The sequence below is a fragment of the Dipodomys merriami genome, unplaced genomic scaffold (assembly GCF_024711535.1).
Source record: "Dipodomys merriami isolate MVZ:Mamm:240054 unplaced genomic scaffold, mDipMer1.0.p SCAF_5, whole genome shotgun sequence".
NCBI classification, from domain to species: Eukaryota; Metazoa; Chordata; class Mammalia; order Rodentia; family Heteromyidae; genus Dipodomys; species Dipodomys merriami.
The window spans coordinates 18,471,179-19,047,894 of NW_027206068.1; the positions used below are offsets into that span (position 1 = coordinate 18,471,179).

The 576,716-nt window shown below is 36.1% G+C and overlaps 2 protein-coding genes, 2 long non-coding RNA genes and 1 pseudogene across 7 annotated transcripts in view; 3 read left to right on the forward strand and 2 right to left on the reverse strand.

Annotated features, from left to right (window-relative positions):
- The first annotated feature begins 4,400 nt into the window (after nucleotides 1-4,400).
- On the forward strand, nucleotides 4,401-6,748 carry LOC138809990 (V-type proton ATPase 16 kDa proteolipid subunit c-like; annotated as a pseudogene).
- A 36,539-nt stretch (nucleotides 6,749-43,287) lies between these two features.
- On the forward strand, nucleotides 43,288-47,430 carry Sostdc1 (sclerostin domain containing 1). The gene is made up of 2 exons (XM_069997256.1): nucleotides 43,288-43,637; nucleotides 46,009-47,430. Exons 1-2 carry the CDS (start codon nucleotides 43,433-43,435, stop codon nucleotides 46,422-46,424), a joined length of 621 nt encoding a protein of 206 aa, XP_069853357.1. The 5' UTR covers nucleotides 43,288-43,432; the 3' UTR covers nucleotides 46,425-47,430.
- A 37,557-nt stretch (nucleotides 47,431-84,987) lies between these two features.
- On the forward strand, nucleotides 84,988-324,309 carry Crppa (CDP-L-ribitol pyrophosphorylase A). 4 transcript variants are annotated; one of them, XR_011366889.1, is made up of 12 exons: nucleotides 84,988-85,244; nucleotides 93,897-94,173; nucleotides 109,196-109,345; nucleotides 143,634-143,738; nucleotides 151,480-151,525; nucleotides 164,839-164,933; nucleotides 188,961-189,053; nucleotides 189,523-189,615; nucleotides 211,414-211,545; nucleotides 317,598-317,740; nucleotides 321,840-321,949; nucleotides 324,175-324,309. XR_011366889.1 is itself a non-coding variant. In XM_069996154.1 (11 exons), exons 1-10 carry the CDS (start codon nucleotides 84,988-84,990, stop codon nucleotides 317,700-317,702), a joined length of 1,353 nt encoding a protein of 450 aa, XP_069852255.1. In that variant the 3' UTR covers nucleotides 317,703-317,740; nucleotides 321,840-323,995. The 4 variants fall into 4 exon arrangements, 3 of the variants coding, with proteins under 3 accessions (XP_069852255.1, XP_069852256.1, XP_069852257.1); XM_069996154.1 differs by lacking the exon at nucleotides 324,175-324,309 and having other exon boundaries at nucleotides 321,840-323,995; XM_069996156.1 differs by lacking the exons at nucleotides 84,988-85,244; nucleotides 324,175-324,309 and adding an exon at nucleotides 89,422-89,491 and having other exon boundaries at nucleotides 321,840-323,995.
- Nucleotides 314,723-324,257, reverse strand: LOC138809538 (uncharacterized). Its single transcript, XR_011366890.1, has 3 exons — nucleotides 324,198-324,257; nucleotides 319,430-319,519; nucleotides 314,723-314,903 (listed from the first exon to the last, which is right to left on the reverse strand). It is a non-coding gene; the product is annotated as an uncharacterized lncRNA (long non-coding RNA).
- Nucleotides 324,310-573,383: 249,074 nt separating the features above from the next.
- The window catches only part of LOC138810063 (uncharacterized), a 9,428-nt gene continuing 6,095 nt past the window's right edge, over nucleotides 573,384-576,716 (reverse strand). The window contains exons 2-4 of the long non-coding RNA XR_011367011.1: nucleotides 575,665-575,706; nucleotides 575,083-575,316; nucleotides 573,384-573,728 (exon numbers count right to left, since the gene is read on the reverse strand). This is a non-coding gene — a long non-coding RNA (uncharacterized lncRNA). The remainder of the gene's footprint in view (nucleotides 573,729-575,082; nucleotides 575,317-575,664; nucleotides 575,707-576,716) is intronic.

The window sequence follows — 576,716 nt, forward strand, 5'->3', positions numbered from 1 at the left end:
CAACCATGATTCTTTAGTCTTCCCAAGTAGCTGTGATTATAGACATACTCCACTACTATTGGTACTATTTTTTGTCTACTTCATTTTGTTACTTAACCATACTTAAGCTTCATAGCTGTGGTAGCATAACAAGTTCATGCTTTGTATTAATTATGAATATTTAAGAAACTTCCTTTAATTGTTGTATTAATCCTGAGGTTTTTGACTTGAGTACTACATAAAAGGGGAAGAGATTTCCAAAGGAAATCTTAACATCTGGCTCTGATTTTCTCCCCATAAAAGGGAAGCGTCTAAGTGCTCAATCCTACATTGTTTATCTGCAAATGATTCTCATCTTTGCTTCTAATGACTCAGAATATAAGTCCTTCTGATTCAACATGAACAGAGAAAGTCACAGTCTTATCAGCTTTGCTATATGCTAATTTTGAAGCAAAGGGCTTACCAGATGGTTGTTAGGAAGCTTTGCATTGTAATTTCAGGACACCAAGACTTACTTGTTTAAATGATAACAAAGCATTATGCTTTCATTAATAAGTTCATAAAGAAGAGCAGTCCAAGTTCCATACCATCAGGATCAGAACTGTAAATTTCTATGTGTTTTAAAACTTACACTTCTCTAAGTAAATGCTTTGTTTTCAGGTCACCTTTTTATATCATTACATGGCTATTGTTCTAAATTCTACATACTTTCCTGAGTATTGACAGGAAAAAGGACTATACTGCATTGCCATTGGATGAAACACTTCAGACCATTTTCCTAGATACTTTGACTCACATATCCTTGACCAGAACTCCATCAGAAGCAGACTCCCAATTTCATCTTTGGCAAGGAGAGTGGTATGGCTACAGAGGGTAGCAATCAAGATTCCCTTTTCGGAGGGATGGGGAGGGAGGGGTGGTTTGGTATAATGACGCTTTCAGGGGTTTCAGACTGGGAGGAGAACTGGTAAAATGCTGGTCACCAGAAAAAGATGATTTCCCCAACCCAGTCACTGCTCATTCCACTCCAGAAATGACACCCTTCCTTTCACTTCCCTATAGTCCACTCCATAGCAGTGGGAAGATGCTGCTTTTATATTCCATTCTATCTCCAATAAAGCGTTGACATCTGATTTCTTTATTTTTAGTGTCTGAAAAAGGAGAGAATACTGCCGATGCCCTTTCTACTTGACAACAGAACCTGGGGACTTTGTCTCAATATTGAGTACTTTTTTGCAATGACTTCAGAATGTTAGCTTAGCTTGGCTTGTTATGATGCAATGCCACACACATGGTGTCTGTCTCATGTATTGTAAAAACATATTTCCTGCAGTTGAGAAAGCTAGATGCACAACAAGGTAGCAGCATGGTCGTGTTCTGGTGAAGGGCCTCTGTTGGGTTGTAGATGGATACCTTTTGTGCTATATCCTGATGTGATAAAGAGAAGAGTTCCCTTCTGTCTTTTCTCATCTTCCTTTTTCTTTATTTAGGTGAGGTAATAGAGCTTGAACTCAGGAGGTCTGGGCACTGTCCCTTAGCTTATTTTACTCAGGGCTGGCACTCTAATACTTGTATTATACCTCCACTTCCTACATTTTGGTGGTTAATTGGAGATAAAACATTTCATAGATTTTCCTGCCCAGGCTTGCTTCAAACCATGATTCTCAGCTCAAAGTCACCTGTGTAGCTTGGATTTCAAGCATCAGTGACCAGCATTCCACTTTATGCCTCTTCTTACAGGTGAACAGTATTCCTGTTCACCAAGGCTCCATTTTCATGTCCCAATTATCTCCTAAGATCCTACTTTCTAAAACATCATATCAAGGGATAGAATTTCAACATAAAACTTTTGGAGCTTAGATAGTCAGCCTATCACAAACTACCTAGAGTACAGAGAAGATGTGAGCACAAAAGGTAGCTGTCCCTTTTCATACCCTTAGCATGGATCCTGCTAATGCTGCTCAGTGGTCAACACAGTCCCATTGGGTTGGGTCCACTCTCCTCTAAAGGATATAGGGAAACAGATAACAAAGCTCTAGTTTGTGCCTACAAATGAAAGTATATTTGAGACCTTTTTTAAATCATGGAAACATTCTCTAGAAATTGGGGCAGGTTCTCCTTTAACAGATGAAACTTGAACCAGCCCTTTCATGGAGAGTTATCATAGCCCTTTGTTTCTCTGTGAGTAGTTGTGGGTTGGAACTTCTCATGGTTACTTTAGTTTGCACCTGACACTGGGAAAAAGAAGGAGAAATGAACTGAACTTGACACAGAGTGCCAAGAATGCAACATGTGGATTACCACAGGTAGAATCACAGAGACAGAACAAAGATTAAAGGAAGCTACGATTCAGTGAGGTCATACTTACATTAGAATTGTCACCAGTCTGTGGTTCCCACACTGCCCACTGGGCTGCCCTCTTTCCATACAGATGTTTTCCTCACTTAGCTTGAACTCGAACACTGTATCAGAGTTTGTCCTACTAACCCCCCTCACCTCAATAGGGTTGATCTCCCAACATGCTGACTTACTGCATTGCAATATGGTCCCTTTCTTTGCATGGATGACTTGGCTCTCACGTCCATGCTGTCTTTCATATGGGTGACATTCACTCCTTCCTCAGTCAATTTCATATGAGCAACTTAAAACCTTGCTCAGATGCAATTTTTGCAGCGTGCTGCTTGAAGAAGCAAGTGGATATGGCAAACAGCTATGCACAAAGTAAAATAAGGAGACCTTTAAGCTCATGCAAAAGATTGGATTGTCAGAATAAAACCATGGTCTGGTCATTATAGTACATAAATGTACAGAGAAGAAGTTTGGTTCTTCCACTGTGTAGTGCTATCAAAATGCTCCTTCTCTTATCAGCAGTGGTTCAGAAAGAGAAGAGCTGGGCACTGAAGGCTCATACCTATAATCCTAGATCCTAAGGAGGTTGAAATGTGAGCATTGTGCTTCAAAGCCAGTCTAGGCTGATAAATCCAAGAGACTCATCTCTAATTAACCAGCCAAAAGCTGAAGTGGAGGTGTGGTTCAAGTCATAGAGTACCAGCATTTAGTAAGAAAAGCCAAGAAAGAGTGAAAGGTCCTGAGTTCAAACTCCAGTATTGGCAGAGAGAAGAGACAGTGAGAGAGTGTGTGTGTGTGAGAGAGAGACAGTGAGAGAGAGAGGGGGAGGTGGAGGGAGGGAGAATTGCAATTTAAAATGGAATTTGAATTGTAACTGTCCAATGTACCAATTAGAAATGGCCTGGTTCTCCTGCTTCTGACCTCCAAGCAGAATGCTATCTTTGGATAACAGAAAATACATTATTTTTACAGTATTACTGTTAACACAGAAAAGTAAAAGACTAAGAAATAGCAATAGAAGAAAAGGAAACTATAAATCATCTATCCTGTGTAAGTTAATAGGCACCCAAAAACTTCCAGTTCACCCAAAGTAAATGCTGAACAGAACTCAAACCCATGGAGGTTCACTCACTAGAAGGAAATCGTATAAGAGTCTAAGAATTTGTGCATCTCTTCCAAGGCTTGTGTGAGGGACTGAGTGTTCCTCATCCATGAAAATGGTTTTACCCAAGAACATCTTAGACCTGGCTTCTGTTCAGCTCCCCTCCTCCCCATCCCCAACCAGGAAGCTCCTACCCACATCTACTCACAGAAGACCATATAAAATGCAGATAGTTCTCCATTAGTTCAAGTCCACCATGTGCCAGGAAGAGGGCTGATGCTGCAAGTATATGTAAGAATAAATTTCAACTATTTGCACGGAGAGGTGAGCATCCAGTATCAACCTGCCATTTTTTTGACACTTGTGCAACTCCATCCAAAAGGCCACTTCTTATTTCTGACTACATGGGAGGACCAACATCCAGAACACAAAGATTTTAGAAGTTAGCAAATTATACAACTTGAGTTCTCTCTCTCTCTCTCTCTCTCTCTCTCTCTCTCTCTCTCTCTCTCTCTCTCTCTCTCTCTCTCTCTCTCTCTCTCTCTCTCTCTCTCTCTCTCTCTTCTCTCTAACACTTGAGATGCAGCAGCTCCACTTCTAGCTCTTTTGGTAGTTAAACAGAGATAAGAGTTTCATAGACATTTCTGTCCAGGCTGGTTTTGAAACATGAGTCTCAGATCTCAGTCTCCTGAGTAGCTAGGATGAGAGGCATGAACCACCAATGCCTGGCCACAATTTGCTGACAGCTAGCACAACCAATCCAAACAGGTTTAAAAGTAAGGCTGGTTAAAATAGCCTAAGAAAGAGACCCAAAAAAGTGCAGCAGCAATAGAAACTAGTGCAAAACAACAACAACAACAACAACAAAACATTAACATTATAGCTGAGTACAGCCCCAAGGGTCCAGCCCCATTGCAGATCCAGGATAGTAAGCATCAGCTTACAGGTAGACACAAGTGAGTATAGCCCCATGTATTCAGCCCCATGGAGGGCCCAGGAGCTTCCTCGAGGGTGGGGAGGGGGAGATGCTGGAGACTATGGCCTGGACCACCCAGATACCCAGTGGATTCACGTGAGTTCAGCCTTGTATGTCCAGCTCTTCAGCAAACTCACTGAGACCCAGCCAGGAAGCCAGTCTCCCCACAGGACACAGAAGACCAGAGCCCTGAGTAACAGATGCCCTGTAGACCTGTATGAGTGCAGACTCAATTGTCCAGGTTCCCAGCAGACCTATTAAGTGTAGCCCTAAGTGTCCAGCTTTACAGTGGACTAACATTGTGGCTCCTTTGCCCAACTCTGTAGAGGGCCCACTATAGCTTAATGCTGTGCACCTAGTTCTTTGTGGGGCTACTGCACAGGTGCATCCTGTAATTCCAGCAGGAACTGGTGCCAGCAAGAGTCATGCCACATGTGGGCAGAGTACCACTAACAGCAGGAATCTCATCTTATCTTTGATAATTCAGGAGTCATCATATTAAGGAAGGCACAGTAAGAGAAAGAATAGAATAAGCCAAAGATCATTCATTTAAAAATATATGTTGTAAGGCTGGGGATATCACTCAAGTGGCAGAGCACCTGCCTGGCAAACAGTAGACCCTGAGGATGGATGGATAGAGGATAGATGGTCGATGAGGTAATACTATGTACTTAAATAAGTTAGCACATAGGAAAAATGTTGAAATATGAACTATAATAAGCTCATGTTGTGCCTGCTTTTGCTTTTGCTTTTATTTTTATGGACATCTGAGTTTTACTCTTTACTGCCTCTCTGCAACACTTGGTTATTTACGCCCCTCCCCTCCACACATGCAACTTCTAAATTATAAATGCACACACACATTGGTATCAGGTACTTGCTTTCTTCTATTCCACTTCCTTTCCCCCCATGGTTTACACATTGTATCTTGTCTCTTTCCCATCCCTCAATAGCTAAATTCTCATATGTGTTCCTTGTATTCTTACCTTTATAACCTCCACACCGTACCCTACCAATACTCTAGACCTCTGGAAATATAATAGGATTAGTTTTGTAGATGCCACTAACCATCATTTCTTACTGTTTGTAAAAATTATATCAGAGTTCGAACTGATACATCTAATAGATTCAATTCCAATTAAGAGGGAAGAAGAAAACACATCAACCAAGCCAGTATTTAATATTATGAAAATACAGAGACTAACCAACAGGCAAAGCTTCAGAAAACTAAAGGCCCAGTATACAGTGTCTGTTTCAAATGAATAAATGTCAGCACAGAAATATGAGAAATACATGAAAACTAGGAAATACATCTTCTCCAAATATCATTAACACCTCAGTAAAGAATCTAATTACTGGGCACTGGTGGTTCATGCTTGTAATTCTCCATACTCGGGAGGCTGAGTTCCAAACCTGCTTAGACAGGAAAGTCTTTGAGACCCATTATCTCCAATTAATCACCAAAACTTGAAGTAGAGTTCTGGTTCTGGTTCTGGCAGAGCACTAGCTTCTAGCAAAAAAAAGCTCAGGGACAGCATCCAGACTCTGAGTTCAAGCCCCAGTACTGGAACACACACACACATGCACATGCATGCACACGTATACACACCACAACAAACACACACCAATCAGAATGACACTGGAGTGAAGGAACTTCCAAATACTGAGTTCAAAGATAAGATGATAAGAATGTTCATTGAGTTGGAAGACAACACAGGCAAGCAGTTTCCTGAAATCAAAAGAGACACAAAGGAATCCAATGGGATTAGAGACAAAAAGCTACATGAGCGGTTGCTTTTGCCTTCACAGCTGCGGCTTCTGCGCCATTTCCCCTTGATACCTGCCCTGCCAAGGTCTGCCCGGCTCGGCCCTGCCCTCACACAGATGAGTCCAGGCTGAGCACAACCCTGGTTGGTACATTTCGTCTTTCAGCATCATGGGTGCCTTATGCACCATGACCTTCAGCGTCCCGGGTGCTGCCTGTGGTCCAGCCAAGCGTGGCACTGGCGCCTCCGCCGTGCTGGTCATTCAGCCGGACCTTGGTCATGACATCCATCATTCCGGCAATCATGGCTGACTTCGTCGCGCATTACGGCCTGGTAATGGCAGCCCTCATCGCCAAGTCCCTGCATGATGGCATCACCCTTTACAGGAGTTCCGTGCAGCTGGGTATGGGCCTGAGTGACCTGGCAGCGGGCTTTGCCATTGGCATGTGGACGCTGGCGTGAGGGGCGCTGCCCAGCAGTCCCGGCTGCTCAGGGGGCGTGATCCTGATTCTCATCTTCGCAGATGTGCTCAACTTCTATGGTCTCCTCGTGGCCCTCCTCCTCTCCACAAAGTAGCCCCTCTCGGAGTCCAACAGCCACAGAAGGATAGGCCACCGTCCTCATTCCAGAATGAGCAGCCTGACACACATGCGTGGCTGCTGCCTGCTCTGTAGTTGGTCTTGTAAATGCACAGTGTCCTAACGCCCATTGTCTGGTGTCCTTGCCTGGCCCCTGCCGCCCCGTGCTCTGGATATCTGGGCCCACCGATCTCCCATCCAGGTCCCTGACCGGCGGGGATCCTGGCCTCTGGCCGCCCTGCCCATCTCCCCAGAGTGCTGGCTCTGTGTAGAAGGATGTTAGAGTTGTTGTTTTTCACGTTACTCAATGTTTATTTTTAAAAGATCTGACCTGTTCATTCATCTGCAGAGCATCCCTGTTTCCCAGCTATACAGTAACCTGCTCGTAGACTGTTGCCTTGTGAGCTCCCCTTGCTGAGATTGCTTGGATGGAGCCTTATTACCTCTGGCCATGGGTTGCCAGGCTGCAGGGCAGAGTACTGGCCACCAGGCCCTGGAGCCTAGGTGTGTTCAGGATGGTGCTGGGGTGGGGGGGGGGGGAGAGGAGGGGGGTGAGAAGCTAAGGAATATCAAGCAAATACCAAAAATACTTAAATGGAATTCAGAGAGAATACAGCTAAACAGTTGAAAGACTTCAAAGAAGACATACATAAACAAGTCAGAGCAAAATATTGGAAAGGAGCTCAGTTAAACACAAATTAGGGGGGAGGGAAAGGAAATCAAATTGAAATCTCGGTCAGAAAAATAAAGTAGATACCTTTTCTAGAAGAGTGGACAAGATGGAGGGGAGAATTTCAGGAATTGAAGAAGATAGATCAGAGATAGTAGAAAAACTGGAACAAAATACAGGAAAAAGACAGAAGCAATGTGAAAGGAATTTACAAGCAGTTTAGTGGGATTCTATCCAAAGACTGAATATGGGGTACCAGAGGAGAGTTGTTTCGCACAAAAGGGCACATTTTCCCCTTTCCTTTTTAGTTTCTTTCTGTCAATCCTGGGGCTTGAACTCTGGGCTTGGGCGCTGTCTCTGCACTCTTCAGTTCAAGGTGAGCACTCTACCATTTGAGCCACAGCACCACTTCTGGTTTTCTGATGGTTTATTGGAAATAGGAATCTCAAGGCCTTCTTGCCAGGGCTGGCTTTGAACTGTGATTCTCAGATCTCAGCTTCCTGAGTAGCTAGGAATACAGGCGTGAGCCACTGGTGCCTGGCTTTTTAGTTTCATTTTTAACACTTATTTTAAGTAGGTGTGTACGAAGGAGTTGCCATTCAGCAAAAGGTAATTTATAAGTAAATGCATCTCAATGTCTTCCTTTTCATTATTTTCCCCCATCCTTTCCAACCTAATACCCCTTCCCTCAAAATTTTAATTTGTAGGATATGCATTGAATTTTGTAATTGCCTCCTCCCCTTTCCTCTCTTCATTTGTCTACTCCCTTCCCCTGAACCCCATCCCCCACTTGAGCCCTGTTTCTTGGTGTTCATTTTGTTTTACTGTGAGTTAGCCTTTCTAAGGAATTGTATCATTTGAATTCTCCCCTAAATCTACTATATTTTGCTTAGCACATTGGTGTACCACCCCAATTTATACATTTATAAATTAATTGTAGCTTCCACCTAATGAAAGAAAACATACATACTTTCTTTGTCTCTCTGAGCCTGACTTATTAATTGAACATGATCCCCCCCCCCAGATATTTCCATTTCTTTGTAAAGGGCACATCTTAAGGAAGACTGGCCTTTGATATTGCACCTCAAAATTCCTCTTCCAGGTGTGTGAGGTGTGAAGTATAAATATGTTGTACTTTAAAGTGTGTACAAGGACTTAGGCTTGTTGAGCACCTACTTCTTGTTTTCTTTCTCTTCTCTCTTGAACATTATTTAAATCTTCCACTTTCTTGCTTACCTTTTCCCACTGAATCTGCTACATTTTCTGGTCCCTTGATGCTTGTAGACTCTCCCACACCAGATCAGCATATTAGGTGGGTGTCATGAGGCTCAGTTTCCGCTACATCACTTCTTGCCTCTTATATCAGTTCTGTAATTTGAATCCTAGTCCCTATGAAGAGGCTTTGCCCAAACTTTGTGACCTCTATTCTCTGTTGCCTCCACAAGACCACTTGTGAACCCTGATTCTTTTTCTACGTTTTTCCAGGAGTCCTTGGAGTGACTCACCAAAGGAAGCTTTGCTTAGTGTTCTCATGAGTCATCTGAGCCTTCGTTTGGGGAAAGCTCCTACTTGTTTAAGGAGGCTTTCTGAATAGGTAACTGCTAACTGAACATGAAGTCTGCACATGCTAATTGAGAGTTTCATTATTTCCATTCCTTGGTGTTCTTGCTCTGGATCACTTGGAATCTGTTCCAGATGAAAACAAACCTCACCAAGCATCTGTGTGGGAAGGATGTTGACAATTCACTGTCTTGTTTCTCAGTGAGGAAGACAGCATGGCTAGGGTCGTGGAGTTTGTTGCTGGGTCTCATGTCCCTTTGCCTTTGTTTCTCATCCTTTGATGATCCCCTAAGACTTTTCACCACTCTACCTTGCTCTAGTATTTTATTTTATTTTTCTAGTCAAATGGAGATTCTCACCTGAATATTGCCAACTGGGTGAGGGGAGAAAGTGAAAACACTTAGAATTACTGGAGGTGGGAAGTAGCTTGAAAATATCATTTCTCTATGTGAGTTCATTTAAAAATAAACACTAAAGTTGGGCAGTGGTGGCCTGCACCTGTAATTCTAACTGAGGAGGATGCTGAGGATCATGGTTCAATGCGAGCCAGAGAGAGAGAAGAGAGAGAGAGAGAGAGAGAGAGAGAGAGAGAGAGAGAGAGAGAGAGAGAGAGAGAGAGAGAGAGAGAGAGAGAGAGAGAGAGAGAGAGAGAGAGAGCGCACGCTGGTAAAGGAGCAGGTGCTCAAAGTGGTAGAGTGCCAGCCTTGAGCACAAAAGCTCAGGAACACAGCACCCAGTCCCTGAGATCAAGCCCCAGGACACACACACACACACACACACACACACACACACACACACACACACACACACACACACACACACACAACCAAACCAAAGCTTGCTTTTTTTTTCCAGTTACATAATAGATTTCCTAAAAAAAAAAATTACAAATCACTAATTTTTCTTAGACTTGGTTTTAAAATAAGATTATTTACTGAGCTTACATTTATTACAAATAAATTATTAAATCCTTAATGTAAAATTGAAAGGATACCCAACACATACAAATTTTTTACCTCAATATAGTTAAATTCTCAATATTTTTCTATGTGCTTACTTACTTAAATATGTTGGTATGTGTATATGGATGGATGGATGGATGTAACTATGTAGCTATGTAACTATCTTTATTGTCTATCAGTTCATTCTCAGGGCTTATTGTTTGCTAAGCAAGTGCTCTGCCATTTGAGTCATACACCAGAGCTACAACATATATTTTAAAACTAGTGAATTTTTGCTTACTTTATTCTTGCTCTTCATATACCTTCCTCAATATCATGACTCCTGATTTTTTTCCATTCTTTTCTTTCCTTTTTGCTGATCATTGGGCTTCAACTCAGGGCCTGAGCTCTGTCCCTAAGGTCTTTTGCTCAAGGCTAACATTCTATCACTTTGAACCACAGTTATACTTCTGATTTTCTGGTTGTTAATTAGAGATAAGAGCTTCATGGACTTTACTACCAGGGCTGGCTTTGAACCACCATCCTCAGCTGGGTGTTAATAGCTTATGCCTATAATTCTTGGCTATTCGGGAGACTGAGTTGCAGGGGATTATGGTTTGATGACAGCTTGGGTAGAAAAGTCTCAGATGGTCCTTCTCCAAAACAACTGGCAAAAAGTAGGGCTGAAGGCATGGTTCAAGTGGGGGAGCACCAGTCAAGCAAGCAAGCAAAGCAAATATGAGGCCCTGAGTTCAAAAGTCAGTATGATAAAAAATTATATACATGTAAGTATATGGAATATCATATATTTAATTAACTTGTAATGTCTCTATCCATAATTTATCTGCCATATTTTAAACTAAACCCTTTGTAATGTCTCTATCCATAATTTATCTGCCATATTTTAAACTAAATCCCAAATGCCACATCAGTAGTATCTAATTGTAAGAGATAACAATATTTTAAAATTTTAAAACATTTTCACATGCTGTCAAAACACTAGCTTTAATAATGCCCAAGATCATCTAATATTTATAACATGTTCAAATGTTCTTATGTATTTTAAAAATACCATTGTATTTAGGATCTAAAGAAGGTCTGAAACTAAAATAAGGTTAATATGTTTCTTAAGTTGTTTTTTATCTATTTTTCACTACTTACTTTCTCCTTCTTTAATATTCTTTAGTTGTTGAGTAAAAGGACTCATTGGTTCCTTAAAATTTCCCATCTTCTGCATTTTGTTTCTTGCTTTTCTGTGGTGCTATTTATGCTGTCTGTTTATCACTTGCATTTTCCTATAAACATGTACTCAGAGACTTGATTTAAATCACTTTGCAACTTGATTTTAAAAAGAATCTCTTATAGATGGCTCTTTCTGATACATCATTTAGGGGACTCACAGTCTCTTCTGCCCCAATTTTTCTGCATTAATATAAGTGGTTTTCAGAGCTGTTAATTGATTACTCACTATATTTTTCCCTATCTTCCTTTCATATGTCTAGTTCCTTACTTTCTTAGAGGCTTCAGAATGTGTGTGTGTGTGTGTGTGTGTGTGTGTGTGTGTATGTGTGTGTGTGTGTGTGTGACTTTTCTTCTATTCTCAGTGCATTCATCAACTGTGATTCTTCTGTTTCTTTTATCATGATTTGGCCCCAGATAAATAGTTTACACAGAAAGAAATATTCTTTTCCTTTGTTGATTTATTTTCAGAATACTTGGTACTACAAACCTCTGGAGATACCCAATGAGATTTGTTAAAAAGTTTTTAGTTACATACATTTATGTATTACTGTTTGATGTGTTTCAACCCACTATCATAGTACAAAATATACAATACAAAGCCTGTCCAAAGTTTCTTTTCTAATGAGAACACACAGGCAACATAGCAGAGATGCTCAAGGTAGCTCGTGTGTGATCATGGGGATTAAGAAGGGATAGATAGTTCTGTGTTTATCAAAATGGTCAGTTATAATGAAAGGATTATGGTAAAGTTATGGTACACATAAACACTTATGAGTGTTTATTGTAAAAAATCCCTCTTTCACAATAAAATATTGGGAAAGCTCTGAAGACTTGGTTTTTCAAGTTGAAATTCATTGCGTGAACATATTGAAAGATCTAATACTGTGGGGGCGGGGTAGGGAGGGAGTTAAGGAATGTTTAGGTTCTGTATATAAAAGGTGGTGTCTATTGTGTTTTTTACATCAGTGCTGTAAAAATTTCAACAGTGGCTCACTCAGTTATCTACAAGTTCTGTTGACCTATGATATAGGACACTTTTCCTTTAAATCAAGACTATTTAACTACATATGGATAAAACAACCTTGATTTGTTTGAGAAACACATTTGGAAAAGTTATGATGAACTTTAATGGGAAACACACTGGCATGGAGGCCTGGGCATCAGATGGAAATTGATCATCACATTGTTTGTTTAGAAAAGAAAACATAACATTCAAAGAATATGTTAGAAGCATTGGATTTCTTCACATAGAACACACACATTGATGGCGAGGCTTGGAGGAAGCATAAATTACAAAGGATATTTTTCTTTAGAGTGTTGAGCTTCAAAAATATACATGTATTATTGCATATACAAAGAGTTAATTAGAACTTTTTTGCGTGGAGAATGCTTTTTGAAATAAAAGCTTCAAAAGAATAGAAATTTACAAAAACTACCAATGGCCAGATTCTGGAAATAATTCTACAAATGGAAAAATGAGAAGCCAGACAATGTATAGCTGGCCAAATATGTAGATTTTTAGGTGGCAGCTTATCACTGCTCAATGTGGGTGGTCTCCCGTTTCCCAGAAATGGGGTGGCTGAGCTTCATGATAGAGTCATGATGTACTCTGCACCAAAGGGGCCTCTATGTGTCAGTAGGGTGGGGTTGGGGGTGGGTGTGCTACTTTTTTTAATAGTCATAGAAGGGGGAGGTCAAAAAACTACAGGCAACTTTGTGAAGTTATATAAACTTTGTGAAGTTAGATTACCCCCAAGAAAAACCACACCTAAATTCTTCCAGACAGATTAAAATCTTTCCTATTTTCCAAAGACCTCCTGAGAAGGAGTTTCCATTTCCTTGTTTTAGTATTTAACAAACTTCACTTTCAAGAGCACTGTCTCCTGCTTGTGTTAAATCTTGCATGATATTGCCAAGAGCATTATTCATTCTTACTCTGAATAGAGAAGGCACATAGCTGAGTGAGCTTGCTCAAGTTCTCTGTCTCTTTACACACACACACACACACACACACACACACACACACACACACACACACACACACTTTTATATACATTCAAGATCTGAGTTCCTTTAAGGCAGCTATCTTTAGGGATCAGGTAGATAATATATAGCATATAGGATTTAAGATTATAGAAAAACATGTAAATTTAATGTATGTTAATTTTAAAAGTCTGTAGTAAGTTGGGGATATAATGATGGTCTTTAACTGCATATTTATTTAATGCACAGATTAGGCCAAGTTAAGTGTGACTTTGTGTTGAATTTTTCTTGAGAGAGTGAGAGACAGAGAGAGGGAGAGAGACACAGAGAGAGAGAGAGAGAGAGAGAGAGAGAGAGAGAGAGAGAGAGAGAGAGAGAGAGAGAGAGAGAGAAAGAGAGAGAGAGAGAGAGAGAGAGAGAAGCGGGGGCGGGGCGGGGGGACAGCTCACTTACATTCTGGCTTTACGAACTTTCCCAAAAGGATAGACCATGATAGTAAGGTTGAATTTGTTGTGAATTCAAGAGAAACACATAGGTTTGATTTAGCTTAGGTGAATGATGGTTCTTGTCTATATTCCCCAGTTCTTCAGGTTTTCATTATAATACATTTCTTCTGTATATATCTATCACTTAACATGATACACTCAATCTTGGTGACCCATTCTTTTCAGTTTTCTTGACAATGGTGTAGGAATTCTGGGCCCTTCCTCAAGAACATGAAGCCAGGAATAAAATTTTTAAAAATATGGAGATTTTTACATGGAAACATGTTACATCCAATTTTCGTTATAGCTCGAAAGCTAATATTCGCTGAAGGGTTATTATGTGGTCACACTGTGAGAAAAGCTCTGTCTGAGCAGCCTTCCTATGAGCCTCATTGTTGTCCTCAGAAATTATTACCATGGGACTACTAATTATTAACTATTATTATGGTAACTAATTATTATTAGTTAATTGCAAGAAAACTAATAAATTATGTAAGTTGATGTGAACAAGTTGCTATGATGTGTGAAAAATGACAAAATTTCACTCTGCAGTGACTCTAAACTAGGTATCCAATGTACTTCTGAAGGGGGTGGGGTTGGGGGGAAGGGCACAAGCCACTCCTGACCAGAGACTGAATGTGGCAGGGATGGTTCTGTAGGATTCAGAACTCCTCCAAAGATTGATTCCCCAGGGGCCCTCCTGGACTCTCAGATAAACCAATTCTGGAGATCTCATGTATGGTAACTATCATTAATAAACCTGTATTGTTGGGGCTGGGAAGGTGGCTCAGTGGTAGAGCGCTTGCCTTGCATGCATGAGGTCCTGGGTTCGATTCCTCAGCACCACATAAGCAAAAAGCAAAAAGCTGGAAGTGGCACTGTGGCTCAAGTGGTAGAGTGCTAGCCTTGAGCTGAAGAGCTGAGGGACAGCGCCCAGGCCCAGAGTTCAGGCCCCATGACCGGACCCCCCCCAAAAAAAAACCCCCCAAAAAACCCAAAAAACTGTATTGTTTACATGACACTTCATAAGAGTTTGGAGGTGACCACATTCTCTTCCCCATACTGTAACTATAGGTGGCAGATTAGTTAATTAGACTGCAGAATAATTGTATAGCGTACACACATAGATCAAATATGTTCTTTGTACACTTGAAAATATACAATATATAGTGTTCTTTCTTCTTTTCTTTCTCCTTTCTCTCTCTGTATCTCTCTTTTCTTTTCTTTTCCGGTCCTGGGATTTAAACTCAGGGTCTGAGCATTATCTCTGAGCTCTTTTGCTCAAGGCTTGTGCTCTACTACTTGAGCCACAGTTCTACTTCCAGAGTTTTGCTTGTTAATTGGAGATCAGAGTCTAAGGGATTTGTCTGCTGGCTTCAAAACTTGATTCTCGTGAGTAGCTAGGATTATAGGCATGAGCCACTGATGCCCAGCTTCAATATTTTTCAACTAGGTGTTGTAAAATAAGACAACAACAAACTGATCTAAGATGCTATCTATTCTTTCTACCATTATCATTTTCCTTTTTCAGTTAACTAGGTCATACCTGCATCATGGTCCAACCAAATCTACCTCTCTCCTTCCTGATATCCTCCTGACAGGCATGGTGCCTCCAAGTAAATCTCCACAAAGCTGGTCCTGTCTTGACATCTTCCTCTTAGAGGACCACAACTAACCCATATTGGTAGCACCCCATTTGGGTAGCAGATGAAGCACCTATAATCACAGTGCAAGGAGAAAATTGCTTAGAGAAGAGGGCTTGAGCAGATTCAAATGGTAAGTAATCTGTTATATTATTTTGCTTCAGCGGAACTAGTACTATGCAGAATCAAGTAAAAATATTATTTCTGGGGAGGGCAAGTGGAGAACTTTCCATTAGTAGTAACAGGAATGTTGACCTGAAAAAATGATAATGTGAAAAAATCAGCATGAAGCTGAGTACCTATAACTCACACCTGTAATCCTAGCTACTAAGGACACTGAGATCTGTGGATCACAATTTGAAACAAGCCTGAGTAGGAAAGTTGGTGTTCTCCAATTGACCACCAAAAGGCCAGAAATGTAACTCAAATGATGGAATACTATCTGTGAGCACAAAAACTAAGAGAGAGGCCCTGTGTTTAAGTCCTAGGATTGGCACGCAGACACACACAGACACACAGATATGAATGAGTACATATATAGTATTCTAACTGGTGAGCTCAAGTGGATTTATTCTTTATTTGAAATACCAATACAGCCAGACAGGAGGCCTGGAAGAGCCTGGGGTCTTCCAGCCTTCCCAGTACTTGCCTCTGATAGTACAGAGGAGATGGTACTGTCATTGCATGGAGGCTAGACAAGCAGAAAAAGCTGGTGTAGAAGGAGATGAACCTGGCTGTACCTGCTTTGGTATCTTTGGAAAACAGGTCCAAAGGGTAGGTGAAAGGAGATAGGTGTTTACAGAACTTGCTTAAGAGTTCAGAGAGCTGGCTACAGTGCACACTCAATCCTTGGGCAAGTGTGTCTGATCCTCAACTCACAACAGTCTGCAACTAGGGCAGACACGTTAAACAAAACCACGAAGACAAGGTGAAAACCCAGCCCTTCATGTGAATGGCATAAAAGATTCACCCCTTCCTTTCTCTAAGCCCCTCTCCCTAAATAAATCTTTGCCCAAGGAGGAGCTTATTAGAATGATTTTGAAAGATAGTTGGCAGTACAAATCCTTCCAAAAGGAAGAAATCACTTTCCAAGGAGCAAATACTGATTCTAAAGACATAGGCAGTATGAGTGACTCTGAGAAAAGAAGGGAATATGGCTGGTCAGTAGCAGACTTGAAGAGGCTGATACTGACACATGAAAAATAAAAGCTCCATTCAGGGGCTGGTGGCTCCTGCCTGTAATTTTAGCTACTCAGGATGCTGTAATCCAGAGCATCATGGTTTGAAGCCAGCTCAGGCAGAAAAGACCATGAGACTTGTCTCCAAAATAAACAACATACAGCCAGCTGGAAGTGTGGCTCAAGGGGTAGAACATCAGCTTGAGCAAAGGAAAGTAAGCAGAGCAAACACAAGACCCCTGATTTCAAACCCAAGTACCAAAAAAGAAGAATGAGGAGGACGAGAAGAAGGGGAAGAAGAAGGGGGAGGGAGAGGAGGAGGAGGATGAGAAGGGGGAGAAGAAGGGGGAGGGAGAGGAGGAGGAGGATGAGAAGAGGAAGAGGAGGAGGAGGAGGAGGACATCTGTCTTACACTTGAACAAAAATAAACTCACACACACAAAATAAAAACACCTACAAGTAGAAGATTCTTCTACTTCACCTCCCTTCAGATCTACCTCTAAGGTCAGTTCTAGGAGTAGTGTTTCCAAACTTAGAGGAATGAAAGAGAAGATGAAGGATGTCTAGTAAAATGTGAATTTCAGATAATGAACAGTTTTTAGGGTGTGTCTCGTGTGTACCTCTACTGTAAAAGGATATGCTTGGCCAGGTGATGATATCTCATTCCTGTAATCTTAGCTCCTCCGGAGGTTGACACCTGAGGATCGCAGTTCAATGCCATCTCAAGCAGGAAAGGTCTGAGAGAATGTTATCTTCAATTTAAAAAAGTTAGAAGAGAGCTGTGGCTCAAGTGCTAACCTTGAGCAAAAAGAGCTTAGGGACAGTAGCCAGGCCCTGAGTTCAAGCCTTGGTACCAACACAAAGAAAGAGGGGGGTGTGGGCAGAGAAACTATGTTTATGTGAAACCTTACTGACATCCATGAGGTCTATTTGCTTGTTTGTTTTTACCAGTCTTAAACTTGAACTCTGGGCCTGGGTGCTGTCCCTGAGCAATTTTGCTCATGGCTAGCACTCCACCACTTTGAGCCACAGTACCACTTCCAGAGTTTGCGTCGTTAATTGGAGATAAGCATCTCACAAACTTTCTTGCCTGGGCTGGCTTTGAACATTGATCCTCAGTTCTAAGCCTTCAGATATCTAGGATAAAGGCGTGAGCTACTGGCACCTGGATGGTCGCGTGTTTTATCTGGCATCCCTAGCTGGGAGTGTCTCCACTTTCCGGAGATTTCTCGGAGGCCATAGGCGCATCCCGAAGCTGAGCACTCAGGGCATAGTAGATAAGAGGAAGCTACTGTCCACAGGTCACTCAGCTATTGGAGGACGGTAGCCAGCAGTTAAGCAGTCAGCACCTCCTTTGAATGGAGAGTGTGATGTTTTTCAGGTCTTGGCAGCATTGTCCTATTTCATACAGTAGTCATTTCAATAATGCACAACAACTCCTGCTCTTCTCTCCTGCTCCCTGTGAATGTCTCTCGAAGAAATCGTCTTCTGTGATTTAGAGGTGTCCTTTGGGGCAACCAACAATCTGTGTATAGATATAGTGTGCATAGAAACGTAGGTGAGGAGTCCCTTTCCACAAAGTAATTTTAAATAGCTAGAAATTTGAAAAATGAGCCTAAGGCAATAATACATAAAAATTAAATGAGTACAATAAAAGCAACAAAAGCAGTAGTAATGAATGAAAAATAAATAGTATCTACATGTCTGAAGATACAATTTTTTTAGATTCTAAGCTAATAAAAAGTCAATTAATTTTTTTTCTTTCCAGGAAAGGGCATTTCCCTTTCTTGAACATACACAAAAAAAGGTCCCTTGCTCATATGAGTATATGACAAAAAAATCGAAAGAAATATAGTAACTTGCCAGTATGTATGAACTGAGAAACAAAGCTAATCAAGTCTGTCTTCTAGTAAGTATGTCAGAAAGAAATAATAGTTTTGTTTAAAGAAGTAATAAAAACGCCCAGGCCCAGAGTTCAAGCCCCACGACCGACAAAAAAACAAACAAAAAAAAACTATATAGAACACTCAGAACCTCTGCGATTTAAAAGAAGTAATAAAAAGCATTGCTTATAATAAGAATATTCGTAGTTGTAGGCTTGAGAAATTTGTGATTGAGAGTTCTCAAGTACCTCTGGTAATCAGTATAAATATTAAGATAATATTCAGGAATAACATTCATTTTTGGCAGTGTTTTCCATTTCATCAAGCCTGATTTCAAGAACCTTTAGACTTTGCTAGGTTCTGAAAAAAAAAAGAACGAAGAAGAAATCAATTATCTCCTTTTGGCTGTTTGACAGAGACAACTAATGACTTGTTCTGTCATGAACTGAATTCATAGATATTCATGAGGTACAGAGAAACACTTCATTGTTCCAAGTTGTTTTGTTATTTTAAAATAAATCATAAAGGCGCCACCCCACTCATAGCTGGCAAAGAAATATTTGTCTTCACCTTTATGGTTGTGTAGTGTTTTGACTTGCACAGTTTAGCCTGCATTACATGCCTTTTTTTTTTTAAGTAGCAAGTTGCATACCTTTTGAAAAGTCTCATTATGTCCATGACCTTATTTGAGAAGAAAATGGAAGTATCTAACAATCATTATGACACATCCCTAAGTCAGAATAGTGTCTGTGACAATAGAAACAATAGTACTCTTTCCTTCCTTCTCTTTTTCTTTTTCTTTCTTTCTTTCTTTCTTTCTTTCTTTCTTTCTTTCTTTCTTTCTTTCTTTCTTTCTTTCTTTCTTTCTTTCTCTGTCTCTCTGTCTCTCTCTCTGTCTGTCTGTCTGTCTCTCTCTGTCTCTCTGTCTCTGTCTCTGTCTCTGTCTCTGTCTCTGTCTCTGTCTCTCTGTCTCTGTCTCTGTCTCTGTCTCTGTCTCTCTCTCTCTCTCTCTCTCTCTCTCTCTCTCTCTCTCTCTCAGCAAGGAAGTTATTTTTAACCTTATGATAAATACAAAACTACCTGGATAGATTTGAAACCATTGAACTCTCTTGCTTCGTCTACCTTTGCAATTCAGGGGAGTTAGCTAGTAAAATCTTGTAAAAATCCAGAAAACTAAAAATCCACTGAAATAAAATCCAGACAGACACACACACAGAGACACACATCCTAGAGACATAAAACTTTGAATATTCTCGATTGCCACCAACGTGGTTCTCAGAAAAGACAGTTTATTGGATCTCCCCCGACTAAGAATTAAGCTTTCAGCAACAATACTTGACTCAAACGTTTACTGTCTTGGAGTTTAACAATGGCTATTTGTTTTGATGGCGCAGTGCCCACTTAGAACTTAGTAAAATTCTTGCCATGGGGATCAACAGTGTTTAAAAGGACAAAATGAATAGAAATGTGGCCCCCACGCAGGGTTGGAGTCAGATTACTTGCACTTGAATTCTGGCCCTGGTGGTATTAGTTGGTGAGCTCAGAAAATTTATTTGATTTTGAAATCCTACATTTTACTCACAGTTATTTGCTTCACCATTATGAATGGAGAAGATAATATGTTGGCATACAGAAACCATGTCTAAGTTTTAGCTATTATTATTATTATTATTATTATTATTATTATTCTCTGCTCAGCTTCAGAGAATAAGACCCACCCCAGCTAGATTAAACAGAAATAGAATTTGCTAAAGCAGACTGAGCGGCTCATAGATTCTGGAGATGGAAGGGCCAGAAAATCAACCTTGACAGTTACATAAAAAGGATGATACCTGCATGTTGCAAAAGTTGCCCAAGGGCATAGGAGAGGTCATTGCCCAATGAAAGTGTAGGGCCATTTGCTCAAAGTGTAGGAAAATTCCTCCTCAAGCACTGAAATGAAAGTAGTCTCCTTTTTCTTCAATCTTTCTGTCATAACTTGTCACATTTCTTTCTATCTTTCTTTCTTTCTTTCTTTCTTTCTTTCTTTTTCTGGGCCAGAATTGGGCTTGAATTCAGGGTCTAGGTGGTGTCCCTAAACTTTTGTGTTCAAGCTAACACTCTACCATTTGAACCACAGTTCCACTTTCTGGGTTTTTTTTTGTTTTTGTTTTTGTTTTTGTTTTTGCTGCTACAGGGATTACAGGTGTGAGCCATCATAAAGATTTTTTCAATGTGTGATTTCATGTTCTAAATAAAGAAAAACTAAAAATTAAAAGTTTGAGTTAAAAGTTTTAGTATAACTTGTATCATTTGTCTTTCTTTACACAAGTTTAGATGCAAATATAGTTGAACTTAATTATATACAATGTGGCTGAAATTACCACAATTCATATATCATGGGTCATAGTCATATATCCCAACACTGTCTTCCTGTAGCATACCCATGAGGAAGAACTAAAAAGAAGGAACTATGGGTTGCTCGTTTCTCTTTGTTTTTATGTAGCCATTTTGGGTATGACTGTTTGGTGACTACGGGGAAGTTACTGGAAGAAGAAAAGAAAGGAGAAGCTGTGTGCCTGTGGCTCATGCCTGTAATCCTAGCTACTCAGGAGGCTAAGAAAGTCCATGAGACTCTTATCTCCAATAAACTACTCAGAAAAAGCCAGAAGTGGTGCTGTGGCTCAAGTGGTAGCGTGCCAGCCTTGAGCACAAAGAGGCTCAGTGACTGCCCAGCCTCCTGAGTCCAAGCTTTGGGACAGAAAGAAAGAAAGAGAGAAAAAGCAAAAGAAAGAAAAAGAGAAGGAGGGAGGAAGGAAGGCAGAAAGAAAGAAAGAAAAGAAAGAAAGAAAGAAAGAAAGAAAGAAAGAAAGAAAGAAAGAAAGAAAGAAAGAAAGAAAGGAAAAGGAAGGAAGGAAGGAAGGAAGGAAGGAGGAAAGGGGGGATGGAGGAAGGAAGGGAGGGAGGGAGATGGTTCCAGCTTGTTAGTGGTTTTTAGAAGGACATAGTATTTTTGTCTGTTTTGGAAGCCAAGTTGTGGTTTAAATGTAAAGGGGGCTACCAATGCCCTGCCTACCCTACTTAGTTGTGGACATTAGTACAGTGTTAGTCTTGCTTTGAGGATCACTGAAGTCCCATATATCATGCCCACTGCAAAGATGTGCTCATCTGTCAGTAAATGCAACATTCAAGTAGGTAGGAAGGGAAGAGGTCAACGTGTGCCAATTATTACATTTAGATCGTCTGGCTAGGTTATGCCTTGGAAGATATTATTTCTTTTTATCCAGAAAGACTTATTTTTCACTTTCTGAAAATATTAGTTCCAAAGAAAGCAAAATGTTAACGCTAGAAAATGCATATATTTCTGTTTAAAGAAACACACATGCTGTATATGACTAAGTAGTAGAAATGTATATAGAAATATATCATTGTCCTGTTAGGAATAAAGTGCCTAAGGGCAAAAGTCATCTGACATAGTATGTTGTACAATCATGATCCCAAGCTGAACAATGTCTATGGGCAAAACTCACAGGGACTTAAGTTATCCTCTAAAAGCCAGTTTCACAGAGAGCTCTACTTTGTCAGTACCTGAGGACTTTACTTGTGTCTTGCCAATAGTCAATGAGTCAAACTAATGTTAAATAAATTTTTTTCTCAACTAGGGCTGAAGGTATATGACAACATGTTTGTATTCATTTTTTTCATTTTATTTTAGCCCCATATATGTGATTCTTTTTAAAATTTTGTTTCTAATTTTAAAGATAGGTTGATTTTGGTGTGGAACATATTTCATTCCACTGTAGGTATTACTCAAATAACTTAGGTGAAAGTTCTCTTTGCTAAAGATTTCTGGTATAATAATTTTCCTTTCAGTTTTATTTCATTACTGCCAAAGTAAAGGCCTTCCCTTTTGAATCCCAGAACTAAAAATAAAGACAGACATAAACAGTTTTTCAGGATAGAGGTAACACTGGTAAACTATTTTCTACTTTCCTCAAAACGTTTATCAATTCATATGACTTGAATAAAATTCTATGATGCATATAAATGAAATCTGTTAGCCTAGTCTGGTAGTTTGATTTCTGGAATATTTTTACAGTATTGATAAAAGTACATTGTTTAGTAAATATTTATTTGAGAACATGACTCTATCATGCCCTTTATAACAAAAGTGATAACGTGTTCATAACAACTAATAAAGGTAAAGAAACTTTGCAAAGCTTCATCTCCATTTTGAATTATATTAGCATCATCAACTAAGTTTCGAGATATGTTACAAAAGGATTACATCAAGTATTTAAAGAAAACAAGTTTGCACTTGAAATGTGATTGTTAGGGTTCTTTTCTAAACTGATTTATGGAGCTATGGAGCTTTCCCCTTCATTTGTAGAAGTGAAATCTTTAACTGGACTCATGGGGGTCCAGATTCAACACTGTACTTTCCAGCTCACAGCTAAAGATGGTCATGGGATTAACTTTCCTTTCTTCATGTGACTAGAGTTTAAGACTATTGAGATATGTGTACAAGTGATCAAGTTGCGTTGTTCAAGAGAGGAAAATAAAACACCACTTTACAATTCATTGTGATTTTGGCTCTATGTTACATGTAGTTAAACTCTCATTCTAAATATTTCATCCCACATAGGATGTCTTTGGAAACAGAAATATGGTAGGAATCCATGAATTTTTCAGTGAGGCAAATCATTACAAGATCTTACAGTATAATTTGCCTTCGTTTAGTCTAACTCTGGATTACATAAACACTTAACTGGTGCTAAATTCTCCTAAAAGATAATATATATCCAGCATTGAGGTTGTTAGATTACTACATGAGCCATAAAATACCAATTGCTCCAGTAAAACAAGGCAGAATAAGACCAAAATTGCAAATAAGATTGTAGATAATGCAAATGAGATTGTAGGTAATGTACCTCTTCCTCAGTCTGTCTTCTAATCACAAATCAAAATGATCATTTTTCAGATGGAAGGAGATTGACTCAGTATAACTGACCTCAAGCTCTTAGTGTCAAATTACAAAAAAAAATTGTCCCTTATCATTTGTCTGAAATTTGTCATGATGACTTGCTCTTATTAGAATAAGACATTTCATTGCTCTCTATTGGGAAAATGTGTGTGTGTGTGTGTGTGTGTGTGTGTGTGTGTGTGTGTGTGTGTGTGTGTGTGTGTGTCCGCCCAGAGAACTATATGCACATCTGTTTGAAGCAACCTGTGAATAATCTCAAGTGGAAATTTTGAGTTAAGAAGTTTATTTCTGGCTCTCTTTAGTTTGTTCTATGAGGAAGTAAAGAAGGATAACCAAGCTTATGAAAACTTCTGACAAAGTTTCAAGGGATCTGCTGGTTTCATTGTAGGCTTTGAGAAAGCAGCCTCAAGATATTGAAATATTTTACAGAAGAATGAATTACTAAAAATGTATGCCTCAGTATGCTAAAGACTATACAGAAGAAGATTCATCACTCAAATGACTTTATTACAAATAAAATATGATATTTATTAAAATGAGGTACAATTATGGCTCTGCTCAATGTTAATGCCAATAAAGGTGTACAGGTTTAAAACCGGCTGAAATGTTTATAAAGAGATGTCAAAACAATAGCTAGAGGCATTAGTCTAAACATTCCACTCTGCTTATTCTTTTATCAGCTATGGGCAGCTGGGTATTCTTAAAAAAAGGGGGGGGCTGGGAAGGTGGCTCAGTGGCAGAGTGTTTGCTTTGCATGCATGAGGCCCTGGGTTTGATTCCTCAGCACCACATAAGCAGAAAAAGCCAGATGTGTGCTGTGGCTCAAGTGGTAGAGTGCTAGCCTTCAGCTGAAGATGCTGAGGGACAGCGCCCAGGCCCAGAGTTCAGGCCCCACGACCGAGAAAAAAAAAAAAAAAGGTAAAACAAGACTCTGGCTTCTATTTTGCTTGATCATGATTTGCATGAAGGTCTCAAGATACATTGTTAAGTGAAAACAAAGTACTAATAGTATGGATTGGGTAAATTTACATAAGATGTAATGTAAATAACTCATGTGTCCTATATTTGATACAAATTTCTTAACACAGCCCTACTCAAAATGTTAACAGCAGTTTGTTTTTAGTAAGTTATAGCACTTTGTCTCCTTCCTCTATTCTTTTATAATACATATGTCTTGGTTTGGGATTAAAATAATTTAGCGTATCAAAAAGAGACGTCCAAGTAACATGAATATTCTTGTATGTGTTTGACCCTTATAGATACTGGATCCCATTGCTACTGAATCATGAATATGGAAGGTCTCGTGCCTAAAAGCTCTGAAGCAGAATGTCTACTAGATATATTTATTTAAATATCTGGTGAAGGTAAACTCACATCCTCTTCTATTTCTTTCACTACTTCTTGTAATTAACATGAACAATGAATTGCAGTCATCGATCTCTCTTATATTCATTGTATCTCTTAATAATAAATGACATTCTGAAAAATATGTCATTCAGCCACTTGGTTGTTAAATGAACATCGCAGAGAACTTAGACAAACTTCAATGATAATTTATATGTACCTATATTATAGTTCTGTGACATCACAAGTATATGTGTGGTCTATCACTTCTGAAACATTATTATGTAGTACATGACTATTTTTAATAAACATTTTTTATTATAAAGATACTGTACAGAGGGGTTACAGTTACATGAGTAAGGTAATGAGTACATTTCCTATCGAGCATTGCTACCCCCCCCACCAACTTGTAAAGTTAATTTTCAACATAGTGTCTTGTACATTTCATTGTTACAATGGGTCAACTTGTATGCTTATTTCAGAATTTTGGTATTTCCCTTCCCCTCCCCAAATTAGAAAAATGTATATACAAGATTCAGGGCACTGGAATCAAATGCAGTGAAAACAAGAGTTATACCATGGGGAGAAAACATACAAAAGAAACAAAAAAAATCACATAGTACATTGTAAGTACATTAAAAACAATAGCAGCAAAGATAAAACCTCTTGTGTCCCTATCTTGGGGTTCATTTCACTTAGCATCATCTTTTTTTGTGTGTGTGAACATACTGTACAGAGGGGTTACAATTACATGGGCAAGATAATGAGTACATTTCTTATCAAGCATTGCAGCCTCCTCCTTTGTTTACCCTTCCCATCCCTTCCCAGCCTCCCCCTGTCCCCCCCCAACCCTCCCCCCCCCACCAAAGTTGTAAAGTTCGTTTTCGACATGACAACTTGTACTTCTCATTGTTGCAACGGGTCCACATGTATCCTTAAACGACTTGTTTTTCCCCATCTCCTCCACAAATTATACCGACATCAAATATAGTGGGGAAGGGACATACAAAGCAACAAAGAAATAATCTTATAAATGCGTTAGAAAAAAATGCATGAAAGAAAAATACCTTTAAATACATATCTAAGGGTTCATTTTCCTAACATCACCTATCTGACCTTTTCTGCTTGACTCATACATATACTAGTTATTGCAAATAAGGGAAACCATGGGACATATGTTTCTTTGGGCTTGGCTTACTTCAATTAATATAATTTTTTTCTAAGCCTTTCCATTTCCTAACAAAAGGGGCAATGTCATTCTTTCTGATGGAGGCATAGAATTCCATTGTGTATATATACCACATTTTCTTGATCCATTCATCTACTGAGGGACATCTGGGTTGGTTCCATATCTTAGCTATAGTAAATAATGCTGCAATAAACATAGTTGTGCTGGTGGCTTTAGTGTGGTCTTGTTTGTGAACATTTGGGTAAATGCCCAAAAGTGGGATTGCTGGGTCATAGGGGAGCTCTATGTGAAGTCTTTTGAGGAACCTCTATACTGCTTTCCAAAGTGGTTGAACAAGTTTACATTCCCACCAACAATGAAGTAAGGTTCCCTTCTGTCCACATCCCCTCCAGCATCTGTTGTTATTAGAGTTCTTGATTTTTGCCATTCTAACTGGGGTGAGGTGGTATCTCAATGTTGTTTTGATTTGCATTTCTTTTATGGCTAGGGAGGTTGAGCATTTCTTCATGTGTCTATTGGCCATCCTTCTTTCTTCTTCAGAGAAATTTCTCTTTAAGTCTTTAGCCCACTTATTTATTGGGCAGTTGTTTCTTTGAGGATTTGTTGTTGGGTGGTTTAATTTTTTGAGTTCCAAGTATATTTTAGATATGAGACCCTTGTCCATTGTATGGCTAGTAAAGATCTTCTCCCAATCCATGGGCTTTCTATTGATCTTGCTAGCTATGTCCTTTGCCATGCAGAAGCTCTGCAACTTCATACAAACCCATTTGTCCAACCTTTCTTTGATTTGTTGTGTTTCCGGGTCTCTATTAAGAAAATTTCGGCCTGAGCCAAGGAGACCTAGGGTTTCTCCTATTCCATCCTGTAATGTTTTCAGAGTGTCTCCTTTGACTCCGAGGTCTTTGATCCATTTGGAGTTGATTCTGGTGCAGGGTGATATATAAGGATCTAGCTTTAGTTTTCTACAAGTAGTTAACCAATTTTGCCAGCACCATTTACTGAAGAGTCTGTCTTTCTTCCATTCTATTTTTTTTAGCTCCCTTATTGAAGATTAGATGGCTATAGATCTGTAGGTTCATTTCTGGGTTTTCAATTCTATTCCATTGGTCCTGAGGTCTGTTCTTATGCCAGTACCAAGCTGTTTTGATTACTATGGCTTTAAAGTAGAGTTTGAAATTTGGTATTGATATTCCTCCAGCAGTGTTCTTTCCATTGAGGAGCGTTTTTGCTATTCAGGGTCTTTTATTGTTCCATGTGAATTTTTGGATTGCCTCTTCTATTTCCTTGAAGAATGAGGTTGGAATTTTGATAGGTATCGCATTGAATTTGTAGATAGCCTTGGGAAGTATTGCCATTATGGTCATATGTGCATAGCTTTTGACCTTTCCTGCTTGGTACATGACTATTTTTATAATCAAGATACTCAAAATTGTTTTTAAGTTAAAGCAATCTTAAAATGTTTTGTTGTTATATTAGGAAAAGCTGTATATAATCCAAGGAAGCTAATTAATTTATTGTAAATGTATACTATGAAATAAATAGGGAATTTAAAGAAAATGAAGTTAATTTTTTGGGTATGTGTGTGTATGTGTGTGTGCATGTAAGCACTCATGTGTTGGTACTAGGTCTGGAACTCAGGGCTTTGTGCTCTTGCTTGACTTATCTGCTTAAGGTTGGTGCTCTACCACTAGAGCCACACCTTCACTTCGTTTTTTGCTGGTTAATTGAATTTGTCTGCTTGAACAGACTTTGAATCACAATCCTCAGATCTCAGGCTTCTAAGTTGCTCAGATTACAGGCAAATCCAGCAGCACCTGGTTCAAGTTGAGTCTCTTTAAAAATTCTGCAACTGTATTTATTGTAATGACCTTGAAAGAAAAATATTTGAGAGTAGATTCTAAGTAAAAATTGTTTTTTTAAAATATTTTTTGTTTGAATATTATACAAAAAGTATTTAGAAAGTACGTGTGTGTGTGTGTGTGTGTGTGTGTGTGTGTGTGTGTGTGTGTGTGTGTGTGTGTGTGTGTGCATGTTTGCAAAATGTGTGATAAAAGGGCAAGGAAATGCAGAGTTGCTGTGTGGTTATGTTGTCTAGGGGAAAAGTCTTTGAATTTTCTTTCTTTTTACTTTAAAGCCAAGTCATCCTAGGTTTTCTCTTGCTAATGGGTAAATTCCATGCATTCTTTGAAAAGCACAGGTTGTAATGTGACCTTGCAGAGTGGCTGCTAAGGTTAGAGATAATATCACCAGAGCATTCATGTACTGTTGCAAGGTATAGTAGAAACATTCAACAATGGCCGTTATTACTACTGAGATAATTCTTAAAATATGGAAAAATGTAATGAAATATTTTTCACGTAACATGCCTTGACTTCTATTATTCAGAAAAAATAGAAGAAGGAAAGCTCCATGTAAAACATAGTCTTTTTTTTTGGCGGGGTGGGGGGGTGAGTGGGGAGGTGGGTAAAGGGGTGGGGGGTTTCTGGTCATGGGGCCTGAACTCTGGGCCTGGGCACTGTCCCTCAGCTCTTCAGTTCAAGAGCTAGTGCTCTACAACTTGAGCCACAGCACCACTTCTGGCTTTTTTCTTTTTGCTTATGTGGTGCTGAGGAATCGAACCCAGGGCCTCAGGCACGCAAGGTAAGCGCTCCACCACTGAGCCACCTTCCCAGCCCCCATAAACAGTGTTAAATACATGCCCTCTATAAGTGAATTCACTGAGTATACTATTAAAACATGTTTAATTACATAACATTTTGGATTATATGGAAAAACATAATCATAATAAATAGAAAAATAACCATAATAAAAAAGGTTCTACTCATAACAGAGAAATCAACAGCCAATAGAAGAAAACTAGATTAAAAACCCTTTAAAACCTACATGAAGGAAGGTTTGCTGAGAACTTTGTGAGAAATCTTCAGTACGGATTGAGGATTCAAAGTCAGCTATTCCCAATGAACTGATAGATTTGGCACAATTTTAATCAAGTTTGGCAAAGTTTAGGTTCACCAGAGAAAAAGCTAGAGATGGAATTTAGATATAAGACTTTTGTTAGGGATTGGCATCTGAGAAAAGGAGAGAGAGCAGGACAAAGCAAAAGGAAACACAGATCAGAACCAACAAAAAATTCAGTCAACCAGGGAGGAGATTTGGGGCAGATGCTGTCCAATGGAGCCATCCCACCTCAGCTGAAATGAACAATTCTTTCCATCATACTCCACACAGCAGTGAGCTGACACAAGTGGCTTTGGGAAAGGTGTGGCCCAAGGAGCCCAAAGCTGGAAACTGTCCAGATGCCTTGCCACAGCTGACACTGGTACTTGTTGGCACAGATATGTATTTTATTACAGATTTGGGAGAATTGATGAAGTGGTTTTAAATTCAACTGTAAGAATAAAGGAAGACAAATAGTTAACAAATTTTTAGGGGAGAAAAAGGATTTCCGAGAAGGGATTTTACTCTGTTACGTAGCTTTCTGTGTTTGTGCTGTTACTGGGGTTTGAACTCAGGGACTGTGCAATGTCTTAGCTTTTTTTTTTTTCTTTCTCAAGGCTGCCACTCTAACACTTGAGCTATATTTCTACCTCTAGCTTTTTGATGGCTAATTGGAGATAAGAGTCTCACAGACATTCCATCTTGGGCTGGCTTTGAGTCACGATCCTCAGATATCGGCCACCTGAATAGTTAGGCAAGTCACCAGTGCCTGGCTACTAGGTTAAGTATGAATACTCATTTTAAACACCTCAATCATTGCTACAATATTGCCATAAGAATAGATTGAAAGCTCAGTGGACACCCTTGTAAAAACAAATTCTGATACACATAAATATTAAGGGCATGACTTTGGGACAAGAAGTTCACATTTACTTGTTTATTCTTGAGATGTTAAAAATTTTAAGGCAGTGGCACCATTTATCTATCTATCTATCTATCTATCTATCTATCTATCTATCTATCTATCTATCTATCTATCTATCTATTTTTTGTCTGTTGTGGGGCTTGAACTCTGGACTTGGGCACTATCCGTCAGCTCTTCAGCTCAAGGTGAGCACTCTACCGCTTGAGCCACAGTGCCACTTCCGGTTTTCTAATGGTTTATTGGAGATAAGAGTCTCATGGACTTTCCTGCCTGGGCTGGCTTTGAACCTCCATCCTCAGATCTCACCTCCTGAGTAGCTAGGATTACAGGCATGAACCACCGGAGCCTGGCAGTGGCACCATTTATGGACACAAAGGTAGTTTGCTTCCTAGATCCTAGCTTTCTGCAACTGTGGCCTTGCTCATTATTACATTTATTTGAATGTATAATTAAAGACAGATCATTTTGGTTTATAAAATACTCATACAGTAGTCATATTGATGATACTATGGACTAGGGACAGATGTATGATTGTGGTAAAGCATGAGTTTGCCTCCTTACTCTGCTGGGACAATCTTCTATATAGAGGAACACAGATACTAACTCTAGTTAGGAACCCCAGCCCATCACTTTTGTTCTCTGGATCTTTGTATTTAGGCATATTTGAGTAATTAATTCATAATCTTTTTTATTTTTGGGTCCAGTCGTGGGCCTGAACTCTGGGCCTGGGTGCTGTCCCTCAGCTGTTCAGCTCAAGGCTAGCGCTCTACCAATTGAGCCACAGTGCCACTTCTGGGTTTTTTCTTTTTGCTTATGTGGTGCTGAGGAATCGAACCCAGGGCCTCAGGCATGCAAGGCAAGCGCTCTACCACTGAGCCACCTTCCCAGCCCTTAATTCATAATCTTGATGTAGTGAAGAAGGGTAGGTATAAGAGTATTGTCTCCTGAAACTCTAAAATGTTAAGGGAGAACATCTGTGGGAAAAGGCTTGATGTTCAGTAGACCTATTTTTTAAAAAAATAATTTATGTCATTATTGGGGAAAAATGAGAAAAGAAGATCATCACCTTTCACCCAATAAAGAAGCTTTAAGTAAGAAATATAATCAATCACAAAGAGATGAAATATAAGAAACCATAAAATATATCAATTCTATACAAGTAATCCTACATAGCCTTGCCCACACACCAACACAGATAAACCTCATTATATAAAAAGCACATACACATTACCCCATAGCAGAATCTAAGGCAAAGGTTTATGTGTGGATAGCTTATTTAGCAATGTGATCCCAGAGAGCACAAGTGAGTCACAGAAGATGAGAATTTAGAGTAGCAATAAAATAGCCATTACCCTGTTGCTATCTTCTGTGTGTCAGGCTATTTTATTCTTAGGGATTTTGTGAGAAGATTCAAAGTGTCCATTACTTCCAGACCTGAATAATCAATCATGTCAATAACCAATGTGGATTCCTCCAGATTTTCAAGTTGTACTAAAGCACAAGTGACTTCCTTACTGAAGAGTAAGGAAAACTCCAGAACAGATGGCAAGTGGTTTGGGACAAGAAAGAACACATACTGTCAGGCACTGGTGGTTCACGCCTGTAATTGTAGCTACTCAAGAAGCTGAGATCTAAGGATCATGATTCAAAGCCAGCCCGGGCAGAAAAGTCTGTGAGACTCTTATCTCCAATAAACTACTTAGAAACCAGAAGTGGTACTGTGGCTTAAGGGGTAGAACACTAGCCTTGAGCATCAGGAGGCTCAGGGACAGTGCGTAGGCCCTGAGTTCAAGCCCCAGGAGTGGCAAAACAAAAACAAAAACAAAAATGCATGCTCTTACGTTGTATCCTAGTGAAGTTGTGTGAAACCAGCCTGGAACCCTAAATATTTTGAATTTAACTTCCTTCTATAAGCTCATATTGGTCAAGTCACTTCTTGGCTCAAAATTCTGTAGAATAAAATTCATATTTCATCATATAACAAAAATGCTTATTCAAAATGTTGGTGTTCTTATCTTTCCCAGCTCTTTTTCAGCTGCCCTCTGGGAGACATTTCTCCCCCACTTCTTTAATTAGTATATAGTAATTGCACAAAGGGGTTTCACTATGATATTTCCATATGTATATATCATGTACCTTGATCACATTGCTAGGGTAGGCATTTCGAGACAAGCAGAACACTTCTAGTTTCTAAAATATGTCATGCTTTCTCACGCCAGACCTGGGTGCACATACTATTTCTTCTGTCTCCCATCTCACTTGCTTTTATCATCTGCCTGCTGTTTTTTATCCTCTGCTCAGCACTTGCTTCCCCTCGGAATCTTCTTGGTTTCTACCAGTGGCTTTGAGCCCTATTCCTGTTCTCTCTTCATCTCACCCTGACTTAAAACTGTATGGTAATTATCTGTTTAACTGACTATCTCTACCTTATGCTGTGAATTTTGGAGAGATAGCTTAGCTATAGAACTGCAGGGCAAACCACAGTCCCTAATACATAATACACACTCCATGTATGTTAGTTAAAATGATAAGTAAATTGAGAGAGACAAAGAGAGCCCATTAAAAATTCTACAGTGAGTGGGGAAAAAAGACATATTCCTTTGTCACTGATAAGGAAAAAATCAGCTTTTAGATTGCACATGAGAAGGGTAGACCATGCAGATGAGGATGTAAGATGTGAATTCTTGAAAGGCTGTAGGCCTTGTTTTGAATCATATGATGATTTCACTGGATCAAAGAGTGGTTTGGCAAGCAGTTGTTAAGGAACCCTGAAATGGTGCCAACATTTCTGAGCTGATCTGCTCAAGAGTGAATAAATTTTAAGGAACTGTAATTATCATGTGCATTAGCCACCTTGATAATTGGAAAGGCAAAATAGCATAGAAACAGTGCTGTAAATGACAACATTTATGTGCTTAAGGGTTGTCTTTAAAGGCTCAGTCTTATGAAGATTTGATCTTCAGGGATCCAAGCCTTTCAAGTGCTTCAGCCTCTGACTTGTAAGGTATTTGGAGACAGTCACCCTAGGGTGTGGCTGTACACAGTTGTATTTTGTTTTGCTCAACTTCTGAAGCTAGCCAGATTCCTGGGACTACCAAGTATGGCAACAAAACTAGAAGAACATTTAGATGGTCACTAAACAGCTTGCAATGTCCTGGCAGGAGTGGACTTTCCTTTCTGTTTCAAGATTCTCTTTGGCTGTTTGTCAGAGAAGCCAGGCCTCCCCAGATACTGGAAGCCAGCAGCCCCCAACTACATTATAAACATGCTGAAGAATTAGGCTTGAAGACAATATAAACTGTTGGTTGATATATATTAAAAAATCCAAACCAGAAGACATTTTGAGATCCTGTTTGTCTTCCTTGAAAGTAATTTTACTGAATGCCTCAATCAGAGAATATTGGCTAAATTATTTCCATGAGGTTTAAAAATTGACAGTCTCTTATCAACTTTAAACAAGGGTAAAATCATCAAAAGAGATGAAAAAGTAGCAACTGAAGATAAAATAAATAACAAAAGAGGAAGTGGCGCTCTGGCTCAAGCAGTAGAGCACTTGCCTTGAGCTGAAGAACATAGGGACAGCGCCCAAGCCCACAGTTCAAGCCCTGTGACTGACCAAAAAAACAAAAATAAAAACAAAAACAAAAAAAGAGAAATAATCACAAAGCAAGCCTTTTTTATAAAAATATTTTTTCTTCAAAATAAACTGTTAAGTCTTATCTGTTTCTATGTGTTTCTGACTATGCTTGATATCAGTATGAAGTTAAAATGCTCTAATTGAGATTGTAGCAAAGGTGTAGCTTTTGTATTTGTATTATTTTTATTAGTGTATAATAATCATTCAAACTAAGGGTGTTCATTATGACATTTCCATATATGCATGCCATATATGCTTTGATCATACTCACTCTCCATTATTCTTTCTCAATCTTTCTTCTCCTTCCTTTTCTCCCCACCCCTTCCACATCCCTCATTATCTCCGTTTTGCTTTTATACTCTTTCCTTGTGCTGGCTCCCACATGATAGATCATGTGTCATGATTGTCTCTGTGAGACTGGCTTATTTCACTTAACCTGATCATCTCCAGTTGCATCTACTTTTCTTGCAAATGACCTAATTTCATTCAGTAAAACTCCCATACACATGCTACATTTTCTTTATCCATTTATTCATAATTTTCTACTGTGAATAGTGCTGTTACAAGTTTGGTGGTGCATCTGACTCTTAATTAAGCTAATGTTGAGTATTTTGGTTATATACTCAAAAGATCACATGGAATTCTATTTTTAAGTTTTCAGAGGACCTCTATAAATGATTTTCATTATGACTGCATTAATTTGTCTTCCCACCAGCAGTGTATAAGGGTTTCTTTTCTCCCACAGCCTTGCTAGAATTTATTGGTTTTTTTGATGGATAGGCATTATGACTGGGCTAAGAAGGCATTTCAGCATAGTTTTGATTTACATTTCCCCCATGGTTAAGATGGTGCTAACATGGCCACCTGTACTTTTTCATTTGAAAAGTGTCTGGTTCTATTTGTCCATTTTCTAGTTGAATTAGTTGCTTTCTGCTGTTTATTTCTGAGTTCTTTATATAGAGATTAGCTTCCTATTTGATGACCATTCTGTAGGCTATATCTTTGCTCCAATAACTGTTTCTTTTGCTCTTGAAGAATCTTTTCAGTTTGGCACAATCCCATTTGTCAGTTCTTTTGCTTATTTCCTGAGTATTGGGTCCTAAAGTCATTCATTGCACCTAAATGCTGATATATTTCTCTGTAGTAGTTTCAACTCTTACACTTAGGTCTCTGATTCATTTTGACTTTATTTTTGTACAGGAGAGAGATCAAGACTTAGGATTCTATGTGTGGATACCCAGTTTTCCCAGTTCTAATTGTTAAAGAAGTATTGTTGTTTCCCCCCCAGTTCTGTCTTTGGTAACGTTTTTAGGAATCAGAGAGCTCCTATCATATTATTAATGCTGGTATTGTTAATTTTGTTGTTGTTACTAAGGCTTTGTACTATAGTTAGACTACAGGTAATTTGACACTTCTAACATTGTTCTTTTGCTCAGGATTACTTTTATCACTTGAAGTTTCTGCATTTCTATCTGAACTTTAGAAATGATTGTTTTCCACATTTATAAGATTATTTCTTTGTTGCTTTGTATGTCCCTCCCCCACGGTATAACCCCTGCTTTCACTGTATTTGATGTTGGTATAATTTGTGGAGGGGAAGGGAAATACAAATCGTTTAAATAAGGATACAGGTGGACCCATTGCAACGAGACGTACAAGTCGTTATGTCGAAAACGAACTTTACAACTTTGGTAGGGGCGGGGGAAGGAGGGTGGGGTGGTGGGGGGCAGGGGGAGGATGGGATGGGAAGGGGAAACAAAGGAGGAAGCTACAATGCTTGATAAGAAATGTACTCATTATCTTGCTCATGTAATTGTAACCCCTCTGTACAGTATTTTCATAATAAAAAATAAAAAAAGAAATGATTGTTTTCTTTTGTATTTCTGTGAAGAAGAACATTGGAATTTTAATAGGGATTATACTTAATTTTTATATTGCTTTTGGTAATTTGATCATTTTTCTTCTTTTTTTATTGTAAAGATGAGTGATATACCAAGGGGTTATAGTCACGTAAGTTAGGTACTGAGTACATTTCTTTTTGAACAGGATCACCTCCTCCCTCTTTTCTCTAGGTTATCCCTCCTGACCCCCCTCTCTCCCAAGCTGTGTAGTTCATTTCCAATATAGTGTCTGGTGAATATCACTGCTGAATTGGTTCACCCTTTGTCTCACTTTCTTTCCTAACTTCTTTTTTTTTCCAGAAAGTTTGTTGTTTGAATATATTACTGCTACTGAGTTTTGTATATTGGTGCTGTTTCATGGTACTTTGCTGACAGTAATGTATCAGGTCTAAGAGCCTTCTTGACATTGTCATAGGAATGATTAATATACATGTTCAGAAAATTCAAAAAATTACTCTTTCAAACCTCTTAAGTAAACATTCTATGCTAAAATATGCATTAGTTTCCTTTCTGATTTTAATGGATTATTTTTATGTTTTACATTTGACTCTTCTTAAGTGAGTTGCTGCATGTTAGGACTGGAAAGAAATTGTACTGTTTTATTGAGCTTACAATAAATGTCTTGATGCTATTTAAACTTAGAATTTTCAGAGCTCCATATCTCATGTTCATAAAAGGTTACTTTTGAACCAATTGTCTGTCTTTACCATTGCTTTATCCATTAAGTATACATATACAGAAAACGGCTTCAAGGACCAGAATTTTGAATTTTGAAAGAAAGGAAAGTTGTGCCAGGCAGGATGAGAAAGCCTATGCAAAGTAACAAAACTGCATTAGGTGGGAAGGTAAACATGAGAAAGTACCACTGAAGCATCAAATACAAGTAAGGGAATAACAATGAGAAGCATTGTTTCTCATGGGTAGCTGGCTCATGATGGTGTTCAGTTATTATGCAAGGAAAGAGCACAATTAAATTAAAGTGAGATGTCTGACATACACTTTAAAAATATTATTCTGGTTTCATGGATAGGGCCATTTAGAATGATAAGAAATGGAAGGCAAGAGTTGAGCTAAAAAGTTCTGACAGCAGCTAAGGCAAATGATGACGAACACTCAAGCTAAGCCAGTAAATATAGGAGCAATAAATGAAGTTCTGAAAGATATTTGTTATTTATGATTTTGCATAAAATTGAAGCCATGCATTATAGAAGCCTGCACAAATATATCTGAGTAGTGGCACTTAGTTGAGGATTTACAAAAACTGGAGAGTCAATTTTTAAAAATCGAGGGGAGTAATTAGATGACTTTAGATATGTAAAAGCTTTAAATCAGTATTATCTGACAATAGAGTTCTAACCCCAAATCTCTCACAACACTGTGTACGAGAGAAAACTATACAATGTGTGGAGCAAATGAAATTGCTGTTAGTACCTAGAGAGCTTTTTTGAGTTCTGGTCAGTTGTTACTTTGACACCTTCTGTTGGGTTCTTCATTAGCATCCTAACCTCTTCCTGACCTAGTTTACACTCATTATTCCTCCCAATCCTGATGTGCCTGATACCACTATCTCTCCAGCACCTAGATTTACAATGTTATTTTCACCTCCGTCTTCCTCTCTAATTACCTCCATGGAGTATGTCACTTCCATTCTGGCCTTCCCGCCCATATCGCAATAGTTTCCACTTCAGGTATTATAGTGTAACTGTACCTCTCTGTTCCTGTACCTTGCATCTGGAGTCATTGTTCCAAAGTATAGTGTTGATTTTGTTCTCGTTTCAAATCTATCAAGGCTGGTAGAAACTTCAGTTAAGATAAAATTGGAAAACTCTTTGGTATTATCTGCTAATGCTCAACATATATATGCACCATGTCTCATCCAGTTCTCATGTAGAATGATACTGATGAAAATGTATACTTATGGGCCACAAAAAGAATGCTGCATAGCAACATTAACCAATCATCAGCCCAATCTAGTAGACCGGATAAGTTATGAAGTGTTCAGATAAGACTATTCAATATACAAGAATGAAGAAAAGATCATCTTTTTATATGAGGTGTTAAAAATAGGCAAAACTAAGGGGAAAGAAGGAGGCAGTTACTAGGCAGGGACAAGAAGAGAATGTCTGAACTCTGGAAATTTTCTATTATTTGACTTGTGTTCAAATTTTCTGGTATTTTCACTTTGTGAAAATAAAAAATACACACACATACATACACAAACATATTTTTCAATGGTTCTCTATTATCTACCAGATAATGTCCAGACCTCAAAACCTGTAAGGCACAATTACTAAAAGATCCATTGTAATCTATCTTTTCAATCAATGTAGTCAACCTTCTCTTCTTCCAGTCATATCCTCTTTACCCTAGCTACACTGCTGCCCTGGAACACTCTATCAGCAAATAACTTGAAAGAAAAAATTATTTCATTAAAATGATCAGAATTAGAATTGGACACTGAGGTGGCTCATACCTGTAGCCTTCAGAGGCTGAGATCAGGAGGATTGAAGTTCCATCCTATTCTAGGTTGGAAAGTTGGCATGATTCCATCTCCATGGAAGAAAATGGGCATAGTGGTATGTGCTCATCATCTCATATATGATAAGAAGCATAAAACAGGAAGATCACTGCCCAGATAGAGCCCTGGAGCTAAATCAAGACCCTACCTCAAAGCTGGGTGCCAGTGGCTCAAACCTGTAATCTTAGCTACTCATGAGGCTGGGATGTGAGGATTGTGGTTTAAAGCTAGCCCAGACAGGAAAGTCTGTGAAACTTTTATCTCAAATTAGCCATCAAAAAAGCTGGAACTGGAGTGATGGCTCAGGTGGTAGAGTACTAGCTTTGAGTAAAACCTAAGGACAGCACCCAAACCCTGAGTTCAGACCCTAGTACTTCACACAAACATAGATAGAGAGTGAGAAAGAGAGAGACAGAGACAGACAGACAGACAGACACAAATAACAAGTATAAAAAAGAGCTGGAGGTATGGCTCAGTAGAATAGCATTTACCTAACAAGCAACAGGCTCTGAGTTCAAACCTCAGTACTCGTGTGTGTGTGTGTGTGTGTGTGTGTGTGTGTGTGTGTGTGTGTGTGTGTGAATTAAAATTAGAAATTTCTGACATGACTTTATTTTCCAAGTTTTATGGCATTGTTGGGAAAAATCCTTTATAAAATTATTTTTGTGCTCCAATATTCTGGCACATTAAGCAACTCCCAATTCTGTAAATCCTAAGTTCAAGTCTACTCTGATGTAAGATCACAACTGATTTAGGCTTTGCCATAAAGCTTGCTGGTACTCAAATAAAAGACCCAACGGAAAAAGTAAAGCAACACTGCATATCGCCAGGGGTAGCATCCCAATTTAGCTGTGGGATGCCTCTAAGTCTGGTAGGCAGCAGCAAAAAACCACAGCAATCTAAGTATTTTGCCTATATCTGTGTCAGTGATGAATTCTGAGCAAATTGGTTATTGATGCCAAAGATTTCTAGTGAGATATTATATAACTGATAGTAATCATTGTGGTTTTAAGTGCCCACTTCTATGGAACAGAACATTAGTCAGTCTTTGAAGAACATGAAGTACCAAGTCCTGAGGGAGAAATCAATGTAGCAGAAGGAAATGGGCTAGGGTTTTGTTTTTTTGTGTGTTTTGTTGTTGTTTTGTTTTTTCCTTAAGTAGTTTGAGCTTTAAGGCTGGGCTTCTTCCATCTGATTGTGTAAACTTGGAGAGTTTGGAGCAGAAGCTATACTCATGGGACTGTGGGGAAGGCCAACATAGTGAAGCCATGTCTGTATCCTAATACAGGGCACTTGTAATTTTAGTGTGCACAAGACTTTTTTGGAGAGCCTTTTGAAACATGGCTTCTGAGGCTCCACCTTAAGGTATCCTGACTCAGTATGAGGGTAGACTCAAAGCTTTGCATTTCTAATAAACTTTCAAGAGGCATATAGTTTTAGAATAATTGTCAGGAATAAAACTAATTCCAGTCTCCTTTTATCACCCAGGGCAAAATATTGAATATTGATATTGGTCAGAATGAGTTTAGAGACTCTGGAGGCTTTACACACAAGCTAAAGATATCGATTCCTATTGTGCAAGGTAGCAAAGGCAAGGAAAAGACAGCTTACCTCATTTGGGGGTATAGGCTAAGACCTGTAGCTTCAGAAGACTGACAGTGAGGAGATGTACTTCCAAGTTCACCCACGTAGTTATTATTGATACAATCCTGGGTGATTTGGCTGAGGGCCTCAGATCCCTATTAGTTCCAGACACCATTTTCTTGCCACATGGAGTTCTTCCTTGGCAAGTTCACATTATAGTAGCTGTCTTTTCTGAAAGCTAGCAACTAAGAGAAAGAAGGTAACAGAGGTCACAGGATTTAGAAGTCATATCTCAATCTGTTAGCATATTATACTTCTTGGAATTTAGTTACTAGCTTCTACCCCACTTTGGAGAAGAGGGTTGGCAACAAGGTTATCATGAAGAAAAGGTCATCATGTGATACCATATTGCTTATGACAAATATGTACCAATCTTTTTCATGTTAACAGATTTATTTCTTAAATATTTATTTTATCCAATTATTTAATAACATTTTTAAAAGAAGAATAGATCTTTCATCCTAGGGTTGATAAAGTCATCAGGAAACAAGCTGTTCTGGGGCATAGAGATGGATGGTGAATCCAGATTCAAAGAGCACGAAGAAGTTGGGTGCAAGTGGTACATGCCTGTATCTTAGCGACTCCAGAGGCTGGGAACGAAGGATCACAGTTCAAAGTCAGCTCAGGTAGGACATTTTGTAAGACTCTTATCTCTAATTAGCCACCAAAAAAGCTGGAAGTCAGCCATGGCTCAAGCGCCCAACGTAGACCACTAATATTGAGCACAAAAACTCAGGGACAGCTCCTGAGCTCTGAGTTCCAGCCCTAAGACTGGCACAAAAAAAGAAAAAGAGAAAAGAGCAAGTATTTTTCTTATTCCTGGTGCCATCTGAACAGAGATAACCGAGGAAATAGAGAATAAAGTAAGCACATTCTAAGTGCAGAGGAAAGTGGGTGCATATCAAGGTCTGATGATGTGAATCAATTGTGGTATTTAACTCCTATACCTATAATCTTATCAGAGTAACTGTAAGTTGTGGTTATTTTTGCGAAGTTATTCTAAACTGATCAGAATATTTAAAAAATAGTCTTATTGTTATTATCAAGGTGTTGGTACAGAGGGGTTCCCATTTCCTAAGTCAGATAATGAGTACATTTCTGTTGTTTTTGGACAATGTCACCCTCTCTTTGCTTTCCATTTTGATAAGAGTATTTTAAAGTTTTTTTTATTGTTATTATAAAAGGTGAGTATAGAGGGGTTTCAGTTACCTAGGTCAGATAAAGAGTACATTATTTTTGGACAGTGTCACCTCTTCCCTCTGTCTCTCCCACCTGTTTTTCCCTCCCATCCCTACCCACAGGTTGTATAGTTCATTTTCAGCACAGTGTGTAGTAAGTAGCACTGCAGCATTTGTTCACTCTTCATCCCTCTGTTTCTGTGCCCCCTTACCCTCCCAAAGACAGATAAATGAACAAACTAGACAAAAGAAAAGGAAACCCAAACAGCAACAAATAAAAAAAAACCTCTTGTTTCCATTTCCTAGAGTTAATTTCCATAAGTATTAATTTATATGCTCAGAGGTATAGAGGCATTGCAACTTTGTATTCTTCCCCTAAGTGTATCTTCCTTTTGTCTCATTGTGTATGACTGCCTTGAGTCCCAAAGTATTATTTTAAATATTGTATTTACAATTAGTTCTATTTTATTAGAAAACTTCCCTAAATTTGGTCCTTCAGGATACTTTGGGACTGAGAACTTAGCATATTTTCTATCTATACAACCACATTGCTCTTTTTTCAAATTTACTTCTATTAGAAGTGATATTGTAGGGATGAGCCTGCAGAATCCGAAGGACAGATCAGGTTCAATAATTATAGATCAGTTTTGTCAGCCTGATTAGTCCAACTTGATGACTAAATTAAAATTAAAAGAGTTCCTGATCCTGAAACACACTGGAAAGGAAATTCAATGGAAAGGAATTCGATTATTTTGATTCTCTTACTTCTTGTAACCATTGGGTCTACAGGTCAATGATTAATATTAACATAGTTAATGTAATTAATATCAAGTTCCCTAATAAGACAAGAAATTTTGTGTAAAGTATTTTAGAAGGGTGCTTGATATATAATCTTCATTTTCACAAAATAAAACTTGATTTATTATTTTCCAGGAAGGATACTAGGATAAATAACCATATGCAACATTAGGAAAGAGATCTTATTGTTATGAGAACACATAAATACATTACATTGATAGTTTGAATCTGATTTTTAAACTCTTTATTATGTAGAATTTTGAACAGAAGGATAAAAAGAATAAAGACCCACCATCCTGTTCGAATGGCTATCAACCCATGGCTAATCTTTCAATACCTAGATACCTAACAACTCCTTTTCCATATTTGAGGTTTATTTCAAATACCACACCATTTTCATCTATGTGTATTCTAACATATACCTCTAAAGGAGAAGCAGATATTATTTTAAAACAAAACCATTGTACTATGTTCGTTGTAGCAAAAAAGGAACAGTATTTCATTATTAAATATTTTGTTTTTTATTCTTATTTTTGCTTTCTTTTCATAGTGAGGTAGGCAGTTGGTGGTTCTCAGGGATGATTTTACTCATTGGATGACATTTGACTATGACTGGAAATATTTTTGGCAGCAGTGGAGGCGGTGGGTATTATTGGTATTTAGAGGGTAAGAGTCAGAGTTGGTGGCAAACATACAAGAGAATCTCCCCAAAGGAAAGAATTACTTGTGGCAGTATATCAGGAGTGATAATATATATATATATATGTAATATATATACAGTATATATACTGTATATATATTACATATATATGTATAGAGAGAGAGAGAGAGGAAGAAGAAAAGAGGAAGGAAGGGGGAAGGGAGGAAGGGAAGAAGGGAAGAAGGAAAGAAGGAAGGAAGGAAGGAAGGGTGGGAGGAAGGAAGGGAGGGTGGGAGGGAGGGAGGGGGGAGGGAGGAAAATAAGTATCAATTACCAAAATCTTATAAAATAAGAAAGAAACAAAATACAAAATAAAAGCCATTTTAGTAGCCACACTAAAGATTTATAATTGAAAAGATGATTCAGAATATGTTGTTATTCTATCAGAATGTTCTATAAATTAAATACAACTTTATTTTTAGGGGATGAAGATCAGTGACCTAATAATCAATGGAACACCTATCTAAGTAATGTCCAAGATGTTTTATAAATAATAGATAGAATTCATGCTCTACAGCCAATAAAAATCTACAAGAATTACTTTGCATTTGCCCACTAATAGTACATTGGTGATGGGTTTCTTTTCTGTAAAGCAATACTGTGAGTGTTAGCAATGCTTGTGGCATATTTTTGCGATGAAACCTGGTATCAGTTACTTCAATGCAGACAGAACTCTGCTCATTATTCTCTACACAGAACCCCTGGCAATAATTTACCTAGCAGCACTGTAGTTCACACAGATCAAAGCAGCATTATTTAAGTGTGTCCAGAGGGTAGATTTTTAGCTCTGTCCCTTGTACAGGAAAAACACAACACAATACAATACAATAAAAACATTGGTATGCTTTAAGAGACAAAACATGCTACACAGTTTAAACTCTCATAAGTTGTTCCTGTTATCTGGAAAGAACCCTCTCTATGTCCCAAGTATTTGAACTTTTGAGATACATATAGAACAAACATGGGAAAAGACAGCAATCGATTTAAATGAAACTTGCATGTGAACTAAAATCTGGAAAGGAAATGGCTGAAGAGAGAGCGTAGTTGTTATAGAATGTGCCTGCCTCCTTCAGCTTGCAGACAAGTGAAGTCCAACTCTGAAATTTCATGCAATTTGTATACCAAGCTCCTCCTTTTCTGCAATCTCCTTTTCCATTGGTAAAATTCTTTTGCAGGGTCATGTAGGGATCCCACCCCTTCTCAGTGTTTTCACTCTGGAGCGCTACACAACTTTACACCTGAATGAACGCCAAACCTCTGTGGATATATAAAGGGGACCTAGAGGAGGAATTTCACAGTTACAGTGCAGAAGCAGAGGAAGGGAATTAACTAGCTCTTCAGCCAAGCAAATCCTTTACTCACCATGCTTCCTCCTGCCATTCATTTCTATCTCATTCCTCTAGCATGCATCCTCATGAAAAGCTGTTTGGCTTTTAAAAATGATGCCACAGAAATCCTTTATTCACATGTGGTGAAACCTGTTCCAGCACACCCCAGCAGCAACAGCACGTTGAATCAAGCCAGAAATGGAGGCAGGCATTTCAGTAACACTGGATTGGATCGAAGCAGTAAGTGTGTTTACCTTATACAGAATTTTGTTTGTTACTTTTTCTTTTCTGGTAGCATTTGCTCACATTCATGTAGAATTGTTTCCTGGCTACCTAACCTGAACCGTATATATTTTGCAAAACAATCTGGGAGCAATCACTGTATGTGTATAGGTTGGCATTCTTCCCTAGATAGTAATATTAGAGTTAACCTAATGAAAATAGTGGCTTGATAATATAGGTATAAGCTTTTTAAAAAAAAATATTCACAGAGAAAATATATCCAGGAATTAAACTGTTGCTTCTTTAAAACTATGCAAAATGAGAATTAAAAAGTATTGTTTTACATAACTTAATTTCAGGTTTGTTTCTAGATATGTACAATAGTATATAATGTACAACAGTATATAAAAGTAGAAACTTTCAGAGAAATTTTGCAGATTTTTGAAGTATGTCTAGTGAAATAGTATACTTTTGTTGGTGATGCTCATAACCAGGTCAAATTTTTAAGTAATTGTATATGTCTGTGAAAGATTGGAGACTTTCCTTTTGTAACTTAAGAGTTTTAGAATAACAGTACACTAAAATTTTGTAAAGAGTGTTCTTTTATCCCTTTCTGTTGTTTAATTGACACTCTAATTGGCCACCGGTTAGAACTCAAATTTCTTCATCTAACTTCTTTTTTTCATTCTTTTTCTTTAGAAAGTTCACATGTTAATAATCAGGTTTTAAGAGAGACAGAGAAACTTGCACAGGAAATCTTACCCCTCCTTCTTAGACTCCCTTCAACTACTATAGTTTTGACATTTAGAAAGTCAGAGCAAACTTGACTGCTAATGTCTTCCTAAGAATACCAAGGTGGTTTTCACATACCTGATGGTGTCTGCTCTTACGTCCATAAGAGCTATCTCATTATTATTAGATCACTGAGCCATATGGTAGGTATTCATTGTTGAGGAGTGAACTGTCACCACGGAAACTAGTCAGACTCATCTCCAGCTGTGTCTAAGGTACCTTCCGGAAGCAGCTGCTGGAAGGTGAGCAGGATTCAGAAGCAAACAAATCAAGCACACTGTCCAGTCAGATTATTTACTTTTTAATTTCAATCCTCTGGGTTCTATAGAGGATCTCCAGATCTATATGCCTGTATGCATGTACATAGTGTTTAACTCCCAGACTCTCCCAAACTGTTTTTCTTTTACTTCACAAGTACTAGTGGGTGCAGGGATTAAGTTCTAATTCATTTTATACTTTGAGTTAACTTTCAGTCACTCACGTAGAACCACTTCAACATCTTTTATTACTTATGTTTTTATGCTTCTAGCCATTAATTTTTCTCTTTTCTGGCTAGCAAGTCTTGGTGATAGACAATTCTTCTGAAGTTTAGATGCAAAGCAGTGGTAAGGAAAACTTCAAATATCTCAAGTTTAATTTTTATTTTAATCATACAAGGCTTGTAATAAGAAGCAGCCAATTAGAGAACATAACTTATTAAATCCAAATAACTAAAACAAAGAACTTTGCCATGACTACTATCCAGGAAATGAGCACCACAGTTCCTTTTGCAGTTGTAAATCAGACATCTTAGGTCTTTTTCTGCCATAAAATTCATGGAAATGTAGCCAAGTTGTTATGGTAACCATACGTTCCTGATTTAAGGGCTTTTATATCCTTTAAATTTTTAGTTGTGGTGGCATTTTGCATTTCAAACACTTTGGCATTTATGTTTTTAAAGACATAGCTTGAGAATTTATGTTTAAAATGTCATTATTAAGTTCACAATGTCAAATGTCAGAGGTTGTGTCCATATGTGTGTGGAATTCTATAGAGCTGAACTCTATAATTGAAATCAAATATTGCAGAATGCACAGGCACTGTACACAAAATTTAAATGCTTTCCACATTTTCTCAACAGATTTTTTTTAAAAATCCTAATTATAAGCACTTGCAGACATTAACCAATATGACCCATGAGAAAGAGAATTTAAAGCAAACTCTTTGAAGGGTGAATATATATATATATATATATATACACATACACATACATACATACATAAATAGCAGAGCTGCTAAACTCTTAGAGAGGAATGAGTGTAAAAATGTGTGATTTTCAAATGCTCTAAGAGGCAGTTAGTTAATATTATAAATGAAAAAATGAATCAGCTCTAGACTTTTTTTTTTGCACATCTAAAAAAGTTAGAGCAGAGTGCCTCTAGCAAGTATCTAGGCTGATTTATTTTGTCCTGACAACAAAGTAGATTTTCCCTTTCTCTTTGGCAATTTGCTATAATTTTGATATTTTACTTATTGCACGTTACATTCGGGGAGGTGAGGCGGGGGGAGTTGCCTTTGCCTTTTGTCTCTGATGCATATTCTTTTCCCTTCCCTGCAGGTCGAGTTCAGGTGGGTTGCCGGGAGCTGCGTTCCACCAAGTACATCTCTGATGGTCAGTGCACCAGCATCAGCCCTCTGAAGGAGCTGGTGTGTGCTGGTGAGTGCTTGCCTCTGCCAGTGCTCCCTAACTGGATCGGAGGAGGCTATGGCACGAAGTACTGGAGCAGGAGGAGCTCCCAGGAATGGAGGTGTGTCAACGACAAAACTCGCACGCAGAGAATCCAGCTGCAGTGCCAGGATGGCAGTACACGCACCTACAAGATCACGGTGGTCACTGCCTGCAAGTGTAAGCGGTACACCCGGCAGCACAACGAGTCTAGCCACAACTTTGAGAGCGTGTCCCCTGCCAAGCCAGCCCAACATCACAGAGAGAGGAAGAGAGCCAGCAAATCTAGCAAGCACAGCATGAGTTAGAACTCAGACTCTCAGACTGGACTAACTAATAAACCATCTGCTTTACAGATTTGTTTGCTTGGAAGACTCAAGCCTGCCACTGCTTTTTTGCTCACTTGAAAGTATAGGCTTTCAGCTTTGATCAAACCCAGAAAGCTGTCCTAAGTATCAGGACCTTCTCTGGGAATAGCTTTTCCTTTTCAAGTTTTTTTTTTCTCCCCCCAAGATGTATGAGTGCAATTTACATTTTAATTCCATGCATCCTGTAGTTTTAACTCTTCCTCATTCTTAAAAGACTATTAATACTATGTAAATGGCTGAAACATTATATTTTAAGACAGAAAAGGGTCTCTCACTCTCTGTTTCCATTCCTTAGCCCCACCCTTACTATTTCCAAATAAAAACCCTTCAAAACAGAAAACTGAAAAGAGGTAACGCCATGAATCTTCACAGGAACTTTGCAGAAAGGTGCTTTTTGGGTCATTTTCATGAGAATAGCTGCCTCGAGTGGTCTTCCTTTGAAGGAAAGAGAAAGACCTTGTGGCATTTCACTTCAAAAATAAGCCCTGTAGCTTTCTCCAGCTGCATAGTACAAAATTATACCCTGCATGCTGACCCTTGCTTGGAATGGAATTCCAGAAATGCATGGCAGTAGCTAATAAGTAAAGCTAATTATTTATTTGTCAATGTTGTTATTTAATGAGCTTTCACATGTGATTTTTTTCAAAATGTTAATTTTTTTAATGTTTTGAAGCTTGTCACGTACCGACAATATTTTCCTAGATGATTTGTGTGTGATCTAGAAAATATGAAAATACATGTTGTAGATATGTAAAATAAATGTTTTAGTCTCCATATTACACACATTTCATCATTAACTTTATCAATAGTGTGGATCTTTTAAAAATCAATAAGATGCTGTGTAAAGCTGAAATATGTATCACTTTCTTATATAGTCTGTGCAATCAGGTGACAATCTTCAACCCCATTGGTTTCTTTGGACAAAAATAAACACTGCTAAATGTTATTGTCCTTGACTCTAATGCATATAAAGTGATACTTGTTTGTAAACATTGTAGAATAAAAGTTTAAGTGTTATAGCTATTTTGGTGGTGGTGTTGGGAGGGAACCCAGGGTCCTGCGCATGCTCAGTATCCACTCTACTACTGAGTTACATTCCGTAACCCCAGTAATATTAAGTAGCAGTCAAACTTTCATAGGAATACCTGCGGGGAGGTGGGAGGGAGGGAAGGGGAGATAGAGACATAGAGAAATACAGAGAATGAGAAGGAGAGAGAAGAAATACACAGAGAAAAATACAGAGAGAGGGACAGAGACAGAGACAAAACTCTTGGTAAAAGGGTGGTTGAAAAAGTTGGGCTGCCATATTGTAAGTGGATCAGACTTTTATATAGAGTTCAAGTCTGCTCCACAGTATAATTTCTAAAAAGAAGATTAAAGCTTTTGTCCCAGTTGTATCAGGATTTCTGTAGTTTATAAAGTTTTCCAGGAGATGTCAATGTGAAGAAAAGGCATTGTTACAAAATCAGTATCTATTGTTGAGTACCTTTGGATATTATTGCATGACTCCCAAATCAAAAAGTGTAACAAACTGGGTGCCAGTGTCTCAGCGGCTGTAATCCTACCTACTCAGAAGCTTAGATATGAAGATCGTGATTTGAAATCAGCCCGGGGCAGAAAAGTCCTAAGACTCTTATATCCAATAAAACTGAAAACAAAACAACAACAAAAAAACACCCAAAAGACCCCAAACCAAAAACAACCCTGAAGTGAAGTCGTGGCTCAAGTGGTAGAATACTAGTTTTGAACAAAAGAAGCTCAGAAATAATGCTCAGATCCAAATTTAAACCCCCAAACTGGCACACACACACAAAGAAGGAAAACAAGATGAAAACAACAATATAATCCCAAACTAATTCTTCTGTGCTCCTACTTTTGTCTTATTATTATGTAGTAAGCAACATGATCACAATCTTAGGTTAGATTGTAGAGTTAAGCAATTGCCATACCATTCAATCAAATGATTAACTCCATATATATAAACAAAGAAAATCAAAAAGGCTGGATAATATATATTAGTAAGATTTCCTAGGATTTTTGATTTTGGAGCACAGAGGGCTCCCTCGTACCTTTTTTATTTTTAAAATTTGTAGTACATTGTTCTTTTTGCAATTAGAAATTATAAAAGAAATCTCATATATATTGTATGTGCCATATAAATATATTACATATAAAAATATGTGGACATCATATTAAGCTAAATAAGGATGTGATATCCCTTCTTTATAATAGGTAGAAGAGTTTTAATACACAACATTTTTCTAGATTTTATAATAATGTCAAATATTTCACCACTAAATGAAGAAATGATAGTTTACTACTAATTTATCTTGCAGTCTCAATAAATAAGATCTTTTTATATTGTAACATGTTAATACCTTGGCTGTTCATAAATATATCAGAGATTGAGTATACCAAGTATGAATTATTTCATATGTCTATTTACTTGCTCAACCTCAACATGAGATCATCAATAAAAGATAAAGATAATAGACAATATCAGATAAATTAACCATTTCTTTTTTCTTAATCGTAGCATTGTCTATAGAAGTCATGAGTTACTGTGTATTACAGTTCAAAGCCTAGAAATGGTTTGACCTGTAATGGCTTTTCATCATGAACAAAAAACACAAAAACAATGGCTGTTACTAATAAAACACTGAAGAAAAAGTTTCAGTGGAAAACATGTTAAAAAGCCTCATGACTGGTGTATTAGCAAATACTTCATGAATGTACGAAAAAATAGGAAATGACATAAAAGAAGGCTCTAAGTAAAACCTCTGTAGTCTTCACTAAGCCAAGAATTAGAACTATTTCTCATGGTCACATTCAATATGCTGATCCATTTCAGGCCATGTTACATTGGTGACGTGTTCATTGCATGGTATTTAACTTCAAATGAGAGGGAAAGGTCAGCAATCAGTGGAAAATGTCTGAGATAAAATCTATTTCTCAGTGAAGTCAAAATTAAAAGTCAACTAAAGCAGTAGTTGTCCAGTTATTTAAAAATGATAAAAAGTAATTGTCTCTGAATTGCTGATTGTATTTCAGGCCCTTTTTTAATCCTGTTAACTTACATGTTCCAATCTGATAACTACGCATAACTTTATTATGACCTTAATAACTATCACATTGAATGATGCATTAGAACAATTTGAGCAAAGCATGACCTCTCCAGTATACTTTCAAAATATCAATCCATCAGTATATTTGCTAACCAAGTTTATTTTGGCTACAATGGATAAATAACTTTTTTGAGTGGCTTGATAGACACATAGAAACAGAGATGTATAAATACAAATAATATATGTAGATGTGTATATATATGCATTTTTACATGTATATTACGTACATACGTATGGATTATATAAGTATAATGAAAGAAAAATCTAATAGCACTGGGAAATATTTGTTAGTGCAAAAATGATAATTCATTTTATACCCTGAACTCAGTACTTTAATTGCTTTTATTAGTCATACAATCTTTAAAAAAAAAAACCAAAAATGTCTGCTGGGTGGTAAGTAAGGGGTTACAAATGAGTGAAGTGTAATAGATTCTATGGAGAGTGCAAATACTAATTCTTTAAATAAACTAAGTCAAAGCCCAACAAAATAAGTTGCAGGAAATGGGTACTTGCAAGATGGGAGGGTGGAGCCAGGGGGAGAAGGATAGAAGAATGAAGGGGAGAGAAGACAGGCAAGAATTCATTGTATATACCACAGAATTGAGAACGACAAGGGAGTTGAAGGGGCATGAGATGTTAAAGCGATGACACAGATCAAGATGCATTGCACACAGAAACTGCTTTGTTAAGTGGCAAAACATCCGATACATAACCAAAAATTAAGATAAGTAAGGGACGGGGTGGGTTGGAAGGGATAGAGAGAATGTTGAAAGGAGTGATATGGATCAAGGTGAACTGTATTCATAAACTGCTTTGGTAAATGGCAACTCTTTTGTACAACTACTTAAAGATAATGAAAATATTCAAAAAAGGGAAAATGTCTTGCAAGTTTTTGGTGGAATCTTCATAGAAACTCAGAAGGTCAGTGAGAAAGTGAGGTAGGATACTCATTGCTTGAGATAGTATCATATTATTGAATACTTCCTTCCCGAAGGAAGGGCAGATAGAGGTATCTTCCATCAAGGTTTCACTGGAGCTGGTTAAACTGTGGTTCTATGTTATGTTTAACTGAAATGAGTCTAGAGTTTTGAAAAAGGCATGCATTTGTTTACTTGAAAGCTTTGTTACACCCACAAAGAGAAATATGCTGGAAGAGACATTCTAAAACACATCAGTGTGATCCTCATCTCCAAATGTAATACATTGTCTTATATTCTGCAAGTCATCTTAAAAAGCTTTAGAATACAATTACTGCAGAAATCTTAGTGAAAAGATCTTTCAATTTCCAGGTTTAATAACTCATTAAAATGAAATAATATGAAGATGACTGCATAATTATTTCCAGAGCAAATTTAGACTGAGTGATAGTTTATCATCAGCACTGGCTGACTTGCTGAAGGATTTATTTTCTGTTAACAAATGAGTGAAGCAGTTTGGTGGATTCTTATGAAGGATCTTGAAATATTTTCCCTTTAACTCTAGTAACTGCAAACCAAGAATGATCCTGTACTATTAATTTCAGTTTTAGCCATGTTATTAGGTGCTTGAATCAGAGACAGACTCTGAATTGAATGACATTGTCAGGAGTTGGACATATTTGACCAAAGTTTATTTTACTGAAATGCATCAAGAGTTTATTGTGGCTTAAGAAGGAGGTATTTGTGGAGGGAAAGGGAAAAAACAAATTGTTTAAATAAGGATACAGGTGGACTCATTGCAACAATGAGATGTACAAATCGTTTATGTCGAAAAACAAACTTTACAACTTTGTGGGGGGGCGGGGATGGGAGGGCAGGGATGGTAAGAGGAAATGAAGGAGGAGGCAATAATGCTTGATAAGAAATGTACTCATTACCTTGCTCATGTAACCCCTCTGTGCAGCATTTTCACAATAAAAAAAATCATTAATAAAAAAGAAGGAGTTATTGTTAAGTTAAAGCAAAGGCCAGAAGTAGATTCTTCCTTTGAAATTATTACTAAAATGTATGCAAATATAAACATGTTTTATTTTATAATATTGCCAAATTAGCTACAGAATTACTGAATTCTTCCTCTTACTGAATTATTAATCCAAATGTCAACTTTGAAGATAACCTAAAACATTGAAATCCACCATCCAGTACCCAGAATGAAACAAAAATTTCACTGTAATAACTAACATGTGCTCTATTTGGCAATAAATAGTTGATAACGTTTGCTGACTTCAGTGTTACGTATAATTGCTTACCTGGTGTCTTTTCTTACTTTTCATATATAGCTTAAAAGCTACAAAATAATTGCTTTGACTTTTAAAACATTTCTCAAGATCAAAAGGTCAAAAGAAACTTTCTTGCCACAATTTTCTCCTTAATTTTGTTAAAATTATCTTTACGTGTACAGAGGTTTAATTCAACATGTCAGTTTATGTAAGTACAATGCATCTTGATCAATGTCATGCCTTTCATCACTCTTCCTATCTCTTCCAACCCCACCCATCTATCCCTTCAATTTACCTGGCTCCATTTTCACATGAGTATGTTGAATATTATGCCTACATTTGCACACCTTTTTCCCACTGCATTTGTTTGCCACCTCCCCACCTGCATACCCACACCCTCCCTTCAACAACATAAGTTCTAGATTCCTAGGCTTCATTTCTACAAACTGTTAGTTGTCCAGAAGAGTTACCTCATTGAAACCCTCCCCCTTGTATACCATAATTTAGCTAAAATGTTCGTGTACAGGTGCATATGACCTTGTATATGTTTTAATGTATATTTAGAACTTAGGTTTAACTTCCACATAAGAGAAAAAAATGTGTCCTTTGTCTCTCTGAGCCTGACTTACTTCATGTAACACAATTTTATTTATTGCAAGTCAAAGATACCTAGTACACTTAATTGAGCAAAGGATTAGCAGTTTGTTTGCTTTTGGATCTCATCTTTCCTATGAGTTGATTAGTTCTGGTTTCCTCTGTATACCAAGGAAGCAAGATTTTATCCTAAATCTGTGAACTAGTTTGATATTTTAAAAAGTAACAAATGAAAATTTCAATTTGACTCATCTGCAATGAACTTCAAGATGTGTGAACTTGAAAATAGATCTGTGATATGACTGTGCTCTTACCATGGTGGAGGGAAAACTTACACATGTTTCTTAAGATTCCTAAGTCTCAGTTATGTTATCTGTACAGAAAGGGAGCTCTGAATACATAATGTCTGAAATGTTTTTAAGCTCTAAAATAGTCTATACTAGCAAACAATATGATCACATAATGGCATCCATAAAAGTAGATTTTACTTATGCTACTCTCTAATTCTCATTGTTTCAGCTCACTCAATCATAAAATTTCACAATCAGATTTTGCTCACACTTGTTATGGAAGCTGACATATTCCACCATATCCAATATCTGTGCAGAAAACAAAATCAAATGAGAGAGGAGACCCACATTCAGGAAGGCTGTAGCTTGTTACCAGGAATTTTGTACTTTGTGTTCATAATGGAGTAAACATCAGCAAATTAAGGATGGTAAGAACCACAGATAATGTAAAGAAAGTTGCAATAGAATTTGTTTTCTATCAAAAAATTCTATGGTTGCTGGGCTAGTTGATATAGAACTGTAATCCCAGCCCTTTGGATGATCTTGAGTTTCAGGCCAGCTCTGGCTACATAGCAAAGCTAAAAAAAATAAAACTCAATTACTCTTCAACTATTTACTTGCTTTTAAGGAAAATAAGAAAAAGTGACTGCAACCTATAATAGAAGTGGATTTTATTGTAAAACAACGATATGTTGGAAAGTTTTCATTAAAAATATTTAAGAACACACTCATATTTTGATATAAGTAGGATAGTAATAATCCTAGAAAATGTAGTTTATGTTGCTTGTAAGGTCATCAACATATTTATTTAATTATTGCAAGCCGAATCTGTGTCTGTTGAGTTTTGAGAAGACAATTATGAGAGTAAATGTCAATCCAATTAAGGAAACAAATACTCTTGCAAAATGCAAAAGTGAAAACATATCATCTCATTCCTAGGAATCTATTACCTGAAGCAGCAAGGATATATTCCAGAAGGGAGTGTTAATATTTCTATGAATAGCAAAGATAAATGATAGCAAATAATAAAAGCATAGTAGAAAAAGGCATCTTTCCTCCTGATTGTAAAGTTTGCCAGGTAGATTTGAAATTTGATTTTAAGTAGATACAATTGTAGATTCTTCATGTATATGATTATTAGAAAAAATAAAACAATTAGAAATTTTATAGATTTCTGCAGTGTGGTTACTTAACTCTGTATGTACTCATAAATTGTTTTTATAAGCCTGTCTTCTTCTGAACGTTCATATTAAGAATAAAAATTCCTGCTTCTCAACAATTTCCATTTACTGAAGTCATTTTATTATGGATGAGTATGAAGACTATAGTTGTAGGCAAGTTGAGCTAACAAAATATGCAGAGAATTTCTTCATCTAGTCTACTAAGTATTCCTTGTATGCAATATTTAGAAAGCTATTTTGAAATCATTGTATACTTCTTAAGTAATGCCATTGTCATCCATTTTTTTGAGGGAAGATGTGGTGATAGGATGATCTGCCTGCTTAATATGTTGAAGTCCTCTTAAAGGAACCTCCAAGGATATGGAAAAACTTATAAGTACTGTGGAAGATTGCAATGATGTCATGAAAGCTATGCTGATAAGTCAACTTGGGTTTTGATCATTGATATGCACTTGAAGTAAAAGTAAAAGAGTTAAATTGCATTGCACTCCTATTTATTCATTTACCTAGTAGGAGGAAATCTAAAAGAATGTGTTTGGCAGGTGGTGGAGCTATAACAATGGTCTTTTTTGACCATTGTATTCTCTGGAATTAAGACATTTATGATTCTGCGATATTAAATGGAAACACATGTTACTGGACATTCTGAGGGATTACTAATTTATTATCTCTTTTATTGCCAGTAGTTATGATAAGCAAGGTCCTTGGGAGGATGGCCTCAATACTGGAGCAGATGTATATTGTGCTGAAATTCAGACCAGGCAGATGCTGGTGATAGGGGTAAAAAAATCTTGTAAAGATACATTATTAACACTATTGAACAACTCTAGAATGAGTTCTGTAAAGGCATTGTCCCTTAGGAGATGTTTGTGCTTCCCACAAACTTTTAACACAGTAATTTCAAGGTTATCAGAATCCTGTTACTCCCTTTTCCTGGTTTAAAAACTTAAAGGCAAGCAAATGAAATAAAATATCTCTCTTCACCTCTTCAGCAGTGCCCTATGTTATAGAACTAGAGATTATTTGCAGTATTTAATACTTTCTATTTCTCTTAAAAAAAACAAATATCTCTGATGGTGAAAACACATCAAGCAAGGCTTGCAAACTCAATGCACACTCAATGCCAGTAAGTTAGGAAAAAGGCAAGGGAAAATGCTAGAATAGAAAAGGAGATATTTTCAGATCTGTTATCATACATAGCATCTAAATCTCATAACACACCAAAATATTTTATATGAATTTAACTAATTTCAAGTACTAGCAGTAAATTAAAAATCTCTACCTGGAAGTAGAACTGTGGCTCAAGTGGTAGAGCACCAGCCTTGAGCAAAAACATGGTGAGTGTAAGGCCCTGAATTCAAGCCCCAGTGCCAGTACAAAATTACAAAATAAAGAGAGAGGGAAAGGAAGAAAGAGAAAGTGAAAAGAAAGAAACAAAAAAGGAAAGGAAGAAATTGACTATCTTCCAAATTATACATACTTGCCCATTTTATGGGTCAGCTTAAGCTGTTCTATGTGCCAGTGGGGGTACTTAAAAACTACTTATCAGAAGTGAAGGAAACCAAATTCTAAGCTTAAATCTGTTGCTTCTCAATGGTGTAGGAAATTCAGCTAAATCATAAACTCCATCAGATATCGGTTGGCATATCTGTTTAGTTAGCATCCCCAATGGACATAGAAGACACTCAGAATGTATTTGCAAAGAAACTAATGATTGAAACCTGATGGGGAAAGCAGGAGGACCAGGGCAAAAGCCTAGGCAGGAATAACAGTAACAGAACAGTCACTTACTTGGGACCTTTTTTTTTTTTAAAAACATTTTTTTTATTGTAAAAATGCTGTACAGAGGGGTTACAGTTATACAACAAGGTAATGAGTACATGTCCTATTGAACATTGTTGCCTCTTTCTTTGTTTTCCACGTATCATCCCTTCCTTTCCACCTCCACAACTACTCCCCACCCCCAATTTGGGATCTTAAAAGCGAAGGGAAGATGCAATTATTGGAGCTTGAAAGGGTAAAGTCAAGAAAAAAATGCAGCAGGATGTGAGCAATCTGAGTTTATGGAAAGGACTTGTAAGGAGAAGGAAGGAGAGGAATAAAAACCTCATCTTTCTCTTTTCTTCTTCCACTTGATTTCCTGCAATGTTCTCCAGTGGCTGACTTCATGGAAGACCATGGCTTGGGAACTGGTGACGAAATCAGTGTCATCCAGTGCTGACTTCCAGAAACATGTGGAAGACTATGCTGCATTTAGTTGAAATGAATAATTATAGAATCTCTTGCTTGTGTCATTCATTTCACTGCTAAAATGTAGATGTTAGGGTTCTCTTCAAGAGAGAGTCTCAGGGGATCAGTAAATAGGACAGAGCCCTGACAAATGGGATTGCATCAAACTAAAAAAGTTTTTGCACAGCAAAGGATAAAAACTAAAAAAGATAACCAACAGCTATGCATCTGACAAGGGCCTAATATCTAGAATATACAGGAGCACCTACCCCCAAATTAATAACCCAATCAATAAATGGGCAAAGAAGCCAAATAGGCTTCTCAGAACAAGTATGAATGGTCAATAAACATATGAGCAGATACTCAACATCCCTGGCCATAAAGGAAGTGCAAACCAAAACAACAATGAGATTCCATCTCACTCCAGTAAGATTGACCAGAATAGATAAGATGATTAATAACAAATGCTGGTGGGGATGTGAGGGAAAGGTACTCTATTACACCATTGGTGGGAATGTAAGCTAGTACAACCACTCTTGATGAAGGTTTGGAGATTCCCCCAAAAACTAGACATAGAACTACCCTAGGATCCAGCAATATCACTCTTGGCATCTATCCAGAGCATAACAAGTCAAGATACTTGCACATCCACAGCCATTTCTGTGCTATTCTCAATAGCCAAGTTATGGAAGAAGCCCAGATGTTGTATGATGCATGAGTGGATCAAGAAAATGTGGCACATATATACAATAAAATTGTACTCATCCATCAGAAGGGATAGTATTATGTTATTTGCCCAGAAATGGATGGACTTAGAACAAATCATGTTAAGTGAACAAAGCAGGCTTAGAGAGACAAATGGTATATATTTTCTCTCATATATGGAAACTAGATCTAAACCACAGCATTCATGATAACATACAGGGCTCAATGCATTTATATAAAAACAAACTGACTAAAGGATACTGGACTTGAGGGAATACTTCCTCTGAACAGCTAATGTGCTGGTTATCAAAATGAATACCAGCATGTGGAAACATGTTTTGGGGGACAAAGGCAAAAAGGGGTATTAAGAGTAAGGAGAAAAGATGAACAGCTTGGGAATGTGACTTAGTGGAGAGTGCTGGCGTAGCGTGCATGAATCCCTGGGTTGGGTGCTGTGGCTCAAGTGGTAGAGTGCTAGCCTTGAGCAAAAGAAGCTCAAAGACAGTGCCCAGGCCCCGAGTTCAAGCCTCTGGACGAGCAAAAATAAAGATGAACATAGGCAGCCATTTTATTCAATGTATATTATATAAAATCTGAACTACATAACTTGAGGGTAGGAAAGGGAGGAGGAAAGTAGAGGAGAATGACAGAGGAATGACATTGATCGAGTAGCATTGTACTCATAACCTGACATGGAACTGTAACTTCTTGGTCAACTAGATAACAACAACAGCAAAGACAGCAACAAATTAAAATAATTTTTTAAAAGAGTCTCTTCAAAGTCACTTCCTCAATCTTCCCACTGCATTATTTTACACTTGAGATTAAAAGGTAACAAATTTTTTCCTCCAAGATTGCATGTTGTCCTTTATTTGTGGTAGCAAAATGTGCTTGTCAATCTACAAGTAAACATAATGGTGGTAAAAGATAAAATAAAACAAATATTAATCATTTATTTTCTTATGACAAATTATACAGGACTATAGGCATTCACACACAGTGAGACCAAATGATACTCTTAGGAGAGGTGTAAACAGAGGCACATACGTATGTGCATATAATCATATAAAATAATATTTATCAAAAGGAATTGCAGGAAATGGAAACAATAAAGTTTTTTCTTTGTTGCTTTTTTTGTATTCTTTTTGTCTGGTTTGTTTTTCTTTGTTTAGAAGGGTAAGTGGGAGCACAGAAATAGTGAGACAGAGGATGAAGAAATTCCCCAGTGGAACTCACTAGGCACTGAGCTAAAAATGAACTACACAACTTGTGGGTGATGGGAGAGAAAAGCTGAGAGAGAGTGAGGAAAGGGGTGATATTGTTAAAAACAAATGGACTCTTTACCTGACTTATATAACTGAAAATCCTTTGTACATCACCTTCATAATAACAAAAGTTTTAAAGGAGGTAACAAACTTTGGAGAAATTCTGTAAGCTTGGCTGTTTCACATTACAGTTGGAGTGATGCTAGACACAAATCAACCTGAATTTAAGACAAAAGACAACAACTGAGACAACGTGTCTGAGGAATATTATGTAGTATATGATACGCAGAGAGCTCAGGAAAATACGTACTGGACACTCATATAGCCTCTGAGAAAGTTTCATATACTTAGTAAATTCTAGAGTCAGAAAGAGGGCTGGGCTGTTTTTGTTACTAATGTTAGATACGCTAATAACAATCACACATGACTATACTATCTAGCAATGATTAATAGATGCTTTCTACCAATTACAATTTGGGGAATTGTTGCAAAATCTTACCAAAAAATTGAAATGTGTTACTAGTTGAAGAAGAAATCCTGGGATATATAAATCCATTAGAAATCTGCTTGTAACAATCATTCCTGGAATATAACAATGCTTACCAAAAGGCATGACTTAAAACACAAAGAACACATACAATGCTAAGCATATTCCTCAACCTTAGAAAACAAAATATTTGCATCTAACACCTTTTAAAGATGGCTGCCTTTGTCTCCTACGGTGAGAATAAAACTGTAGAACTAAAGTTAAAGGTGTTTGGCTTAGAAGTAGGGTACCTGTAACTCTTACCCTTCACACCGTACCCTCCAGTAATCATCAGCATAGCACAGGAACGACAGAAAGCTCTAGAAGGACACATCAGTGTGGCTCCGCGTGCAGCTGGTCTCCTCACGTGGCCCAGTGGTGATCTTCTCATAGTTTGCTCAGTGAGATAGATCCAGGGAATGAGCACTGCGGGGTGCCAAAGCCACTTGAGATACACATCAAAGCCAATCTTGAAACTTGGCCTAGGTGTGGAATGATGGGAACAAACCACGCGCCTTTCAGAATTTCAAAGACTCACTTTCAGGGGAAAGCACTCCATAGATAAAAGACGATGAGGCAGAATGAACAGCTGTGCCAGGCTTTGCTTCGTGGTAACAACCGCTGAGCGCAGCCTTCAGATGTACAGAGGATGTACAGTGCTGCCAGCAGCACTGTACACTGCCAGCAGCATTTTTTCCTTCACCTACATCTGAATGCCTCTCCATAACAACATCTGTATTTGGGATTGTTCCCAGTGCTTCTCATCCCTCTCCACGACTCTTGAAAGGCCATATGTTGGGATTAATCTATTAATGCCAACATTATTTTACCCAACTGCAGACTCTAGAAGGTTGGGATCTTAGAAATGGGAACACAAAGAGAAGACTAAATAGGGAATCTATTCACACTTCCTTTGGGTTTGTTGTTGATGTTAATAGTGCAAAGTAGTCAATAGTACAGGTATTGGCATCAAATACCTCGATTTAAATCCTGGCCTTGTCACTTAAGCGTGGCTAACCCTGAGCAAGAAATGCCTCAGTCACTCCACTTGTAAACTGGGATAACAACGTCTTCCTTTGAAGAGTTAATTACATGTAAGGCTCACAGTGTTAACTCTTACCAACACTACTATTACTATTATTGTTTGTCATTACATTTCTTAGGTACAGAACAGGAGTTAGTTGAATGAGGGGGAATGCAGACGTAGTTCGGACTTAATTTCCTTCAGCTTTGGATTCCAGAAGTAGAATGGTAATAGGACACACAGAAGTGAAGGACAGAAGGGAATTAGATCAAGGTGGTAGAACTGAAGGTGGAGGACAGAAGAATCTTTGGTCGATCTTCTCGACTAATGTTTTCAATTCAAAAAGTTGGGGTTTTAGTAGCTTTCAAAGGGCAGCTTTTCTTTTACTGTATCTGTGCTTTTCCCTACTCTTTTTATGAATCTCCCTAAGCTGGTTTCTCTTGGCTGTGTTACCGTGTCCCATTTATTTCACACAAAAGTTGAATTAGGAAATACTTTTACACAATTAGACCTTCGGCCTCTTATACTTAACCTTGACTACTTCCATGCTTCTTATGCTAGCTGTGCACTTCAGGGCACTTCATTCACTTCTCTTACAAAAGGAAGAACAACTTCTCCCTTCATTTTTGCTTTTTCAAAATTTCAATAGCAAGTTTCAACCCTGTCCTTGATGTCCAGACTATTTCGTCTTGTCTTTTTTGTACTCATGTTCATTCATGGTGTATAACACTCTAAAGTCAGTCTGCATTTTCCACATATATGGAGCACCTGTTCCTATCTACATTTACATTTTCTTTCTTAATTATGCAGAAGGATATTAATGTATGGTTTATAAAAACACACATTTAAAAGTATACATTGAATAAAATGAAACTAAATTGAATACAATTTGCTTTCTGTATTTCAATAGCTCATTAAACTTAAAAATAATAAAAGTGGTGTTGCTATGCTCTGAAGATTTGTGCCCTTTTCTTCTTTTCTCAGGTCAAAATCTAAGCTGGAATGTGATGGCATTAGGAGCTAGTGGTCTTTGAGAGATGATTGGATCAAGAAGGTTCTATCCTTATGCATGGATTAGTGCCCTTATAAAAGAAACTCCAGAGAGCTAGCTAATCCCTTCTGTCAGGAGAGGACATAGCTAAAAAGTACCATCTGGAGGAAAGGGAGGGACCTCCCCAGATATTTCCTTGATCTTAAACTTGCCAGCCTCCAGAACTGTGAGAAATAAATATTTATTGTTTATAAGCCACCGACTTTATAGCATTTGGTTATAACAGTCTGGAGGAACTAAGAAAAATACAGAGGAAAAAGAATGAGACCAGTGGACTTGACTATTTTATCTGAGAATAATAGCCCTCTATAATCTTGGAATGTTTGGCAAAGGTATTATGCTGTTCATTTGAACTGTATTTCTAAGCCTTTTTTTTTTTTTTTTTTTTTGGCCTGTTTTTCAGTTCACTGCTGCTATCCATTACGACTCAGTATGGCATCAGTCTTTGTGCATTGCAAATCAGCTTCTTTTGAGATCACAGTCTTCCTCTTTTTTACTAGTTTCTTTGCCACACATTTTTCTTCAACATGCCAAGATTGTCCTACGGGAATACTATCTGTAAAATAGTAAACAAGTAAAATATTTAGCACTGTTGTAAATAACAATGGACTAAATTTCAGAGAAGCATACATGTAGTATGTTTTATTCTTGGTTTTATAAGAGAGTATTTCCAAGAAGTGTAAAAATGGACTTCACTGAAGTTTCCACAGAGTCTGATGGTTTAAATAATGTGATAAGAATTGTGTGTGTGTGTGTGTCAGTTTACCCTTAATATGCTTGGTAAAATTGTTTTACAGCATTTAGAAATTTAATGTTTCAAGTAAATCACTCTACTTAATATGAGTATCAGTTCTTTGTTTACATGATAAAGGGAAGGCACGCAATAGACATGCTAATATTTTCATTCATATAGATGAAAAGCTATTTTCAGTACTAGAAATAGCTACAACTTGGTCATTATATCTAGCTCTCCCCCCCCCACCATCATTTTGTGTCTCCTGCCCCCATGGGGCAAAAACATTGCCACAGAAGATTAAAACAGTTCAATTCAGCGGTTTCTATTACAGCCACACACATAAGTCTTGGATTCATGATCAAACTTGGGAATGAAATTGTATTCATGGATGCCTATACATAAAATACCTGTATAACAAAAGCCATACAACCAAGTGCTTCATTGCACTAGGTTTTAGGCACAGTATTTTTCTTTAACTAAATCACTATATTTTGGAGAGACAGATCATGTTTTACAACATCTGTGGAACTATTACATAATAGTCCTTGGTAAGGATGAAGTATTCTTGGTTTTCTGAAGCATAGAACCATAAGTGGTGTGTGAATGGTTGTTGAGAGATGGAGGCTGTAGAGATCCTGAGGTAACCAGATGACCAAAAAACCTTCCTCTTACTCCTTTTACCATGGAACTGTTCCCCAAGCCACACAAGGAATCCTGGCTACAGAGCCTTCTGGTCAGTGATGGGCTTTGTGGTCAGATCACAAGTTCTGGCTAGCTGTGGTCCCCCTGTAACAGGTGAGAATTAAATAGATAGCCACATTTATTAATAACAAACAGAAAGGTGTTGGTAAGTTTTTCCAAAAGAAACAGTTTACCACAAAACTTGGATTCAGCATGTGCCAATTGGTTTCATGATGATGGTGTTATCTCTGTTTCTTACCATGGTTTTCCAGCTTTCATTCAGGATCGTTATCTCGACGTGGTGTCGTCTTAACTCCCAATTCTCTTCTACATTTCTTGGTTCTGTAACTCAATCCTTTATGAGGTTGAAGTTGGCATCCCAAGCAGGGTTTTGAAGCTCAGACAGATGACTAGAGTGCACATACACTGCCCTTAACACAAAGAATCATTGTGTAATAAAACAGAAAAATCCCAACAATGTGAATGAAACAAAGTAGGGTTTTGTGCAAGTCTAAATGATGAATGTTCTCTTTGATATGGTTTTCATACATCAAAATAGGTTTTAGGGCTAGTTGAGTCAGGCAGTTAGGATTGTTTGATTCTTTCTCTTTTTGGACATTGTTTTAATAATGTTCATAAAATGTTTTACAACAATAGATAGTCATTAATACTGACATACTCTTTATTTGAGGATCCTTAAGAAATCGTAGTCAAGACCTTTACTTTAAAGTTCATGTATAGTAACCCATTCTTTTCCACTGAAGATAACTACAGATTTAATTAGCCTTAGTGATGCAGATTGTGTACTTGCACAGATCAAGCCCTTTGCAGACAGACAAAATATGGCATATTATTAAATGTGCTAGCAATAGGATCAGTTGAGCAGGAGATATTTTAAAGTTCTATTTTGAACTTGATAAAATTCATTTGATTTTTTTTTCTATCTCCATTTTTTCATTTTTGCTAAATGGTTGGAATTAGTCTATGGTTGGAAACATAAATATGAAGGTACTGGTCAAGTTAACCCAGGGTAAAACTCAGATCCTATCTAAGAAGTAATCAAAATAAATAGGGCTTAGGGCATTGTTCAAGTAGTAGAGCACTACCTAAGCAAACACAAATCTTTGAGTCCAAATATTAGTATAACTAACAAAAAGACCAAGCATTTTTCTTAATAATTTACCAAGATATTAAAACATACATTACAATTAACCAATTCCACTTTCAAAGAGCATTATACTGCTACACAGGGAACATACTACCTTATAATAGCAGGACATTTAAAAATATTTCCTTGTATATAAATGTCATCCATTGTATTTATTGATAACTTTATGCTAGCATAAACATATACAAAATTTACAAAATTGAGTTATTTCTATTATTACTTAGAACAAACTGTTACTTATTAGATAAATTAAGAAAATTAAAGTTTTATTTTACTATCATTTATTCATTCTCATATGCATTCCCATTCTTCATGAAGATTTAAGTTTTTTGACTTATACACTTCTTGCAGAGCAGGTCTATTGACAATAGATTCCCTTAATTTTTCTTTTTCACCTTGAAAAGATCATTTTATAGGAGAAACAATTTTAAGTTTGTGTTTTCTTTATCTTACAATCTTTAAAAGAATCGTTAAGTAGTTGTACAAAGGAATTACCCCTTAACAGTTTATAAATGCAATGCATCTTGATCAACGTCACTCCTTTCAATATTCTCACCTATCCCTCTCCTACCCATTTCTTCTCTCACTGATTAATTTTGTAGGATATACATTAATTTATTGATGGCATTCTCCCCTTTTCTCCTCTTCATTAGTCTACCCTTTCTATTTCTTGGTCTAGGATTCCCTTCTTCGTGGGTGATTCTTTTCTTATAGACTTGTGATTTTTCTAATGAGAGCTTTTCTCTTCACAATCTTGTGCCTGAGATACTAGTGAGCTACAAGCTGTCTTTCAAACTGTATGTTGTACCTGTCCATGGTTTGGCTGCTTCCTTAGATCCAGGATCAGTTTTCTTGGCTTGAAATTTCTGCCTCACAAAGGAAATGTCAAATTTGACTCCATACCTGCATGTAAGCGATGGCTGTTTTGAATTTATTTCAGAAGACTTTTTTACCCAACCTAAAAGGCATGTTTTCTTGGCACATTGCTTTCCAGGAGGATAGAATTGTTCTACTATTTTTCCCACATGGCTTGTGTACCCAGGAGTAGTTTCTGGTACTTGACAAGAATCCTGTTTCTAACATTGGTCCACCTTCTATGAATCTCATTTGTGTCAATACACTAAAATATAAGCCCATATATTCCTTTACTGCAGAGATTCTGTCCTGTCTATTAATGAGCCCACTGAAGGCACTTATAAAAAAATCATTACAATTAAAAAAAAAACAACCAAAAGTTTGTAGCTTTTGATTCTTCTTTAGGCTATTTCTCTGCTTACATTACCCAGAGTTATTTTGGGCTGTTTACTTTTGAACATTAAAATTTTAGAATATTAACTATAGTTAAAAATCCTGATCAAGTAATTATAACATTCTTATTGCTCTGACTCTGGTTCTAAAGATTGTCATTCTTTTCAAACTCTGTTCTCTATCCTTTAATAAGCTGTCATTATTGTTATTTAAAGGCAAAATGTATTGTGCATAAATAGCCTTTAGTAATGTAAGGATGATATTGTAGACAATGATTTATGTAGTTCAATGAGTAGGTCTCAGATGTTTGGTAAGCCAGTCTCCTGAACTCATCCATATTTCTCATTCCTCCTTCTTATCCTTTAGGCTGGATAGAATAGCTGAGAGTAGCTGGAATTTCATATTTCCCTTCCATTGGTTAAGTTAGACACTGAAAAATTGTTTATACTTTAATATAAAGTAGTCTTAAGGGAAAGACTTATTAAAAAAAGAACTGAATGGTCTGCTATTATTTAAAGTCATTTTTCCCCAAGAAAATAACCAAGCTTTGGCTTTGATTTTCCTTTTTCACTGTTGGTTCCCTTGGTGGTTCTTGATGTAGTACATCCCCCTAATTTCTGGTATGAGGAGGAGGTGACAGATTCCCTTGTGACTTCCCCCTTGTACAGATCTATGAAGTGCTATTGATGTTTTTCAGTGCCCTTCTTTCCTTCCTTCTTTCTTCCCTCTCTCCCTCCCTCCCTCCCTCTCTCCCTCCCTCCCTCCCTCTCTTCCTTCCTTCCTTCCTTCCTTCCTTCCTTCCTTCCTTCCTTCCTTCCTTCCTTCCTGCTTTCCTTCCCTCCTTCCTCCTTTTTTGCCTTTACTTGCTAGGATAGAGTGGTAAATTCTAAATTCTTTATATGACCTGGTTTTATAACTTTTATAAATCTCTTGCCTAATGACAAGTTGCCCTTGCTGTGGTCTTTTTTATTATGGTGAACAGACTTGCCTAAAAACATGTATCAATCATTATAAATAACACTTCATTACAAACACAAAAGTTTACTGACACAAAATAGGCTTTATTTAGATCAGACATATAAAGGGTTCTGGGGGAGGAGTGGACAATTAATCTAAAGATTGGATTAGCATGGTTGATCTCAGCTGGATTCGTGCTTGCATCTGGAAGGCAACTGGAGATTATCTGATTTAAGACAGTCTCAGCTAGGGCTGGTAGGTTCTGTTTCACATGTCTTTCAGTCTCTTCTAGGACTCACCAACTAAGATATCTCTCATGTTGATAAAAGATGTTCAGAAGACAAAACCTAAGGGCACAGCTGTTTCTCAAGATTTAATTCACTCAGGCTTTCTATCATTCAATTGGCCAAAGGACGCCATATAACTGAGCGGAGAAATAACAGTTAGGACAAATATCAGTGGATTCAACAAAGCAGAGCCCTGCTGGCTCACACCTGTAATCCTAGCTACTCAAGAGGCTGAGATCTGAGGATCACGATTTGAAGCCAGTCTGGGCAGAAAAATTTATCTCAAATTAACTACAAAAAATGCTGAAAATAGAGCTATGTTTTAAGGGGTAGAATGAGACCCTTGGGCAAAAAAGCTTTGCCCATGCTCTGAGTTCAAGCCACAGTACAGGCATACAGACAGACAGACAGACAGACAGACAGACAGACAGACAGACACACACACACACACACACACACACACACACACACAACTAACTAACCAACCAACAACAACAACAAAAACCCTGTATCAAGGAGAGATTTTTCTTGTTATTATTCTCTAAACAATATAGTATAACAACTTTTACATGTCATTTATATCACAATACTATAACGAATCTGTATTTAAATAAAAGGGGATGTATACATATTGTGTGCAAGTATTCAGTCATTATAAATAAGGAACTGGAGTATTCATAGATTTTGGTGTCTGTAGGGTAACTTGGAATCAATTGCCCATGAATAATGAGGGACATAGTTGTTGGATTTATTTTAGAAGATACTGAAAAGTAAAGCATTATAGACAGAGATACACAAGAAGTGAAAATTAAAACTTTTAAAACTTTCAGTAGAATCTACCTCATATACCCTCATACAAATTCATACAAAGAGCTGCAGCTCTTTGAATATTGCAATAATCAAATCCTGATGCTCATCAGCAGTTCTTGATTGGGCATATATTAAATGTTGAATTAGAAATGGCACTGTGTCTGAAAATGGTAGAACACTAGCCCTGAACAAAAAAAAGTTGAGTTATATTTATCTCAACTTTTATTTTTATTAATTTTAAAGTATTTTAGATGAAAGATCTAAGGACTTATTTTGTAACACAACTTATTCAGCTGTTTTTAGATTAATAGTAATAAAAAATTGAAAATCTATCTTAGAAAAACAACAGATCTCCAGAATTGTTGTGGTCACATTACTGAAAAAAAAAGAGAAAGGAATCTCAACCTTCCAAAAAAAAATCCAAGTAATTTTACATAGTGTCAAAAAGGGATTTGCTTTACTTAAGTAATGAAAGAAGTGTTTCCAGAGGATGGCAACAGTGAAAATGTGAATGTGTATTAACAAAATGAGGACTCCAGTTTATCCTTATTCAAGTCCATTATTAAAAAATAACTGTTTCCTTTGTATGTTCTTCCCCATATGGTATATCCCCTGTTTTCACTGTACCTGATTTTGGTACCCTGCATTTGTATATACATTTGTCTAATTTGAGGAGGGGAAGGGAAATAACAAAACGCTGAAGCAAGGACAGGATGACCCATAGCAACAATAATACCCACAAGACAGTATATTGGAAATGAACTTTATAACTTCAGGTGGTGGGGGAGGAGTGAAGGAAGTGGGGAAGGGAAAGGGTAGTGGGAGAACAACAAGGGAAGGGGTAACAAGAAATGTACTCAGTCCCTTACTCATGTGACTGTAACTCCTCTGTACAGCATCTTTACAATAAAATGAAAAACCCATTTAATCTGAAGTTCTTTAAATATATATTTTCATTGTAAATATTTTGTACAGAGGGGTTACAGTTACATGAATAAGGCAATGAGTACATTTTCTATTGAGCATTGTTACCCGCTCCTTTGTTTTTCCCCTACCATCCCTTCCCTCTCCATCTTCCCAACTTCTCCTTCCTCCCCTGCCCCCCCAACAAAGTTATAAAGTTCGTTTTCAACATAGTGTCTTCTATATCTCATTGTTACAATGGGTCATTCTATATCCTTATTTCAGAATTTTGTTATTTCCCTTCCCTCCCCAAATTAGAAAAATGTATATACAAGATGAAGGACAGCAGAACCAAATACAGTGACAACAGGGGTTATATCACGGGAGAAGAACATACAAAAGGAACAAAAAAAATCACATAGTACATTTTAGATATATTAAAAACAATAGCAAGAAAGATAAAACCTCTTGTGTCCTATCTTGGGTTTCATTTCACTTAGCATCATCTTACATGGTCATATGTACATAGCTTTTGACCTTTTCTGCTTGTCCTAGACATATTCTAGTTATTGCAGATAAGGGAAACCATGGGACCTATGTTTCTTTTGGCCTGGCTTACTTCACTTAGAATAATTTATTCCAAGTCTTTTCATTTCCTAACAAATAGGGTGGTGTCATTCTTTCTGATGGAAGCTTAGAATTCATACACACACACACACACACACACACACACACACACACACACACACACACACACACACACACACACACACACACACACACACACACACACACACACACACATTTTCTTGATCCATTCATCTACTGAGTGGCATCTGGGTTGGTTCCATATCTTAGCTATGGTGAACAATGCTGTGATAAACATAGTTGTGCTGGTAGCTTTAGTATAGCCTTGTTTGTGATTGTTTGGGTAAATGCCCCAAAGTGGGATTGCTGGGTTATAGGGGAGCTCTATGTGGAGTCTTTTAAGGAACCTCCATACTGCTTTCCAAAGTGGTTGAACAAGTTTACATTCCCACAACATCTTTTGGCAACATCTACTCCCACATCTGTTGTATTAGAGTTCTTGATTATAGCCATCCTAACTGGGTGAGGTGGAATCTCAGTGTTATTTGGATTTGCATTTCTTTTATGGGTAGAGAAGTTGAGCATTCCTTCATGTATCTGTTGGCCATTCTTATTTCCTCTTCAGAGAAGTCTCTCTTTAAGTCTTTAGCCCACTTATTAATCGGGCGGTTGTTTCTTTGAGGATTTGTTGTTGGGGATTTAGTTTTTTGAGTTCTAAGTATATTTTTAGGTATGAGACCCTTGTCTGTTGTATGGCTAGGGAAGATCTTCTCTCAACCTGTGGGCTTTCTATTGATTTTGCTAGCTATGTCCTTTGTCATATAGAAGCTCTGCAGTTTTATGCAATCCCATTTGTCCAACCTTTCTTTGATTTGTTGTGTTTCTGGGTCTTTATTAAGAAAATTTTGGCCTGTGCCAAGGAGCCCTAGAGTTTCTCCTATTCCTTCTTGTAATGTTTTCAGGGTGTCTGCTTTGACTTTGAGGTCTTTGATCCATTTGGAATTGATTCTGGTGTAGTGTGATATATAAGGATCTAACTTTAGTTTTCTACAGGTGTTTGGCCAATTTTGCCAGCACCATTTACGAAGAGGCTGTCTTTCTTCCATTCTATTTTTTTTAGCTTTCTTATCAAAGATTAGGTGGCTATAGGTCTGTGGGCTCTTTTCTGGTTCTTCAGTTCTATTCCACTGGTCCTCAAGTCTGTTCTGGGGCCAGTAACAAGCTGTTCTGATTCCTATGGCTTTGTAGTAGAGTTTGAAGTTCGGTATTGATCTTCCTCCAGCACTGTTCTTTCTGCTAAGGATTGCTTTGGCTATTCATGGTCTTTTATTGTTCCATATAATATTTTGGGTTACTTCTATTTCATTGAAGAATCATGTTGGGATATTGGTAGGTATAACACTGAATTTGTAGATAGCCTTTGACAGTATTGCCATTTTCACGATGTTAATTTTTCCAACCCAGGAGAATGGGAGATTTTTCCATGAAGTTTTTTTTTTCAACCTAAAGTTTTAAAGAAGGAAACAACAAGAAAAGTGCCCATTCGTGAATTCCAAGAATATTTTCTTAAGCTCAAGTCATGTAGTTTGATTTCTTTAGACTTCTATGTCTTCCATTGTATCTTGAGGTAGTAGGAATAATAACACTAGTATGCCTTTTCTGTGCTAACACATTAATATTCTATCATATTATCAAATTAATGTGCTCAATTCTATCATGATCAGCTATTTGTTGCTGTAAAAGAGTATTCAGTGAAGAGGTCACTTAATTTTTTTTGAATCTAGGAATGTTTTTTGGCCAAATTGTAGGTTAGAAATCTGACATATTGCAAACTTGGGAAAAGAAATGAAGGCCAAAGTCATTTGGACATAGATTTCATATATCAATTGAACTTACACATGTAACACTTCTTGAGTACCTACTAGGTTTGACAGGTGAGGGAATGCAATGGTAAATAAAACAGATGTTTGTTTCACCATTTTGTTATTCCTCTTCTCCTCCCCAGATTAAACAAATGCATATACAAGAAACAAGGACACAGGATGACCCATTGCAATAATGATACCCACAGGATAGTATATTGGAAACAAACTTTACAACGTCGTCAAGGGTGGGTGTGGGGAGAGAGGAGTGTGGGAAGTAGGAGAGGGAAGGGATAGTGGGACAACAACAAGGGAAGGGTAACAATGATTGACAAGTAATGTGCTCATGGCCTTACTCATGTAACTGTAACCCTCTGTGCAGCATCTTTACAATAAAATAAATTTTAAAAAAGTAAAACAGATGTTATTTTCACTTGCATAATCATGGTGAAGTATAAACTTTTTGGTATAGATACTGAAGGCAAACATATGTATACCCTATGATCTAACAATTCCATTGCTGTGTACATATGCCACAGAAATGTATACATATGTTCACCTAAAGAAATAAACTTTCTGTGAACATATATTTATAGCATTATGAGAAATATTTCTAAGTAGAAACAACCCAAACGCACATCAGTTATAGAATAGAAAAACAAATCTAGTATATTAACACATAATTTCATAAAACAATAAGTGGTCTGTATGTTATGTTCCCCCTCCTCTCATTGTCATCACAGTGAAATACCTGAAATAATTAACTAAATTAGAAAAATGATTTATTTTGGATCATAGCTTTGGAGGTTTCAGTCCAAGATCAGATAAATCATTTACTTTGGGACTCTGTTGGGCTTGCTGGTTATCAGTGGCAGGGAGCATGTGGTAGAGAAAATTGCTTCCCTCATCACTTGTAAAAAAAGAAAAAGCAAGAGGAAAGGGGATTGGCCCACACAATTCCTTTCGCAGTCATACCTCCGATCATGTAAGGACCTCCCACTAGATTTTGCCTTTCTAATGTTTCACCAACTCCCAGGAGCAACACCCTGAAGACCAAATTGTCATACATGACTTTTGGAAGTTCACTTCCAAAGCACAGCAATCTCTCAGGCATCCAAAATACTAATTTTCATGCACATTATGTTGAGCAAAAGAAGTCAGGACACAAAACAATTCATGCTTTATAATTTCAGGCAAAAGTAACCTATTCTTTTAGAAATCAGGAAACATTTACAGTAGAAGTACAGCAACTGGGGTGATGTCATCTTTCCGTTTAAGAAAGTACCCAGTGCTCTAAGAAAAATGATCATGGGTAGCTTATTGTTTAGTGTAAGAGAACAAGAAGCAAATAAATAAGTGGCAGGAAGTTCAATGAAATAGGGAAAGAGAGTAAGCAGATACTGAATGTCTATAATGAGAAAAACACACTAGAAAGTATAACAGACCCCTTGTTTTGCAAAACCTTTGGTGATACAAAACAGTTATTTGCCTTCTGTTACTGAAGGCACTTGTTAATAAAGTACAACCCTCTCTAAAGAAGATTGATGTAGACTAGTTACTTGATCTTCATGATTTTTCAATGAAGCACCATATGTGGTATTCTTTGCATAGTCTTTCTTTAAGTTGTATACATTTTTCTTTCCACTACACCTATGATTACTCTAACCCCATTCTCCTAGAATCTGCTCTCTCTCTTTCTCTCCTCTCCCTCCACCACCCTGCCTCTAACCACCCCTGCCCTGAAAGAGCTACTAACCATCAGCAGGCACTTGGGGATGTACAATAGAAATGGGTGGCATTAAGAACAATTGAGTAAGTGGTACTTTGACTTCCTTATGGACAGGCATAGTTTTGACATATTTACAAATTGATTTTTGGTAGCTAAGTTATAAAGATTGCACAATTTTTTTCAAACTACAAAAACATTTTTTGTGGCTACACTCTTTGGCATCTGAGAAATGCTTGCATACATTTAATAACAGTGAAATCTGTCAACTTAAAAAAAAGAACTCTATTGCCTTGTCGTAAACGAAGATTGATAGACTGAACTCTAAATTAAGTTCTTGAGCCCAATTTAGTCATCTATCCAAAAGGAGAAGAGGTTGAATTATCCCAGTCTGCCCATAAAATATCCCTGAAGATTTAGGATATGCAACGAAGCAATAACAAAGCCTTCATCCATCACTTTTTTCCCTTAATTAACTTATGACCAGAAAATTCATTTTTTATAATTATAGACAATTTTAGAAGTACAAAATATGTTCACAACATGCTGTTAATATGCAACAGATTAAAGAACCTCTAGGAGATCTAATCCTGATTGATGAGAAAAAGATTCATCTCCATTTATTTCATGCTCTCAAAATTCTTAGCTTGGTCACCAGACCCACAGTTGTTGCTAGCTGCCAGGTTACAACATCTGCAGGAGAATCAACTGATCTTGACAAATTGAATTTTTTGGTAGGAGGCAACAATTTGAAATCTCCTTTGAAAAAAAAGTTATTTTAAATCATCCGTACTCTTTAAAATATAATTATCTAGGTCTCATCCAGAGCATTGTCTCCCATCCCTTACTCCTTGTTTCTTGACTGAACCAAATTGGAGGGAGAAAAGAAAAGAATTGAACTGGGCAGTAGAACAGCTGGATAGAACTCTAGGCTCTTAATTCTCCATAGGCCTTGTAGAGCTAATATTCATCAACTACTTCAAAGGAAAACATTGCATGTAAAAGTCTCAGAGAAAATAAATTTAAATAATACAAAAAATGTGGTTCCCTTTTCCCCTTACAAATTCATGATTCAATTTTTGAGAGGACAAAATAATGGTATCTTAAAAGGTTAAAATTTAAAGTTCATTTTATAACCTCTGGTTTGGGTATAAAATGATTTCTTGGGTTATAAATTTAGAAAAAAAAAAGTAGCCCAGAAAAGACATACTTTTTGAGAGAAGATTCATTTATATTAAAACATACATTAATTCTTTTCTTCAAAGATGAAACTATGGTCCTCTTTACAAATATATTTAAAACAAGCAGGATGTTCATAAACAAGGAGAGAGATTGCAATATAATTTGAGTAAAAGAGGAGTTGAAAACATTATAATAATCTTAATACACATTCTTCTTCTTTTTTCCTGTTGGTACTGGGGCTTGAACTCAGGGCCTTATGCCCTTGTTTGGCCTTTTTGCTCAAAGCTGATACTCTACCAGTTGAACCCACCTCCATTTCTAACATTCTTATTCTTATCATTCAATCTTTCCATATTTAAGAAAATTAGGGGAAAATTTTAACTGAATACCGTCAAATTAACGGTTGAATAGATAACTCGGATTTTCAAATGAGTACATCTATACTTATTTATTTATTTATTTTATTTTTTGTCAGTAATAGATCTTGAACTCTGAGCCTGGGCACTGTCCTTGAGCTCTTCAGCTCAAGGCAAGCGCTCTACCACTTGAGCCACAATGCCACTTCTGGTTTTCTGGTGGTTTATAGGAGATATGAGTCTCACGAACTTTCCTGTCTGAGCTGGCTTTGAACCGCAATCCTTGGATCTCAGCCTCCTGAGTAGCTAGGATTACAGGATAAGTCACCAGTGCCTGGCTCTTAAACTTAGAGTTAATTCCTTAATTTACTACTTATTGAATATCTGTGAAATACAGAACTCTCAGTCACTGAAGATGCTTCTTACAGAGCTTTCATTATGGAACAAAATGACTGAGGAACACCATCGTGGGAAAAGCTCAAAGATGTGACAATGGAGAATGAAGCATAAAAATTGCCTTACTGATTAACTGCCAAACTCCTAGCACTTCTGTGGGTGGCAGGTTGACTGCCTCGACAGGTATAAATCAAGCATTTGGTGGATGCTTTCACTTTTTATTGATAAAAAGTGCTTGGAGGCATACAAGTTGGTACTGGCTAGAACCCCTCAAATACCATTTTTTTTTCTTGCTGGAAAGGAAGAACAGCTTTGAAAGAGAAGGTTACCATTCATTAACATGTTTTAAAAATAACTCTGGGTGAGAGGTTGAAGGGAGTGCTCTAAAGGTAGAAAGATAGTTAAATACAATTTGGAAGAAAATACAAGTACAAGAAATAGTCATTTATGTTAGCATAGTTTTCTTTAGTTTGAAGCTTTCATATACATAATTTGCATATGTCTTGCTCTAAAAACAATTTAGTGGTGGTAAAATGATATGCTTAACCCCAATTTATAGAAGAAGAAACTGAGCTTTAAAAAAAAAAAAACAAAACACCAAAAAATGAAAATCACAGTGCCGGAGACAGAGCAAGGCTGAACTTGGCTCTTGGCACTTAACGGTCATTTCTGTCATCTTGTTCTTTCTCATGAGGATGTTAATGGTACGGTAGACAGACTCTCATTCATTTGTTCATATTTTTAATGAAAATCTTCCATTTGTCAAATGTTGTGAAAAATGCTGGGGATACAAAAATAAATTCTTGTCTGCTCAATATGCCTACACATATTTGAGAAGCATTTTATTTCTTTTAAAACATTTTTTCACAAAATGGTACATTTTTCAATAATCATTATTACAATCAGTAATATATCATATTGTGTGATATATTATTGTCAATTCTATTCTGTAGTTAAGGAATTAAAAGCTGAGGGGAATTTAATAATTCACCGGAGATCAGAAAGATACTGGTTGTTCAGACAGAATCAGTCAATTCTTAATATGAAATGAGTACAGAACTAGTTCTATGCTTTGTTGGACATACATGCTTATCTAAAACATTTTTGAGTATGTTCTAACATACATTGTTTGTATACATTTTTAAGAAGATACATAGTATACATGTGCTACTATACAAATCATAGACTACTGAACTCAAAATTAGCATTTAAAAAGGATAAAATGAAAAGCAAATGCAAAACATAGAAACTTGGCTTTACTTCTTACTTCAGGTACCCTAGTGAAACAAAAAAGTTTGAGGGCACACATATCTTTCCTTGGCTATCCCTGTTATAACTGATAATAAATACTATTCAGATATTAGATGAAGGAAAGTTAAGATAGGTAGGCAATTCAGTAGAGGGGGAATTTGCATTGAGTTCTAGGTTTTAGTAACCCGAGTGAACAATCACCAATCTACAAAAATCTAGACCTTTACACTCCAAACATGAAGGTCTATATCAAATGCTGGTGAGATGCAAATATTTCATATTCACTTTACCAGCTTCATTCTGAGCTATATTTTTCAGCTTTTGTCAAGTGGAAGATCAAAATGTTTATAAATATGTAGGAGAACTTTGAACAAGTGGATGTCACTGCATTCATAAGATAACTACATAGAAGTGGGAAAAGCTCTGAAAAAAGAAGCATTTCTTTTAGTTTTCTATTAGCTATGAATATAATTTGTGTTGTCATAACTGCACCAATCTATGAACACAGTTTTCTTTCATGAAAAAGAGATCACTTTTCCCCCACAACAAACTTTTTAGTGGAGCTCTTCTTTAATTACTTATTTATAATTTGTACAAACTTTCCTTTCTCAAAGAAATTACAACTTCAAACACTGTAATACTGAAATTCATTTTTTTAGATGTTAGCTCCATCAGTGAATAGTTGTTTTTTTTTAACTAAGGAAAAGGCCAAACTTAATTCTTCCTTTGTTGGAATGGCATAAAACTTGTACTTTAGAAGTATATACTCTTTTTTTCTTAAAAAAAAATCCCAAATTTAAAATATAAACATATGCATAGTCTTACAAATATACATATCATCCCCATCTCATTTTCTAAAAGTATCTAACAAGAAATAACAGAATAATAATAACAAACTTCCCATTTATGTTATGATATTAGGAGGGAAATTCATATCATGGTATTCATGAGGGAAATTCACAGTATATTTTCTGGGTGTGGTGACTGTTAGAATGTTGAACTTGGTGGCCATGGCTTCTAGTAAGTTCTAGAGCAGATTACTGGGGAAATGAAAATAGGCTTTTTAAAAGGAATAATGGTGCCTCCTCGTTAAGTAAACCAGAGCTCTTTGAAAAGCTAATTGAATGTATTTAAGAATTGAAAATAAAACGCTCTTTCAAAGTTCAACAACAAAGACTATTAAAAATTGAGACACTAGGCAATTTGGGGGAATATTTCATCATGAATAGAGAGGTCATTTTCTTTATTTGTATATTTAACACTTCTATTCAAGAATAATTGTGGTCTTTCTGGCTCATGTCAGACCTTTTTTTTTTTTTTTTTTGAGACAATCTTTTTTATGTGGTGCTGTGGATTGAACCCAGGACCTAGCATATTTGAGACGAGTTTTGAAGTTAATATTAGAAAATAATGAATGTGGTAATAAAATGATTAAATAGGTTATTTGGAGAAAAAGTTGATTTATGCTATGGGATGCTGATGTAAGAGCCATCATTCAAGATAAAACAAGACATCTTAATTTTCAAGGCCTATTATTGTTTCAAGGACTTCTTCACTTGCCACATCCCATGACATCCACAAAGTTTGCTCTAGGAGATATTACTCATTGGGGAATTGCTATTTGTAATATTTAATGTTATAAAAATTTAATAAAATAAAACATTTAATTTCAAAGAAAGGAATTAAAAATCAGAATCTCACACTATAAGTTGTAATGAGAACAGACTGGGAAACATTGCCATGACCATCAAAAGGTAAATACAAATTTGGTATACCTGGAATTATAGGTTATTAGTTGTTTGGGCAAGTCATTGATTTTTAGATTTCCCTATTGTAATAAGGGGAAAGTAACAACATTTGTCTCAGAGTATTATTCAGATAAATACTTGGTACTGGGCTTAACATGTAATACATAAAAGTAATATAATCACTCAACAAACATATAGCATGAGACATAAAAGAAGACACACCTCTATTTCAATCCTTGGTGCACTGTACAGCACTGTTTTTTTTCACAAGCTATCAAACCTGTATATATTATCTGTGTGATGATTTATTACATGGAAATTCATCAGAATGAACCTTTCAAAGCTCCTGAGATTCTGGTTTAGCATGTTATACCTATGAAAACTTCACAAGAGAGTCTAATATATGATCCAAAGATAGAATTGGGCTTGATTTTTTTAAAATTTTTTTTGGGTCCGGTCGTGGGGCCTGAACTCTGGGCCTGGGTGCTGTCCCTCAGCTCTTCAGCTCAAGGCTAGCACTCTACCACTTGAGCCACAGCGCCACTTCCGGATTTTTTCTTTTTGCTTATGTGGTGCTGAGGAATCGAACCCAGGGTCTCAGGCATGCAAGGCAAGCGCTCTACCACTGAGCCATTTTCCCAGCCCCGGGCTTGATTTTTATTTCTAAAATTTCCATCGCTTTGTCGCAGTTACTGTTTTTATTTTGTGAGCATTCTTTGCTTCCACTAACAGTAGAATCAATCCAAAGATGGAAAATACCAGAAAATGGTAAAGAAAAGTCTAAGTGGTCCCTTCTCCTATTCCATCTGACTTTTCCCATTTGTGAATGGTTTCTTGTCTGACACATTTACTTTTGCTCTCCAGAGGATTTGTAACTGGGGAGAAAGCTTCTTGGGGAGAAGGCTTCTAAGAGGGAAGACTCTTAATCCAGTTTTAGACTGAAAATGTGAAAAAGCAAGTTAAATGGCTCATACACAAATTCAAATGAAAAGTCTAGCCCAGGTCAATAAGACAATTTTAGTGGGAACCAATGCTAATATGAAAGGACTTAAGAAAAATAGATTATTTTTCTCCCCTGTTTCCATCACTAGTGGGTTACCAAAAATTGGTAATTGGGTGGTCATTCTCTAACAACAAATTTGTGTATCTTCAAATAAATATAAAAATATTATATTACATAAATATATAATTTAAACCTGGCCCATACCTAAGTGAAATCACTTATATTGCCAATTAACAATGTAGATCTGAGACCACTCCAGAAGTACTAAATACAATATTTTATCAGCAGCTTCCAGGAAAAGTTTCTAAGATTATTATATGAAATATGATATATAAATCTATACTTAAAAATAAACAAAATCAGTATGCAAAAACAATTGTCCCCAAGAAGTTCTCATGAAAAGTTAGCCTTAACATAGTTAATTCATATTTATCTTTTGGTTCCTATGATAAATTTTACCATTTCCTTTTTTAGCTGTACAAGTTAAACAAAGTGGACAGCTGAAATAGTTGATAATTAACTTTGCAATAACTACTGAGAAAAATATAGTCAGGTGCTATTATTTAGTCTAAACTATTTTTAGAAAGACCTCAATGTTAGGCAAATCTTTTATGTATATACAAAAATGGATTAAAAATCAGAGGTTAATAGTCTATTAACTGTGTCATTTATATAAAATATTCACTGGTAAAACAGCAGTTTGAATCATATGTTGACAGAAATACTGAGTCTTGCCAGTGGGAAAATGATCGTTTATTTTCTGCGGGTCTACTTTCAACAGAGTTAAAGGGTAAGCTATTACACTGTTCATTAGTATTTGTGAGCAACACCCTAACTCATGTCTAGAATAGTACTAAGGCAATCAGTGAAGTTGGGGAGAAAAAGGGTGACTGACAGTGGTAATTATTCTTGAATTAACACTAGAAAAATCAACCCACTTAGATCTAAAATTTGTAATAATAAAATATTTCTTTAAAATAAGTCTCTTAAGATATATAGGCTGTCAAAAATAAATTTGTAACAAGCAATCTTTTGGTCTTTCATGCAGAAAGATGAGAGCCAGTCTTGTTTAAAGTGAAGACCCAATAATTGATCATAGCAGGGTTGCAGATTTAAAGGTTTACCTTGGGTAGAGCCAAGCTCTTGTCTCTAACCCCAATCTTGGCCTTAGATTCTCCAAACTGTGAGCTAAGTAAAGTTAGCTTGCTTAGGTATTTTGTTCTAGTATAGCAAAACGAGGATAATCATTTATGTTAAAACTGTTAACCATCAGCTGGCTGGGATCTTTTGCTCTACTTAGGAATAATGAGTAGGCAAAGAGAAGTTTCTCTAGTGCTCTGGAATAATCCTGGACTTTTGAGCACTCAAGCACTAAGGGCTGGATTGGAAGACTTGGAGCTTAAAGCTCCAACCCTGAGACATAGGAACCGATGGATCCACGCTTTTGCAGCCACAGCCTTTCTTCTGAGCACTTAGTGTAGAAGCTTTTGTCCTGGAATTTAACCACCAGTACTTCCAGTTCTTAGCAGGTATTATAATCTTTGTCTTCCAGCAGCAGTGGGCTCTGAAAGTGGGTAGCTGAAAACTGCAAGGCAACAGGCATCTTCTGTGGCTTTTCCACTGGCCCTCAGCCCTATGGTAACAAGTATTACAGATCTTGGGCCTTAGAGGGTCTGAGATTCTGGCCTTTACGGCTTGACAACTCTCTGGAGCTCTGCCACCAACCAGAGCCCACAGTTTCTCATGCTTGTCTTCATTGTAATTGTTCCCTGTCCTGACTCCCTTGACCAATGTCTGAAACTGCTTTCTCCTTGCTACTGCTACTGCAGCCATTGCCTCTGTCACTGCTACCACCTTTGTCACTGCTGGATCGAAGATGCCATTTCTAAATGTTGTAAAATCTCTAAATGTTGTAAAAATCCAAAGCAAAAACAAACAGAACCCCCCCCCCCACACACACAACTCAAGCCTTTTATTGATCCTTGTGTTTCAACTCCAGGGTGTAGCACAAGTAAGTTTCTCCTGGCCTCCTAGCCTACTAGCTAACTCTGAAAATGGGTCAGCTGAACAGCCTGCTTCAATGCCAAGAAAGGGGTTGTGGCATGGATATCTACACCAATCACACAAACCTTTAAGAAAATGGATTACATTTGCACCAATCACAGGTCTTCTGTTGGACCAGCCAGGGGAAATGCTCTCCTTTTGGAGTAGGTGAACATGGCTGTAGGTTCACTTAGAGTTCACTAAAGCTAGTGATAGAAAAGCATACCATGTAAGCTGTTTGAACAGATGTGTTTTCAGGAGCCAACAAGCCACTGTGGTTTCTGTGTATCTCCCTCAAGGTGTCTGTGGCATGTTTGGAGAAGCTAATGCTGGCATGAGGGCAACTGGCTGGCTGCTTGCTTGACAGTCTTCCCAATGAAAGGTCTAACTGTTGCCTTGGTCACTTCTTTGAAGGTTCATCAATTTGAAAAGCTAGTTGTTAGTTTCAGGAGGGGGTTAGAGTATGCAATAAGTGGTTGCGAGTGATCATATTCCATAGGTGAGTGCAGGGGTGAAAGTGAGAGACCCAGTGCCATTCCATATTGCTTCCTCATACCTTGAAGAATGTACCAGAGACTTGGTTCTGTAGCAGAGTGACTGGTGCCACCTCAGCCATAGAAGTGCACAGAACAAGCACATTCACCGTGAATTGCTTGTGGAGGTCCTGCTTTCTGTCCCAGTTTTTCCTTTAATCACTGGAAAACGTTTACTCAGCTGCAGGGGGAAGAAAACACAGATAGGACACATAGCATAAGAGGTTATAGAAAGAAGACCTATTTTCTCCCCTTACAATTGACCACCTTGGTGGAAAGAAAAACCTGTGGATTTTATTTTGTGTGTATATGCTGTTGTTTGCTTTGGCTTTTGTCCTTAATTAAGGTTTTCTTTTTCTGGTTGGGGACTGATGAATCATACCTGTAATCAGCCAGTCCCAGCAGGAACGTCCAGGAGACAATTATTGTCCAAATTAATGGCCAAAATAAATGAAGTGGAGCTGTGGTTCAAGTGGTAGAGCACAAGCGTTGAGCAATAAAGGCTCAGGGACAGTCATTTGGTGTAGGCCCTTAAAAGAATTAAGGTATTTCTCAGGGATCCTGGTAAGTTCCCAAGCATGAGTCGTTCTGGAAGCCTGAGCATGGCATGAGGTCCCACTCAGCCTGTCTGTTCCGTCTCTCTATGGATTTTTCCTTTCAGTAGTCTTCCTGTAAGGTCCTCAGTAAGTCCACTGTAAGGTTCTGGTGGAAGCATGCACTCTAGCGTTTGGACTTACACTTTCCAAAATGTGAGCTGAATTAGCCTCCTCTTTTCTTTATGAAGTTAAAAGAAAATAAAGTCATGTCAGAGGACATTCAGAAAATTGTGGTATACACTTAAAAAGTTTTGCTTTAAACAATTACAGTATGATGCAACGTATTTCGTTAGTCACAAGATTTTAAGTAATAGTAATAAAAATAGTAATAAAACTCAGTAAAATTGAAGAACCAGCTCTTTGTTTTGTTCCCAATCGGATCAATATATTTTAACGATGTACAACTTTTTAAAGTCAAATTGAGGATTTAAAGCTCTTCCCAAATATGAATCTACATTAGTTTCCTATTGTTCTTTATGTAATAAATTACCATAAACTCAATGGCTTAAAACACGACAAACCTATTACTGTGGCATCTATCAGAAGCCTGCACATGGAAGATACACTGGGCTGTTAAGAGACAGGGTTTGTACTCTGTCAAAAACTTCAGGAGAAAAGTTGGTTTCTTTGTCTTTTGAGCTTTAAGATGTCACCTACAGAACTTTACTCTGACCCCTTCCCTAAGTCATCGATAAGGACTCTTGTGGTTACAAAGGGCCCGCTTGGATAATCCAGGGCAAACACAGATCTTCAATGTCCTACACTAAATGTTCCTCTAGCAAGGCAAGCATATATATTGGTCTAGGGGATTAGAACCGGGTCCTCTACAGGAGTCATCTTTTCTGCCTTGTGTGGGAAGATCAGAATTAAAACCACTCCAGGACCTCTTCCTTTCCCACTATGCGTGTTTTGCTTTTAAATGTAGTTTGAGTTTACATTTTTCTAAGCTCTCCACTGAATATCACAGAATACTCATTACCTACAGGTTTCAAAGGACCCCACTTCCAAATGAGGGAAACAGAAGTTTTCTCATAATGTGACTGCTATACATTGGCATAAAGTAGCGGAAAACTACTTTTTTTCCTATCGTATGGGTAATGTGGAACTTATTGTTTTTACCTCTATAAATAGATGCAGAAAAATACTGCAGTTTGTTCTTTTGTACACAAGTTGATCTGCTAGATATTGTTAATACACAGTACTAAGACTTAGAGATTCTTAATGAACAGAGCTAAGTTAATAATTGTACTTAAGAACAAATTTAATTCAATGCAATGAGATTCTGGCTAAATCTGTCAAGGTTTGATGATAGAACATGAGTCTATGATAATTATTAAGACAAGCTTCTTCCATACATTTGCATATTATATTTTAACCACACCATCCTTACCTGCAAACCTCTCCTTCCCTTTTTTCGCCCTCCCTGCAGATTCTTTCTTATCCTCTTTCAGTTTCTTACAAATTTCATTCCCAAATGTGAGAGAAAACATGTCTGGCTTATTTTGCTTACCATGATATCCTCCAGTTCTATTTATTTTCCTGCAAACAACTCAATAATTGTTTGTGTGTCTACATATATGCATATATTCATGGTTAAAGAAAATATATATATACTTTTATCTAGTCATCTGTTGAGTTTGTAGGCTGATTCCACATCTTGTCAGTTATGATTGTTGCTGCAAAAAACACAGGCATGCAAATATATCTATTGTGTGTTGACTTCATTCTGGTATGTACTTGGGACTGGCATAGCTGGATCTTATGGAGGCTCTATTTTTACGGTTTTTTATTTTGAGGAACTTCCACAGTTTTCTTCAATATCTATAGTAATTTACATCCCAATCAAAAATATATCAAGATTACCTTTCCTGAAAACCCTTGCCAGCATGTGTTGTTATTTTTTCTTTGTGTTTTTGGACAGTCTTGCTGTATAGCCCAGGCTGACCTCAAACTGGTGTTCCTCCTTCCTTGGCCTTCCAACTACTGGGATTATAAGCTTGGATTTTAAGAAGTTTTGTAGCTGCAAGCACCCGTGTCTCATGCCTGTAATCCCAGCTACTCAGGAGGCTGAGTTCTGAGGATCATGGTTCAAAGCCAGCCCGGGCAGGAAAGACCGTGAGACTCCTATCTCCAATAAACCACCAGAAAACCGGAAGTGGCGCTGTAGCTCAGTGGTAGAGCGCTTGCCTTGAGCTGAAGAGCTGAGGGACAGTGCCCAGGCCCAGAGTTCAAGCCCCATGACTGACCAAACCAAAAAAAAAAAGAAGAAGTTTTGTAACAACTATTTTATCTGGGATGAGATGGAAAATGCATTTTTTTCATATAAAATATTAAAACATTTTTCTTTTCTCAAGATTAAGAATAGAAAGAACAGCTTTAATTCTATATTTAGGTAGAAGGAAAAGGAAGATAAAAACTTTCAGGTAACTTTCTTATGTGGTTGTTTGCAATATAACCACCTGTTTCTCATCATACAGCTCGCCCCCCCCCTCAAATTGAAAGTATCATCAGCTGCAACTCATGATACACCTAAGGTTTATACCATAGTCAAAGAAACAGATTACCCCATTTGCCTGTTCTTTTCTTTTCTTTTGTTTTTGATTTTTAGAATAACCAATCCACAACCATATCTAGAGTCTATGGGTCTTAATAAGGCATAGTTCCACAGTTGGCCTATGGTACTTCCCACAGTTATTTCCAGCCTTTCCAGTTAGTTTCATGATCATTCTGCTCCTTTCAAGAATTTGTGAATAATAAATCCATCTGATGTTTTATATTTTATTATGCTGCTTCTTGTAGTGCCTCACCTGACCGAGCAGTAACACAGTAAAACTACCCCTGGCCTAATAGAGCTCTCCTGGAGTGGCTTTTTTGGATTTTTAAGGATGCCCTCAAGAGAAATGCTGTAAGAATCTCGAAAGCAACTATTAAATAAGTACACCATGGTGCTTGCTTTTTTCACCCAAGGGTGAGTATTAGACAAACTTCAGTTAACATGGGAACTATCCATTACTCATTATGCAAGCAACAATGATAAAAAGAGCTTAAGAGGAGATAGTTTTTATTTTTATTTTTTGCTTTAAATGCAAATGGAAGAGGTAATGTAAACTGGGTAGTTTAAATGATCAAGATTCTTTTCATGATATTCATATTGATGGATGAAGACTGATAATTGAATTAGCAAGTAATTGCATATGCTTTAGTTATCATTAATTTATTCAATCACCATTCAGTTAATAAATATTAAGCTTCTTTTACATTCTAGACCTTGGGCACACAACCCAAACCAAAAGAAAAAACAAAACAAAACCAGGGTCTTGTTCTGGGGTAGTTCACATTCCAGGGACAAATACAATAGTGCTTTGGCACTTCAAATGCTCCATTATATTTTCAAGGTAAACACCTCGAGCAAGCACGGTACTAAATAAGGGAAAGAAATGCTTCAGGCTTGGAATTCTTCAACTTGTTATACTCAGACAGGGAGCTTAAGACTGGTTGGGCAATAGCTGTGCATCCTTACACAGGTCACATAATCTTCTTAACCCTGTTTCTCTGTAAAAGAAAAACGATCCGACTTTTCCTAATGGCTAACTAGACAGATGTATGCCTACCATGGCTTTGATCCTGTAGGTCCGAAAACCGTGAGGGCTCCAGAGAACCACCTGAAAGTCTTTTAAAACATCCCAAATCCCAGGCCGCACACTGGACTGATTAGACCCTGATTTTCGAGGGTGGAACACTGATCTCAGAAAGCACTGCCTTGTAGGTGCCAATGAAATGACAAGTTTGGCAACTTCTTGATATGGCAGCCCACCTGTCTTCAGGTGGAATGGGAAAGCTCCTGTTGTTAAATCAGGGAACAGGCCCACACTCATGATCGATCCCCTCCTGTGATCTGAATTCTTATTATTCCCCCTCAAGTTAAAGGGGGGAGGAATGGGAGCCAGTAACTGCACACATAACTATTTTTGCATCTAACCCTGAAGTACGAAGAGGACTTCCAGGGGCGGCCGGATCCTCCTGGAAAGAGGACTGCAGGAAGCCCGCGCTGCCCCGGGGCGCCGGGCCCAGCGCAGAGGCTGCAGCCGCGTTAGCGGGGAAGACCTGCGGGTTCCGGTACAGCCGCGGCGGGTCCGGCCGCGCGGGAGGGCGCAGTCCGCGGCCTGCCTTCTTCTCCTCTCTCTCCACCTCCTCCTCCTCCGCCGTCCACCCCGGGCCGAGCGCAGGAGCAGGCGCGCCGCCATGGAGCGCGGGTCGCCGGGAGCCTCGAGGCCTGTGGAGCCGGGGCCTTGCCTGAGTAGCCGGCGGGGCGCGGAGCCCGCGGCCTCGGCCTCTACGCTGAGCGCCGCCCGGGCCCAGCCCGGGAGCCGCGTGATCGCCGTGGCGGCCGTGCTGCCGGCCGGGGGGTGCGGGGAAAGAATGGGAGTCCCCACCCCGAAGCAGTTCTGCCCCATCTTGGAGCGGCCGCTCATCAGCTACACCCTGCAGGCCCTGGAGAGGTAAAGCGGCGCCGGGCGTGCCCGCTCCCCCGCGCCGCGCCCAGCCCCGCGCCCTGCGGCGCCGGGGCCCCCACTTCCGCCACCTGCTGCACCCCACGCGAAGGTGGGGTTTCCTCAAGCTGGAGCCCCAGTCCCGCCAGCCCGTCAGAGATGGGAAGCTCTGGCTTGATTGATAGATTGATGATTGATTGAAACAGCTGCCCTGTCGGTGCTGTTCGTGCACCCTCAGGAGGGCCAGGCCGGACCTGGCGGCCGCGCGGAGAACGTTCAGTTCTCGCTGGGGCCGGGCTGAGGAGGGCTGGGAACCCTTCTGGAGTCGGGGTGTAGCGCGCTGCTTCTGCGCACGCGTGCTTTGAGCGGTGCGGTGGACGCACCTTGGGGACTTGTGCCTAGATTCGCTGGACATTAGCTGAGCATCTTCTGTTAGACGCTGGCCAGGCGTGGAATATGCGGAGAGGAGGGAGATGTCACGCTAACCTTCCAATGGTGGAAACGAATTGGAGAGTCACCCACTGTCAACACATGCTTATCTTTTTAGAAAAGGGACTGAAGCTAACGCCAGAGGAGGGGGAGGGAAAGGGAGAAGGGAGAGCGGGTCAGTAGAACTTAGGAAGTGGGGAGGTGCAAATGACTAGTATATTTTTAAAGCGCCCTAGTAATGTGATGGAACTTGGGGTGAGGCTGGATGAAAAACTGGTTACAAAGGTCCACATAGCAAGTTGTTTAAAGTTCTTTTGGAAGCCAGTGGCTAGCTGGGATAATATGGCAGCCTTGAATTTGTTTCAAGTTAGCATCCGTTTGTGTGCTGTCTTTGCATATATCTTAGGTAAGAACCACTGTTTTCCTCAAAACACAAAAAACATTAAGACAAAACAAAACATACCAAATCCTGGTCTCCAGAAAGGCATACTGCAGAAGCCAAAGGGCTAAAATTACTTGACCTAAGATTGTATTAGGTTCTCTATTATTGACATTAATGCGTAAAGAGACAACCACCCTTGAATAATCTAATCAGGACAGTGGTTATATCTGAACACATAAACTATTCCAGTTACCACCTCTCAATCTTTTATTTCTCTAGGTAGTGGGAACAGGGGCTTGAAACTATTTTATTAATCATATACCTACAGTATTCTAGGGCTAAAGGCTTGTGATAGTAGCTTGTATAGGGGAGTAATTCTATGTGATATAATAGATATGGGCCCATTGACCTTGGTAATTGCATAGAGGGGAATGTAGACATTTTTATATTTAACCTGTCTGTGGAAAATTTAGTACTAATTTGCATGTTTGCACCTGAGGCAGGTTTAGGTTGGTGGATACTAAAGTAAGACCTTTCCAAATATGGAAAGGTCCTTGGAAAGTAAGGCCAATGAACACTTGTTTTCCATTTCCACTTAATTGATAACAACAATTTTGAAATCTTAACTCTTAGGCGAATTGATTTACTAATTATAACCATCATAGTTTTCATCATTTGACTAACACGCAACTGAGATCAAGGGTATTCATCTTATAGAACTCTTGCTTTGTAACTTGAGTCCTGCAAGGAAATATTGTTCCAAGAAGTCATGTAACAATGGTGGTATTTCAGGGGCATAAAACTCTGAAATAATATAATGCTACTCATTTGATCAGCTTCTATATCTGAGGCTTGAACTCAAGGACTGGGCTATGTCCCTGAGCTTAAGGCTAGTGCTCTACCACTTTACGCCACAGCTCCACTTACCCTCTTTTTGGGAGTAAACTGGAATTTCCTGTACTTTCTTGCCTGGATTGGCTTTGAATCCTGATCCTCAGATCTCAGCCTTCTGAGTAGCTAGGATTATAGGTGTGATCCACTGGTGTCTAGCTTGTATCTAATTTTTAAAATGTATTTTTATATGGGAAGCAAGAATTTATTTTGTTCTTGGTAACCATTGAATGCAGTCCCCTCAGAACCTACAGCAGGAGAGTTCTTACAAAAGAGGGCCCCAAATTCCTCTGAGATGGTGCCTTTTGAGATTTGAAAGAAAGAAGCACTACAAGTCAGGGCAGTGAATCCAATGTATTTTTTATTTTTCTGGAATTTACACAATGCATGACAGTGAATACAAAGGGTATGCTGCTACATAGATATGTCTGCTTGAGGGGTTAGGGGATGGGGTTGGTGAAAATTTAAGGAACTTCAACTTAGGACCAGGAACTTTGTCTTTCCTTCTTCAGGAAACAGTCTGAAAAGCTTTGTGAGTGCCTAGTAATGTTCAAGGACCTGGCATGGGCTAAAGATTGCTGGGAAAAATCTGCAGCTGGCTGGGTCACATAATAGTGAAGGTACAGTGTGATGTTTCAGTCAAGGGAAACTTGAGGGGAACACTGGAAGTAAAACTTCTTTCCAATATTCTGATTTCTGGTTTCAAATAGGTAAGGAAAAAAAATGTCTTTTGTGTGTGTGTGTGTGTGTGTCAGTTGTGGGGGCTGAACACTGGGCCTGGGCACTGTCCCTTAGCTCTTCAGCTCAAGGCTAGTGCTCTACCACTTGAGCCACAGTGTCACTCTGGCTTTTTTCTGCTTATGTGGTGTTGAGGAATTGAACCCAGGGCCTCATGCATGTGAGGCAAGCACTCTACCACTGAGCCAACTTCCCACCCTCACCAAATGTCTTTTTAAGAAAGTTGATTATCCTAGATAGCTAAAAAGCCAGATAGCATGACAGTGACAATAAGATCAAATAAGCGAGGTAAACTTGGTCCATACTTCTTTTGATCTGGAAGATGTACAGTTAATGTATGCTAATGAAAAAGAAAATCATATCTGAGAGAATTAGTATCTGAACATGGACTCTATTGGTTCCTCTGAGAATAGATATGAAGAAGGACTGACAGGGATTTTCTTAAAGGTCTGAAGTTTCTTGAGTTTCTGTGGTGAAGGATTCTGCTTAGCATAACATGTTATTTCATATTATCTATGCCTGACAAATTTGACCTCTTAAGTCTTCTACAGATGATGTTCTGCCACACTGGTAAAAAGCATTTCCAGACTTCATGACTCAGATGTACATCATTATGTATTAATAATTTGGTATTTAAACCAATTTAATCCTTCTCCTTAGTTTGTTTACAGTAAATTACTATTGATCTCTCAAATTTGAAAAAAATCAGTTTTTAAGCTTGTGATAGAGATTCGATTGCATTATTGCTTGCAACACCAGTGGGGTCCATGTTTAGTTATTTGTTTAACACTTGTTTAAGATGTAGTTTTCTTTCTTTCTTTCTAGTAGTGTAATTAATAGCATAATTCATGTTTCATTATGACTCTTTATACATGTATATTTTGAACTTTGATTGCATTCATTTCATCATTATTTACCCCTCCCACTGGTCCCTTTCCTCTTCCAAGGTATAATTTTTCAATGTATTAAAATATAAAATTTGGACTAGGAAGGTGGCTCAGTGGTAGAATGCTTGCCCTGCATGCATGAGGCCCTGGGTTCGATTCCTCAGCACCACATAAGCAGAAAAATTCAGAAGTCACCCAGTGGGTTCAAGTGGTAGAATGCAAGCCTTGAGCTGAATAGCTGAAGGACAGTGCCCAGGCCCAGAGTTCAGGCCCCATGACCAACCAAAAAAAACCCAACATATATGTATATATATAATTCTAGCTTCTTTTTTCTTTTCTTTTTTAATAGCCATTTAACTTTATTATTATTATTATTACGTGTGTGTGTGTGTGTGTGTGTGTGTGTGTGTGTGTGTGTGTGTGTGTGTGTGTGTGTGTGTGTGTGTGTGTGTGTGTGTGCGCTGGTATTGGGGCTTGAACTCCGGGGCATGCCCTCTCGTTTGTCCTTTTCTACTACTTGAGCCACACCTCCACTTCCATTCTTTCTTTTCTCCATGTTTGCCTTTCTTTAATTTTTGTTTGATTATGTATATTAAACAGTCGTTCTCACCTATGGTATTTATGTAAACCGCAAGATAGATGAGAAGTAAATGCACAGATGTTTGTCCACTGGTCATGTGAATTAAACTGTGATATAAAGAATGAAGTGAGGAAGATGGGAGAAATATTTAAGAAGTAGAATTGGTGGGTCTCAGTGATCAACTGCATAGAGATTCAGAAAGAAAGATCTTTAGGATGATTTCAGTTGCGTAGGGAGATATATTTATTGACTAATTTTTTTTTAACTTAAGGCTTCATCCTAAGTCTGAATGAAGGAAATGAACAGGATGACTGCATTTTTGTACAGATCACATGATTAAAAGTTTATGGTGAGTTCCCAAAGGCCCCATATGAGACTTGTTTAGAACAAGACCAGGACAAGTAGCTTGAGACTAGATAGATATCTGGAAGCCTTAAGGCACTACTGAAAGAATTGACACTTTGAAGGCAATAGGAATCAGCCCATCACACTCATTTGTGGGTTTGGAGAGGAGGAGATATATAGTCAAGGCTAAAGTGAAATTCAGTGAACAAGTTTCCATATAGGCTGTCAAAATTCTGAGTAGCAGCTGCCACTATCTCTGTGAGGCTTAACTTCTGTAGCCGTGATGAGAATTTTTTGATTGTTTGTTATTGTTGTTTTTTTTTCCTTTTTGGAGGAATTAATAGGGCATGGTTTTTCCTGTATTCTAAAAAAGACTCTAAATATTCTGTTTGCAATTGATCTTATTAAACCAGAGTATGCTTGTAAGTAATATTTGTTATTTTAAGAGAAAATAACTTCTGAGACATTGTATTTCTTCCTCAAAATGTCTGTAGGTATTCTGGTGCTTGGGGCCAGGTTTATATCTGCTATGGAATGTGCTAGGAAGGAAATAATCAAGAGAACTTGATAGAAATAGGGCTGCTGGGGTTTGGTGTAGACATGCCTTCAGCGAAGAGGCAGACTAGATGCCTTTATTCAGCAAATATTTGTTCAGTAGGCACTGTGTGAGGTACTTAAGGCCTTTTATAGTCCCATGGTTTTACATTATTAAAAGCTTTCTACAGTATTAAAATTTAATTCTATAACTAGAAAAGAATGTGAATAAATCCTTTGAAATACAAACAATACTTATAAAGGCTTGCAAGTCTTGGGTATATCCTTAGTTGCTGAACAAAATAGCATAATAAGCCTGCTATCTCTTGAGTGGTCTAAAGCAGTATTTTCTAAACTTTTATTTTCTGTGGTGCTTTCCCCCTTGTTTTGTGCTATGGAGTCTAACTTTCCTGATTTAATTTCTGTTGCATTGACTCAACAATGTTGATCTGAACTAAACAGATTACCAGATACATTATTGAGGCCTGAAGTGTTCAGTTTGAGAAACACTGGTTTAAACTTTATTTTTAAAGCCTAATATAGTTGTTTGGAAATAATCAAAGGCCATAGGTATATTTGTTAGTAAGTATTTATATTTATTTTGTCCCAAGCAGAATATAGTCATGCTAGTGAAATTAGGAGTTAGTGAATTAAATTATTGAATAGATATTTGAATAGCTACTTTGTTGTATGATCTCTTCCAGTTTTCTTATTTCTTTCATCTCTTAATTCTTTTGCATTTTAGTTTTTCATTCAGTTTGCTTTTCATTAAAAATAACAATATGATCGATTGCTTAAAGGGCTGCTTCTAACAGATTTTGCTATTTGTGACCTAATAACTTTTCTTGCCTTGTGACTTAGTTGAACATTTCTTGCGATTTCTTTCCTATTAAAAATAAAACATGTCTGAGCTAAAGCTCAGTGGTAGAGCACTTGCTATGTGATATCGTATTAAATAATTGACATATATTCAATTGCTTTTAATAGTTTCCTATAAAGTCAAAAGTGTTTTTAAACAATTGAATATATTAATTAATTAATTAATTTAACATATATTGACAGATGTTGTTTGATGTAAAGAACTGTGTCAATCTTGTTCAATATTCTATCACCAGTGTCTGGTATAGTACTTGCCATGTATTATGCGCTTGTTGTTTGTTGAATGACTCAGTTGACACATGGATGAAGGAATACCTACTTTTGCTTAAGTTATTGGAAATTATAAGAAATTGACTCTTATAAAAGCAGTACTTATGTGGTGCAATCCTAGTAGCATATGTTAAGTGCTGCAGGCAAAATGATTCAGAATAACACTCACCTGAATGTCATGCCCTCTGAGGCCAGAGTCATATCGGGGAAATAACTTGTTTCTTTCATTTTCTGTCTGTGATTATGGCACTTTATCTTCATGTGTAAAATTGAGATAACAGTGATTTATCTCATAGAATTGATACAGATATTAAGTGAGGTCCTATAGGCAAATTGTCCTCCACAGGCAATGACAACTAACAAATGTTCCACAAGTCTTAGGTGTTTCTACTTTTATTATTATTGGAAGATAAATGTCCTCTAAGTTCTGAGGTGTTCTCTGCACTTCTTTATGAATTGGCAGCCTTGTGAGAGGGACATTAAACTAGAGTGTACTGTGATGTTCAATAATCCTCCGGGTGTGAGCCTTCAGAACGTGAAAAGCAGGGAGGTTGCATTCAGAATAGCAGTCACAGGAAGTTTCCTGATAGTGCTTGTGACTGAACCTCTGAGACATGAGGATTACATCAGTCTCAGACAGGGGTGGCTAGGATCAGGAAGATACAGAGGGTGGTAGGCAATGTTGAAAGGCACAAAAATAAGGTGGAGAGGGAGAGACCTGTATGAGAGAAAAAGGAGTGCTGTCATTAGGGAAAAACTAGATGTGAGTTGTGGGTTAGGTGGGCTTTACGGTCAGCTCTCCAAAAGCTCACAGGGGATGCCTTCAGAATTTGTACTTGAGAAAGATGATCCAGAAGTGGCAAGAATGGGTTGTGTTGGAGTATGAGGAGAAAACAGCCAAGAACTGGATGCAATAAGTAACAGGAGAGTTGAAATTATGAGAGAATGAAGGGTCACGGCTTTATAGCAATGGAGTTGGAACATTGGGACAGTCTGCACTGGGGAGGTACTGAGCCTGTATCAACACGGTAAATTCTAAACTTCAAGTAATAGTGTTAATTCTAGAACTGCTGAATTTTTCCATGGAAGGAAGGGAGTTTGGCTACCAATCAAACCAAAGGGTAACATAGTCTTGTTCCATAATTTCTTTAATGGCCTATAAAGACAGTTATTTGGCATTCTGTGTATGTAATGTTTTTATTTGTGATTAAAATCTTCTAGAGGTGTCTGATAAAATATATTAGTAATCCTGGCTCTCAAGAAGCCTTAGGGCCTAGAAATAAGAAAAGCCAAAACAATACAAACAACCAATTATACTGCATAGGCAATGATAATTTCATTCTTCTTCTTCTTTTTTTTAAGGGAGTGTGGTATGTTGAGTAGCTATCTAGAAAATGAAGAGCACTATCAAGTCCATGGGGATTTATGAAATGTTATACTGCTCTCAGTCATACTTTCCTCAGGCAATGCTTGTTTATGGGTCACCTACTAATAGTTCTGTAATTAGGCAATGGAAAAAGTAGCTGTTGTCTCTACTGTCACTGAAATGATATTCTAGAAAGTGAAAGAAAATGGAACCTTGTATTGTCTTAATACTGGTATTAAAACTGGTAACTTTTTTTTTTTACTTCAAGTTCCTTTTAAGTTGTAATATATAGATATAATGTATGTGTTAATCTATCTTTCTGACAGTGTAGGGGTATTATTGTGAAAATTAGATGAATTAAAACATGAAAAATATTTAAGATAGATTAAGTGCTTAATTCTTGCTAGCTATCATTTTATGTTAATGTGATACTTGATTTATTATCAAGACTTACCTGTTTTAGCATGAACATAGAGTATTTCAGAGGCTAGTAATTCCATTAAACATTTTTTTTTTTTTTTAGTGACCTTCATTCAGAGTTGATAACATGGCTCACAGGCAATTGTTCTGGTTTGAGCCTGTTAGGTATGGTACATTACTCTACAGTGACAACTTTAATGACTTGTCTTGCCACTGGTGAAAAGAACTCTGTCAAATTTCCTTCTTTTGGTAGTAACTTAGTACTGTATATTGTTGAGTCCAGTAGGCCGGCAGGTCCCCCTTTAACACAATATTATATTTGATGCCACTCACTAGAACCAATTTCTTGAATGTCACAGAGTTGTGCGTTTATTTTTTTTTCATTTAAACCTATAAACTTAATTCAATGGTTTTTTTTCTACTTAAACTACATAATATCCTTGATGTAGGCAAGATTTCTGTTAGAAGAGCAATCAGGTTGCCAGCTCAATGGATTCCTGGAAAGAGACAGTCAACTTTTGAATTCAGAAGTGCTTTGAGTTGCCCTTATCCCATTCAGAGGGAAATATGAACAAAATTATAAAATTAAAAAAATATTTTTAGTGTCTGTTGTTTAGACAACTAATGGTACTAATTGAAAATTAGTGATACTGTTGGAAATTAATTGAAGTAAAAACTTTGACATCTGTGACATTTATGGTATACCATATCCCAGGTAAAGTACCATCTGTGTCTAGAATGTGAAATGCTCATTGACTTTTCATCCCCTCTCCCCACCCCCTTTTTAAAATCAGACCTAACAAAAATACATAGAAGTGATTTAACTTTTAGCCCTCAGGTTTTTATCCACCTGTGTAAAATGCTGATTCTTATTAGTATTGTAATTCAATTTTCCTGTTTGTAGCTGTAGATGTTTAAATGTATGCATGTTTTCTTTCAGGGTATATTGGATAAAGGACATTGTGGTGGCAGTGACAGGAGAGAATATGGGAGCAATGAGGAATATTATTCAGAAGTACCAGCATACACGCATCTCACTCGTCGAAGCTGGAGAGACTCGTCACAGGTCAATTTTCAATGGTCTGAAAGCCCTGGCGAAGGATCAGCCAGACACCCAACTCTCTAAGCCAGAAGTTGTGATTATCCATGATGCTGTCAGGCCATTTGTTGAGGAAGATGTCCTCCTTAAAGTTGTTGCAGCTGCTAAGGAACATGGGGTGAGCGTTTTTACTCCTGAGAATGGATAAAAGGGCAAGGGTTCCAGTAAGGTGATTTGTTGAAGTTCGATAGACATATAGAATAAAAATATTGTTCAAGTGGGCATGGTGAACTTCAGATGTTATGGTGATTTCTTTCACTGCATAGTATTGTAGATTGTGAGTGTGTTTTGGAATTTCTTTTGATGTAGACAGTGTATTGTAATATGAGATATTTGGAGAAGACACAGCAATGGTATTATTACAGTATAATATAGCAAATAGTTTGATGGATTGGTCATGATGCATTACCTCAAAGGACTAAAATTAGGGTGGCTGGCATTAGAGTTGTATGTACACAGATGCTCAAAAGTGTGTCAAGGCCCAGTTTTGTTTTGTTTTGTTTTTTTTCTGTATGTCTCCCAGACCCAGTTTCTCTATATACTGCATTCCCTGGCTTCATCAGGAGGCAAGATGTCTTCTATAGGGCAAGTTATGTCTCCTTACAGTTGATAATGATGTGCGTATAAAATTCTAAAAGTACAGATTTCCCTCCATTATTGTGAAGCAGATTATGTCATTTTCCCCTGGCTTTTATGCTGCCTTGTGAAAAGTTTGTTAACATACAAAATTGTATTCCTTTGAAAGTAATCCATCTCTTCTTTTTCAAGTATATGTTTTCATTTTTGTTAGTTACTCAGTTTCTATGTTATATCTAGATTTGGGTTTCTATTTTTTAATCTTCCTTTTGATAATTGTGTTATTATGAATTTTGAGTTGTATCTTTTTGTTCTAGAAATTTCTGAGCAACTATGTGATTGAATATTGATTTTCTAGCATATTATACCTATGCCTACTTTTTTTCTCTTTTTATGAATTGTTATATATATACTTTTTATCCTATTTTTATGTTTATTAAGTTCTTTCATATTTTCATGATTTTGTTTACTGCATGCTGGGTAATCTGTTTTCTATTTCACTTTTTAACTGTGTCTAATCTCTGTTTGAGGATTTAAAAAAACACTAATATTTTCTAATTCTTTGGAGTCCTTTTTAGTCCTTTTTTCAAATCTGATTAGCCTGTTTTTGATTTTGCATTTTGTTTCTTAATATTTAAACTATTTATGCAGTATTGCTAATTGTACCTCTTGGTAGTTCTCCAAATTTTTATTTCTGCTCACTTTTGCTCATGATTTGCTTCCTCCTTTGCTTTATAATTTGAGCTGTAACAGATGGCGGAGAATGAGTGTGGCTCATTTTTGGCAGGACTTTATCAGCAGGAATTCTTTGGGCATAGGAAAAGACTATATTTCTGAAGCATGGATTTATGTTTCTTCTGCCATCAATTTTAAGCACTTTAGCAATTTATAACACCATTGCACTGATTATTAGCTCGAGGTTTTCTAGAGTCTGTGGGAATGTCCAGTTAACCTGAAAACCATCTTGCAGCTAAGTTCATTGATTTTCCCAGAAGAAACTGTCCCTGTTTTCTAGATCCAGAGTCATGAGAGGCAATCTTGTTTGAACTCTTTCCTTTGTAGTTTTTTCTTCCTTCTTGATTTTAAGTGAGGGCAGTATGCTTCATGAGTCTGAGCGAGGGCCACAGTCTCAACTACTTAGCCCAGAGTCAACATCTTATTCCTCATTACATTTTCTCTTCCAAGCTAAACCCTTTTGGTAATCCAAATCATCTCCATTATCTTGATTCATTTGCTACTCCTTGTACATTTTGTAGAGCCAAGCCATAATCTTAAAAGCTGTTTGTAAAATTTTTTCCTGCCTTTCTTAATCTTTTTTTTTAATATGGAGAAAGATTATTTTCAAGATATAAAGTTATTGCCATTTTGCTTAAAATAGTTGCCAACTTTTCTGATCAGCACAGGAGTTTTGACCTGCTCCGTTTCCGACCTGGGCCGGTTCACCCCTCCTTAGGCAAACTGGTGTCCCCCCCCCCCTCCAGGGAGGTCATCATATTGATGCCGAACTTAGTGCAGACACCCGATCGGCATAGAGCACTGCAGCCCAGAACTCCTGGACTCAAGAGATCCTCCGGGCTCAGCCTTCCGAGTAGCTGGGATTACTGACACGCGCCACCGCGCCCGGCAGTTGCCAACTTTTCTAAGTATGAAGTAATCATACAGTTCTGCATAGCTTTAACGAGGCAAACAACAAGAGTATTTTCTTTTAAGGACAATGGTAGAAAGTAAAATAAGTTGAAATGTTAAAAAATGGAAAAGGTAGGCGAGAATCATATTGAGGACTAACTGACTTTTACATACTGTAAGAAAGTGCAAATAATGTCTTGAGGAGGCAGCATCAGCTAGGCATTCTCCTGGAGGAAGATATATGGTCAATTTCTTGTGTATTTTTCTTCTAGCTCTGTTTCTGTACCCATTTGTACGTGATGCATTCTTAATCAAATTATCATCTTCTTACTGTAGTAGTTACATTTACTATCTTTGTTTCTATACTCATTTATTCCCTAATAGAATTTCAGCTTCCTTTTTTGTGACTAGTCTATCCAACATCTTTTTTAAAAATTTAATTTAATTTTATTGTAAAGGTGAGATATAGAGGGGTTTATTCTATATCTTTTGTGGCTTCCTGATTTACAAACAAAATGTATTTTTGGTCTGTTGTGTGGTCAAGCATTTGTCTGGCTTTTGTTCCAGGTTCTGGGGAAGGAAGAATCAAAATACTGATTTTACTAGATAACAGGAGGATCTTTGCTGTTCTCCATTTCCTTGGATCATGTCTGAGCTCATCCTAGTGGGATGACATAATTTGGGATGCAAGCAAAGGAAAGATGGATGATGAGATTAGAGGGTTGAGACTTTAAGCTATCCTCATATATAAGGGAAAAAAGTGGCTGAAGATTAAGTTGAATCATATGACTCATGTCATTAGTGAATCATTTGTATGCAATGAAACTCTAATGAACTGTGTCTTCTAAAGCTTAGGGCAACTTCCTAGTTAGTAAATACATTGATATAATGGGAGTGGTGTACCCAGAGTTCTTGGATAGAGGACAGGAAGACTTTATATTGCAGACTCTCTGAGACCATACCTTACATGTCTCTTTGTGGTTTGATTTATGTCCTGTGTTGTAAATCTGAAGTTGTTAGCTTATCACTTTTAGTTTTATGTGTTGGAGTAGGAGTCATAGGAACCTCCTGGATTTATAGTTAGTTGGTCAGAAATGTGGGTGGCTTGAGAACCTCACTTGGAGCTGTTTTCTGAAGTAAGAGCAGACTTTCTCTGGACTGTGCCCTTTAACTTGGGGGTCTTTTATTATCAGAATTGAATTATTTCATAGTTTTGCAGTTGGAGTTGAAACATAATGCAGACTGTATTAATCATGACAGTGTTAACCACCTCCTTCTTCCTGGAATTTTCTCCCTACCTTGGTTTCTGTTTTCTGTAATTATGCTTTTTTCATTCCCTTTCACAGTTTTTTTCTTTAAGATATCTCTTTTTATTCTTTTTGTTGTTGTTGGTTGTGGGACTTGAACTCTGGGCTTGGGCGCTGTCCCTGTGCTCTTCACCTCAGGCGAGGTCTCTACCACTTGGGCCACAGCACTGCTTCCGGTTTCCTACTGGTTTATTGGGGATAAGAGTCTCTCGGACTTTCCTGCCTGGGTTTGAATCACGATCCTAAGATCTCAGCCTCCTGATTAGCTAGGATTACAGGCATGAACCACCCTCGCCCAGCTCCTTCTTTTCTTTATGTGATTCTCTTAATTTGCTATGGTTGTTGCTAAACCACGGCCTTGGAGAAATCTGAATCATGACTATATTGTTTTAAATTTTTTCTTTATAAACAAACAGTAAAGTTCACATTTCAGGCAATTATACATGCACAGATCCTTGTTATCACTACCAGGATGTGGTAGGAATACCACAGAGGCTTCTCTCCTTTGCCTTTTATATTCCAGACCTCCCATGATCCTTGGAAGCCAATCATACATTCTTCATTACTATAGTTTTGCTTCCCTGTCCTTTCCACCCCAGAATAATATTTGTAAAAGAAATGTAATTCTTTAAGACTACCCTTTCTCTTTTCATAATATATTTGCTTGCACATTTTATCTCCCACTAATCGAAGGGTATCTTCTCAATCTCTTATGCTGAGCACTTTTTCCTGAATATCAGAACTTTCATGCTCAACTTCCAGATGGACATAGTCACTTTAATGTGCCTTTAGTGTCTTCTAGCATCAGGTGGTCCTTGGCCAAATTTTCTAATCCTGTCTCTTGTCTTGACTTGAATATTGTGCTTTTGGCAATAAAGGAATGCACAGATTCCATTTCTCCAATCTCCTTCCTACAGAGAATAAAATGATAAGATTTTGATATTAGAAAGGCTGGGAAAGATGATTCTTTCTGGTTTGGTAGATGGATTAGGGGATGAGTTTGAAGGAAATGAAAATTGGTTTGGAAAGTGTAGCAATGGTTCTGATGAGAGATAATGATGACTATCTAAGTTACTGAAATTAAGAAGATGGTAGAGAATGTTCAGGGAACATTCCTTCCCTTTTCCTGATGGTAATAGGCCTCATTTCTTTTCCTGAAATGCCTATGCTCTGTTTTCCTCTGTATCCCTCCAAGGGTCTAGAATGAAGTTTCTATTCTGACTTGCTTGCCACAATTGTGTATATGTACCATTGGCAATAATATTTCCATGGCTTATTCTGCACTAAATCATGAGTACATCCTATTGCTCATGTCATAGAGCAAGCTTCCCTCCGTTTTTATTTTGTATTGGGGTTAAGCTTCCAGTATTTAAGATAACAGGGATCTTGTTTTAAACAATTCAGGCTTCAGACATTAGTTTTTGTTTTTGTTTTTGTTGTTTTTGGTATTATGCTGGTGTGGAACAGATATCTCAACTTTGACAACATTTTACATAAGAGATTCTTTGTTGTATATGTGTGGGGTCAAGGGTCCTATGTACTGTAGTGGGTCCAGCGGCATTCCTACTGGCTTCTTCCTCTCCAGATTGAGAATCACTAATGTGGCAGAGTAATAAAATAGGAAAAATCATAATTGGTCACAATTATGCATACCTTTTATCTTTATTCTTCAATGAATAGTTGACCTTATGATTTAATGAGCAACTGAGTATAATGTGAGTTTACACATGGCTGTGGCTATTTTGTTTGTTGAACAGGCTAAGCAAAATTTTTAAGTATCAGACTACTTAACATTACAGAATACTCAAAACCAAAGGTATATATAGAACTTATTTCTTATATAGAACAAAATATATATCATCATAAAAGATTTTTACTAGTTTTGGGTTAGAATATATGAGTCATTTACATTGTTTCTCTTGAGATACAATTATATTTATATAGCTAGAAACATTGTTGCAGGAACATATCTGTGTAATCTCTGGATTCTGCAAGATGAATATATGTAGCAATCATTAACAGCACTGTGGAAATCCTATTGAAGTTCATTTGTATGCATGAGGAAGAGTATACTTTACCGCTTAGTTTTGCAAGTTAATACCATGTATTCTGGGCACGAATGGCAAATTACTTGGCAGATTTTTGCCTCTGCATTTGGAAATTTGACTTTACATAGAATTACCTATGGCTAATCAGTTGATTTTGATAAATTTTTTACATGTGTAAAAAAGTCCAGGTGACTGATTCCTCTACATTACGGGAGAAACCTTGGTACTGAGTTAAATCCAGGGGTTAAGAATCAGTTTTGTGATAAATCAGAAAGTTTTGGCAACTATATTTCATGGGAAATGTTAGATTTACTTTTCTAAGTTAAAATGCCCATAAGTGCTTACTTTCAGATCTATCTCCTGGACTACCAAGAAATGAAAACCTCTCTATTCCTTTTCTTTTTCTACCCACTTTTAGTGGTGTTTTGTATAGAGATAAAATCATCTAAACCAAACTTTCTAAAATACCTCTATTTTTGTGTTAGATAAATTTTCTACTCAACTGATTAGTTTATAAAGGAGATGGGATATTTTTACATTTTTATATTTCACAGTTTTAAAAAATATTTTATTGTGAAAATACTGTTCAGAGGGTTACAATTATATGGGCAATGTAATGAGTACATGTTGCCTCCTCCTTTGTTTCCCCTTCCCATCCCTTCCCATTTCCCCCCACCCTCCCCCCTGCCAAAGTTGTAAAGTTTGTTTTTTGACATAACAACTTGTACATCTCATTGTTGCAATGTGTCCACCTGTATTCCTATTTAAACGGTTGTTTTTGCCCTTCTCCTCCACAAATTATACCAACATCAAATACAGTGAAAACATGGGTTATACCGTGGGAGAGGGACATACAAAGCAACAAATAAATAATCTTATAAATATGTTAGAAACAATCTCAAGAAAGAAAAAAACATTTGACTACTTACCTTGGGGTTCATTTCACCTAACATCAACTTATCTGACCTTTTCTGCTTGTCTTTTCTGCAAATAAGGGAAACCATGGGACCTGTGTTTCTTTGGGCCTGGCTTACTTCACTTAATATAATTTTTTCCAGGTCTTTCCATTTCCTAACAAATGGGGCAATGTCATTCTTTCTGATGGAGGCTATTTCACATTTTTATACTTCCAAAATCTCTTAATTAGCAATGATTAACTTTGACAAAAGTATTCTATAAATACTTATTAAGTAGTGTTTCAATGATGGCAAGTTGGCTGACTAGAATTGTAATTATATGGTTGGAAGATATCTGTTGTACATTGTCATAATTAGCTAGAATATAAATGCTTGAGGAGGATTGCATGTTTGTAACTGCTGTATCCATGGGATAAGTATTGTTCAATTTAGCTTTTAAAAAATTAAAAAAAGTAGAAGTGTGGTTCATTATTATGTTTTATGATATGTATCTGTGATAATTTCTTGCATTGACATGTATAAATACCTTGATAGATGAGCTTCTGAGGCAAGTAAACACTATAATGCTGAGCTGTTAAACTTCCATCTAAAGCTTAATTAGGCTAATACCAGAGAGACACTGGTCCTGGATAAGTTATGAATGATGCTTTATATAATAAAGTCCCTAGAGAGCTAGTATTTTGTGCGTCAGTGGTGTTGTCCACACTTGTATTTTAATTTTGCTGCTTTCATTTTCAGCACACATTGTAACACTGAGAACTCTTGGTGTATTTGTTTCTGAACAGGGGACCTACCATATTAGTGTTAGCATCTTCCTTCTATGTTCATACCAGATGCCTAGGGGAGTGACAGTGAGAAGGGTCATCTCACTTCATGGTCAGTTTGCTTAGTCACATCTCTGAGGCTGCTGTCAGTTTGTGACTGCAGCTCCCTTTGCATTGCACAGCTTCTCCTACTGGCCTGGAGGCTTCCAGAGATAAGAACCTACTAATTGCTTCAATCTACCAAACCTGCCATAATGTTATCTCAAATGTGGATAGATTCAGATTCTGAGAAATTAATTTTCAGTAGGAGAGTCAGAAAATGTATTTTAGAAATCGTGTGTGTGTGTGTGTGTGTGTGTGTGTGTGTGTGTGTGTGTGTGTGTGTGTGTGTGTGTGTGTGTGTGTGTGTGTGTGTGTGTGTGTGTGTGTGTGTGTGTGTGTGTGTGTTTACTGGTTCTGGAAGTTAAAGTCAGGGCTTTGGTGCTGTCCCTGAGCTTTTTGGTTCAAGGCTAACACTCTACCATTTGAGCCATAGTTACACTTCAGCTTTTTTGGTGGTTAATTGGAGAATAAGAGTCTCATGGGACTTTTCTGCTTGGTTTTGAACCTCAATCCACGGATCTCTGCCTCTAGAATTAAGTGTGGCAGTAACCAGTGCCTGATTAGAAAACTGGCTTTTTTTACACACAGAAACATGTGGAAAACTTTGTATACTTGTATCTACTGTTTGAGCCAAGTCACAGAACATTAATACTAACTTTGAGATTTTTCTCCTCCCAAATCTTACATAGTCTTCTTCAAATGGATCAACATTACCTGAACATGACTGTTTTCAGGTCTTTCTCTTTAGCTATGTCCCTAAAGAATACATGCAGACACTTTGTATGGTTTATGTTTTGCATATATTTTGGCCTTTTGTTGCACATTGTATTTAGGAAAATTATTTCAAGTAAATCTGTGCATCAATGCTTTATTCACAATCACATCTGTGATCTCACAATTCATTCATTTTATAAATGACAGTTGTTTTCCCAGTGTTTGCTAATACAGATGGTGCTAGGAGTGAGCATTGTTATACATGTGTTCTGCGGCTCATGTGCAAGGATTGCTCTGGAGCAATGATATATGCAGGTTATCAGCTTTACCAGAAGATATTAGAATTCTTCCAATTCTTCACATTGTAATCTCATTGGTAATGCATAACGGGAATTTGAGCTGTTGTGTCCCCACAATAACTTGGTCATATTGTTTAATTTTTCCCAGTATAGTTAATAGTAAATACTTACTTCAGTTTAACTTAGCCATTTGTTAATTGAGTTAAATTTGTCATATAACTATAGGCCTTTATGGCCTCATTAAAATGTCCTTGTAAGTCTTTTGTCTTTAAAAATACTAATATAGGAATTATATATTTTATTTATTTATTTATTTATTTATTTATTTATTGTTGGTCATGGGGGCTTGAAATCTGGGCCTGGGCTCTGTCCCTTAGCTCTTCAGCTCAAGGCTAGTGCTCTACCACTTGAGTCACAGCACCACTTTCAGTTTTGTATATTTTATTTATTTATTTATTTATTTATTTATTGTTGGTCATGGGGGCTTGAAATCTGGGCCTGGGCTCTGTCCCTTAGCTCTTCAGCTCAAGGCTAGTGCTCTACCACTTGAGTCACAGCACCACTTTCAGTTTTGTGAGTGCTTTATTGGAAATAAGAGCGTAATGGAGTTTCCTGCCCAGGCTGGCTTTGAACTGATTACAGGTGTGAGCCACTGGAGCCTGGCAGAATTATATATTTTAAACTGTGGTAGTTAGCTAGTGATATGCTGTGTTATATAAAGTCTTTTGTGGTGAAATAAATTTTTAATTTTGATAAAATTATTAATGTCTTCCTTTATAATAGCCTTTTGTTTTAGATTCCTTTTGTTATCTCTAGATAATGAAGATATTCATTTTCTTTTTTTTTTTTTTTTTTGTCTGTTGTGGGGCCTGAACTCTGGGCCTGGGCGCTGTCCCTCAGCTCTTCAGCTCAAGGCTAGCACTCTACCACTTGAGCCACAGCGCCACTAAGATATTCATTTTCCTCTAAAATATTAGATAAGAAAATAAAATTAAAAGACTAAGTCTCTTTGGAACAAAAGCAGGGTTTGATTTTTCCTTTTTCTACAAGGTAGCTCACTATTCCAGTACTGTTTTTGGAATTATCTCTTGTTCTGTGACCTCAGTTATATATTGAGATTCTATGTCTCCATCTACTTTTTTTTTCAGGACTCCCTTGTCAGTCTGTAGCTTTTGAATCACTTTCTGTAAGTGCTAGATTTTTCTTACTTCCACTTCTTAAATTACATTTGTGTTTGTTTTCATTCATGGAATTCGTAATTTTGTAGGGATTATATATTCTAAGACAATAGAGAATTGTTAACATTCTTTGAGATGTAGTCTGTTTTACCTAGCCAGCATTTGAGAACAACTTAATTCAGAATGCTGGAGGCTGCCACTTTTTCTGTGGAACTCTGGGATTACTACTTTTAATATTTTTCATTAAAGTATCTTGAATTGTTTTCTTGCTTGTTAGGCCTATGCAAAATTGTATCTTCACCAAAATTGTATCTTGGTTTTTGAGTCCTTAGACCAGAAATGTTTATTCAAAAAAGGTTTATAGTTAGGAAGAGATTCTTCACTAGAAAAAATATCTAGGTGGAGAAAGAACGTTGCTCTACATTATTTCTTTCATTGTTCGACATAAGGATGTCTTTATATAATTCTTTTAAAGAAATATGAAACTAGATATTTTATGTGATGAGAATTTATTAGGAAATATTTACAATTGGAACAGAGGTTAAAATGACCATTTAAGGCAATTTTATGTGCCCCTGACTTTAATAATTCACATCTTCTAGTCATCTATCCAGCTATAAATCTAATGAATTAGTTCAATGATAAAGTTAGGATTTCTATGCTTCATGATCCAGTCGCCTCTCAAGGTCTACCTCTGAATACTATTGCATTGAGGACCAAAGCTTTGGCATATGAGTTGTGTGTGTGTGTGTGTGGGGAGGGTGGCATTTCAATCTAAACTAAAACTTCATGGAGAGGCTTGATACTAGCTGAAGACAGCTTGCGTTCAAAAGGTGACTGGTTTCATGGTGGTTAATGGAACAGCAAGCTTGCATGGTAATGGAAGTAATTCAATGAGGAATAGAAACTGAGGCAGGATACAAAGGCTATTGCTGTGGCGAAGAACTTGAAGGAAACAGGTCAGTACATAAATGAAGGTGCTAGCTCTTAGAGGGGAGGTGTAACATGTTTTTTGATGTCCAGAGAATAAGTTTTAGACATTTTTGGTGTTGAATTTAGTTCTATTTTATTTGAATTGATGCTATCATAAATGGAATTTGATCATAAATGGGGTTTTATTTTTTGGATCATTTGTAGTACATGGAAATTGTTGATTTTTGAATCGAGCTTTTTCTCTGCATCATTTCTGGATTTGTTGATTTGTTTTTAAGAGTTCTTCAATGAATTTGTAAGTGATCTCTATGTACAAGATGGTGCCATGAGCAAAGAAAAAAATTTTTTTTTGGGTCTGGTTGTGGGGCTTGAACTCTGGGCCTGGGCGCTGTCCCTCAGCATTTCAGCTCAAGGCTACCACTCTACCACTTGAGCCACAGCACCACTTCCGGCTTTTTTCTTTTTTGATTATGTGGTGCTGAGGAATCGAACCCAAGGCCTCATGCACTCAAGGCAAGCGCTCTACCACTGAGCCACCTTCTCAGCCCTAGCAAAGAAAATTTTGCTTCTTTTGGATCACTTCCATTACATTTTCTTAACTAGTGATTCTTGCTACAAGTGCTGTTATAGTGTTTAATGAAAGCAGTGACAATGAATCTTCTTTGCCTTTTTTTTTTTTGGTCACCGAAACAATATTTATTCTTTCACTATTAAGTATGATTTTTAGCTATGGGATTTTCCATAGATGCTCTTTATCAGATTGAATTTTCTTCTGTTTCTAATTTGTATTCTTATTCAAGAAGGGTTATGGGATTTTGTGAAGTATTTTATGCATCTATTAAGAAGTTCACATGTTTTGGCCTTTATTTTATTAATGTTGTATATTAAATTGATTTTTGGTATGTTGAATCAATCTGGCATTCTTGGATTAAATCCTTTTGGGTCATGGTATATAATGCTTTTTATATGTTGTTGAATTTCATTTGCAAATGCAATCAGCCCTCCATATCCTAAGGTTCCACATTATAGATTCATCCAACTATGGAAAGAAAATGTTTTGTATGAACAACATCCATGCTGAACATGTAGAATCTTTCTTTTGTCATTCTCTAAATAATTTGGTATCATAGCCATGAATGTAGCCTATTACATTGTGCTATGTATAAGTAGTCTATAGATGATTTAATGAATACTAGAGTATGTGTGTAGTCATGAGCAAATTTACATTAGGGACTTGAACACCAAGGGATTTTGGTATGCACAGGCAGTACTAGAACCAGTCTGGTGAGGATATAGAATGATGATTGTATTTTGAGTATTTGGCCCTATGTATATGGGAAGGATGTCTGTCTGTGGTTGTCTTGCCTTATGATATCTATGTTTGGTTTTGGTCTATGATAATCCTGGTAATACAAAAGGGAGTTTGGGAACATTCTCTTTTTCTTGCTTCCTTTTTATTCCCTTTTGGAAAAAAACCTGGTGAGGAATTAGTATTTCTCTTCAAAATTTTGACATAATTAACCACTTAAGCTATTGAAGGTCTTGATGTCTCATCCTAGGAAATTTAAGTTGCTAATTTTGCTTTTTCCTTTTTGGGTCAAGTGTTGTCATTTGTATCTAACAATTTATCTTATTCACTCTCTGGATTGTTAAAGTTGTTCTTAATTTTTTTTTTACTTTTATAATTTCTACAATAAAGTCTCTTTTCACTCCTGTTTTCACAAATTTTGATCCTTTCTTTGGTTGCTAGGTGAGCATTTCTTCCAAAAACTCATGATTTCAGTTATATTTCTTCTTCATTTTTGTTGACATATAAAATGAGGTATTTTGTCTAGCGGATCATATTTCAAAGCCAGGTAGGGCTGAAGAGTCTATGAAACGCCATCTCAAAACTAACTAGCAAAAAGTTAGATTGAAAGCATGGCTCCAGAAGTCGAGTGCCAAAAAGCAAGCAAGCTAAACAAAATTTGAGGACCTAAGTTCAAATCCCAAGAATGAAAAAAAAAGTACTTTAGAATTTTGTTCCCAGTTCTAGGCATTGACTCTTACATCTTAACTTTCTAAGGTTTTTTTTTTTTTTTTTTTTTGCTTACTTATTTGTGACTTGGATGACCCATTTTAGTAAGTCTCTTCTGTGAACAGTCTGTGTGAAAGACACAGAAAAGCTTCTGATGTCACTACTAACCCCTTTCAGTAGAGGATAGAGGTAAGATAAAAAGTAAACACATGTGAAAATGATCACCATAGATGCTGAACTTGGATATGATTAGTGGCATTGAAAAGGCAGTGGTGTTAGCAGGGTTTTCTTGGCTGTCTTGGTCCCTGATCAGTCATGCACTGTCTGACTCTAGCCACTAAATCTATTGCCTGCTCATTGCTCAACTTTATTTTCATAATGCCCGAAGCATCCCCGTTCTATAATCTAATCCAATCAAACTCTATCTAATATTTGATATTTGTTCTGATTCTAGGATGGCTCTTGTCTTCCTTTGTTCCTTGGTAAACTAACTGGCCTAAAGTTTAGCATTTGGCTCTCATGTAGATTTTAGCCTCCTCTAGTCTCAGTTTTTAAATTGAGATTTCCCTGTACGCTGATACAAATAAACTGAATTTTCTTGGTGAACTTTATAGATTTTTAGTTTCTTATTCTACCGTATGGGCAATCTCTTCTGCTCTTAAACTAGGAGTATGGTGTTCTATTTCTTTTGGCATGACATCTTTACTTCATGATGACAGAGATGCCTGATAGCAATAGGAGAGTCTTTTTGTGTGTGTGTGTGTGTGTGTGCCTTCCTTGAAATCAGTGGTGATGTCCCTAAACTTTTTTGCTCAAAGCTAGCACTCTACCAACTTGAGCCACAGCTCCACTTCAGGCTGTTTTGGTAGTTAATTGAAGATAAGGGTACCAAGGACTTTCATACTCTGGCTTGGCTTCAAACAATCCTCAGATCTGATTCCTGAGTAGCTAGGATTACAGTTGTGAGGGACCAGTGCCTGGCTGAGTCTGGCATCTTCTTGCTTCTCAATTCTGGGCATAGAAATCCTAAAGCATATGTGAGATTGGGGAAACTCTTGGCTGTATGTTTATTGTTTTGTTTTAGGTCTATCTACCCTATTAGATTCTGTCACACAAAACTGGAGTTGGGGATGGGTTAAAGAAGAAAGAAGTCATGGCTCAAGTGCCATGTTTCTTTCAAACCAAAGTTTAGGAATATATGTTTTTTTCACTTACTGAATTCTCTGGGAAATTTCTTGTGATTTAAGATGGTTTTAAAAATTCTATTCAGTAGTTGTTTGAGTGGAGAAAAAGTCCACAAAGCTTCTTTACATAGACATGTTAGATGTTTTATGTGTTGTTTCACTTTTTTCCTTTTTTTCCACTTTGAAGCCTGACATAGAATAATTATCTGTAAGTAGTTTCCCTTGCACAGCAGTACACGATCCTCGTTGTACATGTGTTTACTTCCATTCTTACCTCTTACCCCCATAATAGGGGCTAAGTTTGACTAGTTATGCTTGCATCTCTCTACTTTTCACCTACTTGGACACTATGCCATATCTCACTCCCAGCTGTACTGTTTTTGCATTCATGCCTAGGTTCCAAATTTCTACTTGATGGCCTGGAAATGGTGATACAATTTGTAAACTGTCTGCTTGGCTCACATCACAGCTTTGATTTCCAGCCAATTTCTCTTGGCTTTTGTAAATTACCATGTGGACTGTCTATCTTGTTTAGATGTTGGTCTCTTCAAAAGCACACTTGTTCCATTTGTGCATCGCCTTCACGTGCTGTGGTGTTCATGCGGTAATCCTGGGAAGTCAATGATATTTTTGAGTCAGTATAAGAAGGCCTAGTTAACTGCTCACCTCAAAATATTCTTGAAAGGCAACTTTATTAAGGTGACTCTCTGGTCATTATAGTCAAGGTTTTATTATAATAAACCCTTATCAAATATAAAGGGAAAAGTTGTCAGACACAATCTTTAAAGTGTTAAGGTTTAGATGTCTTCCTATCGTAAAGTTTATATGTAACTTCTAATGAGACAGAACTTTCATCGAAGTAAGGAAGATCAGTGGGAATGTTGCCTAAGGAAACATTTCATGGAGGTCAAGTTTGAAAGGAACTGCTTTTCAAAGGAATTAGAATAAGACATAAATTCATTGTTATTTGGCTTGTTTAGTCTCAATTTAGGGAACTTGGGGAGTTGGTCTGTTTCTTTAGTATTCTAATGTGTAAATTAAATGTTCTGAAGGCTCCCTAATATGTAAACATTCATCTGCAACACTTTAATTATTTCACAATAGTCTTTCTCTTTTTTCCCTCCCCTCTGGAGGGAATACTCAATTGTATCTTAGCATCCCTTTATAATATTTGACCTCAGCGACTTAGGATGAAAAGGATTTTGAACTTATGATGAAAAGAATAATTTCCCCCTTGTAGCACATGGGATGACACTATTATGAAATGAAGTTAAGTTTGACATGTGATGATAATTTGACTTTGGGAATTGAAGCAACATTTTCTCAGATTCCTTCTTGAGATGGTTTGTTGAGGGTAGACCTCAGATCTGTTTTTTAAAGTGAGATATAGAATTTAGAGTTTTACTCCAAAATGCACTGTAACTGAACTCAACATTCCATTTGCCCCCTCCCTTTTTTTTTTACTTGTTCTTTAGGCAGCAGGAGCAATCAGACCCCTTGTATCTACTGTTATCAGCCCCTCTGCCGATGGCTGCTTAGAGATCTCCCTGGAACGTGCCAGACACAGAGCCAGTGAAATGCCACAGGCTTTTCTATTCGACGTGATCTACGAAGCATATCGGCAGGTAAGAATCCTGGATTACTGAAATGGCTGCTATTATATTGTGGCTTCCTCAAACCATGAGCACACTTGGGGGAATTTCTAGAAAAACTCATGTGACTCAACATATACTGCCTTGCCTTTCACTTTAGGCTGAGATTGATTACAGGGAGCAGTAAGGAGATGCAGCTGTATCCTCAGAGAGACAAGCAGAGTCTGAAGGCATCCATTTGTTCTCTGTCCCTTGACAGGTTACACAAAGCACACCTCCCCCACTTGCAGTGAAAATAAAGGCACATATGTGCAGTTTTTATGAACAAGGAAGCCTATTAGAAACTAAGCATGTAAGTTGTTTACTGGTATTGGTCATATAAATATCTTCAGGCAAGCATTGTTCAGCATAAACATTGCTGTTCATGTAAACAGTCTAGACACAGCTAACTATCCCTATCAGATAACCACTAAACACTGGCCCAGGCCTTAAGCTTTTACAAACACGCCTTTTTAGGACAATACTCTTGGGTCTGTCGATAGTAAATTTTTTTGTGTCGCTTAGACATCTTAATTGACATTTTAGTTTACGGTAAGAAACTAAGAATTGTGAAAAAAATGTTGCTACTGGAATGTCTTTTTGTATTGTTTTGTTTGGAAACACTTTTGAAATGATTTTTTTACTACCATTGGTTTACATATTTGAATAGGCAGTTACTGACTGCTATGTATTGGGCTTGTTAGAAACTTCTTAATGAAATAAGTTAAAACAATGACTACAGGGATTGTCTGATATTAGACTTCTAGTAGTTTGTTATAAATGGAACTTTTGTATTGCAAGATAACGGTAATATTAGCATTTATACTATAAGAATATAGTAGATATAATTAGGTAGTAGTTCATATGTGTTATGATATTAATAATCTCAATTCTACTACTTATTGTTTTAAAATGAGATTGATTAAACAGGAATTCATTGAATAAGAAGAAAGTGATTTGCATTTTCTTAAAATAATCTGGAATACTTTTAGAGTTTTGTTATTAACAGTTTTCAGGTTATGTTAAGTTTTGAGTTCCTATGTTTTATGAGTAAATTTTGCTGAGCTGCATACATAGACATCTGTGTTTGTCCTTGTGGCTAAATCTTGTCCTGGTTTTTCCCTGTACCTCTTTCTCTCCTTCTTAGTTACCACGGTGTAAGACTATGTGGTCTGCCACAGTGGATGAAACCTTTGAAACTCCTAGCCAAATATCTCCTTCCGCCACATTGTCTGTGTAAAGTATTGTGTCATAGCAATGGAAAGTCCGATTAATACCTACATTATATTAGTAATTGGTACAACTTGGATAGTGGAGAATATAATTGAAATTTTTGTATGTGGAACATATTTTAAGATAAAACTGGGAGAATTTGCCCAGTTGATTGTATACGAGGTATCAAAGATCGTCTCAAAGATTTGTTCTGAAAAATCAGAATACAGATGCCATTTTGGAGATGGAAAAGAAAGTAGTATGAGACTTCTAGACATATAATTTTGAGTCTTAAGGAGAAGTATAGCTGGCACTTAGAGGCTAGAAGCCGCTCTTGTTAAAAGCACTGAGTCTTCACTTGGACTTGTAGATACCTGGTTGTGCAACTAAACTAACTATAAAGCTTGAAATACCTTCTTTCTCTTTGTATCTGTCTCCTGAGTATCACCTTAAACTTTGCATCAGATTCCCACTCAACTTTACATGTAAGCATGGTAGTCGTTTTAGAAGTAGTTTTCATGTAAAACGTAATTGTCCCCCTTTAAGGTTAAAGGTAGTAAGATAAAAGTACTTAAAGTATTTTTTAAAAAAGAGATTCTTCACTGCCAATTTTTTCAACATTTGGTTCCAGATTCGTGGAACACTTCCTACATGTTTCTAGTGATGACCCCCAAATCTTCAAAGAACAGCAGAGCCTTTCAGGCAGATTACCTCACGATGAAACAGGAGCAATGAAAGAGAATTGTCCCCCACCACTCTATGATCACAGATCTGATAGATTAATGTCCTTTGAAGCAAGTTGTGAATACCGTCTGAGCAGCAGCCATATCCATAGCATTGCATTCTCCCACCAGTGGTAACATTTTGATACTGACTGTTTGACCAGAACTGAGATAATTTTTTTTTTTGGGTCAGTTGTGGGTCTTGAACTCTGGGCCTGGGCACTGTCCATCAGCTTTTCAGTTCAAGGCAAGCACTGTAACACTTGAAACACAGCGCCACTTCCGCCACTTCCGGTTTTCTGAGTGGTTTATTGGAGATAAGAGTCTCACAGACTTGCCTGCCTGGGCTGGCTTTGAACTGCTATCCTCAGATCTCAGCCTCTGAGTAGGTAGGATTACAGGCATGAGGCACCGACTTTCAACTTGAGATAATTTTTACTAACTGTATACAGGTTATGTTTTGTTTGACAAGACTGCTTGACCATGCATACTTCTTGTACTTCTTCTTTATCTTAAAGAGGATCATGATCCCCTTTGGAGATCAGGCAAAGACAGGGCTAGGATGCTTCTTGTCTTCCTGATATGGTAACAATCATTAAATTCTTTGCCTGCCTTTGACCCTTACTATTCTGTTTGATTTTTGGGTCAAGTAGATAGGACTAATTGGTTGAGAGGTCCTGAATTCAGACCCTGGATGACCAAGACTTCAGACAGAGGTACTTAGATATGTGAATTTAGAATTTGGTTGAGAGGTTTAGCCAAAGATGTATATTTAGGAGTTGTCATCATACAGACATTTCAAGTTTTTGGATTGACTAAAATTATTAAATAATAAATACAGAGAAAATAAAAGAGACCCAAAGGCTAAAGCCAGAGTTTAGAAGTTAGGTAAGTGCATTATTATTGCTCCTTTTAATTAGCTCCTTAGGAAATGAATTAAATTTCATGAATTAAAAGGACACAAATTTATTTTATTTCAGTTCCGGAGGTTAGGATCCGGAAATTAAGGATCTATAGTACTGCATTACTTCTGGAAGCCTCAGGAGTACCTGATTCTATGTTGTTTCTTTTTTTTTTTTCTGAAAATTTCTGGCATTCCTTGCATCATGGCCCTAGATTTGCACCAATTGAAACTTTTGCTATCATTGTCCCAGTAGTAATTCTCACGGTGACACTCTTGCCTTCCTTTTAGAAGGATCCTAGTGATTACTATTGGTCCTCAGGCCTATTCTTATCCTGGTACCAAACTGGTTTTCCTTCTTTCTTTCTTTCTTTCTTTCATTCTTTCTTTCTTTCTTTCTTTCTTTTTTTTAAACTATAGCTTTGTAATAAAACTGGCTATTGATATTCTTCTAACACTGTTTTTACTGCTAAGGATGGCTTCTGGGTCTTTCATTATTCCATATGAAATTTTGGATTGATTTCTCTTTTCCTTTGAAGAAAGCTGTTGAGATTTTGATGGGTATTGCATTGTATTTGTTTATTGCTCTGGGCCGTACTGCCATTTTTACAATGTTAATTCTTCCTATCCAGGAGCATGGGAAGTTTTCCCATTTCCTTAAATCTCTTTCAATTTCTTTTTTCAGAATTTTAAAATTTTCACAATAAAAGTCCTTCACATCTTAGGTTAAGTTAATTTCTAGAGGTTTTTTTTTTGAGGTTATTACAAATGGGGTTGCTTTCCTGATTTCAGACTTGCTCTTCTCATTGTTGGCATCCCAGAAACCCACTGATTTTGTGGGGGAGGAGGGGTTGAATTTATACTCTGTTACTTTGTTAAAGTTTTGGATCAACTCAAGTAGCTTGCGGGAAGAATCTATAGGATTCTTTAAATATAGGATCATGTTGCCCACAAAGAGGGGTAGCTTTACCTCTTTCCCTATTTGGATCCTCTTTATGTTTTATCTTGCCTTGTTGCTCTTGCTAGGAATTCTATATTATGTTGAAAAGGAATGGGGAGAGATTTTAGAGAGAATTGTTTTTAACTTTTCACCATTAAGTATAATGCTGGCTTTAGGTTTGTCATATATAGCATTTATTATATTTAGGAATGTTCCATGGATTCCTAGCTTCTCAAGAGCTTTTATCATTAAGGGGTGTTGAATCTTGTCAAATGCTTTTTCTGTATCTATTGAGATGATAATGTGGTTCTGTCCTTGCTTCTGTTGATGGACCAATTGAACAGAATAGAAGACGTAAAAATAATCCCAGAAACATATAGCCACCTAATATTTGATAAGGGAGCAAAAAAAAAAAAAAAAAGGTTGAAAGACAGCCTCTTTTACAAAAGGTGCTGGTAAAATTGTCTCTCTGCAGAAAACTGAAACTAGATACTCATATATCACCCTTCACCAGAATCAATTCTAAATGGATCAAAGATCTCAATATAGGGACAGATATTGTGAAAATATTACAGGAAGGGGTAGGGAAAACACTAGGCTTCCTAGGCATAGGTCAAAACTTCCTAAGATCCAGAATCACAACAAATCAAAGAAAGACTGAATAAATGGAATTAATCAAACTGAAGAGTTTCTGTATATCAAAGGACACAGCTAAGAAGATATATAGAAAGGCCACAGAATGATAGAAGATCTTTTCTAGATCTTTTCTAGCAATGCATCAGAAAAGGGCTTAATATCTAAAATATACTTAGAGCTCAAAATATTAAATCCCCCCAAAATAAACCCTCAAAAACTCAATCCAATCAATAAATGGGCTGAAGACTCAAAGAGAAACTTCTCAGAGGACGTAAGAATGGCCAATAGACACATGAAGAAATGTTTAACATTTCTGGCCATAAAAGATATGCAAATAAGAGGGCTGGGAAGGTGGATCAGTGGTAGAGTGTGTGCCTAACCCTGGGTTTGATTCCTCAGCACCACATAAACAGAAAAAGCTGGAAGTGGCACTGTGGCTCAAGTGATAGAGCTCTAGCCTTGAGCTGGGACAGCACCCAGGCCCAGAGTTCAAGCCCCACGACCAACAGAAAAAAAATGCAAATCAAAACAACATTAAGATTCCAAATCACCCCAGTTAGAATGGCTATTATTAAGAAAACTAACAACAACAAATGCTGGCAGGAATGTGGCCAAAAGGGAACTTGATTATACTGTTGGTGGGAATGTTAACTTATTCAATCACTGTGGAAAGCAATATGGAGTTTCCTCAAAAGAGTAAATATAGAACTATCCTGTGACCCAGCAATCCCATTCCAGATGTTTATCCAATAGTACACAAACAAGGTCATACTAAAGCTACCAGCACAACCATGTCCATGCTGCATTGTTTACCATAGCCAAGATATGGAATCAACCCAGTGGATGAATGGACCGAGAAAATGTGGTATATGTACACAATGGAATTCTACTCATCCATCAGAAAGAATGATATTGTACCATTTGTAAGCAAATAGAAAGACTTGGAAAATATTATATTAAGCAAAGTAAGCCAGAGTCAAAGAAACAGGCTTCATAGTTTCCCTTATTTGTGGTAGCTAGAATAAGCCTATAAATCTACAAGTAAATACACTGAATTATACACACACACACACACACACACACAAACACACACATACATTCAACATACACACTGGGACATGATAAATTATATAGGTCTCTAGACATTCACACCTTGAGGACGGAGGAAGATATTGTAGGAACAGATGACAGCGGCTTAATAACTATGAGCATATGATCATTTAAAAATAATGATTTTGAAATGAACTCCAAGAAAAGGAAATGAGATGTTTTTAGTTGCTGTTGTGGCTGTTTTGTTTTCTTTTCGTCTTGTTCGTTAGTTGATTTGTATTTGGAAGGGCAAAGGAGGGCACAGAAAAGATAGAACAAAGGGTGAATAAATACAACAGTGGTTCTTACTATACACTATGTGGGAAAAGAACTGTGTATCTTGTTGGTGGGACAATAGGGAAAAACGGAGAGAGGGAGGGAAGGGGAGACATTTTTCAAAATGAGTTGTACTCATTACCTGACTCATGTAACTGTAACCCTTCTATGTCACCTCTACAATAATAATTATAAAAAAGGAAAACAAAAGATGACCTCATCTTCTAACCTGTCAGGTCTTTAAGCATCAAGTACTGCCTCCCTTGCTTTTAATTAACATCTGTTATGAAGTAAATATGTTAACCAGTTAATAGTAAAATAAAAGTAGCTTGTAGCTCATTGAAAAGTTAAAAAAAGAAGAATTGGGGAGAGTATGAAATGTTTTTTTTAACATGGGAAATAAGAAAGGAAAATGGATGAAATGATTTTCAGGGGAAAGGGCAAATTAAAGGAAATATGAGGGAAATTATAGAGAAGTAACTGGGGATTCAAGGATGAAGTGTTCTGGATCAGAAAGAGCTGACTTTTTACATAGAAATATCTGCAAACCATTTTCCCCACATAAATGCCAGTTGCAAACCATTGCAATCGGCACATTTAAGTTGTTAAAGAAAACATGATTTATATATTTGAACCTTCATAGAATACACCAAATTTAGAATCTCAGTGGTATATATGAAGAATTAAAACACTTTAGAAAGTCGTATTTTCCTTCACATGTCATATTACTCATGATTTTCTTTTTTCCTCCTCTTACCTTTATTATTATTTTTTCTTCTATCAATTGTTTTACAAGTAAAATATTATTTTCTCAGTCTTTGGAAGAATTCTAACAACTTGTAGAAAAAAGAATCAGTAGCCTTGGTTTGGGTCATCTATATATATAATTTTTACTCAGAATAAAGAAAAATTTTCTTTCTTATCAGCCTAAATCTATAAATTATTTTTATCCTCTTGGTCATTTTTCCTGTGGGTATTGACTTTATGATTACAATTCTGTAAGTTGCTATCAGTTAAAATTTAGTTACACAAGTTTCTCAGTGGTTCTATATTCAGCTATATCTTTAGCTTTTAACATTAAACTTTCAAGTTTTGTCAGTAAGGGCTGTATACTATGGTCTATTTTTTATTTTTTATTTTATTTATTTATTTCTTTTTTGCCAGTTGTGGGGCCTGAACTCTGGGCCTGGGTGCTGTCCCTCAGCTCTTCAGCTCAAGGCTAGCACTCTACCACTTGAGCCACAGCATCACTTCCAGCTTTTTCTGCTTATGTGGTGCTGAGAAATTGAACCCAGGCCCTCATGCATGCAAGGCAAGCACTCTACCATTGAGCCCCAGGAAGCCCCCTATTTTTTATTTTTTTATATGCATGGCACATGGCTTTATTTTTTAAAATTTTATTTTATTGTAAATATGCTGTTCAGAGTTTACAGTTAGATGAGTAAGGTACATTTCTTGTTGAACACTGTTATGTGGTTTATGTTTTAACTTTATTTCATTGCAAGTGGAGATGAAGCTTTCTCTGTGTGTTTTGTTATTCGGTGTTGCTTTTATTGCTATAGTATAAACATTTTTGTCCTCCCCCAGTTTCATATATTGATATCTACTGCTCAGGTGATGGAGTTAAGAGGTGCAGACTTTGGGAAGGTGACTAGGCCATTAAGCCTCCATCCTTAGGAGTGCAACTATTGTTCCTATTAAAGCTCACCAGGGAGTATGTTTGCCATGTCAGGCCACAAAAAACATCAGTTGTGAGGATATACTGTCCATGAGAAATGGGCCCTTGTTAGACACAGAATCTGTAGTGACCTGATCTGAGACTTCCCAGCTTCCAGAATTATATTTTCATCAATTGCTTATTCTGTCATTTTGATACAGCAACCTGAATGGACTCTAAACACTTACTGAAATCTTATAAATACTGAGGATGAGTAATCTTGTCCTAATTTTTAGTATCTTTATTGTTGATTTTATTTCTTGTATATTATAGGTATTAATCCTTTCTTGATTTTATACATGACACATATCTTCTTTATTATATTAGCATTGTTTTTTTGAGGTTTCATTTGATTCAGTCAAATACTGTTCAGTTTTAGGTCTTAAAAATTTATTTTTTTTGAATTATATTAAGTGAAGTAAGCCAACCCAAAGAAACATAGGCCCCATGGTTTCCCTCATTTGCAATAGTTAGTATATGTATGAGTCAAGCAGAAAAGGTCAGATAAGGTGATGTTAGGAAAATAAACCCTAAGATATGTATTTAAATGTTTTTTTTCTTTCATGCATTTGTTTCTAACGCATTTATATGATTATTTCTTTGTTGCTTTGTATGTCCCTCCCCAACAGTATAACCCCTGCTTTCACTGTATTTGATGTCAGTATAATTTGTGGAGGGGAAGGGGAAAAACAAGTCGTTTAAATAAGGATACAGGTGGACCCGTTGCAACAATGAGAAGTCCAAATTGTCATGTCGAAAACGAATTTTACAACTTTGATGGGGGGATAGGGGGAGGATTGGGTGGGGAGGGAGGCTGGGAAGGGATGGGAAGGGGAAACAAAGGAGGAGGCTACAATGCTTGATAAGAAATGTACTCATTATCTTGCCCATGTAATTGTAATCCCTCTGTACAGTTTTTTCACAATAAAAAAATAAAAAAAGTATTTTTTTGATATGTGGTAGTTATATTTTATTCTAATGTTTAGAGTTTACATTTCATGCTTAGATTGTTAACCCATTTGAAGGTTATTTTAAAATATTCTGCGATATAGGGCTTCCACTAGGTTTATTTCAGCAGCATTTACTAAACCATGTGATTTGCAACTCTATTATACAATTTATAATATATGCTTAGAGTGAATTCAAAGTTCACCCATTACTCATTAGTTTCTTGTGAAACTATTTCATTCGTTTGTTCTCTTAATAACTTTCAAAATTGTTTCTTTTAGCAAGCCTCTCTAGAACATGAAGTCCTAGGCCAAGCTTAAATGTTGATGCATGATGAGTTACTACCAGTCTGGTCACTAATCCATTCACAAACGCACATTGCTGTCACTTAATATCATGGGACATATACAGATAGCTTTATCCAAAACTGCATTTTTTCTTACAATGGACTATTTATTATAAGAGATAGAAATAATGAACATTTCTCTCACAGAGAATGAAATCTTGTTTCTATTACCTAGCTTTTTTAGTAGCAATAGGAGTTAAATCCTATGGCAGGGACCATGGTGTTTTACAGATGCCCACAGGTAGCTACAGGGAAAGCCCTGAGACAATGACTCACGTCCTCAGTTACAAGACCATGCAAGTCCAGTTGCTGTCACTTGCTTTGTTGCATAAGGCTGGGAGACAGGGGAGAACAAGATAACCTGAGGCAGAACATCCATGGGTTGCTTTTTTTATTTTCTATAAGCCAAATATCATTGTTTCTATTCCCTCTGGATTGTTTACTGGCGTTTCTTGAAATTACAAACTTGTGAATTAAATTAATGTTTTTATTTTGTGGAGGGGGTTGAAGTTAGGATCTTACTCTTAAAAAATACTCTGTCCTTTGATTCATACCTCCAACTTTATCCTTCTTTCTTTTCTTTCTTCTTTCTTTCTTTCTTTCTTTCTTTCTTTCTTTCTTTCTTTCTTTCTTTCTTTCTTTCTTTCTTTCTTTCTTTCTTTCTTTTCCTTCCTTCCTTCCTTCCTTTCTTTCCTTTTCTTTTCTTTTCTTTGTTTCTTTTTTCTTTCTTTCTTTTTCCATACAGAGAACTCTTGCTTTTTACCTAGGCCAGCTTTGAATTGCAATCTTCCTACCTATGCCGCTCATGTAGTTAGGGCTATAGATAGGTATAACCATATAACCAAGCCAAATTGGTGCCTTTAAGTTAAAAATTCTTATTTAAGAAAATTGATTTAGATTTTTACATTTAGAGTGTTTATTTCAATGTTTTACATTTGTTGAATACCTGTAACTTTATTTATTGTATAATTTTCAAGATTATGTTGATTTAGTTGATACATAATATTATTTATTTTTATTTTTTGCTAGTACTTGAACTCAGGGCCTTATGTTTGCTAGGCAAGTACTCTTCCACATAAGCCATATTCTTAGTCATTTTGCTCTTAGCTTGTTTTCCATGCAGGGCCTCATGCTTTTGTTAGGCTGGTCTTGGATTTAGATCCTTATACCTCTACCTTCTGACTAGGTGGGATTATACTGAGGTAGCTATGTCTGTCCAGTTAACTAATATTTTCTGTTACTTGCTTGTTTCCCTTTGGAACATCAAACTTATCGCTGTTTAGTTTGTTGAAAACTTAGTTTTAAGTTTGTACTTAAATTCTAAGTATTTTACATAGATGATCACATTTGAAGATAATGGCAAATTTGTCCTTTTCCTTCTAGGTTGTATGTATGACTGCTTTTGCCAGGAGCATGGCCCTATTACGTTGTAGAACACAAATACAGCAGTAGTTTAGTATATGTTTTTGTGAGAATTTAAAAGGAAGGAATTTTTTTAGTAGTATAAAATATGGCACACATTTAGAGATCTGATTTTATTTACCTTATGTGCTCTGGAGTAGGAGAAAAAAAAACTGGACTTAACTGTAGAACTCTGGAGAAAATTATCCGAGTTTTAGATTCCAACTTTCTTCACACTTCTTTAGGGACCACATCTTAAAAAGAAATGAACATCTGTATTCCTATTAGACAGATTTGAAAAATCCAATGTGGATGCAATCTAGTTGCAAGTGGGTTTTTTTCTTAAATTTCATTGTCAAGGTGATGTTCAGAGGGTTACAGTTATATAAGTAAGGTAGCAAATACATTTCTTGTCACACTTGTTACCCCCTCCCTCATTTTTCTCCTTCTTTCCCTCCAACATCCCCCTAAGTTGTACAGATCATTTCTGACAGTGTCTTCTGAGTATCGCTGTTACATTGGTTCCCCCTTTGTCCTTTATCTCACTATTTTGTTGTTCCCCTTCCCTTCCCTTCCCTAGTTCAGATAAACATATATCCAATACCCAGGGTACCAAAATCAAATACAGCGACAACTGGGGATAAACCATAGGGGGGAAAACACAAAAGAAAAAAGAAATCACGTAGTATACTAAGAACAACAAGTATTTTAAAGACTAAAAGAAGACAAATGAAAGATGAGGCAGAGGATGTAGATGTAGAGGTTACTTTTTCTTGCAGTTTATCCTGAATTCACATCATTGTCCTGGGGTGGGGGTGGATAAGATCCTGGGAATGGATTTCAATTTGGAAGATTGCTGGAAATCTCTTGTTTGTGCTTTGTTAGTAAGAAAATAAAAGGTAGGGAATGGAATGTGTGAAAACGGGCAAAATAGGAACACTTATGCTGTCATAAGCAGAAGGCAGAAGGAACATTTGGCCCTGTCAAGAGCTGTTTGTTTTATCTCTTAAGCCCTGATATCTTTGTTAAAGAGTTTGGCAAGGTATGTTGCTTCTGCAAGTGAATAGAAAGGAATTTGAGGTACAATATGTCTTCTTCATTTACTACTGATTCTGCCTTTCAAATCAGGTGCTGGCTTTTTGGTGGATTGTGTGTGGGGTGGCATGCATTAAAGGACTTACATGGGTAGATACTGAAGAATTAAATAGCTTATATTGAAACTCCTGGGACCTGGAATTGCATCATGCGCTCTCTGTGTGCTAGGAAGAATATGCCATAATTTAGGGAGATGAAATAAAATTCAAAATAAAGTCTTTGATTGAATTTAATACTAGAGGAAATCTTGGTGGTGTGGGTTTATCTGAAGTCAGATGGGGAATAGGATAGTTTTTACTGTCTTTAGTCCTATGGATCTCAGTCTTTTGAAGCTAACTCATGTAATACATGTTTTGGCATCTAGCTATAAACTCAGCACTTTATGGCCAAAGCAAACACATTTCCTTCATAGATCTAAGAACTTCAACTCCTTGAATGTTTGGTTCTTCTATTGTAAAAAATTGCAGTATAATGGGGAAAACAAGGTGAGATTGAGAATGTATATTACCAAGAAAAAATACGGACTTTACAATCAGCTCATAACTTTATTCATATCTTTCTTGCTGTTGTGTTAATTAATTCATTTTTCAGATGAATTAATCTGAACATACTTGAACATATCTGGATTATTTGCTATTCGTCCTTCGTCGGCATTGTCCTGTCACTTTGGCTAAACTGGATTAAATAGATCAAGAATGCAATGTAAGTAATATTTAAAAGGCCGAAGTGAAGCATTATTCATCTTTTCTCCAAAGACCTCTGTGCTGTCAGAAAGGGTGATTAGACACAAAAGCCTTTGATGGGTTTCAACCTATTCTTGTCCTCTAGGTCTGTCATCTGGCTTATCTTCCTGATGATTAGCACTGCTGACTATTAGAAGCCTTGGGTTTATTGCCAGGCTTCAGGGTTACAATTGTAGTAGCTAGTCAGAGGCATCTGCTTGCCATGGATCTTTCCATTATTTCTCACAGTCTGCTGTTGAGTATTCTTGGCTTGTAAGATTCATTAGTCAGTGGTTTCTTCCCTGTTCTTACCCTTCAGTCTCTGACGCCTATCCTTTAATCTGTTCCTTCTCTAATTCTCCTCACTGTCATGGAACATTTAGTATGTATGATCTCTTATCACATGTCATGGTGTGATACTGCTTCCCTACATAGATTATCATCCAATGCAAGTAGGATAGTTTGTGTGTCCATTATATGTCTATACGACCATCTTACTCTTGGTTCTTATTATCCTTTCTTTCCCTGTTTGGAAAATAATACATTTTTTTTAGAATATACACATGTCTCTGTGAGGTAGTAATTTTCTGAAATGCTTGGTGCCAAAGTTGAGTTTGTAAAATAACTTTTTCCCTATGCGTATCAAAAAGCATTAGGCATTGCCAGAAGATCCAGAAGAAGTTTTACTTTTAAGTGGTTTTGGCAAGGTTTATTCATATGCTGCCTTAAACATTGAAAAGTTATATGTAATTTCTAAAAAGGATTAAGTGTATACAAATATTAAAGCTAGCATGCATATGAATCACCTTTGTAACAGAAATTAGCCAGTTCTGAAATAGTTTTGTGGGATCCATACCCTACAAAATTACACTCCCTTGAAGTAAACGAACATTATAGACATATTTTCATTATTATTATTATTGATTTATTTTTGAAGTGCTAGGGGATTGATCCTAAGCCTTAGTATGTTCTAGGAAAGTATTCTAGTACTGGGACAAAACCCGAACCCTCACATAATAAACTTCTTATAAAAATTTAATGTTTTCCTTACATATGATTTAAAAGTTAATGTTATTCTTTTGTTGACATTTTTCCTTGTGCACATGCTTAGTGTGTCATTCATAGTTCTATCATGGGTTAGGGATATAGTTTTGCATAATCTAGATGATTAAAGTCATTTCACACTCTTGAGTAAACATAGTGTTTATCTAAATTTTTAAGGACGAGTAGATTTTTTTGTGTTTTTTTTTCACTAATATTTTGAGCAAAGATTTAATGAACACCAAATTTTGAACACCAAATTGCCTATATATTTTATTAAAAAGATTTTATTTATTTATTCTTGCCATAAATGGGGATTGAAAGTTATTTATTTATTTATTTATTTGTTGGTCGTGGGGCCTGAACTCTGGGCCAGGGCAGTGTCCCTCAGCTCTTCAGCTCAAGGCTAGCACTCTACTACTCGAGCTACCACACCACTTCTGTTTTTTTTCTGAGTATGAGGTGCTGAGGAATCAAACCCAGGGCCTCATGCATGCGAGGCAAACATTCTACCACTGAGCCAACTTCCCAGTCCAGGGCTTGAACTTTTTTGGCTTGCCTGATCAGCTGGCACTCTACCACTCGAACCACATGTCCAGATTGGAATTTTGCTAATTGACTGGTGATGGAGTCTCATAGACTTTTCTGCCTGGATTGGCTTACAACTACAATCATCCGAGTCTCAGCCTCCTGAATAGTTAGGAATGTAGGTGTGAGCTACTAGTACTAGGCACATTTTTACTGTGGGTTTTTTTGAAATATCCATACTGTTGTAAAACATTTGCTAGATGAATGATTGCACAGACATTTAAATTGTGTTGGAGAAGAAACAATTACTTTTTTGGTAGACTTCATATTTGGAAGAGAAAGCAAACCAGAAGATTCATTTTGGTAGCATATACTGGCCTTTGTGTACAAAGGTCTGGCAATAACAATTAATCCTTTAGCTTGCTGAACTGAAACATACTTAGTAACTATTGCATTTTTATTCACTAGCATATTGCTTCCTTCAATTCGCATAATTTTTACATAACAATTATATCTTAGAGCCTATTGCTCATTGGAAAAGGAATACAGTCCTATGGGGTTCACAGCTCCATTTCCTTTGCATTGATTGCAGTTCTGATTTGCTACCTGTTTTTGCTAAGCAGAGTTCATCCCTACTTGATTGCTGTTTGAGTTGCATATGGATAAACTAGGATTTGGTTGAGAAGGAGAAAATACAAATATTGTTGAGACTATTGTCACTTCATACAGGGAACTAAACTGGCCTCTATACCTTTGTACTTGAATAATACCTTTTTTTTTTTTAAAAAAAAAAACAAACCAAATTACTGTGGGATTTTCAATTCATGTGAGGGAAAGGGAAAATTAGTTCTTTGAATAGCTCCTGGATGGAAAGCATAGTACTAGTAAAGAATTGTTCCATCTCTAAACTGTCTTAAGAGTATATGTACAGAGTCAACAACCATTAAATGTCAGGGCAAGATTGAAGTTGAAGTTTTACATGTCCTGAATCTAAATCTTACCACAGTAACTGATTGTATTCTAGTCACACTTTTGGCGATACATATCTATAGAATATAACTGCTTTGGCAAATAATTTTTTTAAATAAGATTTGGTAATCTAACACAGAGGAGTCATTAAAAATATATACTCTTTAGTAGGCCAATGAAAAATATATACAGCAGAACATTTTTACTCATATACCATGTACTTTTAAAATTATATTATCTTTAAGTAATTGTACAAATGACTTCAACCAACCAATCAATACAATGCCATCTTGATTGATGTCATCCCTTTTATCCTTCTCCTCCATCCCTCTCAATCCAATCCTTTCCCTTAATTTTGTTAGTTTTGTAATGCATTGAACATTATCACCATGTTCTCCTTCCTCCCCTGTTCCTTTTTAATCTGAGATTTGTATCCTTCTGGTTTCACTTTGGGCTTCATTCCTAATGTTGAGTACATTTTTGATATATATGCCTTAGGGGAAATACATGTATTTATAAGACATAAAGCAGATGACTATTTTCTGATGGCTGAGGTTTAGCAAGAGGCTCAGGAAACTTCTATTAAATGTATGTGTTTAATGATATTAAATTCTTTTCTTGGATACTCACTCCATTCTTAGCCGCAAATGTCTTTAGGGTAATCAGAAAACTGCAAGGAAAAATTTTATATTCCCTTTTCTCAGAATACCTAAAATTGTGAACTTTTTTTTACCCCCGAGTTAATCTCAAATTTCTTTATAAGTTAAACACAAAAAGAGTAAATATCCAGCATCTCCTTGGGCTGATAAAGATAGGTTACATCATTTTGTGCTGTCTGTGTGTTCCTATCACAGTATATTAAATGGAATTAAGAGTGGCAGGAAATCATAGAGACTTTTTTCCTTTCATTAAAAGTAGGCTAGTCTTCTTACCACATTCCTGATTCTGATGGATTGTGGAATGCTTCAGAGCCTTTGTTTTCAACCTTATTACAAGTCTTCATGTTGTATCATGTTCTGGCTTATACTTATAACACAGCATTGTGTGTAGAGAAATGCTGAGTAGTATGCTGAATTCTGCATTTTATATTCAAGTTTTTATTCCCATGATGTCTTTGTTAATACAGATGAAGGGATTTATTAGTTTTTTTTTAAATTTGGGGTGTCAGAATTAGGGCTTGAACTCAGGGCCTGCGTGCCGTCCTTTAGCTTTTTTGCTTAAGGCTGACATTCTACCCCTGAGCCTTTGACTTGATAGTGCTTAACTCTTATCTCAAGAGTCTCATGAACTTTCCTGCCTAGGCTGGCTTCAAACTGAGTTCCTTAGATGTCAGTTAGGATTATAGAAGAGAGCTACCACCACCTGATAATCATTCTATTCTCTACTTCTGAGTTTATGTTTTTTAGATTTCAAATAAAAACTAGATAAAAATATTTGTCTCTGACATATTTTACATTATATGATGTCCTCAAAAATTTTCTTTTTATTATAGACTAGTTTGTTATATGTATATATAGCACATATTAAAAACTCATTTATCCTTTAGACCATTCAGACGAATCTGTGTCTTGGCTGTGTTGGCATAGTGCTGCAGTAGACATAGACATGTGGATGTCTTCTCTTCAATACACTGACTTCATGCTGATTTTTCCTTTGGATATAAAGGAATATGTTTGGGTCATATGGTAGTTATGATTTTTGTGTGTGTGTGTGTGTGTGTGTGTGTATGTGCTTGTGTATGTATGTGTGTGTGCTGGTATCAGGACTTGAATTTAGGACCTTGGGCTCTCATTCAGCTTTCTTGTTCATGGCTGGTATTCTACCACTTGAGCCACATCTTCAGTCTAGTGTTTTGCTGATTAGTTGGGGATAGAGTCTCTCGGATTTTTCTTCCAGGGATGATTTTGAACTGAAGTCTTCATAAGTCTCAGCCTCCTTTGTAGCTAGGATTACATGTGCGAGCCACTAGCATTCGCACTCATATATTATTTTGAGGACTATCCATACTGTTTCTCCTAATAGCCATATGAATTTTCATTCTCACCAGTGGTGAATAAGCAGGCCCTCTTCTCCATCTTCCCCCATACTTCCTGTCTTTCATGTGTTTGAGAGTAGCCACTCTAACCAGAGTGACATGCTAGAGCATTTATGGTTTTGGTTTATGAGTGATATCGAACATTTCTTTTCATAAATACTTTAACCGTTTGTATTTAACGATTTGTCATTTTTGGAGGAATGTCTATTTAGGTCTTTTGACCACTTATAAAATATGGCACTTCAATTTCTCATTGAGTCTTTTTTGTATATTTTGGATATGAACCCCTTATCTGATGATCTGCAAATACCTTCTCCCAAGCTGTGAACTATCTTTTTACTCAGATATTCCCTTTGTTGTGCAGAAGCCTTTATAGTTTGCAGTCTTGTTCGTCTACTTTTGTTACTTGTGTTTTTGGAGTCCTGAACAAGGAATTAAGACCAACATTACAAAACTTTCCCCCATTTTCTTCTATTAGTTTTATTGTTTCAGGTATTACATTTGACGATTTAATCCATTTGGAACTATTTTTTTTTTCATAAAGTTCATGTGGCTACCCATATCACTGCATGTGAATATCCAGATTTTCCAACATAATTAAAAAGATTGTTCTTTGTGCATGTGTTCTTAGCATCTTAAAAAAAAATCTATTGGCTTAAAGGCATGAGTTGGTGTTGGGGGCTCTATATTTGATTGATGTGTCTGTTTTATGACAATGGATATTTTGCCTGACATTTTGGTAACTATAACTTTGTGATATATTTTGAAGTTTAGTATTGTTATGCCTTCAACTTTGTTCGTTTTACTGAACGTTGAGATGAACAGTTGTAAGATTTTGTGCTTCCCTGAGAATGTTAGCATTATTTTTAAGTTTTTGGCGATAGGAAGGTTTGAATTCAGGGTATTGTACTATCAAGGCTGGTGCTCTACTACTTGAGCCATGCCTCTAGTTCTTTTTTACTTTACTTATATTTTAATAGATTATCATAGGTTTTTTAAAAATATTTTTTTATTGTCAAGGTGATGTACAGAGGGGTTACAGTTACATAAGTAAGGTAATAAGTACATTTCTTGTTGAACTTGTTTCTCCTCCCTCATTTTTCTCCCACTTTCCCTCCCTCCATTGCCCCCATCCCCCGCAAGTTTACAGATTATTTACAACATATTGTCTTGTATCACTGTTACTTGGTTCCCCTTTGTCGTTTATCTCACCATTTTGTTGTTCCCCTTCCATTCCATTTAGATAAACATATATACAATACCCAGGGTACCAAAATCAAATACAGTGACAACAAGGGATAAACCATAGGGGGAGGAACACACAAAAAAACAAGAAATCACAAAGCACATTAAAAACAACAATGGCAAAAAAACCTCTTTTGTCCATGTTTTAGAGTTCATTTCTCTTAGCATCATCTTATATGGTCATATGTACATAGCTATTGAGCTAGTCTGCCATGTTAAGATTATCCTAGACATATACTAATTATTGCAAATAAGGGTAACAATGGGACTATGTTTCTTTGGGTCTGGCTTACTTCACTTAATATGAGTTTTTTGCAAGTCTTTTCATTTCCTTACAAATGAGGTAGTGTCATTTGTTCTGATGGAAGCATAGAATTCCATTATATGTGTGTGTGTGTACACACACACACAAACATATATGCCACATATGCCACATTTTCTTGATCCATTCCTCTATTGAGGGCCATTTGGGATGGTTGGTTCCATAGCTTAGCTATGATGAATAATGCTGCGATACACATACGGTAGCTTTAGTATGGTCTTGTTTGTGGTCATTTGGGTTAATGCCCAGAAGTGGGACTGCAGGGTCATAGGGGAGCTCTATGTGTAGTCTTGAGGAACATCCATACTGCTTTCCAAAGTGGTTGAACAAGTTTACACTCCAACCAACATTGTAGTATGGTTCCCTTTGGTCACATCCCCTCCAGCATCTGTTGTTATTAGATTTCTTGATTATAGCCATTCTAACTGGGGTGAGGTGGAATCTCAATGTTGTTTTGATTTGCATTTTTCTTTATTTTTTTTGGTCCTGTCGTGGGGCCTAAACTCTGGGCCTGGGCACTGTCCCTCAGCTCTTCAGCTCAAGGCTAGCGCTCTACCACTTGAGCCACAGCGCCACTTCCGGCTTTTTTCTTTTTGCTTATGTAGTGCTGAGGAATCGAACCCAGGGCCTCGAGCATACAAGACAAGCGCTCTACCACTGAGCCACCTTCCCAGCCCCTGCATTTTTTTTTTTTTTATAGCTAGAGATGTTGAGCATTTCTTCATGAGATTATCATGTTTTTGTTTAGGGTCAGATTTGGGCCATGGTCTTCCTACTTATGCCAACCAAATAGATTGGGTTGTAAAAATGCAGCATTGTATTCAGATTATTTGTTGAGATAAGGTTTTGCTAATATTTTTACCTTAGCTTGTCTTAAACCATGATCCTAATCTCTGTTTACTGAGTTGTTGGGATTTTGGTGTGCATCACCACACCTGGTCAAGGATTATTATTATCTTTAAAATGAGGAATGATATAAGAAATTATATTGAATCTATAGACAACTTTGGATATTATGGTCATTTAAACATATTCTTCTAATCCATAAATATGATGCATCAATTTATTTACTTATGTGATCTTTGATTTCTTTCCATGCTTGTTTATTAGTTATAATATTACACAAAATTGTTTCCTGATGTCTTTTTTATAATAGTTTACTGATAGTGCATAGAAATACTAGTTCATATAAAAAGATACTGTGTCCTGTATCATTAGTAAGTTTCTATTCTAATAGGTTTTTTTTGTAATTACTAGGATTTTGTTTTATATAAGAATCACATAGCAAGCAAACACTAACTTTTCACACTTGGATGACTTTAATATCTTGCCTGATTTCTCTGTCTAGAACTGTCCAGTGTTAGGCTGAACAGACAGTGAGGATGAGCATACTTGTCTTATTTTCTGACTCAAGGTAAATTCCATTGAGTTTAATAACATGGTCTTGTCAAATACGACTTTTTTCCTGATGAGATACAATTTTGCTATCTACTTTTTCAGAGTTCTTAGCATGAAGAGATGTTGAATGATATTGAATGATTTTTCTGTATCTATTGATACGATTATGTATTTTTATCCTTTGGTCTGTTAATATGGTGAATCACATTTATTTATTTATTTGCATTTGTTCAACCATACTCATCTTCCAGGGCTAATTCTCAATTTATCATAGCAAATGTAAATGTACTGTTGATTAAGAATTGTTAGTGCTAGTTGAGAAATTTTTGCATTTTATCTATCAGGTTACTGAAGTGTTGATTGATGCCTCTTTATCTTTCTATCGTATGTTAGTCAAAAGCCAGGCTGCAAGAAAACACTGTGAAGATGCATCTTAAACCCATTCAAGATGGAAACATGGAGCTGGATTCTTAAAGCCTTCTATATATCACACTTGTTTTATCTGTCAGGGAAAATAAATGACTTTTTTATGGTCTAGAGAGTCTCATGCCTCATCCCTTCCATTCCCAGAGTTGGTGAATTATGAGCCAAACCTGGCGGATACTTACAGTTAGGGTACTATCTGTGTGGTCCAAACACTCCTTTCCACAGAGAGAAGCTGGATGCTGGGGACTCCTTCCTAATTCTATGGCACTCTGCCTGGGATGGAGCTCATGCTCCATCTCAACTTTTCCTACATGTTTAATTTGATATATTTTTTCCATTAGCCTAGTTTTTGACCTTCTCTTAGAGGGAATATATCTGTTGTGAGTAGTCGAATAGGGAATTACTACACAACTAATAGTTAATAGGGAATTTAATAGTTGTTGTAGACCCAGAACTTCCCAATCCATCACAAAGCTGAGTCACATGTCTATTTATATATACCATATATTTCTGGAAGACACAGAAGTGGCATTACTTAAAGTGGTGCCAAATCTTAATAGCACTTTTTGGTTTTATTTTTAGTTTTTATCCAGCTAAGGTAGATCCTGCTTGAGCCAAGAAGAGCTGGAATCATAGGTCCTCATTTGTTTTGTACAACTCACTTCTGAAAGTGCTAGCCTGGAAGTAGACAGGATATATTTATTGATGATGATGCTAGTTGATTGAACCACTTTGGATGGAGAAGAGTAGAGTAATAACAAAACACAGAACTTCAAAATTAGACTGCCTGAGTTTGATCGTAATATGCAGGTCATTTAACCTGTCAGTCTTAGTTTCTTTAATAATGAGGATTAAAAGCAGTGTCTATTTTATGGAGGTTTGGATGATATAACCCATGTAAAAGACTAGTACTATGGGTGATGAGTTTGTCACCTGGAACTATGCGCAATGTTCCCAGAACTCTGACAGGAAACAAGCATTTATTGTTCACCTCTTTTTAAGTTGACTGAGTGTTGATTGATCTTGCCTGGGCTTGACTAGATGGCTTTGCCTATAAATATAGGCTTGACTGTGCATGGATTATTAATGAGTGTTGTATTCAAGTTGCTCTGTTTCTCCTGGGGCCTGAGATGAATGGTACCAGTTACCTTGGAGAGGTTATTCCACCATTGGCAGGACATTACAAGATGATAATGGAAAAGATGTGATTCTTTGGAAAGAAGAGGCATGGAGTGAGCCTACAGCTATTAGACTCACATTGCTTCCAACAAATAAGGTTATGTGACTAGTCTGCATCAGTGCAGTGGCCCAGTGTACTTTGCATCTATTGGGCAGTGACAAGAGTGTGGACGCATCACTTAGCAAAATAGCTGCAGGACCTGCACCATTTTTGTGGTTTTCGTACTTTTATAACTTAACTGGCTCTATCTCTTATTTTTCTCAATTAGTGCAAAGCTCTTTAATTGCAACTTTCACTCGCAGATAAATTTGCAACTCCTTGTGGAGCCTTCCTGTCTATACATTCTCCTACTTTTCTAACTCATTATATCTTACATTTTACTTATTTCTACCAGTAATTATGTAGTTCATTAATTTTCTTTCCTTCTTTCTTTTTATCTTCCTTCCCTTCCCTTTCTTTCATTTCTTTATTTTTGTGCTCTGTAATCTGTAGCTCACGAAGTGGGACTTTGTCTTACTCATATTGTTGCGCCCCAGGACTGAGCATGGTGCCTGCCACATATTAGCCACTCAGTAAATGTTTCACCCCAGGAAAGAATCAAACATTTGGAAAAAAATGATGGAATTAGATTTAGGTGTATGAAATTGAGTATCTTCTCTAGTGTCCCTTATTTTGGTGTGATTTTTGTAAACTTTTTTTTTTTTTTTTGGTCCTGGGGCCTGAACTCTGGGCCTGGGCGCTGTCCCTCAGCTCTTCAGCTTAAGGCCAGTGCTCTACCACTTGACCCACAGTGCCACTTCCAGCTTTTTCTGCTTATGTGGTGTTGAGGAATCGAACCCAGCACCTCATGCATGCAAGGCAAGCACTCTACCACTGAGTTACCTTCCCAGCCCCTGTAAACTTTTATTAAGTAAAAATTTGAATTCTTACACACACAATAAGGACTTTCTGATACTCTGTTTTCGTAGAAGAGTGAACTCAGCCATGAGTAAACAGAAACCTCTACAGCTCAATGAGACAGAGAATAAGGGAATGCCTTTGGATTGTACAGAAAAATACTTGGGTGAACATTCCAATTCTAGCAGCAGGCTGCTTATTAGAGGGAATGGATCTAGATTCTTATTTTTATTTTTTTTTTATTTATTTTTGGTCATGAGGATGTCTAGTTTTTTTCTAGCACCACTTGTTGAGGATAGTTTTGCTCCCTTTTATTGCTGTTGTTTTTTCCCCCAAGAAAAAACATGAATCAGCTACATTTATTTTTATTTCTGGAATCCCTATTATTCACTATTGATTTATTTGTCTACTCTTCTACCAATCACAAGTAGCTTTATGAAAATCTAGGTCAGATAGTGCCACTAATTGAATGTTCATCTTCTCCTTTAATATTATGTGGGCTATTCTGAGTCTTTTGTTGCTCTATATAAATTTTAGAATCAGTGTATATATATATGTATGTATGTATATATATATATATATATATATATATATATATATATATATATATATATGTATTTGTGTTAGTCTATAGGCTTGTACACAGGGCCTGGATATTGTCCCTGAGCACTTTTGCTCAAGGTTAGTGCTCTACCCATTCAGCTGCAGCTCTACTTTCTTTCCTACCCAAGCTGGCTTTGAACCATGATGTTTATTCAGATCTTAGCTTCCTGAGTAGCTAGGATTACAGGTATGAGCCACTGGAACTTGGCTTCATCTCTAATTTTTCCTGTTACCTTGCAAATTTTTTTTGGAAGACAGACATTGTATGGTGAGTAAAAGGATTTATAGTAAATAGGATGTTAGTAGTTTGGGGGTAAAATTTTGAGATGGGTACATTTTTTAAGTAGTAGGATTATAGGGTCTCCATCTTTTTATGAGCCTATGTCTCTGCAGAGAAGTTATAAGAAGTTATTTATTCTCTTTAGGTGGGGCAGGATAGCTAGCTAGAGTGGACTAAAGTTATTTTCAGCTACATTGGATATTTCTATTGCTTCAGGTCAGGTATGATCTGATAAAACTCTAACAATGTAGACTTTCATTAGTTAGTTGCTTCTGAGAGAGAATTTTAGTGCTGGGAGCAGCAAGAACATTTTCTATAATATTTACTTTGAGAACCTAGTGAAACTCCTGTATGTAAAACTCAACTGAACATTGAGGCCCTTCTATGATGCAGCAACAACTCCCTTTCGAGTTGTTGATTTTAAGGCTTATCCTCTATAAGCCTCTAGGAATTATTCTTCTCAGGAAAAATGGAAAATTTAAAACATGACAAAACATGTACTGTCCAATTCCAGTTACTGATGTTCACTATTCTGGCATGAAAAAGACATTAAGATTCAACATTCTGTTTTTCCTTGTTGTAGCAAGACAGCCTGAAATGGTATTGGGTGAACTAATTGTTGCAATTTAGAGTGGCATCAAGGAAGAATGATATCCTTTTGCTTTGCATCTGAATGATCAAGAGATAACTTTTAGTCTTCTGTATAATCATGCTGTGATCATTCATAAACTTATAATTATTAAAAATGAGAGAAACCATGGAGCCTATGTTTCTTTGGTCTGGCTTACTTCACTTAATATGATTTTTTCCAAGCCTTTCCATTTCCTTACGAATGGGGTGATGTCATTCTTTCTGATGGAAGCATAAAATTCCATTGTGTAAATATACTACATTTTCTTGATCCATTCTACTGAGGAGCATCTGGGTTGGTTCCATATCTTAGCTATGGCATGTCTAGGATAGTTCTGGGTAGGATCACAATAGCTCAATATGTACATGTGACCATATAAAATGTCCATATGTACATATGACCATATAAAATGATGCTAATTGAAATGAACTCCAAGATACAGAAACAAGAGGTATTTTTTGTGTCTTTGTTTTTGTTTTAATGTATTATGTGGAGTTATTTCTGTTTCTTCTGTTTTTTCTCTTTGGTTTATCCTATCTTGTCCCTGTTTTTGATGTTGGTACCCTATGTCATATATATACCTTCATCTGATTTGGGGAAGGGGCGGGGAATAGCAAAATGGTGAGACAAAGGACAAAGGGTGAACCAATGTAACAGCAATACTCACAAGACACTATGTTGGAAATGAACTTTACAACTTTGGGGAGAGGGGAGCAAGGGGTAGGGAGGGAAAGGGGGAGAAAACACGGGAAGGGATAACAATGTTCAAGATAAAAATACCATTATCTTACTTATATAACTATAACCCCTCTGACCTTACTCTTATAATAAAATAAAATTAAATTAAAGAAATATAAGTATTGAAAAAAGAGGTACATGGCAACTTAAATTCTATAAGATTTGGCAAGATCTGATCTAAATATCTATTATTTTTAACTTTGAATATTAGACACACAAGAAACTATTAATTCATTTAACATAGATATACCCCTTTCCCTCAGCAATATTGTTTTAGCTTTTCTGTAGTCCCGTGACTAGTCATTCAATCCTTTGCTCTTATGAGAATTCCTTAGAGAAAAACTCCTCTGTGATTGTTTTTCATAAAACAGATGATCTGTCTTGATCCCCTGACACCAATCTTTTAAGAAATGTCCTTTTCTAATATGCACATATGTTTCCTTGTCTTAGTATTTTCATAATGAGAAACAATCAGAAAGATGGCCTTTTCCATTTCTTTTTGGAGGTATGTTAGGTCTATGTCTATTAGCTGCTTAATGTCATCATAATCCTTTGGGAAAAAGAATGTGCTTTTGTTTACATTTGATAGCAGAGAATGAATCTCAGCACTCAGGAAATAATTATTAATCTGGGAGGGAATGTGGTACTTTTAGAATCTTATTTTAAACTTAATGCTCTTTCCCTCTTCCTCTTTTTCTTCAAAAAAGCTTGTTTTTTAAAGTTAAAATGTGTTTTCTATGATTTGGATTGAGTGTGTTCTACAGAGTTTTATGTTCTGGAAATATGGTCCCAAATGTAATAGTTTTGAGAAGCGGTGGACCTTCAAGAGATGAGACCTATCAATGTTGTCATACTGGTATTCACTTAGTGATTAAGCTTTAGTTTACTGTCCTTGGAGGGCATTAGTGTAATTGTTTAGTAATTTGGGTAGTAAAGTGAGAGTGTCTTGTATATACCTCTATCTGATTTGGGGAAGGGAAGAGAAGTAGCAAAATTGTGAGACAAAGGACAAAGAGTGAACCAATGCAACAGCAAAGTCACAAGTCACTATGTTGAAAATGAACTTTACAACTTGGAGGAGGGTTTGGGGTGAGGGAAGGAAAGTGGGAGAAAACAAGGGAAGGGGTAACATTGTTTGACAAGAAATATACTCTTTGACATCTGCTATTCCTAGTGAACATAGACTATAGAGACCAACAATTACAAGTAGTTGTACAAAGTAGTTTAAGTAGTTGTACAAAAAATAGTTGTGCAAAAGAGTTGCCATGTAACAAAGTAGTGTGTAAGTACAATGCATCTTGATCAATGTCACCCCTTTCAACATTCTCACCCAGCCCTCCCAACCCACCTCTTTCCTTTCTTTTCTTAATTTTGTAAGATATACATTGGATTTTTGACTGTATTCTCCTCCCACGTCACTTCATTTGTTTACTCATTTCCCCTTTTATTAAACAAAAGAGCTAGATAGTTTTGGCAGATGTAGAGTTTCATAGATACCATTTTAGTTGAGTGTTAATGATAGCGGAAGTGAAAGGCAATGTGAAAGGTTTGCAGGAAAGGTTAGAAATGATATTAGAAAGCAGATATTGTGCATTTGTGTAGGGAGTAGGTCAGCAGGTCAAGCTATTTGTGTAGAAGATGGAAAACAATTTTAAAACTCTACATTTGTCAATAGACTACCTAGGACAATGTCTGGCTAGAGTTTAAAACAGATTGCTACATGTTTAATCATGTTTAATTGCTTGGGCTAAACTCAGCTTAACTTTGGTGTTATTTATAATGTATCAGTTAAAAACAATGGAGACATGATCTAAGGAAATCACTGGTGACTGGTGACTTTCTCATGTGAGAGCATACCTGTTGCAGTCATGTCTGAAGCCACATGTGAGGCCATAACTAGTGTAGCCATGTTCTGCTCAGTTTACCTTTGTTTGGATGGTGTTTTTCCAGATCTCCTCATCCTTTTCAGCATATTGCCTGGCAAAATTTGCTTAGTGAGTGTATGTTCCTAAACTGGTCTAATCATTTCTTTTCATTCTCTTCCTGTAAATAAAGGGCTATGTATTTTTAGTTGCCTCTGTGTGTGTGTGTGTGTGTGTGTGTGTGTGTGTGTGTGTATTTTTACTATGTGTCCTAACAAATCCATTAGCATAACCAACAGACGTTTTATATCATACATATGCTATATTATCCAACTTGGAGAATTATGTGATGAATCTTGTTGCTACTGAAACAGTTTCTGGATCTAGTTTGTACCTTCTCTGTATTTCTTGGTCTTGTTTCAGCTGTTTATAAGCATTTTCCGAGATGATGGCAAAAGTTCTTGCAGGAATTTAATCTTATCTCTCAGTTTGGATAGAGATACAGGGTTTTCTTTTTTTTTTCCTTCAGTTGTTTATGCTAGGTTAGATGTATCACATGATAGCCAGCTAATTCCTTGTCACATAAGGATAATAATTTATGTTTCAGAGTATCATTTTACTTTTCTGTTTTATTGCCTAACTTCTGATCAGTTTACTTTGTCAAAGAAGATAACCAAGAATAAAACATTTCACCAAAATTCTTATTTTATAGTGTTTGATAAAATTTAAGTGGGAAGATCAGAAGAAATGGCTAAAAATGTAATTTTGGAAACACTGAAGGAAGTGTTTCTTATCTTGCTTCTTCATATAAGTTATTTGGAGACACATATAACACTATGTATTCTTTAGCAGACAGCTTTAGGTGTTTCCTCTAAGTTTTGGCTGTGTAAGACTGCCCAAAGTTTGAATTATTTGATAGGTTTATTTTTCCTACCAATAGGTGTTTAAAAACCTTTTTGGAGTGTAATTCTAGGTAAATTTATTTATAAGTTTGTACCTATGAAGAAATCTTGTCCTTTGCCAGGTCATGAGGATTGTGTCTGTATTGTCAGTTTCACATTGACATAGTTTGAAATTGTTTACTCATAAAATGATCTGATATAATATAAAAACAAAGCTTCTTGGATAACTGTCTCTCATGCAATTCTAAAATATTGCATAATTCAAACAATGTAAATGTATGCAAAATGCTTCAGGTTTGATTTTGAGATGATAAATTGGGTGCAGGTGTTCATTGTTTACCTATTTATAAGCTAGTCTGTTTTGTTATTACTTGAAATATTGTGAGCATGGCACTATAACTACAGAATGAGAAGCCTGTGCATACACGTCTTTGATTTAACTTAACTCTAATGTATATATTGTTCTTTGTTGGGCAAACTTCCCAGACTGTCTTGCTGAAATAATATTTGGAATGATGTTATGGCTGGAAGGATATATAATCAGCTTATTCATAACCATGAACCATAACATGATTATCATAAAATAATAGTTCCTAAACTTTTTGTTTTATAAAATTTCTGAAAATTGGGAAATTCCTTCCCCTGAAATGAATCACATTATACATAATATGTTTTTGTCAGAGTTTTGTGAGTCCTTGTGAGTCATATTCATTTAATTTGTATCAAAAGCTCTGCTACAGTTTCATACATTGTTATATGAATGTAAATTGAAATCAATTCCCTGTAAGATCATTTGGATTATTTATTGTCTTTTTTGGGTAGAAAATGTTCTAGAAATTTGACTAAACACTTATGTAATTTTATTCACTACTCAATCATTATTTTAGCTACTAGAAAGGAATTTAAAATGTCACAAATCTTCACGAACATGACTGGGAGAGGTAGCAAAGGCATACAGGAAAGAGAAATACCTAAAAATCTTGGTAATTAGCAGTATCAGCCTTAGTAGATCTAAGAAGGCCAAGTTATGATCAAATGATGGGGGTAGGTAAAGAATTTTCTGTAGAAGTCTGAAAGTCCTAGAGCTTGTTGTACCAGCTAGCCTTGGATCTGAGTGAAGGACATAATGAAGAGAGTTTGATAAAAGATGCTTAAAAAGTAGGCTGGACTCTAAGTCACTCAAATCCCAACGAAACCCCAATAGAGACAAATGGGGTAAAGTGTGCAATCTAGGGCCTGAGTGCACTGCCCCAAACACTAATATACTATCTGACTGTTAAATGCAAGCACCATGAGAATTTTGTGGCTTGGTTTCTATTCTTGGAAGAGGTTTACTAGAGCAATCTGTCCAGTCTAAGAATAAATTAGATCCCCATATACATCTCAATATAATCATTCTATAGAAAGATGTTGAAAGATTTGCTCCTGGAAAATGAATTAGTGAAGAAAGAAGGTTACATGGGATATGAGAGTTAGGATATGTGTTACAGGGAAGAAGAATATTCTCAAGATGATGTGCATAGAGATCTTAGAATGATAGCTGTTGACTGGCAGAGTGAACAAACAATTCATGTTGAAAAAGGTTAGAAATTCTGTGAGTTTAAAACTTGTAGAATGCCTTATGTGTTAGAACATCTTCAGACTAGATTTAGATAATATTTAAGAGTATGGTGTTGAGTGAGTCATAAATATATAAGAATCTAACCACACAAAACAAAAGATAAGCTTTAATTCCAGGAATAACAAAGAGATATTAAAGAAAGCAATTTTGGAAATATGTAATTCAGATATGGGTAATATTTATGTAGTCAATGATGAGAACACTGGATATTGAAAAGATAAGAGATGGGAAGTAAGGTAATGTATTGTGATAAGGATGAGTAGAAATAGGGAAAATATTTTGAAAATGAATGCAAGAAAAATTTTTAAAAAGTGCTTTATGATAAGAATTGTATAATAAAAAAATTATTGAGCCAGATTCTTGATTTCTGGAGACAGTTTTAAATTTTTTTATTTAATTTATTTTTTTTAATATGGCCCCAAGGTAGATAAAATATCTTTCTCTCATCTTTAATTCTAGATTTGGCTGCCATGTTATTTACCATATATAACATGGAGGCAGTCTTAACCTGTAAGGTTGGCCTAGTTTGCTTCTGTGGCTTTGATTGCTGCGAGAATACATCATATTCCCATTACTGCCTTTTCAGTCTTAGCTACATAGTAAGCACATGGCTCAGAGCTCCCATATCCCTTCTGTCTGTAGAAAATCATCCCAGCCACTGCATAGCCATGTGAGAAATAAGCTTATTGAATACGTGTATGTGCACATTGGTTACTCAGAGAAAGTTGACATAAGCACCTCATGTAAACATCTTCCCTCATGTGCATCGAAGCATTATTCTCAGAAGCCATAATATGGGAAAATCTGTGTGTCCACAAATGGGCGAATGGATACAGAAAATACATAACCACTACAACCTTCTCCAATCAAATAAACCAAGGAAATCTTTCCATTGTTGATAGGATTTATCTCCCATTTTCCAGTTAGTTATATGGAAAAGCAGAAGGCAGAGGTGGTGTACCTTGTCAAGGATGCATCCAATCTCCCTGCAGAGAAAATGGGTTCTACACAACATAAGATGTTAGTTGATTAAGCTTTTGAGAGTTTTTAAACTCTACTCTGTATGGTTAGCTATGTAACTTTATAACCAATAACTATGTCTTATGGAATTGTTATAAGCTAGGTACTGTACCAGATACATCATAGGTATTTTCATGTTAGTTCCTTGTAACATCTCTTATCCTCCATTTACGAAAATAGAAGAAGCTGCCAGACGACATAAATAACTTTTCCATAACTTTTTTCTATAATGTTTCTACCAGGCACTGGAGGCTCACGCCTATAATCAGGAGGCTAAGATCTGAGGATCATGCTTCAAAGCCAACCTAGGCAAGAAAGGCGATGAGACCCTTATCCCCAATTAACTACCTGATAATCAAAAGTGGTTCAAAGTGGTAGAGTACTAACCCTGAGCAGAAAAGCTCAGGGACAGTACCTAGGCCCTTAGTTCAAGCGCAACAACTGACAAACAAAAAAACTTCCATATTCTGACAATTTATTATGTGAGTGCAGTACAATTGCAATCCAGGTCTATATGATTCTAAATATTCATGTTTTTCATGGAGGTAGTTGATTTGCATGTGAGAAAATTAATATCTTTTGTTTATCATAATGGTAACTAAATTCAATATGTTATAATGTAGCAACAGTATACATATTTGTAGATTCAACTGTTTAGGTTTCTGTAGCTTATCACAAGAGCATCAGATTGCTTTGTTGGAAGGATGAAGTATATATGTTTGGAGTTGAAACTATAACTACTGTAAATATTTTTTAGAATATGACAATATTTTTGCTGCACAGTGTAAATATACTCTGTAACTAATACCTAATTCTTTTGGAGCAAGAAGTAATAATAGTACAGTATAGTAGATTCATAGCAAAGAGTACAAAAATAAAACTCTTAAACTTTATTTCTAGAGGTCATCAGTTTATTTCTGAGAGCTCCCAGTCCATGAAAAAAAGATTCTTTTCATTTGTATCCTCTTGCCTTTTGTCTTATTTTATCTCCTGTCCAATAACTTTTTCAAATGCTTCACTGCTATCTTTTGAATACCTTTTGCTTCTCTCCTGTAGAGTGCATATTTGCACATGCATGCACACACGTGCACGTGTGTATTGGTATGTTTGTGTGCTGGTACCAGAGCTTGAACTCTAACTCTCCCACTTGAACCATGCCTCCAGTCAAGTTTTTATAGTGGATAATTGGAGATAAGAGTCTTTTGGATAGGCTGACTTCAAATAGCCATTCTCATCCTTGCAACTAGTTAGGATTACAGATTTAAGTTACCAGTGCTTGGCTTCCCATGTAGTATATCTGATTTCTATTTCCCATGTGTTTTCTTACCTTTGTCTTCTAGTTTTGTGTATTACTGTTTTCTATGGCCTCCTGAGAGTATGTATGTGGGACTTCCAGTTTCCTGTCTGGAATATAAGAAATATATAGGCCATTGCTTCATCCTACCAACAGGAAAATGCTTAACAAAAAGAATAATCCTTCTCATGTCACTGAGAGAAGGGAGGTGGCAGGACAAACTATTATCCCTAAAGTGGAGAGGTAGATAGGTAAGTTCAGAGGATCACAACTTGTTTCCCTAGAAAGTAGCACCAGGATAGGAAGCCCTAAATTAAAATTAAAGTATAGCTGGAGAGTCAGTGTAGAGAAAAGTCTCAGACTTAATTTCAGGGAGTTTCTATCATAAGAGTAACCTTCATGGCTTATGCATTTTACCTCTAGGAACTTGACTAGGTTCTCAGACTGAACATGCTCCTAGAGGAAGAGCAAAAGTAACCATTGTGAAATGTACTAGAACATTCTGTTCTTTGTGATAGGGATAGACCCCAAGAGAAACCATTTTTCCTTGATTCTAAACTAATTTTTTCCCATAAGAGCCTAATGAACATGTATGTGATGGTTAATATTAATTGTCACCTTGATTCGATTGAAAAGCAACTAGAAGATTAAGAAAGTATAGCTTTGTCAGGGTGGGGGAGGGGTTGTTGTGAGATTGTTTCCAGAGATGATTTAATCATTTAAGAGCTCTGGCCTAATGATTTATTCCATTTATGGGCTTCTAATTTGAATGGACAATGAGAAGGTGTTGGAATTGTGTGGGAGGTGGGGCCTGATTGGAAGAAGGAAGCTACTGGGGCATGTTGGCTCTCTCTTGTTCTGACACCTCCTGTGAATGCTCTGCTCTGCCTTGCTTCCCGACTACTCAAATATAGCTACTGCACCACAACTTCCAGCCAAGACAGACCAAAACCTTAGAAACCGTGAGCGAAATAAATAATTCTTTCTTTTATGTCATTCCTTCAAGTGTTTGGTCACAGCAATGAAAAACTGGCAAATGAGAAGAAGAGAAATACCGGATTCTAGCCCATTATAGGAGAAAAGAAGAACACAGCAGCTATTGTGAAATTCATAGTCCTTATACCCAGGCTCAGTAAAAGATTATAGAAAGCTTGCCTTCTTTCACGTAACAAACTTCTGTGTAATGAACTTACTTTTCCCCAGTTGGTCCCATCCACACCTGTCTCTTCAACTTTCCTAGCTCGGTTTTCATTTATGTGCAATGAGAATAATGGCTGCCTTCTCTCATCCTTGTCTGTCCCACTTCCTTCATTTTCCATCCCCTCATCAAGATAGCTTTCAGCTTCCTGGTCTTCATTAAATCCACTTTTTAAAAAAGCTTTATTACAAACAATGTTTTAAAGATCCATACCTGTTGTAATATTAGTCTATGTAATGGAAAAATGCCTAGCCCCCACTGAATGTCGGTTGCTCACCCCTGTAATCCTAGCTACTTAGGAAGCTGAGATCTAGAGATTATGGTCTAAAGCCAGCCTGGCAGGAAAACCTGTGAGACTCTTATCTCCATTAAAAACTACCAAAATTCCAGAAGTGAAGCTGTAGATCAAGTGGTAGGGTGTTAGCCTTCAGCAAAAGAAGGTTAGGGACAATACCTAGTCCCTGAGAACAAACCTCAGGACTGGCAAAAAACCCCATCAACATAAAGAATGCCTAGTCTTCATTTTTGATATGTGTATGTGTGTGTGTGTGTGTGTGTGTGTGTGTGTGTGTGTGTGTGTGTGTGTGTGTGTGTGTATTGTATAGATACTGAGATGTTTGTTTTCCTAGTGATATAGAATTTCCTAGCAATGCTAGCACATGCACTGCATGGCTGGTGGGAACACTGCTTCTAGTATGTTTTACATCACCATGACAGGAAATGTGGTCCCTACAGGGGACATGTCTTTTGTGAGCATTTATAAGGTGTTAATTACAGTGTTAGTGGGATGGGTCCCGGAAGATGTGAAGTTATTGCTAGTCATCTGTGGGATGTTTGTATATATACTCATATATACTCATGTATACATACTCACATACTGCCAGATAACACCATGCAAATAGTAAAAGTGCAAAGCAGAGATTCCAAACTCATCTCAACTTATTTGAATTGAATGACTATTGATAATGTTGTATTAGACTCTGTGTATTTGTTTGTGTTTTCTTCATTAATTTCATAAATGATTATAGGGAGGATCTGTAACTTCATTGCAATATAACAAAGATGTTTGCTAGCATTCATTGCTTGTTGCTTTGCTCTTATCCACCTTCCATGGCTATGCTCCTTCTGAAAGGCAAATCTATCAAATATCTCTACCCTCTATATCTTTGCATGGCACATTTTGCTTAAATATTATTCCTTCTCTTCAAATTTCATTTGGTCTTTAAGATGGTATCATTGCTTTTGATAAGCCTTCCTTGGTCTTCTCCCATAAAATGAAGTATTTTCCCCCACCAGACTCCCCTACGTGTTCTAGTACTTGCTGCACATTCTCTTCTCTTTGAAATTATTAAGTTGGCCTGCCTGCCTAGACTTGATCTCCTTGGGGACATTCGACATGTGTCATTTCCCTTTGTATAGACACTCCATAGTATAGGCCCTGGAGATAGGATTGTTGGTGAGTATTCAGTTGAATTATATTATTTCTTAGTTAAGTTGATGGTCTTGCTTCATATGATATTTTACTTGACTGAATTTGACAGATGTAGACACTTTCCATACAATGAAAGATGTTATTGTTTCCATGCCCAGAAACAAAATTTGAAAACAGATTATATTCTAAATATTAAAATTAATAAATGAATGGAGACCTATAAATGTGTTGGTATAAATACAATATAGGGGGTTTAGGTTTTACATATTTATACACTTGTTAAATTGAGAAATTTGACACAGTCCTCAGCCCTACCTTCAGGCATTTTATGATGGGGTGTGTGAGAATAACTTAGGAGTAAAGGAACTAAGGTATTGTATTTGTTGGACACTGAAATGCCTGAGGAAGCCCCAAACTGTTAGAATGATTGCAACATTCCTATTTACTTTATGTTTTGTTTTGCCTTTAGGGATCAGGGAGGATTATTTAGTAACGTAATCAGTAGCTAATTAAAAGGTTTGTGAGTTCTCTAGGCTCTTCCCTTTTTGTTTGCAATTGTTTATGAAAAAAGGCTTAGTTTTATTTAAAATTGTACAATAGATCATTAACGTTTCCTGTCTCTGTGCTTGTTTTTTTGTCTTTCTTTTTACACCAGTGTAGTGACTATGACTTGGAATTTGGAACTGAATGTTTGCACTTGGCTCTAAAATACAGTCACACAAAAGCCAAACTGGTAGAAGGACCACCTGACCTCTGGAAGGTAAGCGAGAAGGTATTTTACCTGGTTCTTGTCTGCTTGTGTGTGTGCGTGTGTGTGCGTAGGTCTTCAACTGAACCCTTAAATGGAGTCTCACTGGGTTTCTTGCCACCAAAGTGAAACATATCATTCCAGTTGCTTGGCTTTAAGAAAATTCACTCTGGGATTATCCTGACAAATTGTATTTTAGCCTATAAGTTTGTTTATTTCACCTTCTTCTTTTTCTTGCCCTATGTACGTAGGCTTTTATTCTGTTTACTCTGTTGGATGGAAGCGACCAGTCTGATGGACAGAATAGCTGTATTTCCTTCCAGAGCTGGGCTAGTAGCACCAACTTAACTGCGTTGGTAGTGTATCTAGCACAGTTCTGACATGTTGAGCAGTAGCTTGGGCAACTCTTGCTCATTTTGAAGACTTGTACCCTTTCCTGTGGAGAGATACAACTCTTTTAATAGCAAGTCTATTTCTTTTGGAGGGAATGGAATGGCTGTTCACAACAAGATATCAGCACTCTATAACTTCCTGTTGTGGCAAGGAAGTTCTACTGTGTGGCTTTTGCTTTATTAGAGAGAAATGTGTTGAACTGGACAGTCCATTCTGAGCTAGGGTTTCAGAGTCATCTCCAAATTTTGGAGTAGGTAGAACTACTTTTGAAATACTGTTTGTTGTACAGGGAAGTCTTTATAAAATATACACCAGATTCTGACTAGTAAAGACTCATTCTGACTCTGTTTGAGTTCATCAGCATAACTCATATTGATTTTTATTTTTTTATTATTTTTATTTATTTATTTATTTGTTTTTTTTTGGGGGGGGGTCCGGTTGTGGCGCCTGAACTCTGGGCCTGGGCACTGTCCCTCAGCTCTTCAGCTCAAGGCTAGCGCTCTACACTTGAGCCACAGCGCCACTTCTGGCTTTTTTCTTTTTTGCTTATGTGATGCTGAGGAATGGAACCCAGGGCCTCATGCATGCAATGCAAGCGCTCTACCACTGAGCCACCTTCCCAGCCCCCTCATATTGATTTTTACAATGACCCTACAAATTGATTGGGTATTTTCCACAGTAACATAATAGGCCTTGCTGCATGGTAAGATTATGTCAGACATAGTTAAAGGATTAAATTCGCAAATTCCTCAAATAGTGACATGCATGGATTATTGTTAGTAGAGAAGTTTATGCAGTACCACTACTCACTTAAGTAAGGACATCTAAATGTCATTAGCCCAGTGGACAAACACTTTTCTTCATTATGATTTTTAAATGTATATTTGTCATATGGGCTTCCCTCAGTATGCACTTTGTGAGATCTTCTAAGTCCATCTAGGGATGAATTTAATACTTGACTTTGGAATGAATCAGGGAGAGTCAGTGTTAATGATCATCACTTGATTTGACCATATGTTAAAGAGAAAACAACTCATACTACCATACTAGTAACAAATATATAGTAATAAATATTATTTTGTCCATTTCTAATCCTGACCTACATCTCTGGCACAACTCCCTTTGACAGTTTCTTTGACTGTCTTGCTAGAACTAATTTGATGGCTATGCAAACAGCATGGAAACTGAGATTGTACTGCCACTAACATGTCAGATCTCAGTGGCTTTACTTTGGAGGCGTGGTGATCACCTCTTGTGGGTGTTATTGGTCTCTACCAAACTTGTCAAGACCTTGGGTGTTTAGATGAAAGGAAAGTAGCTCATTGCTGTTTGAAGTTTTCACTTAAAAATCTTCAAATATTCATTAATTTTTGTGTGTATGTGAAGCACTCATATTTCACCGCTCTCCCTGGCAAAACAGTATTGGTCCTCAGATACATTCTGACATTTTTTCAGAGACAGTGACACAGTAGTGTTCCCACAGTGCTTCTAAATTAGTTCTACTAGGAAGTCTTTTGGTTGATGTCTCTCTTGGAAAAGTCTGTTCAAGTCTTAAGCATTCCAGAGTGGATGTGGCATTTGGAAAGAGTCTTTGCAGAGGAAATCAGGTAGGATGCCATCATCCAATATGATGTTGTCATACTGGATGGAATAGGGTAGACTTTAATGTCAATGTGATTGCTGCCATTTTAAAAACATGAGAGATGCAGATACTAGGAGAATGTCACATTAGGATGAAAGTAGGAATTGGAGTAATTAATAATTCACCTATAAGTCAAGGAACACCAAAGTTTGTCAGTAATAACTTAGAGTCAGGTAGAAGCCAGGAAAAAACTTTCCTGAAAGACTCCAGAAAGCAATTGGACCTGTCTCCAACTTGACTGCAGTTGTGTAGACTCCATAAATGAGAAAATACATTTTTTTCAGATTAAATTATAAAGTATCTAATCTTATCTTGTTATGAGAACTTGTGAGACAAACTGTAATTTAAATAATTCACAGTATTTAAATTGAGAGTCGATCAAAGAAATACAGATCTTCTTTGCAGAATATAAAATACCCAGTAAAAGAGTTTCTTCAAATAGGATATTCTTTTTATCCCTGGGATCTTTGAATTATTATATAATTAAGCTGAAGTGTTTTAACTTATGCAGCAATGTTTACACTTTTAATTATTGACCTAGTAGTTATATACAGTTCCCAACCAGTTTGTAATGCCTTTGTACAATTCAGTAAAACATGCTTTCAGGCTTATAGGACTTTGGATCTTGGTATCATTTCACAAACCAGTACAAAGGTGGGGAGCCTTATTCCTATGAACAAGGCTAAGGTTCTTTGGGGTGTGAGAGTGTGTGTGTGTGTGTGTGTGTGTGTGTGTGTATGTGTGTGTGTGTGTGTGTGTGTGTGTGTGTGTGTGTGTGTGTGTGTGTGTGTGTGTGCCAGTACTAGGACTTGAACTCAGGACCTGGGCCCTGTCCCTTAGCTTTTTTTTTTTTCTCAAAGTTGAGGCTCTATTGCTGAGCCATACCTCCACTTTCTGCTTTTTGGTTGCTAATTGGAATAAGAATCTCATAGACTTTCCTGTCTAGATCGGCTGTAAACTGCAATCCTCAGATTTCAGCTTCGTAAGTGACTATGATTATAGGTATAAGCCATCAGTGCTGGGCACATGAACAACAAATGAATATACACATCATCGTTTAATACAATAGATTGTATTGTAATACAAAGGGTTGGGCATGGCGTCCTAAAAATGCAGTATGAGTGCAGCAAGTATAAATATTTCAGTGTTTCAGGCCCTGTGTTATTATTCTGTCTTTTCTTTCTTTTTGGTAATTTCTTAGCTATTCAGTTCCTGTTTAATTAATTTTGCTGGCATTGTATAAATTATCTTTTGTTTTTTTTAAAAAAATTTATGATATTTTATGTGCATAGAGAATATGGTAATTGTTGTTTAATCCACAGCACTGTAATCTGTACTTTGAAGTTAGAGTCCTAATTTTATACTAATTCCAAAGATGCCATCATCAATACGAGTAGAAATAAAAAGTATTAGTCATGCTGAGCTAGTATTTGACACAAGTTGTAGGGCCATGTACTTGCTGCAGGATTGAAAAGACTGAAACAATGAAAGAGAAAGACACATTGTGATAGAATTGAGAGGCATTTCACCACCATGAAACATTAAGTCAAAAGAAAGTATAACTACTTTCTTTATTCCTCAGAAGTAATGGAGTACATGATGCAGAAGTATGAAGAATGAGTAGATATTTCGGATGACTGCATATAACATTGTTTTAATTGCCCCTGTAAATTTCAGGAAGATTATTATTTTAAATTTGACATATACATGTTGATAAAAAATGATTTAAAAATAAAGATTTGAAGTCAACCTTCCTAAACTAGTTTCTGCTGTTTTTGGAGGAAAACATTTTTTTTCCCATCACTATACAGGATAGGGGACATCACCTCAGAATGACCAGATGATTACCATATTTTTCTCTGAGTGATCAGTGGCAGGAACGTACAACTCTGGTTCCCAGAAATACGATTAAGCTAGCACACTTGTCTTGATTTGTGCTGTTGGTAGATTCCAGTAAACACTGTATTTTGGTGAGATTTCATCTAGTCTACATAAGAACTTAATTTTATAGTTTAACTATATTTTTGTCTAGTGTTTATCAAAATACTTACTAGGCCATTCATAACACAGTAGTCTTAATTGAATAGACTCCTTGTTTCTAAATGTCAACACTATCTTCAAGGCATGAGATTTATAACCAATTGTTGGAGAAATTTAACTACTGTATGTCATTGTCTGAAGATGCATTGAAAGAAGGACATTTGAAGTGTTACTGTGTCTTCATAGTATTATTGGGACGAATGCCTTGAAGTCTCTTTTTGATGGAGACTATACTTTTAGATCCCAGTTCTCTGGCCTCTTTGTTTAGAAACACAGATGCACAATAGTTTAATTATTTTGTTTTTGATCTCAAAAATACAATGTACTGATGTTTCTTTTATAGGAGGTTTTAGACAATTTTTCAGTCTAGAGAAAAGAATATTTTCTAAATGTACATAATAGATGAAATGAAAATGTTAAAATATCCATGTGTCTAATAAATGCCTTGGCTTTTTAAAATGTAAATTTTCTAGCTTTTTTCTTAGATTATATATATATATATATATATATATATATATATATAAAATCTATGAGGTGATCTGACTGAGGGAAGATGGTGGCCAAATGGAATTAGCTGTGTTCTGAAAGATGTCTCAACACAGAAGACACACACACACAATGAAAGTATAATAGTCCCAACTGGAATGTACCTTGGGTGAGCTGGGATATTTCTGGCTTAGGCATGAGAAGATTATGGAATTGCGAACTTCAGGGTTTAATCCTATTGAATTTTGTTTTCAGCTAAACGTAATCGCTCATGGGAATTGTTTCACAGATGCACAATCAAACAAAATAGTCAAAGATCGAGCTAAATTAGCAGAGTGGCAGATGCTGGGCTGGCTAGTGTCTTACCTGCACAGTTACTTGATGTGGCCCCTGAGGCTTCAGTGAGCACAGTGTGAAAACAGTTCAATGAAAAAACTGGTGTTCTGTTCTATCAGTACAAGATTTTTTTTTTAAGTAGTTATTTTCCATTGTAGGGTATTGTGCAAGGTCAGAGGAAAACTACAGATCATACTGGCATAAGGAAATCAATTTCAACACTGATTGTTTGGATGGTTTCTTAAGTTAAAAAATGAGAGGTTAACATATTGTAAAAGTTAGAAAATTCAATAATGCCTCAATTGAGAATTACAACATTTCCAGTAATAGTCCCTTTTAAGTACACTAGCTGTTTTATTTAGGAAGTAATAATAAGGCTATTCTTAAAAAGATACTTTTCAAGTTTGTCAGATATATTTTCTGAAGTTTTTTATTATGTCAATATATATGTATGCATATATATATTATTTCCAGATGTTTGGTTGATGTATTCACAGATTTATGTATAAGATATTAATTCAAAAAAAAGACTTTATCTGCATGTAGGTGTTATCTAGAGTAGACAGGAAAAATAAATCTAGAGGCCTTTCTTTTGTGTATAGTTAATATTAGTGGAGAACAGCCTTCTGAAAGTCATTTGAGTATTTAAGAAAACCTTTTCTGTACATTAAAAAGCCCATCACTAAGATTTATTTGAAAAAAAAATGTTAGTCATAGTCTTAATTTGGAATACAGTTTTACTCTTTAAAGCAAGAGAGAACAGAAAATGAATGTGTTAGTTATGTATTTTGCCTTTAGTTCCTGTCCTGGTTTAATCTATGTAATTGATATTTTATTTAAATTGAAAGTACTAAGTTGGATTTCAGATTATAGTTAATTTTGTATTCTCAAGGCAAGAGAATCAAAGCTTTTTCTTTTTAATTTTTTTTGTCGATAGTGGGGCTTGAACTCTGGGCTTGGGCGCTGTCCCTGTGCTCTTCAGTATAAGGCTAGTGCTCTACCCGTTGAGCCACAGTGCCACTTCCGGTTTTCAAGTGGTTTATTGGGGATAAGAGTCTCACGGACTTTCCTCCCCAGGCTGACTTTGAACCGCCATCTTCAGATCTCAGCCTCCTGAGTAGCTAGGATTACAGGCATGAGCCACTGGTGCCTGGCTTAAAGCTTAGTTTCATTCTTTTTTTTTTTTTTAATATAAGGGACAGTCTCTACAGATGAATGATTTTCGTCCTTTGCATTTACTCTACTCCCAGAACTTAGATCAGGGCCTAGAACACAGTTAATAAATACCTGTTGAATTAATAAGACCAATACATTTGATAATGTATAGAGTAAACCTATAAATCTCTGTTTTCTATAGTTTGTTCTTCAGAAGGAAAAACTGCATTGTGTATCAATGAATATAGTACTACGGGTTACCTGGAATGTCTGTTGGCATGCATTTGTTTTAGTGATAATGTAGTAATATCCTTTTTAAATTTGATAGGCTTAATGCTTGAACAACTTTCCTTCTTTCTTACAAGTTAAATGCTCCTTGAATTCTACAGAGTAAAGTATAATTTTGCTCTAATATTTTAGAATAAAGGTCTAGCAGAGCAATCTATAATGAGTAGAGATTTTCTGTCTACTTTTGCCAAACAAAATATCTATACAAATCCAGTTATGAGTTAATCAAGAGAAAGGAAGTCCAATTTCACAGGAATGGTAAATACTCATTCGGTAAATATTTGTTAAAATAGGGTTTTGGATCATTTATGTGCTAATCATCTGGATGCCTGAATGAGGAACTTCTATAACCTTATTGATTTACTATCATTTTATTGTTTACTATGTATTCCTTTCAGTTCTGTGATATAGGACTGATTCTTCAATGCCCTTCCATGATAAAGAAAAAGATGTAATTATGAAGATGCTGTTTGTTTATAGTCAAGGATTGCCAATGGGGTTAGGTCCAAAATGGAACGCTATAGACTTTTTTTTGTGGGGGGGGGTGGGCATTCCCTGAGCTCAAAGATACCTATCAACATTTTGAGACCTATCAAACACTTTGAGACCTATCAAACACTTTGAGCCACAGCACAACTTCCTAGACTTTTTTTTATTAAAATGGAATCCATGTTTTGATAAAAATTTACAATGTGAATCTTATCTAGGAACATAAAGGCATAGTAAATTCACCAGGAAATTCTTTAAATGTGGTATGATCTTTGAGAAAATTCCTTAAGATATGAATTAATGTTGGAGAAATTCAGCTAAGAATGAGGCTTGGTCATTTTTGTAATACAGAGACTTTCTCTTACCTTTCCTTGCAATATAAACTCAGCATTAAGTAGGAATGCTAATACTTTTTTATTTTTTATTTTATTTTTTGATGTGTATGCCAGTTCTGCGGCTTGCAGTCAGAGCTGTCTCTGAAACTTTTTTTTTTTTTTTTTGCTCAGGGCTAGGTCTCTACTACTTTGAGCAATAGCTTTACTTCTGGCTGTTTGGTGATTAATTGAAAATAATGCCATGGACTTTTCTGCTCAGACTGGCTTGAAACAGATCTCGGCCTCCTGAGCAGCAACACTTTTATTTGAATATTAACACATTATATTTTATTAGAAAATTTTTCTATCAATAATATTTCAGTAATGAAATGATTTTAATTTATTCAAAGATTTAAAATTAAATGTCCTACAATTTGTAAAAAAAAAGTATGATTTAATGTGGATTTTAAATGCTATTCTAACTCAGAAATTATCAGTGTTATATGTTTACAGTTTCTCTAAAATCAAGAATTTCCTTAAGGGCATTATTTTATTGCTTTCACATTCCTTCCTGCTCTGTTAAATCTAATGAGGTTTATTTGTCCTTTAGGTGACCTACAAGCGAGATCTGTATGCGGCTGAATCGATTATTAAGGGTATGTTTGGCCTTATGACTGTCAGTTCCTGTGTTTAAAAAATATAAGCCAGTTCAGAATTTCTCATGACAGTTTAAATCCCAGAAGGATAAATGCCTGTAGGCCAGTAAGGGTTCTGATTTCTTCTTTGAAAATAATTGCATTTTATTTCGTTTCCTGCTTGTGAAATTATCACTTATTATGCCACATTGATTTTTAACTTCCATAGAAGAAAAATTAGTTTATTAATTTAATTATGGGGACCTCAATACTATTGGAAAGGAAATAGTGGAAAGTGTCATTCCAGTAAAATTGTAAAGATACTTCATTTGTGCTTCTAAGAGACAGTTTTCACCCCAACACTTTCACATCTTTGTACTAGGCAGACTGTCTATATGAGACTGATTGCTTTAAAAAATGGACAGAAATGAAAAGATGGACAGAATTATTTCTTAAAAATTCTTCTTTGTTGTGATAATAGCATCAGTATTTTTGTGCATGACACTCTTTTGAATTTCTAGATCACAACTACATACAATGCCCATATTGTAACATTGTACAATGTAACATTGTGCTAGGATTCTAGTCAAGATACAGAAGGAACATTATTTTGTTTGTAGCATCTATCATTTAGGTTGGATTTCTCAATCTCAACACTATATTGGACAATCATACTGGATAGATTTTAGATTTTAAAACTATTGTACAGCATACATTGTTAAGTAGAGTGCCCAGCATTACTCATTAGATGACAACAACACTTTCTTCTCTCATGGCCCTCAAGGTGACAATCAAAAATGTCTTCTGACATGGTCAAATATTTTATAGGGGCTAAAATTGCCTTTCATTGAGAAGTATTGTTTTAAATATAATAGTAGTCTTAGCAAAACTATCCTGGAAACAAGTGTAATATTTAGAGTAAGTAATAGCTTTTATTTAAAAAATTAGATTATGGATAAAACTCAAGTGTTAATTGAGAGCGAACTTCCTAATTCCAAATTTTATTGAAATAGAAGAAATGTCTTGGATGTGAATTCTGAATACACACATTTATTTTAAAGTTTTGGGAAAATCTATTTGACAAACAATTAGGTTCATATGCAGAAAACTGCTCTGATTATGATACTGCATTTACAGTTTACCTTCAATTTCTTTGTCCTTCAAGTATATTTTGTTTCACACTGTTAGTGTAGTATAATTCATATATCTCTTTGTGTAAACAGATCATCTATAATCATAAATCAAAATGTTGACATATATTTATATGCCAGACAGGCCATGTGTAAATATTACTCTGGGAGAAATGGGATAAACCATGAGGTGGTCTGCTATGCTTTCAAAACAAAGAAATAGAATAAACTTTGGTTTTATAACAAAGTCACTTCTGCATTTCACGGACAAAATGTAAATTATCTCTTTGTGAATATTTAGTAGGTGCTTCAGCTGAGGAACCTACCTATTGCAAGACTTTGCCTACGTGTTATTGCTTGTAATGTAAAGGCCTGTATTTTAGGCATAATTGTTTTTCTTCTTTAGGCAATGGGCTCTAGTATACTATTACTTTTAGAGTTTTTAAGAAGTGTTCTATTTTCTTCTCAGGGAGGAAAATTCAACTGGCTGTATGTAAACAGATGATTTGATTCAACAAATGCCAAGAGGTTTCTTTTTCTTTTAATATATATTTACCGTAAAGATACTGTACAGAGGGGTTACAGTTACATGAGTAAGGTAATGAGTCCATTTTCTATCAAGCATTGTTACCCCAGCCTTTGTTTTTCCTCTGCCATCCTTTCTTGTTCTGTAAAATTTGTTTTTCTAAAAAGTTGCTAGGATATTCTGATGTAGTTGGTACTCTTATCAGACCGTTGATTAGATCAGGGACCTTCCTATTCCATGTTCACTGTACACCAGCAACATGGGGATTTTCTGAGATCTGAAAAACAGAATTTCTGCTCCCATTCCATTCAATCAGAATTTGTATTTTGATGAGATTACTTTGCAAATTAAATTCCAGAAGTATTCCTTTAGTCTGATATCCCGGTCTTCTCCAGGTGATTTATTGCTTAATTTTATTTATTGCATTACAAGCTTGAAGTCTTATCAAGTTTTATCAATTCCCAATGCTGGTATGCAATGTCCAACTGAGATTATGCTCTGCCTTCATGACTTGTACTAAATACTGTCTCTGATTACAGAAATATCTTTTGCACCGGCTAAATAAAAATTCAAGGTGAAAAATTACATTCCAAATACATTGTGGTTGGTAGAAGCCTCACCTGTTTCCCTTTTTCTAAGTATATTGGATACAGTTATGCAGACACTGAACCCAAAAGACATACACAAATGGAGACATATAGGAAGAGGTCATTATGAGTTCTTGGCTCACATAATTATGGAGGCTAAGTCCTGTTATCTTCCATTGTGAGCTGAGGCCCTAGTAAAGCCAGAAAGGTACAGTTTTATGTCCAAAGCAATGGTTGGTAGACCAGGAAAGCCAATAGTCTTCAGATTGAAATTGGTACTGAGAGAAAAAGATAAATATTCTACCTCCAAAAGAAGGGATTTAACCGTTCCATGTACTTTTGTTGGCAGTATGTAATACCATAGTCTAGGCAAACTATTAAATAATATAAGACTCATAAAACAGTCCCGAGTGAAAGCTCTCAAAGAATTAGATAACACTGTCCCCCATCTTCTTTGTCTATCTATTCAAATGCTAATTTCCTTTAGAAACACCATCACTGATAAAATCAGAAATAACATCTGACCATCTTTCTGAGAATCCTTTAGTTCAGTCACGTTGTCAGACAAAATCAACCATTACATGTAACAAATGTTGATACTATTTTCCTATTCACTAACATTTTGTAGCATTTCATGGGAAGTAGATTTGTTCTAGGCATAGTTTGACGGATATTATATGTATTATTTATATTCTTCAAGAAATTGGTGGTGTAATTAGTATTATTATTTTCATATTATAGTATATTCAAGGATTTTAAGGCAACTACTGACTCAGGAAGGACATAAAGCAAACTCTTAACTACAAGGCTCTGCTTTAGGCATAATAGTTTCATTACATAACTATTCTTCTTTTCCCATCCCACTGTCTTTACCCTTTATATAGAAATTGTTCAGATTCCCTTACCTGGAGCCCATAGCCTCATGCATTTTGGAATACTTTGTACTTTCAGAAGCTAACTCACAGTGGCCTTTGGAAATGTCAGAAAATGAAGATTGTGGTATAAAAATGCTTGTGCCCAGTATAATAAATACTATGGACTTTCTAGCTGGTTTAAGTTGAAGGTTGACTTTCCTATCAAGATATACAAAAATATTCCTTTGGTTTTAAGAATTGTTTGGATTTCAGCATTGCCTGTAATGTGATATGAACCTGTTTCAGCTTATGCTTTCATGAAGGTGGGAAGAATGTCTATTCTTTTGTTTCCTCCTCTTATATTGAGTTTGCCCTGAATATTTTAAGCTGTGGGAATATACTGCACTTTCCTTCCACCTGATTCCAGCACATGCTTATGGGGGTTGAGTGTGTCTATTTTTTATATCCTTCATATATTGTGGCTTAGTGAAAGAGTGTTTGTCTAGCATGTATTAAGCCCTGTGTTCGATTTCTCAGTACCACATAAACAGCAAAAGCCAGGCTGTGGCACTGTGGCTCAAATGGTAGAGTTCTAGCCTTGAACAAAAGAAGCTCAGTGACAGTGTCCAGCTCCTGAGTTCAAGCCCAGGAATGGCACACACACACACAAAAGTGAAATGGTTGCATGGCTTTCTGACAAGACTTAAAATTAGAACTGGGAGCACACACCACTCATGCCCTATGCCTTGTATATGTGACGTATTTACTCTTTAAAGCAGTGCTCTGATATTATAGCTACTATTTCTAAGTGGGAAAACTAAAATTGAAAGTTACTTTCCTGTGGGTTCCCCAGTTTGTAAGAGCAAGACTTAACAATTTAAATCCAAGTCACAGGTGCCTTTGTCTGACTCTATTCTAGGACATGTTTGTTTTGTATCTTTGACTCCTGCCTAATAGTAAAATTAATACAAGGTTTCTTTCTTGGGATGAGCACTCCAGTGGGTTTTGAAGTTCCTTAGACGCTCTGATTGCTTTGTGTTAGGATTTTTTTAGCTAATGAAGAACCATCATTCAATTAAAACTGAAGATCTTCCTCCTAGTACTTCTGAACATGGTGTAGTTGTCTAGAGAGTAGTTGGTTGCAATGAGTTTATTGGTGGCAAAACAAGTGGGTTTGAAATAGTAGGGAAATGACAACTTTCTAGACATGCCAAGAGAAATAATGCAAATTAAAATTTAGTGTCAGAATGAAGTGATTGCAGGATATAAGTTTTGTCATGCTATGAAATGAATCCTTAGTGTTATGTAATTTGTCAGGTAAGCTGCTTTTTTCCTTGCTTACTAAATATCTATGGTTGGCAGACATTTTGATAAGTATTTTCTTGTTTACTGAGTGTTTTTCTGACTGTGAAATATTTGCTAGGATAAATACCAAATTGCATGTGTGACAAGACAATGTGTAACTTCCAAATTACTTGTTGTTAGAATAGCATGTGTATTTGGTACATCTTAATTTACATCTGAGTGTTAGGAAAAGCAATTTTACTTCATTAGGATTTGACTTAGGTTTGCTAACTTCAGGCAGGATTTTGACTAAACTTTCCAAAATGAAGTCTCCAAATATGATTTTTGTCTTAAAGTTAATTGTAAGCTTCAATTGAGCATCAGGGTTTCCATGGATTATTATTTATGATAAACTGTTGTTAACAGGAAACACATATAGAAAGTGGTAGCCTCATATTGATCTTTGCCAGTCTGTGTTAAAATGCAGTTAATTGCAGATTTACTGTTAACAACCAAGCAATCTGAGAAAACCAAGCAATATCAATATTCCTGTTTCCTAAGGTAGGATTGGATTTAGTCCTTGTTATTTAATGTTTGACTCTGAAGCTTCTACTCTGACTGAAAATTAAAACTAACTTCTTCAGAGTAGTGTGATTAATTGGTACAAAAAGACAAGGGGTTGACTGATAAGTATATAAACATCCCCTTTACAAAGGGGTATTGTACTTTTGTCTTACAAAGGAGGGAGCCCACCCAAGCCTGCTCGGCCTGCCCAGACCAACCCAAACTATATTAAAGTGGTAACAGATGCCAGGAGTAACATACTTTATAGAAATATACATAAGCCATACAAACAGTCCCAAACCACACTTGATTTAATATGTTGGACATATCCTGGCAAAAGGGTCAATATTCTAAAATTTTCTGAGAAGAAAAGCCCCTGTTGGACTTTCTAAATAAAAGATTGTGTTGTTTATGCCTCCATGCTTCAGCAACCTTTGAACATATTCAATTTGATAGCTTATATTTAATTTGGTATTGTAAAAAACAATTTTATTTTGCTCTGGTTATAATTGTAGAAGTCCAAGTAAGCTTATGCTATAAAACTGCCTATGGTACTTCTTTTTTTTTTTGGTCAGTGGGACTTGAACTCTGGGCCTGGGCATTGTTCCTGAGCTCTTCAGCTCAAGGCGAGTGCTTTACCATTTAAGCCACAGCACCACTTCCTGGTGCTTCTTTCTGTATGTCAGTTTATATAAAAATGGAAAGAAAAGGTTAAAATTTAAAATTATTTCAGCTTTACCATTAGTTAAAATTAGTTAATATTTATGTCCATATAATAATTTGTGCCTTTTCTAAGGCATTATTTAATTTTTTTAAGTATTTGTTTTGTTTTTGTTTTTGTGCCTGTCCTGGGGCTTGAACTGAGGGCCTGAGCTTCTTTTATTCATGGCTAGTGTTCTACCACTTAAGCCATAGCACCACTTCTGTATTTGTTTTATTGTAAAGGGAATAAATCAACTTTTTTTTCTTCTGGAATATAACATTTCATTTCGAACACTTAAGTTTGGTTTAGAAAAAAAAACATTTATTTATTTATGTGCTTGTTTGCTTATTGTGCTAGTACTGGGGTTTGAACTGAAGGCCTTACACCCTTGCTTGGCTTTTTGGTTCAAGGATGCCTCTGTACCACTTGAGCTATACCCCACTTCCAGCTTTTTGGTGGTTAATCGGCGATAAGCTTCTCATGGACTTTTCTGCCAGAGCTGGTTTCATGATCCTCAACTCTCAACCTCCTGGGTATCTCAGGTTGTAGATCTGAGCCACAGACATCTGGACACTCTTACATCTTTTAGAAATATCCCTTTTTGAATATTAATTATGTAGGTGGATTTTTTTCAATAAGCATTTAAAAACAATAACTTATACCAAACGGTATAATGCCTATTATCCTCTCCATACAAATAGTATTTTTTTTAAAGTGGTAGTAAAGCAATTAAGCATTTTTGTACTTATACCTTGAAGGTAGCTCAATATACTTTTAAAATTAGGTTTGACTGAAAGGAATAAAGTAAAATCACATGTGCACAAATTTAATTCAATATTAATGAAACTTGAGATGACTTTCTGTGTTGAAACATATGTCTGATGCATATAAAGAATCAAATGCCTTAATTTTTTAGTGATTTTTTTTAAAACATTTTTACTTAAGATTGGAAAATTGTTTTGAAATTCATGAATCAAGTTAAAAAGATGAACAATGTTAAAATCAGGTTTTTTTTTCCCATCTTTAACGGGACAGTGTTCTGCATCTGTAGTATGTCTTTGTCAGTTTTTTTTTTATTAAATGTTCAGAGATGGCACCGTTTATATTAACCATGTTTCTTTGGACAAAAGAAAGTGACAGCTAAGATTTATTTGGAGACCTTAATTTTTGATGTTTCTAACTCTTTTGACTGACATTCAATTTCCCCAAATTTCTCATTCATCTGTAAACTTCTTTGTGCATAATAGTTTTTTTGTTCTTCATTCTCTTGAAAGTGGTACTGTGATTGTACCTAATGTGAATATTGGAGAACATTTGTGTCAAGCTTTAATTAGTAAGAATAGAAAGGCAGCAAAATAATTTAAGAGGAGTTTGGTTTCTTTGCGATTTTATTTTAAGAAAAGATGTAAGTTGGTAAGTTAAATATTTGGGTCAAGTTTAGAGAAAGTAATTTTTCTTTGTTTATGTAATCTTATAATTTTCTTAATTTGTCATCAGTGAAAGGGCAATTCCAGCATCTGTAAGTAAATCTGACATTTTCAAAACTTTGAAGACTACAAGATACTATGAAGCAACTAGCTAAGTAAACTTGATAACAAATACATCAGGCATGTGTACTTCACTCTGATGTAGATAGATAAAAATATATGACATATATACTTAAACTATATTGCAAAAATTCTGATGAGTCACTAACCTTAGAAAAATGTGTTTATTTCAAAAATATTTCAATGGAGTAGGAGAATATAGTCATAATAATCAGTGCATAACTTATGAAACTACAAAAATTGATGGAGGTTTGGGGCTGGGAACAAAGATGAGAATCATAAAAAGGATAATATTGATCAATATACATTATGCTTACAAACTGACATGCTGTTGCTAACCCCTTAAAAATAATAAAAAAAATTTTCACTTAGGTGAGAAGTACAAATACTTTCAAGTACAAAGAGTATGATCTCATTCAGTTGAAAGACAGTAAAACGAGTGCATTTCTTACACCTAAAAGTGTGTACAGGAGACTGGGTGTTGCTTTCCTACTTCTTACTTCCAGTTCCAAAATGGGGAAGCTCATTCAATATTTTGTGACTCATCTAAAAAGGAGTTTAAGATGTGATGGCTTAAAGCATCCTTTATGAAAAGACTGACCAGGAGATTGTCCTCCAGCTGAAACATGCACATTAACAACAGAGTTCTCTCCTAAGGGGATCACCTTGACCTTTTCTGAGATATGTATAGTTTTCTAGCGAGTTTATTTATTGGCCACGTTGTCCATTTGTCTTAGAGTCGTGGCTTGTTTGTTATTTTCTCTCTTCTTATACTAATAGCTTTGTTCTCAATATGTTAAGAGAAACTTTAATCACCCTTTGACAAATAAAGCTTAGAGAATGATAGCAAATTGCAATAGTAGCGATTTTTTTAGATAGGATCTCAATATATAGGATCTCAATATATACCTCTACTGCCCAATTGCTGGGATTACAGATGTGCACCATCGTATCCGGCTTGTAATTCTGTTTAATATCATTTTCAAATGTTGGAGAGGAAGAATTTAGATTCCCCAATTGGCTTCTGATTCAAGGAACTCACCTGGAAAATACCCTCACTTTGAGTAAATTACACTTTTTGGAAGTAAATATATTTGGATTTGATACAGTTCTTATTTACCTGAAAAATCTAAAGCTTTTGAAATGTTAGTACAATGGACAAGGTCTGGTGGAAAAATCTTTTGGCATTGGATGTTTTCAAGACAATTAAAAATATACTTCTGGATTTTTGCCCATTAACTTAAGGAACTTGTTTCACTTAGTATTTTGCTTTGTTTGTCTGAAGGAAAGTAAGAGGCATTTTAAAAGATGAGTGTTATAAATGAGATTTGGGCCTCCTTCATAAGCTTTCAGATTTATGCACTAAAATTCATGTTGCTTTTGAATGACTTTAGTTAGAGTAACACTGGAATTGCACATCCATGAAATGACATTGTATGTAAATAATATATTCCTAAACCATGTCACCTATCTACAAGTAGTAAAATTTAGATTGCAAAGAACTAGTCAGGAGGTTGGAAGCCCTGAAGTGATTCTGTGTACAACTTAATTGAAACTTGAGAGAATTTCAAAGGAGTCTGTCATCTGGAGCTATGATATATTCAAAATTTTGACATTCAGGATATCAATGTAGACATTTTTTGATGGCCCTCCAGGGGAGATGACTGGAATTCTGACTGTGTTCCTTCCTCTTTCAATTTTTTGAAAAGCATCAAAATAAGCACAAAATGAGGATCATCTCTCTGCTTGAAAGATCCTTCCTGTATTTCTCTACTTGGAGCTAACAATATATAGTTATTATTTTGGAGAGTCCTACACGGAACAACTGATCTTCTGAGAAGCTGTCTTCTCTAATTTAAATCTGTGTATGCTTCAGTGATTGTGAATCCTTTTGGTGTTTGAGTGTATTGTCTTTTCTAGTACACTGTGGATCAGGGAACCAGCCAAGACAAAGAATTAGAAAATTCTTTGTGTTAATTTTTATATTCCTAAACATTTGAATTAAGGTACTATTGGAGAGTATTCTTTGCTTTTAAGTAACTAATATAATCATACAGATGAAACCAAACCAAAAACTATCCAGACAGATTTAATCATATACAAGAGACAAATTTAAAATACTGAAATAAAGGAAAACAAGCATAAGTCAAAGAGAGGTAAAAGAGCAGAAAGAGAAAACAAAGATAGCTGACATCCAAATGTATCTTTCTTTAACTTTACATGGTTCTAGTACCCTATTAAATACAATAATTTCCATTATAAATATTAAAGTATTTTTCTTCTCTATAATTCCAACTCCAATATGACTATGTTGAGAGTAGATGAAAGAAAAATCATGCCATACGTGCATAAATAAAAATAAAATATCAAGCCAGGCTCTGGTGGCTGGCTCAATTCTGTAGTCCTAGCTACTCAGGAGCCCGAGATCTGAAGATTGTGATTTGAAACCAGCCAGGGAAGGAATGTCCATGAGACTCTTATCTTCGATAAAAAGAAAAAAACTACTCAGAAAAAGCCAGAAGTGGTGCTATGGCTCAAGTGACAGAGTGCTAGCCTTGAGAAAAAGAAGTTATTTCTTTGCTGCTTTGTATGTCCCTCCCCCTCGGTATAACCCCTGCTTTCCCTGTATTTGATGTTGGTATAATTTGTGGAGGGGAAGGGAAAAACAAATCATTTAAATAGGAATGCAGGTGGACCCATTGCAACAATGAGATATACAAGATGTTATGTCAAAAAATGAACTTTACAACTTTGGCGGGGGAGAGGGGATGGGAAGGGATGGGAAGGGGAAACAAAGGAGAAGGCAACAATGCTTGATAAGAAATGTACTCATTATCTTGCCCATGTAATTGTAACCCCTCTGTACAGTATTTTCACAATAAAAAAAAATCTCTTGCATAAAAAAATAAAGAAGTTCACAGGCAGTGCCCAGGCCCTGAGTTCAAGGCCTAAGATTCTGGCACAAAAATTAGATACGATAAAATAAGTTATTAATGATTATATTATCACCCAAGTAGAGTTTAGCGAATGGAAAATTGCCTATAATGAAGAAGGGTATCTCATCACACTATAAGATCATTTTGGTGTCTTATTCTTTGTGCCACTACCAGAGAATGTTACAGACTGGATGCTTTATAAACAAGGTAAACTTATCCTCTCCGAGTTTCAGAAGCCTGGAAGTTTATAGTGCTCACATCAGGTGTGGGCCTGCTTGTTGTATTTTCACATTGGCAGAAGGTTGAAAGGAAAGATGATGAAAATTGTGTTCTCACATGTGAGGATGATCATCTACATTTTTTCAGGATTTCCTTAGAGTCCTATTGCCTGGGCCATGAATACATTGCATCTCTGAGGACATTGAAGCACTTTCTATGATGGACCCAGGGTTGATGGCTAGATGTGTTTGGAGGGTGTTCCCACTCAGCCATCTCTTGGCAAAAATCATGGGTTTGAACTCAGGGCCTGAGCGTTACGCTTTTTAGTTCAAGGCTAACGCTATACCACTTTGAGCCATGGCTCAACTTCCTGATTTCTGGTGGTTAATTGGAAATAAGAGTCTTGAGCACTTTCATGTCCAGGCTGGCTTTGAACTGCAATCCTCAGATCTCAGCCTCCTAAATTACTAAGATTATAGGCATGAGCCACCTGTACCCAGCACTTGGCAAAATTCTAAGTGAAGCTTTTCATCAGATAAAATTATAAGTTGGAAAGAAGGAAATAAAACCTTAATTATAATATATGTGCATACAGAAAATCTAAAATGATGAAAACTAGAATTTGTAAGTGAATCTGGCAAGTTACTCCTTATAAGGTCTGTATAAATTTTATTTATTTTATATAAAAAGGCAGGGAAAATCAACCTCCTGCTATGTTTTGTTTCAGTTCTTTTTGTGTTATTCTATCAATTTCTCAGAACAATTGTGGTATTATTACATTAATTGTGGTGTTTATAAATTACTTTATACAATAATTTTTGGTGCTTATTGTGTTTATTTTTTCATGAGAAGTGTTTTTCAATCTTATTATCTAGCTTTTTGCTAGGATGTCATAAAGCCAAATTTTGTCTACACATTGACTTTCATGATGCATAAAATTTGGGTTGGGTTTGTTTCCAAAGCGACTGCTTTGAGAACAGTTATTTTCTGTAGAGTCCACGTGACCTCCAGGATCTGACCTGATTGATGACCCACCTCATTGCAGGTTCACTGCCAAATTCTTCCATGGCTTTGAAGTAATTCTGTTATCAGTAATCTGTGCTTATGTGGATACTTTTCCTATATCAATACATTTGAAAATTTTGCTGCTGTTTTAAAAAACCTTTAAAAATTGTTTTCAGGGCTCCTTCCTCCCACATCTTGGACAACCTACTCACCTTTTGAGAGTGACCTCTGAGCTCATTTTATTCTAGAGTTAATCTGATTTTCTTACCAGTATATATCTCTTACCCCAGGCTGAGCCATTTAATTGAGTTTTGTTTTCTTAAATATATTAAATTGTACTAAAATCATGTAATTTAGGGTACTTAGCTTTTTCTTTTTGCTTTTTTTTGTGATAATAGGGCTTGAATTTCAGGTTTTATGCTTGTTAGGCAGCTATTTTTCTGTGGAGTAATGCCTCTAGCCCTTTTTTTTTTTTTTTTGCACTGTTTATTTTGAGCTAATATCTTCTTTCCCAGGATCTCAGCCAGACTGAGATCCATGCATTTTATGCTTTTCATAGCTGAAGTGACCAGTACATACCGCCATGTCAAGTTTTATTCTTTTAAGGTGATGTCTCGTGAACTTTTTTGCCAAGCTGATCTTAGTACCTACCATAATTCTCTCAATCTGAGTCTCCCACATAGCTGGGATGATAAGGAGCATCATCTGTGCCAGGATGTTAGTTGCGAAGGCATCTCTTGGTGTATGCCTGAACTGGTCTTGAAATGTTATAGGTGTGAACCACTGGCTTTTGACTTAATTATGAGTTAATTCTAAGAGTTGTTACTATCCTAACACATAAGTAAACAGAGTCCTAAAGAGATGAAATAATTTTAAGTTAATGTAACAATGTTGTAGCAGATCTATATTCAAAAGAGAAGAAAATTTCAATCCTTTTGAATTAATTTGCACATATGTTTACATTTTTTTGAATGAAGGGTATAAGTGGAGAATGTTTTCCAGTTTTTTCAGACCCTATTACAAGGTAGGCAACCTTAGAGGAGGGCATAGTTTTAGGGACAATCTGGAGTAAAACAGCTTAAGTCTAAAAAAGAATGACAATATTTAGTTAATAATACATACTTATTTTGAAGCATTAAATTGGATAATGTTCTCAAATGACTTGATTTTGGGCCTCTTATCTGACATTAAGTGCTACTTTCTTTTTTATCACATGATAGTCTATCAAAGCAATGACTCCTTAAATGGGAGGCACCTATGCATTTCATAATACCTCAAATTTGTCTGCTGTAGAGTACTGGCACATATTTTGGGAGAATGTCATCATGTCACATGGTTTAGATTTTAAAATCAAGCCATCTCAAATAAGCCTCTCAAATTTGAGGAAAATTCATCCATTTTCAATGTCATACTCAGAATCAAAATAGACCTTGATTAGGTTGAATTGGCAATCTAGATAATGGCAGGGAAATTCTGATCTTAGTCAGGAGGATTCCTCCTCTTCTCCCCAGGAACATCTTTTAGCCTAGAGAGCAGATCTACCTGAGAACAGTAATTTCTCAGATTCTCAGATTCTAGGAGGCTGTTTATAAATGTGAAAGGATGGAATTGGTAGTGACAATTGGATATTAGTTCCACTTACTCTCTTAAAATTGTGGACTACATTCTTGCTTCTGTTGGTTATACTATGGTTACTAATCTACACATTGTTTAATGTGTAGGTTTGGGTGGTAAAAAGTTGCTTCTGTTGTACTATGATTGGTTACTAATCTACACATTGTTTAATGTAGATTTGGGTGGTAAAAAGACTCCATGACTTCTTAATGTGTAGTTTAGGTAGCTTTAATTGGTGTGTAGACAGAATCTCCATCTTCTTGGTCAAGGGCTATGAAAACAAGTAAACATAGGTTTCTGTAGTAGGGCTTTGTTCTGTGTTCTGTTTGTTATATTTTTAACATTTTTTTCCTTTTTTAATTCAGAGAGAATTTCACATGAGGTTTGTGTAGTTATGGATCCCAAACGAGATAAAGAACCTGTAGATCATTTCCTTGAAGCTCTCAAAAATGAATTAAATGTAAGTATCCAAATATGAAAGTTTGGAAATGTAAGTTTGTAAAGTTGGCCACAAAATTTTGTAGTATTGACATCTACCTTGGAAAAGCATAGGACAAACTTCAGTCCCAATGTATCATTTTGCCTTGAGTAGATTCTTCCCTCTCTTTCCACTTAGGACTTGCAGTTTATTCCAACTCCTGTCCATTCCTGTTGTGATTTTCTCCTGATCCTCATCACTGCAGAACTCCCTAGTGCATGTGCCCCAAACTATCACCTAGATCTACTTGAAGGTGGTAGTGCACAGCACACATTAGATTCATAGTAAGCTTTGTTGATTATATAAAAACCACAGAAAAATCAATCAATGTATATTAATCGAGAAGAATTTTGATTGTAAGTTGAACATTATAATGAAAATATCATTGTATGCCTCGAAAAATAGAAGAAGCAGTAAGTAGGAAGCTGTTGATAGAAACTATGTACAACATTTACCCCCAAGGAAAATTCTATAATTATTTTAATAACTTGTAGTTTCAAGTATTTTTCTTGCATTTTCATTAATTTCTCTATTTAACTTGTGATCAAAATTATAACTTTTTATCATAAACATAATGAAATTCTGGTCAAAAGCAGGCAAGTTCATTTTAGTTAATGGTCTAATTTTATCAGGATATCAAACTGCATATCACTTTTGTTGCCTAATTTCCTTGTCTGCATACTGAAATATTAAAAAAAATTTATATTATATTTGTGAGAGTTGAACACAATATACTTAAAGTACTCATGTTTTGCTGTATATACATATTAAATGATTATTGCAAATGTAATTGACATACTACAAATTATTTTGGTTCTTTGAAACTAATCTGATGGATTTATTTAGGAAGATTCATGGGTAAAATATTCCCAATATTTTCATGAAATTGTTTCATCTCAAAATGTCCTGAATTTTGAAAATTTTCTTAATTTTAGTAAATGTTAGGTTATACTTTTTGTCTGTTTTATACCTGTACTGACAATAGGAATATCATTTTACTGTTTATTCTTTTGTCTTTATCATCTCATGTGGTTTGTTTGATATTTCTACTGCTACTCTTTGTGTGTTTATGTGTATGCATGTCTTCATGTGCTTATGTGTGTGTGTCAGTTCTATTTGAACTCAGGGCCTGGGCACTGTCCCTGAGCTTTTTTACTCAAGGTTAGCACTCTACAACTTGAGCCACAGCTTCACTTCTGCATTTTTGGTGGTGGTTAATTGGAGATAAGAGTCTCATAGGCTTTCCTATCTGAACTGGTTTTGAGCCCAGATCTTCATATCTCAGCCTCCTGAATAGCTAGGATTATAGACATGAGCCAGCAGCACCCAGTTTCGTGTTCCTTTTTAAGAAAGATAATTTTTACCTCCTTTAGGAAGAAGAAATCAGTGGATCAGAATGATTTTACTACCCTAATGACATGCTTCTTTCTTACTTGTTTTCAGGAAAGGCTGAAAGATATTCTTACTGGTTCTTCCACCTCCTTTTATAACTCCTTTACTCCTGGACCTTCTCTTTTCTCTATTTCTAATCTACCTCCCCTATGAGTCTAGACCTCACAGCTGGTGATTTGTCCTGCAAGAGTGCTTCAGTTTATTTATTTTGAGTATTCCTTGGTCACATGTTCCCAGAAATTCTTAGCAAAATGAGAATCTTCATGTTGCTCTTTTATATTGAAGTCTGAATTGGCATCCACAGAAGTTGCCCCTCATTTCTGTTGTTTCCTCCGGAATTGCCTGCTCAGCTAATCAGGCAATTCATGCTAATAATTTTATTTTCTAGCTCTCTTAATTTTTCTTCACTTTTGGCTGTGATTTCTTAAACTGTGTGGGCCTATACAGATACAGACAGTTTATCTCTACTTTCTAATACCGGTATTGTGATAAATATTGCTTATGGATGTTTGGTTTTGACATTCTTCTTGTGTTTTTATTTTTGAAGGGCTCTATATAAGAGACTAGGATAAAATACCTAGGTGTAGAGTATTTTCTTCCTCTTCATTCTTAGAAAAAACAGATCTCTTGGCCATTTCTAATTTTAAGTACTTACTTAAATTTCATTTTTATTGACAGGATGTAATTTATTGATACTGAGAGGAACTATGGATTTTTTAAAAAATTAAGCTTGACTTGAGGTTAAGAATACTACTGTAAGCCAAGTTAAGATGTATGTATGTATGCAAGAATCCAAAAGACAAGAAGATGACTGCTTGTAGGGGATATATTACAGTTTTATTTATACTTTTAAATTAGCTAATACATAATTAATTTATTTTTAATTTTAACTTTTTATAAAAATATTCTTAATGGACACATTAATTGTATTTATTGTGGCTTATAATGTATAATATTTCAATAAAATATGCAATAATTAGATCAGGATAATTGGCATATCTATATTGGTAGACATTCATCACTTCTATGTGTTGGGAGCATTTAAAATGGTTTGATCTGGCTATTGTAAGACATTCGGTTAATTGGTATTAACCACAGATACTTTACTGTGCTATAGATGACTAGAAGTCTAGTGAAGAACTTTAATGACTGACACTTGGATATGCTCTTCTTGTAACAATCTTGTTGAGCTTGGAAGAAGATGTCACTTCTGCTTAGCTGTCTTCTATTTTCTCAATTTCATAACAAATTCTTAAAAAACTTAAACTTAACATACTCTTGTCTTTCCTTGGCAGTCACAAATCTTTGTGCCAAGAACAATGTTATGTACTTTTGTTTTTGAAATCATTCTACAATGTCTCTTTTTTTCTTTTTAGAACTAGAAACAGAGAAACCTTCTGGGTTTGATTTACCTAGAGTTATATAATTAGTGAGTATAGATGCTAGTTGGTGTGATATGATTTTTACTAATTATTGATCTAAGGACAGTGAGTTTGACAGAGAGTATAGTTAAGGTCTGAAAGGGAAATGATTATCTAGTTTCATGTATTTTATTTTTCCCTTATAAAGGTAAATTTATTTTATGGCAATTTGTTTTAGCCCATGACTTAAAGTAAACACAAAATGCCACCTATTCTAACATTTTTATCTCCAAGAGCTTTTGTCTGAATTTGAAAAGAATATATAGAAAGAATGAAGTCATCACTATTGAAATTGGTAGGCCAGATCAGTGGGTGTGGAGCTGCTCAATGTACAATGGGAGGATTGTTTTATTGATTTGTAAAGTGTTTCCCATTGAAACCAAAGGAGGGGAGTGAGTGTGCTCATGGTAATTACCTGGATAGACTTGCAACAGAACTTTCAGGTTTTCCAAATATCTTAACTCTAATGGTAATGGAAAATACAAAATTCACAGAGGAGGTTGCTAAAGCAGTAAATTAACGAGTGAGTTGGTTAAGAGATATCCCTCATTTTACTACTACTAAATTAGAGTACTTTATTAACACCTTGACCATAATTGTTAGATTGTTCCTTAAGAACTTTTAAGTGTTTCAATGAACCTTCCCATGTTAGAGACAGAACTCTTCAGAGAGGGTTGACATTGATGGAAGACGCCTCTTCCACTTTTTCCCAGCTCTCAACAAATACTGAATAATAGTTGACATGACTGAAACTACTAAGGAATGTTTAGGAAAATGTGATCAATCTCCTATTAGGTTCTTAATTTATTGATTTATTTACCAACTCATAAATGCCTATTCTGCTGGATCAAAATTGAAAATCAGCCTTAGCAAGTAAGTCCAAGAGACTATTATCTCCAATTAATTAGCAAAAAGCCAGGAATGGAAATGTGATTCAAATGGTACAACACCAGTACTGATTAAAAAGAAAAAAAACAAGCAAGACACAAGGCCTTGAGTTCAAGCCCCGGTACTGCGTGTGTGCGTGCATGTGTGCGCAAACACACACAAATGTGCTCACACACACACAAACACACATGCCCACACTCACAAAATGCCTATCTACTACAGTGATTGGATATATAGAATTAAACTAAGCAATTATGGCTCTTGTCTCAAGGAGTTTTTCATCAAATTGGAGATAGAACAATAAATATATACAAATATCCAAGGGCTGTTTTATTAAAAATTGTCATGAATATTCTAAGACAAAGTAACCTGTGCCAGGGAGAATGATTTATAGGGGTTAGAGGCAATGAGTGAATTCTCTGAGCAGATTGTGGCCTTTAGATTAACCTAGAAGGGCAACGAAGTGTTATCTATTTGAAGAGCAAGGCAGAAGCAACAATATATGAAAGACGTTAAGAGCTTAGTTCAGGGGGACTGTGACTAGAGTGGAGACAGAATGAGAGGATATGAAGTGAGAAATGGGGACAGACTCAGAGGTAGCTTTACTGGCTCTTCTGAGTTCACTGAGTTACTGCAGGTATTATTATTTTATATTTTGTCTTAACAAAATAAAGTGATAGAGCATTTTAGCTGAAAATGACAAGGTCTAGTTCACCTTCACAAAAAGTTATGGGGCTGATGTTTCCTTTCTATAGAAGAAGACACACAGTTTGATTGTTTTTATATATCACATCACTCCCACACTCCCATGAAACTGTTCAACCCAATTTTAATTCCTGTAATAAAAGGAATGAAGTTCCTAAAGTATACTGATCTACATACCTGAACAAATAGGGATCCTAGAAGCTTTTGTGTATTTTGCTTATCCCCTCCTTCCTGTTTCCCATAGCATATAATTTAATTATTGTTTTGTATAACCACAGATGACAAGCAGAGTATAACTGGAAATCATTTGTTCTGCTGGGTATAGCACATGCTCTTGTTTGTCCCTCGTTTAATTTTCCTCATGCCCTCCAGGTAGTGTCCAGTGTACGGATGTGGATTTTTTGTTATCGACCTCAATAAATTCCGTATATGTAATATGTCAAACAAAACATCAAGAGTAGTAAATGGTCAGAGGAAAAGCAGAAATGAAAGAAAGAAAATTAAGCTCTATCAGCATCTTAAGAAGCAGTCAACATAGTTATTTTATGTTGATTTTGAAGCAGATGATGTATTTAGTCTGAAGATACAGATTTTCATTTTTGGGGCTAAGTGTAGTTAATAGAAGAGTGACACTATAATGCTATTTCTTCTCTTGGTCCTCTGACTCTGAACAAAGACAATTAACTCTATGGGATAATTGTATTTGAGAGTAGAAACTGTCTGAAGACCATCTCATTGGGGCGGGTCAGATCATTCTATCCAGTTAGCCAGATTTTCTGATGGTTTCTTTTGGGTCCGGTCGTGGAGCCTGAACTCTGGGCCTGGACACGGTCCCTCAGCTCTTCAGCTCAAGGCTAGAGCCCTACCACTTGAGCCACAGCCCCACTTCCAGCTTTTTTTTCTTTTTGCTTATGTGGTGCTGAGGAACCCAGGACCTTAGGCATGCAAGGCAAGCGCTCTTCCACTGAGCCATCTTCCCAGCTCTGATGGTTTCTTTAGAGGAGAAAAGAAAGTCTAAACTTACTGGGCTATTTTGCTTAAGATGGGATTAATTATGTACACAACATATTTGTCAAAGTCAGTTTATAATTACAAATGTTTGCCATGGTTGTGTGATGTGACTGTTAATGCTGGAGGTCAGTTACTATTACTTAATTTTCCCTATATATTTAACATATATTTTGCTTTTTTAGCTAGTATATTTGTGAGACACCAGAACCTGTCAAGTTATTGCTTCTCCTAGAAGATTCAGATTGTTAGTTTATAAAATTTACCACTTAAGAAAATAATGTCATTTTCACAAATTATAGACATTTTTATGAATTCATAACAAAAGAAAAAAACAAAACCAGAATGACTATGTATTTTTGGGCATCCATTTGTGAAGTCAGGTCTTTCCTTTTAATTCAGGAGATTGGTTTTTTACACATAGAATAAATATCTCTAGAAGGAAATTACATAAAGAATGTTAAAATGTTTTCTTTTGTAGAATGTTAAAATGTTTTCTTTTGTACTGGGGATGTGCCTCAGCGGTAGAATGCTTGGCTAATACGCACAAAACCCTAGGATCCATGCTGGCAGTGGGGAAAACAATGCTCTTTGCCATGTGGATTATAGTTAATAACTTTCAACAACAGTTGATGTTTTTTGAGACAAGAGATTTTTTTTTTTTCTTAGAAATCCTGTAGTCAAGATTGGTATCCTCTAGCCTTTTCCTTCTGAATGCTAGGATTACAATCCTGTATCATACTAACATATATAGTTGAGTTTAGTAAAATTATGTGTATGCTAAGTTATGCTATTTTAAATTGAGACATAACTTTAGATGTTATTCACAGTGACTTTATTTTTGGCTCTAATTATAGATTAGAAAATATTTTATTTTTATTTGTTTATTTATTTATTTTTGTTGGTTATGGGGCTTGAATTCTGGGCCTGAGCGCTGTCCCTCAGCTTTTCAGCTCAAGGCTAGCGTTCTGTCACTTAAGCCACAGCGCCATTTCCGGTTTTCTGGTGGTTTATTGGAGATAAGAGTTTCATGGCTTTTCCTGCCCTGGCTGGCTTTGAACCATGATCCTCAGATCTCAGCCTCCTGAGTAACTAGGATTACAGGCGTGAACCACTTGCACCAGGCTATATTTGTTAGTACTTACTTTCACAATTGAGTTAGGAGACATCTTCACGTTGGCCATTAACATGCAGTGTAATTTTATTTTACAATGCCAAAAAAAATAGTGTTTTCTATTTTTCTAATGTCTTTAGCTAAATAATGGTTCCAGAGTTTTGGTGGTTCTAGGTAAACTGAACCAAATACACTCCATTGATATTGTGGTCAGAATAAATTACTCCTGGCATTTTATCATCTGAAAATGCATTTCCAAGCTATGAACTTGCCTATTCATTGGGTAATTGTTTCTTACTTTTTTCTATTGAACTATATGTGTATAGTGACTACTCATACATTTGAGTTAGAGTCCCTGTTGATTGACAGGGAAGATTGAAGACAATCTTCATTTGATACTGAGCCTTTCTCACACAATGAGGTCATGATCACAGTCCAATATGTTATCTTGCACATGCCTTGAAATTGTCTTTTTTTTTTTTTGCTTCTATTTTTTACCTTCCTTGAAAGGTCTGGGTATTTCAATTTGCTTCATGAAGTTGTCCCCACTTGTATGTTCTTGTACTTCTGAAAATATTAACTGTGGCACCATTCCTCATAGACTACTTGTTTTTATTATGCATATCTCTTTCACCAACTCTTAGCATGGATCCTTCACACTATGCTGTGCCTTTGGTGGGAGTCAGATAAATAGCTGTGGGTAATGATGATAGGACAATGTACAAGCAAACTTCTGGAATACCTTTCTTCTTGGATACCAGCCAGAGACATTTCTATAGATAAAGAGGTAGCTGCTGGGCATCCATCAATCATGTGAATAGTTGAGAAGAATCTAAAATACACAAGACATTCTAATTGATTTCCTAACCAAAAGTAAGGACTAGTTACACCACTGTAGGGAATGGAAGGGAAGGGCAAATTACAGATGCTGCAGAGATTCGATGAAATAGAGTCCACAACAGGGATGGAATTAGTAGTGAGCTGTACTCTACCAGGAATGGAGTAAGAAGAAACAACCAGAAACATTTAAAAATTCTTCAGAATATGTACAAAGATTCCATAGTGAGATTTGATTTTCCTTTTTGTATTGTCTAGAAAAGTCCTATAAAAGTATCTGGGTGTACACATTTGTATATTTGAAATAATTCATATGATTGTGTTTTTGTTGTTGAAAATATAATTCAACCTTAATGTTTCTAAAATATTTTGAGCCTTTAGGCTAAATAATTGCTGTTCAGTAGGTTATATATATATATATATATATATATATATATATATGTATATGTATATGTATATATATGTATATATATCTTATAATGGAAATTTATGTGACATGGAAATTTTTACATAAATATAACAAGTTTATCCATGAGAAGAAAAATACACTAATAAAAATAGCTGTGTACTGTATATCAGGTTTGAAGGAATATAATGGCAGCATTTAGGTTGATATTAACTAGTAACACTAATAAAAATAGCTGTGTATTGTATATCAGGTTTGAAGGAATATAATGGCAGCATTTAGGTTGATATTAACTAGTAACTTCAAGTTCATTAATTTTGCTAGAATATCATTTATTTATTGTACATATTTTGTACATATTTATATTATCTGTAATGTTCCAAATCCAGCTAGGCTGTGTAGCATATTTCTTTTTTTTTATTGTGAAAATACCGTACAGAGGGGTTACAATTACGTGGGCAAGATAATGAGTACATTTCTTATCAAGCATTGTTGCCTCCTCCTTTGTTTCCCCTTCCAATCTCTTCCCATCACTCCCTAGCCCCGCCAAAGTTGTGTTTTTTGACATAACATCTTGTACATCTCATTGTTGCAATGGGTCCACCTGTATCCCTATTTAAATGATTTGTTTTTTCCCTTTCACTCCACAAATTATACCAACATCAAATAAAGTGAGAGCCGGGTTATACCCTGGGGGAGGGAATTAGAAAGCAACAAAGAAATCATCTTATAAGTATGTTAGAAACAATTGCATGAAAGAAAAAACATTTGAATGCTTATCTTGGGGTTCATTTCGCCTAACATCAACTTATCTGACCTTTTCTGCTTGTCTCAGACATATACTAGTTATTGCAAATAAGGGAAACCATGGGACCTATGTTTCTTTGGGCCTGGCTTACTTCACTTAGTATAATTTTTTCCAAGTCTTTCCATTTCCTAACAAATGGGGCAATGTCATTCTTTCTGATGGAGGCATAGAATTCCATTGTGTATATATACCACATTTTCTTGATCCATTCATCTACTGAGGGGCATCTGGGTTGGTTCCATATCTTAGCTATGGTAAATAGTGCTGCAATAAACATAGTTGTGCTGGTAACTTTAGTGTGGTCTTGTTTGTGATCATTTGGGTAAATGCCCAAAAGTGGGATTGCTGGGTCATAGGGGAGCTCTATGTGGAGTCTTTTGAGGAACCTCCATACTGCTTTCCAAAGTGGTTGAACAAGTTTACACACCAACCAACGATGCAGTAAGGTTCCCTTCTGTCCACATCCCCTCCAGCATCTGTTGTTTTTAGAGTTCTTGATTCTAGCCATTCTAACTGGAGTGAGGTGATATCTCAATGTTGTTTTGATTTGCATTTCTTTTATAGTTAGAGAGGTTGAGCATTTCTTCATGTGTCTATTGGCCATCCTTCTTTCCTCTTTAGAGAAGTTTCTCTTTAAGTCTTTATTTATTTATTTATTTATTTTTATTGTGAAAATACTGTACAGAGGGATTAAAATTACATGGGCAAGATAATGAGTACATTTCTTATCAAGCATTGTAGCCTCCTCCTTTGTTTCCCCTTCCCATCCTATCCTCCCCCCACCCCCCAATACTCCCCCCCACCAAAGTTATAGAGTTAGTTTTCTTTTTTTTTTAAATTTAATTTAATTTTATTTGTGAACATACTGTACAGAGGAGTTAAAATTACATGGTCAGGATAATGCGTACATTTCTTACCAAGCATTGGAGCCTCCTCCTTTGTTTACCCTTCACATCCCTTCCCAGTCTCCCCCTTCCCCCCCATCCCAATCCTATTCCTTCCCCACCCCACCCCCACCGACGTTGTAAAGCTCCTTTTGGACATGACAACTTGTGCTTCTCATTGTTGCAACAGGTCCACCTGTATCCTTATAGAACTGGTTTTTCCCCATCTCCTCCACTAGTTATACTGACATCAAATATAGTGAAAGCAGGGGTTATACTGTGGGGGAGGGACATACAAAGCAACAAAGAGATAATCTTATAAATGCTTTAGAAACACATGCATGAAAGAAAAAAACCTTAAAATACACATCTAAGGGTTCATTTTCCTGACATCACATTATCTGACCTTTTCCGCTTGACTCATACATATACTAGATATTACAAATAAGGGAAACCATGGGACCTATGTTTCTTTGGGCCTGGCTTACTTCACTTAATATAATTTTTTCCAAGTTTTTCCATTTCTTAACAAATGGGGCAATGTCATTCTTTCTGATGGAGGCATAGAATTCCATTGTGTATATATACCACATTTTCTTGATCCATTCATCTACTGAGGGGCATCTGGGTTGGTTCCATATCTTAGCTATGGTAAATAGTGCTGCAATAAACATAGTTGTGCTGGTAGCTTTAGTGTGGTCTTGTTTGTAACCATTTGGGTAAATGCCCAAAAGTGGGATTGCTGGGTCATAGGGGAGTTCTATGTGAAGTGTTTTGAGGAACCTCCATACTGCTTTCCAAAGTGGTTGAACAAGTTTACATTCCCACCAACAATGAAGTAAAGTTCCTTTCTGTCCACATCCCCTCCAGCATCTGTTGTTGTTAGAGTTCTTGATTCTAGCCATTCTAACTGGAGTGAGGTGATATCTCAATGTTGTTTTGATTTGCATTTCTTTTATGGCTAGGAATGTTGAACATTTCTTCATGTGTCTATTGGCCATCCTTCTTTCTTCTTCAGAGAAGTTTCTCTTTAAGTCTTTCACCCACTTATTTATTGGGCAGTTGTTTCTTTGAGGATTTGTTGTTGGGGGGTTTAATTTTTTGAGTTCCAAGTATATTTTAGATATGAGACCCTTGTCCATTGTATGGCTAGTAAAGATCTTCTCCCAATCGGTGGGCTTTCTATTGATCTTGCTAGCTATGTCATTTGCCCTGCAGAAGCTCTGCAACTTTATGCAATCCCATTTGTCCAACCTTTCTTTGATTTGTTGTGTTTCCGGGTCTCTATTCAGAAAATTTCGGCCTGAGCCAAGGAGACCTAGGGTTTCTCCTATTCCATCCTGTAATGTTTTCAGCGTGTCTGCTTTGAGTTCAAGGTCTTTGATCCATTTGGAGTTGATTCTGGTGCAGGGTGATATATAAGGATCTAGCTTAAGTTTTCTACATGTAGTTAACCAATTTTGCCAGCACCATTTACTGAAGAGGTTGTCTTTCTTCCATTCTATTGTTTTAGCTCCCTTATCGAAGATTAGATGGCTATAGGTCTGTAGGTTCATTTCTGGGTTTTCAATTCTATTCCATTGGTCCTGAGGTCTGTTCTTATGCCAATACCAAGCTGTTTTGATTAATATGGCTTTATAGTAGAGTTTGAAGTTTGGTATTGATATTCCTCCAGCAGTGTTCTTTCCGTTGGGGAGTGTTTTTGCTATTCGGGGTCTTTTATTTTTCCATATGAATTTTTGGATTGCCTCTTCTATTTCCTTGAAGAATGAGGTTGGAATTTTGATAGGTATTGCGTTGAATTTGTAGATAGCCTTGGGAAGTATTGCCATTTTCACAATGTTAATCTTTCCAATCCAGGAGCATGGGAAGTTTTGCCATTTTTTAAGTTCTGTGTTGATTTCCTTTTTTAAGATTTTAAAGTTTTCATCATAGAGGTCCTTCACTTCTTTAGTTAATTCCTAGGTATTTTATTTTTTGTGGGGCTATTACAAATGGAGTTGCTTTCCTAATTTCAGCCACACTTTTCTCATTGTTGGCATACAGAAAAGCCATTGATTTTGGGGGGTTAATTTTATAACCTGCTACTTTGCCAAAGTTTTAAATCAGCTTGAGTAATTTGGGAGTGGAGTCTATGGGATTCTTTAAATACAAGATCATGTCATCTGCAAAGAGGGAGAGTTTTATTTCTTCTTTCCCTATTTGGATCCCCTTTATGTCTGCATCTTGTCTTATTGCTGTAGCTAGGCATTCTAATACTAGATTGAAGAGAAGTGGAGAGAGTGGGCATCCTTGTCTTGTTCCTGAGTTAAGAGGAAATGGCTTTTGTTTTTCACCATTGAGTATAATGCTGGCTGTAGGTTTGTCATATACAGCCTTTATTGTATTGAGGAATGTTCCATGGATTCCTAATTTTTCCAAAACCTTCATCATAAAGGGGTGTTGGATCTTGTTGAATGCTTTTTCTGCATCTATTGAAATAACCATGTGGTTCTTTTTCTTGCTCCTGTTGATGTGATGAATAATATTAATTGATTTGCGTATATTGAACCAGCTTTGCATCCCTGAAATGAATCCTGTTTGATCATGGTGTATAATTTTTTGGATGAATTGTTGAAGTCGATTGGCCAAAATTTTGTTGAGAAGTTTTGCATCAATGTTCATCAAAGAAATGGGTCTATAGTTCTCTTTCTTTGATGAGTCCCTGCCTGGTTTTGGGATGAGGGTTATGATGGCTTCATAGAATGTGTTCGGTAGTGAGCTTTTTCTTTCAATTTCATTGAAGAGTTGGAGGAGTATTGGTGTGAGCTCTGCTTTGAAGGCCTTGTAAAATTCCGCTGTAAAACCATCTGGTCCTGGACTTTTCTTAGCTGGGAGGTCTCTTATTGCTGTTTCTATTTCAATGCTTGATATGGGCCTGTTAGCTGGTTTAACTCATCTTGGTTTAGTTTTGGCATGTCAATATTTGCTAGGAAAAGGTCCATTTCTGTCAAGTTCTCAAACTTATTAGCATAAAGTTTTGAGAAGTATTCCCTTATAATATTCTGAATCTTGGTTGTATCCGTGGTGATATTTCCATTCTCATTTCTGAGTTTATTAATTAGAGTGTGTTCTCTCCTTTTTCTGATAAGATTTGCTAAGGGTCTGTCAATTTTGTTAAGTTTTTCGAAGAACCAACTCTTTGTTTTGTTGATTCTTTCTATAGATTTTTTGGATTCTAATTCATTTAATTCTGATTTAATTTTGATTATTTCTTTCCATCTAGTGGATTGGAGTTTATCTTGTTGCTCTTTTTCAAGGAGGTTTCGATGTGTCATTAAATTGCTAGTTTCAGATCTCTCCAATTTGTTGATGTAGGAGCTCAGAGCTATAAACTTGCCTCTGAGTACTGCCTTTGCTGTGTCCCAGAGGAGCTGGTAATTTGTGTGTTCATTTTTGTTGAAAAGCATGAACATTTGAATTTCCTTTCTAATTTCTTCCATGACCCACTCTTGATTCAGCAGTGTGTTGTTCAGCCTCCATGTGATACCGGACTTTCTTTGGTGGCTTTTGGTGTTGAGTTCTAATTTTATTCCCTTGTGGTCAGAGAGAATGCAAGGTATAACTTCAATGTTTCTGAATTTAGACAAGTTTGTTTTTTGGCCTAAAATGTGGTCTATTTTAGAAAACGTTCCATGTGCTGCTGAGAAAAACGTGTATTCTGATGCTGCTGGGTGAAATGTTCAGTAGATGTCTGTTAAGTCTAGTTGATCTATGCAGCTGTTTAGATCTGTGGTTTCTCTTGAGTTTTTGCCGAGTTGATCTATCTAGTGGGGAGAGTGGTGTGTTAAAATCCCCAACAATTAATGTCTTTGGATCTATATGGGATTTGAGGGAAAGTAGTGTTTCTTTGATAAATTTGGGTGCTCCATTGTTTGGCGAATAGATATTTAGAATTGTAATATCCTCCTGAAGGAGAGATCCTTTAATTAGTATGTAGCGACCTTCTTTATCTCTTCTCACGAATTTTAATTTGAAGTCTATTTTATCTGATATTAGGATTGCAACTCCCGCCTGTTTATGGGGGCCGTTTGCTTGGTAGATTTTGTTCCAGCCTTTAATATTGAAAATGTGTTTGTTTTTACAGGCAAGATGTGACTCCTGCAGGCAGCAGATAGAAGGGTCTTGTTTTTTAATCCAACTAGACAGTCTATGTCGCTTAATTGGAGAGTTCAGTCCATTAACGTTAAGAGATAGGACTGAGAGGTATTTGGGAGTTGCTGCCATGTTATCCACCTTCTTGGGGGCTGCGAAAACTGGGTTCTTCCTATGGTTCTTGGATTCTCAGTTTGGGTGCAGTTTCTTGGCCTTTGTTGCGGTCTTGTTGGTTTTCTATGTGTAGGACATCTTTAAGAATCTTTTGTAGGGCTGGTTTGGTGGAGATGTATTGTTTCAATTTTTCTTTGCTATGGAAGGTTTTTATTTGGCCTTCAGTTATGAAGGAGAGTTTAGCTGGGTACAGTATTCTTGGTTGATAGTTGTTTGTTTTTAGGGCATGGCATACATCATTCCAGGCTCTTCTTGCTTTGATTGTCTCTGCTGAGAAATCTGAGGTGATTCTAATTGGTTTCCCTTTATAGGTGATTACCCTTTTCTCCTTGACAGCTTTAAGGATCTTTTCCTTGTTCTGAGTTGATCCTGTGTGGATTATAATGTGACAGTGGGATGTCCTATTCTGGTCTGGTCTATTTGGGGTTCTAAAGGCTTCTTGTATCTGAATAGGCCTATCTTTTTGCATGTTTGGGAAGTTCTCTGCTAGGATCCTGTTAAACAAATTTCCTAGACCATTAACTTCTGTTTCTAGGTGCTCCTCTACACCCATTATCCTTAGATTGGGCCTTCTGATGGTGTCTTCCAGGTGTTGGATAGATCTATCATATTTCTTGGACTTGTCTTGGATGGTTGTATGTTCTTTCTCTATAATATCTAGGCTGTCTTCAATCCCTGAGATTCGATCTTCTGCATGGTCTAACCTGCTGTCAAGACTCTCTACTTTGTTTTTTTATCTCTTTTCCTTCTAATTGGTCAGCTTTGATGGCTTCAAGTTCTTTGTTGAAGCTCTGTTTTAGGTCTTGTATGAATTTCTTTACTAACTTAATTTGGTGTTCAGTGTTTGTTCTCAAATCAATTAGTTGATTGCTTATGGTTTCTTTGGCTCCCATTCCATTCAGCATTCCCTTTGTGGTCTCCCTGACTTCCTTCAGCTCTTTGTTAATGGATTCCATGAATGCCTTTAGTGATCTTTGTGTATTCTCTACCTGGTCTCTCAATTCCTGAATTACTCTTTGATTAGCTTTCTCCCATCTGTGGGATTCCTGCAGTTCTCTTTCTTCCCGTTCGTGGACTTCCTGTAGTTCTCTTTGAGTGTTCTCAGCCTGCTCACGCCATTCCTCCCTTTCTCTTTGAGTATTCTCAAGTTGTTCACGCAAATCCTGTATCAGTTTTTGAGTAGCTTCCTCACGCTTATGATATTCCTGTATAAACTTTTGGGATGCCTCCTCTCTCTCCCTATCACGCTCATACAGAGTCCTTTGTAAGTTGTCAAACTTCTCATTTATCCTGTTTGCCACCAGTGTTTGTAGAGCTATTTGGGAACTCTCCTCTGGGTTGTTCATTATCTGATCTGACCCCTGATTATCAAGATTGGGAATTGAGATACCTGGATTTGCCATTTTTCTTGTGTTTTTCCGGCTTACTCTGCCCATTTGAATGAAAATAGCACCAGTTTTGTGCTAGAACACTATCTTAAGGCAACCATCAACCAACGTTTGCATTTATTCAGTCAATAGTCTACAGATACAATCTAGTTCAACAGATACATCTATTCAACATCAAACAACTATATGTTATTGGGTTTCGAACCGCAGAGAAGAATTTGGAAAACCAGAAATTTTTAGGGTTAGGGAGAGATGTGGGTAAAAAATAGGAATAGATTGGTGTGGGGAGGCACAGGGAGAGTTAACTATGTCCTAATCTCAATGCAGGAAATAGGTTGGGTAGGATGCAAGTAGAGAGAGAGAGAAAAGGAAGAAAGGGAAAGGTAAATGAAAAGAGACCAGAAAAAAATAGAAACGTAAAAATTAATATTATTATGGAGATTAAAAGACCATCTATTTAGAGAGGAATGTGAGTATATTAATAGAAAGGTAGGGACATAGAGGAGAATTGAAAAACTTAAGAAAATGCTTAAAATATTATATAGGTATAAAGAGGTAGTACTGCTATTAAGGAATTAAAGTCTCGGAGGTTTTGAATTGAGTAATAAATTTGTGGATTAAGTGTGTATACAATGGGGGATAGGGTCTACTAGTTAACTACGGGTTTATCTGAGGATGTGCAGGACAAGAGTTAAGTCACATACAGAAGATCAAAAGAGAGGAAAAGGTGAAAGGGATTAGAAAGGGAGAGAAAAAGATCAGAAGTTCAGTAGAGCTAGACAAAAAAACAAAAAGATAGTTAAGAAAGAAAGAAAAAGAGAAAGAAGATAAGAAAAGAAAGGAAAACGCACATTCATGCATTCCTAAAATAAAAATTATAAGAGGAAAAAAAGTTACTGGAAAACAATTATTTTTTCAAAAAAGGCAAAAATTAAAGATTAATAAAATTTTTAGAAAAGGAAAAAAATTATATATATATAAGGTACCAAAAAAAAAAAAAAAGAAAAAAAGAGAAAAAAACAAAAAGAAGAAGAGGAAGAGAAGAAAAAAAAAGTTCTTTGATTTTTTTTTTTGATTTTTTTGGGAGGGGTGGGAAGAATCCTGTATCTCCCTTTTGTCTGTAAACAGCCTCTTGTTGGAGTCTCTGGTCAGGTTGAGGTCCTTTGGCTTGATTGGTTTCTTAAGTCAGTTTGTTCGAACAGGCAGAAAAATGCTCTGCTTTACCAAAGATTTTGAGATCCCCCTCCCAGATTAGTTTACTGGGAGGGTGATCTGCTTTGAGAATCACAAAAGAGGGGGATGCAGTGGTAAGGCTAGGTTCTGGGTAGAGTTGAGGCCTTTCAACAATCAGTAGCTTCTTCCTGGGGCTATTTTGTGGAAAAAAAAACAAAAAAAACAAAAAAAACTCACAGAGCCCAGCCTGGAGCCATTCTCAGGGTTTCTGTTTTTCAATTGATTGTGGAGGGTGCTAGAGGGAGGGGCAGCCTCTGGCTCTGGTTACCCAGTGAGGAAAGCCAGTCCAATGGCTGGTGCCTGAGCTGGGTGACTTTTGCCTGGATGGAGCCAAGTCTGGCAGGTCACTTCGCCGCTGTTAAGTTCTTGTGACCTGCTAAATGACTCGTTTTATTCCAAGGCCTGGGTTGGAGCTGGCAGCTCCTCCAAGCTTTGTCGGTATCCAAGATGGAGATCACCGGTGCTGGTGGGGAAGGGGTGGCCTTCCCTCCTCTGCTCCCTGAGAAGGAGTGAGGACGTCGGGCTTCTACGCACGTCGAGTCTTGGATCCTGGGTCGTCTCTGGTCTGCGAACTGCAGGATGAAGATGTCCGCTCCTTGTTGGTTCTTGCTGGTGTTGAGTAGAATCCTCTTGCCAGCTACGCCTGGCTCCTTTGTCCCGGACTCTGTGTGAGCGCTCAGGTATGGCTGGCTGCGTTCTCCGCCGCGACCCTGCCGCTGCCGCAGTGGCTGCTGGCAGGCGCTCAGATGTGTCTTTTTGCCTTGGCTTCCCCTCTCTTGTCTAACTCTCTGTCCTGTGATGGCACACTTGGTGTGATTCTCTGGCTTAGGACTGTTCACTGGAACTCTAAAACTGCTTTCTATGCGAGAGCTTGTTCAGATTCCAGCTTCTCCTCCGCCATCTTCCCCTCTCTCCTCCGTAAAGTTAGTTTTCAACATAAGGACTTGTACGTCTCTTTGTTGCAATGGGTCCACCTGTATCCCTATTTAAACGATTTGTTTTTTCCCTTCCCCTCCACAAATTATAACAACATCAAATACAGTGAAAGCAGGGGTTATACCGTGGGGGAGAGACATACAAAGCAACAAAGAAATAATTTTATAAATGTGTTAGAAACAATTGCATGAAAGAAAAAGCATTTGAATACTCAGACATTACTAGTTATTGCAAATAAGGGAAACCATGAGACCTATGTTCCTTTGGGCCTGGCTTGTTTCTCTTTAAGAATTTTTTTTTTTTTGGGTCCGGTTGTGGCGCCTGAACTCTGGGCCTGGGCGCTGTCCCTCAGCTCTTCAGCTCAAGGCTAGCGCTCTACCACTTGAGCCACAGTGCCACTTTTGGCTTTTTTCTTTTGGCTTATGTGGTGCCGAGGAATCGAACCCAGGGCCTCAGTGTGCTCTACCACTGAGCCACCTTCCCAGCCCCTTCTCTTTAAGTCTTTAGCCCACTTATTTATTTATTGGGCAGTTGTTTCTTTGAGGATTTGTTGTTGGGGGATTTAATTTTTTTTGAGTTCCAGGTTTATTTTAGATATGAGACCCTTGTCTGGTGTATGGCTAGTGAAGATCTTCTCCCAATCCGAAGGCTTTCTCTGTGTAATGTATTCCTTAGAAAAAAATTAAATGTTATACATATAAGTAAAGTTATGTTGTAAATTTATCAAGAATTTGACTGAAAATTTGTTGAAGTCATTCAATCTTTAATTTATGTGGTAATACAAGCCTGTCACCCTAGCTTTGGGGAGGCAGAGGAAAGAAGAGTTTGAGTTTCAGGCTTACACAGGGAACATGTAGATTCTGTTATGAACCAGCATCTCCAAAACACAAACAAAAGAGCTAAAAAAACTGAAGAAAACTAAAAACTAAAAAAAACACAGAAAACTGAGTCATTTACTTTTGTCATGCTGATACATGTAGTAATGACATAGGTGATTAATTTTAGATGATGCAGAACACTAATGTGTGTTTTGGGATTTTTTGTCGCGGGTAAAGTTGTTTCTGAATGATAGGATGGGGTTCACACTTCCGTGAATGGACCAATTCAAAACGACATAGTCCTTTTAGATTAATGTGGTTTCAACTGATCTAACCATCTTTAAGGAAATCTAAATCTTCATTTTTGAAAAGATTTCTGGGATTCTGGCATACAATTAAGTTTGGTAAACAAAGGCCTAAATTTTTTTTTTCCACAGTTGATTTTAAGCTCTATGATGGCAGAAACTCCGCTTTGATTGACATTAGTTCAATGTATAATCTAGCCCCTAATAAATATTTATCAGTTAAATGAAGAAAACTTGAACATGTCCTTGGCTGGGAAACTGTATTCTTTCTGAGTCTGTTTTTAATTAGGACAGATAGGATTAGTGTATATCATCATGTGAGTTTTTATCCTGCATTATTATTAAGCATAAACAGATCACGTTACTGTATATACCTTTAGAACATACTATTCTTTGTTCTCTCCACTATGAAAAATATACAAATTGTGCTTGCCAAACATAATTTATGAGTTAATGACTGTAATTTCCCATTTACTTATAACACTATCTACTTGCCTATTATAGTAGAATATTCTGTAGTAAAAACAGCAAAAAAAGTAAACTTGATAGGGTCTGTATTTGCTAGTTTTACATTTTGTTTGGATGATATCTAGCTTTGGATTTAGAATATGTACAATCAAATGGGAACTTTGAATTCTTTATGATATGTGCTTCAAAGTTTTTATATGTTATTCCTCTCTCCTAGTAGGTTTTTTTTTTTTTGCTATTTCTGTACTTTCAGAACCACAGTTGACTGTTTGTAAGGCAGTATTACTACAATAATTACTATACTACTACAATGCTGTTCAGCATATACTCCGTGAAATGGTTCAAAAGCACCTGACTCTTCTCCAAGACCCAGTCTGAAGATTTGAATTAAAGGATACTTTTAAAGTAATTTCTTCATTGTCTAGGACGCAGAAAAAGGATCACAGTTAACAGATAGTTTGAACCTGTTACTTAGCACTCAGTTAACCTTATCTAGATTAGGTGTTTCTCCTGAGTTGATTTTGGTATAGTCTCTTACTCCTCTGAGTACAGGTCTCATGACTTCCATGACAAAATAATAGTATTCAGAATAATACTGATATACATTATATTTTAGGTGTATGGACTGAAAGGTTCCAACCTATCAGTGTCAGAGGACTAGTCCCATGAGGCTGTGTCATCTTAGTTTATTTCAACGTCTTTGCCACAGCTTCTTTATTGGGAACGTGAGAACAACAACAGATAGTTGTGCATAGGTGTGCTGTGTGATATTATATAAGTGTTCAAAGTACTTGGCATGGCTTCTAGTAAATGATAAATCCTCAATATATTTTAGGTAAAAATGTGAGGGCATAATGGAGATAAGATAATGTGTTAAATGCGTTGAAAGTAGAAGATCAGCACACACACACACACACACACACACACACACACACACACACACACACACACACACACACAAAGTCTCCAGATGTCATCAGATGTCCTCAGAGCACACAGTAACTTCTGGTTGAAACCAGTCACCTGAAGTGCTTCAAGAAATGAGTAGAAGCTACAGCTGACCTCAGTCTAGCTGCTTCCTCACACATGCTAAGGACTGGGGGCATGGTTCAAGTAGAAGAGTATTTACCTAGCGAGTATGAGGCCCAGATTCCAAACTCCAGTTTACACACACACACACACACACACACACACACACACACACACACACACACACACACATTTAAGGAGATGGATTAACATTTTATATATATATTCAAGCAAGCAATGTGAAGGACCTGAAAACATTCTCACTAGACTTTCTTGGATAATCATTGTTGGGAAGATTCTTTGATCAGAAACAGAGACAATATTACTGCTTTATGTAGCATTGAAGAGGAACATTTAAGCTGCATGTTATGCTTCAATTTTTGTGAAGTGTAGTGTTTATACTATGAAATTAGGCAAGTACCACCCCTTCCCTGGTGTGGTAAGGGACTGGGAACCAATGAGAGTTGTGACAGATAGTGGTAGATCTTTGATTAATTTTTTTTCTTTCTGACTATGGGGTCTGAGAGCATAGTCTGAGAGTATATGTCTCTATGGTATTACCAGCTGCCTAGGGTCTAGATTTTATGGTTGCAATTGATGAAGTAGATAGCCACCAGTATAATCTTATCAGGTCAGCTTTCATGGTTGAGGGCTAGAGTTTGTATAACATAACAGACTGGTAACCTGATTTATCACCTTAAAAATCTCCCCAAATCCATTGATTTCAAGTTCTCTGTCTCTTTGTCTGTCTCTCTGTCTCTGTGTCTGTCTCTCTTCTTTGTCTCTGTCTCTCTCTGTCTCTTTGTCTCTCTCTCTCTCTTTTCAGAAACTTTCTGGGAATACAGCATGTAGCCAGGAAGTGTGGGGAATGTTAATCCTTAACTTACATGTTAATTTAGCTAATTTCTATGAAACAAGTCATTTTGCTAAAATTAGTAAAATGTGCCACAGGGCTTTAGTACAACAGCCACGTAGCAAGAATGTTTTAGATATAGATTTACACCCAGTGAGCTGAGCTCCAGAATCCATCCTCATAACGAGAAGTACTTTAAAAAGCTGCTTCAAATAAAGAATATAGTACAGGCCGAGTGATAAAAAAGAAAAAGGGCTTATAATTGTTAATATGTCAACAAAGTGAAAGGAAAATGTATCTCTTTCCAACTCCTTTGTTTGTATACACATTAAAGCTGCTGTTTGAATGGGAGGGAGGTAGGAAATTGATAGATTTAGATTCAGGGATGACTCAATCAACACATTATGTTACAAAGAGTGTTGGCTTCTCAGAAACGCATTTTGAACCTCTGACTCATGTGCCTTGAACCAAAGTCTTTCAGATTTAGGTAAACCCTAACTGTTTTTTTTCCCCAAAACAAACTATCATCATCAAAATGCTTGACTATGCAGATGTTTGTATCTACATAAGGTAAATTTTCCCTGGACTTTTGTTTGTTGTATTGTAAGGAAAATATTTAAATTTTAGGACTCTTTAATTTTACTGAACATGTTGGAAAATTGTTTTAAATATTGCTTTAATGTTCTATGAATCAAAATATTTACAGAACAAGAAGTTCTTCTAGCCAGCAGATTGTTCCATTTGCTGTGCTTGAGAGTGGAAACATTAGGAGCGACAGGATAAGATGATGCCATAGAGCCGTTTTATAAACAGCCTCATAGAGTTATCTGATGAGGTCTTTGTTTATTAAAGGTGTCAAATACGCCTTTGCTATATTTAGGTAAAGTCTATGTTTCTGTGTTCAAGCATGTCAAAGTTCAATTATTATTATTATTTTGGTGAGTAAGAAACCAATATGACTAAACAAAAGAATTAGACTTAACTGGAAATAATTATTAAGAGGCTGAGTTTGACGAAGAAAAGAACTTCAACTTTGATCTTGTTTTTCTCAAAGGACAAAACTACTAATATTTTTACAAACGTGTCCATTGTCTTTCATAATCTTTGAACATTTGCTGATGATATCTAGACAACTAGAAATTAGCATTTCTAGTTTATCAAATAGTTGCACAAACATGAATTAATTGTAATTAAACAATACCTAACACTGAGTAGCTGGTCAGAAGAGTATGCTTTATACCAGAAAGTGGTATTAGAAATGGGGTGAGATGGGTCAAAGGGATAGGGGTAGACAAATGAAGTGGAGAAGAGGGGGAGAATATAGTCAAGAATCCAATGTCTATCCTATAAAATGAAGAAGCGTTGAGAGAAGTGGTGTGTAGGAAGGTATGGGTGGGAATGATAGAAGGGTGACATTGATGAAGATTTATTGAATTCATATGTGACGTTGTTATGTGGCACCTCTTTTGTACAACTACTTAAAGATAAAAAATGTTTTATTAACTGCTAATAGGTAAGTTTAAGAAACATAAACTTTAACAAGCAAACAAATGCATACTAAAGTCAATATAAGTTAAAACTGACAAAAACAAGCATGCACCCACTGTTTGTGACAATAAGAGAAAACGGTTTGTGTTTAAGAATATTTATGTTTTCCATTGCTCATAGACTGTCACAATGAATACTGTGAAATGACCACCCTGCCAAAGATAACCTACAAACGCAATGCAATACTCACTAAAATCCCAACGTCATTCTTCCCAGAAATAGAAAAATCAATACTAAAACTCATATATGAAAGCAAGAAGGCCAGCTTGATTAGCCAAAACCATTCTGAGAGAGAGAGAAGCAGTGCTGGAGATATCAAAATAACAGACTTTATGTTATACCACAGACTCACAGCATGATACTGGCACAAAAACAGACCCAAAGACCAGTGGAATAGATTAAAAGACCTAGGAATGAACCTGCACAGCTATAGCCATCTACTATTTGACAAAGTTCAAAATACATGTTGAAGAATCCACAGTGCTGGGAAAATTGGATGTCCATCTGCAGAAGACTAAACTAGACCCCTAACTCTTATCCTCTGGGGAACAGAAGATTGAAGAGAGGAATGGTGGGAGAATTCAGGCGTAATATTCAATGTACTTATATGAAAATGCAACAAGGGAAATTGAGGTGGAGTTTGGAGAGACTAGGGAGAGCAAAGAAAGGGGTGAAGTTGCCAAGATGTTTTATACTGGTAAACTGACATGTTGAATTGAAGCCCCTTTATTTTGGGGCTTGAATTCAAGGCCTTGTACCTTTTCTCAGCTTTTTTTTTTTCCTCATGGTTCATGGGTAGTGGTCTAACACATACAGTTTCTTCTTTATGTTTAAGTAATATTCCTCTGTGTGTGTGTGTGTGTGTGTGTGTGTGTGTGTGTGTGTGTGTGTTTTCTTGATCCATTCTTCAGTTGTAGGACATGTAGGCTGTTTCTTCTGAATCTACACTGAGACTACCTCTTCTGACAAGCTCTGTGTCTTTGGTATTTGTTATTATTGTTCATATCATTTCATTTTTCTCTCACTGGAATTGTCATAATCTCTTACTGCTTTCCAGCTTTAAGTCATTCCAGGTGTAATGAATTCTGTCTTTGGAACAGTAATGTGTAGCATCCTTTCCTAATCCAAACAACTCTGAGTACCAACCTTTCTCTTTTAGTCCTTTTTTAATACACTCTACAATAAATTCTTTGTATAATATAAACCAGAGTATTTGCTAGTTACTGAATATTTTCTATATCATCTACATTTTTCTTTTCTGAAGCAGTTTCCTACATTCTTTTTTAATAAGTCTTTTATTGTGAAAATACTGTACAGAGGGGTTATAATCACATGAGCAAGGTAACAAGTACATTTCTTATCAAGCATTGTTGCCTCCTCCTTTGTTTTTCCCCTACCATCCCTTTCCTCCCATCTCCACAACTAAATTCCACCCCCCCCCCCCCGCCCCCGCCTAAATTGTAAAGTTCCCTACCTTCTTGTTTACTAAAAGAAATTACATTCACTTGTAGCCTGATAAACTTGAGCCAGGGCTTATTTTTATATGTGATCCTAGGTTTTATATGTCTTATATCAATTATATGCTCTTTTGTAACAAAGTTGTTTCATGCTCATATTTGGTCTTTCTAAAGTGTAAAATTTTTCCTGTCTTTCCTCCAAGGATGTTAAAATTGAATCTCGAGAACCGGGTCAGGCTGGCAGAGATATTCAGCAGAGCAACTTAGAGCAATGCTACAATTTTGTTAGTATGAATGTAAGTAACAAATGCAAATGGTTCAAAGCATTTGAAGGTCACGAGCAAATCTAATACAAAGATAATTGATTTCTGTTGACTTGTATTTATTTTCATAGAAGATGTTACAAGATCAGTTATGTCATGTAACATGTATTTGGAACTCGTGTGCTTTATCTCTTAGGAATAGGAAAGTTATGTTTTCTAAGTCTCTTCCCCATAATGAGAAACGGTAGTGTTCCTTTATACAATATTTTCAAATATCTGTTTTCTAGGTGTAAAGTCAATAATAAACTATAAATATGATCTAATAAATCATTCAAAAATTTTAGCTATGAGTAGCCTTTAAAGTTGCTTAATCTTGAGAAAGCATTAATCTTGATAAGCATTTTGAATATTATGCCAGCTCTATTTTCCCTTTGAGTTAACATTTGGGTCTTGTAAAAATTTCTTTAACTTCCTCTTATTTTCTTGATTTTTTTTTTTTAAGATTATGATGTCTGATTTTCAAGAGACCCGGAAACTCCTGCGCATGCTTGAAGAGAGCAACCTTTCCATCTTGTACCCTGTAGTTGTTGTTTCAGTAAGTGAGAGAATTCTAGTTTTCTTCTTTTAACTTGGTGCCTTCTCCCTCATACCTCTTTATGTCTGACAGAATTTTATCCAATTGCAAATATCAATTCAAAGACAGAATCAGGAACTTTCCCTTGTCAAGTTCAGTTCCTCATTGTGACTTCTGCAGGCACCCCGACTTCATTATGCAGTCTTTTGGTAGAACTGATTCGTTTAGGAAAAAAAAATTATCTTAGCAACCAATTTCATGTCTTTATCCTCATTAAAATTGCAAAATTTATGACTGAATTGACCAGTTGTTTGGGTAATATGAAGTGCTTTTTAAAAGCATATTACCATAATGTCATAAGACAAGACATCCAAAAGTTAAAAAATGAGAAGGAAATCTAATAGTAGAAAATGTAGTTAATTTAATTTTATTATCAAGGTGATGTATAGAGGGGTTACAGTTACATATATAAGGTAGTGAGTACATTTCTTGCTGAACATTGTTAGCCCCTCCCTCGTTTTTCTTCCACTTTCTGTCTCCCCCAACTCTCTGCCCTGCAAGCTAATTTCATTTCCAACATATTGTCTTGTGAGAATATATTGTTGAATTCTTTTCCATAGACCGCATATATAGAACAAATGAAAGGGAATTCCTAGAAGACTGGCCTATCACATCTTTGGAGATTTTTTTCTGTACATTATTAAGAGTATGCCTATTACTTAGTGCAGAATTTTGCTTGATTACGTGTGTAGCACAGGTGATGTATCAAGAAAATAATCAAGGAGGGACAGGTACAGAAGCCACACCACGGAAACTGGCCGAGAAGCAGAGCCTGTAGTATGTGTTGTTTTGCTGTGGGAAAGGGTTCCAAACATTCTCGAAAGTGCTAGCAGTTTCCCAGTTCCTGAAGTGGGGAATTCAGTTGTTGATAGGTAAGATAATTAATATGGAATAAAGATAATAATTTGTACAACATTTTCTTATGTGAACAATGCAAGTAAAACACATTAGCAACTGGGTAAAATAGAATTATTTCACTGGCCAATTACATTTGGTTCTATGCCCTGAAATGGACTGTAGAAGTGCAGGTGGTTGTAGAAACCCAAGGCCTACCTGTGACTGATTTTTCACTGAGAGATTGTCAGTGAACTATACTATGTATTTTTATTATTATCTTTAAGTAGTTGTACAAAGGAATTGCTGTATAACAAAGAAATTTATGAATACAATATCTTGATGCATGTTTTCTCTTTCAACATTCTCACACATTTCTCCCCTACCCACCCCTTCCCTCACTCTGCTTAATTTTGTAGGATAAGCATTTGATTCTTGAATGCATTCTTCCCTTTTTTTCTCCTCTTCATTTGTTTATCCCTTAACCCTTGACCCCATCTCAACTCTTTCAAGTACCCACTTCCTGCTATTTCATTTTGCTGAACTTTGTTTTTGTCTTTCTAAGCAATTACATGATTGGAGTTCTCCCTTGAACTTACTGTATTTCAGTTAATACATTTTAAAGGAGATTAATGGGATAAAACCATTTCTGGGAGGATCTGTGGGAGGTAGACAGGTAGTCCTATGTCTCTGTTCCCTTCTTTACCTTTTCTTAGGAATCTAGTTCACCTCACTTTCTCCCGTATGATCCAGTAGAGGTTATAGAGTCCAGGGAAAAGGACAAAGGGATTTAAATCAAAATACATTGTTGTTTTTTTTTAATCAAGCTGCTTAAATTTTTTTTTAATTGTATTTTATTTTATTTGAGAACATACTGTACAGAGGGGCTACAATTACATGGGCAGGATAATGCATACATTTCTTACCAAAGCTGCTTAAATTTTAAGGCTCAATTTTCTTGAGCTTTATTACTCATTAGTAGAGGTTAATGACACTTCTTTTCAAACTGTTGAATGCCTAAAAGTAATGGATGCCAAGTGTAGTTTACAGCAGAGTGCAGGGTCCTGAGCAAGGCTGCAATGATAAATAGGCTAGCTCCTCTTCTTTCTGCCTGGAAGACATGACTCAAGTTTACTTCCACTATCCCAGTCTTATTCCCAAGCCTCAGCCATATATTTTCCAATTTTCTATGCAGTATTTCCAATGGAACACTTCTCCAATTCAGCATATTAGATCTGTCCCCAAAACATATTATCTTTATGTTTGAATTTTGCCTTGCTTTCCTTTCCTGCTTCTCACCACACACACACACACACACACACACACACACACACACACACACACACACACACACACACACACACACACACACACACACACAGACACACACACACACACATTTAGTTTATAAGCATCAGTTCTTCTGCTTATTGTTACAGGTGTATCTCAAGCCTTTGCTTCCATAAATACATGAACTTACCCTTCTGTTAACTTTTGTTGAATTTTGTTTCATGGATCTCAGTAAATGCAGAGTTATTTGGGTCCTTGGCATTCTGTGTTAAATTAAAGGAAAGGCAGCCTTTTAGTTAAAGTGAAAATAGCTCTCTCAAAACTAGTTTGAGAATAATGGTATAGCTTATACAATATAAACACTGAAGTGATGATGTTAAATTGTATGAATATGATTAGTATTTGTACGCTCATTATTTTGCCATTGTACATAGAGATTCAATGTGGTAATAATATTGTTTATTATTAAGCTTTATCAGAAATATGTCATTAGAACATATATAAAATATGTGTTCTCAGAATTGAACAAATCACTGGGAAGTATACAATAAAGAATTTTGGCCAGGAGATGGTGACTCATGCCTCTAATCCTAGCTACCCCAGGTAGCATATAGCTCAGGATCCTGGTTAGAAGCCAGCCTGGGCAGAAAAATCTTTGCAGCACTCATTTAAAAAAAATTAACCATCCAAATCATGGAAGTGGAAATGTGACTCAAGTAGTAGAGTACCAACCTTGACTGAAAAAGTCAAGCAAGGTTGTGGCCCAGAGTTCAGTAACCAGGATCAGCAGAAAAACAAACAAAAAATGTTGGCTCCTTGCATAGAGAGGCAAGTGCAGCAGCCCGTGGCTGTTGAATTGGTTGAGAGTGATTATGAGTGAGACTGAACAGGTCTCGTCATCTTGTCTTCTGATTTGGCTTTTTACCAAAGATGGTAAGAAGGCCATTTTAATTTTTCTGTGGATGAAAATTGTCATAATTATCTGGTTGTTCTTCAAATTCCTAGATGTATAGAGACATACAATAAAATGAATTTAAGTGCATGTACATTTCAGTTTTCTTTTTTGTAAGAAAAAATATATACATATATACACATAGATCTTGCATGTATAAGTATGAATATACATTCATTATCTCTCTCTCTCTCTCTCTCTCTCTCTCTCTCTCTCTCTCTCTCTCTCTCTCTCTCTCTCTCTCTCTCTCTCTCTGTTATGAGTATCAAGCAGCTCAGATGTTCCACTTCTATCAGAATTACCTTTGCTAAAAGAGTAAACCAAAGCTCTTTGTTATTGTTGTGGTTTGCTTTTGCCTGTACTGGTATTTGAACTCAGGGCTTAATGCTTTCTCAGCTTGCTTGCTAGGCTGTTGCTCTACCACTTGAGCCATGCATCCAGACAACTTTTTGCTGTTCCTTTTCTTCCTTCAATTTTATCTTGTTTTCATTTAAACATTTATTTAAAAGTAGGTGTACAAATAGGTCTCAATTCCATGAAATAGATTCTCTTTGACTTTTCTGCCCAGACTGACTTTGAACCAAGATCTTAAAGAATTTAGCTTCCTAAATAGCTAGAATGCAATCATGAGCCACCTATACCCAGCTTTTGATTTTTTTTTTTTTTTTTTTTTTTTTTTGCCGGTCATGGGGCCTGAACTCTGGGCCTGGGCTCTGTCCCTTAGCTCTTCAGCTCAAGGCTAGTGCTCTACCACTTGAGCCACAGCACCACTTCTGGCTTTTTCTGCTTATATGGTGCTGAGGAATCGAACCCAGGGCCTCATGCTTGGAAGGCATGCACTCTACCACTGAGCTACCTTCCCAGCCCCCCAGCTTTTGATTTTTTTTTTAATGGCTTATGTTAAATCCATGTTAAATTCTGAAAAAGTCAGAGGAATCACATCATTTCTTACTCATGAGAAATAGATTTAAAAATTATATATTAAATAATAGAAAATTATGTCTTTTTAAAACTTTGGTGTTTTTGATTCAATAGATATTGAATGCACATATTGTAAATGTTTAAAGGCATATTTACTCTTGGGTGATAAGTAGTTAAGAGCTTTTAAATTTTAATTTCCTTCTCTTTGAAAAGAGAGGAAACAAAAGTAGGAATCTGTTAGAGGCAAAGTGAGATTTGTTATTGGACATTTGTGAAATTTTCAACTGATGTACTGTCAACCTAGATAAGGTTATTTTGTACTGTGTCATCCTGTTTTATCTACAGAATTTAAAAGTGAGGTAAAGTGGTTAATTTAGCTGGAACATATGACACAAAAATAATGTTGACTTATATCTTAAGTGATAAAAATTGGTGTTTTGATGTGCTACAAGTGACCATTTTTCAAAAATATTTTTAGGACTTTAGTTTTGTGATGCTCCATTGTTAACCCCTGATACACAATATTCTTTTGAACCATCTATTAAATCATCATTTTTATTTTATTTTCATTTGTTTTAAAAAGGCCAATTTGCTAAGTCCTTGTGTTGATGGTACTTCTAATGATTAAAAATATGCTAATATTGTTTTGTTGGCCACATAAATTTTGTATTGGGAAATTTAACACAGTTCAATATAATTACAATGAACGAATTAGGATCCTACAAATTCCTGTGGTGAGCTAGGTATTTTATTAATGTGGAAAGAGATAGTTACATGGGTGATTTCATAATGTTCTATTTCTTAATGCATGTGTGTGTATTACCTTGACATGTTTTTTGTTCTATGTAATCTTTTAGATTGGTGATTTAGGAAATATACATACTCAGGTAACAAGCATACTTTATACTAGGATAATTTTCTATTTGGAAACAGAGTACTCTCTTTTTAAAAATTTGAGACCTGTTGGCATAAAGTCACTTTAAAAATCATATCACTTAATGTGTTCGATAGGAAAAACCTTTTTTTTTTCTTTTTGAGGACATTAGAGTTTGAACTCAGAGGTATGGAACATGCTAAAGTAGGTAATCTATTACTGAAGCCAGGCCCAAACCCTCTTTATTTTGCTTTTATTTTCTCACACTTTTTTTTTTTTTCCTGGTTTTGCCCTTTTTTTTTTTTTTTAAATTTTATTTTATTTTATTTGAGAACATACTGTACAGAGGGGCTACAATTACATGGGCAGGATAATGCATACACTTCTTACCAAGCATTGCAGCCTCGTCCTTTGTTTACCCTTCACCTCCCTTCCCCGCCTCCCCCCTCCCCCCACCCAATTATACCCCCCTCCCCCCCCACACCGACATTGTAAAGCTGGTTTTGACATGACATTTTGTACTTCTCATTGTTGCAACAGGTCCACCTGAATCCTTAAACGACTTGTTTGTCCCCATCTCCTCCACATGTTATACTGACATCAAATATAGTGAAAGCGGGGGTTACACTGTGGGGGAGGGACATACAAAGCAACAAAGAAATAATCTTATAAATGCGTTAGAAACACATGCATGAAAGAAACGAAAACATTAAAATACATATTTAAGGGTTCATTTTCCTGACATCACATTATCTGACCTTTTCCGCTTGACTCATACCTATACTAGATATTGCAAATAAGGGAAACCATGGGACCCATGCTTCTTTGGGCCTGGCTTACTTCACTTAATATAATTTTTTCCAAACCTTTCCATTTCCTAACAAATGGGGAAATGTCATTCTTTCTGATGGAGGCATAGAATTCCATTGTGTATATATACCACATTTTCTTGATCCATTCATCTACTGAGGGGCATCTGGGTTGGTTCCATATCTTAGCTATGGTAAATAATGCTGCAATAAACATAGTTGTGCTGGTAGCTTTAGTGTGGTCTTGTTTGTAAACATTTGGGTAAATGCCCAAAAGTGGGATTGCTGGATCATAGGGGAGATCTATGTGAAGTCTTTTGAGGAACCTCCATACTGCTTTCCAAAGTGGTTGAACAAGTTTACATTCCCACCAACAATGAAGTAAGGTTCCTTTCTGTCCACATCCCCTCCAGCATCTGTTGTTGTTAGAGTTCTTGATTTTTGCTGTTCTAACTGGAGTGAGGTGATATCTCAATGTTGTTTTGATTTGCATTTCTTTTATGGCTAGGAATGTTGAACATTTCTTCATGTGTCTATTGGCCATCCTTCTTTCTTCTTCAGCGAAGCTTCTCTTTAAGTCTTTCGCCCACTTATTTATTGGGCAGTTGTTTCTTTGAGGATTTGTTGTTGGGTGGTTTAATTTTTTGAGTTCCAAGTATATTTTAGATATGAGACCCTTGTCCGTTGTATGGCTAGTAAAGATCTTCTCCCAATCGGTGGGCTTTCTATTGATCTTGCCAGCTATGTCATTTGCCCTGCAGAAGCTCTGCAATCTTATGCAATCCCATTTGTCCAACCTTTCTTTGATTTGTTGTGTTTCCGGGTCTCTATTCAGAAAATTTCGGCCTGAGCCAAGGAGACCTAGGGTTTCTCCTATTCCATCCTGTAATGTTTTCAGAGTGTCTGCTTTGAGTTCAAGGTCTTTGATCCATTTGGAGTTGATTCTGGTGCAGGGTGATATATAAGGATCTAGCTTTAGTTTTCTACATGTAGTTAACCAGTTTTGCCAGCACCATTTACTGAAGAGGCTGTCTTTCTTCCATTCTATTGTTTTAGCTTCCTTATCGAAGATTAGATGGCTATAGGTCTGTAGGTTCATTTCTGGGTTTTCAATTCTATTCCATTGGTTCTGAGGTCTGTTCTTATGCCAATACCAAGCTGTTTTGATTCCTATGGCTTTATAGTAGAGTTTGAAATTTGGTATTGATATTCCTCCAGCAGTGTTCTTTCCGTTGAGGAGCGTTTTTGCTATTCGGGGTCCTTTATTGTTCCATATGAATTTTTGGATTGCCTCTTCTATTTCCTTGAAGAATGAGGGTGGAATTTTGATAGGTATCGCGTTGAATTTGTAGATAGCCTTGGGAAGTATTGCCATTTTCACGATGTTAATCTTTCCAATCCAGGAGCATGGGAGGTTTTGCCATTTTTTAAGTTCTGTGTTGATTTCCTTTTTTAAGATTTTAAAGTTTTCATCATAGAGGTCCTTCACTTCTTTGGTTAAGTTAATTCCTAGGTATTTTATTTTTTGTGGGGCTATTACAAATGGAGTTGCTTTCCTAATTTCAGCCACACTTTTCTCATTGTTGGGATATAGAAAAGCCATTGATTTTTGGGGGTTAATTTTATAACCTGCTACTTTGCCAAAGTTTTGAATCAGCTTGAGTAATTTGGGAGTGGAGTCTATGGGATTCTTTAAATACAAGATCATGTCATCTGCAAAGAGGGAGAGTTTTATTTCTTCTTTCCCTATTTGGATCCCCTTTATGTCTGCATCTTGTCTTATTGCTGTAGCTAGGCATTGAAGAGAAGTGGAGAGAGTGGGCATCCTTGTCTTGTTCCTGAGTTAAGAGGAAATGGCTTTAGTTTTTCACCATTGAGTATAATGCTGGCTGTAGGTTTGTCATATACAGCCTTTATCTCACACTTTTTTTTGAGTGCTGGCCTCAGGCCATGATCCTCCTATTTAAACCACTTGAATAGCTTGGAGGTATAGGAGTTAACCACCATGCTCTGCTTGTTCATTGAGATGGGTCTAGATCAGAATGTTCTTTTTAAAATACTATAGTACTTGAACATGTCAAAATCCTTCTGCCTTCCAAAAAAGAAAAAAAAAAACATTTAGACAAAACCATCCAGTGATAGTTCATAGTTCCACATATGAGGAAACTGTCACGGAAATGTAAATTGCTTCCAGAAGGTTCCACAGATGGCAGTGTCAGCACCAGGAGCAGAATCAATCCAATGTGCTAAAGATCATATATACTTGTTACTTTTATGCTCTCATGGATGTGTTAAATAATGGAAAAAAGATTAAATATATATATAGGCGCACATATATGTATTGAATATTCCTTCCTAATAAAGAACAAATGACAACTGGAAAAATACAGTTACTTCTTCTTTTAAACACAAATAGCTTCTTATTTTAGCTTCACAGGGCCTTGAGCCTTTAATGAATTTAAGTTATAAAATCTGTTTCTTAAACTTCGTACCAGAGCTTAGACAGGGATTGTTGTCACCTTTTACTTAACTGCTTTTTCCATACCTTTTTTTCCTGTTTGCCCTGTGTTTTCAAGAGTCCTTCCAAAAAAACAAATGACAGCTCCCTTGGCTCTCATTATTTCCACATTGGGTTTACTTTACACAATCTGTATGTTAAGTATCTAAATCTTATGTTTGTATTTTGAGTGGATATTGTGTCTAATTGGCCTTAGTAGCAGGTCCAAAGACTCTTTTCACTCTAGCCCCAATCCTCTTGCTTTATCAATACTTCTATTTTTCCTTCAGAAATACTATTTTTATATTACACTTACGTGACTTTTTTTGCTAAAAATATGTTAAACTTTTCCTATTCACTGTTTGTGTTCTGCTTCAGAAGAAATAGAATCACTCATACAAATTCTGCACATTCTTTTATTTGTTTCCTGCAAATAGAGTAAGTCTCAGGTATTTCCTGCTTAAATCAATAATAAAACCTAAATAAATACTGGTTTAGAATACCTTTAGAACTTTTTCCAGCTGTGGTCATGAAGGAATTCATTTCTAACATAAAGATGAGGAATGATGAAATCATTCTCAAGGAAGTGTTGAATAGAGAGAATTGGCTGCGTTGTCCTATGTTTTAAGAGGTCTTTGCTTATGGCTAAATGGTTAATGGAAAGGTTCTATAGTGGGCTATAAGCACTTGCTAAGATAAATTATGAGGGACATGGGTCTTCTAAGGCATACCTTCCTATTATTCATTATTTCAAAGAATAAGGCTTTATTTTCCGATATGATGGGATAGCAGTGGACAAATAGAATAGATTCTGAAGGATTTTTTTCTAATTTTCTTAAGTACATTTATCTTAATTAAATACAGAGTTCGCAACCATTGTCCCTCCATTTTGATAATTGATTCTTCTTGGTCAGATGAGCTAAGCTTTTTGTAAATTTGTCAATGATATCCTAGTTAATTGGTTTATAAAATTTAACCTCTAAAGTATGTTAAATACAAAAGAAATGAAATTAGATGACTCTGTTGGGCAGGTTGAATTGATGTTAGCCCTAGAAAATAATTTGAACAAGTGATTTGGTCATTCAGATTTTCAAAAATATTCTTGGCAGGTTCTCTCACTACCTGCTCCTTTGTACTATTGAATTTTATTTAAAGAATAGGCCTGAGGCCAAAGTGGGCCTTCTAATTTGAAACTCCATAAAGCAACTCTGCTTAGTAAGAGTTGATATGACCAGATTTTCATTTTATACACTATGTCCTCTAATAAAATTGTATGCATATTGTGCTATACTCCTTAAACAGATGAAAGAAAATGTATTTTCAATATCATTTTATTTCAATGCTAGGTATAAAATCCAGGGCCTTACACAGGCTAGGAATATGTTTTACCGAGATACATGGCTAGACCCCCAGTGTTACTAGGTCAAACTTGCATGTTATGTGATAATTAAACAAGAGTAATATAAATTAGCATAAAGATATTGACTATGTTTATAATATTTAAAGGGGTTTATTTCATGTAAAAATTTCTTATATTCTTAAGAAACTGATAGCAGTCTAGAGTTAGGGATCAAGCAACAAGTACTAAGACTGCAAATTAACAAGTATCTCTTAACCAGCTCAAGTTCAGTATAAAGCTTCAGTTAACAAAATATTTATCTATGATAGGGTAAATTGCAAAAGTTTCATATATATATATATATATTTATTTATTTAAAAATAAGCATTCTTGAAAAGAGTTTAAATGGCCAAAGTTAAGTAGAGATATTCTCCTCTTGGGAGTTCAGAGATCCCTGTTTCCTTTCTCTTCTAGCTCCTAACAAAGTTTAAGAGCTTTAGTCAGGTGCAGCTCTAGCTCTGAGGAACAGCATTTTCTACATGAACAGTGACACAGAGAGTGTTAGAATTGGAAAGAGCTCATGAGTGAATCTGAAGCAAAGATGGAGGCTGGGGCTAGGCAGATCTAAGGCTGTAGCAGGACTTAGATTTAGAAATTTATAAAGCAGCTTTGCCCAATAGAAATAGCTGGAATCTGACTTGCTTTTTATATACCCTGGACCCAGCACAAAGAATGGATTAAAGCAAGAAAAGAGACTACCTGATACCTTTGGTTTATTTAGGAAGCACTTTCTTTATGGTAGCCCAAAATATTTGGCAAAATATAACTAGGAAGTTTCACTGGAAATGAAAATCAGATACCTATTGTAAACATTATGCCCACCTTTGGTCCTCAGCTCCACTCAGACCTGAGCTCCTTCCTTCCCTGGAGTTCCTGCCATACATCTGGCCCTTCCCTTTCTCCACCCAGACCCACCTGAGCTCCCATCTACCTTACTTCCTACTCCCAGACCCTCCTGCTACCTGGATGGTGAAGGGTTCTATGTGCTCTTTCTTGAGGAAATATGGCTCCTTTAATAAACCTTATAATAATCTTTTTCCTGTGCCTGCCTGTCTCTCCGTGGTCCCCTGTGGTAGATGTGTGGGATCCTTCACCTATGTTGTTTCTTTAACATTTGAATTTTAGTAGTACTTTAAATATTGAATTTCATGTATAAATACATATGTTTTATACCATTTCTATATCTTATACTGTGTGTGAATGCTAGTGTTTTTTTGTGAAATCTTTTCTGTAGTAACACTTTGTATTCTGAAAGCCCCAATACAGAAAAACCAACAAAACAGACAATAATTTAAAAAAAGAAACATTTCTCCATGACGGCAACAGGAAGCTGGTAAGAATATTACTAAACCTTAGTATTATTCCCTTAGGATAAAACTGAAATCACCTAAAAATAGATGACTTCTGCAGTTTTCTGGAAAGTCTGGATTGTTCTCTTCCTACAAGTGCAGAAAAATGATGGGAATCACTGAAGCATTTCTTGATCAGAGCATGCTTGGGCTTGAATGTTGCTGGTGACAAGTTTATTTGGGTGACTTTGGAAAAGTATAGAGTGATTCAATTCTCTGGGGGGCAGAAGTTTTATTTTGTCCTATGAGACTTGAATCCTAGACTTCCTGTACTTACATGCTGTGGAACTCGATTCAGTACTGCTGTGAATTCTCTCAAGTATTCTTAATTGTCCCAGCATCATTAGTTGTGAAGATCTTAGGTGGGATTGAAGCTGGAAAAATGAGTTATGGTCAGCTAACAGCAAACACAGGAGATATTCCTTCATGTACTTCCCTTAAGATTAAGGGAACAAAAGTCATTTGGGGGGAAATGAAGCAGGAGAACTTAAGGAAACGGAGGCCTGGCATAGGCAACTCAGAAATACGGTATCTAAAAACTTAGAAATGTTATCTTTGCTTCAAAGAGTGGTAACTGAATGCATTCTTTCCCAAGGGATGCATTTCTTACCCAAGAATTGACAACTGCCTGACAGGTTGCCCCAAAATGCAGATAGCAGGCCATCTCCTTGTTTCAAGGGTAAGGATCTGTTTCATGGAAGGATGCATTCTTACCTGGAAACTCAGAGAATAACACCACACAACGTGTAGTTAAATAAAGACAAAGCACCTAGCTTTGCATAACTTAAAGCCAACCCCCCTGCCTTTACCCTATATAAATACCCAACAGCCCAAGACCTGTGTGTCTCTGTGGGTGTCTGCTTGTGTGTCTGTATCTTTGTGTCCCTATGAGAGCACGTAGACTCTGAAGGGGAGCTTCACTAAACCTTATCTTTGTCCGGTGAAAGGATGAGAGGACCAGATAAAATCACCTGCATGTCTCACCTGAGTTCTCGAAGTAGTATGTCTGCTTGGAGATCCATTTAAGAGAGAACCATAGGAAACTATTTTCTAACTTATTTAACCTGTGTATGGTAATGACTAAGTTCCCAGTTTTCTAAATCAATGAGAATCCAACAACAGTCCTGTGTTTTTTGTTCTTCCTACTAGGGAAAGGTAGAACTGCCATCACACTTAGAGTGCTCAGTACCATCCTAGCAAATGTTGCTTGCTAATTCATATTATTAAAGTAATTATATCAGTGTTAGTCATAACTGACATTTATTGGATGCTTGAAAAAGTGAGTCACCACTCCTTTAAAATAATGATCCTAGTTAATCCTCAGAAAAGTCCTGAGAGTTGATTATCATAAATGCCATGATTCCCCATTCAAAATTAAGCTTAATTCTCATTTTGCTTTGCCACATAACCTTCTTGAATAATGTCAATACTTGCCCCTTTTGAGTAATAGAAACCTAAGATTTTAAAATATCACTTAATAGAGCACTCTTACTTTACAAGAGGCAAATTAAGCTTTTGTTTTGAGTACAGCTTCTTTGTGTTAGGAATTGGTAAATTATTAGGATTATTATTATCTTTATGCATACACACACATATAAATATTCACAGCTGCCAAGGGAAAGCTACCAAATATTTTAGGCTTTTCAGGTCATAAGACGTTTGTTACAATTACTCAATATTCTTAGAGTGCCAAAGCAGTCACAAACATTATGTGCTATATAGCTTGGATTTGGGATGCCCTCTAAAGGCCTATGTGTTAAAGGTATGTCCCAGGTTATGGTGCTATTGTTTAGGTTGTAGAACCTTTGAGGTGTGGTTTCTAATTGGAGGATGTTATCATGGGAAGCATAGTCTTAAAGGACATATAGGGACCTAGGGCTCTTCCTCTCATTTTTTGTTTCCCAGATGCTATAAAAATGAGCCATATATGTATATGCATATATATACATGTTCACATATATTCACATATATAAAACCATATATATGTGTATATATGTGTATATATATGTATATATTTCACCACAGATATAAAATCAATGGGCCACTGGCTATGGACTAAAACCTCTGAAATAATGAGTCACAATAAACTCTTCTTTATGATATGTTTTGAATCTCAGGTATTTTGTCACCAAAATAGAAAGCTGATGTTGAAAATTGATAACAAGATGTAGGGTTGTTGCTATGAGTATATCAAATGATGTAGATTAGAAACCTTTGGAAATGGTTTGGTAAAGAAGAGTTTGGAAAAGTTTGGAGATAGGAGCTAGAGAAAGCTTAGACTGTTGTAGTCAAATGTTAATAGACAATTAATTGTGGGGAGGGCTCAGATGGTCAGAATACTGATAAGAATATGTAGTTAAAGGACTCTTCCTGAGGTTTCAAATGAGAATGAGCTCTCTATTGGGAACTGGACTAAAAGTCAACTTTGTTTCATATTGGGCAAGGAGTTGGGATGTATTATGTCAATTCCTGGAATCTATGTGTAAGGCTGACTTTAGAGATGGTGGACAAAATAACAAGGCAGCATAGTATTGAGGCTATGGCATGAGTATTACTAGCTGTTGTTTGCCATATTTATGATAAGTAAAGGCCAGACTAGAAAACTTTAGTGAAGCACCGGCAGCTCATATCTGTATTAATAATTATTCAGGAGGCTGAGATCTGAGGATCAAAGTTCAAAGCCAGCCCTGGCAGGAAAGTCCATGATACTCTTACCTCCAGTTAGCCACCAGAAAATTGGAAAGGAAAGGGTGCTATGCTCAAAGTGGTGGAGGAGAAAAGCTTGGGGACAGTGCCCAGGCCCTAAGTTCAGGCCCCATGATTGACAAAAAAAACCCAACAACAAAGAAGCATTTGAAGTTTGGCCAGGAAAGGAGTAAAGGAGTGTAGTTAATGTGCTGCCAAGGAAGGTAAAGTTGCAATGAGATTTGCACAATTAATATGCAGATAAGTACCTTGCACTTTGACAATAAGAAAGTTGATCTGAAGGTATCTTAGGAATCATCAGCAAGAACATACGCATGGCAGACTCAGTGTATAAAATACAAACTCGTTTCAAAGATTTTCACATGGAAAAGACACCAGGGTGCTGTGTGCATCACTGTGTTTAGCCATCAAGCCACTCAGAGGCTACTTCACTCAGCTCAGGACAGGCCTGACTACTGCTAGAGTCATTGCAGACTTGGCACCATTCACGTGATACTGCTTGACCATGCATGCAGAAAGCAACGAATTGTGGAATCAGGGAGTCTTCCATGAAGATATTAGAGGAAGAAGGCTGACAGACAAGGCAGTACACAGTAAGAGCCCCTGCAAACAGCTCCTGACAAGGCAATCCATGGACCTGAGAGTGAAGTCACAGCTATAGTGAGTTAGAGAGGCCAGGAACATGAAAAGCTTACAGCATTATATGAAGGCTAATACAAGAGTGAATTGTATCTGAGTTTTGGGGCCTTTTTTCCTGTGAATAAATTTAAAATCTATAAGTTGTATTGATTTTATGTTATTCTATAAGCTTTTACTACAGTTTAATTTTTAATATTTTATTTTTCATTCAGAAAAATAAGTTTTTTCATAAAAATCAAAATTATCTGACTTACAGCTATCTATGTTTTTTTTTTTTTTTTTTTTTGGGTCCGGTTGTGGGGCCTGAACTCTGGGCCTGGGCGCTGTCCCTCGGCTCTTCAGCTCAAGGCTAGCACTCTACCACTTGAGCCACAGCGCCACTTCCGGCTTTTTTCTTTTTTGCTTATATGGTGCTGAGGAATCGAACCCAGGGCCTCAGGCTTGCAAGGCAAGCGCTCTACCACTGAGCCACCTTCCCAGCCTATGTTTGTTTTTCTTCAGCATTTTTTTATTTCAATAAAAATTGTTTATGTCTCAAATATATTTGTGTACACTCTGACAAGTAGCATTGACTTTTGAATTATTTGTAGTGTCTAGAATATTTTTCTCCCCCCGAAATTTGAAGAGTTCTGCTTAAATTTTAAGTGAGATATTTTTATTTGTTTCAAAATAAACTCTAAATGGATAACTACTAGACCAACTAAAGAAACATTGGACTTAAAGAAACATTGGTACTTTTTATGTGTGCAATGTTTCCATATATATTTAGTAAAAAAGCTTTAGGTTATTTTAATGAATACAGTTTTTGATAAAATTTTGTGAAGAATCACTGAATGTTTTGTTTATTTCTGCTTTTTATTTGAATCATGCCATACATTGATTATTAGGTCATCTGGAGATAACCCATCTGTAGATGGATTATTTCTTGCAATATAACTGTCATGTTGATAGGTAATAGTCAAAATATTAAGTTTATAGTCTTGTAAATGCCTCCAGTCTGTCCTTATTAAAAAAATTGAACAAGAGTTTACCTTTAAACTTTGGCAGAGTTAGAACCTTACAGGAGTCATGACCTTGTGAAGTAACTTGAGAAATAGCTAGTGATTAAAAAAAAAGAAGAAAAAAGGTTTTTAACTTATTTTTCCCCTTGACTGATTAAAACATAGAAATTCTGGTTTTGTTCCTTCGCTCTCCCAAATGAAAATCTAAAACAAAGTGTGTTCTCAAATATGACATTAGTACTGATATTATAAAACATTTACTTTTGAATCATTTGAATCCAAAGAAATTTACAACTTTCATGTTAGTGTGTAATGGAAAATAGTCTTTCTTATTAATAAACAACAAAAATTGCGCAAAATCCACTATTTCTCAACCTATTAGAGATGCTGGTATTTTGTGAGTTATTACATTTTTGTTCTGGGTTTCAGTGACATCTTATAATTTAATCAGCTTCTAGTCATCAGAATTATGATAGACTTTCATGACATTTATTTAAACTTGTTCTTCAGTGGAAGAGCTCAATATTAGATAGTTTTTCTTTTTCTTTTTAAAAAGTACAGTTCATTAAATTAGTTTTCATTAATAGAACCATATAATTCATAAATAGTTGAAGATGAAAGTTTTTTAAAAGCTTTTTTGCTAATCCTTGAGATAAACTGTCTACTTAGTAATTTGCTGATTGAATCACTTATTAGATTTTTCTCATAAATTTTTTGAAAAGTAATGTTTTGAAGATTTCAGGCCTAATTAACCAATTTACTTTTCAATACCATATGGATATTAAAAATTTATTGTGCTGATTCAGAGGAAATTCTTTCTGATTCTTTCTGTGACATTTCTTTGATACTTAAAAGAACTTTCAATTAGACTGTCCTTCTTACCCTTTGCTGAGCATTAAGCATTTCATTACTTGGGTGCATAGAAAAGCTTCACAAACTGACTTCTTTCAAAGGAACTGTTTATTCTCAGACTGCAAATTCAGACTTCCTGCCTTCATGAACATGGGCTGTATAGTAACACACAAGTGTTAGATATGGATTTTGAAGAACATCATGCTCAAAACTTACACTCTTTTAGTAGTAGTTGTACATGTCTTCAGATCATGTTGTAAAATATGAAAAAAGGTAATTCATCTGGGACCAAGAATAAGTAAAAGGTTACTAGAGTAGAATGTAGAAGAGATGCAGAGAACTGCTGTAAAGCCTGAGAACCAGACACTTTTCCCACCCAATAAGCCATGATGCTATTCATTTAAGTGTTGAAGCATTTTATTAGTGTATTCAAGTATCTTTATTCAAATTGAATTAGACAAATTTTGGGGGTGCTGAAGAATATCCACATCATTTTTATTTCTTCTGCTAGTACTGCTTTAGTCTGGTTATTTTGGAGATGGAGTCTCACACACTTTTCTGCCGAGACTGGTTAGAGCAGTCATCTTCTAGATAAGTTTTCTGAGTAGCTAGATTTACAGCTATACATCACTGCTACAGGCTTCTTCATTTTTTAACAATTTTTAATAGGTACCAGAGAAAGTTATTAGAAATATTATGCCAGTTAACATACTGTTTTACTGCAATTTGCATGTGAATTACTGAGAAATATACTATTTAAAGTATGTCTACTTAATATATTCTTGGACATCTATAGAACTCAAGCTAGATGAAATATTCTGCTGCATTTCCATAGATTAAAACCTGCCTATATTGTAATTTTATTAAGGCAAATATACTTTCCTTTCTCCTGAATTATTGCAACTCTCTGCTGCAGTTATTAAAATACTTAAAAATTAGAATCAATTATATAGTTGTACCAAGTGAGCTTTTCTCCTAGAACTTATAAGTGGTTGTTGTATATTTTAAGTTCAAATTGAGTTGCACTCTGTAGAGTATATGCTTAAGATCATGGTAAGAGGAAGGACACTCTTTTCCTTGGATTTTCATGGCATCAGTTCTTTGTGATGCTATATTCCAGGCTTCATTTTTATTAATCTGCTTATCTATTTCCTAAGGCCAATGTCTATACCTTTCCTGCTTTAAGAGTTGTTTGCATCAACTGGCACAGTGCTCAACATATAGGAAATTGTGAAATGAGGACCTGTAACATTTCTTCTTTGTCTCGTTATTTCATGTCTTAGAGTTTCCCTGTAATGTAAGTACCTGGTTTGATGGAGTAACAAGGATAAGGTAGTGACATGTGTAAATAGCTCTCCCAGAATTCACTTCTGTGTTTCCTTTAATTCAGGGAATGTGCATTGAACAGAATTGGTCCTTTGATTTCTCTTTTAAATGCTACTGGCTTATTTTTTCAACTCCAAGGAATTGGGTTTGTTGTATCTTATAGATGTATACGAGTGTGAAAAATCTTCCAGTTCCTGTTGAGGCATCTTCATAGTTTGTAGGAGCTCTGGAAGAGCTTGGTAAATGCAGTAATTGGTAAATGTAGGAATTAGGTTCATATGATACAGAAATGGCATCAGCTCAGAGGCTAATTTCCCAGGTTAGCATTGTCAGAACAACAGGGAGTTTAAACTAACCTTATTTAAAAGGGAAAATGCCTACAAGTTGGCCACTGAACTCGAAGTAGAGGCCTTACTTTTGTAGGAAAGCTAAAAATGTACCTTCCCCTTTCACTTACCTTTTAGAGAGGCACCACACTTACTATGCCAGTCATCATGGCAGTCATACCAGGCAGAGCCCCAGTCCCACTTGCGTTATGACTTCATCCTTCCTGTTACAGATACTAGCCTCTCCATTCTGCCTCTCTTAGGCCTTTTAAATATTTGTTAGAGCTATAGTAAGGAATTAAAACAGTCTTGCATATTCTGCTCTTAGAACTATTCCCACTCATGGAAGTGACACTGTGGTTCAAGTGGTAGAGCACTAGCCTTGAGCTGAAGAGCTGAGGGACAGTGCCCAGGCCCAGAGTTCAAAAAAAAAACCCAAAAAACAAAACAAGACCCCAAAGCCCCAACTATTCCCCCTCAAAAAGAAAGAAGAAAAAATCCACTTCTTTTAACATGGGCTTTTATAGAATTCAAATTGATTGGGGGAAAAACATGTATTAAACAACAATAAAAATATTTATCCACATATCAGAGTAGGCTATCAATAACTTGTTGCCCAGGCACATTAAAAAAACTCTAATCGTAGAATTCATAAAAACTATGAGGGACATAGTGGCTAGTGGAATTCCATGGTAGCTATGTAGGACAACTAACTGCAATGTTAAAAGTTGAAAAGTATTTTGATAGGTTTAACATTATATAGCGTCGGTGTTCTTCCACTCTGGCAGTCCGTTTGGAAGATTTTGCACCCTCAGTTACCTCACTTGAAATTTTTACCAGGACTGCAATTTCTGAAATTGTTTTAAGATGGGTAGACTATCTTGCTTGATGTTTGCAGGCCTTCCAGTAGTAAATTTGCTTCATCTAATATTTTTAAACCCATAGGAAGTAGCACTAGTTTGCTCAAACATGTAAAAGAGCACAGTGCAAAAATGGGTATGCCTCTTCATCTCACCTCTCACATCAGTGGAGAGACTGCTTCTCCTCATGCCTCTCTGCAGCTCAAGGGTGAAGTAAAGAGATCACAGAAGGCATTTTGTGAGCCATCTTTGTGGAAAGCTTAAGGAACAAATAGGAACCAACATCTCTGCAATAGCTAATGGGCATTTAGGATCCAGATCCTAAATGTCTGTTGATAAGCCAAACTATACTGATGAAAAGTCTAGCATTTATAGTTCCACTCCCAGATCTTCTACTTGTGGTTTATAAGAAAGGAGTTTTTTTTTCCCACGATATCTTGTAAAACAGCCAAAATTCTTTGTGAGTTTTCAGGGAAGCAGCAGTAGGAGAAGGTGATTCCAAGGTCACAGGATAACAGCATCTTATCTTTTATTCATTTCAGTTCCTTTGTGGCCTGACATTTGAGAGTTTTTTTTTTTGACATTTTTTAACATGTTCTATATCCATGTAATAGACATGTTATATACAGTTATTATAATTGTATGTATGTCATTTTAGATTTTAGAATGAAATAACTGTCTATGTCTTCAACTAACTATATTTAATGAACATTTCTAAGAAATTGTTGTTTAATTTCTATTGCGCTAACAAGTATCATACAGCATGATATTTTTCTTTTCAGAAAGGGATGCTAGAAAGCTGGATAGAACTCAGTGGTTAGGTACCTGGCCTGCCTAAAGTACATCCGTGGGCATATTCCCTAGCACTGAAAGAAAAATAAAAAGAGTTTTATATAAGTTTTCTACCCTGGAAAAGTGATGTGCAGTGTTGAGAAATAGATCTTATTCTTATGTGTTAATTAAAAAAAAAGGAGCATAATGAAGTCTGTTTACTTCCTTCTGGATGAGCAGAATAGAAGGAAAGTGTTCTGGAGTGTGAGGCTGGGGTACATTTTAAGGCACTTCTAGTTAGTAAGTGTGTGGACTTGCACAAGTGATGATTGTTAAAGTGATTTTTAACGTTATTATCACAAAAGAATGTTTATATCCACTAATGTTCATTCTATGCAGTTACATTATAAGTTGTGGAATTTTCTTAATTAATTAATTTTTGGTACTGAGTTTTAAACTCGGAGTCTCTAGTCCCTTTTTACAATTGTTATTTACCAGGTAAGGTCTTGTTTTATCCTCTGGCAAGCCTGGGTTGTGATCTTCCTGCTTTTGCTGTTTTGCATCAAATCGCTGTATGCTCTACTTCACCCCAGTATTTGCTTTGGCTTTAACTGGATAAAGTTTGAATATCACTATGCCTAGCCATTGGGTTGAGCCTTCTCAAGTTTTTACCAGAGCTGGCCTTCAGCTGTTGTCACCAGATCTCTTTCTCCTAAGTAACTAGGAATATAAGTTTGAACCATCCTGCCAGGTGGGTTTTGTTTTTAGGGTATTGGGTTATGCTTTGTAAGAACTGAATACATCTATCTGGTAAAAATAATTTGGAAGAAATGAGGGGTGATCACCCTGAGACTATTATTTTTTCACCTGTCCTGGTTCTTGAACTCTGAACCTGGGTACTGTCCCTGAACTTCTTTTGCTCAAGGCTAGTGCTTTACCACTTCACCCATAGCTCTACTTCTGGCTTTGTCTTTGTAAATTATTGGAGGTAAGAAGAATCTCTCAGACCTTTCTGCCTGGGTAGATCTTAGCCTCCTGAGTAGTTAGGATTAAGGTGTGAGCCACTGGCACCCAGCCACCCTGAGATTCTTAAAGTTTAAAGAAAATGTTTTTAACACATTTTTTGAATAATTTCAAGAACAATATGTAACAGTGCTGAAATATTCTATGAGAAAGTCTATGGAACTGGGCAATGGTGCCTCTTGTCTCCAATCTTAGCTACTAAGGCGGCTGAGATTTGAGGATTGTGGTTCAAAGACAGCCCAGAGAAGAACATCTGTAAGACTCTTATCTATAATAAATTACCAAAAAAAAAAAAAAAAAGCTGGAAGTGAAGCTGTAGCTCAAGGGGTCGATTGCTGGCCTTGAGCAAGAATCTCAGGGACAGTGCCCAGCCCTGAGTTCAAGACCCAGGACTGGCAATAAATAAATAAATAGATAAATCTATCTTATGACTTTAAGAAATAGTTATTTGTAAATATGCCAATTATTCTTCTAAAATGCTTCACTAAAATGTTTACTCCCTTTGAATGCTACTTAAAATTTAATTTCTTAACATATATGCTAAGAAAGGGTCAATTATCGTTGTTGGGGATTTGCCTGCAAGTGCAAAGCTCTGAGTTTAGTCCTCAGCTCTGGAAAAAAAAAAAAAAAGCTAATTGTTTCTAACATATTTATAAGATGATTTCTTTGTTGCTTTGTATGTCCCTCCCCCACGGTATAACCCCTGTTTTCACTGTATTTGATGTTGGTATAATTTGTGGAGTGGAAGGGAAAAAACAAATTGTTAAGTAGGGATACAGGTGGACCCATTGCAACAATGAGATGTACAAGACATGTCGAAAAACGAACTTTACAACTTTGGCGCAGATGGTGTGGGGGTGAGGGGGATGGAAGGGATGGGGAGGGGAAACAAAGGAGGAGGCAACAATGCTTGATAAGAAATGTACTCATTACCTTGCTCATGTAATTGTAACCCCTCTGTATGGTATTTTCACAATAAAAAAAAGATATAAAAGACCAAAATAAAAAGGCAACTAGAAATAGTCATCCATCAATTATGAATAAACAAAATCAGATTTATGTATCTGTGAATATAAGGAGAAATAGAATCTTAACATTTTGTACTTGTTACATTAGGGAGGATTCATTAATCTTTTAAATATTTATTTTGAAACATCCAGAAATTAGCATAAATTTAACTTAGAGATTTGATTTCAATTTAAAAATTAGCATAAAATTGATTTAAATTAGTGAAATTGATTTAAAACTTTTAAGTAGTGTTTTGAGTTTTAGAATTTAACAAGAATAAGGTTGAAGGTATTTAGGTTTTGCTATTGTTTCTATTTTGCAGGTGCATTTCTTTGATTTTAAATTAGTGCCTCTCAGTCAGAAAATGGAGAGCCTCATGTGGATTAGGGAATCTGCAAAGGAAATGAAAAAAAGAAATATTTTATTATTTGGCCTAATCATAGATTACTCACAGGTAAGTAAAATGTTGCTGTGTTCAGAATATTTTGTAGGCTCTAAAAGTATAAACAATAATAGAAACAATAGTAGAAAGCTGATTTTATTACAATCAAATGGGTATTAATGATCAGGAAAATTATAACTGGAAAGTTACTCTGCAGCTTATATACTGTAAGAAGTAGAAAAATAAAAAAAAATGTGTGAAGGGAAAAAAAGAGGCAAAATGGTTATAAATATTTCATACTGGATTACCTATATTACATTGCCAGATTTAGTGAACAAAAATAACTGAATGGCCAATTGAAGTTGACTGTCAGATTAGTTATGTTCTTGTAATTATTATCCAAATATGAATTTAAATTTCAAATTTAATTGGAGGACTCTGTCGACCTAGTAGGGCTATAATTTATGCTCAGTGATGCGATCTTAAATTGCTTTCTTTTTGGTTATGATCAAAGCATTTGTAGAGAAATACTTTTCTCCTTTAACATGCAATTTAAACAATTGGAATTAATACCTGACATTTAGATCATGGGACAGTGTGAGGACATACTACTTAACTGGAAACATATATTTATGATCACTTTCTTTACTAGCAGGAGTTAAGTTCCAAGATAAATAGAATTGTCAATTCTTTGTGCAAAGGAATGCTATTGAAAACAAGCTATTTGGAGAACATCTCAGGGAAGTGAGATTTGCCTTTTATGCCCAGATAGCTTCCATCAAGCTTGTGACTACTTTATAATTCCTGAACATAGCCCACAGGATGTTTATTTAGCCACTTACTAAGTTGCCTTTTTAGTACTTTGTCACTTAAGGAATGACAGATATTTTAAACTGTGCATGTGTGGTAAGTAACAACTTAACTTATGAAAATATTCATCGTTCACCTGAATGTAACGACATTTCATTTTTAAAGTAAATGAATTTTTATCAAATGTAAGGACTAGAAAACCAGGAGTAGTGGGGCACCTATAATTTCGGATATGTGGGAGGCTGAGGTGGGAGGATCACAGGAACCCATCACTAGCCTGGGCAACATAACATTAAGTCCCCAAAACAAATAATACAAAGGTAATGTTTGAACTAGCCTTCCAATTTTCTTTAACTTTGGCATTGCTAGGGTTTTTTTTTTTTTGGCTGCTGTTTATTTTAAGTCATCAAGAAAGTGGCAAATACATACAACAACTTGTAATCATGGAAATGTAAATGTTGATGCTGTTAGGATTATTAGAATCAAGACAAGCAAAGCACAAGGTGGTACTATCGTTGCCCAAGAGTGGTTAACTGGCAGAGCTAGAACCCAGGTCTATATATTCATTGTCAGGAGTATTTCCTCCTTAATAAATTCTATTTATTTATTCCCTTGTGTTATTTTTTTCCTAGTCCTGGGGCTTGAACTTAGGGCCTGGATGCTGTCCCTGAGCTTCTTTTTGCTCAAGACTAGTGTTCTACCACTTGAGCCACAGTGCTACTTCCAGATTTTTCTGAGTAGTCTATTGGAGATAAGTGTCTCAGACTCTCTTGATTGGGCTGGGTTTGAACCACAGTTCAGAACTCAGATCTCAGCCTCCTAAGAAGCTAGGATTACAGGTATCAGCCCTACCCCTCTCCCTGGTGTTTTTAAAGGTCTCATGAGTACACACTGCTCACACCATATTGTAATCAAATGCCACTGATACAAAGCTTACTGGACCAAACCTCAAAAGCAAAAAAACAAAAACAAAAACAAAAAAAACAAAAAACAGAAGACTATGTCCATTCTCTTGAACTCTTTGCTCTATGATACAAACCAGGCAGAATTGGGTTGCATAGGCTGCTTGTTGGCTTTGTATCAAGAACTTTACAATTTGGGGGATGCAATGTGGGGGAGGGAAAGTAATAGAAAAATGAGGGGGAGTAACAATGTTTGACAAGAAATGGACTCACTACCTTATGTATGTAACTGTAACCCCTCTGTACATACCTTGCCAATTTTCTGTGTGTATGTGTGTGTGTGTGCATGTGTGCACATGTGCATGTGTTTGTATGTGTGTGCTAGTCCTGGGGATTGAACTAAGAGCCTGAGCTCTGCCCTTGAGCTTCTGCTACTCTACCACTTGAGCTAGAGCTTCACTTCTGTTTTTTTTTTTTTTGTGGTAGTTTTATTAGAGATTAAAGTCCCATGGTTTTGAACCACGTTCTCAGATCTCAGCCTCCTAAGTAGCTAGAATTACAGGTGTGAGCCACTGGCAGCCAGCTTCTCACAATTTTTAATGTGTTTCATCATTGCATCTCATGCATGCATAGAATGTATATCGGTGTATTCAATTTGGAGTTTCTAACCTGATAGGCATTGCATGAACACTAAAAGCATAGAAGACATATGAGATACTACTTCTATTCACCATGCATTTAAAAGACCTACATATTGAAAATGGTGTTGGTTTCTGCTTTCTAAAATTGCATGAGACAGAACTTTTTCATACCTTGGGCTTTGATCCCTAAATATAATAATCCTTCTTGATTGCCATTAGTATGTTTTCTATATCACTATTGTATATCCCTTTAAGTCTGACCATAGAAGCCTTTCTAGACTTTTAAGCACTTTTGCTAGGATGGAGACTCAAGTGCTGCTTCTTTGCATCGGTTTTCAGTGTGTTAAAAGCTAAAAAAAAAAAAAAAAGACAAAAAGCTCTTCCTTGGCAGACTGCATATATTGACTTGGCTTCAAAGGGTACCATATAGTCATGTGTTTACTGGCATAAGGGAGATTTACCTACCTTTGGCTGCATGTATTTCTGATAATATATTTTTTTTCTGTTTTTGGCTGCTCCTTCACAGTGATTTAATGGATGTTTATTGCTAAACAGAATTAAGCTCCATAAAAATATTAATACTGCTACTTCCCAATTTGTATTTGTGTATGCGTCTTTGATACACATATGTATGTTTTGTATTTGGTGAGTTTAAATCTATCTAACTGTACTCTTTTATTTGTTTCTATATGTTCTCCTTATTTCTATATGTTCTCCAGATTTGTCATGTTTTGGTAATATGGATGCATTTTCCAGATCATATAGGATATTTGCTCAGTTATTAAACATGCCTGATTCCTTATCTATGTCAATGCAGTAAAGTACTGATTAAATTTTTTTAAATTGATTTAAAAATATTCCAGCAATCTCAAAAAGAAAATGAAATAATTAAAAAGAACCCCTTGAGGAATAGTTTTCACTCAGTCTTATGGATGCAGTTATTAACATGGTTAATTACACGTAGTGTAAAGTTTTCTGATTATCATTAAGTGTTCAGCTTCTCAGAATGTAAATGGATTGGGAAAGAATTAAAGTTTATGTTCAAAGCTAATAGTGTGACATAAAGTTTGCCCCCATATTTTGTTGGGTGAATTTAAATCAGGTCTCTTTCTAAAATAGTCATATAAACACAACTGTGGATATTTAAAATGAGATGTTATAGATTAATCCAGGTGAAGAATCTTAATCCCTAAAATATTACTCCTGGCCAGGTATGGTGGTGTATTCCTGTAATCCTGGCACTTGAGAGACTGAGGCAGGTAGATCGCCAGTTTGAGACCAGCTTGTCCATTGAGGCCCATGACTTAAAATTACATTGGGTTAAATGTTTTAGTTATGCAAAAATCTAGGTCTGATGATCTAGCTATGAATGTAATATAATTTTCTTGCCAGTAGCTTAGTTTGCAGATCTAATTTTATTGCATTCCAAAGTATTTTTATAATGATTTTAATGCAAATATTTACTTTTTCTATAAAATTTTATGGGCAAACTGCTGGGATAATCAAAGTTTTAAAGCCAATAAAATTTATAAGGTCCTGTGACAGTTTTCTACTTAATGTATGCATTTTACATGCCCAGAGATTTAAAATTTTCTACAGAAGCCACAACTCATTTTTGTTTTGTTTTGTTTTGACTCTACTAAATTAGTGCATATTTCCTTCTGAACTGAAAAACTAGCTAAAAAGTCTTGGACAAGTAATGGAGGGTTCTAGGTCCTAGGTTATCCATTTGTAGAATTCAGATGTCAATGAGAAGACGGGCTCAGCTGAGGTATTGGTTTGTGTATCTCTTACTCAAACATAAACCAACACTAAATCAGTTTGCTTTGTTCTTTGCATATGGGCCCTGTACTATTTTATTTCCTGGATAAATTAGTCATCAAAGGTAATTCCTTTTAGTTTAGTTTAGAGAAGGAACTTTTCTCTTTTTTTTTTAGAGTTTGTAATAAAAATAAAGTGGAAGACAGCAAAAAAAGAGTTAAGATCTATTTGACTCGGTCTAAGAAAAGACTAAGCATGGACGTGAGCAGGGAGTGTTGCCATCTGGAATATCCATGTACTCTTTCTCCTATATCCCTATATACTCCACTGGGCTTGATATGGTGTGAGACAGGACATTGGAAAGCAATGTTTGGCTTAGTAGGCACCTTCATAGAATGAGAATGCAGGGAAGGACTGCATCATTGACAGCATTATGGAGATCAAGCCTGGAGATGTCAGATCAGCCTCCATCATCCTCTCCCTGCCCCAGAATTCTACTTTTCTGTAACTCTAGAAACTATAACTACAGATAGGAAAGTCACAACGAAGAGGAAGTTATTAAAGCATTTGTGTAAATCTTTATTTAATATTTTTTGTGAAAGATTGTGAATCATGTTATAAATTTCCAAAGCATAAGATAGAACTGTGAGATAGAAACTTTTGTAACATTACTAAATTAGGTGACGCTGTGTAAATCAACCTTCTATATAAAAAAATAACAGACCACTCTACTTGATAAGTTAAATACTATCATCCTTCTCTATTATTTAAATTTAGAAAATTCTGTGTATGTTTGACATTTATCCAGGAAATATCCTTGAGATTATGACCCTCTTTGTAACTTACCTAAATGTTCATAATGAAATATTAAGAAATGGTAAGTGGAGGTGGCTCCTGCCTATACTCCTAGTTACTAAGGAGGAAGAAATTGATGGTTGCATTTGAGGCTAGCCTAAAAAAATGTTAACAAGACCTCATCTCAATTAATAAATGTCATTCTAGCTATGTAACAGGCATAAATAAGGGAATTATGATTCAGACCAGCCTAGGCAAAATCATGAGATACTGTCTGAAAAATAACTAAAGAAAAAAAGAACTAGGGCATGGTTCAAGTGGTACAGCACCAGCCTAGCAAGTACAAGGCTCTGAGTTTAGTCCAGTACCTGAAACATACAAAAGATAAACAGAAAAAAAGAAACATCTGAATAGGTCTAGCCCCCCTAGTATACCTTTGGGCCCCTAGAACAAACTTGTAAGGTACAACATCAGTTTTTCTACCTCAAATGCTGCCCCCTTTACTCAATGTCTTCTTTACATACAAGTGGTTCTTTAAGTTGGCATTATCATTTGTACAACAAATGTATATATGCTATCAAGTTACAAACATTTTAAATGAGCTTAAAACAGGTTAGTCTTTGTTTCCTGCAATGAGCAATGACTTGGAATTTCACTGGGAATTATTTACTAAACACATGATACTTTCCAGGGCAGTGAACCCTGTGGCATGCACACAAACATGCATCCCCAAACCCCAAACACCCTGTTCAGAGTAATCAGCCTTTTTTGATGTGGGAATGTTTATGAGACTAAATGCTTTTCACTTTTAATATTGTTTTGGCTTTTATAGTTTACAGTCATTTGGGAAGATATGAAGATAATAAAATACAGTATGTAAGTTAGAAAAAAACAATCGTTTTCAGGGAGTTTGGTTAGTTCACTTGGTAGACTCATTAAGCATTGGCAGTGGGATCATTTTACTTAGGCTTATCTAAATGAAATGTCGTATTAGACACAAAAATTTGCTAGAGATCTGTCTGTTTTGTGAAAAAGAACCAACTTTGCATGTAAACATGAAGGTAGCCGTCCTTTGTCCTTTAAGGAAGTACTATCGTGGAAAATTCTAAAGGAGCAGAATTCCATTGTTCAGTGTATGCATTATCTTTTCCTGTATAACCAAAGTGTAGGAGCTGAACATCAACACTGATCATCTCACAGTATGTGTGTGTCCTCTGGCTGTGGTCTCCCTCAAGGTTGCAGTCATCCTCAGGCACGTTAGTGAGAATGGTTCCCTTCCTAGCTCACTTACCTCTCCACTCACTGGTTTCAGTTCCTCCTTAGTTCATGAGCTTGTGCCTGGAAATCTTCCTGCTCTTTGCCACAAGAGTATATCTCTGTAGTGTCTTGTCACAGAAGAGTAGTCAAAAATGAGAAATAAAATGACTGAAGTCTCATTCTTCTACACGGTAATTACTAAGGAACAACTTGTCTTTGCTGTATTCTGTTCATCAAAAACAAGTTCCTAGGTTCTACTCTTTATCAGGAGAGGGCATTACACAATGTTATATCAGGTGGTAATAATCATTAGAAATCATCAGAGCTTGCCTGCCCCAGTATTAGCAACATACAAATATTATAGACTATGTAATGTATTAAATTAAATGTTTATGAACTACATAGTTCAGGGATACTTCTACATGATGCACACAGTTATTATATACATAAACATGTGCTTATATAAATGTGTATTGACTTGAGAAGTGAGTAATAATAGCTAAAAAGTTATAGCAAAATAGTGGAAAATCAAATAAGTGGAAATTTATATTCATGTTTTCTGTACAGTTGTTTTTCAAATTCACTCGATCCATATCAAATGTCTTAATCCAATTGCACCATTATTTTCTAATTTTGTGTATTACTGAAAAGAGAGATATGGGTGTCAAAATATAGAATAAAATATGAAATATGATAGTCTATAAATTTAAGTTTTTCAAGTATGTGACCATTCTCAAGTCATTGGTAATTTTACTATTATTGATTCATTTATAAAATGGCCACATTGGGGGGAGGCTGGGAAGGAATGTGAAGGCTAAACAAAGGAGGAGGCTGTAATGCTTGATAAGAAATGTACGCATTAACCTGCCCATGTAATTGTAACCCCTCTGTACAGTGTGTTCACAAAAAAAATAAAAAAAATAAAACCCTAAAAAAAAATAAAATGGCCACATTCTTTTTAGCTATGAGGCTTAAACACATTAATAAAAATCAAGTGTATTTTAAATTTAAGTTACTTATAGAACATATGATCTATGTAGTTAAAACTGTATCATATTCTATAATGTTTCAGCTTGATGCGGTTCAACCCTTTAACATTTTACCTTTTAAATTTGTTTCCAGTTCTTTCCATTTATTCTAAGTCCAATTACCCAACCTATTGTCTGAGTCCCTATTGTCCATTGCAATCTACACACAATGTTGAAGAACACGGGGAAATACCAATTCCAGGCCCTGTTTCAGTCCATGTGGAGGACAGAGCCTGAATGAAGACACGCTTTAAATATAAGGGCAAGGCTGGGGCTGTGGTTCAGCAGTAGTGCACCTGTCTAACAAGTACAAGGCCCTGAGTTCAAACCCCAATACTGTTAGAAAGAAAGAAAGAAAGAAAGAAAGAAAGAAAGAAAGAAAGAAAGAAGGAAAGAAAGAAAGAAAGGAAAGAAAGAAAGAAAGAAAGAAAGAAAGAAAGACAGACAGAAAAGAAAGACAGGAAGAAAACCAAGAGCATATATTTTAAACACAATTAACTAGACAGTGTTATATAAATTCTGTGTCTTGTTCTATTGAATTTCTGAGATGAATTAGCAGTAGACAAAGGTGGGACAGGCTATAGTTAGAGGACTTGAGAAGAGGGGGAGTGGTGTTCATACATATTCTGTGATAGAAGTAAACCTAGTGTTAATTAACCTACAACAGAAGTTGGAGCTTCTTTCCACAAACTCAGGATGAGATATTAAATGAACAAATACAAAAGCCAATAGATCCTGATAATAGTAAAATAAGCATTTAAAATATTTAATATTGGAAGTGGAGATGTGGCTCAAATGGTAGAGAGCCAGCCTGGAGCTAACAGCTAAACAAGAGTTCAACATCCAGTACTGGCATAAAAATAAAATATTGAATATCGATTGTCAAGATTTTGTTAAACAACTCTTCATCATTTTCCCACTCCACATCATTTTATAAGGAATAATTTTGACACTATATTTTTCTTGTATGTTACCACTAGATTATATTATAGATTATATCAATTATATAGATTATATAGGTTATATTAAAAGAGGTGTATACATTTATAATGTAGACTCCACTGTTTTAATTCAGGTTAGTGAAACCAATATTATAAAATAATTGCTATAATTTGGTGGTGTCACATTAGAGACAATTAAGATCCATGGCATTAAAAACAACCCTGAAATTACCTTCTCTCAGGGGCTTTGAAAAGCATTTCTTAGTGAAAGGTGTTGCCAAAGGAAGAAAGAAGTATTGACAATTGGTATTCTGCTAGCATTCTTTTGGGAATTGTAGAAAACATTGAGAAACTTACATGGGAATCATCTGATTTCCTATGAACGACCTAGTGCAGCTCTTCCTTTATTTTTATCAATGAAAAATTAAAAATAGGATTTAATTTTTAAACTTGTCAGTCAATTTATATTTTGAGAAATAAAATGGAAGAAAATAGACATGAAGAATAAGCTATGAGAATGAACTGAATAAATAAATATCTGAACAGTTTGAGAGTTTTCTAATGTTTGTGGTGTTGTTTCAGCTCTCGGGAAGTAAAATGTCTTGTATCTGTACTGGTTGTGTGAAGGAGCTCCTTTTCATTTATTTTTATTTATGGAAAACTATCCAAACTGCTGAATAGGCATATGAAAATACTGTAAAATACAGTTTAACTGAATCCTGCAGAGAACACTATGAATGTTTGAGGAAACTAAATAAGTGTAATATAAAGCCAAAACAACTTCTAAGATCTGATATTGTAAGCCTGGTGCCAGTGGCTCACATCTGTAATCCTAGCATTATAAGGCTGAGATCTGAGGATAAGGGTTAAAGCCAGCTCAAGCAAGAAAGTCTGTGATGCTCTTAGGATCACAAGGGAAATATAGAAGGACTTTCTCCACTGAGATTCAGAAGAGGAATTGAATAATGTTTGGTATATAAGTTTGTGTACAAAAATTGTTAGTTTATTAGTTTCCCTCCATTCTATTACCTAATCTTGACAACTGGCAAGGAAATACGCTTTAATTACGCATATTAAATTTTCTTATGTTGAATGGATAATGATGATTATATATACTAAGTTATTAGGGAAGAATTTGGTTTAATAACAAACATATCTACAGCAACTCCTTTTAGAATCTTTTAATGGGAAGGGAAAACACAGGTGTTTTATAATGACACCATTTGTGATTATTGTACCTCTGTGTCATTGTTTATAATTTGTAATCACTATATCATTCTGGAACTCCGCAGAAGGACACATTATTTTAAAAGTAGTGTTTAAAAGAGTACCACAGAAAATTGAGCTTCTCAGTTAAAATCACATTATTATGACAATCTACATTTTTAGTGCTTTATGTTTAAAAATGATTGGAATTGATATTTGTAGCCTAAATTTACATCATAATATAAATGATCATACCACAGATTTTATGTATGGACAAACCTTGTTCAAGGGAGGTATTCAGAAATGACAAAATGAATGCTTAACTGTTTTCATTATTTACCAAAAAGATTTTTTTTTCATGGAAAACTATACAAATTGAAAAGACCTAGAGAAAATGAGTTTAATGTATGAGTTTAATTTTGTTTATAAGCTGTAGCCTATAATCAGGGAAATATAAAAATATAATAAATATGGACCATTAAAATAATTTGTATGCCACCCTCTGAAAGGTCCTTTTGTTTAGTTTGTTGCTTTGAGACAATTTAATGTTTCACTCTTATTATAAATTAAGATTATAAATTAAATTTTTTATTATTATAAAAGTGATATACAGAGGGTTTACTGTTATATAAGTGAAGTAATGAGTACATTTGTTTTTGGACAGTGTATACTTTTTTTATTCGTATACATTAGCTATACAAGGACATTAGCTATACATTGTGGCCTTTCCATGCATATATACAATATATTACAATCAAGTACCTCATCAACATTCTTAGACCCCTTTCTTTTTTTCCTAATGTAAGTTCACCAGGTTTTATTGTACTGTTTTTATATGTGCTGAGAATCTGTTTTAACTATATTCATTCTCTTTCACTCGGCTGCTAGTACATCTGACAATGGAATGCATTCCCTTTCCTTCCCTGAAGACACCTATTGATCAAAGCTTTCATTGAAATTATTTATGCTGTTTGCGTATGTAGTTGTATGGTTTCTCAAAATTATTGATCATCTATCTTTCTTTTTCCTTTCCTTCTTCTTGTTCTCCACCAAAGTAAGTCTTTAATTAGGTTAATGTTCTTTGTTTTAATATTATATATATATATAATTGTGTGTGTATCTATGTGTGTATGTGTGTGTGTGTGTATAAGTAAATATGTTCAGGTTAGGTCTAATTTTCACAAATGTAAAAACATGATTTTTTTGTTGTTGAGGTTGGCTTGTTTTGCTCAATATTATATACTCCATTTCCATCTCTTCCCTACAAATGACATGATTTCATTTTTTTATGATATCTTCTTTATACATTCAGATTATTTTACTGTTTAATTTTTTAGTTATTTTAAAAAATATTCTGGATAGCAGTCCTTTTTCTGTTAAATAGCTGGCAAGGATTTTCTCCCAACTTGTTACCTCTTGGTCATCTCTTGGTTCAGGTACTTGTTTCTTCTTCTTCTTTATTTCCTCCTCCTCCTCCTCCTCCTGCTCCTCCTCCTCCTCCTCCTCCTCCTCCTCCTCCTCCTCCTCCTCCTCCTCCTCCTCCTCCTCCTCCTCCTCCTCCTCCTCCTCCTCCTCCTCCTCCTCCTCCTCCTCCTCCTCCTCCTCCTCCTCCTCTCTTCCTCGTCCTCCTCTCTTCCTCGTCCTCCTCTCTTCCTCCTCCTCGCGGTGTCCCTCAGCTCTTCAGCTCAAGGTGAAAGTTCTACCACTTGAGCCACAGCACACTTCTGGTTTTCTGGTGGTTTATTGGAGATAAGAATCTCACAGACTTTCCTGTGGAGGCTGGCTTTGAACCAGATCCTCAGGTCTTGGCCCCTTGGTAGCTAGGATTACAGGCGTGAGCCACCAATGCCGAGCATGTGCTTGTTTCTTTTGCTGTGCAGAAACTCTTTAAGTTGTTGTAATCTTCAGTGTCAACTCTGGGTCCTATTCTCTGGGCAATTGGAGGCCTATTCAGATAATATTTGCCTGTGCAACTGTGCAACTTTCGGGGCTTTTCCAATGTTTTACTGTAGTAGATTTAAAGTTACATACTGGAAGTGGTGCTGTGGCTCAAGTGGTAGAGTGCTAGCCTTGAACTGAAGAGCTCGGGGACATTGCCCAGACCCAGAGTTCATGACCCATGACCGACAAAAAATAAAATAAATTCTAATAACAAAATAAATAAATAAATAAAGTTAGTACATGTCTTATTTTGAGCTCATTAAACCAGTTGGGATTGATTTTTGTACAGTGAGAGATATCTGTAGCTAGACACCAAGTTTTCTCAGAACCTTTTGTGAAAAAGACTGTATTTTCACTAATGTATGCTTTCGATTTCCTTTTCAAAGGCTGTAGCTGTATGATTTTTTTGTTTTCTTTTTCAATTATCTGTAAATAGTAGGACAAGTAAGTTGCCATTTAACAAAGCAGTTTTTTAATACAGTGCCTCAATCAATGTCACTCCTTCAACATTCTCATCTGTTTGTCCCCTGCCCTCATGTGATTTTCTTCTAAGTTTTCTATAGTGTTTCATTGGTCTTCTTCATTAGAAGACCAATATGGCTTTATTTACTGTGGCTTTATTGTATCATTTAGGTCAGGTATTGTGATCACCCCAATGCTGCTTTAAAAAAAATAGATTGTGATTTTACATTTGAGTTATATTTTACGTTTTGATTTATAGAGGAGATATGTGGTGAATAGATATCAACTATCAAGCTACAAACACAGTGATTTGGTATGAGTATAGGCAATTATAATGTTAAGGCATCTGCATTACATATCATGTTCAGCATTTCTTACCAGTAAAAGAGAACATTTCTTGATTATGTACTGTTTAAGTACCTTAGATTCTGACTAGAACTGTTTATTTTTGAATTTTAGGTTGGAATGAATTTGGCTAGATATATTAGGGTTTAATTTTAATTGTGTATTTTTTCAGTACTTTAATCCTCTTGTCCTTTATTAAATTTCTAACTCCATATTTAAGATGTTTTGATGCAATTAAAGGATTTATTCTCATCAGGGAGGGTGGTCTTATATATAATTTAAGAAAGCCCAGTGTTAGCTCAGACTTGATTATTTTTCTCTCACCTTTGTAGGAAGAAACAAAAGCAAGATCTAGCTCAGAAGTTACTGAGTTTGTCTTTTTCATCCTGGAGAAATAATTAGGTGTCATCTCTAAATCTACCTTTTTGCCTGAAAATGGTGATAGAACATGCTGATCCTAAGGCAATGATTAAAGTATGCAATGACAAATCTTTCCAAATTCTGATAGCAATTTTAACGAGGAAGGCAGTGTATTTAGCCTAAAAATCATCTGTTTAAGCACTCATGGAAGCATAGTTGGTTAGAGGATCTTAGTGCTCTTCAACAGATTACTGGGTCAGTTGCCTCATTTGAATTTGTTCTCTAAAGTTCTTCTGTTGAAAACTTTGGTTGGAATCATTGCAACAGTGATGAGAAGTGGTAGCTTTAAGAGGTGATTATGTCTTGATGTCTATGTCTTCTGTGCCCTTCTGAGTGGTTACTGTTGTTTTCAAGAGACCTCACAAAGCATAGCTTTCTTTCATACTCTCCCTTTCATGCATGGGATTATCTTCTTCCATGAAGTGATACAGCAACAACACCCTTATTGCTAGGCAAGTATTGGTAGCTACTCAGGCGGCTGAGGCTGGGAAAATAAACATTCAAGCCATCTTGGATAGAAAATTTTATAGATTATTATAGGATCTCTCTCTCTCTCTCGCTCTCTCTCTCTATATATGTATATATACTCTGAGTGCTAAATATATAAAAATGAAGAGTAAATTATAAATATTATGAAAGTACCTTATATAATTGATAATATTTATAGTACTCTATTTCTCTGATTATAATAAGTCTTTGTATTCCAAAAATGTGTAAAATATTATTAGGATAGTGGTTAAACCATATATTTATGTTAATTTGGGTTCAATTTATACATAAGTAAGCCTTTTTATATGGAAGTAAAACTTTTAAAATTCTAATATGTAAGTTGGGCACTGGTGGCTCATGCCTGTAATTCTAGCTACTCAGGAGGCTGAGATCTGAGGATCAGGGTTTGAAGCCAGCCTGAATAGAAAAGTCAGTGACACTCTTTGAAGGATTGACCCCCATCCTAATGTCCCAGGCCCATACAGAGCCAGGTGAAATCCCATGTATGTGTGAACTTGTTTGATGTGTTGGAGGGCAATCCACTAAGCCCAGCTGTGAACATCCCATTATGGACCCAACTGCAAAGTCCCCATGTCCCTTGACCTAGTGGCTTTTTCATTAACCTCTGCCTCCTTGCTCAGACCTCATATAAAAACCCAGCTCCTGTCCCAACTCTCTGGCACAATCTCCAAACCCATGGGAAGGTCTGTGCCCTTTGCTGTTCCTCAATAAACAGCCCTCTCCTGTTGATGATCGAGTCCGACCTATTCTTTTTCCATTCTCTTCCATTTTCCCAACACTCCTATCTCCAATTAACCACCAGAAAACTGGAAGTCGTACTATGGTTCAAACTAGCCTTGAACAAAAGAGTTCAGGGACAGTTCTCAGGCCCTCAGTTCAAGCCCCACGACTGACAAAAAATAAAATAAAATAAATTCTTATATGTAAGAAAATGTTCATGAACTGAGTGCAAATTTCTTTGTCCTAGAAATTCAGATGTAGTTTTTTTTAGAACAATCTTCTTATAATAACTTACCTAAAGGTAAATTTAAAGGGGACTAATGATATACTTTCAATAACTTGGAGCAAAAACAGGAGAGATATTGATACCTTAGTCATGATAAATTCTTAGCAAACTCTAGGTATAACTTAAAGTTTTGATAGTTGGGTACCACAAATAGGAAACAAGCATTATACTTGATGACTATGTGAGTAACTAAGAAAAGAATGACTATGATTACTATTTTGGGCAAAACTTTGACAGGACACCCTAAAGTAGCACAGTAAACATGAGACAGAATGAAAGGGTAAAGGGCTGGAAAGTAAGAAATGTTTTCATCATAACTTCATTAAAAACTGAAAAGAAATAAAGAATTTAAAAATTTCACACATAGAGCCATCATACTAATATGTTCTCAGCATATGTACAATCAATTGCTAGATACTTCAAATGTTATACTTTATAAAATAAAATTGTATAGTATGTGTATGTTACATCAATCCCTTAACTTCAAGGATTTAATTTTAATTGCAGAATTGTTATACTTTATTTACTTTGTATTAAGTTGATTTACTTAGTTATTTAAATGTACATTGAAATATTCCTGTATATTCTTAGCTCAAAAATACTGAGAAAGATACTCAGATGAAAAAATTTTAACAAAATCAATTCAGATTTCAAAATCAAGTTCCTATGAACTCTTTCAATAAAGAATTCCGCAGTAACATCTTCCCCGTGAACTGTGAAGCAATAGCCATTGTTCAGATCTAGGTACTAGATGTTTCCTTTTCAGGTTTCTACCTGCTTTCCCACCATTCTACCGTGTGAACCTTCATTGTCTGGTAGGTTTGTATTGTTGCTTTAGGGAATTGATGATATGCCAATGTATTATTCTTTCACAATGCTATTCATTTACATGTATATAATATTTACATTCCATAAAAAACCTTGTGGTTTTACTTCTAATTTTATTTAAACAAATCTTAATTGACATTTAAGAACTCTTAAGGCAAGCAGTTGCTGCAGCTTAATTAGTTATATGCTTACTAGAAATAAAATTAGGCAGCAAGTTGTATCTTTCATTGAATTTATATGTGGTAAACAGTTGTAGAACTTCACAAGTAAATTGAACTTATAGGGATATGAATACTATGGACAAAATATTTAATTTAATTTAGACCCTATGTAGACTATTTCTAGATGCTCATTAATGAAGTAGCTATTAATATAATTAAATATTGCTCTTAATACAGACCATTTCCAAAATTCTAAGTAGATTGGAATGTTAATATTTCCAACTTCTATTTATGAGATTGTTTTCTAGATATGTAATATTTAACTATTTCTTGTATGTTGAAGCATGAATTTTAACCACTAAAGTGATGAGAAGTAATATCATTAAGTATGCAAGTATAACAAAAGCAAGAATTCATGTTGGCCTAATGTGGTAACATACCTTAATCCCAGCTCTTGGGAGGCAGAGATTGAGAAGACCATAGCTGAAGGCCAGAGTAGGCATAAAGTTAGTGAGACCCAAACTTAACTAACAAGCTGGACCCATTGGCACATGCTTGTGATCACAGGTATGTGGAGACAGTAAGTAGGAGAATTGCAGTACAAGGCTAGCCTTGGGCTAAACTGTGAGTCCCTACATGAAAAATAAGGACTAGGACTACAGTTCAAGTGATAGATTACCTTCCAAATACGTGCCAGGCCCTGAGTTCAACCCTTAGTTACCGCCAAAAATGAACTCATGTGAAGGTATTATAAATTCATTCATAATGTTCACGATGAAAAGTCACCTCTTTCCAAAGTTTAGACATATTAGAACAGCAGTTTGGGGATATATTAGAATGAAGTGTCTGTTTCAGTGAAATTCACATAATCTGGAAACCATAAGCAACATCAGTGACTCTGCCACAATGCATTCTTTAGCCAGTTCAAAATGTTTCATGGAGTGAGAAAAATCTTTATTGAAAATTTTAAAGTTACTTTAGGGTTTGAGAAGATGATTGGGAGAGACGCAAGTTTTATATGAGACTACCAGTCAGGAGACATTATTATAGTGGGAAAATTTTTGATCTTATTTTGTTTTTATGGAATTAATCTTTTCTCTTTTGTGGTATGAATCAAGAGTTGAAGCTTAGAATCATACTAAATAGCACGTGTGTTTGTATATTGATAGAATTATTGGAGAATATAAAGGCAGTAATTAAATATTATAGTTCATTTATTTGTTTTTATACATCTATATTGAGAAAATTTTGTGCCTTGAGGCTAATCTGGTTTTAACAATTCAATAGTCAATGGATGTATTTTCCACAAATCAAAGATACTCAGTAGTGTCAAAGATAAAGCTAGACATTATTTAAAGCAGTGAGAACATTTGATTCCATACCTACTTGAAGGGCATAGAGCCTCCACTCTTATCTGAGTCGAGATGACTCAACATTTCTCCAGGATGGGAGAAGCAGGCTGTAGGGAAAAGTGACAGTGGGTTGGTTAATGTTCATGTCGTTGGACTGGCTACCTTTTCTGCTTGGCAGTTAAGGAAGTTAGAATTCCATTTTCCCATGGAGACCAGAAGGATAAGGCTCTGTTCTTTCTAATGGCTTAAGTTTCACAGGAGTAGTTTTCAGGTCTTGGAGAAAGTCTCTTCATTGTTATCTATAAACATCTCAAATGGACAGAGGGAGGATTTATTCTTCCAAACCTTTTGTTGGAAGAACTTTGAAAATGGAAATCAGGAAACTGTTGGGTGTTGTCTACAGCAAACAGTGAATTGTTCTGGCAGCCTTGAACTGCTTTAGGCAGGCATTGTGATCTTGGGGACATGAGACACTCCCAATATCCTGTTGCTGAAAGCCATGATGGAGCTTGCTTGTTTCTTAGCTGCACAAGTTTGGGTAGAGTTTTGAAGTTTCTCACTTTACAATAAATAAACTTAAATAAAAAAATTACTTGAATAATTTTAATTAATTTTAATCGGTTGGTTAATATCGACTATTTGTTACCAAAAATAGCTTATTACTAATTTGACATCTAAAAGTGTGAAATACTCTTTCTAAATTGCAGCCAGTTTTTCATTTTTAATTCTTTTAATTAGACAATGCTAAGAGACTGGGTATTTCCTTTTTATTACTATTTTTTTGTGTGGGTATATGGTACTGAGGAATCGAACCCAGGGCCTCATGCATGCTAGGCAAGCATTCTACCCCTAAGCCACATTCCCAGCCCTTGTACTTCCTTTTTATAATACAGAAAACTTCTTGTGGTTGTGTGCAGTGGAATGCCTTCTGCCCTCACGCTCCCCTCCAGCCTGCAGTGGCTTCTGTTCCCAGGTGGGCGATTTGCTTTCATGCTGTGCCTTTCCTTCTTGCCCTGGAGCTTTGTTCAGACTCACAATGGTGCATTCACAATGTAGGTATGGCTTGTTCATCTTGTGTACTTCTTTTGTGGGTGACCTGAGGCATAAAAAGGGTTTTCCCAAAGATGATATCAGATGAAGAAAGTACCTGTTGTATTTCACTAAAATAGGATTGTCAGCATGTGAGTAATCAACAGAGGTTGCGTGGTTTGTATATGAAAATGATGTATATCATTAGGTTGCGAGAAGACCTCTTGCTTCAGCACTGAATACAAAGTTCTAAAAGTGATCTAGTTGGATTTGAGTAAAGAAGAAAGCAAGAAACAGGCCTACATTTCGGTGACTGGAGAGTTGATGTGATGGGAATAGACCTAAGAATATGGCGTACTTTGATTTAGACTATGACTTCATTGTATAATTTTAAGTCTCAAAACCTAAGCTCTTTCTAGTTGCCTAAGTTTGAGACTTGATATCTCTGTAGTTTAGTTATATTATTGTAAACACCACTGAATTTCTCTTCAATATAAGTGTTTTAGTATCTACCATGATCATCCTAGTTTAAGATAACTTTACTGACTCCGATTGTATATCTTATTTCCTCCAACACATGGACAGCCTAATGAAGGACATTTGCAAAGAGTATAACATGAAGATAAGCATTTTTTCATCAGTATTGAACATTGAATTTGTGCCTTGTGCCAATACTCCATTCTTTTGCTTTTAGTTTACTTTAATAGGGTCATGAACTTTTACCTTGGTTGGCCTTGGATTGTAATCTATTTACTTCTGCTTCATGAGTAGCTGGGAATTTTTTCTACCTCTGCTTCCTGAGTAGCTGGGATTTCAGGCATTAGCCACTGCACTTAGTCTAAATAAGCATTTTGGGGCATTTATGCCATGTTCTTTCAAATACACACTCATTGAAACTTTTTGGGAAACCAGCCATTGTAATTTATACCTATAATCCCAGCTACTTGAAAGACAGATATAGGGGATCTGGAGACAAAAAAAAAATAATGAGTAAGACTCCCCCGCCTGCATCTCAACTAATAAAAAGCTCATCCCTGCTACATGGAAATATCATAAGGAGCAGGATCAAATTCTAGGCGGTTCTGAGTGGGGAAAGACAGTACTCAAAACACAATGAAAAGCCAAGAGCTACTGGCTCATGCCTGTAATCCTCATTATTCAGGAAGCTGAAATCTGAGGATCACAGTTTGAAACCAGCCTGAGCAGGAAAGTCCTGGAGACTCATATCTAATTAACCACCAAAAATGCCAGAAGTGGAGCTGTGGCTGAGGTGGTAGAGAGGAAGCCTGGAGCACCAAAGATCAGGGGCAACGCCCAGGTCCAGACCCATGGCAAATAAAAGTGAAAGAAAAAGCCTATAACAGCACAAGGAACACAAGAGAGCTGGGAATGTGGCTCACGTTGTAAAGTGCCAGCCTAAACAAGCATGATATCCTTAGTTCATGCTTAAGAATACTTAGGGGGTAATAGCTCTGTTCAATCTTTATTGTTAGTTTTTAGAGCAGATGGGAGTGCTAGATGTTTAGCTGAAGCAAATGGCCAGTTTCCACGGTGGTAAGAATGGTTGGGCAGGCAGGAGCAAGGATGTTGGAGAGCAATCTCAATAGATTTCTTGAGTTAAAGCCATATGAAATATAAGGGGATTTTTATAATAGTACCTTCCAAGCCAAGCCCTGAACTTGGGGAGGTTGTTATTAAATTGGTTGGCCAGTTCAGCTATTGCTGTACTTTATGAGACTTTGTCAGAGGGAAGCGAAGCTGAGAATTCCACCAAATGTAACATCACTTGGAAGGCTGGAGGCAGAGATCCTTCTATGCTCTTCTGTAAAATGCCCATTGCAGTACAGTTGGGCCTGGCATTGGTTGTGGTATCAGAATACCAAGGGAGATTGTTCTCAGGCTACCCTGGTCAACTATACCAGAGCTGCTGGAAAGAGAAGGCAAGGAGTAGTGAAAAAGCCAATTGAAAAGTTAAATCTGCTGAAAAACCAGTATCTCTATGGGATGATTTGGTTAGAGCAGCAATAATTCTCAGACTTGCTGTGGTTTACTGTCAAGTTGGGTTTGATATGGAATAAATTCCAGAGAATACCAGGGAGTTATAATCTTGTTTCTCCAATGCTTCCCACAGCTTGCTTCAGTTATCTCTACTTCTAAGCATCCTGATAAGTCTTACTTTGGTTTGGGTTGAGACTTAACTGTATTGTAAAGAAAATTATAAAGTATTTTCTATGTCTTTAATTTTTAATGTCCAATTTTATTCACTTTATCTTGACACTTATTAGAATTATACCCAGTGCTTCTGCATCTCAGTTGATTTGTTTTAAAAAAAACCCTTTACTGTAAAATCAATTATAACAAAATGAAACATGATATAAAAAGCAAATGCAAAGTTAAGTTTTCTGTAGCACTCAAATTCTTCTGGGTAGCAGAAGGTACAGGTTCCTTACTCTCTTGATATGCTTAATATATGTTGTACTTTGCATCTTAAATGCTCCCATCTCCAAGGTCCATATGCTAAAGCTTAATTTCAGCCTGTGTTACTATTAATGACAGGAAGTTAGGTCATTGGGAACATGTCCTTGAAGGGATAACTGGGTCTGCAACATCTTCCTCTTTCCTTTGCTACCTAGTTGCCATGATATTAGCAGCTCTATTCTACCATATACTCCCTACCACCATGTTCTGTCTCACCACAGGCCCAAAGAAACAAGGTCAATCAACTGTAGAATAAAAAAATAACCTCTGAGACTATGAATGATAATCTGTCCTTATAGGTCATCACTTCTATTGGGTATTGCCATAGTGATGGAAAGCTGACTAACATAGTACCTCTCTGTCAACGGATTGTAGCTTTGCGACAGACTCCTTTGTTAGAAGCATTATAATCAATTTAAAGAAAAGGTTAGGAGACAAGAGATGTGAATGGATATTTGATAAGGGAATCTGAGACAGAAAATAAGCAGTAACAAAAGGGTATGTAATATGATATCTTTGTTGTAATATGATATCTTTGGGACAGCCTTCTTCAATGAGGGCTTGGACTTGGGCAGAATAGACTTAATGTCACAGAAGGAGCTAGATATATCACATTGCTATATCTCATCTAATTGAAGAAGTCCAAATGTTGAAGTCATTTAGGCAAGTAGAGTTGTGTCTCGAGAAGAAAGAGCTAAGTTCACATTCTCCTCCTCCTCAATATATGTATATATACATGTATATTCTATATTATGTTTCTCTAGTGCCACAACATAATCTAAATGTGATTTAAATCCCTCTTTATTCCCTGTTACTCTGTTCTTCATCCACTTGCTATTAATTTTCTTTTTGTCATCGGCCAACAGATGTTTAATTCTACATTAAAGAATGGTTGATCTTAGTTATATGTTTACCATTAGGGTTTTCAGTTTTCACAAGATCATCCAATCAGCCACAATATGTAAAAATCAGGCTTACTGCTATTTGGTTAAATGAAGAGAAGTGGTACTGGGTGAAGAGGTTAGGAAGGGCTAAATTCCTGAAAAGAGTTCAAGGGGTGGTTCCTAATAAATGTAGAAAGCAAAGTTAAATGAACTGGCCTTCTTTACAGCTAAGGCAGTGAGCATACAGAGGATTGTGCCTTGAGATACTTTGTCCTGCCTCAGCTGATTCATTGTTTTTAAAAAGTGTGTATTTTTGCATGCTATTGAATGAGAACCAGAATAAAATACTAATTTAAAAAACCAATGTTCCAATGTGATGAGTGCTAGTGGGGAAAAAAGAGGTAGAGACTAAGAGCAGCGGTTGCCTGGTTAAGAATATGGTATCAGCTGGGTACCAGTGACTCATGTCTGTAACCCTAGCCACTAACAAGTTGAGCTCTGAACATTTGAAGTTCAAAGCCAGATCTGGCAAGAAAGTTTGTGAGACTCTCTCCAGTCAACTACCAAAACACTAGATCAAGTGGTAGAATACCAGTCTTGTGCACAAAAGTTGAGACAGGGAAAGCATCGAGGCCCTGAGTTCAAGCACTCCTGAAGCAGCATGTGTACATGCACGTGCATACACACACACACACACACACACACACACACACACACACACACACACACACACACACACACACGCACACACACACACACACAGACACGAATCAGGGCATATACTTGAAGCTGAGAGAGGAAAGCTAACCTCAGACCACTTGTGAAAGCAATAAGTTCAAATTTTCAAAGCCTGTTAAAGACACAAGGTTTCAAAAGTTCATCCTTTTACCAAAGGAAAAAAAAAGTGTTGAGTCCTTTGTAAGCATAGTGTTGAGCTGTAGGAGCCACAGCAGTACGAATACACATAATGCTCAAGAAATTCCCAATTTCTTGCTGTCTTCACCATAGGACTCATTGCTAAACCATAAGCCACAAAGCGTTTGTGGCTCTGAGAATGTTTTTGTAGATAATAAATTATTTTCAAGTGGATGTTGTAATGGGTTAAGGTAATTAAAAATATTCCTAGCTAAATACTGAAGGGGTTAGCAGGGTGATACAGCCTATGAATTATTCTGAAGTCGAAAAGGATCCAAATTTGTGAAGGTATTGAGAAAATGGCTATAATTCTCTGCACTTGCCAGATTGGAGATAATTCTAAAAGCCACAGGAAAATTTTGCTACTTTTGAAGACAAAAGAAACTTCTGAAAGTTTAACTGGAAAAATAGCATGATCAGACCTGTTTTTTTAAGATTATTTTTATTTCTAGTTATCTGGTTAAAAACTAAATAGAACACACTTTTTGAGGAATGCCTACTGTTTTATAAATTATACTCATGTGATTCATTTTGGAACCAGTATTCAAGCTGTGGTCAACTTAATTTCTTCATTCCGATTGCCTCAAAGAGCTTCAAATCCCATTTTTAAAGTATTTGTAAAGTAGTTTCCATGTTAGAGGTGTTTTCTATTAAAAGTCAATGACTGGAAATACTTTCTAGTTTAGCTTTGCCTGGACAGCTTCAAAGGAATCATGGGGCATAATCAAAGCAGATATTGTGAAGGTACAAACACACACACACACACACACACACACACACACACACACACACACACACACATATGCTAGCATCTAGATATTGGGTTATGTATCTGTAGGCTTGTTTGGCATTTATATGCTTGGGTGAACTTTCATTATGGCTCATGTTTGAAATTCTAGCCTTCTGTGTTTGAACTTCTAAAATTTGAACTTCATAGGCTATTATTATCCAGAGAATTATTGAGGAGAGATTTTGAATGCTATTTTTGTCCCTAGTGAAGACACCACTAGCTTATTTAATATTGAATAGTTTTAGACAGAGATGTGTGCTACTTAGAATATTGGAAAAGAGAGAGATCAACATTGTATGATTTGTCCATTTAAATTGTATCCTTGTAAAGGATTTCCTAAACTTGCTCTTTACCCTGGGTAACTTCCTTTGGACTTTTATATTCTGTGTCTATATGATATTCTTTCCACTGGGAGAAAAACAACAAAGCATCTTCTGTTTCTTCCTAATTTCTGTCTCATTTCTTCATAGTAATTAAAATCACCATATATCATGAACTTTGGTATTGCTGTCAGGCAATATTAATATGAAATTGTAAAAGTATATTTAATTCAACCTGAGTGTTACTGGAAACATGAATATTCCCTTTTTTGGTAGGACTTACATCTCTGGCTTTGTTGCTGACTCAGATTTTCCATGCACATGGGTGTGCTATAGCTGTCGCTCAGTTGCTATTGCTTCCAATTTGTCAGAGTATAAATATGTTGTCATAATCATCCAGACAGGATTGTCATTGGGGTAGAAGAGGACCCAGTGAGATCATTGTAGCAACCCTTTTACTGAACATTTATCTAGTCCTGATGACTTATTAAGCTGAGAGTAGAAATTAGAAATATTGAATTCCATATAAGATACTTTTAAACTGCCAGGCACTGGTGGCTTACACCTGTAATCCTAGCTACTCAGGAGGCTGAGATCTGAGGATTATGGTTCAAAGCCAACCCAGGCAAGAAAGTCCCATGAGACTCTTATCTCCAATAAACCTCTAGAACATTGGAAGTAGCAGTATGGCTCAAGTGGTAGATGCTCGCTTTGAGCTGAAGAGCACAGGGAGATCACCTGAGCTCAGAGTTCAAGCCCTACTACGGACAAGAAAAAAAAGAAAAAAGATACTTTTAAACTATGTGTCTATGTAGCTGAGTCTTGGTTTTGCAATACTCTAAATGTTTCTACAGGTGTTGTTCATTCAGTCTATATTTAAATTTTCTACCCCTTTGGGGATTATTTTTGATTATGACTAGAAAATATGAAATTATGATCTTTTATATCCTGGTAATTATGAAGGAACTTATGAAGTAGCAAAAAACCCAACAAATATGAATTCATTATTATTTATAAAATATTCAAATTGGAAAACAATAGAAAGGGAATGTAAATGTTCAAATTCTTTGTAAATAAGTGAGGTCTTTGGAGATAAATGAATACAAACAGAATCTTCCTATGTGCACATATGTATATATTTATATGTATATATGCATATATATGTATATATAAACACACACATATATATATATGGATATATGCATATGCATACACAAAAGAATTCTATTTAGCCATAATGGAATGGAGACCTCTCATTTGTTACACCTGAATAAACCAAGAAGTCAGTTATCTGAAGTAGGCCAGGCACAGAAAGACTTAGATCTAAACTCATATGTAGATTCTGAGAAAGTTGACCTCCTGGAAGATGAGAGTAAAATAATGTTTATCAAAAGTTGAGGAAGGTGGGAGAGAAGAGAGAGTGTAGAAATACTGGTTGATGGGCACAAAGTTAAAGTTATAGAGGAATAATAATTGCTGGCATTCTATTTATATAGTAGGATGACTATAGTCAATTTGCATTTCAGATTAGAAAAATAATTTGAATGTTTTATCACAAAGAAGTAAGTGACTGAGGTTATGATTGATACGATAATTAATCATTACATAATGTATCCATGTGTTGCAATACCAATATTACTCCATAAATTTATACAATTATTATATGCCAGTTATATAAATAAAATTGAAAAACCAATAATTGAATAATTTTTATAAAACAAAATTTAAAAAAATTAAATGGTGGAAAGTAAATGATAGAAAGACCTTGAATTCTTGATGAAAAGTCTATGCTAAATCTGTAAAGAGCTTGAAGCAGGCACTAATACATTCCTATGTTTATTAAACTTGACTAAATGTGTTTATGATTTTCTATTACTTGAAACACAAAGATCTTCAACAACAGACTTTCTTCAACATGAACAGGAAGTAGATTAAATCTAAAAGCAGTTTTTCTTACTTTACCAGCTCTAAGACTTTGAAAAAGTTTCTAGAAATATATGCTTGACCAGGTTAAAGATGGGTTGTTAGGCTTTTCTCTGATTAAAAAATTCCTGAAACTTTAACTATTGTAAGTGGAGAGATATAAAATAGACAAAGAAGCCCAAAAGTTATAATGATAAATTTTGTACAAGTCACAAACTTCCAGAGCTTTCAAAAAGGTTGGTTAAGAATTTCTGTGCATGAGTGGAGGGTTGAAGTGGGATTTAGGGAGCCCTGGCTGATACCTCAGAAATAACTAACTAGAGTATGAATAAACAAACAAACAAATCAATAAACACAATCTCTTGGCACCATCTTCCTCTGTTAAAATAAGAGAACTGGTGTAGACATTCTTTTACTTCCTGTGTAGCTCCTTGTATGTTAAATTACTTGTTCAATTTAATATTGTAGTACTTCTTTGGATAATTATAAAATACTTTATTTAACAATTTAACAAAGGGACTTTGCTCCCAATGGGATAGCTTGTAAGTGTGTTAGAGAACTGATGTTTATAAATCTTTTGATAAGTTGCACTGTGAGTTTCAATGCATTTTCTGTTAAAACATTTTTGCCATAACTTCTTGATCAACAGCTCTAACCTTTGCTCCACAAATTTCTTTTATTTATTTATTTATTTTTATTTTTTAATTTTTTTTGTCAGTCATAGGGCTTGAACTCTGGGCCTGGGCGCTGTCTCTCAGTTCTTCAGCTCAAGGCAAGCGCTCTACCACTTGAGCTACAGCACCACTTCTAGTTTTCTAGTGGTTTATTGGAGATAGGAGTCTCAAAGTCTTTCCTGCCCTGGCTGGTTTTGAACCATGATCCTCAGATCTCAGCCTTCTGAGTAGCTAGCATTACAGGCATGAGCCACCAGCGCCCGGCTCTCCACAAATTTCTTTTTTTTGGGTCCGGTCATGGGGCCTGAACTCTGGGCCTGGGCGCTGTCCCTCACCTCTTCAGCTCAAGGCTAGCGCTCTACCACTTGAGCCACAGCACCACTCTGGCTTTTTTCTTTTTGCTTATGTGGTGCTGAGGAATCGAACCCAGGGTCTCATGCATACAAGGCAAGCACTCTACCACTGAGCCACCTTCCCAGCCCCTCTCCACAAATTTCTAACAACAGTTTTGTACTTTATAAACTTTACAAATAAGTGTTAGGTTTTAAATAGATAGGAATTGATATAATTTCTTAAAGAGATAATATTTTCCATTTATTCCTATTAATTTTGACTAACACCAATTAGTTGGCCAATTATAGAAAATTTTTAAATAATATATTTCAGCCATATGGCAAGAGAGATTTTTATGAAAATAATGTAGAGAATAGATTTCATATGTTTCTATTTATTTAGTGGTAAATGCTTACAAACTTATATAGCAATTGAACATTAGGCTTACAGATTGAGAAATAAATATTGATGATAATCAAAGTTATAGCAGTTCTGTTGCTTATTATATTTTAATTGGATTGTTTATGGGTGTGGAGATTAACTGCATATGAAGAAGTTCAAAAATCTGTAAGTTGTTTACTGTTAACCAAAATCCTTGCTTTAAGAAACAATTTATATTTGCTCTCTGCCTTTTCTTTATATTTATTATTACTAGTATTTTCAAATATTTCTAATTCTAATGTAAAAGTATCTTAAAATTGGCTAAAATGTACAGAAAAGTAATTATACTCAGAGTGTAGAATATCAGGTATAACCTCTTTGCATTTATTTAATAATTTATGCTCTGAATTAAGAAAAACATTGTTTTATCTTCTTAAAAATTGATAGCAAGGACTTATTTTGGTATAATGGGCTTAAAGGAGGCAGAAATGGGTAAGTGAGAGAAATGTTTCCTGCTCCCTATGAAGGAAATAAGTTAAGGACTCCTCTTTTATTTGTAAAAAGAATGTGATTTTTGAAAATATGTACTCTGAAAGGATGATTTAGATTATAGAAATGAAAATCATTTCATGACATTAGGCTTGTACTTTTGTTCTGGTGCATTTGATACAAGAGGCAGAAGACAGACACAAACACACACAAAGCTTATACTTTAAAGCTTTATATGTTGTAATGATGCACATAGATTATAAAAAGTAATCAGAAATTAAACTTTTTTTTTGTCAGTTGTAGGGTTTGAACTCAGGTCCTGGGAGCTGTCCCTGAAGAACTTATACTTTTTGATATCATGTGTATATTCTACCTGTGAAATTAGATTGTGATGAAATGATAGTAGATAAGTTGTTTATATAACATTTTAATGATATTCATTATGGTTATTAATATATTTAAATGAATTTGGAGAGTAGGTCTATTTTTACCAGTCTGAAGACTAGAATTCCACTGTGTATATATACCACATTTTCTTGATCCATTCATCCTCTGAGCAACAGGAGTTGACTCCATATCTAGGCTATGGGGAACAATACTGCAATGAACATGGTTATGTTGGTGGCTTTAGTGTGGTGGTGTTTGTGTTCTATTGGATAAATGCCCAGGAGTGGAGTTGCGGGGTCATAGGGAACCTCTATGTTTTAGTCTTTTGAGAAACCATCAATAGATAGACCTATAACCACCTAATATTTGATGAAGGAGCAAAAAACACAGATTGGAAGAAAGACAGCTACTTCAACAAATGGTGCTGGCAAAATTAGCTATCCATCTGCAGAAAACTGAAGCTAGATCCTGTATATCACCCTACACCAAATCAATTCCAAATGGATCAAAAAACTCAGTGTAATGCCAGATACCATGAAAATGTTACACAAAAGAGTAGGGGATACACTAGGGCTCTTTGGCATGGGTCAAAACTTCCTAAGAAAAGATCTAGAAAAATGCAAATCAAATGTAAATCAAAAGAACATTGAGATTCCACCTGACTACAGTAAGAATGACTATAATCAAGAAAACTAACAACAACAAATGCTGCCAGAGAGGTGGCCTAACTTTACTGCACTGTTGGTGGGAATGAAAACTTGTTTTCACTTTATTTAAACTATTTTCTGCCTACTGATAATATGGCAGATGTTGGTACAGGGAGTTTGCAGGAAAATACAAAGGTAATTTGCTTATATAGTTCCAGGGTTTGGATGAACTGCAGTTTTTTCAGTTGGCTGACAAAAATTCCAGAGGAAAAGTAGCATTGTATTTGAAGATGCCAATATTTAAAAAATAATAATATATGACAATTGCTGTTTAGTTCTTATTCTATTTAAGAAGAAAGATGACTTAGATTGTACAGATAAATTTAATTGTAATGTTTTGTTCTTAAGAGGATATATACTTTGATTGTTAATGACTTTGACCTTTTAAATCATTTGTCTCTGAACTTTTTCATGCTGAGTGATATTTAGTAGAAATGCATGTGCATATTCTTTTCTTTTTTGGGTGGTGACATTTATTTTCTTCATCAACATAGCAATGAGTCTCAAGTGAATGGTTTTGGAGTCTTTTTCAGGCATCAACTGATCATATTTGTGTTTATATTTCTGGACTCATGCTGTCCCCCTGATTTGCATTTATCTTTTTTCAAGTACTCTGCTATTGTGAATATTGGAGCTATACAATGGTCTTCAAATTTGAATAAGAATATATCTCAGTGCTTAAACACTTGCCTAGCATGTATGAGGACCTAGTTGCAATCTTCTACAGCACAAAAAATATCAATTTATCTAAGACTTACCTCCCTTTCAAAATAGTTTTGGCTATCTAGTTTATTATTTTTTATTCAGATTTTAGAATGAACTGATTGATATTTTTAGAATTTTTGTCTTTCCTAGTGAACAATATTCATAAATCAAAATTTAGATCAATTTGTACAAAATTGGTAACTATTCTTGAAATTTATAAAGATAGTATAACTATGCATTTATTTAGGACTTTAAAATGTTTTCATCTTGATTTGTACTTTGAGGTACACAGACCCTTGATACTTTCCCCTAAGTATTTCTATTCTATTAAAGAACTAGTGGGCCGGGCGCCGGTGGCTCACGCCTGTAATCCTAGCTACTCAGGAGGCTGAGATCTGAGAATCGCGGTTCAAAGCCAGCCCGGACAGGAAAGACCGTGAGACTCCTATCTCCAATAAACCACTAGAAAACCGGAAGTGGCTCTGTAGCTCAAGTGGTAGAGTGCTCGCCTTGAGCTGAAGAGCTGAGGGACAGCACCCAGGCCCAGAGTTCAAGCCCATGACCGACAAAAAAAAAAAAAAAAAAACTAGTGGTCAGGAGAGTTATAGTGAATCAAGTGAAGGAAACATAGGTCCCATGGTTTCCCTTATTTGCAATAACTAGTATATATCTGAGACAAGCAGAAACAGTCAGATAAGTTGATGTTAGGCAAAATGAACCCCAAGATAAGGACTCGAATGTTTTTTTCTTTCTTGCTATTGTTTCTAACATATTTTTAAGATGATTTCTTTGTTGCTTTGTATGTCCCTCCCCCAAGGTATAACCCCTGCTTTCACTGTATTTGATATTGGTATAATTTGTGGAGGGGAGGGGAAAAAGCAAATTGTTTAAGTAGGGATACAGGTGGACCCATTGCAACAATGAGATGTACAAGATGTATGTCGAAAAACGAATTTACAACTTTGGGGTGGGAGGTGGTGAGTAGGGATATGGGGGTGGAGATGGGAAGGGATGGTAAGGGGAAACAAAGGAGGAGGCAACAATGTTTGATAAGAAATGTACTCATTACCTTGCTCATGTAATTGTAACCCCTCTGTATGGTATTTTCACAATAAAAAAGAAATATATATATATATATATATATATATATATATTTGTTTCCAATTGTTAGCCTTGTGCCCCATGATAATACTAAAGTCCCTTTGTGTGTCTTGTGTATACATTTGTTATACATGCTAGACTATGTCCTGAATTCATGGCCTTAACCCTGTCACTTGTATTGCTTCTCTAGGCTGGTCCTTTAGTATTTGAGACATGCCTCCAGCCCAACTTTTTGCCAGTAGACTGGGATGGAATCTCAAGGCCTTTTCTGCCCAACCTGTTTTCAAACCAGACTTTCTGAAACCAGCATATTGGGTAGCTAGTATTACAAGTATGAGCTAAGAATGCCCAGTTAGTTAATTTTTTTAATAAAAAAATTTATTGTAAAAGTCATATACAGAGGGGTTATAGTTAAGTAAGTCAGGTGATGAGTGCATTTCTTTTTGAACTGTGCTACCTTCTCCCTCCTTCTCTCTCAGTTTTTCCCCTCCCAACCCTTCTTCCCCAAGTTGTATAGTTCATTACCAACATAGTCTCTAGTGAGTATCACTCCTGAGTTGGTTCATCCTTTGTCTCACCATTTCTATGAAAGATTTATTTCATTTTCTTACCCTGTACCATTGACTTGAACTTCTGTCAGGTTCAAAAGAGCTGCTTAAAAGGATATATTTTAAAAGGTATTTTAATATGCTATATTATAATTCCTAAAGACTGTCTCTAAAATTATTGTTCTTGTGTTCCAAAAATGGGGCATGGTTCTTTTATATCTCTTCCTTGACTGTAACCAAGTATTTATTTTCAGATATGTATACATGTATGCCACACAAAAATCACGTTTAGTTTCTTATTCTTTAGCTAAAACTATGAAGCTCATGTTTATTGCAAAACAATTCTTAATATAGTACCTCAGTCTAGGAGGCAAGCATTAGCTTGGTCACTTATTTCCAAGATTTTTACTGGATGACCATATGCTTAATTTATTATAGAATTTTGGATTCTATGGTAACACTGCCCAGAATAGATCAAGTATATTGCATGTAAATTATATCAATAAATTGATTAATTGCTAACTTACTATAAGGGAGTAAGTCTAGCCTAGTAACACATACAATATCAATCAGTTCTCTAAATAATCTAAAAGGGTATTTTTGCTGTTATGTTGTTGTTATACCAATACTGGTACTTGCACTCAGGGCCTGGGCACTCAGGCTAGCACTCTACCACTGGAACCATAACTCCACATTTGGGATTTTTGGTGGTTAAATGGAAATAAGAGTCTCATGGACTTTCCTGCCTGGGTTGTCTTTGAACTATGAACCTCATATTTCAGCCTGCTGAGTGGCTAGGATTACTGACATTAGACATTGGGCCTAGAAAGATACAGTATTTTCAATCTTGGCATGAAGGCACCAAGACTGTACATTACTAATTATCATGTTGCTATAGGTATTTTCACAAATGATTTTTAACAAGTTGAGAAAACTGAAGTTTTAAATATTTTTTTCAAAGAACTCTGTTTTTGTTTTTTGTTTCAAAGACTGCATTATTCTTTTATTCTGTAATGTAACTCCTTGGCTTCCTATTGGCAAAGAAAATCTACCCTAGTTATTCAGAAAGTAACTTCAAATCTATGTTGAAAATAAAAAGAAATTAGCTCATGGGTTATGTCATATATTTAGACACATTAGTTCAAATTTTCTCACTTTTTCTCTTTTTAATTTTGTTGACTTCAGCTCTTTATTTATATTTGCTTTGAGTTTAGTTGAGCTTTCTTTTGGTTTTCAAAGCAGAAGGTTAAACTTTAAGATTTCTTTTTTTGTTGGGAAGGTGGCTCAGTGGTATAGCGCTTGCCTTGCATGCATGAGGCCCTGGGTTCGATTCCTCAGCACCATATAAGCAGAAGAAAAAAAAAGCCGGAAATGGTTCTGTGGCTCAAGTGGTAGAGTGGTAGCCTTGAGCTGAAGAGCTGTGGGATAGTGCCCAGGCCCAGAGTTCAGGCCCACGAACGGACCAAACCCCCTCTCAAAAAAAGAATAATAGTTAAAAAAAAAGATTTCTTTTTTCATATGAGCATTTACTGCTATTCACACTAATTTACACTAGTAATTACATTTGCTTTGTCCCAAAAATCTTCATGTTATGACTTCTCTCAAGTCAAAATACTTTCTCATGTAATCTTGAGTCTTTGATCTACTTCTTATTATAAATCTCTTATTTGATTTTCAAGTATTAGGAAAGTTGAAAGGTAAGTATTAGTTGTTGATTTATTTTATAACTTAATTATAGTCACACAAAATAATTTATATAATTTTAATTATTTTTGATCTTCATTTGGGGACGTAAGAAATAGTCTCCATATTCTTGAAAAAAGTCCAGCCTATGTTGCATGAGACTTTGTTTTCAGAGCCTTATATCCTTGGCAACTTTGTTCTTGTCCCATTAGTTTGCCATTAGTATTTCTAAGTGTTTTGGGAATTTTTTTCTAATTTTTAATCATATATTTTCAACCTGTGTGATGATATGTTCCCACATTTAGAATAGCAAATTCTTGGTAAATTATTCTTATGTTATTTAATATTATCTTTGTATCAAGGAATTTTCCTGGTCCTAAACTTTTCTGTTTTGTTTTTTTTCCTCAAAATTAATAGCCTACCATTTGGTCTTTTTTTTTTTTTAAGTTTGTGAATATCTGTCATTTCATTCATGTCAAGAGACTTTGTGCTTCATGAGGCATGATGATTTTTATCTGCTTATAAGTCTATATAATATTTCTACCCTGGCTTGTCCCAAAATACTGTCTATTGATTATATTTTCTCTGGATGATTGTTGAGATTTTCCTGCTCCTTTTTATGTTGATGAATTTTCTTATATATATCTGAATCCTATTAAAATCTTGCCAATAATCTGGCATCATTATCAGTCTAGTTTATTGTTTGAAATGTTATCTAGTCACATAATACATGACCCACAGGGACAGATCATGGCTAATGATATATACAATAATTATTGTTAGATCATGTAGAGTATTTATTTGCATGAATTACAAACGTGCTGTTCAGGATTTCACCTACATCTTTCTTTCTTTCTTTTTTTTTTCCTTTTTGTTGGTCGTGGGGCTTGAACTCTGGTCTGGGCCTGAGCGTTGTCCTTGAGCTCTTCAGCTCAAGGCAAGCACTCTACCACTGAGCCACAGTACCACTTCCGGTTTTCTGAGTGGTTTGTTGGAGATAGGAGTCTCAAAGTCTTTCCTGCCCGGGCTGGCTTTGAACCACGATCCTCAGATCTCAGCCTACTGAGTAGCTAGGATTACAAGTGTGAGCCAACGGCACCCGGCTATATCTTTCTTATACTGTATCACCTTTGCAATTTCCCTGTACAGTCTGGCTCCCACAAACCTATTGCATGAATCTATGATATTAGAAGGCTTCAGACTTGAAATTGTTCTTGTAGAATTTATTCTAATGAATAAATGCATAAACATTCATATGAAAGTTTTATATATTGTACAACAAATTTTGATATATAAAAAGCTTGCATTTGAAATTTTATTACCATGTGCTATATTCATAAGCACCTATTTCCAACAATAGAAAAATGATAAGCTGTCTATATTCAAAGAAAATTTGTGTTGTACTAAGTCTTAGATTAAAGACATAATATTGCTTTGAATGGTGTCATAGCTGACAGGCATTGGGACTTACAAGAAAACAAGTCATAAATTGTGAGTCCACTATGAGTCATAGTGCATAGATAAGTCAGTTTTCTCTATGTCTTTTACTGTTTCAATATAAAAAGCATAATTTTATTTTTTTAATGATCTATTATCATTGTAAAGGTGATGTGCAGAGGGGTTCAGTTACTTAAGTCAGGAAAAGAGTGCATTTCTTTTTGAACATGTCACCCCTTCCCTTGTTCACATAATGCTACTTAATGTCATGTTTTTTGTTTTTTTGTTTTTGTTTTTGTTGGTCCTGGGGCTTGAACTCTGGGCCTCAGGCTGTCCTTCAGCTCTTCAGCTCAAGGCAAGTGCTCTACCACTTGAGTTGCAGCACAACTTGAGGTTTTCTGGTGGTTTATTGGAGATAAGAACCTTGCAGACTTTCCTGCCTGGGCTGGCTTTGAACTGCTATCCTTAGATCTCAGCCTCCTGAGTAGCTAGGATTACAGGTGTGAGCCACCAGAGCTGGGCTCTTTTTTTTTTTTTTTAAATCATCAAAATAGTTAGGATAATTTTCTCTTAATACAATGAAGTTCTGAAAGGAACTATCTAAAGGTTATTTATTGAGAAGATGGATTATAGAGAATTTAGTATCTTGAGAATCTGTGTCATCTAAATTTTTATTACCACAGTTCTTCATAAGATGAATGAATTGATAATTTAGGGCTCTGTCACCCTCATAATAAATTGAAAGAGTACAAAATTTTTTAAAATAAATTTTATTTTTACTGGAGAAGAGAGAATTAAAATAATGCATGTGTTTAGAATATTTCTTTTTTTCATTTTTCTTTTTTATTGTGAACATAGTGTACAGAGGGGTTACAATTACATGGGCAAGATAATGAGTACATTTCTTATCAAGCATTGTAGCCTCCTCCTTTGTTTACCCTTTACATCCCTTCCCAGCCTCCCCTTGCCCCCTCATCCAATCCTCCCCCCCCCCACCAAAGTTGTAAAGTTCCTTTTCGACATGACAACTTGTAATTCTCATTGTTGCAACGGGTCCACCTGTATCCTTATTTAAACGACTTGTTTTTCCCCTTCCCCATCCACAAATTATACCGACATCAAGTACAGTGAAAGCATGGGTTAGACTGTGGGGGAGGGACATACAAAGCAACAAAGAAATAATCTTATAAATGCGTTAGAAAAAAATGCATCAAAGAAAAAAAAACATTTAAATACATATCTTAGGGTTCATTTTCCTAACATCACCTTATCTGGCCTTTTCCGCTTGACTCATACATATACTAGATATTGCAAATAAGGGAAAATATGGGACCTATGTTTCTTTGGGCTTGGCTTACTTCACTTAATATAATTTTTTCCAAGTCTTTCCATTTCCTAAATGGGGCAATGTCATTCTTTCTGATGGAGGCATAGAATTCCATTGTGTATATATACCACATTTTCTTGATCCATTCATCTACTGAGGGGCATCTGGGTTGGTTCCATGTCTTAGCTATAGTAAATAATGCTGCAATAAACATAGTTGTGCTGGTAGCTTTAGTGTGGTCTTGTTTGTAAACATTTGGGTAAATGCCCAAAAGTGGGATTGCTGGGTCATAGGGGAGCTCTATGTGGAGTCTTTTGAGGAACCTCCATACTACTTTCCAAAGTGGTTGAACAAGTTTACACTCCCACCAACATTGCAGTAAGGTTCCCTTCTGTCCACATCCCCTCCAGCATCTGTTGTTATTAGAGTTCTTGATTTTTGCCATTCTAACTGGGGTGAGGTGGTATCTCAAAGTTGTTTTGATTTGCATTTCTTTTATGACTAGGGAGGTTGAGCATTTCTTCATGTGTCTATTGGCCATCCTTCTTTCCTCTTCAGAGAAGTTTCTCTTTAAGTCTTTAGCCCACTTATTTATTGGGCAGTTGTTTCTTTGAGGATTTGTTGTTGGGGGATTTAATTTTTTGAGTTCCAAGTATATTTTAGATATGAGACCCTTGTCCATTGTATATCTAGTGAAGATCTTCTCCCAATTCGTAGGCTTTCTATTGATCTTGCTAGCTATGTCCTTTGCCATGCAGAAGCTCTGCAACTTCATGTAATCCCATTTGTCCAACCTTTCTTTGATTTGTTGTGTTTCCGGGTCTCTATTAAGAAAATTTCAGCCTGTGCCAAGGAGACCTAGGGTTTCTCCTATTCCATCATATAATGATTTCAGAGTGTCTGCTTTGACTCCGAGGTCTTTGATCCATTTGGAGTTGATTCTGGTACAGGGTGATATATAAGGATCTAGCTTTAGTTTTCTACAAGTAGTTAACCAATTTTGCCAGCACCATTTACTGAAAAGGCTGTCTTTCTTCCAATCTATTTTTTTAGCTCCCTTATCGAAGATTAGATGGCTATAGGTCTGTAGGTTCATTTCTGGGTTTTCAATTCTATTCCATTGGTCCTGAGGTCTGTTCTTATGCCAGTACCAAGCTGTTTTGATTACTATGGCTTTATAGTAGAGTTTGAAATTTGGTATTGATATTCCACCAGCAGCATTCTTTCCGTTGAGGAGCATTTTTGATATTTGGGGTCTTTTATTGTTCCATATGAATTTTTGGATTGCCTCTTCTATTTCCTTGAAGAATGAGGTTGGAATTTTGAAAGGTATTGCATTGAATTTGTTCCTCTTAAGTCAGGAACAAGACAAGGATGTCCACTCTCTCCACTTCTCTTCAATCTAGTATTAGAATGCCTAGCTACAGCAATAAGACAAGATGCAAACATAAAGGGGATCCATATAGGGAAAGAAGAAATAAAACTCTCCCTCTTTGCATCATCTTGTATTTAAAGAATCCCATGGACTCCACTCCCAGATTACTCACGCTGATTCAAAACTTTGGCAAAGTAGCAGTGTATAAAATTAACTCTCAAAAATCAATGGCTTTTCTGTATGCCAACAATGAAAAATGTGTGGCTGAAATTAGGAAAGCAACTTTATTTGTAATAGCCCCACAAAAAATAAAATACCTAGGAATTAACTTAACCAAAGAAGTGAAGGACCTTTAAAAACTTGTAAAAGGAAATCAAAACAGTACTTAGAAAATGGCAAAAAACTCCCATGCTCCTGGATTGAAAAGATTAAGGTCGTGAAAATGGCAATATTTCCCAAGGCTATCTACAAATGGTTGTGAAAATGGCAATACTTCCCAAGGCTATCTACAAATTCAATGTTTAGAATATTTCTATGTCCAATCCCTGGAAGATTATTTCTTTTAGAAGAAAATGAGGTGTATGAAAATATATTAATTAAAAGTACGTTAGTTAAAAGAAGTTGTATATTAACAGTTCGTGACTTTTACTCCTCTACTTCACTTTAACTTCAAAGTCTACAGAAAGTTTTAAAAGTTATGTGTACATGTTTAAAACTGTTCAGTTTGACTTCTAAACAGCAAGTTTTCAAATTTTGTGGTTCTTAGACTTTCCTTTATGTATATATTCACAAACTTTTTATCTTTAATGTTAAACTTTTGCCTCTGAGAAGCATTTTCACTGGTTTCCATGGACTGCCTAAAAATGTAGTGCATTTCCACTGAACCGTATGGGCATATAACTGTGAAGAATTTCCAGATGTTACTTGGAAAACAACAACAAAAACTGCCTTCTATTCTCTCAGTTGGAGACCAGAGGTATATCTTCTATTTGTCTAAAAATATGTGAAAGTGTTTATACTGTAGTTACTTTACTCCCCAAAGAGTTGAATGGAAATTATAGATTATTTTGATACTAATTTTAGCTTTCTATAGAGTTACTTTGAAGCACTGCTTGGAGTATAACTGAAAGCAATTTCTTCTACATTATTTAAAATTCATTGAATAAAAAATTCATTATTAAAAAAAATCTATGCTCTGCATCTGAAAAAAAGATGAAGTTATTCAAGTTATGTATTTTGTGGCTGATTAGGCTCTTCCTTTATAAAAGAATGGAATCAAGCATTTTTATATTTTATATTTTAATAATGTAACTTTTATGGTTGTTGTTCTGGTCCTAGGGCTTGAACTCTGGCCTGGGTACTGTCCCTGAGTTCTTTGCTCAAGGCTAGCACTCTACCAGTTAAGCTTCAGCTCCACTTCCAGCTTCTTAGTGACTAATTAGAAATAAGAGATTCATGGACTTTCATGCCCAGGCTGGCTTCAAATTGACTGTATAGTTAACTTGGAGAGCATTGCTATTAAACTGTTAAATGATTTCATTGTATAACTTGGGATAACTCTATCCAGTATTTTAAATACTTTTTTTCCCTGTATGGATCCATGAGTAGTTAAATTAGTTTCTACACATTTAATTGTCTTTCTTACTGTAGTACATGTTTTCTCACTTTATCCTCTTGTACATGTATTATGCAAATTTGAGATTTTAATGAGTTGTACTTTTTGATTAGTTTTAAGAGCTTGTTGTTTTAATTTGTTTTTCTAAATGAGTCGTGTAGTGGTGAGCAAGTACTAACAATCTAATTCTTCCCTTCAGCCTGTTTGGTAGCTTATTTTTAATTTCTTATACAATTTTTAGAACTTGGTCAGCTACATTAAATGTAGCACAGGAAATGCTGGCAATGCTCTCATCCATTAGAAGAATGCTTCAGACATTTTTCACATAAGAATAGTGATTGTTACTGTTTTAGCTCTCAAGCATTTAACAATTAAATACATTATTTTTCCCAGAATGTCTATAGCCCACAGAAGACATAGATATAAACCTAGACCAATGACTTTTTTCCAGCATGCATGAAAATAGGCTAGAGGTACTTAGAGGTTATCTATATTTGGGTTATGATTCTAGAGGAGTTTTGTTTTGTTTTGTTTTGTTTTTGGGTCCAGTAGTGGGGCCTGAACTCTGGGCCTGGGCGCTATCCCTCAGCTCTTCAGCTCAAGGCTAGCACTCTACCACTTGAGCCACAGTGCCACTTCTGGCTTTTTTCTTTTTGCTTATGTGGTGCTGAGGAATCGAACCCAGGGCCTCATGCGTGCAAGGCAAGCGCTCTACCACTGAGCCACCTTCCCAGCCCTCTAGAGGAGTTTTGATTTTTTGTTTGTTTTGTTTTGTTTCATTTTTTAAATTGCATTTGTCTGGGATAGGAGCTAAGGCTCAGCAAGATTCAGTTTTCTTCTCTGAAGCTACATTGAGACTCCCTTGACTAGGCCATTAATGAAATGATTTTGTACCATTGCATTTCTCTATTAGCTTAAAATGTTACATTATGGACTCCATATTTAAAATTATATTGACTAAACTGGAGAATTGTTGGCTTTCTCCAGCTAAAAACAAAGTTATTTCTTCATGGATAGCTTGACTTTTAATATGGAAGAAGAACATTTTACATTTGTAGAGATATATTGATAGCTATTGACAACTCTACTTATGTTTCTTAACATATATTCAGCTGTGCCCCAGGATCTTTAGTACCCTGTTTAAATGTTCCTGTAATGAATTGGGCTGGAGATTGACAGATTAAGGATAGTTTTGTCCATCACCTACCTACATAGTGAAAAACTATTATAGAATCACACAAGAGGAATTTCACAGTTCAAAATATTTATAATCACATGTAAATAATTCATAAAAGAAGAACAGATAAGTGATTTCATTTGTATGTCTGTGTTACTAAGATAGTGTTCATTCAACACCCAAATATTAGCAGCACCCCTTTTGAAAAATATTGATCTATCTACCTATTTCTTAGTTGTGTTATCTTGTCACATCTCATATTCTTGGCTGACAGGATTTTCATCACTGCAAATTTTTTCATTCTAGATCCCCTAGAGGTATTTATCTTTCTAGAGGATGGGGCGAGTATTTCCTCTGAACTTTATCCCTTTCTGTCTCTTGGCAGCCAAAGCTCACAGCCTACACCACACTGCTTCTGACTGTCCTTACTGTTGGAAGTTGAAGCCTGAAAACACACTCTCCCATCGAGCTTTGTGTTGAACTCTAGCGCAGTGAACCCCAAGCTCCTTAGTTTTCTCTCTGTCTTTCTTTCCTTGAAATTCTTCAGTCTATGCATTACTTATTAATGATTGGTGAGAGATTCTGTCTCTTGTAATCAACAAGTTAAGCAGTTACTTGGCCAGTTTTCAGAAGTGAAAGCATCCTAGGAAAGGAAGAAAAGAACCATTCTCCTCATGACATTGCTCACCTGAATTTTTCCTTGTGACATATCCCTCTCAAGTGTGTTTCACAAGTTGAAAGTATTATGTATACTACAGTCCTTTAAAGAGATGGGTGAAAGAGGAACACTAGTGAGCAAGGAACCAGCTAATGATGTTTAATGTCTTTTAAAAAGTGTTAGAATAATATGCAGAACCACTTATAGAAACCTCTTACTAACAGAAAAGATACCCTTCTTGTGTTATTCAGTTTTCTATGACATTGACAAGTACTCAGCATAAATTGAGGAAAGATTTATTTGGGCTCATGATTTCAGAGGTTTCAGTTTGAGATTCATTGACTGACTGATAACCTTTGGGCTGTGGTATAGCAGAACATCAAGAGTCAGAAGCACATGGTAGAGCAAAGCTTTCTACCTCATGGTGGCCTTGAAGAAGAGAGAAGAGAAGGAAGAATCAGTGCCTCAATATGACTCAACCTTCTCCCAGAACTCCTTCTGTTACTGGCTCTAAAACCTTCCAATGGGTACGATGCATTGATGACCAAACCTTTAATAGTATTTGGGATTCTGAGGGACATTTAAAATCTGAATTATAATTGTTTTAAACAACCCCCCCCCAAAAAAAAAGAAAAGAAAAGAAAAGAAATAACAGAGATGCAATTAATGTGTTTAGAGGGAGGTTTAAATTTCAAAATCAACAAAATCAATGAGGAAAAGTTATATAAAAGAGGTACTACTAGTATAAAATGAAATAGAAATAACTCCATGTTTTAAAATGTGATTTTTTTTAAATCACAGAAGTCTGGGCAGTCAGTGGTAAATTCTATAAAAGGTGGGGGTAACATTGTAAATGAGCAGAGATGTAAAACAATTGCTAAAAATCTATTCAAGTTTTCTGAATTATTGGGGTCCACTCTCTTCTGAAAGTCTGTTGTTTGCTCATTAATTATGCAGTGGTAGGTGTTTACTTGCTGCCCTTTCACAAGAAACAGGGCCATGTAAAAGAGCGAGACTCTCAAGGAAATGAGCAAAAAATCCATTCTCAAAGTTGACAGAAGTCATCATATCCTGCTGTATAGCTTATTTATGGGATACCTTTCCTATTGCACTTGTTTATAGCAGAGTATTTAAATTTATTAATTTTGTTTTTCTCCTATTAGCCTGTAGATTAATTAGAAATCTTACCCTCTAGTCACAAAAAAATGACACCTTCCTAAATGGCAATGTACTACACTGCATACCAGGAACACTTGAGTTTAACAATAACCCTGGTTGACATAAACCCCCTCTCCACCTTCATTACAATGCTTTTTTTTCTCTTTACTTTTTCTTTCCGTTCTTTTCTTTTTTGTCTCTATGGAGAGTTGCTTTTATATCTAAGAAAATACAACAACTAGCCTCATTTTAGGCAAATGTTCAGTAGCAGTGTAGGATTTGTTTGTATTTCTTTAGCCCCATTTTTTATTACTTATAACTTTTATGTAAGTTTGTGTGTGTGTGTGTGTGTGTGTACTTTTTTCTAATCAAATTAATTGCATAATGGCTGGTGACCATAACCAACTGCTAAGAAATATATTAAGGATCATGAAAATTCACATAGAATTCAAAGTACAAATAAGTCTTAGATTTAAAAAAAATTTAATAATATTTTCCTGTCTAGGAGAAGAAAAGGTGATGATAGATAATACTCTGTCGTGGAAAGAGTCTTATGAAACAGAAAAGACATTAATGTCCTAACCCTCGAGATTTGTAAATATTCTGTTTTCAAAAAACAGAATGTGATCTTATTTGAAAACAGAATATTTACAGAGGATCTGCTGAGACAATTAGAATGGATCATAATCCAATATGAATAGCAACCTCATAAGAAGAGAAAATTGGAAACACGCATGGAGAAAATGAGGTAAAGACAGCTATGTGGTGGTGAAAGTAGACATTAAATTGATGTTTGGGGGCCACCATCAGAAGGAGTATGGCCCTGTGATACCTTGATTTTGGACTTCTATACTACCGGAACTGCAAGACAATAAATTTTTGTTCTTTTAAGTTTCATCCCCTGCTCTCAGGTTTTGATGCATTTATAGCAGACCTAGCAAACAAATATGTATAGACAGTATGTGTCTAAGTCTGTATATTTGATCTGTGTCAGTAGCAGCCTTCGCATGTACATGGCCAGAGAGTTAATATTTTAGTTAACAGTGACGAGAAGACAACACCTGATAGTGGAAAAAGTCAAAAGTTACCTGTGATAGCTACTCAATACCACCATTGTAGTTTGAAAGAGGGTATATACAATATGTAAATGAGAATATTTATGCATATAAATATATAAATGAATATGAAAAAAAATATTTTCCTGTCTACTTAGTGTAGTGGGTGCACAATGTTGAATTATACTGTGAATCACTGAAATGTGATGCATTCATTCTAGCAGGCTACGGTTTCTACCAGAAAAGATAATAATGAATACACCAAGTGAGAGAGAGGGTGGTTTTGTTTAGTGTGTGGTATTTAATTTATTTAATTATCTAGGTAGAACAACACAGTAGAAATTTTTAGGAAGAGCCTTAGTACTCTTTTTTTTTTCCTTAGTACTCTTTTATGCACTGTGTATTTATTCTCTTTTATACATAGGATATTTAAGGATATCAAAGATGTCAGAAATATGTAGCTATTCTTATCTTTGATTTTATTTGAGGGTGTGAATGGTTTAGAGCTTGACTTGTTTACTTAAATAAGACTGACTAATACCTTTAAGTCCATTCCTTTTCCAAAATTCTATATTGACTTAGGTAATACAGATACCTTATAAGAACAGACCTGATGACTTTAACTCTTGGCTTTTATTCCAGATTGCATAGTTCCCGTTGCTAAACCTGAGGAAAATACCATTTAATCTCTTAAAACATGTATAAGAAGGAAAGGTTCCCCCAAAGTATTGCATTCCTATGCTTTAGAGAGTTTTTTAATTAAATGACAATCTAAATTAGATCAACTCAATACAACCAGAAAACTGAACTTAAGTAAATACTGGTTCCTGTTATGGACTAATAATTGGACTACAGATTTAGAAATGATGATGAGAGTTGATTGGAAATCTGTTGTGAAGATGTTTTTGGGAGTTTAACATTGCATTGCTAGATTGAAAGAAAGGGAACAGAGGGTACTGGCAAAGGGGGTACTAGTAAGAAGAGGTAGGGTGCTGGTGGCAGAGTGCTGTTGGGTTTGTATTACAGAGCAAGGGAGCCAGCCAGGCTATCTGTAAAAGGGGCAAAAAAGAAACTGAAGAGTTTAAACCTAACACAGAAGCTAATGATGAAAAAAGAGTGATTCTTGAGGAGGCGCATCCATTTCTGACCAACTGGGACCAATAGAAGTTATAGTATGTACTCTCATATGGGCTATTAGACATAGTATACGCTGTAGCAACAATGTTAGATATATAACTGCACGGTTATTTCTTTTTTATTTTTTTGCCTTTTGCCTTCTTTTAACTGTCAAGGTGGTGTACAGAGGGGGATATAGTTACATAAGTAAGATAATAAGTACATTTCTTGTCAAACTTGTTGCCCCTTCCCTCACTTTTTTCCTACTTTCCCTTCCCCCACCCCCCCAAGTTGTACAGATCATTTCCAACATATTGTCTTGTGTTGTGTATAGCACTGTTGCATTGGTTCTCCCTTTGTCTTTTGTCTCACCATTCTGTTGTTCCCCTTCCTGCACAGTTATTTCTAAGCAGCTATTTCAATAAAGAAATGTTTATCAATTGCATCTAATTTCCTTTAAGACTCTATAAATAAAAACAGGTAACACTTATAATTAACGAAGTCTGCTAAGCAGATATATAATTTTTACTTTGTGTACAAGGGTATTATGACACTTCAGAAATAATGGCTGAAGGAGTAACCACAAGTGTTCGTGTTTAGGTAGAATCTGATCAGTGGAATTCTGAGCTTCTTTCATTAAGGTTTTTAAACTAGTTACTTATTTGTTTTTTAAGTAGTTGTACAAAGGGATTACCATTGAACATTTTAGTGTATAACTATAATGCATCATGATCAATATGACACTTAAACTTCTTAAATGAAGGAAGAATGGTAATAAGAGTGATACTAATTTCCTGGTCTAGTTCAAATAGAAGATTTTTACAATATGAGGGTAGATTGAGATTAATACTTTAATTGACTCTGCAAAAGTGCCCTTCACCAGTTGTGTGTTCATGAACTCTGCATAACAGCGTTTGGATGCTCATGATTTTTTTTATGGAAGTATAGCTGGGAGTGGGGAGGGCAGGAAGGAGAGGTGAAGAAAACAATTATGGCATTTAATAGCCTCATTCTAAGTATTTCTAAGGAAAAAGCTATTTTTGAATTTGCATTTGCATGTGGGTTCCATGTGACTGTACACATAGGAAGTTAGTTAACTGGTTCCATGTGGGTTCCATGTGACTGTACACATAGGAAGTTAGTTAACTGGTGACTTCTCATGTGTGGTGGTCCCTTCCATCCATAGATTGCTACGAGAGCATGGATAGTCTTATAGTGCATTGCAATGGCAAGAACATGCTTATGGCATTGATCTAGTTCCTGGAACTGATGATTGCTGAACATATTTTATAAATGTGGCTGCTTTCCCCAGATGTCATGATTCAAATATCTGGGTTTAGTTGTAAGACAAATTTAACTATGCTAAGTTTCTATGTTAATATTTGCTGGTTCACTTTTGTTTTCTAAACAGGGCATTTTATCTCTGTGATTCTGCTGTTAGTGCATATAATCATTAAAAAACTTACAAGGCCTTATTAATTAGTAATATGCGAAACAGTCTGATTTTTTTTCTTGGGGAGGAGGAGAGAGAGAGGAATAGAGAAAATCTGAAAATTTTAAATTTAGGTTTAGAAGAAAACATAAGAAAATAGGATTATAAAGTAACTGTCAAGAAAAATAGTTTCTGTAGTTGGTTATATGTTGCTTTTTAAAATATATCTTGCTTTTTTTCTGTGAATAAAAAAATCAATACTATTATAAAAAAACTTTATTTATCCCAACTTCTATATGTATTATGTATTTCTCGTGACTAACTATTAGCAAGGCAGAGTAGTTGTAGCAAAATGCAAGACTGTGGACTAACTTTTGGATCATTTGTTAAGTTAAAAAAAAGGATTAAGTAATAAACTGGGCTCTGGTGGCTCACACTACTCAGGAGGCTGAGATCTGAGTATTGTGGTTCAAAGTCAACTTGGACAGTGTCCATGAGACGTCACTAGGAAAATCACTAGTGTAGTGAGTTCAGTTACTGCCTATTAAGGAAGTATTGCTAATTGTTGAGTAGTGTGGATTTAGAGCAACACCGTGGAACTTTAGGACTGCTAGCATGGCTGGTGCCTGCCTGTGGCACATACCTTTAATCCTAGCATCTCAGGAGGCTGAGAGCTATGGTGGTGGGGTTTCAACTCTAGGCTGGGCAGAAACTTCTATGTCAGTTTCAAGGGCCATTAGTGAAGCTTGTGAGGGGAATTGATAAACATCCCCCAAAAGGCAAAAAGATCTTGTACAGAAGGAGGCCAGATTTGAGTCTTTAAACTAATGCTAGACATAGCTGTCAACTATGTCTTTTCATTTATTAGGCATGATTCTTTAAATGCTAAGGAAAATTATTGACAAGTCCTGATCTCTTCATCTATTTGTTTGTAATATCCGAGAACTCTTTTCCCTCTATTTTTTCTATGGAAATCAGTTTTCATAATATAGGCCTTTTTGCATTGCCTGCGTGTAGTTTTGCCAAGTAAACATGAAAATTCAGTGTAGTGGTAACAAATTGGAAACCATGTCTGATTCAGACAAACCTGAATTCTGTATATATTCTGGAGAAAGTAAATTTGAAGCTTAGCAGAAAGTAGTTATTAAATAATAATTCCACCTTGCATGTATATATACACAAAACTGGCATTCTAGTTTATATTTGATGTTGTTCTGAGCTTCAGAATATTGTAAGGTGACTCAAGAATTTATGGCAGACTTCAACCTGGCAGGCTTTATAATTGCTGGTTCTTTTTTAGATAGTTGTATGCTCCTTTCAGAGGGTCTTGAAACAGAAAATTGTGTCATGTCCATTTTTTTTTTTATTGAACAGCATAAGATAGTAAATAGTTCTGTTTCACATTTAATAGCCTAAAAATTAAGTCTTCATCCTAATATCCAATATTCCAGAATAATGAACATAAAATAATGCAAATAATGTTTAGGTCTTTTTAATGAGAACTAAAACTTGTTTTATTTTTTTAATTCACCAAGCTTAGAGACTGGTACAAATTTGTGGTATGATTCTTATTAACACAAAGTGATTCTAACCTAGTCTTACTTATCTTAAAACATGTTAAATGACGAAGTAACTGTCCTGTAGCGTTTTCAAATTATCATAGAAATCCATAAAATTTATGAAGTTAATTTGTAAGTAATTGGGTAGATAATGAAATCAATCAAACTAAAGAATAGTATGATTAGATTTGCTTTATAGAAAAGTCGCTTTAAGAGCAGTTTTCTGGATGAATTGAAAACAGAGAGGGTAGTAAGAGATACGAGCATGTGAACAAGAAGCAAGGTAGGGCAGAGGTGACTACAAGCTTCCAACTTATGTGGTGGACAGAAAGGGGAAGCCAAGGTGGATTAAAAATACACAGGAACGGAACTGATTGACAACAGTATCAGTGACTTTCAGGCTTCAAGCAGATGTCAGTTAGGTCCAGGGAGAGAGGAAGGAGCTAGGAGGGAGCTGAGTATGTGTTATGATTTAGAAGTTTAATTAATATTAATAGAATTATAATAAAGTACAAAGGTGAGGTGGTTTTAGTGAAGTAAATGCCACCTTATTACAAAGTCTTACTATTTCCATATGAGAACTGTTATTCCACATACTCTCTTTAACTCCTCTTGCTTTTATTTTTTTCACTTCTGTCATTTCAAATCAAAATTCCAAAAATAAGCCTAAGAATTTCATTTCGTGACTAGTTTGAAAAAAACAAAAAGACTTTATTTTAGCCCTGAGAGAGTATTTTTTTTTCTTATGCTTCAAAAACACAAAAAGTGTTTCTCCCCCTTCTGAAGAACTGCTTCCAACTTTATTTAATGTCACTGTTACCGGAAGGATTAATTTAACCATTTCTTCAGGGTATTAGATGGGAAGGGACAAAAACCAGCATGTATTTGTTGCTCACTTGCTGTGTTGTGTTAGCCCCAGGATGGCACTTCATTAATTTTCCCATTTGTAAATTTAAAGGACTGTTTTAGACAAGAACTTCTTGAATTGGGGTTATTGGCTTGATTTCAGGTGATATGTATAATTCCTAAAATTATAATGAAAATGATATAACTTTCATCATACTTGGGAGGTCATAGGAATCCCTTCTTCCCCCTTCTCCCCCCTTTTGTGATATGGGGTGGCCTCATATTTGCTAGACTGGTGCTATACCAGCCCAGAGCCCCTGTCCTATGCCTCCAGCATTATTTTTCACTGATCATTTTTAGGATTGGCCCCTTTTCCTGTCTGATGGAATTCTGGGCTGTGATTTGCCTACTCTGGGCTTTCTGAATTTTCTGGAGTCACAAGCATGTTCCACTATATGCAACTTTCCTCTTTGGAGACAGTCTCCATATATTTTTCTTTTCTTGCATGAACTGTCCTGGAACCTGTATCTTCTGATGTCAGCCCCCCACATAGCTTGGGATAAAAGGTATATATTCCCAGTGATGCAATGAGCAAGGAGACTCACAAGCTATCTAGTCCAGGCAGGTCTCAAACCATAATTGCTCATTTTCAGCCTCCAAAGCAGCTAGGATTACAGATGTGAGCCACCAGTGCTTTGTGTCCCTACTTTTTAAAATTGTTATGATCATTTGATATGAAGACTGACTCTTTCCATGAAATTTCCTTATTTGATGGAGTCAAACATTTTCTGCATGACTTAGAATGGAATTGTCTTAGATGTGGTATCCTCATTTCACAAATGCATTCACAAGTCATGCTAGCATATAGTCTCTAAGAGGAAGAGAGCTCTGAGAAATAAGCAATGTTTCAGAAACCATGCAGAGATGGAGTTTGTGTGTGCTCAAAATTTCTGCCCCTGGACTCTGAATCATATTTAGACTTTCTCTGGTCATATTTAGACTTTCTTCCCTTCATTTATGCAAGATAACAGAGAGAATGTTATCTCTTTGGGCCAGCCCTTTGAGAGAAGCTGCCAATTTCTGTAACAGGTACAAAAAGTAGCTGAAGAGTACAAGTGTGGACAAAAGTAGCCAAAGTACCTGAAAATTTCTTAGAAAAATCCAGTGAAGTGTCAAAACAACGTGTGTTAATCCTAGAGTCATTTTTTTTTTTTTTTTGCCAGTCATGGTGCCTGAACTCTGGGCCTGGGCACTGTCCCTCAGCTCTTCAGCTCAAGGCTAGCACTCCACCACTTGAGCCACAGCACCACTTCCAGCTTTTTCTGCTTATGTGGTGCTGAGGAATCGAACCCAGGGCCTCATGCATGCAAGGCAAACACTCTACCACTGAGCCACCTTCCCAACCCCCCCCCCGAGTCATTTTTAATGGAATCTTTTCAATAATGATTAATGATGTCAATGTGAGCATCTAGATAACATAATTATCTACCAATTCTTTGTTGTTTTTCAGTAGCTCAGTAAACACATACAAGCTTTAACTCCGTTTGTATTTGGTTCGTTTTATCCTCCACTCCCTCTACCCCAAGAAAAAGTTATTTGTTCTTAGGAAATTTATCCAAAGGTTGACAAATACTTTTTCTTGTTTTAATTCTGTAATTTTTTTCATATATTGTGTTTCTACTATGAATGTCTAGCAAGCATGTAGAATCATGTGATTGATCAGAGGAGTTTGCATATGAGCCAGACTGTAGCCTGTCTAGTGATGTAAGTCCACTGATCACTTGTTTGGACATGGTAGGATTATATATGATTTGCAAAGTATTTTGGTACATTAAAATTGGAAGATGGGAGAGAACAAGAAAGGAGGGGATAACAATGCTTGACAAGAAATGTACTTATTACCTTACTCATGCTACAACCCCTCAAAAAATTGGAAGATAATTGATGTGTATAGAATGTTTGTGATGGTCATAGTTACTTCAAATATTTGGTAAAAAGAAATACAACATGAATAACAGAAGGACTTTGTTTTCAAACATAATAAACTCACCTGAAGAATGACATTTTTCAAACTTTCAAAAAATAACCACTGGTAAAATATGAATTTATGAAACTATTAATCAATATAAACCTTAGTAAAATTGCTTTCATGTTTTATTACAAATTCATCAAAATTCAAGAAAGTTTTGAATCTCTGATCCTAAACTGAGCTAAAAGTCTGTGTGACTTGGTTAAAGTTGACTATTTATATGCTTAACATTCAGGAACACAACTTATGCTTGGGTGGTTGAAGTTCAATTTTGTTACCATGAGTTTTGTAGATATGGTAAGTACTTTATCCCCTTACATTTAACCTATAATTCATGAAGCTTAAATTCCTTGAAATAAAATCTTTATGTTCAATTTGGCTTGGTTACGGCTCATCTTTACTACAGTGAGTAAAAGGCAGACCTTGACCCCTGATGACATCAGTGCATCACCATTGCTTGTTTTTATAATAGGTGCACATGCAAAAAGCCATTGAAGTTCAAACAATTCACTCAGTGAAAGACTCTCTAGATAGAACTGTCTCAAATAAATATCTCCAAGTATAATTTGGGGTTGAGTGGTTAAATATTTAAGCTCTTCTGTGTAAACATAAATGAGCACTATTTTAATAAAAAAAGTAAAATGCAATAGTTGAAAAGTAATATTTTTGCTTGATATTGAATTCTAGTAGTCACTGCTCTAATTCTTTGATTCCTAAAAGTTTTTCACACTAGGACAAGTTATAAAATTCAAAATTAGAGAGATACCATGCTCTTTAGACTCACAGTAGATGCAGATAATTTTGCTAAAAATACTAGTAGCAGCAGCAGCAGTAGTAGTAGTAGTACTATTACTTTAGGTAGCTTTGTCACTATCACTAAATTCCTGAGAAAAGAAATTTAAAGGAGGAAAGATTTATTTTTGCTTATGGTTTTAGAGAGTAGAAGGATGTGGTCTATCGCCCTAGGAAGGGGCTAAAGACATGACCTTCAAAGATACCCCCCCCCCCAACCATAATAGACTTCCACTCTCTGTTCCACATTTCATGGTTTCTACCACCTCCCAGTAATCTATTCTGATTTTGAATACATCAATGAATTAAACTGTTGTTTCAGTTAGAGGCTTTCTGATCCAGTAGTCTTGGGCACTGCCCTCACCCACATACACAGATATGTGCTTGACAGTCTCCTAAGCATCTCTCAGTTCAATCAAGCTGAAAATCAAGATGAATACTTGTGATATGACACATGTAATTCTAGTGACTCATGAGATGAAGGCAGAAGGATTAAAAATGTTGATTCCAGCCCTGACAAAATTACTGAGGTCCTATCTTAACAACAAAATAAAAGCCAACGGTCTAGCATCATAGCTCAAGAAGTAGGTCACTAGAGCAAAGCTCTGGGTTCAATTCCCAATTCTGCGGGAGAAAGGGAGGAAGAGTAGAGAGGGAAGAGGAGAGATAGGAGAGAGAGGAGAGGGGAGAAGAAGAGTGGAGAGAGGACAGAGAGAATTAATCATCACACTAAACCTCTCAGGTTTTCAGGCCATCTTATAGATGGACTATAATTCCCACAAATCTCATTATTTGAGACATAATTAGGGAAACATTTTGTGTAATTCCTGTCAGCTACAAATGATGTATTGACTAAATTGGGCTACTTTGTGAATGAATGTATAATGGCATTTCGTAGACATTTGTGTCTGTGTGATCTGTTTACTTCAAGTTTGTTTTGACATATACATTCTAAAACTCAAAATTAAGATTTCTGCTTCTAAAAAATGATGGTGCTGGGCATTGGTGGCTCATGCTCAGGAGGCTGAGATTTGAGGATCATAGCTCAAAGGCAGCCCAGGCAGAAAAGAAGTCCCTGAGAGACTCGTATATCCAATTAACCACTCAAAAATGGTATTGGTGCTGTGGCTCAAGTGGTAGAGTGCTAGCTTTGAGCACAAAGAGGCCTAGGGATTAGCACCCATGCACTGAGTTCAAGCCCCACAACCTACAAAAAAAAGAAAGAAAGATGGTAAAATGGTTCTTGGAGCTGGTAGCATACAACTGTAATCCTAGCTACTCAGGAGGCTAAGGTCTGAGGATTGGGGTTCAAAGCCAACCCAGGCATGAAAGTCTGTAAGACTCTTATCTATAATTAACCACCAGAAAACAGAAATAGAGCTGTGGCTCAACATGGTAGATCACTAACTTTGAGAGCTAAAGCTCAGGGACAGTGTTCAATCCCCATGACTGACAAAAAAAAAAAAAAATCTGTGATTTATCAACAAGTGTTTTTTTTTGGAAAGCAGTCTAGTTTTATAAACTACCTATATATAGTTTGAATCACAAATTTCCTTTTTTTCCTCTTTTTTTCATAACCCCTTAAAAATGAGACAGTTTCTCCTCATGAGATGTATGTATAAAATTTGGCTCACGTATTATTATAGTTTAGCACTTGATTCATGTTGATGTTATTAAATAATTTAAATGAAATGAAGGGAATTATTTTTTATCATGCTTAAAAAAAACCTTTGATTTTTGTGTGTATGGTATACTAGCTTCCCATTCTCACTTGACTTTTTCACTCAAAATAGACACCCTGTCACTTGGCCACACCTCTAGTCCTCTGATTTATTTTTCCTAGCTAATTGGACATAGTCTTGAGGACTTGTCTTCCTGGTCTGGCTTCAAGATTTGATGCTCAGATTTTAGTCCCCTGAGTAGCTAGGATTATAGACTTGAGCCACCAGCACCCAGCTAAGATTTTTATTTTTTTATGTTTATTCCATTGAATAATTCATAAAAATACATTATAATCTAAGTAGAAATAAAATCAAGGAAGTTTCAGCGGTATATTCATCTTTGTCCTAAATGTTCAAATTCTGCCTACATATCCAAAACCAAAATGTCAACTTTTAAATCAGTTACAGAAATCCCTATTAAGCATGTGGTAATATTGTACAGTACTGTTTCTATTGAAGAACAAGCAACAGTGATTTTCTTTCTTAAAAAAAAGCATTGAACTTTCTAAAAACTTCATATATTAGAAACTAAAAAGACATTTATGAAAGAAAATCAAGTTGATTCATATTTCTGCAGATTCTTTGTAGGCAAACACTACAAGATTTATAGTGAGCTAGTCATTTTGTTATTGCTGAGAGGAAAGGATCTGAGAGAGCATGCATATATATATGCACATGCATATATATATATATATATATATATATATATATATTTATATATACACTTTTTTTTGCCAGTCCTGGGGCTTGAACACAGGGCCTGGGCATTGTCCCTGAGCTTCTTTTGCTCAAGACTATCACTCTACTACTTTTTCTTTTTTATGTGATACTGAGGAATCGAACCCAGGGCTTCATGCATGCTAGGCAAGCACTCTACCACTAAGCCATATTCCCAGCCCATATATACAATTTTTGACTTGAATCTTATTTCCTTCTTTTCTTAATAGACTCTATGTCATTCATGTACATTTTAAGTCAATATATTGACCACCAAAAAGCCTTGGAAAATGTGTTAAAATCTTATTTGTAATATTTATAACTTTAAACCAAGACCTTTCTTTTCATCTTAATGAAAGACAGAATCAGTAATAAGATTTTTCTATTTAGAAAAATAGAAAACCAGTGATTAAGGTTTTTTTTCTGTTGCTTTCTAACCTCAATTTTATCAAATTCAATACCAATTATACTAAATTCTTTTTATAACTACTTACTGAAAGTAGTAAAGATAATTAGCACAAATACTTCAAACAATGCTACAATGCTTTGCTTCTAATGCACAGTAAGGGACATTAAATATTTATTTAGATGTCCCAATTTAACATTTGTATACTCTCACTGGAGAGAGATTATTTGAGACTTTACACTTCAAATAAAAAACCATTGCTTCTTTCATTTTTAAATGTTTAGTTTATATAATTTTAAAATTTCATATAAAATTACTTTTATTAGCAGACACTCTGAAAACATTACAGGATGGAATAGGAGAAACCCTAGGTCTCCTTGGCTCAGGCCGAAATTTTCTGAATAGAGACCCGGAAACACAACAAATCAAAGAAAGGTTGGACAAATGGGATTGCATAAAGTTGCAGAGCTTTTTCAGGGCAAATGACATAGCTAGCAAGATCAATAGAAAGCCCACGGATTGGGAGAAGATCTTTACTAGCCATACAACGGACAAGGGTCTCATATCTAAAATATACTTGGAACTCAAAAAATTAAACCCCCAACAACAAATCCTCAAAGAAACAACTGCCCAATAAATAAGTGGGCGAAAGACTTAAAGAGAAACTTCTCTGAAGAAGAAAGAAGGATGGCCAATAGACACATGAAGAAATGTTCAACATCCCTAGCCATAAAAGAAATGCAAATCAAAACAACATTGAGATATCACCTCACTCCAGTTAGAACGGCAAAAATCAAGAACTCTAACAACAGATGCTGGAGGGGATGTGGACAGAAAGGAACCTTACTTCATTGTTGGTGGGAATGTAAACTTGTTCAACCACTTTGGAAAGCAGTATGGAGGTTCCTCAAAAGACTTCACATAGAACTCCCCTATGACCCAGCAATTCCACTTTTGGGCATTTACCCAAATGTTTACAAACAAGACCACACTAAAGCTACCAGCACAACTATGTTTATTGCAGCATTATTTACCATAGCTAAGATATGGAACCAACCCAGATGCCCCTCAGTAGATGAATGGATCAAGAAAATGTGGTATATATACACAATGGAATTCTATGCCTCCATCAGAAAGAATGACATTGCCCCATTTGTTAGGAAATGGAAAAACTTGGAAAAAATTATATTAAGTGAAGTAAGCCAGGCCCAAAGAATCATAGGTCCCATGGTTTCCCTTATTTGTAATATCTAGTATATGTATGAGTCAAGGGGAAAAGGTCAGATAATGTGATGTCAGGAAAATGAACCCTTAGATGTGTATTTTAATGTTTTTTTCTTTCATGCATGTGTTTCTAAAGCATTTATAAGATTATCTCTTTGTTGCTTTGTATGTCCCTCCCCCACAATATAACCCCTGCTTTCACTATATTTGATGTCAGTATAACTTGTGGAGGAGATGGGGAAAAACCAGTTGTTTAAGGATACAGGTGGACCTGTTGCAACAATGAGAAGTACAAGTTGTCATGTCCAAAACGAGCTTTACAACGTCGGTGCGGGGGGGGGGGGGGGGGGGAGGGGGGTAAGGAGAAGGATTGGGATTGGGGGGGAGGGGGGAGGCTGGGAAGGGATGTAAAGGGTAAACACAGGAGGAAGCTGCAATGCTTGGTAAGAAATGTACGCATTATCCTGCCCATGTAATTGTAACTCCTCTGTACAGTATGTTCACAAATAAAATTAAATTAAATTAAAAAAAGATACAAAAAATTACTTTTATTAAACATCACTAACATTTGTACATCTTTAATCTGCATAATTAATGTTTCACTTATTTTACATTATTTTCCTCTAATTTCTTGATTATGTAACATTTCTGTACTTATTTTATATAAAATGTGATCTTACATTTCACCCTGTTTTTTTCATTACTTAAAACTTCTGACCAATTCTCCATTAGGTTTTCATTTATTCATGTTATATAATAAGTATTAGTGATGCATTAGTAGATGAAATTAGCTTAGATTCTATTTACTGCTCTTTGGTAATTTTGCAGTCTCAAATGCTATTGAGATTATTTTCAAACTCTGATAGCATGAAATATATAATACACATTTTCGATTTTCTCTGTATATTTCAACCATAAGTAACACAATATAAATATATAAAATTTTAATCCACTTTTACAGATTCTGTTGTGCAATTCCCTAAAAAGTTATTAATATCTGCCTAGAAAAATCATATTGGAAAATATTTCACCCTTTATATTATATCCTTCTTGAAATGCAATCTGTTTGTCTGGAAATCATCAACTTAATATTACCAAGTTGAAGATCAGAATGTTTAGTATCAGTATTTAATGTGAATGGTTTATTTCTAGATGAATATTGGATAGATTTTGGTAAGTTAATAATTTCAGATGATGGTTTCTAGTTTGTGGAACCTCCTTTTTATTGCATGTGGCATAAACCAAAATATTACATGCTTAGAAGAACAGAAATTAATATTTATTATGTTTGGCTCATTCAGGCATTAAGTGATACCAACCCTTCCTCATGTGTATTGTCTTATTGAACCATTTTATCAATGTACCCTGCTGGATTTCTTAAGAATTCTAAGACTATTTTGATTATGTGACTGGAACAACCATGGCTTCATGTATCTTCTTTAAAGCATGAATTGGAAACTTCATCCTTAAGGGAACAAGGGGGGAGGAAGGAACTAATGAGAAGTGATTTACCTGTGAGGACTCTGTCTCCTCCCATAGTGAGTTCCTAATTAAAGGAACAACTTGGCACCTCCTGATCCTACTCCCTGCTGTGACTTCCCACCATGGGAGAAGTAGCAGGTAGGCCCCATGTAGAAGCCAGCAGTGTGTTATTGGACATCTTTTTCTTCGTAGGTAACCTGATCTTTGGCATTCTGTAAAGCAGTACAAAATGACTAAGATAAGGCACGATTAGTATTTCCTTGCCGTAGTTGGTACTCATTCTGTGAATATTGCTTACTGGCAACCTAAACCTTCACTCTTATTTTTTATTTGTATTCTTTTAATTATAAAACAGCAAAATAGAATATATTTCTTTTTTTCTACCAGACTGTTAGTATTAGAGATTCATTGAAAAACCATAGTTCATATTTTCAAAATATGATATTCTTTTATATACTAGCATTAAGTACCCACAAGATGGTAATTTGTTAGTAGTCACTTCAGTGACTACTCAATGTCAAGAATATCCTTCCTGAGTCCAGAGGTTTTTAATATCTAAAATAAAATTTTAAATTACTAATAAGTTAAAGGACATTATTGGTTATCTGTTAACTTCAAAAAGTGAAAATATGAATTGAATGCTAGTTCCTCTATAATATATTAAAATGAATCATAAAGGATTTTTGTAAATGTATTAAGAAAAATATTTAATTCATCTTGTTAAAATCTTTAAGAATAAGAATAAAACATTTTATTGTACATAGAATGTTTCAATGAGGGTTTAAATAAGAGCTTCTACTAAAACTTGATGTGTATGTATATATGAGAGTAAGTGGTAGTTTCCTTTAACTATTCATTTATAGTTAGATCTTCATATTGTTTTTGGTGATGGACCAAGTTGCTGGTTACCTACCAAACATTTTCAGTTTATGACCATTCTACATGTTTTAAATTTGTATTACTTTGCTTAATATTTTAAATATTCTACCAGATATATCCCTTGTGCATATATTTATGTAATACTTAGTATTAGTTTCTAAGACCCTAATGAAAAACTTCTGTGTATTCTCTGTAATTCACTTTGTAATATCATCAAAGTCTTGATCTGTCTATCTTTTTTCTTTTTTTGATTGGTCATGGGGCTTGAACTCTGGTCCTGGGTGCTGTCCCTTAGCTCTTCAGCTCAAGGCAAGTACTCTACCACTTGAGCCACAGCACTACTTTCTTGGTCTGCCTTTTTATGATGTGGGAAATTAGGTACTATGAGTTTCAACTTTTCACATGTTACATTTTTTATATTACATGTGTCCTCAATCAGAAAGAGCCAATCCTAACTTTATTTTTATTTTTATTTTTTATTTTTTGGTCAGTTGTGGGGCCTTAACTCTGGGCTTGGGTGCTGTCCCTCTGCTCTTCAGCTCGGAGCTATCACTCTACCACTTGAGCCACAGTGCCACTTCTGGCTTTTTCTGCTTATGTGGGGTTGAGGAATCGAACCCAGGGCCTCATGCATTGAAGGCAAGAACTCTACCACTGAGCCACCTTCCCAGCCCCTCATCCTAACTTTTTCTAAAAAAGCATTTAAAAATACTGGTACCCACCAAATTTGAGTCAACCTACTTCCTTCCAGAGGACCAATGGCTTGATTTGTGGTGACTTGGTGGACAAATTGTAGATCTAACCGTTTTTTAAAATTCTTTACTTTTTACAATGTGGCTTCTTTGTGAATATAAGGTATTAAATTATATCATAAAACTCTGCTTGTAGTAAGAAAGTGGTTGCTTAAAAGTTAGATGTTTCATGCATGGAGAAGGTTAAGTGGAAAGGAAAAAATAATAGAACATTTAAAACTGGAGAGCAGTTCTTTCAAAATTAAATTTCAAGCTTTATCATTCCTTGATATACATTATTCATTTTTCTGGAGGCAAATTCTTTCAAGCCTAAAGCATATACGAAATTGTTTTAAAAGCTTAACTGAGAAAAACATTTTACTTTTGCATTTGACTTGCCATTTGCAATTTGTTTTTCTTGTGCATGAAGTGAAATGTTGAATATGTAGTTTATCACTTCTTGGTTTCACTGTAGCATGCCAGCCAGCTCTTATGACATTTGGAAGTCTTACTTAAAACTTTACAATATTAAAAAAAATATTAATTCATAAGAAAAAATCCTCCTATTTGCCAGTCTTGCATCAGCATTTTCTTTGGAAGTGACAGTGAAATAGGGGGCCTTTGAGGATGAAGCTAGTGAATTGTTACTTCAAGACATACCCATGAGGGGCTGGGAAGGTGGCTCAGTGGTAGAGCACTTGCCTTGCATGCCTGAGGCCTGGGTTCGATTCCTCAGCACCACATAAGCAGAAAAAAAAAAGCTGGGAGTGGCGCTGTGTCTCAAGTGGTAAAGTGCTAGCCTTGAGCTGAAGAGCTGAGAGACAGCACCCAGGCTCAGAGTTCAGGCCCCACAACCGGACCCCCCCAAAAAAGACATACCCCTGATTTACATGAGTCATATATCCTTGCAAAATACGAATTACTGTAGCTGACTAATATAGTAAAGGAAAATTTAAGGCAGCACAGCATTCAGTCAGTGGCATGCGTACGCAGGCTGCTGTTAGCTGTATGTGATGACGAGGAGTAAAAATCAGAAAGAAAAGATTTGGAAAACATACAGTTTTTCCTGACAAAAGAACGTATTTCAAGTTGTAGCCAAAGAGGATGTGGTTGCTAAAGAGATTACTTCCACTAAAAGAAACCAAGTACTTTATACCAGGACAATAGCAAAGATGTCTTAAGAACCTCTCAGGAATCTGCAAGACCCAACTCATTACAAGCTCAAGGGTGTGAAATCATTTCAGTGACTTTCCTTTGAGGTGAGAGCCCAGCCTGGGCTACTTTTTCACACAGGGATGCCTAAGCAATTGGGCCTCACCCTCCCTCCAGTTCCTCCCTCCCCCTTCCTCTTCAGACATCAAGGCATTCAGAGGACACTTACCGTTGTGGTCCAAGTAGCCATAGTAGAGCTTCGAGACAGTGCATTGTCCATATGGTGTAGGCTTTGCAGGCATAAAGAATACAAAAGCTGAGGGGATTATGGAGGCTTTCACCAGCATTGTAGAGGAAAGCTGAGTCTAGGTAGTGTAGAGCAGGTTTGGAGACACTGAAGTAGCCTGGTGCCATTGGCTCATGCCTGTAATCGTACATCTCAGGAGGCTGAGATCTGAGGATTATGGCTTGAAGCCAGCCCAGGCAGGAAAGTCGGTGAGACTCTTAACCCTAATTGACCACCAGAATACTGGAAGTGGTGCTGTGCTGTGGCTCAAAGTGGTAAAGTGCTAGCCTTGAGTGAAAAAGCTCAGTAACAACACCCAGGCTCCGAATTCAAGCCCCATAACTGACAAAAAAAAAAAAAAAAGGAAGGTGATGTGTGAAGCTTTAAGAATGAAGCCAAAATTGCTGAGACTCCAGGAAGCTGGAGATACCAGGTGTGGAGGAAGTCTCCCAACAGGAGGTATAAGCATTGAGCAGAGCCTAAAAGAGATACTTATCATCTGCAGCCAGCAAGGCCATAGGCATAGTGCCAACACAAGCCCTTTGCAATTCACAATGTTCTACCTTGTATACCAGGTACCAGATGTGAGTTAGGATTTAATGTTCACTTTGCTAGATTTCAGTGTTGCTTTTGTCTCTTTCCTCTTTTCTATGTCTTCTGAATCCTCCTTTAGGAAGAAGAATGTTTACCTTGTGCCTTCATACAGGTATCAGTAAAATATAAGCAATTTCTATGCAGAATATAACACAAGTGTCCTATAGTTTAATCCTGAGTAGAATCTGTATTTCCATCAGAAACCTCATCAGCATAACCTCTAGACAGTGGTATTCCTAACAGTATTCTGGTCTCCTGAGACCCTGAACTTGAAAAATGATTGTGTGTATGATTGGGAAACTGAGTAGTGTTATAAACACACATTTGTATCAAGTAGCTGATGAAAGGTCTATGTGTAAAGATGAATCCTTAGGAAACTGAGGTAAAGACATGGCATGTATCAGGGAAGAACTTTTCTAGAAGCCAGAAAGTTTGCATCTTCAGATGATAGGATGGGAATAATGATTTGAATTTATTGTTTCAAATCTGATGATCATAAAGCTCATCAGGATTCCATTAAAATTGCTTTTTATTAAATGCATTTTAAATTGATACATAAAATCATAAAGCATGTATATACTAATGGGCACTGTATGATATTTTAATACATGTGTACATTCTATAATGTTTAAATCACATTAAACATATTTTTATATCCTCAAATACTTATTGCTTATGGTGAAAACATCCGGAATTATATCTTTTCTAGGATACACTATGAATAATTGTCACCTATGGTTAACCTAACGTACAATAGTTCACTGGAACTTCACTGGAACTATGACTTAGGACCCATTGATGAATTAAGCTCTGAATTTTTTGACATGCAAAATCATAACTCTTATGTTTATGTCACTAAACTCTGGATTCCTTACTATGACAGTAGATAGAAAACTGGTGCATTAGCAGTGGTAAGAATCATTTAGTCATTGTTAGGATGTGTTTGGCACAAAGTATTTTGTATTGGCACGTGTTATAAGTGGCTCATACCTACAATCCTAGGCACAAGAGAGGCTGAGATCTCAGTACTGTGGCTCAAAGCCAGTCTCCTCAGGAAAGTCCATGAGATTCTTATGCCCAATTAAACACCAAAAATCCAGAAGTGAAGCTGTGACTCAAGTGGTAGAGTGCTAGCCTTTGAGCACAAAAGCTCAGGCATAGCACTCAGTTCCTGAGTTCAAACATTAGGACTGGCCCCAAGAAAAAAAGAGCGGAAAAATTATTATTATTTAATTTGTTAACTTTCATTGTCATTTATTGTTTGCAGTAGATTTGATATAGCCTTTAAAAAAAGTATTAAGGAACTACAGATTTTTTTAACTCTTAGGATCAAATAATAATAATTTTAATGAAATATTAAAAAATGAAGTAAAGTTAGTAAAAATAATTTAAGAATCCCTAAGGCAAGATATGTTATTTTTAATTTCAATAACAAAAGTATAAATAGATTGTCATATTATTTGTTTATGAAGAATGTGAATGAGCCGAGTATAGGTGGCTCATGCATTTAATCCTAGCTACTCAGGAGGCTGAGATCTGTGAATCATGGTTGAAATCTGGCTAAAAAATCCATGAGACTCTTATATCCAATAAGCTACCAAAAAGCTGTGTGTAATGTAGCACTAGCCTTGAGCAAAAGAAGCTCAAGGACAGCACCCATGACCCCAGACCGACACCAAAAAATTAAAAAACAAAAAAAGGTGAATGAAAGATCTTAAATCTAACTAAGATATTATATTTTAAAAAGATATAAGCTTTTGCCCAAATTTTATTTGAAATTTTATCTAGTTTAATAAAACTTCATTGTTAGATTGAGATTCAGAACATCTAAAGTTAGATCTCTATATTTGGTTGCTTGTATTTTCTCGTTGAGTTTAAATTCCCTTATTACTAACTGAATCTGTCTGTTTTGCTTTCTTCTCTGGTTGTTGTTAAGACTTAAGTGAACTATTGTCAATGAGTATGAAATAACAAAATGCATGAGTTCCCACGGTGTTGATTTCCCTCACACCCACCAAGAAGTCAGTGACTGGTTAAATTATTTTGTAAAAGATGTATACTGTACACCACTCTTGGACACTCACAATATGTTCGATTTAATATTAAAGACTCTAGGAATAAAACACTAAACTAATCTGGCTACCCAGTATTTCTCATGTTGATTAACAATGAAGCTTTTCTAACTAAAACATACAGCATATTTCATGTGCCTTTATTTAGAAGATGCCTTCACACAGAAACTTGGGCAAGTGGAAAGAGTGGCTTAGGGTATTTATGACTTAAAGATGAGGAAAGAGATTATTGTGATTTTATAAACAATAAATTTTGAATTCTTTTATTTCCATTTTTATATTTTAGAGGAACACAATGAGATTTTTATGGTATTTCTGAGAAATTTTAGAAATAATTACTTGTACCTTTCATTCTATAACCTTGATTTTCTTTTTTGTTTTTGTTTTGTATTTTTTTTGGCATTATGTCCATTTGGTTTTAACTAGCTTGTTTTGTAACTCCAGTAAAATTTTCCATGCTCTTACTAATTTCAAGCTAAATAGCAACAATTTTATAGAAACATATAATTTCATAATTCTATGGAAACTTTGTATTTTCATGTAATCATATGTATTGTATGCTAATTTACTTTTGCAATAGTTATATATTGCATGATTATTATGAGATTATAAAGCACATACTTGAATCAATATTTCCTACAATGCACAATTGCACCAGTTTCCAAACATGTCCAATACATCTAGACAATAGCAGGCAATACTTTAAAGGCCTGATTTCTGTATGCTGTAGTCTCTTCTTCAGGCCTTTCCTCATTAATAGCCACTACATATCAAGAAATAGTTTTAAACCTATAGATGAGCAGTCAGAACCATTGTCTATTCTTTTTTATTTTTCCTGTCATGTGGCCTGAACTTTGGGCCTGGGCGCTGTCCCTCAGCTCTTCACCTCAAGGCTAGTGCTCTACCAGTTGAGCCACAGCACCACTTCCACCTTTTTCTGCTAATGTGGTGCTGAGGAATCAAACCCAGGGCCTCATGCATACAAGGCAAGCACTCTACCAACTGAGCCACCTTCCCAGCCTCATTGTCTATTCGTGACAACCCTGTTACAGTAGATAGTATTCTATAAATCGAGTATCTGCAAAAATCACACCCTTGGAGCCAGTTAGGTGTTCTGTTTTTTTTTTAATCATTGAGTTGCCTCATTGTATGAGAGAAAATTTATGAACAGATTTGAAATCTAAAACAGTATTTTCAGCTGTTGTCATGACACTGTACAGTAGTTTACCAGAGCTTTTTCATTTTATAATCACAACTCCTAGCCTGCAGCAATAACCCTTTTATTCTCTGCTTCAGTGCGTCTGATTCTTTTAGATGCAATAAATAAGTGAGACCCTCTATTATAGTACACCCTTGATCTCCTTGGATATTTGGTTCAAAGAATGCCACTATTCAGGATAAACTATAAATGGCGATGGATCTATTACCACTTTGCTCATGACGACAGAAACAAATCCCTTCGTCAATCCCTTGTCAGAGGAAAATTTAAGCCTTGTTAATGCTGCATCATTCGTACCAGTGTACACAGCATTCAAGCTGTCCTTTGGGAAATCAGTAGGAGAGACATTGCTGGTGCTTCTCTGCAGTAACTGTGAACTGGTTGCTGTAGAAACATATTAATTGTCCTCGTGCACGCTAGCTCGAATGATCTCAGAGTCCATAAGATTTCACTGGTAAACTTTTCTGGTATTATATTTCTACTGGTTTTTGTCTTGATATTGCTGCATAACAATTATTGTATGAGCACTTAATTCCTTAGGTGCCTTATGATAATTCTTTTCTGGATGTTGGAAAGTTTTATCTCATCAGTTCTCAGAAGTATACTCTTCAATCTCTTATACTGTGAATTCCTTTATTCCTATAGAGGAAAGTAGTCTAAAAATGGAGTTTTAGTGTTATGTCTCAGATGTAGTGATGGTAATGACTCTGGTGGTGGTGGTGGTAGTGACTCTGGTGCAGCATTTGTAGACACTGCTTATGCTGTGCCTGGCATTCTTCTTAGTGCTTTGTGCACATTAACTCAGCTAATTATAACATAAAAGTACATCTTCCTTTCCTCAAGAATATTTGTCATCTGTGAGCTCTAAATATAGCATAAAACTGCCAAATTTACACAGGTTCAAATAGTTATTGTATTTTTGTTCCTATATTATGAGGATTTATTATTGACCTTTAAATCACCATGGTGAAATGCTATTACAAATCTTTTAAAGGTATAGAGAAGCCAAGTTATAGGTGAACTAGTGTGAGATTTATTGTTCTTTGCTATGATAAATTAATAATACATTAGTGTCCTACAAATCTAAAAGTGCTTAATGCCTCATAATAATTTAACATGGGAATTTAAAATTGTATATTATTCTGTTGAGGAGATTTATAACACATCTATACTGAAAATATACATATTACACTTTGAATGGGCTGTGATGTATCCAAGTAAGATTAAAATAATGTATAAATACAATTCTACAGCAAAACATCACAGATTTCACTTTTCTTTAAAAGAAAGGGAATGATTATTTGAGTAAAAATAGCTCAAAATGCCAAGGTTTTATCAGAATTACATTTAAGTTACCAGACACTTCAAAGTTTAAAGTCTTTTTCTTTCTACATAATCTTTTAAAGACAGTATAGAAACTTATTCTTGAAATAAATAATCTTTCACATCAAATGTGCTTTGTCACATAAATTATTTTGCAAGTGGAATGTTTGATCTTGATATATGCACCTACATGTGTTTTGTTACTAGGTCTAGGTTTGTAGATAATTTCAAATATAGTTTAAAAATCCTTCTAATTGCTGTTAATTATTCTGATGAGCATAACAAATTCTACCAAATGATAGAATATATACGATGTCTTTTATATTTGTTCTTTAAACTGCAATGCTTTAATATTCTCACTTACATACCTCACTTAAATCTTGATTTTAGATTTATTAGTCTTTGTAGAACACTAAGTTAAAATTTCTGTACAACTTTTCATTTATTTCAGGTCTGTTTTATTCTCATTTACATAAATTTGTAAAGAAAATGTGGAAGATTGTTCTTGATATTTCACATAAAATTTGTGAGTTAAACATGTAAGAAACTTTATTTAAACCTGGTTGCCCTTAACCAGGTATGGGTGATTTATATCTGTAATCCTAGCTACTCAGAAGGCTGAGATGTGAGGATCACTGTTCAAAGCTAGCCTAGGCAGGAAAGTCCATGGGACTCTTATCTCCAATTAGCTACCAAGACAAAAAGCCAGAGTGGAGATGTGACTGAAGTAGTAGAGCACTTGTTTTGAGCACAAAAGCTCAGGAACAGTGCCCTGCACAAATACAAAACAAAATAAAATTTAGTTTCCCAAACATGCTTTTTGTTTATTAACTGTTATGATGTAGCTTTGATTTCTTTATGAGGAATAGAAGATAGGAGATTCATGAGTCCTCAGCTCTTCGTGGTACAGCAAAAGCAGCCACGGACAAATTACAAATGAACTGATCCCTGTTTCCATGACACTTTGAAGGGAAAATCAGGAGGCAGCCTGTATTGGTTCGAGAGCATTAGTTTATTGACCTCTGGATAAGAATACCAACTGACAAAGAAGTGAATAAGAGGATGGTAGTTACACAAGCATGTGTGTATGTGTGTATGTGTGTGTATCACAATTTTAAAAAATGGTTTTTGGTTGTTATTGCAGGCTGTCCTTAAAATTGTAATCCTCCTTCCTCAGCCCCTGCAGGATCAAGAGACATGAAACCCACATAGAAAACTAACCACACGTACAATGATGTTGCATGGTTTTAGGTGTCCATGTATGAAGTGTTATATATTAGTTCCTAATTTTGTGAAACATATTTTACAAATCCTTAATGCCTGAACCAGCCTAGCTGCTCAAAAAAAATAGTTGTTTATACTCAAAAATAAGGCTTAGTATTTTTAGAATGATTTATTCTCAGCAGTTTGTTACCACTATGATAAATCTATAATTTTTCTGCTGGTACTAGAGTTTGAAAGCAGGGCCTTGCACTTGTTGGGCTGGTATTCTACCCATTGAGCCACACCTCTAGCCTTGGTTTTGGATTGTTATTTTGGAGATGGACTATCTCAGACTTTTTTTTTTTTGCCTTATGGGGGTTCAAAACTTCATCCTCTTCATCTTAGATTCCCAAGTGGGATTATGGGGCACACAAGCTACCCATTCCCATCTTGGTGAATATTAGTTGCAAAAATAACAGAAATTTATGCATGAAATAATTCTCGATTAATGGTATAGATAAATAGGAGCTGTGGGATCGTGTTGATAGCTATTGAGCCTGCATTCTGCAAAAAATGAAAGTCTGTGGTTGAGTTAGAAAAGGTGTTCTTTATATGACAAATTGACATTTTCTTCTTTTAAAAACAGAGATTCTGCAAGGACATAGTCTTGAAACTATGCTTTCTAGGGTGAGTGGACAGATTCTGTCTGGGAACCTCTGTGGGTGGGGAATGGGCAAGTAAAGGAAGGATTCACTGTTGTCTCTTTATACTGGTTCTTTAACTAAGGCAATTCAACTTTATGGTTTATTTTGTTCTGTCTCTCTGTATGATTAATTCACGAAAGGTCACTAGCATAGAAGCAAATTAATGAATACCACATACACTATTTACATTTTCATGTTTTTGCTCTAGGCTTTGGAATATTGACTTGAGTATATTTTATCAAAGTAGTAGTTCTGCTTCCTGTTTTAACAAAGATTGTAATACTGGCAAGATAAAAGTAACCTTAAAGTTAATTAGATCTGTCATGCATGGCACTTCTCTGCATTCTGTAGCAGATTTATTTGCTCTGGGCAAAGTACAGCTTTACATGGTTATTCTTCAAATGCTAGCATAGAAGACCGTGGAAGGGAATATTTAAATTGTGCTAACTCTTCAGTCATATGGAAGATTTCCGACTTAACACAGGAGTTGCATTTTCCTCCTGTCAGTCTGTGCCAAATGCTTACTATGTACCAGGATAGGCACCAGAAATCAGAAGTCAATTGTAGTCTACTTGCAAGAGAAAGAAAAAAATCTGATTTCTATGTAACATTTCTATTTAAATTATGTTAGCGTTTAATAAAATTTATTTCTTAAAACCTCATGGTATAGAAAGTTTTAATTTGCTCTCCCTCTTCCTCCAATATTATCATGTCAATCAATGATCAATTCTGTGTGAGAATTAAGTTTTTAAAATATGACATTTGATTAAGAATTTCTTAGATATCTCATCTCCTTTAAACCTTAAATAATTCTGTCATTACTGGTAGGTTCAGGGATGAGTGGATCATGTTTTATATTTTTGTTTTTGTTCTTTTTCCATTTTGGAAAGGGAGAGAGGAAATGAGGGAGAGAAAATGAGAGAGAAAGAAAAGAAAAGAGGGAAGGATGAAGAGAAGAAGCATGGGAAGGAGGAAGGAGAGTAGAGGGAGGGAGAGTATTGAGACAGTAAGTTGCACACTACAAAACCATTGTAATTTTGATTAGAACTTCCATTAGACTCTTCTTCCTTCTTTTATTCTTCCTCTTCCTCCATTACTAATTTCTCATACAGTCTAAGCACTGATAAAGAGAATTACTATGCTCTTAAACTATTCAATGGATAGTTGAATTAGTCTTTCACTCCTTAGACAATTTTACTTTTGTAAAAAGTGATTTTATAGCATGTAGGCATTTTTCTTTTGGGGGGGGGGTCCGGTCGTGGGGCCTGATCTCTGGGCCTGGGCGCTGTCCCTCAGCTCTTCAGCTCAAGGCTAGCACTCTACCACTTGAGCCACAACACCACTTCTGGCTTTTTTCTTTTTGCTTATGTGGTGCTGAGGAGTCAAACCCAGGGCCTCATGCATGCAAGGCAAACGCTCTACCACTGAGCCACCTTCCCAGCCCTGATATAGGCATTTTTTAAATAAGTTTTTGATTGTGAAAATACTGTACAGCGGGGTTACAGTTGCATGAGCAAGGTAATGAATACATTTCTTATCCAGCATTGTTGCCTCCTCTTTTATTTTTCCCCTACCATTCCTTCCCTCAGACCTCCTCAACTACTACCCCCCTGCCCCGCTTAAATTGTAAAGTTTGGTTTTTGACATAGTGTCTTGTACATCTCATTGTTGCAATGGGTCAATCTGTATCCCTATTTAAACATTCGTTTTTTTCCCTTCCCCTCTCCAAATTATACCAACATCAAATACAGTGAAAACAGCAGTTATACCGTGGATGAGGGACATACAAAGCAACAAAAAAATCACATGGTACCTTAAAAATATATGAGAAACAATAACAAGGAAGAAAAAACCCACTTGTGTCTCTATCTTGGGATTTATTTCGCTTAACATCATCTTATCTGAGCTTTTCTACTTGTCCCAGACATATACTAGTTATTGAAAATAAGAGAAACCATGGGACCTAAATTTCTTTGGGCCTAGTTTACTTCCCTTAATATAATTTTCTGAAGTCTTTCCATTTCCTAACAAATGTGGCAATGTCATTCTTTCTGATGGAGGCATAAAATTCCATTGTGTATATATATCACATTTTCTTGATCCATTCATCTAGTGAGGGGCATCTGAGTTGGTTCCATCTCTTAGCTATCGTAAATAATGCTGCAGTAAACATAGTCATGCTGGTAGCTTTAGTACGGTCTTGTTTGTAAATATTTGGATAAATAACCAAAAGTGGGATTACTGGGTCATAGGATAGCTCTATGTGGAGTCTTTTGAGGAACCTCCACACTATTTTTCAAAGTGGTTGAACAAGTTTACACTCCCATCAATAATGCAGTAGGATTCCCTTCTGTCCACATCCCCTCCTTCATCTGTTGTTATTAGAGTTCTTGATTATAGCCATTCTAACTGGGGTGAGGTAGAATCTCAATATGTGATTTGCATGTCTTTTATGGCTAGAGAGGTTGAGCATTTCTTCATGTGTCTATTGGTCAGTCTTAATTCCTTTCCAGAGAAGTTTCCCTTAAAGTCTTTAGTCCACTTATTTATTGGGCAATTATTTCTTTGAGGATTTGTTATTAGGTATTTATTTTTTTAGTTCCAAGAATATTTTACATGAGACCCTTGTCCGTTGTATGGCTAGTGAAGATCTTCTCCCAATCCATGGGCTTTCTATTGATCTTGCTAGCTCTGGCCTTTGCCATGCAGAAGCTCTGCAATTTCATGCAATCCCATTTGTCCAACCTTTCTTTGATTTGTTGTGTTTCTGAGTCTCTATTAAGAAAATTTCAGCTTGTGCCATGGAGCCCTAGAGTTTCTCCTATTCCTTCCTGTAATGTTTTCAGAGTGTCTGCTTTGACTCTGAGGTCTTTGATCCATTTGGAGTTGATTCTGGTGCAGGGTGATATATAAGGATCTAGCTTTAGTTTTCTACAGGTAATTAACCAATTTTGCCAGCACCATTTACTGAAGAGGCTGTCTTTCTTCCATTCTATTTTTTTAGCTTCCTTATCAAAGATTAGATGGCTATAGGTCTGTGGGTTCATTTCTGGGTTTTCAATTATAATCTATTGGTCCTGAAATCTCTTCTTGTGCCAGTACCAAGCTGTTTTGATTACTATGGCTTTGTAGTAGAGTTTGAAATTTGGTATTGATATTCCTTTAGCATTGTTCTTTCTGTTAAGGATCATTTTTGCTATATTGAAATTATGCCCTGCATTCTCTCATACCACAAGGAAATAAAATTAGAACTCAGCACCAAAAGCCACCAAGGAAAGTCCTGTAACACATGGAGGCTGAACAACACACTGTTGAATCACCAGTGGATCATGGAAGATATTAGAAAGGAAGTTCAAATGTTCATGATATTCAGCAAAAATGAACACACAAATTACCAGTTCCTCTGGGACACAACAAATGCAGTACTCTGAGGCAAGTTCATAGCTCTGGGTTCCTACATCAACAAACTGAAGAGAACTGAAGCCAACAATTTTTTTTAATTGTGAAAATACTGTACAGAGGGGTTACAATTACATGAGCAAGATAAGGAGTACATTTCTTATCAAGCATTGTAGCTTCCTCCTTTGTTTCCCCTTCCCATCTCTTCCCATCCTTCCCCTGCCCCCCCCAATCCTCCTCCCCGCCACTCCCCCACCAAAGTTGTAAAGTTCATTTGTGACATAATGGCTTGTGCATCTCATTGTTGGAATGGGTCCACCTGTATCCCTATTTAAACGATTTGTTTTTTCCCTTCCCCTACACAAATTATACCAACATCAAATACACTGAAAACAGGGGTTATACTGTTGGGGAGGGACATACAAAGCAACAAAGAAATATCTTATAAATATGATAGAAACAATAGCAAGAAAGAAAAACCATTTGATTCCTTATCTTGGGGCTCATTTCACCTAACATCAACTTATCTGACCGTTTCTGCTTGTTGCAGACATATACTAGTTATTGCAAATAAGGGAAACCATGGGACCTATGTTTCTTTGGGCCTGGCTTACTTCACTTAATATAATTTTTTCCAAGTCTTTCCATTTCCTAAATGGGGCAATGTCATTCTTTCTGATGGAGGCATAGAATTCCATTGTGTATATATACCACATTTTCTTGATCCATTCATCTACTGAGGGGCATCTGGGTTGGTTCCATATCTTAGCTATGGTAAATAATGCTGCAATTAACATAGTTGTGCTGGTAGTTTTAGTGTGGTCTTGTTTGTGAACATTTGGGTAAATGCCCAAAAGTGGGATTGCTAGGTCATAGGGGAGCTCTATGTGGAGTCTTTTGAGGAACCTCCATACAGCTTTCTAAAGTGGTTGAACAAGTTTACACACCCACCAACATTGCAGTAAGGTTCCCTTCTGTCCACATCCCCTCCAGCATTTGTTGTTACTAGCGTTCTTGATTATAGCCATTGTAACTGGGGTGAGATGGTATATCAATATTGTTTTGATTTGCATTTCTTTTATGACTAGGGAGGTTGAGCATTTCTTCATGTGTCTATTGGCCATCCTTCTTTCCTCTTCAGAAAAGTTTCTCTTTAACTCTTTAGCCCACTTATTTATTGGGCAGTTGTTTCTTTGAAGATTTGTTGTTGGGGGATTTAATTTTTTGAGTTCCAGGTGTACTTTAGATGTGAGACTCTTGTCCATTGTACGGCTGGTGAAGATCTTCTCCCAATCCATGGGCTTTCTATTGATCTTGCTAGTATGTCCTTTGCCATGCAGAAGCTCTGCAATTTCATTCAATCCCATTTGTCCAAACTTTCTTTGATTTGTTGTGTTTCTGGGTCTCTATTAAGAAAATTTCAGCCTGTGCCAAGGAGACCTAGGGTTTCTCTTATTCCATCCTGTAATGTTTTCAGAGTGTCTGCTTTGACTCCGAGGTCTTTGATCCATTTGGAGTTGATTCTGGTGCAGGGTGATATATAAGGATCTAGCTTTAGTTTTCTACAAGTAGTTAACCAATTTTGCCAGCACCATTTACTGAAGAGGCTGTCTTTCTTCCATTCTATTTTTTAGCTCCCTTATCAAAGATTAGATGGCTATAGGTCTGTGGGTTCATTTCTGGGTTTTCAATTCTATTCCATTGGTCCCGAGGTCTGTTCTTGTGCCAGTACCAAGCTGTTTTGATTACTATGGCTTTGTAATAGAGTTTGAAATTTGGTATTGATATTCCTCTAGCACTGTTATTTCTGTTGAGGATCATTTTTGCTATTCTGGGTCTGTTATTATTCCATATGAATTTTTGGATTGCCTCTTCTATTTCCTTGAAGAATGAGGTTGGAATATTGATAGGTATGGCATCGAATTTGTAGATAGCCTTGGGAAATATTGCTATTTTCATGATGTTGATCTTTCCAATTCAGGAACATGGGAGTTTTTGCCACTTTCTAAGTTCTGTTTTGATTTCCTTTTTCATGAAACCAACAATTTAATGAGTCATCTGAACCTCCTTTAAAAACAGCAGCAAGAGAAACCCCAATCCAATAGATAGAATGAAATAATTAAAATCACATCAGAATTAAATGCATTCGAATCCAAAAAACCACAGAAAGAATCAACAAAACAGAGTTGGTTCTTCAAAAAAATTAACAAAATTGATAGACCCTTAGCAAATCTTTTCAGAAAAAGAAGAGAACACACCCAAATAAACAAATTCAGAGATGAGAATGGAAACATCACCACAGAAACAACCAAGATTCAGAATGTTATAAGGGAATACTTTTCAAACCTTTATGCTAATAAGTTTGAGAGCCTGGAAGAAATTGATGATTTCATAGCAAATATTTATCAACATGCCAAAACTAAACCAAGATGAGCTAAACCAACTTAACAGGCCCATGTCAAGCATTGAAATAGAAACAGCAATAAGAGACCTCCCATCTAAGAAAAGCCTAGGTCCGGATGGATTTACAGTGGAATTCTACAAGGACTTCAAAGCAGAACTCACACCAATACTCCTTCAACTCTTCAATGAAATTGAAAGAGAAAGCTCACTACCGAAATCTTTCTATGAAGCCATCATAACCCTCATCCCCTAACCAGGCAGGGATTCATCAAAGAAAGAGAACTATAGGCCTATTTCTTTGATGAACATTGATGCAAAACTTCTCAACAAAATTTTGGCCAACCGACTTCAACAATCCATCCAAAAAATCATACACCACAATCAAATAAGATTTATTTCAGGGATGCAAAGCTGGTTCAATATACACAAATCAATTAATATAATCCATCACATCAACAAGAATCACATGATTATCTCAATAGATGCAGAAAAAGCATTTGACAAGATCCAACACCCCTTTATGATGGAAAACTAGGAATGCATGGAACATTCCTCAATACAGTAAAGGCTATATATGACAAACCTACAGCCAGCATTATACTTAATGGCAAAAAACTAAAGCCATGTCCTCTAAACTCAGGAATGAGACAAGGATGTCCACTCTCTCCATTTCTCTTCAATTTAGTATTAGAATGCCTAGCTACAGCAATAAGACAAGATGCAAACATAAAGGGGATCCAAATAGGGAAAGAAGTAAAACTCTCCCTCTTTGCAGATGACATGATCTTGTATTTAAAGAATCCCATAGACTCCCTCCCAAATTACTTGAGCTGATTTGAAGCTTTGGCAATGTAGCAGGGTATAAAATTTACCCTCAAAAATCAATGGCTTTTCTGTATGCCAACCATAAGAAAAGTGTGGCTGAAATTAGGAAAGCAACTCCATTTGTAATAGCCCCACAAGAAATAAAATACCTAGGAATTAACTTAACCAAAGAAGTGAAGGACCTCTATGATGAAAACTTTAAAAACCTGAAAAAGGAAATCCAAACAGAACTTATAAAGTGGCAAAACCTCTCATGCTCCTGGATTGGAAGGATCAACATCGTGAAAATGGCAATACTTCCCAAGGCTATCTACAAATTCAATGTGATACCTATCAATATTCCAACCTAATTCTTAAAGGAAATAGAAGAGGCAATGCAAAAAAATCATATGGAACAATAAAAGACCCCAAATAGCAAAAACGATCCTTAACAGCATGTAGACATTTTACTATAATAAGAAAATATAATATATAACATGATCATCATGTTGCATTTTCTTTTTGTGTTTGTTTTGTTTGTATAGGATTACATGACAATTAGCTTACACCTCATTAGTGGTAGGTAAAGCATGAACCACAAGTCAATGCAGTGTGGAGTCAGTATAATTTGGATACCCTCTGATGTTCTCTTAAAAGGTCTTCAATGGTTTAAAAACATTCTTGGTCACTAGTCTTTGAAAGCACTTTTCTTTTCTGTATTTCTCTGGCTATATTCTAACATAGTTTTCATCTCTCTGCTTCACTCCAAGATGAAGTACTTCTGCTAGTTTTATCCTAAAAAGACAAATCTTTTCTTGAGACATTGTCAATAGTCTGTCCTATCTAAAAGATGATTTTTACAGGTGGTATCTAACCAGCAAACATTCTCTAAAATGATTATCTCATTTTAACAAAGATAATTATTTCTATAAAAGATTTAGTTAGAAAAACAGGTCATCTCTGTGTGAATGGTTGACATAATTTATAATCTACTGGCTGTTAATTTTCACCATGTACTACTTTTATTGTTGATGTAGTATTTATGGTATCTACTTTCTGCCATTTCAAAAATTAATAAAGTTTATATTGTGAAATATTTCTCCTGTGTGATATTTTCCTAAGGTTTTAATAAAGCAAGTCTAGTTTAATGTACATTCAATGCTCATATTTTGTGTGAGACTATAATTACAAGCATTTACTAGATAATTCATCATTTTTTGTATATTGTTTATACTGTGGTAATGAAAAACCAAAGGTCACAGTAATCCTTAAATCCAACTCAAAATTATTTATTACCTTTATTCCCCAAGATGTTTTCCTGTATGAAATGCTATAAAAAAATAATAGAGCCACCCAAGGTAAGAACAGTCTAATAAAAAATTCATGTATAGCATCAGTCTAGTTGAAGGGAGAAATCAAACCTCTTGTTAATCACTAATTAAAAAACCATTAATTTAAAATTAATGTAAACACTATATATTATCTGCCCCCCTAATACTTGAGATAAAGTCTTATTATATAATCTAGTCTGGCTCCGAACTCACAATCTTTCTCATGAGTTCTGTGATTATAGGTATGTACTACTATATTACTATACCTGGCTTTATAGGATTCAATAATATACTAAGGGAGATTTTTTTGGTAGCTTCTTCTAGAATTCAATCTCCTTTGTGTATATCTTTAATACATTAGTGGGTGCTTTTAATATAGCATTGTATCTGTGTGTGTGAGTGTGTGAGTGTGTGAGTGTGTGTGTGTGTGTGTGTGTGTGTGTGTGTGTGTGTGTGTGTGCGTGTGCGTGCGCTGGTCCTGGGGTTGTTCTCAGGACCTGGGTGCCATCCCTGAGCTTTTGTACTCAAGACTAGCATTCTGCCACACCTGAGTCAAAGCTCCACTTCCTACTTTTTGGTGGATAATTAGAGATGAGAGTCTTATTGACTCTTTTGTCCCAGCTGGCTTCCAATCAAACTGTAATCCTCAGACCTCAGCCTCCTGAGAAGCTAGAATTACAGGCATGAGTTATTGTTCTTTGGAAATATTTTATATAATATTTTTTTAAATATAGAAGTATATCAAATAAGATATAAACAAATATTTGTTATACATTCACTCTATTTCCATTCCAAATATATATTAGTCTTTAGGAGTCACTACTAAAAATATCACAAAAAATGTAGCCCACAGAGATCAAGTTTTTGTTCTGGAGGCTGTAAAGTCCAGCACTGGGCCAGCATAATCTGTGTTTGCTAAGGGGCTCTTTCCTACATCATAGATGTTACCTTCTGTCTGTGTCTTCATATGGAAGAAGGGCAAAGCAGCCTCTAGGACCTCCTTTATCAGAACACTATCTCTTTCATGAGTTCCTCACCCTTATTACCTTAGGGTTTCAATTTATAGCACATAGTTAAAAGGTTAACTATACATATTTAAAGTTGAACAGCTCTGTTCTTTCTTTTCCTTCTTTCCTTCCTTCTTTCCTTCCTTCCTCCCTCCCTCCCTCCCTCCCTCCCTTCCTCCCTCCCTTCCTCCCTCCCTCTCTCCCTCCCTCCCTTTCCTTCTTCCTTCCTTCCTTCCTTCCTTCCTTCCTTCCTTCCTTCCTTCCTTCCTTCCTTCCTTCCTTCCTTCCTTTCTTTCTTTCTTTCTTCCTTCCTTCCTTTCTTTCTTTCTTTCTTTCTTTCTTTCTTTCTTTCTTTCTTTCTTTCTTTCTTTCTTTCTTTCTTTCTTTCTTTCTTTCTTTCTTTCATCAGTCATGGATCTTGAACTCTGGGCCTGGGCGCTGTCCCTCCCTCAGCTCTTCAGCTCAAGGCTAGCGCTCTACCACTTGAGCCACAGCACACTTCTGGCTTTTTTTCTGTTCATGTGGAGCTGAGGAATCGCACCCAGGGCCTCATGCATTTGAGGCAAGCACTCCACTACTGAGCCACCTTCCCAGCCCCTTCTATTCTACTTTCTAAAATACCTTATATTTAATAAAACTTTTCAAATTTTATCTTAGTGTATTCAAACTTGGACCAAATTACAGCACTTAAATTTCTTACACAGAAGAATACTTTCAGAGATTCTACATAAAGACAGATTTTAGATGTATATCTTGTATGTGTGTGTGTGTGAGAGAGAGAGACAGAGACAGAGACAGAGACAGATAGACAGACAGACAGACAGACAGACAGACAGACAGACAGACAGAGAGACAGAAACAGGCAGACAGACAGACAGACAGAATCCTGTATTTTGCGTCTTGAATTCAGAGCCTGAGTGTCATCCCTGAGCTTTTGTACTCAAGGCTAGTGCTCTGTCACTTGAATCACAGCTCCACTTCTGCCTTTGGAGTGGCTAATTGGAGATAAGAGTCCCATAGACTTTCCTGCCCAGGCTGGCTTTGAACTTCAGTCCTCAGATCTTGGCCCCCTGAGTAGATAGGACTACAGACATAAGCCACCAACACCCAGCTCCTTAATGTATATCTTATTAAGAGATCTCAGGAGGATTTGAATACATTTCTTAAAAACCCTTGTCTCACATTAAAATATCTCTGTATGTAGTATGTGCTTCTATATGGGTGTAAGCAAAATTTATCACTCCAGTCATTTACATCCTGATAAACAATGTATGCCTCCTTTCTTCCAGAATTGTAGGCTGAGGTTCCATATATTTGAATAATGGAGACATCCCTAAACCACTTTATGAAAACAAAAATATTGCAACATCAGCTATGAATTTCTTAAGAATAAAGACTATGGGTTGCTGATCAGATGCTTACATTTGTTTGTAACTTTAAGATCTGTGTATGTAAAATCAGTCTTGCTTGTAATTGGGTCCCTTGAAAAGGATAGAGTGTAGAGTAATAAAAAAGATGTTATTTCTGAGCATGTGGAATTAAATTGACTTGTAAACATGAGTAAGATGCTTAATCTTTGTTAAGTTTATTATCCTCATCAGTAAAACATATGATTAAGTATATTAAATGAGTAATTTAGAGGACTTGGTAAAAGGCATGCAAAAATCTCAGTTTGGATTGATATTTAAATAACCTGAATAGACTCCTATATTAAAAAATGAATTTCTTAGTTTGAGATAAGATTTAATATATAAGATTAATATTTAATGCTTAAGATTAATACCAAGGTGAAGTGTAGAATTCATTTTCAATTCAATCTCCCCTTCCACAATTGGACTTTTTTTTTAACCTAAGAGGTTTAAATTGCAAGCTGTTGAGAAGTAGGCCTAAGAGTGTGAGAATCTAGGAGATGGAAAAGAAGCCATTTTAAAAGAAAGCAATATACATCTTGACTTTTATTCCTAGAGAAAAATGCAAGCCTTTATTTGCCCAGGGTCTGGAAAGGGATATGCTACATAACTGCAATATAAAGGGCACTGTAAGAGTTTTCATGCTTCAGAGATAAACAGATAATCATTACCATATACAAGTTAAAAATAGTATCGGAGTAGTTTTTCATGGGAGATTAACAACTGAAGCCAGAGATGTTTGTGGTTGCTCATATGGAAATTGCTTTGTTAGATGAATGTACTGACTGGGTAAGAAGTCCTCAGTAATTGTGTTGCTGTTACTTTCAAAGTTCAAAACTCTGCAGAGGCTGGCTCTGATTTCAGATAAAGTTGCATGTTTGTAGAATTATTTCTCTTTGGGCTTTGAATCAGTTATGAGCAAGATTTTTTTAATGGAAAAGAATAACATTCCCCCCTGGGTTTGTTTATTGTCAGAGTATCATGTTCCTGTATGCTTGCTCTATATGTTCATAACAAGCTTGGGGATCCCAAAAGGGGGCTGTGGAATTATTACTGGTGGTCTTTGAGTCTGTAATTGCTACCAGCTGAGGAAGCAAAATTCCCAATAAGTTGAAGAAACTTTCACAAATAACACTTGCCATAATTACAAGGCTCAAGATGTAGTTTATATAATAAAGTCTTACCTTACCACAAAGCATTCAAGGACCAGTCAAACAGAGGTCTTCACAGAGGTGTATGTTAACCTTTTGCTTGACACTGTACTTAGATTTATTAAAACCTTCTGGATATGCATTTGAAATCATGCCTGCATTACAAAAAAAAATTGCAGATTTTTCTCTTTTGTTGTGAGTTATGCAAAGAATATATAACCACTGGGGGGGGGGGGGAACAAGTAAATCCCATGATCGGTAAAAGTAAAAAGTCTCCCCTCTTTTTCCAGTTCTCATTCAAGTATGTTGGAATGAGAGAATTTTCAGATATTGGGCACAAGGGCACATGTATTATTCTTTTTTTAATTTTTTATTGTGAAGATACTGTACAGAGGGGTTACAATTACATGGGCAAGATAATGAGTACATTTCTTATCAAGCATTATAGCCTCCTCCTTTGTTTCCCCTTCCTATCCCTTCCCATCCTCCTCCTCCCCCCCCCCCCGCTTCCCACCCAACCCTCCTCCCCCCCCACCAAAGTTGTAAAGTTCGTTTTTCCACAGAACGACTTGTACATCTCATTGTTGCAATGGATCCACCTGTATCCCCATTTAAACGATTTATTTTTTCCCTTCCCCTCCACAAATTATACCAACCTCAAATACAGTGAAAGCAGGGGTTATACCATGGGGGAGGGACATACAAAGCAACAAAGAAACACAATGGAATTCTATGCCTCCATCAGAAAGAATGACATTGCCCCATTTGTTAGGAAATGGAAAGACTTGGAAAAAATTATATTAAGTGAAGTAAGCCAGGCCCAAAGAAACTTAGGTCCCATGGTTTCCCTTATTTGCAATAACTAGTATATGTCTGAGTCAAGCAGAAAAGGTCAGATAAGTTGATTAGGGAAATGAACCCTAAGATATGTATTCAAATGTTTTTTTCTTTCAGGTGATTGTTTCTAACACATTTATCAGATTATTTCTTTGTATTATTCTTTGAAAATCATATGCTCCAATTGAAGACAATTGAAGAAAAACAAGACTCTCTTGTTCCTGGGCTGGGAGGCAATAATATGGAAGGCAAAGGCAAGAAACAGAGAGAGGGAGAGAAACATATTCCTGAGATAAGATACAGCCTTCAATAGCCTTTTCTCAGTTACCTCCTTCATCAACTGAACATGTTCAGTCCTCATTTCCCAGTAACCATAATATGCCACCAGCTGGAGAGAGAAACTTCAATCCATGAAAAGGCACTTAATATCCAAGTGTAACAAAAATTATTCCATATCCTCTTAGTAAAGTTGATAAGAGAATTCTAAGATTTCCCAAATTAGGTTATGGAGCAAAGGAAAATCAGAAGAAATGAGAAGCTTATTTGAACTGACAGTTTGAAGTTAAACCAGCAAGGAAAAAAAAAGTATGAGCCATCAAGGTGACTTGGTTTTCTACTTCTATAAACCAACCAACCAGGAAGCAGCAAAAGCTCTTCTTTATGGAATGTACTCCTAATCCAGGTCTTTTCCACTATCCACGGATCCCTGCCCTCTTAGTGTATGTAGATACAGTGTGAAGGATTGATGTGGCTTTAACACCCTGGTCCTTTAGATTTATGTGGTGGACATGTCAATTATTCCACTGGTTTTATTTGCATTCTGGTTTCTTCTCTTAGAAACTCAGTTCTCAGAGTTGATCTCCATGAAAATCACAGATTAGTTCTAATCCAGGTTAATAAATTTCACTTAAACACTCTTGAGATTTCCATTTTACTGCAGATATCCTTTCTCAAAGTTCTATGTTATATTGGAAAAAGAAGAGAAAATAATATTCTTGGTCACTGTATAATTTGGGGAGTTGTACTTTAAAAATATATTTTTTTCCTACTAATACATGAGAGCAGCAAAAGTGAAATACTCTCAGCTGAAGTTGAAGAAGGTAGCAGCCCTCCAATTGAATAAACTCATTATTCTTGTTGACGAAAATTAACATTGATTAGTTAGTATATTAATTAGTTTATATAACATTGATTAATTAATTAGTTGATTAGTCAACAAAAAGTAATTTCACATCTATTAATCATAGGTTAAATTATAGATTTTGTGATTTTTTTTCCTTTGAAATACTGGGAATTGAACTTCTGGCTTTACACTGTGCTGCCACTTGGGCAATGCTTCTAGTCCTTTTAATTTTTATATTTTTGAGGTGAGGGAGGTCTTAATAATTTTGTTCAAGCTAGTTTCCAAGTAGCTGGCATGAATAGCATGCACTACCACAGGTAATTTACTTTCTTGAACATTGTACAAATATAGTCAAACATTTGTTTTGAATTGCAGTCGTTAATTTTCATAACTTTAACTGAGAGAACTTGGTGCTATATCTAATACCTTTTGGGACTCTGTTCTGATCACTTTGTGAGATTTTGTTCATTTTATTTTACTATTGTGATTATGATTTCTTACTACATTTTATAGTTCACTGTTGACATTGTTTTTAAATGCCACCAAATTTTGTGAATAGAGTTTTTAAAAATAGTAAATTTTATAATTGCTGTTTCTTTAATATAGGAAAGCTCATTGTATTTTGTATGTTGATCTTATATCTAGCTGCTTAGAGAACTTCTTTGAAAATTTCTTTTAGGGCTGGGAAGGTGGCTCAGTGGTAGAGTGCTTGCCTTGCATGCATGAGGCCCTGGGTTTGATTCCTCAGCACCACATAAGCAGAAAAAGCCAGAAGTGGCACTGTGGCCCAAGGGTAGAGTGCTAGCCTTGAGCTGAAGAGCAAGGGACAGCGCCCAGATCCAGAGTTCAGGCCCCATGTCCAACACACACACACACACACACACACACACACACACACACACACACACACACACACACACACACACACACACACACACACACACACACACACACACACACACACACACACACACACACACACACACACACACACACACACACACACACACCTTTAAAATTTTTCAAATAACCTTTTATGTTCAGTAAGTAGGATAGATTTATATGTCTTACTTTTCAATATTTAACTCCTGTTTAATTTTCTTTTAACACTGGCCAACAACCACAATAAAATAATACATTGTGCTAGTAATGTCAGTTGTCTTTCTCTTAGGGAAATTCTCAAAATAAGAAAAGAGTGATTCTTCTTGCCTTCTTTATACTTGTTTTTTTGTAGAACTGACTGTTGAATAGCAAGTGGTTTTTTTTTTTGGTGTCTTTATTACTTAGTTTTCCATTAGTGTTGTCGAAATACTTCTGATGAATAACTTCTAAGCAGGAGTAGTTTGTTTGGGATCACAGTTTTGATTGGTACTGTCCTTGGTCAATTAGTTGACTCCATTGCTTTTGGACCTGTGGCAAGAAGGAACATTAGGGTCAGATGAATGTGCTAAATCAAAGCTTCTTACCTTATGGTTATGAGAAAGCAAAGCCAGAGACAGGTAAGAGCTGGGGTCTCAATATCCCTTCTAAGGGCACATTCCAGTGCCTTGTACCACAGGCTGGCAAACCAGCACTACATAAAAATGCCTTTGGAAGACACTTGGGATACAAATGATAGTACCATCTAATTGAAGAGTCCTATTGTTATTAAGTCACACTGAAATACTCTTACATACTCTAAGCTTAAAATCTTTTTGTATATACTCTTCTATTATGTTGTGGGAGAATGACATTGACTCTACGTTGTGACAACTTTAAAATCACTTTTCCTACTATTTTCACTGTATAAGTGTCATTTCCTTTTGAGCCCAGTGGCATCCTATTATTTTAATTCTTTCCATTAACAAGTTTGAGGACTATTGCGTTTTGCTTACTTTGTCTTACCTTGCTTTTTTTTTCATGGCAAGCCGTAATATTTCTTTTCCCATAAACACATGTTGTAAGTCATTAGTCATTTTTGGAACATTCATATTTTGTCATCCATCTCTTATTTCCCATTCTTATACTTTTTATATTCTCTGCTTTCTTTCCTTCCTCCCCAATTGGTACTCTGAAATACAGTTTCATTTCAATAATTTCTCCTTCGGTTTTGTTTTTTGTATGTTTTTTATTGTGAAAATACTGTACAGAGGGGTTACCGTTACATGAGCAAGGTAATAAGTGAATTTCCTATCCAGCATTGTTGCCTCCTCCTTTGTTTTTTATCCTACCATCCCTTCCCTCCCACCTCCACAACTACACTCCCATTGCCCCCGCCAAAGATTGTTACATAGTTTATTGAGTTTTTGAATATTTTATTTTTCAGTATCTCCAAATAAAATTTTTGCTATTTTATGTATGACTTTTTAAATTTTTCATTTGATACCAGAAATATATTTCATTTATTTTCATCAGTCTATAAGAGAATGAATGTTCTTGCATTAACTAATTTGGATGATCTGGTTTCATGACTACCATAGCATTGAATTAATATTAATCTTTAGAATAAACAGAACCATTTCTTGTAAGTCTGAATGAGATACATGAATCATGATAACTTGATTCCTTTATGAGTAGGAGGGATCTTATTTTTCCTTCAGATTTCCAGGCATTCTCAAAAAGTGATATTTTCCATATGATATCTATCTCTATCTCTCTGTTTCTCTCTCCTCTCCCCTGTTTTTTCTCCCCTCTCTCCTTATTTAGTGCTGGGCCTGGGGCTTGAACTCAGAGCTTAGATGCTGTCCCTGAGCCTCTTTTGCTCAAGGCACTGTACCACTTGAGCCACAGCTCCACATCTGGCTTTTTTTCTTTTCTTTTTTTCTTTTCTTTTTTTTCTTTTTGGTGGTTGAGTGGAGACAGGAGTCTCATGGATGGACTTTCCCACCAGGCTGGTTTTGAAACTCCATCCTCACATCTCAGAATCCCCAGTAGCTAGGACTACAGGCGTGAGCCACTTATGTCTGGCTTTTATAACACCTTTTAAATTTCACTGACCATTCCAGGCACTGGTGGCTCATACCTGTAATCCCAAACTACCCAGGAGGCTGAGATCTGAGGATCGTGCTTCAAAGCCAGCCTGGGTTGGCTTCTCTAATTAACCACCAGGAGATGGGAAGTGGTGCTGTGGTCAGAGTGCTAGTCTTGAGCAAAAGAGCTCAGGGACAGGGCCCAGGCCCTGTGTTCAAACCCATGACTGATCAAAAAAACCCAAAGCAAAACAAAACAAAAAAACTACTCATGAAAAAAGTATATCATTGAAATTCTCTTTACTCAATAATTAAAAGTTTTCCTGTTTTTCCTATTATTACTTTTACACATTGTCTTCAAATTTGTGGTGGTTACTCTCTAGTTGATTTATTAGGTTTTTATTTACTGAGCTCACAAGTTATTATGTTGGGTGGCATGAAGAAATGAGATATTTATTTATTTAGATCAGTTAGATATAAATAGATGTTTGCTGCTGTTTTACTACTGGGAAAAAATGAGTGTCACTACATTTGAAGTAACAAAACTTCCGCTTTATGTTTAGTCTAAATAAAAAGTTTCAAAGTGACGAATTATAGTAGTCTTTTCAAAAGAAATTTTTCTGTGGCTTCCTCTTTTCACCCTTCAATAAAAATAAGGGATTATATTTTAAACATCAGTTCAGATGTCTGAGTGGCTCTTGGATCACAGTTTAAAAAGCAGGATAAATGTTTTTTGCTTAAATCAAATTTAATTCACATTTTTAGTTTGTTTTAATGTTTATTAAATTAAAATCCTTTTTCATAAAATTTTTGGTGCTAGAGAAAACAGTTACATATTTGTCCCTCAATTTGTCAGGCCATTTTTCTAGAATGTGGTGAAGTGTAAGTAAAGTAATTAAACTATTGCAAATTCAAAATCCCTCTTAAAATCTCAACTCATGGATTTCCATAAAGTTTAATTGGATGTAATTAATTCTTCCCATGTGTCTTAAGCACCATACAACTTGGCATGCCATCTATATTTTTCAGTTGATCATCAGCATCACAAGATATTCACAGGGTGGCCTTATATTTTGTGTGGTCTTTTGCTAAGAAAGGAATTATTTTTAGAAGATATTCTTGGCCTCTACTAGATAAAGTGAAAATAGATGATGGGGGACAAAGTTTGAGCTGATGTGTTTTTAAATCGTGTTTCCTGACGAACAAGACAGAACTTGAGGGGAAAAGGATGAAAAAAAATAAACAGGGCCTCATGAATCTAACATAGTTTGCCTTTGGACTTAAATGAAATTTGTGGAATTTGTGTTTGTTTTTGTGTTAGTACTGAGGACCTCCAGTTTTCACTTTTTGTTTTGCTCAAGGCTGGTGCGCTACCACTTGAGCCATATCTTCACTTCCAACTTTTTTATGGTTAATTGGAGATAAGAGTGTTTCAGATTTGTCTGCCCAGGCTGGCTTCAGGATTTGATTCTCAGATGTGTCATATAATTTGTCATTGGCAGAAAACATAACATTTGCTATGAAGGGATGTACAAACAAACGGTTACCTTATGTTGTAAATAATTGTAAATGAGATTATTTGTCCAGCACAGAGTGTGGAGAATATGAAGAGCAAATCCTAAGGCTTTGTCAAAACAATTAGGCAATCTCCCTTTTTTGTGTGTGTGCTGGTGCTGAGGGTTGAACTCAGGGCTGGGTGCTGTCCCTGAGCTTTTTTGCCAAAGGCTAGAACTTTACATCTTGAAACACAGCTCTACTTTTAGCTTTTTGGTGGCTAACTGGAGATAAAAGTCTCCCCCACCTGGCTTTGAACCTAGATCCTCAGATCAGCCTCTGGAGTAGCTAGGATTAAAGGTATGTGCCACTAGTGCCCAGCTAAATCTCAGACTTTCTCTATATTTTAGACATTTAAAAACCATGGCAAGTACTTATGAGAATGCCAGGGTAATGATAAACATCGCACATAAAGATAATATCACATGAACATTGGAATATTATATTACAAAAGTGAAATATGAAATCATTACATTTGCAGGTAAATAAATGGAAGTAGAGTCTATCATATTAAGTGAAATAAGTCAAACTCAGAAACACATGTATGTTTCCGTTCATATGTGGAATCTAGGAAAAAAGACATGAAAGGAAAGGGAAGCCATTAAGAAAGAAGGAGAGATGAGAAAAGACTAAGAAGGTGGTGAAGATGATCAAATTATATTTTATGTATGTATGATAAATTCCATAATAGATACTGTTATAAAACTTTTGTTACTAAGTAATTGTACAAAGAGGTTAAATTCTGTTGTCAGGTTATGTTTCTTGAACAGTCACCTTTTCCATTGCTCTCTTCCATTCCCCCCCCAAGTTACATAGTTTAATTTTTATGTAATATACACTCAGTATAATGACTGCATTTGCTCACTCTTTTTCTCTCCATTTCTGAGCCTCCTCTCCTTATTTACCTCCTCCCTTAAATGTATTTCCCCTTTCTGGTATTTATCTTGTTCTACAGTTAAAGAAACCTGTTAGTTTGTACAATCAATGTATACTAATAAAAATAGTAAAATTTATAATTTTATAAGTGTTTGAGGTGAGTTCTTTTGTCCTTTCAAAGATGGTTTATTTTCATGTAAGAAGAGATCTAAACAAGGCAAATGTGAGCAGGCTAGAATTCTCAGTGCAAATTTCCTTTTCATACTTCAAGTCATAGAAATATATTCCTAGGAATATATAAAATTATATTCCTAGGAATATATTTTTGTAAGAAGGCTGTGCAAAATTATAAAACTTATCACTGAGCTTGTCTTTCAAAACATTCCTATAAAAATCTCGTCATTTTTACTTTAATAAGTGTTAAGAAGCCTCTCTTGCTTTTTTTCATTGGAAATATGTTCAATCAAGATGGATACTTTCTTTCTTGTAATTATTATTGCTCTTTGCTAGATTTTAATCATTTATAGCTGTCAGACATTTATTGGTCTTTTAAAAGCCTTCCAATCCCAATCAGGATGAATAAACAATTAAAAGGAAGAAAGATTTTGTAGCTTTTCTTTTTCTTTTGATTGTGTGTGTCCTATATGCCACTTAAATTATTCTTTATGACATTAGTATATCCAGGAAACTGGAGAATTATGCTTTTAGCTGAGAGAATGGAAAACATGTTAGCATTTTCTTTGTAGGGTTTCCAGGATGCCACAGGAGATTTCTAATGTGCTGCTCTTTGTGTTTTCCCCAAATCTTTTTCAGTTTATTACAAAGCCAAAGCAATAATTAAATGTTGCTAAGCCTTTCCTGTGCCCTACACCTCACTGAAAACACGTCGGCAGGGAAAGCAAACATTCATTATTTCCCAATATGAAACAGATCTTGGTAGGGAACACGCCAAACCCCGTCAACCGTGACAGCCAAATTAGTGTATGTTTAGGTTTAAGTTTTTATTTTTGCCTTTGCTTTAGCTGCTTGACTCTGGTATTTGTTGTTCCTATAACTTATCAATCTATGTCATGATGTTTCCTGAAATTAGCAAGGCTTTCTCTCTTCCTTTGTGATGTATATGAGTGACCTTAAAAGCTCTAAAACAAGATGACATTTTGACCTAACATATACTTGTTAAGTCTACTCAGTCAGGACTTTCATTTAAACATTCTTCCATCTTTATCCAGTGAAAAATATGTTCTTTTAACCTTTTGTTTGGATGTAGAATTATTGACATTCTCATTTTCAAGTTAGAAGAGGACCCATGAAGTATGATTCACTCATAGGTTGTATTCAAATCATAAAAGGTAAGTCAACTTGGTAACTATTTTTGATTGTGGAGGTAGGACACACATACTAGGGAGGTGTGGATAAAGCATTTAAAACATTAAGAAAAGAATTAAATTTTTGTATTTGGTAGTAAATAATATACCTACCTCAGTGGGGCTAATCCCACATTTGAGATTGGGGGTAGGGGTTAGGGGAGTAAAGCAGGAGAAATACCAGTTTAAGGCCAGTCTGCGCTATGTAGCAAGACTTACTTTGAGAAAACCTAAAAAATAAAAATAAAAATTAACCTTTAGCCATGTGCTGGTGGCTCACGCCTGTAATCCTTACTACTCAGGAGGCTGAGGTTTGAGGATCATGGTTCAAAGCCAGCCGGGGCAGGAAAGTGTGAGATTCTTATCTCTAATAAACCACTCAGAAAACTGGAAGTGGTGCTGTAGCTCAAGTGGTAGAGCGTTCGCCTTGAGCTGAAGAGCTGAGGGACAGAGCCCATGCCCAGAGTTCAAGCCCCACGACTGACAATAATAATAATAATAATAATAATAATAATAATAATAATAATAAATGAAAATAAAATAAAAAATAACCATTAGTAGCTTAGAAGTAGATTTTTTGTAGATATGAATATCCCAAATGTAGTGATTCAATTGTTTAAGCCTATGGATTTTGATTCTGGCCTGAAGTTTATATTTTTTCTGTCGTTATTGTTGGTCAAATGATTTTAATTTTTCTTGAATTAAGTGTCCAAATAATGAAATTTATCTAATATAGTTTGTTATATTTCCTTTACTCTTTTCCTAATGATTCTGTAAGATATAATTGTTTTTCTGATAGTAGTTTGCATTATTTTAGTGAGTATTTACTTTTGAATTGAATTGTGAATATTTGAGAAACTGAACACCAAGGTTTTATGAAATGCTTTTTAAAACGTTAATTTTGCATAATTGTGCTTCTTTGCTTTCTAAGTTAGTAAATTATCCATTTTTATGTCTATATATAACCAATTCAATTTTCTGTATCACTATAGTAAAGTTATTGTAATTCTTGTTAAGGATCTCAGGAAAGATTTTATTCAAGCAACTACTACAATCATGTCTGTATAGGGGAGAGATTGAACTCAACTTTACATACAAGGAAATATTCAGATTTATGTGGGCAGGTATGGGATGGAAATGAAGACTCAGAACAATGATGTCATAGTATTTCTTCCTCTTCTTTGAGCAGTATTTTACAAAGTGCACATGAAATTGATTCTAATTAGTCTTCCATAAATTCCTTTACATTTATTCAAGTTAGACCCTGACATCTGTGTAGGAAAATCATGACATTTTTTTAAAAATTGTAAACATACTGTTGAGGGAGTTACAGCTATATGAGTAAGGTAATGAGTACATTTCCTATGGAGCATTGTTACCCCCTCCTTTGTTTTTCCCCTACTGTCCCTTCCCTCCCTAACTCCCCAACTCTCCCTCCCCTCAAGTTATAATGTTTATGTTCAACATAGGGTCAACCTGTATCCTTATTCCAGCATTTAGTTATTTACTCTTCCCCTCCCCAAATTAGAAAAAAATGTATGTACAAGATACAGGACACCAGAATCAAATACATTTAAGTTTTGAAACTTTACTGAAAAGGAATGTTGGAATAAGTGGGGATTCTGGTTAAACTGCCTTTAGATTCTTGCTGAAGGCAAGCCAAGATGATCAGATTTCACCAGGAGGATGTGGCAAAGGAGGAATTTGATCAGATATCAAGGCTGATAAGACTGTGTAGAGGGGAGATTCTTATTAAAACCTAGTGATAGAGATAAAGTGAAAGCCTGGAGGGCATAGAAGAGACTGATGAGTTTGATTAAGGTGAGTCTCCTAGGACCAATATATGAACACCAGTAAGTGTAAAAGGACCATTCATGACTTTTAAAAGAAGAATTCCTAATTTCTTTCTATAAAGTATATAGATTCCTTCCTAGACTCCTTGCCAGCTTTTTACCCCTTCTCTTACATCCTAAATGCTATTGTGGCACAGTCCTCTGTGATCCTTAGTGATTATACCCATTCCAATTTCTTAATTTGCAAGTACGGTAATTCTTTTTTTTATTTTTATTTTTTATTGTGAACATACTGCACAGAGGGGTTACAATTACATGGGCAAGATAATGAGTACATTTCTTATCAAGCATTGTAGCCTCCTCCTTGGTTTACCCTTCACATCCCTTCCCAGCCTCCCCCTACCCCCTACCCAATCCTCCCCCCCCCCAAAGCTGTAAAGTTCGTTTTTGACATGACAACTTGTACTTCTCATTGTTGCAATGGGCCACCTGTATCCTTATTTAAACTCAAAGTACGGTAATTCTTTCATGTTTCAAGTTCACATACACAAGTACCTAACTGATATATTTTTGTGGAAGTCTTCCATCCAGATATCCAAATCTGATATTGTTATTTTCCACATCCCAAACATATTTATGCTGAATTAAACTAGTTACAGTTTTTTGCACTGTTCCTCCATTTCAGACACTGCTTGTTGCTCTAAAGTCCAGTGTTTTGTAGTGAAGACAGAAGATACGACTTCTTTCTGGTAGTGTTTGCTGTGTATATCTTTCAGTCCTTGAAGTTTCAGCCCTTTGAAACCCTGTGTTTTAAGTGTGATCAAATAGAGACAATATCTGTCTTCCTACCATGAGCTATGTCTATTTACATTTATTGAAATTATTAGAAGTATTTTTATTTGTTTTGTTCATCTGGTTGTTTGTTTTCAATCTGCCCCATTACTCTCATACATGATTTTTTTTTGGTTGTTATTGTTTTGTTTGTTTTTTGTCAGTCCTGGGGCCTGAACTCAGTCCCTGAGCTTCTTTTGCTCAAGGTTAACACTCTACCACTTGAGCTTCAGTGCCACTTCCAGCTTTTTCTGCTTATGTGGTACAGAGGAATCGAGCCCAAGGCTTTATGCATGCTAGGCAAGCAATCTACCACTGAGCCATATTCCCAGCCCCTCATATATGTTTTTAACTGTTTAATTGAAAGGGTTTAAAAAAGTCTGGACTGGGAAGGTGGCTCAGTGGTAGAGTGCTTAATTCACATGCATGAGGCCCTGGGTTCGCTTCCTGGGTTCGATTCCACCACATAAACAGAAAAAGCTGGAAGTTGTACTGTGGCTCAAGTGGTATAGCTCTACCCTGAAGAGCTCAGGGACAGTGCTCAGGCCCAGAGTTTAAGTCCCATGGCCCCAAGCTGACAAAAATAAATAAATAAATTTCTACTATTTAAAAGTTTTTCCATCTTGTGATATAAGCTATGTCAAAAAAGCAGGAGGTGAAACAGGGAAGTGACAGAGGTGGTGAATTTGATCAAGGTATATAGTATGCATTTATGGAAATGTCACCATAAGACCCCCCCCCCATGCAACTAATAGTATAGTATAAGGAATCATAAGACATTTTCATCTTGAAATCATTTTTGTTTTTTTTTTCAGAAAAATGTAAAGAATTTTTATATGCCCTTGACCCATAATATGGAGTAGATATTTTATATCAGTGTGTTATAAGGGAGCTCAATTGTGAGAAACAGAGAAACAATCACTTAAGAGGCCAAATTGGGAGTCTTTATTGGATAGACTGCTGGTGGACTCTTGTCTCAAAGACCAGCAGCTGGGAATGCAGCTGGTACAAAGCTGATATAGGCCAAAACCACATAAGGCGTAAGGAATTTATCCTGTACATAAGCAAAGAAAACCAGATGAGGACACTTAAACCTAATAAAGGTGTTAAATATAAGCAAAATAAAGCAGATGAGCTAACTAAAACAGGTATTAAATATAAGCAAAGCAAAGGAAACAATCAGTGGAACTCGGGACCAATGATCTAAGGGAAGTAAGACTTTCCTAGAGTTTAACAACTCTGGATATATTTGTAATCCAAAGAATGTCTTTTATCAACTCTAGAGTTTTTCAGAGTTTTGTGGAAAGTCCTATCCACCCAGCAGGGCACCAAGATGGTTGTAAGAATAAGGCATATTGTTGTAAGGCATATTGCTTAGACCCAGTCTCCTTACTTCAAGTGCACTATCTAGTCAGAAAGTCAACATCTATACATTTCTACTTATCTGACCTTCAAATCTGCATTTTTGTGGCTTATCTCATTTATATCCTTTTTCTGAATCAAGCTACAATTCTGGAATCCATGTTACATTTTGTTATTGGGTATTCTTAGTCTCCTTTTACTTTGTGTGAATCCTTGAGGTTTTGATGATTTTTGTATTTTTGATAATTATAACTTAATTATTTTTTGTAATGTCTCCCTTTATGTTTCTCTATTGTTTCCTCCTGATGAAACTAAAAGGATAATAGAGGACTGATAACATGATGTTTGCCAGCCTTATTATTTTGATTTTAGTGTTGATAATTTTAACTTGATTATCATCAAGTGGTGTCTGCCAGGTCTTCTGAAAATTTATTTCCTTTTAAAGGGAATATTTTTATAGGAGATTTTTATTTATTTAGTCCATTGGAGGTCTTGAACTCGGCCTGGGAGCTGTCCCCGAGCTTTTCAGCTCAATGTTAATGCTGTAGCACTTTGAGCCACAGTGCCACTTCCAGTTTTCTGGTGGTTAATTGGAGAGAAGAGTCTCATGGACTTTCCGGTCGGGGCTGGCTTTGAACTGCTATCCTCAGATCTCAGCCTCCTGAGAGGCTGTGTGAGCCCGGCAGGACCTTCTATTTAAAGATGGTTATTTTGATCATACTTTTGCTCAAACATTGACAATCCTTGATGGAGACTAATATCTGCTGTTGCATGTCCAATCACCATTTTTTTTCTATTCTTCCCAATATATTAGAAGAATTCTATCCTAAGGAAGATCTTTCTTCTATGTAATCAGTTAACCTAATTTCACTTCCCTAACTCTTTTCCCTTCCTTTCTGTCTTCCCTCATCTCAATGGACTTATGAGTACTGGTTTTATTGTGTAGATTTTGGCTTCATAGCTTCTTTTTGTTGTTGTTCAAACCAACCCAGACATGACTAGTACAAGCCTCTTCTTGTTTTCTTCTGATGTCTTTAACAGTGGTCTTGTCAGGTTTTGCCCCTTCCTCACATTCTGACAACTAAACATATTTCAGACCCATCTTAATAGTTTCTTTATTCACCCCTGTAACCAAACACTTCTCCAAGAAATCCAAAGTTCTTTTATTAGGAAATGGTCTTTAGAAACTAAGAGCTGGGCACTAAGGGTGATTTCTGCTCTTGCTATGTGGTGTATAAACTCTTCTAGTGGATAGGAATAAGAAATTATTTATTCTTAGGCATATAAACACACTTATCTCTATTTGTGTATTTGTATATAATGTATAATTTGTCGAAAACAAAAAATGAGTTCATCCTGACATCTCTATTTCAATACATCATGGAATCTTTTTAGCCTCCTCCTTTCCTTACATGTAACACTGCTCTGTAACTATATTTTCTTATTTGTTTAATAGAGAATGCACAGCCATATCATTTCAGGATTATTAAGTTGTGCCTTGGGAAAACAAAAATGTTAATTAAAATAAATACTTGTATCACCTCATAGTGAATAGAATCAAAATGCAATTTCCAAGTTAGACTCTTTTCTTTGCTATATCCTTTTAGTTACTTATACATAATACAGTAGATGTTTCTAGTAATCAGTTTTGGGTACCTCCAAAATCCTGGTTGATCTCATTGTATTTATTTATTTATTGACTGATTGATTGTAGTGTGTGTGAAAGTAGCTCAGTTCTGAATATCAGAACTAGACAAAAATGCTGTTGGATTTAGAGCATTATCTCTTAGTCTTTTGCTTTGTTTATTTGGGAAGGAGGGTAGTTCATTAAATAAGGTTGCTGAATCTTATTTATTTGGTATAGTAAATTCAAGGTCTCTTGTATTCATTGCTGGTTCCTTTTTAATATAATACCTGAGCCAATACTGCCCTCTGCAGTCAGTGCAGCAAAATGCAGCTTCATTAGATGGCCTTTGGGTAGAGGGAAGTTACCCTCTAATGCTTGGTTCCCCCTTATATTTCACTGGTGCTTTCTCTCTTATTTCTTTTCCCCTGATCAATTTCTTTTCTCCTTCCTCAATTTCCCAAGATTGAGTTTTCTTTCCTTGTGTGTTCTCTGTTAGGAAAAGCCTACATATTAAGCATAATTTTAAGTCCCTTCCTACAGTAATATTGATTATAACCTCACACTTTTTAGTATTTTTATGCTTAAGCCAGGCTTATTCTTTCTGTGGCTGGGTGTAGATCCACTTTGTACCCATTACTAGCTCCTTTTTTTTTCCTTCTATGCATGTTTTGTTGGTTTTTTTTTTCCCCAACTTGCCCTCAGTTGCAAAAGGTCATGACAGGACAGAATCATGAGAGCATCTTAAACTTTACTTGTTGGTTTTTCTCTTTGATCTTTAGGATTTCTATCTTTAAACTATCCAGAAAGTAAGTGTGTGTGTGTGTGTGTGTGTGTGTGTGTGTGTGTGTGTGTGTGTGTGTGTGTGTGTGTGTGTGTGTGTGTGTGTGTGTGTGTGTGTAGGTTTATTTGATCTGTTCATTATTTTTGGAGAAACTGTTGAGAACGCTGCCGCTGGAAATTCCTGTAAGTGCCAGCCAAGTGTGTTGTTATTGTTGGTAGTCATTTTTACTTTGTTGCTGCTTTTGTTCTTTGCTGATTTAGAAAGTTTACATCTTATTCTCAGATATTTTGAAACTTTAATTATAAATGCTTTTGCACAAATATGCCAATATAATCATTTACATGTATCTATGTAAATGCATCTATTATATGCAAAGTAAAGTAGGTATTTTAACCACCAACACTTTAATTAATTGTAGATCATTTTTAAGTTTGACCACTTCTCATCTTTTATGCTTCAGTTCTTATTTTGTATTTTGATTTTTAAATTATCTTAAATATTTAGCTATTGTATTTACTGTTTTTAGAAAATGCCTTTTTAGATTTATGTACTTATTTAAAAGGTATTTCTATACTGTCCTTTTATTCCTGCCTTTGATACATGTATGCTGAGATTATTTTCCTTCTACATTCTTTAGTGTCAGAATTTTTAGGGCTGAACTTTGATATTTTGCTCATTTATGGGAGCTTATATTTTCATTCTTGTATCGTAGTGTTGTGAGAAGGTGAAAACTTTCTAGTTTGGTAACTATGGGCAGTGGAAGCTTAATTTGTACCTTTTGTTTTAGCACTTGGAGAAAATTTGCACTTTTTGATACCATTGTTTCATTGAAAAAAGATAACTGTAAATCTAATTACTGGTTTTCTCTTGGCTTGCTTGTTTTAGGTACTTTAAGATTCTCTTTATGTTTAGTGCTCCATTTTTTTTTTTACAAATTGTGCTTTCCCCATGATTTGTTTAGTTGTTTATTCTCTTTTTTACCCACCTAGGAATTCATTGCCTCTGTGTGTGTGTGTGTGTGTGTGTGTGTGTGTGTGTGTGTGTGTGTGTGTGTGTGTGTGTGTTATCTTTCTTGGTACTGGGGATTGAACTCAGGCTGTTTGACTAGCTAAGCAAGTGCTTTGCCACTGAGCTACACCCTATCCCTCACTGTTTTTCCTAATGAATGAATTCATATATTCCATAACTTATAGAAAGTTTTCACTCAAAACGTCATTGTTCCTTTTTACAACTACTGAAATATAATAAGTTTAAAAAAATCTTTGTTTTTCCTCACCTTTACTTTTCTAGAGTTCTGATTAAATAGATACTACAAAATTCTTTTATCTTTATCTTCTCTGACAGTACATTTTGAGCAATTTCCACAACTCTGCATTTAGTTTCAATAATTCTCTCTCTGGCTATATCTAATGTATTGCTTATTCTTTAAGTTGTTTGCTTAAAGGCAACAATGGTTTTAATATATATGTTTTCTATGTATACATGAGACTTGCTGCTTGTTTTTGTGACTTTCTATTCATTTAATAATATTTTATTGTTTAAAAATTGTGTCTGAAAATTCTGTTGCTCCCTAATTGGCCTATCATAGTTTGTATGTTTGAATGTCTTTTTGTCTTATCTATTTGCCTTACCTGACTCCCTAGTTTACTAGTGAGGAAACATGTCTATTTATTCACATCTTCATATCCTGAGCACTGAGTGACTAAAAGACTTCCTTTTCTGCCCAGCACCCTTATTGTCATCATTAGCTATATTTTTTATATATATTGAATAGTGTGTTTTTATTTATATTTATATTTATATTTTTATATTGCTCTTCTTGTTATTCTTTAAGAAAGACTCCACTAGTTGGGTACCTTCAAAGTCCCTTCATATACCACAATGTGTTTTTTGTTGAACTGAAAGTTAGCCAGGATTCTTAATAATGTAGTCTTCCAATTCTATTGTTTTCCTGGAACTTAGCATTCTAGAGAAGTTTCACCTCAACCATTTTTTTTCTTTTTTTCTTTTCTTTCTTTCTTTCTTTCTTTTTTTTTTTTTGTTGTTGTTGGTTGTGGGGCCTGAACTCTGGGCCTGGGCACTGTCCCTCAGCTCTTCAGCTCAAGGGGAGAGCTTTACCACTTGAACCACAGTGCCACTTCTGGTTTTCTAGTGGTTTATTGGAGATAAGAGTTTCATGGACTTTCCTGCCTGGGCTGGCTTTGAACCATGATCCTCAGATCTCAGCCTCTTGAGTAGCTAGGATTACAGATGTGAGCCACCAGCTCCCGGCTCACTTCACCCATTTTATCTTTTGAAAATATTCCATATCGACAGGAAGCAGTTGAACTTTCATCTGTAAATATGAAGGAATCATTTGAATATGATTTCTTTTTTTAAAATTTTTATTTTTTATTGTGAACATACTGTACAGAGGGGTTACAATTACATGGGCAAGATAATGAGTACATTTCTTTTTTATAATCGTTTATTAATTTTGTAAGCCAGTAAATATCTATCTGCAGACCCTGATCTTAATTCAACTCAGGGCATTTTCTTCTACATCTTTCCAGTGACTTTCTCCATATGTATTCCACCAACATCAATTTACGAAAGGCTTTGAGTAAATTTTTCCTCTTCTGTCATTTATCATATGATCTGGAAACATAGCCCTAAGCCATCTAGCTATGCAGCACAAGAAAATTTCTGTTTCATGATCTGCCTCATTCCCCTGAATTGAATAATTCTTCATGCTTACTTCTTACGTATAGGTTTCACAAGGGAGGAAGTCATTTTTTCACACTCAATTTGGTTTCCAAATACTTTTTTTCTTATTTTTAGATAATCATTTCTATTGCATTATTATCACTTAACTAAAAATTTTTGATATATCCAAGGTGTCTTAATGGTCATCTATCAAGCCAGAACTTTATAAAATTAAATAATCAATCGAGTTAGTAAACACTAATTTAATATATACTATGGACTTCTGTGTGAGTGCATGCATGCTGGTACTTGGTTTGAACTCAGGGCCTGGACAGTGAGTTTGCTCAAGGTTAACACTCTACCTCTTAAGCTAGAGCTCCATATTTTGGCTTTTTTGCTGGTTAATTGGTGAGTCTCATGGACTTTTCCTGCCCAGGTGTCCTTAGATCTCAGTCACCTGAGTAGCTAGGACCACAGGTGTGAACCACTGGCTCCTGAACATTTGTTGTTGTTGTTGTTTGAGGTTAGAGTACAGTTTAGGAGAGCTCTCTGTTAGTGTCCTCTAATTTATCTGAGAAAATAAGACCCACTTAAAGATACTAGCAACAAATTTGGAGAAAAACACTATAACAAAAATTGCTGTCTCACAGCTGAATAGATGACTTCAGAAAAGGCCATTACAGGGCCCAGTGGGGTCGCGGCCTAGGGCTATTGCTTTCGTTCGTTGGGTCCGAGGTGGGGGGGGCGGGTACGGGGGAGGGGGGGGAAGAGGGGGCTCGCAGCACCCGGCTCAGAAGGATGCATCCTGACTCATCTCCACACTTGCACACCGCAGAATGCAACATCTTGCTTAACTTAAGGAGTGTCACAAAAATCACCACATGCTGAACCTTTTTGGTCATGGCAACGATATTGGGCGGGAGATGAGAAAATGCTTGAAGAAAGAGTAAGAGGGAAAGAGGGACCAGGGCAGGGGAGCAGCACTGCCGTCCAGTCTCCCAGAGGAATCGGAAAAGAAGACTGAAGGATCCTCTCGTTGGTCTCCAGAATCCCGAGTGGAGAGTGAACACGAAGAATTGAACTCTGGAGAAGAGGAAATCCGCGTTCTGGATGTTTGTTGAGAAGTGCTTCTAGGCATGTCCAGTCTGGCAAGGGTGACCCCTTCCCTTCCGTGCGGTGCCTCTCCCGCTGCCCACATCCACGCAGCTTCTCTCTGCCAATAAAATAGGTGGAGTCGAAAAAGAGAAAAAGAAGAAAAGGCCGGGACAGCTGGGACTTTGAGAATTGATGTCCATAAGGAAAATGAAAAATTATATTAAGTGAAGTAAGCCAAGCCCAAAGAAACATAGGTCCCATGGTTTCCCTTATTTGCAATATCTAGTATATGTCTGAGTCAAGCAGAAAAGATCAGCTAAGGTGATGTTAGGAAAATGAACCCTAAGATATGTATTTAAATGTTTTTTTTTCTTTCATGCATTTGTTTCTAACGCATTTATAAGATTATTTCTTTGTTGCTTTGTATGTCCCTCCCCCACAGTATAACCCCTGCTTTCACTGTATTTGATGTCGGTATAATTTGTGGAGGGGAAGGGGAAAAACAAGTCGTTTAAATAAGGATACAGGTGGACCTGTTGCAACAATGAGAAGTACAAGTTGTCATGTCGAAAACGAACTTTACAACTTTGGTGGGGGGGGGGTAGGAAGGCTTGGAAGGGATGGGAAGGGGAAACAAAGGAGAAGGCTACAATGCTTGATAAGAAATGTACTCATTATCTTGCCCATGTAATTGTAACCCCTGCTGTACAGTTTTTTCACAATTAAAAAAAAAAAAGGAAAATGACTGTTGAGAAGCCTTTTCACTGGGCCAAGGTAATGGGGACTGAAGTTCTGTGAGATTTTCAATAGAAGGCTGGATTAGCTTGGTTATCGATGACAGATATAAAATGTACTATTGAACAATGTGGTTCGAGATAGTGAAAATGGCTACTCTGTGGAGGCGCTACTGCTAAAACTGGCCAGTTAGGGAATGCTGAAGGAAAGCTGGTATAGGATGGTGCAGTATGACTAGTTAAGCATCTCATAGTAGGATTCTAGAAGAACATGGTGGCATTTGGCTGTATGGAGTAGGAGGAAAATAGTCATGATACTTACAAAGGACATGACATACAAGACCACTTTTTTTGATTTATTAAAGTGGAATTGATATTATAAATTCGATAGTGTGGCAAGTTATACAATAACTGCTTATTTCTAGGATCATACATCTTGGTGCTTTTGTCTATCCACATTTTATGCCACTGTAATGTGGCTCTTTATCTCTGCTCTGTGTTCCTATTCAGCAAAGTATCCATAAGGGAGTGTGTGTGTGTGTGTGTGTGTGTGTGTGTGTGTGTGTGTGTGTGTGGTGTTGTTTATTCCTTAGTTATTTTATTCCAGAAATATTTATTGAACACTATTATAAGGTCCCTTGTTAGGCCAAAAAAATTCACATATGAGTATTAATCTGTAAACAAAAGTATATTTTCACTAATATTTTACAATACCTGAATTTGAACTCTGGGGTCCCATGTTTGCTAGGTTTTCTTGTCATAGCTAGAGCTCTATCTACTGAATCATACCACCATCCATCATTTTGCTTGTTAACTGAAAATGGTGTTTTAGTGACTTTTCTGCCCTAGCTGGCTTTGATTGTTGATCCTCCAGGTCTCAGCTTCCTGATTAAATAAGATTAGAGGCAGGAGTTACTAGTGCAGGAATGTTAGTATTTTTTAATCTAAAAATTTAAAAGACAGTTATTTCAAAGGAGCAAGGGGGAAGTGTTTTCATTTGGAGGAGGCTATTTTGTTTTTGCAAATCCCAATGGCTGGCTGCTTTGTTCTTTATATTTTGGACTTTTATAAACTGAATATTTTTGTCCCTTTCCACTAGAGGACAGTATATCACCACTAATTTTTTTTCTTCCCTATGAATAACCTGATAAAAAAGAGAATTAGCTTCAAATCATATTGATTTGCTATTAGTGATGATATTAATAATCATATCAATATAAGAAGGTGGATAAAAGTTTATAAAGTCTGCCACTTGTGATTTTTGTATGTTGTACATGGTATGGTTAAAGATACATGAGCTTATGTATAAATATAGTTATAAGTTATGTTTTGAAATTTTGTAACATTTAGAGAATAATCTTCACTTGAATTTACTGAACAAAGATGAAAACGTGATATTACTGACTACACGCAATCTGAATTTCAGAACAGTTTTGTAGCTCATGGAAATTGAACTGGGTGTTAGGTATGGAATTTGCTCAGATAGCGCAATGTTTACAGTTCCAGAAGGATTGTGTAATCTTCTGAGACATCTGAAACCTAAATATAAATGCACACATTTTAACTTTATAGTTCTCCTTTGACAAAAATACACTGTGTTCTTTAGGAATGTTGTGTATGGAGGATGAATATCTTTAAAAATTTCCTTTCAGGTTGTCTATAAAGATGTAGAGAACAATGACATCACAGCTTTTCCTGCTATTCTTTGAGACAGACTTCTGCAAAGCCTACAAAAATTTGATTCCAACAGTCTAACATAAATGTAACTACACTTCAAGTACTGAAATCTATGTAGTAGAGTGATGAGATGAAATGAAATTCAATTCAATCTTTAAAAAGATTCAATATTACAAAAAGTTTACTTCTCAAAAAGGCTTCCATGTTCAAAGCTGGCTTTTTGTAACAGTGGGAAGAGGCAATAAGTTAGTAACAAAGGGCTTGGAGAGGCCTAGACATCACAGGCAGCCCACACTGAGGTACTTGTAGGGCCCAGAGAGTGATTCGCTTGTGGGAACTCAGCTTTTACTAAGGAGAAGCTCGAGAGGAAGGAAAAGAAGAGCTGCTAGAACTTATGCCGGTGCTGCTGCCACTCCCAGACTTCTGTATCCTTACAGAATTTTCTTAGTCAATTGACAGTGACTCACATCTGCAACCTGGCTATTCAGAAGTCTTAAATCTGCACATTGTGGTTCAAATCCAGCCCAGGCTAGAAAAGATTCTTTATCTGTAATTCACCACTAAAAAAAGCCCCAAACAAAGCTGTGGCTCAACTGGTAGAGTGCTAGCTTTGAGTGAAAAAAGATTAGGGACATAACCTACATCCTGAGTTTAAGCCCCAGTACTGATGTATGTGCGCACGCGTGTACATGCACTCGCGTGCACACACACAAATGCACAAACACAAACTTCTGTTTCCCACAAAGCGTGCCAAATACTTAGAAGTCCTGGAAGAATTTCTCCTTCAAACCTTACCATACTAAAGACAACAACAACAACAAAAACCACACATATATATAAATACCAAAGTACTGTACAGAATTCCACTGACAACGATTTTACTAGAAACAGCAATTTTACTTAGAATCAATTATCCTATCTCTTAAAAAGGTAGCGATGATTACAACTTTTCTCTGTATATCATGTATCCAATCACAGTACTATTTCAACCTACTCTTGAAATTATAAATTGCATAGACTTAACTAGGTAAACATCTCTAAGTAAAACTTGAGATGAATTTTAATCCGAAATAATTTCGTTTGTGGGTGAAAACATTTAAGTAACTTTCTAATGCTTTTTATATTTTTTCTAATATTCTTAAAATCCAACTGTTGGCAAATTCTTGAAGTTATCAATGAAAAATTGTTATAAGTTAAGTAATATTAAGGACAAATTTTGTTACTCTTAGTCTGACTTTCATAATATTTTTCTTAACAACTTGGTCAACATAAAGGTAAATCTTTGTGGCTTATTAATATGGTTCTTTGGAGGGAAGCTATTGGTGAAGATTAGAATTTTCATGCAATAAGTCTTTGTACAGATTTTGAAGATATTTATGGAGAGAAGTAAGTATTCTCTAAAATTTGAAATTTTTCCCATAATATTGATTTGACATGATTTTAAATTCACTTTAAGTCTCTATATTTAAACAACCTTTAAACTGAATATGAAATTATTTGGTTTCTTGCAAGAAACAAAATACGCTCATTATGGAAAAATTTATAGATAGTAAATCATATAGCAGAAATGAAATTCGCTGTAACTCCATAATCCTTAAATAACTCTTATTAACAGTTGATATTCTTTTTTTTTTTTTTTTTTTTTTTGTCGGTCATGGGGCTTGAACTCTGGGCTTGGGCACTGTCCTTATGCTCTTCAGCTCAAGGCCAGCACTATACCGCTTGAGCCACAACCCCACTTCTGGTTTTCTAGCTGTTTATTGGAGATAAGAGTCTCACAAACTTTCCTGCCTGGGCTGGCTTTGAACTGCAATCCTCAGATCTCAGCCTCCTGAAGTAGCTAGGATTACAGGCGTGAGCCACCGGCACCCGGAAACAGTTGATATTCTTTCCCTCATATTTTCAGGAAGCTGAGTACCACAGAGTACACTTTTTCTCTTTTCAGCATGTTTTAATTTTTGCTACAATATAGTTGTTTTCAACAACATGAATGAGTGCCATATTTCCAACTGTATGTTGAACTTTTATTCTTTTATGAGAGGACAGAGCTTAAAGTTTTTAAACTATAAACTGTCATTGTTATACAGTTGACAGGGTAATAAAAGAAGTAATGATAGCTATAGCAATAATTTAGATTTGAGGAAAATTCACATTTCACATACACATCACTTATACACATCTCATAGGTTCTTCTAACATTAAGTAACCTCTTTTTCTTAGATTCAACAAGTATAGGCTTTAAATTTTTTTGAGAGGATATGTGAACTCTGATGTAGCATTTACAGTTTTGCTCCTTATGACCAGGAAGTGGAGGAGGCATGTGTAATCCTGATTCTGGTGGCTACGGTTTCAGAGTGTAAATAAACTCTTTTAATGTGGGTGTGTTTCTTCTGTCTGTGTGTGTGTTTGTTGGTCCTGGGGCTTGCACTAAGGAGAGCATCCTGAGTTTATTTTGCACATGGCTAGCACTCTTTCAGTTGAGCTGCAGCTTTACTTCTAACTTTTTGGTGATTGATTGGAAATGAGACTCACAGAGTTTCCTGCCTAGGCTGGCATTGAACTTCGATCCTTAGATCTCACCCTTCTGGGTGGCTAGAAATACAAGCATAAGCCATTGTCACCCAGCTTGCTTTATTTTTAATGTGGGAATTTGGGTGGTCACTTTTCTTGGAAAACTTTTGTATGGCCTAAGTTATAACTCTAATGTGTAATTGTCAGAATCAGTCATTCTATTCCAAAAGTTTGTCTTGTCTATTCTGGATGATGTGGTTTTCCTTCTGTTCTCTCATTCTTCAGTTCTATCATGTTCAGCAATTATTCTGGCACATTCTGCTGTCACTGTGCTGAGTCCCTCTTCTTTATTTGTCCAGAGATAGTAATGATGCCCTTAGACTAGGCTGACATGTATTTTCTGCATCACACAGTATTGTTTCTTTGAGAGTAGAGTTGACTTTTTGAAAAATTCAGTTTTGTTCAGTGAAAAATAATATTCCCAGATGACTGGACTGTTCTGAGAACCAAAATGTAGTTTTTGAAATGTTCCAAACAGTTTTCTAGGTGGTGGTAGAAAGAGGCTTCCAAAAGATAAAGAAGAGATAGGAAAAGATAGGAAAATGGAATTGTAATGTAACTATGAGGATTTGAAATGATTCCGATAAAATTTCTGCAGAATTTTTTCTCACTGTGCCTCTGCTCGCATATTATTTTTAGCTATCTTTAGGATTAGTAGTATCTTTTGTGAGACTCTCTCATGATAAGCCATTCCAATTAATTTCAAGTATTCTCTTTTACAATTCTAAAATGTTATTTATTTATATTTGAATTACACATTTCCACCAACATTTTGATCTCTTCCTTTATTTTATAACTCAGTAAACCATCGTGATCTAAAAACCCTTGCATGCTGATTTCAATAGATGTGTTATTTCTGGATCTGTTTCAGTTTTTTTCCCCCTTGATTAGGAGTTACATTTTTCTGTGTCTTGCCTTCTGCTTCTTTGCTTGTTTGGTAATTTTTATTGTCTGTCACAATTCAGTTACAAAACGCTATCAAGGCTGTAGACTATTTTAGCCTCCTCTAAAGAATACAAAAATTTGTTCTGGCAAGCAGTTGTATCAATAGGAGATAAATCTGATCTTGTGAAATATGTTGAAACTTTTTGGGCAGGTCTAGTTCAGTTTTGCCTTTTCTTTTCTGGCTGTAGTCTTAGCTGGTTAGAAATCTCAACTGAAAGTCATGGGTGTTCACCGGAATTTTTCTTCTCTCTGGACTTGAATCTAATTTTCTCCACATGCACAGAGGGGGGCCTTGAAATCCCTACTGGCTGTCCTTTCTAGCATGGATGCTATGCAAGACTCCCTCCAGTCTCTCCCTGAGTACACACACAGTTAGGAGCTCACAAAGGATTGAAGGAGTCCAAGGTGCTAAAAGTGTGTGATTATAATGCAAAAAATACTTTTTAAATAAAGAAAAAAACTTTTTAAAAATGAGATTAAGAAAACTATGCTTCATTTATGATAATTAATGAGCCCACACTGACATATGTCTATCTAGATATATCATATAGATATCAGTGATATATATGTTTGTGTACATATGTGCATCTATAGAAATATATATATATATGAATGATGGTACTGTGATTTGAAGTTAGGGTATTGTACTTGCTAAGTTGGCATGCTACTTCCTGAGCCATCCCACCAATCCTACTTTTTGCTGATTATTTTTGACATGTAGTTAAACTCTTCTACTGAGGCTGCTCTCAAACTGTGATCCCTCACATTAGCCCCTCAAGCATCTAGTATTACAGGTGTGAGCCATTGGTCTCTGGTCTAATAAATTATTATTAACAAATCCATACTATTTTTAGCTTTTTTTTACTTTTACTTAATACATTTTTTATTACAGTATACAACATAACTTTTATTTGTCATGTCTTCTTGTTTGTAATCATTTATTACTTTCCGTGGCTTTGTTGCTGTTGGGAAGCTTTTGTTTTTTTATTCCTTAAAGGTTTATTAACATGTGTTAGTTTTACATGTTGATGGGGTTCAGTGTGATATTTCCATACATGTTCATAACATTCATGGATCAATCCAGCCTCCCTTTCTCCAGCTCAAATATTTCAGATTAACCGTTTTGCTTCTTTGTTGACTCTGATAGTTTTGGGACTTCTTGGATCTATGTTCTCACAGAGTTCCCTTCTTGAGATTTTTAATTTTTTTTTTTGCTGATGTTTCCCTCATAGAGTAGGATTATAGGTTTTTATTGAGTAAGGCCAGAGATATATCCAGGGTACATTCAGTATGAAATTTCATTGTTTTGACTGTCCTAATTCACTTTATTTAACATTAAACTTCTATATTTGGTATTCACAGAGGATTGTATTTTTATCTATGCCATAATATCCACCCCAAAAGCCAATTAGCTCCCAGTTTTAGTAGGTTTGTAGTATTCCATTGTATGTCTGCCACCTTATCCATGCATTTATTCATGAGCTTTTAGGTTGATTTCCCAGATTGGTTATTGTGAATAATGCTGCAGTGAAGTAGAAATATCTTCTGAGAGAATTTTATTTTCTTTGACTACCACCTAGTAGTCAAATTGATGGAAATTTATATTTTTTAATATATTTTGAGGAACATCATATTGTTCTAGTTTTCATTCCCAACAACGGTGTACAAAAGTTACCTTTCTGCATGTTCTGAGCCACCATTTTTGCTTTAAAATTTTTTTCTAACTAGAGTGATATATCTTAGTGTAGATAGGGTTTGAATATATAGGTAAGTGCTAATCATCAAAGAAACACTTGTTCAAGACAAATATTTCATCTTGCTTTTCACTGTGTTGTATTGTTATAAAGACACGCAGAATTTTGAGATGAGTTCAAATCTGATCTTTGCAGATAATTTAATCTTCTAAATATATACATTAATTATCATTGTGTTTAGTCAGTTTTCAATGATTTTTATTAATTGACTTTTATTAACAAACTATTTAATTAGCAACAGGATTTCACTATGTAGCCCACGCTGGTCTTGAACAGTCAATCTTTTTCTCTCTGCCTCCTTAGTATTGACATTTCAGGCATGTCCTTCCACACTTGGTTTTAAGCAGTTTTTAAGTTTCCATGTTTTCTAGGAGTAAAATGATTGAATTCACTTAAGCAGAAGAAGAAAATAATAAATAGAAAAAAGAGTGTTTTCTCACTGAATCCTGTCCTTCAAAATGTAGACTATAAAGGAGCAGAAGTAATCTGAGAAAAAAACTTAAATTCTTGACTAAAATATGTAAGTTACAGAGCTGCTACATGATTACTGAAGATTTATTCTAAGGTACAAAATAGGAGTTTTTTCCTAATGCTGGGATTTCAAACACTTCCTTAGTTTCATTTGTGACTGAGTTACTTTATTTTGACAAGCATAACCTGGTTTGTAAGGGCTAAAAAGATTTTTCTGTTTATTTTTAAAAGAAGAGGCTTTAATTTTATCATCTGTGTTTTGTCTCAATGTAATGAGAGATAACACTGCATCACTGTACTTAATTGATCATCAAGTGTAGCAAATATATACTAATAGTTTGAATTTTGTTCAGTTTTAGAATCCTTATTTCTGTGTTTATGAGTGAGTGATATTACATGGATCATACATATTTTGCATAAGTATATATAACTATAGCTATATTATATATATACATATATATATATATATATATATATATATATATATATATATATATATATATATATATAGGCCTAACCACTAGAATGATTTGTTGATACGTAACTTAGGCCTTGTAATATTCTGGAAAACAGGGACATGTTTAAAAGACCATACTGTGAAACTGACTTGCAACAAACAACGCAGTCACCATTTGAGTGACTTAGAATCCAGTCAGGAAAATGGCTGGAAAAGAGCAGCTCAGGCTCAGCAAGCTTCCTGTCATCATGCTCACAGATGGTGCTCAGGGCTCAAGCTGCTAGGGAGGCAGAGGTGGGAAGGTGGGGGGGTGAGCTAGGAGAATGTTTTTTCTTTGTCCTATTCCCAGCCTTTATGCTATATATGCAAATATGAGTCAACACAATAACCAAATAGCAGTTATTGTCAACAGATGAATTAGGGGAATGATATCTCTATTATAGAGCCTTCTTTGCTTTGATTTCCTCATAATTTAGAGTACCACATGTGGTTGGCATTGAGCTAAGTGCCCATATTCAGAGATTGAATGAAAAATTCCTTATGCGCCAGAATCATCATCTAGTAGAAGAGATATTCAGTTGAAAAGATTATTAAAATGGCTGGGTGTTGGTGGCTTATGCCTGTAATTCTAACTAATCAGGAAGCTGAGATCTGAGGATTGCTGTTTGAAGCCAGCCCTTACAGGAAAGTCTGTGAGACTCTTTATCTGCAATTCATGAGCACAGAGTTGGAAGTGGTAGAGCATTAGCCTTGATCAAAAAAGCTCAAGGACAGTGCCCAAGATGAGTTCAAGCCCCAGAACTTGCGCCAAAAGAGAGAGACGGGGGGGAGGGAGAGGGAGGACGGAGGGAGGGAGGGAAAAGAAAAAGAAAAGATTATTAAAATCTGGTAGATCAAAGGGATTCCCAGCTGTAGAGACAGTTTCTCATCCACACTGAGCTGGCTGGGGTCGTAGCCAAGTAGCTTTGGAGAATCATGGACATCTGGGTTGAACCACTAGTAGGAACTAGAGTAAGAAGTAGAATGTGGGGAAACTTTTCTGGCAAAGGAATCCACTGATGAAGAGGGAAGCAAGCTCAAAAGGGAGGAAAGCCTGTGTAGGTGATTATTGTATGTGGCTTGCAGAACGGACTGGTTTTAAAGTTATGTCATGAATCTGGGAAAATAAAAGACTCTTTATTACCAAAGGGCAGGGTGAGACACTGTCCTGAGGTTTGAAGGTAGCCTTGAGAGGATTTTAGGTAGAATTAGTAATAGAATCAAGTCTACATTTCAAGGTGGGTATTTGAACTGCGTAATGAGAAGAAAAGACACGATTGGAGGGAGGCTGTTCAAGATACTGTCCTATTAACTGAGGACAGAATTGTCATGCTGCCAGGGCTCTTTGAATGGCAACATCTGTAATGCCAGACCTTGATATCTAAGGATGCAGTAAACAACAGGAAAGTAGATGCAGTGGGGTCTGGAGACACAGTGGGTTTAGAGATGAGACATTAAGGGTGATAATTAAGTTTGGCCACTCTTCAAATAGAGACGTATCTTAGAGACCTTGAAAATATTAAGTAGCTTTGTTTCGACTTTCTCTTCACACCTTTGAGAAGCCTAAAAAAACTAATTTGTAGGTAATATGATTTTATAGGCAGAAACCACATATTAGCAACTGGTAAGATACCTCACCTAATGAATTTGATTGTTCACAAACAGTAAGTTTTCCCCTTCACCACTACTCACAAACAGCGCATAAGGATGTTAGAGAACACTCAGAAACAAGAGAAGACAAGGTTCCCACCATCAAGGAAATATTCATAATGCCCTGGATGGCCAAAGTCAACCGGAGAACAGATATAGGGAAAAGAATTTCTTGTTTCCCTCTGTTAATATTTGCAGGTGTGTCAGTGCTTTCTTTATACTTTTGGCAGATGTTTTCATTTGGTCTATAATAAAAATGAGCTTGCAGATTCTTTTCTCCCATATTTAAAGGATGGAGAACATGCTGGTGGCTAGGGTCTGAAGTAACAAAATGCCAAGTCCAGAAAGTAGCTGATCTTACTGAATGTCTTCTTATCCAATTGAATGTATGCTACATTTTCTTTCTGTGACATAATGACTGCTTTTTCCTTTATTTTTTTGTAGGGTGAACAAAAGCTTCAGGAGAGTTTAAGACAAGGGGCCATCATTATTGCTTCCTTAATTAAAGAAAGAAGCTCTGCACTTGTTGGTCAACTACTAGTAGCATGAAGAACATAGGCAGAACATCACCAATGAAGCTTCTGAAAGTGCTTATCTAAGTACCTGTGTGGTGTTTGATTTCCCACCTCCACTTTTCTTGGTGTATATGGTAGAATGATAGTTATTTTCTCTATCTTGTCTTTGGAAGTTAGGGTGCTTGGATTGTGGATCAGTGCTTGTATCTATGAAATTGCATATATCATTACACAAATCACTTCAACCAGAAAAGAGTATATGAGTGGAGAATAACTGCCTTCATATAAAGAATCTTTTCACAAAGGCCAGAAGATTTGAAATCATGATTAATTTGAGCTCTTCCTTTAAAGAACAAGCATTTAGAATATGTCATGTATTAACTGTATGCTCATTAATATGCATACTACAATGAAGCTAATGGATAATGCCATTCAGAGCTATTCTTCTTTCTAGGATTGTGCTCTTACCAGGTGAAGTTTTGTGTTGTCTTATTTTGAAATTTTCTACAACTTAAAATACAGGGTTAATGAAATGGAACCATTTGAAATAATTTCTTTCTTTCTTTTTTTTTGTTCGGTCATGGGCCTGAACTCTGGGCCTGGGCGCTATCCCTCAGCTCTTCAGCTCCCTCACCTCTTCCAGCTTTTTTCTGCTTTTGTGGTGCTGAGGAACCCAGGGCCTCATGCATGCAAGGCAAGCGCTCTACCACTGAGCCACCTGCCCAGTCCCCCACCATTCTAAAGAATTTCAAAAGTTGCTTCCTGCTCTTCAGGAAGAGGTTGTGATCATCTTCTCTTCTCTATTATTTTAAAATTGTTTTCTTTGGCTTATAAACCTATTGTTAACTTACATTATTTTGTAGAGGCTCTCTTTTTTCTGAGTTAGTTTGAAGAAGGTCTGAGTGCTAATGGCAATGGCTCACACTTACACTCCTCGCTACTCAGGAGGTTAAGATTGTGAGAGGACTGCGATTTAGTGCCATCCCAAGAGCAAAAGGCCCCAAGACTCCATCTCCAGAATAATCAACAAAAAGTGGAAACAAACTTTACAATTTAGGCGGGGGGGGGGGGGGGGGGGGGGGAGGGGGGGGGACGGGGCGGGAGGGGGGAGTGTAGTTGTGGAGATGGGAAGGAAGGGATGGTAGGGGAAAGACAAGGAGGCAACAATGCTTGATAAGAAATGTACTCATTACCTTGCTCATGGAACTGTAACCCCTCTGTACAGTATTTTCACAATAAAAAAACTTATTAAAATAAAGTGGAGATGGAAATGTGGAAATGTGGCTCAAATGGTAGAGCCCCAACTGAGCAATCAAGCTAAGCAAATGTGAAGCCCTGAGTTCAAACCCAGTACTGGCCAAAAATAAAACAAAGAGTACAAAATACAGAAAGGCAGGAAACCCAGAAAGCAGAACAAAATCACTATCTCTGTAATAAGGTACTGCTTAAAGCATAGATTTCAGGTTAATGAAGAAATAGTCCAGTGGACAAGAAAATCTTCTAGGTATGTTAGTGTTTTCCAGCTCTGAGACACCTCTTGCCCAACACACACACACACACACACACACACACACACACACACACACACACACACACACACACACACACAAAGAGAAAGAGAGAGAGAAAGAGAGAGAGAGAGAGAGAGAGAGAGAGAGAGAGAGAGAGAGAGAGAGAGAGAGAGAGAGAGGAGAGAGTGAGAGGAGAGAGAGTCTTCCACTGTTTAGATGAGGAAGTTAGAAAACTCAGGATCTTAATTACCTTGCCCAGGGCACTGCATTTAAGCCCTCTTAAACTCCGGAAGACTGGTAATCAGATTTAAGCTCAAGTCCGTACATGTAACAGTTACTCCTGGAAAAGACATTCAGAAATAAAGGCTTTAAGTTAGAAGCCAAGGTTCTTCAAGAGCTGGGAGGAATGGACACTGATGGAGCCACATATCTGTCCAGAGACCAGAGGCAAGTCCTGGATCTTCTGGCTTTCCAGCCACCTTTCCAGCACACAGAATGTAGGTAGAGTTAAGCAGATGGAGGTATTTACTGTCCAAGAGGTAAAGATTTATTATTTTTTTGATCCAGAAGTAACATTACAATGATGCTTTTAATAATTAATTTGTAAATTGCATAACACTAGCAAAATTATACTTACTTTATTTTCCAGAATTTCTTTGCAAAGTTTAGTTAACTATGCTTCAGGGTGACCAAAATTGCCTCGACTCATAGAAAATTTTGGAAGTAATTTTATTTATAACTTTATGCTATTTAGTTAAGTCATCTTAGGAGTTCAACACTGAGTGACATGATCAATGACTTATATTGTAAGAGGTAAACGTTTATTTCCACTAAAGTTCTCAATGTAAGAAATGGCTTGATGTTCTATATTTCTATCCATAGATAAGAGTCAGACCTGTATGTTTTACATGGGTATGTGGTAATTGGTTTAGTAGGAAAATTGATTTTCCATATAATTTATTATTATAACTTTCATTTTTAATTTCCCATGTTTAACAGTCTTTTCATGAGAATCAAATTGCATAAGACTTTATGTTAAAAATGTAAATTGTAATGTTTAAACTCATTATGAGCTCATGGAAACATAAATCATAACATTTTTCTCTTGTCTGAGCCTGAGTGCTGTCCCTAAATACAAATCATAATGTTTTAATTTAAACATTTAGAAAACCATTTGGAAGAATTAAAAGTGAAGTAGTTTTAAAGGGTTATTTGAAAATAAAAATACATAAAATATATGTACTTAAAGTTTCTTGGTGTGACTTCAAGCCTCTGCTGGAGACATAGAATCTGGGAGAATGATGGAAATGACGTTTGAGACTTTATCTCAATGATTAGCTGAGCATAGTGACATGTGCCAGTCATCTCAGCTACAGAGGAGTCTGAGATTAGGAGGACTGTGATTCTATGTCATCCCAGACCAAAACATTTTCAAGACCTCATCTCAACAGGAAAAAAATGTTGGTGTGGTAGTTGTGCCTGTTCTATCAGCTACAGTGGGGAGCATAAATAGGAAAGGCTAGCTCTGGCAAAAAGTGTCATCCTATCTCCAGAATAACCAGAGCATAATGGGATGGGGCTTGAGTCAAGCAGTTGACCAATGCCTACTCAGCACAAAGCCCTGAGTTCAAATCCTAATACTATTAAAATGTTTTTAAAAGTCAGTGTGCTAGAATTGGCTGTGGAGAAATTAGATAGTATTTCTGTTTGACATTGTATTATTTCATAGTTTCAGGTTGTAAAACTGCATATTTTAAGATGAAAAGTAAAAGGAAGCTACTTCATTTTCTAAATAGTTGTCTTTATAAAACAATATATATTGTTTTATTGATGGATAGATAAATTACTGATATTTTCTAATCCAATGCCATTTTCAGTTATTATATATACATACATAAATATCTTTCAATATAAGTTTTGGAGTTTTGAATAAATATGATGTTCTCAAAATACAGCAACATAATGGTTTATTTTTTAGACAGAATTTGAATTTCAAGTAGATTATTCTGTTAAAAAGTATTTTAGCTAGGGACTGATGACTAACACCTATAATCCTAGCTACTCAAAAGCTGAACTTCAGAGTGTCCTGTTCTGAAGCCAGCCTGGACAGAAAAGTATGAGATTCCATTTATAATTAACAAGCAAAAGAATAAACAGATTGGAGGTATGACTCAAGTGGTAGAGTGCCAACAATACAAGCAAGCTGAGCAAGTGTGAGGCCCTGAATTCTAATCCTAATTAGGAGGAGAAAGAGACAGAGACAGAGACACAGAGAGACACAGAGAGAGGAGATGGGAGAGGAATGAAGGAGAAATAAGGAGAGAAAGAAAAGAAAGAGCAAGAAAGGAAGGAAGGAAGGAAGGAAGAAAGAAAGGAAGGAAGAAAGGAAGGAAGAAAGAAAGAAAGAAAAGCTTTAAAGTACCCCAGTGTGTTACTGCTTACCGTCCTCTGCTTTTGTCATCATCAAGTGCAAGCTTAGAGTGGCCTGCTGCTTGAGAAAAGCTATGGGAGCTGGATCAGGGAACAGCCGACCTCTGTGTAATTCATGGATGAACAAAAAACCCAGCTAAGATCAGTAAATGAGTTCCATCAGATGTGAGCTAAATGAATGTTCATTGTTTTTGAATTAGTATTGACATTTTATTTTTTTCCTGGCCCAGCAATTACTAACCAAAAAGAAAAGAAAATCCAAGTCATTGTGCAGTGTATGGACCTCACAGGCAGAAGGCCTAGAGAAGAATTGATCAGAGCAATGATCTGTGAAGTGAAGGTATGAGGAGCTCCCAAGGATACCTACGCATTCAGTGTTTTTGTAAGGTGAAAAGTAGACTTGAAGAGTTTAGAAAAATGTTCAAAAAGTGACACTTCTTTGAAATCTATGGAATCAAATTATGGACATTTAAAACAATAAAAAAATTAAAAAACCCAACTAACATGTATTGAATGATCACTTGTGTTCCAAAAAAAAAAAAAAAAAGAAACTGCTTTCAGTGTTTTACACATACATAATATATGTTGTTCTTCATAATAACTTTAGTTGCTACAGATGTCTCTCTCCCAAGATGATGCAACTAGCGAACATACATGAAGTTCATTGTTTTGATTATTTGTTTTTTTGCTGGTGTTAGGGTTTGAACTTCAGGGCCTCATATTCTTGCTGAGCCTTTTAACATTCTGATTGGAATTCTACCGTTTGAACCATGCCTCCAGTTCAGCTTTTTGCTTGTTAACTAAAAATAAGAGTCTCAGGATTTGTCTGCAGTCTTCACATCTTGATTTTTAGATCTCAACCTCCTAGGATGATAGTAGCTAGGATGGTAGGTGTCAGCCACCAGTGCCTGGCACATTAATTCTGAGTCAATGAAGTAGCAAGTGGGAGAAGAAGGAAATGTAGTTATCTAGCCTTAAAGCATCTATTTCTAGGCATTATATTGTAGAACATCACAACACTAACTTTTGAGAGAAGCTCTCAAAAATGAGAATTCAATTTTTTTCTTTAATATCCATACATGGGTGAAGCCTGCTACTTCTTCCTGTTTTTGTAGTCTTCCTTTACTTATCGCTATACCAACAAACCTCATTTGGATTATCCTTGGGTCTGCATAGGAAACCAACGAATGATACCCCTGTAATATTATTAATGTCTTCTCTGTGAAGTCTAAAAACTGTTTTCTCCAGCAATCTATGATGAAGAACATATAGATAAAAAGTGGAGGAGGAAAAAAAGTCTTGATAAACAAGTTCCTGGGGCTATGAATGCTTTGCTTCCCTAGCTAGATAAGAAAATCAAACTTGATATCTGCTTATCATCCTTCAAGGGAAAGGGAAGGCCTCTAAACCTTTTCTCAAAGTGCTCAGTAATGAGAATATACATGGTCTTCCCTGCAATGTCACTCCCATAATCATATTCACCAATACTTGCTTCTGTTGGAAAAATTCTGAAGTGAGTGGTGGTCAGTGTGATGAGGACGGCAGCGTGGAGCCATGGTCTCTTCCTACCTCAAACACTAGATTCTTTGATTTTTATAAATATCTTCACAGCTGAAATATGTCATCTAAATTAATTTTCTTCTTAATGAGAATGCTGCCAAGTAATATGAACAATCATTAAGGAGATAGAGGCTAGACTCTGACACCATAAATCTGTTAGAAGCATAGATGAAACTTGGCTTGTCTCATACATTTTTTTTTTACTTCTAGTTTAATCTTAGCAATCCTCATAGAATTTTTACAAAGTAGGTCTGTAGCAACCTTAATACACACAAACACATACATATATGTATTACAAAAAGTCAGATACCTAGATGGACTTATGATTACTCAGTGTTCTGGAAGCCAGAACAGATCTTTATTTTGGAGAGTTTTAAGGAAATTGGATCATAAATGGGAAGTACTGTTCTTTACTTATAGTTTACAAATTCTGCTTTAAGTCTACAGACTTGACTGGGTGGATTTCCTCATACTCAATTTTGCAAAATTGCAGTGGAACCCCATAGGCAAAAAGCTTCCAAGAGGCAATCCTGGTGATCATTTTGACCTGAGTGGAGACATGCCTGGAGATTCCATCTAGAGGCCAATTTTGTGAGAATTTCCATTAGTCTGGAGTCTGTCATAATTGGGTTATTTGGATAAGGTTTGGCAAAGCATCTAGATTAGCTGAGCAAGGTCCCTGGAACTTTGCCAGTTTGGAACTATCCATTATACTCTTTGTTCTATATCCTCATGAAATGGACTATTGGAAGTAGTTGGGTTATTGGTATGTCAAGTTTTTATTTATATTATTTCCCCCTTCTATTCTTTATATCTAAGTCCTTGATTTGGGTGAAAGCAAGCTCTTTAAACACAAGAAAATCTATTGAGTAAGAAGAAATAAAAGATTAAAATCTCTGCATTACTGATATTCTTCAATCATTTGGAGGAATTTTTTTTCATCTTGTGCTTGTACTTAAGACCCTGGATAGTTCATATTTCCTTTTTCTTTTCTTGTTTGCATAGAAATTCGTTCTCTTAAATCCCACCTGAATTTTAAAAATGTATTCATGAACTCTCCACTTCAGGAATTCAGTTGCCTGTTTTACTGAATGGAGGTATGTATGATCTGGTGGCAAAAGAATGCTATTCAAACACATTTCCGCTTGTTTGTTTCTTGGATCCGTTACTATTCACACGAATCTGGAAAGAAGCCAGAATATGTGAATAAATTAAGAGTTTTGAGGATCCCAGTGGGAACATCCATAAATCCTGCCATAAACTATGAATTTACGTCAAATAGAGTATGATACCACATCAGGGAGAATACACTATAGACCGATTACTATTGACTCTACTTTAGGAATCTTAATGAATACCAAAATATTTAAATTAATTATGTAGTTGTGCATAACCCCACTTCTCAAACCAATGTATACTAAATGGAATTTCGTTTTTATTTTACTTTTAATTGTTGCTTAATATTAACTCAATTTTGAATTTTATAATTTTATAATTATAATATGCAATTATTTATCATTAGTAAAAATAATCATTCTTTGGTATAACTGTCTAAATTTCTGTATATGCTAAAAACAATTTTAAAAAAATGGGTGATTTTCCTCTGAGAGATTTTTTTAAATACACATTTTCTTGCCATTATCATTCTCAGAGTATGAAATGAAAACTGTTGGAATAAATGAGAAATAATTTGACACTCTCAGATTTTTTTTCATTACCTCTGACCTAATACTAAAATGCCCTCTTAAAAAAAGGCAACCTTGAAGATTAACTTTATTTTCCATAAATATACAGAGAACAAATGTAGAGGAGAACAAATGCATATAATTTGTCATGTGGACATTTTCTAGAAAGACTTAGTTTAAAACAATGTCCATAAGAGTTTGTGTTTTGTATACATGTACAAGAAGAACTTAAAGAGACTGGGTATATCTAGTTTTGAAAAGTTGTGAAAATAGGGAAAAATATACCCAGTGCTTATACATAATAAATTTATAACTAACAATTATACATAAAGAATTAGCAATACTCATTGGCAATGTAGATGGAACACTTTTTAAAAGTGTTTATCAATCCTTTTATTTTGGCATCCTGTCATGTGGATGAGACTACACTTAAAGTTTCCTTTGCAAATTCGCTTTATGATAATCTGACATGGTTCCTGCCAGGAATGAAGCAGAATCTCCTTCTCCTCCCTGTATCATACTCTTCTTTTTGTACCTTGTCATCAGGTTCTTCCCCTCAATGGTGATGATGTTCATGAGAAAGACGCTCTGTTGGGTACTGCCACCCCCAGAAGGCCTTGACTGTCCCTGTCTCTCTCTAAAGGAACATGCAGAGAATCAGCATTTTAAAAGCATGTGACTGACAAATGTAGAGATTAGGCTCTGACTCCATGATAATCTTCCTGTTGCAAAGGAGACATGCACTACCACATGATATAGGAGACATATATTACCATGTAATATTTCAAGAGAATAAAAGGTAGATCTGGTCCTCATAGTAGGCCTGTTTCCACTTGTTTCACTATCTGAAACACTTGAAATCACCGTGTGTTTGGGTCAAACTACTTCTGAAACAGAGAATAGGCACTGTCTACCCTCAATTACATTCCCATTCATAGGTCTTACCTTACTTAGAATATGAATGTTAGATACGTGCCAAAACTGTCATCCATTCCCTCCAAGAAAACTATTGTGTCCATCAAGTTAAAGGTGAGGTCTAGCTAACTTTTCTGCTCAGGCTGGCCTTTAACTTTCCATTCATAAATAAACAATACTCTCTTTATTCTACATTCCTGACACACACTCTTTAATAATTCACTCTAGCAAGTAAATCCACCTTGTGTCTTTTACCATATTTTGCATTGTCTTAACTCACCACACCATGTGCAATCTGGTCCTGCCCTTCAGGTCAACATACACCTTTAGTGGAGTCAGACACATTGCCACTCTGAGAACATTCCTGCTCACTTACTTCCTTTGCCTTCACTTTGACGATGTCCTCGCATTTTCTGGGAGCACATCACTTTCCCCTTTTTATTCAGTTACTTTCCTTTCTACCCTATTTGTTCCTTATCCTCCTTGAGTAGAATTCTTCACTGACCACTGCGTTGTTTTCATACTTTCAAGCCATAAACTCAATTTACATGCATCATCCACATATACTAATTTGGGATACACTGACGTGCATCTTTTCTCTTCAGTTTAAAGGTAAACATGCCTTGGTTAATAATTGACCATTCTACAAGGAAGGCCCAGCCCTGCTTTAAACAAACAATGAGCATTTCCTGGACACATAGCACTTGTATTTAGAAGAAACTGGAAAAAAAAGGTTTTCTCCTTTGCGAACAGTGGAGCAGTAAGTTTTATTGCCTCCTGACTCCATCAAGCAAGGTAGTAGAAGCTTTCTGTACAATGTTTCATCTTATCTAATGGAGACTATATATTATAGTGTGTAACATTCTGGTTACATTTTACCCTGAACCACTTTTGATAATTTTATGCTCTGTTATAATAATCTGTATTTTGATTTAAAGGAAGGCAGTTAAAGCTGTAGGAATTTAACAACAGTCTCTTACAAAGAAAGGGAAAAACCAGAAAGGAAGGAAGTCCGTTGTCAAATGATGAGTGACCCCTTAATTACAGGATCAACTGAGTGAGGAAAGCTTAAAGTTCCACTGAAGTTGGAATTTGTAAGTGGTGATAAAACAGAATTCAGTCTTTGATGGTTACTTCTTTTCTCAAATCCTTTTCTGGAGTATACAAAGAATTAAAATAAGAGCCTGCAATCCTTTGTATTTATCTGCTGCTTAAATGGAAGCTAAGCTCCATCTGGTGGTAGAATTTGCTTTTTTGTTTAGACTTGAGCATATGCATTGAAATTTATCTAGCAGAGATTAGATGTGCATAATTTTGTATACATGCATATCTAAGCATCTGTGTATGTTTCAAGTTGTCCTCTGTTATAAATTATGCTTGTACTTTATTTTATCAACATTTAAAACATGGCTTTCATTATTTGGTCATTACAGATGTTTCATGATCATCAGCGATAACAAGAGTGAGCATGTTGTAAAAACCGAACTAATTTTTTCTATCAGAATTGTTTGAGAAGATTATATTTTTGTCTTGATGATGAAATTTACTTAGAGGCTGTTATAATTAATATAAAGTCATAAAAGTTAAATGGAGAAATACTTGAAATGTCAAGACAAGTCATAATGTTAGTTATTCCAGCCCTTTACTCCATGTATTATTATGTCTTTTCTGTCTTACAGCAAATAAAAGTGTTATGTAAATAACTGAAAGTGCTACATATATAACTCTGAGGTTGAATGATATGATATTCTAGCTTTTATCTTTCTAAGGACTAAAATAACCAATAATAGTTTACATACTATTAGCCATAAAGGTGAATTTAATCCTAAAATCTGTTCTGTACTAAATAAAAGATATAATTGCCTATCTATGCCTCTGTCTGAAAGAATGACATTGCCCTATTTGTTAGGAAATGGAAAGACTTGGAAAAAATTATATTAAGTGAAATAAGTCAGGCCCAAAGAAACACAGGTCCCATGGTGTCCCTTATTTGCAATTACTAGTATATATCTGGGACAAGCAGAAAAGGTCAAAAGCTATGTACATATGACTAGATAATATGATGTTAAGCAATATGCACCCCAAGATAGGGACACAACTTTTTTTTTCTTGCTTGCTATTGTTTCTAACATATTTATAATGTACCATGTGATTGCTTTGTTTCTTTGTATGTTCCTCCCCCATGGTATAACCCCTGTTTTCACTGTATTTGATGTCAGTGCCCTGCATTTCATATTTATACTTCTCTAGCTTGGGGAGGGGAGGGGATAAAACAAAATGCCTAAAAAGGTATACAGGTTGACCCATTGTAACAATGAGATGTACAAGACACTATGTTGAAAAACGAACTTTACAATTTAGGTGGTGAGGAGTGGGGGGAGGGGAGGAGGGATGGGAGTGTAGTTGTGGAAGTGGGAGGGAAGGTCAGTTAGGGGAACAAAACAAAGGAGGAGGCAACAATGCTTGATAAGAAATGCACTCATTACCTTGCCCATGAAACTGTAACTCCTCTGTACAGTATTTTTACAATAAAAAACGTATTCAAAAAAAAGAAAAAGAAAATCAAGTGATCTTTTATAGCTGAGAAAAGCCTTTTCCTTACAAGGCAAATGATCTTGGCATGAAGAGGAACTACCCCTTTGTAGAAGTCACACACATTAGCTATTGTTCCCACTCTGCCTCCTGGCTCTGTGTCACTGACTTCCAGAGCCCTCTGCATTTACGGTTCATTACTTAGTTTCCCTTGTCATGTTTATTTGACAACCTCTCCATTTAGTAGAAGAAAATGAAGACAATCGGCCCCAAACTATCACCAACATGTTGTAAACAACCCACACAAGAATTGTATGCACTGCAGCAGTCCTGGAATGGGTGGACCTCAAATGATAAAGCTCTTCCCTAACTACTAACAGATAGAGGTTTTTTAAAGCTTTTGTTCCCTTTAAATATCAACCCCATGAGCTGAGAAGCTCTGCTATTTATTTTCATTTTGAGTTCTTAAACTACTTACTTTACAAAAAAGGTTGGGCTCTAGACAGAGTAGTTTGGACAAGGGAATACAGCTCCTTACCTGAAGAGTTAAAACTAAAATAATACATGCCATTTCTACACCAGTATAGCAGGAAGAAAATTCATTATTTAAGAATTGTATACCAGGGCTAGAGATGTAGCTCATTGTAGGGTGCTTGTCTCACATGCACAAGGCCCTGGATTAACTCAGCACCATAGAAGCCACACGAACAAAACTGTACTCATACAGTATGGCAAGGATGCAGAGTGAGCAAATAGGACACATGATGTGGTAACAAGGGTTAATATTGGGCACAAGGTAGCAAAAGGTCAGCTTGATCATTCCCAGGGTTTGCAAGGTCATTGCATAGGTTAGGTAGATTAAAGATGGTGTATATTCCTTCCGTAGCTTGAATCATTTTCCCAGTTTAACTGGTGTGTGTAGAAATGTCTCAGACTTTTACTAATGGAAGCTTTGGTTCAGGCATGTGATTTTTTTTTAAGTAGAAGGGTGCCAGGTGTTAGTGAGTCAAACTACTGAGATTGGAGGATTGCTGTTAGAAGCCAGCCTGGTCAGAAAAATTGTAAGATTCTTATCTCCAATTAACTGCCAAAAAGCTAGAACTGGAGCTGTGACTCAGCCTTTATCAAAAAAAGCTCAGGGACAGCACCCAGACCCTGAGTTCAAGCCCCATGAATGGCGTACGCGCGCGCATGTGCACGCACACACACACACACACACACACACACACACACACACACACACACACACACACACACACACACACACACACACACACACACACACACACAAAGGGTCGAGAAAAAGTGTTTTTATTCTGCAGTGGTGATTTAAAAATTAAGGTAAATAAAATTTCAAAAATATTAAAGTAAGAGACATTAGCAATTGGAATTTTGAGAATTTATAATTGGGTTTCAGTGTGAGTCAAGTATTTTATGTAAAAACTTTGCAGAGGGTTCTGTCTATCAAAGGAAATCTAAGAGCCAGGTACTGGAGGTTCACTCCTATAATCCTGGCTACTCAGGAGGCTGAGATCTAGAATCATGGTTTGAAACCATGCTGGGCAGGAAAGTCTGTGAGACTCTTATCTCCAACTAAGCACCGTAAAGCCAAAAGTGGCTACAGCTCAAGTGGTAGAGTGCTACCCTTGAGCATATAAAGCTCAGGGACAGCACCAAAGCCCTGAGTTCAAGCCCCAGGACTGGCATAGAAACATCAACAACAAAGGCAATCTGAATTGTTGGTTTTTTGGTTTACTATTGATATAGTGCTTAGAAAATAAAAGCATAAATTAGTGAGCCCTCTCCAAATCTGTAGATAACCTTCAGAACAGAGGGGTGATCATAAGTCCTTGTTATTTCTATTCCTTTTCTGAATTCCATGATGGGGTTAGGTTTTTTTTTTTTCTGTTACTTCTAAACAATAAATTGTAGAACCATTCTCCATGTGTTAAGACCATGATGGCTTCAAAATATTTTCTTGATCAAGATACACTGGATTCACAAACTACTTTGTCAAATGACAATGCTTTTGTACACTACCTAAAGACAATAAAGATATTTTTTAAAAAATAAAATACTTCCATGAGATGCTTTAGGATTCTTTTGCTTCAATGTGGTATCATGGACAAGCACATGGGTGCATATATAAACGGGCATGTGAAGCAGTTAAGATATTCCAGGCATGCAGGAGATATTCCCACATTTTCGCATCAGTGGACTAATCAGCAGAATGAAGGGGATTGCAGACACCCAGATAGAATTCCACTTAAATCAGTAATAGTACCAGCAAGAGGTCAAGAAACACTGTGAAATGAATATTTAAATTGATCATTCCTATGCAATGATATAATATTTAGTTTTCTTCTATTATTAACCTGTAAACAAGTAAAATTCATCTCTGTGGTTTCTCTTAGTTGTCCTCATGACTTTATTTTACTCACCCACAGCTTTCTGTGTTTCGCAGTATCAATCTGACAATAAAGTCAACTGAGCAGTTTCTCATTTTAGTTTTTAAGTTTTCATCATATTATCATCTGAAAGTACAACACTAACCCTACTTATCCATCTTGATGTCCACATAATTAAATATAGCACTTATACACACACACACACACACACACACACACACACACACACACACACACTAGTTCTTTGATGCAACTTTGTGAAAATTTTGTTTTCAACCTTTGGAAAATATTTGTAAATTCTTTCAAGTCATTTGTGTTCCACACAGGACTCCCTGGCCACTGTGAGCTAACTAAAATAAAGCAGTACTAGCTCTCCCATGTAGTAGAAATTATATAGTCTCAGATAAAAATAACATTTTTTAAAAAATGAACAAATAGTTGAGTGTATTTTATCTTCATAAAATGTTTGTTACTATTTATTTTTGGATGTGTGGCCATCCATTGTTACCGCTGCTTGAAACACAGTGCTTGTAAATAGCTTCTTATTCCTATTGTTTTTTTACTCCTTTAATAGCTACTCTTAGGCTGAGATGCTTCCTGGATACACTGGACAAGTAGACAGTGATAAAAGGTGTTTAAAAGTTTTTCAAAATGATCCAAGAAATTACTAAGAGTAGAATTTGGATTTGGTTTAGATATGGCTTTTAACACTAGTTATTCCTAGAGAAACTACCACTTTCTTGAGGTAATTGACTACATAGTTCCTACCTCCCAGGTACTGTTTGTTGTCTAGGCAACCTGCAAAGACCCTTTTCAGTTCGGATTCTAGGGATTCTGGAGTTCAAAATGGACTGTACAGGAGGTTGCTGAACAGTTCTGTTCAAAACATGACCACTAGAGGAAGTCGAGTATCAGAAATAGTTCCTTCAGTTGCCTTGCTTTTGATAAAACTATGCAAGATTCAAATAAAACTAAGCAAGATTCAAATGCAAATACCTAAAATTTATCCTAAACATTATCTACTATTTTCTCATTCATATTTTATTGAATAGTCTTATATTAAAAAAATGGCGAAGAAAGTAATACATTAATATCTTTATATGTGAAATGTTCAGAATTTAAAATCATTATTATGTAGAAACCTCCCAGGCTGTGTGTATGCTTCAAGATTTATTTCATTTGTTATTATTGTTCTATTTCCCATAAATATAATGAACATATTTAACTTTTGGCATATTACAACTTCCCAGATATTTTACATAAACTATTTCACTCGGCTTAAACACTTTTGGTTGTCTGGAAGCAAAGTTCTCAGGATTTAAAAAAAAAAAAAACCTAAATTAATAACAAAAAAAGACTCATTGAAACTCTTTTGTACAATTACTTAAAAGTAGTAATAAAAACAAAAACAAAAAAGAAAAGGAAAAGAAAGAAAAATAATCATCCAGGGTGGATGGTCTAAATCTTAACTATTTTGTCATATTTCCCTTAACATTTCATATATGGTATTGATTTCTGTAAAGAGTCTAAAGTATGGATAAATTTTAGATTAGATTTCCAAGTTTTGTTTGGGAATACAAATTTTATGTTTGAATATGTCCAGGAAAACTAAGAATAATTTGCACAATCTGCTTCAAAACATTGACTAAAAATCAGAGATTAAATTTTTTAGGAAAAATATATATGAGAAATTGAGATATTAGGTTTTGACATTAGGTTTTATATTGTGAAATGCATTTAAATTTGAATTTACATAATTTTTATCCAGGAACAAGAAGTCCATCTCTGATGAGCTCAAATTTATTCTTAACATAGAAAATAAAATTTCTTAAAATCTTAACTATTTGAAAGGTATTTCTAATTCTCTTCTGAGGTATCCCTAAGCAAGTGGTTTTCCTCCAAGTCCTTGGAGTTCATGTAAAATTGTTTCTTTTTATTGAAATGGAAACATTTTCTTTCACTTTTCTATTGTAACACCCCCCCCCCAAAAGTACTCACACACTCATACCTCTGCAAGTGCTATGTCAACTATAGATGCATATCATGAGATTGATTTGCATACTTGGTGATTTGGAATACTTTATTTGCTCTTCATTTCCTTTCTTTCCCTGCTTATATTCCCAGGGTGATGTAGTCACTGGGTCAGCATCTCCTTGTGTAAGTAAAATCCAGTCCGCAACTTACCTCAAAAGCGAGCAAATTGCTTTGTATTTTTACAGCATTTATAATATTTAGAGAGATTGAACGCAATGTTAACACATACTCGTGTAACAGCACACTATGCAAATAGCACTGAAGGATAAAATTTAAGTTAAACCTTTGTCTCCTTTTTAGGACCATGCATTCCTATTACTCAATTTGTATATTTCTGTATATTTTCTAGCATGTACCATGCTGTATATATTCATATTACTACCTGTGTATAAGTTTTTTTTTTTTTTACAAAAGTGCACTCACATAAAAAACTGTTTTTCATAGACTTGTCTTTCTTATTAACAATGTATTTTTAAGATGTTTAAGATGTTTCTCTGCCAGTACTTACAGAATCTCTTCAATTATTGTAGCGGCATATATTTCCATATTTTATTTACACTCCATTTGTCTGTTGCTTGCATAAGTATCTTTGGAATTCTGTACACTTCCTGCATTTCTATAAATACAATCCTATGGATACTGAAAACAGGGCTGACTTGTTATTTATTTTTTAATCATGGCTAGCTTATTGCCATAGGGTTTTATAAAATCTGTGTTTTATGATGTTCCGTGTCTCTGCAAGATACTTAATTTTATCAACAAAATGTGCTGGATGGCAACAATCAGATTTCAAAACACACAAAAAATAATATTTGTATGCGTTTTTACTAGAAAGTGAAAGAGAATTATCTGTCTCAATAGTTCAGGTGGATGGTGAAGAATTCCCTCACTAGATTAGGAGAATTACCATGATTTTATATTGCATTGATGATCAAATATGAGATTAACTATTGGAATTTAATATTTTTGCTGTGATAACAGCAAGCATTGCATGGTGAAGTAAAAAATGCAATGCATATATACTCTGGGTTATTCTGCAGGAATGAAACATACCAAATTACATGTAAAAAAAGGAACATGAATATGTTATAACAATATGTGTTAGACAACTAAAAGAAACAATAAATAAAAATCATTGATGGGTCAATTATTATTGACTCAGGTTACAAAACATTTTGCATTAAATATATTAAAGCACTAATATTACACAAGAAGTTTTAGACATTCGAGCATAACAAATATATTAGCATGGTTCTAGAAAGAAAAAGTGAATTGGATTGGGGAATAGAACCTAAAACACACAAATAATAAAAACAATACAAAAACAACTCAGCTTGTGGCTGGTGTTGTGCTTATTTTTTGGGATACCAAGCTATAAAAATGAGTGCTTCATTTCTATGAACACTTTCTAACTGTTCATGTTTCTGGGATGATTTTTAACACAGTATTTGTTACAGTAGGCAGAAAAGACTAAAGCTACTATTCCTAAATACATTGATTAGAATTAGTATCTAGCGTCACATTTATGACAGTGAAGGATGGTATAGTTTGAAGACAATGATAGTTCGGAGTTACTTATTTTCTAGAATCATGAGAGAGGGACATGGTAGCATTAAAGCTTTCTTAGACCATGGCCTCAGAGCAGGAACGAAAGAACAGATAGGCAACTATTTGAACCCTCCTTCTAGGCTATTTGAACAAACCTATAATATCTTCTAAGAGCTAGGAACTGAGACTGAAAGTTCAATTGTCCATGTCAAAGTCCAGACCCAGGATGATCAGAGCTCATCTTGAGTATGCCAAATGCCAGATGACATTGATCAGGATACATTGTACTAATAAATTGACAGGATAAGTTGAAACCCTCTTGTACAACTTTTTATAGAGGATGATGATGATGATGATGATGATGATGATGATGATGATGATGATGATGATAATAATAATAACTCTAGTAGGTAAATTTCTATATTGCTTACTTGGTGCCAGACATGGTTCTGAGTTCTTTTCCTATGATAATCATTCAGTCTTCAAAGTGAAACTCTGTGGTTATAGATGAGGAAAATGAGCCTGAGAGAAGTTTAGTACTTAATTAAAGATCAACCTATTAATAAGTGTTGGAGCTATCATTGAAATCAGGAAACCTGCTGGAGTCTTTGTTATTAATCAGTGTGGCTTCTTTGAAAGGGATAGAGTTGGTTGTGAAATAATGAATATCAACTATCACTGTGTTCTGATGTTCCAGTATGTTTGTAGAGGCATTGTGGGAAAGAATCCAAGGATCTCTATGAAGACGGCAGGATTTGGAAGGGAAGTCAAGAAGAAAAAGCTGGGAGAAAGCTGGGAGGTGTAATTTTGTGGAGGGCTGAGGCCCTGTTCATTTATACAATACTATCAAGGCTTCAATTGACTTCATTACTGTAGCATAGAACAGATTTCAGAATAATAAGGTTGGCAGTGTAAAAGCAGCATTCTTGAAACATGATACTTTTTGTTTTGGTGAAGTTGGCAGCTCTCTCTGCGTCTCCTTTCTGGCTGAATAAAAAAAATCCAAACATCATGAGCCGGATGTTTGAATGTTTTTAAACCTTGTAATTTTGTAAATTGTCTGTTCCTGGCCTCTTCTTTCAGCTAGAAGTCCTGATGTTCTCCATCCCTGTTGACTTTTGAATGAAGACATTGTCATTCAAGTTTGTTTTCTCAGCAAGGTGATGGCAAAAAGATATTTATGGTGTTGAAAAATTTCAGGTTTTATTTTTTCCTTTCTAGCACATAGACTGTGTACTATATTTGAATTAATACTCTCCAGGATATTTTCCTTTTGCCCAGATAATAAAATTGATCAGATGTTTTGAGGTTAAATAAACTGTTGTAAAGATCTGGGCAGCTGCCTGCTGGTTGTGGTTTTCAAAAGCAATTATTCAAGCTGGAATCAACTTTGAACTCTCCATTTTAATTGAAAAAGCTAATTGTAGGCTATTGCTCCTTATTTAGCATTTGATTTGGCAGATTAGGAAGTCAAAGGACTTGGAGAGGGGAGAGGAGAGGAAGAGAAAGTAGCTGAAGTGTTGCTGAGCTCAAATTCCTGTTTATATATGTGAGTGTTTCCACACATGGCACATTGTACGCTCGCTGGAGAATAGGCACTTGGATCAACAAGTTGCAGAAGCCTGAGGTTGGCCTGAAAAATTCTTAGGTTGGCGGGGGGAGGGGCTTGGGAGGGTGAGAGAGAAAGACAGACAGCATAAATTTAAAAAATATTTAAATTTTAATAAAGTCTGGTTCCGGTAAGAATTCTTGAGAATATTCTCAGACCATGTTATATGTTTGATCTGGAGTATAGTTCTTACAGTCTTGGAGATACTAATGGCTAGAGGTTCATTTTGGCTGAAACATGCCTAATGACTTTATTAAACTTCAATATATGGAAGTTGTACATAGGGCTGCATATAAAAGCAAACCAAGCTTGTGCTATAATTATTAAAGTTCTAATGACTGTAAAAGAAGACAGCTATACTTGAGTTTTCCATCCCCCCAAATGACTAGCGTCCTTAAACAGCCAGAAAATAGTTGTTTAGAATCAATCTGAGAAGTGTGAGAAACAGTGTTCACCTGCATTTCTGCTTTGACCTAAAGGGAAATTTAGTGCTTGCAAGTTTATTTAGCATTGATGACACTCATTTTGGAGATACATGTCTTTTAACTTTAAAACATAAATATATGTATGAATGTGACATCTTTGGACTTTTTGCTCCAAGAGCAATTGGCAAATTATACTGGGGATTTTCTGAGCATCAGAAAATAATATGTTAGTAGTCTAAATTGGAATGGAAATAAAAAGCAGAAGTATATGGATGCAATATTTGTACAAGATGTTTTAAAATACGAGTCACATATCATTTAGAAGTTTGATTTATTTTTAGATATTTTGTGGAATGCAGGTTTGGCTCATTACAGTCTGCTGATATTTTCATTGACCTTGTAAATATAATGTCCATGTGTCAGCTATCTGATCTGTGAAAATAAGATGCATAATCTTCCCACACACTTGTGCTCAGAACTCGTCTGTTGAAACAATATGTGGGATTGTAATATATGGCTTCTAGTATTGCTTCAGAGCTCATTGTCCTCTTTATCAGTAACAAAGAGTGGCTGACATTTATTTGGCTATTGAGTATCAAGATATTGTGTTAATAAATAAAAGAAACATCTGTGTTGAGATTATGAGAATTACTCTGAAATATGGACATCAGTGCAAATGTTACATGATTTCCACAAACCATTTTTTGATCCCAACATATATAGAGATTCTTAAGAAAAAAAAAAAAAACTCAAGGTAGGAAGACTTCAATGAAAATATTCTCAAAATATCTTAACCAACATCTGCCTAACTACATTTTTATTTTTTTTTTGCCATAGAAATCAATTTTGGCAAAATGCATTGAAATAGAAGAAAAGAAATGACTCCTGAGATAAGGTAAATGAGGTGAGATTTTTTTCTTTTCTTGATGAGGATTTAGTTGGAAAACAAAATGGTGCTTTTTATGTTTTTTTTTTTTTTTTTTTAAATTGTATTTTATTTTATTTGAGAACATACTGTACAAAGGGGCTACAATTACATGGGCAGGATAATGGATACATTTCTTACCAAGCATTGCAGCCTCCTCCTTTGTTTACCCTTCACTTCCCTTCCCCGCCTCCCCCCTCCCCCCACCCAATTTTACCCCCCTCCCCCCACCCAATTATACCCCCCTCCCCCCCCCCACACCGGCATTGTAAAGCTGGTTTTGACATGACATTTTGTACTTCTCATTGTTGCAACAGGTCCACCTGAATCCTTAAACGACTTGTTTGTCCCCATCTACTCCACATGTTATACTGACAGGAAATGGAAAGGTTTGGAAAAAATTATATTAAGTGAAGTAAGCCAGGCCCAAAGAAGCATAGGTCCCATGGTTTCCCTTATTTGCAATATCTAGTATAGGTATGAGTCAAGCGGAAAAGGTCAGATAATGTGATGCTAGGAAAATGAACCCTTAAATATGTATTTTAATGTTTTCGTTTCTTTCATGCATGTATTTCTAATGCATTTATAAGATTATTTCTTTGTTGCTTTGTATGTCCCTCCCCCACAGTGTAACCCCCGTTTTCACTATATTTATGTTTTTTTTTTTGTTTCTAATCACACTAGTGGAAGAATGTAGTAACAAAGGATTAGTATTTAATCATAGGAGATTTTTTTATTTGAAGAAAATAAAAATACTAAATTTAAAAAGTACTATGAAATAAAGCAAAAAGGATTTTTCCCTTTGTTGGTCTCACAATATAGCAAAGTGGAACAGTCTGAATTAAAACAACATCATCAACAACAACAAAACCATCAAAGCACATTTGCAGATACTTCTATCATAATGTTGTAATAAAGATTTAATAATATTAGTTCTAAAGAGGCAAGATAGAATTACCTTTCAGGTATATAGTTTACTTTTGACCTTGAACAAGGTATGAAATTCTGATGTCAGGTTCCTCATTTGTAATTTTTAGAGATAATAAATACCTTATTGAATTATTATTCAAATTAAGTAAACTAATAGAAGATATAACAGATTAAACAAACTCAGCTAAAACTATTCAATATGGTAGCTGCTGCTAATTTTTATAAAATACTTATAAGTAATGATTAGCACAAAGAAATTATAGAAATAAAAACACAGTTACATTTAACATGAAAATAGCAACTTCAATTTCAGGAAATCAGATATTGATAATTATAAAAAGCCACAATTTATATTTAGGTATATGGATAAAATTTAGTTGTTCATACATTTCAAGGAAAAACAAATGAGACTGGCAAAAAAAATGTAGTTTTAGGAATTGCTTCTAATAATGTGATGAACACATTATTAAAAAAGGAAAAATAGAGGCAAGAATAATAGAATAATGTTATTTCTTGAGACAATTTCTCAGTTCCTCCCAAGAGATTTTGCTTTTGTACTAACTTATGGGAAAACAAGAAGCCAAAAGAAAGAATTAGAATTACACTGCTGATAAAAAAAATCTTATGACTGCTAATGGCAATTGGAATTTTGTTGTAATTAAAGCCCATACTACATTTCGAATGGAACGTTCTCTTTTCTAGTATTTAGCATTACGACATCTTACCAGCACTTCTCTGTCTATACTTGAATTTCTTTGCACTAAAAAAAAGCCTGGAGAGTGTGTGTGTGTGTGTGTGTGTGTGTGTGTGTGTGTGTGTGTGTGTGTGTGTGTGTGTGTGTGTGTGTGTGTGTGTGTGTGTGTGTGTGTGTGTGTGTGTGTGTGTGTGTGTGTGAGACTCCCTTGAGAGAGCTCATAGACTAGCGTTCAGGTCACCAGCTACTACCTGTGTTTGGATCAGGTTCACTGAGAGTGCTAGCCAAAGCCAAAGCATGACTCTGAACGTCTCCAGTTACTTGGTCCATCTGCTCTCAGCTCTGGTGGAGGTTTGATTATGAAGACTGCTTTTTGCTTTTGCAGAGTACACTTGAGTCTTATTGAGATAATTTGCTGCAAAGGAGCTCTGGCTACTGCTCAGGTGAAAGAGTTTTCTTTCCATAAGGTTTCACTTTACTGGAGGTGAGATCCAAGAACTGCTTTTTAATGAGAGAAGAAGGATTTCTCCAAGACGACTTGCTAGGATTTCTTTGTTCAGCCTACTTTCTTCCACTTCAAGTGGACTGAGGGACATCAGATAGGATTCTTGTTTCACCCCGCATGCTTCTTGTCAACCACCTTGCCTTTTCGCAGTCTCACTACCCAGGGACGTTTACAGGGACTCTGGAGCCTGCCAGACCTAGGTGTTACGTGCCATACCTCTAGGGATCATTACCATATGGTATTTTAGGAGAGGACACAGTTCATTTCAATGCAATTCAAATGAGCAGATTTCTTTTCTTTATTACACCATTGCGCTTGGCGGCTATCCACCAGAGGCAGCGTCTAACTCTCAAAGGAATGTTCTGCCCACTCTGTCCATTTAACAGGACATTTGGCTCAAACATCTAGTCGGTTGATCACACATGTGCAACAGATGTGTGAGCATGCGTAGCGAAAATACGAAAAAAAAAATCCCAGCAGTGTACTGTGGGAAATGTAGCAGAACTACTGGAAAATAGGGACACAAAAGAAGTCTGGTTATGGAAACCTTGATTTTGGTGGTTGGAAGTCCATGTTTCTTATTAATCTTTCCCTCCTTTGTTAGGAGGGAATAGGTAAGGGTCTCCTTGATTGTTTTGCAGTGATTATTCATGTCACACTGGTGAGGAAACTTGGTTCGTTTTCACAGACCTCATCTTATGAAGATATAATTCTAAATATTTGGACCAGACTTTCTTGGGCTGTTGCCTCTAAGGAACTGAGTGTTGGCATACTTCCACTAGAAAAAAAAAACCCACCCATTTACAAGAGAGGATATCAGAAATATACATCCTTTCATCCATACCCCACAGGCTTCCACAGAGAGAGCACCAGCTGTTTTTCTCATGGAGACTAAGGGTTACTTGGGGAAATCTCTCTTCCTGTTTTTATATGGACAACTAAATTGTTACATAGCCCGTTAATTCTGGTTAGGTCAACAGCTCAAGGTTAATTATTGCACCCCTTCCTCTTTTGCCTTCCTAAGATTAATAGGAACCAAAAGATGAAAATGAAATGTAGGGGGTTATTCTAGAAATGCTTGTTTGATAGGGGAAGTTTTTGTGTTCTTTTCAAAAAAATCCTTAAAAAAGAGTTGCCACTTCCTCATCTTTGACTTCTAGGAAATGGTAGACTTTGAAAAACGGAGTGAACCTAATGAGATTCAGAAAGGATTTTATACTATGTTGACATACAGAAGAAAAATGACATTTTTATTTTTATAATGAGAGCATACTGTGTTTATTTTTATAACAAAAGTGAACATCATTGACTTACTGTGAAATGATGTTTTACTCCTGTTATACTTCAGTTTGACTAGAATACTTTTATATGTTTTAAAAATTATATGAGCATGTCATGTTCTTTTTATAACCTTAAATGTAATTAACACATCAGAAGGCATGCACACTGATTTCCTCCAGTGTACAAAAATATATTTCTATCCAGCTGCATATTATTATATAAACTGAGAATAAAGCAAGCATATCGCTGTTGATATAGTCTACTTCTGTCTTTCAGATTTGGTCAGCAGTCTACATGGAAGGAGAAACCCACCCTGTATTGTTATAAGGATGGTTTTTTCATTCATATCTTTGTTGCTCTTCATAAATGTCCCAAAGAAAAATACTGTGGAGCAGGCACTCTCAAAGAAGCAGAAAATGGCAAAACCACAGCCGAGGAGGAGACCTATGTGAACACAGGGCTGTATCATCCTGGATACAGAAAACAAATAGAGCGTTTGAGAGAGCTTGCCAATGCCTGCCTGCCAAATAAAATATTGTTTTATGAAGTCAGGAAAAAACTAATTTTGAAGGTTATTGTAGGTTATTTGTGGTCACTTCTTGTGTGCATGTAACATGATGTCATCCCGAACTCCTCTCTATTTATATTTCAGTCTTAGAGGTCTTTTGTCTAAAGACTCGCTCTCAGCTACTAGAGACATCTAAAGCACTCTCATTATTCAACACTAATAAAAATCTAGACCGAAAAAAGTCAGAGTCAATGGAAAAAAGTCTCAGTCAAGTCTAGGCAAGAAATCATTCAGGCAGATCCATCTTCTGAAATGATACCTACAGTGTAGACCTCTTCTCAGGATGCATGTGCTGCAGAATTTCTCAAATGACTGGGAAATAATTCTACTGGAAAGTGGTTGTCCTCTGACTGGTGTGGAAGGGGGTGTCCAGGAAGGCCCACCTGAGACATTTCATCTGAGGAAGGGGAACAAGGGACTCCTGTTACGCGTGCATGTCTTTCTCCTGACTGCACTGCGCCTCTGTCTCCAAGGCATTTTGCAAGTTGCTTACGTGATCTCTAGCAGCAAATTCTCTTCATCCTTGTACCAGAGCCAATATTTTGCATGTGGTATTTCCTTGGGGAGGGGTAGGTCTTGGAAAATCCTCTTTCTCCACTTGATTCTTAGTGCTTTTAACAAGGAAATGTGGAGTCATCAGTGGGTGAAGAGAGACAAAAAGGCCAGGGACATTGTAGCAACTGGGAAGCATAGAAGTTTAGGAGTCATTTGCAAAATGACTTTGATAATAATAAGAGAGTATCATTTTGCTGAAATGTGTAAGCTTTCATTTTTATAGAAGAAAAAAATAACCTGTAAAAATTTATCTTGTGACACCACACTGACACTTGCATCATTTCTAAATTCATCCATTCATTCAAAAAATATGATCACCTTGATGTTAAAGAGAAGAAGAAATGGCGCCTGGTAGAACACAGTAGAGTTAGGGAGAAAATTGAAATGGAGGAAATCTATAGAATGCTGGGGTGGTGAGTTAGAGTTTTAATTTAGTGACACCTCACTCCAAAAATAATATTTGAGCAATGAAATGATGGAAAAGGAGAACCATATTGCTATCTTTAGGAGAACAGTGCAGGCAAAGGAAGAATAAATGAAAGAGCAAGCCCTAAGCCAAGGAGACCTGTTTTACATGGAAGCAACTCTACTCATGGGCAAGCTTGAATAGTGAATCTGTATACAAATTAGTACCATGTGCACACTTGTACATACACACCTCTGTTCTCCATTCATGTAGGTACTTAAAAAAAAACTGAAGCAATTTCTTTAAGAGCAGTTTTGTCACAGAACATGTAGGGTTGCTATTTCCAATTCAAGATTAATGAAATTTGAGGAAAAAAAAATCTCTTCTTTTGCACGAGATTGGAAAGTTTCAGCAAATCCAGAGCACTAAAGACAACTCTGCAATGACTTGCCCTAAGTCAGCAATTGTCAAGTTCGAGCACATTCCGATGTGCTTGTGATTATTTAATCAGCACAGTGATTTGACTTGCATCTATTGTACTAAGGTTTCACAGTTTATTATGCACTCCAGCCTATAAACAAATATTATCATGAGGTTGGCAATGTTCCCTCAGGAATCCTTTCTTGTTGGGAAGCCTATCCTGTGAGATTATTTCCTCATCTCTCTGCATTGCTTCGAGCATGATGCAAAATACAACTTCCACTCAGCTCTGATAAATAAAGCTGTAGAAATTCACAGAGTAAAATCAGGACCTAGGAATATATGGTGAGTCAACAAACAAAATCCTGGAAAACGGGAGTATCCATCATCCCTTTTAGCACATCTCTACTATGCTGAATGTCTGTTTACCAAAGTAATTTTAGAAGGCTGTGATTTGGGGTTTCCCTGTTCCTGGTTGCTTTGTGCTTGGAGTGGTCTCTTGGAAAAAAAGAGGAAAGACAATTTTAATGAACTTCAGGAAGACAAACTGTGTTACTCTTCATTGTTTCTCTTTTAATTGCAAGAGGAAGAGTGTGTGTTTTAGTCTCTCCATGAGATTATACACATTTTTTTAAACAATAGAAAGCAGCATAATGAACCCAATGTGCTAAGCACACATCAAATCTTCAAAGGGGACAAATTTACAAATTGTGAATGCTGCCTCTATATGAAGAGGAAAAGGGAAAACATCTTGTTCTTCAAGATTTCCTTTGGTTTTTAAGTCTGAAAAGAAAAAGATAAAGTATTTTTGTGTAAAGCTAGTTTAAGGACACAGGATGACATTAACTTATCAGGCCAGTCAGATCTCTGCTGCCTGGCCCTATGTCATAGCAAGTTAGAAAATTTCAGTCTAGAGCTCTGGGTGTCCTTTTGGGTGTGTTCAGATTGAGAGGCAGTACTGTTCACAGGACGGAGCATCCATCTGTGCAGCCCAGAGGGATTTCTAAATTTTCGTTGGGCTCTGCCTATAAATTAGCTTGAATGATTCCAGGGCTCTTGGCTGCTCTGTCTGTTCCTTCTTCATTATTGACACTGACATCTCAGCTCACTTAAGTGATGATTATAAATCATTTTACAAGCTATTGGAAAAACTCCCTGTAATTCGCCTCTGAGACTGTATTTACATTGTTTTCTTACAAAGGAAATTAAGAAGCAAATATACATTACAAAATACCCTAATAGTGTATCTGGATAGAAGAATGAAAATTATATTGAGAAAGCAAATAAAATAAGGCTGTGACATTTACTAATTATGTGAATGAAGAGATCTGCATTTATAGGTTACATTTACTTATCTGTTCATTGATGAACAGATTGAACATTGATGAAGTGCTTCATTCCTATTAGCTAGTGCAATACAGCTAGAGTAGAAAAGCTTGAAACAAAGCACGATAGCTTTCTGACTTACACTCTTTCTATCCATAGGCCTATACCAAAGAGGTAATTTCTTTTTTGGGGGGAGGGGTAGGGGTCCAGTCGTGGGGCTTGAACTCAGGGCCTGGGCGCTGTCCCTCACCTCTTCAGCTAAAGGCTAGCGCTCTACCACTTGAGCCACAGTGCCACCTCCGACTTTTTCTTTTTGCTTATGTGGTGCTGAGGAATCAAACCCAGGGCCTCATGCATCCACGGCAAGCACTCTACCACTGAGCCACCTTCCCAGCCCCCAAAGAGGTAATTTCTTGTAATTAAAATTTGTTTTGGCTGGGCGCTGGTAGCTCCTGTTTGTAATCCTAGCTACTTAGGAGGCTGAGATCTGAGGATTGCAACCCAGGCAGAAATGTCCCTGAGATTCTGCCAACCCAGGCAGAAATATCCCTGAGATCCTTCTCTCTAATAAACTACTCAGAAGAAGCCAGAGGTGGTCCTGTGGCTCAAGTGATAGAGCTCTAGCCTTGAGCACAAAGAGGCTCAAAGACAGTTTCGGTGTCCTGCCTGTGTTTAGCCCCAGAACTGGAAAAAAAAAAACATTTTTTTCAGTCATTCCTCCCAACTCCAAGTAGTATCATTATATAACATTTTTTTCTAAATATAAAATTAACGATGGAATGTCTAATCTGACAGTTGGTATTATTATACTAACAATTTGTCCTCACTACTATTCTCAAAATTGGACAGTTTATTGGAGTTTATATTTTGGAGTTTCTCTTAGCTGTATTGGTAGTTTAAAATAATCAGACAACAATTAATAATTTCACCAGATACAATTAATTTTATCATGCCCAGTTTTTACAAAATGAGAATCTCCATGTCACTAACTTCCTCTGTCCTTCACTCCATCTCCTACCTTTAGTTATTTGAATTCTTACGTTTACATGATTGAGACAGGTAAGATTTGCATCCTGTGCACAAATCATAATTCTGTTCATGGCTTACTTAATAGTGTAATCTTAAAACATTAAATAGTGGCATGATATGGTTATTATAAATAATAATTTTGTAAAGCCAAAATTGTGCTGTGTGAATTTGTCAATGTGTAACCAGGGAAAAGAAATGGAATTGAACTGCATGACACTTGCAGGAAGTATTCTGCAAGTCTCCAAAGGATTCTCTTTCTTTCTTTTTTTTTTTTTTAGCTTAGCCATTGCTCAGTGTTTCATCCCTAGTCTCTTATTTTTCTGAATTGTTTTAAATTTTTCCTGATGATTATGCTAACATTTTTTCCATGTTGAGAAACAAAGGATTTATTTATGCCATATTATTAACATGTTTCATCTGCCTTCACTTTTCTTTCCATGCTTACATCTTTATTTTAAGTGAACTTGTAGGAATAGAGAATTGAATTAATTATAATTCTTAGTTTATGACAATCTGTCATCATTGGTCCCTGTATTAATATATTAATTTGTGATGACTCCTCCTAATAATAGCCATACTTTGAAAACTAATATAAATTTTGTTTGTTTTAAAATTCTGTAAACAAGATATCATCAATATGCAATCTTTTGAGGTTGGCCATTTTTCTTAACATTATATCTCTAGCAGCAATCATTCTGTGTTGGCACATATGGTTTTGGTTAGATTATTTTTATTACAGTAAAATTCTTTGTTGTATGTCTTTGTCTCCTTGGTGATATACATTTGATGGTTCATTATTTCATATTACAATGTATCAAAATAAATATTATTATGTATATTTCATGGTTCACCCATATAGAAGTGAATTTGCATATGCTTATATGGTGAATTCATGAACCATTAGTATATGATTACTCAATTTCAACATACAATGAATAAATGTTTTATAATGTGGTACAATCAAAGGATACCTCTATCAGTAATGCACAAAAGATAGTCTTGCTCACATATTTTCCTTTGCATAATATTCAATGATTTTTTTCATTTCAGTTGAAAGTAGGGTCATATTAAGACTTTTAATTATTTTTGCCTGATTATTTTTTGCTAGTGGTTTAGAATTATTTATCTCTTTGTCTCTTATTGTTATTGGTTTAATTGATGCTTCCCAGAGGCAAACAAACTGTGCTAAGTGACAGTAATTCATACCTGTATCCTAGCTATTCAGGAAACTGAACTGAAGATTACGGCCAGCTTGACAGAGAAGTCCAAGTCCAAGAGACCCTTGGCTCAAGTGGTAGGAGCTCTAGACTTAAGCAAAAATGCTCAGTTCCAAGGCCCTGAGTTCGAGACACAAAAAGAGACAAAGTGTTTTTTTTTTTTGTAAGTTGTGGGGATTTGAACTCTGGGCCTGGACACTGTTCCTGAGCTCTTTAGCTCAAGGCTAGTGCTGTACACAACACTACTTCCAGGCCCTAGTTAATATTCTTTATTCATTATGTTTCAAAACTACAAGTAGTTTAGTGAAAGAATTGCAACTAACATGATGCCAATATGATGCAAGTTTTTTATACATTCTAGTATATTACCCATCCTTTTAATAAGTTCAAAAATTTCCCTGAACACATAGGATAGCATATGCCAGACAAATATTCATGAACAGTAAAATGCTTAACTCAAGAATTAGAATATTTTCTCTTGAAAGGTACTTAAAATAACAATGTTGTTATATTTTAAATATTATACATATTTTAAATATTCTTTGAGGACAGTTCTAAAAAGTGGAGTGTTTAAAATACACTTAGTTAAAAAATGTCTGAATATAATAAATGCCTTTTTATTTTGGTTTCCTTTAAAAAAAATCACTGCTCTGGCAGTGATTTCTAGTCCCCAATCAAAACTCATATATTAACATTTCATGAAGAAAAGGAAATTTGGATTGTAGTTATGATATACCAAATAGTAACACAAATATACACCAGATAAGAATATCTCTCTGTGGTTTGGCCCACACAAGCACATTCCCTGGCCAGTTGGCAGCTACTCTCTAGGGAAAGGGAATGTTTTTGGAACTGTTTCCTCTGGAATGGGGCTGCTGATGGCTGGAGTTTTGGCAGCTGCAACAGCAATTGGTAGCTCTTTTGGAGATAAAGGAAGTGAGAGATACAGGAAGGTACTTCCTATGGATTGATATAAATCTGGGTTTGGCAAACATATTCCTTCGTTCCCTGGCTTGGAGGACTGACATATGCATCAGAGATCAAGTAGATGTGTTGTGTTAGAAAGAGAGGATAAAATAAGATTTTAACCCAATGTTCTTCCCAGAGGTGGGGAGGAAGTAGTCAATATACAGGCCACATGTATAGTACATGGTTGGACAGAAGCAGATGCTTCCCGAATGCTTCTTGTTGAATGTCCTTGACTGTATGCCTATAATGATAATTTTGTATAGCATGACTGATGTTACAGAAATCCAAATGGATTTTGGCAGAAGAAAGGCTCAGCACCCCTGTAAAATCACAATAACACTAAAGTGAGTGGAGCCTAAACTTCAGTCTATTTGATTCTTTTGAAAGTGGAGGATATTTCAGATTATGCACAACCTTGAAAATCCAACTGGCTAACTTTTGGTTATCTGTTCAGTTGTTTTTGTCTTAATGATTGGGAAATAAAGTTCCAATGGAAAGTTTTTCTAAGCCAGCCAAAAGGAGGGATTGAGGAGAATGATGAAAGGGGTGAAATCAATCAAGATGTATTTGTTGAATAGTATCTCCTTTATAGGAGTACTTAAAGCCAATAAAAATGAGTGCTGGTGATTCACACATGTAATCCAAACTCCACAGGAGGCTAATATCTGAGGATCATAGTTCAAAGCCAGCCCAAATAGAAAAGTCTGTAAGACTCTATGTCCTATTAACCACTCCCAAAAAGCTAAAAGTGGAGCTGTGGCTCAAGCTATGGAGAGCTAGTCAGGAACAGCTCAGGAACAGCACTCTTGAGTTCAAGCCCCAGGATAATACAAATGTCATTTAAAAACTCAACTCTGATTTGTTCAATATGATTGTTGTTGCTTTTCAACCCAAAGTTGAGATTTTTGCAGTGGTTTGGTGTCTGTACTACAACTAAAGTTTTCCCTCTAGTGTTGTTCAATCTGCATGGTTTCTTCATCCAATTCTGATTAGTTAGGTTTCATAGAAACACTGTATTTGGTGAGTCATAGAAAACAACTTCTAATATACTCCTTTTAATTATTACATTTTTAAAATTAGAATCAATGTTAGGTAACTTCATAGCAATGCATTTAGGTGAACAATTAGAAAATATATTATCTGCTGTGTTCCATACTATAGTAATTAACACCTGATAGAATAATGTAATTTTCCCATCATTTTTAATATTTGTATGTTGCCAATTTTCTACTATATCAATCAACTGTGTTTGGCTTGTGTCCTCATGGAAATTCACCTTAATTATATCAAACTAAAACATGGACCAAGGAAGGTAAAAATCTCACTGCACTGTAATAAAATAGTCAGCCTAAAAGCATATGTCTTGAAGTAAGCCAGGCCTAAAGAAACATAGGTCCCATGGTTTCCCTTATTTGCAATAAATAGTATATGTCTAGGACAAGCAGAAAAGGTCAAAAACTATGTACATATGGCCAGATAAGATGATGCTAAATGAAATAAACCCCAAGATAGGGGCACAAGTGGTTTTTTTCTTGCTATTGTTTCTAACATATTTATAATGTACCATGTGATATTTTTGTTTCTTTGAATGTTCCTTCCCCACCGTAGAAATCCTGTTTTCACTGTATTTGATGTCGGTGCCCTGCATCTTGTATATACACTTCTCTAATTTGGGGAGGGGAAGGGAAAATACAAAATGCTTAAATAGGGATACAGGTTGACTCATTGTAACAATGAGATGTACAAGACACTATGTTGAAAAACAAACTTTACAATTTAGGCACAGCAAGGGGGTGGAAAGTGTAGTTGTGCAGGTGATAGGGAAGGGATGGTAGGGGAAAAACAAAGGAGGAGGCAACAATGCTGGATAAGAAATGTACTCATTTCCTTGCTCATGTAACTGTAACCCCTCTGTACAGTATTTTTACAATAAAAACATATTAAAATAAAAGTATATGTCTTTTGATTTTACTCTAGAAGATTTTTCTAGTTACCTTCTAATTACCTTACAATGTAGTATTGAAACAAACCATACTGTAATTAGTATAGTACAAACATATTAATAGATTCAAGTTCAGAATAAACTACAATTAGATTCATCTGTTTTTATTCCTAAATTCTTCCTTAAAAAAGTTTGTGTTTAGTTAAACCTAACATATGTTAGTTGTGTTTAATCTTGATTATACCTGGAAAATGATTTTGTTTAAAAATTTCCTAGTTTTTTTTCATTTCACATACCATCCCAGAGGGCCTATCTCAGAATAAATAAATATTTGTTGAATTAACAAATTACTTTTTGGAATAAGAGAAATTTTTATCATTTACTTATTCCAAAATTATGAGTATAAACCCATAACAGGCAAAGTCATAAAAATGGCTGAGAAATAGAGAAAGAAAAATACTCAAAAGAAAATATGCAACCTACTTTTTAAAGCTTGAAGTTACTTAGACCCTTACCTGCAAAGTTTGTTTATGTTCCTTTGGACTGTAAGAGTGCTTATCATGATTTATATTTTGTGGTGGTGCTAGGCTGATTCTCATGGTCACAGAAGCTAAAATTAAGTAGGAAATGTATGACAAGAACAGAAGTAGGTTTTTGCCACAATTTTTTTATTGTGAAAATACTGTATAAAGGGGTTACAATTACATGAGCAAGGTAATGAGTACATTTCTTATCAAGCATTGTAGCCTCCTCCTTTGTTTCTCCTTCCCATCCCTTCCCATCTCCTCCCCTCCTCACCCCACCATGCCCTCTCCCTGCACCAAAGTTGTGAAGTTCATTTTTCAACATAATGTCTTGTACATCTCATTGTTGCAATGGGTCCACTTGTATCCCTATTTAAACAATTTGTTTTTTCCGTTCCCCTCCACAAAGTATACTAACATCAAATACACTGAAAACAGGGGTTACACTGTGGGGGAGGGACATACAAAGCAACAAAGAAATAATCTTATAAATATGTTAGAAAAAATAGCAAGAAAGAAAAACCATTTGAATACTTATGTTGGGGTTCATTTCACCTAACATCAATTTATCTGACTGTTTCTGCTTATCTCACACATATACTAGTTATTGCAAATAAGGGAAACCATGGAACCTATGTTTCTTTGGGCCTGGCTTACTTCACTTAATATAATTTTTTCCAAGCTTTCCATTTCCTAACACATGGGGCAATGTCATTCTTTCTGATGGAGGCATAGAATTCCATTGTGTATATATACCACATTTTCTTGATCCATTCATCTACTGAGGGGCATCTGGGTTGGTTCCATATCTTAGCTATGGTGAATAATGCACAATAAACATAGTTGTGCTGGTAGCTTTAGTAGGGCCTTGTTTGTGATCATTTGGGTAAATGCCCAAAAGTGGAATTGCTGGGTCATAGGGGAGCTCTATGTGGAGTCTTTTGAGGAACCTCCATACTACTTTCCAAAGTGGTTGAACAAGTTTACACTCCATCAACAACGAAGTAGGGTTCCCTTCTGTCCACATCCCCTCCAGCATCTGTTGTAATTAGAGTTCTTGATGATAGCCATTCTAACTGGGGTGAAGTTTGCCACCAATTTTTTTTTATTGTGAAAATACTGTACAGAGGGGTTACAATTACATGGGCAAGATAATGAATACATTTTTTATCAAGCATTGTAGCCTCCTCCTTTGTTTCCCCTTCCCATCCCTTCCCATGCTCCTCCATAGCCTGCCCCCCCAACCCCTCCCACCGAAGTTGTAAAGTTCGTTTTTGACATAACGACTTGTACATCTCCTTGTTGCAATGAGTCCACCTGTATCTCTATTTAAATGATTTGTTTTTCCCCTCCCCCTCCACAAATTATACCTACATCAAATACAGCAAAAGCAGGGGTTATACTGTGGGGGAGGGACATACAAAGCAACAAAGAAATAATCTTATAAATGTGTTAGAAACAATCCCATGAAAGAAAAAAAAACATTTGAATACATATCTTAGGGTTCATTTCCCTAACATCAACTTATATGACCTTTTCTGCTTGACTCAGACATATACTAGATATTGCAAATAAGGGACACCATGGGACCTATGTTTCTTTGGGCCTTTGCCACCAATTTTTTTTGATTTTATTTTATTTGTGAACATACTGTACAGAGGGGTTACAATTACATGGGCAAGATAATGCATACATTTCTTACCAAGCATTGCGGCCTCCTCCTTTGTTTACCCTTCACCTCCCTTCCCAGCCTCCCCCCTCCCCCCTCTACCCAATCCTTCCCCCCCCCCACCGACATTGTAAAGCTCCTTTTTGACATGACAATTTGTACTTCTCATTGTTGCAACAGGTCCACCTGAATCCTTAAATGACTTGTTTTTCCCCATCTCCTCCATAAGTTATACTGACATCAAATATATTGAAAGCGGGGGTTATACTGTGGGGGAGGGACATACAAAGCAACAAAGAAATAAACTTATAAATGCATTAGAAACACATGCATGAAAGAAAAAAACATTAAAATACCTATCTAAGGATTCATTTTCCTAACATCACATTATCTGACTTTTTCCGCTTGACTCATACATATACTAGATATTGCAAATAAGGGAAACCATGGGACCTGTGTTTCTTTGTGCCTGGCTTACTTCACTTAATATAATTTTTTCCAAGTCTTTCCATTTCCTAACAAATGGGGCAATGTCATTCTTTCTGATGGAGGCATAGAATTCCATTGTGTATATATACCACATTTTCTTGATCCATTCATCTACTGAAGGGCATCTGGGTTGGTTCCATATCTTAGCTATGGTAAATAATGCTGCAATAAACATAGTTGTGCTGGTAGCTTTAGTGTTTGCCACCAATTTTTGTCATTTGCTAAACTTACAGAATATTTTGTAAGGTTCCAGCAACATAGATCTCCTTAGAAAGAGCTGATGAGCTAGGGAGACAAAGAAGGCAAAGTAAATGTCCTATAACTTCAGGAGTGAAAGCCCCCTGGTCCAAAGATATTATCACATCCTTTGCCTGGCTGCTCAAAACTCTCTGAAACGAATGAACTATTCAGGAAAAGGATAGCTCTGGAAACATGTGCCCATGGTTTAGCTTTTAATGATGGGGTTGTGGTATATTTTCCATAAATGACATTGGATGTTGTTGTTTGATGAAATGACCCAATTGCCAAGAATAACATCATGGCATTCACTATTTCAAATGGTTATTTTTTCAAATACTCTAGTACTTCTTTAACTGTTCACTTCTTTAACTGTTCACAATCTCAGGCTTGTAATTTTGATCATCCAGATATGATCATCAAAACCAGACAATAAACATGAACCCTCATGACTTGCTAAGGAACCATATACACTTGAGATATTATCATAGAATTTAGGAAGGCTAAGGATTTCAATAATTAGATTTCCCTTATCACTGAAATATGGGATTTGGAAGCCTAGTAAGTTTGGAAAATTGAAACAAAACTGATAAGTGGTTGAAAAGAAGTACTTAAAATAGAAGAGAATCAGAAGTCCTAAACCAAAATATCTGCAACTTAGGGAAGAGAAAGATGAGAATGCTAGAACCACTTATGATATTGTATTTCTGTTGGCCACGAATCATAGTATATTTCTTAAATACAGTCTATTGTTGCTTAAGATTGCCAGTGAATGACTAACAGATCCAAGAAGACCTACTCTAAAACATTTTCTTGGCTGAATTTCCTGGAACAGTAATCAATTAAAAATATTTTCTTTGTGCTTTTGGCTGATAGTTTCTCTGTCTTAGAAGGAGGAATAAACTGAATTATCTCTGGTTCTTGATTACCATGACAACTTGTTTTTCCACAAAGAAAATGAAGCCCTCAAAGAAAGAATACCAGGTAATTTAAGTAATTGAATTGATTCCTTAAATTAAATACTGTAATTGACAAGGTAATGTTACTTACCCTGAAATATATGGTTAAAGAGATGGAAGGTATTATATTTGTTTGCTTGTTTTAGATAAAGTTTTATTATGTATCCTAGACTAAACTAGCTTATAATCATCCTGTTTTATTTGGAGTGCTTGGATTATAGGTTTATGTCACCATTTCTGGATAAGTACAGGCAAGTTTTTATTTTTTATTTATTTATTTATTTATTTTGGTTGGTCATGGGGCTTGAACTCTGGGCTTGGGCGCTGTCCCTCAGCTCTTCAACTCAAGGCGAGCGCTCTACCACTTGAGCTACAGCGCCACTTCCACAGGCAAGTTTTTAATAGATGTCCTGAATTTGGAAAACATGGGGAAATTTTGAAAATTTCATTTTATTTGTTTAAAAGAGGAATTTCACAATATGCTTTCAATTTTATGGTATTATGTACAATTAGTTGTGAGCAATATTGTTTCTTAAGTTTAAAATGTTCCAGAGCATATAACATCCTTTTCTACTTCTCTTCACCTTTCTTTGTATGTTAAAGACATAGAAGATATTAAAAGTGGACAGTAGGTATTATTTATCCTCTTCTATGTAGGGATATGAATTATTCATTTTTTGAGTATTTTTCATATACTTGTTGGTCATTTACATCTCTTCTTTTGAGAAAAATCTATTTCAGTCTATTGCCTCTATGATTTCCTTTTTGTTCAATAGAAGGGATGAAGATAGGCAGTTGATGATATCTACTCAAAGCACAAAAGTGGTAGGGTCTCAAGAACAAACATCTTAGTCTTCTATTCATGATTTCAGTGTGGACCTTGGATCTCAAGACGTTACAGTTACGCTTTGTAAAAGGAGAAGAGATGAAGCTAAAGGATGCCTGTCACTTTCACTTCTTTCAGTAATGTCATCCAACTGCCTTATGCATCATGCTTATAAGGAAAACTAATAACATTGGCCATTTTTGTTTTGGCTGGTTATAGGGCTTGAACTCTGAACCCTGAGCTCTTCAGCTCAAGGCTAGCGTTCTACCACTTGAGCTACAGGGCCACTTCCAGTTTTCTGAGCAGTTTATTGGAGATAAGAGTCTCATAGACTTTTGTGACTGGGCTGCCTTTGAACCTCGATCCTCAGATCTCTGCCTCCTGAGTAGCTAGGATTACAGACATGATCCATCAGTGCCCGGACTTATTGTCCATTCTTTAAGGAAGTAAGATTGACAGTTTTGTGATCCTCAGATCTCTGCCTCCTGAGTAGCTAGGATTACAGACATGATCCATCAGTGCCCGGACTTATTGTCCATTCTTTAAGGAAGTAAGATTGACAGTTTTGTTTGGGATGGATACAGTGCCTCTCCTATTACAAAAGAAGAAATAAAAATATGTGTATTGTATGACAAGCAAAGGACTGCTTTGACATAGTTACCTTTCAGTGCCGTCTCATTAGAATCCATCGACCAAAGTGAAAGAGATGAAACTTCACCTACAGTCCTATGTATGGTATATATGTATGGTACAACATTACATTAGATTACAGTCATCTGTAAAGAGGTTTATCAGGAGCTCCTTTGTAGAACAGAATCTAGCACTCAGAGTTTACCAAACCCAACTTTTATGCTGTAATTAAACCTTTATGTTATAATTAAAATTTTCTGTCATACCAATTTGAGCATTTTACTGGTATATTAGTTTGCCAGAGCTGCCATCACAAATTATCACAGTAGCAAGACTTATCTAGTAGATACCTATTGTCTCAAGGTTCTGGAGGTTAGAAATCTTAAGACTAAGATGTTGGCAGGGATGATTCCTATACCTCTGCCTCAGCTTCTGGTGAGTTGCTGGCAGTCTTTGGTGTTCCATAAATTGTTGCTGCACTGACTTAATCTCAGCTTTCATCTGGACATGGCTTTATGCCTTCACCTTTACATAGTATCTGTTCTGTCCAAATTTCCCCTTATATGAAGACACTGGTCCTGTTGGGTTAGGGTCTATCTTGTACTCACCTCATTTTCACTAAGTTTATATACCCTATTTCCAAGTGAGATAATGTGTGAGTCACTGAGGTGAGGGTTTTAACATATTTTGGTCAGGGACACATAATTCAACTAACATGAGTTGGCATACAATTTGCTTAATTAGAAAACAAACCTTCAGGATCCCTTTCTTTCCCCTACTGTGTCCACTTTGTAAGAACTCTTTTTCCCCCTCTTGTTCCATTGGGGAAAATTACAGGTTATAGAGACATTTAAGAATTTTAAATAATCTACTTAATAACATGCATTGGAAATACTGCTTCCAGTGCATGATCATGAAAATATTTATCAGTTGAGTGTCCTCAAACCTTAAGATGTATATTTATATTGTGAGTATTCAAGTAATCACTTTTTACCATTAGTTTACCTTTCTCCAAATAATACTTCGTGTGTGTACGTGTGTGTGTGTGTGTGTTCATATGTATATGTGTGTGTATGTGTATGTGTGTGTGTGAGGGCACTGGTCTTATGTCTTCAACTTGTCTTGGACATTGTCCCTGAATTTTTTTCTCAAGGCTAGCACTCTACCACTTGAGCCATAGTTTTACTTTTTTTTTTTTTGGTTAAGTGGAGCTAAGGTTCACATACTTTGACATTTAACATGAATGATATTGGATGTTGTAATTTGCCAAAATGACCTAATTGTCAAGAATAACATAATAGCATTTACTATTTCAAATGGTTATTTTTTCTAATACTCCAATACTCCTTTAGCCAAAATTAATTCAATGTGGAGACATGTCTATCTCCCTCAAGTCCTTACACTCACCTTCCTAGCTGAGCATGGCTCCAAAGGTAGAGCACGTGCCTTGGAAATGCATTGTCCTGAGTTCATTTTCCAATACTAAAAAAATAAAAAGATTAAGGCATGAGTGTTGGTTTCCTTGGAAAATAGTAATACATTATTGGAAACATTTTTCATTCACATAATTAAAAATACAGGTATAGAGGGAGAGAAAGCACATGAATTTGGCAAGGGAAGTTTGAAAGGCAGAGCAAGAAATTAGGCAAAGGTTTTGTGGAAAAACAGCATGGAGGTGGAGCAAAATGAGAAGAACTGAGGAAACTGTTCTTACTGTTATTCCTACTCTCTGATGGGTTAGTGAGTAGTCTTCAGCTCTGATGATCAGATTGTTATAGAATTTATCAGATACATTTAGACATTCATGTTTTGTTGACAATCTATATTTAGAATATAATTGCTAATGTTCTTCCTTCTTTCAAGTGTTTGGTCAAATGTCACCTTATCCAAGAGTATACTGACCACTGAAACTCTGTGAGCAGGCACCTCTGACCTTCTCCAACCTCTACACTCTGAAGTTCCCTTGCTGTGTTCTCAGTATCTTTTCCTTATATTTATTTCCTTTATTACTAAGCTCTGTATTTTACTTATCATTCTTTCTACTTTTTCTTTGCTACTTTAAACTGGAATTCAGGGACGTTAGTCATACACAAATCTCATGAATCTAGAGTAGCAACGGATACATTAAATGTGCACAACAATTATTTTTTAAAGGAAAAAATGAATGGATTTTATTTATAATGGAATATCTACTGTAGTTTGTCTAGGACTTAAAAAATCATCCTATATTTTATACTATATACATCTGTGGTCAGTGCAATTGAAGTAGGAGTTTGGAGGCTTGTATATTGTCATTGTATCACTTGAGATGGAATTAATGTGTGTTTAATGAGGATTTACTGTTGCTTGACCTGATGTTTGCCTCCTGAAATTTCTTTGTAATGCAGTTCAGCAAGATGCTAACAAATCCCAATGAAACACATGTGTTCTACTGTCGTCTCCAACTCCTGGTCTCTTCTAAGTTTTAAAACTGTCATAGATTACTGGAAACACAACTGCCTTTGAAATTAGTTCAATAAAACAGTAGTTGCAGATGCTCCATTAGGGGTTTAAAAACAAGTTTCTCAGCTGAAGAAAATGGCTTATAAATGTCTAGCCATCACTCCTGCAGAGGTACGTCTTCTGGCAAATGAGGAAAGAGGGGCTCCCTACTTGCTGACACATAAATGACTAAATTGGAGAGATTTTTTTTGTCTGTCTGCTACCAGTGGTACAGATGTGTAACTGGATGCCGGTACTGCAGTACAGTTGTAGGTGGAAACCCAAAAGGTGATGAAAGATGATGTGCAGTAACAGACCTGGAGAAACACATGTGATTGGATCAACCAACTGCAGTCTTGTTACTCCCTTTTTCTCATTCATCTATAACTTCTATTTTTTTCTTTTTTACTCTATAATCTATAAAGTATCAGGGCAATGTTTTCCAACTTAATTGGTGGTTCAGTCTGGCATAAATGATTCCACATGGTGGTTGACAAATTACTTTTGGGTTAAATTATCTTCTTTCAAGAAATAGATCTACAAAGCTTTTTCTCACAAAACTATCACTTGGGCCTCAATTTATATATTCTAGATGAAAGTTTAAATATTTTGTAAACTGATGGGACCCCCTGTCCTTGGTTTGGGAGAAGGTAGGCATCACACACAGATTTTTTCCTACGTTTCTGGCATTGAGTTAATGGTTGAAGAAACCGCATACTGGGCCTACCAGAGGTATATCTCTACTGTAAGTCTGACCATTAGGTGACTTGCAGTGTAACTTTGCTGTATCTTCTTACATCAGTATGTAAGAAAACATTTTTTAAAATAACAATGTCAATTTGGAATTGCTCAAGGGATTTCAAGAAAGTCTTGGAATATGGCAGGGATAATATATATTCTACAGGTCAAAATTACTCTGCTAGAGAAATGTTCAACATGTTCATTCATCACATGCCCCTCTTGCTTGTATGTAACTAAGACATACAAATAAATGTAGGTTAAAGTACAATTGCCACAGAACCAGACTTAAACATGACATTATTATTTCAAGTCTATTCTATCAATTCACAGGAATTTACTCTGATATAATCTGTATGTTACAGAAGTTTCTGATTGTGTTTCCTGATCTCCTGGGAAGAAATAAGCAAACAATGCCTATCATGTATTAACAAATTTAGTTTAAAATGGAATGTAGTATATAATTAGCCAATCGAAGTGTTTACATATACAAAATCTTGCGTAAAATACTCTGAATGTGTCACAAAATAGACTAAGATAAGAAGAAACAAAGTTGACTGAATCCTCAATCTGTTGAGTAGGCTACATTAGAACAATGGTTTTTGTTTTTCAACAGTCTTGGAAAGTTCCCTTTTAGGGTTCACAGACTGTGATCTTCAGATAAAGACAGCTGATACTCACATCACTGAAGCCAAGTGGTGGGATGATATGCTGTATTGGAGTCAATTCCATGAGTGCATGCATTCTGGCCTTTCTCAGTGCTGGAGAAGACATCTCTCATTCTTTGGAAGTTGAAGCCAACCCAAAACTCCACTGGATCTCCTGTCTTGCCTCTGGGTGGTCTTGGGTGAGCCAGTTTAGCCTGAAGGAGTCCTGGGAAATTTGATCTGGCTACATTCAGCTTAAAGGTTTCTACTTCTGGGTGGTCTTTGGCAGTTAATAAAGTTTGCTTCTGAAGTCATTGAAAGAGATTCAGAGAAAGTCCAGGAATCTAGGCTTGGGGGAGATCCAGTCTGTTAAGAGTCAGGATTCCTCCTGAGCATTCAAATATTATAAGCTGGGAGGACTAAGTAGTTAATACCAAACACCCTTTTGCAACTCTGTGCTGCCAATCCTTGGCAGCATTTTCAAGGGTTTAACTCAAGGCACCATGCTGTCAGAGGGAAAAATAACTGGACTGGGTCAAGGCAGGAAGTCAGAACTTTCTAGGAACTGGCTTATGATTAAGAAGACACAAATAAATTGGTTTTTATCTATTCAAGTTCTAGTCTTTAAATAATGTCAGTCCTTAAATACATACACATTAGTAAACAGGAACTTTCCAGGTGCTGGTAGCTCACATCCGTAATCCTACCTACTTAGGAGGCTGAGCTCTGTGGATCAATGTTTAAAGCTAGTCTGGGCAGGAAAGTATGTGAGACTCTTCTTATCTCTTGTCAATCACCAGAATGCTGGAAGTAGTTCTGTGGCTCAAAGTGATAGAATGCTAGCCTTGAGCAAAAAGAAAGCTCTGGGACAAACCCCAGGCCCAGAGTTCAAGCCCTATGACCAGACAGACCAAAAAAAGAGGGAACTAGTATTAAAAAGTATGTAAATTGGAAACAATCAATGCACGGAGATAATCAATAACCACTTTTTGACAGACTGATATAGAGACTAATGGACAGACATAGGCATTGTTCCAAGTTGTAGTATATGTAGATAATATTTTAAGTATTCAAAAAGTGGTCAAATATATTTGTGTGTGTCAACCTGTTGAGATAAGCAACTATATTGCCAGAGTGCCTGGCATAGTGAAGATCTTGGTGTATCTCTCTCACTCATATTGTATATCTAATTTATTAACAAATTATAACAGCTGCATCTAGCAGAACTTGGTGAACTCTAATGCATTCACTTCAGGATCATTTCCATACTCTGCCAATAAATATCATGCCTTTACTCATTTCCCCTTCTCTTTTTTCATAGGTAGAATGCTACTTAAAACACAATAGATTATGTCACTTTATTGCATAAACTATTCAATGGCTCTCCATCTCACATTATTATCCAAAATGTAGGCCATGATCCAGAAGGCCTACAGAATCTGCTTTTGATATTTCATAATAATGAGAGCATAATCTGAGACCATTTTACTATGACTTAACTCTGCTTTAACCCTACTGATCTCCTTACTTGTTAAATATGCCAGGTATTCTTGGAACATTTTTCTCCCAGATACTAACATGTCTTTTCCTTTTATTCCTTTATAATTTGTTACAAACTTCCCTTTATATATCATCATAGCAATCATAATATACATAATATACATTTTATAAATTTGCCTTGCTTACTACTTATATTCTTTATTGATTCCCCAAAGTACAGCTTTACTACACACATACACACACACACACACACACACACACACACACACACACACACACACACACAGAGTCTCTTTTGTTCACTGTTCCATCCTTATGAACTATAAGAAAACCTGGTTCACAGTGTTAATTGTAGTTCCTGATGGTTGGCAGAAGTGGTCAATGGCTGATGAGACATTTCTCTAGTCATCTGAGAATCAGTCCTTCAGGATACCTAGAATCTATTTCATCATTGTTCCAAGGTTTGGTGAGCATGAATTAAATAAATTCCTGTTCTTACCATTTCTGAGACCTATTCAGGTTTAAGATTGACTGCTGTTATAATTTAGAAGGAGAAATCATTTGAAAATAGTGGTGTTATATCTGCTATAAAGGGAGGAGATGTGTTTCCTTTTCACAGTCTAATAATGACTTTAAAGAGAACATTGAGCACTTGATGGAAGTCCATGTCAGATAAGATGAGACTCAGTAGACTTGAATTTGATATCAACTTATTAAATTTAAAGGTTTGCCATGAGTGACTGACCAGTAGTTAGTAAGTAGAGCTGCCACTGGCTCTTGCCTGCAGAAGCTGTCAAAGCAGAGAATATTTGAGAATATACACTTTGCATAGGCCATGCATGAGAGAAGACCATGCGGGATCATCTCAGAATCTACCAGTCTCAGAACTCACCAAAGAAAAACAGTGATCTCAAGGGAAGTAAGATTGAGAAACAAGAAGAAGAAAGTTTCCTTTTATTGGGGTCAGTATTTCAGTTGTTTGAAAATTTGTAATTGTATTTATAAAGTACATGAAATTTTGGTTATAGTGAAATTAGTATTATTTACATGATGCTACAAAAATCAACATCATATATTGTGAAAAAATAGTAAAAATTTTAAATGAAACTCTAGGTTGAATTAGAAACAAAACCAAATTACACAAAAAGACAAATGATTTATTCTAAACAAAATGGATTATCATATTAAATTACAAAGCTAGTCTTTCAATTAGTATAAAAAATTAGATGAGAAATTTTACTGTCCTCATTGCATTGGAATTGTGACTTAAAGTCAGTATAAACATTGGCAAGTAACACTTTTTTTCTCATGATGATATCATATATCTAGAAATTCTGACTCTTTAAAATCAAAATAATGAAAAGAATTGAACAAGAGAATTTAATAAGAAAGATTGCATAAAAACCAATAGCCTTGGTCTCTGTTCTATATAAGCATATTACAACTGTAAATAAAATACATGGCATGATATTCTTACAGATAATTAAAAAACATAAGGTCATTGTAAACATAAAAATGAACTCTTACCAAAGTACATAACTATGGGAAAGCATACTATGACCTTGGATGAGAAGAATTACTACATACAAATGCCAATTTTTCAAAACTTTTCTATAAATTAAATGCATTTCTAAGTAGAACTCCAACGATTGTTGATTTTAGGATTGGATACAATGATATTGAAGTTCACTTGGAAGAATGTGTGTTGGAGAAGAGCCACGAAAACTTTGCTATAAGAGAATGAGAGGCTGGGAATTTACTTTACATTCTTCAACAGTCTGTAAAGTCACTATAATCAAATCAATGTGTTTTTATTTTTTTTGCCACAAAACAGAAGAGAATATGGAAAATATATAGCTGTATCCGAAAATTTAATATATGGCAACATTGGTATTTTTATTCAATGGGAAATGTCTTATTAAATAACTAGGACTGATATCTAGCTATTAATCCAGAAGCAAACAAGATTAGACAATGTTCTCCATACCTGAGCTGCCCAATATGGTGGCCATTAGCAAAAAGTGCTATTTAAATTTATGTTAAATTAGTTAAACTTTGGGGATGGGAATGTGGCTCAGTGGAAGAGTGCTTGCCTTGCATGCATGAGGCCCTGGGTTCAATTCCTCAGCACCACATAAACAGAAAAAGCCAGAAGTGGTGCTGTGGCTTAAGTGGTAGAGTGCTAGCCTTGAGCTGAAGAGCTGAGGGACAGCTCCCAGGCCCAGAGTTCAGGCCCCACAACCGACAAAAAAAAAAAAAAGTTAAAATTTAACTTTAAATTATGTGATATTGGCTACGTCTTAAAGCTTTCCATAGCTAGATATATACTATTATTGTCTAATGTATCAAGTAGTGCAAATTATGAAATTTTTCATCATTGTAAGATTTTCTGTTGGGCAGCACTGATCTTTTTCTCATATTTTTATGTTTATATGTAATTCACATACATATAAACATATCTATATGTCTATATATGTAAATAAGCATATATAAAAATATAAATATACTGGGAATGAATAATATTATTTATAATATATCATAGTATAATATATTAGCATATATAATTATATAGTATAATATATTATATAGTATAATATATATTATCATATATAATTATACTATGATATATCACGATAATATAGCTAAATGATATATAGCTATAGCTATATGATAATATAACTATATGATAATATATGGTATGTATATTACTGCATACTATACTTATATACTTACAGATGTTCACATTGACCTAAAATTAAGTATATTAGAATCATACTTAGAAAAAAATCATCCTCATTGGGTGCAGATGGCTCATGCTTATAATCCTAGCTACTCTGGAGGTTGAAATCTGAAGATTCCAGTTTGAAGCCAGCCTGGGCAGAAAAGTCACAAAGAGACTCTTATTTCTAATAAACTAGAGAAAGCCAGAAGCGGTACTGTGGCTCAAGTGGAAGAGTACTAGCCTTGAGCAAAAAGAGGCTCAAAGACAGTACCTAGGCCCTGAGTTCAAGCCCCACAACTGAAGAAAAAAATCATCTCAATCACATATACAAAAAAGGGGGCAAAGGGAGATCTCTTATTCATTGTTAGAAACTCAGAGAAAGTTTGAAACAGGCATCTATTTAACAGTAAAAAGTTATACCAGTGCTACGCACCAGTGGCTCATATCTGTAATCCTAGATACTTAGGAGGCTGAAATCTGAAGAAGGTGGTTCAAAGCCAGCCCAGGCAGGCAAGCCCATAAGAATTTTATCTTGAATTAATTAATTACTAAAAATGCTGGAAGTGGAGTTATGGCTTAAGCGGTAGATCACTTGCCTTGAACAAAAACTCAGAGGTCCTGTGTTCCAGTTCCAGGATTTACACACACACACACACACACACACACACACACACACACACACACACACCGCTCCCCCCATACCCACACATATACCCACACAGAAGTTATACCAAAAGAATACACAAAAATATCTTCTGAAATACCACATTATATACACCTTAAATATATGTTTTAGTCATCAACTTAACCTCAGTAAAGTTGGAAAGTATACACCTATATATGCGGCGAGCGCCTTCTCGGCCAGCGAGGAAGAACGACCACCACACCAGGAGTCTTCTCAGATCACACTTTATTGGAGAGCCTTCTTGTTGATAGGAGAGCTTGAGCGAGAGACCCCGTGTACAGAAACGTGGCCGTTTATATATGGAATAGGAACACGGGTCGTTCTATCATTGGTCGTCTGCCTTTCACCGGCACAAGGCGCCACGGGATTGGCTGGGGACTCTACGTGGCTCGCGCATGCGCAAAGCCCAGGACCCACCATCCCGCCAAGCACTGCCTAATATGGAGTTGTTTACCTCAAAGCTGCAAGGAAGTGGGCAGCGTCTTGTAATTGCGTTCGCCCTGGCTCCCTGCAGTTCCCCCTTTTTGTTTTTGGCAACAGGTAAGAGTAGAGGTCTGTTCCCTGAATAGAAGAGGACAATGCAAAGCCTTCGTTCCAGGTTACCTCTCCCCAGAGGATGGCCCGCCAGTCCAATGCCTTTTTCCAGGGGTGGGGAAAGCACGGCATCAACCCATGTGCAAACAGACTTGCTCTTCTTGAGGAGATGGTCCTCCTCAAGTGCAGTGTACTTGCCTCGCACCCTGTCCCAAATTGCAAGTTGCATACCTGTCCCGGTGCAATGGGATCCCCTGATCCCTCGGGGTGCTAAGGCTATGCAGAATGGTAAGGCTTAATTGCCTCTCAGGGCCAACAGCCAGATCTGGGGTGAGGATCCACTCTCCAAAGCGGCTAATGCTTGCGAGATAACAACCTTGTCCCTTCTGGTTTGGGCTCGAAGGCGACAGACCAACCATAGGCAGACCACGCATCCTCCCAGGCAGCAGGCTAAAAACATTCCAACTCCCACCCACTCTTTAAACCAGGAAACAGCAGAGGAGATCCAAGACTGGAGTCCCTCCACCAATCCGGGGTCCACTCGCGTTGAGTTCACTGTAACAATGGCAATCCGCAGCTGATCCAGCGTCTCATCAAATTCACCAGTCCAATTACCTAAAAGATAACAAATAATCGTGGGAAAAGTCTGGCATCATGTTTGACTGGCATCGGTCTCGGGAACACCGACAGGATCCCCCATCTGTGTTCCTCCTGGCTGGGGCAGATCTTGACCATCAGTAGTATCATCATTATCAGAGATTTCGCAGTCATTTTTCTTCTTTTCTTGGTCTTCTTTGACAAGTCGTGTCAACCGACTCGGGACCCAATGTGGCGTTTCTTGATCCTGTGGAAAAACACAAACAACTCCCCTGGATCTCGTAATAACCGGATCCAGTCCATACCATTTATTATTGATAACATCCTTCCACATGACCACGTCTTTAATATCCATGGAGTTTCCCATCATATGCCAATCTGCGGCGGACTGATTATTGTCATTTCAAATTAAAAAATTAAGGGTAAAAAGTGCAAGAGAAAGTCTTTCCCTGGGGGACGCTGACTCAGCAATTCCCCCTTTTTGTTTTTGAAGCATTTCTTTTAAACTTTTATTAGCTCTCTCTACTATACCTTGTCCTTGTGGATTGTAGGGTAATCCTGTGGTGTGGGCAACCTGCATTTGTGTGCAAAAGGCGCAAAAACCATGGGAAATATAAGCAGGGCCATTATCCGTCTTAAGTCTAAGGGGCTTTCCCCAAGCTGCCCAAGCTTCTAAGCAGTGTATTTTTACATGAGACACCTTTTCTCCTGCCAAAGGTGTGGCATGAATGACACCAGAAAAGGTGTCCACAGACACATGTAAATATTTCAATTTACCAAATTCTATCAGGTGAGTAACATCCATTTGCCATAGGGCGTTTGGTCTCAACCCCCTGGGGTTTACCCCCCATGGGGAGGATGAAGAAAGGTAACACAAAATTTACAAGCTTTAACAATATCTCTTGCCACATGCCTGGGTAAATTATATCTTTTTCTAAGGGTATTTGCGGGTACATGATACAATCTATAAAAGTCCTTTGCCAATTCTACAGGATCAGCAGCAACCAGGGCCACAGCCCGAGTTGCCTGGTCCACCAGGGCATTACACCTTGCCATCGGGCCCGGCAACATAGAGTGGGCACGAATATGTCCAATATAAAATGGGTGTTTTCTGTTTAAAATAAGGGATTGAATCTGTAATAAAACATTAGAAATTGTGCTGGCCTGCTTAACTGAAGCAGCAACTTCAAGGGAAGCAACAGAATTTACAACATATAAGGAATCAGAAAATAAGTTAAAAGGTTGATCAAATCTTTTAAAAACTTCAAGCACAATCAAACATTCAACAGCCTGGGGAACATTTGGCCGAAAATGAAGGACCACTGATTGTTGGTGTCCTTGAACAAAAAAGGCGCCTTGTCCAGACTCTGATCCATCCGTAAAGATGGTCAAGGCATTAACTAGGGGTTCCTTTGAAGTAACAACAGGGAAATACACTAAATTTTTACTAATAATAGCAAGCAAAGGATGTTTAGGATAATGATTATCAATTACATTGGGAAATGAGCAAACAAGAACCGCCCAAGTATCCACGGTAGCGGCCAAAATCTCAACTTGTTCATGGGTGTATGGAATAATTAACTTATCTGGAACCTTTGCAAAGTGTGTTAAACAATATTTTATGCCCAAAAGTGCTTGTTTAGCCACTAATTCAGGAAAATATTGGACTGTCTTTGCTCCCACCGAGTTGCCATGAAGCCACCACAAGGGGCCATTTTGCCACAGAACCCCCGTGGGGTAATTTTTTGTTTTTAATATACACAAATCAATAGGTAATTTTAAATCAACCCGTGAAAGTTGAGCCCTAGACAAAGCTGCCTCAACCTTTTGTAGGGAATTTAGTGCTAAAGGTGTCAGGGATCTAGAGGAGGTGACTTCAGGGTCGCCCTCCAAAATGGCAAAAAAAAGGTAACAACTCTGACCGAGGGATATTAAGAAATCCCCTTATCCAATTAATATCTCAGGCCAATTGCTGAAAATCATTAAGTGTTTTAAGATGACCAATTTGAATGGAAAGTTTTTGTGGCTTAATCTCAGTGGGGAAACAACGGTCCCCAGAAATTGAACAACACTAGACTGTTGAACCTTTTCAGGGGCAATAATCAATCCTTTGTCAGCTAAGGTTTTTGACACCCGCCCAAACACTCTATGGAGAATCTCTATCGAGGGCGCAGCCAACAGAATATCATCCATATAATGGATAATCCGCACTTTTGGGAAATCTTTCCTATCAGGGGTTAGTGCAGCCCCCACAAACAGTTGACAAATTGTGGGGCTATTGGCCATCCCTTGGGGGAGAACCCTCCACTGATAGCGAACATCCGGGGTTTCATGATTAACAGAGGGTAAGGTGAAGGCGAAGCGCTCCCTATCCTTCTCATAAAGAGGTATGGAAAAGAAACAATCCTTAATATCTAAAGCTAAAATGGGCCACTCTCGAGGTAACGCAGAAAGTAATGGAAGTCCCCTTTGAATGGGCCCCATAATTTGCATCTGGGCATTTACTGCTTTAAGGTCATGTAATAATCTCCATTTTCCAGAGGCCTTTTTAATCACAAAAATTGGGGTATTCCAAGATGACACTGAAGGTTCAACATGCCCCAGCTGCAGCTGTTCCTGAACAAGAGTTTGAGCCGCTTCCAATTTTTCTCGAGAGAGGGGCCACTGAGGAACCCATACCGCCTTTTGTGTTAACCAAGGTATGGGTACCGCACCTTCAGTGGAAGCTTTGTTTTCAGAGGCCACTAAGAAAAAACCCAAACCCTTTCTGTCCTGCTTAGGAAGTGGCTCTATCGGCTCCTTGCGTCCTTGGAGACATCGACCAAGCCCCAAGGCCGGAACAAATCCTTGCTGTTTCATCATATTCTGACTGGCCTCAGAGTAATCATTGGTTAAAGTTAGCTTCAGCTGTTGTTGCACATCTCTTCCCCAAAGATTGACTGGGACGTCTACCACAAATGGCTGCATTTTTCCAACCTGGCCTTCGTCTGTTCTCCAAGTCAATTCTTTTGCACTTAACTGTGGGGCATCAGCATAGCCCAGCCCTTGCAAGGTCTGGGAGGAATTTTGAGTTGGCCATTGCTTTGGCTACTCCCCTCTTTGGATGATGCTTCTATCTGCCCCTGTATCCACCAGTCCCTCAAATCTTCTCCCTTCCACTTGGAGAGTTAGCATGGGTCTTTGGTCTAAAGTTATGGACAGGCATGTAAGGTCGACTCCAGTGGAGCCTAGCCCTTTATCTCCTCTCTTTACCTCCTTAGCAGGGAAGTTGCCATGAAGAGAAGGCAAAAGCAGGAGCTGTGCGATTCTATCCCCGGGAGAAATGGACACCACTCCATGGGGGACATGGCAGAGGACCTTGATAGTCCCTGTATAGTCAGGGTCAATCACTCCTGGGAAAATTATTAATCCTCTCATTGTGGAGGAGGAGCATCCTAAAACTATTCCTACAGTGCCTTCATCTAGGGGTCCTGTCATGTCCGTCTCCACAATCTGGACTCCCATCTGCTGTGTTAATACCAGTCCGGAGGTGGCACAGAGGTCCAAACTTGCGGAGCCTGAGGTTGCTCTTTTTGGCTGGGGGGTTGTTGTGGGTGCTGTCTGGGAGCCGGAGTCTGAAATGCCCCGTAAATTTTCGGGCCCTGGGGATGAGGGCCCTTTTCCCCATTTTTTGGCTCTTGTTTTGAATCAGTGTTTGGAATAATTTGGGGGGTAGGATGTCCATTGATGTCTCTAACTGACCTGCATTCGTTGGCCCAATGCTTCCTCTTTTTACAACGAGGACACACTCCTGGAGTCCTTGGTGGCCTGGGCATGTTTTGCGCAGGACCACCATTTTGTGGGCACTGCCGTTTAAAATGTCCCAACTGGCCACACCGAAAACATCCTTTTCCTTTATTATCTTTTGCGGCCCTGGCAGCCGACAAGACAGCAGCCGCCAGCCCCGCATTGGTCAGGGGGCCACCCACTTCTCTGCAGGCTCTTAACCAAGCTTCTAGGCTTTGAGTTCTTACTGGGGTAATTGCCCTCTGACATTCCTTGGTGCTTTGTTCAAAAATGATTTGTTGTACAAATGGCATGGCTGTTTCCAGATTTCCTAACACCCGCTCGGCTGTCTCTAGCATGCGGGCAACAAAATCAGAAAATGGCTCATTAGGGGCCTGAGTGATTTTTGTCAGATTGCCAGCCGTCTCTCCCTTGTTTGGGAGGGCTCGCCAGGATTTGTAAAAAAGAGTATTCACTTGTTGATACACTTCAAAGGGATATCCTGTTTGATCTACAGCATAGGGTCCCTGCCCGAGAAGCATATCTATGGTCCAGTCCTGGTGCCCGTCACGGACATTTTGTCTGTATTGGGCTTGAGCCTTGTCTTGAACAATAGACTGGAAATCAAGGAATTGCCCATGATTAAGACAGGTACGGGCTACCTCAAACCAGTCCATGGGCGTCATAGCATTGACGGTCAGTCTTCGGAGCAGGGCAGTGGTATAATTAGCCATTACTCCATAAGTCCGGACTGCCTCAACTAAATCCTTAAGCTGGGAGTAGGAAACCGGCTCAAAATTTCTTTCATTAGTAATTGGATTTTCAAAAACTGGAAAGGCGGCCGCCAGCCGCGACCAGGTGCTCCCTTTTATAAAGTACGGCGGGGGGGGGGGGGGCGACGGGTGAGGGCCAGCTCCTTTCCTCCTTTCTGGCTGCTGCGGTACTCTTATCGTTTGGGGACGCCACCCCCCATATCTGTCTGCCTCATACTCAGCCGCAGCCTCTTCTAAGTCTTCATTATCAGCTGGATCGAGCTGCTCTCCCTCCTCCTCTAACATTTCTTCCTCTGAGTCACTCACAGGATCACTGCGTTCTTGGTCCTGCCCTTCCACATGTAGGGCTGAGAACCGGTTTGCCTTCAAAGAAGGGTATAGGGGTCTCCTTGTGACCCCCTCTTTGTGGTCATCCCCACAACACAGAACCACCAGAAAGACAAACCACAAAGGAAGCAGCAATGCAAGCAACCAATAGTCCATAGTAAAGAACAGCATACCTAGGGATACTTACCCACGTCTCCTCTCCGTGTGTTGAGTTCTGGCTCCTGTTTGGCCTCTCGCGTGGTTCCCGGATTTCGGCACCACTTGCGGCAAGCGCCTTCTCGGCCAGCGAGGAAGAACGACCACCACACCAGGAGTCTTCTCAGATCACACTTTATTGGAGAGCCTTCTTGTTGATAGGAGAGCTTGAGCGAGAGACCCCGTGTACAGAAACGTGGCCGTTTATATATGGAATAGGAACACGGGTCGTTCTATCATTGGTCGTCTGCCTTTCACAGTCAACCAGGTGCCACGGGATTGGCTGGGGACACTACGTGGCTCGCGCATGCGCAAAGCCCAGGACCCACCATCCCGCCAAGCACTGCCTAATATGGAGTTGTTTACCTCAAAGCTGCAAGGAAGTGGGCAGCGTCTTGTAATTGCGTTCGCCCTGGCTCCCCGCATATATACATGTATATAGCTTTTTTTGTTTTTGTTTTTGATTTTCTGCTTTTTGTTTGTTTGTATCTTTTTTGTTCTGGTACCATGACTTGAATTTAGGGCCTCGTGCTTTAATTTGACTTCATCATGGCTGATGATCTATCACAGGAGCCTGTCTTTTTGATGGTTGTTTTGTGAACAGAACCATTCAGACTTTACTGCCTAGACTAGCTTTGAATGTGGATCTTCTCAGTCTCAGCTTTCTGAATATCTAAGACTGCAGGTGTGAGATACCACCTGGGTTGCACATGTATATGTTAATGTCCACAAATTCTGATCTGTTGTAAAGAGAATAAACTATGTAGTGAGTAGAGCATTGTCAAAGAAAACGTAATTTTGGGTAGAATCCTTGGGCATTTCTAATCTAAGAACTACAAACTTTGTTGTAAAGAAGTGGAAAAAAACCCATTCTAAACCATGTCTGCTGACATGTTATGATTGCTGCATAATCTGCATAAACTATCATTGTCAAAATTAAGAATTTCAAGACAGTGATACAGCTGGGTGCCGGTGGCTCAGCTCTGTAATCCTAGCTACTCAGGAGGCTGAGATCTGAAGATTGTGGTTCAAAGCCAGCCTGGGCAGGAAAGTCCATGAGACTCTTGTCTCCAATTAAACACCCCTAAACCGGAAGTGGCACAGTGGCTCAAATGGTAGAGCACTAGCCTTAAGCTGAAGAGCTCAAGAGTTCAAGCCCCACAACCAAAAAAAAAAAACAAAAAAACCAAAAACCCCCCAAAACCCCCAAAAAATCAAACAAAAAAACACATGAGCATTGTATGAAGTATGGGAGTCCTTCTGTGTGATTCACAAGATCACATGCTCGTAAATCTGGCCACTACCTATTGTGAGATTACATCAATTTGGGGAAGAGATCAGGGAGAGAGAACAGGATTGTATCATATTAGTGGATATATTGTATGTAGTGAACAAACACTTACCAAGAAATACTTTGCCCTAGCTTATTGTTCCAGGAACTTGAAAGCATGATAATTTAGCCCCTCTATCATTCTTCTGATATTATTTCCTTAGTTGACAGGTAAGGAATCGAAAATGTTGGAAATTTAAGTTACTAACCCACAGTAATAGTAAGTAGCAGCCTGAGTCTAGAGACTGTGTTCCTAATTAACAGACTGTGTGGCCTTCTTGGCAGTTTTAGAGATAATAACAGATGATTTGGGGGATTTAAAATCAGAATAAACAGGAATGTGAGATACAATAAGATTAGTCCTGATTAGGTCTTTAGGGAGAGAAGAATGCTCATTCGTAAGAGATAAATTTCAGTACTTAATATATAAATATTCCTAGCCTTCTCTCATTTCTGCCTCATAAACATATTTTATTGTTTGGAGAGTCTCTTGTTTTTTCACCATTTTGATGTATGGATGTGTGAAGTAGAGACCACAGAGCATCTATCCTCTCCAGCTAACTCAACACTTCCCAGTGTCTACCTCAAGCTCTTTGATGAGAAATGTAAGTGCTTTGTTCTTGGTGCTCAAGATGGCTGATTAAGAAGAAATGGATTGAAGCAGGGTGCTTTATCTCCCTCTCGAATGTAGGTACTCTCTCACGGTTAAAGGTAATTTACCATAAGGTGATCACCATAGGGTATACTCTAGAATTTAAATATTCTTGTTTCCTGTAACTCATTCTACAAAAAGTATGCTAATTGGATTCATTTTTAAGAAAAGTTTAAAGACATTGGATAAATATAAAATACCCATTAAATATCACAAAAAGAATACAAACAGTCCTCATATAGGTGGATTTTTATGCATTTTCCACTCATTTGTTTTGACTTATACATAAGAACTAATAAATCTAGCTGCTATTGCTTGCTGAATAGAGTGAACAATTGATGGTTCTACTATTCATTACACAATGTCAGATTTGTTCTTTATATACAGATAATGTGACACTGTTAACTATGCTTGGGGATATGTAAACTGAAATTAATTTCAGTCCAACTCATTATTTACTAATGCTTTAAAAAGACACAGCTGCTTGCCTGATTTTTATTAGATTATCTAATCTATAGATTTATTGAAGTTGAACTGATTGACATCCTGCCTAAACTTTGCTTTTGTTCTGATTAACTAATTATAAAAATGAGTTTTTGTCAGTTTGTTGTTAATTCAAGGAAGAAACCAAAGAACAACTAATGAATTGGCCTCCAATAGACATACTCTGAATCATGCATGCCATTTCCTTTTCAGTATGTGGTGTTGAGGAATGAATGTTGGTTCAGCTGTGGTTGCTACAGAGGACATCCAGATTAAAAATGAAGGAAATACAATCTCTTGTCAGTGTTCATTACTATTAGAAAGAGGAATTTTTAATTAATTACACTTCTTGATTTTAAAAAGTTATATAGATAGCCAATATTAAGGAATTAGAAAAATAATGTAGTATAGAGTAGTCCTAGCATATGAGGTATGTCTTCTTCATTATTTTAATATTCACCTTGTGGGATTTAGATGACAGAGAGGCTGGCAACTTTACAAAATATATTTTAGTGAGGAACTATTCTAGCTTTCAGAACTTACTGATAAAATAGCTTACATTGAAAATGGGCTTTTAGAATTCTTCTGTTTATAATTTAACATGAATGTCAATTGAAGATAATTAAAAATTTTATTTTTGGATTAAATTAGGTGTATTTTTCTTTTGCTGAATGTAACAAGCTGCCAATAAAACCAAACACTAATCAATTTGCTAATTTTATTCTTAAGGGTTGTAAAATTTAATGGGAGGATAATAAAGAATAATTGTTACTTTATTGTTAAATAGCTAGGATAAATTTGTAATAAAGTGTTTATAATAGTACTTAAAAGCGAAAAAAATTCTTACCTTTACAAATAACCTTTGATTTTAATCTCATCACAAATATTCATTTCAAAAGATTTAGAAAATATGTAGGGAAATATAGTTACTTAGGAATAAATTTAACCAAGTGGGAAGATGGTTTATATACTGAAAGTTACAGAATAGTGATGAAAGAAATTGAAGTGGGTATAGATAAATGGAAGATATCACACTTATGGGTTTTAACATTTTATAGTTAAAATATCCATACTATGCAAATGAACTTATAATTTCTAATCAAAATGACATTAAAATATCAGTTAAATATAAATCCTAATTAAAGTATTATAGAAAAATAAGAATAAGAAAATGATTACATGAAATTGCTTATAAAACCCACAAAATGAACAAAGCTTGAGGTACTGCACCGGACTTCAAAGAATGCTTGTAAACTCTAGTCACAAAAACCAAGTGGTGGTGTGAAGATAACACAAGATTAATGAATGACACAAATCCTTTCGTGGTACTGGTGTTTGTGATACTGATGCTAGCTAGACAAGCAGTCTACCACTTCATTTATGCATCCAGTATTTTTTTACTCTAGTTATTTTTGAGATAAGTTCTAGCTTTCTGTCATGCCCAGCTTGGTGCAATCCTCCTATTTCTACTTATCTCAATAGCTAAGGTGACAGATGGGCACTACCACACCCAGCTCCCTAGTAGCTAACAGCCCATGTACTCAGCCTACAAGAACTTGATTTTTGACAAAATTGACAAGATTATGCATTCAGGACAGGAAACATGTTGTTAAATGGTGCTGGTAAAAGTTGATACCTATATGCAGAAGAACAAAATTAGAACTTTACTTATACAAAAATCTACTCAGGTACCCTGCAGATCTTCTCCCCTGGATGGGGATGAGGCAGGGTCCCCCTTTGAACTGACTTTCTGATCTAGGACAATTAAACCCCGGTGGGTAGTGACTTGTAAAAAAAAAAAAAACTACTCAAAGACTTCAAGAACTTAAATATAAGACTCAAAGCTGTGAAAGGAGTAGAAGAAAACTTAAAGGAAGATCTTTAAAAACTTATTTGTTAATTTATTTTTATTGTAAAGATGATGTACAGAGGGTTAAGTTACATAAGTAAAGAAATGAGTACATTTCTTGTCAAACAGTATTACCCTCTCCATTGCTTTCTCCTACTTTCCCTTCTCTGATTCCCCTCCCCTGAGTTGTACAGTTCATTTCCAATATAGTGTCTAGTAAGTATCACTGTTGCATTGTTGTTTACTTAATTTTGATTTTAAATATGTATTTTTTATTGTAAAGAAACTGTACAGAGGGGTTATAGTTACACTAGTAAAGTCATGACTACATTTCCTATCAAGCATTGTTATTTCCTCCTTTGTTTTCCCCCTACCATCCCTTCTCTCCCAACCTCCCCAACACCTCCCTTCCCCTCCCAAAGTTGTAAAGCTCATTTTAGATATAGTGTCTTGTATATCTCATTGTTACAATGGGTCAACTTGTATACTCATTTCAGCATTTTATTATTTATCTTTCCCTACCCAAATTAGAAAAATGTATAAACAAGATGCAGGACACCGGAAGCAAATACAGTGGAAACAGATATTATACCATGGGGGAAGAACATACAAAAGAAACAAAAAAATAATATAGTACATTATAAGTACATTAAAAACAACAGCAAGAAAGATAAAACCACTTGTGTCCCTATCTTGGGGTTCATTTCACTTAGCATCATTGCATGTAATCATATGTACATAACTTTTGACCTTTTCTGCTTGTCCTAGACATACTAGTTATTACAGATGAGGGCAATCATGGGAGCTGTTTCTTTGGGCCTGGCTTACTTCACTTACTATAATGAATGGGGTGGTGCATAGAATTCATATACCTATACCTATACTACACCTATATATATATATATATATATATATATATATATGTGTGTGTGTGTGTATGTATATATATATATATATATATATATATATATATATATGTTTCTTTGAGGATTTGTTGTTGGGGTATTTAATTTTTTGAGTCCTAAGTATATTTTAGATATGAGCCCCTTGTCCATTTTATGGCTAGTGAAGATCTTCTCCCAATCCATAGGCTTTCTATTGATCTTGCTAGCTATGCCCTTTGCCATGCAGAAGCTCTGCGGTTTCATGCAATCTCATTTGTCCAACCTTTCTTTGATTTGTTGTGTTTCTGGGCCTATATTAAGAAAATTTCAGCCTGTGCCAAGGAGACCTAGCGTTTCTCCTATTCCTTCCTATACTGTTTTCAGGGTGTCTGCTTTGACCTGGAGGTCTTTGATTCTTTTGGAGTTGATTCTGGTGCAGGGTGATAGTTAAGTATCTCACTTTAGTTTTCTATAGGTGTTTAACCAATTTTGCCAGCCCCATTTACTGAAGAGGCTGTCTTTCTTCCATTCTATTTTTTCAGCTCCCTTATTGAAGATTAGGTGACTCTAGGTCTATGGGTTCATTTCTGGGTTTTCAATATATTCCTTTGGTCCTGAGGTCTGTTCTTGTGCCAGTACCAACCTGTTTTGATTACTATGACTTTGTAGTAGAGTTTGAAGTTTGGTTTTGATAGTCCTCCAGCACTGTTCTTTCTGCAAAGGATTGTTTTTGCTATTTGGGGTCTTTTATTATTCCACATGAATTTTGCAGTTGCTTCTTCTATTTCCTTGAAGAATGAGGTTGGGATATTGATGGAGGGAAACTTGAAAACTTTAAAAACCTGAAGAAGGCAATTAAAGCTAAGAAAGTGGAAAGTGGAAAAACCTCCTTTGCTCCTGGATAGGGAGAATTAACATCCTGAAAATGGCAATAATGCAATTGTTTCTATCATATTTATAAGATGATTTCTAGGAAGGGATGTGAAGGGTAAAAATAAAAAAAAAGATGATTTCTATGTTGCTTTGTATATCCCTCCCCCACAGTATAACCCATGCTTTCACTGTTTTTGATGTTGGTATAGTTTGTGGAGGGGAAGGGAAAAAAACAAATGGTTTAACCAGGGATACAGGTGGACCCATTGCAACAATGAGATGTACAAGTTGTTATGTCAAAAAATGAACTTAACAACTTTAGTTGGGGTTGGGGGGCAGGATCGGGTGGGGGGAGGGGAGGAGTATGGGAAGGGATGGGAAGGAGAAACAACAAGGAGGCAAAAATGCTTGATAAGAAATGTACTCGTTATCTTGCCCATGTAATTGTAACTCCTCTGTATGGTATTCTCACAATAAAAAAAATAGTAAAAAAAAACAAAATAAAACACAAAAAAACCCCAAAATGGCAATAATGTCAAATGCTTTAATTGCCTTCTTCAGGTTTTTAAAGTTTTGATCATAGAGGTCCTTCACTTTAGTTAACTATTCGGTATTTTATTTTTGTGGGGCTATTACAAAAGGAGTTGTTTTCCTGATTTCAGATACACTCTTCTCATTGTTGGCATACAGAAAAGCCATTGATTTTTGAGGGTTAATTTTATACCCTCTTAATTTGCCAAAGTTTCTAGTCAGCTCAAGTAACTTCGGAGTGGAATCCATGGGGTGCTTTAAATGCAAGATCATGTCATTTGCAAAGAGGGAGAGTTTTACTTCATCTTTCCCTATTTGGATCCCCTTTATGTTTGCATCTTGTCTTATTGCTGTAGCTAGGCATTCTAATACTAAATTGAAGAGAATTGGAGAGAGTGGACATCCTTTTCTTGTTCCTGAGTTTAGAGGAAATGGCTTTAGTTTTTCGCCATTAAGTATAATGCTGGCTGTAGGTTTGTCATACACAGCCTTTATTTTATTGAGGAATGCTCCCTGGATTCCTATTCCTAGTTTTTCCAGAGCTTTCTTCATAAAGGGATGTTGGGTATTGTCAATGCTTTTTCTGCATCGATTGAGATAATCATGTGGTTCTTATCCATGCTCTTGTTGATGTGATGAATTATATTGATTCATTTGCATATATTGTATATATATATATATATATATATATATATATATATATATATATATATATATTCCGTATATTGTATCCCTGAAATCAATCTTGTTTGTTCATGGTGTATGATTTTTTTTTTGATGAGTCAATTGGCCAAAATTTTGTTGAGAAGTTTTGCACCAATGTTCATCAAAGAAATGGGTCTAAAGTTCTCTTTCTTTGATGAGTCCCTGCCTAGTTTTGGGATGAGGGTTATGATGGCTTCATAGAAAGAGTTTGGAAGTGAACTTTCACTTTCAATTTTATTGAAGAGTTGGAGGAGTATTGGTTTGAGTTCTGCTTTGAAGGCCTTGTTGAATTCAGCTGTAAATCCATCTGGTCCTGGGCTTTTCTTTTATGGCAGGTCTCTTATTGCTGTTCTATTTCGATGCTCGATATGGGTTAAGTTGCTTTATATGATCTTTTGGTTTAGTCTGGGCATGCCAATATTTGCTAGAAATTAGTCCATTTTTTCCAAATTCTCAAACTTATTAGCATAAAGGTTTGAGAAGTATTCCTTATAATGTTCTGAATCTTGGTTGTTTCTATGGTGATGTTTCCATTCTGATCTCTTAGTTTGTTCATTTGGGTGTGTTCTCTTCTTTTTATGATAAGATTTGCTAAGGGTCTGTCAATTTGGTTAATTTTTTTTAAGAATCAACTCTTCGCTTTGTTGATTTTCCTATGGATTTTTGGAACTCTAATTCTGTTTAAATTTCAGTTATTTGCTTTGGTCTATTGGATTGGGCTTTAGCTTGTTGCTCTTTTTCAAGGAGCTTCAGGTGCCTTGTTAAATTGTTGGTTTCAGATCTCTCAAATTTGCTGATGTAGGAACTCAGACCTATAAACCTGCCTCTGAATACTGCCTTTGCTCTGTCCCAAAGGAGCTGATAATTTGTGTTCATTTTTGTTAAATATCATAATCATTTGAATTTCCTTTCTAATCTCTTCCATGACCCACTCGTAATTCAGCAGTCTGTTGTTCAGCATCCACATATTACAGGATTTTCTTTGGTGGCTTTTGGTGTTGAGTTCTAATTTTATTCCCTTGTGGTCTGAGAGAATGCAGGGCATAATTTCAATGTTTCTGAATTTGGACAAACTTGCTTTCTGACCTAAAACATGGTCTATTTTGGAGAATATTCCATGTGCTACTGAGAAGAATGTGTATTCTGCTGCTGCTGGGTGAAATATTTGATGTCTGTTAACTCTAGCTGATCTATGCAGTTGTTTAGATCTGAGTTACTTTGTTAAATTTTTGCAGGGGTGATCTATCCAGAGGGATAGTAGTTTGTTAAAGTCCCCAATTATTAATGTCTCTGGATCTATGTGAAATTTGAGGGAAAGTAGTGTTTCTTGGATAAATTTGGTTGCTCTGTTATTTGGTGAATAGATATTTAGAATTGTAATATCCTCCTGATGGAAAGATCCCAGAATTAGTATGTAATGACCTTCTTTATCTCTTCTCACTAATTTTAATTTGAAGTCTATTTTATCTGATATTAGGATTGCAATTCCTGCCTGTTTATGGGGGCCGTTTGCTTGGTAGATTTTATTCCAGGCTTTCACTTTCAGAATATGTCTCTTTTTATGGGCAAGGTGTGACTCTTAAAGGCAGCAGATAGAAGCATTGTGCTTTTTGATCCAACTAGACAGTCTATGTCCCCTAATTGCAGAGTTAAGTCTGTTAATGTTGAGACTTGGAACTGAGAGGTTTTTGGTTGTTCATGCCATGTTATCCACCTTCTTGGGGACTGAGCCAACTGGGTTCTTCCTATGATTCTTGGATTTTCTGTTTGTGGGCTGTTTCTTGGCCTTTATTGTGCTCTTGTTGGCTTTCTATGTATAAGGCATCTTTAAATAATTTTTGTAGGGCTGTTTTGGTGGAGATATACTGTTTTAATTTTTCTTTGTTGTGGAAGGTTTTTATTTGACCTTCTGTTATGAAGGAGAGGTTAGCTGGGTACAGAATTTTTAGTTGATACTTGTTTGTTTTGAGGGTGTGGCATACATCAATCCAGGCTCTTCTTGCTTAACTTGTCTCTGCTGAAAAATCTGAAGTTATTCTGATTGGTTTCCCTTTATAGTGATTGATCTCTTCTTCCTGACATCTTTAAGGATCCTTTCCTTGGTCTCAATTGATCCAGTGCAGATTAAAATGTGACAGTGGGATGTTCTGTTCTGTTCTGGTCTATTTGGGATTCTAAAGGCTTCTAATATCTGAATGGTCCTTTTTGTATGTTTGGGAGGTTCTCTCCTAGGATGCTGTTGAATAAATTTTCTAGACCTTTCACTGCTGTCTCTACACCCTCCTTCTATAGCCATTAGCCTTAAATTAGGCCTTTTGATGGTGCCTTCTAAATGTTGAATAGATCTATCATATTTCTTAGATTTGTCTTGAATACTTGTCTGCTCCTTCTCTTTAAAGTCTAGGCTGTCTTCAATCCCAGGGATTTGATCTTATGCATGGTCTAACCTACTGTCAAGATTTTCTGCTCTGTTTTTTTATTTCCTTTCCTTCTAATTGGTCAGATTTGATGGCTACAAATTCTCTGTTGGAGCGTTGTTTTAGATCTTGTATGGAGTTCTTTACCTCCTTAATTTGGTTTTCAGGGTTCATTCTCAAATCCTTTAGTTGATTGGTTATAGTTTCATTGATTCCCTTCATTCAGCACTCCCTTTGTGGCCTCCATGGCTTCTTCAAGCTTTATGTTTATAGATTCCATGAATGCCTGTATTAATCTTTTTTATTCTCATTCTGCTCACACAATTCTTCTATTAATCTTTTATTAGCTTCTCATACTCATGAAATTCCTGTATTAATCTTTGTTTAGCCTCATCATGCTCACGGATTTCCCTATCACACTCACACAGAGTCCTTGTAGGCTTTCCATCTTTTCATTCAGCATGTTTACCAGTAGTGTTTGTAGAGCATTTTGGGAACTCTCTTCTGGATTATATACTAACTTCTCTCTTTCCTGATTATCATGAGTGGGAGTTGAGATACCTGGACTTGCCATTTTTCTTGTGCTTTTCCAGCTTGTTCTGCCCACTTGGGTATGAAAGCAAAATCAATTCCGTACTAAAACACTATTTTAAGGCAAGCATCAACCAGAGCTTTGTAGTTCAGATTGTGTGATGCAGTCAAAATGCATACATGTACAGTCTAGTTCAACAGGTACAATTTAGTTCAACAACAAACAACTAGGGATCAATGGACTAAGAAAATCAAGTCTTTCCATTTCTTAACAAATGGGGCAGTGCCATTCTTTCAGATAGGAGCATAGAATTCCATTGTATACATCATATTTTCTTGATCCATTCATCTACTGAGGTTTATCTGAGGGGCATAAATAATGCTGCAATAAACATATTCATGCTGATAGCTTAAGCTATGTACCTATGACCATATAAGATGATGCTAAGCAAAATGAAGGGCAAGATAGGGACACAAGTGGTTTTATCTTTCTTGCTGTTGTTTTTAATGTATTTATAATATACCATTTTTTGTTTCTTTTGTATGTTCTTCCCCTATAGTATATCCCGTGTTTTCACTGTATTTGATTCCAGTGCCCTGCATCTTGTATATACATTTTTCTAATTTGGGAAGGGGAAGGGAAATAACAAAATGCTTAATAAGAATACATGTTTACCCATTGTAATAATGAGATGTACAAGACACTATGTTGAAAACGAACTCTACAATTTCAGGGGAGGGGGAGGGAGGAGTTGGGGAGGTGGGGAGGGTAGGGATGGTAGGGGAAAAACAAAGAGGGAGGTAACAATGCTCCATAGGAAATGTACTCATTACCTTACTCATGTAACTGTAACCCCTCTGTACAGTATACAAAAATAAAATAAAATAAAACATAAACAAATAAAAAATTAAAAAAAGAAAATCAAAGAAGGAGTCAGCAGAAATTAAAAAGTTTTGGGAGAATTGTGAGGAGAAAATAAGATTAGAGGAATGTGGGGAGGGAAAGTGAGAGAGGGAATATAACCAAGAACTAAATTCAGAAAGATGGAAAGAAGAAGAGAGATAAAGAAAAACAAAAAAGGAAAAATTAAAAAATGAAAAAAGGAAACACTTAAAATTATTTAAGTATAAAAAATAATACTACAATTAAGGGAATTATGGCTGAGAGTTTTTTGAATTAAGTAACCAATGTCTGATTTATGTATGTACACAATGAAGGATAAGGTGTAATAATTGAAGATGGGTATATATCTGGGGATAAAGAGAACAGCAATTAAGTAAGGTAAAAAACACAAAAAGGACAAAAATGAAAAAGAGTAAAAAGAGAATTAAATAAGTCCTAAAATAAAAATGATGAAAAAAAAGAAAAACATTTTTTAAAAAAATTATTAAAAATAATTAGGTAGTAAAAGGAGTCCTTTGACTTATTTTTGGTGGGTGTTCTTGTGTCTCCCCTGTGTTTGTAACCAGTCTCCTGGTAGATCTCTGGTTTTCTTGTGGTTTTGGTTTGCCTGTGGCTTGATTGGTGTCTTAAATCAGTTTGTTTGAGTAAGCAGAATGAAACTCTGCCTTACCAGGGACGTTATGACCCTTCTCCCAGGCTAGTTCAGTGGGAGGGTGATCTTCTTTGAGTATCACAAAAGAGGGAGATGGCTGTTTTCTCTAGCTTGTAGTTGTTGTAATGGGGTTAGGTTGTGGGTAGGGTTGAGGCCTGTTTATCCAGTGAAGAAAGTCACTCCTCCCTGGGAGGTGATTTTTCTGCCTGGGAAGGGCACCTTTCTCCTGGGGTGGAGCTGAGCCCAACAGGTCAGGTTTCTTTGACCTGTTGAATGGCTCCTATTGTCTTCTTCCAAGGGCTGAGCTGCCCTGGCCCAGTCTTTGTCAGTGTCCAAGATGGATTTCTTCTCCAGTGGTGGGGGAGGGACTACCTTCCCACTGCTGCTCTGTAAAAAAGAGTGAGGATGTCTTGTGTGGTACTCATACCTTTCTCTTGGTTTCTGATCATCCAGACTGTCTGTGGTCCGTAAGTCTCTGTGGTCAGCAAGATAAAGATTTCTGTTCCTTGTCAGTTCTTGCTGGTGGTCAGTAGAATCTGCTTGCACACTGCCTCTGTTATCTTTGTTCCAGGCTCTCTCTGTTGATATGGCTGCTGTGGACACCGGTGAGTGCTCGAATCTGTCTCCTTACCTAAGCTGCCTGTATTTTTCCTCTCTGGCCAAGCTCTCTGTACTATGATGGCACACTTGATGTGACTCTCTAGCCTTGGACTTTTCACTGGAACACTAAAACTGGTTTCTACATGAGAGCTTGTTTAGCCCCAGATTCTCTTCTGCCATCTTCCTCTGGACTTTCCCCTAACTTTTTCTTTTTGTCCTCAATAAGTGAATTTTGAACTGAAGTTAGTAAAGCATCTTAATTTCTCATTCTGAATAATGTAAGTCTGGGCTGCTTTAATTCTACATATAACTTTATACAATAATTTCAACCATATTTTATTATTCAATTTCTTATCACAGTTGAAAAGAGAAAAATTCCTTCTTAGCTCAAAGTTTATATTTTTAGTGTTTTGGAATGTATCTTGTAGGTTTTCTGGGATTGGTACAAGTTTGTATTCATTTAAATCAAGTTTTATTCATTGAAATCTTGAAAGTTTGTTAATTTTATTGAATATTTGTTAATTTTATTGAAAACTCTGATTTTTATGAACCATGGATTACTTTCAAGTAACAGCACAAAAATATCTGATGCAAGGGAGCAACAAAAGAAAACATTAGCTGGGCACTGGTGGCTCATGCCTGTAATCCTAGCAACTATAGAGGCTGAGATCTGAGGATCACAGTTTGAAGTCAACCTGGGTAGGAAACTATGAGACTCTTATCTTCAATAAACTACCAAATATAAAAAAAGCCAGAAGTGGTTCAGTGTCTTAAGTGGTCGAGTGCTAGCCTGGAGCAAAAGAAGCTCAGGGACAGTGCCCAGGCCCAAAGTTCAAGCCCAGAACTGCAAAACAACAAACAAACAAACAAACAAACAGAAAGCAACATAAAAAAGCAATGTTCATTATAATACCAGGTAAAAAAAAATAAATGGGGGGGGGTGAAGGGGGGAGGCTGGGAAGGGATGTGAAGGGTAAACAAAGGAGGAGGCTGCAATGCTTGATAAGAAATGTATGCATTATCCAGCCCATGTAATTGTAACCCCTCTGTACAGTATGTTCACAAAAAAATAAAAATAAAATGAAAAAAAAATAAATGTAGGAGCTCAAAAGGGAAAGACAAAAGATGGCTTTGGATTTTAATATTATTGATAAAATGTTTGATGTGTTAACTTTCTTCATGTAGCTAAATGGTTGTGCATTTTACCCCTGGATCTCATGCATGTGGAGGAGATTTGCTGAAAACTGTCATGTGAGAAAGTGATCTGATGCAATATTCTTGGATAGATCTAGTCCAAAGAGCTCTCCACTAACAGTTCTTGTTCAAATCAGTTATCAGACACATACACACAGACACACAGACACATAACTTGAATGCAGTCTATTTTTAAAATATTTTTAATGTAGTGTTTCTTTCAACTTATTGTAAATTACTTATAAATAGAATTCATAGTTTTCACTGTTTTTTAGAAATATGCACAATACTTCTATTGCTTGTATTTACATGAGAATTTTAAATTCTCCCAAGTAGGAATTACTGAGGAGTCAGTTAATAAGGTATTAGTACATAATTAGTGTGCACAACACAGGAATTCTCTCTCTTCTCAACAGGTTAAGGAAGAAGCTAGAAAGAAATAGTCCACTTTTCTCATTTGTATCATCTATAATACTATCAAGCTAGAGGTTGATGAAGGAAAAAAAATAAGCCTCATTTTCTTACACTTGGTAGGGATTGTTATATATATCTGAGCCTAGGTTCCTTTCACACTGAGATTATAACTTACTGATATTGATCCCCAGTGTTGGATTGCCTAACAGGTGCACAGGCATACTTAATCAATGAAAGAGAAAAATACCTGGGTAACTGATGTTTAAGTAACATATGAATACTGGAATGGAAAGAATATTGTCTATCTGGATAGTGACTTCATTGAAATCAGCACAGGGCAGAAACAAAAGCTAAATTTCAGAGTTGTTAGGACCAGAAACAACCTCACACTGGTGGATTACAATTTAGTCAGAGGTAAAGGAGTTTGAGATCCTATCTGTGCTTGTAGTTTACGTCTTGTACGTGAGACAAAGGAATGGTCTTCAATAACATGATAGAGATAAAGATCATTCCATCTATGCCTTTGATATAACCCCTTTGGATCCTTGTATCCTTCTGGTTCTAAATATTGCCAGATCTGAAGAAGCAGCACAATTCCCTAACTAGGTTAGAATTCCAACCAGAATTACCTATAGTTCATTTTCAGGAAAGTCTTTGAGAAGGTCCAGAAGAACTAGTAGATTTGCTACAAAAAGCTGTGTTATGGTATAACCCCTGTTCGCACTGTATTTGGTTCCAGTGCCCTTCATCTTGTATATACACTTCTCTGATTTGGAGAGGGGAAGGGAAAAAACAAAATGCTTAAATAGGGATACAGGTTGACCCATTTAACAATGAGATGTACAAGACACTGTTGAAAACGAACTTTACAACTTTGGTGGGGTGGGGTGGGGTAGTTGTGGAGGTGGGAGGGATGGGATGGTAGGGGAAAAACAAAGAGGCAACAATGCTCCATAGGAAATGTACTTATTACCTTGCTCATGTAACTGTAACCCCTCTGTACACTATTTTTACAATAAAAAAGTACCAAAAAAAAAGATATGCTAAACAAGCCTTCAGGCCAGGGAACACTACAACTACACCAGGGTTTGGTGTAGTTGAGGAACATAGTTGAATAGACATCCAATGAACTTTGATGTTGTGCCAAAATCAAGAATTTAATTGCTGGGCATGAAATTTATTCTCTCACTGCTGAGAAAGGTAGAAAAGAGTATTTTTTAATGTTTTTGTTGAACTCTGCCTATTACCTTGAAATTTGGCCCTCATCATTCAATGAATATAATCAGAGACCACTGTTTTTTCTTTTTCTTTTTCTTTTACAAAGAGTATTCCTAAATAAAAAGGAAACATAGTTTGTAATGTTCAGAAGCCAGGGAGTCTAACCATTCTCCTCATTTGCTTTTTAAGCTATGCTTAAATTGGCTTACAGATTTATCTACAATGCATTGCACATGGATATTTTTGTCACCGCATATTTTACAACAGCTGTGAACCTGATGGTGATTTAGTTAACCAAAGACCCCTCTGCATGCAAACGGTCACCATGCAGCTAATGGGTTGAGGGTTGAAACTACAATAAAGTGAGCATACCCATGCAGCTGTGGACCAAATGGAGGATAATAACTAGCAGTTGGCCATTATGGGGTTAACTACTGGTGTTCTGGTAAGTGTAAAAAAATGTTGACGTTCTGCTCAAAAACACAGCCAAAATTTGAACATTTCCATTGGGTCAAAGTAAAAAAAAAAAAAAGCTTCTGGTTCTTTTTAAAGTGGTGATTATTTTTAGGATGCCAATCTAGTTGGAGTGTCTAACACATATATTATTATAATTGTAATTTTTGTGATAATTATGCTACACCATTCCAACACGCTTTCCATTGAAATAAAGAATCTTTGCAGAATCTTAGCTTCTTGGTCTCCAAGCTTTCAGTCATCAGTGCCTGCAACGTTATAGTTTCCAGACTTGTAACACTTACCACGGGAAGAATTTTTACCTACGTTTGTCCACTTAAAGAGTCATCCTTTCCATTGTTTTAAACAAATGAAATCGTATCACTATAATGTCAGTCCAAACATGTGTAATTAACATGGAAAATATGTGTGAGCCATGTTGGTCAAGATAGATGACTTCCTTACATGATTTATAAATAGTCAGAGGCATAAAGCCAGGATGTCCAGACCAAGCTGAACACCACAAAGGTTTATCTGGAAGGGCTTTCAAATTAAAAATGAAAGACAAAAGCAGACTGCCATACTGTCTTAACAAGAAGAGCTCTCCCCATCCACCCCCTCTTTTTTGTGTGTGCTATCTATAGAAAAATAAGCCTCTGTCCTGCATTTTGACATGTGTTACTTACACAGCAAAAGCCAAAACAGATATGTCATTCTTCTGGAAATGTTCATCAAACATAATTGCACGTGTCAGAACTTCCAAATTATTCTGGATGGAAATAGGTTTCTAAACCCTTTTCAGATTTTAGTAGTGACTGTGAGTAGAATTCTCTGATTTGTGGTTTAATCTTTCTTAACATTCACCATATGCCCCTTAAGGGCACAAGTTCTAACTCTATTCCCTACTCATTTTCTGACCTTTTTCTAGGCTTCTTTTCCTAGTTATTCACCCAATATTATTACCAGCAAGGTAATAAACCTCTGGCTCTTGGAGACAAAGATTTAAATGTATATGATGTGCTACTTTGTTGGGGGAGAAGCTAATTCTGAGTATACCTGAAAATGCTTGGCATCTTCAACTGTATCCCAATCCTTATTTTATGTCCTAGTGTTATCATTTAGGAATTCAATATGCCACAAAGCTCAAGAAAGTCTTCCTGGAGACTGACCATATCTATACTCATTGAGGCACACTTACTCAATTAGCATATGTAAAATCTCCACAGCCAGATTCGAAGAGCTAGGCTAAATTATGATGCAATGTTTAGTAGACTTACTGATGGAAAACTAAATATTATTCAAAAATCTTCCTCTGAGAAATGCCACCAGTTCTATTCTTGTGCTACATCAAAAAGATTCTTGATACTATGCTTATGAAATCTTTCTGATAATGAACTAACGATATGTGTCTTATAAAGGTCTTAAGATATGTATTCATTTTAAAATTTTAAATCAGGTTTGGGTTATGGGAAGTGTGCATCTGAGAGCAAGAGAAGTAAAGGCAAAAGGAAGAGCCACAGAAAGAAAAAGAAAAATACCTACAAAACTTTTGCCATCATATTCTGAAAAGGAAAATTTGCATGTTCTGAAGTGACCGAAAGCAGGGTGTTAATAAAATAAGGTTGTTGCAAGGGTCAATTTCGTAGTGGATTGCTGGAGAGTTTTGATGGACTTTTGAACTATGTCAAGGAAGGGAGTATAATGTTCTACCAATTATATTTACTCATGTGGGCAAGGGAGGCAGGATAGTTGATTATATGAACATCCAGGAAGTGATCAAGGCTGTGAAGGCTTCACTTGACTTTGATGATGAAGTAAAATAATGAAAGCACAAACAAGCCTCTAATGCTTCATCTTTCTTAACATTTGCCAAATGCCAGCATTCCAGAAATTCTTCTCTACCCTCATCCCATCCTTCAAGAAGATCTGAAAAGACTGAAGAAGTCTGAAAAAGTTAAAGAAAAGTTCATGTACCATAAGATACTCTGCTGGATTCCATACCTAGAATCCAAGAGGGGGTCCCTCTCTACCAGGGGCCCCTAAACATAGGGGATAAATCTGTCTTTGGAGCCTGGCTGCCATGCTTTGTATGAGAATGAATTGCTGTTCCCAACATCAACTAGCCAGATGAAGCAATTGGTTAATTTCCCTCTGGCAATTTATGTAAACTTATCTCACTTATGTATACCTTAGATTAGAAGTACTAACTTTTATCTGGATGAAAGTGATAACAGAAGAGTAGAAAAAGTAGAAGATATTTGAGAAAAGTTTTGATAAATTTTACCTTGTCTTCACCACCCAAATTCATTTTCTTTTAGTAGGTGCCCAATACCATTCATGTAAACAACTGCCAACAAACTAAATAAATAAAAAACAATAGGGCTATAACTGATTTAAAACAATGGACAGTATTAAATTATTGTGAGATATATTCTCAGCTAAAGCTAGCCAAGGAAGATATTATGTTAGCATGCTATGTATTCATGGGATATCAGAACACATGCATATATCAATGAATGTATATGTCACCCTGAATATATCCCCTTGTGAAATACCAGGAACTTGTGAAATACTGGGAAGTTGGTGGTTGTAGCAGCTGCGGCATATGACACAAGCATTTCAGCTATTGAAGTATTGGATACTGGGCAGGGATGTCAAGAATGTCAACTTGTCAAGTTCATTTGATTCATGCACATGGAATACTAAAGAGAAAAGAATATATTAACTCAGGCAGAAAGAAGCAGCAGGTGCCGAAGTTGCTGCAATATATTTAAGGGAGAGTATGTGAAGCAGTGTGAAGTAAGCCAACTCAAAATGAATACAGTGAAAAATGATGGCTTCTAGTTAATTCTTGTCTAGACTGATTCAGAGGATCTAGGGTCAACAAACCCTAGGAGGGATTATACCTTAACAAATAAAAGAATGAATAAAATATTTACTAGTATACCCTTTGATGGAAAAAATCCCTTATGGATTCTAAAGTTGAAGAACTATTTTTTTCAGACATGAAGTTTTACGGGTAATCCCAGATGGTTAGAGCAGTTGGGCCTGCAATGTGTCTTACGTTTGTATGTCCTTTCTTCAAAGCGCTGAATCCAGGAAGTATGGTACTATAATCTTACGTACTTTCTGGTTCTTGCAATTGGTTATCTACTGCAATGGGCTTCTATTCTTCAAATATTTATGATCTCTAGTGTCAGCAGCAGTTATTTTGAGTGATGCTATTCTTAGAAAGGAATAATGATAATGGTTTGTGCCAAAGCTTCTTTACAATTATAACCTTTTCATTTGAGTCTTCCTCTTTGTTGTCAATATAGCTAAGCATGCACTGAAAAAGTTTTGCTACTAGTAGTAGGGTAGCCTAAAATATCTAGGCATGTTCAGAATAATGTAAAATTGAGAGGCCAGATTCTAAAACTTGCATGTGTGGCCTTGAATGTTTTCTAGAGTGGGTCCCATTTAAAAGGAAAGAATGATATTGGCAGTAGGTGAGAAGGATAATTTAACTACCTTTGATGCAAATTTTTCTTCCATTATTTCCTAGGACTTTACTCTTTCAAATTTGATCCATTGGCCAATAGCATTGGCATTGGCTGGGTATTTGTTAGAAATATAGAATCTAGGGCTCCATCTCAGATTTACTCCTTTAGAATTTACATGTATATGAGCTCCTAAGTGGTATGAGTGTCCACTAAAATTTGAAAAGCCTTGTGGTATGTATAGCTGGAACTTTTACATTATCCTTCCATTTTCTGAACTTCCTTCTAACTTACTAATATCTGTCACTATATTTTTGTATACTTTTGGTTATTTTCAATTCCACTTGTAAATTTTTTTGTGCACAATACATCTAGATTTGAAGAGACAAAAGCAAGAAAACTACAGATCATAACATGACTCTGTAGTATTTGTCTTTAAAAATTATTGATAAATTTAATTACCTTAAAGAAAAAGTTTAAGAAGCATCTGTTGAGAAAATTTGACTTTGTCCAGTAGAATACTTTCAGATGCATTTAGATGAAGTTGGGATTAATTAATGAATTCAAACTTCCCTTTTAAAAGAGAATAGGCTGCTGTGTGTTGGTGGTTTACCACTTTAATCCTAGCTACTCAAGAGCCTGAGATCAGAGGATTGTGATTCAAAGCCAGCCAATCTAGGAAAGTCTGTGAAACTCTTTTATCTCCAATTAACTGCCAGAAAATTGGAAGTGGAGCTGTTGCTCAAAGTAGTAGAGGGCTAGAGTGGAGCTAAAAGAGCTCAGGGACATTGCCTAGGCCCTGATTTGAAGCCCCATGACCCATGGGAGAGAGAGAGTAGGGAGATTAGGGGAGAGGGTAGAGAGAGGAGAGAGGGAGAAAGAGAGGGAGAGGGGAGAGATGACAGAGGAGAGAGGAAGAGAGAGGAGAGAGAGAGAATGAATTACTTGGGGAAAAAAGGTGATTGTAAGATTTTCCTAAATGTATCTACTTTTCCTCCTTTAAATAATACTTCAGCGTTTCATATTGTTCTTTTCTTTCTGATGTTTAAGGTCATCATATTTTCAAGTTATTGTAGGTATTTTCCAGACTGATTTTTTTCACTAATACTACCAAGGCTATTTCATAACAAAGACAGTTTGAGAATGTGTGTTACCAAATTCAAACACTGTAAATGAATTTTACAGTGCTCAGCATTACTCATTCTCACCTCATGAATCCAGAAGTGTCTATGAATTTGAAAGATTGCTGCTGGTGGATAATCTCATCTTCCATACTTACGTAGTCTCTGGTTATGTTTTTTTCACTGTAAATGGCTCCCTGTACTTGGGGCTGTGGTGCCAAAGTTTCTAGACAGGTGTAAATTACAACTACGTCTCCCTTCCTCTGTCTTCATTTATATTTTATGCTGTGTGACAAAATGAAACATTAAGTCATGAATGGTGCCAAGAGACATTGACTATTTATTGCATTTTCTTATTTGGAGCATTTGTGATATTTAATTGCCTGAATTATCTAAAGCCAAAAACACCAGGACTTTTTAAAGAAACTCTCATCTATAAGAGAGAAGTCTTTCTTTTTACAAAGGGAGCAGCAAATTAGTCTTTAATTGCTAACTGAAAGGAATGGTTGCAATCTGCCTGTAGCCAGAAAATTATGAAGAAATATATAAAGGTCAAAGTGGGAAAATGTACATTTCCTCCTACACATAGCATGGAATCATTCACAGAGCTGACGTTCATGACATAAACTCACTTTCACAGGATTTTTCTTTTTGCATTTGGGGAGAAAGATAAATGAGTGTGTAATGCCAGCTGCAGTACCTAACCACCGAGGAGAACAGCAGAAATCCCTCTTCTCTACTTTGTCTGTTTTAATATTATAGATCTTATAACTGTTTGTCAACCAAGACCCTCCATCTCTCCCTTCTTTCTTATTTTTGTCTTCCTTAAATAATTTTAAACTTTTTTTCTCAAGGAAAATGCTGATTTTCTTTTCACTTTTCATGTGATATATGATCCTTGCCAGTTCTTCATTTTTACCCTAAAGATAGAGGCTATCTTATGTTCTGAAACTGACTAGATGTCAATTTAAAAAAAAAAGCTTCAAGACAGCTACTAGTGGTAAAACTGTACAATTCTTTTTCTAAGTGGTTTTTTACCAGAATGAATGAACCAAAGTCTTGATGTTATATTGAACTGAAAATACTCACTTTCAAAAGAAGGAAGGAAATGAACATTTATTGAGTGGCTACTCTATGCCAGAAGTTTCCCATATATATCCTTTTAACTCTCTAAACAACACTGAGAGCTGTTATTCTTTCTAATTTGTACTATAACAACTGAAATTGAAATAGCTCTTGTACATCTTGTCCCAAACCATACTTCTGGAAAGTTTATATGATTTAAAGACTTTTTTGCACTCAATTTCACTTAGTGTCTTAATTTAGCAAGTAAGATTTAACAAAATGAAAATAAACAATTTAGTTTGGACTAGAAACAGGTCATGTGCATAGCTTATCTCATTATAATACTGTAAATACCAAAGATGGGATAAATAAGTAGTGATATTGGCCCTAGAATTAAAAGTCACATTAAAAATATATAAAACTATTATGATCTTTTTTTTACAAGAATAGCTTCTATTAAATATCATCTATTACTGAAACAGAAAGCTAAAATTGTATGACTCCTTGTGTCTTTAACTCTCTCTTCAATGCCATAAGTTGATAAAACTCCAGAGATGATGACTGTTAGGCCTAAAGAATTTTGAATATGAGTGTTGGCAAGATTGCTTTTCTTCATCTTCATGGAACTGGACCATATGTTGGATTTTGCTGTGCCAACTTCTAAATCTAAAACATGAAATTTCTATTTTATAACTGGAAACACTGTCCTAACTAATAAATTGGAGCAACTATCCAAAAAATGAGTCTTATCACATTCATATTTCCCTGATTCTGTCTCCTATACTCACTTCCACAATTGGCACACAATTAATTGTTGCAGTTAATATTTCTGCATATTTATGTTAACTGCATTTTCTTCCAAATACATTGACATAGCTCAAGAACTCAAGAGATAGTTAGCTACAAGGCTATTATGGTTAGATGTCATGCTCTTACTAGGCTTGCCAATAAAAATACAAGGTTCGGCTTGGGAGAATTAATTATATGGGGACAAAAAATTAAAAAATTAAAAAATGCTATAAAACTTTTTATTCACATAAATGTTAAGGACTTAGTTTTCAAACATCATATAACAAAACAAAAATCATTTAGCCCCCTAAATACTGTCTTAAAAATATGCATAAAGTAGGCTCTATATCCTACATAGCCTTTCCTGCTCTTTCTTGCTCTTCTATCATGGCTTCTACCCTCTCCATACTGAACATAAATACTACCTATGTCATGCAGATTCTTTATGAATGAGTGGTAGGAAGAATGTGGCTAAAACACTTGAACCCTACTACTTCTTCTGGGTCACACAAATTGGTACTGATATACTAATATTGTAATGTTTTTATGTCATCTTATTTTCTTTACTTGTTGCTACATAATCACAAAAAATCTTCTCCTAATTTTCCTAGTCTCTCCTTTCTTCTCCCCTCCCCTTTTCTTTCTCCTCCTGTTTTTCTGCTCTTCCTGTTTTTCCTCACTCGTTTCCTACTCTCTCTCTCCTTTCCTCCCTCTTGGCTTATATAGACTGTTATGTAAGTACTAAAGCTCAGTATTTACATTTAATCAATATCCTCAATGCCTAGATGAGCCATTGACTTTTATGACATTATATACTTTATATAGTACTGATGATTCCCAACCATACCTGTTCAAGCTAGAACTCCTCTTCAATTCTACATTCATATGTCTATCTTCGACAAATTAACCTTTCTTGCCATTTTACTTGACATCTCCATTTCAAACTATGTCCCAAAGAGATCCCAGTTCCCTTCCACAAGCTATGTATGTACTTTATTTACTTTAGAAGGGCAACCAATATTTTAAGATTATTATGGATTTACTTTTCTCTCATATTTTATATCCAATCTGTCAACAAAATCTTCTGTTTCTATGTTCCAAATATACTTAAAATATGATGACCTTTGGCCATTCTTCATTATGATTCTAGCCTAACCCAGAAGCTTTTCTGTCTTTGGCTGCAAAATGGCTTACTAATTGGTTTCTCTATATACTTATACCTTACATTATATAGAGTATCCATACTTGTTGGTCTTACATTAAAACACAAATAAGATACCACATCCCCCTCTACAAATATCCCTATGTCATCAATTATAAAAACCCAAGTCCTTATAATGGCTACAAGGCTCTAATAACTCATCTTTTACCATTTCTTGCCTCAAGTATTCACATATAGCACCACTTGGCCTCATTTATTTTCAGAAGTGCCCAGAACTCCTGACTTGAGGCTCTGTTTCTCCATCAATGAAGGAAAATCATCCTCCAAAGAAAGACCTATATTGCTCGAATTTAAATCCCTTACTTCCTTCATTTGTGTCTCTTTATCATTATCTTCTTTTTCTGATCAGAATGGTCCCTAACCATCCTATTCAAAGCCAAACCTATTTCCAGCATTTGTCTTCCTTCTCTACTTGCTATTTTTTTTTGTCCATTGTGGGGCTTGAATTCAGGACCTGAGCTCTTTTGCTCAAGGCTAGAGCTCTACGACTTTGAACCACAGGCTCATTTCCAGTTTTCTGGTGGTTACTTGGACGTAAGAGTCTCATGGGACTTTGCTGCCTGGGCTGGCTTTGAACTGTGATCCTCAGATCTCAGCCTCCTGGGTAGCTAGGATTTCAGGTGCAAGCCACCAGTGCCTGACACTATTGGCTTTCTGTTCTATTTGTTGATATACTCAATCAACTGAGTATATAGTATGGGGGGCTGGACCCATACTGTATATTCAGTAAACATGTTTAAATGTATCAGGTTCTAGAGACACTGTGTGTTCTACTAATCAGTAATATGAAGATCCAAATTATATTTAACATCAGAGTAGGGAGTTCAGATTATTGTTTTGCCTTTCATGAATTATTTTGTACAGCTAACAAGAACTGAAATAATGGCATATCAGAAACAGGTGTGCTTCATCTTTGAAGTAAAACCCTAAATTTCAAAGAATGGAAAATTTTGGTTGACTATAGCAAAAGGAACTACTGAATCAACACCAGGGACACAGCCAATGGCTATATTCTTATACAGACTATGCCACATAACTTGGAAAATACACACACAAATGCTTTAAGGGCACCTTTGATCATGTGTAATTAAGTAAAATAAAAAAATACAGTTTTTGTTGAATGTCTTTTGATTGCAATCACAACTGGATGTTTTTTTCCCTAAGCACAGGACCCAGAAAAAAAAGATAAGGCCAGTGTCATTCTATTTCTACATCCATAAAGAATTTTATGTTCTCCCAAATAAACATTTAAAAACAAGAAAACACCTTTTTCTTAGAGTGCAAGGAAAGTCATTTTAAGAACATTTCATAGTTGGAGAATTGTTCTGTCTTGCTTTAGAGTCATTTTTCACTTATTTTTAAGTGAAATTTTATTTCAGATTTTAAAATATAATATGAAATTACAACAAGATGAAAGAATAATTGGAAAGAGCAATCAATCTTGGGTTTTTATTTCTCAGCATGCATTTATTTCCTTGAAGACCATACATTGCACCACACAAACAATTCCTCTGGGACCAGGATGCTTCTTTATCTTTTTCTCGGCCCAGTTCCTCAGCAAAATGAATGTGTTTCCTCCTTGCTTAGGAATAATGGTATTGTTGAAACCATATTGATAGCAGAAAAATCAGTGGGTGCTGATGCAAATGAAAACCATTAGAAGGTCTCAGAAGTTAGTGGCATTTCTGAACCTAGGGATAGAAATGCCAGTCTTCACTTGTCAGAACATTATTCCACAAATGGCTTTAGATACGCTTTGGAGTTCCCCCAAAAATCTCAGTACCTCTGGTGTGAGCACACAGATTTACTGAAAAAAAAAAGTGTCATATACACAAATATATATGCAGTAGACTGACAAAAATACCCTTGATATTTGAATGTAGTTTCCTTTTTCTCTTCCTTCAGCCAGGTCTGTCCGTCAGCCAGGCAGACCTCCCCAAGACATACGTGAAAAAGAAGCTCCAGTTAGCCTGTGGCCATGATAAATGATTTGGGCATAGTCCAAGTGGTAAAAGAGGGATTTAGTCCCGTTTCCTTGACTCTAACCTCACTTATTTATGAGAAGTTTGTAAGAAGATATGCAGGGAAAGTGAAAAGATGATTTCCTAATGTGGCTTTCTTTCAGACATATGCTTAAAAATAATTATTGTTTTCACTGTGTCAGTGTTGGGGATAGGGAAGGATAAAGAAGACTATTGTAGCCCATGTAGTATAAAGACCAAAACAAAATAAAACAAACACAAAACTCAACAAAAGCAAAAAGAAGAGAAGAGTGAAAAGTGAACTTTCTATAATTTGATCATTTGTTTCTAGCTTCTGGTTTTATTATTCCTATTTTGCACAAAAAGCATTTCCTCATATCAAACTTAGCAAAAGCCTCAGAATAAACTGAGATGTAACCATGGTCTCCATTTATTCTTTTATTTCAACTTTCCTTTTTGTGAATACTATAAAACTTCATCTGAATTCTTTGCTTCTCATCTTTTTTTATGAGGATTACTGAGCATGCAGGTTTGCATTAACATTTATATAATGAACATTTATTTACTAAGCACCTAAGTTCTATTATCTTTCTGGACTTACCTATTTATTTATTCATTCATCAATCAAGTAATGTTATTTTTCTATGCATTACATAGTTAACAAAGAACTTTGTTATTATTCATCTTATTTGTGAACTCATTTCAACTTCTTTTACTGGGTGTCTATCTTGTATGTAACTTGATCCTTTTGGTTTCTGAGTAAATATCTTATCTCAAGAACATAGCAGAGTTATTTATTCATTCTTCTGTTGATAAAAACTTGGTGTAGCTTTCAGTTTAGTCACTTAGCAGTAAAACTGATATGAATACTCTTTTACAAGTCTATTTTGGAGGGTACATGTTTTCATTTCTCTTAGATAAATACTGAAAAGTACAATTTCTGGATCTCTAGGTAGAAATTTGCTCAGTTTCATAAAGGGACTAACTGCCAGACCTTTCCCCAACTTGTTTGCACCGTCTTATATTTTCATCAACAACATACGAATGTTCCGATGCCTCCACAAGCTAGTCAATATTTGATATTTTCTGTCTTTTTAATCTTAGATTTTTCTAGAGTTTAATGGTATCTCATTGTGGTTGAAATATATATTTCATGACATTGAACACTTCTGGCCACTTGAATGTTTTTCAATAAGGCAGTTGTAAACTATTCAGTGTTTTTACCCAATTTTAAAAAATTGGATTGCTTCTCTTTTTCTCTGTCCTATTTTGAAAACTGAGATGTATTTAATCCAAGTGAAATCATTGTTATTTAATTCTCTGAAAAACTTCATAGTAATATAAAACCATCTAAATGATACTGGTGATTGCAGATAAAGCTGACAAAGGGATATTAAGTGTGGTTTACAATTGCAAAAAAGACAAATAAATAAGATTTTTTATTGTTCTTACTACAGGGCTACTGTAGGTCTGAGCTCTCTTGAGCAGAATATAATAGAATAAGTTAATGTAAGACTTGTTAGACTAGTTCTCATTTTCATGTCAACTCTTAAAAATATTAAGATAATTGTCTCATATGTTAATTATTCTCTGAATCCTTCTTTATAACCTGCCACTTTCTCCCCCTGTAATTCATCATTTCCTTTTAAAACTCAACTGTCCATCTTATTCATTATACCCCACATTATTTAACAATTGTATAACATCCATGGCCAACTGCTAAACCCAACAATAGAGTATCAACTTGAGAAGGAGCAGAGAGGTGATAAATGCATCCCCCTTATTACCATAAAGTTGGAAAATTATGACCACATGCAAAATCTGAACCAGAAGGGCAGAATATTCCCTTTGTCCTTTTGTTACTCACCCATCTTGCTGATCTAAGCTCCTTTACTGGCCAGAGAGTGACAGAAGTGATACATCAGGATTTTGCTGTAAAATGTTATCTAGAGGAAAAAAATAGACCTGTAGGACAGATAGAATTCTACACTGTACCATGGGATTTATGAAAAATTCAATAACCAAATAAAAAATATCTGTGACTACATTTATGTGAAGCAATGGTGCCATTCTTTGGTTGGTTTAGGTAATCACAGGTGCACATTCTTTGTTATCGTACAGATATATCCCAGTAGACCTTTAGGAGTCTGTTTTAAATTTAAAGTGGAAGTTTCAAGACAGTTTTGGCAATTCTTTGCAAATTTTTTTCTCATAGCAAAATATACACTGTGGAAACACTTAAAATACAGGTTATAGTTAAAAATAATGCATTACATGTATCTGTGAGAAATATACAGTTTTAGTTTGGATGTATTACTTTTCAGGTACCTCTCTATAGTTATTAAAACTTTGTGAAGATAAATATCTCAATAAATAATTTCCATCAATATGAAAGCAAGAAGATTAAGAGTTTGCACAAAACAGGGACTGAAGATCAGAGAAACAAACTCAACACTGGATAATTTGCACTATGACAGAATTATTATGATTTCATTTTAAATATGCAAATTGATTATCTGAGGAAGACCAGTTGTTTGACTTTCAGAAACAAACATTTTTAAATGTTTTGATCAAACTTGAGAAATGGTATTTTTTTCTTCCTCATCACTTCAATTAATATGCCTACCCCTTCATTTTAAAGTTTACATGGCCACATGAAGCAAGGAATGAACTTATGTTGTCTGCATTTATTTATTCATTTACTGATGCAGGACAGTGGGGAAATAAAGGATATGAGATGACTTTTAAATTCCTTCAAAAGGGGGTAATGATTATCTAAAATGCATGCCAATTAAAATTCAGCACTCATAGCTGGAAATCAATATAAAATTTTACTTTCTCTTTGCCTTTATTTCCTTGTCCCTTTTCTCAAGGTAGTTGAACATGGTTTTAACATCAAAAGCATCCCTTTATACTTCTGTTGGAGCACAATTGGATGCACCATGGCATTGAATCTGCAGGCCCTTAACTTTGCATACTTTTCTCCAGTAACCTGGACAAGGATGACTGTCTTCATCAGGAAGGCAATCATTGAACTAGACTACTGCTTAGATGATTCCCAAGAGTTCTGTTGCCCAATATAGTAGCTACTGTATGCATATTACATAATTATTGAAATTTGCACATATAGCTGCTGAATTTGATCGGGGGCTTGTCTGTATTGAAATGCACTGTAGATTAAGACTGAAAACTGTGAAAAAGGATGTGACAAGTTTCCTTGATAATTTAAAAAGTGCTGACCACATAGTGCAATTTAAATATTTAAAATTTTTGCATTAAATAAAAGACAATAGTAAAATCAATTATATATTCCTTCTTCACTCTTTTTTTTTTTTTTACCAGTCCTGGGCCTTAAACTCAGAGCCTGGGCACTGTCCCTGAGCTTCTTTTGTTAAGGCTAGCACTCTACCACTTGAGCCTCATCACCACTTCCAGCTTTTTTTGTGTATGTGGTACTGAGGAATTGAACCCAGAGCTTCATGTATTCCAAGAAAACACTCCACTACTAAGCCACATTCTCAGCTCTACCACTTTTACTCATAATGTAGCTACTAGAAATTTCAAATTTTCTCTCTATATATGTACATATATACACACATTATATATATTCAGAATTTTCTATATTCTAGATTTCCATGTATATGCATATATATGGCAGGAGTGTATTACTTTGCACTTTGCACATATTAAAGATATATTAGCCTAAAAATGTAAAGACATAATCACTGATGGCTTATGCCTGTAATCCTAGCTACTCAGGAAGCTAACCTAAGATCTGAAGAAAGTGGTTCGAAGCCAAATCAGGCAGGACAATCTGTGAGAGTCTTATTTCCAGTTTAACACCAAGTAGCCAGAAATTTAAAATGGCTCAGGTAGAACCAAGGCTGTTACAGCATCAGCTTTAAATGAGAAAGCCAAGGGATAGTTCTCAGACCCTGAATTCAAAGGCTAGTACCAGCACACACTCACACACACACACACACACACACACACACACACACATACACACACACACACACACACACACACACACACACACACACAGGCAGATTATCTAGCTCTCAATGTTTTCCTTAAAAAAAGATACTAAAATAAAAATCTCTTCCATTATTTAAGTAAAAGTTAGGTTTGAATGGCAATGGACATGTTTTGTATATAAATTCTGCATTCTTCAGGATAAATCCACTCTAACAACTTTTCTGTGAAGTAGAATTTCCCAACTGGTCTCAGTGGTAAGTTGCAGATTTACAGTCCTAGAAAGTCTAGGCAGGGCCTGAGGTGTTTTAGTAGTCTCTAATAATTGTTATCATTCAAAGGTCTAAATATTTAAGCCTCAAACACTGAGATCTGATGGAAGGCCCTGTAAGTTTTGAAAGCATCTGACAATCTCAATGCTTTTTTTCATGGTTAAACATTCTTAATATAGGTACTTACTTAGAACTAGCACTGTGCTTGTTGTATGTCCCTGTAAGATTGTACAAGAAATCAGGCCTCTGGCACCAGAAGATTATGACATTAAGTTTTGCGAGGACTCTGAACTGAGAATAGAAGCTTCAAACTGATTCTACATTTATGGGATGTTTACTTCTTTTTTTGGTCATGGAAATATTTTCATTTGTTTCAGCTTATTGCATGTTGATTATGATCCACACAAAGTCTGAGTCTTAGTTTGAATTATGTTGTAGAAAAATGTTGAGTTAAATTAAGCATAATTTTTTCCCCCTTAGGGATGAATATAGTACATTTGTCAACGAAAGACCAGGAAGATTTCTTCAAACATCTCACCTAGTGGAAGTATAGAAGTGTCTCACTTAGGAAGCATACAAAAGTCAACTCAAACCTCTCATTGGAAATTTTTAAAGACTTTCTTTGGAAGTAGAATATTAAATTCAACAATTATGTTTCTGAGTAAAAAAAAGTGCAGGCGGTTCTCCTCTCCTCCTTCCTCTTCCTTCTTCCTTCACTTCCTCCTTCCTCCTTCCTCCTCCTCTTCCTCCTCCTTCTCCTCCTCCCTCTCTTTTTCCTCCTCCTCTGCTCTTTCTGTTCTGCTTGTTTTTCTGATACTGCCTTTTCTTCTGTTTCTTCTGTCTTTTATCTTTTTTTTGTGTATGTGTGCCAGTGCTGGGACTTGAACTCTGGGCCATTGCTGTTCCTTACCTCTTTTGTTCAACGTTGATGCTTTACCTTAGCTTTATTTCTGGCCCTTTGATGATTAATTAGAACTAAGTCTCCCATGGACTTGCTTACCTAGGCTGACTTCAAACCTGGATTTTCAGATCTCAGCCTCTGAATAGGCAAGATTGTAGACCTGAGACACTGGCAAGATAAAAATCTATTTTTGGTAACACTTCAGTCAAATCTTCACAATAAAATATCTCCCATCCAAAGTGTTTTCTTTTTTCTTTTCCTTTACCTATAATAAATATGCTATTTAATTAGTTCCCATGTTCTCTTACAAAGAAGCAATAGAAAAATCTTTATTAGCTTTACATTTTATGGACATGCCACATTTTTAAGAAGAACATATTGCATTCCTTTAAGGAACTTATTTCTTATGTCTAGAGGAAAAATATTTGATGGGAATTTTCAAGTACTCATGACTCGTACATTTCTGAGTTAGAAAATAAAAGATCTGCTGGGCATTGGTGGCTCATGCCTGTAATCCTAGCTACTCAGGAGGCTGAGATCCCTGGCTGCAAAGTCTGTGAAACTCATCTCCAATAGATCACCAGAAAACTGGAAGTGGCACTGTGGCTCAAGTGGTAGAGCGCTACCTAGTGGTAGAGCTCTAGCCTTGAGCTGAAGATTCCAGGAACAGGTGACCATGCCCAGAATTCAAGCCCCATGACAGAAAAAAAAAAAAAAAAAAAGATTTAGGAGCTTAGCATCTTGTATTGAATTTAAGAACTGAAGAACTTGCTTAAAACATAACAACCCACACCAATCTCTAATTGAATGGCTAATGTAAGATTACACTCTTCTTTTTAAATTAGTTGTACAAGACTCACCAATATTCTTGTCCCTGAGTTCTTTAGCTCAAGATTAGAGCTCTACCACTTGAGCCACGGTGCCACTTCCAGTTTTCATGGACTTTCCTGTCCAGGCTGGTTTTGAACCGTGAGCCTCAAATCTCAGCCTCCTAAGTTGATAGGATTACAGGAGAGAGCCATTGGTGCCCTGCTCCAATATTCCTTTTTTATAAATACTGTTTTAAAAACTTTGATCTCTAAGCTGGGCACCAATTAATTATCTCCAGTTAATCACCAGAAAACCAGAAGTGGTGCTGTGGCTCAAGTGGTAGAGAGCTAGCTTTGTGCTAAAGAGCCGAGGGACAACGACCAGGCCCAGAGTTCAAGCCCCATGACTGACCACAAACAAAACAAAACAAAACAAAAAATAACCCCTTTGATCTCTAAACCACACATTGTAGTAAATAATCATTTCACCAAAAGAAACACTACGTATGTATTAACATTTTGTTCACCACCCTTATGTGTGTGCAACTTTGGAGATTTGTATCAAAATTCCACTGGCAGAGTTTTGCTTTTGATCTGTGAGCTATTAGAAGCCCTGTTACTACAGATGAAAGGAGTTAGAAAGTTCTATATCATAATGCAGTGTGATCAGTAATTCACAGAGCAGGTAATTTGCAGTGACTTGCCCAGCCTTTGATTGCACTGGGTTTATGGCTATTAGCAGTTTCCCCTTTCAAATTTGTATGGTGCCATACTTCCTTTTTGACCTTTTTTTCATCATTTATGGTCCAATTTGGTAGTAAAAAAACATAACTGCTTGCTTAGTGCATGGCTGTCATTCAAACCCTAGTGACTTACTGAGCACTTTGACATTTGTGATGATGAAGAAAACATTAAGCAGGTGTACAGAACACTAACCAGGTTCCTGGAACAATACTTTATGGGATTCACAGTATCCCTCTGGGCTATAAACCGATTCAGACGTGATTTTCTCTATCAATTTAATCTCAATGTTCAAATTTCCATTTGAAGGAGGAGGCACAATGGACACTAAAATTGAAATTAAATAAAATCCCCAAATAATTGTGTTAATGTAGGACCTCAGAGGAACAATTGGAAGGGCAGAAATTGCTTGGCATTAAAATAATATCAAAGTTGGGCTCACATGTCCACTTTGAAGTTATGCAATTAGGAGTATGACTTGATACTGGACTATATAAAATTTAAGCCCTATAAAATGGCATTAGCAATGAAAACTTGTAGCTAAATGATTCAGCTCCTTTGCTGTCTGAATTGTATGTGTACCATGTGGAAAAAAAGCTCATATCATTTTGTGTTTTTTCTTTGCACATTAAAATTGGTCATCTGTTGTACAGGTGTGCAGCACATCTTGGTGTGAGTTAGTCTGCCCTTATGTGCAGTTTGTCAGGCCGATGTGGAAACCTGCAAAATGCAACATAGTCCAGGTCTCCAATTAGTGTGTTTGGGGAAGCATTCAAAGTCGGTACCACTGTGCAAAGGAACAAGTGGTCAGTGGTTTTTCCAGTTAGCAGAATCCAACTCTGCTTGCTGAGTCCCCCATTTAGATTCAGGATCTCCTGTTCATTTTAAAGTGACAAAGTATCACAAGCATACAGAGATACACACATTTTCATCAAGAAAAGAAAGATTATTGTCAGAGTGATTTGTTACCTGTCAATATTCTAGTTTAAAAGCAAAATGTCTGTCTGGGCCAATGATATGGAATAGGCAAACATTGTATTTTGAGTTTCTGGATTTTTAATGTAACTAGACAATCATTTGATAGATTCTAAGTCTAAATTAGGATACTTTGAGATGGCTTTATGCTTGTAAGTGATAGATTCTTATTAGTAGAGGATGTAAAAGTCCTACCATTTGTATACAACAGAGAAATAAATATTTTGTTGTCAGGGGAGCCCCTGAAAGGGTAAATATGAGCAGGGAAATATAAGTAAAGAGGAACATTGTAACTGCAGATCATGCTTGCACTTGGATGATAGATGATAGAGATGGAGAATCATTGCAATGGAAGATCAAAAGAGCTAAGAGCAATCCATCCATGAATAGTGAAATGAATTGAAGTCATATGTAGATCTGTTGCACAGAAAATTGTATATGTCATTTATAGTTAATCTTGCCAGATTAATTGCATCTTTGAATAAATATAATGCATACATAGCCACTATATTTTTTCCTTGCTTAATAAGTCACAATTTCTACAATATAATTTGCCTTTACTACCTTGCTATTTCATTGTCATATTCTCATCATTTTTCTTACATACCCATTTCACATTCAATATACTGACCATGAGCACTTACTTACCATACACTTTTCTCTCTGCCAAATGTGTTAGGCAGAGAGCAGTGACATAAATGAGACTAAGACAGGAAGTTCAATTTAAAAACAAGGCAATGGTGATGCTTTATGAGTTTTACAGAGATGGCAAGAAATTTTATATCTGCTCTGTCCCTCAGGCTGGTTGTAATTTCAGTGTAGAGTGGAACTGTTTCTGAGAAATTATTGATCTTGACTTTTACCAGGCCTGCAGTAAAGCAAAGGTAACAAATAATGTCATGCTTGAAGTTGGTGAAAAAATATTTGCAGTCATGGTTGTAAGTTGGGACCAAACTTGGAAGCACTGAACCAAAACCCAATAGCATCCTGACTTTTTTTTTTCAATCTCACATAATATTTTCAGTTGTTTAGTTTAACTGATGAGATTTTGAGGTTACTTAACTAGTACTTCCTGCTCATCTGTCTTAATATTTTAGCAAGTCTTACCTAAAAACACATGCATGTTTTGTGTATGTGTGTTGAAAACTACTTAAAATGTTTTGACCCTTATTTATTGCAACCCTTGCTTCTACTTTCATCTTTTCAAAGATTTTTGCATGGTCCTTTGGTTTAGATTATTTAGAAAGATGAATGAATTGATGAGGTCTAAGTTTACAGGGAAAAAATGAGCATTTCATTTAAAAAAGTGCTAATATAAGCCAAACAAAGGGAATAGGTAGAAATTATTTATATTTAAAAAATGATTAAATTTCTTCTTTTTAAAAGTTTGTCCAATTTTGGCTTCATTGATATATTTGCATCATAATGGTAGATCTGAATGAGTTCCTTCTCAAAGTGGAAATACCAAGGAAAATCGTTTCAGTTTATGAAATTACACTTAGCAGGTTTATTTGTTCTCTCTCAGCTTGAAACCCACAAGTTTTTATTAAGGCTATGGCTCATATTTCAAATAGCAAGAAATCTTCAGGTCTTTCCCTTTTCTTCTTCCTCAAAATAAATCTACGAAGCACCTGGATTTTGAAGAATAACATCGACATATTGCCCATTAACTTGGAAAACTAGCAAACACTTTCATAATAAAAATAAATAGCATGTACTGTAATAGATAAGGAGGCAGCATCCCACATTGTTTATTGATTCATAAGGTTAAGATTAAAGTGGATTCTTGTGTGTGTTTATCAACAGTTTTTTTTTAAGTAGTAAGTGAACCTGGAATCCCACAAACCAATCAATAAAGTTTAAAAGCTTCAGTGAATCTAACCCATAACAGGTCCTTGTTTGGAGAACACGCTCAAGAAACACATGTGCCTTTAAGAGGTCTTGAAAGACTTTACACCCATGGACCATTACCATTCCCAAACACCCTGCAGCATTACCAGCCCAACATATGCTGACTGTATATCACCATGACCCTCTCACTAAAGCTCTTTTGACTGGAGTGCTTTTAATACCCACTTTCTCAGCTGAGCTCAGGAGTGATTTGTTTTACATGCCACATTAATCCTTTCCACATTTTCTGGATGAGGCAACCACAATTCCACTTGTGAGGTGTTTCTAAAACACAGTTATAGGAATAAAGCAGCAGGGTCCCAGGCCTGACAACTTCCCTCTAGGCAGCTGACAAAGTGAGCTATCTTGCCTTGGTTTAACTCTTCAAACAAGTAACTGTGCCCAGCCACTAGGGTGGGCCACCTTTCCAAGGCAGTAGGGGGCCCCATTTATTGATGGCAATTTACTCTCAATTAAAACACGGTAGGAATCTTTTGTACATGCAGTCCCTTATCGATACTAATACATATTAGTAAAATGAAAACCCAGAAGACATGGAAAAAGGCCAGAAAACGAATATTATATTAAAAAGTACATCTCGGTCAAACCAAAGAGAGTTCAGACATTGCACCTTTATAATTGTAGGAAACACATTTTTATTATTTTTCTGCATAAATGGACATCCATGGTCAAAGCACAGGCTTTTTATTATGTGGTAATTTTACAGTTTTAACTTTAAAGGCAACGTCCCCACCCCTAAGATGTATTTCAAGACCGATGAACTTCTGTTGCGTGCGTTTATGAACTTTTCTACATTTTTAATGTTCATTGAACATAAGTAATGTAGGTTTTCAAAATTTTAAGTTGTCAACGAGGGTAACTGATTGCATAAACCTCCTATTTGAAAAACTGTTTTTCTATGTCAGCACTGAGCAGATTTGATTAACTTGTTAGTATAAGGTGTCCAATTTTATGTGTTAGAAATCTAACTGTACAAGCAACTTGAATCCCAAAATTATACCTTTATACAATCTTAATTTATTGTTCTTAACACATAAATTTTATTTGCAGCTTCAGTGGTCTGAAGAAAGCAATAAATCACAAGGAGGTAAGTTTTACATAGTTTAGATGAACTTCCTTATTTTTGTTTGAAATTAATACAATCCGTTTCTCTGGTGTCATCGTTGTGTGGCTAGAAGTCTGTCTCCAAGCAAGATATCGCTTGAGTGAAAGAGACCTTTTTCTTCCACAGTACAGGATATCAATTCCACATGCTCAGGTGATAAATCCTCTATGTGAATTATGTGGGAGTTGACGTCATGTTCATAAAACATTTGGAGGCTTGTGAATGAAAACCGATTCTTCTATTTTTATCTCTTCTCTTACATTGTCTTCCTAAAATAATCAGGAATATGATTCCAATTGTCTCTTTCACACAGTATCTTGGAGGAATTATGTCCTGAGGTTTAATCCCACTCTTGCAATCCCAGTTCCTAAACTGTGCCTAGAAAACCATAGTATTAAATTGCATATCTGTGGGAATGACTATTGAATTCAAACACATACCCTCACAGGCTTAAAGAAAGTCTAGTTACAAAACAATGAAAAGGAATATACATATACATAAATGTATACATATTAGTATTAGAGTACCTCTAAAAAGTTGGTCATATTATGTCCGATGTAATTTGAAACCAAACAATCTAATGAAGTAAAGATAAAAGATGTGGATCATAATCCATGTCTCTCTTCACATACATCACACCAGGGACTGCTTTAAAATTGATTGTATACTCAAATATTAAAATTTGAATTATTAATAAACAGATAATTTTCCTAAATGAAACTATTTACTTGCCTATGAAATATAAACATTGTATTATATAAAAATTGCACAAATGTCTAGACCCTTAAAAACTAGAGTTTAAATTATTTTGTCAACAGTTAATAGGTAATTGTAAATTAATTTACTCTATGTTTTATGATTTGTCTATAAAAATTTCTTTTTGTTTTTGGCATTCTTTCTCAGTATCTATAATCATCTTAAGTGAGAATGTAATATCAAGAAAAAAACCCAAAACAAACCAAAGAAAATCCAACCTGAATATAAAATTTACTGCTTTAAACTTCTTCATTTTAAGTATTCTCTCTTCAGTATCTTTAAAGAAAAATTTTCTAGATTACTTATTATTTTCTCCCCAAACTTATACTTCCTTAACTAGATCTAGAATTCTTTGGCCAGATTAGAATTATAAAAACACTATTTTTTTACTCTGTTTGGACAATTTGCTAGTCTAAGTTTGAGTTCTTGTTTAGTTTTAGCCACTAAAATTGTTCATTCCTGTCTTGCCATTGGGCATTTTTTCAATCTTAACAAAACCAAGTCCATATTATAGGTTTTCTGGCCAACATTCCAGGTAAATGAACAGTTTTAAAGAAAAATGGTGCTATTTTTCAAAAGCCTGACATTAAAAAAATGCAAGTCCAGAACTGAAGCCTTCAATAATTTTTCCATGCCTAGATGCTACAAGAAGCAAACAGTTACACAAATGAATACATCTGGGATTGTTTTCCAGCTGTTATTCCCCACCAGGGAAACTATTCAGAAATAAGGCTCAGTCTGTGCAGGAACTACAAAGGGGCTGGCCATCTTGATGCCTTTCCAGATGGGTTAATGATTTTCCTCATATTGTGATGTGGCTTTATACTGCCCTGTTGTATATGCCTTCATTCACCACTGGTAACCATTTATATTGGGAACATTCCAATTTCCAAATCTGTTTTGTGGCATTTATAGCTTGCAGCTAATAAGGCCATTCAATATTTTTAATGTGAATATTAAAAAATATATTTGACTATGGAAATCTAGAGGAAATGATTCAAATTTAAAAACAAAAGGCTTAGGAAAGAACAGAGTAACCTTGACTTTAAACTGTTTGATGAGGATGATTGTGGTTGAGCGATGGCATTTGGATTCCAGAGTCCATGAGATAATGGTGTTAGGCATATGTGTGTAAGTGTATATACCATATGTATATGTGTAGTTACACTATATATGGGTCTAGACATAAACAGGAAATGTATTGCATGTCTATATGCAAATATATGTACAAATGGGTATATGTATGTGCATATTTGTTTGTTATATTTATGTTGCATACATAAACATGTAATTAACTGAAAAATGAAAATTATTGTTTGATTATGGCCAAAGTCTGAAGGAAAAAAATCTTCCAGAGACATAATTCTCTTTTTTAATATCATTGTCAAGAATCTCTACTTTGATGTCATAAGATATTATCAAAACAAAGCTTCCCACAAGAGAATTTAAGCTGTACTTATAAAATAGCATTTGAATAATGAGTAAGGTAGAAGACAATTTGGTTAATGATGATGAATTAGCATTTGCCAAATTTTCTTTTATATTTTTCTTTGTTAACATCATGGTTTTAAAACATTTTGCTCTCTGTTGTAATTGTTGTCCATTTGGCTATGTTAGTTTTTATTTCTTACAAACTTGTTAAGGGCTTTTCTCTTACATATTTTATGTTTTAAAATTAATATTTTCTTTTATGGTTTTTGAATTTTCTGACACTTAAAAAGTCTTCCCTGCTTCCTAGATGAAAGATTATCTACAAATTATATCTTACAGCATGTGTTTTCTTTTTAAATGTCTCGCACTTTGAAGTTTATTTGGGATTAATTTTGATGGAAGGATTTATTTTCCAGGTTTATTTTCCAAGTTTGTTTTTTTTCTAAATGCAAGACAAGTCTTCCAAAACCAGTTGTTAAATTATCTGGACTACCTGTCAACTTTTATGCATATTAACTTCCCTGGTATACTTGCATCTATTTTCAGGTCTGCTATATTGTGCTATTGATGTGTTTGTTTCTGCATCATTGTTAGTGTTTCTAACCATTTTACTTTCTAGTAAAACTTAACGTTATGTAGGTTTATATCATAATATTTGCTTATATTTCAAATTTTTTCTTAGTTTTACCCATAATTAAGACAAATTGAAGATAAACGTATATTTTTGTAGGCAATGCATTACATTAGGAAAGACTGATAGTTTAGAACATATTATAATATACTATATGGAAATTTAATACATGAATATGCATTCAAGATCTCTTTACTGTCTCTTAGAGTTTTATAGTCACATTTAGGTTTGTATGAACTATTTCTTTGAGGTTTACTTATATTTGTATTTTTGTTGATTTTATAAATGGATTATTTTTATATATGTGACTACTGTTGGTAAAGAAAAAATAGTTTATTTTGGTAGTATATATTTTACTGAAATTTGTTATGATTGTAATTATTTTACTTTACTGAAAAGATCACTATATTATTTTATTCATAACTAAAAGGTTTTTTTGTAAAACAACATTTTTTTGTTTTTGTTTTTGTTTTTGGGTCCAGTCATGGGGCTTGAACTCTGGGCCTGAGCGCTGTCCCTCAGCTCTTCAGCTCAAGGCTAGCGCTCTACCACTTGAGCCACAGCGCCACTTCCAGCTTTTTTCTTTTTGCTTATGTGGTGCTGAGGAATCAAACCCAGGGCCTCAGGCATGCAAGGCAAGCGCTCTACCACTGAGCCACCTTCCCAGCCCCTAAAATAACATTTTTTTAATTGTGAAAATACTGTACAGAGGGGTTACAATTACATGGGCAAGGTAATACATACATTTCTTATCAAGCATTGGTGCCTCCTCCTTTGTTTCCCCTTCCCATACCCTCCCATCTTCCCCCCCTAAAAGTTTTATCACTTTATTATTTTTTTTCTAGTGCTTGTAGAGTGGCTTAAACTCAGAATTTCATGCTCACTCAGCTTGCTTTGTCACACACAACTAGTGCTCTGCCATTGTGTATCTAATTTGGCATTTTTCTAGTTAATTGGAGAGAGAGTTTCATGAATTATACTGCCTGTACTGGCTTTGAATGTCTACCAGATCTCAACCTCCTATGTAACTAGAATTTACAGGTATGAGTCAAGCATTTTTGTTGTTGTATTTATAGGTTTAAGGAAATACTTTAACACATGCACACACCCACATATATGTATATGTTGGATCATTAATGGACATGGATTTCCTTAAGATACAATTTGGTTACATCGAACTGAATATTTCATTTTACTATTTATTATTGATGCAGTCAAACTGATTAATAAATTTCTTAATATCAAATATACTCATTTTCCCTGGAGCAAGCTTTTCAGATATTTAAAAATACTTTTGGATATTACATGAATTACTTTTTTCCTGTAGGAATTATATTATAATGGAGTATATTTGCTGTAGGCTTTATAACTTATTAAGAGATATTATATTCTAATATATTTTAGATGGGATAATCTAATTTATGGTGGAATATAATTTTATTTTTATATGCTATTTAAAAATCATAATACATGCATTTTAAAGTACCTTATAAAATTTATTATGCTTACCTTTAGGAATTACATTCTGCATATGTGACAAATATATAGTACAATGTAGAAGTGGGAGAGATAACTGCTTATAGAATGTTTTTTAAGTAATTGAACATCTAGGCTGGATAGTTAACCTGTTTAGAAGCTTGACATAGAGCCAAGGTGGAAGCTTACATTCCACTGTGAATCAGAAGAGTCTGGTTACAGAATTATAGACACACGTGTTGTTGAAAAATTGCTAGGCAACAAATCTTTGAAACTGTTTGATACAGGTGATGCCAAAATACTTGACCAGTGACAACTCACAAAGGATTTTTCTACCATGTTAATGTTTTTGAACTATATGCAAGAAGGGTAAAGTCGTTTAGAACTTTAAAAAATAGCATGCAACACAAAGCATTCACTTGGAATAAGAATCAGTTGTATAGAAAATGAGTTTTCAGAAAAGAAACAGGATGTTGTTTCAGAAACCCAAGTCAATGAATCCGGCATGTGGTAGAGATATGGGGGACAGAGAAGAGAAGATGAATTGAAACGCCATTGGGAGGTAGGCAATATTGTGTGAGACAGGTAAGTGCATGAATAGTAAGAAAATTAACAAGAAACTTGAGAGAGGACCAAGAACTCTGCTTAAGTGACAACATACTTGTTAGTTTAATTGATAGAAATGGGGATTGCAAATAATAGACATTAGAATGGGCTTGGAGAAGAGGATAAACTTACCTAGTAAACACAAACAACAGAACCTGGGACTGTGTTGCATGGTAAGAATTGCCTAGGATCTTTCCACTCATGGAGCTCCTGAAATAGGGGCAAGAGAAATACTAGATGGTGTATTTTTAAAAAATAAATCTGTGTGGTATAGGTTTTCAATCTATTTGTTGGATCCAGAAATATTTCCAAATGACACTAATTAAGTTTATTTTGTGTAGGTATTGTAGGTGTAAGTCATTGGTAGGCATGGGTAGGGGAACACATGAGGAATTATCCTCTCCAGTGGCAGAGTTGTAGAAGAGTCAAGCTATGTGGAATTTCAGCCAACATGTGACACTAAATATCCCTAGGAAAGTGAATGGAGAGGCAGTGAGCTAAAGAGCAAAAATAATGTTGTTGAGTTTTAGGGAACTCAGAAAAATAATTGAATCATTCTCTGGAATTGGCTGGAAATAAGCCTGCGGCCTCTTAGCTTTTCAATTTCATAGCTTTTTAGTTTTGGTATATTACACTCCATAAAAGTAGTCTATTATATGGGCAGTACCATGCATTGTACCAAAATGTGAGTCCTGTGGTAAAATTCATGTAGTTTCACAAGACATGAAATATATAAGGCTATTTTGTCATTTCATTTTAAGTACTGCTGTTAATTTTTTGTAGGAAAAAAAGAAAATTTATGGGGGTGACAGATAAGGATCATGGACCTGTATAGATCTTAGGTGTAGTACTCTTCTGGTAATTCTTGTACTAACAGAAGTGGGGGAAAAACGTTTGAGCAGAAACTGGAATTGGAGAAGAAAGAAGAGTTAGTGAATAAAAACTCAGAAAAATTAGCATAACCCATAGAGGTCACTCTGAAATATAAGTGGGATATAAGAGAGGAACTAGTACACTAGAATAAATAGGATAATTGTACTAACCACCAAAATGTAAACATATTTGAGGAATTAGTCAATGTGATGCTAAAAGCAAAACAAGGGAATGTGGTAAAATGTGTCCAGGGAGCTGCATTAGAGTGAGAGATCGGGGAGGGGGAGAGGTCACAGGAGAGTTGCCATGTGAATTGAATATCCTAAAGGAATGGGGAGGGCAGTGAGGCAGGGGTTCTAGATGATTTTGTGCCACGAACTCGACTCCTATAACACTGTAGAAGCTAATGGAATCTTTTTCATAATTTGATTCTAAATTAAATTAAATTATTCAACTCAAAAATCTAGAAAGCAGGGCTAACAATTTATAATATTAAATAATTTATGGAAATAATCACTCAAGATATATTATTGTAACATGATATTGTATAATTGTATATACTATATAATTATATATAATATGTATATACACATATGTGTCTCACATATACATAGACACACCAAGCAATGATTTCTGCTAGTGCTAATTATGGATATCCTTCATACAACTGTAAGAATTAAAAGAACAAAATGTCTAATCAAGACAGAAAGTGTTTTCTATCCATGTTCATATACCTCTGGCTTAGAGAAAAGTCTGGAGGGATTTAGATATTTTTAGGTTAAATGGAAGAAAAATGTTACTAAGAAGAATCTATATAATAAACATAACACTGGTGGATTTCTAAATGATGTAGACACCATCTTCAACACTTAAGAATGATGTTAAATCTAAGTTTCTGAGCAGTAAGAAATGCTGTAATTTTTAGTGTGGTTCAAAGTAGAAAAGTACTCAATGGAATATTCAGGAAGTGATATAAACAGCCCTGACCTTTTAGCCATACTGTCCTATGATACCAGAAAAATGCAATGTCCAGACCACATGGTACTATATGACTAGAGGTATCTGTGGTTCTATATATGTATGTATATATATATATGTATGTATATATGTATGTATATGTGTGTATATATATATATATATATATATATATATATATATATATATATATAAACAAATCTCTGGAGTTATGGGGCAAGGCTATAACTTTTCCCCCCAAGTAACTACTGACTGCAGGCTCCAGATACGCACCTGGTCTCTTATGACATCAATTTATAAAACAGCTGGAGATGGCTATTATGAACTGTCCTTTTTCAGATTACTTAAGTAATATGCTTAGGTGGACTGAGCAGAGATAGAGAGTAAAAATGTAAATTCTGTCAACCCATGGTCCATACCTCCATGTCATCTACTACTACTGTGCTAGCTGTGCCCTACACTCACCCAGTCAAACTTAAATATGTTTCCTTGAGGAAAATCTAATCAACTATAGCTCTAGTCCTGGGATTCTCTAAACTACAGTGATCATAAAACAAAACAAAACAAAAAAACCTCTTCCCAACTAATAGAGCTCAGAGTGTTATATTTGGTATCCTCTTTGTATGGAAAGAAAATTGTCAATAGAAGTACAAATTCATGCGCAGTGGATAAACAGTAGTCATTTAGAGGGACATACAAAAGGAAGAATAGAAAACTCAGAAGGTGAATATCTTTGATTCATATGTCCGGGTACAACAGAGGGTATACACAATGGCTGCTGCATAGGTATTCAACAACTAATGTTGACAAATAACCTCCATTATCTTTGGCCATAGCATTGTTGGCACAATGAGTTCATGAAGGCTGCCTTCATGGGGTATCTGCATTCGTGGTGTTCACTCCTGAGTGCCACTGAGTGATAGTCCTAATACTACTATTATTCTTTGCCTGTTCAATTTCCTTATGTTGTACCTTTTAGATTGTAAATTTGTATTTCTCATTTACTCAATAAACATGAACAATCACCATTGCTCAATGTCCTAGCTGACAGGAAAGGAAACCAATCCTATATCTGGTAGTGAAAGTCATTAAAAAATGAATCAATGTTTTTAACAAATCATATTGTTTATGCTTTCCATAGTTTGTTATACTTCAGTTAATTCATTTGTTACCCCCAGTGTTTACTTGTAGACTTATAGGCACATTCAAAGGCCAACCAAATGAATACCAGGAAATGGGTACTTGCAATAGAGTAGGGTGGTGCTGAGGGGAGAAGGGTAGAAGAATAAAGGGGAAAGGGGGAAACTCATTGTACATACTATGAAATTGAGAAATATTATGGAAGGGTGGGTCAAAGGTGGGTGAAGATGTCAAAGTGGTGACATAGATCAATATATGATGTACACATAAACTTTTGTAAATAGCAAAAAATAATTAAGATAAATAGGGAAGGGTTGGGTTGGGAGGGGTGGGTAAGAATGTTGAAAGGGGTGACATTAATCAGAATGCACTGTCTTCTAAACTGCTTCAGTGAAAGGCAGCTCATTGTACAACTACTTAAAGAGAATAAAAATATTAAAAAAATAACTCAGTTTCTTGACAATAACAAACCCTGCCACATTTAAAGGACAGCAACTCTTCTTTGCTATAAATCTATGTTCTTTTTTTTTATTGTGAAAATACCGTACAGAGGGGTTACAATTACATGGGCAAGTTAATGAGTACATTTCATATGTTCTTTGTGTGAGATGGACTTTGATGCTAGCACAGCCTTGTCTAGAACCACTGTCTGAAGATTTCATAGTGTCTCATTTACTAACACATTCAAATTAATTTTGAGGAAATGTCGGTGGTCACCTGATCATAGTAAACTACTGATTCTTTCCATACAGAACAACATAGAATCACTAGCCTGCGATTCATCTCTCTTGGCCTCTAAAAGACCTAAGTCTTAAAATTCTCCCTAGCAAGAGAGGACCCTTCCCCTGGAGTACACGATTTTAGGGGACAGAATATATATACTCAGAGTACTAACAAGTATGTGATGATTATGTGATTTTTTTAACTCAAGAAATAAAATACTTGACAAGAAGCTAGAATGAAAGAAGTGGAATTGTATTAATTACCATTACTCCAGTGACATGCTTGGGGAATCTGTGCTTCTCATTGTCACAAACAGGCTCTGTACTGAAAGATTGTAGTTCCCAGAGGAGAATTATTCTGCCAGTTAAAAAAAGAGAGAGAGAGAGAGAGAGTTCCACTGAAGTTGATGCCACAGCTGCTAATCACTTCTTTCAATTTACTCTTGCCAAAGACCACCAGGAAAGCAAAGGAGTCATGACGCTGGTAAGGGGCATTTTTCCCATCATCAAAAACAAGTGGGGTAGCCACAATACAGAGGGATTTCAAAATACTAGGTTTTGTTATAGAGTTTTCATGGGGTCATATTTTTGAGTGTAATTAATCATCTCATTTTTCTCTTCCACTATCAGTATAAGATTCTGCCTTACTAGTACTTTTCTTGATGTAGGTAATTCTTTTTGTGGGATAATTCAGACAGGAGGAGAGGGAGATTACATTGAGTAAATTTTTTAGGATTGAGAAGATTGTAAATACTTAGAAAATTGTTAGGCAAAATGAGAAACAACATAAAGGTTTCTAAGGCTGATGTTATGTTTTGTAAGAGCTTTTATTAATGTATTTGAGTTATTTTATTTTTTTTCTGGTATTTATTTGTGGCCAAGAAAACGGGACTTAGAATGTAACTTTATAGACTAAACCATAAATACAAAGTGATAATCTAAAATGTATAGCATAAGGACATTGGATGGAAAAAGAATCAGAATAGGACTAAGACTAATTTGAAGTTGATCTTTGGGAGGGAAAAAATAAATATAGATTGACAGCTCAGGTGCAGATAGCTCAAACCTGTAATCCTAGATACCTAGATCTAAAATATTGAGGTTCCAAGACAGCGTGGGCACAAAAGTCTGTCAGATAAATATCTCCAATTGATCACATATATACACATACACAAATACCAGAAGTTGAGCTGTGGCTTAAGTGGCAGAGAGTTAGCTTTGAGCACAAAAGCTGAAGTAAAATACTCAGGCCCTGAGTTCAAGCCCTAGAACCCACTCAGAATAAATTATATATATGTATATAAGTTATATATTTTATATGTATGAAAGACACCATAAATATGTAAGAGAAAGGGATCAAGAAAATAAAAATCAGCATGCCTATAATCTTAGAACTCAGGAGGTAGCAGCTGGAGGATAGTCTGGTCTGCATAGTGACACTTTGTCTCACAAAACCAAGGTCTTGGCATATAGCTACATAGTAGAGAGCTTACCTAAAATGCAGAAGGCCCTTGGTTCAATCTCCTGAACCCCCATAAAATAATAAAATAAAATAAATGTCATCAGAAAATAAAATAAAAACAGAAAAAAGTACAATATTTGGGAAACAAACATTAGGTGAAAAGAGAGAAAAGTGACCTTAGATCAGTTCATTTAAAAAATAAGTGATAATTTGCTTTCAATTATCACAATAAGAAATAATAACAAGTTCTAATTTATCTTTGTGAATGTAATCTGAGTCAGATAGATGTGAAAAAATACATTGTTACTCTTGAAGACAACGCAAGTTTATGAACTGTGTCTCAGAATTTTGTCAACGATCATACAAGTTTATTTGACTTTGATAATAGAATCCCTGATACTAGAATACTTCATACTTGGTTTTCTTAATCTGAAATACATTCTTGCTTTGGTCAGAGGAGATGCGTTGCTTTTGGTAGAGTATGTCTTCACATCAATATGGCATGGTTAATAAAATAAATCACATATCCTACAAAATGGTTAAAAATAGCTTCCAAAACGAATTGATGTCTCCTCCCTAAATCCCAGTTTTTCCCTTGCCAAATTGTAGCATAACATCTGCTCACTTTTATTTGAGGACATTACTTCTTAATGATATCAACCTGAGCCCATCCCTGCCATCAGGGGATTTTACCAGGGCCTCCTGTGAGCCCTGTCCGTGTCTCATCCTGTGAATATGTTGCAGGCTTTGAGATTTTGTGCACCCTATGTATCCCTAACCACATTGCTGCTCAAGGTGCATGAATGAGCCCTAACAAAGGTGCCTGCTTTCTTTGAAGTTAATTTCTGCGGAAATCACAGCCACTGACCAAATGATTGGGAAAGATTAAATTGTGCCTAGTTTACGACACTCTAAAACAGCAGGGTTAAAGCTGGGCCAGCTGCCAGCTGCCAGCTCTTCAACCCCCATGCTTTCATGTTTAGTTGCCAGAGACTGTCACAAAAAGTATTCTGGAGCAGAAGTGTGCAAAGTGCCATTCTAGAGAGCAGAACTGAGGGTTTAGAGTTGTAATGCTTTTATATATACATTTTTGCATATATATATATATTACTGGAAAACATTTTAAAACATTCAAGCATGTGAAAATTTTAAAGGAACCAAGTAGATACAATAGAACTATTTATTCTACAATAATTCACACTGGAAACATTTTCTTCTCTGCCATCATCTCCAGGCTGAGGTTTGGCTGTTCTTTGACATCTTAGTGGCAAGCCAAGAGAGTTCAGCGGCTATGCAGAGCTTAGCATGGACCTATAGAGAATCATGACCTTCTACTCACAGCATAGTCTTGTTGAGGAGATGACAGAGATTAAATCTGGGTTGTAAGAATGATTTCAAGTATAACAGCACTAACAAGAAATATAAAGGAAGTGTGTATTCAAGGAAACAATGAATGCTACAGAAAAGCAAAGCTGGGAGTTTAGGGATAAGGGATACCACCGTCTCAGGAAAAGTAAGAGAACTATCATAATTAGGTTTTTAAAGAAGATTGATCTTGGCCTAGATTTAGAGGAAGGAAGATTGCAAAGAGACAGGCCTATAGGGAATCTGTGGGTACCATGAGGGTGGTCTAGATTGGCTCTATTTTGGATTTTCTTTTTTTGTGAAAGAAATGTGAGAAGAAAAAAAGGTTGGAAATCAAAATTTACAAGATTGGAAATACTAATCCAAACAGCATGAACGTACCCTATTTACAACAAGGAAAAGAATGGAAGCAGTTGAGCTAAGCAAACACAGCAACATTCTGAGATTGGGTGTCATTGTGCAGGACAGGACATCTTCTAGTAGGTAGGTAGATTCCTCAAGACAAGTCTCTGGATGAAGTTCTGTGAGAAAGTCCAACCATCATAAATGTCAAATGTCCATAGATAATTTGAGACATGGTAATGGAGTCTCTAGTGAGCATCACATTACCAGATGACTGAAGGAATGTAGATGTGTCAGAATCCAGTATTTATCACCGTGTTTCATTAATCAATACAAGATACACCACCTTTCAGGATTGCCCAGGGCATTGGGAGTAAAATTGTCAATGCAAAATGGACATGTGAGAACACATGGTTGAATGCGGAAGTATGGAGAGGGAGTTTAGAGAGAGATAAAGCCAGTCAGTGATTAAGGCATAAGTGATCAAAAGTAGCTGGGGAAAAAATACCAGGACTTTAATGACTTCTTAGACTGGGTTGCTCTGAATGGAGAAGTCAAAGTATCTTGTACTCTTTAGTTGAAGTTACATTACAATTAAAATCTTCTTGCAAACTTTTTAAAAATTATTTTTTATTTTAAAGATACTATATGGAGGGGTTACCGTTATCTGTTAGGTAATAAGTATATTTCCTATTGAGTATTGTTACCCCCTCCTTTGTTGTTCCCCTACTATCCCTTACCTCCCATTGCAAACTCTTTTGTTCAATTAGTTTTACTCATTTTGTGGCAATGCTTTGTTTCAATATTAAATTGCACTTGCCTTCCCTGCCAATTTCCCTACCCTTTAAGTCTAAGCAGTTAATGACCTTTGTCATTCTGTCCTTGTTCTTCTAATTTTATTTATTGTTTTGTAGGATGCCATGTAGATGATTGCTAAGATTAGTAAGGGCAAATCATTGGGATCCTGTGGGGGTGAAAAAAAGAGGTTTGCCTTTGAAAAGCAGAAAAGTCACTGAGGTTTCCAATAACCAACCCCCCAAGAAAGAATGACAGAGCTGTGGGTCACACAAGCTTCTGGAGTTCCACTTGACAAAAGCGTTCAGCTTCCTGTCTTTTACAAAGATGCCTGAAGAGGCAGTCCCCAGGATCCTGAGGGCAAGGACACATCCGGACTCCTGCAGTAGTCAATGGTAACTGGAGACTTGTGACCAGGGACATTTCTCTCTTTCCTCTCTCCTCATTCCCCTCTCTTCTCCCTCCTCTTCTTCAGTGTCTGGCACTCTCTCTTAGCTTTTTTGCTCAAGGCCTGGTCCTCTACCAGATTTTTGCTGGTTAATTGGTGATAAGAGTCCTGACAATTGTCTTCCTGGCTTCAAACTGTAATCCATAGATCTCAGCCTTCTGAGTAGTTAGGATTATGGTTGTAAGCAACAGCACCTGGAAGCTTACATTAAGGACTATGTGGTAGGCTGGTTTGTGACAGTTTACCTATCAGTGTTCTAATAGTTTCTTTTAAACAAAATAGCTTTATTGTCTTTAAGTAGTTGTACAAAGGAATTGCCATTTAACAAAGCAGTTTATAAATATAATGCATCTTGATCAATGTCATCCCTTCCAACCTTCTCAACCATCCCTTCCAACCCACTTTTTTTTTTTTAAATTAGTCTTGGGGCTTGAACTCTGGGCTTGGGTGTTGTCTCTCAGCTCTTTAGTTCAGGGCAAATGCTCTACCGCTTGAGCCACAGCACTACTTCTGGTGGTTTATTGGAGATAAGAGTCTCACAGACTTTCCTGCCCAGGCTGGATTTGAACCATGATCCTCAGATCTCAGCCTCTGGAATAGCTAGAATTATAGGTGTGAGTCACCGGCGCCTGGCTCCAAACCACTTTTGCCTTCACTTTTCTTGTAAGGCAGACACCCTACCACTTGAGCCACACCCACTATTTTTCTTAAAATTTGTGGGATATATATTGAAAATTTAACTGCGTTCTCCCTCCATCCTCTTCATTTGTCTGCCCCCACTACCCTTTTACTCCATCCAACCTTTTTCAAGTATCAGTTTTCTGGTGCTTATTTTGTTGGACCAAGATTTTGCCTCTCTAAGGAATTACACTGAGTTCTCCCCTAAATCTACTGTATTCCAATTAATATATTTAAGTACACTTGCATACCACCCAAGATATTTACTTACATGTTTATAAACCAATTCTAGCTTCCACAAATGAGAGAAAACAGTTTCTTGATGCTGTCAGGTTCCATCTTTCTCTCACCTTGTCAATGAAATGGTTGAACTATGAAGAGCATCTCCCATAGGAAACTTGTTAACTTCTCAATGGCATAATAGTAACAGAGAACAATAGCTGAATGTGTCTTGTATTGGAATGGATGTCTCATGAGATGTTAGACAATAGCAGTTATCATTTTGAGCAGAAACACATATGGTACAATACTCCTTTATTTTTTAACCTCCTTGTTGATTACCTGTAAGTAGTTGTACTAAGTGGTTTTAATTCACCATGTCAGTTTATGGGTACAATGCTTCTTGATCTGAGCCACTACTTCCTTCATTTTCCCACCCAGCTATCCCAACCCATCCCATTTTCACATACGTACATTGAGCATTTTAATTGAATTCTTCTACCATTCCTCTTAACCTCAGGCCAAAGTATTTGAGACTCTTCTCTGCCAAAGACTTACATATAAATTGATTAACAAGATTTTTTTCCTCGTTTTTTTTTTTAATTGATCATGGGGTTTGAACTCAGGCAAGTATTCTACCACTTTCAGCCACAGCTCCACTTCTGGTTTTCTGGTGGTTATTTGGAGATAAGATTATCTTGGACTTTCCTACTTGGGCTGGCATTGCGCCGGGATCAAATCTCAGTCTTCTGGATAGTTAGGATTACAGAAGCAAGCCAACAGTGCTAGGCTTCCTCTTAAATTTAAGAAGGCCTCACAGAATAGAAGTCCTTTGATAAATCATTCTTTGATAAATCAGAACCTCTTTTGATTTTCATCTTCAGTGTTAGTAAATGACTGTTAAAATCTGTGTTCATTATAATTGAAATCCTAACTGCAATAGGAACATTTTCATGTTATACTGTGTGAAGTGATTTTAAAAATCTTGCCATAAGTGGTTCCAGTCAAGCCTGGAATGTTATTATTTTGATTAATTCCTAACTAATCTGCATTTTTGTGTGTCCTGGGTCTTGAGCTCAGGGCTGGGGCATTGTCCCTAGCTCTATAACTCATGGCTAGTACTTTATCATTTGATTGACAGTTCCATTTCTGTTTTTTTGGTGGTTAGTTGAAAATAATCATGGACTTTCTTGCTCAGGCTGGCTTTGAACCCTTGATCCTCAGATATCATTCCTCTATTTTGTTAGGTTTACAAGTGTGAGCCACCTGCACCCAGCTTCTTTTTTTTTTTAAACTACAGAAAGCCTTGTGACTGTCAACATTTGCCAATACTTTTTCTCTCCATCAAATTATTTTTGACATTTTGGTCTCCATTTAGGGAGTAAGTAGCTACCATTCTGGTAGATGTTAATAATAGATACCACATGTGCAAGGCCATAAATAAACAGTATTTATTGTACAGTGGGTTAAAAATACAGTTCACATATTGCTGCTATAGTCTTGTACAAATAAGAGCAAACCATTTTTGTATTAATTATCTCAAGTCACCAAATGCCAGCAGAGGCCATCATGTCCCAGGTGGGGCTTAACACAAACTTAGATCTGTACTAATCTCCTCAAGAGGAAGGAAGCATTAGCAAATGGTCGGTGGCAGCTGCTCATTTTACTTTATAGCTGAATGCTACCATCAGGAGGGAATACTTAAGAGACCAATTTGAATTAACACATTTGTGACATTAGTGAAAGTATAAACACATATGATGTGTGTGTGTGTGTGTGTGTGTGTGTGTGTGTGTGTGTGTGTGTTTTAAAGCAAATTTAGAACTGTACATACAGTTCTTGGAACCATAACTTGTGTTTTTCAATTTTTCCTTAGATTGTCATCTTTAAATTTCTATCTAGGCCTCATAATATGTACCTGGTTCTCTACAATAATAGCTTATTAGCATATCAATTAAAATAGAGGAATATTATAAAATGTGATCACTTTTTTCTGGAGAAGTTGAAGTGGACCCTTTAGCACTGGTAGAAAACAGGAGTGATTCCGTCTTTGGGACTTGCATCTCAAAGGAGGCTCAGGAGGAAATTATCATATGCTTCTGGTTACAGTGAAAGAAGATCAGGGATTTGGTCTAGGAAAAGAAGAGTAGGAAAGGGAAATTACAAAGACAGCAAGGATAAGGCATAATTGCAGTCGTAGTGACCACAATTAGTTATGTGTACAATGAAGTTAGTAAGAGACAGATTTTAGGAGACCAAAAGGTTGGTGCTATTTCTAGTAGCATTACCAGTTGGAAACTTGTTATGAGACAATAAACACCCTCAAATAAGTAATTTTTATTGTTGTTGTAGTCTTATCTGTTTATTATGGGATTTCAGAAGAATGTTGGTTTTTATTCCCCAGGTAACTTTATACTTTTTTTAAGTTATGTACTCTTAGTATGCAACAAACATTAAGCACCAGTAAATGGCAGGTGTTGATCTAGGCATTAAGAACAGTCGTTCCACTCTGACTTGCAAAGATTTCAGAATATCTAATTGTTTTAGAGTGATTTGGTGGTGAAGAGTGCCTATATTTACCTTTACATCTTGTAGTATTCTATTTCTGTGTATACACATGGGTTACATGGCTTTGATATTTATGGGAATGGTTGAAAAAAACCAAGGGAAGTGATTCTTCCAATTTAATTAATTATATTAAGAATGTCATAATAAAACTGTCTCACTCAGCTCAGGTTACCATGACTGGATAGCCTAAACAAGTCATTTTTGTTCTCAGAGTTTCCAGGTTCAAAATCTGAGATGAAAGTGACCATATGGCAGGGGACATTTGAGTGTTCTCTTCATGGATTGTGAATAGCAGAAAGAAGTGAGCAAGCTCTCTGACATCTTTTTGTATAAGGGCACTGAAACTATGTTGAGGACCTCATATTTGTGACTTCATGTAAACCTGATTACCTTCTACATGCCTCATCTCCTAATGCCATCATAAAGGGAATTAAGCTTCAGTATATGAATTTGTAGTGGATGAAATTCAGTCCATAACATTGACCCTTGTGCTTCATTTGATGAATATGTCTTATTCATATTTGCTGCAGACATTTTTTTATTTTTTAAGAAATGAGTAATGTAAAATTGAATCGTATCATCTTGCTTATCCCCAAATACCCTTATCCTAACATTTTTTGTGCTATTTTTGCTATTCAAGTTTCAATAACTTACTATTTGCTTATGCATCTATAAGCAATACTTAATACTATAATAGGTTCTTCTTCATATTCTGAAATGGTACAATAATTCATAGCTCATTTTTAATTTGTGATTTACTCTTGCTTCTTATAAGATTTCTGACACATATGTGATATATATTTGCACACGTGTGTAGTATATATCTATACATAAACATGCATATATAGTACTTATGATAGTACATACATAGTCATTATAAAACACACATTAAAGAATGAGCCATAAATATATGGATATATACATATGTTTTAAACTCATGGATATAATCTATTGTAAGCATTCCTTATCCTTTCTTACATTTAAAAGAGTTTGAAGTTGTTTTTACATTATTGATATTACAAATACTGCTGAGGAAAACACATTCTTGTGTGTGTAAGTAAGTTAGGAATATAAATTTAACCAGAGTACTTTATCTGTTATTATCTCTATATTATTATCTCAATATTAACTATTTTAGGATACAATATTGGCATGCTTTAAATGATCGCTTCTTTATTATTATCTTCAAGTAGTTGTACAAAAGGTTTTATTTCAACGTGTGAGTTTATGAGTACAATGCTCCTTGATCATTGTCACATCTTTCATTGTTCTCTTCCATCTCTCTCAGTTCTACCTATCCCCTCATTTTATCTGGTTCCATTGTCACATATGTGCACTGAATATTATGACTGCATTTATGTTTGCTAGGCAGTTCGTCTACTATTTGAGCATTGTAACAAGCCCTTTTGATTTGATTACTTTTGTACAGACTCTCCTGTTTTGTTTGAGAGAGTTTGGACCACATCCTCCTATTATTCTCCCTGTGTAGCTGGGATGACTGGCAGGTGCCACCATGGCCAACTTATTGGTAGAGTTGGAAGTCTCATAAATTTTTTCCTAGTTTTGAACCATGATCCTATAGTTCTTGGCCTTCTAATTAGCTAGGATGAAGGCTTGAAGTCACTGAGCCCATCAAAGACAAAGGATTTGTAGATATAGCTTTTTAATTCACTTACAAATAGCCCAATTAAAAGATAAATGAGAGATTCAAACAGGCATCTAATAAAGGTTATAAGTGGCAGGTAAGTATACAAAACATTCAATTTTTTAAATATTTTATTTTATTAAAATGCTGTACAGAGGGGTTACAGTTACATGAGTGGGCAATGAGTACATTACTTGTCAATCATTGTTTCCTCTTCCCTTTCTTGCTGTTGACCCACTTGACCTTCCCTTCCCTATCTCCCACATTCTTTCCCTCCCCCACCTCCCTCATTATTCCCCTCTTCCCATCACCCCTCTCCTCCTGAAGTTGTAAAGTTCATTTCCAATATACTATCTTGTGGGTATCCTTGTTGCAATGGGTCATCCTGTGTCCTTGTTTCAGTGTTTTGTTATTCCTCTATCCCTCCCCAGATTAGACATATGTATATGCAACATGTAGGATATCAAAATCAAGTACAGTGACAACAGGGGATATGCCATAGGGGAAAGAGCATACAAAGGAAACAACAGTAACAACAAAAAATAAAATCACGTGGTACACTTAAAACAATAACAATAAAGACAGACCACTTGTTCCATATCTTTGGGTTCATTTCACTTAGCATCATCTTATATGAGTCATTTGTACATGGTTTTTTAGCTTTTCAGATCATCTTATAAGATTATCAGATTATAAAAATTATTTCAAATAAGGGAAACCATGGATCTTAAATTTTTTTGGGCCTGGCTTACTTCACTTAATATGATTTTTTCCAAGTCTTTCCATTTCCTAACAATTGGGGTGATGTTGTTCTTTCTGATGGAAGCATAAAATTCATATATGTATGTATATATATATCACATTTGCTTGATCCATTCATCTACTGAGGGGCATTATGGGTTGGTTCCATATCTTGGCTATGGTGAATAATGCTGTGATAGACATAATTGTGCTGGTAGCTTTAGTGTGGTCTTGTTTGTGAACATTTGGGTAAATGCCCAGAAGAGGGATTGCTGGGTCAGAGGAGATTTCTATGTGTAGTCTTTTGAGGAACCTCCATACTGCTTTCCAAAGTGGCTGAACAAGTTTACACTCCCACCAACAAAGCAGTAGGGTTCCCTTTTGGCCACATCCCCTCCAGCATCTGTTGTCATTAGATTTCCTTATTATAGCCATGCTAACTTGGGTGAGGTGGAATCTCAATGTTGTCTTAATTTGCATTTCTTTTATGCCTAGAGAAATTGAGCATTTCTTCATGTGTCTATTGGCCATTCTTATTTCCTCTTCAGAGAAGTCTCTCTTTAAGTCTTTAGCCTACTTATTAAAGACTTGGTGAAGAGGTGAAGGACCTCTATGATGAAAACTTTAAAACCTGAAAAAATCATATTAAGTGAAGCTATTTTCTTTTTGATACTAAGAAAATAATGAATGATTTGGCTATGTTTTCGACAGTACCCCAAATATAAATTATTTTACTTTTATGAAAGTCTCACATATAATATTGGTTAATTTATATAATTTAAAACTATTGCTTAAGTTATATTTGAAAAATGCTAGATTAACATTTTAAAAGGTCATACTAATTACAGGTATGCAGTGTCAAGAAGTACTCATATGAGTAAAGTTGCAGAGTAATTTGTCTCCTTCCTTTCCTTTCACCTTCCTAATACTCTTTGCTTCTAACTAAGCAGATCTTCTCCGTTTGCTTCCATTTCAGGAAACATTGCTACCTAGCAAGCCTTGCTCTGCTTCTTCTCTGCCTACTCCGTTCTTTACCTTCACAATACTGAATTAAGAAGGAAAAACTACTTCCAAATGAAAAGTCATCCTATTAGATCACTGTTGATAGATATTTATCCTCTTACCAAATGTTTTCAGGTTTACTGACATCAAGCACTCATTGGGTACACTTGAAGAAACTTTTGTAGGTTTTATTTAAAAATCTTTAAAAAGTTCTCTTTAGTACTATTATCTCAATATCTCAAACTCATATTGAATTATATCTAGAAAAATGTCTATTTTATTAGCATGTCTTTTAGTACAAGTTGAAATTATGAGTGTACTGTATTTAAGTTAGTTTTCATACTTTTCCTATTCTTCTATTCTTTTCTTAACCTGACATATCAATTGCAGTGCAGAAACTCAATGTGTAATTTGCAGTAAGCTGAATGCTTCAGTTGGTACAAGGTTTTTTTTTCTTTCACATTTCTCTCTTAAGCAATCAATATATGGCTTATGGTGCTTTTAATAGGAAGTGGGTAAAGTGAATTAGCTTTTATATTATTGGAGGTTTATGGTACTTTCAATATTTTATACTAGAGAGTTTCATTGCTTATATTTTTTGAGCTATCATTAAAAAGTCCTCACCCCCCCCAAAAAAAAAAGTTCTCTTTAAGGGGCTGGGAAGGTGGCTCAGTGGTAGAGCGCTTGCCTCGCATGCATGAGCCCCTGGGTTCGATTCCTCAGCACCACATAAGCAGAAAAAAGCTGCAAGTGGTGCTGTGGCTCAAATGGTAGAGTGCTAACCTTGAGCTGAAGAGCTGAGGAACAGCGCCCAAGCCCCATGACCGGAAAAAAAAAGGTCCTCTTTAAGTAATTGTACCAAGGAGTTGCCATTCAACTGAACAGTTTGTGAATGCAATGTATGGTGATCAATCACCCCTCCTACTCATCCCTCCCAACCCCACCCTTATCCTTCAATTTTTTTCCTTTTGAATTTTGTAAGCTATACCTTGAATTTTATGTTTGAGGGTACCATATGATCAGGGCTGATGGAAGTTAGAGGTTAGAGTTAGAAGTGAGAAGTACCTTCTCTGGAGTTTTAAACATCCAATTGTTACTTCAAAAGTTTCTCAGGAGCCTTTTTCCTTTGGAATGTTGATGAGAAAAGTCTCTGAGTGACTGGCATGACCAGAAGCTCCCTGCCTCAGTAATAAAGATATAATGTGAACCAGAAAATAAAATAAAACCTTTGTTATCTTAGGCCTCTATGATATGAAAGTTATTTGCTAGTGTAATGTAAGACTCCCCTATTCTGACTGCTGCAGAGGCATTATCACAATACGCTTCTACGAACATTCATAGGAATGACTGCTCGTAGGTTTTTCTGTTTGTTTGTTTGTTTGTTTTTTGTTTTTTATCATAGTCAATGGAACATTCTTTGGCTGGGAATAATTAGAAACTTAATAAAGCACCTTAAAAATGTGAAGTAGCTACTAAATATCCAATTTATTTACAACAGCAATTGTTGATGGTGGTTCAACTTATGGATGTTTTGTGTGGTTAGTTTCAAATAGACAAATGAAAATGCTAGTGTCAACTGAACACTATATCTTCTCCAAATGCCCCCTCCTTTTTTGTTCACAGTTTTTTTGTTCTCAGACCTTAAAACACAAAAGATAATCGGTAGAAAACATTGACTGTAGGGGCTGGGAAGGTGGCTCAGTGGTAGAGCGCTTGCCTTGCATGCCTGAGGCCCTGGGTTCCATTGCTCAGCACCACATAGGCAAAAAGAAAAAAGCCGGAAGTGGCGTTGTGGCTCAAGTAGTAGAGCGCTAGCCTTGAGCTGAAAAGCTGAGGGGACAGCACCCAGGCCCAGAGTTCAGGCTCCACGACCGTACCCCACACAAAAAAAAAGAAAACATTAACTGTAGATGACTTTAAAGACCGAAGTGTGTAAAGATTTCTTTCCTCTTGTTTTCAAATATGGGACTAAGTCAAAATTAGGAATCAGAACAACCTACTTTGCAATGATTAAAAGGCTTAGAAAGATATTCTGGGCAGGTCACTCACTGCTGTCTCACACCTATATTATTCAGAGATCTGTGGATAGTGGTTTGAAGCCAGCCTGAGCAGAAAGTTTGTGTGACTCTTATCTCCTATAAACTACTCAGAAAAAGCTATAAGTGGTGCTATGCCTCAATTTGTAGAATGTTAGCTTTGAGCACAAAGAGGCTCAGAGACAGTGCCTAGGCCGTGAGTGAGAGCCCCAGTACTGACAAGAAAAGGAAAGAAAAGAAAAGAGAAGAAAAGAAGAGAGAAGAAAAGAAATTCTGGCATTTACATTGATAACATTGCACAAGTCACTCTGGGAAAAAAAAAAAGGTTTGTAAAACTTAAGTAGGAAAATACATTGTTAGGGTGATGACAGTTTCTCACCAATAATTCTGTAAAATATGACTAATACTATTGGAACAGGAATAAAGGTTTTGATTTTTTTTGCAGGGGGGCGGCGGGGGGAAACACACAAACACTATGACTGGCTTTTTTTGGTATAAACAAATCAGATATAACTTCTTAAATAGGAAAGCCAGCTACCTGCCAGAAACTCAAAAACTTTTTATCTGAACAACTTTTCAATGACACTGTCAAATCTGTCCTAAATAAAATGAAATGTCAGAGCCGCAGACAATTAAAAGATACTTATTATTTTTTAAACTCAAGCAAAATATAAAAAAGACAAAACCAAAAGGCATCTGATGTTTTACAGACATTCCAACACCTTCAGGAAATTTGAACTCACACCAAAGGGTCTGATAGTCATTTGAGTCAACATCTGTACTCAGACACATGTGCACACACAATACACATTGAATCATTCCAGTGGAAAAAAGAAAAGTCTTGGTCTTAAATTATAGAACCCTTCTACCATTCCTCTCAACCACAGAGTCCTTGGCAGCTGGAATCATCAGTGACGAGGGGCAGTCTGTCATTTCGTGTGAGACACCACAGCCTTCACTGACAGCGATTGCTGCTCAGGGACATAGTGACTACAATAAATGGCCTGGAAGAAACTCAAGAAAGAGCAACACCTTGGGGACCAAGCTACAGAGGAGACATTGCTTGTTGGGATTTGTTTTGGATCCTAAGTTTAATTGATTTTTTTCTTTTTGTTTCATGTCACCAGCTTATTGCCAGTTATTTGAATGTGCTACAAGTAATTTTCATCCTTTTTTTTCCTTGAAACCCCAAACAGCCCTCCCACTTTTAAATTAGTGTGGCCTATGTAAAATGATAATTTAATGTGTATTATGGAAGTACAATAAATTGATGATTAAGATTTTATGGGATAAGTTCCCTCATAGACTGGGGTTGAGTGAAAATGTATGCTGAAGGGTATTTAATTGATTATGTCATAATTTGTTAAAATTTTATTGTGCTGGGTATGTTTTACCTAATATGCTATCTATTACCTAATATGATATACTAATATATATAATCTAATTTAGTTTTTACAGAATCTTGCTATTATTACTCAGATACTGCAGATAAGATATTGCTTCAATAGATAGATCATTTTATATATTAATTTTTTTGTGTCAGTATTAGGGCTTTAACACAGGGTCTGGGTGCTGACCCTTACAGATTTCACTGAATGCTGACACATTACAATTTGAGCCACAGCTCCCATTCTGCTTTTTATGGTAGTTAATTGAAGATAAGAGTCTTATAGACTTTCCTGCCTGGGCTGGTCTCAAATTGCAATCCTCAAATCTCAGCTAGGATTACAGACATGAGCAATCAGTGTTTGGTTGGATACTGAGTCTTTAGAAGGTCACACATCTTGGAAAGGACAAGAATATAGGATTTAAAGTCAGTCCTTACTTTTAACCACTCTTTGATGCTATCTTCTCAAATATTCAATTATTTTCCCCTTATACACAATGCTAATTTCATTTGAAAAGAACATCTGTCCACCTTTTTTTGTGTATGTGTGCCAGTCCTGAAGTTTGAATCAGGGCCTGAGCACTGTCCTTGAACTTTTTTTGCTCAAGTGATAGTATTCTACCACTTGATCCACAGCTCCACTCCCAACTTTTTGGTGGATTATTGGAGAGAAGAATCTCAAGGACTTTCTTGGTCCAGGCTGGCTTTGAACTGTGAACCTTAGAACCTCAGACTTCTGAGTAGCAAGGGTTACTAGTATGAGCCACTGGCACCTGGCTTATCTGTCAACTTTGATAAAGATCCTGGTTTTCATTAAAAAGGAGAGGCAAATGATTCAGTGCCTATGAGAAGAGTGCAGAGCCATACTTTTATTGTCATCATCAAATCCCAGGATTGGTTAGTCCCTGTCATCTTCATAACCAAGCTCCAACATCTTGAAGACAGAGAATTATCTCTGGGCTTTCCTGAGGCTGAGCAGCCAGGGGGCTAGGGATCCTGGTAGATGGGATGCCCAAGGCTTTGCTCCGCCTTCCTACCTATAGCTGCCAACACTTGTGTGCTACTATACTCTTCTCTGTAACATGACTATTGGGCCTTAGCCCTGTTGCTTCTAACTCAGCTTGCTTTCTGCACCACAGTCATGATTACCTAATGGGAACATGCTGGGGAATTAATAAATAAATGGAAATGGACGGATTTTTTTAAAAAAAATCCCAGGATTATGGTTTCCTAGCTATAGGATAAATCATATACATTCTTGGTGATCTAGCTTTTCTATTAAAGAATCATGTTGGAGAGATGAAATGGTTTCATATTTAGACAACACAAATTATGCCCAGAAATTATCATGGAAATGTAGGTGTCATTTATACTACTACATATCCCCACGAGTATCGTATTTGCATACTGAATTAAATGATAACCAGCAAATACGCTATCCCAGTTTAGCCATCCAAATGGTATAGAGTAATTTTCAGAAGGTTAAGTAATGAAAACTTCACTGCAGCTGTGACTCAGTGAAGGCAGTCCCGGCCTGGAGCAAGGCAGAATGAAAAAGTGGTGGTGGGCCTCACTGAATCATAAACTTCCAATTCAAATTGTGACCTCCCCATCCCACTCTGCGAAGAAATTCACGTTCAGGACATAGTCATCCCATTCTGAACTTTATCTTACATTTCAACAGCTCTTTGGACCATCTCAGTTGCTAAAGTTCAAATTTCCTGCAGCTCAGGTAGCACTAATGTCTGCATTTCCCTTTTATTCCTTCCACATCATCTCAGGGCTTTCTTCACTGAGGAGGCACTTCCAGATTTGGGGTGAAAATTGAAACTGTGGAGCAGCAGTGAGGGCAGAAAGGCCAGCAGCATGAGCGGACTCATTAATCAGGATCCAGGGCTGCTCTGATGAGGACTCTGAAAGTGGGGTGATTCTTTTTGCAGTCTGAGTGTACAACTGCCTGGCTGCTTGCTTTTCCCTTTCCTATAGTGCCTGAAATATGTGCAAGCTCTGGCTCCTTGCCAGCAGGGCTATTTCTTTGTTTAAGGAAAAGTGTAAAGTATCTTCACATTAAATGAAGAACCTTGGACATCTCTAGGAATCTAGCCTTTCAGGGTTTGTTAAAATTCAACAAAGATCTATTTGTACTGGTGGAGAATCTTTGCTTTCTCTGCTGGATTGACAGGGGGGAATTTTCATTTCTTTCTATATCACTACTCTATTTTGTCTAGCAACTCCTTTTTGAGGAATCATGGCCAAATGCATTCCTCTCCTTTTATTGTTGTGCCTGAGTCTTGGACTCAGGGCCTCATGCTCTTTCTCAGCATTTTTCCTCATTGCTGTTACTCTACCACTTGAGCCACACACCTCCAGCCCGCATTCTTGTCTTTTGAAGTCTCTCTTATTCTCATTTAATCTCATCTGTGTTCTTAGTATTCATTCACATTACAAAATTGAAGATGTCTTAGTTGGTTTGACTAAATAGTGGCTGAAACATCAAGGAAGACAGTTTTTGATTTTCAAAATCATAGGTCATTTATCTAGGAACTTGTTTTCTCTGGGTTTGTGGTTGGATTCTTCATTTTCTTTTGTGAGACCCCCCCTGTATTATGTTCCATTTTTGCAAAGGTTTACAGAGAAATAGATTTAGGAGGAAACCGTCAAAAGAAACTCCCAGCCCTAGAGTTATGTGGATGTATGTTGATATAGGGGAGGAATCTTTACAAGAGAAAAAAAAAAAGATTGTAAACCTAAGGTTTTGGTTCCTGTCAGGCACTGCTGGCTCATGCCTATAACCCTAGCTACTCAGGAGGTTGAGATCTGAGGATTGTGGTTCAAAGTGAGCCCAGGTGGGAAAGTCTGTGAGACTTTCATCTTCAACTTAACCACCAAAAAGCTGAAAGTAGAGCTGTGGCTCAAAGGGGTAGAGTGGTGCTATCTTTGAACACAAAAGCTTAGGATAACAATAAGGCCTTAGTTCAAGCTCCAATATCAGCATAAAGTTTTTTTTTTTTTAAAGAAGTTTGGTTCTTTTTTAAAAAAAGAGAAGAAGGTCCCTTTCTTGCTGTGGGCCTGTAGAGTGACTCATACTTATCAGAGGCTATTTCTCTCCATCATAAGAGACTAACTGGATCTTTGTTGTGGAGTTGGGAGATCAAGACATGGGACACAGGATTGGCATTTCATTATTCATGGTTGACAAGCTGTGCTGCAATGGTATCAAAGCCATCTCAGAATTATACATAGTGATACAACTCTAATGGAGTTATCTTTATCATTGATTGAGGATTTCCACCTGTTCCTTGTTTGATTAATGATTGGGTAAAGCAAATTTCATGTGTGTGACTTTGAGTAGCTTTCTCATTGTACAACAGAGGATGTAAAGCATGTCCTTAATTAGACTGAATCATATATCAGACTTTTCAGAAGACTTTGGGGGTTAAAGATCTAGACAGTAAAACTGAAAAGTATTTAATGAAAACCTATCTACCATCATCATCTATCTGAACAGACAGGGCTGAGATGGACTCTTAGAGGCTTCCTCTGAGTCTCTCAGTTTAAGGTAAAAAGACAATACTGAAGTTAGAACTCAGAGCTTTCCATTCACTGGGCAGATACTCAAACTCTTGCCTGAACTTTTTTGGCTTCTTAGATATGGACCTGGGTGCTGTCCCTCAGCAGTTCAGCTCAAGGCTAGCACTCTACCACTTGAGCCACAGCACCACTTCTGGCTTTTTTCTTTTTTGCTTATGTGGTACTGAGGAATTGAACCCAGGGCCTCAGCATGCAAGGCAAGCGCTCTACCACTGAGCCACCTTCCCAGCCCCGTGGTCTTTTGTTTTTAAATGACAACTTTAGACTGCAATCCTCTTAACGTATCTCCTGAATAGCTGGGATCATGGCTATATACCATAGCACCCAGCTTGTTTGTCGAGAATAGGGTGTAGGCCAATGTTTTTGGCTTTTTGTTTTTTCTTCAGCCTGGACAGGTCTGGAACTGTAGTCCTTCTAAATAGCTGAGACTGCAGGTATAAACTACCATGTATGCACTCACAGGAGCCCTTTCTGACAAGTGACCCGTGGCATTTCCAAATAGCTGTTCCCTCTGTTTTCTGAGTCTTTTGACTTCCTCACTTCAACAATTACCACCTTCTATCCACAAAAGTCTGTGGACACTACCCTTATATCATAGAGTTTCTCATATCAACAGCTGCCAGCTTTTCCAAGGATCTCATGTGTAATCATCTCTCTTTATAATCACTCCCCAGTTTGATATCTCAAAAGCTGAAATCAGTTGATTGTGCTATTTTTTTTAGTCACCTGTAACCACACCTCTTTGCCTCCTTATTTATTCATCTTGTATCTCATCATCCATCATTATAATATTTCTCTCCCCTTGCAGAGTATCTGTCTTGCAGAATTCCCTCCATGGTCAATCTCTGATTAAATCCATTTCTCTTCCTATTCCACAGTTGGTTTCATATAGCTAAAAGTAGCTGCAGAAAAACACAACTATAACTGTCTTCCCTTATATTTATGACCTCTAGTCTCCAGTGGGTTCTTAATGCTACCTGACGATCATATTATATTTTCTTGGTCCATTTATTCTCCTACTCTCCCTGAAAAATATTTCCTTTATTTTTCTTCTTTACCCAACTTGTAATATTTCTTCTGAATCTCAACTTGTTTCTGGACAAAACAAAAACCATCAACAAGTTCTTGTATAAGTAACTACCCTAATAACAACCTGTCTACTTGTATGTTTTCTTCTGACAATGGATGGCTTACATGTGTTCTTATCCAGGGCAGGGGAATGCTTGCTGTCTCTTCTACTCAAGATATTCCTAACTGACCTGTATCACTGACACCTATTTTCTACTGCATCATTTATATCAACCTACAAACATACTTTTATTTCTCCCATGTGAAAAAGGATTTTATTGAATCCATCCTACCAGCCACCACCTCCTTTTTAATTTCCCTTTACAGAAAGACTTTTCAAAGCATTGCCTAATTCCCAATTATTTTTTTTATCTTGTTTTTTAAACTGTTTGGGAAAAAAATCTTTTGAGCATAACACTCAGAGGAAGTTTTCTTGAAGATACTAAATGAAGTCTACTTTGCTACATTTAGTGCTGAGTTCAGATTCACTGTCTTACTGTCTTCTTGAGACAGTCGATAGCTCTCTTCTCCTTAAAAGTCTCCTCTGTGACGTCTGGGATCACACATTCTGTAGGTTTTCTTTCCACACTGCTCCTGCTTTGCCCCTCACTTGTACTTTGCCTCCTCTGAGGATTCTGTTAACCTCTCTAGTCACAAATCACTGCAATCCACCACCCACACTCAGGGCTTTGTCCTGTGACTCTCTTCTTTCCTCTTTATTCTACTATGATAGTCTCATTTTTTTTTAAAAAAAGTGATTTTAAGCTGAGCGTGGGTGGCTCGCACTGGTAATCCTAGCTACTCAGGAGGCTGAAGACAGCTTGCCGGTGGGGGAGAAGCAGAAAAGTCTGTGAGACTCTTACTTCCAGTTAACCATCAAAAAAAGCCAGAAGTGGAGCTGTTACTCAAGTATCAGAGTACTCGCCTTGAGTCCTACTGCTCAAAGACATCACAAAGACATCCTGAGTTCAAGCTGACTAAATAAATAAATACATAAAATACATATATATATATATATATATATACATACATACATATGTACATACATAAAATTTAAAAAAGGATTTTAAAAGTAATTTCTCCATTGAAAATCCCCTGACAAATATCTTTGGCTGAAACATCTCTTCTTAACACCAGATCCCTCCATTTAGATGTCTAAAGGCATCTGAAACTTTGAAATCCATAACTATACTCCAGTTTCTTTCCAAGCCTACTCTTCTCAATGTTCACTATCTCAAGTCCAAATCCCTGGATTATTTTTATGTGAACATCCTTTCATGGCACCTGCTTCCAATCTGTCCCCAAGTGTTGTCCACTCTTAATTTAACAAAAAACACCTACAATCCAACCAATTTGTGCTGTTTTCACAGCCATAGTTTTTTTTTTAAATCATCTGAATAATTGCAGCAGTCTTCTAGCTAGCACCACCATCTCATTTCTGCTATTTTTGTTCCAGCAGTTGTTAGCAGTATAGTAAATATATAAAGCACAAGTTTTATCCAGGCCACTCATGAATTCTCCAATGGCTACTCATCATATCCAAAGTAAAATGCAAACTCTTCACATGGGTTGGCAGAATCTAATCTGGTCCTACAAGATCTGTGATCATCTCCTGTGATCATCTGCCTCATTCCATCATCGGATGACCATCTTGCTCTTCCTCCCATACTGTACATACTATTTATCTTCAAACCTTTGCCCTTGTTTCTTCTACAGAATAGTTTTCTACCATAAAGACTATATTTCTCTCTCCCTCTCCTTCTCTTTTTACCTTCCTCCCTCTCTCCATCCTACTCCATCAACTCTTTCTTGGCAGTTCTGGAGTTTGACCTCTGCTTGCTTGCTCAGAAGGTACTCTTACCACTTGGCCCTGCTTCTGGGCTTTCTTTTTTGCTGGTTATCTATCTATCTATCTATCTATCTATCTATCTATCTATCTATCTATCTATCTATCTATCTATCTATCTATCTGTCTATCTGTCTATCTGTCTATCTGTCTGTCTGTCTGTCTGTCTGTCTGTCTGTCTGTCTGTCTGTCTGTCTGTCTGTCTGTCTGTCTATCTATCTATCTATCTATCTATCTATCTATCTATCTATCTATCTATCTGTCTGTCTATCTATTTATTTATGGTTGTTGGTTGAACTCTGGTCCTGAGCACTGTCCCTGTGCTCTTCAGTTCAAAACAAGCACTCTACCATTTAAGCCACATTGCCACTTCCAGTTTTCTGGTGGTTTATTGGAGATAAGAATCTCATAGCCTTTCCTGCCTGGGCTGGCTTTGAACCATGATCCTCAGATCTCAGCCTCATGAGTAGCTAGGCCTACAGGCGTGAGCCACCAATGCCAGGCTTGCTGGTTATTTTTAGAGATGGAGTCCAGCAAATTTTCCTGTCCAGACAAACCTTGAACTTGATCCTCCTGACCTCAGCCTCCATAGTAGCTATGAGTATATTTCTGCTGCCTCTTTTTCATTAACATTTACTACTACTACAGTGAATCTACCTCTATTAGTCATTATTGTCCTCCAGACTCTTTTCTTTAGCTGTATCAATTGACTTTCTAATGGTGTAGATATGATCATATTTTTCAGTCAAGATGATATTCATTCTTTCATCATTCTCTCCTTCCTGTTATCTCACACAAATATATGTGTATATGTGTATACACATTCATATGCCAAAATACATATTTGAGTATGTTTAGATTTAATTTCCATGTTAACATGTGATTGATTTAACATAATGATTTCTTGTTTACTAATATATTTTAATACCTTTCTTAGTTAAACATTTCCAGGCTACTATATTTGAAATTCTATTCTCCTTATGTAGATATTCTTTTAAAAATCTTTTCTAACTCATCTGGTGATGTCTAGCTTACTGTACATTTTACATATATTTGGTGTTTCAGTTATCTGCTTTCAGTGGTCCTGTGTGCTTTACTTTGTTGTGTTAAATGACTGCATTTGTTAGAATAAGATGTGGAACATATTTGGCATTCAGTAAATTATATGTTAAGTGAGTAACTAGGTAAATGAATGAATATAGATATTTCCTTGATTGTCAAAGGGCCACAATCATTATTTAGATTTGGTAAGGAGGGGGTATATGGTAAAGGAGATAAGTAGCACAGAAAAAAGGAGAAAAATCCTCTTTAATGTTTGTAAAGGATTCCATTAAAAAAAGATTCTGCCTGAGAATTACATTAGTATATTCAATGAGTCTAAACATCAATACTTACATTATTTTTCCTATATTTATAGCTATGTAGCTTGTATGTAAATCACTCATTATTACATAAGCATTTCATGTAATGCTGAAGTGCAGTATATCTTCTAATATTAATAGATACCATTTGATAAAGCACAGAGAGTAAACACAGATGTGCCAGGAAAATGAAAAAATGAAAGTAGATAATTTTCAACATCTGATTTAGTGATGTCCATTAATTTTATGCTATCCCTTTATGGCTTATTATTGGATAACCTGACATTTAAGGCTGAAGTACTATATTAGCTGGAGGGTGGTGCCACATGGGATAAATTTTGCACTAGAATCCGAGATAATTTTCTTAAGTCCTTACAGTTTTTTTAGTGTAATCAGTTATTAGCACTTTATATGCTCTGGGGGGTTTTGTACTACATTGTTGATCTATCTGTGCTTCATCTCCCACCAGTGCCTATTGCATTACTTCAGAAGGTTCCATCTTTCTTTCAGTATATGAAATGTAACTAGAGACAGTTTGAAGAATCCCAAATGTTGTCCAAAAACTTAGACTGAATTAGCAGAGGGAAGAGAAGGGAAGTAGAAAAAAGCATCCACATGAGTTCATGGGCTTGGCTTTCATCCTGTCTACTCTCAGGGCCACTGATGTGGCCTTTCTTTCATGCCAGAAGCAGTGCAAGTCATAATTAGAATATGGAATACTGCACAGAGAGGGGGAAAGGCCCCATCTGTGCAGCCACTTTAACTACAAGCCCAGAACCTGTTTTACAGCAGAGGCACAAAGACTGTATTAATACATGTGGTTAGTTCCCTCTCTATACATACTGTAGATTCATTGTGTCTGCTTTCCTGAGGTGGAGCAAACACAGACACACAATATTTCGTTCTCTTTTTCCTCTTACACTTCCTTTTTCTCCAGATGCAGCAAACCCCCTTCCTAAGCCATTCTGTCTGTACTGCTCTGCACATTGACACGAATCAACTTGCAAGTGAGCAGGGCTGTCAGCACTGGATATTTTCTCCTCCATTGTCACTGGTCTAATGACATCCTCTGGTTTATGCGCTTTTCCCCCCAACACCACCCTAAGCTAGAATAACCACTCAGTCTGGGTGTGAGGCACCTCTCCTATAATTCATGCCAACTGAAGGAAATCCCTAGACTTAGAGACAAATAGTGTAGCATATGTACTGAGTACTGGGCAGTCTTCACATGTAAACTTTCCATTTAGTATAATGAAACAAAGCATACCAATGTGTATGGGAATTTTCTGCAGATAAAGAAGTCATTAGTGATGGGAGGCCCTATAATAGGGCTATTATTCTTAAAATCATCATGGGACTGAATAGAGTTTTATATATGTAGGTTGATTTCATGGTCTAGGTTAGTATAGGAGCTTAACAATTGACTGTTAATTATTACATAAGCATAAGTGTTGGCTGAATCATAGCACTAATGGATCTCTCTGGGAATATTCTTTTAGGTAGCAGTAATTTATCCAGACTCAGTATCAGGTTCTGATTAAATGTGTTTACTCCAATACCATCATAAATGTGCCATATTCACGTTTGCATTTTCACAGACCATCAGGGCTCAGCACATAGTAGGTACTGAAAAACATGGTTTATTGGCTTTATAAAACTGCTTTGGGGTTTGTTTCTGGCAGTTAGAGACAATTAAGAGTTACATCCTGGATACAATAAGAACTGCTAAGCAGCAATGTTTTAGGATTATTATTATTATTATTATTTTGTTGGTTGTGGGGCCTGAACTCTGGGCCTGGGCACTGTCCCTCAGCTCTTCAGCTCAAGGCTAGTGCACTACTACTTGAGCCACAGTGCCACTTCCAGTTTTTTCTGCTTATGGTGCTGAGGAATCGAACCCAGGGCCTTGTGCATGCAAGGCAAGCGCTCTACCACTGAGCCACTTCCCAGCCTAGGATATTTTAAATAGTATTTGTCCAGTATCACCCAAGAAATGTACTCATTACCTGACTTATGTAGCTGTCACATCTCTAAATCACCTTTACAATAATAAAAATAGTATTTGTCCATAGTTCTTGCATCTCTTCTAATTTTTCTTTGTTAGGTCATTAAAATCAAAGACCAAATTACAAATCATACCATTATGTATGGAATATCTCCAATGTAATTTACATTGTTGTCATCTTTTAAACAATACATTATTTTTGTTTTATACTTCCCTAATGATGATTTTCATTTCATTATGCTTTCATTAATAATTATTTTGTAACTTGGATGTTTGTTTAAGCCCAGGTGTCATGTATTTTAAGATTGGTATCATTCTCTTGGTATCAGTTTGTGAAGAGCAGACAAAGTGCTGTGGAAACACTGAGCCAGCGACCATCTTTTCCTATCACCTAGCATAGTAGTTATGAATTATCTAACGTGGACGTCACCATACAAGAGCAGTTTAATCATGTTAATATGGAGCCAATTAACCAGCAAATGAGAACATGACATGGGATAAAATATAATTAAGACTTAAGCAAGGTTTACTCAGGAATTTCTACTTAGTCATGTGTAGAAAGATTTATGAAAAGGACCACATGTCTTCAAGGATGTCGGCCTTCAAAAGTTGCTTATTTTTCTTAACTTGAACTAAAAGTTTGGTTTATTTGGACCTGAGGCTTGAGTTGAGACTTTCCATATATTTCTGGAATCCTAATACAATCATTTAACTCTTCGGGTTCTTTTAATACCAGTTAAATTGTTTAAAAAGTGAATTGCTTTAGATCGAAACCATGTCATACAAGGAAATTGTTTTGTTCTTGCTAAGGAAGTACATTTAATCATTTAATTATTTTGTTCATTAGGTAATAAAATTGTCAAAATTAATACTTATCAAGAGCTTGATAAGTCATATGTAGGCACTTGGCTAAGTGAAGTCTTTCACATTAATAAATATATAATTCAAAGTAAATGGTCCCAACATTTTACTCCAAGACTGATATGTCAAATACAAAAATAAGAAGAATAAATAAGGTCTTTGTGTTTTAGATAGTTTCCTGTGCTTTTCAAAATTACTGTTGATATTGAATTTTTGTGTGCATGCTTCTATTAGGGATAACAGTATACTATTTATCTGATATGAAACACATATATTTAATTATTTATAAATAAATGTTAATGTCAGTGGCTGGAAAGGTAAGAGCCAATTGTCAACTTCCAATCTTATTATAATAAAATTATTGGGCTGTGCTTTGCTGCATATGCATAGACAATAGACTTGGAACATGTGTTTAACTATAAAACCTTATTTTCATGAATAAAAAGGAAGCCAACACTTTCCAGGTTCTTTGAGTATTGTTGTAGACTGCTGAGGATACTTTAGTGTGCTGGCCCATTCCTTCAGATCTCATAAGCTAGTCTGCACCTATCCTCAGCTTTGAATATCATCTGATTTTTGCACTGGAAGCATTCTATATTCTTGGGTCACTATATGTTGGAATATAACTGTGGAGAACCTGTTGACCTGCTCCCAGAGCTTTGTAAATGGCAAATGATTTTTTGTTATATTAATTTTTTGTTATATTAATACCTTTAAAAATATTATGATTGTCCAACCTAATGTACTCTGATCAAGAAAAGCACTTTTATTGCATTTATCTATTGAGATATCTTATCACGACAGTGATGGGTACACTTACAGTACAGTAAATGTAACTTGTATGACTTGTATACTCCTTAATGCCTAGGGTCTACTACATGTTTGGCATATTTGGAGCAGTTACTGAATGGCTGAATGCACAATAAATTAGTAAAAAGAAAAGGAATTGAGGCTACTAAACTTATATAGCACATAATTATAAATATGTATGATCATATGTATAGGTATGTGTGATTATGTTGATTATATGTGTACATATTTGAATATTTAAAGTAAGAGCATCTTACAAGACACATAGATTGATTCTCTAAATATGTTAGAAATTTGTCATATAATTCAACACAATCTACTACCATATTGAAAAACCATCTCAGAATTCTCACGGTTATAGGATAGAAATATTTCCAGCTCTCTTTCATAAGTAGTCCTTAGAAATAAACTGCCTAATCCAAAAGAGTTGGTTTAAATACTCTCATCAGAATCTGTCCTATTTCTTTTCTAGCTATTATGCTATGTTCTTGGCCTCTGATTTTGGGGAAGTGGTGGCATCTGTCTTGATTTCCTGCCGGAGATCTTGTTTCCTAAATAGAGAAACCCTGAGCATCATTTCCCTTTGTACAGGTGGTTAATCAGGTTTCAGGATGGTGTTCTTAGGGCAGAGCACATTTACAGCTATTTGCCTCAGTCAGGCCTGCTCTGCCAATCTTGTTCCACTTGTGGTCAGTGAACCCAAACCCTGGAGAGGTTCGTTTCCCACCCAAACTGCCCACCCAGGCTGGAAGCTGGAATTCAGCATTTGCTTTGTCAGTTTGTTCTTTTTCCACTTGTTTTTTGCTCTACTTTGGTTCTCATTGAGTTGAACCCAGCATGGTTTTCCCTTAGTTAACTGCTGTGTTGTTCTAGGCATTAATTTCATTGTCAGCACAGTTGTGTGAACAAGTGTTACTGGATATTTTGGACTTCTGCTAGTAGGAAGACTAAGCCTATAATAGCAATCAATCAAATGCCTTGGAGAACCATTCACTTCATATTTGTCACCAATTCTTTTGAAGAGGATTTCTACCTACTATTTGGAGTAATGCTTTTTATATTTGGACAGAAATATAATAGAATATCAATAGAAAGTATGGAATAGAACAGAGTTCACCTATAATTCCATCTTTGAAAAATAAGTATGGTTACAATTTTGGTATGATAATTCATTTTGCTATAGTAAATCATTTCCTTAGAATTTACATATTGTAGTATGCACAAAAACATATTTATCCACATTCAAACTTACTGGTAGAATGTGATTATATTGCACATAAGAAAATTTGTATGTATACATAATTTTATATTTGGCTTTCAATAATCTATGATAAAATTCTCAGTCATTAATTATTCTTACACAGTATTACTTCTAATGGCTAAAATACTTTCTTTTTAAAACAATTTTGGTTGATTGTGGGACTTGAACTTGGGGCATGGGTGCTGTCCCATAGCTCAAGACTAATGCTCTACCACTTTGAGCTACAATGTCACTTGCTAAAATAATTTCTTATTTGGATACACCATACTACATGCAAACAATTTACTTTTTGCTGTAAACATAGACTATTCCTCATGGGTTGTTTATAAAAATCTAAATTGACTATCCTTGTAAGTCATTTTGTGCATTTTTAATTATTTGCTCCATTTTAGTTTGTAGAACTGAAATTTCTGGGCAAAAAAGGATGAAATCTTTAATGTATTTTGCTATATGATTTCAGATTCATGTTTCAAAAGTTTTTGGCAATTTATATTTCCCATCTTTCAAACAACTAATTATTATTAATAATAAATAGGTATTAATATTTTCATAGCATCATCAGCCCTAATTATTCATTAGAATTAGGAATCGTTGTGGATATAATGTGCATATCTCTGAAATTATTTACTCAGTAAATTATTCACTGTTTTTTTCTATTATAATTTAATTTTGTCTCTAAGAGCTCCTATATAATGATATTAAATGTTTATCTCTCATGTTGACAGTTTCTTCTTTGTCCTGCAAGCATGTTATTTCCTGCTTAACTGCTCATTTTGTTTGCATATCATTTAGGTACCTTTTAAATTGTATTTTCTGAGTCTACAATTGCTCACATATTTTTCTTAAAACCATACCACATATGTTCTAAACCACTTCTTCCATCATTGTTATTATTCTGCTTCATAGTCTTTGGGGTAGAAGAATAATAGTTGGATATTTTAATTAAATTACTATAAAGTTTAACTAGTTTTTCCCCATATTGACTCAATTCTTGACTATTTATAATTTCCTAAACATATATTTATATTCAGATAATGAAATGTAGCAAGAAACTTCATTCATTTGCAAGTTCAGATTTTCTGTCATAATCTCTGAGAAGTCAAAACTTCTAAGAATTATTATTTCTGTCCATGTCCACATAGCATCTGTTTCATGAATTCTAGTGGTGCTATCAATATACATTTACTCTCACCACACCATGAAAATTATCTTGAGAACTCTTACATTTTAATAGTGTGTTGAACACTATTAACATACAATCATCTTCTATTTCATGATGGATTTAATTTATTGGAAATTTATCTTTTCATTTGATTTTTTTTCTTTTGAGATTTTTATGGTTGTGATGAATATGGTATATTTTTTTCATTAGTTCAGTATATTAGTTTCACATTTTATTTTATTTTTTGATGATTTAAAGTCTATGGCACCAGCCTGTAAGTATACACCAGAGAATAAAAATATTAGTTTAAAAACAATTACTTCAGGAAAGGACCAATTATTATTATCTGAAGGTTTTCCAAAGAACATAACTTGGATGAAATCTTCAAAGACCAATGTTAGAGTAACTATTTGAGGAAGTTAGAGCATGTTGCCAAAAGTAGGTCCGCAAATGTAAGTAAGGGTCACTACGGGCGGAATTGTGGATAGGACAGACAGTAGACATCCAGTAGGGACATAGCAAAGGAGATGGCGGCTACTGTGAACTGTCTATTTCTAACATTAGTATAGTTTGCCTTCAAACTTACATAAAAAATACATTACATATCATGAAGGAGAGAATAGATCTTTATCAGTACATGCTTAAATCCGTGCAAGAATAAATAAGAATATGGGACAGGTTTAGGAGACATTCCTACTTCTGGAATTCAGCTTTCAGATGAAATTATCTCCCAATATCTTTCTGAACATTCCTCTTAGGTTTTGTGTTCTTTCATTTCTCTTATTTTTCTTTCATGTTTATTTGCTACTAATTAATATTGTTATGTCAAATTCTAAGATTTTCTTAAGATTGACATGTGAATGTCGTGAAAAATTGAGCATGGCTTTAAGTTATCTTTACAATTAACTTATATAGTGGCTATAAACAATTCTGTTAGGTTGACAATCATTTCCTTTCAGAATTTTGAAGGGCTGGTGTAATAATCTCTGTTCTTGGTGCCACTGTTCAAAAGGGAATATTTTCATATGAATCTTCCAATTTTCCTTTTGAGTAAGTTTTGGTTTAGATCTCTTAAATAAAATTCTATTTCTCTTGCTCATAAGTCCTTATTCTTATTTTTCATCTTTTAAATTTTTTTCTAAAAAGGCTTATGTAATTTTTATTATCTTTTATGACATCATTAATTCTCAATATTTTTTAATTCCTTTGCATTGTTCTTTCTTCAAAAGTTTCAGCCAGGAACCAGTGGCTCAAGCCTGTCATCTAGGATACTCAGGAACTGAGATCTGAAGATTTCAGTTTGTAGCCAACCTTGGCTGAAAAGTTTGTGATTCTCTTATCTCTTATCTCCAGCAAAAAGGTGGAAGTGGAGCTTTGGCTCAAGTTTTAGAGCACTGTTCTTGAGTGAAAAAAGCTAAACAACAGCACCTTACCTAAAGTTCATGTCCTATAAATTACACACACACACACACACACACACACACACACACACACACACACACACACACACACACACACACACACAATTTTATATATGCTTGGGTCATAAATATAATATCACCCTTTGGTAAAAGTTATATTTTCTTTCTCCCTTCTCTTTTCTCAGATTGCTTTTTCCAAACTGTTTTCTTTCTGTTTGTTTTGGCTTGTTAACTTTCATATGAAAGGTTTTCCTGAAACACATAGTTACCCTGGGTTCCTTGCTGAATTTAAGAATGAAAAGGCCTGAAGAGCTGATTTTAGGCTCTGTGCATGAGATGTGACCCATAGACTTGTGGGTAATATTACTTGACTGTGGTTTCTTAAGCCTTCTCTCCTATGGCTGGCCAGGTTTCCTCCAGAAAAAGAAACAAAAAAAAATACCTTGAAACTTCCCCAAGGTTCATCCTGACTGCAACATCCTGATGAAAAGGTTGATAGTGAAGCCAGGAGGCCTTATTGTACAGATGTTTGCGGAAGTTTTCTCCATTCCAGAGTTGTGTTCTGGGTCTGTACTGTTAATTTTGCTGTCTTATGTGGTTAGCTCTTTTAAGAGTCTTTACTGATGAGTGTTAGATGAGTCTTACAAGAGAATAATGTGGAATACCCCAAAGGCACCTTTGATTTTGGATATTTCTCTTATATCATATGAATGAACTAGTTTTTTAAAATATCATTGGACAGTTTTACAATATAAGGAGTTTAATCCCTAATAAATACTACTATTTTACACATTCTGCTCTTTGCCGTTTCTTCCTATTTCTTTTAATTTATCTTTTGATTTCTTTTTATTTCACTAAATTGTATTTATAATTTCTAAATACATATTTGATTATATAAGTAAATGCTTCAAACTTTTGACTTTTAAGTAAATTTAAAAATCAAGAATCTTGTCCAAGTACAATTATTTGTTTTTTACTAGTCATTGGATTTACTTGTAGATTTGTAGGCATATTCTAGTTATTACAAATGAGGGAAACAATACAGCTTATGTTTCTTTGGGTTTGGCTTACATTGCTTAATATAGTTTTTTCCAAGTCTTTCCATTTCCTTATGAATGGGGCAATGTCATTCCTTTTGATGAAGCATGGTATTCCATTGTGTATATATTCCAAATTTTTCTTGATCCATTCATGCACTGAGGGGCATCTAGATTGATTCCATATCTTAGCTATGGTGAATAAAACTGCAATGAACATGGTTGTGCTGGTGGCTTCAGTGTGGGCTGGTTTGTGTTCATTGGGTAATTGCCCAAGTGTGGGATGGCTGGGTCATAAGGAAGGTCTATGTTTAGTTTCTGGAGTACCTCCATACTGCTTTCCAGAGTTGTTGAACAAATTTACATTTCCACTGACATTTTAGTAGCACTCCCTTTTAGCCACATCTCTACAAGCATCTGTTACTTGGACATGGTTAATTAAACAGTATTCTAAGTATTCACAAAACGAGAACAAAGTGGGGTATTCTAAGTAGAGAATCACAATGGTTCAATAGTTTTGTGCATCTGACAATATAAAATGATGCTAATCAAAGTGAACTCCAAGAAATGTAAACAAGAGATTTTTTTATTGTACTGTTTGCAGTTATGGTTATTATTTTTCTTTCTTTCCCCCTATTTGTTTATTCCTTTTTGCCACTGTTTTTGATTTCTGTACCCTTTCTTGCATATAAGTTGATCTGATTTAGGGAGGGGACGGGGAAGCACAGAAATGGTGGGACAAAGGGTGAACTAATTCAGCAATGATACTCACTAGACACTATATTGGAAATGAACTATATAATTTTGGGGGGGGGAGGTGCGGGAGGGGAAAAACAGAAAAAAATGAGGGATAGGGTAATACTTCAAAAAGAAATGTACTCACTACCTGACTTATGTGAATGTAACCCCTCTGAAATCACCTTTATAATAAAATTTAAGCTAAAGAAAGATTCTTACATAAAGGCATAATGCTTATATGAGTGATTATATAAAATAGTATTTATCGAAGTAAACTCCAGGAAGTGGAAAGAGGATTTTTTTCTTCATTGTTGCTGTTCTTTTCTTTTTGTCTTGTTTGTTTGTCTGTCTTTGAGAGGGGAGGGGGACAGAGAATTGTAGGGACAAAGGGTGGATAAATACAGTAGTGATACAGATGGGAAGGAAAAATGGGTGGGACAGAACAAGGGAAAGAATGATGTTGTCCAGAAATAAATGTACTTATTACCTGACTTACGTAACTGTAATTCATGTGTATATGACATCTATACTAATAAAAAACATAATAAAGAATCCTTTATTCTTTCCCATTGCTTGTTCTTATAATTTGTAAGTTATGAAGATTATCCTGAACTATCATTCCTGTGTTCAGTGTCTTGAGGCAGTTTTCATCTATTAAAATTTAATTTTCTTCTCATTTTTATTAACATTTTTGGAATTTAGTTGTTCTTCCTGGTATTTGTTTTTAAGTAACAGCTTCCAATTCTTAAAATTTTCCTTTGATTCAGCTGTAAGTCAATAGTTCCTTAAGCATCCTTTTCAGGAATGCTGGCATTTTTTTTCAATTTTTGCAAAGATGGAACTGTTTTTTTGGTGGTACTACAAAAACATTTTGGCTCCGTTGAGCATTAGAGTCTAGTAATTTTCCTTTGGATTCTCCTTCTGATACTTTCCCCATTTTATCATAATACTCAGCTATGCTAGGTATCATGTTCAGTTCACAGTTTAAAAAAATATAGCTTATTTTCTATAATTAAAGAAATTGTTCTGACACAGAGTCTCTCTCTCTTAGCATAAGTGGAAGGCTTATCTCCTACCTTTGACATACTTGTCCTTCTGAGAACTCATGCCACGGTTCTGTGGACTTTCCAGCATGGAGGAGAGAGGGAGCAGAAATCTGGTTTCTAAGATGCTGAGGGATTGCCTTAGATAATGTCTTACAATGCTAACATTTGGCTTGGCCCATCTATCATTTGTTGTCTTTGTGATTCTTATCATCCCTGATGTTTTCCTATTATGCTTAGAAAAGAGAATCTTTAAGTGTCAATTTGTGATGGGGTGATAAGATAACGGTGCATGTGATAAATCTGTATGTCTAGCTGTGTGTGGAAGGGAGCTTCAGGAAGAGAGTGATATTTGAATCAGAGGACTCTGTAAGGAAGATTTATTCTCATTCAGTGCATGCAGGCAACATTTCCTCCTTCCTGAAAGCTCAAGAAGGCTAATTTTCTATTTCTTCTGGTGTTTGGAACAGCCATGTTCTCCTGCCCATGAATATCAGAATTCCAGGTTATTATGGTTCCACATTCTGGAAACATATCTTGCCAAGTTATGAAGTTATTGGTCTCAGAGTAAAACTTCCACCATTGGCTCCCTGATTCAGACACAGGCAGAAACACCAGCTTTTCTAGTTTGTTAGCATGTTGATGATAAATCACATGCCTTTTCATCCTCCATAATTATCTGAGCCAATTCCTATAATAAATCTCTTGTCTTTTTATTTCTGCCTATCATCTATCTATCTACCTAGTCTGTCTGTCTATCTATCTATCTATCTATCTATCTATCTATCTATCTATCTATCTATCTATCTATCTATCTATCTATCTATCTATCTACCTATCTACCATCTATCTATCTATTCTCTTATTGACTTGGTTTGTCTGGAGAATGATAAACACTGACCTTTCTGCACAGTATTTCTGGGTCTTTTGTACTGAGATACACACACATACGCAAAGACATACATATATACTTGAGTCGCTTTTGTATCTAATTTTGTCAGCTACTGAGAGTAGCTAATTTTAGAGAATCAAGTGTGATTTCTCTGTCTCTAAATCTGTGCCTATCTGTTTATCATTCCATCTTTACATTTTGAAGATATAATCTGAGAGAATTCTCCTTATGTGTTCAGAAATTTATGCTGAGCAAACCAAAGAATCCGTGGCTTCATCACTAAACACTTTGGGTTATCCCAAGAGCTGAAACATTTGGAAAAACATGAAAAAGAATTGTACTGAACTCTCTCTTTCCTGTCCTGCCGTATATTTTATAAAAAGAGTGAGTATAGTGCACAGTGACTACCTAAAGGAATAAAAGGAAAAAAATACATTAACATGTATTCATGGCTTCTAGCCCTGCAGCTTTGGTGCAAAATAGGATTTTTCCAATGTACATATTTCTATCTATCTATCTATCTATCTATCTATCTATCTATCTATCTATCTATCTATCTATCTATCTATCTATCTATCTATCTCTGTTTGTCTGTCTGTCTACCTAAAATGGATTTGATTATATTTAAATTATTAAGACTTCAAAAAGTGGCAAAAATTTTTTAGCAGAAAGAGGGAAATCAATTTGACATGTAGATTCAGATTTCTTATCAGCCCATCAAAAATGATGCTAATCTAGTGCCCAGGTGTTGATTTAGTTGATATTCTAATTATATAACAATGTGTGATGTAATTACTCCCTGGTACTCCCTGGTTTTATTTTTTTCTCTATTTAGAAGGTCTCCTTGTCATTGAATGAAAAATCAGAGTAGCATTTTCAACCACCTTGTTACCACTGACCTATATTTCATAAGGATAAGGAAGACAGATGGGAATATTTACTCATAAACTTTTGATGTACAGGGCTTTGTTTGATTCTTCTACTGTGAGAAGACTGATCATGAAATGGTATGGCCTTCATAGTTCCTCATTCTGGGTGACAGTCCTTTAACAATACTCCCTATGAGTAACTCTATACTGCCAACTGCTTCCTTGCAAATAACATTAACATATGGTGTCATATGTGAGTAAGAGAAGTTCTGTGACCACCATGGGAGGTGATTAGCCAAAATAAATTAGGGATGAAGATGAGAGACTCTAAGACTGAAAGACTCTTGTTCAAACTTGGAGTTAAATAAGTACTGTTTGGGACAAAACCAGAGCTTGAGACAAATTAAGAAAATAAAATATTTGGAAATGAACTCTTAGAATGAGGTCCAGGTTTTGGTTGGTGCCTAAAATTGGTACTTAAAATTGGTGCCTCCATCTGAATAAAACTATCATGAATTGAAAAAATATAGTTAAATCAAATTTAAAGGAGAATTTGACTCATTTTAAACTGCTAGTTCTCTGAAAATGAATACAATTTTCTAACAATCTGATTTTAATGACATTCGAGTAAAATGTTTTCAAGTTTTAATTTTCAAAAAAATTTTACCATTAAATTTAAGGAACTTATAAATAATTTGGAAGGAAAATGTTCATATTGTAGAAAATCTAGAATTGCATCACAGATGTCCTTAGATATGTAATATTTAATGTTTTAGATGTAAACTAAAATTATTACATTTATTCCACACAAATGACAAATTTTTCAGAAGAAATATTATTGAAATATATTCTATGTCTCAAATCTTAGCTAGCTCTATTATTCTGTACTATTTATATTTCTTATTTACTTATTTTCATGCATGTGTGCATGTGTGTGTGTATGTGTGTGTATGTGTGTATATGTCTGTATTAGGGCTTGAAATCAGGACCTCTCACTTTTACTTTGTTTTTTGGACCACAGTTTTGCTCTAATTCCAGTCCAGCCCTATGCTAGTTTATTGGAAATAGAGGCTCAGAGATTTTTCGGTCTACGTGGCTTTTAACTGTGATTGTCTGATCTCATCCTCCTTAGTAGCTAGGATTACAGGCATGAGTCACTGGCAACATTTGTATTTCTTTAAGATTCCTTGCTATGTATGAAATGCATAAATATTGCAAATATGGGAATCTCCTAAAATGCTGTTTCTACTAGCATCATGGATTGGTAGTCAGCCACTGAAATCTTTCCTTTTCCATTGTAATAGAATTGTAGTTTATATACCAATTTATGTATAAAGTAACACGAACCATTTCCAGGACAATTTCTTAAAATCATGTAATGCCTCCTTCATATTTTCACTCCTCTATCTACCATCTCAAACTTAGATATGATGATAACATATAAAGAAGACTAATTTCGAGGATGTTGCAGATAATTTTGAGAAGCCTGGTCTTTTGAATTATCTTGTGACTTGTGGCTATCTTAGCAGCTCCTTTCTCTATTGATCAGAGAAGAAAAAAACAAACATGTTTCCTTCTAAGGCTACTCAATCTTTTGTGTCATTTGAAACACTAGCTTAGTTGATATTACTTAATTAAAACTTACATCCATGGCATTTTTAAATATCTTACTGCTTGTCTATGATCACACATCCACACATCCACTCTCTCTCTCTCACACATACCACATACTTGCACACACACACACACACACACACACACACACACACACACACACTCAGGGAAAAATCAAGAAATATCTTAAATAGAAAAATATCTAAATTTAACATGGAATGAACAACATTGATAATATGCTAGATAAATAATAAGAGAATTTGATTTCTTGTTATTGAGATCATTTCCTACTTACAAAATAATTGCAAACAGGGTAGTTTTATCTACAAATGTCTCTGGCATTCTCATCTACTTTTCTGCCTCCATCTTGGGAAACAACCATTTCTCCTAGTGGTATTGTTTTATTTCTTACAAGTAGTATTTAGAATCCAGTATCTGGGCATGGAGTTTGCAAATATGATATGGGAATTTTACTGATTCTATCTCTGTTTAGTGAATAAAACTAGGAAATATGTGTCTGTGCACTAACTTATGCATATACATATTTCCAAAACTACTTTATATCTGTGTACTCTTGAACACACATACACATCCTGTATATACACATGTACACATATATGTATTTATGGCTAGGTATGTTGCATGTGCATGCTTGCATATACTAAAATGAATCAAATTTTGATACCTTCCCTTTAAACCCAGCACCATTGGATTTATTCCAATCTTTCCCATATTTATTCATCTCCTGCTAGTGTGAAAACCACCTCTTAATGTCTCTTAATACACACTTACTCGTTAAAACCAAGAATACAAATGAATAGTTTTAGAATGACAAACTAGAGTGTGTTATTTCATTTTTATCCAGTTTAAAACAGTTTCTATGAACCTATCACTTTCTTTTTGACCCCACTTCCCAAATATTGGCAGTTACCTTTTAAACTATCTCTTAGTTCTGTGTGATGTCTTCCTCCCAATTTTCCAAATAATATTTGTCATCATATTATATTGCGTTCAGGCACACCATAGGCACCGTGAAGCCCTGTCACCTGGAAAGACCAACAGAAATGGACATATCATTGAGGCCTTTCTAAGCTATGAGAAAAATATTGTGAGCCGAGTGGGAGGGAGAATATTTGCCCAGGTCATTTGTATACTCAGGATGTCCCCGTAAGTAGCTGAGACTAGAAACAGTTTCCAGTCATTCATCTAGGTAAAGATCCATCAAGCATCTAGTTCATAAGTATATACACACACACACACACATATATATATACATATATTTATATAATATAATTTATATCTAATAAATATATACATATAAATATGCACATACATATGAATGTATACATATATTCATATATGTGTAAATATTATATATGTATGTATATAATGAATGTGTATATATATATGGATATATGTGTATATAACAGCAAGATGAAAGAGTCACATTCTATTAAAAAATTCATCAATATTTCTTCACAGAGCTAGGGTATATGTTGAATGACAGAGGCATGTATGGTGGGTTTCTTTAAGGCAAGAAAAGATAATAATCACTTTGATTCTCACTTCCTGAGTGAAGAGGTGCAAATATTTTCAGCAAACTGTGGAGATACTTCCTGTTGTAATACACTTCTTACACTTCTTAGAGATTTGGAAAGTTTCCTTGCTTAGATCAGACTTTAGGAAGTAATTCATAGAAGAACAATTCCATTACAAAACCTAATATATTGTTCCTCAAGCTGTACCCTCCCTCCCTTCTTGTAGAAAAACACTGCCCAGACTTCCTATTAAATACAATCTTTTCCTAAGAGAAGGTGAGTGGCATCAATTTTCAAACAATAGAACACCATCTGGAATGATAATTTATAGTAGAGAATCCAGTTAAGAATGACAGTTATCATGAAACTCATTCCATATGTGGAAAATGAAGATCATTTAATTGGATTTTAACAAAAAGACACATAATCTTACTCAAAAACTTCTGAGTTGAAAGTCAAAGCCGATCTGAGAAATACACATTCTCAAAATGTCTGTGTGTGAATACGAGTTTGCACACATGCATATATGATACCCATGTATTATATAGACACAATGTTTATAAACTTCCTTAATCTTGACACATATGAAATTAGATACAAAAGAAAACAATAACTTCAAGCTTTTAAACAATTCAACCCAATTTTGAGATGATTTTCTATTGTAATACGTGAATGAATTGTTCTCATTGGTAATTCCTATTTTGCTAGAATAGAGAACCGGTCTTCCTATTTGATGAGTACTTATTCTATATTCTAACTTATTATGATTATTAACAATATTAGCTCTGTGAGATGTCTCAATGATAAATTTTTCTAAATTTATAACTGAGTAACATTTGCATTAGAAGAATCCAGGCAGTAGTAGTATGTGATCTACATTTCTTGCTTTCTTAGGCACAAGATGGAAAATTCCAGATTTGGTTTCTGAAGTGGGTGAATCTATTCACTACCAGGCCTAGAAGTGCTAACTGCTATAGGAATGAAAATAGAAACACATAATTTAAGTGTAGTAAAATAAGAAAGAAAATGACACAGACAGTGTACTTTTAACTCTAAGTCAATATTTTTTTAATTTAATTTTGTTGCAAAGTGGTGTACAGAGAGGTTACAGTTACATAAGTAAAGTATGTGAGTACATTTAACTAAACACATTCTGTTACTGTGACTCTCTGGAACAATCACTAAATCCTCACAAGTAATTCTATGTAGTTTACACTGTGGGGAGATCATAGAGACATATTCTTTTTTTCTCCTATTGTCCAAGTTTATGAATGGTTTTCTTTGTCCAACTCCAATGTGTGCAGTGTCTAATCACATTGTGTGTTTGGACAATTTTTGAAACTGTTAAATGGCTAAAATGAAGCACACAGATACTAGGATGGAACTCTGGATCAGAAGGATTCAAGAACAGGGCTAGGAAGGTGGCTCACTGGTAGAGTGTTTGCCTTGCATGCATGAAGCCCTAGGTTTGATTTCTTAGCACCACATAAGCACAAAAAGCTGGAAGTGGAGCTGTGGCTCAAGTGGTAGAATGCTAGCCTTGAGCTGAAGATCTGAGGGACAGTGCCCAGGCCCAGAGTTCAGGCCTGTGACCAAAAAAAAAAAAAAGAAAAAAGGTTGGCAGACAGAGCCACCTGGGCCAGATTTGTATTTGTTGCAAGAAACTCAGTGGTGAAAAGGACTCTCACATGGAGGAGAAAATGACAAATTTCTGCTTCCACATCACCACAAGCATTCCTCAAATAAGTGATTTTTCAACCCGGCAAATATAACAGCTCATGTCCTAATGTATTACACTGCTGTGAACATATAGAGAGCTATGAATATTCTTACTGAACTAGTTAATTTGTTCTAACTCCAAAGTCTTAGCCTATTATTATGACTTTTAATGGTTTGATGAAGACTGGATATTTTGGAGGTCAGCAATAAAAGATCTGGATCCAGTTACAAATGTTAGGACCAGACTCTAGCACAATTAAAGAAAAGTGGACCATTCTGGAAGGAAATAAAGGATCTAATCAATTATTGAGTTTAGAGTTCTCAAGCCTGGCAAAGTAAACTATTCACCTATTAAAACTATTCACCTATCAAAGCTATTCACCTGTAAAAATATTATAATAGTCAAGAACTTTGTCTTAAAAATAAAGAACCCATACATTAAGAAGGAAAATGTGTGTCTAGGAAAGCTCCAATAGACCTAGTGATATAAAAATGAGTCATGGCAGGATGATGGCAGACTTCCAGGACAATTGAGACCCTTAGATTAGGACTATGCATAAAAGCATCCATCCCATAGTATGTCATTCAGTAAATATAGCCAGTAATTTTTTAATTGAGGTATTCTAAACTCATCCACAGCCATTCCCAGTTAAGAATTTAAAGGCCTGTTGATCCCTCCTACATTAAGAGAATATAATCAATAGGAGGTTACAGAAGCAGTGTCTACATCAAACTAAACCCTGTGCAATACCTGACAGATCCACATTCCATCCTGGAAAAATTTCAGTTCTCACTTATTAACATTCAGATGGATTATGCTTTGTTTTGATTAAAATAATTTTATATTAATATATATGAATTGCATAAAAGAACTTTATTTTTTATTTTCATACATGCACATAATATCTTTGGTCAAATTGGTCTATTACCTTTAGTGAAAGGATATTTAAGTGAAAGGAACTGGTCTAAACAATATCAATTGTTGGTAACAAAATATTTGACTTAAGAAATTGTACTGCATTCCTCTTGTAGAATTGCGTGCTGAGAAATAAGAGAAATCTTCACTCAAGGAGACAGGCATTCTTGTTTCTCTTTTGCATTGCCATTTTATTTAGCACAAAGCAACACCCAGAAGGCTTTGCTGGATTCCTTCTGAGTTGTCAATAAGATAAGGTAAAAGGTTTCTACCACTGACTTTTTTTTTAACACAGGAATTCCATTTATATTTCATGTCTCATGGTTTGAATTCAACATATTGCTGTCTGGATATTACTCTTGCTTTATGTGTATATTTTGAATAACTCAATTTTTATTGACATACTTTCAAGAAAAGTATTTTTTAGAAATCTGAACAAGATGTGGAGGAATGCAACAGTTTTTAGTAAACTGAGCTGAACTTAACAGTCATGCTGTCAGGAAAAGAGCGACAAAATGTTTCCTTGTGGTTATGTACGATTGTTTGATTAGATTTGATAAGACTAAACAGTCCAAAAGTTGGACAATCTTGACACCTGGCTTATGAAAGATGGAATTCCTGAATGGAAATTATTCCTATTGAACTTCTCTGAAGAGTTTTTGCTGGAAAGAAAGAAGTATCTTTTCTAAAGCCAGGACATTCTCGGCGCTCCTTCAACTGGCTGAAAAATGAGGTACTGAATTCCTTGCTTAATGGGAAATCTACTGTTGTTTTAATACATATTTTTTGGAACCTTTTTGTTAAAAAAGTTCTGTCATCACTTTTCCTTTGTGGAAATAAATATGACACCATATGGAAAAAGAGGTTATAGTTCCATATGCATAGAATAATATTCTGAATTTGAAGATGAACTTACTGTACCCTCCATTTAATGATTAGAAAATATTAATAACAAATTCACTTACAAGGTACATGCTTTGTGATTGATGTACAATACACCAATTTAATGTGATTTCTCTGTGCTTTGTTGTGTTTAGATAAAAAATCAAAGGTGTTTATAATAAGCATAATAAAGATATTTTTATACAGTTATATTATTTATCTTACTGGATCTACTGGGTACCACACAACAGACCCATCATTGTACTTTACTTCAGATATTTATATACTATTCAGTTCAAAGAATGGATTTCTAGCCTTCCACTTACTGCTTCAGAAAAGTGTAAGACAAAGAACCAAATAAAAAGAAGTCATAAATCACATTGTACAGATGTTGAAAAAGGAGAGTGAAGGTTTTTTGTTTGTCAATGTATCACATGAATTTTTAAGTTATGAAATCTGTGAAGAATAGTTTATGAGGTTGGAAACAAAAGAAGTATATGGATCATTTAGAAAAAAAGCAGTTTTTTTTTTTTTGTTTAGAATGTGTTTCTACACCCTTTGGAGAAAGTTGGTCATTTTTAATAGTTTTGTAAACACAAAAGTATTTTGTGACTGGATTGCTTTCTCTCTTCACTCCAAAGCTCAGGGGAATGAGTCAATATGGGGCCCCTGTTTGTGATATATATGATGCATTTTCCTTTTTCACCCATTTGAACACTTCCATAAAAGTTTATGTAGAAGTATGTAGTGAGTTTGGAACAAGGTTCATGAACTCAGACAAATGAACCAAGTCAAGTTCCATCCTAGACATGATTAACATTTCCTACTTGACCATCGCACATCATGGAGATTCATTTCCTTCTGTTTGATCTTTGATCCAAACATCATCTCTATCTGTCTTTTGGTCATTTTTCTTTTACACCTAGAGAAATATTTATTTCCTGTGCCACATGATTGCTTTAAACATGTGAAGATAGTTCTCTGGCTCCTTAAAATACAAGTGAAGGCTTTGTTCTCCAGAAAAAAAATGTGCTCAGTACTTTCTGTGAATCAGTGTTCTGCTTGCTATATATTCCCATTGGAGTTTATTCCCTATCTTTAAAATACATTTAAAAACACCTTATTTAGCATTTCCCAAATATAACTCTCTCTGAATTATCATAAGCAGACAGAAACTATTCCTTCTTCTTTATTGCCTATGGTAAAAAATATAGAATGTTGCATTTTTACAATGAGTCACACTTATTTATATGTCTCCAGTATTGATTCATCAATGGAATTACTTTACCATTTTTGAACTCATTGCCTTCGGGGACATGGTAAAACACACCTATAATCTCAGCTACTCAGGAAGCAGAAGTAGAAGAATCTCCAGTTTGAGGCCAAAATAAAAGTCAGAGGCAGACAAAGGCACCCTGAGATTCTGTCTCAAAACAAAGAAAAGGGATGAGTGTAGATTTCAAATGGTGGGGTTTTTAATCCTGTTCAACAGCAAATGAACATACAAATGTATAAACCTAGTGTCTCTCTCTCTCTCTCTCTCTCTCTCTCTCTCTCTCTCTCTCTCTCTCTCTCTCTCTCACACACACACACACACACACACACACACACACACACACACACACACACAGAGGGAGGGAAATTCTGTGACAATCTAAAGGCAATGAAGATTGAGAAAATAGGTCCAAATTGACCTACATCTAGTTTGATGATCATTATACATTTGGAGGAAGTAGGTGGCATTGTTTATTCATTGAACAGTTGAAATACTTCCTTGTTTTACCTATAGAACAAACACTGGATAATTTATACATAAGACAGCAAATCAATACCTAGGCCTGGTGCAGAGTTCTTTTTCTACTTATGCTTTCTATTCTTTCCACATTTCAGATTTATTTATTGGATGTATCAAAAATTGATAGGGCAGTCGTTTTTTTATATACATCCTCTTCTAATCCTTGGTTCAACTTCTAACTCCTGCTAAGATACAGGAATCAGGCGTTAGCTCTGGGATCTCAGACAAGTATTTCAGAACAGTCCTTGTCTTTGTTTTCTGTTAGATCAAAATTGCATAGTTCACCAGTGGTGCTAAGGCTCTTCTTTTGTTATTCTTTATTGTGTTATTTATATACTCTACACACATAATACTGAGAACACTCAGAAGAAAAGTAAAGGTGAGGAAAATAAAACTTAGAGATCAATTATTTTGGTTCTTACCTGTCAGCATCTCTCTGAGAACAGCCACAGGCTATTTATTAACATTATTGACTCTGCTATATTCAACCTCAGAAAACATTTAAATCTTTCTTTCGAAAGCACTTGAATGTCCAAGGAATGTTTCACTACTACTAAAGATTTATCATTCATTGAAAATACTTTCAGAGGAATCAAATATTTGAACAGTGAAGCTTTAAAGCACAGAAGTATGTATATATAGTATATCATTTGCAATTGAAAAGTTATAACTAATAGGTAAACATGTATGTACACATATGTAATTATTCAGTAATACTTGACTTGTAGGAGAAACCCTCACAACTCTTTCATCCTATTATTCACATAGACTCAGTTCATGAGAATAAACTAAGATTGAGCTTAATTTTTAAAATTTTTTGTGCTGATATTGGGGCTTGAATTCAGGAACTGGGTACAATCCTTTAGCTTTTCCACTCAAGGCTGGTGCTGTACCACTTGGGCCATTCCCTGCTGGCTTTTTGATGGATAATTGAAAGTCAGAGTCCACATAGGCTTTTCCCCTGGGCTGGCTTCAACTGTGATACTCAGATCTTAGCTTCTTGAATAGATAGGGTTGCAGATGTGAGCCACTGGTGCCCAGTTTGATGTGAATGTTTTATTTACCCATTCCAGTCCAAGAAAAGAAGACTAATTGGAAAGATACTGTATTTTTCTAGAAATCAAAAAGAAAGGAAATAAGAAAGAAAAGGAAGGAAGAAAAGAAGGGAGGAAGGAAGGAAAAGAAGAAAGGAAGGATAGAGAAGCAGCAATATCATAGGGAAGTTGGGAAGCCTGTCCAGAAACTGAGAATGCTGTGCTAGGCTGCTAACGTAAACTAGTATTGACTCTGTTTCAAATGCTCTCCAAGAGGAAACACTGAGATATGAGGTACATTGTTATAGGCAGTACTTATTTATATAGAATACCTGCAATTCCTCTTTCACAACTTTAAGAATTCTCTGATGGTGAAATATATACAAGGGATGAGTTTTTGTTTTTTGTTTGAGGCCAAAACTTGAACTCCGTATCTGACACTTGCTCATTGACTGGTGCTCTACTAACTGAGTCATGCTTCCAATCTCCACTGGGTTGGAGTAGAATAATACCTTTGGGGAAAATGTTGGTATAAACCTTATCATTAAAGAAGCACCTCCAGCAAAGGCACCTCAATTTTCAGCACTTTCTCAAGGTAGGTGAGCCAGTCTTTCACCAAAAACTAGGAAAGCTAACATTATGCATGTGTGTCTGAAGATGAAGAACACATGAGAATTTTCTTTTTTTCTTTTGCACCAATATTGGGGCTTAGATTCAGAGCCTGGGAGCTGCCCTTAGCTTTTCTGCTTAAGCATGGTGTTGTACCACTTGAGGCACAGCTCCATTTCTGACAGGTTTTGGTGCCTAATTAGAGATAAGAGTCTCATGGACTTTCCTGCCTGGGCTAACTTTAAACTGTAATCTTCAGATCTCAGCTCCTGACAAGCTAGGATTTCAGGCATGAGCTACGAGTGCCTCTCCAATTCTGATAATTTTAATGAGCAGGAGAAAGCCATGCCAATTGTATGGTAGCAGGTCCAGTACAGTATTGCAGCACTGCAAACCTCTTGTGCTCCTGCAGCTTATAAAGCTAAGGATCTGTGTCCTGCAGATCTCTGAGGGCATTGTAGATTTGAAAGCTGATCTGGGGTTATCTGATAGAAGAGCTAGGGACATGAGGTGATCCTATGAGAGGAAAGCTGGATGCTATCTTTATAGTCTGAAAAAAGTCCCAAATATCTGATTAGAATAGCAGAGGATCATGGAGCTTTAAAAGTTTCCCAGGTGAGGGTTACTGACAATCCTATGCAAGGATTTCACAAGGGAATGAATCCAGTTCAATTATCTGCAAGATCAGTCACTATAACTGACTTGTTACTTTCACCCTCCTGTCCCATTTTACAGGCTGCAGACTAAAGTTGGACTAGTCTAGGGGAAAGAGTTTATGCTTAAGTTCACAGCTCCAATAAAAATCTTGCTTGATGCCAGTGGCTTGGTGCCAGTGGCTCATGCCTATAATCCTACCTATTCAGGAGGCAGAGACCTAGCAGATAGCAGTTCAAAGCCAATCTGGGCAGAAATGTCAGAAGCACTCCATCTCCAATTAACCAGCACAAAACTGGGCTCCAATGGTAGTATACCAGCTGTGAGCAATCAAGCCCAGAAAGGTCTTGAGCTCAAACCTTTATAGTAGTGTGTGTGTGTGTGTGTGTGTGTGTGTGTGTGTGTGTGTGTGTGTGTGTGTGTGTGTTTATGCATGGGTGTGAGCATGTGCATGCACATGCATGCACATGTGTTCTGGACGTGATTATTGAAATAAGAAAGAATTTGTGGTTTAAAGTGATCAATTACACAACAATGAGTAAAAATCTTGGGTCTGTTTTCATTCAAGAATTGAGAATAAAACAGAGACTGGGAGAAACTAAAATGAAGTTGCATTTTAGTTAGGTATAATCCATGACACTTCATTTTCATCAAAAGCCAGTAGAGGAGGGGAAGGGCCTTGCAAGGGGCTAGTACTTGAAAGGTAAGGGCACTCTTGGGAATGGACACTCTTGGGCACAGAGACTCTCAATTTGAGCAAAATCCTTCTTTCAAATTTGGTAGGGGATCAGCAGTGACCCTTGTTTTCAGGAAACCATTTCTACTTGAGCACTGTATATTGGAAAATGATTTTTTTTTAAGTGGGAGGTCCACTTCAAGCATCCTGAGTTACATATAATCCTGGAGACTACTAGATTTACCGTGAGTGAGAACTTACTTTGACTTAGGAAAATATATGTTTTATACTTCAATATCGTGGTTACATAAAAGAAAATATACTTCCTGTTTTATTCTGAAAAGTTGGTGGAGAGAAAGTAAATGCAGAGAAGTGGTTGAATAAGAATACACGCTGGGTAGAAAGGCCTTTGCATAGGGCTGTGTCAGTGAGGGGCGTAGTGGGCTGAGGGTTTCTGTGTACCTATGTCTGTGACCATAGAAAGCATGTGAGTTTGTTGGTGTAGTTACTTAGAGTACAAACACCATAAGGGCAGTTTTGAAGATTTCTAATCTTGCTTTACTTTCCTTCCTGGCAAATTCTCTGACACTGGTTATTTTTGATCCTTAATAGGTAGAGGTTTTATGCCTCTAGAAATATACTGCAGTTTTATGGCTCTTCCTGATGAGTGCATTTTTCAGCAACCATATGGTATAGCTGGCTGTGACTCTATCAACCTCTAATAACCTCAAAGTCTGGGTTGCAGCTTGCTCATTCCCATCTTTCTTAAGCTTGGCTATATTGATTACAGTCTTTGATAAGTCAAGTTGTTGAGTTTTCAGTCTCAGCCAGAAGGTTTAAATAAGAAAGTCACAAGTGTTTTGCAAAATTGACTTTTCCCCCCCCCTAATGCCATTAGGCATGAGAGTTTTACAACAAAAAATTTTTATTTTCATTTTTGTTTTTTGGATATTAAAAAGATATTTCTCATGCCTCTCAACATACAATAACTGCATTCCCTGGTTTAATCATGCTTCTTTTTTCATTTTGTATGTACTTGGACATTTTCTCCCTATCATAAACTAGCAGTTTGTACTTATTTCAGTAATTTTTGCAATGTGCTTCACAAAATTCTGATTAGTCTTTTCAATTATTTCTCAGATTAAGGAGCTGTACTATTTGTATAATAAGGTCACTCTATGAACTAAAGCTCTTCTTATAGTTTGTTCATTCAAACAATAACTATTATGTCTAGCATTGTACATTATTGGACAAATACAGTATCTAGAATGAAATATTGTCAGTAGTATTAACAATAAGGAGCAAATGGTGCAATCATTCTTTCTGATGGAATTCCATTTATATGTGTGCATGTGTATGGAATTATAGAATTCCTTACATATATATGTATATATATGTATATATATCACATTTCCTTGATCCATTCATGCTGAGGGTCATCTGGGTTGATTCCATATTTTGGCTATGGTCGTTGTAAACAATGCTCCAATGAGCATGATTGGCCTGGTAGCTTAAGTATGGCCTTGTTTGTGGTCTATTGGATAAACGCCCTTAAGGGAAGTAAGCCAGACCCAACGAAAGATAGGTTTCATGGTTTCCCTCATTTGTTGTAGCTAGAAAGTGCCTATAAATTGACAAGTAAACAAAGTGGATGGTAAAGAACAAAAAATACACTTGGACATGATAAATTATACAGGTCTCTAGACATTCATACAGTGATACCCAACGAGTATATTCTTAGGAGAGGATCACAAAGGCTCAATAGGCATATGCTCATATAAAATGATGTTTATTGAAGTGAACTTCAAGAAATGGAAACAAGAGGTCTTATGTTATTTTGCTTCTTCCCCCCTCCCCTTATTTCACTGTTTTTGCTTTCTGTACCTTTTCTCTTGTATATAAGTTTATCTGTTTTGAGGAGGGTAAGGGGGAGCACAGAAATGGTGGGAAAATTGGTGAGCAAATCCAGCAGTGATACACATTAGATACTATGTTGAAAATGAACTGTGCAGCTTATGGGAGAGGGGGTGTTGGGAGGGAAAAAAAAAGAAAATGAGGGAAGAGTTGACACTGTTCAAAAAGAAATGCACTCATTACCTGACATGTAACTGTAAGCCATCTGATTTTCACCTTTATAATTACAATTTAAAAATGCAATAAGAAACATAGCTAAAATTTTTGAGTGGTTTCTGCTTGCCACATACCATTGCAGAATGTTATAGGACTGATGTCATACACAGCCAAATGGATACTACTTTTATTTTCTTTTAATATGAAAGGAAAATGAGGTATAAAAAATGCAGTATTATGCTCTATTCAGCCAGCAAACATCACACAGATAATAGGCACATTTTAGCAGCTTTACTTATCAGTAACTCTGTCTTTCTAGATAAGGATAGTTAAATAGATCTGCTAATGCTAATAAATTCAGTTTCTAAATGACTTAGTGAGCTTCACAAAGGAAATAGAACTCTGTATTAGGGACAAAGATCACTGAGAATACTTAAAAGAAAGGTTGATATACTGAATGTAATTTCAGAAATGTCTATATAGTAGATGATTTTTGTATTGAAGGTAGGAGAGATGAGAAAATCAAGTATCATACTTAATTTCCTGGTTTGTGACAAAGAATGAAAGAGGTAGTTATGTAATGTTAGTAGAGAAGGAATATGTGAACTTGGGCTTGGAAATGTGGGATTGAGCTGAAGGAGTAGGGGAGGAGATGGAGAATAATTTACTACTCACACATATGCATGAGTTATTAATAGTGTGAATGAGGCTAAAGGATTGAATGGAATTGCATTTTGTACATTTATGAAGCACAGAAACAATGATGCCAAGAGCTCTGGGAAAACTTTAACAATCCTGGGAGTCACAGGACACAGGAAGTCCACAAAACTGCTTGTTGACAATTTTGAATGGTGACAAGAAAAAAATTTCTGTGTTATAAAAGCCAAGAGAGAGGGCATTTTAGGGGACAGGACAAATATCATGCATTCTTAGCAAAGGCTTGGTGATGTGATGATAGGAAAGGTTCTCTTGGATTTATTAAGAATGAGATGGCTGGCATCCGTGATGCAAGTGATTTCAGCACAACACAGGGTTCATTAAGGTCTGCTAAAGGCATCTGAAGAGAGGACTGGGAAGTCTAGAACTGGAATAACAAATATAACCACTCCTTCAGAAGCTTAAATGGAAAAGACGGGAGTAAAACGTGATATTCAGGAAGAGGGAGGCATAGCTAGAGATGTTTAAGTGTATACATATTGTGAATGAATGTAGTGACAGGAGGCTGAAGTCGTAATGCATGGATTGTGTGAGGGGGATAAAGGAGTTTCAAAGAAATCTGAAGGGGCTTTTTGTATAAAAGGAGAGGTAGCTGTTAAAGGGAATATACCAATCAACATTATTGAAGAACAAGTGGAGGTTCCAGATCATTGCTTGACTTAGGGGGTTGGTAAGATTTTCTCTAGAAGGATTTATCATCCAGAAAAAAGATAGACAGCCATGTTCATCCCTGGCTGTGAGATTTTGCCTCTACATTTGACTAAAGAACTTATCAGAGAGGATGTTGCGCATATGACTGAGAGGATTGAGAACATAGATCATGCTATTTATATTGAGTAGTGGGGAAAGGAAAATAAGAAATATTCAATAAGTATCAAGTAAGTATTCTACACAAAGGGGATGTAGAGCTAAGCAAAACAATTACAGGCTTTCCTTTAATTATATTAGTAATTAAGGTACCATAAAATACTTATACAGGGCTGGGAAGGTGGTTGAGTGATGGAGTGCTTGCTTTGCATGCATGAGGCCTTGGGGTTGATTCCTCAGCACCACATAAGCAGAAAAAGCAGGAAGTGGTGCTGTGGCTCAAGTGGTAGAGCTCTAGCCTTGAGCTGAAGAGCTAAGGGACAGCGCTCAGGCCCAGAGTTCAGGCCCCAAGACGGACAAAAAAAAAAAACTCATACAAATTGTTATTACCCATATCACAAACTGTCCTTAGAGAAAGCTAAAATACGTGGTAAGAAACCAAGAGAATAGTCATGGTGGAGTGTTTCATAGCAGATATCCTGGGATCATATTCTGAGAACATGAGTTCTAAAGAACTCTTATTGTGCATTTCTCTCAAGGACACCAGAAGAAAGATTAGATGGAGCAAGAAGTTGATCCACAATATGCTCTGTGGTATGAATGTGTTCCCTCCAAAATGTATTAATGACCAATATAAAAGTATTAAGACACAGGGCTTTAAATATATAATTAGGCTTGAGGAGATCCTGCTTTGTGAATGTTACTAAGGTTTTTTAAATAAAAGATTGGCCATTTATTTTTGCAGTCACTTCTTTGTAGGAAGTGGTACCTGGGACCTCACCAGACCATACATCTCCTGGCTTCTTGACTTTGGACTCCCAGCCTTCAATACCATGAAAAATAAATTTCTGTTGTTTTCATGTTCTCCAGTCATCTAATGGAATGACAATATAGTTACACTGAAGATTTAAATGATTTTGGGAGAGATCAGTAATGGGATGGCCCCACAGAATAGTCTCAAACAAGTAAGTGGACCACACTCTGCACCTTCACATCACTCCATGAGCACAGAATGCCCTATGGGAAAAGGCAGTAGGAATAGGCAAGGCACTCCAGGCACCTGAGGGAAATTCACAAGAACAGACCCAAAGTGAGTGTGCAGCAGCCCTTAGATTTAACACTTAAGGTGGTACAATAGCCCTCAAGATATGAACATTGGGGTTTAAAACCAGCCCAGAGAAAACAAATCTGAGAGACTCTTATCACCTACTAACTAGCAGAAAGCCTGAAGAGGAGTGTTATAAAAGGACTGCTACTCTCTTGTTGGTACAATGGATTTAAATTTTGTTATTGAGTCATAACAGGTCCTTATGCTTTTGGGATATTAATACTTCTTCGTGTCAATAATTTGCAAATAAGAGTTACCCTTTCACTATGTCGATTATTTTCTTTGATATTTAGAAGGGTTTTTTTCTTGGTTTAATGTAATCTGAATTGGCCAAATATGCTTTTATTGGCTCCTTTGTTTTCGTACTTTGAATGGTTTGTTCAGTTAAATGTATTGTGTGAGTTTGTTCTTAGAACTTTATATGTCTGGCTTTTATGTTAGAACCAAATATCTGATGTGCATAGCTTTTTGTATTTGTATATGAATATTTAGGATTATATTTTTGTAAGCTATGTCAATAGAATTTTGACAGGGATTACATTGAATCCGTCTATTTCTTTCAATAATATAGACATTTTAATAATATCATTTTCTACTCAGGAACATGAGGTATTTTAAATTTATTTTACTGTAGTATCATCATCAGTTTTTTAAAACAGTTTTTCACTTTTTTGGTGTTCATTTGTTTTTAAATATTAAGTTTTCTAAGATATTATAAATGGGATTTAAAAGTTTTATTTTCAGGTAATGGATAGTTGCTTCCTGTATTTCAGAAATGCAATTTAGTTTTGTATGTATCCTGAAGTTTTACTGAATGACTGAATTGACTTTAACTGGTGTGTGTATGTGCATGCAAGCATGCACGCATGTTTATATGCGAGTTTGGATATCTTTTTTTATAAGATAATTATTCTATCACTTTCAGTATGAGGCACTCTAAAAGTTAGTTTTTCATATACAGCTGTGGTGCTTTAATTTTTCTTTTTTGGTAGTACTAAACCCTTCATTTAGTGCTCTACAACTTGAATCATGCCCCAGTGCTTTTCTCTTTTGCTTTGTTCTACAGTAAGGTCTTGTCCTTTTGCCCAAATTGTCCTTGGAACAGGTTTACCTCTGTCTTCCAAGTAAGAGAGACAATAGGCCTATACCACTGTACCTAGCTTGGTTTTGGCATCAGCTCTTACTTTTTCTTAGGCCAGCCTCAAACTACAATTCTCCTATCTCTGTCTCCCTAGTAGCTGGGATTGCAGGTATTTGCTACCAAGCTCAGCTGTTCATTTGTAGCTTTTTTTTTTATACTAAGGGAAATTCCTTCTGTATTTAGTTTATTGAGTTATTTTTTAAATCTGGAAGGGGCATTAAATTTTATCAAAAGCTTGAATGCTTTGTGCTTAAATCCAAATGATTGCTTCCAACTTACAGCATTTGAGAAAGCTCATTTTCTATATAAAGATGTCTCTTCTGTGGCATTATTTTTTCAGTTATACTGATGCCAGGGAAAGGTATTATTTCCATTTTTCTTGTGTTAAAACATGTTTCGCTTCCTCTTGAACCAGAATGTGTAGCACAAGTTGTTACAAAGTTCTAGTACCACAATCTTCTTGTAGCCTGTTTTGACTGCAGGCAAGACAATGGCTTTCAAAGATGCTATTTTGTGTACCCTATGCATCAATCTGTTAATTGAATATTTAAAAAGGCATGCTTTGTAGTATTGTAAAAATTCAAATGCTAGGACTCAAGTGCAGATTTTTTAAACAGCTGCATGATGCATTTAGAGGCACCAGTAGGAATGCCTGAGGTTCCAAAAAAGGCAGAGAAGAAATGAATCACTTGACATAATGTGACTAAGAAGAGAAGCAAACATTTTCTATTAGCCAAATGTCAAAGCATGTAGCAAAAATAAAATCAAAGAAACTTAAGAACAATAAAATCAAAACAACATTGCTACAGGCATTAAAGCAATATCCACCAAATAATAAAGGTTATTTCAAAGGGATTTCAGCCCTTCTCATTTTTACCAGCAAGCTGGCAGTAAGTCAGGTCTCCAAATTTACTTTACCCGTGATGATAAATGTGTTTGAAATTTTATCATAAACTATAGGATTGAGGAGAAAAAGAATGTGAATCCAGGAGAATAGTCAGAGGTACTGGGAGCAGACTCTCTCCACGATGCTGTATTTGAACAATCTGTGATTATTGGGAGATTTTTCTTTAGCTCTACTATTAAATGGGCATTTTTACAAAAATAGAAATATGTTTCTATTGAAATAAAATGAAATAAACAAAGATTGAACGAGGCAATTTTATGTCACAGGGTTTCATGTACTGAAAATCATTTGACATTGTGAACAAAGTCTCACTCTTTTTGTTTCCTGTCCAGTATTTTGGGGGGTATTTTGAAAAGGGAACATTTTCATTATTCAAGAAGGAAATGATTAATCTTGCTTCTGCCCATTACCAGATGGCAGCATAAATTTGTAGTTTATTTAAGGATAACCTTAAGTAGGGTGAGGAAAATCCTACTACTTGTGATGTACAGTAATATGATTGAATTTGAATGAAAGAATTTATTATGACAGTACATGATAAATTTTCTTCCTATATCTGAAGTCACCACAAATAAACTGCACCCAAAATTATATTGTAGGTTGACAACTTTATGGAGCTATTCAAATACCTTTTCTTGCAACTTTTTGTTTTAATAATAGAGGAATTTTCTGCTTGGCTTTTTTGAAACTGAATTGCTCCTAACATATTTTATCCAACTGTACTGTATCACTTATTGCTTTTCGATTGCAAAAAAAAATTTCCTTATTATTTTCCAATAGTTTTATGAGTGAAGACATTTGCTTTGAAAAGTCGTAAGTATGGCATATCTACTTTCTTAGCAAATAAATTGTAGGCAGTTTAATATCTTCATACGTACATTTACATTTACATTCATATATACATTTATATACACATAAAGTTGATATTAAATCCTAATCTACTTAATTCATATGGAATTTTAGGTCACTTAACATTTTTCAGGGATATCAAAAACCCTAGTTTGGGGTAGCAATTATGTTCTTTACTGACAGAAAGAAAATGATAGTCAGGATTTCATGCTTTCACTTTGCATTCATTTTCACTCATTGACTTCAACCATTCATCCATATCCCATGTCTTTACTAATTCAGTGGTATGTTTTGTGCATGTGTCATGCTCTGGACAAGATGCTAAGGCTACAAAGTGGAAAACATTTATAATTATTACACCCATAAGTGCAGCATTATTCAGCCACATATGGAATAAATAATCAAATCACCAAAAGACATTAAGGAAACTTAATGTATGTTTCTAAATGATAGAAACCAATCTGCAAAAGCTGCATGCATGCTGTAACTATGAGGCATTCAAGAAAAGGAGATGAAACATTGAAAATGTGCCAGGGCTTTTGTGGAAGGGATGGATAGGTGGAGTAGAGGGTATTTTCCAATATGATACTTTAATAGTAGATTCATGCTTTTGTAGCTTTGTCAAAGCTAACAGCAAGTATAACACAAATAATAGACATTAATACAAGGCATGGGCTTTAACTAATAGCAAAATGTCAATATTGGTTCATGAATCATATTAAATGCATATCACTAATTCAAAGTGTTCACAGTAGAGAACTAGAGCTGAAAGGATACATAAGAATTCTCTGATGTTGTTCAACTTTTCTGTAAAGGTGAAATTGCTCAAAAACTAAAGTCTACTAATTAAAAAATAACTTGAGTCTTGCCCTCCAAGAAGTCAAGATATGTAATAACTACCTCTACTCAGTATGTATTTAAAATAACTGCTTTTATTAGTTTCCTAGTATTACTGTAATACAATATCACAAACACAGTAAACTCAAGCAACAATAATCCAGTCTCTCATGGTTTAAGTTTGGTGCATCAAAATGTTTTTGCTGCTCAGCAGTAAAAGTCTTCTGAGGAAATCTTTTCAATTATGGTTAGAATTTCTCACATAGATCCTCTTAATCAGATCTTGTCACAGATGGCAAGCTCTAACAGACCACATGGCTCTGGAAATCTAAAAGAAATGGAGGCTCCTTAAGTACTAAAAACCATCACTGGTCTAAAGTGTGGGGGGGATTCTTCTCTTCTCTTCTCTTCTCTTCTCTTCTCTTCTCTTCTCTTCTCTTCTTCTCTTCTCTTCTCTTCTCTTCTCTTCTCTTCTCTTCTCTTCTCTTCTCTTCTCTTCTCTTCTCTTCTCTTCTCTTCTCTTCTCTTCTCTTCTCTTCTGTTCTCTCCTCTCCTCTCTCTCCTCTCCTCTCCTCTCCTCTCCTCTCCTCTCCTCTTCTCTTCTCTTCTCTTCTCCCCTCCCCTCCCCTCCCCTCCCCTCCCCTCCCCCTCCCTTCCTCTCTCCTCTCCTCCCCTCCCCTCCCCTCCCCTCCCCTCTTCTCTTCTCCCCTCCCCTCTTCTCTTCTCTTCTCTTCTCTTCTCTTCTCTTCTCTTCTCTTCTCTTCTCTTCTCTTCTCTTCTCTTCTCTTCTCTTCTCCTCTCTTCTTCTCCCCTCTCCTCTCCTCCCCTCTCCTTCCCTCCCCTCCTCTTTCTTTCTTTCTTTCTTTCTTTCTTTCTTTCTTTCTTTCTTCTTTCTTTCTTTCTTTCTTTCTTTCTTTCTTTCTCTCTCTCTCTCTCTCTCTCTCTCTCTCTCTCATTTTCCTTCTTACTCTTTTATTTTTTTGCATGAGGAGAGGAAGACATAAGAAGGTTAAAATACTACTAAGAAAAAGCAATCCAGTCTTATTATGAATGATCCTAAAGAGTATTACAGCACAAGCTTTCACCAGGGGCAGATTCCTGACCCCACGATATGTAGCTTGATTCTTTCTAATTTCTATCTGAGCAGAGCTGGTATCATGAAAGAAGAAATCTATGTTCCTACATAAAAAATAAACATAATATCACTGTGACAGGGACTGATTCAGTATGGAAACATTGACTATACAGGCATTCTGGCTTACTTCAAAAGACTTTCAATAACTGCCAAAAAAGTTTATTTGGATAGTTTCAATTTCATGTGTTTAATCAACTAAAAACTCAACCCAGAGTTGAGAGTGTGACACAGCATGTGTTCACAGGAGGGTACACATGTGTTCCTATTTGTGGGAACAGAAATGTGGTTGCACATGTGAATGTGTGAGCATGGGCAAAGGTGTGTGTGCTTTATATTATTTTTTATTTCATTCCATTCTTTTCTGTAATAGAGATCACATTTGGCAATCTTTGCAGCTGTGGTTGGTTACCTCAAGGCTAAATGCCATCCACAGTTTTGAGAGCACTTCACCATGCTCTGGGTATTACAAGGTCTGGATCTTAGGGTGCAATGTTGCAAAAGACTAAACTGCAAGAGGTAAAAATAAAACAATTTCCTTCCCACTAGGAGAACTGATTTAGAGACATGTCACAAGTCCTTTAGAGAATCAGATGTTCCTTTGGCTGGCTTCAATTCACAGTGTATACTAGTAAAATCTATATTTGGTCATTTGATTATACAATAAAATTAAAATAATGTGACCTTTAAGGAACAAATCTCATCTTTCTTTATTGTAGCTACAAAGCATAAATCCTCACCACAGTCATTCACAGGTAAAAGTGTAATAACAGTGTCATCACTATTACTTCCTGTGCTACTAACATTTGAGAGTAATGGGTGAGTAAGTCAAATGCCTAATTCGATGTGTCTTACACATTTTCTTATCAATTATTTGGAATATTTGGTAAAATGGTGAATGCACAGCCTCCCTGTTGGATAGCAATGTACAGGAAAGAAGAACTATTATGATGGGTAACACTTGATAAAATTATTGAAGTTGACTAAATCTGGAAAACAGAATGCAGTTTAATCATATCCTTCGCTTATTAGAAACAAAGACTCAAGCCAAGAAAAATTATTAATATGATGACAAATAGCAGACTTAAGTCCTTTCCTTAAACTAGTATTGTAGTCTACCCACCTCTATGCATACAGGCTACCTAGAAATTCTGATTTGTTTTTTTACAGTGAGTCTCATATGCCATAGTGGGTTTGACCCCAGATAAAATACATGTACTGACATGCAGTGGTAAATGAAGACTGCATTGTCAATGATGCCAAGTTGGTAATGGCATTTATCTCTTTAATTTCACATATAAAACAAATACTAGCATTATGCCCATTCTGTATCCAACCACGCTTCCAGCCAGCTGCCTTGCATATGTTTGCTGCTGATCAAAAGGAGATCAGGTGATGGAGTGTGGGTGACTCAGCATCACCATCCACACCCGCGGGGACATCATTCTAAGTGTGTGTGTTGCTGACAGTGCCTCAGTAGCAGCATCTGTGCAGATGGAGAATAATTTATTTTTATAACCAATGACATGTTCTCATTCTGTGCTAGATTTAGTGGTGCTGCTTAAGAGAACAAAAGAGAAATTTAGCCAAATCTAAGTAATACAATGAGAAAGAAAACAGATTAAAATGTAAACAGATTTGGTATTCAGTTAGATAGCCTTTTACTTACTATCTGTTGAAGGAAGTCCTGGGTACATGTAAGGGTTTTTCTATTTTTTTTTCTCTCCCTCTCCTATGGCCTAATTTTATGGTGATGGTAACATCAAAGGAATCATTTACTTTTTAGGGTCATTCTTCAAATATAAATATGTTTTTCTTAAATATGTATGAGTACATTTTTTTTCTTTTTACAAATGGAATAATAGTCACTGAACAAAAACTTGCAGAAAGTTCAAAGAAACAGCAACCATATTCTCACCACCCATTAATAAATCCTGCCAATAGCTTAGTGTCTAAGCTTTCAGCTTCTCTTTCCTCTATGTGTATACATATATGCACGCATACAAATCTGTCTCTGATGAAATTAGGTCATAGTGCACTTGTGATTCACATTCTTTATTTAGTCATGATTTCTTTCTTTCTTTCTTTATTTCCTTCTTTCTTTTGGTTGGTCATGGGGCTTGAACTCTGGGCCTGGGTGCTGTCCCTCAGTTCTTCAGCTGGAGGCCAAAGCTCCATCACTTGAGCAACAGAGCCACTTCCGGTTTTCTGGTGGTTAATTGGAGATAAGAGTTTCATGGACTTTCCTGCTCGGGCTGGTTTTGAACTGTGATCCTCAGATCTCAGCCTCCTGAGTAGCTAGAATTACAGGCTTGAGCCACCGGTGCCCAGCAGTCATGATTTCTTATATTAATAAATGATCAAGTTGTCAAGTGAAACTATTTTATTTGCTGACTGTTAGAGGGAGAGTAAGAAGTTGAGGTGTGTGGATGGAAGAAATGGATGGTGAGCTCAGTTGCTTCATTCCTTTATTCACACATTCCTACCCAAGTCCCAGCTTATAGCATCTTCCACTTCTCATCATGTCCTGTCATTCATATGCACTGCTACAGATGACTTTTTAGTTCATCATGTTACTTCAAATTCTGTTCCTATCTACTTCTTCTCACATTGCTTTCTTTCCTTATTAGTCTAGTCTCTTTAGGTTGCCAAAATCCTAGGATGACTTGCATTGCCAGCTCCTCAGAACTGATTTTCAGATCACCAGCTGCAGAATTCTGCCTTTGGCTTCCAGCAGAACTCCAATATTACTCAATCCTGATTTCAACCAAGGCTCTGGAATCCATGGTCTCATTCAAAACAATGATCCAAGTCCTTACTTCTCTGTAAGACATTGCTGTGCTTTTCTACATGTTATTTGTTTATTTCCATATATCTGGTTGGTCACTAATTTTTCTTCTCAACAGGATAAACTATAACATCGCTATCTAAAGTACTAAAAGTGTAATGGAAGATTTAAGGAAATGTTTAGCACAGAAAAAAAAGAGATGTAGGTTAAACTAGATGTATATCAAGACCTGCCTATTTGAAACCATCAGAACAAAACTGGTCTGTGTACACATGCACATGTGAAGTTGATACATCAATGCACTAGGAAAATTTTGTATTGGTGTTTGCTTTTTATAGTACATTAGTATCAGTCTCCAGAATGCCACACATTCTTTCCTGAAGTAGCAGCTCAGAAAACATATATGTAGATAATTATCTTTATCTCACCATGTTTACAAAGCAGAGTACAAGAGACTATAATTACCTTTAGTATAAAATATAGGTAAGTCTTATTTTTCTACTTAGAAATTTTGTGAATTTTACACTGACCAGTCTCACTTGAGTTATTTTAAATCTTAAATTCTTCAGGGTTTGTGTGTGTGTGTGTGTGTGTGTGTGTGTGTGTGTGTATGTATGTGTGTGAGAGAAAGAGAGATACAGACAGAGAGACAGAGAGACAGAGAGAGACAGAGAGAGACAGAGACAGAGACAGACAGACAGAAAGGAAGAGAGGGAGAGAGAGAGGGAGAAAGAGAGAGAGGGAAAGAGAGAGCAGGGGAGAAAGAGCGGCAGAGTGGGGGAGAGAGAAAGAGAGAGAGAGGGAGAGAGAAAGAAAGAAAGAGGAGAGGGAGAGAGGGAGAGAGACAGAGAGACAAAGACAGAGAGAGAGACAGAAAGAGTCTTGAGTTCCCTTCTGTCCACATCCCCTCCAGCATCTTTTGTTATTAGAGTTCTTGATAATAGCCATTCTAACTGGGGTGAGGTGGTATTTCAATGTTGTTTTGATTTGCATTTCTTTTATGACTAGGGAGGTTGAGCATTTCTGCATGTGTCTATTGGCTATCCTTCTTTCCTCTTCAGAGAAGTTTCTCTTTAAGTCTTTTTAAGTCTCTTTAAGTCTCTTTAAGTCACTTATTTATCGGGCAGTTGTTTCTTTGAGGATTTGTTGTTGGGGGATTTAATTTTTTGAGTTCCAGGTATATTTTAGATATGAGACCCTTGTCCATTGTATGGCTAGTAAGATCTTCTCCCAATCCATGGCTTTCTATTGATCTTTCTAGCTATGTCCTTTGCCATGCAGAAGCTCTGCAGTTTCATGAAATCCATTTGTCCAACCTTTCTTTGATTTGTTGTGTTTCTGAGACTCTTTTAAGAAAATTTCGGCCTGTGCCAACAAGACCTAGGGTTTCTCTTATTCCATCCTGTAATGTTTTCAGTGTCTGTTTTGACTCTGGGGTCTTTGATCCATTTGGAGTTGGAAACCTACTGCATTGTTGGTGGGAGTGTAAACTTGTTTAACCACTTTGGAAAGTAATATGGAGTTTCCTCAAAAGACTCCACATAGAGCTCCCCTATGACCCAGCAATCCCACTTTTGGGCATTTACCCAAATGATCACAAACAAGACCATACTAAAGCTACCAGCACGACTATGTTTATTGTAGCATTATTTACCATAGCTAAGAGATGGAACCAACCCAGATGCCCCTCAGTAGATGAATGGATCAAGAAAATGTGGTAGAGATACACAATGGAATTCTATGCCTCCATCAGAAAGAATGACTTTGCCCCATTTGTTAGGAAATGGAAAGACTTGGAAAAAATTATATTAAGTGAAGTAAGCCAGGCCCAAAGAAACATAGGTCCCATGGTTTCCCTTATTTTCAATAACTAGTATATGTCTGAGACAAGCAGAAAAGGTCAGATAAGTTGATGTTAAGCGAAATGAACCCCAAGATAAGGCTTCAAATGTTTTTTCTTTCTGGCTATTGTTTCTAACATATTTATAAGATATTTCTTTGTTGCTTTGTATGTCCCTTCCCCACTGTCTAACCCCTGCTTTCACTGTATTTGATGTTGGTATAATTTGTGGAGGGGAAAAGAAAAAACATATTGTTTAAATAGGGATACAGGTGGACCCATTGCAACAATGAGATGTACAAGATGTTATGTGGAAACTTTGCAACTTTGGCTGGGGGAGGGGGGAGGGGGAAGGAGGGGGGTGGGGGTGGGGTGATATGGGAAGGGATGGTAAGAGGAAACAAAGGAGGAGGCAACAATGCTTGATAAAAAAGGCACTCATTGCCTTGCCAATGTAATTGTAACCCCTCCCTATGGTATTTTCACACACACACACACATATATATATATATATATATATTTGTCACACACAAATATATATATATATTTGTGTATGTATATTAGAAAAAGATTATGTTTATTGAAATAAACTCCAAGAAATGAAAACAAGAGGTTTTTTGTTATTTTACTTTTATTTTTTTCTCCTTTGTCACTGTGTTTGTTTTCTGTACCTTTTCCCTTTTTTTTTTTTTTTGTCCATAGTGGGCCTGAACTCTGGGCCTGGGCACTGTCCCTCAGCTCTTCAGCTCAAGGCTAGCGCTTTACCCCTTGAGTTACAGTGCCACTTCTGGCTTTTTCTGCTTATGCGGTGCTGAGGAATCGAGCCCAGGGCCTCATGCATGCGAAGCAAGAGCTCTACCACTGAGCCACCTTCTCAGCCCCTTTTTTGTACCTTTTGTCTTGTAAGTTTATTTGTTTCAGGGAGGGTAAGGGGAGCAGAGAAGTGATGGGACAAAGAGTGAACAAATGCAGCTGGTGGTGAAGGGGTTGAGAGGGAAAACCTGGGAGAAAACAAGGAATGAAGTAACACTGTTCAAAAGGAATGTACCCATGATCTGACTTATGTAACCCCTCTGTACTTCACTTTTACAAGAACAATAAAAAAAGAATTGCTCAAAAAAAAAAAAAAAAGAGTCTTGGGGCTTGAACTCAAGGCCTGGACACTGTTCCTGAACATTTTTTCTCTCTCTTAAGGTTAGCACCCTACCAATTGAGCCACAGCTCTACTTCCAGCTTTCCCATAGACTTTCATAACTATGCTGGCTTTGCTCTCATCCTCCTGAGTAGCTAGGTTTATGGATATGAGCCACTGGCACACTACCACTATTCAGTTATGACAGCCTGGGAACACACTGGGTAGAAATTATTCATTCCTCTTGCTTGCTACTCTCATTGAGTAGCTCAGGCACTGCTCAAAGTTCAGTAAAAAAGAGACTCAGTTGACTTGCTAAGAGAAATGAGAAACTAGTTATAAGTAGGCATGGATCCACCTAAAATTTTATCAACCTCCTCTTATCCGAAAGTGATCCAGTCTTGTTAGTATTCCATCGATCAAAGCATTTGTCTTCTGCTCCCTTCCTGCAACTTCATCTATAACATCAGGGAACCTTCAGCAAATCTTATCTTGTGCCAGTGTATACAGTAAACATTTCACTTCCATAGATCTTACTTGATTCTCCAATCCACTTTATGACACAGATTACAACTTGTTCAGGAAAAATTAAGGTTCAGAAGCAACAGGATTTTAATAGGAAATACTCAAGTTTGTGCAACCTGAAGCAGCAAAACCAAAGTTTTTGTAAATTTCAATTCTATCAGATGACTCCAGATACAGTTATTTTAAAGGATAGATGCCAAGGAGTTAAGCACTAAAATAATAATAATATATCTAGCACTGCTGTATTTTGCTTTTAAAATATTCAAATGTCAGGTAAGTTCTGTCATTTGAATGCTTCAGTAGGGTTTCACTGCCTAAGGTGTTAGACTTAGACACTTGATGCTTTTGCCATTTGTCTTACAGTCTTGCACAGAGGAGCTGGAGCTATAGAAATAAGCTCTCGGTATTTAGGAGGTCCCTTTCATCTTTCTTCTTATACTTTGGTCATAACCTCTTATTACCTGTTGGGAGGCTCAACTAAAGCACAGGAAAACACATAAAAACAAAAATTCAAGTAATTTGTTAAGAACAGCATATTATTTAGAAAAAGAAAGGGAAGTGGCATTCACTGACAATGAGATGTATTTTTATTTTTTTATTGTTCTTGTAGCACCTACTGCTATGTGGCATTATCCCATTGTATAGATATTTAAATTCAGATTCTTATTTCAGATTGACCTAGTTGAGTTGCTCTTGATACTAAAGATAAAAGATACTAAAAAAAAAAAAAAAGATACTACCTCTGCTCTCCACACATTGTCAGCCTACTAGGAAATAGATATGAACAGATTACTTATAGTAAAAGTGAATCTAAGTGATTAAGAATGAATATTGAAAAATATATTACATGAGACTTTTGATTGGCTCATTCTAAAGCTGCAAGTAAAGATAATAAAGATATATTAATGAAATTTTACTGAATTCTAGACTTTACATTTGGATAATAGACCAGGCTAGGACTGAATTTCATAAATAGTAAGATTATTGAAAAATCATTTTTAATTTAAAACATATACAAAGACTCCAAAGGAAACTATAAAATTGCATCTTCTGTTTTCCTGGAAGAATGGTCTCCATAAAATCTCTATGGATGGTGCTAAGCATGTGACTCTACACAAAGTTAACCAGGTACAACTTGAACAGACACATTTGTGTAGTCTGAGTCAATAAAACAAAAACTGTGACTCTTTTTTTAAAATCCCAACAGGCAACTCCAGATACAAGTTCTTCCTCTTGACAGGATGCCAAGGAGTTAACCACTAAAATAATGTATCTGGCACTACAATATCTGGGTTTTTAAATTCTCTGCAATAAAACACAGCATTACACTTGAGTTTGCAATTGCTTTTTCTCTTTGATTGTCCCTCAACAGGCACACATTTAATTCACAGCATATACTTAAGTTTACTGTTTTCAGACCCGTACATGGAATTTCATGCTATTTTAAATAAATATTGAAACAGAAAGCAAAGACAACAGTGAGCAGTACAAAAAAATGTGTGATTTCCTATCATATCCATAAACCAATGACTGGCTTCAGATATTGTGAATAAAATGCACAAAATCAATTCACTCCTAAATAAATGAATGGATGAATGGATCAAGAAAATGTGGTAGAAACATAATGGAATTTGGCTTATGCATTAGAAAGAATAGAAAATTGTGTCACTTGTAAAGAAATAAAAAGACTTAGAGAAACTTAGGTCAAGTGAAATAAGTCAAGCCCAGAGATACAAAAAATTCATGCTTTCCCTTATATATGACAGTTATATTTAGCTTACAAACTGATAAATAAATACATTGGGTAGTATGCAAGTGCATACATATGTATTAACTATACTACAGTAGATTCAAGAGAGATCTTAAATAGTGTAATTTCTTATCATGGCAAAGTTCAGGGCTAGGAATCTTGCCTAGCATTCATGAAGCCCTGGGTTCGATTCCTTAGCACCACATAAACAGAACTGGAACTGTGGCTCAAGTGGTAGAGTGCTAGTCTTGAGCAAAAGAAGCTCAGGGACTGTATGAATTCAAGTCCTAGGACTGGCAAAAAAGAAAAAAAAATAATGGCAAAGTTCAACAAAATAAACACTAGCAATCAGGTTCTAGAAAGGAGTGGGGTAGAGCTATGGGAAATGGGTAGATGGATAAAGAGAAAATGAGGAAGAAAATGCAGATAAGAATCTAGTGTATAACCTATAAATCTAAGAAGAGAGAGGGGTGGATAGGGGACAGATGGTTGAGAATGTTGAAAGGGGTATTGATCAAAAGATATTGTGTTAATAAATTTCTCTGTTGAATAGCAATTCCTTTATACAACTACCTAAATATAATAAAAATAAAAATTTAAAAAAATCAAGGCCCAGACATTCTCAAATAAAGTATAGTTTGAAGAACTGGTTGAAAGTAAGAAAAGTAGTTCTCTTTGGATGACTTCGAACTAAAGAAGTATTAAATTCATTTTGAAATGCTAATATGCAAGAAGCAACAAATATTATGAATGTCATTCTGAAGTCACATTGATAGATAATTAGTAATAGATAATAGGATAAATGGCAATATAATTGGTAACTGCAAGGATGATTTGAAGACATTGTGAAAATAAACAACATATACATTCTTACATGACTGAGAAAAAGACATATGGTGGATGTAAAATCTATGTCAAAGTACTTTTTTGTTTTATCAAATGCTCTATTCTACTTGTTTTGTCTCCTAAAGTCATGTCATAATATTTTCTAGTCTTCAGTTCCCATAGAATAGAACTGTTGTCCCATTACTCTTTTGCTTCTGAAACAAGGAAAAGAGCTCATTCTTTCCATTGGCATTACAATTCACTTCTCTCTCCCAACATATCACCTCTTTTACTATATCCAGATTGAGGGAAGATTGAAAATGTAAACCAGTCCTCCTGCCTTAAAAACATACATAAGAACCCTTTCTTTAAAAAAATAATAAAAATAATAAGCAACCTTTTTTTTTCATATTGGGATCTGGGGCACTGTAAGGAAGGTATTCCAATTGAAGGCAGAAAGCCATTATGAAGCAACAAACTGTGTATAAGCATGGAACACAGCCTTTGTAGCTCGGAAACAGCTTACACAAAGAGCTCATATATAAATTTGGCTCACTTCAGCAATGCTTTTCCTTTAAATTACACAGAAATCTGAAATGCATTGGGTGTGTGTAAGGGCAAACTGTGGCCCTGAGTAAAAAAATGTGGATTTAAAAGGGGAAATGTGGAAGTAATTATTACCTTGATGCATTTACCAGAATGCACAGAATGTATTCAGCATGTCTTGTCTGAGCACTGAAGGTTTCTCCGTACACCTAGGACTCTAAAAATCCAGCTTAGCACAGAAGAGTTAATGGTAAACCACATTTACCCAGGCATTGTCATTTGGAAAGCTGCAGTGAACTGAGATGTTGAGATGAACTGAAATTCGTTTTACATGAAGGACTCACACTGTTGCTGGCTTCAACTAGTTTCTGGGTCAAAATGAACAAACTAGTGTTGCAGGCAGGCACAATAGGAAAATAAACAGGAACTGTTGCTTACTTCTATTTAGGGGGTAAAAAAGTCTCATAGTTAGGAGTTAGTGCTAAGTAAATGCAAAAACAAACAAACAAACAACTCCCCCCCACAAAAACAACTCAAATCAAACCAATACAAAACAAAAGTCTGGTTGGATTTCATAGTTGCTGCTGGACCTTTGAAATTGTGCTTAGGCGGATGCCAACATCCATATTTCCTGCTAAAAAGACTTAAAAGAAAAAAAAGAAGTGGTGCCATGGATGCGTTCCAATCAGTGACATTGTCCACATGAATAAAGCAATATAACTGGCAATCTAATCAGTGAATATAAGGCAATTTTGAAGGCCCTATAAAGCTGAATAAGTATATATGTATATTATTTTTAAAAATATCTTTAAATAGTTGTTCAAAGGAGTTGCCATTCAACAAAGCAGTTTATGAATAAAATGCTCATGGCCACCGTCAGTCACCCTTCTGAATATTCTCACCCTTCCCTCCCAACTCCCTTTCTTTTTTCATATTTGTTAAATTTGTAGGATATGTATTGAATTTTTGACTGAACTTGCACAAGGAAGAAAATGTGTTCAATGCACTGTAACTATTGATAACTAGTATTATAAGTTTGCTTTTTTATTTGTAAAAAGAGAAGCAAAACCTGAGTGTGGGGAGAGCCAGCAATAGAATCTAAGTCAGAGAAACTGAGGAAATTCCCAAAGCCGGTAGCAACAGAGGAAGATCTCTAATTCAGAGATACACACAGGAAGCAGCAAGTTGGTGCCTACGAAAGAGTTATATTGAAAATGGACAAGACAGAACATTTTCTTATTTCAGTAAATACCAATGCATATTTAGAGCTTATATGACAGTATCAGTAGTGTGTCATAGATGACTATATTGAGCTAGATGAAGAGCACAAGATTAAGAGATTTAAATCTTTGCATTTGTTTTGGCTTCTAAAACACCATGCAGTAAACATCGCCTTTCTGCATCAAGGTTCTTGGGCCATCTTTTCCATTTTCTGCTTTTCCTGTGAGCTTAAGTCAGTCCCAGAAAAACAAAGGATGTGTATATTTCCTCATACGCAGAAGCTAGATTCAGCTTATAACCTTATAAGTAAATATGCAAATATATACAAGTGTATTAACTGAAATATGCTAGATTAAAGGGAGAACTCAAATAGTGTAATTCCTGAGAAAGGTAAAGTCAAAGTTCAGCAAAATAAAACACCAGTATGTGGGTCCTCAGAAGAGGTGGGGTAAGGTCAAGGAGAAAGGAGTAGACAAATGAAGAGGAGAAGAAGGGGAGAATGCAATCAAGAACCCAATGTGTATCTTAAAAAATTAAGAAGAATAAAGGAAGGGGTGGGGAGGGGAGAGATGGGTGAGAATGTTGAAAGGGACATGGATCAAAACATATTCATAAACTGCTTTTTAAAATGGCAACTCCTTTGTATAACTACTTAAAGATAATAAACAATAATAAAAAATAATAAATAATGGGAACAAATGAAATGTTGAATCTAAGAAGTAGAAAGAGTTGGTTTTTCTATGTTACATATGATCTTAAGAAACCAAGTACATGAAGTTTGATTGTTAAGGGATATATCAACTTTCAGGTGAGGGAAAAGATTGGGATGTTTACTGTAAGTAAAGGAGAAAATTATGCACAAACCAATGTGTTCAAGGAACAGAAGTCCATTATGAGGGATGAACCACATGTTATGTGCAAGGTATTGGCAGAAGCGAAGAGTGCAATCCTGATTCTGTTAAAAGGTAATAATCAAGCGAGTGGCTCACACCTGTAATCCTAGCTTCTCAGAAGGCTGAGATCTGAAGATCATGCTTCAAAGCCAGCCCAGGCAGGAAAGTCCATGAGACTCTTATTTCCAATTAATCACAGAAAAACCCAGAAGTGGAACTGTGGTTCTGGTGGTGAAGTGCTAACCTTGAACTCAAAAGCTCAGGGACAGTACCCAGGCCTAGAGTTCAAGCCTGTGGACAGGCAAAAAAAAATCAAAAACAAAAACAAAAACAAACCCAAAACAAAACAAAACAAAAAAATAAGAAAAAAGGAAAAAAAGAAAAGAAAGAAAAGGTAATAATTCATGCTGTAGAATTTTAACTTTAAGAAATAATAAATGACTAAAACTACTAATTCCCTCTCTCCTCCCCTGTTGTGGTGATATAGTTTATGGAAGTTATTAAAGCTACCTTGAAATAGTAAGTGGGAATCTAGTAGAGTCCCTGTAGCCATGATTCCCTAGAAAACTTGAGCTATCTGCCGCTCTTGAGTCTGAAAAGTCCAATGCAACCCAGACATACTGGGTCCTAGCTTCTGCCTTGAGCTGTGCCTAAAGATCAAGGTTACTGTTGATAGTTTACAGGGAGCCAGGGAAAAGTAATAACTTGTGTGTCAGATAGGAAATTTTATGCAGGAACAGGCTTCCAGGGACCTAGTGATAACCAGGCAGGACATATCACTTGATTTATAATTTTAAAATGTTCACACACTCAGCATGTGAGTCTCAGATCCTAAAGATGTTAAGAGAAATCATGTCTGTAGCATTTATCAATTTAAAGCATTTCAGTGGTTTTAATAGACAAAAATTAGTGTATTAATTTTATCCTGGTGCAAAGAGAAATGTCAATCTCAAAAGATTTACTGATCCTGAAGGAATGTATTCTTCCAGTTTCACTGGATTTGCCATTAATTAGAATTATCATCTCTGTTCATCTATAAGACTTGCCAGCATTAGGGGCATTTGTAGAGCAGTAGTGGTATTCTATTTGATTTACTTAACTATTTTAGGAAAATATATTTGTGTTTCCTTATTATCATTACTTTTATTTATTTATTTATTTATTTATTTTATCTTTTGCTGATCCTGGGGCTTTGCTTCAACTCAGGGCTTGGGTACTGTCCCTGAGCCTCCTGTGCTCAAGGCTAGCACTCTATCACTTGAGCCGCAGCGCCACCTCTGGCTTTTTCTAAGTAGCTTATTGGAGAGAAAAGTCTCATGGACCTTTCTGCTGGGGCTAGCTTCAAACTATGATCTTCAGATCTTAGTCTTCTGAGTAGCTAGGATTATAGGCACGAGCCACTGACACCTGGCTTTTTGGTGTGTTTATTTTTATAACTATTTTATTTTGTGTTTTTGTGATATGGAATGTCTTTTTCTCTGGAATGTCGATGTAATATTTGAACAATGATAAATTTTGTTTATAGGGAAAAGTAGGTTGACTGATCAGGAACAAATTAGGGTATTAGTTGGGAGGGGGGTCACCATCCAATAACTTTTTGTAGTGTACGGGGTAATTTGTTTGATTGCCTGACTGCCCATTAGCCAATTTGTGACCCAGCCACATTGCAGCCAGGAGCTTCTCCACCTGAAGAAGCCAATTTCCTGATACAACCCCTGTGTTGCAGGATTCTGGACCATCTTCAAAAGCTTTTGGCCTGGTATTCGTCAAAGCTTGAAAATGTGAAAGGGCAATAAATGTGCAATCCAGTTCAATCTATAATATTACTTTAACTCTTAAAATTGTCCCCAGATACAGTAAATATACATGGAGTTGGACTAGTGGATGATAGTATAATTATGCTAATGAGTACTAGAAGCAGAGGTTGCTTTAAGATAATGCTGTTTGACTGGCTTTATTTTCCAATATGGTAGATTTTTAAGCTTTAAAAAAAAAGCCATTTGAAGTCTGTTGATGGTTCAGTTTTTGTAACGTCAAAAACAGATGTCTGAAAAGTCTCCCTGTGCTTTGCCACAAGTGGTGGATAGAAAGAGTGTTTGCAGAGCACAGATTACAACAACACTGATCTGTGAGTCTCTGTCTTCAGTTGTATTCTTTATGGTCTGTGCTACATAAACTTTTTATGGAGAGTGGGAGGGGACAGTAGCTGAAGTAGAATTCAATATCTTAACAAGAAAGAAATTTTATTACAACTTCCTTGGTGAACAGTGCGCAGAATAGAAAACTTACAGTCTTATGATTTTCTGAGAAATTTCTAACCATTCAAAAGCTTCATTTTGATAATCATTGTGTAAATATTGTCAAAATCCCATGGAACTTGGTTTCAGGTCAGATTTTATTCTTGCTACCTATATATATTCAAAGAAATTACTTAATTTCTCATTTATAGATTAGGGAGAAATACTTCCAGAATCTATCCTATCATAGCTGATCAAGAATGAGCATGATACAAATATATACATAACCAAGATTTTGCTTCTTTGATAGTTAACCATTAATGAATATGATTCCAATTAATATTATTTGACACATGAAATATGTGTCTGCTTCTTAAAAGCAGCAATTCATCTGCACACTAGTGTTTCATACCTACAATCCTAGCTACTCTAAGGCTGAGATCTGAGGACTGTAGTTGAAGCCAGCCTGAACAGACAAACCTGAGAGATCCTTATTTCCAATTAACCAACACAAAGCTGTAAATGGAGGTATGGCTTAATTGGTAGAACTTTCCAACTTGGATGCCTAGTTCAAACCTCAGTATTCTCTTCTTCTACCCCTCCCCCAAGCAATGGAAGAAGTGACTGCAATGTATTATTTTTTCTCTATCCATTTCATTATTGTTTACCCTTAATAGAAATGTACATATTTGCATATTAAAATCTTGGGAATTGCATCTATTTTGGAATTTTTCCTCATTGTTTTATTATGCTTTATTGATCTTTCACTTACATTGCTATATTTTCTTTCAAGAACATCTATCAAATCTAACATGTTCCAATATAAACTTCAAATTCATTGCTCATCCTTGTCCATTATCACCAGAGAAACAATCTTTTTGAATTTACTATTTCTTCACATCACCTACGCTTGAATTATACCTTTCCTTTAAGATTTTATACAAATTACCAAGTAAATAAAATAATAATAATTAAAGATCATTTGCCTATGTACAATATATATATTCTATATTTATACATACATATAAACACACATATAAGATAGCTACTATACAGAGATAATTAGCATGTGTGGGCAAATATATAATTTACCATATTCATATATCCATATGTGAGTAGATGTTAGCTATTTAGATACATGTTATCTACTCTGTGTCTATGTTCATATCTATGTATGTGTGTGAATACTTGTCTTCCACTACTTCACTATTGTTCTCCAGAGAAATTTAACCATCAGGATGTGTTTCTATAAATACACCCATATATATGCATATGTGTGCACATATAACTACATACATATATGTATATATGCATATACACATAAATACACATAAATTTATTTATATAGACACACAGGTGTGTATATGGATGAAAGTATGATGGGATTGTGAGGAACAAAAATCCAAAATCTGCAGAGTTGGTTGAAAAATGTAGGAAAAAATGTTATGGTACAAGACTGGAGGCCTAACCAGTCTGGAGAATCAGAAGAACATCCCTAGAACAAGGCAGTCACCTTTCTGTAGAATTTCCTCTTCATAGAGAAGGTCAGCCTCAACTCTTCAGACAACACCCATTGCAATCTACCTTGCTCACAAGCCACAAATCTAAGTGTAAATCTCATCCAGAATAATGTTTGATTAAATATCTGGACACTAGGCTTAAACAGATGGATGCTTAAAATTACTCAATAACACTCAATAAATTACTCAATAAAAAGGCACTGGCAGCTCACACCTGTAATCCTACTCAAGAGGCTGAGATGGGGCTGGGAAGTTGGCTCAGTGGTAGAGTGCTTGCCTTGCAAGCATAAGGCCCTGGGTTTAATTCCTCAGCACCACATCAGCAGAAAAAAATAACAAAACAGGAAGTGGTGCTGTGGCTCAAGTGGTAGAGAGCTAACCTTGACTGAGGAGCTGAGGGACAGTGCCCAGGCCCCAGAGTTCAGGCCCCATGACCAAAAAACCAAGAGGCTGAGATCTGAGGATCTCAGTTTCAAGCCAGTCCAAGCAGGAAAGTCTGTGAGATTCTTTATTTCCAATTAACCACAAAGAGCTGGAAGTGTAGCTGGAAGCATCAGGACTTCCTCTCCCTGCGCCTCCTGAAAAATTACCCAGCAATTACTTCTATAAGCTGCTGTTAATTTGTTAAATTAAAGCTCATTTGGTCCCCTGTAGGCCCCATAAACCAGCCCATTCATCCCTATTTTCTATCTTTTCCATGCCATACACTCTTCTTAAAACAATGCTTTATCAATAAAGCTTTATCAATGAAAGACATTGAATAAATGAAAGCATAAATATAAAAAGGAAAATGAAGAAAGGGGCATAAAGTGTCCCCTGAGATCATAATTGAACAAGATATCAATAAATTTTGAAATATGCTTGAATAGTATCAGAAGACCCACCCCCAACCTTCCCACACAGATACCTGCTCCCAACAGTGGAAAAAGTTTGGATTCATTTGCTGCCTCTGTGCCTATCTTTAGATGGGACTCTGCTGCCCTGATTGTACGTCTAGAAAGGTTTTCTCTGAATCAGTACCATGAGCAGCTTCTGGAAAGATACCAAGAATTTAGATGTGTAGTCTCATCCTAGATCAAATGAACTATAATCAGTGTAGATGAGACCAAATAGCCAATGTTCTCCATATCTTTCATGTAATTCTGAGACTGCCAACAGAGAAAATGTCCTTTACTTAATATGTCCTTTGAATTTCATAAAGGGAGAAAACACAGAAAAAATGCATTTTAGGAAGTGGCACTGCGGCTCAAAGTGGTAGAACACTAGCCTTGAGCAAACGAGCTGAGTGACAGTTCCCAGGCCCTGAGTTCAAGCCCCATGACCAACAAAAAGAAAGGAAGGAAGGAAGAAAAGAAGAAACAAAGACTCTTAATAATTATGATAGTAACATAGATAAGAAAAGTTCAAAAAACTGGAGGATCTTATGACTAAAAAGAGTAACATAGATGTAGAGAAACAGTAAGTCTACCCATAGGTAGACTTTGGTCTGGCTTTGAAATTGCAACTTTTATCTTACTTTATTTGTTTGGACTCAAATGTACTTAGGGGGGCTGGGAAGGTGGCTCAGTGGTAGAGTGCTTGCCTTGCATGCTCAAGGCCCTGGGTTTGATTCCTCAGCACCACATAAGCAAAAAGAAAAAAGCCGGAAGTGGCGCTGTGGCTCAAGTGGTAGAGCGCTAGCCTTGAGCTGAAGAGCTGAGGGACAGCGCTCAGGCCCAGAGTTCAGGCCCCACAACCGGACCCCCCAAAAAAAATGTACTTAGGAACTCTTTCCTAATCTTCAAGGGACAGAGGCAGTTTGCTGGGTGGAGCATTTTCTGTTTGGGGGTTTTACTCAAAAGCTCTGGTGTATACAAACATTAAGAAGTGATTGGACCATGGAGATCTAACTTATGTCATGGATTAATCCACTGATGTCTTCATAATTTGAGGCATCCTGGAATGCAGGTCATTGGAGGTATGCCTTTGAAGGGCATCTTCAAAGCACTTATGCCCCTTATCACTTCTTACCCCTCTTTTATACACCCTGGCTGCCAAGATAACATTTTGATGCTCTATATCGTCATGGGACGCTATAGGAGCCAATTGACACAGGACTGAAACTTCTGACACCATAAGCCAAAATAAATTGTTCTCACATTGTTTATCACAGAATGGAAAAGTCTAGCACAGAAAGTTTGGACCAGAGTAGTGACTTCGTTTATGTGAATGTTTCTAACAATGTAGTGGAGAAGTTATTTAGGGGAAGGAATTTAGAAAAATTTGGAGATGACAAATAGAAAAATGCTAAAATCTTATGAACAGAGCTTAATGTGCTTGGGAACAGAATGTTGATATAAATGTAGACAGATTGTGAACATGAGGTTTCTGAGGGGAAAAGGACTCTTTTTGGAATTGATGTTTCATCCTGGCAAAGAGAAGAATCTGTCTACATTTTGTCCATCACCTCAGACTTTGGGGGAAGGTGACTTTAAAGGTAATAAACTCATAGATAGAGAAAATTTCAAGACAGCTCAGTATTCAGGCTGTTGCTTGGCCCTTGCTAGCTGCTGGTTTTCAGAGTGAATCAGGAACAAAAGGCTGAATAAAAGGATGTGAAAAACTAGATATTGGCCAGAAAGAAGTGTATTTAAACTTGGAACCAAGAAAGACTTAGTTTTGGGAGAGATACACCATTCAAAAGAAGCCATGTACTTTCACTTGGGCAATAGAAAGATACCTTGAAGACATATCAGGAACTGGGCAGACCAAAATCATCAAAGGCTCATTATATATATACATATATATATATGTGTATATATATATAAGATTATATATATGTATATATATATATATATATGTGTGTATATATATATATATATATATATATAAAATCTCAAAGCCAGAAAAATAAACTCATTTAAAAGGCTTAACCTTGAAAAGAGAAGACTACAGGAATCCCTTCTTTACATTGGGCTTCCTGGATTGTTGTTTTCCAGGATTTCTTTGTTTTAATATATATTTTTTATTGTAAAGTTGCTGTACAGAGGGGTTACAGTTACATGAGTAAGGTAATGAGTACATTTCCTATCTAGCATTTTACCCCCTCTTTGCTTTTCCCCTCCATCCCTTCCTTCCCCATCTCCCCAACTCCTCCTACCCCCAAGTTGTAAAGTTCGTTTTCAACATAATGTTTTGTATATCTCATTGTTACAATGGGTCAACCTGTATCCTTCTTTAAGCATTTTGTTATTTCCCCTCCCCAAATTAGAAAAATGTATATACAAGATGCAGGGCACCGGAATCAAATACAGGAAAAACAGGGATTATACCACAGAGAAAGAAACAAAAAAAATCACATAGTACATTATAAGTACACTAAAAACAACAACAACAAAGATAAAACCTCTTGTGTCCTTATCTTGGGGTTCTTCATTTCCCTTAGCATTATCTTTATGGTCATATGTACATAGCTTTTGACCTCTTCTGGTTGTCCTAGACATATACTAGATATTGCAAATAAGGGAAACCATGGGACCTATGTTTCTTTGGACCTGGCTTACTTCACTTACTATAATCCATTTCCTAACAAATGGGGCAGTGTGTCATTCTTTTTGATGGAGGCATAGAATTCATATATATATATGTGCATATATATACACATATATATCATATTTTCTTGATCCATTCATCTACTGAGGGACATCAGGGTTGGTTCCATATCTTAGCTATGGTGAATAATGCTGTGATAAACATAGTTGTGCTGGTAGCTTTAGTCTTAGAGCCACTTAATCTTTGATAAGGGAGATAAAAAAAACTGGAAGAAAGAAAGCCTCTTCAGTAGATGGTGCTGACAAAATTGGTTAAACACCTGTGGAAAACTAAAACTAGGTCCTTATATATCACCCTGCCCTGGAATCAACTCCTAATGGATCAAAGATCTTGAAGTCAAAGCAGACACTCTGAAAACATTACAGGAAGGAATAGAAGAAACTCTAGGTCTCCTTGACACAGGCCAGAATTTTTGTAACAAAGATTCAGAAACACAACAAATCAAAGAAAGGTTGGACAAATGGGATTGCATCAAACTGCAGAGCTTCTGTAGGGCAAAGGACATAGCTAGAAAGATCAATAGAAAGCCCATGGATTGGGAGATGATCTTCACTAGCCATACAATGGTCAAGGGTCTCATATCCAAAATATACTTAGAACTTAAAAATTGAATCCCCTAACAACAAAGTGGGCTAAAGACTTTTTAAAAAGAGACTTCTCTGAAGAGGAAATAAGAATGGCCAATAGACACATGAAGAAATGCTCAACTTCTCTGGCCATACAGGAAATGCAAATCCAAACAACATTGAGATTCCACTTCACCCCAGTTAGAATGGCTATAATCAAGAAATCTAATAACAACAGATGGTGGAGGGGATGTGGCCAAAAGGGAACCCTACTGCACTGTTGATGGGAGTATAAACTTGTGTAACTACTTTGGAAAGCAGTATGGAGCTTCCTTAAATGACTCCACATAGAGCTCCTGTATGACCTAGCAATCCCACTTTTGGGCATTTATCCAGGATTTCTTTCACCACACTGTAGTACCCAGGTATTTGCAGGCAGCCCAGCCAGGGTTATGTTTGAAGCTGTGGGAAGGAAATAAAATATTCAATGGACTCTGGACATCTGTGTCTTTATGCCTGTAATCCTAGCCACTAAAGAGGCTGAGATCTGAGGATAGAGGTTCAAACCAGCTGGGGTTGGAAAGTCCTTGAGTTTCTTATCTCCAATTAACCACCCAAAAGTCAGAAGTAGAGCTATGGTTCAAGAAGTAGAGAGCCATCTTTGAGCAATAAAGCTCAGGGATGGCATCTGGGCCCTGAATTCAAATCCCAGGACTGGCACACATGCGTGCGCGTGCATACACACACACACACACACACACACACACACACACACACACACACACACACACAGATCAATGGAGAACACAGGAATTTGGAGATGCTAGGATTGTAAGTGGAACCAGCAACAAAGACCATGTGGTCTACATTCCAGATGCTGGACATATTACTATAGAATTTAATATTCACTTTGCTTTTCAGTCTTTCTTTAGTTCTAACTTATAATAAGAGAGTTCTTAAGTTTCAAAGACTTTGGACTTTTGATCCATTTCTTGGAAATATACAAAGTGTCGTGGTCTAGATATGAAATGTCCATCAAATAGCATGTGATAAAGGCTAGGTCATCAGCTGACAATCTCAATCACTGGTAAGTGATTAGCTCATGAGGGCCATAGTTTAATAATTGGATTCACCAACTGATGTATTCAGACTTAATAGCAGTAGTGGTGGGTGGAAGGTTTGCTTTTAAAGCATTTCTTATTCTACTTTCTCCCTTCTCATTTTCCTTCTTTCTCCTCCTCCCCCCTTTTCCCCCTCCTCTCCCTCCTCCTCCTATTCCCCCACCCCACATCTGCTATGTGCTTTTTGCCATGATATTCTACTTCACCCTTAGCCCAAACTTTGTAGAGCCAAATGAGTAGAACTTGAATTCTTTGAAACCATGACCCAAAGCATATCTTTGCTCTTTTACATTATTTCTCTCAGGTATTTGTTACAGTTACAAAAAAAAAAAAAAAAAAGGAAAGAACTCACATTCTATATCAAATAGTTGTCAATTAAATATCAATAAATTATTACTGAGGAAAAATATTCATCAAAATCTCATAGCAACGAATCTGTCCTCTCAAAATTATCAGTTTGATGAGAAGCATGTTATTTAGCCAGATAAATATTCCTTTTCTCAAAATCAGTTCTATAGTGTACATTATGATTCTGAAACAAAATGTTATTTCCTGCTAGGTTTAGTGTGTCATAAAGAAATGCATTTCTATCAATATTTCCCATAATAGGTACTTACTACAGATTATTTGTCTCACATAAAATAGTTTATTATTTACTTTCGCATAGATGTGACCAGAACTTCCGAGAGAACAACTTAAGGGTAGACAGATTTAAGTTGGCACATGGCTTCAGATGTGTGAGTCCATCATGGTGAGGAGAATGTAGGAGAGCACAAGGGGTCTACAAGAAGGGACCAGGGCAAGATATATACCCCAAGAACATGCTCCAGTGCCCTATTTCCAAGGAGGATCTACCACTACTATTCATTACCTGAAAATAATGCCATCACTTTATGAATCTATGAAAGGATTCAGTTATTGATTACATCAAAGCCCTTGAGACCCAAGTATCTCTGGATAGGCCATCACAGATATACCTAAAGAGTATTTTTCTTATCTCTTAGACATCTATTAATCTAATCAAGTTGACAATATAGGTTAACCAATTATAACAGTAAGTTACTTTCAGACCAGAATAATAACTTCTGGTGGTCTGTTGCATGGTAGAGGTACTAGAAAGAATGCACTAAATTGATCTTGAATGTTTTTATCACAAAGACATGATAAATATTTTGTGAGGCAGCTCTGCGTACCTTAATTTGAATATTAGACAATGAATTTAGGTCTAAATAAAATGTTGTTCCATAAATATATATAATCTTTATATGTTAATTAAAAACTATTATTGAAGGGAAAGCTTTATTATATAAGAATGTACTGTGCTGACAAACAGGCCATAGGAAGTATAGCACCAGAGTTAGGAGATTTTTGGTGTATAATATCTGGTCTCTATCTTCACTTGGAAAGTAGAAGAATGAGGAAATGTTATTGATGGAGTTTCCTAGAATCATGGAAACACTCCATTTGCACTGTCCAGTTCAGTGACCATAAGTCATAGATTTTCTCCATTTTACTTTTTAATTAGTTTAAAGGCTTTTAACTTTTAGAGTAATTTCAGGTTTCCCACAAAATAGAAAAGTGTGGAGATTTCTCATGTACCTCTGACAATAAACAGATAGCATCTTCCTGGGTTTTAACATCTTTCTTTCAGAGAGGTATTTTTGTTACAATTAATGAAATTATATTGAGCATCATTCCCCAAAGTCTTATCTGCCACTTGTCAGAACATAAGAATGCATTGTCTTTGGTTTGGAAAATGTATAATGACATGTATTTATTTATCATTATAATATCATGTAGAGTAGTTCCACTGCCTTTATTCCTGCATTCTGTTTATTCATCCCTTTCTACTTTAGCTACTGATATTTTTTTTCAGCATAGTTTTGCATTTTCCAAAATATAATGTAGGTAGAATCATATAATAAATATGCACTTCAGATGAATTTCTTTCACAATTAATATACGTTTAAGGTTTTTCTATGTCTTTTTTTTTTTTTTTTTTTTTTTTTTTTGTCGGTCGTGGGGCTTGAACGCTGGGCCTGGGCGCTGTCCTTCAGCTCTTCAGCTCAAGGCGAGCGCTCTACCACTTGAGCTACAGCGCCACTTCCGGTTTTCTGGTGGTTTATTGGAGATAGGAGTCTCACGGTCTTTCCTGCCCGGGCTGGCTTTGAACCGCGATCCTCAGATCTCAGCCTCCTGAGTAGCTAGGATTACAGGCGTGAGCCACCAGCGCCCGGCTTTTTTCTATGTCTTTTATAACTTGATAGATTATTTTATTTTAGTGATGTCTGACGTATCACTGTTAATAACCATTTAGTAGTCAAAAGGATATCTCGATTGCTTCCAAGTTTTGTCAACTCTGAATAAAGCTGCTACCAATATTTGTGCGTAGATGTTTGCTGTGCATGTAAGTTTTCAAAAACTTTGGGTAAATATTAAGAGGTGTGATTATTGGATGACATAGAAAACGTATAAAAAAAAAAAACCCAACAACTATCAAGTAGAGTGGCTCACACCTGCAATCCTAGCTACTCATGAGGTTGAGATCTGAGGATTGTGGCTTGATGCCAGCTGGGGTAGAAACTTTGTGAAACTCTATCTCCAATAAACTACTCAAAAAAAAAAATAAAAATAAATGAAAGCCAGAAGTGGTGCTATGGCTGAAACGGTAGAGTGTTTGCCATGAGCAAAAGAAGCTCAAGGACAGCTCCCAGGCCAAGAGTTCACGTGCCAAGACTGCCAAAAAAAAAAAAAAAAAAAAAAGAAAAAGAAAAAAAGAAATCAACAAAACAAACTATTAAACTCTCTTTCTGACTGTATATTTTGCATTTACCCAGATGTGAAATATAGTCCTATTCTTCCAGGTGCTTGCTACCATGCATTGGCAGACATCAGAGTGATTCTTTCTCCTCCTTCTCTACAAGAATTTAGAGGGAACATTTTTTCCTCTGGTATTTACTTAAAGAATCTGGTGAAGTACCTGAAGGGAAATATCACAGAATGGCAGATGTCCCCATGATTAGCTCCACTGCAGTTGTTGTTGTGTAGGTATGTATTATGTATGTATTTTAACTCTGAATTATGTCCACTGACCTTCTAATAATAATAATAATTTAGAAGGTCCACTGACCTTCTAATAATCATTCTGTGTTTTTTAAAAAACTCAACACTGTTTCCTGTGGTGGTTTTTCTGCTTGTAAGTTTGCTATACTAATGTGTTAATCCTTTTGTTTGCCTGTCTGTGTTTTTTTACTCTTGGCCTACTTTGGTTTGTGTCCTGTTGGTCTCTTTTCAATCCATGACTAGTTGTTGATTTTTTTTGTGGGGGGAGGGGTCCGGTCGTGGAGCCTGAACTCTGGGCCTGGGCACTGTCCCTCAGCTCTTCAGCTCGAGGCTAGCGCTCTACCACTTGAGCCACAGCGCCACTTCCAGCTTTTTTCTTTTTGCTTATGTGGTGCTGAGGAATCGAACCCAGGGCCTCATGCATGCAAGGCAAGCACTCTACCACTGAGCCACCTTCCCAGCCCCAAGTTGTTGATTTTTTAAAATCTGTAGAGTTTTTACTTATTGTTGGGATCAAGTACTAACTTGCCACATGACTTACATAAGCAGTTGAAAACGTGAAGTCAATTTCAATTGATTTTATTTTAAATACACAATTGTAGCTAGCGAGAACCATGGCCACTGAAGGTTGATATACTCTCCAGCATATTTTATAATTTAGATTTTTGTTCTGTGAAATCATGTTTAATTTTTTATCATATAACCATGATAAGTTGAAAACATCTCTGGAGAAATTTTATTAAATTAAAATTATAGAATTGATCATGGAGGGGCTAGGAAGGTGGCTCAGTGGTAGAGTACTTGCCTTGTATGCATGAGGCCCTGGGTTTGATTCCTCAGCACCACATAAGCAGAAAAAAAGGCCGGAAGTGGTGCTGTGGCTGGCTCAAGTGGTAGAGTGCTAGCCTTGAGCTGAAGAGCTGAGGGATAGAGCCCAGGCCCAGAATTCAGGCCCCACGACTGGCAAAAAAAAAAAAAAAAAGAAAGAAAAGAAAAAAGAATTGACCATGGAAATTTCTAGGAATCACCCAAATTTGTATTTGGTGTGATATTGCTCTATGACAAAAGTACCAAATAATTAATAATGAGAAGAAAATGCATACAATTTCCATGACAAAGACTGAACTTTTCTCTGGATCAGTTGTGGTTGCATAACTCTGAACTTGTTCATTTATCTTAAATTCTGCCACAGCAAAGCAGAAGCAGAATTTGTTGCTATTTCCTATTGGGTTTGCTTTCATTTCTTTTTATTATTATTTTTAAAGCCACCAACAATAACCATGAAAAACCACAATGAATAATAAATCACAAACCAAAACGGGACAAAATTCAAACAGTGAACATAAGGAAAATATAATTCACCTTGAAGATTAATTTTTCCAAACGACCCAAGGATTCCTTCACCCACTGTTGGTGCTGGCAAGGAAATGGCAATCTGTTTTTCTTCTCCTGCCCCCTTTTGGTCCAAGTGTTCATTTCCACGCTTTGCCACCAGCGATGTTGGCTCTTATTCTTCTGAGGAGACCTTCTCATTTAGGAAAGGGTTTGGTGCAGCCAGGTTGCCGATGGCTCTGTGCCTTGGCAGAAATGCCAAATTTGTCAGAGCAACTTCCCACTAGGTGTGGGCTGTGCCCAGAATCCCTTTGTGCCAGAAGCTGCGTGGGGTCCATTCTCACCATAGGCTGCCCATTCATTGCTAATGCATTCCTGGAAAGTCACGTTCAAAAGATAAACAAGCAACACAGATGAATTTTGCAGCAATATATGTTGACATTTGCATTGTAAGTATGAAGAGGGTTTCAAGAAAGGAAAGCATTGTCCTGGTAATGTTCACACCAACAGCAACAACCATGAATGTTCTAACCCTTGGTCTACACTAATGTGACATTTTCATTGGCAGTGATATGACACACTTCATGTTTAAAATATGCACATATTTTAAAGGAGCCATCAACTTCTTGTGATTGTGTCTTTGTGTGTGTGGTTGTGTGTGTGTGTGTGTGTGTGTGTGTGTGTGTGTGTGTGTTGGTCCTAGGGCTTGAACTCAAGCCCTTGCACTGTACCTTAGCTCTTTTGTTCAAGGCTAACACTCTACCATTTTAGTCACAGCTCTACTTCCAGCTTTTTGTGGTTAATTGGAGGTAAGAGTCTCATGGACCTTTCTTATACAGACTAGATTTGAATGGTGATCCTCATATTTGGCCTCCTGAGTACCTGGGATTACAGGTGTGAATCATCTGTGTCTGGCTATTAGACCTCACCTCTGATTGCTACTGGAAAATTTGTATTTTCAGAGAAAATCTCTCCTCAGACATTCTACTTTAGAAGATCTTAGAAAAGTGAAGGCTTTTTTTTTGATTGATTTGTGAACACTGAGCAGTATAATTTAACCAGAATAACAAGTCAATGAATATTTCTTCAAGCAAGACACATTATCATAAAATATTTCATGGATTGTGTGGTATGATTGTAAGCAGTCTTTGATTTAAATATATATATGCAGACATATCTTTGTCCAAGGACAATGAGAATATAGCTCCTTCAAGAACCTTTTTGAGATTTGGTAAGATGCTTATGCTTATTTCAGTGGCCACTTGGAAAAAATGTGACAAATGTATAATAAAAGGCAGTTCCTATGTACACTGAGGTCTCAAAAGAAAAATTAAACTTTTCTAAGTCAGAGCTGAAGCAGTCAATTTTTCCATACTTCTCTCTATGTGCTCTAAGCTTTGGAATGTACTGAGGAATGCACAGTGAACGATTTGGTGTTGATACTATTTTTTTCTACAGTTTTCTTCAGATTTTATTGCAGTCACAGGGAGATATAAAAATCACAGAATTATCCATAGGGTTATATAGAAATGAAGTGTTTGATATGTAATGGATATATTGCTTTCTATATCTAAGGCACTTTTTTATACCAAGGAAAAATTGAATACAGTTAAATTGTATCATAATGTACCTTTTAAACCACTTGGTTTAGATTCAGCTGCAAGACTGGAAATGAAATTACATCTCCCCTGTCCTTCGGGAGGCAGAGAGATGCCTCATTTATCAGAAGTTGTAAGGGAACGAGGCACTCTATGAAAAAAAAAGAAGCCTAGATATTCGAATATTAATTCTTCACAAAGTTTCAGAAAATAAATGAAACAATATCACATTCGTGGGCAATATATGCTGAGCACAATTGAATCATGTAAATTGTGCCTAGTCACTTATTAGTTATATAACTTTGGCAAGTTACTAAAATCTAGCTCAGCCACTTACCCATTTTATAATTTTGGCAAATTAGTTAACCTCTGTTTTCTCATCTGTCAAGCAGAGATAATTATACCTATGTTACAGTTTGAATTAGCTAATCTATATAAAACACCTCATAAACCACCTAACACATAGTAGACCTACCCAGTGAAGCCTGCTGGCCAGGCCTGTAGACTCCACAACCAGACTGTCTGGATCTCAATCTTGCCTTGGCCACTTCCTACCAAGTATAAACTCTAGTGCCCCTTTCAGCCCAACTTCTCTGTGTCTCAGTTTATACATCTGTTAAATGGACATGGTAACAACCTGTGAGGATTAAAAAAAGGATCTCTGGTAAAGCTTTTGCAGTGGTGGCTAGAGGGTTAGTGTTCAATAAAATTAGCTATATTATTGATTATTATTTTCAAAGTTATTTCTGAATGATCTGCAAAAATTAGCAGGTGTATGTGTGTGTAATTTTCTTGCTAATTATATTCTAATAAGTCTACTTATATATGTCTAGAGATTAGCCATAAAATATTCTCTGAGATCAACATCTATTTTTATACTTTTGAAATTTCAGCTTGTTGGCTTTGTTCTGTTTTTCCTCCCTCATTTCCTTGTGAAAACATTACACTTGTCTCATCCAAATCCTAAGGAAAAGCTGAAGTTGCCAACGAAATGAGGGCTCCCTTCAGGATCGGCCACAGTGCAGTAGGCCTGGCTCAGCAGGACTTTGGCATCCTGGAAATAAAATGAAATGAAATGAGCACTTCCACACCAGTCAGCTTGACTTATTCAAGAGGGGTCTTTGCCTTTGGCTTCACATTTCTCAAAAAGCAAGGATGGACTTGGGGTGCAGAAGAAATACCTATTTGAAATCCATTGTCTCTCCTTTTGTCCACAGTCCAGGTACCTATAATTCCTGAATCCTTCGTCTGTAGTACTTCAGCCCAACTCCAGATCACTGCACTGGTATGCACTTCCCTATACCGAGTAGTGAAGAGGAAGCTGTGTATAGAGATAAGCACAGAGTTGAGATGTCTGGTCCATGAGGCCCACACAGATGTGCATAGGGAAACCTTCTGGTAGGTGGGTGGGAGCTGGGGGACACAATGGAGGTCAAAAGGCATCAGGCTGGTTTTCCTCTGCTTATTCATTCAGATGTGACTGTGAATTTGCCCTTCCAGGTCATACTAAATGTTGATATGTCAAATAAGAGGATGAAAACTGTGTATGTAATAATATTTCTGAGTTAGAACTTTTAGATATTAGAAAATAATACATCCCATTGGAATACTATCTTGAATATATCAGATTAAACTCTATTAGTAGTAATTAGTAGTAAATATTTGGGGATGTTTTCAGATTTAGATTTTTTTTTAGCTCTGCTGAAGAATGACCTAAATTTTTCAGAATTTTCTTCCACAGTATAAAGGCATGATTGATGAATAAAAATTTCATTTTTAAAGAAAAAGCAAAAAGATAGTGTTCTTTCCGATCCTTTTCTATTAGGAGTATACTTACAAATGCATCCTTCTCCATCTGGAATGCATATATCTTAAAAGCTGACAGCTGAAACATGACCCACAAGATACATAGTAAGCATACATATTAAGAGATGGTTTCATTACTGTTTTTAATTCGAATTAATAATACAAAGTTATATGAGGCAAGGATGAATTTGTTATATGCAAAATTGTTAAAGCTAGAAAGATTGGTAATGTTATTTGCTGATTGGGATGTGTACTCGTTTTTTCTTGAGAATGTAAAAAGATACAATCAATTTTGAAAAAGTTGTGGTAGTTTCATGTAAAAGTAAATACATATCAACTTGTTAGCTGAAGAAACAAATTTCAATTATTTTGAAAAATATATTTTAATAAACTGGTGACAACTGAAATTGTTCGTCACTAGCAATGCGACCATAAATGTGCTACATGCACATAATGAACTAACTACCATGTTAGAAATAAAAGCCATGAGTTCTTGATGCAAACAATAGGACAAATCCCAATTAGATGTTAATGAGTCAAAGAATCCTTTCATGTATCTGTAATTACAATGAATTACAGTTTTAAAAATCAGAATAGCTAGGCAACTAGTGGCTCACTACTACAGGTGGCTGAGATCTGAGGACTGAAGCCAGCCCAGGCAGGAAAGTTATGAGACTCTTAGTTCCAATTAACTGCAGAAGGGGCTGGGAAGATGGCTCAGTGGTAGAGTGCTTGCCTTGCATGCGTGAGGCCCTGGGTTCAATTCCTCAGCACCACATAAGCAAAAAGAAAAAAAGCCGGAAGTGGCACTGTGGCTCAAGTGGTAGAGCGCTAGCCTTGAGCTGAAGAGCTGAGGGACAGTGCCCAGGCCCAGAGTTCAGGCCCATGACTGGACCCCCTCCCCCCAAAAAAGAAATGAAACCAATTAACTGCAGAAGAGCTGGAAGTGGCTTTGAACATAAAAAGCTAAAAGACAACCTCCAGGCCCTACATTCAAGCCCTAGTACTAGCACCAAAAAAACAAAAAACAAAGAACAATCAAAGTATGATTGCTGGTAGGGAACATTTTCACCTAGAAATAACATGACTCAGCATGGTGGATCAAGGTACGATATATGCTGGTGTATAAAACCACATTCCTTTGGAAAAGGAATGTTTTTCTGATAATGTGAAGAGACATTGATTTAGAATTCTGTTAATCACAAAGATTTTCAAAATACTATTTCAGGAAAGTGACAGAAGAATGACCAGGTAAAACTAAAGCCCCTTGTTTAATTTAAGCATCTGGCTTATGGATAGAAGTCCAGATACCTGGATCTTCACTTTGTACAGAAGTAACTTTCTTCTAGGAATCAGTTGGTCTTGAATGCAAAGTAAATCACAAGGGGCAAATATGGACAGAAGGCCAGGAAGGACATCTTGCATGGGCTTTGAGGTTTTCCTATGACCATGATTGAATTATATACTTTTCTGGTAAGTGAAGTCTCAGGCAGAATAGAAAAATTGAGTCATGTGCTGGATCTGATTTATATTTTTTTTTAAAAAATTAGCCCTTCCTAAGGAGGGATTCAATTTTAGATGAGTTATGTGTGTGGCCCAGAAGGCAAAAAAGCCTGACAAGCAAAGGGAAATGTTAAAGATGTCAATGCCACCTCAATGTAAAGAATATTTCCTAAGAAAGTTATAAAGCCAGAAGAGGCATTTTTTCATCATCAAGTATATGTGCTGTGTTCCACTTAAAAATTTGATATTCACCTTGAGCTCTAAGACATGAGCACAAAATTCAAAACAAAAATGAGTTGCTTTTGTGAATTTACCTTGACTGATTTCAGAATTTAAATGTTCCTTTTGGCAAATGCTCATAGACTCCAGAATAATGTCATTATCATGTTAAATAAAATCATATCTCAGGCCCAATTCTGTAACAGCTATGTTTATTAGAAAGTTCCCACAAATCAGACTTTCAACATGAAAACTTGAAGTTTCTTTGTTCATTTAGCTGCTTTTGGACTGGTCTTAAGTAAAAGCATCTTATGATATAAATACATAGCTGATGCAGAATTGTGGTAGCTTTCTTCCAGAGTGAGAGATAGAGCCCTCAAAATAAAGTGTCAGTCTGAAGGATCCTGCCAAAATCCTTACACCTCATTCAAATGTAAGCAACAATGATGGTTCATATCATCTGAGACAATGCTCATTTCAATACAGAAAAATCCACTGATAACTTTCTCTGAGACAGCAAGCTCATAATCCAACCCTGGGAAGATTTGAAGACTCAATACAGTTACATTGGTTATAACCATAATTCTGTGGTGCAGGATTGTGATAAAGATTTTTCAAGTAATAATGTAACTGTTACAACACAACTACAACTATATCTCTGGGCTATATAACCTTGATTAGAAATCTTTAAAGAAAGAAATTAATACTCGTATAAAAGTTTACATTACTTCATTTAAATTGGAACAATTTCAGGTAATTTATAGAAAACATACCATCGACTACATAAGCTTAAAAAGTCTTGGTTCATATAAATATGAAAACAGAGATTGTAAGACCAGTTGTTAAGATCTTCTCCTTTGGAGAAAACTTCACTGTGACTTTTGGATCCTCATCTCATTCTAAAATTTCCTCTTTTCACCCCAAATCAGACATTCAATGAATAATTTGACTAGGAATGGAAAAGGGGGTCTCTTTTTGATCAGCTTCTTATTCACCTTGGCTGCGAGGCTTCATAATTAATTCAATATATAAATAGTCATTTCTGATTAAGTTTTATAATTCAAACACCAGTTGCTTTTCTTGCTGAATTTCTATTTAAATCCTGTCTTATTATTCTCATTTTTGTGATTTTATGGTAAAGTTTATGGTCTTAAATTTTTTATTGTGCAGACTAATTGCAAATCACACTTTATATGAAAATGGACAAAATTAAAGTGTCAGCCTCTTCTAAAGTGTTAAGTAATAAGTTCTCATATTCATTAAAGACTTTGAGTTGCTCCATAACTCAGTATTTACACAGTAATTTGGGATATTTGGAATCTGTCAGAAAGGCTATGTAGAAAAACAGCATTTTAAATTTTTCACCAGGGTAAAGGTACAAATTTTAGTATGTGTAACTGAGTATGAAAATTTCCTCTGTGTGTATACAAAACAATTGGAAACTTTGGGATGTAACAGAAAGGAAATTTTATGGCAGAATTCTATTCTTGATAAGGTTACCCTTAATTATTCTCAAAATCATCCTTTGATGATGATTTGCTTTAGTTTTTATGGCAAAATTCAAACGATGGATTTGATTTAAAAAATACAACGCATTGTTTGGTGCTGTTGGCTCCCATCTGTAATCCTAGCTATTCAAGAGGCTGAGACCTATGAATTGCATTTCAATCTCAGCCCAGGCAGGGAAGTCCACAAAACTTTTATCTCCTATAAACTACCAAAAATAACCAGAAGTGGAGCTGTGGCTCAAGTGGCAGAGCACTAGCTTTGAACAAAAGAAGATCATTGACAACACCTAGGACCTGAGTTCAGGCACCATTATAAGCCAAAAGAAAGCATAATTTTTCAGTTCTGTATTGATGAGCTTTTCTTCATCTCTGTACCTTCCAGTTTCAGTGACTGTGAAATTCAGCAAAGGAACAAACTGTTCTGTGGTGTCAAAGTTGGTGGTTTTATGGAAACTTAGCAGGATCCTTCCTTCTCATAGCTGTCCATATATTCTGAATGAGGACAGCTAAATAAAGGCCAAACCAAATGTTTCCTTTCTGGGGTTTTGAGGCCTCTACTTCCAGTCAAGACATAAAGGCACACATTTAGTGGGTTGTTCTGTTGGAATAAAAACTAAGGACTGAGGAGTAAAAAGAGCAGTGAATTAAAAGTCTAAAGTTTAGTTTCAATAAACTAATATTCATGAAGCTAACTAATTTCAGCATATTACATAAAGTAATATGGAAAATGTACTCACATCTTAGCATTCATCAGGTACAGTACTTTGAAAAAGATTACCCAAATGCTAGAACACGTGTCAGGATACACTCAAATCTCTTTGACCATCAGGGCCTTGTATGACTAATTTTTTTGGAATATATCCATTTCTATTTTTATTTTTATTTTTTTAAAAATGTTTTTTATTGTAAAAATACTGTACAGAGGGGTTACAGTTACATGAGTAAGGTAATGACTACATTTCCTATCAAGAATTGTTGCCTCCTCCTTTGGTTTTCCCCTACCATCCCTTCCTTTCCCAACTCCCCAACTCCTCCCCCCCCCCCCCACTGAAGTTGTAAAGTTCGTTTTCAATATAGTGTCTTGTACATCTCATTGCTACAATGGGTCAACCTGTATCCCTATTTAAGCATTTTGTTTTTTCCCTTCCCCTTCCCCTTCCCAAATTAGAAAAGTGTATATACAAGATGCAGGGCACCAGAATCAAATACAGTGAAAACGGGTTATACCCTGGGGGAAGAACATACCAAAGAAACAAAAAAATCACATAGTACAATATAAATACATTAAAAACAATGCAAGAAAGAAAAAAACCATTTGTGTCTCTATCTTGGGATTAATTTCGGTTAACATCATCTTATATGGTCATATGTACCTAGCTTTTGACCTTTTCTGCTTGCTTGCTGAATTTTTTTTGAATATTTTTTTTATTTTTATTTTTTGTGAACATACTGTACAAAGGGGTTACAATTACATGAGCAAGATAATGCGTACATTTCTTATCAAGCATTGCAGCCTCCTCCTTTGTTTACCCTTCACATCCCTTCCCAGCCTCCCCCCCTGCCCCCCCCACCCAATTCTTCCCCCCTCCCCCCCACCCTGCACCAAAGTTGTAAAGTTCGTTTTCTACATGACAACTTGTACTTCTCATTGTTGCAACGGGTCCACCTGTATCCTTAAACGACTTGTTTTTATAATCTAATTATTCAGAGCATAACGTGGATAACACTGAATGAAGGGAATCAATGAATAATAAAATATCTGCCCTTTTATAGAGATAGTAAAATAGGAGCTGCATCAGTTACTGGTAAAACAACAACAACAACAACAAAAAAAAACAAAAAAGAAACTCTCCTAAATGTATGTCCTGCTAATATTCTCAGTTCCTACATTTATGACAAGATACATGATACTTATATCAGTTATATGTGTTTGTAAACAAATTCTGTGTGTTGGATTGCTGTAAAAGGTCATTTTCACAAATTCTTTAGGCAGAGCATAGGCTTGATATCTGCAGATACATTATAATAACCAGAATGATTTTTTGGTTATTTATTTATTAAATGTTTTTGGATGTGCTAGTTTTGAACTTAGAGCCTTGCAAGGATAGGCAGGTATTCTATCATTTGGGCTTCATCTCTCAGTCATACCATTCTGTTTTTAAGTTGAGGTGTAACATTAGAACACATGACATGCACAAAATAACATAATAAACACAAAACAAAATTAAAATAATTTAATTACTTTTAGCAAACACATCCATATAACTGCTACTTGTCCACCAACCTAGAGGGTCAGGTGATAAAGTACTTCAAGTTCAGTATTTTCAAGGTTACATTTGTTTGTTTGTTTTTCTATCATGCGATTGTTTCTAACATATTTATAAGATGATTTCTTTGTTGCTTTGTATGTCCCTCCCCCATGGTATAACCCCTGTTTTCACTGTATTTAATGTTAGTTTAATTTATGGAAGGGAAGGAAAAAAACAAATTGTTTAAATAGGGATACAGGTGGACCCATTGTAACAATGAGATGTACAAGACGTTACGTCAAAAAACGAACTTTACAACTTTGGTGGGGGGGGGCAGCAGAGAAGGGGAGATAGGAGGGCAGGGATGGGAAGGGGAAACAAAGGAGGAGGCAACAATGCTTGATAAGAAATGTACTCATTACCTTGCTCATGTAATTGTAACCCCTCTGTACGGTATTTTCACAATAAAAAAACACTTATTAATAATAATTTTAAAAATCAAGGTTACATTTGTTATTGTGGATTCTTTATATTTTATATAAAACATTTATAATAGCCTTCAATATTCCACATGGATATACATCTATGAATATACCTATATATTCATACAGATAATAGTCTTTGAATTTTTATTGATATTGTGTTGTATATATGTGCTATTATAGGAAATAACTAAAATTTGTACATTACTGAGTCTTCTAGTTTATAATCATAGTATACTTCTCCATGTGTTCAGATTTTTTTGTGTGTGTGTATGTTCAGATTTGCTTTCAGTGTTGTTTTATGGGATTCATCCAAGATATCCTATATATTTTGAGGTATATTTATTTCTAGGTAACTTATGTATTGTGAATGATACTGATATTAAATTACATTCTTAATAATTGTATTATTCCACCATAAAAATGGACTACCTGGCTGTTTTGTTTTGTTACTGACTTAAATTTACTTCTCTTGTTGGTAAGCACATACCCTCTTTCCCATTAAGATTTTGCAACTGACTGTTCATATTTATTGTGGGCACCATACATGATTTATTTTGATAAACATACATTTTGTTTTTGAAACATCTATCTATCTCTATATATATATCTTCCAGAGTTGTGGGAGGCACTGGATATTTTATAGGTTCATAATTGCAATAAATGAAATATTTGTGCCCATTTAAAATTCATCTTTTGGAATTTTTGCACCCCAATGTGATAGTAGTAGCAGGTGGAGTTCTTTGGAATGTAAATAGATCATGATTAAGTGACCTTATAAAGGAAAAGCCGGAGGGCTCTAACTCTCTTTCTAACATGTAAGCGTGCGAGGAGGAATTACCCAGTCTACAGTCTGGAAGAGATCCCTCACTGGAGCTAGCAAGCTGAATGCTGACCTCAGACTCCCAGATTCCAGACTCTAATAAACAAATTTCTGTTACTCTTAAAGCTACAATATGATACTTAAAAGAAAAGAAGTCTAGACTAAGATTGCTATTCAATACTTTCATATACTTACTTTACTAGTCCACTTAAAAAATGAGAAAGGAGCATTAAAATCTACAAAAGATCTATTGCTACTGTAATTTGGGTAAATATTAATTTAGTATCAGACACATTTGATTTATAAATTAAAACTTTTAAAATTCACAATTTTACATCGTTCTCCCTGTTTTGTTTGCAGTTTGTTTTGTCTGTTATCAATGCAGCAACAATAGCTTTTGATGATTAGGAAGGTGCAAAGTAATAATTTTTCCTTCTTTTTTAAACCAGTTTTGTGTTTTTATATCTTGAGCATGTGCCTTGAAATTTTATATATATATATATGGATATCCCGGCTAAATTGATACTCTTTGCCTCTTGATAGAAAATGTTTAGTTCATTTATGTTTAATGTAGTTGCTTGAACGGTTGAGATTGTCTTCTATCATCCAATTTGATTCTAGCTGTGATGCACAGGTTATCATGCATATTTTGGTCATTTTCTTTTCCTATGATATCTTGGAACAATGGATACATTTAAATATTTCCTATTATTTATTTGGTTGGCTTTTTATTTATACTTTATTGCTTTATTTCTTAGTTATTGATTGTTATAGATGCAATATAGGTTTCATAGATTAATTTTGTAATGTGAGGTTTTGCTCTCTATGAAAAAAAGTTATTTTAACATTCAAACTTATTAAGGTATAATATCAAAAGTAATCATGACTTTCATGTAGATATAGCTACAGTTCAGATCATAATTGTCCTCAAAAGGGCGAATGTTTGCAGAGAATGTTTGGCCCAGTGGTGAGAATTGGTAGAACCATTTTTTAATGTCCTAAATGAAACCTTTTTTATTGTTCTTATAAGTAGTTGTATGAAAGGGTTATAATTCCTCAAGTCAGGTTATGAGTACAATGCTTCTTGGTCAATGTCACGCCTTCTTTGTTCTCTCCCATTTTCCTCTTCCTGTCCCTACTGTCAGGTCATATAGTTGATTTTTTTACATAATGCACATTGAATGTAATGACTGCTCACTCTTCCTCCATTCCTCTGGGAGATGGTACAACTTTTAAGAGGTGGATCCTAGAGAGAAATCTTTAGGTCATTGAAGTTATATCTACAAAGAGAATAGGGGCAACTCCAACCCCTCTCTCTTCTTCATTGTCGACTCTAAAATAAATGGCTTTTCTCTTTTAAAAAATTGTGTTATTTGAGTTCTAAGCTCAGATATTGAAAGACAAGATATGTTCAGAGTTAGTACAAGAAGAAAAGGAAGACAATTCCTGTAAGAGAAGATAAGGAGACTAACAGCAACTGTCAAGAAATCTGAAGCCCCCTATAGTATTTGAACCCAAAGCAAATACAGAAATGTCTTTTTTAAACATAGTAGATTTTGCATAGGTGGTACAGCACAAAGGGGCTTGACCTAGAAACTGGTGCATGCTGAAGTTGCTCTAGCCTTGAAAGAAAGCTGCCTGGCATGAATGAGACATACATTTGACTCAAAGCCATTCAAGGCTCTGCATTTATGTTCCATGAAGATAAAAGGTAATGCACTGTTTTCCTTTGATGTTATTGGTTCATTCATTCATTGAAGCATTTGATCAGCTTGCAATGGATGCCTCCATGGCCACTGGGAAGTAGTGAGCAGACTCCTAAGGAGAAGTCAGGAACAGCTAATGTTTCCTTTTTGTTCCTTCAAAGCAAACAGAGGCCTGGCCTAAATTAAGCTGAGAGTGCTTTTTGCAAAAAAAATACCAAGCTTTATGGGACTTCAGGCTCAGCATTTTAGGCACAATATTTCAAGCTAAATCACAAGAAAAAAAATCCAGCACTATATTACTTCTTTTAAACAATTCAGCATGGTATATGTACCCCTCCCCCCATTGGAAATGGGACACAGCTGCTTCCTGGGTCATGATTCAAATTGAGGATCTTTTCTGGTAAACTGAGGCCTTCTCCAAGCGCAGCCTAATTAAAATGTGTAAAGTATAAGTCTTAGTGCAGGAAATATATTAATGGGCAAAGTGAAAAGAGAGTGAATTGATAAGAAAAAAGGAAAAATAATCATAGTAATGCATAGTCTTCTGAGTTTTGTAACTTCAGCATTTTGCTTTTAGACTATTAAGAGCAATTGAAATCAGATTTTTATTTTCAAGTGAGAGAACACTCTCTACTAAAGTTAAGAAAAATGGATTTCATGAGCTTCTTCATGTGTGTAAATACAAATATAGTTTAAAACCAGGCATTCACAAATTACTTCCTGATTAAAGAAGAACTCAAAATTTTTCCAGTTTACTTTGTATTTTATAGATATTTTCAGGTTATCATTTGTGAATTTTTGTTTCTTTTGCCTTAGGAAGTTGCTTTGGGGCCTTTATATTTTTTTGGCTGATTGCAATGAAAATAGATACTCATTAGAACAAAAAACAAGCTAGAGAAAGATTGAAGATTTTAATGTGTCACTATCTTTAAAAAATAGTCCGGTACTATCTTGGTAGTTTTCATTTCAGATTATTTTTAAGCATGTATTTAAACATTTAACATTAACATTTAATCATTAAACATGATTAACATATTAACACACATATGTGAGTGTGAGTTCACAAACATGCATATGTATAAACCTAATATTTTAATGAGTTTATACTATACTTTCCAAACATCTGTTGTTTCATACTCTTTGTTCTTTCCTAAATAGGCTTTAGAAATGTTCTGTATCTCTAAATATAGATCACATTGGACTTTTATACACATTCCATGGAAATAGTTTTCTAATAAGTTTATTACTAACTTCTAGGAAACCTTTGTTCTTTGTTTTCTCTGACCTGTATATGGTGATTTACCCCCTCTTTAAAATTTTTTTTTCTTGAACCATTGTCCTCATTTGGTCTCCAGTGCCTCCATTGGTTTTATTATTGTGGCTTCTGCTTCTTCATCTCTTGACTAGCATCTTTGAATTCCACCACAGTTTTTAAGCACTGATGTGTTTATTGGGCTAAGGATTTATGCCTTTCTTTCCATTCTTCTTGTGATAATGTTTACAGTGATGTCTTTAAATAGCATTTGCCTAATTGTATACATATATATTTGTGTTTGTGTAATTTTTCACTGGTTCTCTCTCTCATTTTCTTTTTATTTCCTTCATGGTACCTATAATTGAATATTTGACATTCGTATATGGGGGTTTTGTAGTAATCTCAATTTTAATATTAAAATCTTCAAAGATCAAGTTTAAACCTGATTTTCTGATTGTATTTGTCAAACCTGTTTCTCTATACTATTTCTTTAAATGAAACTCCAACTTTCCTGTTGTTCAAATAAAATATTCTTTTTTAAAAAATTTATTTTATTTTTATTTTTTCCCACCCTCTCACCCCCCCAACAAAGTTGTAAAGTTCATTTTTCTACATAACGTCTTGTACATCTCATTGTTGCAATAGGTCCACCCGTATCCCTATTTAAAGGATTTGTTTTTGCCCTTCCCCTCCACAAATTATACCGCCATCAAGCACAGTGAAAGCAGGGGTTATACTGTGGGGGAGAGACATACAAAGCAACAAAGAAATCATCTTATAAATGTGTTAGAAACAATTGCAAGAAATAAAAAAAACATTTGAATACTTATCTTGGGGTTCATTTCACCTAACATCAACTTATCTGACCTTTTCTGCTTGACTCAGACATATACTAGTTATTACAAATAAGGGAAACCATGGGACTTAAGTTTCTTTGGGCCTGGCTTACTTCACTTAATATAATTTTTCCAAGTCTTTCCATTTCCTAACAAATAGGGCAATGTCATTCTTTCTGATGGAGGCATAGAATTCCATTGTGTATCTCTACCACATTTTCTTCATCCATTCATCTATTGAATAAAGTATTCTTGAGATCATTTTAACTGTATCATATTGTTTGTTTTGTTTTGTTGTGTTAGTCCTGAGGCTGGGACTTGGGATCTGGGCACTGTCCCTGAGCAATTGTGTGTGTGTGTGTGTGTGTGTGTGTGTGTGTGTGTGTGTGTGTGTGTGTGTGTGTGTGTGTGTGTGTGTGTGTGTATGTTCAATTCACCACATGAGCCACAGCTTCTCTTTGGGCTTTTGTGTGTGTGTGTGTGTGTGTGTGTGTGTGTGTGTGTGTGTGTGTGTGTGTGTGTGTGTGTGTGTGTGTGTGTGTGATTAATTGGAGATAAACCGAAACTTTGCTGTCCAAATTGACTTTGAAACTTGATCCTCAGATCTCAGCCTCCTGAGTAGCTAGTATTACAGTTGTGAGCCACCAGCACCTAGCTGATACTTCACATTTAATCTGACAGAAACATTAGCTTACCTTACCAAATAAGCTCTGAGCCTTACTATTATATGCTGCTCCACCACTATACTCAGGACCAGGTGCCATTATCTGTTCCTTCATCAGAACATTGAAGAAAACATTACAAACTGCCTTCCTTTAGCAAATGCTAAAGTTGTTCTAAATTCAGCATCCAGAATGATCTTGTAAATAGAGACAGATCACATTATTGCTCTGCTCCCTGTTCTCCAAAGCCTTTTGGAGTGTCCACACTGCTTTTCCTCTGACCTCATTTTCTATTACTTTACCTTCCTGTTCAATCCTGACAGCCCTGCTCTTCCTTGGAGGAATGAGAAGTGTGTTGCTCCCTCAGTGTTGGATGCTACTCATTTCAGGTCCGTGTGGCTTACCCTCATCTACCTTAGGATTCAATGTACATTTCATCTTCTCCAAAGGTTTTCCCTCAGGGACCTTGCTTAATATCTCTGTTTCCCATTCTCTTGTCTTTTCTCCTCAGGACTAGCATAGTATACTACATGGAGTTACTCTTGTGTTATTTTCTTTCTCCATCTAGCCTGTTATCTCTAGGAACCAAGGATCTTTCTCTGTTTTATTCATTTCTATAGTGCTCAGAATATAGAATAATATCTAGAATGTATGAACCATGAAATATTCATCAAGTGAATCAATAAATCAAATGATGTCACATTATTGTGTACAACTAGGAATAATGCTACATAGATGAAGTGTTGTTTTTTGGAACATATTGTAGCTTAATATGTACTCAGATTATTTCTATTTCTGCATTATTAACACCCTGGAATAATATTTGACAATATCTAGGTGTCTCATTAAGTTTTTTGCAGTAGAATGGCGGTGTTAAAGGAATGACACAGTTTTAAGATTTTAACTACATGGCTAATTGTTCTCCAGAAAAGACACAGAAATATATATATATATATATATATATATATATATATATATATATATATATATATAGCTTAATAGTGCTTGTCAGTGCCTGCAGTCCAGTGTATAGTGATCATAGTCATTCTCCTTAATGCTTCTAAGCATGGCATTAAAATGTTGTATCTCTTTGTTATGTCCTGCAGTGCTTCTGGGTGATAGGCTAGATGCTACCATCTCTCAGCCAGTGAGTACACAGACAGTTCTCATTAGCGGTAGAACAACACCTGCCTGGATTGCACAGAGGTATTCTAGAAATTTGTCATCTAGAGTCGCTTCTTTACTTCTACATGCAATCTTGCCCTCTTCCCAAATGCTGGATGCATTCTTTCTTTGTAAAATCCATTAATATGATTGACATTAGTTTATGCAGAGAAAAGCATTCGACAAAACTGAGCTTCACATTCTAAAATTAAATTAAAATCCATATATTGAGCCAGGAGCCAGTGGCTCATATGTGTAACCTTTGCTAGGATTGTGGTTCAAAGCTAGCCCATGCAGGGAAGTTCTTATTTCCAATTCACCACCAAAAATCCAGAAGTGGAGATGTGGCTCAAGTGGTAGAGCACTAGCTTTGAGTGAAACAGCTGAGGTGCAGTGCCCGGGCCCTGAGTTCAAGCCCCAGGACTGGCACAAAAATAATTTTTAAAAATTCATGTATTAAATTTCATACAATTAAAATCCATATATATATGTATATGTATATGTGTGTGTGTATACAGGTAGTAGGTCTTGAACTCAGGGCCTCAGGCTTTTTACGCACTACTAGTACTTTACTGAACCATGCCTCCAGTACAGCTTTTGGGTGGCTCCTTGGAGATACGTCTTTTGAACTTTACTTCCTAGACTGGTCTTGAACTATGATCCTGAGATCTAAGCCCCTTTGCTGGCTAGGATTACAGATGTGAACCACTGTCATATGGATGATTATTTTTAAAATACATTTCCTTAAATAAAAAGAGTCCAGAGAACTATCTGGCTCTTTCTTCCATACAAAGAAAGAAGATTCCTCAGAAAGAAGATTCTGTCTTTGAACCAGTAATAAGACTTTTACCAGACAAAAAAGTGCTAAGTGCCTGTATTTTTGACTTCTAAGCCTCCAGGACAGTAAGGTATGAATTCTATTATATATAAAGTATCCAATTTATATGGTTATTTCCCAGTCTGAAAAGACATAGATACCATCTTACATAATTAACAATCTTTTCTAAAGGAAGATACTCATAGCTCCTCTGAAATTAGAGCTCAATGTCTACATGAATAACAGGGATTTTTTTTTCTCTCTCCTCAGGGAGATGTAGACAGTGTGGCATGAATTGTGTTATGTCTACCGAAAGTCTTTTGAACTACAGCTTATTTGCTCTGGCTCAGTCTCTGACAGGTCTCCTACTAGATTTTTCTGGCTTCATTCATAGAATGGAGAACCTGTGTCTCTTGGTGAATATGGAATTCCTTAATGAGATAACTTGTGACCTTATATTTTGTTAATCTGTAAAGCATTTTCTTTTTTGTCTAATCTTCATTTCTGAATTATTATTTTTTATCTAAATATTTATATGTCCTTTGTTCAATGCAAAATTTTAGTTTTCTGAATGTTCTGTAAGAAAGACTAACAAGTTTGATAAGAAATGGACTCACTGCCTTACATATGTAATGTAACCCCTCCGTATATCACCTTGATAATAAAATTAAGTTAAAAAAAGAGGATATCCTACAAACAAATCCCAAATTATAATTGTGGAAATGAATTTCTTTCAATGGTTTTAGAAATAGCAGGTAGTTACTCTAATTGAACATTTGTTATTAATGTATTCATTAAGACTTCATAGGAGTTATTTTAGTGAGAGAGAAGTAAAACTCGTTATGTGCTTTTGGTTTTTAGTTGATTTTTTTAGTTGATTTTTCCTACAACAACTTTCTCCTGACATTGTGGTCTCTGTACCTTTGCACTCTTGCAAATTATTGAAGATGCCAAAGAACATCACTTTGTGGGGATTTTGGTTTTTGTTGTTGTTGTTGTTTTTGTCAATCCTGAGTCTTGAACTCAGGGCCTGGGCATTCAAGGCTATTGCTCTATCACTTTGAACAACTCCACTTTTAGTTTTCTGGTAGTTAATTGGAGATAAGAATCTCATGAACGCTTCTGCCCGGGCTATCTTTCAATGGTGATCCTTGGAACTCAACCTCCTGGGTAGCTAGGACTCCAGATGTGAGTCACTGGCACCCGGCTGTGTGTTATTTTTAATATTAAAAATATAATATATTAAAATAATGGTTTATTGATTTATATAAAATAACAGTGGTAGTCCAAATGCATGTTAACAGAAAGAATTTGCAGGGGGGGAGAATTTTTTTAACTTGGAAAAATTTTAGCAAAGAAGGTACCATCAATGTATATTTTTGTAAATGTCCTTAAAAATGTGAATTAATAGATGGCAGCTGGATTCTCTACCTGCTTCTTCATTTAATTCCACGCAGTATCTGGAAAATTCTAGTGTGTGTTAGTGAAAGAATGAAAATGAAAAAGTCACATGTATTAACCCTACTGTAAAAATAGTTTTGACCTCACAGACATCCCGAGGAATCCTCAGGTCTCCCTCATTGTGTTTTCTGAAAAAGTAGTCTCGGTAGCTAGTCACTCACTGGTGGCTCATGCCTAGAATTTCAGCTCCTCAGAAAGCTGAGAGCTCAGAATCACAGCTCAAAGCCAGCCTCTGCAGAAAAGTTCAAGTAACTCTTACCTCCAATTAAGCAGCAAAAAGCTAAAGGTTAGCCACAGCTCAAGTGATAGAGCACCACCCTTAAAAGAAAACCCTAAAGGTCAGTTCCAAGGCCAAAAATTTAAGCCCTAGTATCCATACACACACACACACACACACACACACACACACACACACACACACACACACACACACACACACACACACACACACACACACACACACACACACACACACACACCTTTGTTTCTGAATATGCAAAAGCTTTGTAAATAACCAAACATGGGAAATGGGTTTGCTTCAGTTTAGTTTATAGTTTATGTCATGACTTTGAAAAGGAATCTATGAAAAAAGTTAAATTTTAATAACATTCACTCTTATGGTCTTTCTTCCTGTGTTTACTAATTTATGCTGTCATCTCTAATATAAAAGGATTTTACTTTCTCCCTAAACTGTCTACATAGCAGAGGCATTATTTCAGTATAACACATTTCTTTGCATTTGGCTTTATCATTTATGAAAGAATTTGAGCCCTTGGCTGTGGGCTTACTGTAATTCTCATTACTCAGGAAGCTGAGATCTGATGGATCATGGTTTGAAGCCAGCCTCAGTAGAAAAATCTAAGAGACTTAATCTCTAACCAGTGAAATTCTGGACTGAAGGCATTTCTTTAAGCAAGAAAGCTGAATGAGAGCACAAAGTCCTGACTTCAAGCCCTCGTATTGGCAACAGAAAAAAAGAAGCATTTAAATTCTTATCTAAAATTGTGTTTTAGGATTATTTTGAGACTGTTTTATTGTCCCTTTTACTGAAGAGGTAACTAGTGATTGTTTCTCAGATTCCTGTTATTCTATCTTACTACAGTTTTCAAATTGTCTCTGGTGACTTTTGATATATTCTACCCTAAATTCTAGCCCTTGAATGAAGAGAAAATAATGAAACCATTTTCAGGGGACATTTTTACCTGAGTTTTCCCAGAGATGGCTGAGATATCACAAAGCTTTGTCCTTAACTTGTATAAAAAGAATGAGATGCCTTTGGTTGATGTGTTAAAACCCCAACAGTTGCAAGGGAAAAGTGGTCAGATCAGAAAAGACACTCAGCCCTTACTAGATAATGTTATACAAGTAAAAGATCATTGATATAACTATTTCAGCAATACAGAAAGCCCTGGAAATTTGTCAATGTTCTTCATATCTTCTTTTTACAATTATCTTTGAGTTAAAATTTTACTCTTACTTCAATTCTTTCAATATGAAGAAAAATCCTTGAGGTACTAAATCAAGGTATATCTCTCTATATTATTTAGAGATGGATTTAAAAATAAATTTATGCCATCATAAGGAGTAATTATTTGCCATAATTTAAAATATGATACAGTTATGTTCTCACATCAATAGCCATAGTAACAAAAGTTGAATCCACAAGAAAAAAGTTAACCATTTTCTTTGTCAGTGTCTGAAAAACCTAGGGCCTTTTCTCTGCTTCATTGCCCGCCCCTCTAGTACTTTTCTACTTGAATCAAGCCTCTAGCCCCGCTTTTTTTTTTTTAATTTAATTTAATTTTATTTGAGAACATACTGTACAGAGGGGTTACAATTACATTGGCAGGATAATGCATACATTTCCTACCAAGCATTGCAGCCTCCTCCTTTGTTTACCCTTCACCTCCCTTCCCAGCCTCCCCCCTCCCCCCCACCCAATCATCCCCCCCTACCCCCCCCCACCGACATTGTAAAGCTTGCTTTGACATGACATTTTGTAATTCTCCTTGTTGCAACAGGTCCACCTGAATCCTTAAACGACTTGTTTGTCCCCATCTCCTCCACATGTTATACTGACATCAAATAAAGTGAAAGCGGAGGTTACACTGTGGGGGAGGGACATACAAAGCAACAAAGAAATAATCTTATAAATGCGTTAGAAACACATGCATGAAAGAAACGAAAACATTAAAATACATATTTAAGGGTTCGTTTTCCTAACATCACATTATCTGACCTTTTCCGCTTGACTCATACCTATACTAGATATTGCAAATAAGGGAAACCATGGGACCTATGCTTCTTTGGGCCTGGCTTACTTCACTTAATATAATTTTTTCCAAGCCTTTCCATTTCCTAACAAATGGTGCAATGTCATTCTTTCTGATGGAGGCATAGAATTCCATTGTGTATATATACCACATTTTCTTGATCCATTCATCTACTGAGGGGCTTCTGGGTTGGTTCCATATCTTAGCTATGGTAAATAATGCTGCAATAAACATAGTTGTGCTGGTACCTTTAGTGTGGTCTTGTTTGTGTACATTTGGGTAAATGCCCAAAAGTGGGATTGCTGGGTCATAGGGGAGTTCTATGTGAAGTCTTTTGAGGAACCTCCATACTGCTTTCCAAAGTGGTTGAACAAGTTTACATTCCCACCAACAATGAAGTAAGGTTCCTTTCTGTCCACATCCCCTCCAGCATCTGTTGTTGTTAGAGTTCTTGATTTTTGCTGTTCTAACTGGAGTGAGGTGATATCTCAATGTTGTTTTGATTTGCATTTCTTTTATGGCTAGGGATGTTGAACATTTCTTCATGTGTCTATTGGCCATCCTTCTTTCTTCTTCAGAGAAGCTTCTCTTTAAGTCTTTCGCCCACTTATTTATTGGGCAGTTGTTTCTTTGAGGATTTGTTGTTGGGTGGTTTAATTTTTTGAGTTCCAAGTATATTTTAGATATGAGACCCTTGTCCGTTGTATGGCTAGTAAAGATCTTCTCCCAATCGGTGGGCTTTCTATTGATCTTGTCTAGCCCGGCTTTTTGATGCTATATTTGGAGATGTTGTCTACTGACCTTTTCTGCCTAGCCTGGCTTCCAATTAGAATCCTCTGATTTCAGCCTCTGGATTATAGCTATCAGCAACAAGAGCCCAATCCTATCCCATTTAAAATGAGACTGTCTGCAAAACAGTATGTCCCTTAGAGTTTTCTGAGACACTAACTATGTATCAAGAGCTTAGTACAATGTCTGGGGCATAATAAAAATTAGTATAAATTTCTTGCATTATAATTACTTATGCATATGCTGATTTAGTCTTTTCTTAACAACACAAATTCATATCCCTAATCAGGAAATTTCTATCTACCATACATCACTGTTTATTCACTCAGAGTCACTCAGGTATCAGTCTTTAGTTACAGAAAATCATTAATTCTGATAAGATGCAAAGATTTCTATAAATCAGGGGGAAAATACTCTGTTGCACACAAAGATGAATCAGAATTGAAATTTATAGAATGATAGTCAGTTCTATGTGCCTTTTTATTTGTTGGTTTTACTACTATTATCCATGGAAATAACCCAAAGGAGCAAAGTATAAAGCTGAATCCTTTGCTTTCACCATACAACATCAGCCTCCTTCAGTCTAAAAACAATTTTTAAAGGACAAAATAAAGAACAAAGTTTTTCCATTGTGCAACTGAATTTTGAGATTAAGGAATACACAGAATAGAGGCTCAAACATGCGTGAAATATTTATTTTAGAAGTCTGAATTATTCATTATTACACCATTTGGAACATAATTTTAAAAATTAAGTAAACAGACTCAAATTTGCATATTTTAAATATTTCACAAATATGCAAGTATTTTAGTTTGGAAGACTTTATTTTATTGCCATGAGACCTCTGATAACATACCACTAACATGTCTATCATGAAAGTTAATTATAAGTCCTCTCTAAATGGCTTATGAAATCCTCAGTCATAACTTGCATCGAACTGTGTCCACAGAAAGCACTAGGGTAGATTTTTCTTGTATCTGACGGTTGCTAAACTGATCCTGTTGTGTGTGAGAGAGTGTGTGTATGTGTGTGTGCCCTTCTTGAAATCAGAATCTCTGAGCTGTTTTGTTTTTTTCTTGTTTTACTCAAGGCTAGTCATCTACCACTTAAATCCTTAAGCTACAGTTCCTCTTCCAAGCTTTATGGTTGTTATTTGGAGATAAGACTCTCAGGGACTTTCCTGCCTTGGCTGGCTTTGAAACTTGATCTTCAGGTTTCAGCCTCCTGAGTAGTTAGGATTACAGACATTAGCCACTAGTCTCCAGCTTTTACTATTGGTTTTAAATTTACTTCCTGATGGCTTAGGAAATATGTGTCCTCATGTCCAAGAGGAGGTAATGACTTTTCAGGACTTATTTGTATTCTCTCAAATGTCTCCTGTATCCAGGTTGAATGTTTCTAGGAATAAACCTAGTCCAATAACGGAGCTGAAGCCTCACTAAAAACATACAGGCAGGTTTGGTATTTTTTTTCTTCTTCTTGGTTTGCTGATCATGCTTCATATTAAAGCACTTATTGGCTCTCATTTGAAGATAGGAAAAGCAGTCAAATATAATCTCAAAAATAAATAGTCTAATTAGTCTGCATTCCAAATGCTGAGGAAATATGATAAAGTGGTACCTGCAGAAAAGAGCAGCCAAGTAGCTTGAATTTGGCCTTTTCCTCACAAAGTCATGATTATTTTCCAGGTCTCATTTTGCTCTATCAATCAGTGGTGTGCGACACACTTATTCATTCCTTCCTCACTGAAACACATCCTTGACTTGGTCTCTGGAATGTTTCTCTCTTGGATCTTGTCTTTAACCCTGGTTTCCCTCGGGTTATCCTCCTCTAGTTTTGGTTTAAATTCTCCAATTACAGAATGCTGAAATACTCACAGTCAATCTCTATGTGTTCTCCTCATTCAAGTGATTTATATCTTTTCTACAACTTTTAATACACATTTTTTGATATTTTTCAAATTTATATCTTTAAGCTGAAACTCCGTTCCTAAACTCCAAGCCAATCATTTATTCCGTACTTCTCCATAGATGTCTACACAAATCTAATCATTTGTGTGTGTGTGTGTGTGTGTGTGTGTGTGTGTGTGTGTGTGTGTGTGTGTGTGCCAGTCTTGGGGCTTGAATTTGGGGCGTGGGCATTGTCTCAGATTTTTTACTCAAGGCCAAGGCTCCACAACTCCACAACTCTTTTGGCCTTTTTGGGGGGTGATTAATGGAAGATCAGAGTCTCACAGAGATATATGCCCTGGCTGTCTTTGAACAATGAGCCTCAGATCTCAGCTTCCTGAGTAGTTAGAATTACAACACCGGCTTCCTTTCTCTTTTAAGAGCTATCGAGCAGTATATTCAAAAGCAAAATCATGCTGGGTGCTGGTGGCTCATGCCTGAAATCTTAAGCTGCTCAGGAGGCTGAGAGCTGAGGATCATGGTTCAAAGCTAGCCCTGGCAGGAAAGTCTGTGAGACTCTGATCTCTGATAAAACACACAGAAAACCAGAAGTGGCACTGTGGCTCAAGTGGTAGAGCACTAGCCTTGAGCTAAAGAGCTCAGGGACAGCATCCAAGCCCAGAGTTCAAGCCCCATGACCACAAAAAAGCAAAATAAAAAAAAAAGCAAAATAAAAAAGCAAAATCATTTGTACTACTGCCACCCAACACAAATCTGATATTTTTTTAAATCTTTTTTTTTTAAACTAATAGCAAAGTTTAAAATCGCTAGTTCTGAAATAGTACTCACGATTCCAGTCCTTTGACTGGAATCCCAGGTTCCATGATCTTAATAATAGTATTTTCTTGACCACAGTCATGGAGACTTCAGACCTCTACTTTCTCTTGTAGCTAGGGAAGTGGTGATACTGTTTAAAAAGAAATGTACTCATTATCTGACTTATGTAACTCTATCCCCTTTGTACATCACTTTTACAGTAAAAATAAATTAATTAATAAAACAATCTAAAAATAATAATGCATTCACAATCTCCCAACTTCCTCTCTTTTGCTGTTTTCTCCTGAGTTCAACTCCCTCCGCCAGTCAATTCCAACCTTTCCTCTTTACAGTCTATTTTCTCCATTCACTTAGGATTGCACACCTCTGCATATAATGTGAGGGGATTGGCAAGTCCAATGCCTTTCTCATAATCTATAAAGTTCTGAATGTAGTACTTATCTGTATGTCTTATATGTCTGACTTCTTTTTTCATATACTTACACTATGCTTGAGATTTGAACTACATTTTAACTGCATTGATGGATCAGATCATGCCTCTGTTATTTAAAAGAATAACACTGTTCTCATTAGGTCTTTCCAAAGTCTTCCTCTTCTCTCACTGTGGACCCAATCTGTTCGTAACCATCTAACCTGTCAACTGTCAAGTAAATGATGATTTAATTAGTACTTGGTGAAGTTAGAGCATTTCCCCAAAATTAAATAAAATGAAGATAAATGGGAAACCCAAAACTTGACATATTTCATCCAGGTCATAGCGAAATCCTGTCTTTCAGAGTCACTCTTTTATCTTCTTGATACAAATGTAAAGACAAAAAACAAAAGTTTTTGTCAAAAGTTTGACAAACCCTTGCAGCAGTACTGCCTACTGGCTTTAATGGTTGGGGCATGAGAAGGGAAAATTTTCCGATTTATTCAGGCACTTAAAATTCTGGAACTAGTCTTGATCTTCTGCCAGTATAAATCCAATGCTTTAAGATAGTGGCTATTACGCACTCTTACATACACACAAAATAATAATTAATTGGAATTCCCAGGCCAAATGACGAGTGCCAGAGTATCCAAATAACTGGACTTAGCTGTAGGTCAACCAGTGACTTTGACAGGGAGGAGGGAAAAGAAAGGAGAAAAAAAATCCCCAAAACAGAGAAGCAGGTCCAAGCATTGAAAGTATTTTTTTATTAGATAATTCCTCATCTTTCAGAATCCTGTGTAATGTCTAATGATTTCTTTACTCTTGCCTTACTCTGCCCAGCAGCACCAGTCATGCTTTTCTTGGCCACTTTTGCAAACTATTATAATGTCGGTGCAAGTTTCCTAGTAGAATCCTGTCTTGCACACAGTCACACTTCAGAGAAGCCAGCTTCTCAATTTCTCAATCACTTTCCTGAGCCATGGGCTCCTCTCACTGGCTTCCTCCCTACATTCCCACCAGAGCTCTGCTAATTGTGCTGATTTTACATCCACAGCTACTTGCAAGTTCATATTTGGATCAAAGCAGTGAGATCTGTTCAGACTCTAGGGCCTGTTAAAATTTATCATCTTCAAATTCACTGGCATAGCTATGATTTCACAAATATTCAATGCATGAAACACACATTCTGCATTTCCTAAGTGTGGCATTCATCACTCAAAAAATATCCATATTCAAAATATCAGCCTAGATTTGATCGATGCTTTCTGAAGCAAATCATTCCACTTAGATGAAAAAAAAGTGTGTGTGTGTGTGTGTGTGTGTGTGTGTGTGTGTGTGTGTGTGTGTGTGTGTGTGTGTGTGTGTGATTAATCTCTGATTTCCCTGCCAGGCTGGCTTCACATCAGGATCCTTAGATCTCAGCTTCCTGAATAGCTAGGGGCCACTGGCTTCTGGCTGAATAAAACATTTTAATTTGTATTTTCTCAAAACATTATTTTCAAAGTGAAGAATCCTGAGAATAAAGGCATAATAATGAAAAAAACTGGACATTTTAATTTTTTCCTTTTAGTAAAGCTAATTTTAAACACAAGTACTTATTATCCTAGCCTCATATCAGTTTCAGTTGATGTTCTTTAAAAAGGCGTTGTAGCCTGGCTCAAGTGGTTCATGCCTGTAATCCTCGTGACTCAGAGACTGAGATCTGAGGATCAAAGCTAGCCTGGGCAGGAAAGTCCATGCGACTCTATGTCCAATTAACCACTAGGAAACTGGCAGTGGCACTCTGGCTCAAAGTGGTAGAGTTCTAGACTTGAGGAATAAAAGTTCAGGGACAACACCCAGGCTGGAAAAAAGGGGAGAAAAATAGGAGAGAAAGAGGCTTTCTGTAAAGATTTTTGCTGCTGCTACCACATGTGTTGGTCTTTTTGAAATATCAAGAGAAATCAAGGGAGTAAATGCACTGCTAGAATTGAGAAATTAAGTAAGAGTTGACACATAGGGACCTACTCACAGATTAGTGAGTCTTAGGAGATACAGTATGGCTTTCATTATAGATATGAATCTCAACTTTACACCTTAAAGTTGATATATTAACCCAAAGGAAAACAAAAGGTTCTATTCATTTTTTAATGTGCATTTCTTTTGGTACTATTAAAATAATTTTGGTACTATTAAAATGACAAATCATCAGTGAAATTTTATTTTTTCTTGTTGCATATCAATTCCTGACATCTCTCTACTTCCAGACTTACACCTTTGAGATTGGGAAATGTTTAACAAGTAACATAGGAAAGAATATGTGATAAAATCCCTCTAGAGTTAATCAAAAAGTATACAATATACTGATTGCATAAAAACCTTTATTCAGAAAGAAAATCTTGTACCAGAAGGGAAGAGGTTAGAGATGTCTCTTTCTTCTTTAGTCCTTCTTTGAACAAGAACGTGATTGTCATATGTCCTGGAATTAATGACACTCAGTGGTGGAAGCATCTATGCTTCAGGGCCCACAGCCAGAGAACAGGAAATGGAGCTGTTTCCAAGAGAAATGAACTTGCCTTCTCTAGGGGAAACACAAAAAAGCATTTGAACAGGCAATTGATCAGTGTGAAATCTGCAAGGTGATAAAAGAGCTGCAAGTCTCCAAAGCTCTTGGCATTCTAGTTTCAATGAAACCAACCTTACCTCATGCTAAGCTTTGCTACACAATGAATTCTTGACAAATACTTGCAAATTTTATCTTTCATAATACTATGTTTCCATCCAGAGTTAACCCCTTTCTTTACCTAATATATTATTTATCCGTCTAACCAATTAAGGCATTTATTTTGTTACTGATTTGGACCAGTATTTTCAGTATTGCTCCAGGAAAACTATGTTATAGTTTTAGATATGTGACTTTTAACTTATGACACCCAAAACTAATCTTAAAACCATTAAAAAATAGGTATTTTACTAATCATTTTGTTTCCAAACAAGTTACTGCTGGGTAAAAATATCCAAAGATGTACAAGTAAAATATTAAATGGCTTAATTTGATTTAATAAAAAATATATTTAGCATATAGGCCCCTATAAGTGGTTATTTACATAATTTATTTTGTGATTATAATATGTCTCACAAATAAGAACTAAGCACTAAAACAACTGTCTAATGATCACAAATTCATCCCAAGATCAGTGTTACCTATTCACTATACTACATAATGAGTTCACATAGAACCATACTAGCTATGAAAATAGTTTTCAGATCTATCAGCCTGAGTCTGAGGTTTAAAAATCTTCAGTTCATTCCAGGTGCCGGTGGCTCACACCTGTAATTGTAGCTACTCAGGAGGCTGAGATCTGAGGATTGTGGTTGAAAACCAGATTGACAGGAAAGTCAGTGAGACTACTATCTCCAATTAATTACCAAAGAGAGAGACAGACAGACAGACAGAGAGGGAGAGAGGGAAAGAGAGAGATGAAAGTAGAGCTGTGGCTCAAGTGATAGAGTACCAGACTAGTAAGTCTGGAGGAAAAAACACCTCAGTGATAGGGCCAAGAATTGAAACCTCAGGCCAAGCACAAAGAAAAAAACTATAAAACAAACAAACAAACAAACAAAAATCCTTTGGTTCAGAATATCTTGGAGTTTTCAGCTTGAAAAACTCGTATAGGTCTGGCACAAAACTGCTGACCAAACTCTCTTTTTCCTGCATAAACACAGTATGGTAGCATTGTGAAATGACCTTGAAGAAATGTTCTCTTCATTGAAGGAAAATGAGCTGTTAAGGATTAACCTTCATGTGCCATTTCCAAGATTGTTCAGCACTACTGCCAGATAGTCATTGCTCATAACTGGTGAGCAAAGATCTCAAACCATTTATCCCAGATATTTCTTCTGGGATTTCCTGGATGTTGATTTATTCAAAACATCCAGGGAAATTCAACAACACATCAGTATCTTCTGTCCATTGTCATTGACCATAAAATATACTAAACTTTTGTACATATCACCTCTAGTAATACAATGAAGAAGACAGGGAGCAAATATTTAAAAAAATATTGGCCTGTATCAATTATACAGGTATTATACAGATATATTGTTTTCATATCTCTACATGTTTACAATGTATTCTAATCAATTGGAAGCAGGAACCTTTTTAATAGTCAAATTTTAATTGGAAATACTTATATGAATACAGGAAAAGTATAATGAGAAGTTTTCATGCAATATTTAGCTCTCTCTCAGTGTATGGTTTAGCTTCATCTTAAGGCTACCACCAATCCACCAATTATTCTGTAAAGTATAAAATAGTGCATTTTTAAAAAGGGATACTTTTGTATAAAGATAGATCAACAACACAAAGCCATAACGTGTACTTGGCTTTAGTAAAGCCATTTTTTTCATGGATTTTCTTTTTAAAAATTCATATTTTTGCTGGGCACTGGTGGCTTACGCCTGTAATCCTAGCTACTCAGGAGGCTGAGATCTGAGGATCACGGTTCAAAGCCAGCCTAGGCAAGAAAGTCTGTGAAATTCTTATCTCCAATAAACCACCAGAAAAACGGAAGTGACACTATAGCTCAAGTGGTAGAGTGCTAGCCTTGAGCTGAAGAGCTGAGGAACAGCACTCAGGCCCAGAGTTCAACAACAACAACAACAAATTTTTGTTATGTTTAAGTAGTAGTAAAAAGGAGTTACCTTTCAACAAATCCATTTATGAATGCATTGTCTCTTAATTGATGTCATCCTTTTCATCATTCTCCTGATCCATCCCAACTCAAGCCCTTTCCTCAAATTTCTTAATTTCATAGAACATTCATGGAATATTATGACTGCTTTCACCCCTCTGCCTCTCTTCATTCTAAACCACTCCCCTTCACCCACCTCCCATCTTTCAAGTATCAGTTTTCTAGTATTCATTTTGTTGGACTCTGAGTTAGTCTTTCCAAAGAATTAACATTTAAATCCTTCCCTGCAAATACCATACTTCACATTATCCTTTGTCCCTTTGGGCCTGACTTACTTCACATAATTCTTTCCAGGTCTATTTATTTCTTTGCAAATGATATAATATCTTCCTAAAGGATGAGTAAAATTCCATTGTGTATATATACCATGCTCTCTTGATCCATTCATTTGTTAAGGGGCATCTGGGCTGATTCCATGAATATGAATATATGAATATGGTTGTACAAATGGCTGTATTGAATCCTGGTTTTTAATCTTTTGGATAAATGCCCAAGTGTGGTATATTTAGTTTTTTCAGGAATCTCCAAACTGCTTTCCAGAGTCAATGAACAAGTTTATATTCCCCCCAGCAGTATATATAGGTTACTTTTCCCCCACATCCCTGACAGAATTTATTATTATGTATATTGTTGACCATGGCCATTCAAACTAGGGCAAGATGGAGTCTCAGTGTTGTTTTAATAGGCATTTCCTTCATGGGCATAGATGAGCATTTCTTCATGTATCTATGGGACATTTTTACTTCTGAGAAGTCTCTATTTAGCTTGTTTGCTCATTTATTTATTGGATTGTTGATTCTTTGAAGGTTTAGTTTTTTTAAGCTGTTTGCATATTCTGGATATTAGGCCATTGTCTGATGTATGGCTGGCAAAGGTCTTCTCCCATTTTATACGCCATTTCTTTAGCTTGTTAGTAATGTCCTTTGCTGTGCAAGCACTTCTTAGCTTGATGTAGCTTTATTTATCAATTCTTTCTTTGATTTGCTGGAACCATGGGTCTTTAGTACATGTTCTCCCTCAAGACAGAAGTAATAAGACTTGGGGCTGGGAAGGTGGCTCAGTGGTAGAGTGCTTGCCTTGCATGCCTGAGGCCCTGGATTCGATTCCTCAGCACCACATAAGCAAAAAGAAAAAAGCCGGAAGTGGCGTTGTGGCTCAAGTGGTAGAGCGCTAACCTTGAGCAGAAGAGTTGAGGGACAGCGCCCAGGCCCAGAGTTCAAGCCCTATGACTGGACCCCCCCCCCAAAAAAAAAAAACAAGTAATAAGATTTGAAGTAGTTCTTAAATTTAAATATAGACTAAATATAGTTCTAAGTTTATTTATCGGTTGCAATAAAAGAAAAAGATCATTGTACCACATTCGTCTCTTATTTATGACCATTTTTTTTGTAATAATGTTAGATACAAAGAACAGAAACAGACATAGCAAATCTTAACCTTGGTAAACTGTGTGGATTTAAGCTAGTTTCTTATTCTTTTAGAATTTCATTTTTAGTATGACATGAAAAATAACCTAACAATTTTTGTTGGAATTGTTGGAATAATTAAGATTGTGTCTTCTTCACCAAAAAATCAAAAGTGATTTTTCTTAACAGTTTGCTTATTTCTCAATAAAAGGGGATTGTTCAACAATACTAAGTAGAATTCTGTTCAGTTTGTTGATTACATTTATAACTACCATTGACTTCCAAGGGTGGATGCCTTAATGTTGGTCCTTTAGAAGCAGGCCAGGGGATAACATTGAGGTGCAAGATATTTGACAAGAAATGACTTCCAGCCTTTCCCTTGCTTTCTTCATTCGCCCTTCCCCCCATGTCTTTTATTAATACTGAAGATAGAGTTGAAGGAAAGGCATTAGTAATGAAAGGTACAGTGGTGTATGGAAGATCTGGGTAAGAAAAGAATTCTACCCAGCTATGGATACTGTCAGGGAAGCATAAAGTAGGAGACATAGAATTAAAGGGATGTATACGATTAGATAGGTGGAGCGAGAAGAAAAATGAGGTATGAAAGTAGATCATAATATGTTATAATAAAGCCCCAACCAAAAATCTCATTTTTTAACATCAAATATAGAATAGAAGCCAAACCTCTCCCCCAACCCCTTTCAAAAAATTAAAAAAAGCAATAACCATGCAAGGTCAGGGTCCAGCAACATCATGGTCCACCTGCCACCCCTCTCCTCATGTCATTCATCAGTCTCTGTTGTTTCCATAACAACACTGCTTTTCATTTAGTTCCCCAAACTGGTCAAGTTCTAGCCCATGTTGCAAAGTTTGTCTTTGCTTGTACTTTCTGGGAGAAATAAAGGGAATTTTTAGGAGGATGAAAACACTTTGTATCTTTATTGGATTGGTTTTTCTATGAAAAAGTATTTGTGAAAGACTATCAAATTGTATTTAAAAGCAATACATGTTAAGGTATACATAAAACATATGTGAAGAGAGTTAGCTAAAAAAAAAAAATCTAATTCAGCATGGAATTCAAAAGTGAAGTACAATTGACTTTGCAGTATTTATAGTATAAAGACATCTACAGGTACTCTTTGGTAAAGTGAATTGATAAAGTTTCACTTCTTTGTTTTTACAAACTGAATTCAAGAAGGACTTAGCCTAGACCTGTCTGACTTCTCTCCAAGAACAGATCCAGACAGCTAGACTTAATGGGGTCTTTGGTTGCAAAATTCTATTCTTCCTTCCTTCCTTTTCTTTTGTATTTGTCTTGAGTTGAGTATTTACGTTAGACCTCAGTTTATTATAGCAAACAAACCTATATTGCCTAGTGCTCTTATGATAGTTGGAAAAGTACATTTGTGGCTTTTTCTAGAAAACTTCTGAATTTTACCTCTGAAAATTCATTTCGTGCATAAAGTAAAAGGCATTGTAAAGGAAATTAGCCAAGATGTTAACAAGAAAACATTTACTACTATGAACCAACTGTGAGTTGTAAACAAAATTCATTGCTAATGATTGCGAACAGTGTTGTTCCCAGTCTCTTAGTCTTCCTTTCAGTCTTCCTTTACCTTGGCCTTGATGAAAAGGAAAAGGAAGAATTCATGCAGTTAGTTTACTGTCCCCCCCCCTTCCCCAGGTTTTTACAATTATGTAAGGATAATAGTATTTCCCCACCCATTCTCTGAGGACCTTTTAAGACTAGCATCTGTGAGGTGCATTTCCTAGATAAATGCAAACTGCCCTTTGACTGTCTTCAAGATAAGAAAACATTGACCCTTTCCACCAAGTTATTTATGACATTCACATAATGTGAAACAGGGCTTAGACCTGGCGGGAACGCCCAGGAGGACACACTGAATGCACTTAAGATTCTCCTCTGCTACTATCCAGGAGAGGCCACCACACAAGTTGAATAATGCCCAGGGCTCATTAGAGATTTGATGATTTTAATACAACTCAAATTAAAGAAGTCCTCAGGGGAACATGTTTAGAAAAGAAAACCAGATGGGGCTCCAGGGTAGAACCTCCAGGGAGCCACAGTGGGATGCCGTATAGTCCTGGGGATTCTCAAAGCATGAGAAACTGTGATTTATCTTCTTGGCAAATTAGCATGCAAAGTGCGTTGGTGGCATAATATTGAGTTTCAGATCTTACAATGCAATTTTCCAGATTGTGAGGAGGGGAAAAAAAAACCCAATGGATATCAGAAGGAACCACCTCTATTTCCTGTTAGACTTTCTAAAGTAAAAGAGAATGAATGAAAACTGAATGCAAGTACACACAGCCCCCCCTTCCCAGCTCCACAGTGATTATTAAGTGTGAAATGTCAGAATGTATGTGCTTGCCTGCCACTGAGTAAAGGACAGATCACAGATTGGGATGTCAGCTTGGCTGAGAGGGGTCTTTTCCTTTTCTTAGAAGGTGATATAGGGTACAACGATACTTTGTGTATTGAGCTGGAAACTGACACCATGGGGAATCTTCCATCAGAATGACTGTTGAATAAGAAAAAGAATATGAATCATTCAGCTTACTATTTTACAAACTACAGAAAAGTTAAAAATATATCCTGATATAAGAAGCTAGAAGAGTTCATTGACTGTACTAATTATGAAATCATATTGAGGAATGTGCTATTTTCTTTTGTTTTGCTTTTCAAAATCTTGTGAAAACATTCTTAAAATATCATATAAGTAATTTGTATTATTTACATCTTGTTTTGAAAATTTTAGCAGAGCTCAATACCAAAGCATGTATTCTCAAATAAACAGAGTCAACATTATGAATTTTCAACATGTTCTTTGCCAGAAAGCATAAAATAGTAGAAATTCAATTCACCAAGATTTCTCTTTGTCAAATATAGTCATGCAAAATAAAAATCTCTTACAAGATAAATTCATTCTATTCATCTAATCATATGTGATAAAGCATTTGGCACATGAAAATACAGGACTAAACACTAGCTGTGTTTCTCAGGAATAAGTCAAGAAGTTTATCATCATAGGCATTTAGGTTGTTTTGAATTGTTTTCCATGCTTAAATATAATACTGGGATCAATGTATGTAATTATTGGAGCAAGTATTATATACTTTGAATATATTTCTAGTATCTTATAAAAGTAATGAATTATGGATACATTTGTCTTAATTTTATGATATATAATGTTTCAGAATTTCATTTTGCTCCATAATTCCTTATCCTCACTTATTGACAATAAGCAGTAAAGGAAATAAGAGTTATTTCAGGAGGAATTAGCACACAGGAAGTCTGGAAACTCCTACGATGACCTTATTCGAAGCCTAAGGAAAATGTGTGTCACATATAAAAAAATAACTCAACTGGAGCTCACGTTGGCAGGCTAGATGAGGAAATGAGGAAAGAGCAGATTGCTGAGGATCGAATGAGATCACCTTTGCAGGAAAAGCAGGGGATGCACAAACTTGACAGGTTAATGTATTAAATATAGTTGTACTGGGTAAATAAAGAGTATATTCTATATTTGTTTGACAGAGTAGACATAAATAAATCATCAGGGGTCCTGGAGAGATCTTCGGCATGAATATGCAAGCTGTCATGTTAAACTCACTTGTGGTAGCAAAGAGTAATGGTACCTAGGACACAGTGGACATTGAGAGGAAATTAAAGAAACCCTGGGACTTCAGAGTGGTTATTAGGGTCCCCATACTGATCAGGATGGCATTTGGTATGAATGATGTGTCATGAATTCCTAGAAAAGTATCTTTGGGAGAGAGATGTAGCATGAGTAAGGGGCAAAGAGCAATCTTAGTAGCTAAGCACAATTCTGGATCCTATTAATTAGAACTCCTACAATGTCATGTTCCTTCTTAACTTCTTATCACTACTCTAATGTGTCAATGCACTGGATTTTATTTTTCAGATAATCTTCAATCATACGTCTTTCTCAAATCTGACTTTCCATAATTCACTCTTTATTCTATCATCAGAGTAATTACCACTGTACACATCTGATTTATTCCCTTCCCTTCTTGGAAATACTTAATAGTCTAGAATACAGGCTGTGTAGGAATTCTCCACTGTATTTTTTTCTTTCTCAAGCAGAATCTCTTCCATAACTCCACGCTAAAATCCTTGACAGCTTGCATGTCTTTCTCTAAACTGTGACGCTAGTGCACACTCCTATTGCATAGCACACGGTGTGCTTTATAACAGAATATGCTTCTGTTCCCTGACTACTAAATCTCTTCAGAGACTGAGTGTCTACCTCAGGAAAACTCCCAACTGTCTCTACGATGATAGAGATTATGCCTTATGCTCTCATCTTTTAGCAAACATTGAAGCTTTTTGAAGACCCTTGGTCTATTCTTCTATTCATCTTTATGGTGTCTTACAGTGCTGGGCACATAAAGCAAATGAATGTGGATTTCTTCAGGTAATATGGATGAGAGAGCGGTAATTACATTTTGATGTTCAAGAAGATTTTGATACTGTGTATGGTATAAGTGATCAAATAATATTTCTTAAGAAAAACAAAACACATTTTCTTGCTATTATGGAAAATATTTTCTCTTAAGTAAGGAAATAGCTTAATGACAGAAAACAATGTGTAGGAATAAGTGATGATTTCTCAACTTAGAAAAGTGTTAGTGGAAGTGTTCCCTTTGTATGTCCCTCCCCCATGGTATAACCCCTGCTTTCACTGTATTTGATGTAGGTATAATTTGTGGAGGGAAAGGGGAAAAACAAATCGTTTAAATAGGGATACAGGTGGACCCATTGCAACAATGAGATGTACAAGTAGTTATGTCGAAAACGAACTTTACAACTTTGGTGTGTGTGGCGGGGGAGCGGGGAGGATTGGGTGGGGGGTCGGGGGGAGTAGGGGAAGGGATGGGAAGGGGAAAAAAAGGAGGAGGCTACAATGCTTGATAAGAAATGTGCTCATTATCTTGCCCATGTAATTGTAACCCCTCTATACAGTATTTTCACAATAAAAAAAGGATGATGCTAGAACACAATCTCCACTCATACATTAAATATATTGCCCAAAATAAAAAGCATAACGAAGCCAGGTGCTGGTGACTCATACCTGTCATCCTAGATACTCGGGAGTGTGAGATCTGAGAATTGTGGTTTAAAGCCAGCCCATCAGGGAAGTCTGTGAGACTCTTATTTCCAATAAACCATAAAAAGCTGGAAGAGGAACTATGGCTCAAGGTAGTGCTCTAGCCTTGAACAGAAAAGCTCAGGGATAGCACTCACTGCCTATAAAAATACATAACGAATCCTTCACGGTTTTAAAAAAATTATAGGGTCTTCTGCAGCAAAACATTAAGTTGGCAGATATAACATACAAAATATAATGAAAGCAATGAAAATGAAGGATAATGCCATTTGATTTTTATGTGGAAAAATGAAGATAATGGAGTTAAAAATCCAGTCATTTAATTTATTTTGCATCTTTATTATAAAGTCTTGTTTTTAAGAATTGCAGTAGCAGATAAGACTGATCATTTTTATTTTGACACTTACATTCTAATGTATTCAAATTGAAATGAATTAAGTCTTGTAGTATTCAAGTAATGCAGGCATTTTGAGGAATGGAGAAACATTTTAGTTGGAAGAATTAGAAGTTTCATGTAATCTATGTTATCTGAGCAGCTATTGGTATTTGAATATGATTTTTAAAAAGTGTTAATAAGGAATTGATTTGACATTCAAATTGATTTCCTGAGGAAAATTTGAGGTGAGAAAGGAGATCACAACAATAAAAAAGATTTAGAAAATGGAATTAAAGAGAATAAAATTAGTTACATTGAGGGTAACAAAATTATAAGCTATTAGTCTCTGAATTATAATAAATCATGGCCTAGATGAAGAGTATGGATTACTCCTTAACACATTGCTATAATGGTAGCAGACGCACAATAAAACCAATTATATTCTAATTATTGTTAGAAATTCATCTTATTGGCATAAAAGATGTTTTATATATGGCATGTTTTGTTAACATTCAGTGGGATTCAACTTTGATCCAACCATGATGCTGCTATACTAGGATAAGTTCTATCTCTGAAACATGTTATTGTTTGCAATTTCTTTCATCCACATGACCTCACATTAAAGAAAACAGGAACTATCATGCTAATTCTAAGAGTACAAGGTTACAGGTCTAAGTAGGTTTTATAACTTATTGCAAGTGTGACTACCCAATAAAAGGTAAATCAAGGGAGAGAACCTAGATTTCTTACACACACATCCAGTGTTCTTCCTTATGCTATTCAGCACTGAAGGAAGATATGAAAATGAGGCACTAGATAATAATACGCACTACATGAAGTCCTAAAGAATACACTAAATAATCAAAAGAATACAGAAAACTCTTTAGAATTGAAGAAATTCATGTAAATATTAAAATATAAATTGGAAAGCTACAGATTTCATTAATAATCTTGTGTCATAAGTATTTAAATACTTAGAATTAGAAGTTAGATGGAAAAAAATTATACTAAGTGAAGTAAGCCAGAAACAAAGAAACATAGAGCCCATGGTTTCCTTTATTTGCAATAACTAGTATATGTCTAGGATAACCTTACCAGACAGGTAGAAAAGGTCAAAAGCTATTGCACATATGACCATATAAGATGGTGCTAAGTGAAATGAACCTCAAGATAGAGACACAAGAGGGTTTATCTTTGTTGCTGTTTTTTTAATGTGCTTATAATATGCTATGTGATTTCTTTTGTTTCTTTCATATGTTCTTCCCCTATGGTATAACCCCTGTTTTCACTGTATTTGATTCCGATACCCTGCATTTTGTATATATATTTCTCTAATTTGGGGAGAAGAGGGGAAATGACAAAATGCTGAAACAGGGATTCAGGCTGACCCATTGGAACAAGAGATGTACAAGACACTATATTAAAAACAAACACTAAAACTTTGGGGGGGGAGTGGGAGAAGTTGGAGTGGAGGAGTTGGGGACATGAGGAGGGAAGGGATGGCTGGGGAAAAACAAAGGAGGGGGTAACAATGCTCAAGAAGAAATGCTCTCATTACCTTACTCATGTAACTGTAACCCCTCTGTACAGTATCTTTACAATAAAAATTAAAAAAAAAGAATTAGATGTTATAACATAAGTTACAAATAGATGGCCTTGAAGTGTATTTTAAAACAATATTTTAAATTGCTGCCATTGATTTGAAATTAGAGATTTTAAAGAAGCATCCATATTTTCAGCTTCTTCTGGAAGTCAGAAGCTCTGCACAAAAAATGAGCTTTGCCAAATGCTCAACCAGAACTGATAGTGCTACAGCCTTTAAAAAAGAGATTTGTTTGCTGATTCAACATACTATCCCCTATGGTACACAATTAGGATATACTACTCTCCAAGAATGACACCAGGATTGCTTCACACCTTTACATTCCATAATATTAAGAGTTGAAATGATGACCACTATTACAGAGCTGAACAGAAGTAGATAGGTTGTGTCATGTGATGCTGATGGTGAGCTAGTTAGTTTCATTCTCCTCCAAATTAATTCTTTGAGTATTCTATCCAATGATGAACACTCAGTGGGACTTTAGAAGTAAAATATATTCTATCCATTCAAATAGACTCCCTTGCTGAAGAAATAAATATCACTAGGGACAAAAATCTAAATACTCCTGATTTGAAAGAAAATGACAGGACCCAGGGCTTTTCTGAAGTAATTTGTTATTTTTCCTTAAAGTTGATGAAATTCAGATTTACTCATGTATTCAACAATTAGTGCAGTATGCAGTGTGTTCCAAGGGCTATTTTAGTAGCTGAGGCCAAAGTCATTGGTCTAAATATGAATCTTAAAATCATTTAAAATTCTTCATCCCATAGGCTTTACATAATTGAGAAAGGAGAAGCAGTATAATTATGTAAATAAGCAGTTATATTGAGGAAGAAGAGGGCAGAATTTTACTGAGAGATCATGGAAGGCTTCATCAAACAAATGAAAATTTGAATAACAATTTGAAAAGAACAACAAAAACTACAGAGTTACTGCAAGAAGAGAATTCCAAGTAAAGATGCTTCCAAAACCAGTCCTGTAAATTGACTTGCAGGTATGGTTAGCTCAAATTGTCTCTCCCTCCATTTTTCACTTATCTTTAAGTAGATGTGCAAGGAGTTTTAATTAAACCTGTCAATTTACGAGTACAACACATCTTGAATTGTTTCTTGATAGTAATAAATAAGAGAGTTAATTAACCATTTTGACACATCAGTATGGCATATTTTATGATTCCTTTGTTAAAGATTTTTAAGTCTCTAGAGGGAATACTGGGGTAGCATAGGATTTAGTATGGTTAATATCTAAAGTTCTAGTTATTTTAATTATCTTTTTCAACTGTGCCCTGATATAATTTTTTCTTTTTCCTTTCTTCTTTAAAGAGTTATCAAGTAGTTATATATTCAAAAAACAAACCAATTATTATCAGAAAAATGTATAATTAAGTTGGGCTTTTTCTCAAATTGAGACGGAAAAACCCACAATGTAACATTTATTTGCCATTTCTGGGATTTTTCCAAGGCTTCTAGGTTAATTACCATTTTTAAAAAAGGAGAAGAAAAGAAACTATTATTTATTTTGCATTGAGCAAAGGCCAGATATTTTAACATTTATTTTGCCTTATAAAAATCATTGCACAAATGAGTAAATTGAGACTCAGGCTAAAGAACTTATACACGTTTATATGGCCAAGAAAGCAAGCAAGCCAGGATTCCACCTCATTTGATTTTAAACTTAGGTTTTTGTATTATGATAAAATCATAAGATTATTAAAGACCATAATGTGACCATAACCACTATGGCACTTACAGTGACTCCTTAATGTAATGCTGAGAAAGAACTCATGCCAATTTTGGGCTGCCCTGAATGGAGCTGCTGGAAATATATCAAGGGGGAGATTCATAAATAAATTGCTAGTGAAAAAGGTGTCTGTTACTTGCTGATGGCCTTCTGTGTGCCATTAGAAGACATTCTCTGCTTCCAGAAGACTTCTGGAAAATGCAGTAGTTTCTCTAAGTGTAGAAACTCAATATGCTTTTAAAAAGAGAGAGAGAAAAAGATGAAAGGAAAAGGGGAGAGGAAGAAGAGAGAAAAGGCGGATGAATGGGCAAAGAAAGAGGGAGAGAAGGAGAAAGAAAGGGGGGAAGGGCATCAGAAGTCAGGGTGATAGCAGACAGGAGGGGAGGGGAGAGTAATTGAAAGAAAAAAAAAGAAAATGAGGAAGGAAGAAAAGAAAGAAAGAGAAAGAAAAAAAGAAAGGAAGGAAGAAAGGAAGGAAAGAAAGAAGGAACAAAGGAAAAAAGCAAAACAAAAAAGAAAGAAAGAAAGAAAAGAAAGGAAGGAAGGAAGGAAGAAAGATCGAAAGAAAGGAAGAAAGAATGAAAGAAAGAAAGAACAAGAAAGAGACAGGAGGAATGAAATACATGTTCCCAGTAGGCTCCCACTGTGCTCAGGAGACAACATAGAGCAAGGAAAGGCTGCTCTCTGCAGAGGAAATGTCAAGCATGGTGCTGGGAGGACCATGCAGCACTCACGTAACTGTTCTGATGAGGTGTCACCTATTTCCATCCAAAAGCTGTTGTAATATGATAACACCTTCGGGATAAAGCACTTTTCTGTCTATGAAATTATTGAATGCAGGCCTTATTCACATCTCTGCCTTAGGCTTGGATGCTCACAATCTGACTTCAGGCCCTGAAGAGAGGGGGGGAGGAGAGGAGAGAGAGCGAGAGGAGGCATCATCCAACATCAGAAAATCTTCCATCTGGAAAACTCTTCAATGGAGAAATAGATGAACTGGATGATCCAATGAGATCCTCCACATCTTTAATTTCCATGATTCTGCCTTGGAAATATTTTGGAACTTTCCTAACCAAGGCAGATTTCACTGATTTTTCAGGGGAAGTGGAAGGGAGTGTGGTAGGGGAGAGGCTGGCAATGAAAGGGAGGGGACCTTGATTGATAGAGAAAGTCAGAACACCCAAGGAGGGAGAAAGTAGGTGTAATTGATCTCACACCATCCTATCTTAGTGGTGAGGAGGGAAAAAGCAGGTTAGGGCTGCCAGCTTGCTGACGACTCTGGCAAGGAATGGTCCATGCAACTCTTCCCCTGGGTAAGAGACAGGCTCACTTTCCTCCTTAAGGACTAAAGGCTGTTTTAACATAAATCGGGCAAATAAAAGAATCTTTCTGAAGGCTTAGTTACTTCTTTAACTTCAGTTTCTAATCTCTCAGTTAAATATGGACTTATGATAGGAACTATTTGTAGAAGGCCCTGTTGTTAGGAAGTCAGAGAGACAGATTAGCAAGTGTTGGGTGGGTAATGTATCTCCTGGTCTCCACAGAGAATCAGATGATAGTTGTTTCACTTCTGAAATTTCTTTTGGAAGAATAAATGCAATATTTTCACTAAAATATATGTGTATTTGAGTGAACACAAACCACTGCTGCTTGATCTCCTTGTTTGCCAAATTGTAATGAAATTGTCTAGTATTTCAGCTAGATATGTTTATTCTGAGGCAAGACTCTCAACATGTGATAACATTTGGAACAAAAATGAGTGCTTCTGAATAAGTCCTAGCAAGAGTAAGTCAATTTTCTATTTGAAATGAACTATTTTCTAACATTTTTCTTTTATTTTACCTTTCTTCCCTCCCTCCCTCCCCTTTCCTTCCTTCCTTCCTTCCTTCCTTCCTTCCTTCCTTCCTTCCTTCCTTCCTTCCTTCCTTCCTTCCTTCCTTCCTTCCTTTCTCTCTTTCTTCCTTTATTTTGAGGAGTCTTCTCTTTAAAATAAGTTATCTTAAGTTGTCCTCAAACATCAAGTGATGTTTGGGTAAAGTGATCCCTCTTTTCTCAGTCTCTTGGGTGCTGGGAATATAGATACGCATTGCCACAATCTATTTTCTATTAGTTTTTAATCCTAGGATTTTGAATCCCTCATACTTGAAATTTGTCAAAAGCCTTTCAGGTGCATTCTTATGGTCTGTATGGAAAGACAGCATCCCTTAGTTTTCTAGAAGTTTATTTTGCATTCTCAATATTCACTCAAATTATACATGTTTTTATTTCTCCAAAAATATTTTGGGGACAAAAGTATTTTTTCTACAATAATATGAATTGTTTTAAGAATAGAGGTAGAGTTTTTAGCTGCAGGAACATTAGCATTTATTTTACCTGACCCTGTTTAAAAATAAGAAATAACTTTCTTGAAGTCTTTGTAAATAATTCATTTGAGGGAAAAGCCCTACAACCTCTGGATTTGTATTCCAAAATTTAAGAGAACATTTGTTGAGTTGTTGTTTTTAGAGAGCATAAAATCTCAGGAAAACTGCAATTCAAGAATCACTCAACTATGTGAATAAATGTCCTAGCATAGGCTCCAGTCTCCTTTTTAAGATTGTATTATTCACAAAAGTTGTAACAGTGAGTGATTATAAAAATATTAGTGTAAGACCCTTTGACTTTTTTCACTCCATCAGAGGGTTTCCACTAATATTTTATTTGTATTCCTGCTAGAAGAGAAATTATCATGCTGCTGTGCCCATTAGCTCTAAAGAGTCTTCACTGACCTTCGCCTGTTAAGGGCCAGTTATTCCTAACTATGGTTACCTAGGAAACAGAGAACTGTTGCCCAGTGAGCCTGCTGGCAACCCTTCCCTGCCCATCTTAGTGGAACACATCTCTGTTAAACTCTATTGGGCAATTAAATTTCTGTTTTGCATTTAGGAAGGCACTATAACTTTTAAGCATTGACTGGATATACAAACCAAATGAATAAATGCTTACTCATTCATTGTTCACGTAACAACAGTTTCACGGACTTGTTGTGTTTTGTTCCTGAGGAAGGATTACCAGATGTTTGGCCAACGGTGAAGGTGGAATCCTATTAATATAAATAAACATGTTTCCCACTAGTTATATGTGTGACCTTGTTCAGAGGACTTCCCTCTCTGGACTCTGGTTTCCTCATCTATAAAGTGGGGGAATTAAAACAGAAAATCTCTAAAGACCTTCCTGTTTTTCTACAGAGTGATTCTTGTGTAAAGACATTGGACTTGCTCTAATATTATTTATAATGTTGGGCCAGTGGACTTTAGTGTCACTCACCCCAAAAAAGGAAATGAGTTGATTTTAATAGACAAGTGAAGAAGAATACAGCTGGATTGATTGTCTTCTATTCCTAGACTGCTCTGTTGTTATTTTTGTTGTTGTTTAGGTTTCCAGGAGTGCAAAAGGTAATAAGTGGAATTATGTCAGTAGAAAAAAAATGTAAATGCAAGAAAATATTATGTTGGTCAATTAACTAGATGATACTTGTTTTTAAAGGAAGGACAATGCTTTTCATATTCATAAAATTTCAACGACAACAGACCCGTTTAATTTCCAACATCTGTTAAACACAGAAAAAAAGAAACCTAATGATCTAACAGAAAAAAAACACACTTAAGGGTAACATTTGGTTCGCAGATCTATCATTTTGTTGCCAAAATGAAGTTATTGAGGGTTTTGTAGTAATTGCTGTGACTGGGCAGAGCAGAGGGACTTATGTACATTCATGCTGGTATGTATACACATGTATTTGCGCCTGCTGAGTCCTTATTAGTGCCTGCTATTTATTTCCTGAATGAAGACTAAATTAGACAGTGATACTCATGGAAGTTGCTCAGAAATGGCTATGCAATATGTTCTCATTTAAAAGTGAGGCAATGAACAGACAGCAAGCAGGACAGGAGCATTAAATTGCTATACTCAAGTGATTTTTTTTTAACTGCAATTCCTGGGGCTGGGAAGGTGGCTCAGTGGTAGAGCACTTGCCTTGTATGCATGAGGCCCTGGGTTCGATTCCTCAGCACCATATAAGCAAAAAGAAAAAAGCCGGAAGTGGTGCTGTGGCTCAAGTGGTAGAGCGCTAGCCTTGAGCTGAAGAGCTGAGGGACAGCGCCCAAGCCCAGAGTTCAGGCCCCACGACTGGACCCCCTGCCAAAAAAAATTAACTGCAATTCCTGATGAAAGATCTTTTGAGGAAAAGGAAGACATCCAGGGAAGAAATGCTCAGACTCTATGGCTGTTTCTAGATAGCCTTCAAGTGAGCTAGAACTCTATCTTGCCATATTACCTTTAGAAATATTCCATCAAATCTCTTCCATTTCTTCATGTGGAAAAAATGGGGTTAATATAGAATGGCTGAGAAAGTTAATGGAGATAACAATGTTGAGTTGAGTGTCTAATGAAGCTGGGAGAAAGGCTGGATTAATCAGCTGTTAAGTCAGTTGCTGGGTAAATCACTGTTAAATCAATACCCACAAAAGTTGTTCTAGCAAGGCACCAGTGGCTCATGCCTCTAATCCTAGCTACTCAGGAGGCTGAGATCTGAGGACTGTGGTACAAAGCCAGCCCAGGCAGGAAAGTCTGTGAGACTCTATTTTTATTTATTTATTTTTATTTTATTATAAGATGCTGTACAGAGGGATTATAATTACATGAGTAAGGTAATGATACATTTCTTGTCAAGCATTGCTACCCATTCCTTTGTTTTTCTCTTATTATCCTTCCCACCCCACCTCCCCCACTTCTCCCCCACCTCCCGGACTCCTCCCCCACCAAGTTGTAAAATTCATTTCCAACATAGTGTCTTGTGTGTATCATTGTTGCAATGAGCCTTTCTGCATCCTTGTTTCAGTACTTTCTTATTCCCCTTCTTCTCTCCAAATTAGATAAATGTATATACAAGATGCAGAGTACCAAAATCAAATACAGTGACAACAGGGGATATATGTAAGGGGAAGAACATACAAAAGAAACAAAACAATCACATAGTATTCAAAACAACGTGGCAAAAGACCTCCTGTGTCCATATCATGGGGTTCATTTCACTTAGCATCATCTTCTATGGTCATATGTACATAGCTTTTGTGCTTTTCTGCTCATCTGATAAAATTACCCTAGTAGTATACTAATTATGACAAATAAGGGAAACCATGGGACCTATATTACTTTGGGTCTGGGCTTAATTCACTTAATATGATTTTTTCCAAGTCTTTCCATTTCTTAACAAATGGGAGGTGTCATTCTGACAGAAACATAGAATTCATATATATATATATATATATTCTATGTGATATATATATGTGTGATATATATATATATATATCACATTTTCTTGATCCATTCATCTACTGAGGGGCATCTGTGTTGGTTCCATATCTTAGCTCTGGTGAATAATGCTTTGATAAACATAGTTGTGCTGGTAGCTTTAGTATGGCCTTACTTGTGATCGTTTGGGTAAATGACCAAAAGTGGGAGTGCTGGGTCATAGGGTATGTCTATGTGGAGTCTTTTGAGGAATAGCTATACTACTTTCCAAAGGGGTTGAACAAGTTTACACTCCCACCAACAATGCAGTAGGGTTCCCTTCTGTCTACATCCCCTCCAGCATCTGTTGTTATTAGAGTTCTTAATTATAGCCATTCTAACTGGGGTGAGATGGAATCTCAATGTTGTTTTGATTTGCATTTCTTTTATGGTATTTCTTCATGTGTCTGTTGGCCATATCAACAGACAGAGCCTCGGACAAATGCACCAGAGATGTGAAACTCCTTATCTCCGTTAAAACACCAGAAAACTGGGAGTTGCACTGTGGCTCCTGTGGCAGAGCACTAGACAGTCCTGAGCTGAAGAACTGAGGGCAGCATCCAGGCCCAGAGTTCAAGCCTCATGACCAAAAAAAAGTTGTTCTATTATATTTAACTTCTCACAAATTCCATAGCCCCTATACAAATAAAATTTCACCAATATAAATTTCAATAAAGCAAATATGAAAATTATCTTCTTATAATTGTTCACAATATTTCTTTCAAATATTATCCCAACATGATCAACCAGGGCACCTGCCCCAACTTAACTCTAATGATGTTATAATCATACAACTGCATGGATGAAGAAATTGAATACTTAAATACCATTGTAACATAAAATGTAAATTATGTACAAAATCAGCCACTTAAGTTATAAGATATATGTTTTGCAATAGTCTACGCATCACAGATGTAAAGACAACTTTAATCTAAGAAAAGACAATATAAGTGTAATATTTTGGACAAACATACAATTACAAAAGCATACTATAAATTTCTAATTTCAGCTCCACTACTTCTGCTATAATAAATACTTTGTTTTTGTTCCCTGTCTACCTCCACTCTATTCTTAGTGGCTTCCATGGCCAGGCTTAATATACTTTTGAAGCAGTAAAAGTGCCCTGGGTTGACACGAGAAATTATCATATCCCAACAACTCTGCTTTTCATCTTGGTTCTGAATTTATAGTGGTTTTGTTTCTATCATGATCTTTCCCACACTGGAAACTGGAAGTTAGAAATCAGGATTTCTTTTGAACTCAGGGCCTGGGTGCTGTCCATGAACTGTAATGCTCAGGCTAATGTTCCACCACTTGAATCACAGCTTCACTTCCAGCATTTTTGATGCTTAATTAGAGATAAAAGTTTCATGGAGCAAGTGGCATTGTGGCTCACGTGGTAGAGTATTTGCCTTGAGCTGAAGAGCTCAGGGACAACACCCAGGCCCAGAGTGTAAGGCCCACGACCCCCCATCTCCCCTCCAAAAAAAAGGAGTTTCATGGATTTCTTGCCTGGGTTGGCATTGAACTGAGATCCTCATATCTCAATCTCTTGAGTAGCTAGGATAATAGATGAGAGCCATTAGTGCCCAGCTAGTCTATCTTTTGTAAGTTTAAACTAACTGCATTCATAAATGATCAGTCATAGCTGAGAAACACTACACCTCTCAGTGTAGACCCATCTCTTTCTCTCTCTCTTCTTTTTTCCTCCATTGACTTCTTTCTGTTCTTTACTAAGTCAATTTGGGTCCAGAAGCCAGTTCTGTGACTCTTGTAGTTGAACACGGCTGGTTAAGTTCCTGGCCTTTTCTGTTTAATGCTTCCTTTATGTCAAAACTGCTTTCTCCCAAGTAACACTGAAATTCTGTGAGGAAAACAGTTCAATATGCTGTAGGGATTACTTGTTAATGTTTCAGCATTACTAAGCAGCTTGCTTTCTGTGCAGACAGATAACCGTACCAGCAAAGCGCCCATGAACTCCCAGCGGAAGCTTCTCCATACCAGGGACCTCCTGAACAGCAAGTGGTATACTCACCCTTCTTTTGACTGGTTTCATAGCTGTAAAAGATAAGACTAGAAGTAAGAGAAACAAGAGTGCAGCATCCTTTACCTCACTGAACAGGTTAACGGCAGAAATTACGAAAGGCTGTTTAAATAACGTGCTACAGTTTGTAAACTCTAATAGAAAGGTGCAACTTTAAATAAACTTGCATGCCAATTGTAGTGCTGTATTTTAACCATTCTGGTTTAACGCTGGAAATTTGGATCATATACAACTCTAAAATATTAATGTATAAAATATTTATTTAGATTTAAGAGCTATTATTTTAAAATATCCATTCAGTCATAGTTATTGTATTGTGGCTATTCATTCAGGATAAGCACCAAATATATGATCCATATAATTGCTAAATAGTATTTGTAAGAATATATGTTTAATTTTATATTTCAATTAGGTACTAACAAATAAATCATCTTTAGGTAAGTCTGCTCTAAAATTCTAAACCAATTCAGACAATTTCCTATAAAATTAAGGAAGAAGCAAAGCTAATTATCTAAGGCTATTTCAAATACTTTAATTAATAATTTAAGTATTACTACTAATAAATCATACTGTGTGATACATTTTTAACAGAATGTTCCTGTAACTTTTGCTCTACTTAAGCCTTTCCAGCAATATAAAGAAGCCACTAGAATGAGCTCAAATGTCTTCCCTCTATCAGAAAAGAGATGAAAATATTGTATAAACTGCGATTCCTTACTAGAAAAAAAAAGTAGGGATAGTCTTTCTCCATCAGCCAAGAGATTTTAAAATTAACTTCTAGCCATTTAATGTGGTTAACATCTGTACAACATCTTAAAAAGGCTTTTATTGGCCTATTATATAGCTGAGACCTAGTGAATATGTTGCTCTATTCTGGAAAGATGGAGACTTTCATTAATTTAGAGATTATTAAAATAATTGTTTTCTTGGAGACTCATTGAGAAAATGTAAATGGAAGCAAACCCTTTGGCTACTATTTGTAAGTTATTTATTTCAAAAAGCATGGATGAAAAATTAAGATATTGGAGATAACAATTGCTTAGGCTTGTGCTTTGGAACTGTACATCATCAATAATGTTTTCTTTCAAAAGAAAACATGTGTCCCAGGCTTTTTTTTAATCTACATAGTAACCTTATTCAAGATATTCATTTCTTTAAAGAGGGAATATCTACTGTCAGAGGAATGTTCTGGTCACATGGAGTTAGACCATTCTCATGCTGGACAGTAAGTTCTCAAACTATTTGATGATCTGATTCGGGTTTACTTTGATTTTCTGTGTGGTATGACTATAGGACAAGAGCATATAGATTGTGTGGGACAGGGCAATTTGCTTTCTGAAATAATTTAGCAGTCAATGTAAATCAATAACTTGTTTTTCTATTATTGTATAGTAGTATATAATCTGGGAGAAGGTAGTGTATCTGCATTTGTAATATGGAAAAGAAACTCAAGTTTCTAAGATTATAGAATCTAAAAACTTAGCTTGTTTGGAATTGATACCAACTCAAGAAGTGTCCCTTTTATCCTCCAACTCATAAACACAGTTACATGTCCCTGGGAGAAACCACTCATTTTGTAAAACTTTCAAATTTCCTTAAATCTGATAGAGCAATTTTCATGTGTCTATTAAGATACTTCATTAAACAATTACATTTATTTAATTTTGGGGTACTTTTCTTCATCTGAACCTTGGGTAATGATAGGAAAAAGAGAAAATATATTTGATTCTTTGTTCTTTCAAATTTTAATGCAATTCTTTTACAAATTAACCTAAATTGATAGCATAAAAATAACCCAGACTGAAATGGAAGCAAATAACTTAGACTGGAGGAGCATATTAATCAATTAATTAGTATTTATTAGAATTTAAAAATGTGATCAAATTGAAGTGGAAAAACAGCATACTCTTTCTTCCAGTAACAGAGTTGGAGATACTCATGGTGGTTTATTCTCCTTTGAAGAATATTTTGTCCTGAAATTATTTGGTGTACAAGACCAGTAGACAGTTACATTTATTTGATCTTCCCCTTAATACAATTCCTGCTACATTATTCCTTCTACTTTCTGTTTCTGCATAGAAATACTTCTTGTACTATATACTCTTATTTTTACATTTCATATTTTACATTATAATTCATTTGCTGCTCTGGTCTGCTGGCAGAAATTCAATGCAATAGTAAACCTTACTGAAAAGTACAAATAAGCAAAAAAATTAAAATTAGAATCCAATGTCTTGCTTCTTTTATGAGAAAATGCTTTTGTACCTATGCACTGATATTAGTAATTTGGTTGACCCTAGGATGTGAACTGAATCTTCTTAAGAAAGATATTTTCATTGTGTTATCTTTAAAAAACTGTGGAAAATTGATTTAAACAATTGCATATATCTTGGTTTCTTTCCCCTCTATCAGAAAGCATATTTAATCTTTTTTAAACATTATTAATCCCTGTTCCTATTTGTTAACATTTCCTTTACAGTATTTGTCTCCAGATGTTGAAAGTTAAAGGGCCCTTGTTATTTTTTCCATTGTCACTCTTTACAATTTTCCATAGGCTGCATTTTGTGCAAGCCAAGGACTGGAGGAAATAGCAGACGTGTGAGCCTCAAATTATAGGCACAAAAATAACTTTCATAAAATAAGTGACACCACTTTCCAAAGAGCCAGCTCTAATGGACTCAAGCCTAGAAAATAGTAACTTAAGGAAGATCAGACACACATCTAGTGCTCCCAGAAAATGTTGCTTAGTGTGGCATTAGCAGGGATGATGACATTCCCAGCTTGCTGCCAGCGCATTCCGGAAGGCAGGCTGGGTATTTTGGTACCAGTCCGTCCAGTTCTTCTCAATAGTATTGTTCTGACATGCTGAAATAAGAATTCACTTAGAATGCTCCTGAGAACTGCAACTCCATTATTTCATATTCACTGGTTAAAAGATGAAAGAAAGCAAGAAAGAAAGAAAGAAAGAAAGAAAGAAAGAAAGAAAGAAAGAAAGAAAGAAAGAAAGAAAGAAAGAAAGAAAGAAAAAGAAAGGGAAGGAAGGAAGAAAAGGAAGAAAGAAGGAAAAGAAGAAAAGGAAGAAAGAAGGAAAAGAAGAAAAGAAAAAGAAAGAAAAAGAAAAAAAGAAAAAAGAAAGAAGGAAAGAAAGAAAGAAGAACAGGAGAATCAAGAGGAGGAAACTCCTTGATTTTTTTTCTTTGATTACAGACAAAATCCTCACCCTGGATTAGGGCTGGAACAGCCCTGGGATCCTGCTGTTCAGAGAATGTTACAGATGGCTGCGTGGGCAGGAAGCCCTCCCCTTTCCTTAATGGTGCTCTGGGGAATGGAGGGGGCCTGGAACCAGCCCTCCTCTTCCCTTCCAAACCTCTTCTCTAAACCCTTACTGAGAGAGGGGGCCAGTATGAGAGGAGACAGGGAGGGAGAAAGAAGAAAAAAATGTACATGTCCCTGGAAACAGTTCTGCCAGTCTGATTTTTAGTGGAATCTTGAATTAACCTCTTCAATCCCGATTACAATAGCAATTTATAACTTCACTGGCATCTCTTTAGTGTACTGAATCAATTTCACTGGCTCATTGAAGTATACCCTACCATTTGGGTTGAATTATAATAGCACTTCTGAGTTATGCAACAATTTCAAGTAAGCAAAAGCAGGTTTGAATTCTAAAATAATTACAAGTATTTTGCTACATTAAATATTATATGGAGTATTCTCTTGTTTTATTAAGTATAATTTTAAGTTTTGGAATTTTTTTTTACTAGTTTGTCTTTTGATGGTGTTGATTAGTTTTAAATTAAATTTAAAAATGCTTAGTTTTTTTTGGAACTTATTGACAAGAGGTTCATTTTATAATCATAGAACAAAACCCTATAATGTGTTTATAGATCCTGTATATTGTTCATTTATAATTTTGACCCAAAACATCAATATAGTCTTCTACTTATAAAGTTTAAAGGAATACTATACTTCCATACCAAAACAAGATGTTCTTAAGTATAACATTCATTTTGAACTTCATAAAGTTAGGAGATTGTACTGACATATCTCTACTCAAGAGGAAATAAAGCAAAATAGCCAATGATGAAATATAAGATCTACTTCATAATTACTATAACAGTGAAAAATATGCCACCTGAAGAATATTCTTGAATCCATTTATCTTATGCTTACTTGAATTTAAAACTATAATCTATGCACAATTTATAAAGTTGACTTGATTAAACAGATGCTTGTCTTATCATATCAACAATGACAATGTGCTTACTATTATATAGCTCTATTCCACTAAAGAACAAAAGTACAAAGAAAGGCAACTAATAAGAATGTGATGGAAATACGTAACAGACGGGAAGAGTTAAAAAGAGCTCCTTGATTTCATGTTAAATAGATCTATGAATTCCTATATCTATTCATGGACTACTCCCCAATTATACAAGTGCTGAGTTTCAGCTGTAATAACAGGCATTAATGATTGAATTATCTGTAAATCACACCATTTTGGAGCAAGAAATTGATGGTATGGAGAAAGACTTCAGCTTAGGTTTCTACCATCTTCTACCTAAAGGGAGACTAGCACTTCAGCTCCTTCTTGCTCATGGAGTCTCAGTGGTCCTCACATCCCCTGGCCACTCTAGTTGGTTAAGGTTCCTTTTCTAACCAATCTTCAAAGTTTTTAGCTGCACAACTATTTAGATACAAAACAAATACAACACAGCATAAATATATGGTGAAATCCATGTTTTATAGAAAAATATTTTTCTTCGTATAAAAAGAGAGACCAATGTGAAGAGAGACTTTCCTACTTTGCTCAAGCCTTGGATGCTGGGTAAGATGGTGCTACTGCATTCCTGCAACAAGAGCAGAGGAACTCACCCAGGAGCCTGAAAACCAGCGATGCTCAATTAGTCCACCTGGAACAGGTGATTTCTAAATTTCTTCTATGAGCTAAGCTGATCATTTTTCTTTCTTTCCCCTTCCCCTATTTCTTTATTTTTTTTATTTGACAAGTAGCAATATCATGTTTGTCATTTTAATGTGGATAAAATTATTAGGTTATCTGTCATATTACTTTTTTATTTTATGTCCGTTAAGATACATTAAAAACATAAACAAAAACAAACACAAAACACATCATCTGCTAAAGTAAAGGGGAGAAAAAGTAAGGTACTCAACCAAATTTCCACATTTCAGCAATAGTTCACTCATTCTTTTTTTTTGCGGGGGGGTCCAGTCATGGGGCCTGAACTCTGGGCCTGGGCACTATCCCACAGCTCTTCAGCTCAAGGCTAGCACTCTACCACTTGAGCCACAGAGCCACTTCTGGCTTTTTCTTTTTGCTTATGTGGTGCTGAGGAATCGAATCCAGGGCCTCATGCATGCAAGGCAAGAGCTCTACCACTGAGCCACATTCCCAGCCCCTACTTCACTCATTCTTTAATGAAATTTTACATTAAAAATATTTTTAATACATCCCCCTTTTCATTTGAAATCCGTTACTTGTGTTATAAGGTGAGAGAAAGAAAAGTCACATTGAAGTCTTTATTAAAAGGTCAGCGATTGCATGGTGGACTCCTGTTTCAAAAACCAGCAGCCAGTAAATAAAATACACTTAACAGTATTAGGAAACTGAGCCGTGAAGGCCAGAGAGGAAAGAAAAAAAACAAAAACAATACCAACAAATTCAGCTCCAATGTAGAGCTGAGTTGGGACACCATGGTGACTGAAGAAAAGCCAGTAGACAGGAGACAGGACACAAAATCAGAGATAGATGGTATGGAGCCAAAGTGTCTGAGCTGAACCAAGCTTAAATAAGGTCAGGTCAAGGTGTAGGGTCACAGAAAACTCCCAGTCTCAGGCACTGGACTAGCAGGTTCAGTAACCTATCAGCCAAGTGCCCGCCCCTGCCTCCAGGGATTCAGGAGCTATCACCTGAGAGGTGGGAGCTTCACCTTCCCCCACCATGAAGACAAGATGCCAGATCCTACCATCCACCATGTGGCCAAGATGGCGCCGGCCAAACCTGAACTCTCTTTTTCATTATCAGTCAAAGCAAGTAAACTAAAATAATACATTGAGAGGAAGCAGGATGACTTTTATCTCCTAGGAATAAAAATGGAGTGCTTTTGCTTACAACATTTCAAATAAGGGGTTTTGTACTATGTGTTTCGTTCATACTGCTTTCCAAACCATAAAACTTCTTGGGAGGCAAGTTTAATAAAATCTAGATTCTAGAATTAAGTATCATTTCTTTGATAAATAGCTCTACTCTGTGCATTGTTAGTTACTACTGACTTTTGATAGCTAAGTTCAGGTGAGTCTTAGCTTGCTGATTGCATAGTCAGAGGTATGACCCATAGCCATACTTCACAATTTGATCAACCACATCATAAAACACTCAATAGAAATATTGGCCAACACATTCAAGTGAGAGGCCAGGCCGCAAGCCAATGTTTCCATCACTGTATTTAACTGTCATTGACTCTAAATATGTGTTTAAGGAAAAGGGAAGGCTATGGACAAATTAGAGCCTGCTGGCATCAACTTACTGCCTATGTAGCAGTCATTTTCATATCATATATTTTAAAACTCGACCAAACAGAAGGATCTGAAAAAGAAAGACATTCTATTTCCCTGGCCTATTTTGTCTCCCAGATTGGTATCTTCCTTTGCTCTTGAACAACTGGTTCCAGTTCACATAAAGACAGTAATACTTGACAATATATATGTGTGGATGTGTGTGTGTGTGCGTGCGTGCCTGTGTATGTGTGTGTGTGTGTGTGTGTGTGTGTGTGTGTGTGTGTGTGTGTGTGTGTGTAATATAGACAACTGATGTGATACCATTTATTGCTAAATTATTGTGGCTTAGGGGTTTTAAAAGGATGCATTGGTTTCCCAAGGACAAAAAGAAATTCAATTGATATCCTTAATTTAAAAAAACAAGAGAAATTCTCTCTCTTTCTGTGTGTGTGTGTGTTTGTGGATGATATTATTTATTATGGCTTTTACTAGACAGCTGAATTGAAGGAATCATAATAAACATAAAAGAGGAGAAAGAACCTGTGTTGTTTAAGATAATAGATAAAACATGAAGTGTGCTTCAGGGTAAAATATCAAGTCACACTGGAAATGCCTTAAATGTCAACATGTGTAATGATTCAGAAAGGCTCAGTTCACTAATGACGGCCACTTCTGCATGCCGCAGTGCTGCAAAGCAGAGCCATGCCTTTACATTGCCCCTATCCAAGTCCATTAAGAAATAATGGTTCGAAGATGAAAGTCTTGTTAGGGTTTCAATGAAAATGTTTGGCACACCATGATGAAAAGCCAACAATCTGCTTTTAACAAGAGACACTGGAAAAACGTTGGTTAACATACCACTGAAAATATTAATTCTCCTTAATGGCAGGATGCAACATTGTTTTTTTTTTAATATAGTTTTTGATCCATGTCATAAATTTGGCTATGACAAAGGGGATACTCCAGCTTTAGTTCATTGGCAAGAACATTAGCTATTTTCCAACCCCAAAAGATTTGGCCTTTACTATTCTTTGTAATCCACCAAAGAGCCAGATTTCTCAGACTCTGTGTGTGTGTGTGTGTGTGTGTGTGTGTGTGTGTGTGTGTGTGTGTGTGTGTGTGTGTGTGTATGCACACATGCTCATGTGGTTACCCTCAAACATGTGTGTAGTCAGAGTGCATGTGTAGATGAGATGGTGGAAGTAGTTTCCTTTAAACTTTCAGAGAGGGAAAGATAGCAAAAGATTATTGTCTTAAGTCCTATATTCTATCATTACCAGAATTTCAAAATTTGTAAAACTGAATTGATGGGAAGCAAGTAGATACAATGACTGATCAGTATGTGTGCCTGATTATATGCTGTCCATTTCAACTGGATGTTTCCAGAAACATTTTATGCTTTGTTAAATTTTTCCTTAGTGTAACTATAAATTTTAGGGTTTTAAGGATGAAAGAGAATAATAGGGGGAAAGTGGTCGTGCCATTAGCTCAGAAAAATGAATTTGGCTTTGGAACTTAAATTTCTAAACAGTCTTACCCTTGTTCAAAAGTCTAAGAGTCTTCTTGTAATAAAAAAAGAAATATATGTATATATATATACATATATATATATATATATATATGTGACAAGTATGACTTCAGTGCCAGACTTCAACATTTTATACCTAATGTCTTCTTTCAATTCTGCTAGTGAATGAGTGCTTGTCTTGTTTTTCTTTAAACAGTTGAAGAAAGAAAAAGGAATTTTTGCCCTGGATAGTTCAGGTACATTACTTCTGGAGTAATTCCTTGTTGCTGTAATAGGAGCTCATAATTGTAATCATAATGTTTTATGTTTATTCCTTATGGTGTTTTGATTCTTCAGAAACAAGAATAAAAAATCATAAACTTGAAATACACAAATAGGTTTCTGTTTCTTCTATTTTAAGTTTCAATGTGAAGCCAATGTCCAAGAGAAGAAGAATGAAGTGCGAACTTCATATAGAAAGAAAAATTGCTTTCTACCAGAATACATTAAACAATTTTGATGAATTAGGAATACTAGGTGAGGAATATTTTGAATGTTTCCTATTTACAATGGTGAGTTTTCACAACCCTGAGAATTGCTTAATGGAGAGGGAAGGGATTTGTTCAAAAGATACTTTTCTAGACTAGAAAGTCTAAAGTCAGTAGTGTGAGGTAGGGTCCAGAAATCCACACTTAAAACATTTTAAAATAATTTTCTCTTACTCTAATCCATAGATAAAGCATTAGCCTTTTTACGGTTTTCAGTAAACATTTATGAAGAATTCTATGAAGAATTACATTTTTCTATTCAAATGGAAATTTAGATTTGTGATCCAATTGGTTCCTCTCTTTCAGGAAAATCTTCATACACTGAAAACAAAAGTGTGTTCCATTCAGAGACATGGAGCCTTTATCCATGCTGCTGGTCCCGTGATACTGCAGACACCTGGAGAAAATGCCACAAAACCAGTTTGAATATCAGAGGGATGTTTAAATTAAATTAGCTTCAAGGCCACTTGAAATCCTGTATCTCATGAGAACCCCCAAAGTTTAATGTGTAGTCTTAAAAAATTATGAAAGAAAAGGGAAAAGTGGTTAGAAGGTACTAAGTTGTGTTTTGTTTGTTCGTTTCTTTCTTATTTTTGTCGGTTGTGGGTCTTGAACTCTAGTCCTGGGTGCTATCCCTGAGCTCTTAAGCTAGGCTAGCACTTTACAGCTTGATCCATAGCACCACTTCCAGTTTTCTGGTGGTTTATTGGAGATAAAGAGTCTCATCAACATTCCTGTCTAGGTTGGCTTTGAACCGCTATCCTCAGATCTCAGCCTCCTGAGTAACTAGGCTTACAGGTATGAGGACACCAGTGCCTGGCTTCTTCTTTCTTTTCTTTCCTTTTCTTTTCTACAGCCTACAGTTAATACTAACAACACATATGTGTTTGTGTGTGTGTGTGCGTGTGTGTGGGTGTGCACACACGTGTGTGTGTGTGTCTATGTGTCTGTGTGTGTGACATCCTGCGGTTTGAACTCAGGACTTGGATTTTTTGGGGGGGAGGGGGTTAAGGCTGGTGCTCTACCACTTGAGCCACAGCTCTAGTTTGCAGCTTTTTTAGTGGTTAATTTGAGATAAGAATGTCACCAAATTTCCTTCCCAGGAATCACCACCTCAGATCTCAACCTTCTGAGTAGCTAAGATTACAGATGTGAGCCATTGGCACCTGTCAACACTAATTTTTTGTGGTCCAAGATTGTGTTGACATGAAATAGTCTTAGTTTTCAATCATTGCACATATTTTTATTTATACATACTCTAGAAAGCATGCATTATCTTTTCGAGTATATATATATATATATATATATACATATATTTAGTTTATACACGTTATTGTATTATATATCACCTTCTTTTTAAAAGTTAGCTTGTATTAGTTATATGAGGGAGGTGATTCATTGCTATGTCACATATTTATACTGTATTCCAAATATTGTCACCCATCATTCTCCCATTCCCTCAAATATCCCCAACACATTTCATCGTTCCATTTTTGTCATTGTAAATCATTTATTTCAATAGTATTCTACCCTGTCATTCTTCGCACCAGTCCAACCCCCACTCCCTTATCCCCACACACCAGGAGAGTCCATTTCTTTTTCCCACCCCTGAATTAGATCAATAATTTTTATTGAGTTCCTGCTGCCATCATATGCACTTGCAAAGTTGTTCACCCTGTTTCTTTTTCTCTTCTCCTTCCCCTTTCCCTCCTACATAATCCCTTAGTTGGAATAAGGCTCATTCTCATCCTTTTGGCCTTCCCATTAACCATTATGTCTTTTTTGGGGGGGAGGTCCGGTCGTGGGGCCTGAACTCTGGGCCTGGGCGCTGTCCCTCAGCTCTTCAGCTCAAGGCTAACGCTCTAGCGCTTGAGTCACAGTGCCACTTCCGGCTTTTTTCTTTTTTGCTTATGTGGTGCTGAGGAATCAAACCCAGGGCCTCAAGCATGCAAGGCAAGCCCTCTACCACTGAGCCACCTTCTTAGCCCCTGACCATTATGTCTTTAAGATGAGTTTACATTTCAATGCAGAATTTAATCAACAGCCTCTAGATGGTCTACCATTGTCCATACCATGCAGTGTTCAATTCAACTATTATTCTCTGAGGAACTGAGTCTTTAAATTGTCTAATATTCTCTGCCACCAGAATGATGCCAGGAAGGATGTTCACTTAGATATGCAAGATGGACCTACAGACAATGCCAAAATGCATAATAATTGGCAAATTTATCTGTAATGCTTTGTAAAATAAAAATACAATATTTTTTTAAAGAAAGGAATTAAGAGAGAAGAAATTTTCTCTCAATAATGTTTTCAAAGAAGAGAAATAGGTCTTTCTTTCTGTCTTTCAAACCTATATAGATTAACTTAAAACCAAAAGCAGCATGTTTCTCTTATAATTATTTGCAAAATCCATCCAACTAGATATAATGTTTTCAATCAAATCAGATGAACTTTTTAATGTTTTAAAATTTTATTGTGTAAAACTAGCAAGCTTTGAATGTTTTTTTGAATTTTTTTTAATATAAAAATGCTGTACCAAGGGGTTACCATTACATGAGCAAGGTAATGAGTACATTTCCTTTTGAGGATTGTTGCCTCCTCCTTTGTTTTCCCCTTATCATCACTTCCCTCCCACCATTCAAAAAAGTATTTGTGGTTTTTTAAAATAGTTTAATAAGGCAAATGGTTAATAGGTCAGTATGTTGTATTTATTGAACAAACTTTCACAACCCTGCATTTAATGAGGTGTTGCTGTAATTTTGATTTGTTTATCTGGTGCTTCTCTATATTTTGAAGTTATACTTCCAGCAAAACACACAAAAGCTGCTGTGCAGAGTTTAGTAGATATCTTTTGAGAACTTAACAGCAGCTTAAAGGAGACTTCAGTTCACATGTCAGAGATACTTATGCCTCCCCAAACTGCTCCATTTTTGTTCTTGAAATTTCAGCACACTTTGTGTGCTGATGAATGACAAGGATGATTTCAGTAGTGTGTTTTAATAATATGAGATTACCATATATGCATTTTAATCAAATTGACAAAAGTATATTTTATTAAGTATTTTCAAGTGTCACGAAAAAAAACACATTTGATTGGATATAAGAGTTTAGAGTACTTTATTGCCTGGACCAGCTTCAAAACATGATCTGTAGATCTCAATCCACTGAGTAGCAAGTATTACAGACCTGAGCCACAAATGCTAGGCTGTGTAATTCTTTCAAGATCCTTAAAGTAACATTATCACATTCCTTTTAGGTATAAAATTCTTTCATTCCTAGAAATCTTTTCTCAAAGTGGTAACTATAAATCTGTATGAACAATTATAAATAAGTATGAGTAATTATAAATAAGTATGCCCAGGGGGAGATGAAGGTCCAGCCAAGCCTGCTTGAATTTGTACCCCAAACTCTAACACCTTTGAGGAACTGCTTGCGCTCCATGATTGCTGATGTAGAAATCACAAATTCTAAAATGACAATCCAAAATGGAGATGTAAATGCAACTTTGGTTCTGCTTGCATTGATTAAAAGCAAAAGGAAGCTCATTAATCTTGAGAGTAGAGGCTAACAGGGAAACCCTATCTCTGAGTTTAATGAACACAAAAGTTCCCTGAGTTAAACCTAAGTGGATGCCACATTAGTCATTCAGTGCCACAGTGCCAGTGTGCCACAGTCCTCAACCAAAGGGCATGTACAACCTGATCACCTGAGAACCTTAATTCAACTTGGGTTATACAACAAGAAAGTAGGTATTGATGGAGAAAGTTCTAATAATACTTAGCCCAGTGAACATTGTCTCATATAATTTCCTTTATGTTCTCAGAAGAGTGTTTCACCCCATATCACAGATATGGAAAAATGAAGATTAAAGAGACATTTACTTGTAGTAAACGTCATGTCACAACTGTCTCGAATGTTCAAGGATGCAGCATGTTCCTCTTCATCTTTACCTTCTAATTCATGAGTAAGGCATTAACTGTTGTGCAAGTCTTAAGAATTTTCAAAAGCAGGTTTACAGAATGGAATTTGCGTGGAAAAAAAGAACCACTAAGAAAAACAATATTTTATTGGCTTACTCAGAAAACACAATGGTTATTTTCAAAGGGAAATAACAGATAAATTTTGTTTACACAAGGGTCATTCAGCATTACTTGGCCACACTCATGTTTGTTGATAAAGCTGAAATGAACTTTCACTTGGATATACTTTGAAGCCCAGCTCTGGCCTGTTTCCAAGGGTGGAGTGAAGGAGAATTCAACCAGCAGCTGGTTGTGATTGTGCTCAGGGTCCTATGCTGAGCACAGGGACACCACATTTCCTTCCTTGTACAAATTTCCAAGGAAGGCCAAGTCTTCCCTACTGTTTGGAACACTTTAAAAAATGTTTCTCCTGCTTTTAGATGGGCATGCAGAAGAACACATGTTGCAATAGTCTGTTCAAAGACTAACATGTTCAAAGATTAACATGTTACTGAAATATACTTCCTTGATGCTAACTTGATACCCAACTTCTTAATTAGTCCACAGATACTCTCCTTCATCCACCTGCTTCTTGTAGCCATTTCAGAAATCAATTGATTTTTTTAAAAAAAACTGTACCTCTGGATAATTTCTAATAAAATGGTCTTTACCAAGTCCATTTTCTGTCAGCTTGCAGATAGAGCTCCAAAGTGCTACCATTCCTTTGTACTCAAGGGAAGTTTTGATAAGCTGTATAACTTGAATATATGTATTATAAATATTTAAGAAAGGGATGAGAAATGTACAATATTTTCCCAATATGTTTGGTTTCTGAATCCTACAGGCCTATAGATACTTGTTTAAGATTTTTATCTAAGAATTTCTCATATCACTAAGGAGAGAAAATTGATCCATGGAAAGGCAAATGTGGAATTAACCTGAACTCATTTCTACAGAGGGGCTTTCAACCCTGATCATGGGATAGCATTAAATGGCAAGTATTTAAACATACTGATTCTTAGGACTGCATCAGAACAATGCTAGCAAAAATCCTTTGAAGTCATTAGGGCAATCTTTTAAATTTGTTGATGATAGAATTTAACATTATTAGCTAAATGTTCTTTCAATTAAAAAAAAGAAATAATGTCACAGTTCCAATGCATCATTTATTTACCTATGGATAGGCAGACACATTGGTCCACATGGAGTCCAAACCCACTGGATGTAATCATAAGACATAGTTTAGTACACTTTAAGTTAGAACAATTTAAACTTACTCGGCAAAGGGTAGTTCAAACATCTCAGAGCTTTTAGACTTTTTGAAGCCCAAGTCACTCTTTAGAACGACCAAATTTATTTTGTACCTTTTATAAGACTCCTCTAGGTGATTGACACACACATACAAGTTTGGAAAGAATCAGTAAGTAATTTCAGTGCTAGGAAAGTCTTTTTTTAGTTAGAGGATCATTGTTTTCATGAGCTAATATTACATGGAAACTGAAATGAGACTTGTGTGGGGAAGGGGACAAGGGAACATTTCCTTTTAGTCTGTAGGAGGTCATCTGAGTGTGAGCTTTCTCAGGATGATTCATAGAACTTCACTGAACTCATTAATTCTTTTCATCTGACACCTAGCTTCATTTCCTAATGAATGTGCTATCTTCCACATATGCTTTCTTTCTTCAGCACTACATTGAATTTTTCATCCTATGCAAGAGAATTGCAACAGAAGGCAACAGAGCCAAATATCCAGGAATGAGGGAACTTGGTGATGGGTGACTGGTGACTGAGAATCTTACGCAGCAGAATATTGAGTTTCCAACATACTTCATAGTACAGACAAGGTCAAACAGAATCTAAGCAGAACATCCAAACATCCTCAGCTCACAGGCATACTTATTCTGCCTCTTTATATGACTCCATGGCAAGGAGAGTTTAATATCTTTCCTTGGAATTCTTTTTATTTTAGACTTCTTCTAACCCTTTTTTTGTAACTGGGGACAGGTTGAAGTGATACCAGCAGTTAAGTGCTCTCTTGATCACCTAGAAATACCTATTGATTTTTCTTCTTTTTCTGGTCATGGCACTTGAACTCTGGGCCTGGGTGCTGTCCCTGAGCTCCTTTTGCTCAAAGCTAGCAACCTACTACTTGTACCACAGCTCCACTAATAGCTTTTTCTGTGAGTATATGGATATAAGAGTCATACAGACTTTGCTGCCTGGGCTGACTTTGAACCATGCTCCTCAGATCTCTCAGCCTCCTGAGTAGCTAGGATTACAGGCATGAACTACTGGCACTGAAGTACCTATTGATTTTGTTCTTTGAAAAATTCTGAAAAGTCTTATTTTTTTTAATTTTGTTTTATTGTAAAGCTGCTATTCAGAAGGGTTACATTTAATTAGTAAGGTAATGAGTACATTTATTGTCGAACATTGTTACCCCTCCTTTGTTTTTCCTACCATCCCTCCCCTTCCCCTCCTACCCCCTCCCCCACACAAGAACTTGTAAAGTTCATTGCCAACATAGTGTCCTATGAGTGTCATTGTTGCAATGGGTCATCCTATGTCCTTTGTTTCACCATTCTGTTGTTCCCCTTCCCTTCCCTAATTCAAATAAATGTAATTCAATATAATAACAGGGTACCAAAATCAACTACAGTGACAACAGGGGATAGATCATAGGAGGAAGAAATACAAAAGAAACAAAAAACACATAGTTCATTAAAAACAACAACTACAAAGAAAAACCTCTTGTGTCCATGTGGTATATATACATATGTATGTATGTATCTATGTATATATATATATATATATATATATATAAATTCTATGCATCTATCAGAAAGAATGATTAGGCAATGGGAAGAATGTTAGGCAATGGAAAGACTTGGAAAAATCATATTAACTGAAGCAAGCTAGACCCAAAGAAATATAGATCCCGTGGTTTCCCTTATTTGCAATAATTAGTATACATCAAGGATAATCTTATCAGATCAGTAGAAATGCTCAAAAGCTATGCACATAAAGATGAGCATATAATACCTATTGATTTTTAAAAGCACATGCACAATTAGACCTTTGATAAATAATTTTTGGTGCATAGGAAGGTGGAGACTGTGTTTTGAATATTGGTACTTTCACACTTTTTGTAGTTTTCTAATAAATGAAGTTTTTTTCTTTCAAGTCTTCTTTCCTTCCCAAACATCCCCCCGAAATAAGTAACACATTTTTATGTAATATGTGTAGTGAGATACTTTATTACTCTGTATTACTATGTTGTTTAAGAGTGGTTTCATTAATGTACTTATTACCTTACTTATGTAACTGTAACCACTCTTTATATCACCTTGACAATAAAAATAAATAATATAAAAAAAAGAGTGGTTTCATTATAGCAATTCTATATAAACATATGATAGATTCTTGATCAAACTCATCCCTCTGTCTCTTTCATCTGTTCTCCCATCTTGAAATGATTATAGCAGATTTAATTGTTTTATTTTTATGTACGCATATAAAGTACTTCAATCATATTCACCCTCCTTTATCCTGTCCCCTACCACTGGTAGATCCTGTTTTGTTTTCCTGTCATTCATTATTTTAAACGCCAGCCAGGAGTTTCACCATGGTAGTTCACATGTATACATGTTAATATTTTGATTAGAATAACTTCTTCTATTGCTGTCTCTTTATCTGTCTTCTCAAAAGCCTCATTGTTCAGTTACCTTTCAGTGTGATTTTGAATGCCATCCTCATACATGGAGACAATGTCTGTTCCTTTCCTCTTTTTTTCTCCCTTCCTACATCTAAACAGTTGCATAGTTAGAATCATGTTTTATGGGGATATTTCTGCTTATATATTATATATTTATGTATGTGTACCTAGGTATATGTCTAATAAAATGCATGTTTGCTAAATCTAACTTTTAAAAATGAATCAAAACATGTAATTTGTCTTTATGTGCTTGGCTTAGCTGTTTAGTATGCTAAGCTTTAATTTGTTCAACTTCCTGAAAATTATATAATTCTATTTTCTTTATAGCTGTGTAATATTTCACGATATATATGTGTAATATCCTTATCCATTTGTCAACTGATAAGAACCTTGGCTACTAATCAGGAGCTACACAGTAATTATGTATGATTTATAAATTTATGTATTGATTTATAAATAGACATCACCACTTTGAAATATAGGGTATTTTGTTTTAATAAATTGCATTTTAGAACAGTTTTATTGCAAAGATATTGCAGGTAATTTCCAAATGCCCATACATAATTAACTCTTCATATTAAAATGGTTACAGTTAAGAAATTAATATAAATGAATATATTATTCTTAACTAAAGTCCACAAGTTATTCAAGTTTGTGTGTGTATGTGTATATGTGTGTGTGTGTGTGTGTGTATTTTAGTACTAAGACATAAATTCAGATCCTAAACACCGACACTTAGCTTTTTTACTCAAGGCTAGTGCTCTACCACTTGAGCCAGAGCTCTACACTGTTATTTTGCTTTGCATAGTTAATTGGGAGTAAGAGTTTCATGGACTTTCTAGCCCATGCTGGCTATGAACCAAAATTCTCGGATCTCAGTCTCCTTAGTTGCCCATGAGCCACTTGTAACAGGCTTTCTACTTAATTTCTAGTTTTTTTTTAATTTAAAGTAGAGCTATATTTAAACCAACTCATAAAATGTTAAATGTGTGTGTCCTAATGGGGTATCATGGGATGATTAGATACATGCTTATACCTCAGATATTCACCATTTCTTCATGGTAAAAACATTCAAAATCTTTATTATAGTGTAATTTTTTAGAAAGATAAATTCAAAGCATTACAAAATAAGCACCACGAAATGGGTACCACCAAGAGGGGTACAAAGTATGAGAGGTAAAGAATGAAGGGTGTAAAGGGATGAATGCAGTCAAGAGTCCATCATATATACTATAAAATTAACAAAAGTAAGGGAAGGGGTATGTCAAAAGGGGATGAAAATGTTGAAAGAGGTGGCATTGATCAAGATGCATTGTATTCATAACTCCTTTTTAAAATGGCAACTCCTTGTACAACTGTTTAAAGATTATAACAAATACACTTTATATTACTGTTACCTTGTAGAGCACAAAATGGTCTAAGCATGAGATTTTTTTCAAAATAATTTCTGAGAATATAAGATAATAGTAGAAAATGAAACTCAAAGTATTGAGCATAACTTCATAACATCTTGAGAAAGATGTACTTATTGATTGAAACTTGTATCCTATAAAATAATTCCAACTAAGAGCAGGAAACATTTTTTTCTATCACTCTAGGATTGTTTATGAATTTGGCAGAATCATCCTTATATGGAAAGTGTACACATAAAGTTTGTGCTTAAACAAACCCAGCTCATTTCCATCATTTAAGTTAACATGCACAACATGAACACCTCTGGACTTTGAGAAGATCTTTGTAAAGGACGATGAATTATCATTGAGCAGCATCTTCCATTTGTCTGTATGAACCAAACTGATTTCCCTTCCTTCCTCTCTTTTATGTTCCATTATTGGATTCATCTGTGTTCACTATTTGTAAAGATAAATGGCCTCCCAAGGAACACAGTGGTATTTAAATCCCTTTGCATGAAGGAGGCAATATTGCTCATCTTCTTGCAATATTTTATTATCATCTTCATGACAAAACATCATAAAACTTGATCTAAATGAGCATTTAAGTCTACTTCACTTTTATTTTTATGGGGTATGATCTTCCTAACTTGTTTCAGAATATTTAAATGATTTGAGATAAAATCCCAGAAGACTAATTTTATACACAAGGATTAGCTCAGTATTTTGAGGGATTTCTTTGCCAAGAGTTGGTTTTTCAAAATAGTTGGCTCCCACTGTGTTCCTGCTACTCCGTGGTCCTTCCCGCAGCACCAGAACAGAGAGTTCTTCTTTTATACAATACAACATGGCTTTGGCAAAAGAAAGGAAATGTCTGTCCAGCCAGGAAAGAAATTCACACACTCATTCATGTTCACGCCACCTACATCCAAAGTCTGGGAGCTGCATTTATAGTTGTCATCATGGTTTGATATGGACACTGGAGTTCTGATGCACACACATTTTTCTGTGACCAAAGTTCAGCAAGCTCTTGCATTGCTGTTGCTTCCCTTTCCATTTGTGCTCTGTCACTGCTTCTATCAGCTCTGAGTAGACTGGCAGAACTTTTGACCACTTTAAAACATGCATACTGCATGTTCAAAATTAGCTACTTCAGCGTAGCTATAAAAGCATATACAACTTTAAAAGACATACAATTATCTTAATGTATATAAGATACGTTTAATCGCTTTAAAATATAAATAGAAGCCTGCTTAAAAATTCTGTCTTATTTCTTACTGAGAATACTAGACATTTCATTTTTTTCCATATAAATGGAAACTCATCTGTATCATAAGTCAGTGGATTTTAGAAGTCAAATTATATAGAGTAGGTCTCAAAGTAGACGAAGAAATGTCATAAAATTCATTCAGAAATACCTAAACCCTTCCAAATAATAGTGCTCGAGGACTCCAGAAAGAGATTTTATGACCTTCTGCATTAAAGTGATTTATTTTCTTCAAGCCCTGCTGTCTCCTGTTCATATCTGAAGGGAAATAGATTTATTTCCTAGGAACAAACCAATAGACTTAAATTAGTTCTACAAAAGAAGGTAGGCATCAGTATATGAAATTCTATTGCCATTGGGAATGAAAATGAATAAAATCGAGAAGGCCAGGGTATGGTTTAAGTCTATAATTCCAAGGTTGGGGATGCAGAGGTAGAGGATTGTCAGTTCAAGGCTAGCATGGGTTAGGTAGTAAATTGTAGACTAGACTGGACCACATAGCCAGATCTGTCTTAAAGAAAAGAGAAAAAGAAAGAAAAGAGAGAAAGAAGGAGAAAGAAAGACTCAGTATCACCTTGCATTTGAGTGACTATATTGCCTAATTGCAAGAATATGTGCTTTGGAGGTGTGTGTGTGTGTGTGTGTGTTTCCATTTTGGTAAGAAACTATGACTCAGAATACCACCCCCCCAATCTGAGATAATATACATGAATTAATACATTTTAAGGTTTTAGAAACACACTCAATGCATTAGACAGATGTTCACCACAGTGACAAAACACTCAAAATAAATAGCTTAAGGGAGGAGAGCTTTATAAAGGCTCATGGTTTCAAAGTTTTTGCTTTGTCATGGTGAGGAGAATATGGGACAGCAATTCATATTATGACAGCCAGGAGGCAAAGAAAAGAGAAAATGACTGTGCCCCATGGCTTTCTTCTGTTTTCCTTTTGTTTTCTTTAGGGACCTAAACATATGGGATGGTAGGACAACCTTTAAGCAGGTCTCACGCCTTAGTTACCATGGTCTGGAAATCCTCTCACAGACCCAGCTGTATATCTTCTTCTCCTTGGCAGTTCTCAAATCTCATGAAACTGAGAATCAAGATCAACCATCACACTTCAGTCCTTTATCAACTTGACACTCAAATACATCTCCTAAAAAAAGCATTCCATCCCCAATACTCAAGTCTGTATCATCCCTCTATTAGTCCCATAAGCAAGTGTCCCACCTGTCTTGACTGTTATAACATCATTCAAAAGTCCTAGTGCAAAATAATTCAAAATGCAAGGCAAATACTTAATTACGAGGCCCTGGAAAAAGTCAAAGAAGGTTATCCACTTACAACACATAGTTATGGGGCAGAATGCAAATTTCCAGCCCAAAAGGGAGGAATAAGGAAATAGCAGGGAAAGATTGCAACAAAAGTAGACAAGAACCCAGCAGGACAAACATTAAATTTTGTAGCTCTATGTCTGGCATAGAGCTGCAAACCAGTTAGCAAGGCTTTGAATCAATGTGTACGCAGTCATAGCTATGACCCAATGTTGTCTCTTATACCAATTATCTGTGTTAATCTAACCTTTGCCACTGAGATAAAATACTGACACAAACAAAGTAAAGAAGGAACAATTTGCTTTGGCTCATGATTTCAATGTTTTCAGTCCATGATGACATGAGAGCTGCTCACATCATAGAAGAAAAGGCAAGAGTCAAGGGAGGGAAGGGGAGAGGAAAAGAGAAGGAGCAGGAGGAGGAGGGAGAGGGATTGGGAAGGAGGGAAGGAGGAAAAGAAGGGTGAGGGGGAGAGGGAGAGAGAATGATTATATTAAGTGGCTTTTTCTTCCTTTTCCTTTTTACTTCATCTAGATCCCAAACACTCAGGGAAGGTATCTCCTCCTCCGATAATTCTCTCCTGAAATGTCCACCCAGACATAACCAAAGAAGCTCTTTGTAATCTCATATGCATTTCTCAATCCATTTAAATTGATAATCAAGATTAGCCAAGTCATTCAATAAGTGGAATTACTATTATCTACTCTCCTAGATCTTTTATATTGAGATACTTTAAATATTTACTCTTTATTTAATTCTTTGATCTACTTCCCTGTCCATTTTTATCCCTGATGAAAAACATAAGACAAAATATGATTAGGAACTAGTTCAGGAGCAACTCTGAGACAATAAAAGCTATCAAATCCCATTGCATTATTTGGTTTGCATGAAATGATACATTAAAGGTAATTATAAATTACCTGTTATGCAATTTACAAAAGATAATTTTTAATGGAAAACTGTTGATGAAGACATTTATTTTTTAAATGAACAACTTAGATTTACATATTCATAAGAAGATATGTAATATAATAAAAACAAATGTCTAGGCCTTTAGATTTTGTTCCTTCTGTTTATTCCTACATTTATTCAGTATTTGTGGGGTGCTATTATGCATCCAAGGTTGGCGTGACATGCAGATTAAGAAACTGTCACCGGCACTGATGAAGGTGTTACCTAAGTAGAAGAGGTATGACAACTTCCCCACTTAGTGTAGGACAAAACATTCCACATCATGCAATTAACTGTATCATATGAACAAGAAAGGAGACATGCTTTGTCAGTTGGTATGAATGCAGATAGATAAGCGAAACAAAATTTTCTGCTTGTAAGTAAATGATGGAAAGAATTTGCCTACAATGTCCAAGGTGTTCCCGACAAATTACATGGTGTGAGGGATATGTACAGGTACAATCTGAGCTGACTTATTTGGAGAAAGATGAGGAAATGATTTCATTTGAACAGAAAAAAAAAAACAGAGTTGAGAAGATTTGTGAGCTGGAACTGGAAAGACCACTTAAAGCTCATATGAAAACCAACCTTGGATGATAAATTGAAATGTTTTTATTTTATCCCAATAGGCATTTTAACTGCCAAAAAACAATGGAGTCATGTTTTCAGTGAGTGGCAAAACTCTATGGCCAGCCAAATTTATTTATGTGTGAGATGTGTGATTTATGATTCAGATCAGACAAGCAAGGGCTTAGGAAGGATAACACCCAATATTTTTCTGGTAAAGATGACTCAACCATGTTACAGTTGATTGGAAAATTATATAAAGTTTTCAAAGTGTGGAAACTAATGTTATGAGGGATATTGTGGTAAGCCACAAAACCAGTAAACATGGAACTAAGTCTAAAGAAAGGATGTCAGAGATTATACAATAATTACATGAATTCAAATTAATCTTATTATATGGATAGTGTAAAAATAATAAGATGCATGTTTGAAAGAGACTTGAAAAAGTAAGGAGTTGGCCGGGTGCTGGTGGCTTATGCCTGAAATCCTCGCTACTCAGGGAGCTGAGATTTGAGGATTGCGGTTCAAAGCCAGCCCTGGCAGGAACATCTGTGAGACTCTGATCTCCAATTAACTACCAGAAAACTTGAAGTGGCATTGTGGCTCAAGTGGTAGAGCACTAGCCTTGAACTGAAGAGCTGAGAGACAGTGCCCAGGCCCAGAATTCAAGCCCCATAACCAACCAAAAAAAGTAAAGAGTTTAGAAAACAAAACTGAGATGGAGCTACCATGTTACACAGCATATTACCCAGATTCATAATCATTATTGATATTGATGATTAGGAAATCAATCACTTAAATATCTTAATTTAAAAAGACAACACTTCTGTAGCAAAGTCTTACTTGAATTGGTATATCTATCAATCTATCTATCTATTCATATGTATGTATGGATAGATATGAGTATATCTATCCCTATATAGATTCATTGAATTCTTCTTGAGTATATTTTTAATTTTCTCTATGAAAGTAATACAAAAATGGCCATCAAAATCTTACTTAGAGTTTTTTGTATCAGAGAATTGAAGTGTTATTACCTGAATTAAGAAAAATTTCACAGTAATTCTTTTTCCTGAGGTTAAAATGGAGTTTAGAATCTTAAAAAATAGCTACAACTTCTATGAAAAGGACTCCAAGTACCTAATTACTAAAGAAACATGAAATTTGATCTCAGTAGTGAAAAACAAGGGAGGAAAATATGAAGGTAAAATAACAAGAAAAAACATAGAAAGCAAGGAGGATAAAAGAATTAGTTTCAAACCTAGATATACAGGCTCTTGCCTATAATCGTACTTACTCAGGAGGTGGATATTGAAGATCCTGAGGATCATGGTTCTAAGGCAGTCCAGGCAAAAAAGTCCATGAGACTTTATCTCTAATTAAGGGGTAAAAACATAGATTGAAGAAAAAAACAAACAAACAAAAAACCACTTCATGTCTTAATCGACAGTTTGATTTATATTTTTCTGTAGTCAGTCTATTAACAATATGTTTCCTTTTAGTAGAAACAGATTTGGTTTCTCACAGACATAACTGAAAAGGAACAGAATTTTTAGATAATTTTCAGATATTCTTTTATGTTCTACAAAAACCTGACAAGTAGTAGTATCTATTAAATTAACTAGAATCTGAATTCTGAAGTTATTTCAATAAAGTTTTATTACTTTGTAAGTGCTAAATCTAGTAGTTTTTCTTACACTTCAAATGGCCCTTTTTTTCTTTTTTCCAGATGTGATTTTGTAACTTCATACATTGGCGAGTTGGAAAAGAGTATAATCACTGTTTTATGTATCTTTTCCAAAGGATGACATGTTTCATTATATATTATCAAAAAGCCACATTCATTAATGTCATCACCAATCTCATCAGAAAAGTATTTTAAATATCAAACTCATGGGGGCAAGTAAACAATTTCCAAATTCTTATTATCTTTGACAGCTCAGATTTGATCACAATTATTATCAGTTGGGTTTCTTCACGTGCTGGGCTTATTTTACTTGTTTTTAGGAAATACCTGCCTAATATTCATGCTCATGAGTGATATTTTTCTTTCAATCATAATTTCAAACAAATGATGTTTCAGTATCATTAAAGGTCATATAAAACAGAATGGAATTATATTCATCTTTAAAGAAGGAAAAGAGAATTTTCTGAGAAAAGACATGAAGGCATTAAAATGTGAAGCATTTTATGGATACTCTAATATACAGTATCCATTAGAGTACAGGATGGGTTGATGGCAAGTCCAATAAAAACTAAAAGTGAAGGGAATTTTGGAAATATGGTAGAATCCTGAATTATATTAAAATATGATCTGCTAGTTATCCTGTTTATTGAACTATAATTAACTTGTTGAAAATTGGGTTATAGTTCATAAAGTGATAGTAATTCTTTACATAGTAGTATTTCATTAGACTTTCCATCAGTATTCACAGAGAAGTAAAAGAATGCATTGTTGTATTAAGTCTGATCTTCTACAAACTTAAAAGTTGTTTAGAAACTTCCTCCCCTCTCTTTTGATTGGATTCTCTGGATATAAGGAGAATAAGTACAAATTTCCCAATTTCACCCAAAGTTTGAAAAGGCAAAGCTTGAAAACAGTTTTCTATACTCAACCTTCCCCGCCCCCAATTAGAACAGAACATTATTCTTGAAGCTTTTCAATCCACATCTTGTACTAGAATTGTTCAGCTGCATCCAAGTGGTTGTTCAACATCAATGTGCAGTTCTGACATTTCTCCACCTATTTAAATTGCAGATTAAAAATATTAAACTGATTTTTTTGCTGTTTATGGTATTTATACTGCAATTTAAACTTCACCCATAGTGAGATACTTTCCTTTTTTGTGATTGTTGGATCAGTTAGGATTTTTATCCAAACTATTTATCCTAATCAGCAGTTGGAGAAGAAGAATGTTAAATAAATGATTCTATTTTGATTTTGCTCTGGATGTTTACCAGGCTGTTGACAAAACCCAGAGAATGGTTAATGACTTGGTGGGGGAACTTGAAACAGAAGTGGGAAGTGCTCTCTGGGAGACTCATTTGCCTTTTTCTTTTTTTAATACAACAAAAGGAAAATGATGACAGGCCACCTCTTGGTACCCAGTATGAATTAGAAAATTCATCATACTCCCTGTCTAGAATTCAGTTCTCTCACATTGAGTTAAATAAACATTTTCAATGAAAGCCAGAAAGACACAGATAAAATTCAGATGTCTTCAAGAGAGTCAAAAAAAAAAGGACAGAAAACTTTACACAGAGAAGGAAAGGGAAGGCTCTCCAAAAATCTCCTCAGCACTTATGCAAAGTTACTCAGTGCCAAGAAATAAGGCACAGGGCTTCCGCAGTGCCTGATGTCTGAAACCCAACGGGCACAAACTTATGAGTGTTATCTCTTAGGAATGTCATGATAAACAAACAGTTATGATATTAACAAAGGAAACAGTTTGGCATACATTCCTTCAAGGAATTAGTGGAGTTATTCAATTTTAAATCCTTATTAATCTTGTTATATCTCGGGCAATAACAATTCCCATAAGTATGCTATTTAAAGCTTAGGGAAATGTATCTTCAAGGACCTACTGCCAACAAAGAAGCTGTTTTCAACATCTGTGAACACAAGTTGCCACCAAATATAGATCATTGGGTCAACTTGCTTTGGGAAATGGTGAATTGAAAAACTCATGTTCTAAAATTTGCATGATCTTCCTTACTTCAGAGTAACTCATTTAGAGTGTATCTTTGTATCTGCATGCTGACCACCATAGGGAAGGTGTAACTGGTTTGTCATTTTCCTAATTGCTGGAAAATGTCTAGAAATGCATAAGCAAACCAATCATCTACCTCTGTGTCATCATGATTATTATTTTCTTACTGCTATGAAAGTCCAGTGTTTCCTTACATATCAATTCCTGCCAAAATAATCTCATCTCATTACTACACAGAACTCGAAATTTGTATCGAGTTTCTTTTTTTCTTTAGAATATTTAAAATGGACACTAAATTTCTCTGAATTCACCTTATGACACCTCATTTGGATAACAATGTTCATCAAAATATATTTAGTCAAATGATATTTTATAATGACAGCTACAAACTTCATATTTTACAGTCAAGTTCTAGAGTTCAAATCTAGAGGTTCTAGTCATTTGCCATTAGCTTCTAACTCAATATTTTATCTTATCCATCTGGGGACATACAATAATTGTCCTTACGAATGACAATAACTTTTTCAATGTCCAACCAAATGTCAAGGTACTGAACCAACCACATTTTTGAAATGACACTTCTTTCAATGACTCTTGGATATTGTGGCTAATTTTTGCTTATCAGTCTCAATTTTGTGCCATCTACCATTTCATCAACCCTTACAGTTTAAGAATTCAGTTTGTTCTTTAAATCTGTTCACATGTTTTCATATCCACCATTCTCTCCCTGGGTTTTGAGTTTCATTCTGGTTTCATACACATGAGCACTAGAGGTACACATACTTGGGTACACACATTCACATACTCCACATGTGAAAATTAAGAATTCTCCTTTTAAATAACAGCCCTGGTCTTCTATACACATCCATTTGACTTTCCCTTGACTAATTCCACATGTGTAGGATTCAACTTTCCCACTGACTTCGTTCTATAACAGTGTGTGCCAATTATTGGCTGCACTGCAGTTTTAGGAACTTGAGAGCTGGTAGGACAAGTCCATTCCCTCTTCTCATCCTCATCCCGCCTGACTTTAGAACTGAAGTCTGTTTATTCAGTCTGCCCCACTCCATCATGGCTACAAGTTTTCTAAATTGGGCTTTCATCAAGTTCTTCGTGCATGACGGGGACATCCTCCTAAATGTTTTTCTGCTTCCAATATTGTGGGTTTATTTAATGAATCCCTTATATTGCCATCATCAATATTTTAAACAAAAGGTCTGATTACAATTTACTCTACAATATCCATTCATGTCTCTATGGAGCTTATAGTATGATAAAGTACAAGCAGAAATATATCAAGTATTTAAATGCATTTATTATGGAGCTTTAGGTCAATGTTGATTTATAGCTTATAGAAGAAAACACTGAATTGCTGTCTCTTATTTTTGAAAGACTAGAGGTAAACAGAACAGACCAAAGCTGATATGGCATTCCACAATTTTGACAAGATCAACATTGACAAGATCATTGTTCCTTTGTTTTGCTCTACATTTTTAACATACTTCCATTTTCTACTTTTCATCCTAGAGCTTTGTAGGAGGTCCCGCCATATTGCCTGTTCCAGGTAACAAGGAAATAACATGCACCATGAAAACGCATAGAGGAACATCTCAAACAACCTCGAAGAATGGCTTTCTCAAAGTAGCCTACATGGCATTGGGAACATGATGGAGGTTACAAAGGATGGGCTTCAAATAATGTGAATTTCTTAGGTATTATTTTATCTGTCAATTTTGAGATTTGTATTTTGATGTAAAATATATTATTTATATTCTAATCACACTTTTTTCCATCATAATCATTCTTCAGTCATTGATTACTTTGTTTCCTTCAGAGGATTATGTAGGAGATTAATTTGTGTTATATAGATAATAAAAGAACAAGATGTTAGAGCAATCTGGCTGAACATCTGTTACCCCATTGACTGTCAGGTTTGATTTGGCTGGTCTGGCCAGAAAACTTTCTCCTTTCTCTCTCACAGGTCCATGTGTATCCCTCTGGAAGCTGTGAGATGACCATAACAGAGGAGGATGGCTATTCAGTCAAGGGTTCACAAACAGCTGTGCTCCCTCGCTAGAACCTTCAACCAAGCCCTCAAGGTCCACTTGAAATAAGAGAACCATTCTGGACCTATTGAATATGACAAGCATCATTTGATTGCTAGTAAAGACACTCAGAGATGAGAAAAGTACTAGATCTTTACATGGAAGAGGTAATGCTGAGTGATTTTCTTTGACCACTGATAGGTTCACGAAAACCTAGGCTGATTGAATAAACTGAGTATTATGACTACAGCTGCATATGTGTACTTGTATTTCTATTGTATTCTAGCTTATATTCCTTTGGAGATATGCACAGGACTGATGGGATAGATTCATACAATAGATCTATTTTTAGCTTTCTTCCCGACAGATTTCCACAGTGGTTGCCTTAATTTACATTTGCACCAAAAGTATATATGCTTCCTTTTTTCCTGTACGTTTGCCTCAGTGTTTGCTGCTATGTTTTCTGGTTGGTAGAATTTATTTTATGGCTAACAATGTTAAGCTTTTCTTTCAGATACTGGTTGTTTATAATTCTTTTGAGGAGTATATGTTAAATTCAGTTTCCCATTTATTGCATTGCTTGTTATTTTGCTATTTATTTTTTAGGGTACGAAACCTGGTTTGATGAGTGACTGGCATTTTTTTTTCTTAGCATTCTGTGTATTATTTTTTTCATTTGGGAAGCTGTTTTCTTTGATGCAGAGAAACTTTTTAATTTTATAAAATCCCATGTATTATTTTCTGAAAAATTGCAATTGTATTTAGAATGATATATATACCTAAATCTTGAAATATTTTCCCATTGTTGCTTCAAAGTTTCTGGTCTTAGATATTTGATTCATTTTTAGATTGAATTTTTTTAATGGAGTAAGAGTGGAGTGAAAGGTATGGACCTAGTTATATTATGATGCATTTTACTAAACATCACTTGTTGAAGAAAAGATTATCTTTTCTTCTGTGTTTTTGGCCCCTTTGACAAAAATGAGATGATTTTAGTTTTATAACCTGATTCAGTTTCTTCCAAACTCTTCCTTTGGTCTATATATCTGTTTGCGTGCCATTACTTTATTGTCTTTTGAAACACTAATCCTAGCTTAGGTAACTGAATTTCTGTTGACCTTTCTTTTCCTATGCTAACTATGACCAAACGCCTCTACAGATAAAAATATAAAAATAAAAGGCTAGAAGAAGAATGCAAAGGAGTATTATGTCATGGGATATAAGTGAATAAGTAGTCAGGGATAAGGTTCAAAAATACTTCAATGAACACCAAAGTGTAGAGCATAATAAAGGCAATGCAAAAAACAATCAGTCAAACTTTCTGCATAAAGTTAACTTTGTTATTAAGAGCTGAAAGGCCTTTGGACGCATATTTGTATTATTTGTACCTATTCACAGTCATCTAACAATGACATTTTGTATTCGTAAGATATAAACTTCAACTTTTCTGATATAAAGGGTCCTAAGTAATAATCAAGTAAATACCACTTCCTAAAATTTCTTCTTCACTAGACGAATTACTTTTGTGGCTACTTTGCTCAAAGAGGAACTCCTTTATAAATTTGTTACAAAAAGTAACATGATTGCAAAACAATCATGAGAAAAAAGTTATGTAAAATGACATCATTAGATGTCTTGGAAAATATGAAGCACTATAAGGATAAAGGGAGTTAGCGCCCTCAACTTTCAGAGAATAGATAATTAATGATAAAGTAAAATATAAACAATTGGTGAGTCTTTAGAGGTGTTTCATTCTACTATGTTTAAAAATGTATGAAATAATTATTACTCCAAAACGTAATTCTTAAAGTTTAGCAGGCATAATACCTGGATATAAACATGTACATATACATATATAAACATACATTTATATAATTTATATGGATAAACTTAGAACATAAATCAAACTAGGGGACTAGGGGACTAAGGGAAATGGAAAGACAGAAGGTGAATATTTTTGTAACATGATACAAGTGTATATGAAAACCAAGCAACATCAATGAAAGCTTTTGATCAACAATTGGATGGGAGTGGAGTAAGAGAAATAAAGTCAACGTATATATGAGGATGGTTATGAGTAGGAAGGATTTTGACTATCAGGGTTTGTGAGGAAGTTAAACACTAGATATGCTCCAAACAAGCCAAACAAGCACACCTCTTGGTGTGCAGGAGAAACTAGTACCTGTGGGGCTAATGGAACATTTCCCCAGTCTAAGTTTGGAAGAACCAATGAGTGAGGTCCAAAAACTAGATTCAGTTGAGGAAGGTGAATCTGTCCTCAAAAAATATCCAGACAAATCTGTCTTGTTGCAGGAGAACTATTCTCCACTTGAAGAACTTAAATCTGTCCCTCCAACTCAGGAAGAAAATCTTATCATTCCTGAGTTCATAGATCGCCTTGTGAACCTTGAACTATTATTTCTACCTGAAGGCAACTTAGAGGAAGATCTAATGTTAGAGCCTCCTTTCCCTCTCCATGGGGAAAAATTATCTATTTTATTTTTTTATCATGATTGCAGTAAAACATTTAAAATACTGTTGAAATAGATTATTTGAAACTATAAAAATACAACAGTAAAACTAGTTTAAATTGTTGGTGGAAGATGGGAAAGGGGTCATTAAGAAATACAGAAGTTTGAGATTGAGTGGAATACATTACTAAAAACACAAAAAACTGTGGAAAGGTAATGACAAAATCTGTCCTGGTATGAAACCAAGATAATGGAATTTTGTGAGTAGATCTTGCAATCTTTCTCATAGGATGCTAAATAAGCTTTATTTCCTCTGAGTATGATTTCATCCCTTCCTCCCTCTTCAGCCTGAATAAGAAAAAAAATAAAGTAAAAATGGAAAGGAATGAATAAATGAAGTCATTCCTTGTGTCGGAGGAGGAATTTTTAACAATTCGTGGATATCCCTGGGCTCTACCGGATGAATGAAACTCTCTGTCCCCAATGTGCAGAAGGGTTTTGCACAAAATGTATAGCACAGTGGAGAGGCTTGCAGCTCTCATGCCCTTAGTCTCTTCTCTTCAGAGGATTGGTTAAGGAAGAGTAGAAGGGAAGTACGCCAGATGAAGAGCACATAAGCACAACCTGCATGCTTAGCATAGCTTTGCCAAGAAAAATGTGCACTACAGAAGACATCAATCTTTGTCATCTTGCCAGGATTTGCCCTCTCTTCAAATTCTGATTTTTCTTCTGAGACTTACAGATAAATCTTGCTGAAAGTCTCCTTGAAATCCCTCTGACCTGTGAGATCCATTTCCCATTATCTTCTTTCAACAGTCCCCTCTGCTCCTATTCTTGGTATTAGAACAATTACCCAACACCAGCTCATCCTGGGGATGGACCATGAGACAGTGCAGAGAAGCAGCTATTGGATAAAAAAAAACAACGTTCATTTCTAGATGGAAAGGGTATTCAAGCCCAAATTGTTTATATCTTCTTCGTGTCTTTATGAAAGCCAAACACAGAGCAATCTGAAAATCTCACTGAACATCAATTTACACTTTCTGTTAAACACAAGATTGCAGAACCAAGCCAATCTGGCTGTAGCTTCCTATGACAAAGAAACCACTGCACATCACTGCTCACAGATGAGAGCTCATAATTTATGGAAGTATGACTTCAGATTCACATTCCCAGATTTTTAGAATTATTTTTAAGGTTATCACTGTTGCGTGAGATAAAAATATTTATTGCACTATCAAAACTCTTCAAACCTTCTCTCTCTTAGTCTCAAAACATTTGCTTGGCTCTCTATTGCTGTAATATCCAGAGCCCAGGGCTTGCATTAAGCGACCGTGGAACCCAAGGCGGACTTTCTCATCTAATATTTCACTATTCCTCACATGAATTACTTACCCCAGCTTGTGATTTCTTTCTTCTATTGTCTCTGGAATTTTTCTTCTTTATATTCCCACAAGTAACACTCCTGACTATCCCTTATAACCTCACATCTGGATTATTACAACAACCTACTTAGGTAGTCTTGTCAAAACTGCTTTCAAACTATACTGCAGGCTGATACCAGGGAATTATTTCTAAAACATGACTTTTACCAGGCCCTCTGTTCAAAACCTATCATTGACTCCTAATTCTCAAGCTTAACATTATTGTCTAAAGATTTCAAATATTTGCTCTTTGTAATTTGTCACCTTCCAAATAAAGTCCCTCAGTGGTGATTTTTCTTGATCCTTTATTTTTCCTTGTGAATTGTATACTCCAACTTTCTTTGTGTCATGCTAGAGTTTATTTGCCTCTTTGTATTTACCTACAGAAATCCCTTATATTCTTTAATCGCTAGTTTTTTCCTCTGTCTTCATAGATTGTCAGAGGGGATATATATATATATATATATATATATATATATATATATACACACACACACACACACACACACACACACACACACACACACACAAATATTCAACTAATACCATCCATTTATGAACTCTATCTTTCTATGTTTTATTTGCCTTACCATTTATTTGCCTTACCATTAAAGTATCTGCTTTTTATAGTTTTGTTTTATAGCCTTTTATTTTTAAGTACACTGCCATCTTACAGCAAGGACAATTCATGTGTTGAAACTGAACATGGGAAGTGTATTTGTGTGCATACATGTGTGTGAAATTAGGAGCACAGAGTCTTCTAGTTCTGTGGTCTTCCAAGTGATTAGTGATGCCTAAGGGTACATGAAGATAACCAAGTAATACCTGACATACATAACTGAAAATTCTAGAAAAACTTCCAGTTACTCAACTTCTATTTATCTACTTCTCTAGGAATCACCACCTAAACAAATGTCCAAAGTCAAGGAAGATAACCTTTTCTAATTTACAGTAGAACACTTGAATCTTATTTTTTCATGATTCGTTGTTGTAACCTGTAGGAAGATGAAAAAGGAGACTATTCAAAATATTCTGAATACGAATGCTATTACACTAATGAATAGGAGTGCTAATTATTATTAATCAACAAACTTTTAAACATTATATGGCATTGCATTCTTTGTAATCAGGAACATCAAAGAAGGCCTCAATATAGTTATGCAATTGTAGATCAAAAATCATTTTAATGACATCTCACCATATTACTTTTTCTTCGAACTCAGAAGAAAATGTTCCAAAAATTGAATGGAATTGCCACCATACTTCTCCTTTAATCAGTTTTTTCTTATTTATGAATACATGGTTTCTTTGGATTTCAATCAAGAAATATAAAAAACTCTTCTCTGAATAGATGTTGTTACCTATCTTATTTTGCCAATAGGAATTATTCATTTAAGTCTATATAGAATTGATTAACAATGGTCACAAAATAGCATATAAAAACTCCAATTTAGCAAGATATAAAGAAACATGCCTATAATCCCAGGTACTTGGGAGAAAGAGTTAGAGAAACCTCATCTCAAAAAGTTGTGGTGCAACATAGATAAAATTTCAACTATACTGGAAGTATGTGTTGGAGGGTCATAGTCGAAGCTAGTCTTGGGTAAAAAGTTCAACCCCCATATAAGAAAACTGACGAACTAGATAAGTCAAACAAGATCTAAGGACATGGCTCAAGTGGTAGAATGTCTACCTGACAAATACTTTCAAACCAGGTATTACTCTTTCCCACAAGCAAAAAAGAAAACATCTTTACTAAATACCTAAGAAAATGTGCAATATATGTTACTTGGATCAACTTTAGGGTAATAGTCACAGTTATAATAACATAGAAAAATACTCCAATTTAGAGCTCTGTAATGCAGGAAATGAGGGAAAACCTTAATATTCATTTCTCATTTATACTAGAAAAAGTATAATACAAAAGTCAATAAAATATTAAAGGCTCAAAATATTACCTCATAACAACATATTAGTGGCTAGAAATGAGGTTTAAAAATAGAATATAAGTAATATCAAATTACTTTAAAAAATAACCAAGACACTAATAATGGAAAAATTGGTTTCATGGCAAGTTTTATGCTATATTGGAAATCATACCATCTGTAAAATGTAAACATTGATGAAATATTTAGATATTAACTGAAAATATATACAGAGATATATAGTTTTCCAAAAATCCTTTTTGAAGAAATGAAGGCAAAAATGTTTGAAGTACACCTAGCTCCAGCTTTTTTTGACTTTTATACTTTTCCCTTTATGGTTTTCTTTCAACATATGAATTACCAATAAAAACCAGAAAAGCAATTTTACTTCCTGATTTGAGGAGGAACTTGAGGTAAGACTTACCTTCAATAAACAAGTAGAAAGCTGCAGACTATGAAAAAAAAAAAAACTGTTCGCAGACATTGGGTAGCCATGGTTTTTGGACTCTGAGTTTGTGATATTATGTGAAGGGAAATAAATGTGGTGAGCCCTGTATTCTCCATGGATTTCTCTGTGGAGCGGTCTTGTCTGGCCCAGGGCATAGGGGTGCTTCTATCCCTAGGTAGTGTTCTGTTTGGAGAGGCTGAGATCAGGAACCTGGAAATTCAGGAATGGAATGTCAGAAAAGAGGCAGCTATACAGAGAAAGTGTTGTCCAAATCTGCATAACATACCCTTGAGTCTGTGACTGAATTAAGGAATCAGGAGTGTTACTGGTAACAAGTAATGAAAACACAACTAAAAAGACAAAGGTGAATCAACAGGTTATGTTTTTGAATAAAGCTGTTAAAATTAACTCAATCATTAAAAGGAAAATATGACTGCGTGAGCAAAGGAATGAAAGCAGAGTACTCCTAGAAACAAAGATTCAATATCTGTGACATCTTAGTGGGTGAGAGTAACAGACTTTACTGTGAGACATTCATGCTTATTCCTTCATACTTACAGAATGGCTGTTGCACCTCCAGTTAGTAGCACTGAATTTCAGCTTGGAAAGAGAACAAATGAATATGATGATAGGTCAACTGTCTTTTCTTTTTCCTTCCTTCCTTCCTTCCTTCCTTCCTTCACTCCTTCCTTCCTTCCTTCCTTCCTCCCTCCCTCCCTCCCTCCCTCCCTCCCTCCCTCCCTCCCTCCCTCCCTCCCTTCCTTCCTTCCTTCCTTCCTTCCTATTTGTTTTTGTCGGTTATGGGGCCTGAAATCTGGGCCTGGGTGCTGTCCCTCAGCTCTTCAGCTCAAGGCTAGCACCCTACCACTTGAGCCACAGAACCACTTCTGGCTTTTTCTGCTTATGTGGTGCTGAGGAATCAAACCCAGGGCCTCATGCATGTGAGGCAAGCACTCTACCACTGAGCTACCTTCTCAGCCCAAATGTATCTTTTCTTAAAAAATGTTTTTTCCAGGGAGATTGAATCTTCCCTAGAGATCCTATATAGCACACTTCTACTTTGTTTCCATTGACTAGAAATGGATCATAAGAGCACTCTTACTTACAAAGGAGTCTCGAAACTGATCAACTTACCCCCCCCCCCAGTCTTTGTAAATGAGTCTGCCATATTGACCAGTATAATGGCACTACAGAATAGGAAAGCATTCTTGGTTTAGCCTATTGTGAGCTGAGATGTGACCAGACAGCAGCTCTATCTATTTGCTTAGGGAAAGGCCAGAGCATGGCTAAGTTGGCAGAAACAATAGTTATCAAACACATAAAGCTTTAAGATAAATCTTCACCCTTTTGGGTAATCACAATTAGGTTGGGTTTTCAGGGGTTTTTCCTTTTACTTTATTTTAAGGGAATTTTTTTTATTGTGAAAATACTGTACAGAGGGGTTACAATTACATGGGCAAGATAATGAGTACATTTCTTATCAAGCATTGTTGCCGCCTCCTTTGTTTCTCCTTCCCATCCCTTCCATCTCCCCACCCCCGCCCCCAAAGTTGTAAAGTTTGTTTTTTGACATAACTACTTGTACATCTCATTGTTGCAAATGGGTCCAC

Coding starts and splice junctions, on each gene's coding strand:
- Sostdc1 (XM_069997256.1), top strand. CDS start 43,433: ATGCTTCCTCCTGCCATTCATTTCTATCTCATTCCTCTAGCATGCATC. Junction 43,638..46,008: donor CACTGGATTGGATCGAAGCA/GTAAGTGTGTTT, acceptor CCTTCCCTGCAG/GTCGAGTTCAGGTGGGTTGC.
- Crppa (XM_069996154.1), top strand. CDS start 84,988: ATGGAGCGCGGGTCGCCGGGAGCCTCGAGGCCTGTGGAGCCGGGGCCT. Junction 94,174..109,195: donor CAGCTGCTAAGGAACATGGG/GTGAGCGTTTTT, acceptor CTTGTTCTTTAG/GCAGCAGGAGCAATCAGACC. Junction 211,546..317,597: donor TAATCATAGATTACTCACAG/GTAAGTAAAATG, acceptor ATTTTTTTGTAG/GGTGAACAAAAGCTTCAGGA.